The following is a 559,608-nucleotide window of genomic DNA, read 5'->3' as shown; positions in this document are numbered from 1 at the left end:
CCGGCTGTGGCCACAGATGGGAACCGGGCCTCACCGGGTGATGCCGAATGGGGCTAGCAGATTCCTCTCTAGGCTTTGACATTTCTGTCTGGTAAGTCACATTACTGGTGCGCAGAGAAAACTCGGCCTCGAGCTTATTTTTAAGAGCCGCAGGATACATTTTGCACCCAGAAAGAGCCTCCCTTGCCTTACCCCGCCCCGCCCCCCATCCTGCTGCTGGTGAGTGACAGAAGCTGCAGAGAAAGCACCGGAGAACCAAGCCGGTGATGGTGAAGTGACTGTATCAAAGCTCACCTTGTAAGTTCCACGGCTGCAGCTCCCAAGTGCACAGAAAGCCCCAAAGCCGTGTGTGAAGGGCTTTGACGTTCATTGTCAAACTTAAGAGGCGCTTAGAAAGGTGCAGGTTAGAAAGAGAGAATTGATTTGGAGAAAAAACAGAACACTTTGGGCGACATTTACTTATTCAGTAAACGTTTATAGAGCGCTTGCCGCCAGTCTCTCTGCGCTAAGCCTTTTGCGTGTGTAGCTCTCGTGGTTCCCCTCAGCCTCACCACACAGGTGCTGTCGTCACCCTGGGTTTAAAACTCGGTGCTTAGAGATGTTAGTTGGCTAGAAAGCGGCAGGTCGAGGCCTCGAATCCAAGTGTACCTGGGGTGACGCTCCCAACCGTCCTGCAGTCCGATGGCAGGATGTGTCTGTCGTCACGGCTTCATTGTTTCTCCCAATGAATCAGAAATACCCTTTACCATTCTTCTTTTCCCTCTTAGAATACAGGAAGGAAAAAAAAGCTGTGGGAGTAGTTCCCGTGGGTCCCGGAAGTCGGAGCCCCGAGCTGCCCCCGTCCCCGTGTGCGGTCGGCGCTTCGTGTCGGCCCTCGGCGTCCAGATCAGACGGGGAGAAGGGACCCCTCAGGAACGAAGCCCCCTTTGTCCTTTCAGAGGCCAGTGGCAGGGAGCCTGTCAGCGTATCATTTTCTCTTGAGACAGTTGTCATGTGGCTCCGTGGGGCAGTCCCTGCTTGGGGCAGTAGGCCGTGCTCCCCCACAGCCTGCCCTCCCGCCCTCCACATCTCTCCTCCTCCCTCCTCCCCCCCAGCTTGTTCCTGTGCTGCCACCTGTCGTGTGGTGGGTGGGGATGGCTTCGCTCCCCTCATTTCGTGAGGTGACATTAACGGCAGACACGCTGCCAGGCAGCGGCCACAGACCTGGCAGCCTCAGGGTTGGAGGACAAGGGTGTCAACCCCCAGAGCCAGTCGAGCTTTTGAGCTTTTACAGCATCGCCTGGAAAAGCAGCCCGAGGCCCCCAGACCCAGGAGCTACTTGCCTTTCCTTCTCCCGGCGGGGCTGGGAACAGGTGGGCCCTGTGACATTCTTGTAGTGTCGGGGCCGCAGCCAGGCGTGTGCACGTGTCACACTGTCTGCTGAGTTGACTGGCCTGCAGTCGGGGGGACTCCAGGAGTATGAGAGTCGGGGGTTGGGGCTCCCCGCCTTCCTTGCCAAGCCAGGAACTCTGGCTTAGGGTCCACCGTGTTCTCCCGGGCAGTGGGGGTCTGAGTGCCCCATCTGGGGGTTTCCCTTGTTGGGTTGCTGGCCCTGCGTGGAGAGGGCCGCGGTGTTCTCAGCAGGGCTGAGGGGAGCGGAGCAGGAGGACGTGTTGCCAGCAATTGCCTGAGGGTGGGAAGGGGACCCGCTGATTGGTGCTGCCTGCTGTCCGTCCCACCTCCTCCAGCTCTTCTCTCAGGGCACCTTAGGAGAGGGACTTTCTTCGGCGACCGAGGACACAAGGTCAGGGCACCAGCTGGACTGGAGTTACTGGACAGCCGTCGTGGGGTATCCTGCAGGGCTGTGCCAGCCCTTCTGGGGCAGGGGACAGGCTGGCGGTCTGGTGGACCGCCGCCCCCGGCACCGAATAGGCGGTGACGGCTGAGTCGATGGCAAGAGCCTCTGGGAAGGTGCTGTTTGGGCCGATGCGGAAGGAGCAGGTCCGGGAGGGGCGTGTCCCAGACCATGCCCCACCGCGGCAGCCAGGGAACGGCGAGGTCCCCCGCCCGCTCGCGGAGAAGGCCCTCCGGCAGGAAGGTGTTCTTGTCCTGCCGCCGGCCGGTCACGTGTGGGGCCGGGGGTTGGCGGGATGGCGCAGGCGCCCTGCCGGGCCTTTCTTTCGGGTGGGGGTGGGTTCTGGCCACGTGATCCGCGCCACCCCCCTCCTGAACACAGCCGAGTGGCTGCAACTCGCGGCCACATGCCTAACCTGTCCTGGTTTTCTTGACATGCGCGGCAGGAATGGAGATGCCCGGCGGTTGGGCCCGAGGGACCCGAGTGGCGCTCAGCTCTGTGTCCTGCTGAAGCCTTCAGCCTTGGCTTGGGGACTCGGTGGTAACTCGACCGCGTGCACCCGCTGCGCCTTGTCCTCTACATGCACTGGCTTGGGGACTGGGCTGCTGGTTCTGGTGAGGAAGCGAGGAGGGCCACGTTCCTGAACCAGCTGGGCCAGCGTGTGGATGGAGTCCGGCCCGGCCCGCCCCGTCTGTGGGGACCGTGCTGAAGTGCTGCTCTGCCCCTTGGTCCCGGCCAGGCCCCGCTCCATCTGCTGTCCTGCGGGGCTCCTGGCACCCGACGGCCCCTGCTGTCCTGGCTCTCTGGGTGCTCGGAATCAGGGCTGCTCACCTGTGGGCCTGCGTGCTGTCCCCTCCCTCCCGGTCGCACGCCTGCACGCCTCGGGAAGGCGGCTAATTAGCAGTTTCTGTTGACGTGTAGTCTCTGTCTGGAGCCGGTCGGGCCCGACGTGGAGCTTTGCTGGGGGTGAGCCCAAGGTGGGCTCCGTGTGTGTGCCGAGTCCACGCGTGGAGGGCTCAGCTCGGGACCGGGGGCGCCCACCCACCGCAGGATGGGCCGTCCCTCGGGCTGATGAGGCACGGGAAGCCGTACTTTTCTCCCTCGTGTACCCGGCGCCAAGATGCTCTGTTGCCAGTGGTGCTGGGGCTGTGGCAGCGGCCTCTGTGCCGGGAGGCGCCTCCTGGTGGATCCGAGTCTCGGGGCCTTGGAAAACCCTTTCTGCCTCTGCCTGGACAAGACGCTAGGCTCCCACCCTCCTGGCCCCCTGCGTCGCTCTGGGGCTGTGTGGACTGCTGCTGGCTCTCTGAGGACACAGTGGCTTGGCGTTCCCAAGAGAGTGCTGTTCTCGGGAGCCCGGGGGGCCACGTGCGCAGGGGTGTTGCCTCCTTCGGGCAGCCCCCCAAAGGCTGAGAGCCATCTCAGCCCCTGACGTGTGGAAGGTCGGCGTCAGGCGTGTGAGTGTCCGCCCACGGGCGGGCGGGTGCCCTCTGCCGGCCGCGCCCTGGTGCTCAGACCTCTGGGCGCTCTTTTTCAGGCTTTGAATTTAAGTCCGAGGACAGGACGGTGCGCTGGTTTTGCGTGGTACTTGAATATCCAGGATTAAGCATCCAAGACAGCATCAGTTTTCAACTCCCCGCTGGTGTGAGGGTGGAGCTGTCTTGAGGACTGATTTGGGGACCAGAAGGGAAGCCGTTTCCGGGGGGTGTGGCTCCCAGGTGTGCAGGGAGAACCGGCTGACGCCATAGACTCTTGCTCAGGAGGAGTTCGGGGGGGTCCGGGGAACCGAGAGCGCCGGTACCTCCCTCCCCTGCCCCCGAGTCTAGCTGGGGTGTGTTTGTTACAAACGAAGAGGCAGCATGGGTACGTTCTTGCGAACTAGGCCCCTGGTTCGCGAGACTGCGTTGGTGCTGTCCCCACTGTCCCCGCTGTCCTATGGGATAGCCTCGCTGCCCCCAAGTCCCCATTTCCTACCCACGTATCCCCTTTAAACTTGTCCTTGTGCCTCACTTGGCCCTCCCCACGTGTCCACGTGTGGGGTGTGGGCAGATAGGGTATGACCTTCATGGTCTCTCCACCTGCTCCACAGCCTGGTCCCCTGGCTGCTGCGGGGGCCTCTGTGCTCCTTTGTGGGGAGGGTACGTTTAGGTTTCCTGAACAAAGAGGTAAAAGCAGCAAGGAGAGGGGTGCCTGGCCGGCTCAGTCAGAAGACTGCGACTCTTGATCTTGGGGTTGTGAGTTCACGCCCCACAGTGGGTGCAGAGATTATTTAAAAAGCGTAAACTTAAAAAAAAATGTGGGTGGGCTCCCTAGCTCCTCATTTTGGGGATTGCCACCTCCTCCAGCAGGGTCACCCTCAGTCTGCTTGCTCCGTGTCTCTACAGCACTCACGCGTGGACCCCGAGGAGCTCTTCACCAAGCTCGACCGTATCGGCAAGGGCTCCTTTGGGGAGGTATACAAGGGGATCGACAACCGCACCAAGGAGGTGGTGGCCATCAAGATCATCGACCTGGAGGAGGCCGAGGATGAGATCGAGGACATCCAGCAGGAAATCACTGTGCTCAGCCAGTGTGACAGTCCCTACATCACCCGCTACTTCGGCTCCTACCTGAAGGTGCCTGTGGGGTGGGGGCTCGCTCCATGCCAGGCCTGCGCTTGGGTAGATGCCCGTGACCGCCGCCCCCACCCAGGCTGCCTCCAGAGAGGCAGAAAGTCCCTGTACCTGCTCGGGAGGCCCGGGCTGGGTCTGCCCCACATGGGGACGTTGGGGACAGGCCGGGTCTGAAGGATGAGGGCACTCAAGAAACTACAGTCCCGAGGGCCAGGTGGGCATGTAGGACATGAACGCGACCTAGTTGGCTCTGCAGTGGCCGTGGGGTCTCACTTCCTGGCCGTGCCGTCTCCCGGGCCAGGGCAGCCCCACCGCACAGCGCCTTTGAGCCCACCCCCCGCTCTGCCCTTGGGGGCCCGCCCAGGGGGACGCCTGGGTGCAGGTGCCCGCAGGCCGAGTGCCGGCTGGACATGTCATTCCTGCGGCCTGGTTCCCGTTGGGGTACTGGCATGGGGGACCTGGCCACCGGCCTGAGCACTGGGTCCATCTACACACACACACATCAGGGGTGTGACAGGAGGGGGGGCTGGATAGGGGCCCCTGGGGCCCTTTTGCGGTGGGTCCCTGAGGGTCGGTCCCTGAGGGTTCCTGAGGGCTGGAGGCCTGAGTCTCCCCTGACGGGGAGTGTGTGTCTTGGGGCCGTGGCCTCGAGCTCATGGGCGTTTCTCTGGGCCCAGGGCACGAAGCTGTGGATCATCATGGAGTATCTGGGCGGAGGCTCCGCGTTGGACCTGGTGAGGCATAGGCTGCGGCAGTGGGCGGCTTGTCGTGGGCAGGAGTGGACACAGGAGGTGGCTGTGGGGCTTGGGGCAGCAGCCCTGGACCCACTGCCTGAGGACCCCCGTCTCCTGTGGGCCTCCGGTCCTTGGCTGTTTCGGTGTGGTGCGTGCTAAGAGCCTTCTCAGCCCAGAAGTGAACTGGGGTCCATTTCCACTGGTTTCCCAGGGGTTCTGGGCTGGTGGGGTGCAGGCGGGCCAGCGCCCCCAGGTACGTGGGCTCGGCAGTGGCCGGGACCCTCTTCGTGCCAGCGGAGAGAACGGTAGATGCCGTCTGGAGAGAGCCTCCCCCCCTCCCACCTGACTCAGCATCTGAAGTCCACTTATCCCCTGGTGGAGGCCGCGGCCGTGGGGCTGGGATTGGCGTGTGCCAGTGGGGGTGCCTGAGGCCCTGCCGTCCCTTCTCTGCCTGCAGCTGAAACCCGGGCCCCTGGAGGAGACGTACATCGCCACCATCCTGCGGGAGATCCTGAAGGGCCTGGACTACTTGCACTCGGAGCGCAAGATCCACCGAGACATCAAAGGTCCCCGGGGGCGCGGCCCCTGTCCCTCGTCCCCGTCCCCTCCAGACCCTAGAAGCGCCAGGGTGCGAGGTGGAGGTCGCTGCGAGGGGTGTGCGGCTGGCGGTACTGGGGGGTCTGGGACGTGGGGACCCTTGTAGTTCGGCGCTTCTGGCCTGAACTCCCTTGGGCCGTCCGACGCCGAGCGGTGCCGTCTCGCTCTGTTCCTGAAGACGCTGCCAGTAACAGAACTTTCCGAGTATGTTGTGCCCGTACGGTGGGGACACCACCTCTGCTCCTCGGGTCGGAAGGGACCTGATTAAAGCAGACGTGTGGATTTTTTGCTCGTGGTCTCCTGAGCGCCCAGTGTGTGCTCCAGCGGCCCCACCGTGGGAGCCGGCCCTGCCAGGGGCAGCCGGGGGTGTGAGGGCGAGGGCCAGAGTCACCTCTGCCTGCTTTGCCGTTCGGGAGAAAAGGGCGGCGGCTCTGTTCTTGGGGTTTGTCATATAAGGCCCACTCTGGGAAGGCCTGGACCTCGTGCCCGGGCGGGCCCCTCCCGCAGCCACCCCCTGGCTGTGCACGTGGTCCTGGGTGCCTGGCCTGCCGGTGCCGAGGAGAGCTAAGGTCCCTGAGCCGGACCTGCTGGCGTCCCCAGGTAGACCTGTGCTTCCTCAGGCAGCTGTGTGCAGGGGGAGGGGCCCTGCGCGGTGCTGAGGGTGACCCCCTACCGTCCTGTGTCGAGCAGCCGCCAACGTGCTGCTCTCAGAGCAGGGTGACGTGAAGCTGGCCGACTTCGGCGTGGCGGGGCAGCTCACAGACACACAGATCAAGAGGAACACGTTTGTGGGCACCCCCTTCTGGATGGCGCCCGAGGTCATCAAGCAGTCGGCCTACGACTTCAAGGTGGGCGCGGCGGGCGGCAGGGGGGCCGCCGCGTGGCTTGGGACCCCCCCGGCGGCAACAGTCCCGTATGGGTCTCCGTCCAGGCTGACATCTGGTCGTTGGGCATCACGGCCATCGAGCTGGCCAAGGGCGAGCCTCCGAACTCTGACCTCCACCCCATGCGTGTCTTGTTCCTGATTCCCAAGAACAGCCCGCCCACCCTGGAGGGCCACCACAGCAAGCCTTTCAAGGAGTTTGTGGAAGCCTGCCTCAACAAAGACCCCCGATTCGTAAGGCCTGTCTCACCCTGGCCGCTGGGGCCCTGGCTCTGTGGGGTGGGCCGGGAGGAGGCCTGAGCGGCTGAAGGCGGTAGGGGCGACTCTGGGACCGGGCCCCAGAGAACGGCCCCGTGGGCGGGGATGGGGCCTGAGGCCCCTTCCTTGCGCCCGGCCTCGCCCAGCCCCGAGCGCCTCCCGATCCAGAGCAGGCCCTGGCCAGGGGCTGAGGTCTGGGGGAGCTCGTGGCGGGTGTTTACCTGGTGTGGAGGGGATGTGTTCCACCCCAGCCTGCTGGTGGCCTCGTCCCTGTGGTCCCCGGGGGGAGCCGTGAGCTCCGGGAGTGTAAAGGCAGAGCTCAGCTGTCCCTGGCGTCCGCTGACCTGTGCCCTTCCTTCGGCAGCGGCCCACTGCCAAGGAGCTGCTGAAGCACAAGTTCATCACCCGCTACACCAAGAAGACCTCCTTCCTCACTGAGCTCATTGACCGCTACAAGCGCTGGAAGTCGGAGGGGCACGGCGAGGAGTCCAGCTCCGAGGACTCCGACATGTAAGGGCCCTTCCGGGGGTCACGCCCCCTGATGGCCGTGGGCCTTGTGCCGTGGCGGGGGTGGGGGTGGGGGGTCAGTGGGCCCCTAGGGCCCCGGGGCGGGCCTACTTGACATTTAGGGCCATGAGGTTGCCTCCAAAATAAACGGGGAGACTAAGGGCAGGTGTGGGCCTTGGGACCCCCAAATCCCAGCCCCCATGCTCCTCATGACCCTTCTCACCTTCCACCGTAGTGACGGAGACACTGAGGATGGAGAGCAGGGCCCCCTCTGGACGTTCCCCCCCACCATCCGGCCGAGCCCCCACAGCAAGGTGCACAAGGGCACAGCCCTGCACGGCTCCCAGAAGGTCTGACCTGGCTGGGGGGTGGGGGGCAGGCACCCAGGCCTGGACACCTCATGGGCTGCACCTTTTAAGGAGGTCAGAAAGCTGGGAGGGGGGCGGGGCACGCCTGACCCTGGGGCACACTCGCTCTCATCACCCTGCCGGGGCTTTGACTTGGCAGTCTGCGGAGCCCGCCAAGAGGCAGCCGAGGTCCCAGTGCCTGTCCACGCTGGTCCGGCCTGTCTTTGGAGAGGTAAGGGCCAGGTCAGGGGGTCCCCTGGGGCAGGAGGCTATCGTGCTTCCCTGCACACGCTGTCCCCACATTGCGACCTTGAGACCTTGAGGTTTATCAGGAGGTGTGCTGGCCAGCCCCCCCCCCCCCCCCCCCCCCCGCCGTGTGGGGCTTCTGGGCCCCTTGAAGCCCATTGTGGTTGGACCTGGACCTGGGGGCCAGGCTTTCTGAGCAAAGCAGAAGCGGCCAGGAGAAAGTACTTTAATGTGACCTCCCCGAGTTCTCCCCCTGCTGTGGTGGTTTGGGGTCTCAGGATGGCTCTGATCGAAAACTGTGACTTTTATTTTGAACTGCAAACGCATGGGATGGTCATCTGTTGAGACAGAGCCTGGGAGGTTCAGTTCTCAGTGCTGGATGTCAGGCTCAGGGCAGGGAGGCCTCAAGGGTCATGTGACCCAGCACGTTACCTACCAGTGGGGGGTCGATAGCACCCCAGGGACCCCCACACCCTGGACTTGGGGCTGGCAGTAGGTCAGGGGCCCAGTTCCCACCGCAGGCCCAGAGAGGGAGGAACGGGGTGCTGAGAGCCTTCCTGAGGCAAGTGGGCCCTGGGGTATCCGCTGGGGGGCAATGGGTAGAGGCGGGAGAGCTCCCACCTGGAGGGGCCTGATATGCAGGGGAGGAGGTTGGGGAGGAGCAGGTGGCCAGAGCGGTACTGTCCGGCCACGGACCAGGAGCTTGGGCTCAGCTGGGACACGTCCCCACACTGGGGAGGGAGGCGGCCAGTGTCAGAGGAGGGCCGGGGCTGTTAGCGCCCTGGGCCGCTTGGAATGTATAGAGTGGAGGGGTGGGGCCCTGGGCTGCTGGAGCCCCTGCACCGTGTGTGATGGCACGTGTGTGGGGAGGTTGGGGAAGCATAGCCTCATCAGGTGGTCGGGGCCCCCCTGTGGGGCCTGATTCTGTGGGCGGGGCCTGAGGTGGAGGCCGCTGGACGGGGTGTGCTAGGAGGCACCCTTGTAGTTTCTGTGAGGGGTGTGGCAGGGGACCCGGGTGACCTGCTTCTAATCCCCAGGGCGGTGATGCCTCCCTCTGGTTCTCACAGCCCCCGGTGGTGGTGGGGCCCAGGGTCAGGATGCCTTGATCTGGCTGTGCTGCGCACTGAGGGGCTTCTGGGCTGTTCTCTCAAGTTTGCGGGGCCTGAGGCACGGGGTTTCTGTGACCCTTGGGAGGAAGCCACGTGGTCAGCCTGGCCCACTGTAGCGTGACGGTGACAGGCCAGTAGAGACCCCTCTCGAGAGCGGAGTTGGGAGATTCCCTCAGGCGCGGGGGTGGGGCAGCATCTGTCTTTGCGGGAGCCCCGGGTTTGGCCTGAGCGGTCCCAGGAACCCCGGGGGACCCGGCCCACCCTAGCTCTGCGGTGGACCGACAGCTGGGGTCCCGCAAACGCAGGTCACCGCGAGGGGCCGGGAAGCCTTCCGCGGGAGCTTCCTTGTGGGAGCGTCAGAGCCGAGGGCCCCGGGGTCGGCAGTTCCGGTCAGGCTCCCGGTGGTCTCTCCACAGCTCAAGGAGAAGCACAGGCAGAGCGGCGGAGGCGTGGGGGCGCTGGAGGAGCTCGAGAACGCCTTCAGCCTGGCCGAGGAGTCCTGCCCTGGCATCTCGGACAAGCTGATGGCGCACCTGGTGGAACGCGTGCAGAGGTGAGGCCCGGGGCCCCGGCCTTGTCTGCGTCGGCTTCTCTTTTTCTTTCCTCTGGAGCCTCGGGGCCTGCGAGGAGAGGCCGCGGCCCCCGCGGCCCCCGGCGGACTGTGCTCAGAGGCTCGGGTCAGAACGCGGGCCGCCCCCTCCCTCGGCATCCCGGAGCCCCCACCCTGCCCGGGGCCGCGCCCCTCCTGGCCGGGAGTGACCGGGTCTCCCCCGCTCCGCAGGTTTTCCCACAACAGAAACCACCTGACGTCATCCCGCTGAAGGCGCTGCTGCTTGAGAAGTGGGGAGAAGGGTCTTTGTGTGGAGCCCCCTGTGCTGTCGTGGCCACGTGGGCCTCACTGCCGGGTCACCGCCCCCCACCCGCGCAGAGGGTCCCTCTTCCACGTCCCCTCCTGGCAGCGGAGCACCGACAGGTGACCACGTGGCACGAGGAGCAGAGACTGTCGGGGCAGCCCTGCCTCCTCCCCTGCCTGGAGCCCACCGAGGCCGCGCCGGGCCCAGGTTTGCTTCGTGTCGCATTACCGTGTCTCCCAAGGACTCGTTTCGGCCAGGACTTTTTTTTTTTTTTTTAAAGAAAACGAACTTCCTGCTTCCCTAAATGTTCTGAGGTTAAGGTGTTAGTTTTCATAGAACGTCGAGAGGCTCGGGCCACTTTCAATAAAAACCTGAATCGGACAGATGCTGGTGGTGGGCGGGGGCCCCGGTTCTGGCTTCTGAGTCCTTATCATGGCACAGGGTGACCCTGTGGCCCGCTGGCAGGAGAGCAGCGGAGAAACTCTTTATCTTGGACCGCACGCACGTTTGCATGGACAGACTAACAGAGCCCGTGTCCGTTTACTTTGATTTGTGAGGAAACCCTGGGGAACCGAGAAACTCTAGGCCCTTGCCCTCCCGGGACCAGGTGGGAACTTTGGTGTCCTCTCCTCCAGAGGGCTGTGGGGCGGGCTCCAGAGTGGTTGCTGCTGGACTTGCGTGGACACGTGTCACCTGGCGTGCAGCTGTGGGGCCCACCCTGGTTCCCGTTCCGGGCCGGTCCTCGGCGGAGCACTGCTCTGGAAGAGGAGAGGGCAGGGGAGCGTGGGGTGCGGCCACCATCCCTGAGCCGGGCCCGCCTTTTTGTGTGTCCTTCCCGGTGCCCACTGGGTCTCGGGATGACGGCCCTCCCAGAGGTCACTGTGAGGCGTCCCCACGCTGTCCTGCCCCACCTATCCTACGCCGGGGACCCGAGGAGACCACAGCCACCCCTGTGCCGTGGGGAAGACGGGACCCGCGGTCACGGGGGTTGTGCTGACCCTGCTCTGCTTCTTGGTTCTGCCCTCCTCGGGCAGGGCGGGCTTCACGCCTCGTCCTCGGGGCGCCTGGCCCTCCCGGGTGAGCTGCTGGCGCTCTCGATCACCTCCATCCACCTGGAGAAGAGGCTGGGCCGTCAGAAGTTCCCAAGATGCTCACTCGGATTTCAGGGTGTGCCCTGGTCACACCAGTGGCCTTGTGCTCAAATAACTCCCCAGGGGTAACCCCAGGCACGGAGCGAACGGACCAGCCAGCCCTTCTGGAGGCGGCACCCAGCCCTTCTCTCCAGGGCTCAGAGCGCCTGCCTCCGGCACCCTCTGTAACAACAGGAGACCCGCGGGGACAGCGGCCGACCGTGGCCGCCTGCCACAGGATTACCTCTCAAACGTGTACTTGCTCTCAGCCCGGAAGAAGTAGACGTGGGACTTGAACTGGAGCTTGAAGACGTGCTCCTTGTGGACGCAGTCGGCCTCCTTGGGGACGCTGACACTGTAGCCCAGCAGCGGGAGGCTGGCCAGGGGGTAGTCGTCCTGCAAGGTGGCACGCGGCTCGGTGGATGCGCCCCCCTCCCCTCCCCCCCCCCCCCCCCCCCCCCCCCCCCCCCCGCGACCACCGCCGAACCAGCTCTCCCCGTCGGGACTGAATGCCCCGTGGGAGCGGGCGGAGGAGCCGGGAGGCCGTGCTCTCCTGTGCTAGGAGCAGGGGCCGCTGTCTGCCAGTGCCACGGGCACAGCCGCCTCCCCGCCCCGGCTCCGTCCAGCACCTTTACCTGATGAGTTTTGTAGAAGAACAAACAAAAGTTGGTAAAAACCACCCAGAGCTTCTGCCAGCCGTTACTGTTTTTGAATTTTCTCAGCAGGTATCCTGAAAGCTGGTTCTATGGGAAAGAAAGACACCGGTACTGGTTAGCGTCCTGGGACTCTGTCCCGGAGCACCTGCTACCCCAAAACGCGCGTCGGCCCCCGAGGGCTTTCTTGGCTGTGGCCTTGACTACACTTTACTGAGCGGCAGCTTCCTTCGCCAGGGCTCTGGGTCGTCAGTCTGTTCATAGTCTGACAGAAGGAGGTTTACAGATGTGGGGGGTGAGGTCCCAGGCGCTAAGTAGAAGGACACGAAGTTTCTTTTCCCTGTTTATAACCTCCCCAGCCATGACCCTCATAAACCCGATGCTGCGACAGGCCACGTGGAGCCAAGTTAGCACGGTCCCGACGAGACAGCCTGGCCCTGAGCGTGGCGTCCTGACCCAGGATGGCCCCTGTGGCCAGTGGCCCCGCCTCTCCCTTGTAACCCTGACTGTGCTCACGAGGGCCCTGCAGGGACGCCTTCAGCCCGCACTCCTCGCCCCGGGCTCGTGGGGCCTGGCGTGCTGGCGGCGCTCTGCCCTTTCGGTGGGCCCTACCTTTCGGGCCCCGGCTGAGGGGGGAGCCCGGGGCTCTGACGGCTTCCTCACTTGGCTCTGCCTCAGGTACGACAGGAGCCCAAAACCCACAGCGAATGGGAGGCGGCCTGGGGGCCGAAGGGCTGGAGCGCGAAGTGGCCTCTCCGGGTGATGGAGGTGGGAGGGGAGGCGGCAGCCCCCACGAGACCGCCCTTTCCGGAGAACCCCAGGGACGCCGTCCGCCCGGCTCCTCCCGCACGGAACTCATCTCGTGGGCCTGCACAAGCCCTGATGGTCACGGTCAGCCCGCAGCCTGGTGGCCCCCTGCTCTGCCCGGTCCAGCCCTCCTCCCCTGTAGCCAGCGCAAGCAGAGGGCGCTTGGGGCCGCCGTACCTCGACGGCCGCGCTCTGGTCGGCTCTGGAGACGCTGGTGTTCCGGTACCAGCACACGTGCACTGTGGTGTTGGCCCGGTGCTGGCCCTGCCCCTCCAGGGACCCGTGGACGCCATGAGTGTCTTCGGACTCTTTTTCCGGAGAGACCTCCTCAGAGGACCCTGGGGAAGGAGTCGGCCCTCTGCTCAGAGGGAAACGGGAGCACGGGGCGAGTAGGGTGGGGGTGGGGGGTGCTTTTGGTCCGGTGCTCTGGACTGGGGGACGAGGGAAGCCTGCAGCCCGGGTCAGCAATGGGCGGAGAGCAAAGTCACGCGGCGCTTCTGCCAGAAGAGCTCGTGGTCCCTCCCCGCGCCCCGCCCAACCTCTCCCCTGGTGTTCGGGGTGCCTGGACCGTTCTCTGTGGAGGGAGAGCCTGTGGGCCAGCAGGAGGCCTGTGACCAAGAAAAGGGATCTGTAGGGAAGCTTAGGTGCAGCGGGGTCCCCGAGGGGGCGCCCCGGCCGGAACTCACTGCAGGGAGGAGCGCACAGCACGCTACCCGGCAGCACCAGGGACGGGTCACCCCCGCTCTTGGCCACGTCGATGGCAGTGTTCAGGTCACATATCCACTTCTCCTTTTCCAGGCGGGTGCTGGTGGGGGAGGGCCAAGGCTCAGCGCCCAGATCACAGGACCCAGGCCACCAGGGGCTCCCTGCTGTGCCGGCTTCTCTGACTGAAGGTCCGAGGGCTGCACCCCCCTGGGAGGTGAAGGGCCTGGAGGGGGGGGCTTCTCCAGGGACACTTTATTCCTGAAACCAGAACTTTCAAGTCTCTGCCGCTGAAATACCAGACCCGTTCCTGGTTCATGATTAAGCTGCCACGGCTTCCTGGTGGGGCATTAAGTGTCCTGTGCTCTCTGATGTCAGCGGTGACACGATGACGACGGGGTGGAAGCCCAGAGCCAGGTGCCCGCCCGGGAGGAGAAACGGCTCCCCTCTGGAAGGGGCCAGGGATCCCCGGCCCCTACAGGGCAGTGAGCCGCCTGCTCACCTTTGAGCTCAGGCCTCCTTCACACTGGGGTGATTTGGGGGAAGTGGCTCGGCCGTGGGGGCAGGTGGAGGCCGGGCCCCTCCCCGACTTGAGGGGACCTAAGTGCCACTAACCATGTGGGCTGCCCCTGGTCGAGGTAGCTCAACAGCACCGTGGCCGCTCCATGGGGACATTCTCAAAGGTCACTCGCTTCCCACCACAGGAGAACCTGCTCTCTGGTCACATAACTGAAGCAAGGCTCAAGGGGGCACGCGCCCCACAACGACCTCGCTCGTGCCAGAGAAGCACTCCCCCGCCCCACCCCACCGCCCCGGGCCGCTGGGTGCACAGTGGAACATTCTTACCTGGCTGCCACCACGACTGTTTTCTGAGCTGCACAAATGGTGAAACAGTGTGGAACAGACCGCTCGCTCTCGCCCTCTTCTACCTGTGGCGGGAGAAGAGGCGGGCGTGTGGAGTGAGCCCGGGGCCGGCAGAGCCCGCGCCTGCAGCACAACACAGGTGCCTCAGAAGCCCTGTGCTGGGCAAATCTCTGCTGACTACCAGGGGCTACAGGGGGCATGGGGATCCCCGGGCCACGGCACCTGCCACCCAGGTGGGCGAGCTGTGGGCCGCAGGGCACCCAACTACTCACCGGTGGGTCCAGCACTATTAGCTGAAAGTCAAGCACAGGAAAAAATGTTGAGCATTTTCATTATCAAAAAGGGAAATGGACAGTTCGCTTTATAAACCTGGTACCAAAACCTGACAAAGTTAGCTTCAGAGAAAAACCTGACGGACTGCTCACGGTTCTAAGTGACTCACTGAAGTAACTCCCAAATAAAATACTATCTAATCAAACCCAAAGCACAGACAAGAAATTGTCCTGTGACCGAGGAAGGGGGCTCCAGGGATGCAACGGTGCTTTGACGCTGGGAAGCCGGCCAGCACAGGTCTCCCTGTCGGGAGGAGGGCGGTCATTTCTGCAATGCCACATACACGTCAGCTAAAATCCAGCGTGTGACTTCTGATGTCTCTCACATGGAAACGGGAGGAAGCCGTAAACATGACACAGGTTCTCTTTCTGAAGCCAAGACCTGTCACCCTTCCCTCTGCATTCAGGATGAGGGCCGGCTGTCTGTTCCCCGGAACCAGCTGGTTACAGACCACCCCCGAAGAGACGGCTTCCCTGTGTGGGGGCCCGTGCGATGCCAACCACCAAGCCTCACTCAGGACACAAAAGATCTGAAAGTGTGAGCAGTGGCCAGCAAGAGAAGGTCACGATGTTCGTCTCCCTGTAAGTCAGCACGTAAATGTAATGCCATTGAACTAGAAATCCCGGTGCTGTTTTTGCAAGGAATTTGTCCCAATGATTCCTCAGTTTATCTGGAAGAATTAAATACTTGAAAGTAGCAAAGAACTTTTTCAAAAGGAGGACGAATAAGGGGTGGAGCTTCCCAACACAGCAACCCCCCCACATGACAGAACAGTGTGAACTGAGGCTGGCCCGGAGAAATGAGACGGGAGGCCCAGCGAGCACCCCAAGTGTGAAGGCCACAGTGTTTCCGTGACGAGGGCAGCCTTGGAGGTCAGAGAGAAACAGATTCGACAAAGGAAGCTGCGTGCAAGGGGGGACGTGGCACGTCCCCATCTGGCGGCCCGCAAGGAAACACGTTCAGGCAGTTTGTGAGGGAGACTTAAGGAAACTGAATGGATCAGAAGAACAAAAAGGCGCCGATGTGATCTTGGCACAGGGAAGGACTTCCTGAGCCCGCACTAAGGATGGGAGCCCTGATGGAAAAGATGAACTGATCTGACTATAAAAATGTCTGAATTCCCTCCTACAGCAAGGATTTGTTGGGACCTCTGTGCCAGGTGCCGTCCCAGGAGCAAGACACGATCACTGTCCAGTGGACTTTCAATTCTACCAGATCACACCAAACCGCAGGCGAGACAAACAGGACTTGCCAGCTGGGGAAGGGATCCGAGGCCTCGGCGAGCGGGTGGCGTCTATAAAATGCGGCACAAACGTGTACGAAGAGCCAACAGGCCGACAGAGACCGTGGCAGCAGACGCCCGCGTTGTCTCCTCGGGGAGGCCCCGGACTCTAGGAGACACGGACTCCGTCGGCCTCCACGACCGTCCAAAAGCTGCGCCACTGGTGGGACTGTGAAGGATGAGGGGTGAGTGCCCAGTGCCCCCCGACGCCGTGGAAAGAGGCTCGGATGCACTTAGTGGGAGGCCGGGTCGTGCATATGCTCCGCCAGTGATGTGGCGCTGATATTCGGAGCCAGAAAAACGAGCTGCCCAAGGCTCAAACAACACGTGCTGGGCGTAGAGATGTGTAGAAAGACCAAAGTCCAACGGGGTTATTTCTAATTTCGAAAAACTAAATGGAGCCAGAATGTCCAATGTCGGGAAACAGTTCAGAAAGCCAGAGTCTGGCCTCCCAGTCCACTGCCCGTCTCCATTAAATGTGCACGGAGCCCACCTATTACAAGCACAGGAGACGTCAGGGATGAAGCGCTGAGCAAGAACGAGCGAGTTACAGAAGAGCTTGTAGGTGATTGTGCCGTGCCGCCCATGGAAATGTTCCCGTACAGACGGAGCCTGAAGGGCATGTTGCAATAATGCCAACAGTGCGTGTTACTTGGTGGTGAAGTTATGAGAGATTTTTATATTTTCCATTTTTTTCTATGATGAAAGTATAATTAAAAAATATACACTTTAGAACAGATGGGGTCTGCTTCCAGCGAGGGCAGAGGAGTGTGTTCGGACAGGCCCCGTTTTGCTGAGGGTGGGGAAAACCACCAAATGTTATAGGCTCGGGTGCCCAGTGGAAGGAGGCACAGTGCCCAGGAACACGGAGGGCCGGGAAGGGGAAAACACCCTTGAAGAAGGGTGGGGAAATTGAGGCAGACCAGGCAAGTGTAGCAGAGTGGTGTCTGAGCCCCCGCCCGTGGACACCTGGACGGGAGGCTGGCGGGGCTGCAGGAGAGACGCTCACTGTAGTGTGGCCTGTTCTGGACCAACGGCACAGCTCTGTGGCAAACACCCGAACCTGGCCAGCCATCTCGACTGTTCCCAAAGACGGGGTCCAGGCTGAGTGCAGGTTCACACTCCAGGGCGAATGGACAGTGAGTCGATGTGTGTGCGTGAGCCTCTCTGAGACCTTCACGCAGGGTCGTCAGACCACGAACAGCACCGACCACAAAAGGTAAGGCTGGGGAACTGGGTCACATCAAAACGAAGGGCTCGTCAGAGACCACACTGAAGTGTCTGGTTGAGCCTGTGCTGGGGGTACACAGACATGCTGACTGGTGTGTGGTGTGGACAGAGGGCACGCTGTGCAACAGGGTCACCGGTGGCCCAGGCCCGCTACGGCGGCGCACAGACGGGGTGCGACATTTCCTGTGGCCAGCTTCTAGAACGTGGAGGGAAGGCCCGAGCCCAGCCCCCAACTACAGCCTGACGACTTGTTGGCGGTGCTGTCTTCCGGTTTTGAAGCTGTGCGCGCATGTGCACGTGTGACAGAACTAGGAACGATCAGACGACGTGAAGAGAACGGCCCATGTGAGAAGGGATGAGCACAAGAACAATGAAAGGGGATCGGGATTTTTTTTTTCAAGAGCTGGGTCAGCCCCATTCCCTGAGCACCCAACTGGGGTCTCCCATTGTGCCGTCTAAGGAGGGACAGGCCCCCAGGGGAACGGCAGGTGGGCTGGAGCATGAGGAGGGATAGTAACGACCACCGGCGCGGTGCCTGGCACTCACCAGCATGCCACGGAGAGGAAGGAGGCCCCGGATCCGGAAGTGGCTGGTACCCGTGACCCCTTTGCTTGTGTAGAGCAGCATATCTGAGAACTGAAGACGACAGGCTTTATTACATGAAGCTTAAAAGCAAGCGACAGGTTTCAATGTCTTAATAGACCAACTTCAGCGCCTGGGGCCTTTATGTGGTTATCAAATTGGCTTAGCTTGCTGGAGATTTTGGGCAAAAAAGGGATTTTTTTTTTCAGTCACACGATTATTTTGACGAGCTGGTAACCACACGAGGCAGCAGATCTCTTAGGCCCGCACGCCCAGTGCCCGCCAGCTGGAGGCGGTGGGGACTTCTGGCTGGTCCTCCGGTCAGGCTCAGCCAGGGTGGCTCAGGCTGGGGTCTCCTAAGTGGCAGGAGGAAGGGAGCTGATCAAGGGGACCCACCGGGAGGGCCTCTCTGAGGCAAAGCCAGCTCTCAGCAGAACATTCCTGCAGCAACGGGAATGTGGACTTTTCTATCTTCTGGTTTTCTGATGGCCTTGCAGACAGGCCTCCAGAACACAGAATGAGGCAGGCGCCTCGCTGCGAGTGTTTTGTGCCGTCCTAGGCGGGCTCCTGTCTGACTTGGGGCTGCTTGCCTGGGCCTCAGCGCTGGCTCACCGGACACAACCACACCCACCCCACCTACCAGAAAGAACATTCTCTGCTGCAGACCTTTCTTGGTGAGCTTGTGAAGGCAGCCCTCGCGGATGAACTCCTAAAAGACAGAGATGAGGTCCTATTTGTGCCGAAGGCCACCTCTGCAGGTGGTGTGCTGGCGGGGCTGAGGGCCAGGTGATGTCACCATTTATACTTCTCTGAGCCCGTCTGGATGAGCCACTCACAGGCCCCTGTCCGACCCTTCGACAGTGCCCTCCTACCCAGGACGCTCCATGCTTTTCCGACCTCTTCCCTTCCCCTCCCCCCCCCCCCCCCCCCCCCCCCCCCCCGCCTCCCTTGGCTTCCAAGTCGGTCCCCAGGCTGTCTGCTGAACACCTGCAGCCCCGTGTCGCCACCGGCCAGCTATGCTGAGAGCCTTCATGGAATGCAAAGGGCACTGTTCTTGTTGAGGGGAAGCTTCTGGAAGGTTCAGACACAGAGATACCGGAGTTCAGCTTTGAGGAAAAACTCGGCCAGAGCAGCCTGAGAATGGGAGGGAGGAAGGGACAGCTGGTTCCCACCAAATGTTCACAGGTAATTAGTGTCAGCTGCCACCTGGGCACTGGCATTTGGAGAAATGATTCCCCAAATCACGCAGGCTTTTCCACCCCAAAGGAATGAGGCCCTGGTGGGAGCCGCCCACACTCGTCCTGGGCTGTCCCTCCACCGAGGAGGAGAGGGTGCGGCCTCTGCCGCCAGGGCCTGATGGCACCACCAGGACCCGGGCACACCCTCACACTTCCCCACCTGCCCCGGAAGCAGCACTTCCCAGGCCCTCGGGCGTCCACACAGGCCTGACTGCCCACACCAATGGCGGGAAGGGTCGGTCCTGGTAATTCCGAAGAATTCTGGTTTGGACAATTTCCAGACATTCTGCTGTCATCTGTCATTCCTTTCAGAGAAGCAGGAGCGTGAGCTTCACACCCTGAGCACTCGCCAGAGACCCCGGCCCTCGAATGGACCGAGTGAGGGCGTAAAACTGAGGGCTTAGCGGAACCCCTGCGGACCCACCTGCCCAGCTGCACGCATTCTTCTCACTCTTGGGCTGAGGGTGAGCGGGGAGCCCAGCCCCTTCCTGCGGCCCCCAGTCCTGTTTGCAGGGCTCCTCCCTTCACACAGCCGGCTCCTCCCCCTCTGCCCCGGGGAGCCGCAGGGCAGCAGCCCCTTCTCCGGGGGAGTGTGTCCCAGGTCCGTGGCTGCCCTTCCTTCCAACACTGCCTGCAGGCTCGCCCCGGGTGGCACTTGCGTTCTGCCTCTTCGACAGGGCCCTGCTGGCCCTCTGGTACCTCATTATCAACTTTCTTCCTAGTTAATAACCCTGGCTCTTAAATTCCTCTGCTCACGTCTCTGGTGTGGCTTCTGTCTCTGACATGAGCATTTAGCAAGCAGGGAGACCAGGAGCCCTGAGTCATAAAGACGTTAGAGGTTTGGGCTAAAAACAACTATGGCAGCAAGTGTTTGCAGACCAGCCACTTCATGCCAGGCGCTGAGCCAAGCAGCTGCCATCAGTCCCCTGGTGGCCCCAGACGTGGAGCAACTTGCCGGGCCACACAGAGACCCCGCCCGGTTTTCCAGTCCCTGTAGTGACGGTCCCCTGGGCCACCACCGATAACCCATTGTGTGGAGCACTGAGAGAAACAGCCTGTATTGAGAGCCCTACTGACCCCCAGGAGCTCACAGCCAGCCGCAACCCTCAGCCACGTGGCAAGGAGAGAAAGGACACAGAGCTGTCTGGGTACCAACCAAAGCCCTGACTCCAGGAGGTCAGAACCTTCCTGTACGTAAAAAAATTTTTAATGTTTTATTTATTTTTGAGAAAGAGAGAGAAACAGTGCTCGAGCAGGGGAGGGGCCGAGAGAGGGGGAGACACAGAATCCGAAGCAGGCTCCAAGCTCTGAGCTGTCAGCACAGAACCTGATGCGGGGCTCGAACTCAGGAACCGCGAGATCATGACCTGAGCCAAAGTTGGACGCTCAACAGACTGACCCACCCAGGCTCCCCCTTCCTGTACATTTTAGTGTAGCTCATTTCTTTTCTTTGTGATCCCACATTCTCCATACCTTCTAACAAGGCTAACACGGACACGTGACTTACACACCACAGTCTAATTTGTGTTAGGATGAGAAACATCCCCCACGCAACCCTTAAAAAAGTCTTCTTAGGTTGACAGTACTAAGTTCAAAGCAAAAAGCGTTAGTGGCGAAGCAAGGAGCAAGCAGCCAGGAGACATGTAGACCCATGGAAGGGAACTAGGGTTCAAAAAGAAACCTGCATATCTGTGTCTATGGACAGTTCAACAAATGGTGCTGGGAACACTAGATGTCCACGTGGGAAAGAATGGAGTGGGACCCCTACCTCACACCACACATAAAAATGAACTAAAAATGGATCAAATCTAAATAAAGAGCTGAGGGGAGCCTGGGTAGCTCAGTTGGTTGAGCGTCTGACTTTGGCTCAGGACATGATCTCACTGTTCGTGAGTTGGAGCCCCACATCAGGCCATCTGCTGTCAACATGGAGTCCACTTTGGATCCTCTGTCTGTAACCTCCCCTGCTCATGCTCTCTCTCAAAAATAAATAAACATTAACAAATATAAGAGCTGAAACACAGAAAGCTTCTAGAAGAAAACACAGACGTATATTTTCACACTGTGGACTGGGCAGTGATGTCTCAGCTGTGACACCTAAAGCACAAGCAACCCAAGAGAGAATAGGTAAATTGGATTTCGTGAAAATCAAAAATCTCTGGGGGCGCCTGGGTAGCTCAGTCGGTTAAGCATCCAACTCCCACTCAGGTCATGATCTCACAGTCCGTGAGTTCGAGCCCCGTGTCGGGCTCTGTGCTGCCAGCTTGGAGCTTGGAGCCCCATTCGGATTCTGTGTCTCCCTCTCTCTGCCCCTCCCCCACTCACACTCACTCTCTCTCAAAAGTAAATAAACATTAAAAGACATTTAAAAAAATAAATAAAAAAATTTTAAGAAATCCCTAAAAACAAAACCCAACACCTTCTGTGTTGTGATACCATCGAGAAAGTGAAAAAACACCCCACAAAATGGGAGGGCATATTTGCAAATCCTATTCTGGTAAGTGTCTGGTATCCAGAACAGATAAAGAATCTCACAACTCAACAGCAAAAAGACAACCCGGGTGGAGAAGAGGATCTGAAGTGGCATTTCACCAAAGAAGGCACACAAATGGCCAACAAACACACAACAAAAAACTTGGCATCCGCTGTGTGAGAAATGCAAATCGCAACCACGGTGAGACACCCTGTGTAGCAGCCCGACGCCTAGACTCACAGGGACAAGGTACAGGGAAACCGGAATCCCAACACACCCCTGGTGGGAACGTAAAGCTGTCTGGTAACTCCGAAAGACTTTGGAAAACTGGCAGTTTCTCAAAAGGTTAAACCCAGTTCCCATACAACCCAGCAGTTGCACCCCTGAGTGTCTCCCCAGGAGAACTGGAAACGTGTTCACAGATGGACCTGTGTGGCAGGGACAGATGTTCACAGCGGTGTTGCTCACGGTCCCCGTTAGGGGGAGCAGCCCAAGAGTCCACCAGCAGATGAACGGATCCGGAGAGTATGCTGTATGCAGAGAACAGAATTTACAGCCACAGAAGTGAGTGAGGCCCTGACGTGCTACAACATGAACCCGAAAGCATGATGCTCAGTGAAAGACGCCAGACGCAAAGGCCACACAGTGATTCCACTTAGAGGAAACGTCCAGAAGAGGCAAATGCACGGAAAGTGGATTAGTAGCTGCCGTGGATTGGGGACGGGGGAGGGGAGCGGCTAACAGGTACAGGGTTTCTTTCACGGGGGATGAAAATGTTCTAGAATTAGCGATGATGATTGCACAACCTTGTGGATACCCTAAAGACCACTGGACTGTACACTTTGGAAAGATGAATTCTGCAGTATGTGACTCATGTCTCAATTACACGCAACGAAGTGAAAAAGAACAAGGCTGGAGGCATCACAATCCCAGATGTCAAGATACACCACAAAGAGTTGTCATCAAAACAGTGTGGTACCGGCACAAACACAGACACATAGAGCAGTGGAGCAGAATAGAGCCCGGAGATAAACCCATGATTATATGGCCAATTAACCTTTGACAAAAGGTGCAAGGATATACAGCGGGGAAAAGACGGTCTCTTCAACAAACAGTGCCGGGAAAACTGGACTACTTTCTCACACCATACACAAAAATAAGTTTGAAATGGACTAAAGACGTAAATGTGAGGCCTGAAACCATAAAAATCCTAGAAGAGGTAACTTCAGAATAATTTCTCTGACATTGGCCTTAGCAACATCTTTCTAGATATCTCTCTTGAGGCAAGGGAAACATAAGCAAAACTAAACTATTAGGACTACATCAAAATAAGTTTTTGCATAGCAAAGGAAACAGCAAAACAAAAAGGCAACTACTGAATGGGAGAACATATTTGCAAATGACATATCTGAGAAAGGATTAGTATCGAAAATATGTAAAAACTTACACAACTCAACATGAAAAAATAATCCGAGGTACGAACAGAAATTTCTCCAAAGAAGACATCCTCATGGCCAACAGACACATGAAAAGATGCTCAATGTCACTCATCACTAGGGAAGTGCAAATGGAAACCACAAGATATTACCTCACACCTGTTGGAATGACTTAAAAACACAAGAAACAATAGGTGTTGATGAGGATGTGGAGAAACGGGACCCCTCGTGCACTGCTGGTGGGAGTGCAAACTGGTGCAGCCACTCTGGAGAACAGTGTGGAGGTTCCTCAAAAAATTGAAAATAGAACTACCCTACGACCCAGTAATTCCACTATGGTTATTTACCCAAAGAATATGGAAACACTACTTGAAAAGATACCTGCACTTCTAAGTTCACTACGGCATCATCTACAATAGCCCAGATATAAAAGCAACCCAAGTCCACTGACCGATGAATGGATAAAGAAGGCGTGGTGTATAGATAAGATGGGGTATTACTCAGCCATAAAAAAGAATGAAATCTTGCCATTTGCAAACACGTGGATGGATCTAGAGAATATCATGCTAAGCAAAAGAAGTCAGAGAATGACAAATACCATATGATCTCACTCGTACGTAGAATTTAAGAAACAAATGAAAAAAAAAAAGAGAGAGACAACCCCTCCCCCCCCCCCCAAAGACTCTTACCTATAGAGAACACACTGGTAGTTCCCAGAGGGGAGGTGGGTGGGCAGATGGGTAAAACAGGTGAGGGGGATTGAGAGCCCACTCACCGTGAGGAGCACAGAACCATCACTGTATTGCACACACGAAGTTAACACAACAATGTATTGTCAACTACACTGGATAAAAACCAAACAATTAGGTGACCATCTCAAAAAACTTCCTCGAAGTCACTCACTCTGCCGGGAGTGATGAGATTCTCTATGCCGACCAAGTCCCGCTGCAGCTCTGTCAGCTTCTGGAGGTTTTCCAGCCGGGCAAGGCTGTGCTGGAGTGTGGAGGTCATCTCTGTGATGGCCTGGAGGGCATCTGTGAGGAGAGACCCCTCAGTACAGGCACCGGGGAAGGTGGGCATGGAAGGAACCCTCCACCCACACCTCTGCAACAGGAACTGGCATTTTATTATTTTTTTTTAATTTTTTTTTTAACGTTTTATTTATTTTTGAGACAGAGAGAGACAGAGCATGAACGGGGGAGGGGCAGAGAGAGAGGGAGACAGAATCGGAAGCAGGCTCCAGGCTCTGAGCCATCAGCCCAGAGCCCGACGGGGGGCTCGAACTCACGGACCGCGAGATCGTGACCTGAGCTGAAGTCGGCCACTTAACCGACTGAGCCACCCAGGCGCCCCTGGAACTGGCATTTTAAAAGGCAGTTTTAACCCAAGGAACATTCTACTCCCAAGTCCTCACGGGACTGCCGTCCATGGTTTGCAGCTGCCAGGGACAGCACGTGGGGGTCCCTGCAGATGCCTCGAAATTTGGACCTGTTCCGTCCAAACCACTGACTAGCTAACGCTCTGGCTTGGAAAACAGGAAGAATGGTCTTTGTGAATAATTGCCGTTCTGGGCACAGCCGTATTTGTTTTTTACGGAGAACTAGCTACTGTAGTTGAAAGGTGAATAATTCGCATCTTCAAAACCTTTGTCCTTTTTCTCCTTGAATCGAGAAACGCATGCCAATCTTGTAGTTCCAGTACAGATATGAAGGTTTATCATCAGGACGGGAAATTCATTCAGACAAAGCACAAAAGCAGCCACGGAGGGTGGCCTTCACCACACAGCCCTGACCAGGCCACACCAGGAGCAGCCGCTTGGCCAGAGCAGAGTGGCCACATTTCGTTTCCTCTTGGGGACGGCTCGGAGAAGCTTCCACACTCCCGCCAGAACCTCCGCTGACAGCCTGGCCACTGCCTGGTGCGCCCAAGGGGCACAGCGGGAGCTGTCTGCACCCTCAGCTCCGCCCCTGCAAGTCGGTTGCCCCCAGCGGGGTGCCCACCCCTGCCTCACAGCTTTAAGAGGATCCAATCGGATAAGAAAGCACGTGCTTTGATGAGCCACTCCTCCGGAGGAACCGCTGGGAGAGCCCCAGGGACGGTGCACGGCCCGGAGCGCCTGCCGCATCCGGCCTTGCTGTGCTGCAGGGCTCCCGTTGAGTCTGGACGCGGGGGCACACGGATGCTTGCTTTGCTCTGCCGGTGCACCGCGGGCTGCCTCGCCGGTGTCCCTCGCTCTCCGACGCCTTGTGTGCATGGAGCACAGGGCTGGAACGTGGGCTCGCACCGCACCTTTGTTGGCTGTGGAAGCTGGGGACACGTGTCTGACCTACTGCCAAACTGATGTCCCCAGGCCCACCTGTGCCTGAGTCTCCACAGAATCACAGTGATGTCGAGGGATCAGACACACACGTGTGGCCCCAAGCCAGTGCCAGGCAGCGCCCTCAGGAAACCCTTACTGAATGAAAGATAAAATAACAACACAAGGGGCTCCCGGGTGGCTCAGTCAGTTAAACGCCTGACATCAGCTCAGGTCATGATCTCGCGGTCTGTGAGTTCGAGCCCCGCGTCGGGCTCTGTGCTGACAGTTCAGAGCCTGGAGCCTGCTTTGCATTCTGTGCCTCCCTCTCTCTGATCCTCTCCTGCTCACACTCTGTGTGTGTCTCTCTCTCTCTCAAAAATAAATAAACATTAACAAAATAAAAATAAAAAAACACAACACAAGCCTCAATCTAAAGGGATCCCCTTTTGCCCAACAGGTTCAAGGAAGCCCTGGAGGTCGGGGCACATGTGGGAAGGGGCCCTGACCGCTGCTGTCAGCTAAGCATGTGTTTCGTCCATGGCTTTCCCAGTGCTCTAGAGATGGCCAGGCTCTGAGGCAAACCCATCCAGGCTGTCGGGTTATCAACACTGTGTCATGTTAACAATTTACACAGCACGTTCAGACACGCAACCTTGCTGGGTTTTTGCATCAGCAAAACCCCAGCCCTCTCATGCATCAGCCCCGGGATGGGTTCCACCAAGTGGGAAGCCGGTGGTAGCGAGCGGGCCCCACCCCTCCGCTTGCACTGGCCTCCCTGTCGTGTCCTGGAGCCCGGGCCTCCCCTGCCGGCACCGCCCACCCCACGGCCAACGGACTTTTATAAACGCTCTGTACTTGTATCACCCTAAATGTGCTTGCGAGGATTTCCCACAATTTTGTCCTTTTATCGAGCAGAAAGCCCTTGCTTTTGGAATGAAGAGGAAGGGAGATGTCAGTGTCCTATGACACATTAGAAAGTATCTTATTTACTCCCTTCAGGACTAGGTGGGGACCAGCTAAATAATCTTTCATCTTCCAATGACAGTAGGGGACTTGCACAAAGGCTGGCACCAGAAGTGCACAACTAGAGGTCGTCTGTAGGCTTAAAAGCTCTGGGTTTATGCTCCTTTGTCCCTTTAACGCAAATAAAAATGACCAAGCTCATTAATATCAGAAGCTTCTAATGGGCCATGCTGGCTCAAATGCTTGACTTTTAGAGCCAAGGCTTCAAGGCCAGAAAGGGTCACTCTGAGAGCTGCTCTCTATCGGCAGTGGACTTGGGTGGGGGGGGGAACCCCTCACAGCAGGAGGCCGCTGTGACTTTGCGAGGCGATCGGAGTCCTTCCCTACACTGCGCAGACGTGCAGAGAAGAGCCCTGCCCTGGAGTGGCAGAGCTAAAGGACAGGCACCCACCTCTCCGGCAGCTGGGCGGGAGGGGAGGGGACTGCGGCCGGACCAGCCCTCCCAGGGGGGAAGCCACGCACTCCCCAGTTCCCAGTAAGAAAGCCAGCATGCTGCCCTGTAGCCGGGCCTCTGGCACCCGTCCACACCGGCGCCGGCACGCGGCCAACACCAGCTCCGGGCCGCACCGGCTCCTGCGTGTCCGGCCCACACTCACCACGGCAGTCCGCGTAGTCATGGTGCCCGGGGTCATAGTGCCCGCACAGCCGGCTGAGCAGCAGGCGGTAGTGCACCAGCCGCTGGATGGGCTTCAGCAGGAACGCATTCAGGGGCAAGTAGCAGACTTTCTGCAGCTCAAACTCTTTGTACACCGTCTCCAGCTTCTTAAAGCGTTTGGTGGCCTTTTCCAGTTCCGTCAGGACTTCATCGTGCCTTTGGAAGTAGCTGGTGAACTCCTGTTGAGGCATAAAAGGGAGGGCCTCAGGTTAGGAGGGCGGGAGAGGGGGGCCCGCGCGGACAGCCTGGTCAGCCGGAAATCTCAATGGGGCAAGACAGAAAAGAACGGCCGGTGCGCGTGCGACCAGACGGCACTCGGACGGAGCGCGGGGCTCAGCCACAGGGTCACCACCACGTGTGGTGAGGGCACACGGGGTGTCAGCCCCACTTTACAGATGAAGGGCTGGGGCTGAGAGGGCCGTAACCTGCGCCACACGACACAGTGGTGCTGGGCGGCAGGGAAACAGACCAAGCTCCCCTCTGCCCTCAGCCCCGCAGGGGCCGTAGGTCCCAGCCACGTGCAGAGCACAGCGGGTGTTCGAGCCACTTGTTGGAGTGGGAGTGATCACTCCTGATAGTCTTACAGCACAAATCAAAGCACACACGTATGGATTCTGAGTATTATACAGATAATCCCAGCCAGTCCCTCTCTACCTTCTAGAAGGTTTCAATATTAAATCAGTTCGTTTTACTAATGTTACACATAACGTCTGTGGTACGATAACCTCAAACAGATTTGTGTGTATTTTGATTTTAAATTTGTGCAAGTGCTTTTGGGATAGAAATGACGAATCTGCTACCTGGCTCAAAACCAAACAAGTCTCAGGGTAAGAGAAGGCGCTCCGAGCAGGGCTCTCTGAAGACAGAACTGAGGGATCTGTGGGCCCCCCAGGCTGCTAGGAGCGGGGCCTACAATATGTCAGGAGTCTGGCTGGACCGGGTGGAAGGCAGGACGGGCCTGGGATGGAGGCGGCGGCCAGCCCAGCGAGTGGGCATGAGGGCTTGGAAGCCCAGAGCAGTACGAGTGGGTTTGAGTCCCCGGGCAGGATGCCGCGGGGCTGCTCCAGGATGAGCCTGTGGGTGGGGCCCCTGTCCCAGGTGTGTTTAGCCAGAGTAAGACCCCCGAACAGCGAAAGCACGGCTGGCCCCATTGTCTTCCACACCGGTGCCAACCGGTCCTAATGAGAAGACGTGCTGCTTCTGCCATGTTGCTGACCTTGGCTCCCCAGAGTCGCTCTGGACTTTCCTTGGCACATTCCCTTCAGGGAGCTCTAACACGTCTGAGGGAGAAAACCGGAACTATGAGCCGGCAGACCTGTGTGCAAAGACCCACTGCCAGCCTAGACATGTTCTGCACATCCTACGGCAGCTGGTGAGCTCAGCAAGGACGGCAACAACTACACGGGTCAACTAGGGGCTGATGTCCCGCTGTGGATCGTGGATCAGCAGGCGTCAGGAGCGCCAGCCCTCAGCACGCTACTCCCTCTCAGGCTGTCCTGAGGGAACACTGCTCTAAGGGAAATGCTGTCCTTAGGGGAAGGGTGTCTGAGGAGAATGATGTCCTGATGTCCTGAAGAGGAAACTGCACAAAGGGGACCCTGTCTTTAGGGTCTGCAGTCTTTTTTCAAAAAAATTTTTAGGGGCACCTGGGTGGCTCAGTCGGTTGAGCGTCTCATTCAGGTCATGAACTCGCGGTTCGTGAGTTCAAGCCCCGTGTCAGGCTCTGTGCTGACAGCTTAGAGTCTGGAGCCTGCTTCTGTGTCTCCCTCTCTCTCTCTCTGCCCCTCCCCACTCGTGCTTGCTCTCTCTTTCTCTCTCTCAAAAATAAACAAACATTAAAAAAAACTTTAAAAAAATGAAGTAAAAAAAAATTTTAAGTGTATTTATTTTGAGAGAGACAGAAACAGCGCGAGTAGGGGAGGGACAGAGAGGGACAGAATCCCAAGAAGGCTTCGTGCTGCCAGCACAGAGCCTGACCCGGTGCTCGAACTCATGAAACCTCGAGATCATGACCTGAGCTGAAACCAAGAGTTGACTTATAACTGACTGGGCAACCCAGGCATCCCGAGGTTTTGCAGCCCTGAGGGAAAAGCTATCCTGAAGGGAATGGTGACCTGAGAACCCCGATCTGAAGGGAATTTCATCCTGACTTTTGTGTCACTCTAAGGTGAAAACTGCCCAGAAGGAAAGGCTACTATGAAGAAAACTTTGTCCTGAGCAAAATGCTGCCCTGAGGGGAACACTGCTGTGAGGGGAAAAATGACCTGAGGGGAAAACTGTCCTGAGGTGAATGCTTTCTGAGGGAAAACTCTGAGGTGAACACTATCCTGAGGAGAAAACTCCCCTGGAAAAAGCTGTCCTGAGGGGATAAATGACCTGAGGTGAATTCTGTCCTCAGGCAAACACTATCCTGAGGGGAAAACTGTTCTGAGGCGGACGAACACTGTCCAGTCCTGAGGGGAAGGCTGTCCTGAGGGGAACACTGTAGAGTCCTGAGGGGAACGCTGTCCAGTCCTGAGGGGGAAGGCCGTCCTGAGGGAAAGGCTATCCTGAGGGGAACACTGCCTAGTCCTGAGGGGAAGGCTGTCCTGAGGGGAATGCAGTCTGGTCCTGAGTGGAAGGCTGTCCTGACAGGAACACTGTCTAGTCCTGAGGGGAACGTTGTCCTGAGGGGAACACTGTCCAGTCCTGAGGGGAAGGCTGTCCTGAGGGGAAGGCTGTCCTGAGGGGAACACTGCCCAGTCCTGAGGAGAACGCTGTCCTGAGGTGAATGCAGTGCGGTCCTGAGTGGAAGGCTGTCCTGACAGGAACACTGTCTAGTCCTGAGGGGAACGTTGTCCTGAGGGGAACACTGTCCAGTCCTGAGGGGAAGGCTGTCCTGAGGAGAACACTGTAGAGTCCTGAGGGGAACGCTGTCCAGTCCTGAGGGGGAAGGCCGTCCTGAGGGAAAGGCTATCCTGAGGGGAACACTGCCTAGTCCTGAGTGGAAGGCTGTCCTGACAGGAACACTGTCTAGTCCTGAGGGGAACGTTGTCCTGAGGGGAACACTGTCCAGTCCTGAGGGGGAAGGCCGTCCTGAGGGAAAGGCTATCCTGAGGGGAACACTGCCCAGTCCTGAGGAGAACGCTGTCCTGAGGTGAATGCAGTGCGGTCCTGAGTGGAAGGCTGTCCTGACAGGAACACTGTCTAGTCCTGAGGGGAACGTTGTCCTGAGGGGAACACTGTCCAGTCCTGAGGGGGAAGGCCGTCCTGAGGGAAAGGCTATCCTGAGGGGAACACTGCCCAGTCCTGAGGAGAACGCTGTCCTGAGGTGAATGCAGTGCGGTCCTGAGTGGAAGGCTGTCCTGACAGGAACACTGTCTAGTCCTGAGGGGAACGTTGTCCTGAGGGGAACACTGTCCAGTCCTGAGGGGAAGGCTGTCCTGAGGAGAACACTGTAGAGTCCTGAGGGGAATGCTGTCCTGAGGGGAATGCAGTCCAGTCCTGAGAGGAAGGCTGTCCTGAGGGGAACACTGTCCAGTCCTGAGGGGAAGGCTGTCCTGAGGGAATGCAGTCCAGTCCTGAGGGGAATGCTGTCCTGAGGGGAACACTGTCCAGTCCTGAAGGGAACATTGTCCTGAGGGGCATGTAGTCCAATCCTGAGGGGGAAGGCTGTCCTGAGGGGAACGCTGTCCTGAGGGGAACACTGCCCAGTCCTGAGGGGAAGGCCGTCCTGAGGGAAAGGCTATCCTGGGGGGAACACTGTCCAGTCCTGAGGGGAAGGCTGTCCTGAGGGGAATGCAGTCCAGTCCTGAGGGGAAGGCTGTCCTGAGGGGAAGGCTGTCCTGAGGGGAACACTGTCCAGTCCTGAAGGGAACATTGTCCTGAGGGGCATGTAGTCCAATCCTGAGGGGGAAGGCTGTCCTGAGGGGAACGCTGTCCTGAGGGGAACGCTGTCCTGAGGGGAACACTGCCCAGTCCTGAGGGGAAGGCCGTCCTGAGGGAAAGGCTGTCCTGAGGGGAACACTGCCCAGTCCTGAGGAGAACGCTGTCCTGAGGTGAATGCAGTGCGGTCCTGAGTGGAAGGCTGTCCTGACAGGAACACTGTCTAGTCCTGAGGGGAACGTTGTCCTGAGGGGAACACTGTCCAGTCCTGAGGGGAAGGCTGTCCTGAGGGGAATGCAGTCCAGTCCTGAGGGGAAGGCTGTCCTGAGGGGAAGGCTGTCCTGAGGGGAACACTGTCCAGTCCTGAAGGGAACATTGTCCTGAGGGGCATGTAGTCCAATCCTGAGGGGGAAGGCTGTCCTGAGGGGAACGCTGTCCTGAGGGGAACGCTGTCCTGAGGGGAACACTGCCCAGTCCTGAGGGGAAGGCCGTCCTGAGGGAAAGGCTGTCCTGAGGGGAACACTGCCCAGTCCTGAGGAGAACGCTGTCCTGAGGTGAATGCAGTGCGGTCCTGAGTGGAAGGCTGTCCTGACAGGAACACTGTCTAGTCCTGAGGGGAACGTTGTCCTGAGGGGAACACTGTCCAGTCCTGAGGGGAAGGCTGTCCTGAGGAGAACACTGTAGAGTCCTGAGGGGAATGCTGTCCTGAGGGGAATGCAGTCCAGTCCTGAGAGGAAGGCTGTCCTGAGGGGAACACTGTCCAGTCCTGAGGGGAAGGCTGTCCTGAGGGGAATGCAGTCTGGTCCTGAGGGGAAGGATGTCTTGAGGGGAATGCAGTGTGGTCCTGAGGGGGAAGGCTGTCCTGAGGGGAAGGCTGTCCTGAGGAGAAAACTCACCTGAAGGGAGATCTGCCCTGAGTGGAATACTGGCCTGGGGTGAACCATGTTCTAGGGGAATTGTATCCCGAGGTGAACAGTGTTCTCAGGTGAATGCTGTCTTGTGGGGAAAACTGCCCTGGGGCAAATCCTTAGGGGTACGCTATCCTGAGGGGAGCTATCCTTGGACGAACACTGTCCTGAAGAGAACTGAAGGGAACGCCGTCCCGAGGGGAACGCTGTCCTGAGGGGAAAGCTGCCCTGGGGAGAAATATGTCCTGCCTACAAAACTGTCCTGATGTGAACGCCGTCCTGAGGGGAAAGCTTCCCCGGGGGGAAAGCTGTGTTGAGGGGATAACCGCTCTGAGGGAATGCTGCTCTGAGGGCAACGCTGAGGGCGCACTGTCATCTGCTAGGTATGGAGCTATCGCACCCACACGTGGTACCTTTAACTGATGCGTGTTCCTGAGCAGGATGTCCCCGATTCGTTGATGGCCGCCTGTGGAATGGGCACTGGAAGACCCTTCCCTGGAGTAGACAGAGATGGACAAATATGGTCAGAACCTCGTTAAAACTTGCGAGCTGTACTTTGATGCTCGTGCGCCTGGCTGTCCTAGTCTTAGAATGGCAGTGAGATGCTTCCAGGTGGGAGGCCCATATTTGACAGAAGACGGTAACGACGCAAAAAAGTGGATCTACCTTTACTTCATTCTCTCTTACGGAAAAGGAAGAATAAAAGTGGCTGTTGTTACAGGTCTACCCCTCCCACAAGTTTGAAAAATATGCTTCGACCAAACAATGGTTCTTGCGAGTTAGTGTCTGAAGCTGGGAATTTCCCGAGGGCAGCGATACAGCTACATCGGCGGAGCTGGCCGTGTGGGGGTCCAGGGCAGGGGCCGCCCGAGTGTGCAGGGTGTTACCAGAGTGCCAGCCTCTGCTCCACCTCACGCAGGAAGCCTCTGTGGAACTCGTAGATGGGGTCTATGTTGGAGAAGAGCAGGGTCATCAGATCTGCAGGCATGGCGTCCTCCTTGACCACCGCACTGCGGAACCACTGCGGGAAGAGCTCAGGGTGACCAAGGAACCTCGCCCCTGATGGTCTGTAGCCCCAGGACACACGGCACCCATCCCAGATTCCCCATTGTTCAAATCAGTGCTACAGCTGTCCTCTTGGCCGATCGCCCAATTATTTTCACAACATACGAAAACAGTTCTGGGTGAAAAGCTTCAAATGGATACTAGTTTTACAAAAAAACTTGGACTCACTGTTCTGACTCTATTCTTAGACAGGCTTGAAGGCAAACATGTTTAATAGGACATAAACATGTACATCTCATGCTGGCCAAGAGCTACTTCTCAGGAGAGATCCTCTATTTCTGGTGTCGATTATATTAAAGAAGACAAAGTAACAAAGGATTTAGGTTTCATACCACAGTGAGAACTTCTAAATCCTTCAGGTATGTTCGTTCTGTAGCGAGAATCTCCTTGGCTATGAAATAGGCCTCATCTGCTGCCATGCTCTGCAAGAGGCACAGACAGTGTGAGCGTGTGTCTGTCGGCCACGTCGCCCACGCTCACAGCTCTCGCTTTCTTCTGCCCAAGCTGACATCATTGTGCGCTTTTCATCTGTAATTCCTGAAGGGATTTACTTGTGAGTCCAAACATAAGCCCAGATGGATCTCCTTTACATGGTTTTCCCATTTTATGTTATTTTTTTTGGAGGGAGAAAAAAAAAAAATCACTGCTCAAACATCAACATGTTTTGAAGCTTATTACTGGTTTTGTAATGAAATTATTGTTCTGGTATCGCTGCCAGGGGTGTAGCTGGTTAATAGATACATGTGTCTGTATACACGCATGTATGTGACTAGAAACGATTAAGCTGAACTCACAAAAAAGTCATTAAAGTTGCCAAACATTCTAACTGTGCCCAATGTCAGAGCACCAGGCCGGCTAACACGCTTTGAGTGCAGGGCCAGAGATGACCCCGCCCTGGGAGCTCCGAATTCTCCGTCCTCACGGCCTCTGCCTGACTCTCAGGTGCCGGCAGCCAAATCAGCAGGGAGGGGACCCGACCCTCGGGAGCAGGAAGGGCTGCCGCAGGCCCCCTGGGAACCTGGGCCACACCACACCCAGCTCTCGGCAGGCCAGCAAAGGACAGGCCGCATGCCCCCACGTGGGTGGCCCTGCTCAGCCCTGTGGGGCTCCTCCACACCATGGGCACCTCAGGTAGCCGCCTCTGTCAAGGTCCGGCTCGAAGGTCCCTCCTCCGTCCTGTCCCACCTGGCTGACACCCTGCTCTGTTCTATCCCTGCACGCTCCCCTGTAGCTCCCCCACCCGGCCGAGGACTTCTCTAGGGCTGGCTGTCCCCGAGGCCACCGAGCAAACACCTACAGAGCACATACCAACGGCACACAGGCACCGGGGACTCGCCCAGGAGTAGAGGCCCCCGCGCTGGAGCGACAGCAGTGGGAGGAAGGGCAGAGCGGGGAGGGTGGAGGCCGGAGGTGTGCGGCGGCCGCAGCCCCTGCCGGCAGACACAGGGGGTCGGGTAGGGGGAGACCGGCTGGAGGTCAAGGATGGGGGGGACGGGCAAGAGACAGGTGAGCTGGTTACTGGTGGGGGAGGCAGGGCGTCTCTGGGGCCTACTGGAGCTCATTGGGAGGGGCTCGGATGCCGCGCCAAGAGCAGCATGGGGGGCTGGGGCCCGGCAGAAGGCTCCGTCCGTAGTGGGGAGGGGAGCAGCAGGACCCGGAAAGAGTCTCCTGGTCACGTGCTGGTGTGGGTAGAGGTCCAAGGGACAGAGGAGACAAAGCTGACTGTAATTTTGGGTCCAGGCCCAGGGACAAAGCTGCCATCCCCGAGGTGACAGGTTTGGGGAGGAAGGTGAGGAGTCGGGTTTGCACGAGTCTGGGATGGGCTTTCGACGCCGGCGAGAAGCTGACAGGGGAGGCTGGGCTAGAGGCTGCTGTTTGGGGGCCCCTCTCCTCCCTGTGCCCCCGCCCCCACGTGAAGTTGACCAGAGGTTGCCATGTTCCCACGGTGGCAACACAGTCTCATGCCTCCTGTGTGCCCCGGAGACCACCGATTTGGCCGTGACCTCTCCACCCACAGGGACTACTCCCCGCGGCCCACTCTTTCCGAATAGTCAACAGCTGCTCTGTCCCAGCAGCCCCGGTGAGCCTGCTCTGCGGTCACACAACACCGGGGTCCCAGCAGCATCTCCTTGGAGTGCCCACCCCTTGTTCCTAGAGCTCCAGACCCCCTCCCTGCAGAGTGGCAACCTCTGTGGCTCTTCAATTCTTTCTGGGCTTTGTGCTATTGAAACATGACTTTCCAAATCCTGATTCAGTCCAGTCTCTTTGACACACCCCATCTGCACCTGAGCTCGAAGTGCCCAGCAAGCTCTCGGGGGCCAGAGCCGAGGAGGAGGCCCACGTTCCCCATCTGCAGCCTCTGCCCACCCCCATGCGGCCAAGTGTCCCTGATCCTGGACACCTCCACCTGCACGCTGTCGGCCCGGGGGTTCTGGGTGGGGGGTCCGGGGCAGGCAAGCTGGCTTCCTACCCACATTTCCTTTGTGTGGGGTCCCAAGCAGTGCCTTAGCCCTGAGTGCGATCCTGCAGAAGCAGGGTCACCCTGAGGTTCCAGACCGACTCCTCTTCTGTGGGGGATGAAAGTACCCACAGAGAAATGCTCAGAAACACAGCCACGGCAGTGTCACTGATTAGCTCACCATCACGTCACAGGCAGCATCAGTTGGTGACGGGACACAGGGGTGTGGCAGTCAGGCCAGCCTGCCTGTGTACCGAGGGTGGTCCGCAGGTTTCCAATGCAGTGAAAAACCTCTTAGGGAAACTCCCAGGGGAGCAAAAGCCCGGCCAGCCTGGCTGCAGATCAGCGGGGCTGGGACGGCACCACCCCGGGAGGACGGCATACTTTCTGCCCAGCCCTGCCACCTGTCCTCACAGGAAGCAGCCCAAGAGCCCCAGGCAGGGAGTGCCCCACAAAGCACCTCAGTCTTCGTCCCTCCCGAATACTGTCAGTCCTCAAGGATTTCTATCGGAAAGGGGGAGAAACAGCCAGTTAAGTGGGACACACTGGCGAGGAGGGACGCCAGGAAACAAGTGGGCGGGTTGCTCCCCACGGAGGGGGAGTCCGGCAGTCAGAGGCAAACGCAGAAGCCCCTCCCAGCGCTTAGCCGCTGCTGAGGCCCTGCCAGGGAGTCCTCGTGGGTCTGTGGCCCATGTGTCTTAGCGCCGGCCTGTGGGCTGGCCGTGGGCAGCACTGAGGAAAGTGCCCAGGGACAGGAGAGGAGGCAGGGGAGCTGTGGGGCAGGGCCTGGGGTCCCCAGGTGCAGGGCCCAGACATGGCTCTGCGAGCCTGTGGTGGGGCTCCCAGGTTCCATCTCTGAGGCCTGGTCTGGATGGGAAGGCCACGGCCACCCACTGGGAATCCGGCCGGTGACCCTCGGGCGGTACAAGTCTCCCTACAGAACCACCTAAAGGATGACTATTTTTGTAGTGCGGAAAAGTAACAAAACAAAATTTAGTTTTTTATGCAGCTTTCCAGCCATTCTGTTTATGCACCAAAGCAACAGTGAGCCAAACAGATAATTGTTAGGTTTGCAAAATCAATAAATAAAAACACCCCAAGCCAACAGTCTTGCTGCTGAACCGGGTTCGAGGGACCAGAGTGACCTCTGCCAGGCAGCCCGATGTGAACAGAGGACTGAGGGGTGGGGACTGTGAGCCCTGCCCCCGGGGCCGGGGTCCTGGGATCCCTGCCCTTGCCAGGCGCCCAACGGCACATCCTGTCTTCCGGTTCAGGACCTGCTCTCTCTGACAGGGGCCCCGGGAAGGAGTGTGTGCTGAGGCCTCGCCAGGCCTCCGACTGGTCGACCCCACTTCTCGAAGAATCTCCCGCATCCCACGCATGGCATCCCTCGGCACAACTTCAGGATGAAACCCACGGCCTGACAAGGTGTTCTCCACGACAGCCCTCCCACGTGACAGGCACCTGTGAGGCAGGGGCCCACCTGCTGGCAGCCCAGTTGAGCCTGGCTTCCTTCCAGCTTGCTCCTCGGGGACCCTACTCTACACAGGGGGACAGGTGCCCTCTGGGCCACCACAGTCCACCACCCGTTATTTCAACCACTCTCTTCCCCAAGCCTCCAGCTGCCTGGCCCCTTTGTCCTCCCTTGTGTGCCCGCCCACAGAGCTGCCTGGCCATGACCACCTGGTCTATGCTGCTGCTCGGGTGCGGGGGGGGGGGGGCACAGGCCAGGAGGGTGGGGGTGGCCACGCAGCAGGTGCCACTGCCTCCGGCCAATGCCTCATCCTCGAGTTGGGGCTCTCCGACCTGCCGGCCTCCTGTCCCTGAGAGCAAAGAGAAACCTGTGGGCATCCCCTCAACTTTCCACCGCAAACCCCACACAACCCTCCTCCTGTGCTATCACGCCCCCTCGTGTGGACCCCACCCCACCTGGTCACTCCTTCAGAACCCACTCATCCACGAGACCAACAAGATGGGGGTTCCTGGTCACCCTCCCAATCTCTCGATCGTTTGAGAGAGTGCCCAACAAGGGAGGGAGGGCAGGAGGCTAAGTCCCCCAAGGCCCTACCATTCCCACCACGTCCCCACTCGAAGCCCCCAGGTGCCAGGAACGGCCATTAAATGAATAAGGAAGCCTGCCTGTGCGCAAAGGCGGCCGAAGAGTCCCCAGTGACGTGCAGCTCTAGGGACAGATTTCACTGGGCGAGCCAGCCCCCTGGGACAGAGCTCGCCCTGGGCCCCCCAGGCTTCCCTGCAAACCAGGCCCACCAGCAGCTAGCCTCTTGCTGGGGCGGCGCCCACCTTGTGTTTTGGCTCCTCCTCGCCGTCCGTCCTGGCTCCGCCAGCGTCGCTAAGGACAGGGCTCAGGAGGGGGAACAAGCCCTGTTCAGCTGGGCCCAGAGTCACCTGAGAGGCAGGGCTCAGGCTCAGCGGGCTCTTCCGGGCGGAGGGAGAAGGCTGAGGACTGTCCACGGAAAGGCCTGCAATTGAACGGGGCGGGGGATGGAGCAAGAAATGAGAAAGGGCCGCCACGTCGGCCAGACACCACAGTTCTTACCGTGCTTTAGCCAACATTAGCCTAACGCTACCACCGGGCACCTTCTGGGAGGCATGTAAACAAAGCCTCTATCAGGTGCAATTCTCAATATGACAGAAAGCGAAACGGACACAGGTTGGTGGCCGGTCGACCCGATTTCAGAGACCAACCACAGGTGGTTCAGACACCCCAGGGCTCTGAGTTTCTGGGTTTTTTTCTCGGTTCTAGACAAGATGCAACTGTGATGAGAATAAGCAGCACAAGGCCTGCGAAGCAGAAGGCACACCCTGAGTAGGGCGCTTCTGTGCGCACGTTAACGGAAGGCGGACTGCGGAGCTTAGACGGAAGGTACCGACCTGGTGCTAACGAATCTGAAAAACAAAAGTGTGCTTTAAGGTCGCGCTCCTCACTTAATCGTTCGTTAAAAAAACTGGATCATGTACTCATCATACTGTTTTCTACTTCCTTGAATTTTTTATTAACAAGGATCTTATATTGGTTTTCTAGATTCATACCACAACAGTAACTACTACTATTTTTCTTCTTAAAACAGGGTTTGCTTGGAACTGGGCAGAGGCCAAAGCGTGGCCGAGTCCTAAGAGGGCTGACGAGGCATGCCCCATCACACGTTTTGCAACACAGGAATTCTGTTATCAAGAGACCTTCAAGTCTGAAAGGGTTATTTCTAATGTTTTTCTATGGGAAATCAGTCAGCTACTGAATGGCAACTTTTGAAGGTATCCTTAAAGCAGAGTTGTAGGTAAGAAATCGAACCAGTTTAGAAGCTCTTTATAATTGAAATTTACCTCAGGTTTACAAATGGGCGTTTTAGCTCTCATGCTACCATTACTCCTGACTGTGGCTAAGTGGGCTTACGGAATGCGGGCACCTAAGTGACTTGGCCAGGACCCCTGGTGCCTCCCCACCCCACCTCAGCCCATCCACCATGGGCTTCAAAACGAGATCCTCTTACACCGTAGACAGAGACTTCAAAAGCGGTCACCCATAGTGACCAGCTAATAAAACCAAACCTTGGCTTATTTGACCTCAAACATGCACGTGTGCAGGCAGGTTAGTGCAGAGGGCTGCCCGGAGGGCCGGGTGAGCATGGCACCAGGGAGCCCTGGGGCGCGGCCGGCAGGCTTGATTTTCACATTGACAAAGGTGGAGTTCTGGAAGGCTGCTGCTGGTGCTGGCGGGGTCTCGCCCAGGGAGGGGGTCCCGCCTTGGAGGGGAGCTACCAATGCTATGAGGGCAGAACTTTCCTGTGGGCCTCTCACCACGACGGAGAGTGAAAACAAGCAAACATTCACTGACCGAGAAAACCTGGACGCTGTAAGAGCATGAAATTATTAATCAAATCAGAATGTGCTTTTATTCAACATTAATTTAAACAAATTAGAATTTGCTTTTATTACACATTTAAAACATGCTAAAGCAACCTTGAAATCACATGGGCTTCCTTCGTGCCCTACCCACGTGCAGGAGCCTAGTCGCTTCTGAAGGGATCAGATGGGGTCGAGGGCTCTGCCGGCCCCTGTGGTGTGGAGGACCCCTACGAGGGAAAGCGGCGTTTCCAAAGATGAGCTATTTTAGGACTCCTATCCAAAACCCTTTTTGTCTCAAGCAAGCTCAGAACTGTGTCGGGAGATACTTTTACACACAGGAGAATCCACAGAAAAGTCTAGAAGCTCCTAGCAACGTACCTTATTTTTCACAACTGTACTGTTCAAAGTGTGAGAACTGAGATATTTCATACTCATTGGTTATGAAAATAAGGTAAGTCCACTGCTCCGCTCTGCCCCCCGCCCCGCCCCATGCCCTGCGCAGCGCCTCCCTCAAAGATGGGTGGTCCTACCACAAGGGCATAGTGGATAGTTTCCCAGAAAGTCACTGTGAACTTGACTTCATGTTTAAACAGCAGAAGGTGACGTTGGAGGAGGTGGTCCTCCCTGAAGTGTCATGGATGGGTGCCATGACTCGTGGGGTCGGGCTGGTCGGGCCATCAAACTAGAGAATGCGGCTTCCAATACACGGCCCTTCTGATGAACTTGTGAGAGGAACCACCCTTCCAGGAAGGACCGCTCATTTGGAATAAAGCATGCGGTTCCAGGGAGGGTACGAGCCGTCATTTGATATTATCACTGTGGACACTTACTTGACAAAAGTCGTCACCTCACAATTTAGTGAACAGATTAAAAAGTACCACAAACTGCTATTAAACACCTGTTTTTATTAAATCTGTCGGCTACATCGAAACATAAGTCATACCTACTTCAAATTATGTGAACACAGATCCTGCACGACAAAGCAAATCTGTTAGGAGACACTTTTCCAAGCAAGTGGCAGTGAGCACGGAACCCGTCTACACTGCTGCTGGAGGCTGCTGGAGTGGGCGCCACGGCTCCATGCCCTACCCTGTGTGGGTCAGCCTTAGTGCTGCATCTGAGGCCACCAACGCATACACTGCACACGGAGAACACAGGCGTGGGCTGTGGCTCTGTGGTGTGTTCTTCCGGAGCGACAGAAGCCAGTGGTGTCCACGGCCTGCTGCTCTGGACCCTGTGTTGACAGCGCGCAAGGGCACTAACGTTAGAAGCTCCTTGCCGTAGCAAACCCTGTCATCGCTGACATACCGGGATGCAGGTCTGAGGGATTTTTAAAATGCTAAACCGTCGTTTCAGATACCACGGAACACATTTAGGCTTAACGGACACGGAAAGAGTCTTCAATATCTGTGAAAACAGACTCCCGTGTCCGAGGTCCTCTACGGAAAAACCGCGAGAGTACTATTCTGAGTGACAGGGTCCCTACCATCGATCTACTCAGACACAAAGGTGGTGCGCTACTGTGTCACCGCAGCATCAAGAATGACCGGTTCCGGGGCACCTGGTGGCTCAGCTGGTTAAACGTCCAACTCTTGGTTTCGGCTCAGGTCATGACTTTACGGTTTGCGAGTTCGAGCCCCATGTCCGTGCTATCAGCACAGCCTGCTTGGATTCTCTTTCTCTGCCCTTCCCCGGCTCACACGCTCTCAAAATAAACTTTCAAAAGAAAAAAAAAAGAACGACCGATGCTTTTACTTGTGCGTGAGGAATTTTCAGAAATTCTTCCATTTCCAGCATCAAATGATTTGAAATTGATAGACAAAACTGATAGCTATGTTCTACTGAGCTCCTCATTCCTGCTGGAGTGGCTCCACGCTGTCCACCCAGTGTTCAAGACAGCTCTGCACTCAAAGGGCCAACGTACAAGGTTTGATTATCTTTGAAAACACACATTTAAAACATTTCAAACTGCCAACAGTAAGCAACTCTGACAGGTGATGTTCTTTATTTCCAAAAATTTCTAACTATTTTTCTTGTAATTTTTGAAATGTCATTTTAAAAAGCACAGTATTATACTTCTGTGATCATCTTCACTTTATCCATCTAACTAGCTGGGGAGAGGTAACAGCACAGAGCAAAATTTAGGCTTATTTTCATTTCATACCTTTGAATTCTTTTTCAAAACCCTGTAATGAACTCTCTTGAAAATTCTGCCTAAGGTGGAAGAAGAATCAAGGTTCGGTTTGGAAAATACAAGGTCAAGTCTGAAGGTTAATATGATAGCAAGAAAGTAAGATCTAGAAACTCCTTTCGTTTGAAAAATGGATCATTAATCCCATAAATGGAAAAGGCTAAACTGTACAGAGAATTCAGGTAAATGTGAGCATCACAGGTTAGCAGAAAACTACTTCTGGCTCTGCTTTTGGACTAGGATGTCGGGGGTCACTTTTACACAAAATCTGGCTCAAAAATAAGAGTGGAAGGAAAATGGCGGGCGCATGGGGCACAAACACCAGCTCGTCGCCCGCCGTGTTACCGCCAAACGTCAGAGGAGGGCTGACTTGTGCCGTACCTTTCCACGGCGCTCACCCACAAGGCTGTGGGCCGGTGCCTGGCACAGGGGGACCTCAGGGTGTGGATGTGGCTGTGGTGACCTGAAGTGAAGAGGGAGACGCCATCGTGCATTGTCAATCTTTTCTTTTGTTCTAAATAAACAGGACTCTTTCCCTGTTAAAGAAAACAGGTATTGTGGCCTACAACACAGTCACATTTTGGGCATCTGCAGGGGTGAGGTCTCTTGCGTGTGGTCCAGGGTGCCCTGCATCTGGGTTCTAACGGAGGACACGGGTCTTCTGAACCCACTGCAGCATCGGGGACAAGGTACCCACAACCAACTATTCAAAAAAAAAAAAAAAAACCCACAAAAAAGCCTGTATGTGATGTTGTTAGGAAACAAATGTAACCGAGATTGACATAATTCAGCAATAAAAGTCAGACGGTTTTCACCCTTCTAACCAGTCATCCTAGAGATGAGATGGAAAAGAGAAAGCTTTGAGCAGTTTCTTGAAATCTGGATTTGTTAATGACACACCTCCTGGGACCCACGTGTCGCGGGAGGGAAGGACTTCCTGTGGCACACCAACCCTCTGAGTGGGGAAGGGACCACCCACGTGGGTTGTGGGGTGTGTGCCAAGGTGCTTTTCTAGAAGGCTGCTGCTGCTGCCACGGCCCCCCGGTTCCGGCCACACCAGGCGCCAGGCACCGCGAAGCCCCAGGGAGGAGACCGGCAGCCGCTCCCTCCCAGGGGCCCGTGTTGCTCAGAGCACCAGGAGGGAGAGGTGAGAGCAGCATCCGCCAAGCTCCAAGACCCAGTGCGGGGGGCTGCACAGGGGCGGGCGGCTCCGTGGGGGCAGCAAGAGCTCGTGTTGGCCAGAGGGGAAACTCAAGTTCAGACTCTGTGTAGCTGCTGCGCTTTGGGTCGGGGACTTCACGGGGTTCCAGCTGACTCGGGGAAGAAAAGGCACAACGTTCTCACCTTCAGAATTAAGAAGCCAGCAGCAGGTGTTTTGCGTGCAGTCTAAGCCTAAGGACCACGTGTTTGTCCCCAATGCTGCAGACAGCGCCACCCGAGAGGTGCGGTGCGGGGCCCCGAGCAGCAGGCCACGGCCCCCCAAGTCCGCCTGCACGCTGGCCGCACCCGTCAGGCCCTGAGACAGAGTGACCCCTGCGAAAGTGCACGGCACCCTCCCCTGCTGGCCTTCCAGAGGGCCGCCTGTCCACACCTGAAGCAAGCCCGCCAAGGTGCCTATTCGCTGCTCAGAAGCCTACGAAGTGAAAGAGGCGCCAGTGAAGAGGTTGTAGAAACAAGATGTAGCTGTTCCAGAGATTCGTTTAATACGCGAGACCATCTTTAACATATATAAACCAAAACTATAAAAAAAGGAGAGGGAAAGGAAGCTAAAAATCCCATTTAAAAGTTCATAGTAAATATTTCCTTATTTTATTGAATAAACAATTAAGTTCTGAATTAGTACATATCTGTGAATTTATAAATGGCAATTTCAGTGGAAAACAAATTCTGTTAAGTACCACAAAGGAGGCAACATCCATGTTTTCTTTAGAGAATGAATGAATTAAGTGTGTCAGGAAGTACCGGTTCCTTTCCTCTGCATTTCCTAGGGGAAAGTAGACGTTTTTAGGCCAAAGATAGCACTTTGGGACCTCACAGCACAGCCACCAGACCTCACAGAGGGGCCAGCCAGGCCACCTGCACTCCAGCCAGCTGTGACAAGCTCTGTAACTCCAGGACAAGGGCCAAAGAAAAACCCTGGCAGCGTGACTCCATGCCTTGAGAACACACACTGGAATTCTCAATTCTCAACTGTACGCGCCTGGAGAAGGTTAACATTTTTGTCTGTGAAGTAATTGTTCTAGAAATGGATTTCTTTTTTGATGTTCCGTGAACCAGGAGGGAATGGTACCTTGAAGACACAGGCACTGGCATCAAATGTCACACAAACACATGGCTCATGGGGAGATGGCCCACGTGCCGGGTGGGTCCTACGTGACTGCAGCCATGACACGAGGGGCGCTCGTGGTGACTCATGTGGGGCGGCAGGTGGAGGAGATCGTCACTCAAAATCCACGTATGTCCACACAGGACCCCGTTAGAAAGGACTTTGCAAACAACTATGATGAACAGATGTACAGGTTTCCCTGTGAGCTTTTTGATGTCCTATTTTTATTGTCCATCCATCTACCATTACTGCTATTTCTAAAATGTGTGTTGTCACACACAAGGTACTGTGATGAGGTTGTGTGGTGACAGATGGCGGCCACCCTCACAGCAAGCACACCCGATGCCCAGACTCGTCCAATCACTGTTGTACAACTGACGCTAACGTGACATCGTGTGTCAATGACACAACACACTTTGTTAACTGGAAAAGGGGATCCTGACCTAACTCCATACTCAGGGAATTCCCTTGGAATACAGAAAAGGCACACAACCACACCTAGGACTCATAAAGTCACACAGCACACACCATTACCTATTTGAGTGCGGTCAATCTTGCTAACCTGAAACTTTACTATTAGACTTTAGATACTCATATATTGGTGTATGTAAAATACTGGACTTTGGAAACTTAAATACAAAAATAGACTTGATAACTAATATAAATAAATATTCTGCCTCAAGCAGGTGTACTCTCAGAGGTGGACTTCGTGGAGGTAACAGGCACTGTCTATGGCCCCAACACTCCCGTCTGTGATGGGGCTGGTGGGTGCCCTCCTGTCGGAGGTCAGGCCTGCATCTGGCCAAGGCAGGCAGCACATAAAAGGAGAAAACCGTTTACGCTGCAGGCACTTTTCAACTACACACTCTCAGCAAAGTGGCCACTGACATAAGAAGTGCCGGTTACAACTCTGCACGGCTCACTCAGGTACGAACAGCCATCCTGTGATCCAGGAATGAGGGACCACCCTCCCAAGACGGCCTCGTGCCCATGAGGACTTCCAGAGAAAAGACGATCGTGATCAACGGTCATAAACAAACAAAAGGAAGACCCAACGACGCTTCAGGAAGTACTGTCGCTCAATCCGAACTGCTCCAGACATTTTAATATTTGTGGTAAAGCAGCTCTTACTAAGATAAAACAGAACAAGGTCACTGCCTGAACTATCTGCTACAAGCAGAAAGGACATAATTTGTAGCAGGAAGCGTCCTTCGGGCTCACCTTCCCCGGGTTTCTAAAGAACTCCCTATGTGTGGGGTGACGACCCACCCGGAAGCAAAGGGGGTTGGTGGAGACATGAATGGCAGGCGCCTCCAAGGAGAGCCACGACTGGTTTCCAAGTCACTGACTTCACTAGAAAGGGAGACCTGCCAACCTAAACATAGCATGAACACTCTGGAAGAGAAAAGCTCTTATACATTTCTCCAGATCTTGCCAAAAAGCTAAACCTGAATCTGAACATAACAGCTGTCCCAGTGGTGTCCACAGAGCGTCTGGGACTGGGCTCGTTTCTCAGCCGTGCTGCCCCACGTGCTGATGGCACAGAGGTGCCAGCCTCGTGGGGCTGCGGGACGAGGGCTGGTGGGTGAGGGCACGTGCTCAGCGGTCCGCACGTCTCGGGGCTCAGCCCCCAGAGAATCAGGGGAAGGGCAGACAGGTGACGGCATAGGCAGGGGCGCGAGCCAGGACCAGGGGCCTGGCTCCTCCTACAAGTCACTGGCACGAAGTGGGTCTTGTCAACGAGAGAAGGTGGAAGAGCGGTCACAGCCACATGTGTTGAGCAGAGTGTGTTTAGAGCCGGATCTGAACAAATCAGGTATTAACAGGCCCTTCAGGCACCAGGGCAAATTCAAGTACATCCCTGGTACTGGAGGATACCACAGGGTTATTGAGGATACCACGGGGTTATTAAGTTTGCATGACTGTCTGTGGCCCCATGAGAGAAGGGGTCACGCTTCAGAGATGCACGTAGACATTCTGAGGAAAGGCATCGGCATGTCAAGGGCCCACAAGAAAATATTAGAGCACCAAACGCGGAGAAGGAAAAGGGGCAGACGGCACAGGCACGGTCGGACTCTGGTAACGCTGAGTGGGGTGGCAACGGGGGTATGTCTACTCCCTTTTCTGCTTTTGTGTATTTTGAAAACATTCTAAATAAAAAGCTAAAAAATCAACTCTAGAAAATGAAGGTTCACCGGGGAAACAGAACTCCTTTACAGGAAGGCCTGGTAGAAGCTGTCGGAGAACAGCCTTTACTCGGAATCTGCAGGACAAGGGTGGTGTGATGAGGTCCTCCCCCACCCGGCCCTGGCTGGCTCCAACCCACCCACGTGGGACCTGCCGCCTAGGCACCCGAAACAGGACAACTCAGGTTCGCTGAGTCCAATGCCAGGCACTTTCATTAGGAGAGAGGCAGCCCTCATGACGACTACAGCCCAGGAAAAGCATTTTCCACGGAATACAGATTAACTCCTCGCTGCACAGACACGGGCAGGGTTTGTTTCTGAGTGACCCCAAGGGAAAGACAAAGTGTCTGGAACACGCTATTCTAACTTGTGGTTCCTACCTGTGCAACCCTACCACCTTCTCCCTCGCTCACAGCGTGTCTTCACAGGTACTGGTCAGCCAACACGAACGACACTGCACCAGACTGCCTTCACGCTGGACACAGGCCAGGTCTCAGGAACAAGGGATAGGATAAGCGAGAAGGACCTGCAGGCCACAGTGATGAGACGGTGCCGCAGGTTTAAGGCAGGTACAGAAATGGAAAATCAACACGTTTGGCAAAAAGCCTCTGCTGGTAATCCGGTGAATGCGGATGACAAAGACGGCCCCCGGCGAGAGGCCGCTGGCTGCTGGGCGGGTGCACACGTACCCGCCAGGCGGAGGGTCCGCCATCCGCACAGAGGGACAGACGGGAGGCCTGCAGTTACCAAGGGACGTTTAAGAAGCACAGCCTTTAACACGGCCTGTCTCTACTAGGTAAGACCAGAAAGGATAAGCTACGAAAGTCCGATCTGTGAAGTGGGCAGCAGCCCGGGCTTCACGGTGGCGCAGATCAAGGCACCTGCGAGTGTGCCCGTCCGGTGGGCACGGCCACCTCAGGCTGTCCGTTCCCGTGGCCGTTCCGTCTGCCTCAGAAACAGACACTACTAGAAACGGCTGGCGCCCACGTACCACACGCAACCCGACCTGAAGGAAATGACACTCCCGAACGAAGAGTGAACATCTCAGCCCTTGACAGGTGCGGAGCTCCTGGGTGCTGCTGCTTTTTAGTGAACAGCCCCCCCATCGGTGTGAAGCAGAGAGCTCTGGTGAGAGCTTACGCACTTGAACTTTCAGGCGGATCGGTGTGTCCAGTTCTGCTTTTTCTGCAACCAAATATTTTATATCCCGATTAAGCCAGATGGAAGAAAGCAGTTCAAACTGACATTGCATTTTAAACCAAACTTCTCCAAGCCCGCTATCTAAACACAGCACCATTTCTGGATCTAAAGTCAGTAGACAATGCCCTTGGGCAGAGCGTGCTGCCGCAGGGCCAGGGACCCCGCCACGCCACGTGCAGCCGCAGGGCTGGGCAGGCAGGGGGCCTCGGCCTCCAGGGCCTTTCCCAGGAGCTGGGTTCTGCAGGGCTTACTGGAAATTCTGTGCGGGGCCTGGACAAATCCCACCAGACTGCCGTCCTGATGAAGCACAGGCAGCAAGTTTCATCTTAAAAAAGCAGCACCAGGCACAATACACACCGCAGTAGAGACCAATGTGGACCAGAACCGCGTACCGTTCCAAAAGCGGGGCGCCAGTTTCTCGCTGAGTCAACGCGTATGCCAGAGAGATAAAGCTGCGAAGACTGACTCATCAGCCTCTAGGTGGAAATACTCATCTACTTTACACCTTTTAACACACCACTCTAAGCAAAAGTTTTAATCCTCTGACATTCAGAACAGACTAAGCAGAAAACTAGAAAAGGAAGAACATCTAGCCTCGAACACAGACTCGCTGCCTAGGCGTAAAGCCACCAGTCTGAGCTCTCGCCACACTGAGCGGGTGGGGGGTGACCCTGCAAGGGGGCCCAGGGCCGCTCAGGAAGGGTGTTTATCTACCCGCTCTCCTGGAGTCAAATTCTTTATGGTCTGCAGATCAAAAAGGACTCTCTCTCCACCTGTCTGTGCAAAAGGGTTGCTGAAAAAAAGGCTCATGTCTAGTGGGGCCCCGGCCTCGGCGCCCCACGAATCCGTGTCTGTGCTGCTGGAGTCCTCAGCGGTGGTGGGCGGGTAGCTGAGCTGCTCTAACTGGTCGATAATGTCTGAGAGCTGGAAGGCTGAGCTGGCCTCGGAGCGGACCGAGCAGGCCGGGAAGTTGGCCATGGAGCTGGCCTCGGACTGATTGGCCGAGCTGGGAGTGCGCACAGACAGGCCGCTGTGAAGCGGCAGGTTGCTGAGGGAGCTGTTCTCAGACTGGTTGTTCCTCAGCGAGCTGGTCTCCGAGGCGCTCAGCAGGCTCTGCATCAGGCTGGCTTGTGCCTTCACCTCAAACAGCTCTGAGGTGTCTGAGGGGTGCACGTTGCCACCAAAGCCATCCTCTCCCTCAAATTCAAAACCGTGCTCTACGTGCATGTGTATGACCCCCGGGGGGTACCTGTCTGGGCTGGAGGGGGTGGAGTTGGGGTGACCACAGGGAGGGGCCTGCGGGGCTAAAGCACAGTAGGGGAAGGAAAATGCCTCCGAGCCTCCAGCAAAGAAAGAGATGTCTGCCGGGTCATCGTCTATGAACTCCTCAGACACCTGCAGCCGGGCATTTGTCAATGTGAAAACAGGCCCCCCACCACCACCACTGCCCTGCCGGCCATGTGGGTGCTCCCCCTTGGTGGGGGACAAACCCGCGGTCAAGCCACCGCCACCCCCGCGGTCACTTTTACCAGCACCCCCTGCATCTGGGTCTGTGGCAGTGTCGTGACTCTGCCCCACGGGGCGACTGGGGCTGCAACTCCTCACAACGTGACAAAACCCAACACCTTGACAAGGCTGCGGTGCAGGGGGCCCGGGGGACTGGGCCCGTCTGGTGTTGCCGTCGGCCGCTGCTGTGCTGCTCCTCTCTGCGGCTGGCCTCTTGGTGTCGGGAGCCCGGGGCTCGGTGAGGGAGCCACTGCTGTCTCTGAAATCAGGCAGGCCTCGCAGGGCCAGAGGGGAGGTAGGAACGGAATAGAAGGAGGCGTCTGCTGAAGACGGGGACGCAGAGGTCCTCAGGCCCTCGGTGAAGGAGACGCTCTGCGGGTCACAGATGAAGAGAAGAAAAGAGGCGCACATAAGATTACAAATCATCATTAGAAAGTTGCAAAGCTAACGGACCCAAGCTCGTACGTCTGCCTCTACTAAGAAGTGCGATCGACCAGACTTTCCCCATTAGAACTGAAGATTTGTAAACGTAGATAGGATTTCAAAAGGACCCAGGATCATCTGTTTAAAACCCCTTACAGTTTCATTGTCTCTCTTACGCTGTAAGAGTGTCCCGTGCCACCCTGAGGTTGCAGGAGGGCGTGCTGGATACTCATCATTTCCGGGGCAGAGGACAGAGGGCGTGAGCCACTCCATTCAGCTAACGAGACTCTAAAGCAAAGCACCAATAAGGCGACACACACGGCTGCACATGACGCTCATTCCTCGGAGGTCATGGCCAGGCACTGATGAAGCGCGTCGGTAGTACATTCACATGGGCACGCACGGCCGGGGACTCTGCCAGCGCCGGCAGCACAGGAGCCCGGGGCCTTCTGGAAGCACTGGCGTCGCCCCCAGCTCGCGTGAGCAGCTGCTCAGGGGCAGGAGGACCCTGTCCTCACTCACAGTCCCACACGCAAGGACACGGGGTGAGCCCTCTCTTCTCCTTCTGTCACTGCTCACGTGCCACAAGACAGTCATGCCTCCAGGAAACTTCAGGTGACGTATACACACACAACATCGTCAAGAGGGTGGTTAGACCAAGGTATCACCAGACAGTCCTGAATGATTTTCTGTGCAAGGAGCGGCATACGATATGAGCTCAGCGGTAGAAGCCACAGCGGTGACCGACCAGAAAGAAAATGGTAGCTTTCAGTCCACAGGTCAGTCTCTCTCAGGTGTACATCCCATCGCTTTTTCAATCATCCAACTGTACTCAACATGCTCTTGTGGTTTTTAAAAGACAGTATCAGAACTGAAAGTTTAAATGTAATTTTTAGACTATTCATATTATCTTTTTAATGTTTATTTTGAGACAGGGAAAGAGAGCACGAGTGGGGGAGGGGCAGAGAGAGAGGGAGAGAGAGGATCTCAAGCAGCCTCTACACTGTCAGCATGGAGCCTGATTTTGATTCTCAAAACCCTCAAACCTGAGATCATGACCTGAGCTGAAATCAAGAGTTGTACTGGATGCTCAATCAACTGAGCCACCCAGGCACCCCTATTCATACTATTTTATTCATTCATTTTTAATGTAGGCTGCAGCTCCAACGTGGGACTTGAATTCACAACCTTGAGATCAAGAGTCACACGCTCTTCTGACTGAGCCAGTCAGGTGCCCCCATTCATACTATTTCAAACTATTCAGGGGCACCTGAGTGGTTTAGTCAGTTAAGCTTCCGATTCTTTATTTCAGGTCTGATCGTGATCCCGCGGTTCATGGGATCGGCTCCTACACTGGGCTCTGTGCTGACAGTGCAAAGCCTGTCTGGGATGCTCTGCCTCCCTCTCTCTTTGCCCCTCCTGTGCTTGTGTGTTCTCTTTCTCTCAAAATAAATAAACTTTAAAAAAAATTAAAAGAAAGAAACCATTCATAAATTTTAACTTTGTTTAAACAGAAGTCTTTTATTAATATCAATTGATTTAGCAAAAAATTCCTAAATCTGAAACATACCTAGAAGAGTTAAAGAATGTTTTTATTTAAAAGATCCAATTAAACAAAGTTTGGGAAACACGAGCTTTGATACATGAGGTACAAGTGCAGCTTCTGGAAATACTATAACAATATAAATGACCAACTGTCAACAAAGACTAACATCGAACGGGAATAAAAACTTCTAAATGTGAAACTACAGAGATGCACGAGGAGACAGTGACAGCATCACATGAAGAGAGCAAGAGCCTACATACAGTACGTATGTGGAAGCTGACCTGTGAGCCTGCAGACAGGAAGACTCTAGTCAAGCACACGGGAAGCACAGGGCCAGCTACGTCCCCTCACGCCGGCTCTGCTATCACATTTTGGATTCTGTGGTCAAATGTCTTTCTGTGAAGCATTTGCACGTGCCTCTGGCTATGCCCATGCTTAGTATAGTAGTAATCACGCCAAACACGGATATAAATTTGTCTCCTGCTTTTCACCCTTAACATATTAGCAAAAAAATCTCACTCTGTGAATATAGTTTAAGTAAATTAGCGCCCTAAGCTGGCATTTTACAGTTTCACGCTTTTATAAAGGTAACATTCAGTGTCTGTTTTCCTGACAAGCAAGCTGAGCTTCCTGATAGGCAAGTAGTAGAACTTGCCTGGAACCCTGCCACCCAGAGACGACACGGGACACTTAGGTTTATGCCTCTAGCCTGTCCTCTCTGTGCATCTGTCACTTTAGATTCATCACACAGGCTGCTCCGCCACCTGCTAGCTCCCCTTGCCAACACATTGTGCGTGTGTCCCAGGCCGCACACCGCTCTCCTGCCCCGGGACTCGTGGCGGTTCCCGGGTACTCCCCATCGAGTGGGCACACCTGAAACCAAAACCGTGCTAGTGAGTCGCCTAGCACAGGCAGCGTTACAATACCACCGTGGTGCGTCTCAATGCACAAAGCTTTTTCCTTACTTAGGACTCCTTTTCTGCAAACAGCCCCCGGGCTGGGAGTGCCATGTAAACAACAGGACTGATTCTAAGAGTCCTGTTACAACACTGCCAGGTGATTCTGCAAAAGAGTACGGGTGATAATATCACGTATGTTTCAACCGGAAGGACTAACCTGTCTTGGCAAGTCTGCAGTCAGAGCACGAATAGACACCCGAGTCTTGCTGTGTCTTCTGCAAACAGAGAACAATCTGTGAGCCACCGAGCCTGCCTCTCCCAGCACCTGTTCTGAGGGCAGCCGTGCCCCGAGGAAGAGTGCACGTAAGAACGGGGCTAAGGTTCTGATAACATGCCACAGGCACCTGGCTAGAAACAGGCAGTGACAAAAAGCAGGAATTCAGATAAAACAGATGTCGCAGAAGAGGTAAAATTATCCCCTCACGTTGAAGAAAAATTCCACATGCAAAAAACCCATGCATTTTCAGATTCAAAGTTAAGCATAGCATATAAAAACATTATATATAAGATACGCTATACAGATTAGAGGCTAAAAAGTAATTATCTGTATCTGCGCAAAGTAACTATAGACAGATATTAATCCATTATTTAAAAAAAATAAAAGAAAGAGAACTCCAGTGTCAAAATACATGTTTACGTACTCGAGGTGACTACGTAAAGGTTAAAACTACGTAAAATATTAACTTTAAAAGCACATACTCCCCATCACAAAGACCATGGTGCTCACCTCTCATAGGGAACCCTCTTCACCCCACTGTCTCGGACATAATCCACCAGCTGCTTCTGAGTCCTTCCACTGTGAATAAAAGTTCAGATTTTAAAGGAAAGAATCGGCAGCAATTCACAGCATTAATTTTCCAGGAAGGCGAAATAGCACGTGCCGGCCCTCTAAGTTCCCAGAGACACTGTAAAGTTCTGTTTGTGATAAGCGTAACCGATTTCGCACAGTTTTTATCACAACTGTTTTTGCCACTATCTTACTGGATTTGCTCCCTGCAGTTTCACAGTAGCTGTGTTCTGCATGTAATTCTCTGAACCACTTCCCAGCGCTTGCCTGCTGACCAGGGACATGCATGCTCTCAGTCCTACAAAGCCGCCAGAGCCCCGCCGACACGGGGTGCGGCCCCACCTGTATCTGAAGGAGGAGCCCCTGCTGAAGAAGACAGCTTTAGCTCTGGGCTGAGGTTGATCAAAGAGTCTGAAGAAGGTGTGATACTCCACACAGATCTTCCAGAAGTTCTTACAGCCGTCTCTACTACCCAACAAGAACTCCAGTGTGTCCTGGTAAGGTCCCTAGAAACAAAACACAAAGGTTCAAGTAACTAATTCAAGAAGAAAATTTAGGCAGTATTCAGGCAACAGGCTTTTCATTCAAAGTTAAAAATTAGGAAGATAGTTTTGGGAGACCTGGGTGACTCCATGGGTCGAGTGTCTGACCCTTGATTTTGGCTCAGGTCACGATGTCACGGTTCATGAAATAGAGTCCCGAGCTGGGCTCTGTGCTGACAGCACGGGACTCTCTCTCCCCCTCTCTCTGCCCCTCAAGTGCTCAAGTGCGAGTGCATGTGCACGCACTCCTGCTCAAAATAAACTTGGGCCGCCTGGGTGGCTCCGTTGGTTAAGTGTCCAACCTCGGCTCAGGTCACGATTTCATGGTTCGTGAGTTCAAGCCCCGCATCAGGTTCTGTGCTGACGGCTCGGAGCCTGGAGCCTGGAGCCTGCTTCGGATTCTGTGTCTCCCTCTCTCTCTGCCCGTCCCCTGCTCACGGGCACATTCTCTCTCTCAAAAATAAAAATTTAAAATAAATAAATAAACTTAAAAAACTCAGGAAGATTTTTATTCTGAAGTATCTATAAAGACTTCTGGTGTCATCTATATTTAAGAGAAGAAATTTCACTGTAGAAATTACCAGAAAGATACAGTCACCCACGATCGCACAACTGCTAACATTTATAAGCGTATCCTTGCGACACATCCCACCCAGCAAACCAGGGCATTTTGTCTGTGAGGCAATTATTTATATGCTGTTGCCTGCGGAGTTTTGGGATGTGCTGGATGTCCTCACACACATCGCCTTGAAGAAACTACTGCCTTCTCTCATAGCTACTCCTCAGGATAAGTTCCTAGAATTGTTACACTGAGCTTAAAACAATGCATATTAAAAAAAAATTATTTATTTACTTATGTAATCTCTACATCCAACACGGGGCTCAAAGTCATGACCTCGAGAACAAGAGTCACATGTTCTTCCGACTGAGCCAGGCAGGCGCCCCCACAATGCACATTTTTGAACCTCGTGACATATTACTAAATTATCTCCCAGAAAGACTGTCCTACCCAGACTCCTGTATTCTGTCTTTAAAATCTAAGTGCTGACGGATGCAAGGTGTAACTGCCATGGGCAGGTGCAGCCGCAGCCCTGAGCCTTGATGGAGTGTCACGCTGTGGCTCCAGCACACTGGGCAGGGACGCTCCTCTTTCCAACTTGTCCCAACAGCCCCAGGACCCTTTCTTTCACTCACGGAGAAAACGGCAGCCCTTTACCTGATTTTGTGTATGTTTTCAGCATCCCTTATCCTTCCCTCCCATCCCTACAGCAGATACTTGAGTAAGAAACGAGCCCTCCTTCCTGGCTTCTACAGAAAGGAAACAGCCAGGCAGCCCAGGAACCTGCTGTTGGGCAAAAGCTCTTGCTAATCAAGTGCCTTTTAAAAGCTTAAGTAGAGCCTTCTTCTCAGCTGGTTCAGGGCCTAAATCTCCCACCACTGGAAGCCAGTCTTCGCTGACACAGCCTCTTAAGCCTCAACCGCAGCGTTCGGCTAATCTACTCTCATTTCCTAACCTCCTTTGTACACTGGGAACGTACCAATGTGGACATCTTCGAATCGTTTCAAGTACTGGATTTTTCCTAACTATCACACTTATAGACACATTTACTTTTTTCCATCTTTACCCATTTCAGTAAATTCATATGTAATTATTACTTTATTGACAGACAATCTCAAATGGAAGGAGTACTTATTTTCTGAAAATCAAGACTTCTCCACTTAGAGCACGTAAAAGGTCAATTTCTGAATCAAAGAGACAGGAGAATACTGGGAACGTCCCTCAGCTTACTTGTGACAGAAGCTCTAATGCTAACGTGCTGTAGGCCTTCAGACCACAGCCTCCTTACCTAGAGAACAAAGAGGCTCAATAAACAGACTGTTCTCAGCAGCCCCTGGGAGCTTCTCTCTCTCACCCCAGACCCGGCTAAACCCGAAAGCCAGCTGGGAAGAGCTGTGTAAGTGGTCCCTGCCCAGAACGCTGACCCATCCTCAGTGGCAGCCCTACAGGGCAGGTTACCCAGAAGCCTTTCCGCACAATTCCAGATCCCATCCTTAAACTCTTGTGTGCGTGGCGCCAAAGTGCTTTATAATTTGAAAAGTCAATATTCTAGCAGAATAAATTTTCTTAAAATTTAGAAAGTGCTCCAAATCGTACTTACACGGACCTCTGGGTGCAGTTTGATGAGAAACCTTTTCCTCTTGAAGCTGAGTTTTCGGACTCTGGACCAGTTAAAAGTGTTAATTTTGGTGGTGCCCTGAAATCCAAGAGATGCACACTCAGGCACGTTTATAATCCAGACAGACACACACATTTTTTCATGAAAAGAGAAGATTTTTTATTTTTTAATATAGATTTTTGAAAAAGAACACAACCAGGGGAGGAGTGGAGGGGGAAGGTGGGGTGGGGAGGACCTCTGTCAGCACAGAGCCCAACGTGGGGCTTGAACTCACAAACTGTGAGATCATGACCTGAGCTGAAGTTGGATGCTCAACCGACCGTGCCACTCAAACGCCCGGAAACAGAGAAATGTTTAAATTACAAACTTACCAGATAGCACAACAACCCACTTGATACTTTACAATTGTATTTGGAATGACTCTGAATTAAAATGTCAACACTAAACATACAAATCTGCCTGTTTTAGGAGAAGTTGATGTTTTTGATACGGCTTTCCTACAAATTACTATTATTATTTTTTAAAGTATATTTACACACAGAGAGTGTGCGTGCATGTGAGTGAGCAGGAGGGGGCAGCGAGGGAGAGAATCCCAAGCAGGTTCTGCGCTGTCTGCGCATGCAGAGCCAGACTCGAGGCTCGATCCCACCAACTGTGAGATAATGACCTGAGCCGAAACCAAGAGTGGGACACTTAACTGACTGAGCCACCGAGAAGCCCGCCCCGCTTTTAAAGTTTATTTATTTAGAGAAAGAGTGAGAAAGAGAGCAGAGACTTTCTAACTTTTAAACCTGAGCAGCCGGCAGCACTTCTCTCACACAGATTTGTATGCAATGACCCATGGTGTAATTAGAAACGTCAGGCAGGGCCTGAGACAAAACCCAGGCATTGTGGGCCCCATGTTCAAGCACTCCTGCTGGGACAGAAACCAGCACCCCCCCCCCAACCTCCCCAGCAGCTCTGACGCCCGCCCGGGATGCCTGTGGGAGACCTGGCCTCTGAGCCCTCCCGCACCCCTTGATGGCCGCCGAATTTTAAATTTGGTTTTCATACTATTGATCACGTGAGTACAGCTCACAGGCTGAGCTATGGTGAATTCTAACTATATTTTGCTCCTTTTACTTTTTCTTGACTTACTGAGTGCCTCTTTTCATTTACTCAATTCTCTATGTTCCCATCACTAATTCAGCCTAAACCATCCACGCAGAATTTAAACTCTTCGATGGGTCTGATCCACGAGACAATTTTCTCCCCGCTGCCTGTGCGCTGGCAGGTGCGCTCTGGGCCCCGGCCCCCAGCGTGAGGCCCCGCCCACCGCCGCCAGCCTGGTCTCTTTTGTCCTTTAAGGGGTGCTCAGCACTCACACCTTTGCAAAACTGCGTGTCTGGAAAACTCTCTTATTTTCTCTGCACGGAAGTCCTGGGAAGTCCTGCTGGACGGGGCACAGGCCCTTGGGTGGGAACTGACTTACTTTCGTGTTCTGCACGACCGCCTGCCCGGTCGTCTTGTGGCTTCCAGTGTTGCCCCTGACGAGTCTGACACGCTTCCTGGTCTCTCCTCCTGGAAGCTCTCTGGTCCCATCCCCTACTATGACATTTCACGCTGCTGTGTTCTGTGGTGATCTTTCCTTGTGGGTTATACGAGGAACGTGTAGATGGTTCTAACGTGGAAATTTGTGCATTCGGTTCTGGATATTTTCCCCGGGTAATTTCTTAAAGGCTCCCTCTGCTGCTTTGGGCTTCCTGGGTGCTGGGTGCTGGGCCTCCTGAGCTGTTCTCTGAATTTTCGCTCCCCTCCTCCACCTTCAGTCAAAGCCTCCTGGTGGAGATTCTGCCTCACTTTCATCTTCCAGTCCCATCCTGCCAACACTGCCCTCTCTGCCACCGCATCTCAGACCTGCAGGCGCTCCTGTTCTCCGTGTGTCCCTGTGACTGGACACTGCTCGTGTTTCAGAGATGAAGGTCCTCTCTGACTTCTGCAGGGCGTTCCGGAAAACGTAAGACAGTAACACGTCAACAAGGTCCAAACTCGCAGGCACCAGAATGTGTCCACAGGGAAAAGCCCCCTCACTGGCTCCCGGAACCCACAGCTGCCTTCCCCGTGGCCACGAATACCACCTGGTTCTTCTATGGCATAAATGGGGTGTAATTCTCCTTTTTCCCCACGGGCAGCAGCAAACCCCACACACACCTGTTGAGTCTTTGCTCACACAACAGGGACAGGGCGTCCGACAGAACGTCCCACGTGCCACGACACAGGAAGCCTCTGTGTTCCTTCCTGTGCAGTTGCCTGATACTCCACAGTATGGATGCACCAGCCTCCTGATGAATTACCAGTGTTTTACTGTTATAAATGACTAGACTAGAATTTCACATAACAAGATGAAAACTGTACATTCGGATTCCTATTCCTCATAAGCATCACCCAGCATAAAGCAATTTTCTGTGTCTTGCCCATGGGACAGACAAAAGATGGGGTCCTCTCTGAGGATTCTATGGGCTTTGTTTCTCCTCTTCTGTCCCTGGCATAGGTTCGGTTTCTTCTGAACGGAGAGGATTTCGATCCCTGGTTATCTCAGTTTGAAAGTGAGGCCCAGGACTGCGGGAGCCTGTGACCATCTGGTTCAGTGGGTGTGAGATCTGGAGGGAAACAGGATAACTGAATGGTCTTAACATGCCTCTCCACAGATTGCTTATTAGTTGAAAGAGAAAAACTAGTAACTATAGTAACTGGTAGCTAATAACCGGAAAGCAGAGATGAAGATTCACACCACCAGTGAGGCCAGGTGGTGTCTCTGTCGTGACCCCCTGAGAAGGACGTGACAACACCCGGGTAGGGGTCCAGCTGGGAATGTGTCCCCTGAACCTAATCCCAGGAAAACAGCTGACAAACCACAAGTCAAGAACATCCTATTAAAGAGAAAAAGGACTGTGCTCTTCAATACTGTCAAGGTGGTAAAAGATAAAGAAAAAAAAAAATGTTCCAGCTTAAAGGACACTGCAGGCACGATCGCTAAGTGCTGCGTCTGGTCCTCGACTGGGTCCCATCCTGGGGAGAACAGCAGCTGTGAGGACGCTGCCGGCTGACAAGACCAGACAATGAACAGTGGATCAGCTGCGTCAGTGAGGAGGTAAGGGAGCCCTTTCTTGTTAGAAATATGTGCCTTCAGTGGTCAAGGGCCCTCAAGTCTACACCTCACTCTCAAATGCTTCAGAAAAACCGTCTGCAGGTGCACACGTGCGTGTGCATGTAGAGAGTTGGGGGAGGAGAATGTGTGCTGGGGGAAGCACAAACCATAAAGCACAGGTGAGAAATGCTGGAGCGCGTCAATCTGGGCAAAGGGCAAGTGGGGGCTCGATGTGCTGTTCTAATTCTTTACAGTTTTTCTCTAAGTTTGAAAGTATTTCCAAATGAAAGTCTTTAAAAGAGGAGGCTCTCTGTGGGCTGGAGTAGGGACGCAGGCCTGTCACCACGGGGTGCCCCTGCATCAACAATTGAGAGAGTAATAGTGAATTCCATCTAACGTGGTTAATTTGAAGACTCTAATTTCTGGTTTTAACTTCTTCCAGTTACAAATTAGTTATCCTTTTCTGGAAAATGACACTGGCTGGATTCGGATGGATGTGATTTTCATCACGCATGATGGTAGAACTGTCATCTGAGTGAACAGGTGTGGGAGGCCATGGGTCCACCAACTCACTGGGTGTGCCTGACACAATCATTGCCTGTCAGTCAGTGTACGATATAACACAATTAGCGTTCTGTTTACAGATTAATTTTTTTCCCAGTAGGCAACTGAAATTCGATGGCTAGGTTAAAAAAGGAAAGGGAAAGAAAGCAAGTGTAGCTTGACTACAGAGGCCTGGACTAGACAAGCCATTTTAGGGAAACAGGTTAAAAAGGGCCCACAGATGGGGCGCCTGGGTGGCTCAGTTGGTTAAGTGTCTGACTCTTGATTTCGGCTCAGATCATGATCTCACGGTTCATGAGATCAAGGCCCTCGTCGGGCAGGCTCTGTGCTGGCAGTGCAGAGCCTGCTTGGGATTCTCTCTGTCTCTCCGCCCACCCCCTCAAAATAAATAAATCACCTTAAAAAAAAAAAAAAAAAAAAAGAGCCCACAGAGTGGACTCCCTGGAGTCCCAGGATGCAGCCCTGGACTCCCAGGGTGCAACCTCCCATGGCGGTCAGCAATGAGCAGGTCTCTGCAGGTCGGCTGCATGCACCTGGGCCACTGAGCCCGAGTGAGAGGATGCAGGGAGCCCTCCACCATGTCCAGGCACAAAGGGTCTGTGTTCCTCTGCTTCGGATGCTTCCACAGCAAAAACCCAAGCACACACATGTGTGACTGCAGGCAGAACTTAGTGGCCATTTTATGTCACTAATTACACATCCATACATAACTAATACACAAGTTCCTGAAGGCTGTACTGACGCTTATCACGTGCAACAGACTCTGATACTTTCCAGTCTGTTTCATGTACTGAAATGACACCTCACAGAGGGGCACACCCAGATCTGCAGCAGGTCCATGCCTGAAGCGTGGAAGAGCCAGTGTTTCTGTTGAAGGTTCTATGGACATGAACTGTGGCTCAGCATTAGAATGGTGGCCTTTGACTGCGTGCCCTGGGGGGCAGAGGGCTCTGTGACAGCAAGGACAGGGAAAGAAGTGCTCCGCGGGATGAGACAGGCACGCTAGGTTCCTCCGACCAGTCCAAGACCTTCAGCATCAGGACGAAAATTTACCGATACGTGTAAAATCAGCCCCCACCCAGTCCTCGCACACCCCTGCCCTCTCCCTACCTGGAACACGAGGACACCCATGTGGGAAACGGCCAGGTTAATTTTGGCCCCCTCCCTGTCAGAAGCGGCGTGAAAACGGATGCCATACATTTCCAACTTCCGGGCAATTTCGAGCACCTGGAAATCCGACTCAGCAGGCGTCTGGCCCCTATGATAAAGGACGGCATGATCACAGCACTGAAAACAACTTGATTTCTAAAAGAGCCAAGGTGTGTAACAAAACTGATCAGGAAAACAAAGGAGAATGAAACAAACCTACACAGGAGGCTTTTTTAGAGAATGGATTGCTTTTGTGAGTGTATTTACCCACTACAAGTGCAGCAGAGCACACACAGGCCAAAGAAACTGTCCATTTCCTTTTATCATGTGATCCACTTCCTGATGGGTAGAATGTTTTCTTTGTATGCACAAAATGAGCTGAGGTGCTCAGCCTTGTAATTTGTTCTTAATACTGAGGAGGTGACATGCAAACACTGTACGCAGAGACAGGTACGAAACACAGGGAAACCACAGATAACACCGGTATCTCATGAAACCCATTTCATACTTCAAAAAACCATTTTCGTAATGTACAATTCTAACCGAGAGAGTATACTTTTATAAGCATAAAATTATGAAACGGAATAAAACCATGTTTCCCAAGTGCACAGTCCACAGTCCTGCTCCCAGGGCAGTGACCTGGGCAGGGACCATGGCCCATGTCACACCGACCAGCCTCCAGGAGGCTGCCGCTCAGGGAGGGCACAGCTGGGCGAACGGGACAGACAGGGTCCTGGTTAGGAGAACCCCTACACAAGGCCTGAGCCCTGCTGTGGCGTTCCCCATCAACAACCCTTCCTCTCACTCCCACATGTCTGAGCTTCTGGATCTTTAAGGAAGAGCCCTTCCCACAGTTTCTATTCTTAGACTAAAACTTCCATTCTCTGAGTCTGATATGGACACCCGACTATCAGCTTATATTTGACAAATCATCATCAAGCAGGAACACCCAGGGTGTGACAACCGTTTTCCATGGTGTCCCAATGCTTCTGTTTTGGAACGGGGCACTGGGCGGAAGCTGGAGGAGTTCTGAGGGGAGGCTAGGGTTAGGGATGCTAAGGGAGATTCTGGTAAGGGCTAAGAAGGAAAAGAGAGCAGAGAAAAAGCTTTTCTTCTCAGAGAAGCCCTAAGCCTCGTGAACAAAATTTGGTAGACACGAGGGTGGTAAAGATCATTCTGGCGAGGTCTCAGAAGTGAGGAATATGTCATTGGAAGTAGGAGAAAAGGCGATCCTTTTTATAAAGTGGCCCAACACCTGGCTGGGTTACATTCGTGTCCTAGTGTTTTGTGGAGAGCCTGATGCAGGCGCGATCTCAAGAACAATGAGATCATGACCTGAGCCGAAATCGAGTGGGAAGCCTAACTGAGCAAGCCCTCCTGGCACCCGTGGCCGAAGAGATTTCTAAGCAAAGTGATGAAGGTATGGCTGGGCTCCTCTGACTGCTGATAGCAATGCAGGAGGAGAGAGATGCCCGAGACATGGAAGTTTAAGCAAAAAGGAAGCAGAATTTTAAGACGTGGAAAGTGCTCAGCCTGCCCATATTGCAGAAAACAAGAACACCGAGGTGTGGCTAAGAGGCTGAGCAGGAGGTCAGTATGGACCGGCCACCGCAATGGAAATCAGGACGGGGGAAGGAGGATCCCAAAGGCAATCTGGGTCAGGGCTGCCTCTCCCATCACAGGCCACGGTGGAAGAGCGTGGGGGTTGGGAACACAACTGGCCCTTGCTCAGGTTTCCAAGGCCAGGGCTGCCTGGAGCCGCAGGAGGGTATACTTGAGGAGTACGGTAGGCCTGGAGGGCAGGGCACAGAGCCAAAGAGGATTATTCCTGAGCCTTAAGGTTAATGTCATTTGCTCCACTAGGTTCTGGACTTGCCTGAGACCCGTCACCCTTTTCTTCCTTCTAGTCCCTCCCTTTGAAAGGGAAATGTGCACCCTGTGCCTATCCCCTACCACAGTACTTTGGTTTTACAGCTAGAGGAGACTGTGCCTCAGGCAAACCATACCTGGAGTCTCAGCCAGATCTCATCAAGATGAGATTCAGGTAAGGGCATGGAATCAGAGGATTTAGTGTTGGTGTTAGAGCAGTGAAGGCTTTTGGGCTGTTGGGGTGGAATGAATGTACTTTGCATGTGAGAAGGACATGAATTGTGGAGGGTGGAACGTTCCAGAGTGAATGTCTGTGTCCTCCAAAATTCAGATGCTTCAGCCTAACCTCTGGGGTGATGGTATTTGGAGGGGAGTCTTTGGGAGGGCCTGGGTGGGGGATTCACGAGTAAGAATGCCCTAACAGAAGCTCCGGGGAGCTCTTGGCCCCTCCCGCCTCATGAGGATGTGCGAGAAGGTGCCATCCGTGCCGCAGGAAGCAGGCCCTCACCACACCCGAGTCTACCAGTGCCTCCATGTCTGACCCCCAACTCCAGAAGTGTGGGAAATCACAGTCTGTGGTCCCCAAGCTGCCTGGCTCGGGGTGTTCTGTTATAGCAGCCGCGAAGGACTAAGACACCAGTTTTCAAATGTTTTTTCTTCAATGTCAAAGATCCAAAAGAACTGTGATAAAAGTAAAAAAAACACTTCTTCAATATCCTCTTGAAGGGTGATTACAAGGGTGTTTCCAGTGGGTCAAGGAAGATAATTATAAATAACTATGTGAGAACTAGATCTTGATTAAAATGAAAGTACCACATCGTCTCTAAAAATCCTACATAAAAAATGATTAAAAGAAATAAAAGTGCAGTAAATATCTGATGACCATGGAGGACAAAGTTAGCACATCAGAACCACGAGAGGGGCACCTGGCTGGCTCAGAGGAGTGTGCAACTCTTGACCTTAGGGTTATGAGTTCGAATCCCACCTTGCGTGTAGAGATTACTGAACAATAGATATCTTAATGTTTATTTTTGAGAGAGAGAGAGAGCGAGAGAGAGAGCGAGCAAGCACGTGCGCAAGAGAGTGGGGGAGGGGCAGAGAGAGAGGGAGATACAGAATCTGAAGCAGGATCCAGGCTCCAAGCTGTCAGCACAGAGCCTGATGCAGGGCTCCAACCCAGGACCCGAACCATAAGATTATGAATTGAGCCAAAGTTGGATGTTTAACCAACTGAGCCACCCAGGCGCCCCCTAAATATCTGACAGAAAGAAAAGAAAAAGATCATGAGAGCCAAGAGACAGCTGACCTCAGGGATGGCAACACTCTGTTGGAAAGAACCCAGGTTTAGTCCTGTGTCAAGCACATCATCTGATTTCTCTTTAACTGGCTTTCACGAATTTTTAAAGCAGCCACCTTGAGACACACCCCTAAGATGCACAAACACGCACACACGTGCAAGCTCATGAACATGTGAGCACAGGCGCCCTCCCACGCGGCTCTCAAAGTGACTGCTCATAGACCTGCACCATTCCGTCACCTGACACACATGCCTGTGTCCACACTCGTCGGGCCCGGTGGGGAGCCTCAACCCTTTCCTGACGTACCCGTCCCTCAGAGCTTGAGACCCCCACACACCCTGCCTCGTTCTCCTGGCTTCTGGCGGAGCCCCTTTCTCACTCCTCCCTTCAAGGCCAGTCTTCAGGAGGCTGTCCTGGGCCCTGCTCTCCCATCTGTGTCTACCCTCTCTTCCCTGGGTGACCTGCATAGCTTGATGTGCCCGACGTGTTGACAACACTCTGCCCGCATCCCAGACCCATCCACCTGCTGGCACCGATGCCTTGGTGGGACTCTTGACCCTGCAGTGCCCCATGCCAACTCCAGGAACAAATCCCAAACAGGCGATCATCTCCCTGGGGACTGGCACTGGGAGATGACCCTTTGTTCCTCTGCCCCAGTGTGCTGAACCCTGACACTAAGAGGTGCCCCCAACCGTGCACCTAGAGGGGGCTGGGGCCTTTGCTTGGTCTGGCCATGACAGTGGAGTCACACAGCCTCCTGTGAGCAGCGGGCACTATTACTCGCCCCACCGGCCAAGCCAGAAATTCAGGTGCAACTGCGGGCACCATGCTGGGTCTCCTGGACCCTCCCAGGCTGCTGCCTTCGCCTGGCACTCCCCCTTCACCAACCCTACGTGGCCAATTCCTTAGAGATGCCTGCTGGCCCAAGCAGCCCGGCCATTCACCCTTCTCACCCTGGCCGCTCTGTCTGCCCTCAGCTTGCACACCATAGTGCACAACAATATACTCGTGTATCCAGTGCCCGTCCCGATGCCAGGCACACAAGAGGAGCTCCCCAAGTGCCCTGAGTGGCAAAATGCATGAGAAGCACACAGACTTGCCGGGGTAAGGTCCTCCAGGTGAGCATCTTGGTCCACCTTCTCAAGGGCAAGGCTTCTCTCCTGTCCACTCTCCTTTTGGGGAGTTCAATATCACAGCTAACTCCCCCCAGGCCCTCGGCCCTGGCCCTCCCTCCTGCACCTCTCTTCAACCTGAAAGGACGTACCGGCGTCAAGTCAGTCAAAGAGCAGGCCCGCCAGCCCCACCCCACCTCACAGGAGGGCCGCCTGTTGCTCGGCGGGCTACCACACGCTTCTCACCATCAACGGTGTCATGCATGTGGTGGGACCCCGTGGCTGCCCCTGACGCTCTGCCCTCTGGTCACTCTTACCAGGGCCCTGACGTCCCTTCCGGCCTTTCTAAAGCAGTGAGACTGTGCCCTCCCAGAGAGTGGACGGCAGTCACTTTAGTCAGTCTTGCAGAAGCCTTAGTGGTGGCTCCCGTTACTTAAATACACTATTTCATCATTATAGTGTAGGGACAGGGTGCCAGCGGCTGACTCTGACAGACTCACGTGTGCTTCCGGTGGAATTCTAGAATCTTCTCAAGAGAACGCTCCTGACTGGGCAGGTACTCATTCACTTTAAGGTGCTCTCGATCCAGGGTTTCATCATAATCTCCTATTTCAGCTGAAGTGAGAGAACAACAGTCAGTAATTCTAATTCTCAAATAAAGAAAAATACAAGCATTTGTACATGCAAATGCATGAATTAAAAGAAAAAAATTATCCTAAATCTGTAATAAAAGAATATATAAATATTTTTATTTTATGAACAAGATTTTGTATTTTACTTTCCCACACATCTTAAGCTACTAAAGGCAAATATAAAGGCAGGTAAAGAAGTTTTTTCCTGAGTTTTGAAGAACAAAGATGCTGGTGAGTGACCCCAGGGAGGCTGACACTCAGTCGCCAGTTTATCCTGAGTTTTCTGTGTTTTAAACCTCGCTTTATTTGTCTGTAGTCTCAAGACTCTTGTGACCAGGAATATGTATCTTGTTTGTTTCAGGACAATGTATTTTAAATCATTTTTTCCTTCGGGGCCTCTCAAATTCTTGAGGAACAATGTCTCTTTCTAATTTCATGAAGCTTGAGAGGCCACTAATGTTTCAAGAATCGTAGTTAAAGCCCAATAATCTTAAACAATATACATCTTTTTTGTTTTGAGACCATCTCAAGTTCACAGAAACGTCGCTTGCACTGTGCCACACTTGAGGGTGTGCTGTGCCCACATAAGACACGGCCGCCCATGAGCAGGGCACAGCCCCCGAGCAGGCGGGCCCCGGGTCTGCTGCGGCATCCGAGCCTCAGACCCCACCATGCTGTCAGCAGCTGCTCTGTCACGTCTCCTACAGCCAGACGTCCTGGCTCAGAGTCACGCTGCAGCGGGTGGCCCTGTCTCTGCAGGTTCCCGCAGTGGACGCAGCGCGTGTCCAAGGGCAGGGCGACGGCTCGACAGGTTATCACACCACTTTGGCACCGGAAAGCCAGCTGTCTCTCTGAGAAGACCTCAAACCCAATAAAAAACAACGAAGTCACTTTGAAAACTTATATCAACAAGTGACAGCAAGGCCCCTAGTGATGAAATTCGCTATTTGTACAAGGTGTGTATGGGGGAGGGGAGGGGACCCGGCAAACCACAAATTAACCCCCGTACTTAGCCGTTCCTATGATCCCCCACACTTTCTACATTCTACTTTCTGTGCTCAAATTTCAGAAACATCACTTCTGTGTCAGGGACTCTAGTCCAGAAGCAGCATTTCCTTCGTCCTACCCTGTCAGTGGGGGGCTTTGTAAAGCCCCAGCAAGACACACACCCGTTTTTCGGAACCTCTTCCTACAATATAAATTTTCCCGTTCTTCTGAGCTACCTCTTGCTGTGTGACATACTGAGAAATGTGTTCTTTTCCCTCAGGGTTTGATGACTGACTTATCACCAGAGGGGCTGTGACGGTCACCCCAGGGAGGTCTCTTTCCAGGGGTGCTGAGGGTCAGGGCTGCCACTTGGCTCCCAGACGCAAGACATTTATGGGGAAAACGCGGGAAGACACAAAGGAGAGACATTCGGAAAGGATTCGTGTGGCTGCAGATCTTGGCCTGGAGCCTTCCTTTCTTGGTGGAGACTGTCTGCCTCAAGGACTTCCACTCTGTAGATGTTAATCTTCAGCTTATTGGAGAAAATACTCAAATCGAAGGCCTGTTCTTTCATCACATTCATTAACTGTGCAGGTACATCAGGTGCTGGCGGTCCTGAGGGCCGTGCACCTAGGACACCGTATGCGCCTCCGCCCGCGGCTGGGGACACTAACACTGCAGAAGGTGGGATGCCAGAAGGGCCGCCGTGGTGTCCGCACAGGGCAGACGCTCCTCCAGGAGGTCTCTCTTAAGTTGCAAGGCAAACAAGTACCTAGAAGGGAATTCAAACAACACAAATGTCAGCTCCGAAGGCTCTAGGGCAGACCCCCCGCATCTCCGTCGCAGGACAGCACCCGTAAACAGCGGTGACCAGGGACACCAGAGCAGACAGTGACAAAGAGGTGAAGTCGCAGGCGGCAGCTCCGTGGGCAGAGTCACCGCACACACGAGAGCACTCAGATGCTCGCCTCCCGGACCCTACCGCACCTTCAAGGGCAAGCTCACAAGTTCAGGTCACTTCTGTCACACACACAACTGCACTTAATGACTCTGTTGTGAAAGAATCAGCAACATCCAATTCAGATAGAGCTTAAAATGTGGCCATGGAAGTTTGAGACAGATCGATGATATTCAGCCTTGGCTAGGATCTGAGAAACAGGCACTCCTGAATGTGACTAAAGAAGGCAGTATTAATATGCTCATATGCACATTTATTCCGCCGACAAATAATCACTGAGCTTGTACCATGTTCCAGGTACTATTTCTGGAGCTGGAGCTACGATGGACAAGACAAACTCTCTCTGCCCTTGCTGCAATTTATCCTTGAGTGAGCTGTTAAGATTTACTGTATTCTCTTAAATTTTAAATGTGGCTACCCTTTAACTTAGCAATTTCACTTTTATGAAACTTTTCAGGAGAGATATTTTCTAGAGCTTACAAAGATGTGTGGGCAAGGCTGTTTATTTGCAGCAATATAGCAGAGAAAAATCGGAAACGATCTAAGTATGCACTAATATAATAACTTAGTAAAGTAGATACAGGCACATGCACTGTACACACAAAGACGGACACGTGGATAACAAAACAAGATCAAACAAGCCATCCAACCCACAGTTCTGGGCGCATAGTGTGATCCTGCTTTGTAAATTACCATTTCTTTAAAGACCTGGCTCCATTTATACATTTGCTGTGAATTCGTCTGGAAGACACTCCTCAAGTGTAACTACTTCTGGGGACAGCGCAGTGGGCAGGGAGTGAAGGGGAACATTTGCTTTTTATTCCATGTAGCTGTATTCTGAAGATTTTCTTCTTTTATAATAAACTGCTTTTTTTTTTTTTAAATAAATAAAAGAAGCACCTTCTGCATAAAGTTGGCTTGGACCCCGTTAGGTAACACCTTCCGTTACCTGTTATTCCCTCAAAGAGGACTTTTTTGGGAAACGCCAGGTACTTAATATGCTAAGAAGATGAGCTCTGTATTCACTCATAACAACACTTTTTGCTGCCCCTGGGGTTGTTTCCTTACCCACAAAGTGAGCGGCTAGGCTAATGGGATCTCTACATCTCCCTGCAGCTGACAACCTGGGATTCTGTGATGTTACAGAGTTCTGTAAGAACCTTCTAAAGAGAGATTCATAAGATGCCCATGATGCAGGTATAAATACATTTTTTTTTGCTCAGAAAGGCTGGTACCACCACAATGATATCACAGTTCTCTTTTATCTTATATCTGATCTTGGGTTTTGAATTGGTACATAAAACACAAGGAAAATAAATTCCATAATCTGTGCCCAGATGAAGCAACTGTAAACATTTTCTTCAAATCATTTCTACGAAGAATCAATCTCGAATTCGAGAGAGTGATAACAAAAGAAATCACCTAAAATACTTCTGCTCATATATTCATAAGGACTCTCAAACTCAACACTTCTCCCACTTGAGAGTATTTTGGGCATACGGGCTAGGCTCCCGACAACTTTACGCACATGCGTAAATCTGTGTCAGCAGGAGGCTATCAGTTCAACAGCACACTAACACGTGTTAGTCCCCCCACCTTTGTCCCCAGTTTGCACCATAAACACTCTTCCAAGCTCCGCTGGCATTTGTGTTTGTGCAAGAGTTAAATGCTTCTTTTAATACTAGACACTGACCACACCTTTTCTGTGTACACTGTTCACCTTTTAGGTGAATGAAGATGTATTCATTCATTCTTTGAATACATAGAGCCTGAGCACTTGATGAGCCAGGCGCTGCTGGAGATACAGGTGAATTCTAGATCCCGCTGACAGCAGCTGTGGCTTAGTAGGGGCTCTTTACCTTGTATATTCTTCCTGCAACTGACCCGGATCAGGTGGGAAAAATTTGACTGCTAGACGAAGCAATGCGTTCTTTGGCCCTATGAAAAGAAACATTTTAAACTTCACAAATATTAGGTCAATCCCACTATTTTTTGAGATCTTTGTACACTTTAGTGAAAGAAAAATGTTACCATCGCTCACTATACTGAACCAGAACAATATGACTGCTGTAAAGAAAAAGCACAAGGTATTATTAGCTCATCTGAGTATCTTAGCTTTACTGAAATTTTACAGTAACACACCCATGTAATTTTCACCAAAAAGGAAAGAGGAGCTGTTTTGCTAAATGTGATGATGCCCCACATGGCCTGACGTCACCAGTGACTGATGAAGCTACTGGTGCATGCCCTTCTCTCCCATTCGGGACTAAAAACGTTGCAGGTGAATCTGGACCCCTAGAAAGGACCCTGTGCGTTACATAATTATTAAGAGGCATCACTATGTGCCTCAATTTAACAAATTTAATAGAGACTAACAAAAATAATGTTTAAAATTACAAAATAGTATGAACTATTTTATTTTATTTTATTATTTTTTTATGAACTATTTTATTAAAAATCTAAACTGTGTGTCAACTATACTCAGAAAAAAAATCACAAAAAATAAAATTTTAAAAATTGTTTAAAAAAATAGGGGGGGTGCCTGAGTGGCTCAGTCGGTTGAGCATCTAACTCTTGATTTTGGCTTGGGTCACGACCACAGGGTCATGGGATCGAGCCCTGTGTTGGGCTCTGTGTGGGGCATGGAGCCTGCTTAAGATTCTCTCCTTCTCTCTCTACCCCTCTCCCCAGTCATGCATGTTCTCTCTAGAAAAAAAAAAATTGTTAAAAAAAATTACAAATGCTAATTGAACCTCAATGTCTTTTCATAACTCAGAGAGAAACTGCCTTCTTATTTTTTTGTTTAAATTCAAATTAGTTAGCATACAGTGTAGTATTGGTTTCCAGAGTAGAACCCAGTGATTCATCACTTACATATGACACCCAGTGCTCATCACAAGTGCCCTCCTTAATACCCGTCCCCCACCCACTTCCCTCCATCAGCCCTCAGTTTGTTCTCTGTCATTAAGAGTCTCTTGTGGTTTGTTTCCCCTCTCTCCTTTCCCGTCCCACATGTTCATCTGTTTTGTTTCTTAAATTCCACATATGAATGAAATCGTACGATATTTGTCTTTGCATATTGGTCCAAAATTAAAGTGCTATCAAAGAACATATCCTGTTACTGCCACATCTGAGAATGAAGTGAGTTAAATTACTGCCCACCCCCAGCTAACACAGGATAAGACTAAGTAGTGAAATGACTTTCAAGTTCAAGTACTGTTGTCGATCACCTTGCTGCTATCCAGTGACAATGAACATCTGAACATACCTTCAATTTGAACAGTCAAGAACAAAAGCATCTAAAATGAACAGAATTTTTAAAGACTTTAAAAAAAGGACTTACTCCGTATTTGCCTAGTGATGGGCTTCATAGGTTCGAGCCAAATCTAAAGAGAATTTAGAAAAGAGATCAGATGTGTTCAATGATTTCTCTATTTAATAAGTATGTTACAAAATACAGAACTGTTTATAATTAGGAGAGATATTTAAGGCGGGCCTATTTTGGTTCTCCGCTCACACACCAGTCTAATGCTGATAAAACACCTGGGAGTGGGGTGTCTGGGTGGCTCAGTCAGTTGAATGTCTGACTTCAGCCTGGGTCATGATCTCACGGTCTGTGAGTTCGAGCCCTGTGTTGGGCTCTGTGCTGACAGCTCAGAGCCTGGAATCTGCTTTGGATTCTGTGTCTCCAACTCTCTCTGCCCCTCTCCTGCTAATTCTCTCTCTCTCTCTCTCTCTCTCTCAAAAATAAATAAATATTAAAAAAAAAAAAAAGACACCTGGGAGAGGTATAGGAGCACCTGCTTCGAGAAGTGTGGCAGGAGGCCAAGATGCCACACTGTGTGGGACCCCACCACGAGGCCACAGCACGCTGCTGTTGCTATGCACAGAACAGGTACCAATAATTATTTTGGGGGGGGGGGCATCTGTTAAGGCCAAACAACTACGTGGTGCATGCTGCACTTGTAAACAACAATGGCAAGAGCACCACTACACGAAGGGGCGGATGGAGCTCTAACGTTAACATACTTATTGAACGAACAGGTTGATGTTGGGTTTTAAAACAGTTCCACCTGTAAATATTAAAGCTCCACACTTTTTAAGGCTCATCTATCAAGTGACAAAAAGGATAAACAATTTAGTAGCACAGTTTGCTAAAAACGATCACCAAACAGATGTACTAGAGGGAGTTTCTGGATCTCCTTGGCACACGTACTGGCAGGGAGAACAAATTCAGGGAGGATGGGAACTCAGCCTTGCTAACAGGCACGTGTACTCCGTATTTCCACGGGACAGCCCCAGTAACAGCCCTGTGATAAGGTTCCGTGCTCCCATTGCTGCCACAGGTCCTCCGAGGCTTGCCATGGCCACGTGCACCGCCAGCACCCACCACGTACCCGCAGCCCGTCTGCAAGAGTGAGGCAAGAGCACGTACCCAGTAGGCCCGGGGGTGCTGAAACTCCAGCCCGAAGTAGTCACACTCCGTCAGGTTCAGGCGCCTCCACACCTGAGTCAGCAGCGTCTGGCCATCGCGCTTAGGCTGTGAGAGGCAGGGAGGGGAGCACAGGAGAATGAGGTGCCTTCCAACAACCCGGGTTCATGAAACAGCGTGGCAAGATGTGGCTTCCGCACGTAAAATCCATCCTCCTAACTCCTTGCTTCACTCTGCCTTCTTCTAAGGCTCTTAGTGCTCAGAAGCGGACACCAAAGTGAAGCCAGACAACCCCCTCACTCTTACCTTCTCAGGTGCATCTTTAGCTTTTTTTCTTGGCAACGTTAGATGACAGAACCCGTTCTTAGCCTCAGTGAACACTTTATCAACTTGGTATTTACCACAGAGGTGGGTCTCATACTCCATGTTTGCCTGAGACCCCAGTGAATGCTTGATTATTTGGTAATAACATTAGCGAGGAGACCTCGCACTGCTCAGACTAGAGGTGGGACGATCGGCCCTCCGTTCAGAAGAAACATGAAGTTAGCTCCCTGGTCTGCACTGGTCACAAAATAAACTCCTATGGACTAAAGAACAGAACAAAGCAGGAAAATATTTCTCCAGTTTTGGGGTTAAGTAAAGTGTTCCTAAAGTACCAAAGACAGACAGACTCGATTAATTAAAGGTGAAAAACTTCTGAACAGAGAAACAGCGAACAAAGTTACCATCCAGAATCATACTAAAACAAGCGATTTCTCTCTCACATTGCTCTCATGAATTGGGTAAAGAGATACAAATGGCTTTTAGGCACATAGAAATGCACTCAAGCCCTCTAATAATGAAATAAAACAGCGAGACACCACTTCTTGTCCATCTCAGAGGGCTGGGAGCACGGGGTGGTGCGGCTGGGGGAAGGCAGCCATGTCCGCGCACTACTGGGAGAACTCCAGTTCGTCCCGTCCTCCGGGAGAGTCTGAAAACACCTCCAAAACTTAAAGTGTACGCATACACCTTTGCTCCAGCAATTCCACTTCTAGAACTTTCTCCTACAGATATTCTCACACAACCGCACAGAGCCAAAGATGCAAGGACAAACCCAACAGAGAACTGATGACACGAACAATGGTACCTCCGTTGTCACAGCCCTCAGGACTCTGTACCAGCGTGGAATGAAGTCCAAGACCACAGTTCAGTCATGAAGAAAAAAGGGTTCCCTTCCTATCCAGTGTACATGACAGAAGCCCACTTCATAAAATGTGCACGCTGCATTTACCTTAACTGAAGCAAGTCTGGAAGGCTCCATCCTGAGAGGAAATCACCATTCTGGACTGAATGGGGGTGGGAATAGGGACCAGGGCCTTCACTTTTACCTTATTTTCTAACTTCTGCGATGTCTCAATTTTCATCAGCGGGCATGTCATTTTCGCACTGCAAAGATAACACCTGCGGGGGGGGAGAGGCAAACCTCCATGGCTCCCCAGGACGGTAGTTTCTGTGAGTTTAAACACTGGACTTTCTTACTGTGTGCCCAAGAAGTGGCTGTGCTCCTAATGTGAGCACTCTTTTCTCTTTTTTTTTTTTAATTTTTTTTTTTAACGTTTTATTTATTTTTGAGACAGGGAGAGACAGAGCATGAACGGGGGAGGGTGAGAGAGAGAGGGAGACACAGAATCTGAAACAGGCTCCAGGTTCTGAGCAGTCCGCACAGAGCCCGACGCGGGGCTTGAACTCACAGACAGGGAGATCGTGACCTGAGCCGAAGTCGGACGCTTAACTGACTGAGCCACCCAGGCGCCCCTCTTTTCTCTTTTTTTAAGTTTATTTTGAGAGAAAGAGAGAGCGCAAGTGGGGGAGGGGCCGAGAGAGAGGGGGAGAGAGAATCCTAAGCAGGCTCTGTGCAGAGCCTGATGCAGGGGCTCGAACTCACGAACCGTGGGATCGTGACCTGAGCCGAAATCAAGAGTCAGCAGCTGAACCGCCTGAGCCCCACAGACGCCTGTAAAGCGAGCATTCTTATGGGAAGACGGAAATTGCTGCCCTCTGTGGTGACAAACGGCATGCAGCGAGTCACAGCCGCAAAGGGATGCAGACAACGCCATCCGTAGAGAAGGGAAGAGCAAATGTTCTGGACGAAGTACCATAAGATCACGTCTGACGAGGATCACGGTGAGGGCTCGCGTGCCGGCCGTGCTGTTGGGAGAACCCGCCCACAACAGGCTCTGCAGCCTGACGTGCGGTCCAATCCCCTCAGTGGTGAGCTGGTCAGAAATCCTGGGGTCTGCTGCAACTCCTCTCACACTCAGCACTCCTCCCCAGGAAGCTCTCCCACAGCTGTGTCCCCTCCCCCAGGACTGCAGGGCTGTTGCGGGGTGGGGGGCTCCACAGGAGGACAAGGAAGGCCCCAGAGGTGTGTGCACATGGGCCCCACAAGGCCTGGCCTTGCCCATTCGGGGGCGACTCGGACACCTGGCTGCTCCCTCACAGGGAGACCCCCTCTCCCTCTGGCGGCCACGAGCAGACCCTTGAGAACCTGGTGAGTTAGTTGCCTCGTGGGGAAGGTCCCCTTAATTGCGTTTGGCTCCACATAACCGCCACATCACTTGGCGCTTCTCTCCAGCACGGTGCTTATGGCGCCGTCGTTCCCACATTTACTTGTTTGGGTGCGTTCCTATACCACAGGGTCAGAGACTGCGTCATCCATCTTGAATCTCGAGGCCCAGCAACGTGGCAGATGCGCCACTGACAGGCCCAGAATGTCCACAACTGCTCTGCTGCTCCAGTCCTCCCCTCTCCCTTCTCAAGTGCCTGGTCACCCCACGCGGTAAGGGGCGATGGTGGGATTAACAGCCCCATCCAAGCCCTCCACCCACGGGCAGTGAAGCCCCGGCTTGTCCCAGGAGGCCTGCCGAACCGAGGGATGCCAACACGTATCAAGTGTGCAGACACACAGGCACACATCCATGATGCACCAGCGTCCAGATCCGGAACAGGGTTTTTAAATCTGGGCATAAAACTACACTTAATTACACAGGTTTCTGTACTAATATACACGCATATACATACATATGTATGGACACACACATGGATACACATATATCCATACACACATATGTATACGTGTATATATGTGTGTGTTTAACTCCTGTATTGGAGTAAATTTTACCAAAGTAAAAAAGCTTTTGCAAGTCAACTATCCTGTGTTCAGCAAAAAAATAATAAGTAATAATTTTAATGTTGGGACACCTGGGGGTGGCTCAGTCGGTTAAACGTCCAACTTCGGCTCAGGTCATGATCTCAGGTCCGTGAGTTCAAGCCCCGCGTCAGGCTCTGTGCTGACAGCTCAGAGCCTGGAGCCTGCTTTGCATTCTATGTCTCCCTCTCTTTATGCCTCTCCCCTGCGCACTCTCTCTTTTTTTTTCTTTTTTGTAGGGGCCATATTTCATCTTTTTTTGGGTATTTTTCTAGTTTCCTTTTGCAATTGAAGTATAATTAACATATAGTGTCATTATATTATTCTCAGCCGTACAATGTAAGGATTCAACAATTCCATACATTTCTGAGTAATCATCAAGATAAATGTACTCTTTTTTTAAAATGTTTATTTTATTTTTATTTTTTATTTTATTTTTTTTAAAGTTTATTTATTTTTGAGGCAGAGAGAGACAGAGCATGAATGGGGGAGGGTCAGAGAGAGAGGGAGACACAGAATCTCAAACAGGCTCCAGGCTCTGAGCAGTCAGCACAGAGCCTGACGCGGGGCTCGAACTCACGGACCGTGAGATCGTGACCTGAGCCCAAGTCGGATGCTTAACCGACTGAGCCACCCAGGTGCCCCTAAATGTTTATTTTATTTTTCAGAGAGAGAGAGTGGTAGAGCATGAGCAGGGGAGGGGCAGAGAGAGAGGGAAACACAGAATTTGAAGCAGGCTCCAGGCTCAGAGCTGTCAGCACAGACCTTGACATGGGGCTCAAACTTACGGACATGAGATCATGACCTGAGCCGAAATCGAGTCAGCTGCCACCCAGGTACCCATAGAACAGGAAGAAAGTGATTCTTGAACAAGAGGAGGAGGCCACTCTCAGCAGTACACTAAATAGCTACTATGTGACGCTGACATCAAAACAGAAAGAAATGAGACGTAAAGAATCAGAAAGGAAGCAAAACGATCATTATTTGTAGAAACGATAATTCACTGTGAAAACCTGAGAACATCAACCAGAAAACTATCATGAAGAGATGGAACTGAGTCAGGTGATGGGGGAAAAATACCATACATGCATCTAAGCTGCGTTCCCCTATACACAACTAGCCACCATCCTCAGGACAGAAAGGAAGGAATCAACCACATTTGTAACAGTCACAAAGAGCTGAAGTATTTTGGAGTAAGCTTAACAAAAGAAAGCTTCATGGAGAAAATTCAAAACCACTGCGATGAGACAGAAAGGGGGACACAGAAGGAGCGTGGAGAGGTGCAGGGCACACGAACGCCTCCAAAGGGGCGTCAGTGCTCACTGAAGTCAGCCACGGGTTCCACGTGGTCCTAATAAAAAAAGCAAAAGGATTCTTTGATGGACCTGATAGACCAATTCTACAGCTGGTATTTTTTTTTTTTTTTTAAGTGCAACCATGCCAATGAAAAAGAAAAATAGGGGAGGACTAGCCTTAGCAGACATTCCAACCACAGTAATTAAAATGTTTGGTACTGGTACATGTCTACACAAACTAAATAGAACAGATTAGGAGGTGAAGAAATATACCCAGATATATAAGGTATTGGAGTGTCTGATAAAAGTGATGTTTCAAGTCAATCAGTGGGAGGAAAGCAGATTACTCAATAAAAACTACTTAGTATCCATCTGGAAAAAATAAGGTTGTACCCTTACCTCACGTAATAATTTCAAGATGAGTAAAATACCTAAACACAAAAACATGCACCCATCAAGGTCCTGGCAATGAGACCGTTTTGTTTCATACTCTGGGTGGAGAGAAGGCCATGGTCAGGACACTCTGGAAGCTAAGAGCTGTAAGAGGGGCTTGAGAAACTGGGACATCAAACAAGAAACGTCTGCACGAGATGAAACTGCTGTGGGGGCGCCTGGCCAGCTCCTTTGGGGGAGCATGTGACTCCATGCTGGGCAGAGAGCTTACTTAAAAAATACAATCAGGGAAAGGGGAAAGGGGAAAGGGGAAAGGGGAAAGGGGAAAGGGGAAAGGGGAAAGGGGAAAGGGGAAAGGGGAAAGGGGAAAGGGGAAAGGGGAAAGGGGAAAGGGGAAAGGGGAAAGGGGAAAGGGGAAAGGGGAAAGGGGAAAGGGGAAAGGGGAAAGGGGAAAGGAAAGGAAAACAAAACGAAACTACTATAAAGTCAAAAACACTCAGGGAGAAAACATTATAGCTCACATCACAAGGTGTTAATTTTTAAGGCACCCGGGTGGCTCAGATGGTTGGGTGTCTGACTTCGGCTAAAGTCATGATATCACAGTTCGTGGGTTCAAGCCCAGCATCAGGCTCTGTGCTGATAGCTTGGAGCCTGGAGCCTGCTTTGGATTCTGTGTCTCCCTCTCTCTGCCCCTCCCTGACTTTTCTATCTCTCTCAAAAATAAATAAGCATTAAAGAAAAAAAAAGAAATTGATAAAGCAGATTAAAAAACAATATAAATACCAAAGCCTGGAAAGTGAAGACAACTTTGGAGAAGACGAAAGTTGGAGGACTTACATTGCCAGATATCAAGACTTATTCTGGGGCACCTCGGTGGCAGAGTCAGTCAGGTGTCTGATTTCTGCTCAGGTCATGATCTCGCAGTTTGTGGCTTATGGGATTGAGCCCTGCGTTGGCCTCTGTGCTGACAGCATGGAGCCTGCTTGGGAGTCTCTCTCTCCCCCCTGCTGCTTGCGCTCTCTCTCTCTCTCTCTCTCTCTCTCTCTCCCCCCCCCCCCGCTGCTCTCTCTCTCTCTCCCCATCTCAAAACAAATAAAAACTTTAAAAAAAAAGACTTATTCTAAAGCAGTAGTAATTAAGATAGTATGCTATTGGTGCAAAAACCGACCTGTGGAGTGTGCAAGAGCCCAGAGACAGACCCCTATACGCACACTCATTTAACTTAAAGAAAAGACACTAGTGTAATTCAGTGCAGGAAGGGTGGTCTTTTCAACAACTGGAGCCAAGAGAAGTGAATGACCATATGGGAAAAAAGACGAACATCGACTCCTACCTCACACCATACACAAATATTAATTCAACATGAATCATGGGGAGGCAAAGCAATAAAGCTTGGTGTGAGCATCATCTGCTCCTAAAAATCCAGAAATGCACCATCAGGTGGACTACAGGACCCACGCCCACTGCATATTCCCGAAGTAGCAAAGGAAACCAGACTCTCTCTGAACTACGTAAGGGGCTAGGCTCTACAGACACTGAAAACACTGGCATCACGGACAGATACTCACAATGGAAGAAAAATGGTCTTCACGACCCATTTCCCACTGAGGCAAGCAGCCACCCAAATTAGAACTGTGTTTCAAACACTAGACTGGAGAAGAAACAGCATTAAAAATGTAACATACAAAATATAAATTAAAAACCAAAAATTCTGTTTGGTGTTCCCACCTTCCAGTTGGCCACAGTATTCAAGTTCTTCTCCAAGCTTAGACATAAAGCATATTGTTAGAAATTTGCATAGACAAAAGTACCATTAAAGATTTTGTCTGGATGGAAATGGGCTACGAAATCTCAGCTAACAAAGTACTTCTTTATTCTTTGTCTTAAGCACTGTGGGAAAATTCTGGAAAAAGCTTGATTTAGTCCTTCAACTTGTTTCACATGCCCATTTACAGTTCATTTGCCAAATTATAACTCCTCCATCTATCTATGCAGATGCCTACTCCTATTATACAACTCATATCTCTACTGTTTCATTACTTAAAAAATTTTCTTGTCTAATAATTACATCAATGTCAAATTTCCTTTTATGATATTATGTTGTACAATGAATATAATCTTGAGTGCTCACAGGAAACTGTAGCTACATTCATTCTAGATTCTTTGAAAGGTCACCAACATTTTTGATAGGCATTTCATTCCCACTCTGGCACACTTTCAAGTCTTAGGTTCTCACATCTCCCTAAAATGCTGTGCACCAGAGAACTCCTCCAAACTGCATGGAAAGCCACAAGGACTCGTGTTAAATCTGAGAGCCGAAAGATGTAACTACCACTTCTGCTTATCAGAGAGGGGATCCTATGTCCTGGAAGGAGAAATGTATCCCCACACATTCAGTGTTCTGAGACTGAGGAGATCACCTTGCACGTAAATTATCTCTACCATAAGACATGGACATAACGCGAGAGCCTCCTTATCAATGGATCCACTGCTACCTTAGCTCTTTCTACAATGGTTTCTCTTAAATTACTCAAGGAAACAGGACAACTTAAAATTACCAAATTTGAACCTGTTAATACGGGTGAGCCAGGTATCCATTTACTGCTGTTTTCTCCAAATCTACCCTTCTTTGCCTTGCTTTGTGACACGGGGGCAGGTCCCTGTAGATATTTCTCTTTTACAAGCTGCCTTGTCAGCAAAGGGTGCCAGGGATACCATGAGAATAAGGAGTTTCTCTCCCTGTTTCTGGGGCTTTGGGATTTTGTGCTGCTATGGCCAGTCCAGAGCTTCCCTGCCCACTGTGTGCAGGAGACCCCATGGCTGTGCCCTCCTGGGTCTCCCCTCTTCTACTCCAGTCCTGCCAGGGGGCAGTTTCCTGCCTGCCAGCCTGTTCCCGTGGCATCTTAGCAAATATCTCCACCAACTGTAGGTCTGAACCTTGACCCCAGAGAAGGAGACCTCTTCCAAGTTTGTGTTGGCCGCTGTTTACTGCATTTCCGGTTCTGTATTCTTCAGCATTCTCTCCTCCCCTTAGTAGTTAATCCTTATACTACTTAATAATCACTCCTATTACATTTCCCAGTTCAAATTACTGGCATATATATATATATATACACACACATATATAATATATATATATATATATATACATATATACATATATATATATACATATATATATATGTATATATATATGTTTATTTACTTATCGAGGGGGGAGGGGCAGCAAGAGAGGGAGGGAGAATCCCAAGAAGGCTCCTTGCTGTCAGTGCAGAGCCCAGTGCGGGGCTCCATCTCACGAACCGTGAGATCATGACCTGAGCCGAGATCAAGAGTCAGACGCTTAGCTGACCGAACCACCCAGGCTTCCCTGATGTACTTTGTCTCCAAAAATGACAGTTGCCCGGTCGCAGGGCCGTGGGAGTGGCCAAGATCCTGGCTGGGACCCTGAATACGTCAACAGGGACACCCTGGAAAATGCTGACAGTCGGCACATCTATCTGGAACCTGGGAGGAAGAGTTCTGTAACTGAGGAGAAAAATGTCGCATCCATAGCGGCCCTCCCGTAATCTGTCCAAGCTCAAGCTGTATGTCCCGGCGCACAGGCTTGGCAGGGCCAGGTGACGCTTACCAGTGCAAGAGTAATAACTACGGGGGGCTCGCGTGGGTGCCTGTTCTGCTTGTTCCCAATTCGTCAGGAAAAGAAAACACTGTGCCTTCAAGCGGCTCTCGTAAATGAGGGAAGGTAGGTTTCTGCCTGAGAATACACAGTCAGTAACAAGCTTCATAACAGAGGAACTGGTGGAGTGCACAGAGGGGCTGAGACGCGAGCAAAGAAGGGGATAGATGTGAAAGACTGCCGTTGCGCGGAAGGACCGTTAAAGTCTCCTCACGCCAGAGCCAGGGCGCCTCCCAAAGGATACATGCCAAGTGAATGAGGCCCGGTTTTGTGACACTCATGCTTTCCCCACCACACATGTACACAGTAAGTTACAGACCAGCAGCCAAAGAAGCAACTTGCCATTTCTGGTAAGTTTTAGAAGTCGGGCAATCAACCTACTCTTCCCCGCCCCCCCCCCCCCTCCAATTCCTTGTCTTTACCTTAGCATCAGGGAAAAAGCAAAGGAAAGGGAGAGCATCTTAGGTTGGCAGTAGATCTCTCAGAGCAGTCGGCCTCACAGGTAATTCCTTTCTTTTTTCCTCGTCAACAGAAGGGCTCTGGGCGGCTTGCCTGTTCTTACTTGTACTTGTGAAAACGCATACACAGAAAGGAAACCTGTCTGTCAGCGTGCCCTACCCACTCACCCAGCCAGGATCTTGACTACTCCCGTGGCCCTGCAACCAGGCAACTGTCATTTTTGGAAAGGAAGCTTGCCTGGGAAAAATCAACCTGTGGCCACTGCAAAGGCCAACGAAGCCAATAGGAGCAGTCTGGAGCCTCACTTGCAAAAACACACGGGCGACCAAGAATGAGCAGACACAGAGAAGGAAATTCCTGAAACAGAGGGATCAGCCTGAAAAGCAGAGGAACGGACCCCAGTGAACAGAAAGAGTGGGGTACACCAAAGAAACCGCAGTAAAAAAAAATTAAGGTCCTCAAAAAGGCCAATGTAACAGGCCACTGCATTCATGAAATGAGGAGGCTCTGGGGAAAAGAGAAGCAACTAATGACTTAAAGGGGACATGAAAAGAGCACTCCAGAAATTAAACCTCAACTCAGGAGGCCTGAATCACAGTATGAATCAAGTATAAATCTGAACCGATGGCATGAAAAACAGAGGCAAACTTCTGGAGATAGAAGTAAGGAGAGAAGAGTTTGGATTCAGAAATGTGTGTGAGAAGGATTTCAGGATGGAGACGGTAAAGGGTACAGGGGGTGTGGGTGGTGCTACAGACAATACCCGGTGGCTTGCCTCTTGAAGACCGTAGTCTGAGTTGTCATTTCCTCAATCTCTTGCTAGAATCGTTCAAAATCAAAAAAGAAAATAACAAACAAAAATGTAAACTCCATTTTCAGGAAAATTGCTAAACCCTGAATCAAAAACCTTAGGGGTATGGAAGAGAAACAAAAATAATATAAAAACAGGGAGGGGGACAAAACAGAAGTGACTCATAAATATGGAGAACAAACTGAGGGTTACTGGAGGGGTTGTGGGAGGGGGGATGGGCTATATGGGTAAGGGGCACTAAGGAATCTACTCCTGAAATCATTGTTGCACTACATGCTAACTAATTTGGATGTAAATTTAAAAAAAATTAAAAATAAAATTAAAAAAAAAAAACCCAAAAACCTTAGGGGGAGGAGTGTCACTAGCCACAGAGCCAGAGGGTGCTGGCGTATAGGGGTGGCTCAAACTAGATGCCAGGAAGCAAATTTCAGGAGAAGCCTCAAAGAATACAGATCAACAGTGGAAGACAGAACCCGGGGAGTAAAACTTAAATCCGTCGTTTGCAGAAACGAGGGGCAAGAGGCATCAGGAGCAGAGCTGCACAGGAGCCAGAGCCAAACAAGAAGTTGTATGTGAGCTGCACAAGGGAGACACTGTGAGACCCACCCTCCCCTGCCCCACCCCCCACAACCACAGGCGAAGAAGAAGTAAAGGCAAAGCTAACTTACATACAAACCTCAGGTCACTGGATAAATTTCAAATTTCAGCTAGGCTATAACCAGCCACCCATACAAGACCTCCTGAAGATAGCCATCCACGAACAACTTATCTGCCCCAAAGATGAGAAGTCAAACTAAAATCATTGCAAATATTCAAAGATACTCAAGATAAAAGGAGAAAAGAAACAAAATACAAAACAAATGTAAGATGAACACTCAGTTGAAAAATGTTGCCTCTTAGCACATGAAGCTGTGACTGAAATTTGAACAGAAAAAGAAAAGTTCATAGAGCAACTGCCTCTGTAAATTAAGAGCAGAAAGAAGAGATACAAGAGCTCTAGAGAAGACAATAACATCTATTCTGAGAAAAAGGATCAGCTGGGTGACAGTTCCTCTGCACCTGTTTTCTACTTGTGTGACCTTGGGCAATATCTGAACTTGGGTCACTTGTCTTTTCATTATTGAGTTGTAAGTCATTTTAAACTATTTTTCAGATATAGAATTTATAAATATTTTCTTCATTCTTTTTACTTTCTCAATAGTATTATTTCTAGCACATTTTTTGTTTTGTTTTAATAAAGTCCAATTTATCCATTTTTCTCTTTTGTCATTTCTGGTTTTGGTACCATACCTAAGAAACCACTGTTTAACCTAAGGTCATGAAAATTTACTCCTAGGTTTTCCTCTAAGAGTTTTATAGTTTTAACTCAACAGTTAGTCACTAATCCACTTCGAGTTGGTTTTTGTGTGTGGTGTTAGGTAGGGTTCAGCTTCATTCTCATCCATTTGTGGAAGACCATTTGTTCTCTGTTGAACTGGCTTAGCACTTTTTTTAGGGTATTTTCTTCAACTGACCATAAACATAAGGACTTACTTCTTGACTTTCAATTCTATTCCACTGATATCTATGTCTATCTTTACATCAGTACCACTATGATTTGATTACTATAGCATTATAGTAAGTTTTGAAGTGTGAGTACTTCAACTTTATTCTTTTTCAAAATTATTTTTAGCTATTTTAGTTCCCTTGCATTTCCATATAAAATTTTATTTTGAATGTTTATTTATTTTGAGAGACAGCAAGTGTGAGTGGGGAGGAGCAGAGAGACAATCCCAAGCAGGCTCCATGCTGTGAGGGCAGAGCCAGATGTGGGACTCAATCCTGTGACTATGAGATCATGACCCGAGCTGAAATCTAGAGTTGGACGCTCAACCGACTAAACTACCTAGGCACTCACCCCTAGGTAAAATTAAATATAAAATTTAAAAATCAGCTTGTTAATTTCTGCGAAAAAAGCCCGCTGGGATTTTGATGGGGATCACATTAAATCTGTAGATCAACTGAGGAGTATTGCCATCTTAATAACAGTAAGTCTCCTTTTATTATTACTATTTTTTAATGCTTATTTATTTTTGAGAGAGACAGAGTGTGAGCAGGGGAGGGGCAGAGAGAAGAGGGAGACACTGAATCTGAAGCAGGCTCCAGGCTCTGAGCTGTCCACACAGAGACCGACATGAGGCTCAAACTCACGAACCATGAGATCATGACTTCAGCTGAAGTTGACGCTTAACTGAGCCACCCAGGTACCCCATTAATGGTAAGTCTTCTGATACATGAACATGGGATGTCTTTTCTTAGCTATTTAGTTTCTTGCAACAGTTTTATGTTGTTTTTTTTTTTTTTTTTAAAGTTTATTTATTTATTTTGGTATAGAGAGACAGATGAGCTGGGGAGGGATTGAGGGGGCGGAGGCAGAGTATCTGAAGCAGGCTCTGTGCTGACACCAGAGAGCCAAATGTGGGGCTTGAACTCATGAGCTGTGAGATCATGACCTGAGCTGAAGTTGGACGTTCAACCAACTGAGCCACCCAGGCGTCCTGCTTTACAGTTTTCAGTGCACAATTAAAAAAAAAAAAAAAAGTAATAGTTTCACTGGAGCTCATAATATCTGTGTTTGGAATTCTGTTTTATGGTCTCTCATGATCACTGGAATCTGGGCTGTCCTGAACATGGCATGATGAAGTGGAGTGATAACATGCAAAGCAAAATTCCTGGACTTCCACAGCTGAGCTCTAGGTTTCATTTTACTGTCTTTTGCTAGAAGCACCAGCAAAAGTTGCTACTGAGTATTTATTATATTTTGTCAAACACCATCCTAAAATGGAAATGAATAATATATGTTCACTTAGCCCAATCTTTGCCTTTAATCTTTAAGTATTTGTTGAAGAAAAAAAATCTGTGTCTTGACATTTGGTTCTAGTGTTTAAAATTTCTCTTTAAGAATCATGTTTTTCATAAATATAGAGTGAGATTTATTGGATTTGTTTTTAGTAGTATGTAGGGTTTCTTTTCTAATTAATATAGGTTTCCAGAGAAAATATAAAATTTGGTTCTATCTCATATATCAGTACTTCTAGTAGACAGGCCAAATGTAAATACAGATAGGAACAGTGATTCAATTATTTGAGGACTTTACATGTATTACCATGTTTAGTTTTTAGAAAAAAGTGCAATGTAAAAACCAGTAAATAATTTTGCAGCTGGATTCAACATAAATACTCTACAACTGTAATTTAAGTTCTAAAACATAGGAAAATAGATGGACAATGTAAAGGAAGGATAATTAGACCCTATAAACAAATCAGTGGACTGTGTTTTAATTAGAATTTTGTTGGGCTCATGAATTTGTAATTATTTTGATAATTATACTGGGAAGGAGAAAAAGCCTCTCTGGGTTATTCTCTTTGGATTCTTCTTTCCTAAAAAGTTTTTTTTTTTTTTTAATCTTTTTATTTTATTCTATTTTAGAGACAGAGTGAGTGAGTTGGAGAGAGGGACAAAGGGAGAGAGAGAATCTTAAGCAGGCTCTATGCTGTGTGAAGCTGGACGTGGGGCTCAATCTCATGACCCTGGGATCATGACCTGAGCCAAAATCAAGTCAGATGCTCAACTGACCAAGACATCCAGACACTCCCTAAAAAGTTTAATTAAACACCTGGAACTAATGTAATATTGTGTGTCAAGCATACTTCAATTAAAAAAAAGAGCTTAATTCAAAATTTCCAGGTCACTAATTAGCTTTTTAAAACTCTCTTTTTATGGGTTATAACAGATTTCTTCTTTAAGAAATTAGTAGTTGATAACCAGAGAGTGTAGAAGTTTTGAGGTTCTCTTGTTAAATTTATTCCCAAGTATTTTTTTTTTGATGTGTAAATTAAAGTGTTTTCTTAATTTTATTTTGGAATTGTTCATTACTATTATAAAGAAATACAAGTGATCTTTATACATTAAAAAATTTTTTTTAATGTTTTATTTTTTTGAGAGAGATGGAGACAGATTATGAGCAGGGGCAGAGAGAGGAGACAGAGAATGTGAAGCAGGCTCCAGGCTCTGAGTGGTCAGCACAGACCCTGACACGGGGCTTGAACTCACGAACCACGAGATCATGACCTGAGCCGAAGTCGGACGCTTAACCGACTGAGCCACCCAGGTGCCCCAAGATCTTTGTATATTGATCTTGTATCCTGCAACCCTGCTGAATCTGTTTATTAGTTCTAATAGTTTTTTGTTTGGGTTTTTTGAGGTAGATTCCTTAGGATTTTGCATATTATGACAATGTCATCTGTAAACAGAGATCGTTTCACTTCTTCCTTTCCAACCTGGATGCCTTTTTAAAAAATTTTCTTCTTCTTTTTCTATTTTCCCCAATTGTCCTGGCTAGAAATTCTAGTAGTGAGTAAGTTTTTTTTTTTTTTTAATTTTTTTTAACACTTCATTTATTTTTGAGACAGGGAGAGACAGAGCATGAACAGGGGAGGGTCAGAGAGAGGGAGATACAGAATCTGAAACAGGCTCCAGGCTCTGAGCTGGCAGCACAGAGCCCGATGTGGGGCTCGAACTCACGGACCGTGAGATCATGACCTGAGCCAAAGTCGGCTGCTTAACCAACTGAGCCACCCAGGCGCCCCATAGTAGTAAGTTTTAAGAAACCTCTTTACCTCAGTTTTCTTAAGTATAAAACTAATTATAATGCAAACGGTGAGGATGAAATTAAGTAACACATCCTGCAAAGCACTTTAGAACAGCACTCAGAATATGGTAAATATTTAATGTTGGCCATTAGGTTAGGACATCTAAAGCAAATGATTCAGAAAGATTGAAAAATAAAACTATGCAATGAGTGTACCAGGCATACTGTAAACAACAACAACAACAACAACAACAACAACAACAGAAAAGCAAGGGAAACCTGAACTTAGAGAATACACAGTTGCATTTAGGCCAAAAAGGCACTAGAACAAAAGAAAGAGGACATTTTATAAAAGGAAAACAGTGCCATCCTCGTCAAGCTATAACCGTGAATATCTCTGTACAAGTGAATCTAGTGTCAACATTCATAAAACAACAATCACAGGAGATAAGAAGAGGAATAGACACGAACACATTACCAATGGCTAATTTACTTCCTCAGTGCTAAAGTAATCACATGGACAGAAGTGATATTATGGATGATGTGTGTGTGTGCACATAAGTGCATAAACAAGACTGAAAATGGTCAGGAAGAATTAAACGGATAATATGACCAAAACGTCAAAGAGGCTATTTTGGGGTGTAAAAGAGTAAGAAATTTTTTTTTCCTCTGTACTCTTTTATATTGACTGAATTTTTTACTGTGAGCATGTATCAATTTTATAATTAAAAAAATACATACAGAAACTTCCTGGGGCAGAAAATGCAAAACAAAAAGACAACACAAAAAAGCACACAAAATGCTATTATTTTATAAACCCAACTGACTTGAATAATTAACAATAACAGCATTAATTTCTAAACTTCAGAAAATCTACAGCAATAGGAAATTTTGTTTTTCCAGAACTTTATGGAAACAATGTTCCAAAAACAATTTACTTTCTCTAGTGCTCTTACTTGTCTCCACATTTAATTCCAGTAAGAAAAAAATTGACCCACTGTAAAGCCTGTGTTCTCAGCAAGAGTCTGTCCTCTCTCAAGGTACCTATTTTTATTTTTATTTTTTTTAAGTTTATTTATTTTTGTGAGAGAGTGTACAAGCGGGGGAGGAGCTGAGAGAGCGAGGGAGACACAGAATCCAAAGCAGGCTCCAGGCTCTGAGCTGTCAGCACAGATGTGGGGCTCAAACTCACAGAGTGTGAGCTCAAGACCTAAGCCGAAGTCAGACACTTAACCAACTGAGCCACCCAGGCGCCCCGTACCTATTTTTATTTTTTATGTTAATACACTAACAAGTTCAATTTTTATGATGTTACTACTTATACCTAATTTATAATTTCATTTCATATTACAATTTGCATTCATAATGACATTTAGGTCATGTTTTTATTATTCTGTGTGGTTTTAAAAGATGGAAGATTGATGTAAATTAAAGCCAAAAGCAAGCAACTACAGAGCTGAATGTTCTTGATTTAACAGAAGTTTGATTTGAAAGAGCTCATTATGTATTTAAAAACAAATTTTTTAATCTTTATTTATTTTTGAGAGGGGGGAAGGGGCATGGAGACAGGGAGACACAATCTGAAGTGGGCTCCAGGCTCTGAGCTGTCAGCACAGAGCCTGATGTGGGGCTCGAACCCATGAACCATGAGATCATGACCCAAGCTGAAGTCGGACGCTTAACTAAGTCACCTAGGTGTCCCACTATGTATTTTTAACATGTATCTTTCAGCATATTTTCCAGGAGAACAGCAACGTCTACAGCCTTCAGGTGATCCTGAGTTGTCTTAACAAAAATTACTTTAATAGGAAAAAACTGGTTTTTCTTCTGCTATAAAAATCTGACTTTACCAGTTTCAAATACCAATACATGCCCCCCTGTCAAAAGCATACTGCCACATATTAGTGAGAAACAAATCTAAAAAGTAAAGTTATGATGATATGAAGAAACATTATGAATATTTAAGTACAGAAAACTAAGAACGTATTTTTCATAATCAGGAACATGAGACTTATTTCAGAAAGACATTTTAGTTTATCAATGGACTTATTTCACAGAAGTCTAAACTGAAGCTTTTGAGGTTATTAGTTCCAGGCAGGTGTTTAAGATTGTGGATTAAGGAAGAAAATATTTCTTTTTTCACCATCATCAGAAAAAGCTCTTGAATAAGGGCTGGGATCCTCTCTGCCACTGTGGCAAAATGAAGCTGTGTTATATAAACTATACAATTATACACATAAAAGCATAACACGTGTGTACAAGAACATTCCACAGCATTCCAACAACAGCAGTTTGGAAGCACCAACAGATGTTTTCATGTTTCTCTTTAATGACTAGTCAAAATCTCTAAAAATAAAAGCCCCATAATTACTGCAACCAGGAGTCAAAGACTGAGGATAGTTTTAAAAAGTTGCCTCCCTGGCCCACAGCATGATACTTGTGACACTTGTCCTTTGACATGAACCAGTATGAACGCAATCACAGCACCACACAAGGGCAGTACTAGCATCTCGGGAAGGTCACAGCAATGGCTGTCCTTGCCCTTGTGTATGAGAGTGCAGGTCACTAGAGGACATGGCAAGGACCCTCCACTCAGATGCTGAGGATCACTTCAGGCTTCTTGTGTCTCCAAACAGCTCCCGACCGTCCTCCCAAAACAGCTGTCCTCATGGCCCCTATCTGAGGCCCAAGCTGGCATCACCTTGGCTCTTTGGTTTCTGTGCCAACATCTTCTGCACAGCAAATCCTGTGGGCTCCTGCTTCAAAATCCTTCCAGGACGAAACTGATGGTCAGCACTGTCCTGCTCCTCCTCTCCATACCAGCCCTGACCTGGCTCTGGTCCAGTCATCATGCCCTTGGGGCATTTCTGCCTGCACCTCCAGGCCACTGTTCCAACCACCCTGAACACTCTTCCTGAGAAGAGAGGTCTGAGCCCCACTCCCTTGCTATCTCAGAGTGCAAACCCCACATTCCTGTCCCCTTCCCGTTTTGTCTCTCTCCCGAGCACTAAGTGTTCTGTGTTTCACCGTGGTCACTGTCAAACTCCTGCTGCAGAACAAGCACCGAGAAGGCTGAGCTCACTGTCCATCCTGCTGACCTATGCACTTCTGGCTTCCACGAGGGTGCCTGGCAGGTGCTGAGGAAACACACCAGCTGAACAAAGGCGGCCCCTATGGGCCTCTGGGTCAGTAAGCACAGCTCAACCCACACTGACAGTCTGTTTCCTAGGTCTCAAATTCTCATGTGCGATTTCCACCATTTCCTGTCCTTTTCGTCACTGTAGATGTCACTTCTGTGAAGTCTCCAGCATTCCTTCTTGTTTCCATCTCTTTTTTTAACTTTAAATACAATGTATATGCTATTTCCCTAACTCTTAACCTCCTATTTTTTTCTAAACTTCAAATACAATGTAGAAATATTTGCAAATCATGTATCTGATATAGGGGTTAATATCCAGGATATATAGAGAACTCTTAAAACTCATCAACAAACTCCAAACAACCTGATTTAAAAAGGGGCACAGGACTTGAGTATACATTCCTCCATAAGAGATCTACCAACGTCCAACAGACACGTGAAAAGATGTGTGACATCACTAATCACTAGGAAGATGCAAACAAGAATCACAATGAGACACCACCTCACACCCATTAGGATGGCTGCTATCAAAATAACAGAAAACAAGTGTTGCAGAGGATGGGAGGAAATGGGAACCTCATCCACTGTGGGTGGGAATGTGAATTGGTGCAGCCAATGTGGAAAACAGCCTGGGGATTCCTCAAAAATTAAAAACAGAATTACCACACGATCCAGCAATTCTACTTCTGGGTGTACACTCCAAGGAAGTGAGAGCAGGGTCTCTGTGAGGTGTCTGCACCCCCGCGTCCAGAGCACCGTTATCCCCAAGAGCTGAAATACGGAAGCACCACTGACAGATGAACGGAGGAGCACGGTGTGGTCCACCTGCACGATGGAATATTGTTCAGCCTTAAAAAGGAAGCAAATTCTAACACCTTCTTCCACATGGCGGAGCCCCGAGGACATTATGCTCCGTGATCAAGCCAGTCATGAGAAGACACGCAGAGTCGTCAGATTCACAGGGACAGAGAGCAGAAGGGTGGGCGCCAGGGGCTGGGGATGGGGGACGGAGAGTCAGTGTCTCATGGGGACAGAGTTTCAGTTTTACAAGAAGAAAAGAGCTGCACAGAGGATGGCAGTGATGGCCGTGTTGCGGCGTGAATGTATTTAAGGCCCCTGAGCCGTGTGCCCTTCAAGGTGGCTAAGGGGCGCCTGGGTGGCTCAGTCAGTTGATTGTCTGACTCTTGACTTTGGCTCAGGTCATGTTCTCATAGTTTGTGGGTTTGAGCCCCGCGTCAGGCTCTACGCTGACAGCTCAGAGTCTGCTTGGGATTTTCTCTCTCCTCCCCTGCCCCACATTCATGTGCTCCCTTTCTCAAAAATAAATTTAAAAACATAAAAAAGGTGGCTACGATGCTACATTTTTGTTGCATGTATTTTACCACAATAAAAAAAAAAAACAAAAAAAATGATGCAGATCAAACACCAGAAAAATCCTCCCTAGACCCACAAAACAAAAAACCAGAAGTTTTATAAAAAACAGGTTCCTGCCCATTCAACTGGAGATTTTATTAAAAATTTTTATAAGATGGGAATGCAAACTGGTGCTGTCACTCTGGAAAGCAGTATGAAGGTTTCTTAAAAAATTAAAAATAGAACTACCCTATGACCCAGCAATTGCACTACTAGGTATTTATCCAAAGGATACAGGAGTGCTGTTTTGAAGGGGCACATGCACCCCAATGTTTATAGCAGCACTATCGACAAGAGCCAAAGTATGGAAAGAGCCCAAATGTCCATCGATGGATGAATGGATAAAGAAGATGTGGTATATATATACAATGGAGTATTACTCGGCAATCAAAAAGAATGAAATCTTGCCATTGGCAACTACGTGGATGGAACTGGAGGGTATTTATGCCAAGCGAAATTGGTTAGTCAGAGAAAGACAATTATCATATGATCTCACACATACGAGGACTTTAAGACACAGATGAACACAAGGGAAGGGAAGAAAAAATAAATATAAAAACAGGGAGGGGGACAAAACATAAGAGACTCTTAAATATAGAGAACAAACTGAGGGTTGCTGGAGGGGTTGTGGGGGGGGGTGGGCTAAGTGGGTCTGGTGCGTTGAGGAAACTACTCCTGAAATCATTGTTGTACTATATACTAACTAAATATTTAAAAAAGAAAGAAAGAAATAGCAAAAAAAAAAAAAAAAAAAAAAAAAAAAATCTTGTAAGAAACATTGCCGAAGGGGGAGAAGCAGGCGCTGGTGAGCACTACTGGGGGTGCGGAGGAGAGTGATTTCACTGCACCTGACCCAGCCTCACAAAGACACATAACACCCTCTGGTGTAGGACTGCCACTGCACATATTTATCTAAAGGAAACAATCAAGAATGTGTATAAAGACTTATTATAGAGAAATTGAAAGCAGAAAACTTTGTAGCCATTAAAAACTTTTTAAAGAGTAATCACACAGAAAAATATTCACAGTGCGTTAAATTTAAAAATAGACTACAAAAATGCATGTAAATCTGATTCCAATTTTATTTAATATATGTGGTAGGTAAAAAGTAAAAGAAAGATATTTAGAAAAATGTGAATGTCTGTTCCCTCTGGGTAGTTATCTTTGGTCATGGATCACTTAAATTTTTCTATTTCTCTACAACGAATTACTTGTATGACAGAAACTGAATTACTTTGCAGATGAGTTCCATCTAAAACCAGGAGCATCAGGAACCCCAAGTGACATCCTGGTTGGTCTTGCAGCCACAGTCAGTTCAGCAAGCAGCAGAGAAGCGAGAGGGACCTCGCCAGAGCACAGCTTCTCTGTGGACACTGACCCCAGTGAGCACATCATCGTGCGAGAGTAATAAAAAATGTACAAAACACTCCACAGAAGTGAAAATGCGGGGGTGCCTGGCTGGCTCAGTTGAAGAGTGTGCAACGCTTGACATTGGTATTGTGAGTTTGAGCTCCACATTGTGGGTAGAAATTACGAAAAAAAAAACCACTTAAAAAATACAAGAAGTAAAAAAGCAGAATGCTCTCTTTGAAAAAAGAGAAAATTATAAGTCTACAATTAGTTTTCTGGAGAATCTTGGTTTCTTTCTGGATCTGGAAGTGACCATTAACACTGATAGTGAACTGTGGGGCTGGTGTGCTCTAGAAATGCTCCACAGGAAGACACTCCAAGTTGGCTGTGAAAACAACATTGGACCTTCTTGGTACAGAGAAGAGGGTTTTTGAATCTTGTTCAGTGATGGATGGGTGGGTGGGTGGGTGAATGAAGAACAAACAAACGAATGAACGAATGAAGGACAGGGCCAGGAGAAAAGGGCACAAAGGTTGGAATCAGGTGGGGAGGGTACACGTTCCAGAACATACCAACTCTTCTTAAAGCCACAGGCCCTGGTTCTGCCCAGAATCACCTGAGACCCCTGCCAACAATACCCTGTAAGCCAAGTCTGCAGCTCGGTGCCGAGGCCCCTGGAGGCTGTAGCAGCAGGAAGGAGGGACAAGTCCCTCCTGTCAAGCCGGTGGCAGGAGGATGGAACTGGAGGGTAAGAGAGGGTAAGAGTCCTCCACAGAGGAGGAGGGGACAGCTCGACAGGAGGGGAGAGAGGCACACAGTCTGGGGGGCATTGTGTGGAGGAAGGGAACATATGACAGGAGAACCGGCTGGCAGAGCCGTCCTGCATGACCTGGGCAGGGCCAGAATGGGCACATCTCACAACCACAAAGTCTATGCTAGGAACACACCCTTGAGAAACCCACACGCGTCCCCACGACAACATATACAACCTCAGTGTTCCCAACAGAACAAGACTGAATTCTAGTGCATCCAGAAAACACTGCGCTGAGCCCAGGGCAACAGGGACCAGCAGGGCAGCCGAGGGAAGGCCTGCACTGGAGGACTTTGGGCCTTTCTGGCCTCTGGGAACTGCCCTCAATTGCAACCCACATGGCCCCAGTGGGAGGAGACATGGACCATGTCATCCCACAGTTCCGGATGGGTCACCTGATCAAAGCTGTCCCCAGACCTGGAACAAGGCACTTTTATACACCATCAAGAGGCCTAGGGTTGAGATTTAAAACTTGGTCCTAACTTGCCCTGTGTGGTGATTTTTTTTCTTTTTTAAAGGCTGCCCCTTGCAGGGACTAACCAATTCATTTAAAAAAAATTTTTTTTTAACGTTTATTTATTTTTGAGAGAGAGACAGAAGACGAGCAGGGGAGGGGCAGACGGAGAGGGAGACACAGAATCCGAAGCAGCTCCAGGCTCGTAGCTGTCAGGACAGAGCCCGACGTGGGGCTCGAACTTACAAACTGAGATCACGACTTGAGCTGAAGTCCGACACTCAACTGACTGAGGCCCCAGGTGCCCCTGTGTGGTGATTCTTTAGGGACAGAGAGAAAGAAGCTGGCCGAGGAAAGGGGGACCAAGAATGCTGGGCAAGGGGGCCCCGAAGAAGAGCTCATCAGGCAAGCATCACCCTCAAGTGGGTCACCTACTTGTGGGGAGGTGGGCCAAGAATGCAGGCATCTGAAATTTTGGGGAAGAGGTGAAAAGAACTGAAGGGAGCCATGGGTCAAAGGCCAAGTCAGCAAATTAGGTATATGTTCAGCTCCTCAGCCTTCTAGGAACAAGCCAAAGCAGAACCATTCGGGATGAGAAATGAGAGTATCACTGGGGTAAGACGAGAGCATGGGGCAGGGTGGTGCTCCTGGGTGGCTCAGTCAGTTTAAGCGTCTGATTTCAGCTCATGTCATCATCTCCCGTTTCATGGGATTGAGCCCAAGTCCCGTGTCAGGCTCCACACTGACAGCACAGAGACTGCTTGGGATTCTCTGTCACCGCTCCTCCCCTACTTGCACTTTCTCGCTCTCAAAAATAAATACATTAACTTAAAACGGGGGGGGGGGTGGTGCCTGGGTGGCTTAGTCAGTTAAGCATCTGACTTCTGCTCAGGGCATGATCTCATGGTTCGTGAGTTCGAGATTCTGCTTCGGATTCTGTCTTGCTGTCTCCCTCCCCCTCTCTCTCTCTGCCCCTCCACTGCTTGCACCATTTCTGTCTCTCAAAAAATGAATAAAAACGTTTAAAAAATTAAAAAAAAAAAAAGAGAGAGCACAAGGTTTCTGGAGACAGCACGGGGGTGGTCACGAGAGCAGGCTCCCAGCTGGAGAGGTCAGCTGCTACCTGTGTCACCTGAGGGCTCATTCCATCTCATTCCCATATCCTGCTGGGGTTGCTGATGATAGGAGATAAAACTGCCAACTGCCAGAACTGAGGTGCCCAAGAAGTGGCATTCCACGTCCAGATGACCCTCCGCCAAGACACTGAGAGATCTCGGTCACTCTCTGTCACGTAACTGTGGTGATGGGACTCTCACTGGTACAAAGATCAGGAGGACAACAGTTCCCTTTTCTTTTCCATTTGCTGGTCTAGCTTCTCCTCCGTCAACATCACATCCAACAGACTGTGTATGCCGGCCTCGAGCTGTGTGCACGCACGCGCATTAGGGTTGGCGGGGGGAGCCGGCACCAGCAGCTTTGATGACACATCTCAGTCACTGAGGATAAAAACATCCACATCTCTGCCCTGTACCACCTGGCCACGTTCCTGGGCATCATGGCCAAAGAAACAGATCAGCTTTCTCAGACAAAATAACAGGGTTCTGAGGCTAGGACAGAGTCCTATAATAGCTGTATATACTCGAGATACATAAGAGCTTTTGTATAAAGCCTATATTATCTCCAAATTCAGATGCTGAATTACTGACTTTTTCTTCCGAGATCAGACCAAAATAAGTTCTAAGGAGGTTTATTTGCCATATTTAGGATGTTCATGTGGGAGCAATGACAAACATCTGGCTACGATACTTTCTGGAATTTTGACTATTTCTTCCTGGCCAGAAGGAAAACATTAACTTTTTACTGGAATAGCAACTAGCACGGAACTTCAGGACTGAGACACTGTCCTCCAACTTGTCACATATTTAAATTAAAGCTTTTCCAATTTTTTAAAAAAGTAAGCCTCCTCCAAAAATTCTGAGTATGATAAAGAAAAGGGGAATGTGAGCAAACAGATTAACAATAATCAAGAAACCTCATATTCATTAGAACTTGCTCCCCAGTTGCCAGCAAAGGCACAGAACATTCACTTCTGTGGGTGAGGTCTCACACACCCAAACTACACCCCAGATTGTTCTTTTAATCACTAAATATCACCTTTTCCACACTATTAGCTTCCAGATAACAGAAAAGCTAAAATTCACATCAGTTCCTAAACCTGGTGGTGAATTATCAATTAGAAGAATATCTGTGTTAGAAATCTTGCCCTGAAGTCTAGCAGAAGGCCTCTCCCTCTAGCACACCAACACTCAGACACTTTCCACGCTTAGCGTGGTGTGGAGCTGAAAGCATTTCTACTCTGTGACTTTGCACACAGGACAAGACAAGCTGACACATGGCTTCCAGATGGTTTCTTTTATGGCTCAGAAAAAAAAAAGACCTTCTAGAGCTGAGGCCAGATTTCTATTTTCAAAACCACAAAATTCATTTAACTCACTGAAAATAAATCAAGACTTTACTAGATCAAAAAACCGGCCACTGACTGACCTTCGCATAGCTAAAACCCCCATCAATAGATGTCAAATGTCACTTAAAATGAGACAGGACGGAAGCCTAGGCAGATGGCTCCCCAGACTCCGTGGTGCAGGCTGCTCTCCTTTCCCGGAACCACTAGATAAGTGCCTTCTGTACAGAAAGTATCTTATCTTCATTAGTCATCAGAAGAAAGAGCCACAAAGTGTTATCTCACCTCCTATCTCACAAAGTCCTGGTAAGTATACGTTGCAGGCAGCAAATGATTTATATGGACAAGGGTAATCAAAGTAGTGGTTACTTATAAATGAATTAAGTGAGAAATAACTGATTTAAAAATACAGTGTATCAGTTCCTAGTTCTTTAAATTTACAAGACAACGCTAAAGGGAACTTTAAAATGTTTTATAGATCTTCCAAGTCAGCGTCCACTCTTTGCCAGCTTCATCTCAGGGATACTGTGGCCAGCCCTCAGCTGTGCTTTCTTGGTGGTCCTCACAACCTTGCAATGTAGAAACGTTCACTCCGGGGGCACCTGGGTGGCTCAGTCGGTTGAACGTCTGACTCTTGATTTTGGCTCGGGTCATGATTTCGTGGTTCACAGTCCCTGGGATCAAGCCCCCATGCCGGGCTCTGCACTACTAGCTTGGAGCCTGCTTGGGATTCTCTCTCATTCATTTTCTCTCTCTCTCTCTCTCTCTCTCTCTCTCTCTTTCCCCCTCTCCCCGCTGCTCACGTGTGCATGCTCTCTCTCTCTCTCTCTCAAAATAAATAAACTTTAAAAACAAACAAAAAAAATGTTCATTCCATATGTGTGCCAGGGCTCTGCAAGAGGGTTAACTTCATAAGTACCCAAAACCTACCCAAGGAACCACTCTGGAGATAACTGATTACTGGTACAGTTCTCATGTTTTTGGCTCAAAAATTTCCCTTCTTTAACCATTAAAAATAACCATTAAAAATAAACTTCTAGAATTTCACCTCAAACCATAATGAGCTACCACCTAACACCCCCCAGGATGACTAGAACTTGGAGACCAGGTAATACAGGTGCAGGGGAGGACATGGACAGACTGGAGACCCACACACTGCTGGTGGGTGAGCCCCAGACACAGCCAGCCACTCTGGAAAATGGTGTGGCAGTTCCTCTAACAGTTACCACGTGACCCAGCAATTCCACTCCTGGGTACACACTCAAGAGAAACACACACGTCCACACAAAACCCTGCACATGAATATTCACAGCAGTACGATTCCTGACAGCTAAAAGGTGGAGTGTCCGTCAGCTACCGAATGATAAACAAAATGTGGTCTATCCATACACAGCATTATTCGGGCACAGAAAAGAAAGCAGTGCTGACACATTCTACACACGTACAAACCTCTGAAACATGATGCTCAGGAAAAGAAGCCAGTCACAAAAGAACACACGTAGTCCCACTCACAGGAAATGTGCAGAACAGTGCGGTCTATGGAGGAGGGGCGCAGACTACTGTCCGCTTACAGCCGAAGCGAGAGGAGACGAGGGCAGCAAAGTGGCAGCTAAAAGCTGTGAGGTTTCTTCCTGAGGCGACGAAGATGTTTTCAAACTGACCGCTGCAGCTGCCCGTCTGGGAACACACTAAGCCTCGTGGAAGTGCGCACTTCAAATGGGTGACTTGTGTGGGACGTGAACTTTCCTTCAACGAGGCTGTTGAAGACTTTACCGTCGACGCCACTAAAACCTGTCTGGACAAGAGCAGACCCTGGCTTCTGGCTGTAAGCCCTCTGGACTCGCGGGCAACAAGCACTGGACAAGCTCATGTGATCCAGCCCTAGAAGGGGCCGGAACAAAGCTTCCCCACACCCAGCGAGCCCCCCAGCTCCTCCTTGGCAGTTGGAGTGCTGGAAGCATGGGCTGTCACCGCGGCGGTCAACACAGCGACGTGACACGCAGTGCGTCTGCACACCCAGGGAGAGGGGAGAAAGAGATACAACTGGGGGCCTGCAGAGCTCACCTTTCTTAAGAAACTGTAACGAGGATGGCCAATGCCATCTTACTTACTAAGACAGACACGAAACAGCACACACTGCTCGGGAAGAGACGTGAACCCCAACAGGGAGGTCTTCGGGCTGAGCTACTCTGTATTTTCACTGAACAACATAGAAGCATTTCCAAAATAACTAAAAGTCAAAAATTTCCCTAAATTAAAAAGGTCCCTTCAATGTCAACTAGGGATTCTACACAATGCCAGTGATTCAAACTCCCTGTGTGCAGGAGCCAGTGGCCGCGTCCCCCCCCTCCCCCCAAACAAACACACACGCACTTGAATCTGAGGTCAGAAAACTCTGCTCTAGGGGAGAATTCAGGACACTCTTGAAGAAAGGATGTTAACCCAATCTATGTTTTGATTTCCTTCATTCAACACACGTATTTACCGAGCCAGCACGGTGCCACACCAAGAACTCGGCAGAGCCTCAGACAAAACCTTGTCTCTGGGACTTGCCTTCCAGGAGGAGAGAGACCTCAGACAAGCTCTGGGGCAGGGGGTGGCTTCACTAAGACCTTCCTTCTGTGCTGCCAACAAAGACCCAGCCGGGGGTATCTGTGCACTGTGGGCCTGCTGCCCATACCACGAGTGTGCACCATCCCAGACAACAACCTGTGTCTCTTAGCTCAGATATAAAGGGCAGAGGGTGGCGGAGCAAGTGTCACCTGCAGGACCCTGAGACCTGAGCTCTACTGCCATCCACTTGTCCCCCCGACCTTCATCCCCCATCCTTCCCGAAGCTCTTCCTTCCCCCTCATCTCCTCATTCAGGCACAAGACCCGACAGGTAAAGCATCCCGTGGAGGAAACTCAAACTTCCCCAAGCAGTAACGACAGTCTGGGCGAACAGCTCTGGGGGCCCAGACCGCCCAGACCGCCCAGACCAGTGTGAGCTCAACCCCCGACTGACGCCTGCGCAGACGGACCGCGGGGTGACCCACGGAGCCACCGACGGTTCCCCTCACCTCATTATAACGTTCCATCCCCCATCCAAGGAAGAGCCCAAGCCTCATTTCTACAACACACGGCGTGTGTGTCCGCGGAAGGTTTCCTTCAGGCCCGTGTGTGACCGCGTGCCCGCCTCTACACGGGATGACGAGGCTCCCCTTTCTGAACATTCCATCCTAACCCTAAATGAAAGGAACCCAGCCACCCTTGCTCGAGGGTCACGGCTTTGGAAGTGATTTCCCGTGATCTCCTTCTTTGCCGCAAATAAAGTCTTCTTTGTGTGCTAACTCGCCTGGTGGAGGTTCTACGTGTGACTCACCAAGGAGGGAACTCATGTCAGTTTGGTCACCAGCGGTCAAGGAACAAGCAGTGGTGGATCAGTGATGGGGCCCCAGGGGCAACCAGCCTCCATCTCTGGATCTTTTACATCTTTGGAGCCATGGCTCATGGGAGACACTGGGGAGAATGGATCAGGGCAAGCCTGTGTTCTTGGACCAGAATCTCACAGAGGGGTATGGGGGAAGCATGTCCCCCCAGAGAAGGCCATGTGGCTTGCTCTGGGGCAGGCCCCACAAAGCATGTCGCCCGGCAAACGAGACCAGCCCACTGATGGGAGATACTAGAACTTCACAGAGACAGTCATCTTTCCAGAGATGCATTCCTGATCCACTGGCAACAGCCGTTGTGGTATACCGAATAAAATGGTCACAAATTCCTTGGCACTCCCGCTACAAGGTAGCTCTACTGCTCCCCACTCTTCCCTGCTTGAATCTGGGCTTGCCTGGTGGCTTGTTTTGATCAGTTAAACTTGGTAGGCGTTACAGCACATGAACCCCAAGCATCCAGGGACCTGGCAGCTTCCACTCTTGAGAACATTTCCATCACGGTGCAAATAAGGAGAAGCTAGCTCCCTGGAGGGTGGAAAGAGGTTCTAGCTGGGGTGCCAGACATGGTAGGCCCTCCAGGACGGCCCAGACCAGAAGACCCTCCCAAGCCAACACTCAAACATGCAGGAAACATTTGATATTTGCTGTTTGAAGTTACAAGGTTTTAGAGTGGTCTGTTACTTAACAAAATCCACTGACAGGGTTGTAGAGGACAGGGTACCTGGAAGCTGAATACAAATGACTCAAAAAAACATACTGAATTCTAACTCCTCCTAAAAGGCATGCGTCAGTGGGTAACATCATTCAAAAAGTACTCCATCCAACTCGGGGTATGTGGCAGCAATGTGATTCTGCAATTTCTGGTGACTCCGACAGGCTTACCAGAATATCAACCTGCAGGGAAGTGAAGATGATGATTCCATCTGATGAACAGAAGCAACTATAGGGGCCAAGAGCAGGCCTCCCCAAGATGGGCCACTGTGGCATGAACACTATTTTGAGTTAAAAGCAATAAAAACCCAGCAGATTCAGGAAAAGCTCTTCACCGCCCCCCCCCTCACCCCCCAACTAACTGCACCAGGAAGAGAACTATTAACAAAGACTCTTCACCTGAGACACTTATCTGCACGACAGTCAACCCCTATTCCCAGACATCTCCTCTCCCCTTCCTGTCCCAGACCCAACCCCCCTCCTGAGCTCATATAAGCATCGTGCTGCCTGTGTTAGGAATTTCCATCTCTGTGGATTCCCTATACATATGCTATTAAGTTGGATGTTTGCCGGTTGATCTGTCTCATGTCAATCTGATTCTTGGTCTAGCCAAACAGATCTGGAAGGGCAGAGAAAATTCTTCCTCCCCAACACAATAATCTCAACCTACTCAACTCTGACAAGTTCTAAATATGGTGAAACCTTTACAAAATGCCACTTCTGAATGCTGACGAATAAAGCAATCCAGACACTCAGCGATGGCGTGTATCTCAGAGAAGGGCTATGTGTTATTTATGACTCCACAATAAATATGTGCTTTCTTCTTTTTTGGGCCTAGTTTTAGTTGATAAAGACTATTAGGCAGGATAAAAAAAGATGCTCTGAAAGTAAGCTCTGAATAGCTCAGTTCTTTGTGTTCTTTTCTCTCCTCTCCTCTCCTCCCCTCCCCTCCGTTCTTTCTTTTGAACATTCTGAGAGTGTTATAAGCCTAGACCATAGTGGGTGTGTCTATCAGAAGACGGCTAAACGGTGGAACTCTTGAGAGCACTGGCTGGAAAAGATCTGGGAGTCCAGCTAACCCTGCACACCTTTAACCCATTTCCTGCAGGTGACTCATCAAAGAGCACCATGCGGGGCTGGGAAATGCTGCCAAAGAGAGCCCACAGCCAGCCTCTAGCTCTCCAGCATTCAAAGGTAGCCTGTTTTGGACTACCTTCCCAGCAAAGGCTGCCTCTGGCAACACGGGAGTGACCTGGGAAGCTGGACAGACAGGTCCTACCAGTTTCAATTACTACTGCCCTGATGAAATGCTACTCAATTTCCTCCTCCGGTAAGACCTTAAAAGGAGTGTTAGGGGTCCTCTGAATTCAGATACTATGAATCTATGCACTAGACGCTTACCATCAAACACTCAAGCAGGAGAGGCAAGAGAGGCTGGTGTGCCTGGGACCCCAGGCAAGAGGACTGGGGTACAGCCCTGACCTCCAGCTCCCCACCACTGACCCCCTCCCTCACTCCCTCCTCCCCTTCCCATGCAATGCGTTCTGAATTAGGCACCACCAGAGCCCCCAGGAAGTTTCCTCTAGGGTCATCACAGCCTGGCCCCCAGCTCAGTAATCTTAGTTTCTGTGTAGCATCCTGACTTCTTGACAGAAATCTCTAAGCACAAATAAGCCTCCTGCTAAAGTTTAAATTCATTCTCTTGTCCTTCCTTTTGTGACATTAAGAGCAGAAAAAACTTCTAAAGGTATTACTTTAAACCATTATGAAAAAATTAGAGAAGAGAGACTATCTTTGTGCATTACATACAAAATAAATAATTTTAAAAAGCACACTCATTCTAACACCATTTAGAAAATCAGTGTTTTCTAAAGTATTATGTGGGTCTAAAAAGTATTGATTAGATACATATATACACACATACACTTATATGATACATTTACACATTTTTGCTATATTCACTTGTTTTTGCCAACATTATCAGTGCAATCTATTGTTAGGAAATTTTCAAAATAAAAACGTTATTATGTTTCCTGTATCTGTTGATACAGAAAAACAAGTTCAATGTTACTGTGCAACACCACCTGTGTGCCAGGCTCTTTGCACCCGTCCTTGCCACAGCCCCTGAGAAGAGGGGACTACAATCACCGCCATGTTTCAGAGAGGAGCTGACACACAGTGGGCAGATCTGGATGGGTCCAGTCTGTGCTCCACAGCAGTCAGCCATCCTCTCTGAAGAAGAACAGAAGGGCCATGTTGTATCAGAATTTCAAAGGAAAGACAGGAGAATATCACTCTTCAAATAAAAGCAGAAACTCAGACTCACTGTTTCCAAGGATCTTAGTGTTACCAACACCACCCTTGGTCAGCTTGATAAATAGGCCAAGTCTGATCAGCAAAATGGAATGTGGTTCATCATACTTGACTTTTAGAAAGTATAAGGAAATATGCCTCCAAATATCGCTACTTACCTCAATGTCAAATATTTCCATGCTGTTGTCCAGCAGCTTCACTCGGAGGTGAAGGTGCTTCTCCTGTGTTCTGGCTGATGCCCGTGCTGCGGTTGCCAAGAGGTTCTGCCCAGGCTCGAGGGTGCTCACTCCCCCTGGGGTCTGGGCGCCCAAGCGTGTCCCTGGAGTCTGCAAGACTCTGTATGTTCCTTCTATCTCCCCCATTCTTCATCAGCTAAGAATGAAGGGCACTCTAAAACAAAACAAAAAACCCCAAAGAGTCATTGAAAGTCATTTAATGTTTGTTTATTTTTGAGACAATGTGAGAGACAGAGTGCAAGCAGCGGAGGGGCAGACGGAGGGAGACACAGAATCTGAAGCGGGCTCCAGGCTCTGAGCTGTCAGCCCAGAGCCTGATGTGGGGCTGGAACTCCTGAACCGTGAGATCATGACCTGAGCCGAAGTCGGATGCTCAACCGACTGAGCCACTCAGGCGCCCCCAAAGTTATTTAGATATTAAAAAAAATCAGGTGCCCAGGAATTCTCTGCTCTAATTTTGCAACTTCTAGGCGTCTTAAGTTACGTTAAAGCAAAGAGTTAAACAAGATTACCTTCTACTCATACATGGATCGGTGGATCACAAAATAACAAGCACTGTTCACAAAGACACTATTTCTTGGTGCTTCTGCAAGCCAGGCAATGCATCCTCTCATGTAAGTCACAAGACCTCACCCAACAGTGGCCTGTGCCTTCGTCCGGCCGCCTGGAGTCCCCGGCACACCCTCTGGGCTCCAGCAGCCCAGAGAGTTGTTGTGCTGATGGTACACTGTTAAATGCCAGATGGTACGTTTCAGCAAAGAGGAGCAGGTGCCACGCAGCAAGTGCAGTGCACGACGGGCACCATTCAGTAGGCCACTCCCTGTGCTGGGTGAGGACAGCCAGGTGAGGACAGCCCAGGTTGGTCTGGGCCGGGTTCAGGCTTCCCAGTTTTGTAAGCGGTGTCTTACCAGGCTGGACGGAGGCCATCAGAGTGACATGAGGGCTGTGTGCCTGATGTGAGGGGCACTGGCCCCAGGCCAGGCCGTTCCCAGCACCACTTAGCTGTTCTCACGATGTCCTTGCACCCACTGCCTGCTAAGCAGACACCAGCACACAAGCGATGCCCTCCGCCCTTCCCAGTCCTCCATGGCATGGCACGGAAACTTCTCTAGCTTCAAGCTAGAAAGCTGAACAGGGTTAATCACGTCATTGTTTTTACAAAGAAAGAAGAGGCTGAGTATCAGCTAGAATCTAATAATACCAGCTTGCTTTCCTTTGTATTAATCTAGCTACTCTCTATTTATGACAAATTTACTTCTTAAATATGTGTATTTATGTTTGAAAGTCAACTTAAAGAAAAATCTTGATCAGTGAAGCACAGTATGACAAAAAACAAATTCGAGACGTTTACTCAAGAAAGAGCAGATGGGAATGCAAGCTGGTGCAGGCACTCTGGAAAACAGAATGGAGGTTCCTCAAAAAACTAAAAATAGAACTACCCTATGACCCAGCAATTGCACTACTAGGCATTTATCCACGGGATACAGGTGTGCTGTTTCGAAGGGACACAGGCACCCCCATGTTTATAGCAGCACTATCGACAAGAGCCAAAGTATGGAAAGAGCCCAAATGTCCATCGATGGATGAATGGATAAAGAAGATGTGGTATATATATACAATGGAGTTCTACTCTGTAATCAAAAAGAATGAAATCTTGCCATTTGCAACTACGTGGATGGAACTGGAGGGTATTATACTAAGTGAAATTAGTCAGAGAAAGACAAAAATCATATGGCTTCACTCATATGAGGACTTTAAGACACAGAACAGATGAACATAAGGGAAGGGAAGCAAGAATAATAGAAAAACAGGGAGGGGGACAAAACAGAAGAGACTCTTAAATACGGAGAACAAACAGGGTTACTGGAGGGGTTGTGGAAGGGGGGATGGACTCAATGGGTAAGGGGCACTAAGGAATCTACTCCTGAAATCATTGTTGCACTATATGCTAACCAATTAGGATGTAAATTTAAAAAAATAAAAAATTAAATTAAAAAAAAAGAAAGAGTGGGGCTGCTGGGAAAACTACTTCACTCCCTTACCTCTGACAAGCATTCTACTAACGTGCGGTAAATTTCTTAGAGAATTAATCTAAATTTCCAGTCCATTCCCTCATGTGCCAACCTAACTGTTGGCTCCCCTGGCCCTTTCATCCGTTCCATGCTTACTTTGTTATCAAGAAAAACCATTTCATGAATGTTTTGTCTCTTGAATTAAGTTTAAAAACTTCTCAGTCACCCGCTGAGCCACCTCTACCACACACTTAAACCCTACCCAGCAAAGACAAGGTCTCCAGCCCACGTGGGCAAGAACTTCCACACACGTGCGATCTGTCGAACAAGCAGGCAAAGCACAAGAAAGCTAAAACCTCCCGGGACAGTGAACCAAGAACGGTATGAGCAAAGTGACAAGGTGGTGTCACTCTGCCAAATACACCTCCCGCCCCCACTCTTGCACAAGGACGGACTGCCCCTCGTGGACAGGCACAGGTCTGGATCAGGTTAGCAGTTACCCACCATATTCGAATCCCCTCTCCGGGTTGTATGCACCCTGACAGCAGGAACTAAATTCTTACTGTGAATGTTTGCTAAGTATTTATTTAATTCACAGCAGTGGCATCAAGGAACATGAACTGCCTCGTCAGGCAATGCACCATACAGGCCTGAGCAGCGAAAGACAGACTATGGTCACAAACAGAAAACACTGGAAAATCACTAATATTCATGCCACTAATATTAAATGTGGGATGAGATTCTGAGAACCAGAAGGATGAACTTTTTCAATTTCACCGATGTGAGTAGTTAACGCAAAATTGATGGGATGTGAACGAAGAAGACACCACCTGCAAGGTGTCTCTAATGTGCACATAGAGGAGAACAAGTTCTTGGTTAGTTCACAGCATTTACTGACCCTGAGGCACTGAGAGCAGGTCCTTCTGAGAAACTATGGGCCGTTTAACCCTGGGCACCAAAGTGATCCTTCCCTTTTCAAGCTACTGTTCTGAAAATTTAGGTACAACCAAAACATATTTTAACAAGTCACTTATTTATTCCATTATATATTCTCATGTAGACTTTTCTTTTTTAAATTTTTTAAATGTTTATTTATTCTTGAGAGAGAGAGAGAGAGGTGGGGAGAGAGAGAGAGACAGAGCAGGAACAGGAGAAGGGCAGAGCAACAGAGGGACACAGAATCTGAAGCAGGCTTCCAGGCTCTGAGCTGTCAGCACAGAGCCCAATGTGGGGCTCAAACTCATGAGCTGTGAGATTATGACCTGAGCTGAAGTCGGACGCTTAACTGATTAAGCCACCCAGGGTTTCCTGATATAGATTTTTTTCTTAATAATTTTAGATGGAAAAAATTTCTTCAGATTATCTTCTACTCGTTATGATAAGAGAGTCCTGTCTAGACACATACTTCTAAAACAAAACAGGCAAGACTCACCCCCAGTGTGCTGAGGGGCACATCAGGGTGGGCACGCTGTAAGAAGAGTGTGCAAGGAGATTCGTACTAGAAAACTCGCAGTGGTCCATCTTGGTGGGAGGGCTTCTGTCTCCGGGATAAGGTTTCAGAAGGGCCCTCTGGCATGGTTACATCACTTGGTTAGACCATGTTCACTTTATAATCGTTAAGCCATATACTCGATTTATGTGGTTTTTCTAGATCTTTGTTTATTTATATAATAAATAAATTAAAAACAGCATACTTTTAACATTATTTCATCTCTTCTAAGAACAAAAGACCACTTCTTGGTCCACAAGAGACCTGTGCAGGTCTGCATGCCTTTTGAGCAGCAAATGGACATCCTAGTTATTTTCATCTAGTCCAAAGACCTCAATGTAGCTTAAGCTAAGACTCGGGGTCATCAGACACTCTTGTTCTGGAAGGTCATTGAGGAAATGGCCCCGAAGTACCCTACTGCTTATGTTCTAAAGAAAAATACGGTTGCTATCACATAACAGTATGTGGCATAAATTACACGTTTAATATTTACTTGGCTTCAAAGTTTAAGAAATCTTAGAAAATGAGGAACTTAACAGAAAACTGGTACAGAACCCCGATGCTGCCCTCAGAGCCTACCCATCTGCTGCAGAACGAAAGGCGTAACCAGACCCCTGCAGAAACTCGAGGCCACTCTTTCAGCGGTCACGTGCCCTGCCCACCGCCTCCTCCAGCTGACCGCGGGAGAAAACGAAAGGAAAAACGTATGCACTGAATGAATCTGTTTTACATCAATTACGACCTAACAGAAATTACTTTGTTTTGCCTTGTGTGCTTCTAAATAAACATTTAAAGGGCAAGAGTATGCAAGACAGATGAGAAACACAGCAAGGCCACGTGAGCTGTTCTGCGGTCCTGGGAGCCCTAAATGTTAGATGCTAGCCCCTGCTCACTTCTCCTGCTTCCAGAGAGCCTCCCAGAAATCCAGAGGGAAGCAGTGGTGTAAACCTACACGGGCTCCAGATTTTGTCATCCTCCTCCATGAATGAAATGCTCTGCAGATTTCATTCCTAAAAATATTTCTGGTAGCTGGACACAATTTCCACTACTGACATTTAGCACTACCTACTAGAAAACTCCGTTCCTACCTACATATTTTCATTTAATAAAAAAAATTTTTAATGTTTTTTTAATTTATTTTTGAGAGAGAGAGAGAGAGCATGAGTCGGGGAGGGGCAGAGAGAGATGGAAACACAGAATCCAAAGCAGGCTCCAGGCTCTGAGTTGTCAGCACAGAGCCCGACGTGGGGCTCAAACTCACAAATTGTGAGATCGTGACCTGAGCTGAAGTCGGCTGCTTAACTAACTGAGTCACCCAGGCACCCCTAAAATTTTTTTAATTTTCATTTGAGAGAGAGAGAAAGATAACAAGCGAGTGGGAGATGGGGGGGGGGGGAGGGAGGGAGGGGGGGAGGGGGAGAGAGAGAGAGAGAGAGAGTTCCGAGAAAAACTTTAAAAACCACCTTGTGATATATTTCTATCTCAAAGTTGGAAAAATTCAGCTCAAAAGTCTGTCCATTTGGGCGCCTGAGTGGCTTAGTCAGTTAAGTGTCCAACTGATCAGATCTCATAGTTCGTGAGATTGAGCCCTGCATCCGGCTCTGTGTTGACAGTGTGGAGCCTGCTTGGGATTCTCTGTCTCTTTCTGTGCCCCTCCCCCACTTGTGCCCTCTCTTCCTCAAAACAAACAAAAAGTCTGTCCAAGCTTTGGGTGATGACATGTCAATGCGGGTTGTAGCAGATGTGCTACTCTGTGTGTCTGGGGGGGGGGGGGGCTGATGGTGGGAAAGGTGTAAGAGGGACAGGGCATTTGGATATCTCTGTACCTGCAACTTGACTTTGATGTGAACTCAACACTGCTCTAAAACATAAAGCCTATTAAAAAAAAAAAAAAAAGTCTGCCACAGAACACATAACTCAGAAATGACTGCGCCAGGACCTAAGCCCGGCCTGGACCTGGCCACTAAGCCGCCTTGCTGTCTACTGGAAAATGAGCACATGGCTCCCCAGACAAAAGCACCCACTGGTCATGGTCCACAATAAAGGGAATTGCTTAAAAATTCTGTTACGCAAAAGATCTCCTTGGTTGCCTCTTCCACCCTCCTTGGTTGCCTCTTTCAGGAGGATCATAAAACCTAAGTGTATACTGACCAATTAAGGAAGCAGAACATGGCACTCACTTCGACGACATCTTTCTAACACACCTAGAGCGTACGACAGCGCTGGCAAGAACGCTCGCTGCTGACAATGTTCAGATGGAGTCCTCACCTGGCTCCTGGGCCCTGGACTACATCACCTCTTCACTATAGCACAGCAAGAGGTAGGCCCTTTTATTCCCTAATAAGCATGACTAGTATTTTTTAGAACAAGCAACTAAGCAATTCAATCGGTATAAGGAATCAGAGAGAAAAATGTCAGAACATGTGCCGTAAGGCAACGCCTCAAAGAGCTGACAAGAAACAGCTGGCCAGATGGAGGGCAGGCGGGGCATCCGCATGCATGGGCACGTGTACTGGTGGCAAAAACACACCCACCTCCTCCAATCAAAAGGTTGATTCTCAACCCTTTTTTCCTTTGGTATGAAGCTGCCCAATTTAACACCAAAATCTTCACGGACAAAAGCAAGGTCTTTATGGTTCTCTAGCATGAACAAGAGAGTTGGAATAGAAACATGTGCATTTGCTTGTCTTCAAACAACAATGGAAGGATAAACCCAAACGTACTGACAGTGGCTGCCCATGGGATGGAATGCACCGGGAATACAGCACTGGAAACCTCTTCTTCCAGTGCACAAGGTTTCCATGGGTTGACTTGGGAACCTCCCGAATGTTTTACATACTTAGAAAGCAAAATGAAATCAGTGTTTTAGAAAAGCCCCAAAACTCAAAAATGAAATAAATGATCCTCACTGTACATTCAGACAGCAGCTAAACTACAAAAGGAATTACTTCAAGTGACTTTCAAACTCAGTAACCTCATTACCCATCACTAGTGAAATACATCCTAAAGATTAAAGACTACGAGTAAAACCACAATGTGGCATATTCTACAAGAAAACAATCTCATTTCTTCAATAAATGGCAAAGAAAAAAAACCAGCAAGCAAGCAAGCAGGCAGGCAAGCAAGCAAGCAAGCGACGGGGTGGGAGGAAGGTGATAGACACTGTTAAAACACATGATCTGTCAAATGCTCCCCATGGACCTTATTTGAATCCTGAATCAAGTGGAACAATCAGGGAAATCTGAGCACTTCCTTCAAATTAGGTGATTTAACAAGTACCACTAATTTCCTAGATGTTTTAATGGTATTGTGTATATACGAAGGTGGAAGACACCCTATCTCTTAGAGATACATAACTATTTTTGGATAGTGGAATAATACCTAGGATTACATTAAAATAATCCACTGAGGTGGGGGTCAAGAAGATAATAGTCCCCCTCCCCCCAAAAAACCCCAAACTATTGCCCATATGTTAATTATTGGAGCTGTTTTTGATATATGCACTTTTGTGGATGTTTGGAATTTTCTACGAGTTAAAAAAAAAAAGAAAAAGAACAAATGAAAGAACAAACAACAGATCTGGCAACAATTTTCAGCGTACATTAAGGATCCAGAAAACCGCTGGAATAGTTCACAGGTGAGAGGGCGAGTGTGTGTACACCGTGAAATGCTGGCTCAGCCCCTTATTTTCCATAGGAAACAGCAGCCTGAGAATGGAGCCGCTTGCTGAAGGCCACAGATCCAACCTGTGTAGACAGGACTAAGGCCCAGTGTCCTGACTCCCAGTCCAATACACTATAATGCAAATTCTTCAAGTTTAAAGGACAAAACAATTTGACTTTAAAAATTGTACATCCAGGGGCGCTTGGGTGGCTCAGTCAGTTGAGTATCCAACTCTTGATTGGCTCAGGTTGTGATCTCATGGTTTGTGGATTCGAGCCCTGCCTCGGACTCTGCACTGAGCACAGAGCCTGCTTGGGATTTCCCCCTCCCTCAAAATAAATAAATAAACGTTTAAAATATTGCACATCCATGCATCATACGTTCACTGTCATTTGTTAACTCTGTAACTCCATTTTACGTCAGTTATTGTATTTTCAGTTCTAAAATTCCTACTTGTTTTTCCTTTACATCTTTTTTTTTAAGTTCACTTTCTACCTTTCCATTTGTTTCAAGAATACCCTTGCTTCTCAGGACATTTTAGTAACAGCTGTTTTCAAGTGCGTTTCAGCTTTTTATCGCAGCCTTTACCAGTTGAGCAGCTTAAATAAGAGCTTTTTATTGTGTCAGTCTCTGTGGATCTGAAGTCTGGGTACAATGTACACCCGCAGAGCACTCTGCTGAAGGTCTCACAAGGTCTGCACAAGGGGACAGCTGATGTGGGGTCTGAGATGGAAGAATGCATTTCCAGGCCCGCTCAGCTGTCTGGGTAGAGAACTGAGACCCCTGTCCTTGCTGGCACTGAGCTGCTGTACCATGGCACGTTCCTAGAAGTAACATCAGGAGGTGAAGGTCACGAGAGCCAAAATTCTGCCAAAGTCTCTGTCGGAGACCTGCAACATTCGTATCACCTCGGTTTGTGCCTGTCTTGTGTCTTCTGAGGGGATATTTTCCCGATTCTGTGTATGCTATGTAATTTTGGATAGGATTGTGGACTTTTGGAGCCCCGGATTGTGGCCATTTTTAATACTGTGTGGACTTGGGGTATTTCTGCTTTAGTAGACACAGGTCTGCTTGGGATCAGGCCGCAGGCTGTGGTCTCAGCGTCAGTTCCATGTTCAGAGGCTCCATCCTCCTTGTGTACCATCATCCAGAGGCCAGCTTGGTTCCCAGGCCGTGGCCTACCTCTTAGTTGAGTTCCCAAAGCCTCTGGCAAGTTCTTCGGGGTCAGACTCATACGTGCCCAGCTCAGCGTTGAGGCCATAAGTTCAAAGCAATTTCAGGGGTCACTTTCTTGAACTCTTCCCTCTCCCAAGTCTCCCTGGTATACTTTCCAGTTGCCTGGAGCTCCCCTTCTCAGTCCTTCAGCCAGAAACCTGGGGCTTTCGTTACTGGCTCCGCTGTGCACTTCCTGTGCCTGCACCCTTGCCTGGGAGAAAACAGCAATGGGGGTTTCTGGACTCCCTCAGAGTTTTAGGTGTCTGCAGGTTCCGGGAGCCACAGCCTGACTGGAGGACAGGGGAGAGGGGAGGAAACCAGCAGCTTTCTCCCATTCTCTCCTACAGCACTTTCTGTTTGCATCTGGTGCCCACCTCTGGGTTTCAGATACTCTGAGGCCAGGCTGGGGAATCCTGGAGGAAAAATAGGAAACTCTTTACTGGTGCAGTAGTTCTTCAAATTCTGGCCTTTGTTCCCAATCCTCCTGTCACCATTGACTTGTCAGAGTCCTCAAACACCAGTTCCCTGCAGCTGTCCAGGCTTTATAGCCACAGGCAGTGGGAGAGACAGGGTGGAGCATGCTTAGTCCATTGTCCAGGAGCCAGACTTGATATCCATGCATTTTAAAAATGGTTATGGTGGTTATCTTTGGGAGAGAAAGAAGGTTGATTTTTATTTCTTTTTCCAACGTTCTATAATTTTCAAATTGCCTCCAGTGATACGTATACATTACTTTTAAATGAGATGGCTTTTCTGCAGATTACTGCACAAGTACTACCTGCTTTAGGAGTCTTAAATGGTAGGGGTACCTATGGTATGTCACTGCTCACCTTCCAAGAGAAAGATGCAATAGCTATTATCTCTCGTCTAGGAAGTGTACTTGTTCTTCTAAAACAGTTCAGTAAAATTAAAAAAAATAATAAAGTTTATTTATTTTTGGGAGGGGGGCAGAGAGAGAGAGGGAGAGAGAGAATCCCAAGCAGGCTCTGCACTGTCAGTGCAGAGCCAGATGTGGGGCTTGATCCTATGAATCATGAGATCATGACCTGAGCTGAAATCAAGAGTCGGATGGATGCTTAACTGACTGGGCCACCCAGGTGCCCCTGAAATAAAAATATCTTTAAGCACTCCCTGGAATCGATTTCTTGTTCAGGTACTGAGACTTGTTCCCCCAACATGCATCTTATCAACTACTATCAAAAGCGTTTAGGGCTTTCATTATGAAGGAGGCAAGAGTTACTAAAGCCTAGTAATTGAAACAACTTGTCAAATTCCCTGGTGTTGCTTCTTCCTTCTCAAACACACTTCCACTGGGTGCTAGAAGGTGCACTGAGCACCCTCAACCCTCGTGCCTCTATCGTGTTATCTGGCATCAAGCACAGGGACACAACTGCCCTTGCAAAAGCCTGATACCTCTAAAGCTGTTCTGCCTCTGGTTTGGGCCACCCCCCCCCCCCCCACATGCACTGGCCCCTTCCTAGGTCCTAGGACAGGCCCTATGCAAAGTGTGCCTATGGTTGTAGCCTTCTGTAAAATTCACAGAACACATTCTGATTGCAATCAATTTAGGCTGCTGCCGCTTTCCACTACAACCTTGTTCCTTTTACGTCAGGCAGCTTAGTAGGGGCTGCTGGCATTTTGGGGATGCAGCTCAGGGCACAAGGAGCTGGGAGACACATTTAGCTTGGATTTGGTGGGATACGTGTATGTTTGCAATTACTTCTTGTACACTTACCACCTGCCATCTCAGTGCAGGTAGGGCTTCTGGGAACACTGGCATCACCCACTACGCCTGCCCCCCAGGGGCACATGAAACAAAGGTGCAGGGCTGGGGGCCTGAGGCCATCTGTACACATCTGATGGTGCCCAGCACTGGCGGTGCATGGGCTATGGGAAAGAAACAAGGTTTGAAATAAGGGGAGCCAGATGCTCACCTGTGGGAAAATTATCATCACACACGTTAAACTGTAAGTAGATAAAACTGATGTTCTTGTTTGTCAGAAAAATAAATGTTAATGTAGTAGGTCTATCAACATAACACAGATTATTTTTTTACTTTTTGAATGGAATTGTACAGAATTGAATTTATCAGAACTCCTGCTTTTCTGAGACACACATCTATAGCTGTACTAGAAACAGCAAACATATACTGTCCATAGGTGTAACCATGTTTTATGCATCCTATCGATAAATATTTTTGATCACTTGTGTGAGAGGAATCATTGAGTTCTTTCTATTCTCTATCACATGAAGAGACCATTAAAAACACATATGCTACTTTTGAACAAATATGCCATTTAGTGATGTTATTCTCAGCTTTTTTGAATCTGTACCTTTTTCTTATTCTACATAAATATTCACTTTCCAGTTAATTATTTACAACACTGTATTCGTTTTCTTAGAAAGGCTCCCTCTCCCAAATTGTATGTATAAGCTTCAGGCCACATAAAACTTGGCATCTGCCCTTGCCCCAAATGAAATTTGAAATTTGATTTATTCAAATGTATTGAGCACGTGCTCAGTATCAAGAAAATCTAAGTCTGTAAGAACATGGGAGTTTTTTTTAAATTTTTTTATTTTTAATGTTAATTTATTTTTGAGAGAGAGACAGAGCGTGAGTGGGTGTGGGGCACAGACAGAGGAGACAGAATCCAAAGCAGGCTCCGGGCTCTTAGGTATCAGCACAGAGCCCGATGTGGGGCTCAAACTCTCGGACCTCAAGATCATGACCTAAATTGAAGTTGGACACTCAACTGACTGAGTCCCCCAGGTGTCCCTATAAGGACATGGGAGTTGATGAGACAGCCCCTCCCTATTACAGCAGGAGAAGATGGTGTGTTAAATGGTGGTGGGCACCACAGGAAAAGTAAAGCAAGGCTGGCAGACAGGAATTGGGTGTCTGCAAGAGAGGGAGAAGCCCTCCGCAGGAGGGCATCTGCACCAGGCCAAAAGAAGGTTCTGGCACACACCCCAACGCCACAGTGTCCCAAGGGATGGCCACTGCTAGGCCCACATCATCTTACTTAATCCTCACAATCCCCATCACATAGATCGAGGAACTCAGGCTCAGAAAGGCTAGTGACTCGCTGGTGGTTGGTCAGTTCCTCAAGTGGCACCAACCCCACCCTGATTCCACAGTGGAGTATCTCCTCTTGGTTTACGTGACCCTGCAGGCCAAGCACAGGCCCACAAGATCTAAAGACAACTCTGGGGGCGCCTGGGTGGCTCAGGTGGTTAAGCATCTGACTCTTGGTATTGGCTCAGGTCATGATCTCATGAAGCCTGCTTGGAATTCTCTCTCTCCCTCTCTCTGCCCCTCCCCTGCTCATGTGCGCACTCTCACAGAATAACTACGCTTTATTTTTGTAAAATTTGTTAATGTTTTATTTTTGAAACAGAGAGAGAGAGAGACAGAGACAGAGACAGAGGAGACGGACAAAGTGCGAGCGGGGGAGGGACAGAGAGAGAGGGAGACAGAATCTGAAGCAGGCTCCAGGCTCCGAGTTGTCAGCACCGAGCCCGACATGGGGCTCGAACCCACAAACCACGAGATCATAACTTAAGCTGAGGTCGGATGCTTAACTGACTGAGCCACCCAGGCGCCCCCAAATAAATACACTTTAAAAAAATAAGTAAATAAATTGTGGTATGATTATATTCCAGTTGACTGTAGATCACTTCACTAATTTACATTAAAAAAATAAAATAAAAGACAGCTCTCTAAGTGGCCAGGACCACCTCTCCACAACAGTAACCAGGAGCAGAAAGTACAAGGTAAACCCAGGAAGAGGGTGCTTGCCTGACTCAGAGAGGCTTCCTGGGAGAAGTCAGGGCAGGGGCCCTGCAGGGGTCAGGACAAAGAACAACGTGGGTAGGTGTGGGGTCCTGAGGATGCCCGCAAGGGGCTGGGCCCTGAGGGACCTTGTGGGCCTACCGAGAGGTCTGGATGTCATCTTAGGTCTCCTTCTGCTCTGCAGCTGGGAGAGTCATCACTGCATCCTACAACGTTACAGTACCTTTCTGTTTTTTAAAAAGGCTATAAACTAAAACACCGGTTTGGCAGGGTAGAAATAATCCCATGACCCTAAAATAAAACTACATATATCCCTAACATCCCTTTCCATCCTGGTCCACGTCTTCACATATTTTTACAACAGTGTAATTGCTATGTACCCATGGTGTCACCTTTTTAGTGAAGGCATGTTTTTGAACCGATTTCCATAAATCAAAGGTTCGCATTTTGTCAGGATTCCCAGAGCATGCTCACTAGCTGTGGAGAACCCTACCATCCTGACATGCAGGATTTGTGTATCAGGGTTGGTTTTCAGAACGGGGACTACAAAATGAAAATCGTTAGCACATACCGCTAACTGCTCTCCAAAAAGAGCAAACCGATTTACAGAATCACCACCAAAGTAACCAATCCCAGAGACCCACAAGAGTGGGCTTTACCATATTAAGTTCTGTGTAATCCTCACTTCTTTGACTCCCTGTTGCCAAGGTAAAACCTGGAGTAGACAAATGTACTATAGTCCAGTGACCCCGTGGACACCCGGATTTCAGACCACGACACAAGCGCCCTCAGATCAACCCTCAACTTTACAGTGGGGTTTCCCTGAACGCCTACTGCCACTGCTGCGTGTCGGAGGCTTGCCACCCACTGAGTGAAAGGGGCAGCTGGTGAGCTGATGAGAAAGTGGGTGAAGGAAAAACAGGAACAAAACGGAACAGGTGAGCAGCAGTAAGTTACCGTCTGACTACAGAGGGGGTGCCAAGGTGACCAGAGGCCAGTGTGTGGACAGAAGGGATTACCCACGTGTCCATCTCTGCTTTGCCAAGCGGTTCCTATCCTTCCCCCCAAGGCAGTATAACTCTGCTTAAATACTGCCTACTTCCCGGGGCGCCTGGGTGGCTCAGTGGGAGAAGTGTCCGACTTCGGCCCAGGTCATGATCTCACGGTTCATGGGTCCGAGCGCTGCGTCGGGCTCTGGGCCGACAGCTCCGAGCCTGCAGCCTGCTTGGATTCCGTGTCTCCCTCTCTCTCTCTCTCTCTGCCCCACCTCCACTTGCTCCCTATCTCTCAAAATAATAAATGAAACACTGACAAAAAATTAAAGAAAATACCGCCTTCCTCGCTCTACTATCCACTCAGATTATTCTTCCACCTGATAGTATAATGGCTAACGTCACCTAAGCGCTTGCTGTGTGCCACACATCTCACACGTGGCCCATTATATACAGACGCTTCGGTGCCACAACCACCATGTGGGGTAGCTAAGTTTCACCCCCTTTTATCGATAAGGAACAAAGACAGATGGATATATCGCGTAAACTGGGGAATGACTCAGTGCAGAAGGGCCCTGGAAACCTAGGAAAGGATGGTCATCATGTGAATGAGGCAGCAGCATCTCGTCCAAACGGCTCAGGGCACACGCGCAGGAGAGAAGCTGCAATAAAGCTGGGAAGACGCAAGGCCAGGGTGTGAGCCTAAACCGGTCTCCCCACTTCCAGATGGGGCTGTGCGCCCTGGCCCCGTCTCCTCTGCGGGGGTTTGAGAGAACCAAGCACGACGACCAGCACGGAGCGGTTCACGGCTCTTCACGCCGGACTCTCTCAGCGCACAGGGGCTCGCACGAATCTCAACCGGCAGCAGATGCGGGAAATGAAAATTACAGTCGATCTACGAGTAAAGGTTACTCCGTGCCTGCCGGCCTGCCTTAGTGTCTTCTACAGCCTCTCTGGCAGAGAGAAAATCCGAGTTGTCTGTTGGCACGCCGTCTACACACAACCAACACCCGAACCCAATGCCACCAGATGGCTATCGAACGTTTCCACAGTGGTCCGACCAAAACCATCTCATGGGAACAAAACAAACGAAGAAAGAAAAACCACCCTTTAAAGATTTAGCCCTGGGTCTTAAATCTTCCCATCGTCTCTTTATAGGACGTACTGGCGTTATTTCCTTCAGCACATGATTAAATTTCTGTTCTTCGCAGCCATTCCCGACTAGCACACCAAAGGCCACTGGAGGCTGTGGACACCAGCACAAGCGGAAAAAGTGCTGGCGCGATTCGCTGGGCCGTATCCCGGCCCCAGTTTTCCTTCACATGCCTTCCCAAGGCCTTGGGGAACATTCTAAACCTGAGTGGACTAAAAGCATTAACACCCAACACCTAGTTAACCACCTTTAGGATACAATTTGAGGGCCAAGAAGGGTGTGGTCACAACCAGCATGGGCTTCCACCTGTGGCTCTGCGTGGGCCTCCACGCGAGACGCTCCCTGGGCCACCTCCAGGGCCTCCACGCAAGGCTCTCCCCAGGGTCCCTGGGTCCCCACGCGGGACCTTCCCCGGGTCTTCACGCACACCCTCTCCGGCCCGCCCCCGGGCCTCCCGCGTCCGGGCCGCCAGCGGGCAGGCTCCGCACTCTCGGGGCCTCCTCGCGCGGGGCCCGCCGCCCTGGAAGGCCTCCCGAGCCCGGGCTTGACTCCGCTGGTGGACCGCCGTCCTGAGGCGGCTCCTGAGGCGCCGGGCCGCCGCGGGCCTCAGCGCCAGCTCGGCCTCGGCTCCCTGCCCTCGCCCGCGAAACCGCGGCCCCGCCCGCCCGCGGGCCCTTGTGCTCGCGGCCCTGCGTCCTCACCCGCCGGCCCGGCCCGCGCCGTCGTCCGTAGCGGACTCCAGGTCTCGGCAGCTCCGCCCGCTCGCGACCGCCGCGCCAGACTGCCAGCCAGCCGCCTCCACGGCGCACGCCCCGCCCCGCGCCGCGAGCCCCGCTGGGGCCCGCCCCCGCCTCCGCGGACGCGCCGTCGATTGGGCTGCGGACCCTTAGGGCGGGGCCTCCACGGCCCGCGGCCTGGAAGTGCGGCACAGAGTTCTGATTGGTGAACGAACGGGGAGGAGGCGGAGCTAACTCGACAGGCGGAGTCGAATGCAAATCAGCGGAGATTCGCCTCGGAGGACGGCGCTCGGTCCTGGGGGGGGAGGGGGGCTCGGCTCGGCAGGCGGGCCTCAGCCTGGGGCGGGGCTCTGAACCCGGGGCTGGGCCCCGGCGGCTCGCCGCGTCGGGGGCGGTTCCGGGCGCGGCTCCTCTCCTCCCGGCCCCAGCCCAGCCCGCCTGCTTGTCCTACCCCCGGATGCATTCCTCCTGGGGCTACCCGGACCATGGCCTAAGGGCACTGACTGCCGAACAGTGACGTGCTGCGGTGGGCAAGGGAAGGCGGCCCACGTCCTCTCAGCCTTGTGGTTCCCCCTTTAGCTTCGCGACTACCACTCGGGAATGGAAACGGGACAGTACGTCTTGGGTCTCCCAGGCCCGCGACCACTAGGTGCACACACCCCTTCTTCTAGGGGTTCAGCGAACTCCTACGCATCCTTCAAGCCCTACCCAACTTGCCCGCAGCGCCAGGTCCTGACACCCGCCCTCCTGGGGCAGACCAGGAGTGCCACCGGCTGCGGTCAAGGAGATAAAGGTAGGATCAACTTGGGTTCGTTCTCAAGGGGACCCCCACCCCCACAGTGTTTCACCTCCTGAGCTTAGCCAGACCCCTCAGGTTTCCTAGAGGTTCGAGGAACTGATGCTCCCCACAGGGCAGCCTCAGGGTCTGAGGCTCAGCAGAGACCCAGCTTGGCAGGCCATCCAGACAGCTCTGTAGGGAGCGGCCCCTCCACCTCCTGGTGGTCTCCCACCACTCCCGTGAGGCCTTTCCTCTAACTGGCCCCCAGCACCAAAATTGGAGTCCAGAGAACTGTCCTCACTGCCCCCAGGGTGGCACAGGTCTCAGGACTGGCCGCAGGGCAAGTGGGGGCTGGGAGCAGAGAGCCTGGTCCCAGGGATGGGTGACTCCCCGGAGGCTGCAGGGCCTCTACTAGCGCCAAACAGGAGGGTACAGGCTGACCTGAGGGAAGGAAGTGGAGATGGTGTACCTTCTACCCTGGGGTCTGTGCAGGTGGTTCAGGAAGCACTAAAGGTCCTTGGGTGGTCAGTGGTGGAGGCAGCAAAGAGCATCCAGCCACCCAGATCAGGCCTGCAGTTCAGGTTCAGAGTTTCCTCTGTAAGTGGCCGCGTGTTCCTTATCCGTCTCTTCTCAGAGATATTTAGAACAGAAATGATTTCCTAGATCTAGTCCAGGCACCACTGGACTCCTAATAGTGCTGACTTTTATTTTTATTTTTTTTAACGTTTATTTATTTTTGAGAGAGACAGAGAGACAGAGAGAGAGAGAGAGAGACAGAACACGAGTGGCGGAGGGGCAGAAAGAGAGGGAGACACAAGAATCTGAAGCAGGCTCCAGGCCTTGAACTCATGAACTCAGGCCTTGAACTGATGCGGGCCTTGAACTCATGAACCGTGAGATCATGACCTGAACTGAAGTTGGATGTTGAACCGACTGAGCCCCCCAGGCACCCCATAATAGTGCTGATTTTTAGCATACACTCACTATAGGTAGGTGAGCAGGTCACCCATAATTCCTTCCTTCCTAGTCTTTATGGCTCTTTCCCTCGGGCTGGGATCGCCAATACAAAAGGTAGGTACTGATATTACTGGTGCAAATAATTCTTCCTGATTTTGTACACAGATGTTTTGTAGGGCTTTGAACCTTTCCCAGAAGACATTACACTTTCATAAAGAACCAAAAATAACTATTCACTCCATAGCCAAACAATAGTGCTTTATTGATAAAAGGTTAGTTTCAATGGATACAAAATTGCTATGTAAAGTAAGTTTTCAAAATACACTTCTATAGGTAAAGACTATCTCTTAGTAAAAGCAATTATCTATAGTGAAAGTATTTATTTAGAATTGGGCAGCACAACAAAAGGGGATTTAGAGGGGGGACAGTGTAGGCCCACCTGCCCCCGCAGAAGCCTTATGGGATGGTAGCTGGCCCTAGTAGTCTTACTCAAGCAGACACAGGGCTTGCACTGACCACTTGCACATGTGCCCCCAGCTCCACCCTTTAAACAGCTTTTACTAGTGTAGTTCATGCCAAAATAACCCAAACAATTGGCCTTGCACGGACGCGCTCTTTAGAGCACTTTCCCCTGGTAAAAACTCGGTACAACGTGCCTAAACCTAACAGCTTGTGACTACTCACCATTAAATGACAGTGAAAAGGCAAAGTTGTTGAGAACACCCGATTATTTTCCATAATACACCTTTGGAGTGAATATATTTTGACCATGTCACCATATTGTGTCTGGCCAAAACAAAAACTCTTCTCCTACTCAGAGGAAGTGATTTCTGCATCTTAACCCCTGTTACAGCAAAATGAAAACACTGAAGCCGCACCTGCTCCCTCCAGGTCTCCTTCCACCCTCTCTTTCTGGGAACTGCTTTCCCAATGTCAGTATAAATGTTGAAAACAGCATGCCGGGAGCATCGGCGCCCCTCGGAGCACATGACAGGGGGACACACTAGGAGGGAATGGAAGGGCCAAGGCCACAGAGCACAGAAAACGGACCTGACCGGTGGCATCTACCAGTCAGATCGTGGTGCACATCTGAAATGTCTTTCAGTCTTACTCGGTACATGGGGAAATTGGTATTACACAGAACGATGGAAATGACAGTGGCTGAAAACGGACAACAGTCTGCACATTAAAAAAAAAAAATGATCTGCTCTTTGGCTTTCAGAAAACCATTAAAAAAACTTCAAGGAAACAAAAGAAAAGCCAAATCAAGAAAACCTGGTAGGCACTGAGGCTTCATGGGGCCATGAGCCTCAGGGCCCATGACAGGTCTGGGGGTTCAGAGGCCTACCCACCAGAGGACCCCGATTTCCACTGCTCAGGCAGATCTTACTTGCAGTTACAGAAAACACATTAAAGTGCAGTACAAAAATATAAAAAAGTTGGTTTCTAAATGTATCAACTTACTAATTTTCCTTAAAAAGTAACTTTTTATGTTGAGTAAAAATCGTTTATTGGCTATGTGTGCGTTAAGAGTCATCACTGTAACATGAAAACTGGAGTTCATGGACACCTTCTGTCCACAGCAGAGTATAAACCAGTATCAAGTGAAGAACACTACAAAACGTGGCTTGTGGCAGGTTCTCTGCAGAGCAGTTTAAAAAATGTAGCATCAGAATCCAGAGAAATCTTAAAATTTGCTCCTAATGGCCTGTTTTTAAAGGAGCTGAGTATGCACATATCACATTAGATAATTCTATTGTTTCAAGTGGTAGAAAGGTGAATGTGCAGATGAATGAACAGTATCGAATTACAGCAGCAAAACTGGTTTTAGGTGTTGTAAATGCCCTACTGCAGGCCAGCTCATCTTTCCAGATCACTTGCTGGGTCTACGTTGCCACCACCCAGGAACACTGCTGGCTCGATCTGAATGTTCTAGAAATGAATCAAGAGTGCTCCTCAACCATTAGTCAGTTAGGCCAGCCAAACCAAAGAAATTCAATGTTAACTACACATTCTAACTGACCCCGGAAATCAGTTCCAACATTAGTGGTTAGTTAAGGTGGAAGAAAGATAAAAATGAAAGGTTCACCTCACAAAATATGAAGTATAACATAGCAACAAAATGACAAATGTTAAATGTACTTCATACAAAACATCAAAAGTTTAAAAAAAAAAAATTAAATTCTCAGGCACAGGTACTGTAAAATGTGGACGGGCACCCCTCCAATAATCTGTCGGAAACACGCAGCTGTATTACTCATGCGGAATGTTTTCTTCACCTTGCAATGTGTTTTCTGGAAAGACAAAACACAACATGTTTAGATGGAAGCAGTGCAATGCTCCTGCTAGGATCATCATCAACATTATTTTCTGTATCGCAAAGGGCACAAATTGAGCAGAAGGCTGGCTCACGTGACCAGAGTTAACTAAATCAAAACAGCATTGATGAGGCTCTTGGGAACTTGGGAGTTACCACCAAACTGAAAAGTATACAAAAATATAAAGTGGCTGCATACACCTAAAGTAGAATTTTCCTGATTTCATAATTAAAGTTTTTAAAAGAAAAGCAGGAAAATCAGAGAAAATGAGCAAACATCGGTCACTCCCTCCTGCCTCAAATGAGCCCTCCCCATCAGAAGTCCTGTTTCCTGCTAATTCCCCAGCACTTCCCCATCAGGCACCAAACCTGCTCACGCACAATCAGCCTCCCGAGCTTGGGCGGTGCTGACATCTCCCCAGTGAGAGGCGCACAGGCAAATCACCGGAAACCCTGGCACGCGATCGGTGTCCACGGCAGTGCAGCGCAGACTCAGCACATGGCCTCGCGGCTGCCGGGAAGTGTCGACAACCAACTCTGGGCTGCCGTTCAACCCCAAGTGGGGATATGTGGACACTCCCGTTCCAGTAACCGGGGACACCAAACAGGTGTATCTGTTTGCTTCACAACTGAAACCTTGCCCCACAAGCCGCAAAGGCAGGGCTTTGTTTTGGTGGCCAATGCTCCCAGGGTGAGCCTGCAGGGCCGCCTCTATCACGTGTGCGACTGCCACGGTGGACTCCTGACAGTGGGTAGACTCCTCCCAGCCTCCAGGTTCCTCGCTTTCTGTCTCATCAATCCTGCCCTGTGTCAGTTAAGCTTCAGCTCACTTATGTCCCCACATCATCTCCCTCTCGTCATCAACACTCTCCTGCCTCTGCAATCAGGCCCCACCTATAGTGGACTCTGTACTTGCAGCATCCCCAGACCTGTGCCAGCGCTAAGCATCTCTCTTCCATGGAGCCTCTGCCTGAAACCCACATAGCTGCTTCCTCCTCGGGCCTGTATTTGACTTAACCTCCCCCTCCTTCCTCTGGGAGGTGATGACAGCAGTTCCACAGACACCTGTCCACAGAATACAGGGGAACATTTGCCCTTTCCTGGTCCTGGGTCCCCGCTGTCTGCAGATTCCCTTCAAACAGGGAGGCGAGCGCACACCGGGCTAGACATCTACGAGATTCACTGATTACCACGGGGCGGAGCAGGGCTTCGGTGGGATCAGCAGTCTGGATCAAGGAACCCCTGGCCTACCTGGGATAATTCACCTTTTCACGTCACCTTTACCTTTGGTTTGCAAAAACTGTTTTAATAACACTTTGTAATTCTCTTCGAAGAGATGTTTTCAACTGCAATAAATTTCCAATTGTATGACTAGTAAAGGTTATTAAAAAAATTTTTTTTAACGTTTTATTTATTTTTGAGACTGTGAGTGGGGGAGGTGCAGAGAGAGAGAGGGAGACACGGTATGCAAAGCAGCTCCAGGCTCTGAGCTGTCAGTACAGAGCCCGACGTGGAGCTTGGACCCATGAACTGTGAGATCATGACCTGAGCCGAAGCTGGATGCCCAACTGACTAAGCCACCCAGGGCCCCCTAGCGAAGCTTATTTTAAAATACTTAACTTATTTTCGTTAATCACATTTATCAGCTCAGAAAATATGGAAAATCTTTTCTACATTGGCAGGGGAGAAGGTTCCATCTTTTAGAGGCCACACGGTCTCCTTTAAGGTCGGTAATAAAGTTGAAGACAGAGCTTCAACGCGCAAAACGTTAGTAAGACTTAAGGAGGAGGTGCCTGCCATTACATTTAGGTTGAGGTGTCTGGAACCACACACGTCTTCTAGGCTTCACTGTTACCTTACACGTGGTGCCCGTGGGCCCCACCGTCGCCGTCCCCGCCCTGCAGCTGCAGCTGCATCTGCGCCTGCATCCTGGCGATCATCTCCTGCATGCGGCGGAGCTGTGGGCAAGGAGGGGCAGACAGGTTATTGCTTCTCCAGGTCCGTCCTCCCTGGACATTCTTTAGAGGTGTTCTCGTGATTCCTAAAACTTCAACCTCCATGCTTTCCCAAAACATTATAGAAAATTTACAAAGAACTCCTACAGATCAGTAAAAGAACCAACAACAATAGAAAACCAAGCAAATGATAATATGCAATTCAAGCAAGAAACAGAAACGATCAATAAACACGACAATTCAGTAAAGGCAACAGGAGATAATCTTTAACCTAGAGGGTGGGAAAGAGGCTGCCACTTCAGGGTGGGGAGTAGGACTGGGCTCTTCTGGAAGGCAGCAAGGCCCTAGCTGTTCCAGTGCTGAGTGGGCCTTCCCTGCCACCCTCATCAAATTTCATCATTACGGTCTCCACTGGTTTAGAAAGTATCTACCTAAATTTTCTTCAGGTAACTTTGTAGTCATGTTTTTAACATTTAAGTATTTTAATCCATACTGAATTAATTTAGGGCCAAAGAAGTGAGTTTAATTTTTGTTTCGAAAAGGCTTGCCTGTTTGAGGATTTCCTGGATATGCTTGAATTCCACCTCCCTAACAGAATCCACATTTACCACAGACACTTGTTTAAACTTTGGACCTATTTCCAGCTGTGAATGTCATCAGCCCGTCAAGCCTGTGCCCCACTCTGGATTTCCAGGAGCAGTGGAGCCAGCCCTCCTGGGTTAGTCTCCCTGACCCTCCTGTGCTCAGTCTTCAGATCAAACATCACAACTATGTCAGCAAGCTTCCCCCAGAAGAATTTCGCAAACCCCACCGTTCTGCTGGAATGGAGTTCAGTTTAGAGAGCACTGTGATCTGTGTGCACTGAGCATCCTACCTAAAGTGATGTGTCCATTTACACTTTGAAAACTGTTTTCGGTAGAGTTTTCTAGTTTCTTTTCCGTATGAGTCCTACGTATTTCTTCTTAAGTTTTTGTTAATGGTTGTAAACGGCAGTTTCTTTCATTATATTTTTCAACTGGTTATTGTCCAGGTATAGGAAAGCGACTAAATTTTGAATATTACTAAATTATCAAATTTGCTAAGCCTTAGTAACTAAAGTCACTAAATTCGCACTATTCCCCAATTTTTCCCACTAAATTGCTACTGGAGATCAGACGGTAACACATGTAAAGCACTAGTCTACAACACATACCGATGTACATGTAATAAAATAAATTAGTGACCTATGATGTATCCCTTAAGAGAGTAAGGAAAGAAAACTGTAATGATGTACGGATGCACGCTACAGGCCTTTAGACTTAACAGGAACCCTTTTCTACTTACCTCAGCTTCCTTCTCCAGCAGGATCTGGTCTTTATTCATGTCCTCATTGTCCACTTTTCTAAGAGTTGAACGAAATTACAATTTATCACATCGCAACTAATTTAGCTGGTTATTTCTGATGACAAATGTCCAAAGTAAAATTTCACTTTATGTTTCTGAGAAATGTTATCTATCTAAAATTACCCACATGCATTCTTTTTCTGATTAACGACATAAACAGATAAGAAGACAATGTTGGAAACATGCACATCGTGAAATGGTAAATTCAAGAAACTTTCCTAACTCCAAGCGGGGCTGGGACACTCTGGTCTTTACTTACTCAAGGAATATGAGACATTATCAGGAGAATACTCTTTTTTAAGGTAAGCTCTTTACGGACATAGACCATAACAAGTTCACTTGAAAAAGGGAGGGAGCAGGGCCTGAGCACACACACAGAAGATGCCGGTGAGGGAGGCCCTCTGAGCGATGACGACATAGCTCTTCGTGAACTCATGCCTGGCTCGCTCACAGTGGGATGTTCTTGTGGCTTCTAAAACCCATCTTAATGTCTGGTCCCCAAACAAATAACATGGTAAAGCAGACCTTAACATATACCCTGTATACACACACAAACCCACCAGATGTCAAGAATGTGAGTACTTTAAAATAAACTACAACACGGCAGCCTCCCCCTTATCTGCGGTTTCAGTGGACCGTGGTCAGCTGTCATCCGAAGGCAGGCGACCCTCTCAAGCGTCAGGTCAGCAGCGGCCCAGGGCTCCGACACGCCGTCCAGGTATTCCCCCCACCTCACCTCATCCATCACATGGGCATCCTAGCATCTCACAGCATCACAAGGGGCGCGGTGAGAGCAGGGCAGGAAGCTCGTTCGTGTACTCTGATTAGAGTACGTGGCTGTAACTGTGGCACCGTATTACTGTTGTTGTTACTCCCTCACTGCATCCGATTTATAGATTAAACTTTATCGCAGACACGTACATACAGGAAACAGGTGCATGGGCAGAATATTTGGCACCATCCGCGGCCAGGCATCTGCTGGGGGCACTGGAACGTGCTCCTGTGGATCAGGTATGTGGGAGCAACTACCGTACAGAAAACTCTTTTTGTAAGTGATGAAGGTCACTACCTTGATAGCTAAACTGGGCAGAGATGTGATGTGACCAGACACGAATCAGGTCACAACACACAGACCTTGAGTAAAAACCCACTCCGATGGTGAAACAGGAGAGGTGAGGGCAGCCGCCTGTGTCATTGAGGAGCCGGGCTGCTGCTCACCCCACCCGGGGAGCTGTGCTTCGTAACATCACGTGAAGTCTGTCCTCACTGACAGAGTGATGTTCTAGAGACCAGTCGCTGGCCTTTCCACCTAAAGCTGTTCTTTGCGTGCAGATGATGAAAGCTACCTTGGACAGATTAAACAAAGCACGACACAGTGACATGAGCAACAAGTACCTGGAAAGAGCTTCTGAGTAGGAAACCAAATCATGTTGCTTAGAGTCAGGAAGACAGAGTAGGACAGGTGGAAGGGGGGCCAGTGGGACTCTGTGACGCAGTATGGGCAGGAGGACAGTGTAAATTGGGGGTAACAACCTGCCACCTCTTTTGAGCCTCTCGGAACGGAAGTTTTCATAATGCAGGTCCTGGGTCACCTCCTGGAGATCCTGCATGTGGGTGCTGGAGGAGAAAAGGGCACAGCAAGGCCGGCTGAGTGCGGAGCCATCTGCACGGAGAAACTAAAACCCCACTTGCTACTTCTAAATCGTACATGAAGTTGCTGGAGCTTTGGATACAGGAAGGAAGCTACAGAGGCCTCTCTCTCCTCCCTACCACGAGCAAGGGCGCACAAGCACACAGCACAGGGTCAGGTACAGAGGCCCTTCCGTGGGATGCCTCCCCCAGGCACTGCCCACCTCTGCATGAGACTGTCACCGGTGCACAGAGGCAGAGATTTCAGCAGACCCTTTTAGGTAAACAATGTCTGAAACACAGCGTACTTTTTGTTTTCTCTCTTTCGACTATTCCTGACTTCTCAAGCTTAAAAGAGTTGGTCAGTGTAAGCTATCAGCAAGACCATAAAACAAAGTATTAATATTTTAGAAAAACTAGAGATAGCACTTTGCATCTTCTAATCATCTCAGAAAACACTCATCGTTTTTTTGGCTCGGCTCTTTCAAATACATAAACTGCCAGGAACGAGTGACAATGAGGCATTCTTGTCTGCTGCTTAGAGTCTAGAGAACGGGACCAGTGACAGCAGAGGGTGGCGGGCTCTCCGTCACTCTAAGAAGCACGCAGGAAGCTGCCAGCAAACAGCAGCATGACCACAAGGACCCATCCCGAGTGACCTAAATGACGCCTGAGAAAGCTTGTGGCGTCGTTCTAATTCTAGTTTTGGTGCTTTTTCTGTTTATTAAAAATTGCTCAACCAAGACACACGTCGACGAGCACGTATGTCAATTTTTAGTTACTCAAAATGTACCTCATCTGTTCTTTGAATTCTTCTAATCAAAGAGATTCTAGATTTTAGGAACACTCTTCCTTTCAGCCTGATTCAAGAGCAATAGCATGTGCGTGTATGTCACTAAATGCGAACTCTCCTTCTCAGAGGGAAAACGTGTGCTGCTGTAGCCGGGCCTGTGGGAGGTGCTGAGAGTGCACTGAGGACCCTCCCGGTGGCCCCAGGGCGGGAAGGGAGGCTGCCTGCCATCCTGCAGCACCTGAGCCTTTGTGCCCAGAGCAGGTGTTCGGGCGTGGCCAGGCCGCAGTTTAGGACCAGTCTGCTTTCAGCGTCAAGAGAGCGGGCTGATGAGAAAGGAGAGGGTGCTAAGCCACAGGCCTCGAGTGGGAGAGGCTGGTTCCGTAGAACCACAGAGAGCTCCCGGTGAGGGCCTTCCGTAACAGGTGCGGCGGCCCCACCGCCTAATACCCGTGGCGCCGGCAGCTGTCTGCGAGGCCACACGCACACCCTGTGGTCAAAAAGCTCTGCTTCCTGCTATAGGCGCTGCCAACGGGAGCGCACCGGTGTCTTACATGAGCATCGTCCGCAGCTTCAGAAAGTCATTGTGCTCCGGGTTCTCCACCTCCACAACGCCCCACGGGTAGAGACGGCCTCTGACCTTCTTGCCCTTGGCCTCGATCAACTGATTGGACCCGACCACGGAGAATGGGATACTGGCCTGGAGAGAGACGCATGAGGTAGACCGGGGCCCCACCGGGAAGCCCAATTCTCGCCGTGAGCACACGAACACGGGCACAGACGGAGCACGCTGCGGCTTACTGCAAGATCTCCTCGGACAGCTAATGGTGTAGGACGGCTCACTCAGAAGGACAGGTGTGTTCCACACGGGACAAATTCGATGGAAACATATTAAACCCGCAATAAGATTTCTAAACCTCAGGTGGCAGCTGTATCAAAATATACTTAATGCAAAACACTATGAGTCTCTCAGAGGTCAGCCATCCTGGATATGGCCCTTTGCCAACTACTTCCAGGGTGCTCATGACAGAGCAGGAGCGACTCATGTTGGGCACCTGGAGAGGTGTTCTTACCTTGAGAAGTCTAGTCTGCTCTTTAAAATCCTCATCTTCATCGGATTCTGCATCGGGTAAGTGATAGATTTTGATATTATGTTCCTCAATTTCATCCAGAATCTGGAAAAATGACAAAGACAGGAGCAATTTTACCAAACAACTCATATTAAAGACAAGGCTGCCTGGGGCACCTGGGGGGCTTAGTTGGTTAAGTGTGGATTTCAGCTCAGGTTACGATCCTGGTTCGTGGGATTGAGCCCCACATTGGGCTCTGTGCTGACAGCACGGAACCCGCTTGGGAGTCTCTCTCCCACTCTTGCCCTTCCCCTGCTCATGTTCTCTCCTCTCTCTCAAAAAAACCAACCAACCAAACCAAATAAACCCAATAAACAGAACTATCCAAATGCCAACACAGAATCAAGCTGATCACTGACTGCCAAGTGATTTCCTGTTAAGAAAGGCCCCGTGCTCGCATGTTGAGGGGACCCCCTCTGCCCAGGATGACAATAACAGCGTGCCGCTGCTTTCAGGGCCCAGAGCAGCAGGCAGACAATCACTCCGGCACGGCAGCAAACAGGAAACACACTACAACCAGCTTCAGGAATGACACGTACCCAGGGAGTGGCACACCCAGACGCCGCAGGCCCCAGAAGAGCCACAAGCATTGCCCGAGGAGTCGGCAGGTGTGAGGGCTGGAGGGAGGGAGGGCCTCTACGGACCACGAAACCCAGGGTGGCCAGGAAGTCAGCTTCCAGGTTGGGGAAGACAGAAGAGTAACTGGAGTTACCAAGCGGAGAGTTCCCTGGAAGCCAAGCTGGGTTCTGGGTTTTGTTCAAGAGGCAAAAAGTGGCAGCCATAGAACCACACACTCAGACCAACTGAGCAAGCGGGAGAGTGGCCCAGAGGGCACGAAAACCTGGGCTGGAGATGAAGGAAGCAGCTGCGCACCCGCTGGCCAGCCCGCGCCCAGCCCCCAAGCGCCTTCTGTGCAGGGAGCGCCAGCAGATACGGGCAGGCTGGAGCTTCGCCTCCGCCGAGTGGGCAGAAATACCCCTGCTTTGAACCCTGCTCTGGCATTGGGGGTTCTTAACGGGAACTCTGGGGCCTTTACGATGAAAGGATCAAAGATTGTGGGACTTAACGCGTTGTCTGCACTAATTCAGGACTCGCAAAGAGGTCTTTCTCCCTCCTCCCAACATCCTTCCCCTTCCAACTGGACCATCTGTGCTTTCAGAGCCCTCCCTCCTAGAGGAAGCAGAGGAACCATCTCACTGGTGGGAGAAGCCCAGCAGTGAGCAAGAACCTCCTCCATCTGTTCCTCTTTCCTGCCCATCATCCATCCCTGCTGCCCCATCAGGACAAGGCTTACGAGACAAGGACGAGAACCGAGTTGACAAAATGCAGTAAATGGGCGATTTCCAACCGGAAAAGAGGAAGAAAGTGATGAATCAAAGGCAGCCACACCAAAGATGGGGGTGCAGGTGGAGCCAGGGAAGCTGGGTAACCAGCTCAGGACCGGGATGGCGGGGTGGGGGGTGGGGCGGCTATCTCCTGTTTACACACATAGTTCACGTGAAAAAGATTCTCTGAAAGGAAAAGCAAAAGCCACAGGAGATGACACGATCTAAACTATACTTAGCAATGCTGACATTCGTGGCTTGGAAGATAGGTGGCAAAGCAGGCAGAAAGACCCAGTCTCCCGAGAGCGCGGCCAACCCACTGGGGAGGCCCGAGGCTGGTGGAGGGTCTGCAGCCAGACCCTAGACAGGAGACCTGCTGCTGGATGAAGTGGAGCCAGTTAGAGACGAAGGAAGGGTAGGACTAAAGCAGATCTGCCAGAGGCTCTTTTAGATGAGGGAGCGGGAGTACAGCAGGAGGCACAGGGAAGAAACCAGATAAAGAGAAGGGATTACAAAGGCCCAAGATGAAACAGAAAAGAGCAAAAAAGGATTTCAATTCATTTCAGACTTGGAAATCAAGCCCTAAGAGTTCTGGGCCCAGGATTAGAGATGGGTGTACAAAACATTCTAACCCTGACCCTGGTTCCCCCACCTCTCTGAAATCCAATGTAACATGCCTATTATAAAAGGTGGCGTTTCCTTAAGTGGGCATTACTAAAACACATACTGTCAAGCAAAAGCATGCCTAAGCTTTCAGGGGCTCTTCCAAAGGCCTGGATATTTCCTAAAAGGCTGGCAGGCACTGAGACGACAAAGGAAAAGGCTGACATAGTCCATACAATTGAAGAATTCTGCCATGACAGAAAACATCAAGAAAAATGTGAAAACACAAAAATCAGACTAGGTCCAAAAACACAAGAATATCCGTTAATTAATAAAAAGGCAATAAAAACGCAACACAGGCTCTAAAAACCTCAGAGAGCCCACTAACAGGCATCAGGCACCAGGATACATACTCACTCGCATAGGAACCAGACACTTGTGGAAAACACTCGCGGAAACTAGACACCGCTTCCCATTTCTCAGATGGGAGACACTTTAGAAAACCTGGTGCCGGATCTAGGACAGTTCTGGCAGGGGTGGAGCATGCGCACATGCTGCTTTGAGAATGTGAGTCCTTACACATTTGTTTTGAGGGAAATTCAGCTATCTTTTGTAACTTTAAAAGTCAATCGATTTCCTTTCCAAGAATGTATTTGACTTCTACAATTGTCAGAAGACAGACAGGTGCCTACAATGTGCCAGGTACTGTTCTAAACTTTTGGAACACACAAGTGAGCTAAGCAAAGATCCCTGACGCCAGGAATAGAGGGGTGGGGGTGGGAAGCCAAGAAACACACTGAAGAGAGAGTTTGTGCCGGGAAGGTTCCTGAGTGTGTGAGTGTGTGTGTGTGTGTGTGTGTGTGTGTGTGTGTGTGTGTTGCTCTAAGCTGAGTAAGGATGCGGGGGAGTGTTTTCTGTGTGTGCTGGGTATTCTTAGAAAGTGAAAACAGCAGAATAATATGTACGCGATGATCCCATTCTGTAAAAACAAAAACATAGGTAAACCATGTTCTGGAAAAATAGGTATGTCACTGTAAACAACAACTGCTTTTATGGTAATTCAGAGAACTTTTATTTATAGAATTTAGCATACGAACTTGGACTTTCTTTTAGCAATTAAAACTTTTTTTAATGTGTATTTTTCAGAGAGAGAAAGAGAGAGATGGAGCACAAGGTGGGAGGGGCAGAGAGAGGGAGACAGAATCTGAAGCAGGCTGCATGCAGGCTCAGAGCCGTCAGCACAGGGCCCATCTTGGGGCTCGAACCCATGAACAGTGAGATCATGACCTGAGCTAAAGTTGGAGGCTTACCCGGGCGCTCGTAAACTTGGACTTTCTTAATGAGCATTTGAATAAAAAAGACAATTAAAAAATGTATACGAAAGAATCAACAAAGACACACCAGAGACCAATGACCGGCATAGGGCTGCTGGGCGGTGAGAGTCACACAGGCTGGAAGATGGACAAGTGCAAGGCAACCTCTAAATGGCCAAAACACAAGCCCTTGAAACGTTTATGGTACCAAACGATTACAACTGAAATACATTCCTAAATGAATTGGCTGCAATAAAATGTTTAGATAAAATAACAAAACTTCACAGAGATGATCACACTTCCATACTCATTCCACTCTCATAACACATGGTGTCCCTTCTACTCATGGACAGTATTTTCATCTAAGGTGAATTACAAAGAATAAGAACTTGACATCTTTGTCAAAATCCTAAAAATCTACAACTGTTAGGTGTTTTTCAAAAAACCACCAGCCTCCCTACCTGTTCCCCCACATCTCAGGACACCCCTCCACTCTCTCTCCGAGGCACCTGGCCTTCAGCTACCCTGAGTAAAATACACTCACCCTTTTCTTCAAGCGCTCCCGCTCCTTCAGTGTGAGGGTGTCGGCTTTGGCAATGACAGGCACAATGTTCACCTTGTTGTGTATCGCCTTCATAAATGCAACATCTAAGGGCTTCAGTCTGCGAGGAGTGAGACAGTGCCACGAATTTAGGGGAAGAGCAGGGAGATCACACATTTTTGTTCTCTCAAAATTATCTCAATTCTTGTATTAAAATGTGCAACTGGGGGCAACGATCAGCCCACAGAGTAAAGACGAGACTCTGGCACACTTGGCTTCTGCGGCCAGTGGCCCACATACCCGTGGCCGAAAGGGGAGATGAAGTAAAAGCAGCAGTGCACCCTGTTGTCCACGATGTGCCGCCTGTTCAAGCCGCTCTCGTCATGCAGGTACCGTTCGAACTGCTCATCAATGTAGGCGATGATGGTCTTAAAACTGTGAGAAACACAAATACTGACTATCGGATTCCAAAGGCAGGCAGTCCCAAACTTCAAAGACGCAGGCTTTTTCTGTCCCCTGCCTCCACACCAAATACAATTTGACAATCACTTACAAGATGGGGACGGAAAACTGACTCCTATGTTTGGCAAGATGGATGTTTTTGGAAAGTGCGCCAAGCGTAATCTCCCCCAACCACAGGGGGCTTGAAGGCCCAAAGGGAATAAGTAAAAGCACCCGAGGTGGGTGCCTGGGTGGCTCAGTGAAGCATCCGGTTTTTTTTTTTTTTTTCTCATGTTTATTTATTTTGAGAGAGAGAGAAAGCACACACGCACACCCCAATGGGAGGTGGGGAGTGGCAAAGAGAGGAGAGAGAGAATCCCAAGCAGGCTCCATTGAGAGTCTGGCCCGAACCGAAATCAAGAACTGGACATCTAACAGACTGAACTACCTAGGCACCCCGGGAGTCCAACTCCTGATCTTGGCTCAGGTCACGACCTCACAGTTCATGAGATCGAACCCCGTGTCGGGCTCTGTGCTGACATCGAGGAGCCTGCTTGGGATTCTCGCTCTCCCTTTCTCTCTGCTCCTCCCCTACCGGTGTGCATGTATGCGCACCCTCTCTCTCAATAAACATTTAAAACAAACACACAAAGTGAATAAAAGCACCTGAGGTGACTGAGTGGACAGAGGGCCGCCAGCTGTTGCAAGGACTGTAACTGTGCAGAGGGCAGAGGGGCAGCAGCAGAACACACGGCGGGGACAGGCGTGTGAAAGTGTGAACCAAAGAGCAGGGAGAGAAGGGAGCGAGTCCCAAAGAGAGGAGACGGGAGACCCTTCCCCTTCCTTCCCTTCCCTCATCAGACGCTGGCAGGTTGATGCTGTCCATTGATGACGTAAGAAATTGCAGTTTCTGCCATGAACGTGGTGCTCTCTGCGCAGCGCAGGGACAGACTGCTCTTCTGCTCGTAGCTTTCCTTAGTTTTGCTCACGATGTCAAGGACCGAGTCTCTAAGGGAAAGGGCTAGACCACAGTCTTCCCCACTGGCCAGGGTTGATTCAGATCAAGGGGTTTCGTTTACACTAGCATTTGATGGATGGTTGGCTCTTCCAGAAAAAATACTCCTTCTCTCTGAAATTCCTCACTTCAAATGTTACAATCAGCACACTTGTCAACTGTTTCACCGTATTATTATACACAGCTACCTCAAGCCTAGTCATCACTCATTAATGCTATGAAACCTGAATACGTTAGAGTAACCATAGCACTTCCAGGACCCCGTGTCCCCGAGGAGCGTACCAATCCCTGCAGTTGATGGCGTCCCCGTAGCCGGGTGTGTCCACCACTGTCAGGCGCAGCTTGACCCCTCGCTCTTCAATCTCCACGGTCGAAGCCTCGATCTGGACAGTTCTTTCAATTTTCTCTAAAAAAAGAAACAAACTTAATGAGAGAACGTACCTAAAAACCGACCCAGTTCACAAGAGGAGAAACGACCTGTTACCTTCTTATTAAGATACAAACGAACCTCATTACCTTTCCTAGAGGAAGGTTTTCCGAGCTAACACAAGAACTGTGTAAAAATAACCCCCGAGTTGGCAAGGGAGACCTGGAAGTGAAGACGAAATGGCAGCTCGGAAAAGTTAAAATGCCAACACTGAAAATTATGACCTTTGCTCACACAGCAGGCGCAGGCAGATACCCACACCCGTGGCAGTCAGCCACTTACAGAACTCTCACCTGAGGAAACACCATCCCCCAGCCCTCCCGTCAAACACAGAATACAGGCAGAAGCTATTCCTTCTACTTTACCATAAAGGAAAACAAACTCGGAGACGATGGACCCGTGGACAGATGCCGAGTCTACAACCAAGACTCAAGGGCTGCAGGTCAGCACCTTTCCCGACCGAAAGAACGCTTGTCCTTGTGTTTCAAGCTGAGGCAAAAACACCAATTATGTGCTCTCAGCAGCTCTCATGTAGCACGACACTTAACAGTCCTGTGGGGGCTTCTGTACCTGCGGCTCCAGGTATGATTCTTTCTGGGTAGAGATCGGTCAGGAACAGGCTGTTTATGAGAGTCGATTTTCCTAGACCCGATTCACCTTTAGATGAAAATGAAAACATTGTCATGACTTGACCTGTAAGACATGGTTCATCTCCTGAGTTTACGTGTGGGCTGGCACTAGGTTAAGCCCTCACAAACCCCATTCTCTGCACTCCATATGACCACTACCAATTTGGTACGACTCTCCCCACTTCATTGATGGGGAAATGGGTGCTCGAAGGTTACTAAGTAGCGTTTGCTCAGAGAGCTGTCCAGAGCAGGGCCTTGATTGGAATCAAGGTCTCTGAGTCTCCAGAATTCCCACATGGTGAGATCAGAAACATACCCTTAGTTCTTCACAAATGTATACGATGGACTTTTAGAGGTGGGTCTTTATTTTTTGATAAATAGAATGCAAAGGTTTTCAGTTATGAGTTTTGGTAATTATTAAAGTTCCCAATTTTCAGGAAACTGATCTACCAATGTCAAGTGCACTATGGCTCGCCAAGCTGTGGGAACCTGAACCAGAACACACGCCCAAGGCTGCGTCGCAGTCTGCATTTCTTCCTCCTGTCGCCAAGGCAGGGGCAGGCCACCTCCTCCCTTTCCTGCTTTACATACATTCCGTGCCCCAACACTGGCCCGGCAGCTGCCTCAGGTCAGACAGCCTGCCCACACAACACTGTTGAGTGTGACATGACCAATTAAGAGAAACACATACTCATTCGAATATATAATGAGTTAATAATGCTCTTCAACTACTATAATACCTGAATTCTGAACACTCTTGAGTTAAGTAACGTTTGTATTCTGAGCATCTGCAACTTAACTTCAAGGATGCAAAACACCACAAATTAAATATCTTTTAGAAATGTTTATTATTTTTTTGAGAGAAAGAGAGTGCGAGCAGGGAAGGGTCATCCATAGAGAGAGGGAGAGAGAATCCCAAACAGGCTCTGTGCTATTCGCACAGAGCCCAACACGGGGCTCGATCTGCTCATCCGTGAGATCATGACCTGAACCGAAATCGAGTCAGAGCTTAATCTACTGAGCTACCCAAGCGTTCCCCACCCCCCACAAAATGAAATATTACATCTTAAGGAAGCATGCACAGATGCCATCATTTCACTGTAGCTGTTATCAGCTAAGGCTACATTCCGCGTGGAGAAGTGCTTCTGAACTCAGTGCCTGACCATCTCCTGGGCATCTTGGTCTGAACCTCCCTCTGCTAAGTCCTGCGCAGCACGTGGAAGGAGCACACATCTGTTTTGAAAATTATTTCCGGTAAAATGAAGTATAAGAGTAAATTTGAAATGAGTAGACATATAAAATCAGGACTGCACTTTAATTGGATGGCGATTTTCATACGTGGAAAGGACCACCAAGGGGACAAAACCAGAATTACATGCTGAACATGTCCAAATAAAAGAGCATAAAAATATGCCACCAAATTATCCTTTTAACAAACTGCCCAGCAGTTTTTATCACAAATGAAGAGATCTTGCCAGTAAGCGAGTGCTCAGTCTTTTTGTGTGCCTGGCACAGCTCCATGTGCTGGACAGCTAAATTCCTGCTCCCGTGCAGACTGGCAGTCCAGTGGGGGAGACGACAAACAAGCAAGGTTACTTTGCCACCAATGAAGTGGTGACAGCTGTGGGTAATGAAGCTGAAAGGGAATGGGGCTCAGAAGACATCTCAGCACAGGTGTCTGAGTAGAGACACCTTCTTTAAAAGAAAAAAAAAAAAGCAGTTGCAACATTCCAATGTCTGATCCTGAATTACAAATCTTCACTTTAAGGGTGGAAGCATCTTCCCTTGGAATGGCTTTCAGGCAGCACCTACAAGTAATTAACTCATAAACTCAGAACATGATGCTGCTGTTGGGCCGAATCTCTGGGAGTGGCTAGCTTTGTGATTTCTCGTTCACCAGTATCTCTGTCCCAGAGGCGTTTCTCAGGCGCCTATACATGCGAGACACAAGAGCTCAAGAGGCCCTGGAATGTATATCTCACAGCATAAAATACACGGGGCTGAGCAAACCTATGTAGTTGTCCTGCACCAGTGATGACAGCAGAAGCTGACTGGGATGGGAGGTACTCGGGGTTTACAAAACGGCTTACGTTCTCACCAATCGAGATACACAGCACCAGGCACAAGGGGGCGCCACCACATGAAGAATATGCACAGGAGGAAAGGGAGCTTGGGTTTACAGCATCCTGAAATCCCATCAGGCTCAGGGTCCTAGAGATCCCAGAAGCTTCCAATTAAAACCTAGGCGAACCCTCCCATCCCCCCACAAAACTTAGGCCAAGCCAGGAATGCTAGGAAACAAAAAGCTCCTAAACTGGGTGGAGGGTGTCCTCCTCATATTTACTTTTCGATTTTAACCAACACAAGAAAGCGCTTGCTTTCTCAAACACCCTGCAGCCAGGGCCACCTGGGAGGGCCCCGAAGGGCAGCACTCTGAGGTGATCCCTTTTTTGCCCAGAGCCAAGCCATTTCACGGGGTAAGGATGCACAAGCAGGCCCGGCTCAGAGGGGCCAAGGTCCCAGGTGCATGTGCCCTCATGAACGAGTCCACCAGGACACAAGTGTGCATTTTCAGGATGCGTGAACCTACAAGGATTCGTTCTCTTAGCTTAGTTCCAAAGTCTTCGGAAGTGTTCATTCTGTAACCCTCTTGTGAATTTGGTCACACTATCCATTCTTCGGACTTTCTACCAGCTAATATATATATCTGACAATAGGCTTTCTATTTTTAATTTTGCTTTTCTTGTGAACAGACCCACCACCCCCAATACTCGTGGGGAGGCTGGAAACTTGGTATGAACTATCACCAACTATCACCATTTGGCCAGACTTCAGCAGCACAGGCACCACATTCCCTCACAAGCAACCTGCCACTGGGCTTTGATCTGTGATGTCTTTAAAGAACTTATTTGTGATTTTTAAGTTTCTTCCAGATTGCTGCCCAAACATTTGTAGTTTTTCACTTGCATATATGATCTTTTTATGAAATTTCTTATTCCCTTAGATGTTATCTGCAATTCTGAAAACACCTTTTGCAATAGCGTCTGACTTACAAGGTGGGTACACTGGCCTTTTCCTGATACAGGTTCTCCCTCTACCCGAAAGTAGACTGTTCCTAAGCCCAAATGGTAGAAAGCAAAAAAGCATTATACCACTCACTTAGATGGAAACATTTTTTGACACCCCTAGCTTAAAAAAAAAAAAAAAAAAAAAAAAAAAAAATCACCCCTCAGCCATTCTGATACCTTAGAACACATCATAACAGGTGCACAAAATCAGTCGAGATAAAGTCCAGATGCTCTCAGACAGCTCAGAGCTCTGGCAGCTGGACACGGAAACGCTTCGAGAGGAGGCTCGGCGGGCGTGCTGCCTCTGCAACGGCTTGCTGCTTGCTCCAAAACCGATGCTGAGCTCTTGCTGGTCTTTTATTATTGAAAACAGGCACTACTACAGGCCTTTCATAAAAGTGGCACGCCAGGAACTTTCAGAAAGCAGGGGATACCTGTATATCATTTTTCTTGTGCTTCTAACAGGCACAATTTAAAGGTTGAGGGTTCTCGTGGTTAAGTTTCTAGGTGTTATTCACTACCCGTCTCACCTTTAATTCCCTAACTACTTGCTTTATTTGAAACCCACTTTACTGAGGTGTAACTCACATACACCTCAGTTCAACAGTTAAGTGCACTCATTTGAACTGTACTGACGGATTAGTCTGACCAAGTACACACTCAGATAAGTAAACTCAAGATAGAAAGGATCTCCATACCATGAGAGCTCCTTTGCCTAAGTCAGAGTCCGCTCTACCCCTCTCGTGTCATTATATGCATACACCAATCTGCTTTCTGTCTCTACAGACTGGTTTTGATTATTCTAGAACTTCACAAACATGGGATCATACAACATGCCTTCTTTTATCTGGCTATTTTGGCTCAGCACAATTAGCTCTGGAGGTTCATCCACGTCATGTCATCCATCAGCAGTCCGTTTCCTTTTCTCATGTGGACACATCGTGACATGTTGATCACCCTCTTGCTGGGTACACCTGTGTTACATGCAGTTTGGGCCACTGCAGGGAGAGCAGCTGTGAACATCCAAGCGCAGTCTCTGTGGTCATGCTATCATTTCCCCTGTGTATCTGCCTAAGAGCGGACGGTCTAGTCACACAGGGAGTAACAGCTGAGAAAGCACCGAACGGTTTCCAAAGTGGTTGTTATCACTTTACACTGTCACTAGCCACTAGGAGAGGTGTGTCTGTCCACATCCTCGCCAACACTTGGACTACCAGACTGTTGGCAAATTTCAGCCATTCCAGTGAGTGTGTGGTGGGATCCCGTGGGTCCTGGCCATTCAGGATCTCCTATGAAATGTCTGTCCCAATCTCGTGGTCCTTTCTGTAACTGGGTAGCCTATCTTCTTTCTGAGCTGTTCGGGTTTATGTTCCGGATAGGAGTCCTACGTTGCACGTGGTGCTGTGAACACCTTCTCAAGTTTATGACCTTCTCTTGTTGTTTTCTGAAGAGAATTTTTAACGAAGTGCAACTTTTCATTTATTTTGTGATTAGCGTTATTCACGTCCTAAGCAATCTGCTTACTCCAAGTCATGAAAATTTTCTTGCCCGTTTTCTTCTAGACTTCTTACAGCTTTACAGTTAAGCCAACAACCCATTTGGAGTTAAGTGTGTTGTACAGTGTGAAGGAAGGTTCACGTTCACTGCCCACCACACGACCATGCACTTGGTACAACACTGTTTGTAAATGGCTAACCTCTCCCCCTCTGTGTCACCTTGGCACCCTTGTCATGAATCAGTTGATCATGTGTACATGGGTCTTCGGGCTGGTATTTTCAGTTGATCTGGAGTTCCACCCTCACCACGCTGTCATGGTTCCTGCTGGGAAGGCTTGAAATCAGATAGTACAGGCCCTCTAAATGGTTCTGTCTGCTCTAGGCCCTCTGCACTTACATTCACACTTTAGAACCAGATTGTTCATTTCTGTTTTAAAAAGCCTGGTGTGACTCTGGCAATGTGCTGACTCGATGGGTCACTCTAGGGGCAGAGTCACGGGCACGGTGTGCATGGTCACGGGCACACCCGGAGCACTGGCAGGTCTCACAGCTTGTCTTTCTCTCAGCAGTGCTGCCATGGTGTCAGTGAAGGTCCTGCACCCGTTCCGCTACGTTAGCCTAAGCATGGTGCATTTCTTACATTACTATGGATGGTACTGTCCTTTAAAATGTTTCTTGTTGGGGCGCCTGGGGGGCTCAGTCGGTTAAGCGTCCGACTTCGGCTCAGGTCATGATCTCACGGTTCGTAGGTTTGAGCCCCGTGTCGGGCTCTGTGCTGACAGCTCGGAGCCTGGAGCCTGTTTCGGATTCTGTGTCTCCCTCCCTCTCTGCCCCTCCCCCGCTCATGCTCTGTCTCCCTCTGTCTCAAAAATAAACAAACATACATTAAATAAAAGTTTTTTGTTACCATTGTTTTTGACAGTCTTTTCAAGTTCATTTTAAAATTACTTGTTGGTGGAGGCACCTGGGTGGCTCACTCAGTTAAGCGTCCGAATTCAGCTCAGGCCATGATCTCGTGGTTCACGAGTTTAAGTCCTGCGTCGGGCTCTGTGCTGACAGCTCAGAGCCTAGAGCCTGCTTTGGATTCTGTACTCTATCTCTCTCAAAAATAAATAAAACATTAAAAAAAGAACCTGCAACTTGATAAAATTTACTTATTAACCATAGTAGTTTTGGGATTCCTTACAATTTTTAACATACACAAATCATTTCACTTGCAATTAAGAATGTTTTAGAAAATTTCCTTGTTTTTTTTAGTTTACAAAGTTTTAAAATCTTTAATGGGTTTGAATTGTTGCGACCGCATGTTTTAGATGACAGCATAAATTTCCCCTTTAGAACCACACAGATTAACTTTCTAATGTTAAATCATGCACTCCCAAGGGGTGGCGCCTGGGTGGCTCAGTTGGTTAAGAGTCACTTGATTTTGGCCTCTTGATTTTGCCTCAGGTAGTGATCTCAAGGTCGTGGAGATTCTCTCACTTTTTCCCTCTGCTTCTTCCCCTGCTCCCCCATGCTCTCTCCACAAATAAACAAAAACACAAAAGCCCCTCCCCCCAAAACCCATGTGCTCCCGAGGTAAACCCCATTATTAGGATGCATAGACAGCTTTGCCATTAACACATGCCTTGAAGGTGAGAATTTGTTCCAACACAACTGATATACTAGGGAACAACTTCAACATGATACAAGCATTGTATCTGCTCGTGTGATTTCACTGGTGACAAACTAGGTGAACGTCAAAAACTGTATCCAGTAGAATCAAGCCATGAAAGAACATTTTCGATAATGTGCACCCCTCAGTACCAGTGACTTCTGTTCAACAGTTATCGTGGACCATCCCCACTCACCTCTCCTGACACAGCTTCCCATCCACCATTTCCCGACACCCACTTTGACAAACCTCAGAGACTGGTCAAGCTATAGGGCCCGTATTCAGTACAGTATGATTATTTTAACCAGTTAACAAGTGTAAAACCATTTAACCTGTAAAACCATTTTTATTATGTTCCTCACTTCTTCCTAATAGGTCCCTGAGGCAACTTTTGTGCCTGTATTTTCTCCAGAAGCCTGTGGATTCAAGTGCATTATTGCAGAGCATGGTGATATTTTTTTAACGTTTTTATTTATTTTTGAAGGAGAGAGACAGAGCATGAGTGGGGAGAGGAGCAGACAGAGAAGGAGACACAGAGACCTAAGCAGGCTCCAGGCTCTGAGCTGTCAGCACAGAGCCCAAGGCGGGGCTCGAACCCACGAACTGTGAGATCGTGACCTGAGCCAGAGCTGGACGCTCAACCGGCTGAGCCACCCAGGTGCCCCACAGCATGGTGATTTTTAAGGAACACGTGTATACTGCATTATAGTAGAACTTAATGTATTAAGCATTTTTATGTATTGCTGGACTTGCTAAAATTTTATTGAGATGTCTGTGTCTACGCTCATGAATTGTCTATACGTTCTCATCATGGACTACAGGGTAATGTTGGCCTACTAAAATATTCTCACAAGAGTATCTATGGTGAATCCTCCATGTGCACTTGAAAAGAACGTATACCGTGGGGTTTCTCAGCACAGTGTTCTCAACATCAGTTGGATCAACCTTCAGATTCCTCTCTCTTTCAGATTCTGCATCGTGCATTATGAAGCTCCATCATTAGGTGCACATACATTTATTTTTTAAAATTTGTTTTTTAACATTTTTGAGAGTATGAGAGACAGGGCATGAGTGGGGGAGGGGCAGAGAGAGAGGGAGACACAGAATCCGAAGCAGGCTCCAGGCTTCGAGCCGTCAGCACAGAGCCTGACACGGGGCTCGAACCCACGGACCACGAGATCATGACCCGAGCCGAAGTCAGACGCTCAACCGACTGAGCCACCCAGGCGCCCCTAGGTGCACGTACGTTTAAAATGATGTTGTTTTGAACTCATCCCTGCATCATTAGGATACATACTTCTTTATCTCTGGGAATACCCAGGTAGTAGACACAAAGTCTACTCTGTCTCGTATCAATACAGCTGCTGTGGGTTTCTTATGGTTGGGCTTTGCATGATGATTTTCCATTCTGGTCCTTCAGGCTCCTACTCTCTCCCTCTGACTTCTTGTCCCAGTCACGGCTATGCCCCTTCCGCTAGGGTGTTGCCCTCTCTCCATTTGTCTCATCTCTTGTTTCTTTGCTTTCTGGATTGAACAGCGTTCTGTATTCTATTTTATCAAAACTATTGGCTTTGAGTCAAACCCTCGTTTGACTTCCCTAGTGGCTGCTCTGGAGTTGATAACACGCACCACTAACGCAGCAGCCCTCCCTTACGTAACATCAGCTCAGCACCCTCCCGTCCTGTGCTGCCCTCATTCATCTTACTCCATGTTAAACACTATTAACTTGGCTTTAAAACTACGTTCGACAGAAATGAAACACCAAGAAAAGTGTTTTACATTTACCAACACACTTGCCATTTCCAGTGCTCTACCTTTTCCGTCAACCTGAAGAACCCAGTTTAATCTTTCTTTTGGTGTAGATCTGACGGTGACAAATTCTCAGCTTTTACTTAAAAATGTTTATATTTCATCTTTCTCTAAATCTCCATCTTTCGAGGTAATTTTTGATTAATTCAGAATTCTAAGCTGATGGTTTTATTCTTTCAGTACTTTAAACTATCACTGCATACGGCTCATATCTGATAAGTCAGTGGTCCTTTCCACCTTTGACCTTCTGCATGTAATGTGCTTGTTCCCCGCCCCCCACCTGCTTATAAGATTTTCCTTCTTATCAGTGCTTTCACCAACTGTTTATTGTGTGCCCTGGTGTGCTTTTCTTATTTATTCTACTCAGTGTCTGGATGCTTTCTATTGCCCTTTCTCTTCGGCAGTATATAATTTGCTGTTAGCTCCGTCAGAGAAAAATTTCATCTCTAAAAGTTCCATTTAAGTTCTTTTGGTTATCTTCTATCTCCTTCTTATATTGGTGTTCTCCTTTAGGTAGCAGGAGCACATTTAAAATAGTAAAAGGTCTTGTTCGCTAATTCTATCATCTCTATCATTTCTGGATCTGTTTCTGTTACCTGGTTTTTCTCTTGGTTACGTGCCACGCCGTTTTGCTTCTTTGCATTTACAACTCTTTACTGGATGATGGCAAGTGTAAATATTACACTGCACACTGGATTCTGATTTCCATCTTTAATGAATGATGGGTTTTGTCCTGACAAGTAGCTAATTTTTCACCCAGCTTGATCCTTCAAAGCTTGTTTATAACTTTGTTAGGGAAGGTCTCGAACAGCTTACACACAGCAACTGGTAGCCCTCAGCTCCTTGCCTTGTGAGGCTTCTCTATAAGGCTGCTGAAGGGTCCTCCCAACATGGTGGATGGCATCCCCCAGAGTGATTCAAAAAAAGATAGGGGGCAAGCTGCAATGTCTTTTATGACCCAGTCTTAAAGTCACACACCTTCACTGCTGCCATGTTCTACTGGCTACACGGGTAAGTCCCACTCAGTGTAGGAAGGGGCTAGAAAGTATCACAAATTCCAGGAGGCAAGGATCACTGGGGCCATTCTGGAGGCTCACTGGCATAATGAGTGAATACTTCCACCACATACAAATAAGGAAACGACAGAAATATTAAGATTTTACTCTTCAGAAAAATTTTCTAAAGAATCTTTTTCAAATTCCCCAGTTATTTGATCCTGACAATAAAGGAATATTCCCTTCGACTTTATAGGTCACACAATTATACCCTAAAGGTTGAGGAGAGGAAACACCTGCATATTTAATAAGCTCAAAGGTGTAAGGTGTAAGGTGTAAAGGTTAATTTCTTACCGACCACCATTAGTGTGAACTCAAAACCTTTTTTCACTGATTTTCGGTGAACTTGATTGGGAAGGTTTGCAAATCCAACGTAGCCAGGAGTTTCTGGATTTATAAACTGAGTTGGTTGTTGCTAAAATAAGATTTTACAAAAAACAAACAAACAAAAAACCACATTATTAGTTGCTTTTAAGATATAATCAAACCTGTGACAAACATAGGTATCATTAGTTCCCACAAATTAAAAAAAATACATAAACAAATCCACATTTTTGTAAAAAAAGCACCTGTATCAGAAAACTGATTTCACTTAACACTTTTAAAAAGATAAACCAATCTACTATTATTACATGCAGGAAAATCAGTCAAACTTACAAAGTAATGCCACAACTGAAAGTGGTTTCACAGAACAAACTTAGCAGAAGAATAGTTTCTAAAAGCCAATCCTTCTAGGTATCAGGTGTGATGCATTTGTGAACAGTGTTCAGGAACAAGCCGTGTCTCCCGTTTATTCCCAGCTCTATGCAACAGTGCCATCAAGGGTGAGGCAGGCCATTTAGGGGTGGGATGTGAGCATCGGGCTTCAAAGATCAAAGAGAAGACTAGGAATGAAAAATGAATCACAGCTGAGGACAACGAAGCATCAATATTCCTGGACAGGTGGAATAAACCGGAGATGCCATCAAGTGTATCAAAGCTATAGAATCTAGGCACAGCATACTAAAAATGTGAGGAAATCAAAAAAGGATACACCAACTGCTTTATTAATTTTGACAGCCAAGACATAAGATAGTATTTTTCCTTTAGGATTTTGGAAACGTATATTCATATGCACACATGCGCAGATGTAAAAATATTCATAAAATGTTACTAGTGGTTATTTCTAGGTGATGAAATTATGGTTAATTTTTATTTGGTTTTTTGCTCATCACTGTTCCCGACTCATACTTGCCTAAAAAGTAAAAATTAGTAAGGTAATTATGCATCAGTAATGAACACTGAAACATTCAAAAATAAAAGGCAAAGGAAAGTAATAATCTTGCAATTTTAACCACAAGTTCTGCTTTTCTCAGCATGTCTTTCAAAACTAATTTATTTCAGGGCTCTGGGCTAATCTGCAAGAGCTGATATAAGCCAATTTATCAAGTCTAAGAACCCTGTAAGTTTCATGATGAAATATGATTAGAATTTTAAATTATTATTTGATTGGTGTGCTGAAAATGATGTAAAGGAGGCTAAATGGATTGTTACTGATGTACTGAGAAACAAATTGGAAATCTAAAAAAATAAAGTTCAAAGGTTTTAGAATGTCAATTAAATTATACACTGCCTCAACAAATCAAATATATCAGTCCTATTAAAAATGAGTCACATGGGGGGGGCGCCTGGGTGGCGCAGTCGGTTAAGCGTCCGACTTCAGCCAGGTCACGATCTTGCGGTCCGTGAGTTCGAGCCCCGCGTCAGGCTCTGGGCTGATGGCTCGGAGCCTGGAGCCTGTTTCCGATTCTGTGTCTCCCTCTCTCTCTGCCTCTCCCCCGTTCATGCTCTGTCTCTCTCTGTCCCAAAAATAAATAAAAAACGTTGAAAAAAAAAAAAAATTAAAAAAAAAAAAAAAGTGAGTCACATGGGGGTGCCTGGGTGGCTCGGTTGGTTAAGCATCTGACTTTGGTTCAGGTCATGATCTCATGGCTTGTGAGTTTGAGCCCTGCGAGGGGCTGTGTGCTGACAGCTCTCTCTCTAAACCCTCCCCAGCTAGTGTGCATGCGCTCTTTCTCAAAAAAAAAAAAAACAACACATAAAATTTAAAAAAAATACAAAAAAAGTGTGATCTCTTACCTTAGACATCTTCAGTGAAGTTTTCTCAATCTGTTAAAAAAAAAAAACCCACATATACATATACGCATGTACACACACACATTTTAGTATGAATTGACATGTACACAGACTTAACACCTAAAGCATCAACAGTTCCTGTTTTACTTGTTACTTGCATCAAATTACAGAAATGAGAAAATTATCATCTCATTAAAAATTAGATATAAAAAGTTAGGTCAATTAAGTCAACCACATACACGTATGTACACATACAGACGTTCCTTATTTCCAACAAAGTCGAAACGTTTTTCTAGTACTGATTATATGCTAAGCACCAGGGACACAACAAGAGAAAAAGACAAAATCTCATGACCTCTGGAATTCTATAATTTCCTTTCCCTCTTCGAAACCTTTCAACAAGGAAAGCGTACTTATAGAGCTATGTCTGCTGCTGGGAGGTTCCCTGAGCTCTTGACAACTAGTTTTAGACAATGGGGCACTCAGAGCAACATTTATAATTAAAGGAAAAAGGACTGAAGGCATTGGAGTGTTTGAAGAACATGACAATAGTTTTAGAGATAGTTGGAATTTAATACGAATTTTACAAGACTTGAAATTTTGGGGCACATGGAGTCTGTCGGCTAACAGTCTTTGGTAACAAGGTCAAAAGATATGAATGAGGTCAGATTTGATTCCCTCTGGAGCTTAGAAACTTATGCCCTTTGTGTTCTTGCTTCCCCATCCCCCAAACCTTAACATTCCTGAAAACTGCACACTGTTTCCCTTCTGAATGGAAATGTTCCCAACCACTTCTGAAGACGTGAGGCTCCTGCACCCCCATGCACAGTTTGGTTAACAAAGGCCAACAGCAGTAGGATTTGTATTATTTCACAGAAGGTAAGTTTACAGTCTTTGTTCTCGTTCTTAGTGGCCCATGGGAAGCCTTAACCTCACGTGTCCCACTGGAACAAGAAGGGAGGCAGAGGAGAGTTGAGAACTCACATGCAGTCTGTAAACCGCTTGTTGCTTCTATGGCTCAGAAGGCAGCATTAGGTAAGGCCTGGGCTAAAAGGGAAGGGCAGTGATTGAGGGGGAGTGGATAGCTCCAAGCCTAGGTGGTGGAATTAAAGTAAACTTAAAGGAAAGTAGGAATGTTAGGAAGAACAAAAGCAGGAAGTGAATTCTGAAGACCCTTCTGGCAAGGAAACGAATATAGTGCATCCTGGAAAAGCTTGGAGAACAGAGTCCCTGAGTGTGAGGACCCCAGGAGTAAGATGATAAGTGACCCCAACTCCCTGTCTCTGAGAAGAGCTCCACAGGCAAGCTGCAGGAAGAGGAAGGCAATAACGTGAACCAAAAAAATAGTAACGCTACGGTAAAGATGCAAGTATACCACTTAAAACAAAACATGATTTTCAAACTCAGACTTTGGTAACTCAACTGAACAAACGGTCACAGCTGCGATTCACCTTGGAAGATCAAATATTAGAAAACTTAATGCAAGGGCAAAAACACAGAGAAGGAAATCATGATTTAAAAGATAGTCTTGGAGAAACAATCTAGGCAATCTACCTTGTTTTTATTTTAACTTTTTTTTTTTTAAAGCTTATGTATCTTGAGAGAGAGAGAGAAAGCGTGAGCAGGGGAGGGACAGAGAGAAAGAGGGAGAGAATCCCAAGCAGGCTCCCCTATGTCACTGCAGAGCCTGATGTGGGGCCTGAACCCATGAACCGTGACATCATGACCTGAGCCGAAGTGGGATGCTTAACTGACTGAGCCACCCGCGTGCCCCGTTGGCAATCAATAAGAGTTCTTGTCAGTAAAAAAGGAATACAGGGAGAAAAAGAATAACAAGAGAATATTTTCCTGAGAAGAACAAAGAGCAGGGCCCATACATTAACAAACTATCTGGAATGAATTAAGGTGTCCTGAATGGAAAGGGACATCCTAGGAAAATTGTATTAATAATATAGAATTAGTATGAAACTACTTAAGAGTTGAGGGCAAGAGTGAGAACACAGAAGTAAAACATTCCAAAGGGAGAAGTGAGGGGTCAGACGGAATACAGATGGTCCCAGTGGAAGAAAGAGCTTTAGTCTTTTTTTCAAATATAGAAATTAAGTGACTATAAAAGAAAAAGTAACCATTAAAGAAAAATTATAGCGGAACTTCCAAATCAAGAGAAAAATATGGAATAGCAACTTGATCAAGCTAGCAAAATTGTGGAAAAAGAAAAAGTAATAAAATCAATCATTAAGTGGAAGAACATTCTTAAAGTAGCAAAAATGCTGAAAACAAAGGGACAGGCTGAAACATACCAGCCTAGCCAAACACAGAGAGCAGGACAGACATTACTGGTATTAACCCCGGGTGAGATTTAAGATTAAAATGTAATCATGATTATAAAAGGATGGAGAAAATACAACATTCCTAAACTTGCACATGCAAATCATTACAACAGATAAACACACAAGGAAAGCCTAAGAAAAATACCAGGTGACTTGGTAAAAATAAAAGACAAGCGGGAGACTTTAACAGCACCCCTCAGAATGGTACAGATTCAGTAAACATAGTATGAGCAAGGGCAGAGGACTGAGTAATACAGCCAATAAATTAGAATTGATATAGAGAATCTTGAGGTAATAGAAGAAAAGCAGTTAAAGAAAAAATTTAAAAATTATCATGTTACTATAGAGAAAATTTAAACTTTAAAAAATATTCTTACAATTTATGTTCTCAACTTCTGACCTGCTAAAACTAGGGGAAAAAAGATAAAATACAACTCCCAATTATTTGGGACAATCCTGGATAACCCTTGGATCAATGAGGGTAACAAAAGCAAAACCACAAGCTATCTAGAAAGCAATGGGAAGACAAAAGCAAGATCTATGGGACACAGTAAAAGCTCTACCGGTTCAAATGAGAATTTGGGTTTCAGATATTTTCATTAAAGAACACTGAAAATAAATTCGATTCTCACAATATGAAGAAACGAATGAAATAACTCAATAGAAGATAAACAGATCCAAAAGCTAGTTCTTTGAAATAAATTCCCCACAAGTCAAAATTAAGGAAAAAAGAAAAGCAAACATGGAAAAAAAGCTATAATCACAGACTCAGGAGACATGTATCAAGATGGTCACAAATCTGGGGCGCCTGGGTGGCTCAGTTGGTTGAGTGTCCAACTTCAGGTCATGATCCAGCACTTTGTGGGTTCGGGCCCCGCGTCAGGTTCTGTGCTGACAGCTCAGAGCCTGGAGCCTGCTTCAGATTCTGTGTCTCCCTCTGTGTGCCCCTCTCCCACTCTGTCTGTTTCCCAAAAATAAATAATAATAATTAAAAAAAAGATGGTCACAAATCTGAAAACCCGAAAGAAATGGACGATTTCCTAGACACTATAAATTACCAAAATGGAACCATACACTGGAAAATCTGACTAATAGTATTGAACAGCTGAATAAAATATACCAATGAAAACCGGGAGGGAGGGGGTAGGGGGAGCGCGTCCCCTGGGCAGCTCAGTCCGTTAAGCGACTGGCTCTCTTTTTTTCCTCAGAAATTTTACTATGCTAGGGAGCCTGGGTGGTGGTTAAGCGTCTGACTCTTGATCTCAGCTCAGGTCATGGTCTCCTAGTTTGTGGGATGGAGCCTGCATCTGGCTCTGTGCCAGCAACGGAGTCAGCTTGAGATTCTCTCTTTGCATCTCCCCTGCTTACACGCTCTCTCCTCTCTTAAAATAAATAAACATTAAAAGAAAAAAAAGGAGGTGGGGGTGGGACCAAAACCAGACAGAATTAGAGCTGAGTTCTATCCGACACCCATGTCACTTAAGCCACTACAGAAACAGGGACAGCACTCCAATTTATTTTACGAGGACACTACAACTTCAACCACAAACCCAGAGAGATACCTAAGAAAGCAAGCTGGCTAGATAGCGGTATGTCAATCTCACTCATGAATATAAATGCAAAAATTCTCAATGAAATATTTGCTAGCAATTAGGTTCCAGAAATATACCCAAAGCATCTACCTACATAAAGCTGTTACAACAAACTAAAGGAGGTAATCACATATGAATAGATGCTGAAAAGTCATATGATAAAATTCAGCAACAAACTCTAAGGAAACTGCTTAAATATAATCCAGGGTGTTTCCAAACATTAATGTCAAATATTATTCTCTCAACAACAGAATACTAAATCTATTTAAATTACAATCACTAACTAGGCAGGGATGTCCATTACCACCATAGTTGTTTTAAAATACTTACTAGAAATTCCAAACTTACACAACGGAACAAAATCCCCATGTACCACCCATCATCCAGCTTCAGCAATGACCAATTCAATGTTTCAAATATCCCCTCTGCCACTGTCATCATCCTTGATTATGAATCCCTTATTTCTAACAATAAGGACTTTTTAAAATGACAAATATTATTAAGGAAAATGAACAAATTTTGAATATAATATCCAATCAGCATTCCTATTTCTGATTGTCTCAGTTTCTGGTTGTTCCTTTAAGATCCAAGTAAGATCTTCATATTGCAATCTCACCATGGTTACTGAATACTACACTTTGACAAGTTTAGTGAGAATTCAGTGAAACAACAAAATGAGAAAACAACCTTTTTCACTGATAAGACTACACAGAAAACATAGATAGTCCAAAAATTCTAAAATAACAATTTAGTAAGGTAGCTAGATATAAGGCAAATATAAAATAAATAATTTCCTCTCCATTCTAGTTATGAAGATAAAGAAATGGAAACAGGGGAGAAATGCCATTTACAACAGAATTAAAACAAAAAGCAACCAAACACGTAAGAACAAACTTAGAAAAAAGAAAACAGACCCTATGTGAATCAAATCATTTCTATTTCTCCCAAATTAGTATATAAATGTGGTCCAACCCCACGTGGAATTCTAATGCGGCTTTTTCGCTAAAGGACTGGATAAAATGAGCTTCAGTTCACATCAAAGAATAAGTGCCCGAGGGTGGAAAAGAGTGAGCACTTGCCTTATAGGCTATCACATGTATCTTATTTCAATCCGACCCAGTAGCACAAATGACTATCACGGAGGTCTCCCCTGATCTCCCACAGACCTGCTTCACCTCACTGAAGCCTGGGTTCTCAACAACTTCATTCAGCAAGCACCCTGAAGATGCTGTACCTCGAGCCCACCTGTGTTCACCTTACCTTGTCACCCTGTTGAGCAGGACTGAGGATGTCCCATAGGAGAAAAGGGGGACTTTCACTGTTCCCTATCAGTTTCCTGGTATGTAAGAGCTACATGGATGTACAAGTTTGGGAAACGGAGAATACCATTATTGGAACAGGCTGTGAATTCTTTAATTTATCAAGTTTTTCTTGTCATATCCTATTTCTTCCATATTGTTTTTTTTCCCTGAAATATAATTTGAATCCACTGTGATCTTCTAACAATATAGGTTAGAACTAACTAATGTAAAATGAAAGTTGAAAGAGGAATGTTGAACTTTTGAAGAACCAGAACACAGGATGCCAGCCACTGTGATTAATTTAAACACTGAGTGCAGGCCATTGGCTCTCCTAAACTCAATGTGGTCAAATGAAAATTTTATTCTTTCAGGTTGTGCTCATTCTAGAGGCCAGCAATTGTTTAATAAACATTTTTTTTTGTTGTTGTTGAACGTGGCTTCACAATACCCCCATCCCAATTCACATAGAACAAATCAACTTTTCCGAAAAAAAAGATGAAAAACAGATGGATAAAAATGGATTCTTGGCAATAAACGTACATTTTTTTTTTTTTTTGCTAGTGGTATTTATACTAGTGGACTGTCCATAACTGCCAACCACAGACATGTTATTCTTATATTTGCATACATTACCCCAATCCACAAAATGACCCTGCAGTATAGGACTCCAAATATCCATAATCTCGTACCCAGAACTCTTGGAATGTTCGGCATTCAGATTCTTTGGATTGGAGGAAGGTACTTGTATAGTATACAACACAACATCCTCAACGGCCACCAGGGCAGCACATTCCACAATCAAACGTATTTTCTATAGTGGCATATATGACCGTTAGCATAAAGTGGTACAAATACAGAATATAAAATGGCTTCAACCCAATTCCACTGCCAAATGAGTTATGATGTTCCCATCTCTGTGGGGGAAAAATTTTGAAAACAATTTTAAAGCATTTTCTGCTTTTGAAATTTAAAAAGACCTGAATCACACTTAGGAATGACAACAGAGGGTGGTCCTTCCTTCCCTGGCCATTTCCCTGGGTCACCCTGCTAGCTGAAAAGCAGTCAGAATGCAAATACGACCTGATTGAGAAGCCCTTGTTCTTTACACTGGGCTTCTGTGTCAGGTGAGAGATCAAAGTTGGAAACAGGAAAAAACATCAGGATCACCTTCACAGCCATATGTTGCCAAGACCTGACGGAGCAGCGCACATTGTGAGTCAGGGTACCGGGTGGTACAAAGAAAGTCCGAGTGGGAGCCACCAAAACCGAAAACAACGGGACCTCAAATTACAAGCACCGGGAAACAGCTTTCGGGACCCCTACGCTATCGCGTATCACTAAGCCGGCAAGACTATTTTAGAACATCAGACTTATTTTGAGATATTATGATTTGAGTCGTTCAAGAAATACTTGAGAACTCACTATGTGCTGGTCATCGTGCTGGACAACGGGTGAGGGTGACAAGACTCACACATCTCCTGCCCCTCAAAAGACCGACAAGCCGGTAGAAAGCTACCACGGAGAATAAAGGCTGACACCAGGCGCAAACCTAACCCAGCCGGAGGAAATCGACTCTGGGCCGAATCTCTCACAACAGAGCAGAAGGTGGGGAGGTAACCGGGTTTCAAGCAAAAAGGAGGGTTTGGGCCAAGAACAAAGGTGACAAAGACCCAACAGTTTGAACGGAAAGTTCAAGGCGCTGGGTCAGGCGCCTGTGGAAGGGGGAGGACAGAGAAGGTGGGGCTGGTGCTGATAAAAATGAGTCCGGACAGGTAAAAAGGTGGCCAGGTCTTGTGGGTCCTGCGGCCATCCCAGCTGAGCTTTTACTGAGAGCAACGGTAGCCACAGGTCGCCACATCTCGGGCTTTCGTGGGAATGGCGGCCCCTCCCCACCTCCATCCTTCCGGATTTGGCTGTGCACAGGGCCGGGACCTCCTCCTCCTCGCCCCAGCTCTAATCGGCGGCCAGGAAGAGCCTGGAAACTTAACAAGACAACGAGGACTCGATGAGGCTTACTCTCGGCTAGAGGATGGCGGGGAGGACAACGGGAGAGCCGCCCGACAAAACCCGCCCCACAGGACGCAGGCCGGACTTTCCCTCCCCAACCACGACCGCCAGCGCCCCAGGCCCATTATCAGAGTGGTCCCCGTACTCTGCACAGGATGCGCAAGGGGTCGCTCGGGTTCTTCCGGACACCTCCCGCCGTGAGGGCCCGAGAAGGGCCAGGGAGGGCCGGGGACCCCGGGGCGGGCAGGGTGGGGGGAGGGCCGGGGACCCCGGGTGGGCAGGGTGGGGGAGGGCCCGGGATCCCGAGGAGTAGGAGAACCGGGGAAGGTGAGGAAGGGGCGGGGAGGGCTCGCGGAAAGTCCGGGAGCGTCGAGGAGGGTCAGGCACACCGATCCTGCCGCCCCTCCCCCACACCCAAAAAGCCGCCCCGCCCGAGCCGCCCCCGGAGCCGGTCGACCGCCGCCCCGAGCGGACCCCCACCGCTTCTGCATCGGCCCACAGCTCACGCCCCCGCGACCGCGGAACCCACGGCAAGACACTCACCGCGGAGAATCCAAAGAACAGCAGGAGACCGACCGCGCCGCGGACCCGCCCAGTGCCCGACGTCCGCCCGCGCCCCGCCCTTCCCCGCCCCGTGCGCGGATGGCGTCATCACGCCGACCCGCTCCCTGCTCCCTTGTCAACGCTGTCCTCGCCCTGGCGCGACCTGGCCTCCCGCCCCACCCCCACTCGCCGGCTTCCGAGTGCGCAGGCGCAGGCCCATCCGCGTTTTCCGCCTCTGCGCAGGCGCCGTGCCCCTCCCACGGCGGTTGGCCATATAGAGGCTGGGGGTGGGGGGGGGGAGGTCAAGCGTAGCCTCTTCTCCTTTACCAAGATGGCGGCTTGTCCCTGTTTCGCCACAGTTCCTACCTTATGAGCTTGGTTTCCTTACGCTGATAAAGTGGAAGAGGTAATGTGAGTCTTTGCCTTGTGAGTACCTAGAGTGGGGTGAAGGGCATCTCTTTACAAGGAGCTAAGTGGCTGCTGAGGAGAAGAGAGGCGGACGGGGATAGGGCAGGTCACAGTAAGACTGCGGAGCGACCACGGGGCGGGAGCCTTCCCCTCTGGCCCTCTCCTCCGGGAAGATGGCGGCAGCACCGAGCTGGGAGCACCAGAGCGGGACAGCGGAGGATACTGAGAGCGGCCGAGTGGGGCTGGTCTAGCCCCGGGCCGCCGTCGTCTCGGTGGTGCCGGGGCCTCGCCTCCATTGGCTGCTGCGGGTCACGTGGGCCGGCGGGCCTGTGAGCGGACCATCGAGTTGGGCGCCCGTCCCCGGGGACGTGGCCTTCGTGCGCCCGAGCTGGGGCCTGCGCCCCGGGGGAGGGAGGGGCGGGCACGGCCCCTCGCGGTCTACTTGTCTGGTCGCGAGGTGAGACCTGGGGCGCGTCCCCAAGCCCACTGCGGCCACGCGGCTCGGGGACGGGAGGGCGACCCGCCCGGCCCGGGCCGCGTCGGCCCGGGTGTCCTTTCTCCCCGTCGGCGGCCTGCAGGCCCACAGCTGTCGGACCCAAATGCCTTCGCACAGGGCGCCTTTCTTCAAGACCCCGACCGAACGCAAACTCAGTTGCTGAGACTCTGATGGGCTACGGCACAGTGTTGGGGACGCTGGGGGATACCGACAGGGCATGTTAGGCACTTGCTAAGTGTTCTCTACCATCGACTCGGAAAATGAGAGAGTCAGACTTTGTAGGAGGGTTTGCACGCCGTGTGCATCCAAAGAGAAAACCTCCCCGTGTATTGTTTACAAAACAATATTTATGATCAGATGAAACCTCTGCGGGGATGTAGGTGAGTGGAATGTGCAGGAACAGGGTGACTTGTCCTTCAGTTTTGAGTTTGGTTTCAAGGCCCTGTTAACTTTTTTTTTTTTTTTTTTTTTTTAAGTTTACTTATTTTTTGACAGAGACGGAGTGCGAGCATGAGCTGGGGAGGGCCAGAGTGAGAGAGGGAGACACAGAATCTGAAGCAGGCTCCAGGTTCCGAGCTGTTAGCACTCAGAGCCTGACTCGGGGCTTGAACTCACGAACTGTGAGATCATGAGTTGGGCCGAAGTTGGACGCTTAACCGACTGAGCCACCTAGGTGCCCCTTCGAGGTCCTGTTACGACAGGGCACGTCACAAGTAGGATTTTTGTCTGAAGCAGCTGGTAGTGCTCTCCTACAGAATAACTGTAGCGTTCATGTATGGAGCCAAACCTGGGGTATTGAAACATTGAATGAAACCTCGTTTTCAAGTTTAACGATTTTGATAAAAATAAGCACCCCCAAGCTAACCTTAAGTACGTTTAATATTAAGGTACTTGGAAGCGGTGTTTTAAAATAGTTGAAAAGATACTTGGTTAAAAAAGGCTTCCATCGCTTGAACTCCCAGTTCTCTGGGTCTGCAACATCAACCGTCAACCTATCCTGAGACTTTTAGGCTAGGGAAAAATGGAGCACACCCCTTCAAGTCTTGAGGGACAACACTCGAAAGCCAGATAAATAATTTACAGTGAGGATTAAACTTCCTTTCCTACGCTAACTTCCATTAGATCTTCTGTGTGCCAAGCACTGTTGATGGGCTTACCTGATTTTCTCTAATCAGGTTAGCCTCACTTGGATAAATGTACAGTGAGCTTAAGGAGAGCGCTCCTAAGGTGCCATCAGCCCACATTCCTGGGCACCTCTGGGGCCAACCCCAGCTGGATCTCTGCACAGGGCCGTTTCTCATTGGCCAAGCTCCGCCTCTCTGCAGCCTGATGGGAGAACTTGGGTCATCGAGTTTTATGTGTTTCTTTTCCTTTGTTTTTCTTGTTTAGGGCTACTGGTTCGGCCTCATGACTTCACTTCTTCAGCAGTTCAAATCAAAAGCATTTATTGGGAATTGTGTGCCAGATACTTCTAAGCGTTCTAGGGTCATAAAGAGGATATAGACTTTTTTTTTCTTTTCCTTAAGCAGCTTATGGTCAAGTATGGGGGATTCACTTGTAAAGTAACTAGGTTACAGAATTTTAAGTGCAGTAGTAGAAATACATACAAGATACAGAGATGTGAAGGAGGAGGCGGTAGTTACTGTTGGAAAGTTTTTACAAAGAATGTGGTTCTTGAACTGGGTTTAGGGGATGAGAGTTTTTCCGAGATGAGGTGTTCTAAATAGGAAGACTAGCTTATGCCAAGGGGATGCGTGACAGCCATAGCTGATGGCACAGATGGGCAAGAGGTTGAGAATTTGGCATGCTGCTAATAACATCTCAAGTGGTAGAGGGCTTGCCCGAGGTCCTGTTGTAAAGGAATTCATGCCCTTCAGTCAGCCCAATCTAGGGCACTGTAACTTGGACAGGATTTCAAGTGGTTACATTGTCCACCTGGATGATTTATATGAGCTTTAGTGACAAGTGGATGAGATAGGTTCTCCATTAATGCTTCCCAACTGAAACTTGTTTATTTACCGAAAGGGTTTGAGCAGAGAACACATTTTTTGAAGTACCAAGTGGTACTTAACATTTGATAAGGCCCATTCAGCATACATCCATCTCACAGGGCTAGACTCATCCCTTTCCTATTAAAAAATAACCAAGCTCCTGGAAGAAACACAGCACACAGCTGAGTTCTCAGTTGCCACGTTATGGTAGCAAGAAGTCCGGCATGCATATTGGAAAAGTTTTTGGCCAAGTGGAAAAACAGCCAGAGAGCATCAGTGAGTCAAAATGCTTTTTCCCCTAAGTTATGAAAACACCACAACATTTCACATTTGAAAACCAAGAAAACCAAACTCTTTTCATCGGTATGACATTTTAAAAATTGATGACACAAGTTAGTTTGGGCTAAAGTAAGTTTGTTTTTTGTGTGTTTTTGTTGTTGTTTTATAGTGCTAAAATCAAAGACATTTTAGAAGCAATGGCCCTAGTAGGCTGTTCTGCCAGGCATACTAAAGTTCCTCGAATACTGCTAGAGACGAGCCAGACGTGTTGTTCCGGACATGTCTGGGCATCATGTTGTGTTAGTCATTTTGATGCTTGCCATTAATTTGGTAACAATACATTGTGTATACTCTGCCTTAATACTTTTTATTGGCATTCATGAATTTTAAAGTTAAAAATGAATTTATTTCAGTCAAGGTTATACCTTCAAGTAGTTTCAAGAAGGAGAAATAGGGCCCCTGGGTGGCTCAGTTGGTTGAGTGTCTGACTTCAGCCCGGGTCATCATCCCGCAGTTGGTGAGTTCAAGCCCCACATTGGGCTCGCTGCTGTCAGCCTGTCAGCACAGAGCCTCCTTTGGATCCTCTGTCCCCCATCTCTGCCCCTCCCCTGCTCTCCCCAAAGTAAATAAGTGTTAAAAAAAAAAAAAAAAAAAAAGAAGGAGAAATAAACGTAGAAAGGCTTGTACGAAGACACTATGAATCTCCTTCCCCAGTCGTGTCTCCTCTCCTGCAGAGCATACACGTCCATCTCTTGGTGGGTTTCTTTGGTCTTTGGCTCTGACTCTAAACAGCACGTGTTCGCCTGCTCAATTATTGCTCTTTTCTCTCCTGTTGCACACCTTGTCTCCTTACTTGACTCAATGGATATGAAGTTTCTAGCTTTCTTTCACTGCTCTGCCTTCTCTGTGTAAATACACGGCTGCCTAAAGCACATGCACCTTTAGTTTGGTTAGACCAGTATTTAGTGTTCGAGTTTTTACTGCATAGTGCCATTCACAGCTAGGCAACTGGTGTGATGGGGTTGCTTTTCCTTTCCTGGATCAGGTTTTGTTTTCCCTGAAGTTCTTGTGAGTCTTGTTTTTTGTGTGTTTAGTTTTCTGTATGTTTGTCATTAAAATTTAATCCCAAATTCAACAGTTGTCTAAATTTCTTTCAAGAAGTGGAGTCTTTTTGGGGGCTCCTGGGTGGCTCAGTTAGTTAAGTGGCCGACTTCGGCTCAGGTCATCATCTCATGGTTCACAAGTTCGAGCCCCACCTCGGGCTCTGTGCTGACAGCTCAGAGCCTGGAGCCTGCTTTGCATTCTGTGTCTCCCTCTCTCTCTCTGTCCCTCCCCCGCTCAAGCTCTGTCTCAAAAATAAATAAATGTTAAAAATTTTTAAAAAAAGAGAAAGAATGGAGTCTTTTTTTATCTGGTGAAATTCAATATTTCATTAATCTCCTTTTGAATAAATCTCCCCCAGGCTCCCATCTGCTGGGATCTTCCTGAAGATCTCACCACCCACTTGCGTTGGGTCCTCGGTTTCCTGGAACCCATGTCTCCATCTCTCTTGACTTACCACTCTCTCATTTTGATGAAGCACTTCCTCAAGAAGTTGTCTGGGAACAGACGCATGAGAGAGAATGTTTTGAGAACACGTGTGTTTGAAAAGTGCTTTACTTCTACCCATGTATCTGAGTGAGAGTTGGACACCATTTTGCTCCATCTTCTAACTTCCAGGGTTATTACTGAAGGCTTCAGCCATTCTGATTCCTCGGTCTTCATGTGTGGCTATTTCTTCTCTGAAGCTTAGTGGATTTTCTCTCTGAAGTTCAAAACACCCAGTGCAGCAATGTCCCTTGGAGTCAGTTTTCATCTAACGTCTTGCCTTACTTTAGGTTCCTTTATTTGGAAACTCCTGTTCTTTAACTCTGGGCATTTTTCTTGATTTATTGCTTTGATTTGTTCCCATTCACTTTCTCTCTGTAGAATTAGACTATTGTACCTTCTGGACTGACACTCTGGTTTTGCTCAGGTTGTCCACCTTCTTTCTGGAATATATTCTCAGCTTTATTCTGAACATGCTGTTGAGTTCTCACTTTATTTCTCTAGGAATGTTCTCTTACTCGCTGTGTCTTCTGACACCCTGGTTTTGTTTCATAGCTGTTGTGCCTCCCCTTATCTCTCTGAGGACATTTCTGAGTTAAGGTTTTCTTTTGCCAAAGTCACAGTTTACTTCAGGCTACTTTTTGTTTGAGGTTTTGGCTTTCGTATCAAAGCCTTTCTGTGGTATCTGGTGATATTTTCCCTGTGCTCATGTGGCAGTAGGTGGGGTTTGCCAGCTGTGGCATTCACTGCAGAGGCACTGGCTGGGTCATTTCCTTACAGCACTCTGTCAGCTTCCTTCTGTCTCTCCAGATTTTCCACAAAAATACCTTCCTGCCTCTTGCCTGTGTCCAGGGGGCCAAGTTTGGGAGAAGACCACAATCTTTGCAGTAACTACAGATGAACTTAACTTCTGTGTCTTCAGAATGGTGCCTCACCCGCCATTGTAACGGGTAGCCCCATTCCAAAGATTCTAGTTCCCTTTCCAGGGGAAAATCACAGCCTTTGACCAGGGTGTGAAAGGCAAAAAAAAAAAAAAAAAGCCCTTTTTAATAGTATTTTCTGATCATTTTTCTTCCTTCCTGCTGCTGGGTGTCCATCAGCAATGTTACTTTTAGCTTACAACATGAATTTCACTTACATTTGTAATTCTTTTGTTCTTTACTACTCCTTTGTAGCCTACATGTGGGTTTTCGTTTGTCTTACATGTGTGCTGAAATGCCCTAGCAGAAAAGAAGAGGTGAAAAAGGTCAGTCTTCACAGTCAAGAAATTGAAATGGCCGGGAAGCAAAGAAAGATTTCAGTTTTGCTGATGTCAGAGAATTGACATTGAATGCATATTTCACCTAGAAGTTGGAAGAAGTAAACATGACCATTTTAGTTATCAAGTGTGAGGGGGGCATGTGTACTCAGGTGTTGTGGGGTATAAATAATTTAGCTCATTGGGAGGGTAATTTTGCCTCTATAATGACTATCCATGTACCCCCCTCTAATCTTATAATTGAATTTGTGTGAATTTTAACTGTGTGTAGAGTTGCTGGCTCTAGTGAGCAGAGAATATGTTTTCCAGCAGTGTTTGTAATCAGATATATACACAAAGCATGCAGTATCAGTAGAGAATTTCTGTTTTCATTCAACGTGCAGTTATTAATAAATGGGAAATTTGCACGTAAAATTTGGAAAGACAGCCATGATGCATTTTAAATGGAATTAAGTGTAGCAAGTGGTAAGACAATGCGTATACTATGATTATATTTTTATTTAAATCATGTATTACATATCCAAGAAAAACCCTTAGATAAAACAATTTTGGAGATATTTCTTAGACAAGAATCAGGAGAAATTGCCAGTTTTTATGTTGTTTTATTGTAGTTGTGTTTTACAATTTTTTTTAATGTTTATTTCATTTGAGAGTGAGAAAGAAAGCACGAGCAAGGGAGGGGCAGAGAGAGTGTGAGAATACCAAGTGGGTTCCACGCTCAGCACGGAGCCTGACATGGGGCCCAGTCCATGACCACGAGATCATGACTTGAGCCAATGTCAAGAGTCGATTGCTTAACTGACAGAGCCGCCCAGGTGCCCCCATGTTCTACAGTCTTTTTATGATGAAAGTCCTTTTCCTTGGTAGACCAGCACTGCAGCAGGCTCGCTATAGTGGTAATAAAACCAGTATTAATGTGGCCTTCTGGCCCCTGCCCATCCTATCCCAGGGTCTGTCATGGGTGTAGGGGTTTCTCAGGAGGCTGAGCTGCACCCTGAGAGACCCCACCTGCTATGGGAATAGCAGGCCTCATCTGGAGCAAGGAGAGTAGGGAGCCAGTATTTAGTTAGCAGGTACCGTTCAGCAATCTGTATGATTTTTTTTTTTTTTTACAAATAAGTGTTTTCTGAAAACTCTTCCAGGTTTTCCTTTTATTTGTATGAATTGGTATTTTTAGACATTGCTGAAGGTGGACCTTGTGAGATGTAACAGCAGTGCTTGTCCGTTAGTATAGATGGTGAGGCCTTTGTTCTTTCTGCCAGACTGGACAAAGTGTTGAGACATTTGTAAGGTGAGGGAGGTGGTCCTCACCGGACTAGGAGTCAGGAGGCCTGGACTTCAGTTTGGAGCCCAGTCTTTTTTTCTTTTTTTTTGTTAAGTTTATTTTTCAAAAAATTTTAAAAATGTTTAATTTTCAAGAGAGAGAGAGAGAGCGAGCACAAGCTGGGGAAGGAGCAGAGAGAGAGGGGGACACAGAACTTGAAGCAGGCTCCAGGCTCCGAGCTGTCAGCACAGAGCCTGATGCAGTGCTTGAACTCCCAACCATGAGATCATGACCTGAGCCGAGGTCGGACACTCAACCGACTGAGCCACCCAGCTGCCCCTAAGTTTATTTACTTATTTTGAGAGAGCAAGTAGGAGAGGGGCAGAGAGGGAGAGACAGAATCCCAAGCAGTTTCTGTGCTGCCAGTGCAGAGCCAGACGTAGGGCTTGAACTCGTGAAACTGAGATTATGACCCGAGCTGAAACCAAGAGTCTGGTGCTTAACCGCCTAACCACCTGAGCCACCCAGGTGCCCCTAGGGCCCATTCTTAATCACCCTTGTGACTCAGGGTGTTTCTTGACCTATAGGACTTTAGCTCCTTCTTTTTAAAGATAAGAAAGCTGAATCTGAGATTTTGTTGTTATTACCCTTCTGATAGCACAGAACACTTGATCAACTAACTCCGTTTGTCAGAAACTCAGTTTTCAGGTTTGGAAGGACGGCACTTGGAGCTGTTAGTCACTCGTGTAGCACATTCTGTGATCATTTCAAGGATGCACAAGTGATAGGAAAAGCTTTGCCTAGTAAAGCTTTTATTTGCTGATTCCTACGCAACAGGCCCCATGCCCTTTATTTCCAGCAGTGGTTCGATCAGGTGATTTTGGCCCCCAGAGAACATCTGGCAGTGTCTGGAGACTTTTTTGGTTGTCATGACTCAGGGGTGCTACTGGCATCTAGTGGTTAGAGGCCAGAGGTGCTAGGCATCCTACAGTGCCTAGGACAGCCCGTGACAAAGAATTGTCTGATTGAGGAGGTCAGCAGGGCTGAGGTTGAGAAGGCCTGCTTTGCAGAGTGAGTCCTTAGAAGGGTTCTGGGCTGTAGCTGTCATAGGCTCCATTTTCCAGTTAAGAGTGGAGGCTGCCTGGGCAAAGCTCCTTGCACGAGTGGCTGGTTTAGGGCCGCGTTGCCCGTACTGTTGGAGCCCTCACATCACAGATCTCCAGGAGGGTGGTGGTAATAGACCGTCCTCACAGAGCCTATTGTGTGCACTCTGGTGGAGCACTACGTATGGGCTGACTCAGTCCTCACAGTGATACCACCATTGAGAGCAGCTCCTTTTTACAGGAATGGAGACAGGGCCCAATCAAGATCCGTAATTGTTCCGTCCTTGTCTTTGACGCCAGTTTTAGACGTTTGACACATGTAAACATTCAGCCTTGACCTGTTTATCTGGTGTTTCCTTGCTGTCTCTAGGGCTACTCCAAAGCTTGGGGTGGAGAAGGCAGTATCCTATCCACACACTCTTTACTAGCCCAAGAGTGGGGCCGTCCAAGCCTTTGCAGCAAGATAGATGGTCTACTCTGAAATAAATACTAAAATTGTCTTGCACCCCTTAGACTTTTGAATCTCTTTCCTTGGTTCAATCATCAAAGATTAATTTTTCACCAACATATCCATCAGCAAGTTTCAGGTAAGGAGGTGGAGGGAAATGGAAGTTCCACTCCTAGAGTGTGCAGTCGTGCAGGGCCCATCTCTGCGGTAACCTGTAGACAGCTGCTGTCCGTCCATCTGTGGCCGCTGTACGGGATCCGCTTTCTTCTCTGAACTCCTTCTGGACTGGTGTTTCCATCCTGTTACAGCAACCCAGCACCACCGGCTCCCTGACATCATCTGGTGGATGTGCAGGCCTCGTGGAGTAAGTCCTCTCTTGGTTTTACCTGCCCCGTCCCTGTCTGCATTATAGGATAAGCCATCGGTAGGCTTTTGCTTGTTTTGGATCCCTGTGACACAGCAGAGTAACGGGGTTGTGGCAGATAACCTGTGTGTGCCGTGAGGGAATGAATAGGCAGGACAGCGTTGATTACTAAAATGGGAATATGCTGAACACTTGTCTTTTGCTAACTTTTGGTGAATTACAGTGGGCTGCTGAATTCCAGAATAGCTTTCTAGACTCAGGGGTACACTGGACAGAGCAATAAGCCAGTCTAAAGGCCAGGTCCCAATGCGTTGCTCTTGTGTTCTTCAAGCTGCTGTTGAATTTGTGGCCTCAGCCGACCGTGGAGTAACTTTTTCCTGAGGTTTGGATGTGCTCGGATTAACAAACTGTTGTGATCCAAGAGCATTCAGAGCGTGTGCCTTCTCCGTGTAGCACACTGTTTAGGGGCCAGCTGCTGCTTGGCCTGGTGTTCTGGCATAAAGCTGTCTCCTTGTGCTCGTCTTCGAGACTGTGTCTTTATCAGCATTCATTTCTTTGTGCGAACCTTCTAGCATCTCACCTTGGGCATGTGGATGGCGCTGGGGACCACATTTATGAAGCAGAGCAGTAATTCTTGGCCTTGCTGTGTTGGGTGAGAGGGGACCCTGTGAACACTGCTCAGCTCTCTCCCCCCACTCAGGAGCAGGACACGCCATCAACCAGCAAGGTTGATGATGGCAGTGCTTAAAACTTCTAGATACAGTGCAGGCTGGACCAGTGCTACTTTTGGTTTCTTTCTGGAGAGGGGAGATAACTTGAGCCAGGTGCATTTAGCAAGTATTGTTGTTTGCCACACGCAGAAAGTGTTGTGGAAATGGTTTTGCCCTTCAAGGGAGGTTCTGCTGTGGGAACTTGCTGGTGGTATGGTGTGTCAGGCCTTTGTGCGTCACTGGGCCTGTGTGGCTGCAGTTCAGTAAATGGGGCTGGGAGGGAAGGCGCTGTGGGCCAGTGACTCCATCGAGGGGGCCGAGTTCCTCTAATCCCTGGTTCTGAGGCACCCTGCAAGCCTCTGGGTGCGTATGGTTCCTGGGAGAGGGGGAGCAGCCTGCGTGCAGGTGCCTTGATGGCAGCTACCTGCGTGGCAACCGTGCCCGGCCTCCCAGGAGGTTTGCATCTGGAGGCTCCAGAGAGAGCTGGCCTCCACAAACAGCCTTAGGGGAAGTGGCTAGGCTAGAGACGACACCCTGAAAGGACCAGACCTCTCGGAACAAGTAAAGGTAGGAAGGAAAAGGAACAACACCAGACGGAGAGAGCTAGAAGAAATCATTTCGGAAAGGGGGTCAGGTATTTGGCATTTTTTTGTTGTTGTTGCTGTTTTTAAGATCTGGTTGAGGTGAGTGACTTGCTGAGAAGTGTTCTCGTTTCCCAGGGCCGACCCCTCAGTGTCAGATGTGTGGTTTCTGGTTCCTTATTATCTAGGGTTGAAAACTTTTGGCCCTCTGTTTAACTTTCTTTAGTTTTATAATTAAAAAATAACATAAGAGGAAAAGCTAGCCCTGCGTGAACCTTTCCACCTTTCTGTTGTGCCATTCTGACAGTTGTGAACCATGTTATTGATGGTGCCCATGACTTAGAGAAGGGGCTGGAGCGTGTCTGCTTGGGACTTGATGCTCACTTTTGTCTCTGTGTTCTTCCTGGTGGAGACAGTGTACTGACTCCTGGACATCGGGCATCCGGTGAGGACAAGTGTGGGCTCCGGGCACTTGCCAGCTGTTGTGCACAAAATCACAAGTATGTGCTGCTCTACACTCCGGTGTGGTGTGCTTTCTGATTTTATTGCTACTTAGCTCATTTAGAACTACCTTTCAAATGGAATTGCTGAATTATATGTGCTGTTTTGACTTTTTCTGGTAAATAGAATATTAGCTAGGTGGTCCTGAAGTACCAGCTTAAAGCAGTGTTTGTGAGATCAATTTTAAGAATACAATTTTTTTCTTTTGAAACAAGGCTTCTATTTTGATACACTTGCTTATGCTCGGCACTGACTCGCCAGCCCATGAGACCAAAGTTCTGTGTTGCCTTTGTCGCCCGCCAGTGAGCTCAGCAGTGCTGCCAGGCTGCCTGTGCGCGGGGCCCCTTGGCTCCCGGTGCTCAGCGCAGCAGCGTCTGGGACGTGCAGACAAGAGCCAGCTGCAGCCAGAGGGACCCGTTGCGCTCGGGGCTTTCGGGGCCCCTCCTTAGTTTATACAGGTGCTGAAGATGATCACCATGTCCCCTTGAGATCGGTAGGGGCGATTCTTTTCTGAAAGATTGGGCAAACAGAGAGAAAAAGATGGTGTTGCTCGGGGAGAGTCAGCAGTCAATTTGTAGAAGCGTGGGTAGGAGCCTTTGATCCGTGAAAGACATGTGGCCTTTGCTAGGTCAGCCTCACCTTGTTCTGGGGTGGTTGGGGTTTCGGGTATGCTTCATGCTGGAGATGCTGCTGAGCCGGAGACTGTGTGTGTAAACCTCCAGCCTTTCCATTTCTTTCCAATGCAGTCTTGTTAGTTTCAGGTTGTGCTGGTAGTTTTAGGACTAAATCCCCAAGGAGGAAATGCATGTGAAGGATTCAGTGTGGTCTGTGGGTCTTTCCCTTCCATCTGAGGTCACTGGAGTTGACTTGTATAGTGATTGTCTGCTATCATTCGGGCATGTGGCTTTATTGAAGGCTGTAGCCTGGTTAGCCCTTATTTGGTAAGAATTTTATTTTTTATTTTTTTCATGTTTATTTATTTTGAGAGAGTGAACGAGAGAGAGCGCATGCGCCTGCGTGAGCGGGGTAGGGGTGGAGAGAGAGAATCCCAAGCATGCTCTGCACTGGCAGTGCAGAGCCCAACGAACTCCCAAACCAACTCACAAACCGTGAGATCATGACCCAAGCCTAAATGAAGAGTCTGACGCTTAACCGACTGAGCCACCCAGGTGCCCCTTGGTAAGAATATTTTAATTCCAAAACGTACTTTTCGTCTGTCTTCTCTCCTCACTGGTCCTGAAGTGGTGGGTTGTGTGTGTGCTTTCCTCTCTTGTAAGCCATGGCTAAATGACATGGTCGCTCTCCTCACCCCGCCGTGGGCAGTGCTCCTTTTACATGACGTGGCTCACCCCATCTGCTGATGTCTCTGGGTCTGTTGTTGGGGTTCCCAGTGCGAGCTCAGATGGGGCGTTCTGTGCATTTCCCTTTTGCATGTGGTGTCTGAAAAGCTTGAGGAGCACCGAGGGGCTCCTGCCTTCTGTCGGGGGGCTGGTGTGGGACCCATGCTGACCTTGCTGTCGTCCGGGATGAGCAGCTGTGCATGTCTCAGGTTGTGCTGTCAGCAGCTTCCTTGACACTTTGTGATGGTTTGAAAATCTGTGTTTATGAACTTCGAGAAGATGACGTATAACGGAGGTTAGTAAGATGGAGATAAAACTTTGTTGTGCTACATAGAAGATGAGTGAGATACACACCAAGCCCAACAAATAAACATGTAATCAACTTTGAATTTGAAGGATCAGTGTCATTTGTTTATTTCGAAGATCAGTCATTTATTTATTTAACAAAAAAATTTTTTTAACGTTTATTTTTGAGACAGAGAGAGACAGAGCATGAATGGGGGAGGGTCAGAGAGAGGAAGACACAGAATCTGAAACAGGCTGCAGGCTCTGAGCTGTCAGCACAGAGCCCGATGCGGGGCTCGAACTCACAGACTGCGAGATCATGACCTGAGCCGAAGTCGGCCACTTAACCAACTGAGCCACCCAGGCGCCCCTATTTATTTATTTATTTATTTATTTTTAATTTTTTTTTTAGCGTTCACCTATTTTTGAGAGAGAGAGAGAGAGAGACAGAGCATGAACAGGGGAGGGGCAGAGAGAGAGGGAGACACAGAACCTGAAACAGGCTCCAGGCTCTGAGCTGTCAGCACAGAGCCCGACGCGGGGCTCGAACTCACGGACTGTGAGATCATGACCTGAGCCGAAGTCGGACGCTTAACCGACCAAGCGACCCAGGCGCCCCCCTATTTATTTATTTTTAAATTAAGAAGCAGTTCTAGGGGCACCTGACTGGCTCAGTCAAGCATCTGACTCCTGATTTCGGCTCAGGTCATGCTCTCAGGGTCGTGGGTTGGAGCCTGCTTGGGATTCTCTCCCTCTCTCTCTGCCTGTCCCCCATGAGGCCCCGTGAGTGTTCTCACAAAAAATAAAATCTAATTTAAAAAATATATTTAAAAAGTATGTTTAATTTTTTTAACTATCTTACAGAGGAATTCTAAGACTGGTAGAAAACACTTTCTTAACCATTTGAGAGTAAATTGGGCACATGAATCCTCATCACCCTTGGATATTTTGGGGTGTTTCCCACAAATAAGATACTCTTCCTCCTTAACCACAATACAACCATCAAAATCAGGATGTTAACAAGAATGCTTTGCTACCTTCAGACCCATTCACATTTCACCAGAAGAATCCACTCAGAAGCACACAATAACATTTCATTGCTGGGTCTCTGTAGTCTTCAAACTGAAACATTTATGGGGCTCCTGGGTGGCTGTCAGTTAAGCGTCCGACTCTTGACTTTGGCTCAGGTCAGGATCTCACGGTTTGTGGGATCAAGCCCGCGTCGGGGCTCTGTGCTGACAGTGTGGAGCCTGCTTGGGATTCTCTCCCACCTGCCCCTCCCCTGCTTGCACTCTCTCTCTCAAAGTGAATAAAACAAGCATAAAAAAACAAAAACCAACAAACAGGACTATTTATTCCATCTTGCCTTGGCTTTCTTGGTCTCGTCATTTAAGGAGTACAGACACTTATTTTGTAGAATGTCCCTCGGTGTGTATTACATTTTGATTGGATTCAGGCTTTGTTATTTTGGCTGGAATAGCACAGAAGGAATTCTGGGTTTTCTTTGCATTCTGTCAGATGGCACACAGGTTCAGTTTGTCCCATTATCAGTGGTGCTCACTTTGCTGATTAAGGTGGTGTCTGCCAGATTCTCCATTGTGGAGTCTGTGTCATTAATAAGTACATGCTGGGCAGCTACTTACAAAGCTAAATATTTGTTCCTGTCAAATCTTCATTTTGGTCATGTGTCTGTATCAATATAGGCTAACCGTTGCCCATTTTACTTACATTATCAACCTTTATCATTACTTACGGTACTGTTCATATTGACTGGAGAGTGCCCCCCTTAAAGCTGGCTCCTGTGTCCTTCTGAAGCTTCCCCCATATTTGTTTAGAAACTCTTACTTTTTGGTACAGCAAGACACTCTGGGCTCTTCACGTACCTTCCCTTCCCTGGACCTGGAATCAGCCTTGTTCTTCAAAGAGACCTCCTTTTATGGCAAGTGGTACTAAGAGAAGCAGAGTCTGGACACCAGGTAGGTTGTTGTTGAAGTATTACTGACCCAGGTCCTCTCGGTGGAGAGAGCCACAGAATGTGTGTGTGTGTGTGTGTGTGTGTGTGCGCACATATGTATACACAGGTACCCATATGCACACGTGTGTGTTTATAACACAGTCATGTCTACTTTTATCTCTCAATTGCAAAACATGAGTTTTTCTCTCTATTGAAACACATGAGTTCATTCCAGTCCTTCCAACTCCAATCAGATATGTTGGTGTTCATTCCAGTTTCTCCCTTTTAAATCGGTAGCTGTCTTTTCCAACGATGATACTCCTAGATTCCGGTATCCCTTAATGTATTTGCTTATTTGAGTAGTCAACCCTGTGTGTTACCAATCTCCTGCACGGATGTCTTCTGCCCTCTTCACCTCACTCAGCCTCTGCAACGTTCCCACCCCATGGAAGTGGCCTGCCACTTCACCTGGGCTGTGAAAACACCAGTGATGTGGACACCCCCTTACAGGGAAGCCCATAGTCTATTTTTAAAAAATAAAGCCCTGTATACTGTTTTTGCTGTCTCCAGGTCATTACCTGAACCGTTGTTTCATTGTTTGAGACCGTGCCTACTGTGGTTTGGACATGTCACCGTGTCGTTACCACTTGCTCACCTATGCGAATTTGTGTTCTTTCTAGTTCTTTGCCTTTGACGGAGCTTCTGTGAGTTTTCTTCTGTGTGTTACACCTATGCCTTCTGCGTTCTTCTGCAGGTGCTTCTGGAGAGTGGCTTCTTTGAAGTGTGATTGCCGAATTGGATTGTGTGTCTGTTTCTTCATGATGTGTTTTTAAATTGCCTTCTGGTTTTACACATCCTCAATAGTCAAGTAGCCTGTTTTTCCTCGCCATTTGAAAAATTGTACCACTTTTTTTTTTTTTTTTTTAAGTAGGCTTCATGGCTAGTGTGGAGCCCAGCAGGGGGCTTGAACTCATGACCCTGAGATCAAGACCTGAGCTGAGATCAAGAGTCAGATGCTCAACCGACTTAGCCACCAGGCGGCCCCCAAAATTGCACCACTTTTATTCATGTTTGTTGATCTCATAAAGGGCTGAGTGAAGATGAACGTCCATTCGTGTTTATGTGTGGTTTGTATTACTTTTCTATGAACTGTGTGATCACATCCTAGCTTGTTGAGATGTTTGCCAAACAGAGAACTCTTACTTGTATCCTAACTTCTCTAGTAGATGATCTGTGCTATATAAAATTCTTAACCTCTTACGAGGGTCAAATGAGTCAATACCTTCTTTGATGATGTCTACAGTCTGTATCCTCGGTAGACTTTTGTGCCCCCAAATCACTGGCTTTTCTCCTCAATCTTCTAACTCCCTAAGGCTTGATTTTTTACTTTCAGATCTCTAATGCAGTTGGAATTTATTTTGGTGTATAGCATGAGATAGAGACCAATTTTTATATTTTTCCAAAATGGAAATTTGTTATTGGCCCACTTCTGTCTGTTGCTATCCTTCCTTACTAATTTGGAGGGGCACTTGTATCAAGTGGTAAACTCCTAGTACTCATGAGACTGTTTTATTCATACTTTTCCCTCTTTCTTAACCAACACCAAGTACTAGTTACTATTGCTTTGTCATGTGTTTTGCTAGTCTTTGAATCTCAACTCTTTTTTTTTTTTTCTTTTGAGGCTAAATAATCTAGGCAGATTTTAGGTGGATTTGGGAACTTTTTTTACAGTAAAAAAAAAAAAAAAAAAAGCTCCTGGGATGTTGGGTTAGTTTCTTAGGGATGCCCTAATAAATTGCCATAAATTTAGTAGCTTCAAACAACACAAATTTACTCTCTCACAGTTCCGGAGGTGAGAAATCTGAAATCTGGCAGGGCCACACACACCCTCTGTGGGCTCTGGGGGAGAAGCTGTTCTCTGCCTCATGTGGTTTTTGGTGCCTGCCTCTACACTCCTTGGCTTATGGCCACATCACTCCAGTTTCTGCCTCTGTTGTCTTACAGCTCCCTTTTCTGTGTGGGGTCTCTCTGCTGCTCTTTTATAAGGGCACTTAAGAGTGGCATTTAGCACCTGCCCAGATAATCCAGGGCAGCCTCCTTAAGATCTTTAACTTAATTTGGAAAGACTGTTTTTTCCAAATAAGTTAACATTTGCGTTCCACCTATTAGGAGCTGGTGCCTCCGGGTGGACGTTTTCAGCCTACCACAGATGTTACTGGGCATCTCCTTGAGGGTGTAGATGAACTTGGAGGGGACAGACATCTTTGTGAGAAGTCTCTTGGACTGAAACCTGGCATCATCTCCGTGATATGGGCCTTTAGCGTGTGTTGTGTGTGTGCTTGTGTGTGCTTTGTATGGCTGATGTAGTAAACTTTCCTTTAGTTTTCCTAGCTTTTTGTTATAATAGAGGGGACTTCTAAGATGGTCATCTGCAAATAGTGACATTTGTCTCTGCTTAATTACGTCTACTTAGGTTGCATATTTGACAGTCTGTGACAATAGTAGACATCCTTGCCATTTGGATACTTTTAGCTTTACACAAACATGATATATTTTATCTCTTGGAAATATTCTTCATATAGCCTTTTCCTTCTATTGCTGATGTTAAATTCAATAGGAAACAAGGAACAGACACTGAATTTCCACATTCTTTTGAGCATTTTTTAAATGGCCCTCTATCAGGGTGTGTGTGTGTGTGTGTGTGTGTGTGTGTGTGTATGTATGTATGTGTACGTATATGTATATATGTTCTCTTTTTAGCTATAAATTTGAGATGCATACATTTCCTGACATTGAATCCTTACTGAATCCCTAGAACAGACCCTAGTTAGTCATGATGTCTTATTTTATAAACTAAGTGCTGGATTTATTGGTTTGGTGTTTTGTTGACTTTTCATGTTTGTAAACTGGTTTGTAGTTAAGATCTTTTCTCTGCAGCACCCACTCATTGATTGGGGAAGCAAACAGTGCCTTGATTTGCCTCTGGGGGCCACCCTTTTCACCACGTACAAACTGTGTGTTTTGGATGAAAGGGCCCAGCTGCATGGGTGGACCCTGATTGGCCACAGCTAATAGACATATCCTATCCCCTTGGTCCCTTGACTATGGTTATTGGTCCCCTGGTGGGCTTAGAACCCAATTAATGCCAGTGAGATACAAAAATAAATTTGTTGGGGCCCCATGGGGCAAAGAAGCTCTTACTTCCTTGGGAGCTACCAGAAGATGTAATTACTGCCATTTGTAATGGTTCTTATTTCAAAACCAAGCAAGGATAGTATTGTATCATTGTGACATTGTATTCTCTGTGTGTTCTTTTCTTTGTAAGACTAGCAGGAGTTAATTGCTCTTTCATTGCTATTTTCAGAAAAACTGATTTTGGTTTTGATCCATCAGGTCAACTATTTCTTGTTTTTGTTTTCTGTCTCACCAGTTCTTTTATTTTTTCTACTTTCTTTGATTTTCTCTTAACATTTGACTTGAATACTTAGCTCATTTATCTTCATTTTTCCTTATAATAAAACTTATACGTTTGATTCACCCTCTGAGTACAGCTTTGGCAGCATCTTTTTAAAGTTTGTTTATTTATTTTGAGAGAGAGGGAGGGAAAAAACTTGAGTGGGGGAGGGGCAGAGAGAGAGAGAGGGAGAGAGAATCCCAACCAGGCTCTGTACTATTGGATGTGGGGCTCGAACCCACAAACCACAAGATTATGACCTGAGCTGAAACCAAGAGTGAGACACTGAACCTACTGAGCCACCGAGGCGCCCCACCTATAAACCAACTCTAACAATTGTCACGTTTTGCCATTTTTGGTTTGTTTTCCTCTGCCCCCCCCCCAAAACATTTTTAGTTTTGAGTATTTTATTTCATTAAAATTTTTTTTTTAATGTTTATTCATTTTTGAGAGAGAGAGAAAGAGAACACGCACACAAGCAAGCAGAAGAGGGACAGAGAGAGGGAGATGCAGAATCCAAAGCAGGCTCCAGGCTCTGTGCTGTCAGCACAGAGCCCAACATGGGGCTTGAACTCATGAACTGTGAGATCATGACCTGAGCTGAAGTCGGATGATTAACTGGCTGAGCCACCCAGGCGCCCCTTGAGTATTTTATTTTAAAGCAAATCTCAGATTTTGTGTTACTTGTAAATAAATACTTTGGCATATATCTTTAGTAGAGGAGGGCTTCAAGAAGTCATAGCTGACAAAATTAGCTGTATGTTGTTAATATCATCCAGTATCTATTGTGTTTGGTTTTCTCCAAATGTCATATTAGGGTTGGTTTGAATCAAAACCTAAAGAAGGTCTCTCCACACACTGCATTTCGTTGGTGCCTCTTTTGTCTCTTTTAAAATATATCACAATTTTGGGGCGCCTGGGTGGCGCAGTCGGTTAAGCGTCCGACTTCAGCCAGGTCACGATCTCGCGGTCCGTGAGTTCGAGCCCCGCGTCAGGCTCTGGGCTGATGGCTCGGAGCCTGGAGCCTGTTTCCGATTCTGTGTCTCCCTCTCTCTCTGCCCCTCCCCCGTTCATGCTCTGTCTCTCTCTGTCCCAAAAATAAATAAAAAACGTTGAAAAAAAAAAATAAAATATATCACAATTTTCTTTTTAAATGCCATTTATTTACAAAAGCAACAGGGCCATTTGTGCTGTGGAATTTCCCATATTCTGGATTTGGTTGATTCTATCGTGGTATGTGGTATGTTTCTGTGACCCTCATATTTCCCATAAACCAGTGGCTATGTCTAGATGCTTAATTTGTTTCGGGTTTGATGCCCCCCTGGAGGAGGGGGTGAAGTGGAAGGGAGGAGAGGTGTCGAGAGTGTACCCTACACTGTGCTGTGGACCATATTGCATTATAGCAGCAGGCATCACGTCTGTCATTTGTGATGTTAAAATTGATCAGTGGTTACCGTGTCAGCAGGCTGATTCCGTTATGTTCTTTACCAACCAGGGATCTAATGGGTTTAACTGCCTTTTTGCTTGTGTCCATTATTATTTCATTGGTGTATTAGTTTCCTTTGGCCGCTGTAACAAATTACCACGGACTCGGCTGAAGTCCGTCTCACTGGGGTAAGTCGTGGTGTCGTCAGGGTCTCCTTCTGCAGGCTTGTAGGAGAGACTCGGTTAAAGTACACGATTTTGAGGATGCTTGTGATTACACTTAGGTCCCACCTGTGCAATGCAAGGTACTCCCCCCTACCCCCCATCTCAGTGCTCTTAAGCTAATTCATCTGTGACATTCACAGGCTTCAGGAGTAATGACGGGTATCTCGGGGGACAGTGATTTAGCCTATAATTGGCAAGTGCAAAATGAAGATTTTTCTATTTCTGCACTTATTAGCATTCTCTTATAAAGAAGGTTTCCCACCTCAGTTGTGGTTGCTCCGTGGTATAGTTCCTTCTCGTCTTTATCGCTGTTTAGTGTGCACCAGGACTAGCACCTTCCAATGTGACAGAGCATTTTTGTGGCTTTTTTTCTTCTAGTCTCATAAACTTATGGATGTGTATATAGTTGTGTGTCAACCCGTTACAGCCATTTTTTGAAGCTCTTGTTATTTCCCCAAGTTGGCTCTGTGTTCTTTGCATGTGACCCTGTTAGTCTGTAACTGCTTCCTTTCTGTCACAGCAAGGTGTCCCACCTTGTCCATATTCTTGAGCAGACCTGAGGTTTTTCTGAGGAGCCCTGGCTCCTTTTAGTGGCATGTGGTGTTTGGATGCCACAGTCCATATGCTAGGTAGGGATGCTCGCTGCCACTGTGTTGTGTTAACCATAAAAATAAAGCAGCATGTTAAAAATGGATTTCGTTGAAGAATAACAGAATTACGATCGCAGACGTGCAAGCTATAGCAAAAGGGTAGGCGAGTCCGACAGAGAAGAGGAACGTAGTGAATTATTACTCACTGAGCCTATCCATGTAACCAGCATCAAGAAGGACATACTTTATTTCTAGAGTTTGTATGTCTCTGATTTGTCTGACTAAAAAAACCTATGAATTGTGCTATATTCAGATGAATTCGGCCTCCATCCCTTTCCCCTCCCTTCCATGGACATTGTTTCCTTCCATCCTCTCTTTTTAAAAACACGAACAGATAAGTATATACTACGTGTGTGTGCGCACACCCAAGTGTGTGTGTACAGAGGCAGTATTTCTGATTCTTTCTTAGAGGAAGGCAGCATACCCTCTATACCTGCTTGCTGTCCTCTGTTGCCTTTGTTATTAACTGTAAACCCTGGAGATCACATATACTAGTGTGGGAAATCTCTCCCGTGCCTTATATGCTGCATGTTATTTCATGGCATGGATATAGCATGATTTGTTTAGTCAGCCTCCTCCTTAATGGAAGTTTTGGTCGTTTCCAGACTTTGTTGCCTTTTTGTTTCTTGCTGTTTCTGCTGCCGCCCTTCTGTGTAATCCTTCCTTCGCACAATAGGTAGAGTCCATTCCAGATAGCTGCTTAATGTCCGCTTGGAGTTGGCCTCGGTTCTCTCTAGTCTGGCGCCCCATGCTGATCTGCCCTACTGCTTCTTACCCTTGACTCCCTGTGTCTTCACCCTACATCCCTCTTTGGTTGGTGCTGATTTTCTAGTAGCGGGGTTAATAGTGTGCTCTTGCCCCGTGCACCATTCTTTCTCAACAGGTGAAATGTCTCGGTTCCTGCTCCCCAGAGGCCCTTACGGTATGGTGGCCTGCTCGGAGTCCAGGATATCAGGTGTCTGCCTCAGGACAGAGTAAGATGTATCTGCTTTGGTCTGTGCATTGGACTTGTATTAGTGCACCTTTATGTTGAATTCTTCAGGGCGACAGCTATGCCAGGAATTCTTTAAATCTAAAAGTGAGGTTTGCTCCCTAGAGCAGACTCAGAAAGACGGTACTGGAAGAGATAATGGAGTCCCACCTCCTCATTTGACAAGTGAGAAAACAGGCCAAGTGAAGAGGTGTGACATGTCTACGCTGAGTGTCCACCAGGGCTTAATACCCTAAGGGGGGAGAATCCAAAAACTTGCTTTTTCTGATACTTGTTTCCTTGTGGAGAGGCATTACATTTCCATTTGGATAGGACTGGTTCCAGTTTAGGTATTTTACCCATGGCTTTAGCTAACTTGGTATCTCTACTCTAGCATAATGTTGTATAGGGATGACCTAAGTTCATTCTAGCTCATAGACCTTTTCTTTTTTTTTTTTTTAATTTTTTTTTTTTTAACGTTTATTTATTTTTGAGACAGAGAGAGACAGAGCATGAACGGGGGAGGATCAGAGAGAGGGAGACACAGAATCCGAAACAGGCTCCAGGCTCCGAGCTGTCAGCACAGAGCCCGACGCGGGGCTCGAACTCACGGACCGTGAGATCATGACCTGAGCCGAAGTCCGCCGCTTAACCGACTGAGCCACCTAGGCGCCCCGCTCATAGACCTTTTCTATGTAGATTGGAGGAAGAAAAAACATCTTTCAAGTATAAATTGTTGCCTTTGGTCAAATTGTAATTATTTTGTTTCTTGTAGTTTTAATGGGTTTTCCAGGCAGAAGATCAAAAGCATTTTTTTTAATCGTAGGACTGAGGGGGGATACTGCCAGAGCCCTCCTCTATAGGCATTCCATCGCTGTCATGCCCTTACTGTCCTCTTCCCAGAACCACCATTACCTTGAGGTGCTTGCCGTGGTCCCCAGTCTGTCACCACTGTGAAACCTGTGGCATTCAGAGACACGAATGACCCAACGGTCACTGGATGCATTTCCACCTGGAAGTACTTGGTTGCTGTAATGAAACGAAGAGTTTTAGACATGGAGGCGACCCTCAAGAGGGGTCTGTCTGAGCAAGCGGTTGCCACGTGGCGGGCGTGCCTGCTCCGGTGACTGTGCTCACTCTCAGGGGCGGTTTTCTGTCTGCCCAGGGGAGACGTGTCTCTGCGGTCTCTCCCTGTCCCTCACTTTTCCTAGCTGTGTGTGCTGGGAGCTGGGCGGAACTCACCCCTTCTATCCTGCTCTTCGAATATGTAAAGACCGGCTTGGGTATCTTCCAGTTGCCGGGGGCTTTAATAAGTTCGTGTAAGGCCTCCTCTCTCTGCAGTCAGCAGTCCCTCACAAGGAAGCGAACAACAAAAAAGTCTTACTTCGGATTTCTTGCTGATAGCACGGTCTAATAAAACAGCAAAGAAAATAATTCTTGTGACTCTGTCTTTCACTGATTTGTGGTAGCTAATGCTACTTAATAATACCTCTTTATTTCCCTCTCCAAATGGAAGTGTCTTTGTGGAAAAAGTAAGGAGCATCATCTGATACAGAACTAGGCTTCTCCTGCAGGTAATCCACATGAGCACTTAGCATATGTCCATCCATCATTTCTAAACCTTTTAAAATACACCTTTTTTGGGTAAGTGCTAAAAGAAATACATGCTCTTTTTACGTGTGCTCACCTCCCAACTTCATAAAATGGCTCCTTTTTCAAGTCAGTAAGTGTCGTCCCCTCTCCTCTATCCAGCTCTGATGCTCGTGTGCCCTGGTGCCTGGCTCTGTGCTCCCTGTTCTCCTCGGTGGCTCGGCTACCCTAGAAGTAGCTCGTGGGTATTTTATGTACATACAAGCATGTTTCTGTCTATGACACTGCTGGCTATGTAGCTATAGGATACAGAGCTACCCCTTTCTCCGGAGTTGACTCGGACACTGGTCCTACGGTTGAGGGAAGGACACTTACTCATTCACCAGTCTTTGTTTTTTTAATGTGTATTTATTTTTGAGAGAGAGAGACTGGGGGAGGGGCAGAGAGAGAGGGAGACAATCCCAAGCAGGCTCTGTAGCTGTCTGTGCAGAGCCCAACACGGGGCTCAAACTCACAAACTGAGATCATGACCCGAGCTGAAATTAAGAGTCACATAGATGCTTACTGAGCCATCCGGGCGCGTCCCTCCCCCCCCCCCCCCCACCCCATCCCCCCATCATTGGTTGCAGGGCTGCAACCTAGTATCCGAGGGTCTGCTGACTGGATTCTACATAATCTCTGTCTATACAAACCAAACATAATGTGTTACCTAGGACATTCAGCATCAGTTTCTTTTAAGTGGATCAAGAACTTAAGACACAGGGCAATTAGAATATCACATTCCTTGAGGTTTTTAAGAATTGTTCACCTAACTGACATAATTCTTTAACTCAACCTGCCCTCATTGAGAACTTTAGTGTGATAAGTTGAATATCCGTAGAACCATCTCACTCTTCTTTCCTTATTGTATTATTTTTAAATTATGTGGTTACATACGTTAACAGTCAAGACTGGCATATACAGCTTTGGGAGCAAGCATACACCATCCCAGGTGGGGGCTGGATTTCAGGGCGTGCTGGAGGCCGTCAGTGCTTGGAGGGTGGTCCGTTCCTCTGTCTTCTGGTCGGTGGGGACTGGCTCACTCAGCAGGTTAGTTAGAGTAGACTTTGGGCCCCGCCGTCATCTGTTTATGCAGCCCCTTGCTAATAGAAAGAACACCAACGTCCAATCTTTTGCTCCTGCAGAAATGCTATAGTACATTTGTTTTTTATCACGTATGTGAGCATATGTGGGAGAAATTCTAAGAAGTAGGAATTGCGGGGTCAAAGAATATTCGTATTTTAAGTTACAATATATAATCAAATTGCTCTCCAAAGAGATTTCCGTCAGTTACTCCTCCAGCCATAGCAGTTTCCTGTACCTTTTCTGACACTCATGAAACTCCATTTTTGCCAAACCGAGAGGCGTAATGTAGCCTCTTTTCTTACTTTGAACTTGCGTTTTCTTTTGTGCAAATCAAAGTTTTCTGCATTTCTGTAAAAGATGGTTGTATCTTTTGCTCTTTTTTTGGTTGTTAATGGGTTTTTGGAGTCCTTAGGAGAGATGCTGTGAACTAAACTTGGGCATGTCTTCCCTGGAAGTCCTTGAGAGCGCTCCCTGTGCCACACACCCCAGGGCGCTTGTGGCCGTGGAGACACGACATAGTACCCATTTTGTGTTCCTTCCCCTCATCTATTTATTTTAAACAAGAAATTTGTAGTAAATTGATTAGGGACTTTTTAAAAAAGACTGATATAACGTTTATTAGCAAGAAAAAACTTTTTGTCAGATTACATTTCTGCTTTGGTTTGGAAAGCCAGCTCTATAGCACTGTAATTCAAATAAGAGTTTCACATAGGATTTAAAGTTTTCTATTGTCCACCTTAAAAATGCAAAAAAGAAACAAGTGAAATCAAGTCAATAATGTATTTTGTTTAACCCACTCCAAAACATTGTTTCCTCATGTAACTGATAGAACATTATCAGTAAAGTGTTTTACGTTTTTCACATGAAGTCTTCCAAATCCAGGGTGTATTTGAGGTGTAGAGGGCTTACCAGTTTGAACTAGCCACGTCTCAAGTGTCAGTAGCCACGTGTCAACGGTATATGCTGGCCAGCATGGCTCTAAAGAGTAGTTTTCATTTCATTTCTATGGAAATCCATTAACTTACTCTTTTGAACCTAACATTTGTCCCGTCCGCTTTTTTTTTTTTTTAAATGTTTGTTTTTTGAGAGAGAGAGAGTGTGTGGGCGCATGCACGAGCAGGGGAGGGGCAGAGAGAGAGAGGGGGAGAGAGAGAGAGAGAGAGAGTTTGAGAGAGAATCCCAAGCAAGCTCCGTGCTATTAGCACAGAACCTGACGTGGTGCTTGATCTCTCAAACTGTGAGACCATGACCTGAGCCGAAATCGAGTCCAGATGCTTAACCGACTAAGCTACCCAGGCACCCCTGTCCCATCTGCTTTTTAAAGAGTTATAAGGTGTGCTTATCTGACACATGTTCTTAAATTAGACTCTAAATAAATGCTACTCTTTACTCATCTGTATAAAGATATGCTGGTGGGCACCTGGGTTGCTGTGTCGGTTAAGTGTCCGACTCTTGATTTCGGCTTAGGTTATGATCTCACAGTTGTGAGATCGAGCCCTGCGTAGGGCTCCACGCTGGGCGCAGAACCTGCTTGGGACTCTCTCCTTCCCTGTCTCTCTGTCCCTCCCCTGTGTGTGCATGTTCGCTCTCTCTGTCAAAATAAGTAAACAAACTTAAAAAAATGCTGATCATTTCAGTATTCATAAAATTAATGTAGTAGATTTCATTTAGTGAAATTAAATGCGGATATTCCCATACAGTGAGATACCTATTGTAGGGGAGTTTATCTTTCTTGATCTTTTCAGCAATTTACAAAGGCCTCAGAGGTTTATAAATGGGAAACTTGTAAATGTTGAGAGCTTAAACAACTTGTCAAGGTGACCCAAATAGGATCTGAGCAAGATTCTGAACTTCCGTCCTGACAACAAGCTTGGTGTTCTTTATACAGTCTGTTTTCACTGTGGGTGCCCATTATGACTTAGTTAAAACGTAGGTTAAAGAGAAATACATGAAATCTAGTGCCACTGTCATTGAAGACAATTGTTACCCTCTCTGTCACTTCCTGAAAAGAAAGGACACCGATGCATTTAGTAGGGAGAGAACGAAGGGGGGCAGTGGAAAGCGTGGATGGTGGCTATGTATTTCTCTGTCGTCTGAACTTGGACTACTTTATTTTAGGGAAACAAGGCCGCCAAGTTGAATGTACTTATTGTAATAAATATTATTTCCGAGCCAAAGAAAGGAACCTAGTTTTGATGTGTTATTAGAATATGCTACCAGTCAACTTGACACTGCAGTTTATAGCCGAGCATGAAGAAGCTTCATGGTACAAGGATTTTTTTAGTATATTTCAGCTATCGAGGGGGATGAGAACATACTCTTCTTTGCCCTGGCCCACCTACCACACTCATTATGGGAGAGCAGACTGTGAACACTCCCATCCCTTAGTGCCAACTTCTTACAGGACTGCGGGGCCTCTGAACAAGTTACCAAACCTGAGCGGCTCCCACAGCCTTGGAGATGTCCACTCCAAGGACATCCACTGTTCTTCCTGACCCTGATCAGCATGGCCCACCTCACTGGGTCCTGTCAGGTAATTAGTGAAAGCGAAGAGGGTAAGTAGTCTACATTATGCACCTTAGTTTGTTTATCTGTGTTTATCCATTGACAGGCCGTTCAAAATTGTTGGCTGTTGCTAACAGTGTGCTGTGATGACCAACATCCTTGCATACACTTCCTTTACTCACGTGGGAGAGCTTTTTTCCATAAGTAGAAGTCTGACAGTAGGGTTGTGTCCCATGGTATTTGCATCTTTGGTCTTAGTTGGCCTTGTGAGTGGTATATAAAGTAAGGGCCTGTGCTTTTTCCTCATCTAGATAACCAGTGTTCCCAGGGGCATCAATCGTCAGTTCATCCACAAGGCCATCTCTGATAAAAGTGATGGCTGGCTGTTAAGGTGGCCAGGCTCGGTGCCTCTTGTCTATGTCATTGTTCTCCGTGTCTGTCCCTACGCGAACACCACACTGTCTGAAGTACTGTAGCTGTAAAATCTCCGAGCCGTAATCGGCTGTTCGTGGCCTTTGATCTTTTGTAGAAGATTTGTTGCATAAATACAATTGCATATGTAAGTAGTTTAAAAATTATATACAGAAATACAGTATTATAAAAATGGTATGTAGAAATACTGTTGTCTAAATAAAAATTGCATAAAATCTAGTTGCAAAACTCCACACACACAGCACACCCCTTTTTCAGGTACAAGTTGCATTCGCACTGAGTTTCCAGTCTGACTAGGGGAGAAGGACAGTCTTTACAATTGAGTCTTCCTACATAGGTAAATGTGGCATTTCTCCATTTAGTTAGGTATTTTCTGTATTTTGACAGAGGTTTTTAGAATACTGTCTACAAATTTTACTATTTTCTTACTAGACTTATTGCTGATGTTTGGTGCTGATGTTTTGGAACTTAATCGATTTTGCGTACTGATCTTATTTCCAGAAAACTTTTAGTTCTAATAGTGTGTCTGTAGATCCTCCTGGATCTTGTACTTAGTTGTACTGCCCGTGAGCACCTGCAGTTTGTTGTTTACGGTTCTCCTATGTTTCTTTTTCTGGCCTTCCTGCCCTAACTAGGATCTCAAGTGTAGATGTGCACAGAGAAAGTGCTCTGTTTCAACCTGTTGTTGTCACGATCCTGAAGTGAATGATTCTAATGAGGGCATCTGGTAGACAGCAGAACTAGCATCTGGTTAAGGAAGCGCCCTTGTATTCCTCCTTTTTATCAGGAACGGGCGCGTTCTCTCAGATTCTTCATTGGCATGTTTTGAGGGGAGGAAATCATTCTTGCCCTGGTGTAATAACATGGGGAATTACTTCATCTTTTTGATACTGCGGCACCTCGCATTGTTGGAATAAAATTGGCATTATCATTATATATTACTTGTTTTGACTTTCTAGATCAGTTTGCTAGATTATTAAGTAGACAAAATTCATACATTCATGTTAGCCTTGTCTGGGAAAGTATTAAAGTCCCCTAGCTTTGTGAGTTGAGTTGGGAGGGTAATTTCTCAGGGCTTCCTTGCAAAAAAAAGCATCTGGGCCTGTCTCTGTGTTGAGGTTTTTATATTTGTTTCTTTGAAAATTGGGGGAGAATTGGTTGTGTAAACTTTCCGTTTCTAACAGACTCAATTTGGGTGACTTGTTTTTCTGGAAGTTGCCTGTTTAGTCTGTTTTTCAAGGTGTACATGTGTGCACGTGTGTTCAAGTTTTTGAACTCTGCAGACTTCTGTAGAGTTCTTCTATGATTTTTCAGAGTCTGTGCCGTGGCTATAGTTTCAACCTCCTTGAATTCTTAGTATTGGCTGTTTATACTTGTTCTTATTCTTTTCCATGTCATTTTTTTTTTTTTTTGGTCTGTTTTTTTTCAAGACTCAGCCGGAAGTTGTATTCTCTCCCGTGTATGTCTTTTATTTCATTAATTTCTTAACTGTATTTATTTCAACTTTCTTTAGGTTTTCTATTCTTCTAATTTCAGGAGAGGATGATTAAATTTTAACTTTTTTCTCTTCACTAGTATGATGGCTTATGACTATAAACTTGTCTCCAAGCAGCACTCTGGCTTGATGCCCAAGTTTGCATATAGAACTGCTTATTGTTCAGTTCTAAATATTTTCAGATTTCTTCTTTGTCCCATGAGTTATTTCGAAGAAAGCTTTTAAATTTCTAGGCTTCTTAAAATTTTAAGTTGTCTCTAATTGATTGCGTTGTAGTCAGAGAATGTTGGTTATGCTATTAATTCTTCGCCATTTGTGTTTGTTTGGCCTTAGCTGCTGGCCAGTTTTTATAAAAGTTCATTACGATTGAAAAGAACATGTTATTTCTAATAATTGGGAAAATTGTTGAAATTTTTTCCAAGAAAGTAGGTTTATTAACTGCATTGTTTTAATTATCTATACATTTTTAATCTTCATAATCTGTATTACCAAAAGAGTGAGTCTGTCTTCCTCTGTAAGTCCTCCATACGTCAGCTTCTAGTAACCTTCCTGCTTTTACTGTATATATTTTGTAGCTGTGTTTTTAGATACATGTATAATCAATTGATTGGGATGTTTTATTCTTGAACTTAATAGTGTTTCTTATCCTACAGCCTATTTTAGTTAGTATGGCCAGCTCAGGTTTCATCAAGTTAGAATTTGCTGGGAGTATTCAACCACCCTTTATTCAGCCTCTGGTCCACATGGTTTAGGTCGCTAGGTAGCTTATAGCTGGATTTTGTATTCATATTACATTTTTACCACGTTTGGATTCGATTCTTCATCATATTTTGTGCTTCCTTTGTCTTGCTTTTTCGTTGCTTGTCTTTTACTTCTTCTGCTTCCTATTCTGCTTTCTTTTTTCCTCTCTTTTAGTTAATAATATTGATACAAAGTATGTAACTGGCAATCATGTATATTGTAATGACTACCTCTGTACCTGCCACCTAATTCAAGGTCTAGAACATTGCCGGTAACTTCTGTTTGGATCAGAGTTTGGTTTTTGGTTTGAAAGTTAAAAATTGTGCATTTACTAGATTGTCTTTAGGTTTGCATCATTTATTCAACAAGGGCTAAAATTAGTATCTCTGACCTCTTCTCAAATAATCTTGAAATACAGCAACTTCAGTTTCCTCCTTCTACCTCCTATCTTATTGCTGCTTACAATTTTAATTGAATTTTGTGTTTTCATTTCTTCCACATTGTATTGTTGTTATTAGTATATGGTCAGTGCTTGTTTCACTTTGGCTAGGTATTGGTTTCTTTCCCAGTATTCCCTCCTGCTTTCATACTCTTCTTGCTAGAATATGTTCTCAAATAGTTATTCCAGCACTTTATCCACTAATAGTAATGGCTTTCTCTTCATGTACATGTGTCTCCCGTTTCATTCTTGTCCTGAAATGAAGTGAAGGTACCTCCTTCAGCATAGTTTTCAGGTCTTATTTCATTGTGCCCTGGTGGGCAGTGTGCTCTTTTGTGGTGTTCCTCTAGATAACCTGTCTTGTCACTAGTTGCTTATAGGTTCTACTCTTGTCTTTGTGGTCTGAGGTTTCACTGTAGTGCATTTCAGTGTGGATTAAATGGTGCTGCTAGCTACCTGTTCTCTTACATGGGGGTTGGATGGGTGTCTTTGCATGCTAGAATATTCTCTGCTGTTTTTTCAGTATTGCTCTGTTCTTTATAACTGTTTCTTTCAGAACTTCTATGGGGCACCTGGGTGGCTCAGTCAGTTGTGTCCAACTTCGGCTCAGGTCATGATCTCACAGTTCAAGCCCTGCGTCGGGCTCTGTGCTGACAGCTCAGAGGCTGGAGCCTGCTTCAGATTCTGAGTCTCCCTCTCCCTCTGCTCCTCCCCTGCTCATACGCTGTCTTTCTCTGTCTCAAAAATAAATGAAGATCAAAAAAAAAAAAAAAAAAAAAAGAACTTCTATTGGACAGATGTTGGACTTCCACATCCTCTTATCTATAGTTCTTAATCTCCTTCATTTATTCTATTTCTTGACTTTTTTTTTTTTAAGCCATCTTTATGTCTTACATCTCTAATCACTTTAGGGTTTTTGGTTTGTTTTTTTACAGTCTCAATCGGATAGTTCTGTCATCTGATGTTCTTGAGTCCACTCCAATTTCAGTCTTATTACTTTTTGAATTTTGGACTTAGAGCCTCTCTACAGTGTGGGTAGATTTGTGGATATCCTTTGTAGCCTGGTATGAGGTTTTTCTGCTGAGTGAGATTGGTTTCTGATTTGCTGATTTCTAGGTTTGGACTAGGGGGTCTTGGAAAAATGGGGTTATAAGGATTTGAGCCCTGAGCCTTTTATTCATGGTTGCTACTGCTCAGTGGGAGTTCCCACCTCTCATACAAGCTGATTGGAAAGGATCTGTGCTGGTGGGCTTGTCCCCCCACCCCCACCCCCCCATGGCCTACCTCCTGCTGAGAGTTAGTCCTTTTGGGGATCATGGCTCTAAATGGGTGGGAGGGTAGAGTTCTGTTCTTTTTACCTTGAACTGGCCCACATCTCCCATGTCCCTTTGAGGGCTGAAAACCCAAATGTCACAGACTGATGTTCACTTCTTAATGTAGCCATAGGGGGTTCACACATTATCCGGCGTGACTGTAGCTGGACGCAACCCTCTCAAAATTTGCCTCTACAAACTTAGTTTCAATACACTGAAGCTTGCTGGGAAGAAAAGCTGGTCATAATTATCAGCAAAGAAGCACCCTGGGATGGTTTGTAGCACAAATTCAACATTGTATTATGTAATATTTTTTTGTTAACTGTATGTTTTTAAACTTCTTTCAAGGCCTTCCATGCACCAGCTACTGTATGAGCTTCTGTCTGTGGGGACTTCCAAGCTTCACTGGAAGTTCCTGGACAGTGGACCTGCCAGCTGCTCACGAATCCCTTCTGTTTTCCCCCTTTACCCCCCCCCCCCCCCCCCCCCCCCCCGCTGACCCAGTCTTGAGACTTCAAAGCAAAACAACAGCACAACACACTTGTCTGAGTTGCTGGTGGATTGGTCTGGACAGAAGGCCTACCTTACAAACGCTAATAATGTAGTAAGGGACGCTACAGAATTCCTTGGTGCTTAAGAGCTTCTCCCAAGTCTAAGGCCATGGCACCTGTCCATGTCCTATTCTACGGAGTTTGGGTACTGCTTTGGCAGTGAGTCCTTGGCTCCAAGTGGTGGATTTTTGTCTGCCTTCCATGGTTTTCTCTCCCCCAGTGATGTCTTAAAGGGTTCCCGGTGTCTGGGCTGGGCTTGGCTTCTTCCCTAGCCTTCAGCTTGTATGTACAGTTTTGCCTACTTGACCAACCAGTGGGCATCTCACACATCACATCTCCATTGTGAGTTTTTGCAGCACACTCCCCCTCTCCATTCAAGTCTTCGTTTGGTCTCCTCATCTCTGTGAGGGCAGCCAAGAACCTCCCTGCCATTCTTAACCGCTGTTGTGCTCTGCCTCCAATCAATGAGGGACTTCTTGGTGCTGCCTTCCAAATTTGGCCACCTAGTTCATGTACCCTTGCCAACCATAGTGGAAAGCTGGTGTCATCTTCAGACTGAACCACTGCAGTAGCCCAGCCCCCCAACCACATACTTTTGACTGCATTCTACTCAAAAAGTACATCTGGTCAAACCTGCCGCTGTAAGTCATCCTCGGAACCTAAGCAACACCTGTATCAGAAATATAGGCTGTGCTGACCTGGTTCCTGTTTAAGCCCACCTGGCTGTACCCACAATCCCTCCTATGTCCCTCCCTGCCTCTTGCCCCCCTGTGGTCCCAGGTATCTGTGGTGCACTTCCATAATTGATGCAGGAGTCTGTTCCTGACATTTCCATCAGAGATATAAACTAGTATATACAAACTCCTGCAGGAGACCTGTACCCTTGATTTAAAACAGTGCAAACCTGACCTGCCATTCTCCCCCTCTAGGGTGGAAGTCTGCCTGAGGGCAGGGATCTTCTCTCCTGCTGGATCTAGGGTCGCGCATAGTAGGCACACCCATTCTTACCAGTTTCAGTGAAGGGGATTTAACTGGTAGCCAGGGAATAGAGTAGGGATGCAAGGAACTGAACCACCCGGCAGTGAGAGGGAAGGAAAGTTTGTGCCCGAACTTTGGGGCCAGGCCGGCAGTGTTTGCATGGAGTTTGGTTAAGACAGAGTGGGGAGTTGTAAATGCTGGGGGCGGGGGCGGCGGGCAACAGTTTCCCTTGGGGTGCCTTTCGAGGTCCCTTGTTTTATTCTTGGGTGGGGAGGCAGTATTGCTAGTGACCTCGCTTCTGGAGCGGCTCGGCTGGCCGGTTGTGGGGGGTGGGGTGGGCAGATGCATTTCTCAACTCTCCGACCCCCTTTCATCCCCGCCCCAAGGGCCGCAGAGCTCTTTCGGAGTTGAGCCTGGTCTGCAGGCTGCTCGGCCTTGCGCGGCGGGACTGGGGCCGCGAGTGGGGACCCCACGGGGGGCGGCGGGGGCGGGGCGTGGGCGCGGCGGCGGCGGCGGCGGCGGCGGCGGCGGGGGGGGGGCGGGACGGGGCGGGGCGGCCGCCGCCTGACGTGTCTCGGCGGGATTGGAGCCGCCGCCCTATATAGCCGCGGGGGCCCGGGCGCCGGCCTCGGAGCGCGGCCGGCTACTCCGCGGCGGCGGCGAGCGGACGGCGGGACGGACGGGCCGACCCCAAGGAGTGAGCGCGGGCCGGGGCGGGGGGGAGGGTGGGCCGGGCGCGAGCAGGGGTGGGGGTCGGCGGCGCAGGGAAGTTGGGGCGCGGGGCGGGCGGGGCGCGGGCTGCCGACGTGGAGCGCCGGGCGGGGGAGGGGCCGCGGCCGCCTCCCCCCTTTCCCCCGCCGCCAACCGGGCGCCCCCTCCTTTTCCCGGGCGCCCCCTCCCCTTCCGCCGCTCGGCCCGGCCCGGGGGGGGGCGGCTACGTGTCACCACTGCGCATGGGCCGCAGCGCGGGCTTGGGAAGAGTGAGAAACTTTCCCGAGTCCGCGATGCCGGCCCGCGCCCACCCCACCCCCAACCCTCGCCTTCTGCGGCGCCCGCCCCCACGAAGTCCCTCTCTCTCCGTGCCGCCCACTCCCCCCCAGCCCCCTAGCCCAGCGTGGGGGAGGGGAGGCCGACCTGGGCCCGGGCCGCTGACGTGGGCGTCCGGCCGCTGAGTTGACCCCTCCCACCACCCCCCGCGCGCCCCTCCCCCGGCTCGGGTTGGGGGGAGGCTTGCAGGGCTGGGGGTGCAGCTCGGGTCCCGAAGGGCAGGGTTGGGGCCAGCAGGGCGGTAGGGCCCCGCGCAGGCCTAGCCGCACCTTCACCTGCTGCCTGCCTACGTGGTCGGGTGGGTCTGCTGCCCTGGGGGGCTGCAGTGCAACTTGGACGCACCCCAGGGTCGGCGCACGAAAAGTGCATTACGGAAAAATACCGAATTTGGATGAAAGGCGGGGAGGCCGAGCGCGTTACTGCCCCTTTAAGCCTGTCCCCGCCCGCGGGCTCGCGTGGCCTGTGGGAGGGCCTGCTGAGGTGGCATCTGCGAAAGTTCCTCCTGCGGGAAGGGTGCCGACTTCAGAACTTGGGGGAGCCGCTCACCTGGCCCTCGTTCGAACTTTTGGCCCGTGGGGAGCGCGTTTTTGTTCTCAAGCTCGGCGTGTGGGTCTTGAGAAGTATGTTGGAGAAAAAATCGGTTTTCCTTGTAGGCTTGCTGTAGGCATAAAAGTAAATAGTTTTAATCTTGGAAGAAGAGGAAAGAAGTCTGAGTTTGCACTGCGGGTGTTTAGTACTAAGCACATTGAGCCCTGTCATGGCGCGTGAAGCAGGAGCTTGTTAGGTGGCCCCGACGTACTTTTCTGTTCTGTTCCTCGGGAGTTCTCCCTGCATAGGCGTCTCGCTGGGGAAATGTAATTGACAAGGTCACAAGGGAATGCACATGTACTTGTCCAGAAGCAAAGGAAGTAAAATTCTCTCTTTAAAGATTTTCTGTGGTGTATTTGTTAGGACCAAGTTCCAGATGTGATCCACGGACGTTGTGACTGTGTTTCTCCCACGCAGCAGTCAGGAGTGCTTGCGGCTCCCTGCCACGGAGGACACACTCTCTCTCTCTCTCTCTTTGCTTCTGTCTGTCCCCTTTCCTTTGGTTCTAGCTCTGCTGCTGCACAGTTATATTTTGCGAGGTGCCTTTTTCCCCCCTGTGGACACTTAAACTCTGGGAAACAAGAGTTAAAGTCCAGGGTGAGAATAGTTGAAGATTTGCATTAAGTGGATCTGAATGCTTCCTGCAGGGAAAGTAGTTGAGAACTAGCAAAATGATGTAGGGTCTGGGGCGAAACCCGGAGGAGACCGCTCCACGAGTCTGAAGCGATCTTGCAGAAAAGAGTGGGCTTGTTCTTTGTGGTGAGAAGGGGGAATAAAGTTGTGGGTCTTGCCACTATATACGGCACGCTATTCTGATAGCTGTGTAGAGGTGGAGCGAGGCTCCTTTGGAAGGCAGTGCAGGGGCCCGCCCGGTGGTATTCAAAGGTTGCTGAAGGTCCCTTTCAAGCCTGATTTGAGTGGTGTTAGTACATCAGTCGGGGACCTGCGATAGCATGTGTTTGGCCTGTACTCCTTGATGGTGGGGCTTGTGTCAGGGCTCCTGCGAACTTAAGATAGCAGTGGTCACTGTGCGGTCGTCCAAGGACTCTGGAGTGGGAGTCCTCTTGTTGTGTGTTGTCCGTGAAGGCAGAGTGAGGGCTTGCGGGGAGCAGGCTGGGGCGGGCATAGAGCTGTGGGGGGCAGTCTCCCTGGTGCCGATTTGTAGACGTAGAGGCAGGTAGACTGTCATGCTGAGAGCACGTTAGGAGGGCTGAGATCAGCCTTTTTATAAGATCTTAGAGCAGAGCCTTAAGAGAAGGGTCATCAGGTATGTGCTTAAAATGGATTCTTAAGACAGGGTTTTGAGAAGTTTATTTAAAGAAGAAAAAAAGCCATCTTCTCTGAGGATATCAAAACCCCAGATGTTAACTCTGTTGTTGGTTGTGATCCATTCATTTCCAGCTGTGATAAACTACCATTGGAAGTCTGGAGACGAGACCCAGTGTATCCTGTCAAACAAGTCTGGAGTTTTCTGGAGATCCACTTGTCCTTCTGTTGCCCCGGGGGCCTGTGCGCACGTGGGGGTGTTAGAGGCTCTGGGACAGGCTCTCACTCTGGTACGTTAGTAGGTGTGCGATCCTTTCTTGTGTTTCTCGCGCTACAAGGTCCCATGGAAGAGCGAGCTGGAATGGATTTTTGAAAGGTGTGTGAGTTATCTCAGAAGGGACCTTCAGGAATTCGTCCTGTAACGTGACTCTAGGTGCAGAGTGGGAATTGCTTGTCACAGACCTGTGGCTGGAGGGGATATGGACAGTGACTGTACCTTGCAGGGTTGCTGTGTGGCTTTCACCCGGCACGGAAGATTTGTCCTGCCAAGGAAGGCAAGAGGACCGGTCAGTAGGTACACAGAGAAGACGGTGTGGGTCTAGTCGATCATGTGGGGAACCTGAGTTACTAGGGGGGGTGTCTGAGGGTTTTAGGAAGTAACAGGGACTCCTCGTGACCTGGAGTGGGAGGGAGGCTGTTGAGATGCAAGGTCGGCAGGTAAAAGGGCAGGTGCAACCCACGTGGGAGTTCTGAGCGACAAAGGCAGGGTGGATGCCTGGGTCCTGGCTTCGCTGTCGGTGCTTTGACTTAGAACACCTCCATCTTGTGCCTGGACTAGCTAAGTGTGCCCTGGCCAGACATGTGGGATTGCAAGGAGTGCTGACTTCCTGCACCTTGTCAAAATCAACATGTGAACGTGCTGCTCTGGTACTTTGATTTAATGGAAGAGCCTTAGTCTTCAGTAGGACTTGCGGGTTAGAATTATTGGAGACAGGTTCTTAAATAAAATTGTCTTGGTCAGTTTGTCTCCACTTTTTTCCCTCTGCCTTAGGGTGCACACCAGGATCTGGTGGGACTGGGGCCCCAGAGAGGCTCTGGCCTCTGGCTTGTGGCACTTTCCCCGTGTGACTGAAGCCTTGCATTTAGAGTTGTTGTTTTTTTTGTTTTTTGTTTTGTTTTGTTTGTTTCTGTTTTAATTTCTGAAATGCTGCTCAGGACAACGAGACCTGAGTCTATTGGTGCACCCCTGATTGCCATGAATTGTCTTCCTAACTCCTGAATTAAACGTATCACAGGCAAGAATTTGGGGATGTTATTCTACAGTTAGGTAGCAGGATGTTCTTATTATTGCTGTCGATTCTCCCATCTCAGACACATACCCAACCTTTGTTGGAAAGTCCGCCTCATCGCACCTTGTCCCCGTGTGTGTGCTGGTTTGCGTAAAGTGGCAGGTAACCTACCTGGCAGCCTCACTCTCCCAAAGTCCCTAAGGCAAGGTGACCCACACCCTCTCACTTCACAGAGTGGTTCTCGGTCCTCCCCAGATGGCCTCTGAAGGTCCCTTCCAACCCTGCTATTTTATGGCCTGGTTTCTAAATCCCCAGTGGATTAGAAGGGACCAAAGGACTTTTACAGGATAACAACGGGAACGGAGTAACCACAAGGCACAGCGAGCTCATGAGGACAGCAGCTCTCGTTCACCCCGAGATGCTCAGGAGGAGCCCCCCCACGTCCACGTTCTGTTTTGTGTCACAGAATGTTTTTCCTCCTGGGTTAGCAGTCAGAGATTAAGAGGGGTGCAGGAGAAATTCGTCAACCACGCAAGAGAACAGACCATCAAGTTTGTAAGGATTTTACTTCAAAACGGGTCAATTGAAAAGTTTCGGTGTTAAGGGCTCACTCCGGTCCAGGGAAAAATTGCCCCTAAAAGTTCTAGATGGTTTACATTTTACTGTAATAGGTTTTGTTTGAAACTGATAGCTCAAGGGCAGAGAGCTTCCCCTTTTTTCCCAAAAAACTTGTCTAAATGTTGGTAGTAATACCGAAGTGTAGATGATGTCGTGCCCTTTTCTGTTTAGGAGGTAAAAGGATCTGGGTTGTAGAATACAGATAAGTAACTTCTCTCTGGTTTTCTTCTCGCTCCCGCTCCCTTCCTGTCCCACACCAGCAAAAACTGGCAGGCTGACAGAGGCGGCCTCGGGACGGACTCTCTGGCTACTGACCGCTTTGCTGGTAAGTTTGACCATCTTTTCCAGAGGTTTCCCGTCCCGGAGCCGCGCGCGCACACGTTTCTAGTGGTTCAGAGAGACTTGTGGCTCCACATCGCGACTCGGGCGGCATGCACGTGTGCCCTGCAGGTGTGTCGTCTGGCTTCCACGACTGTGTTCAAGTTTTGTGTTTAGTCAGGATCGTCTGAATTTGGGTTGTGTTCTCTTTAGGAATGTAGAGCTTAATTTTCTTGGATCTAGGAAGAGTGCTGAGTTGTGAAAATTACACAAAAACTTCACTTTTTTACATCAGTTGGCTCTCTTACTACTTTTCTGCCACAGTGGTACATACAGATTGGTGCGTAATTGTGTGAAAAAAGTGGGTTCTTCATTCTCACAGCAGCGTGGAGCTCGCCTGGAGTCGAAAGGGGGAAGCAAACACCACGGCTTCGGTGCTGAAAGAGCCCCCTTTTCCAAATAAGGGGCTGTGGCTTTTAGAGCCCTGGAATCCCGCTGAGTACGGGGTGCTCAGGCAGCAGGTCTGGAGGCAGAGACTGCGTGGTTCTTTCCCTGGACTGAGGAACTCTATACCTGCGGGTCCCCTGTGACCCCTGAGACACAGGACTTCAAAGAATCCCCAGCCCCCACCTGTCAGAGGCACTTACCCATCCTGCTTCTTGCTGTTCCAGTGGAAGAAGCTGCTCCCCATCCCCACCCCATCCCCCGCCGTGGACCGGACCGCATCGCCAAGCTGTGCGGTGCCCTGGGCCTTGCCTGTAGTGCCCGTGGTGCCTGAGATCCCCGCAGACCCTGTTTGATTGGCTTTTGGTAGCAGCTGTCACGTGATCTCTTGAGCATTAGGAGGCATGTGGGTGAACCAGTCCCCAGAATATCTGAGGTAGATGTGAGGATGGCTGTCCAGGTGTCGGTCTGTAGGCTTTTGCCGCCCCTGGGCTTCACGGGACTGGGGCGCTCAGTTGGAGCCTCCGCCTCCTCACTTAGAGGCTAAACTTGGAGGGGAGAGTTGTCCACGGACCCTCCTTCACTTGCGTTTTGCCTTTCATCGCTTGGTGAAAGTTTGAGTGTCCTGGTACCTCACGGGTTGTGAGGAGAATGGGTGGTTTGCTGGTGAAACAATTAAGCCCTTGGCTGAAACACGAAGCTTAACGGTCTCGCCGTGCCTTGACTTTCTTCTCTCTGACTCCCTCCTTCCTGCTCCAGTGGCTCACCCGGATTGTGCGCGGGCGCGAGATCAACCATGAGCTCCGTTGCAGTTTTGACCCAAGAGAGCTTTGCTGAACACCGAAGTGGGCTGGTTCCGCAGCAGATCAAAGGTGACGGCCCCTTTTGTGCCTTTCTTCTTCACTCTGAGACATCGCTCCTTCAGCATCTTTGTCAAATCTTTCTGCCAGTATTTCTGGATACAGAAACTCTCAAACTGTGGACCGCTTTCTGGAAAGCCAGTGATTATGGTCACTGGTAATTAACGGGATTCTTTTTCAGAATTGCTGTTTCCCAGTTGTGTTGAACTAAAATCCTTCAAGATCTGGTGTGTATTTACATAAACAGGATAATTTAATTTGAATGCTAAATTTTCATTTATAATCCTTCATCTGTATGCAGATTCTATAAAATTTTCAGGTGAGAGAGTAGGGTTTTCTATTCCAGCCCGTTCTCAACTTTAAACGTTTTCTAATAACCGAACCAACTATCAGTTCTTAAGTTTAATTAAAATTTCACTTTGTAAGTCCCACTGGCCGTGTTTCGCGTGCTCATTTATTGCTAGGGCAGTGGAGACCCAAGCGCTGCCACGCGCCATCCAGCTGCCCCGTAGGGTTGTTTCCCTCTCTAGATGAGGGACGCCAGGCACTGACAGGACCCGGCTGCTTGTCAGCGCAGAGGCTTTTTGGCGTCCTGGGATAGCACAGCCACGTGGCCAGAAGTGGTGGGCCCGGAGTGGCACGTAGGCCTGTCTCATTCCAAAGGTCATCTCCCTGCTCTGTGTGCACATCCATTCACAGTGGTTTTTGCGGGGCGCTACCATTGCCGAGGCACTCGGGGGGATCCGGAACAGCCCCGCTCCTGCTTTCACGGAGCTCTGGTGAATGGGACAAAAAAACCGTGAATGATTAGGGCTCTGTGGGGGATGGAGGTGATGAATGCTCCGGGGCCCGGTTTCCACCGGGCTTGTTGGCTCCTGTGCAGTTGGGAGGGGGTGGTCAGAGACGGCAGCTCCCGCACAAGTCATTGTCAGCACGGTGCCCTGCGGTGGGAGATCAGCCGGGGTCTGCCGCGGAGGCGGGTCTCGAGGGCAGTGCTGAGTGAGCACTGACATTATTCTGTTCTGCGTATTTAAGGGTTGATTATGTGCCAGGCGTTGTCATGTCATAGTTGTGATTCTGTAAGCAAGGATTAGAAGACTCTTGGGCTTAAATTCTTTGTGGTAAGGCCTGTTTTCACGGGGCTCACCCCACTCAGGGAGGAGTAAGGCACCTGCTGTCGGGGTTGGCCCCTCCAGGCCACATGCTGAACCTGAGGGTGCTGGGCCTGGTGAGCTCACAGGGCCCTTTACCGTCACTAAATGAAGAGGTGGGGGTGGAGTGTCACTCACAATTAATGTTTTGTTGCTCTCTTTTATTGATTTATTTTGACATTAAAACTCTCCAAGTGTCTTTTTCGTCTAATGTTGAAAGTGGTGTGCTTCCTTTTAATCTGTGTCGGCTGGTCCAGTTGCTACTTTAAATTCAGAAGAGGAGAGCGACCCTCCAACCTACAAAGATGCCTTCCCTCCACTCCCTGAGAAATCGGCTTGCTTGGAAAACGCCCAGGAGCCTGCTGGCGCCTGGAGTAACAAGATCCGGCCCATCAAAGCTTCCGTCATCACTCAGGTAGAAACTCCGTTCTTTCTTCCTCTGCCATTCCAAGTAGGAAGTGGTAGCACCTGAGGGAGTGGGTTTTGAACACACAGAAATGGGAATGCTTTGGGCATGCGGGGGCGGGGGGGGGGGGCTTTCAGGGTAGATCATTCCCCACTGCTGGGGCAGCTGTCCTCACGCCCACCGCATAGCCCTGGCGCTCAGAAGGAGCAGGTTCCTTGGCTCTTCAGTCTCCGCTGCAATCCAGTCTCTGCTCCTAACTGCTGAAAGTGGCTTTCCACATCACCAGCTCCAACAGGAACCTGTCTGTCTTTTCTGCCTTCTGTCCCCCCATGTCAAAGCAAGTCTTCTCCTTTTGGCTCCGGGACACCCATTTCCGTGGCTTTCTTTGATCTCACTAGTCCATCTCTCTGCTCTCCTGACCTGGGACATTGGTGAGGTGAACCCCGTCTCCCATGTGAACTCTTGTCTGATCGTGCTTGTTGATTACCTGCCACCCATGTGCCAAGAAGTCCCCTGAGCCTGAACCTCCTAACCGACTGCATCCTGGGTCTTTCCACCTTTCCGGCAGCTATCTGACACAGGCCTGGTGTCTCCCCAGTCTTCCCAATCTTATTAAATGCACCATGTTTTACTCAGGGGTTCAGGCCCAAAACCAAGAGTCATTTTGGTTCCTTCCACTTCCACTCTTGCCTCTGCTCAGTGCCTTCTCCGTCCGGCAGCCGGAGCGTCCTGAGTCATCAGTCCACGTGCCTACCTCTGCCCGAACCCTTCGTTGCCCTCATCTTGCTGCAGAGTGGGCTGGGGGATCCGGTTCCTTCCTTTCTCCTACTTGGACAACATCCCCTCGTGCTCACGCTGCTCCCTTATGTGCCCCCTTTTTATTGCCCTCTCCCTTTTGCTCACTCTCCCCTCTGAGTATGGCTTTTCTCTGTCTCCTTGTCCCTCAGCCCCTCTTACCTCCCTGTGTGTTTCCTTCGCTGTGCTCTCACCTGGTGCTTCCTTGCTGTCCATTTGTATCGGGGTATAGTTGTCTTCACTGGAGGGCGGCCTCCTGCCCTGAGGTGCTTTCTGCGGCACCCCCTCTCTGGCTGTAGAGCAAGGGAGGGGAGGAGGCGGGATACTTAGGAGTCTGCGGACTCAGGCTCTTGACTCTGTATTCGGTGCCTGCGCACCTAAGTGTTCTCCGTCTCTTAATCTCTTTACCTTCCCTTTTTTGTCTTTTCCTGAGCAGGTGTTCCATGTGCCCCTGGAGGAGAGAAAATACAAGGACATGAACCAGTTTGGAGAAGGTGAACAAGCAAAAATCTGCTTGGAGATCATGCAGAGGACCGGCGCCCATCTGGAGCTGTCTCTCGCCAAAGACCAGGGCCTCTCCATCATGGTGTCGGGGAAGCTGGATGCTGTCATGAAAGCCCGGAAGGACATCGTTGCTAGACTGCAGACTCAGGTGGGTCCCCAGCTGAGTTCTCCCGAGCAGGTGTGCCCTGGACCGTGCCGCTGGCTCCTGCAGATACGGCTTTGGCTTCGTCAGACCCTTCCCCCACTGGGGAAGCAACATGTGGAGCCTCCTGGCATTTTTATTTGAAAAACCACTAAATCGGGGATAGAAGTGGGACACCTACTGTTTTTGCTATTTGACCTGATGGACTGAAAGGTAAAGGCTTGTCCCGAGGGTGGAGACACTTGGAGAAGCTGGGCTCACTGGATGGTGTAGTGCAGACACCACCACAGGGCGCTCGTCCCCAGGGCCTGGCTCGGGGGTCTGCGCATTGCTGGTTAAATACACGTTTCTGGGTCCTGAACTTGGGAGGTTACAAGTTCGGATGTTGTTTTGAACCTGTTTCATAGTTCTTAGTAGTCTGATACCACTACTTGGAATTGATTGGGGAGAACTGTTACAATAAATAAATCTACGATACCTTTTGTTTCTCCGTTAGCGGTGTCACTTAAAGGTGAAGGTCAATGCAGAGAATCTTATTAAAATTAAAATGTCTTGTGACAGAGACAGCGTTAGGTGGGTTTACTTAGAAATGGAGGTCCTGGGGTACCTGGGTGGCTCAGTCTATTAAACGTCCGTCCGACTCTTGGTTTTGGCTCAGGTCATGATCTCACAGCTTTGTGGGTTCAAGTCCCACATCATATCAGACTCTGCACTGGCAGCACGGAGCCTGCTTGGGATTCTCTCTCTACCACTCCCCCACTCATGCTCTCTTTGTCTCTCTCACAACAAATAAACTTTAAAAAAGAAAAAAAAAGAGGGGCTCCTGGGTGGCTCAGTCGGTTAAGTGTCCGACTTCAGCCCAGGTCACGATCTCACAGTTCGTGAGTTCGAGCCCCACGTTGGGCTTTGTGCTGACAGCCTGGAGCCTGCTTCGGATTCTGTGTCTCCCTCTCTCTTTCTGCCCCTCCGCAGCTCATGCTCACACTCTGTCTCTGTCAAAAATAAATAAACTTTAAAAAAAAATTAAAAAAAAAGAAATGGGGGTTCTGTTGGTGCCTGCCTGGGTGGCTCAGTGAGCGTCTGACTTATGATTTTGGCTCAGGTCATGATTCGAGGTTCATGGGATTGAGGTCTGCATCAGGCTCTATGCTGAGTGTGGAGCCTGCTTGGGATTCTCTCTCTCTCCCTCTGCCCCTGCCCCCTGCTCGCTCGCTCGCTCTCTCGCTCTCTCTCTCTCTCTCTCTCTCTCTCTCTCTCTCTCACTCTCACTCTCTCACTTTCAATCTCTCAATGTCTCTCACTCTAACAAAAAGGTTGGGGGGGGGGGCAGCCTGGAGCACCTGGCTGGCTTGATTGGAAGAGCATCCAATTCTTGATCTCAGGTTATAATTTCGAGCCCCACATTGGTTGTAGAGATTACTTAAAAATATAGTCTTTAAAGAGAAAAAAAGAAATGGGGGTTCTCCCCACCTGCCACTGATCTTCTGCAAACTCCTGGGGGAGCTGGCTCTAGAATGTTGTGGCTAAAAGATGAGGGGCTGTGGGGCAAGAGCAGGGACTTAGCAGGGAGGAGGGGAACTGCCCTGTGCTGTCCACACTCTCACTCACCCTGTCCTGTGGGCCATGGGAAAGTCACTAACTCTCCACTAGCTTCAGGGACCGAAGTCCCGAAACACAGGCAGCACTTCACCTTGCTGCTGACGTGTAATCAGTTCTCAGACTTGCCGTTTACTGGTCAGTGAATATTTGAGTATTTCGTGAGTGAGCACTGGGCGGGAGAAGACCTGACCCACTCCACTCCCCCTACACCTCCCTTTACTTTAAAGCAGATCCCAGATACATTCATCTGTAATCTGCCCCCCACCTTTTTAAAAGTATAATCTACCAGGCTGTTACTCATTAAAGTTAACAGTAATTTTTTTTTTTTTTTTTTTTTAAATTTTTTTTTTCAACGTTTTTTATTTATTTTTGGGACAGAGAGAGACAGAGCATGAACGGGGGAGGGGCAGAGAGAGAGGGAGACACAGAATCGGAAACAGGCTCCAGGCTCCGAGCCATCAGCCCAGAGCCTGACGCGGGGCTCGAACTCAGCCCAGAGCCTGACGCGGGGCTCGAACTCACGGACCGCGAGATCGTGACCTGGCTGAAGTCGGACGCTCAACCGACTGCGCCACCCAGGCGCCCCTAAGTTTGTTACTTATTTTGAGAGACGGAGTGAAAGCGCATGAGTGTGCGTGGGAGAGGGAGAGAGAGAATCCCAAGCAGGTTCCATGCTGTTGGCGCAGAGCCTGATGTGGGGCTTGATCCCACAAACTGTGAGATCGTGACCTGAGCTGAGGTCAAGAGTCTGACACTTGAGGGACTGAGCCGCTCAGGCACCCCTAAAAGTAATAGTAATTTCATAATATACACATACTAAGCCCAGTCTGTGGACTTCTTACGTTAATTTTCTCCAGTTGTCTTTGGAGTTCAAATCGGCATCCACACCAGGCCTGCCTGCTGGGCGTCTTGTGCTCATGCCCTCTTTGATTCCTCAGTAGTGCCCTCCCCTCCTCTTCTTGGTGCCTTTGATTTTCTGGGATAAGCAGGTATTTGCTTTGTCCCACCGTCCACTGTTATTTCCTGTAAACTGGGGGTGAGATCTAGGGGTTGGTTACTTTGATGTTCAACTTGTTTGGCAGGGAAACTTGTGGGTGGTCCTGTGTGGTTGTTACTGATTCCAAGACTAGACTCCAGTTTTCAGCAAATGCATCCATTAATAAAGTTCCCGATCTTTTGCTTAGTACTGTTATCATCTGCAGACAGCTTAAATTCAGTGGGGTGCAGATGGCAGTTTTCTAACTCCCTCCCCATTAACTTGGTCTTCTTGTGAAGAACTTTCCTCTGCCACCTGTTGAGTCAGTGTTCAGACTACGTTGGCACCCTGGCATCTTCACGGGGGACCCGGGAATCTTCTCACTGTCATTATGAACTTTTGATGTGTTGATTTGGTCCTTTATGGTGAAGTTTGCATCACCTTTGGATAGTGGGACCCCCTTTGGTGTGGCCTCCTGCCGCCTTCTGGAGTGATCATTCGTGTCCATCATGCCCTAATTTCGAACACAGACATGCAGGCCAACTGTAGCCACAGACGTAAAGTCAACTGTTCATCCAGGAACTCTGTGCCTTTTTTTTTTTTTTAATTGTTTTTGAAGTTTATTTTTGAGAGAGGGGAAGAGACAGCATGAGGGGGCAGGGACAGAGAGAGAGAGACACAGAATCCGAAGCAGACTCCAGGCTCTGAGCTCTCAGCACAAAGTCCGACGCAGGGCTCGAAACTACGAACCGCGAGATCCTGACCTGAGGTGATGTCAAACGATTAACTCTCTGAGCCACCCAGGTGCCCTTCTGTGCCTTTTTAGTAGGAAGTTGCATGAGTGCAAACTGGTAGTTCTAATTAAGATGAAAGGTGATGGAGTCTTAAAATTGCTTGAAGGAGTTCATGCTCTCATCCTGAGATACAGTTAGGTTGGGACAGAGTCAGAGCTGAGTGATAAGATCCTGTCGGAGACAGCTTCCGCACGCCCCCCCCCCCCCCCCCCCCCCCCCCCCCGCCAGGTGACCATTCTTAGTCTTTGATTTATCCTTCCCTTGTTTGGGTGTGAGAATAGAAGCAAAAGATAACTTGCTGTAATAGACCTTGCCCTACATCCTGTTTTTTCCTGCGTCTTTTTTGGAGATGTATACGTATCAGCAAACAGTGGCTCTCCTCCTTTCTTACTTGGGTGCGTGGTGCTCTGTGCGTGTGCTGGAAGTTGTTCAGGCATTCCTGTTGATGGGCATTTGGGTGCCTCCCTGACTTCTGTTATAAGTGTGTCTGGTTAAAAACCTTGTGCATATGGGATTTCCTGTTTTACCCTGTCTGTCTGAAGATGAGTTTCCTAGCAGTGAGGTGGCTGGTCTGGGCTGGTCTGAGGGCAGTGCATACTTAATTTCTCTGTAGCAGCCAAGCCCTGGCCCCCAGGTGCACCCGGGGCCTCCCCCACAGGCTTGCCCCGCCTGTCAGATGCTTGGGCTTTTGGCATTCTGGAGAGTAGCTGAGTGTACTTTTAATTTGGATTTTTCAGATGAGCAGAATTGTTTTATTTACTTACTTGAAAGCAAGTGTGAGTGGGGGAGGGGAGAGAGAGAATCTTAAGCAGCCTCCACACTGTCAGTGCAGAGCCTGGCGTGGGGCTCGATCTTACGACCGACGCTGAGATCATGACCTGAGCCGAAATTAAGAGTTTGACACTAAACCAACTCAGCCACCCAGGCGCTCAGGATTGAGTGTCTGTTTAATCCTGAAGGACCCTTTGCATTTGCTCTGTGTGCTCTTTGTTCTTTGGCCTTTGCTATCAAGTTAAAGAGTCTACCTGGCTCAGTGTATTAGGGCTCTTAAAACCTGCCCCAGAGGGGCACCTGGGTGGCTCAGTTGGTTGAGTGTCTGACTTGGGCTCAGGTCATGATCTCATGGTTCGTTTCATGAGTTCGAGCCTGGCGTCGGGCTCTGTGCTGACAGCTCAGAGCCTGGAGCCTGTTTCGGATTCTGTGTCTCCCTCTCTGTCTCTGCCCCTTCCCTGCTCGTGTTCTGTCTCTCAAAAATAAATAAACGTTAAAAAAAAGAATTTAAAAACCTGCACCAGTAATACACCTTATGAATAACGCTTCCTAGTTGGCCATTTGTTTTTTGACCTTGGTGTGTTTTGCTGTGTGACGGGTTATTCAAGTGTAGTCATGTTCATTACTATTGTTATTTTGAGTCCTCACTAGGAAACTGTTTCACTTCTGGATTATGAGAAACTTCATCTTTTCCTGGTGCCTGGAAGGGTGTTCTTCCCTTTTTGTTCTGGATGTTTGGAGTTTCTTACCAGCAGGGGGAGGGGCACATCCAGTTTCATCCTTCTCCATACGGCTGTTAGGTTGTCGACACCAGTTTTAAAAGAGTTTTTTCCCAGTGATTTGAGTGGCTGTTTTTATGAAGTCCTACGTTTCCGTATTAACTTGTTTCTGTTTGTGGGTTTTCCGTTCTGACCTGTTGGTCTGTCTTTCTGTGTGCTAATATTCTGTTTTAAGGGTAGTAGTTTTATATTATTTATATTTAGTACAGTTACTGGTACCCTTCCTGTACTGTCCTCTTTCAAGATTTTCCTTGTGCCTTTCTCTTTTGTTCTGCCATGCAAAACTTTATGATCTACCTTTTGCTCAGAATTGCATTAGAGCTTTAAAGGAGTGTTTTGTGATTTTTTTTTTTTTTGCAAGAGGGCACAAGTGAGTGAAAGGGAGAGAGAGAAGTGGGGCTCACCTGATGCGGGACTCGGGCTCATGAACCGTGAGGTCATGACCTGAGCTTGAGTCAGATGCTTAATGACTGTGCCACCGGGGCACCCCGTCCTGTGAGTTCTAGTGCTCGGATCCCCCCTGCGCTGCCTTGGCGCCCCGTCCTGTGAGTTTTAGTGCAGGGACCCCACCTCTTATGTTGGGTTGTGTCTACTTAGCTACTTTGTCTTTTTTTTTTTCTTTTTTGGCCTGTCAGAAATGGCCATTCTTTTGCATTCTGTCTTCTAACCAGTTGCCGTTAGCATGAGATAAAGCTGCTTTGGTGCTGCTCTTCTCCCTGTTACAGACCTTAGACGTTTAATAAAGTTGTAGTTTCCCGGGGCTCCGGAAGGCACAGGCCCGTGCCTCTTCCCTGTCTCATCTTTGTGCCTGCTTTGCTTCCTTGGGTTTCCTTTTGTGGTGACCCCCTGCAGTGGAGGTTGGGGGGGGCAGACCTCAGTGGGTACCTCCCGTTAAGTACAGGCTGAGTAGGGTGCATGCCTTTTGTCATGTTACAGGAGTAACACATCCATTGATGTTCATGTTCTTGCACATTTTAAATCATAAATAGATTTAAATTTTCTGGAGGTGATCGTTTGATTTTTCTTCTTACGTCAACGTCATGACACGTCAGTGGTATGATGAATTATATAAACTGATTTCCTCATTGATCCGTTTTTGGAGCAAACGTGAGCTGATCAGAATGTGTAACAGGCTGGTGGTCTTTTTCTGTGCTGGTTGGGAAGTGAGGTCCTGTTATATGGTCTCTATGACATTTTTGTTTTGAACGTCAGGTAGTCTGCTATAAGACGGTATTTTGGGGGAAGGGGGAAGTGGCTGATACGGGAGTTTCTGCTACACCAGTGTTGGGAGCTTTAACACGTTTCTTTTTTAAGTCGTCTTAGTGGCTACTTTCTGCACAGAGTTGGGAAGACTGGGAGCCTGTGTCCTCCTGGCTCTTTGGGACTTCAGGAACCTGCTTGATTTCTAGCAGTTGGACTCATTGGATGAAGGCTTTGGACTATTTCTATTTTATTTTCTCAGATAAGTCGTCTGTTTTAAGTGGTTGTAAAAGAGAGGAAAAAGAGTTTATTAGGGATATAGGTCTTACGTCTGAAAATAAAAATCGCTTAGTATTCCAGAAACAAAAATTAATGTGGTTAGTCAGTTATGTACCCGTTTTCCTACCATGTCCCAGGATGGTGTTGACAGTCATGGAAGTGGAGAACAAGACAGCATTCTTGAATATTCCTGTTCTCGTGGTGGCTCATTGCGTCGAGAAGCCGTTGAACAAATCAGTACTTCTAACTAACTATGACAGCAGAGCATGTGTCATGGGGTCATGGGGGGGTGTATTGCACTTGAACTTTTCCTAGCCTTGGGGTCAGGGTAAGCGTCCCCAAGACCATGATGTTTATTTAACCTGGGAGTGTTCTGAGGGATGGGCTGGCACTGGCAGGCAAGAATGGCGTTTCAGGCGGAGAGGATATCCATGGAGAAATAATGCTTTTTCAGGACCTGCAAATACTATTGTTTTCTCTGCCTCTCTTCCTCTTACAGGCCTCAGCAACTGTCGCCATTCCCAAAGAACACCATCGCTTTGTTATTGGCAAAAATGGAGAGAAACTGCAAGACTTAGAGCTCAAAACTGCAACCAAAATCCAGATCCCACGCCCAGATGACGCCAGCAATCAGATCAGGATCACCGGTACCAAAGAAGGCATCGAGAAAGCTCGCCATGAAGTCTTGCTCATCTCCGCTGAGCAGGTGGGGCCAGGTGAGGGCTTGGTGTGTGTGCATCGGCCTCAGCCCAAGAGCTGTGCCTTCATGGTTCTGTTCTGTCCTTTCCAGGACAAACGTGCTGTCGAGAGGCTGGAAGTGGAGAAGGCGTTCCACCCCTTCATCGCTGGGCCTTATAACCGACTTGTTGGTGAGATCATGCAGGAGACAGGGACGCGCATCAACATCCCCCCACCCAGCGTCAACCGGACAGAGATTGTCTTCACTGGAGAGAAGGAGCAGTTGGCCCAGGCTGTGGCTCGCATCAAGAAGATTTATGAGGAGAAGGTAGTGGTTGGGCAGAGAACGTGGGGACTGTCATCTGGAGGTGTGGCTGAAGTCTAGCCCCCTGCCTCTTACCGTCTTGTGCCCAGATGAGTTCAGTTTCTAGTTAGCTAGCGGGTGGAGCTGTTGGGCAGGGAAAGAGTGGACAGAGCTTGGAGCTAGACGCCTGGGCTGGACGTAGCACCCAGATCCAGTCCAGTGTTGGAGCTAGCTGTCTGCTGTGAGTCCCCGTCATGGAGTCCCCATACTCACTCCTTGAGGTAGGGGAGGACTTGGTGTCCTCACCTCGTGGACTTGGACTTTTCAGTCCGGGCTCGAGTTAAATTCTCAGGTGATTCTTGTGAGGACGAAACCCAGCCCTTGATCAGAGGAGGTTCTGGGGGTTGGCTGGTCCCCGTCTTCACTTGCAAGGGCTCACGAGTATGTAAGGCTCTGCGTCTTGCTCCCCCCTTCTTTGATGACAGTGTTCTGTTCCCACCTATTCCTCCTGAGTCCTCCCTTCTGACTCCCTCATGGTGCTCTTAGAAAAAGAAGACCACAACCATCGCTGTGGAGGTAAAGAAGTCCCAGCACAAGTATGTCATCGGGCCCAAGGGCAACTCCTTACAGGAGATCCTGGAAAGAACAGGCGTGTCTGTGGAGATCCCACCCTCAGACAGCATCTCCGAGACTGTGATACTTCGAGGCGAGCCTGAAAAGCTGGGGCAGGCGCTGACTGAAGTCTATGCCAAGGTAACTGCCGCGTACGACACCGGGCGCTGGCTGCGGGGACCGTGTCGGGGGAGCGCACGCCTGGCTCTGGCGAGCGTGAACACGCGTGAGCTGGCCCCCGCAAACCCGCTGCTCTGCCCCCTGGTTTCCTAGGCCAACAGTTTTACGGTATCGTCCGTCTCCGCTCCTTCCTGGCTTCACCGATTCATCATTGGCAAGAAAGGGCAGAACCTGGCCAAGATCACTCAGCAGATGCCTAAGGTGAGGGGGCCTTGCGGATGTGTTAGTTCTGAGTTTTTGATCTTGTCGTCCCGTTGCTGACGTTTGTTGTTTATTCTGGGCGTGCCTCTGAAGACCGTGGCACGGTGTTTAAAAGTCAGTTGCTGTTTGTGCCAGTCCGTTTACATGGTTGGCTGAGGAGGAACGTAATGAAGTTTTTAATGTACCTGTCATTCTTTTGACCTTTTTAGTCGGAAGCTGTGTGTATCGTCGGGTGTCGTGGATACCTTAGGAAAGCTCTCCTGTACTAGGGCGTAGTAACTTCACGATAGTTACGTGTGTAAACTTGGAAGAGCACACGCGCGCCGTTTGTTTGAAGTGTGGCGTTACAGCCTTTTCGTGCTTTGCACTCCCATCCTTGACGTCTCCCTGGTCTTCCGGAGGGGACCACAGCTCCCCGTGGACTTACCCCGGCGGACTCGCGCAGGAACACCTCCTTCGTACCACCCTCCTACTCACGGCGGGTTTCCAGTTGACTTCCTCATGTTTCCCTTAGGCTCAGGGTCCTGGTTCACACAAATGCAGCTGCTTCCTGGGGCCACTCTCCCTTAATGCCCTCGTCACACGTTGCCCTCTTGCCCGGAGTGTCGTAAGCGGGGACAGGGCTGGCCCTGCCTGGGGACCACCTTCAGGCAGCTCTCCGTGGGTTCAGATTTCCTCCCTAATGCTTGTCCTCATTGTTTGGCTTTTTTAAAAAAGTGTTCTTAATGTTTATTTTTGAGAGAGAGAAACAGGATGCTAGTGGGCGAGGGGCAGAGAGAGAGGGAGACCCAGGATCTGAAGCAGGTTCCAGGCTCCGAGCTGTCAGCACAGAGCCCCACGCAGGGCTCAGACTGAAGAGCCGTGAGATCATGACCTGAGCCGAAGTCGGACACTCAACCGACTGAGTCACCCAGGGGCCCCAATACTTGTCTCCTGTCTCATTCTTTGTGTGAGTGAAGAGGAGTAGGCCTGTAACGGGGAAAGTGCCACAGCGAAACAGTGGGGAAAGTGGTGTTGAGGTGCTCTAGGTCTGCGGTGTGGGTGGTAGGCGTATTGTGGAGGATTTTACAGTTCCCGTATTTACTGAAGCAAAGATGATTAGATCGCGGTATCGAGTACCGAAATAATGGGTGTCCCCCAGCTGCCCTCTTCAGCCGCCTGTGGTGTCTCTGGACGAGCGTTTATATGAAGCAGGTGGGGTTGGCCGCTGCCTCAGGAAAGCACTCGCAGGTTCTCAGGGCGCTGCCGCTGTGCCGTGCCGTCTTGGCCATCTCCTTCCTCATTTTGATGTGGTAGGTTCACATCGAGTTCACGGAAGGTGAGGACAAGATCACTCTGGAAGGCCCCACAGAGGATGTAAACGTGGCCCAGGAACAGATTGAAGCCATGGTCAAAGACCTGGTAAGGTGCCCCCCTGCACGTTGTGGGTGCTGGTGAGGTAGGGGCGTGGCTGGAATGTCCTCGCTTGCCAGTCAGACATCACGTGGGTGGGCCTGGCTACCCAGGGGTAGCCCAGGGCGAGTAACGGGTTCTGAAGCGGTTAGAACCTGGCCGAGTCCAGGAGGTTCATGGATGGAGGAGACTTTGTTTTGAAGAAGGGTCTTTGAAGTGGGCCGGAAGGACAGTCTTAGAACAATGCCCGACAGTTGAGTGACAAAACATGGCAACAGCTACCGGCTTTTGGACTTTGGTTCTTGCTGGTGTCTGAGACGGTGGCTCATCCCATGGCCTCAGGAGTTTGTCTCCGGACCCATTCTGTGCTTCTCCTGCAGATTACCCGGATGGACTATGTGGAGATCAACGTGGACCACAAGTTCCACAGGCACCTCATCGGGAAGAGCGGGGCCAACAGTGAGTGCGGCTGATGGCGCCGGGGGTGGTGCTGGGGTTGAGGGTGGGTCACACAGCTTCGAACTCCTCTTCTCCTCGGGCTGTGGTCGGTCTGGAGGTAACCATGACCATCCTGGTCAGAGGTCACGGTGAAGGACTACCGAGCCTGATGGGGTAACATCACTGGTTTTCTAGTCACTACCGAATGGGTGCCTAGCAGGGCTCCCCAAGGAGCAGGAAATGTCTGGGCTCACGGGCACAGGGAGGGGTTCTTTTGGGCAAGCGATATCACGGCAGCCCAGGTGAGCTCTGTCTGATCAGGAGCGCAAGCGTGGTTCCTCAGAAGTGTGTTGAGTGAGGGCTGTGCCCAAATGAAGGATGTTTCCTAAAACCCACTCCTTGGCCTGGTTTACTGTGAGGCCACCCGACACATTACAGTGCTTTCCTTGTCCCTATGTTTCCTCTGTAGTAGGAAGTGAGAGGGCAGCACACGTCCCAGCCTGGGTCCATCCCTAGGTTGTAGGGACCCCAGCCGTGTAGACAGGATGCCCTGTGAGTGTGTCCTCTTTGGTTTTTGCCTGATACGGTCCAGTTTTTGTTCATAGTAACGTAAGCTTGTCAGCTGTGCCGTGTTTGGTGTCAGTCTTGTGTTCTGGGGTATTTTAAACACCAGTGAGAGGCCACAGACACAGAGCACCTCCTGATGGAGCTCCCTTGCACATACTGCTGAAGCCTCGCGCACGCTGTAACTCGATTTGTGTGTGTGTGTGTGTGTGGATGAACTCTGGGGTGTCTTCACGTAAGAACTCGTAGCTCTGACACAAATTGCCGGTGTCTGCTCCCCAGGAGTGAGGGGCCCCCAATGTGGTTCAGGTTAATTCTCTTCGCTTTCTGGTTCTGTTTCCCCCCTCCTTTTCTTTCATGATCTGAAACCTCCCACCTGGCTTCCGAGTCCTTGGCTCTTGTTGTCCTACGTGGTTTCACCCTGGAATAGCACATGTCCTGGCTGTCTCTGTGTGTGCTCACAGCCCTCCTCTGTGACCCCTAAGGATCTTGGGCAAAATGCAGGCCTTGTTTCTTGGGATAAGGTCTCTCCAGGGTGTGGGGGCTTGGGTCTCTGTTCAAAGAAGATGACAGAGGGTTTTCAACTCAACTTGTTTTGCAAAGAAGTGAAGTCTTGATTTGGATCCCAGCTGATGGTGGGGTCTTTCTGGGCAGCAGCCTGACCTCCGTGGAGCCCTCGGGCGGTCATTGGGAGGTGCCCTTCTGTTATTTTTGTTTTTCTGAGAGTAATTTTATGACGTGAGAACACAGTGGTTCGGTTCCCAAACTTGCTTCCACCTTAGAAACCCCTGGGATCTTTTAAGTATTCTAAAGCCCCAGCCATAGCCCAGGCCAGGGAAACCTCATCCACTGAGAGGCCCCAGCTGTCCGTCACGTGACATCCTCAGGGTGACACCTGCATGGTCCGTCTAGGTAAAGACCATACCCAACACATTTTAGAGAATGGAGGGTCTTGCACTGAAGGCTTAATCACCCCCTTTACTTGTTGGGTGACCAGTGAGTGGGGGCTTTAGTCCTGTTCTGCTAGGTGGTTAATCACTAGTGGAACATAATAGATTCTGAGTCTAAAACGCGTTTCTTGTTGTATTATTAAGTAAACAGAATCAAAGACCAGTACAAGGTGTCCGTGCGCATCCCTCCTGACAGTGAGAAGAGCAACCTGATCCGTATCGAGGGGGACCCGCAGGGTGTGCAGCAGGCAAAGCGGGAGCTGCTGGAGCTTGCCTCTCGGATGGTGAGACCTACGGCCAGGCCCTGCTGGGGAGGGGTGCGCCTGTGCCTGCTGGGTGACTCTGCAGGGTACCCTCTGTGCCTCTGTTTTCATGTGTGGTCCTGGAGAATGGGACTCGCTCAGTTTAGGAGTGACTCTGAGCTGCAGGGGCCCAGGTGCTGTGCTGGAGGCACTGGGGCTCTGCAGCAGGGCTTTTGGCCTTGGGGAAACCCCGGAGTCTGGGATGCTTTGAGTACCGACTCCAGGGACTGTGATGGATTTTCTGGATTCTTAGAAGCGCCCAGGGGACTCCCATGTGCAGCCAAGGTTGAAAATTTCTGCTGTGTGGTTATCTGCAACTCTAAAGGTTGGCGGGGCTTGTTCCTGCTGCCAGACTGAAGTTCTGCACTCCCCTGTCTAAGCTGTCAGCGCTGGTGTGTCTATCTTGATTGTGTGATTCATATGCAGATAGCCACGCAGCTGTGATTGTTGGTTTGGGCTGCACGTAAGCGTCACTGGGATGCCTTTCAGCATCCAGAGGAGGCACGTGCTGAGTGAGAGTTTACGGTTCAGCGTAAACACGTGCAGAATGTCAGGAAGCCTCGGGCAGGGCAGCGTGCGTGCCTCGTCGGGATAGGGAGTAAGCTGCATGTCTGTTGTCACCCTGTCACTGCCTGGCTCTGGTGCCCAGGCCTGGAGCCTGCCCTCAAGGCCCCCTTTGGGCAGTAGGCCTTTCCTTTTCCTCAGCTGCAAGCTGACACATGCGGCCTCCTGCCATTCTCTGGCCATCCCTGAGCTCACAGCTCAGCAGAGGGTTCCAGCTCTTCCCTTACTCAGACAGCTCTCTTGTTGCCCGGGAAGGGGGGGGGGGTCCCTTGGTCTGGGGTATCTGGTGCTTCTGTGGGATTACTGAACCCGTGTTTCTCTGTCAGCCTGGTGCCAGTCTGATCCAGAATCTCCCCCAAGATTTTGAATGGTTAGCTGCTAGTATTTTTTCTTTATCCTACCTCTGTTTATTCTTTTGTATTATTCTTTGGTGTTTTAGTGAGATGCTGGGGTAGGTGAGAACCAGAACCATGCAGGTTTACTGCCTGGTGTTGAACCTTTCTTAATTATCCACATGTGGCAGTGGTTGAACCACACTGTGTTCTGGAAGGATCACTGCCTGCGGGGCGTTGTGCCTCATGGTCTCTTGTTCTCGTCCCCATGGGTTGAGGCCACTGCACTGGCACTTCTGGTTGAGGGGTCCTGAACTCTGCTGTGGAATCGTACTTCATTCAGGAAAATGACACCCAGCCCGTGTTGTTAGAGAGAGTGGGTGTCCTCTCCAGGGCACTCTGCTGGCTGCCGACTCCCTGCGGTGCTACGAGGCTGTGTGGAGCTCCCCAGGCCCCCGGGGGGCCTCCTGCTGTTAACATCATCTCCTCAAACCACGTTTTTAGGAAAATGAGCGTACCAAGGATCTGATCATTGAGCAGAGATTCCATCGCACCATCATTGGCCAGAAGGGTGAACGGATCCGTGAAATTCGTGACAAATTCCCAGAGGTAAGGGTTTCCCAAAGGCATTCTTGAGTCCTCTAGGAGGGATTGATTGGCACTGTTGTGGAATCCAGTCATTACCAATAACTGAACTTGGATTTGTGGTGATTTGTCCAGGTTATCATCAACTTCCCAGACCCAGCACAAAAGAGTGATATCGTCCAACTCAGAGGGCCCAAGAATGAGGTGGAAAAATGCACAAAATACATGCAGAAGATGGTGGCAGACCTGGTAGGGGGGGTTTCCCTCCTTGGTTGAGATACAGTGTTGCTGGTGGTGGAGAGGCCTGGGGGACTTGGCCCATCAGTACCTCTGCTTGGGGAGCGCACTTGGGCCCTGGATTGGTCTGCCGTCTCCATAGTGATGCCATCCCTGGTAACCCCGTGTGCTTAGACTGGCAGAAATTGTTAGGGCCTCAGTGTTGCGTGGAATTAAGGTGGGGTGCCAGGTTCCTTGTGTCCTGGAGGGGCCTTGGGGTATCTAGATAACGTGTGCCGAATGGTAAGGAGCGGGACGTGCGCAGATAGTGTGGGGAGTCAGCTACTGATTTGTTACCTTCTTGAGAGCTGGAATGGGAACAGGTAGTTTGGAAAGTGCCGAGGGTCGTTATTGATGGGAGGACTCCAGGTGGGCTCATGCTTTCTGTGGTCCTTCATGGGGCTTGGACCGAGCTGACAGCTGCCTCAGTCACTGATGGGGGCTCTCCCAGCCCTGAGCACATTCACGCTGCCCTGGAGTGGTGGGGTTCCCAAGAGTGGCAGGGTCTGTGTGTCACCTTGAGGTGTGCTCTGGGCTTACTTCTCCCAGCCCGGTGTCCTGGTCTCCACTGGCCCTCGGCCAGCTCTGGTCCTGGAGGTGGCCAGAACCCCCTCGTACCCAGAGTGTCGGTTGAGGACCCTTGGCACACTCCGTTGCTTCTGGATTGTGGAACTTGCATCGAACAGATGGCAGGTTGTATTGCGAGCCACTTTTTATAAAGGTGGCTTTGCATCAGTTAACTGTGGCTTGCCCAGTTAGCTAATTGCTGAGTAAGTTATCCCCCATTCTTGTGACAAGCCTCTGAAGGTCAGAGGTCAGATAGCGGGAGACCAGGAGGATCCAAGTGTGTGTTTTCCCATAACGAGACCTGTCATTTCATACTCTTTCATGGATGATGGGATACCTCACTCCAGTGTGCTGGCTAATTGTGCCACTCCTTTTGTTTCTAAGGTGGAAAATAGTTACTCAATTTCTGTTCCGATCTTCAAACAATTTCACAAGAACATCATTGGGAAAGGAGGCGCAAACATTAAAAAGGTGACCAGCCAGTTTGTCCCCTGAACCTTGGCTCTCCTCAGCCTACCCCCAAAGCCCTCTGCCATTCCGGCTGAGCTTTGAAGGAGGGAGCCTTCCTTTCCAGCCCTGGGCTCCGGCAGCTGTCTCACCTGGGACGTCCGCTTTTCATGGTGTCCCATCTGCTTGTAGATCCGAGAAGAAAGCAACACAAAGATCGACCTTCCAGCAGAGAATAGCAATTCAGAGACCATTATCATCACAGGCAAGCGAGCCAACTGTGAGGCTGCCCGGAGCCGCATCCTGTCCATCCAGAAAGACCTGGTAATGGGGTGTTTTGTGACAGGACGCTAGCCAGGCTCCCTGTGGTCATGTCTCAGCAGCCCCCACGGCGCTAGCCTGCTGTTCAGGCACGCGGGGTCAGGCAGGCCGGCCCTCCCCGCAGCAGTGCTGGCCTCCGAGCAGCCACCTGCCGCCTGGCTGTGGCGGTGTGCCCCACTGGTCTGAGCAGTAGCACTGGACTTGAGTGCTTGGAAATCATGTCGTGAAGGCATTACAATAATTTTTTTCAATTTCTGAAAAGTTAATGTGTAAAAAACTGCGTGTTTAAAGCGTGCGCTTTGGTGAGTTATGACACGTGTACATCCATGGAATCCTTTCCGTAGTCAGGATGCCGAGCGTGTCCGGCACCCCAGAAATGTCCTCCTGCCCCTTTTCAGTCCCTCCCTCTTTCGTGCCAGCCCCCGCCCCCTACTCTGCCTAGCCATCCCCTTGATCTGCTTTCGGCCACAGGGGATTAGAGTGGGTTTCCTGCATCTTCGTCTAAAAGAAATCCTGGCGTCTGCTCCCCCATCTGCAGCTGCTTTCACCTCGAGCATCCGTGTCGCTCTGTGTGTCAGCACCTTGTTTTGTTTAATGGCCGTGCAATACTGTCATTGTATGCACTGATGATTTTCCTTTTGGTCTGAGACCTGTAGTTTTTCTTTGAAGGGTTTTTTTTTATCTAATAAGTCGTCAAATTTTTTAGCGTAGAATTTTTCATAGTATTCCCATAGTGTGTTTTCACTGTGGTGGTCTCTTTTGCATTCCTGATGCCTGTAATTCGTGTCATTCTAGAATCATCTTCCTTTACCCTGGTAGTAGTCTTTGCTCTGAAATCTACTTTTTCTCGTTAAAGTAGGTTTCTCTTAGGCAGTTTGCTTTTTTTTCTACTCAATTTGACCATCTCTGCCTTTTGATTGTATCTCATTACATTAGTAATTGTAGATACCCTGTTTTAATCCATGTTTTAATCCATATTTTTAGTAAGTGTGAGGAAATGTGAATTTTTTTAATTTTAAAATTCTGTTAAAATTCATGTAAACAAGATTTGCCATCTTAGTGTACAGCCCCAGGACAGTAAGTGCATTCACACTTGCTGTGCAGCCATGACCACCATGTGTCTCCAGAACTTTCCATCTTCCCAAACAAACTGTCCCCATAAACAAGTTCCTTTGGCCCTCCACAGCCCCTAGTCACCCCTGATGTGATCGTTCTGTGCAGTTCCGTTTCAGTCCACCGCCTTGAACTTGTTCTCTATGTGTCCCGTCTTTGTCCTCTTTTTCTGCCTGCTTTTGGATTTAATAGAACTTTGTTTTTCCTTTGATCTCCCTTTATGGCTTACTGGATATTCTAGCTTTTACTTTAGTGGTTGTTTCAGAGTTGTCCGGGCACACGTTCCACGTGCGCTTCCTTCCTCCGGGTCCCTTCGCGCTATGGCAGTGTTGCTGGAGGTGCTGAGAATCCCGCGTCCCAGCGCTACTGCCCGGCCTCCCTGGTCTGCGTTGCGGCCCCGCGGCACCTTCTTGTTTGCACATTGGCTTCTTTCCCTTAGTATTAACGTGGGTCATGTGGCAAGAACGTATTTAGTTTTGTAAGAAAGTGCCAGCCCGTCTTCCCAGGAGGCTGCCCCAGTGGCAGGGTGGGCATCCGGGGGCTCTGCAACCTTGGCTTGGAGGTTTTCTTTCTGCACCTGACTCTGTTTTGGCACCTCCCACAGTGTCTGTGAGGACACGTCTGAGGTCCTCCTTTACTTTGCTCCTCCACGCACGTTCTTTGGCTCTTGTTTTTAGGAGTGTCTCGTAGGCTTTGAGCGACATACGACATGTCTGGGGGTCCTTTTCCTCGCGTGTCTTGGAGTTCATTGAGCTTTCTTGGATACGTGAGTTTAGCATTGTCATCAAATTTGGAAAAATTGGGGTCACTATTTCTGAATATTTTTTTTCTGTCCTCCCCTTCAGGGACTCCAGTTACCTGGTGATAGACAGCCAGATTGTCCTGTGGTTCATTCGTACGCTATTTATTTGAGTGGAAAGGTGAAGTGGTGTTTTTTCCTCCATTAGTTTCTTTAAATTTGTTAATTTTCTGCAGTGTGTAATCTGTCTGTATCCCACCTAGTGTATTTGTCATTTTGGACGTTTTCACCTGTAGGGGTTCATTTGGAATATTGGAGGTTTTACATTGACACCTTCAGTCTTTCTTTGCCTTTTTGACCACATGCAGGGTCGTGAAAATGCCTGTTGTAGTGTTATCGGTCTCCTCCGGTTCTTCTTTTTTTTATGGTTTTTTTTTATCTGAGGTGTGGATGCAGAGGGAGAGAGCGAGAATCCCAGGCAGGCTCCACCGCCCAGCGTGGAGCCCAATGTGGGGCTCGATATCAGGACCGTGAAGTCACGACCTGAGCTGAAAGCCACAGCGGGATGCTCAACGGAACCACCCGGGCGCCCCTCAACCCACTGGTTCTAGTGTCTGTGTCATTTCTGGGCTGTTTTCTGTGCTTTTCTCAGTGAGGTAGTTTTCTCCTGTTTCTTTGCTTATCTGCTATTTTTTCATTGGATGCCAGAACTTAGGTTTCCTTTGGTGGATGCTGGATAGTTTTGCATTCCTGTAAGTGTCTTTCAGCTTCGTTAAGGTACTTTGAAATACTTTGCTCCTTTGTGGACTTGCTCTTGAGACACATGAGGTGGCGTCACAGCAGTGCCTAGTCTGGGGCATTACTTCCCACTACTGAAGTGAGGCTTTCCTGTGCCCACGTCCTGGCACGTGGACAGTGCTGTGTGCTGTGGTTTGCTCCCTCTAGTGATCCGGGGCTCTTTCCCAAGCCTCGGCCATTTCCCTCCGCACGTCAGTATGGGAGCAATGTCCGGTTCACGGGGGCTTCTGCCTCCACGCTGCCCCCTCCCCTCAGGCTCTGACCTGTCGGCCCTGTGTCCTTGACGCCGGGACTTGGCCAGGGGGCAGTCAGCAGGCTCACCTTCCTTCCTCCCTGTCTCCAGTGTCTTGAACACCATTGTGTCCTTGTGGGAGGTAAACCTGGTCCTTGTGTCACCTCGACTAGAGGCAGGATAGGTGCTGACCCGCGGGCATTTCGGTGTATCTCTGCTTGGGCACCAAGAGAACCAAAGGAGGAAAGCACTGTTTTGACCGTGTAACCCGGAGGCTTCCCTTCCACGTTGTGTGAGCCACTGCCCCCGCCCCATCCCACACCCATATTCATGTACCCACTCATGCACACAGGCTCCGGGTCCCTGGGCGGCGGGCGTGCCGTCCTGTGTCCCACACCTCACGGACTGTGTGTGATTCCAGGCCAACATTGCCGAAGTGGAGGTCTCCATCCCCGCCAGGCTGCACAACTCCCTCATCGGCACGAAGGGCCGCCTGATCCGCTCCATCATGGAGGAGTGCGGCGGGGTGCACATCCACTTCCCTGTGGAGGGCTCGGGGAGTGACACAGTTGTCATCAGGGGCCCCGCCTCCGATGTGGAGAAGGCCAAGAAGCAGCTCCTGCACCTGGCAGAGGAGAAGGTGAGCCCCACGCCCAGGAGTGATGGTGCCGTGTCTGTCCCTTGCTAGAAATCCTTGCCCTGTTTTTGTGGCAGGTCAGAAAACTGCTCCGTTACACCTTTATGTCTCTGGTTTTGCCATTGCTGAACAAAGGGCCTTGGCAGGTCGAATGCCTACCTGTACGATGTAGAAAAGTTGTGGTTTGGCGTATTGGCTTTTTTAAGTAGGATTCATAGACTATAAAATCCACTTTTCTGAGTTTTGACGAGCATACACACACTGACATCACCACCACTGCAGTGAAAATGTTTTGGCCATCACCTTAAACTCTGCATTGAATCACCTTTGCCCCTTTGTCAAAACCCACATGTGGGTCTGTTGCTGGACTCTGTGTGTCCCAGTGACACCATAGGGTCGGGGGGCTGGGAGAGCCCTTTAGCTTTGTGCTTTTGTAGAACCACGTTAGCTGTTCTAGATCTTTGCCATTCTGCATTTGGAAACTGCTTACCAATTTCTAGGGGAAAATCCTGCTTAGATTTTGACCGAGACTGTGTTGAATCTGTAGACCAAATTGGGGAGAACTGACCTCCCGGGAATTCAGTCTTCCAGTCTGTGTTAAGTCTTTGATTTTTAATTGGTGTTTTCTTACGTTCAGCATGGGGTTCTCCTTCGTGTTTTGTTCAATTCATATCCTCACTATTTGGCTTTGTAGCATTGTTGTTAATTAAATAAATCAGTGTCAGATTCCAGCTAGGGTCATGTATTGAAATATGTTTTTTTTTGTATTGGCTTTGTTTTGTGCATCTGCTTTAAAGTTCAGTTACTAGTATTAGTAGCTTTTTTTGTGAGTTTTATGTGTAGAACATGTTGTCTTTGCGTAGACAGTTGGGTTTCTTTCTGATCTGTACGCCCGTAGGTCTTGTCCTATGCGCCACGCGGGCCTCCAGTATGGCGTTGCGTAGCAGTGGGGAGGGCAGACAGCCTTGCCTTGTTGGCAGCCTTTGGGGAAAGTGCTCAGTCCTTCACCATGAAGTGGGAGTTACACTGTCTTCCAAAGTTGCTCTTTATCAGGTTGAGGAAGTTCTCGTCTGTTACCGATTTGCTCAGAGTTGTTGCGGGAACAGGTGTTGGGTTTTGTAGGAAGATTTTTCTGCATCTGTTGACATGGTAGCATGGTTTTTCATTTTTTAAGCATATGTATTAGATTTTTTTGGTTAGCTTTTTCCTTTTTTTTTTTCCTTTTAATGTTTATTTGCGGAGAGAGGAAACAGTGAGAGAGGGAGAGAGAATCCCAAGCAGGCTTTGTACTGTCAGTGGAAAGCCCCACACAGGGCTTGAGCTCATGAACTGTGAGGTCACTACTGTAGCCAAAATCAAGAGTCAATGCTTAACCCACTGAGCCACCCAGGTGCCCCTAGTGGTGGTTTTTTGTTTGTTTTAATGTTTAACTGACCTTGTGTTTTTGGGTGACCCCACTGGTTTAAGTATGTCATCTTTTATCATGTTGCTAAGCTGGGGTCACCTTGCTCATTAGCTTTTTTTTTTTTTTTTTTTTTTTTTTTTGAACGTTGGTTTATTTTTGAGAGAGAGACAGAGAGACAGAGTGCAGGTGGAGGTAGGAGAGGCAGAGAGGGGGAGACCCAGAATCTGAAGCAGGTTCCAGGAGCTGAGCCGTCTGCACAGAGCACGACGTGGGGCTTGAACTCACGAACAGTGAGTTGGATGCTTAACTGACGGAGCCACCCAGGCACCCCTGCTCATAGGTTTTTTAATAATGGTGCTATTTGCCAATGTCGTTGTCTGAAGAATAGAAGATTTTCTCAGGGGTGTTTTGTGAAACCAGCATTTAAAAGATAACAGAATTCACTTGTTTATTACTCTGTTTAGCATGCTGGTAGACCCTCTTTTTTTTCCCCCCTCTTGTGTTTCTTCATGCCTGTGAGCCAGGTTTCAGGATACAAGGAAGAAGGGGGAAGCATTGTATGGGTCTGAGTCAGCCAGGCAGAGTGTGTGCTCCAGATGAATCCTCAACAAGGTCGTCGTGTCGGGGCTTTTGCTGAGCCCTGGCTTCGTGGTGTCAGACTAGGGCCTTGGTTGGCTTCGGTCTCTCTGAGATTGAGATGGGGCCTTCCTGTTGGGAAGGGCTCCCCTGTGGCGAGAGCAGGTAAAAACCTAGACAGGGAGCATTCTGCTCGACTTGGGAGGACCGAGAGTGCTGTGGGCTTACTTGCTGTGCAGTTGCCTCCTACTTGCCTAGCACCCCGAGGCCACACTCACCAAGTCCCCTCTGTAGATGGAGAGCACTGGCGGGGGTGCGGTCAGTTTGGGGAAGCAGCAGGACTGGGGCTCTCAATCCACATGCTCTCGGCTATCTGAGTGTCTGTGGTCATGGTAGATGGCATGTAAGTACTTCCCGTCTGGGGGTCCATCCATTAGTTTCCGTGAGGCTCAATTAGCCCCACACTGTTGTTCTCTAGGCCCTCTTTCTCACTTGCCCAGGGGACCAGGCGAGTAGCATCAGACCAATGTATCTGCGGTTGGTTTCCACAGCAAACCAAGAGTTTCACTGTTGACATCCGCGCCAAGCCGGAATACCACAAGTTCCTCATTGGCAAAGGGGGTGGCAAAATACGCAAGGTGCGTGACAACACTGGAGCCCGTATCATATTCCCAACGGCTGAGGACAAGGATCAGGACCTGATCACCATCATTGGGAAGGAGGATGCTGTCAGGGAGGCACAGAAGGAGCTGGAGGCCCTTATTCAGAACCTGGTAAGGCCCGGTGGGAGCTCCCCCTTGGTTGTCCATCCTGTCGGTGTGGTTGACACGAGTCCTCTCCCTTTCCTTTCCTCCAATGCTGCAGGATAACGTGGTGGAGGACTGCATGCTGGTGGACCCCAAGCACCACCGCCACTTTGTCATCCGACGAGGCCAGGTCTTGCGGGAGATTGCTGAAGAGTATGGTGGGGTGATGGTTAGCTTCCCACGTTCTGGCACGCAGAGTGATAAGGTCACCCTCAAGGGCGCCAAGGACTGTGTGGAGGCCGCCAAGAAGCGCATTCAGGAGATCATCGAGGACCTGGTAGGTGCCTGGGAGGGTGGCAGGGCTCCAGTCAGGCTGGGGCTCTTTGGTTCTCAGTCTTGGACTCTCAGCCTCTCTGGCTTTACTCTTGGCAGGACACTGCCCTTGAGCAGCAGCTTTTAAAAACACGTTATGAAATGAAATCTGTATGAGGAACCGACTTCCTTCTCTCTGCCTCTCCTTCCCAACGGGAAGAAAAGAGATGGCGGGGGAGGGCGTGTCAGCGAATCCACATGGAAACTTGTGGGGTTTTCTAAACCAGCTCTTAGAGAGCCTCACCCCCCCTCCAGGGCTCCTCCCAGCCCTCCCCTGCTGGGGCCTTGGAAGTACTGTCCTGACCATTAAGCCCGATGCCTCCTCACAGAGTCACAGCCACAGCATCTGAATGTCACCTGGCTAGTGCAGTCACCCTGCAGGGACAGTGGCTAACAGTGCCGCGTGCTTTGTGCTCGGGGCGGGGGCTCTGTGCATGGAGACAGGAGATGGTCTCACATGCTCTGGGCAGCAGTGAGTGCTGGTGCCGTTTTGTACAGACAGGCCATCAGTACTTAGTCACTGGGAGATGTCTCAGAAAGAGGCCTCCCTGTCAGTCCTGCCCCCACCCTCCCTCTGTCCACCCTGTTGTACTTTGAGCACTTGGAAAAGGGGTGGGGGGGGGCGTGCATCTGTGCTTTTGGGGGTCTCTGTAGAGGATTGAGCGGAAGCTGGTGAAAATATGCGTCGAGCCTAAGCAGTTAACCTTTGCCTTTATTTTTTTCTTTCTTGCTGTGTCCCCCTGCCCACCCCCCCCCCCCCCCAGGAAGCCCAGGTGACCATAGAATGTGCCATACCCCAGAAGTTCCATCGATCTGTCATGGGCCCCAAAGGTTCTAGAATCCAGCAGATTACTCGGGACTATAACGTTCAGATTAAATTCCCAGACAGAGAGGAGAACCCAGGTGGGTCTCAGCGGTGAGCTCTGTGCTAAGTGGGGAGCCGGGGGTGTGTGAATGGACCTCACCTACGGAGGGTGGGCGTCAGGTGGCCATCACGTGTGCTGCCTCGTGTGTCAATGCTGGCGTGCTGCTGGAACACCCGGGTCCCAGGGTGACCAGGTGGCCTTCGGGCAGGGTGACAAGGCCAAGGACGGCAAAGCAGCTGCGGCCTCTGATGCAGGGGTTTGGTTCTGAGGCTACTTACAGATTCCCAAGTGATGTGTGTGACGGGGCTGCTCCCACTCTGTCCACTGCAGCTGCCTCTCCCCCAAGCACCCCTACCTGGCGGGTCTTGTCCCTTGTGAGGCAGGCGACTCCAGTAAAGGCGGCCACTGGCTGCCCTTCTGTGACACCCCTCCCCCAGCTCCGTGTCCTGCTTGTCACTTGGTCCTGCCTGTGTCCCGGGAGCAGGGCAGGGTGGTTAGGCAGCCAGGAGGTGACTGGCTTGTGGGGTCAGTGAGAGCAGCGTCCTGCCTGTGTCTCAGACCTCACTTGGTCACACCAGGCTCCCAGCTAGGTTGCAGCCCACTGTGCCGTCTCTGGTCTCGTCTGGTCGATGACCGACCCTGCAGCCTCCTGGGTCCTCCCCGCCCGTCTCTGTCCTCTCTGGAGCTTCTCGTGGCCATTGAAGCTCTTGTTTCCTTAGAACATGGGCTGTTTGGAGTATATTTGAAGGAACATCGTACCTGATAAAGACATATTTTATATGTTCATTATTGAAATTCGGTCTCTTTTGTTCTGCACCTCTTCTTCTATGCACACACACAGTTGTTTCTGAGACGCTGGAGTGTAATTTTCAGACTCGTCCCTTATCTGTAGTGGCTACTTCCTGAGAATAAGGATGTTTTCTTAACGTCATTAGAGACAACTGTGGCCCATCCCCCAGAATCCGCGGAGCTGGCGCTCCGTGTACTGGTGCCGAATTCGTGGTCATGGTCACATCTTTCTGGTGCCGGCAGTTCTGCAGCGTCCACCTCTTACCCTGGTCTGTGCGGCACTGCCCTGCCTGATGCTCACTCGCTTGCTCTTGTTCATGTCGTACAGACTCCTGGGTTCCATCCCGCTCCGTGAACCTTGCTTTTGTGTTGGGTCCACACTTGTCCCCCGCCAGCCCACTCCTGTGTTCGTGTCCCTTCACTCTTGAGGCTTGCCTGCCTCCTAACATACGAGGCCTCTGGAGGCTTCCCTCGTGCCTCTCGCTGCCGTGTCCCAGCATCGTGGCTCAGTTTCTAGGCTCCGTACCCTTTGGGCTCACCGGGCATCACGTTCCAGCCCCCAAGGAAGAGCGCTCCACTCCCGGCCTCACTGTGGAGCCTTTGTTGCCACCCAGGCCGGGCTGCAAGCCAGGCTGGCGCCAGTCTGCCCTGCCTCTCCCGCCAGGACTCTGAGCTGCCCTGCCCTTCTCCCCAGTTCACAGCGTGGAGCCGCAAGTCCAGGAGAACGGTGACGATGCTGGAGACGGGAGGGACACCAAAGACACCGACCCTGGCTCCCCAAGGAGATGTGACATCATCATCATCTCTGGCCGGAAGGAAAAGTGCGAGGCCGCCAAGGAAGCCCTCGAGGTGGGTGTGCCCTCATGCAGTGTGTGACTGGACCTCGTCCCGGTGGGGCTGCCCCAAGCACCTTGGCTTGCACCGCGGGCTGTGCTAGACCGGACCCGGGCACAGAGCCCAGCACTGGGGGCTGGGCAAGTATGTGGAACCGGCAGGTTTCAGTGACAGCAGGGTCAACGTGATCTGTAGCCTCTGTGGCCTAGTGATAACCACTGCCATCTCAGGTTTGTGAGGAGGAGTCTTTTGTGTGTGGGGCACCTACCTGAGAGCCACCTCCCTGTTGGGCGCTGCTCTAAATGCTGTGTTCCACGGTGTGCAGATTAGTGCTTACGTGGAGTGGACAGACAAGAAGCAGAAACAGGTCATGTGTCAGGTGGTGCTTAAAAACAGTGGAATGTGGAAGTGAAGGGGTTGTGGAGAGGTGGTCAGGGGCTAGCGTAGAGAGAGAGCAGGGGAGCCTGTGTCCCCGCTGTTAACCCAGCAACCCACACAGGCTTGGCTACAGTCTGTTCCTGATGTCAGTGAGGCCAGCTTCTGTCCCTGAGCCCCACCGGTCTCTCTCCAGTTGCTCTGTTTTTCCTCGATTTGTTTTGTTTCTGTAAGAGGTTTGCCACGGTTAAGGGCATAGGCTTGGGGTGAGGGCCAGAAAGTTTGCTCTGGTGGCGTTAACCTTAAAACTGGATTCTGGATTCTCTTCCTGTGTTTTCTGTTGAGTTAAAAGTCTGGGTGAAGTTCTCAGTTGAGGCAGAACATCATAGAAGGTTCCAGGAAGCGCCCTGTAATTCTCACAGGGTCACTGGCTCCCTGCCAGCTGCTCTCAGGCCCGACCCTGTCTTCTCTGCAGGCACTGGTTCCCGTCACCATCGAAGTGGAGGTGCCCTTTGACCTTCACCGGTACATCATCGGGCAGAAGGGGAGCGGGATCCGGAAGATGATGGATGAGTTTGAGGTACTGGGATTTGCAGTCTTTCCCCAGGAGCCAGTGTTGGGAGCGAGCCCTCCCACGGGCCCCTGGCAGCTCAGCCCCTCGGCAGTGCGCCTCATCCTGGTCGTGCCCCGTAGCAGTGCCCCGTCCCCGGTTCTTGTGCGGGACCCCCGCCTTTATCAGATCTGTGTCCCCTGCAGGTGAACATCCACGTGCCGGCACCAGAACTACAGTCTGACGTCATCGCCATCACTGGCCTCGCTGCGAATCTGGACCGGGCCAAGGCTGGGCTGCTGGAGCGAGTGAAGGAGCTGCAGGCTGAGCAGGAGGACCGAGTGGGTGTCAGCCGGGCCCGCAGGGGTGTCCTCCAGAGCCACGGTCCCCGGCCACACTGCAGGCGGTTCAGCCACATGGCTGCAGGGGGACCTGGCCACCCGGGGAGCCTTCCATCAGACACAGCGTTATGAGCGTGGCACTTTTCTCTTCAATGTAACAGGGGCAGAGTTAGATTTCCCATTAATTAGCACTTTTTTTTTTTTCAAAGTAACCCTGCCACGTGTGGTGTCTCCAACCCGATAGGTAAGGTAAGGTTGGAGAGGCCTGGGAGCTATTGCTAGAAAAGAACCCCGAATGTGAGTGGTGTGGTCCAGGGTGGGTGTCAGCATGCCCATGCGGACCTTCTCTCCGGAGCTGCCCTGCTTTGAGTAGGTTTGGGGACCCATCTCCCTGCTTTGGAGAGCTGGCATTCGAAGGGCTTCCTAAGCGCACGGCAAGGCTGGGTGTTACAGGCTCTGAAGCCCTGCTAGAGATTCTGTAGGGAACGGGCTTCCCGTGAGGAGGAGGACTTCTGGAGTCTCGATGCGAAGGGTCCGCAGACCTCTGGAGCCTGGTTCCTGTGGTCTAGCCTCTGGCCGTAGATGTCCCAGGCCGGCCGTCCTTCAGCACTCTCGTGTCCCCTCTTCCTTCTGGCCTGCTCTCATACCCCAGGCTTTAAAGACCCCAGGACGTGTTTAGGCTTCCTCATCACGTCCCCATGAAATTCACTGGAGAGCCAGCTCAGAGCCCACCACGCACGAAGCCAGTCTTGTCAGCGCCCGAACGATCCTCTTGTGAGGGGTGTACACACTCGTTCCGGGTCAGCCCTCCAGCTGGCAGTGCACAGAGGCTAACGGGAAAGCGTATCTTGCTTTTGTCACTGAGGAGATCTTTGGGGTCGAGGACAGAGTGGGGTTGACATGTGGCTGCACATGGTGAAGGTCAAGCCTGAACTCCACCCTTGTCTCACCTGCAGGCTTTAAGGAGCTTTAAGCTGAGCGTCACTGTGGACCCCAAATACCATCCCAAAATTATTGGGAGGAAAGGGGCAGTGATTACTCAGATCCGCTTGGAACATGACGTGAACATCCAGTTTCCCGATAAGGATGACGGGAACCAGGTAAGAATGCCGGCTTGGGTCAGACTCTGTGGCTGGAACGCTTTGGGGCAGGTGGACTCTCGTACCCTCACCCTGACCTGGGAGCCGTGAGCGGGCAAGCGTAGGGCCTGCCCAGGTGGGCGGGGAGGGTGGAGCGCAGAGGGGCAGGTCTCTGAGGGTCTGAGTTTGCCTTGGGCTTCGGGGCCCCATCTCGGTCTGTGCCAGCTGGGCAAGGTCTCCCTGTGCTTGGCTGCCGCGTGAGTGCGCAACATTTCTCCCGTGCCCGCCTGGTTGTTCGTGGTAGGCATGCTTTGGCTCCGGCTGAGTCCTTCTTCGCATCTGTACCCACAGGTGCGGTCCTTCAGAGGGTACCCTCCCCCTGCCTATCACACCCCAGCCCGTCTTCCTCTCCGCTCCCATCAGGGCCCCCTTCCAGCATAGCACTGCGCACTGTGGGAGCCTTGGTCTCTGCCTGCATCTCTGGCCATGGTACATAGCCAGGCACCCAGAAATGGTTCTCTAGAACCTTCTGGTCAGCAAATCCCAACATGCCTCTGCAGACTCTGGCCTTTTCAGCCCCGTGTTCCCGTGCTGTGGCAGACTGCCTGTTTCTGCACCTTCCTCCTCTGCTCAGCCCGAGTCTATAAGCCACACACTTAACCTGAGTTCAGAAAGGCAGGCAGGCCTGCAGGGCCCCCTCTGGAGCCCCCACCTCTCCTCTGCGCCTCCTGCCTGGTCCTGGCCTTCCCTGGGTGCATCCTTCTGTTCCCGCTGCGTTTCTAACAAACATGTTTATGCTCCTGATCTTTCTTAACGCTAATTTGTGATTTTTGTTCTGTTTCAGTGAGTTCTATGCCCAACGTGGGGCTTGAACTCATGACCCTGAGGTCAAGAGTTGCCTGCTATTCTGACTGAGCCAGCCAGGCGTCCCTTTAACTTTAATTTTTGATGTTGAATCCTGAGAATTGAGCTCCTTTAAACTCTGCACCTTCACTACCTTCTATTTTCTTTAATTTTCCCAAGGAAACGTGACTTTTTTAGTCCTTGTTTAGGGTTCAAACCACTCGGGCTAGTGTTTCAGAGCCAAGTAGGATTGGGTGGCCATGTGATTTTGATACGCAGCATTTTCCTGTGAGAATTATGCTCCCGTTTGCAGTCTGTTCTGTGTCTGCATTTGGCACAGCGCTCGCGGCTGCTGGTGGGTCCTGGACTCCGCCAGGCAGGTTCTAGGCACAGCCCGCTGCCCCCCACCCCTCCACTGCCACCGTGGGGCCTGCTGCTGCTCTGCCTCCGCCTGGCTCATTCTGGCCTCTCTTCTGGGCAGATCTCGAAGTGTCCGCTCTTTTGTTTCCAGGTGTTTTTGTTCTCTGGTCCTTTTCTGTTGTTCCGTTCTTTCGTGGGTGTAACTTTTCCTTTGTCTTAAAGAATATAGCTTACGTGTGTGATTTTTTTCTTCTTTTTTGTCATCGTTTCGCTTTGAGTCCTGTGTTGGCTCTGCTCGCACTGTGCATGCGTGGTGCTGTCACCCGTCCACGTGTGCTGTGAGGGAAGTCCTGCGCAGGGGCATGCTGGGGCTGTGCAGTGCGGCCGCAGCGTCCCGCCCCTTCTCTCCAGGCGGGTCTGTCTCCAGCGAGACGCCTCCAGATGCAGGGCCCGAGGTGACCTTCCCTGTGCCCTGTGTGGTCTCTGACGCAGCACCCTCCTCGCCTGCAGCCATCTCTTGTGGCCACGTGTCCTTTCTTTTCCCGTACACGTCTGGGGGGAGGCGGGGGCGCAGGAGCTAATGGGCATCGTTGACCTGTTTTAAATCAGCTTCTGGCGGTCTTCCCCATCTTCTTTCTCTCCTGAGTGGGTCAGTGTTTCCCCTCAAGCTGAGGTCTGCCTCACTCTGCCAGCACTGCCTCTTGCCGCCTCGTGGAGCTGCGTCTGCTGGCTTGATGCTCCCAGCCTGGGGTCTCTAGGGGCATCCCCTCTTCTGACTGCGCTCTCCTTTCTTAGCCCCAGGACCAAATAACCATCACAGGGTATGAAAAGAATACAGAAGCCGCCCGGGACGCTATATTGAAAATCGTGGGTGAGCTTGAACAGATGGTTTCTGAGGACGTCCCGCTGGACCACCGTGTTCACGCCCGCATCATCGGTGCCCGTGGAAAAGCCATCCGCAAAATAATGGATGAATTCAAGGTGGGTCCCCAGCGCCACCACGAAGGGTGCCGTGTAGTCCTGGAAGCATGGTGGGTGCAGCGGGGTGGGTGCTCCCACGCTGTCACTGGAGTGAGTGCCTGGGACCACAGGTCTCCTGCCTCGGCTGCTGACCGCCCTTGGGGTCTGGAACGGGAGACTTCTGAGGCTCTGGTGCCTGTCCCTGAGTTGGTGAGGTCATGTGGAGGTCCCAGCTGCGTATACGCGACACCGTCGGTCAGCGTCCCACACTGGCCTGGAGGAGACGTCATTCCCTCGGTGCGGCAGGGTCCTGCACTGTTGTGATGTGTTAGCTCTGACATACAGGACCTTGGCTCCTGAGCACAAGGTTAATTTGGGAAAACTTCCCGAGAGGTCCACCATTCTCAGCCACACATGACCATGACCCTTTGGTCCAGAGACTCCAGATGGAGTGTCCTCGGACGCCTCAGCGGCCGCATGTGCTGTTTTTCCAGGTGGACATTCGTTTCCCGCAGAGTGGGGCCCCAGATCCCAACTGCGTCACTGTGACGGGGCTCCCAGAGAACGTGGAGGAGGCCATCGACCACATTCTCAACCTAGAGGAGGAATACGTGAGTCATGGGTGGGCAGCAGGCCTGTGCCTGGGGCACCCTGCCTGCCACTAACCGGCCTGGGGCAGCAGCAAGGCCATGTATGTGCGTCCGCTCCCAGAGGCACGCCAGTTGCAGGGTGTCCCCCTAAGCGAGCCCTGAACACTTGAGACCAGGCAAGCGTGGTCGTCGTGTGTGTCTGCTGCAGACTGACGCCCCCACCTGTGCCCACAGCTGGCTGACGTGGTCGACAGCGAGGCGTTGCAGGTGTACATGAAGCCGCCAGCCCACGAGGAGTCCAAGGCGCCATCCAAGGGCTTTGTGGTGCGGGACGCTCCCTGGACCGCCAGCAGCAGCGAGAAGGTCAGACACTGTTAGGCCCGCCGTTGGAGGTGGGGGCGCCCCCGGCACTCGCCTCTCGCTGGGAAGCGGCTCACGCGGGACCTCTTATTGAGGCTGTGCCCTCTCCCCCCTACAGGCTCCTGACATGAGCAGCTCTGAAGAATTTCCCAGTTTTGGGGCTCAGGTGGCCCCCAAGACCCTGCCATGGGGCCCCAAGCGATAATGATCGAAAAGCAGAAATCTCTCCAGCCTGCTGACCCAAACCCCACCAACACATGGTTTGTCTCAATCTGACCCGGCGGCTGGAGCCTCCATAAATTGTTGACGCTTCCCCCTCCCCGAGGTCTCGCAGTGAAGCCAGGCGCGCCAGCACCCCGCGTGCGCTCAGGATCTGCTCCCTGACACCTTCGCTCTGGGACGGCTCTCCACTGTCGTGAACACTAACCGAGGTAATTGGACATTTCCCCGTAAGCGTCCTGGCTCATCCAGCATGTCCGTAAGGCTCTGGCCTCCGCTAGGAGAGCTCCACAGCTGTGGCGGAGTCTACTTCCTGTGTCATGACCTCAGGAAATAAATTTCCTTGACTTTATAAAAGCCAAAATGTTTGCCCTCTTCCTTTCCCACCTCCTTTCCTCCCTTTGCCTGCCATCCAGACCCTCCTTACAGAATGCAGTCCACCTTCCAGCTGCCAAAAGCCCACTTGGCCCAGACCACAGGGTGGTGAGGGAGACCCAGTTTGCACACTGGGAGTGCCTGGGCCCAAAGGAGAGCCGTGGTGGAGCCAGAGGGGACCAGAGTGGCAGCAGGGTGACTGGGTGCTTGGGCTGTCTTGGCCTCGCATATGTTGGGGTCCGAAAGCACCCAAGTGTCTCCGCCCCCAAGCGTGGTGAGCAAACCCCAAAGGCAGGGCCGCATGTCTCCGTCTGGGCCAGCCGTGGCTGTCGTGGTGGCCTGGTGTGGCCTGAGAGACGTGGGGACAGGGAGAGGGGCGGCCCGCAGAGTGGCAGTAGAGACTAGCCGCTCCTCTGTGGCCCCCCTCGCCCCAGGCCAGGTGTCCAGCGTCCTCCTTTCTACCTCAGAGCCAGCGTGGCTGCTCTCGTGCTTAGGGTGGTGCCACCCTGGCGCTCAGCCTCTCGGCGTAGATGTTTCTGGTGGTGGCGTGTCTGCTGTAGCCCTGGGGGCGGGAAGCCGGTGCTGGGGCTCAGCCAGGCTGTGCTCTGACGCACGCTCGGATGCCGCGTGTGAGCCCCCGGGAGCTGTCTCAGAGAGGCAGGCATCGTGGTCCTGGGGCAGAGAGAGGTGGTCACTTGGCCTGGACCGGAGGACCCGGTGCTGGTGAGGGAGGGTCCGCTCTTTCTCAGGTGTGTGCTGGGTGACTGTGGGTGTCGGACCACGGGCCTTGGCCTGACCACAACGTGCCCTGCCCCCCCAGCGGACTATTGAAGGTCAGCTCTGGAGAGGAGAGGTGGCCCCGGGCGGTACAGAGGCGCCCGTGTGTCGCATTGTGAGGGAACGAGGATGGCCCTTTGTGTCGGCCCCCTGGCCTCCCCATCTCTGCCTCTGCCCGCACGGAGGTGATGGGGCCCTGTCGGGTTACCCCACCTGGGATACTGGAGTTCCTGGGGGCCAGCTCGTGTCTGGCGCACACCCTGCGCCGCCCCTGCACCCCCGTCCTTCACTCTCCACTCAGTAACTCAAGCCCGGTGATCTCCAGACTCTGAAATTCTAAGTAGACTGAGAATTGCTCGACCCAAGTGTACCTTCGGCTGCCCCTGCCAGCTTTCCGTCTGCCACGGCAGCCTCCAGCGTGCCCATCTGTGGGAGCGAGCCACGGGGGTAGGAGAGAGCACTCACCTCAGCAGGCGGCCTGGGTGTCCCCAGAGTAGGCCTGTGAGGAGACGGAGGAAGGGGAGGCACCCCCTCCCCTCTCGGGGAGCCTGATTGGGAAGGGCGGGCCCCTCCGCGTCTCCACCTGCATGAGGTTTGGAGCCTTTCCCGTTGGCCGTCTTGTTTCCCTCTGCCTGCCCCTCTGGCTCCCTCGGCGTCTGCCCAGCCCTCTTTTCCCTTCATCTTTTCTACGGCATCCTTCGACGTCCCCCTCCCTTCCCCAAACGTAAATTTTAAATTTTCACAAGTTTTTGCACATCTGCATTTATCGCTAAATGTTGTAGATACGAATCCCCCCTTCCCCTGAACTGTGTTTGGGATCTTGCGTGCTCTGTTTTTGGTTGTTGTTGGTAAAGACTGTTGGTGGCCCTGCCCAGGCCTGGTCTCCTGTGGCCGCCCCTGCTGCTGGGGCAGCCCTGGGCAGGGTGGGGTGTGCGTGTCCATTTTCTTTGTTGAATGTCTTCCATATTATGTGTTTCCATAGCTATGATCCGTCCCTTGGCCTTAATTTTGGAATCTGGAGATTATATGCAAACATGTGTAAAGGCTTATGAATATGGATGACACTGGAATTTTATAAATTCTAAAATAAAACCCAAAACCAGATGTAGTGTGCTAGAACTCGTTTTATCACGCGGCATGTCGATTCTCGGTCCTGTGGAACCAAGGGTGTCTTCAACAGGCTTTTGAGTGATAACTAGAGACCCATAGATAGTTCTAGTCTCCAGTGCGATTCTCCCGGTGGCACATGGGAGATAGAGCTGTGCCCTGCGTGCAGAGAGCTGGGGGTGGGGAGGGCCCTGAGCCACAGTGTCGGGGCCAGCTTCTCTGGTGCGGGGCCACCTGCCCTGGGGGCTGGGAGGGAGGTGGCAGGGAAGCTCCAGGTGCTGTTGCGGGCAGGGGGTTGGGGGGGCGGCAGCCGGCACCTGAGGGGCTAGGGCTCATGAGCAGAGGCCCGGGGTCACCGAGGGCATCACAGCTCTGGGCCAAGAAGGGGCAGAAGGTGGGCTGTGGCCTCTGAGGGCAGTGAGCCTTTGACATCTCCGGGGCAGCAGAGTCCCTCACCTCCAGGTGGGACTGCTGGCTTGGGGTGACCCCCGTGACCTCAGAGAGAAGGGACTTGAGAGGCCTGGCCACCTCCCGGCAGTGTAGGCTGTAGGCCCAAACTCCTGTCTGAGCTCTGGGAGTAGTTGTCCTTTGCTCCATTTGTTCCAGAGAGAGCCTGTCTCCAGGGAAGGGTACAGGAGGGGTGATTGGACCGGCTACCCTGTCACAGGCCAGGGTAGAGTGCTGGGCCGGGCACCGTGCCGCCGGTGGATGAGGGAAGGTAAAGCGGGGGGCGGGGAGCAGAAGGGCTCACCTCATTCTCAGCCAGCGCCTGCTTGGCGAGGTAGTACTCTCGCTTCACCTTGACCTCCACGGACTCGGGAATGTCGGGTACCAGGAGGTCGAGGATCCGGCCGATGGAGAACACCACATGCTGGGGGCAGGACATAGTACGAGCGGTGGGAGGGCGCCCGCCCCTCGGTAAAACAGACGCCAGCAGTGGCCTTAATGGGGCCAGGTGTGCACACCTGCTCCCCAGGTGTGAGCTGAGCTGGAGGGGAGCAGTGCAGGAAAGGAAAGCCCTGGAGGCAGAAGCCACCGCTACGGAGACCTGCCCCAGGTCTCACGGCCTGTGGAGCCTCCCCGGACACAGCAGTGCCCAGAGCAGTTCAGTATCCACACAACCTAGGCCAGGCAGGGGTTGACAAAGTTTTCAAGACGGGGAAACGACAGTGCACAGGAGAGTGGCCCTGTGACTGGGTAGTAGCTTGGTTGCACACCTCCCCACCCCAACCCCCACCAACACACACACACACACACACACACACCCCACATGGTGGGATTAGGCAAAGCATCCTGGGGGAGGGGTGGGTGTCCTGCTAAGGCCAAGAGAGCCAGTCGGGGGAGCCAACGGGAACTAGGAAGTTGGCTAACCTCAAACACTATGACGAAGGCCAGGCGGATGGCCAGAAGATTCCAGTATGTTGGAGAATACTGCCCATCATCTTCCCTGAAAGCCTGATACCTGCAGGAGACACGGAACTCAGTGTGGGGAGCTGGGGCTGAGGGTCAGCTGAGGAGCTGGCAGGGGCCCTTCTTAGCTTCTCTACTTTTTCCTTCCCTGATCGTGTAGTTCTGGGCCCGGCTTGCCTGAGAGTGCCTGAAGGAGGGAATATTCCTAAATGGTACTAAACAGTGCCTTCGGCTTTAATTCTTGGGGTTCCGGGGTTCCAAAGGGATGGATGGGCTGGATTGTCCCATTCCCTACAGCCTGCACTGGGCCCCAGAGTGGCAAATGCCCTGTTAATGTCATGGATGTGATAATATGATGAATCTGCTTCCGCCGGTGATGTCAACCTAGTCAACACTGTGAAAACCTGCCATTCGGAGATCAGTCAGCTGTGCCCAGACACCTGTCCAGCATGGCTCTCCCTGACTAGAATAAGCTGGTGTTAAGTTTCGCTTGCTATTTCCAATTTGTCATCTTGTCATCCTTCGACAACTTCCTGTATTTCCGGTTAGATTCGGCATTCCATTTTGGCATAAACTGCCATGCTACACTCCATGGGAAGCAGTATTAGGGCCAACTTTGTAGAAAAAGAAACAATTCTTGAACATTGAAAAAAAGGTACTGAAGGAAAAATCCTCAATGCATGTAATAAACTATAAGTGGCCTAACTAGACACAACAGAAGAAAGACTGGGAACTTGGAGACGATTATATGAAATCACCCTGAATGCAACACAGAGAGTCAAAAGATTGCAAAATATATCAGTGCCCTTGGGACGTGAAGGGAGAACAGAGGTGCTCCAACATAGCAGTTCCAGAAGCGGAGAATGAATGCAAAGAAAAGTTAGAGCAGCTCTGTTTGAAAAATGAAATGGAGAGGTTTCCATGGGGCGCCTGGGTGGCTCGGTCGGTTAAGTGTCCGATCAGCTCAGGTCATGGTTTCGCGGTTCATGAGTTCGAACCCCGCATTGGGCTCTATGCTGACAGCTCGGAGCCTGGAGCCTGCTCCGGATCCTGTGTCTCCCTCTCTCTCTGTCCCTCCACAGCTCACACTTTTCTCTCTCTCAAAAATAAACATTAAAAGAAGAAAAAAAAAAAAGAAACCGAAATGTAGAGGTTTCCAGAACTAAAGAAAGAAAGACATCACCTTTCAGATCAGAAGCACATAACTGATTTCCAGTGAGAAACTTTTAAATAAACTCTACGACGGCAGAGACCTATTAGTAACACAAGTCAAGGAAAATGAGGAAAACCTTCTATGCTTACCAAAGCTTTCCACAAGAGAGTAATAGTCCCAAAGAGCTAAGGGAAGATAGCTCAATGGAGAATTGTATACCTGCTATTGGAAGGACAAAGAGATATTTTCCGATATAAAAGGCAACATACAAAACGGTTTGCCAACTACACACCATTCCTCAAAGCGCTAGTCAAGGATGTACTTCTGCAAGAATGAAAGTGAATTCGGAGGGAAGGCAAAGCGTAAGAAACCCCTGTAGCCACAGAAGCTACTAAAACATACCATATAGACATGATTAACAAATGACTAGAAATGTTTTTACTTTTTAATACTAAAACTCTGTATAACAATAATAAGATGGAGTGGTGGGTGCTAAATAGGCGATAAAGCATGTGAATTCCTTTAGTCTGATAGGAAAGTTTATATAGTTAAGAATGTATGCTAAAAATGTAAGGATAATCTCTAAAAGAATAAAAATGTACACCATCAGTTCTAAATGAGCATAAAGAAAAAAAATTCTAGTCATCCTCCAGAAAGCAAGAGAAGAAGAAAAAGGAAAAAAAAAATGCATGGAAAAAGTAAGTTAAGTATCCACTAAGAAGAGATCACAAATAAGAACTTATGCAACTAAGAACCTCACGATACATAAAGCAAGATGTGACAGAAGTACAAGAAGAAACTGATAACTCTACATTCCTGGAAATATTCTTACTTCACCTGTATCAGAATCTGATAACGCAGGGAGGTGGGGGGTGCAGAAAAAATCCAAACAAAGTCAAGAAGCCTTACCTCAGAGGTTTATAGACAGATAATACAAGATTCAAGTTCACTTGAACCAGCAAAAATCAAGTGAGCAGATCATAAAGGAAAACAACAAATGTGAGAGATTTGTATCATATGGACTCTTCAGGTTCTCCGATCACCAAGCAGTTAAACCAGAATGGTTTTTTATAAGTAGAAGAACAACAACAACAAAAACCAACCTCCACACTGGGGAACTTTTCTAAATAATTCATAGATAAGTAGGGGGATAACAACTGCAGTTAAGAGATTCAGAAGTGAAGGGACAGGTATTATCAATGAAATGAGGCTTTTAAGGGGTAGGGTCAAGTAAACTTACAGACATAAATATGTTTATTAAAATGAAAGACAGAAAAGGGCGCTTGGGTGGCTTAGTTGGTTAAGCGTCCGACTTCAGCTCAGGTCATGATCTCACGGTTCGTGGGTTCAAGCCCCGCATCAGGCTCTGTGCTGACCACTCAGGGACTGGAGCCTGCTTTGGATTCTGTGTCTCCCCTTCTCTCTGCTCCTCCCCCGCTCATGCTCAGTCTCTCTCTCTCTCTCTCTCTCTCTCTCTCAAAAATAAACATTAAAAAAATTTTTTTTAATGAAAGACTGAAAGCAAATGAGCTATGATGTCAAGTTCAGAAGATTGACTTTTTAAGAGCAAAGAAAACTATCTGGAAAGAAAATGAGATAACCACCAAAACAGAGCTTAAGCAAATCATCATAGAATACTATGAACAAGTTTGTGTCATTCCGTTTTTAAAAGCAGTTGGAATAGGGACCCCTGGGTGGCTCAGGGTTAAGTGCCAACCTCGCCTCAGGTCATGACCTTGCGGTTCATGAGTTCCAACCCCGCATCGGGCTCTGTGCTGACAGCTTAGAGCCTGGAGCCCCATTCGAATTCTGCATCTCCCTCCCCCGCTCGCGCTCTGCCTCTCTCAGAGATAATAAACATTTTAAAAAATAACAAAAATAAAATAAGTAGCTGGGATACAGTTTTCTGCAAATGAAATTGCCCAAACCGAGAAGAAACAGAGACGGGAAATAAACCTATGCCCATGAAGGAATGGCAATGGAAGTAACAGGCGCCTCCCCAGGGGCCCAGTGTTGCCTACCAAGTCCGCCTGGGTCCCCGTGTCCCCAGACGCCGGCCTGCGCTCTCGCCTCCTCCCCACCCCTCCCCCTCCCCCCTCCCCCTCCCCCGCCCCCGCCCCCGCCCCCCCGACGCTGGTCTGCGCCTCCGGGCCCCGCCCCCACCGGCTCCCCGGCCCCGCCCCCGGCCCCACCTGCAAGTGCGGTTGTGCGCGGAGGCGAAGGCGGGCGGCGCGCGCGCCAGCGTGAAGTTGACGAAGCCGCGCAGGTCGGGGGCGCGGGTCCACCGGTAGTAGGCGCGCGGCAGGAAGTCGGACGAGAAGGCCAGCAGGAAGGCCTGGGCGCGGGGCGGCTGGTCAGCGCGGGCCCGTCCGCGCGGCCCCGGCGCCCCCGCCCCGCCCCGCCCCGCCCGCGCGCTCACGTTGCTGACGACCGCCAGGTGCGCGATGCCAGCCAGGATGTGGGACCAGATGCCGATGTCCTGCGCGCGCTCGGCCACCGGGCGCCGGTGCTCGCAGACGAACTTGCGCGCGTCCAGGCGGACCTCCACCCAGTTGTTGAGCAGCGCGAAGAGCGGCGCGAGCGGACACGCGGCCACGAAGATGGTGACGAAGCCGAACTGCAGCACTGTGGGCGAGGGCCCCCGGCCCGCACTGTGTGAGCCCTGTCCGCCCGCTTAGGCCGGTGAGCAGAGCCACCCGCGCCTGCCACCAGTGGGGGCCACTGCCCGCCCGCCAGCCTTTCGCAGGCCCTCCTCTCCGGAGGCTCTGGGGACACCTGTTCCTGCTCGGCTCATCCGAGACTCAGCTGCAGAGCCCCCGCCCCCGGGAATTCTCCCCTGACTGCTCCCACAGCGCTGCAGGCCTTTCTGGCTGAGCTTGGGCCTCCCCTGGCTCTCTGAGGTCAGGGACTCTGGAACTCTCCAACCTGGGTGCTCTGACACCCTGAGGGCTCGTGCAGCGATGGAAACAAACCTTCTGATTTCAGAGCCGACTTCACCATTCACCCCTCTGGAGGTCGGGAGCTTTAGGGAATGGCTTTTGTTGTTTTTAGGTTTTTTATTTGTCAGAAATCTCAGCATCCAACCCGGGGCTCGAACTCACAAGATCAAGAGTCGCCGGTCCACAGGCTGAGCCAGCCGGGTGCAACCCCCACCCCCACCACAGGTTCCTGAAAGGGGTTCCTGGGTCTTATGTGAAATCCTGAAGGACAGCATTGGGTCCCATTTCCTGTTGTCCAGTGAAATAGGGACACATGAGGTCCATCAACCCCACTCACATGCTATGAAAAAGCATGACTCTCCAAGAACTGTCCTGCTCCCTTTTATGCAAAGAACGACGTCACCACTGTCACTCGTTTTGCTTTGGCTTCCGGAGACCTCAGAGCAATGTGTTGGGTTCAGATGCTTTAGAGTAGGAGTGTGCGGTGATGGCTTCCCCTCCCTTGTCTCTGGGTAAGACCCTGGACGGGCAGGGGACCACTACCCACAGTAGACACAGCCCCTGCCCTCCAAAAGCGCTCCACCCCACGTGGGGAATGAGCCGCAGGCATGGGCACCACCTGGCTAGGGCACAGTTGAGGGTCCAGTGAAGAGTGTGGGCGTCGCGAAGCTCTCGAGAAAATCAACTCCTCGAGCCCACCACCTCCCGCCCCCAGGGCCCGGTCTCTTGTGCACCTCTCCTCACTCCCTCCATGTGCCCTGGCCCATGCTTCCCAGGGTTGGGGGAGATTAAGGAGCACCCCACCCACTGCCCCCAGGCCCTCTTCTTAACCCCCGTGCCCAGGGCACTGTCCCTTCCCACCCTCGGCCATCCTTCTTCAAGATCTCCCCTCTCCAAACCCCACAATCTCCCTTCCGGAACCTTTGCAGGCCCAGCTCCACCAGGGACCCTCTGTCCCCACGTCCACATCATCTTTCAAGGTAGATGTACCCAGAGGAACACAGGCTGGAGCCCCTCTCGGGGTATGGCTGCCCCTCACCCCCCCCCCCGGTCCCCGGTGCCGGCCGTGGCCGCTAACATGGCTCCTACCCATTTCGAGGTACTCTTTGAACAGACCCTCACAGGGCAGAAGCTCGTAGTCGGCCTCCCAAGGTGCCTGGCCAACCGCCTCAGAAGCCCCCGCCTTCCTCTTCTTGGAGCGCAGCCGGAACTTCTGCCACGAGCCCTGTAGCTTCCTAGAGGAGGAGACATCCAGGAAAATGGCCCTTGTTCTCCCAGGCCTGGCCACGCTTGCTCTGTGGGTGAGGGGCAGCAGGGGGAGGAGGGCCTGGGCCATAGGGAGGGCAGGGGTGAAGGTCTTGTGGAACTCACTGGCTGAGAGCATCTACATCCCCCCCACCCCTCCATGGGGCAACCTCCCCCCCGACCGCCCCCACCCCCCACCCCACAGCGCCCTGGGGGACTGCAGAGAGGTTCCGAGCGCTAAGTCAAGGTCGGGAGGGGACAAAGGACACCGTGGTGCCAGTGGGGGCAAACGTGTGTGTCGCTCTATCATATTCGGGGAGGGGGGGCGGGTGTGTCTGTTGCTTTGCCACACTGTCAGGTGTCCAGCTCCTGTCCCCGCCAGGCACCGAGGTACACGCTGCCCTTGTAATCTCACATTCAGCTTCAGGGCACCAACTGCCCAGAGAAGCAAGGCCACACCCAGGGGTGTGGGGGGTGTGGATTGGTCACAGTCCCACAGCTAAGGGGAGTCAGTTAGTGGGTGAAGATCAGGTGTGCAGGGGCCGACGGGAGGGAGTCCAGGTCGGCTCCAGCCTGGGAGGGGCACCCCGTTGCCTTGAGGAGGGCCACGGTGGTGCCAGTGGGGTGGCACCGGGGAGACGGAACCCAGTCGTCCCTGGTCAGGGCACCTGAAGCCTGGGGCCTCTCGCTGCTCCCTCTGGTGCTGGCCTCGAGGCTGGGGATGCTAAAGAATGCCCCGGCCCAGCTAGAGGGCCCAGGGCCAGAGGCCTTCGTGAGCCTGCCCGGCAGGCACACACCACACGGGGGCGGGTGGCTGGGGCACACCCTCCCCCTCCCTTGCAGATGAGGCATCGAGGTCCGGCGGGGCCCGGACCCGCCTTCTCCACCTCTTCTTCCGGGCTGGGGCTGGGCCAGGGGCTGCTCTCCCAGACGCTCCCAAATCCCATGGCCCCTGGCTGCTGCCCAGGGCAGGGTGGGGGGGCTCACGGGACGAGAATCTCCTGCACGTTGTTGATGATCTGCTTGCCCACCATGATGACCAGGAGCTCCTGTGCCAGCTCGATGAGGCAGCCTCCGGCCGCACACTACGGCAGCAAGGCTTCAGGTTAGCTCTGGGAGGGACCGGCCTCATCTCCGCCACCCTTCTCTGTGCCTCGAAGGCGTCCCCTCCCACGCCGTCCCCTCCCTTTCAGACATGCCACAGCACACCCGGGACTGCAGAGACTGTCCCTCCCTCTCCTCGACCTCATGCAACCACCCCCTAGTCTCCCCCAGATCCAGCTGGCAGACTGTGCATAGAGATGATGGGGGTGCTGCCCTATAGCACCCCAGATTTCCTTTGGGGACCCACACAAAGGTGGGTTATGTGGGGCTGACCCTAACCTGTGCCTCCAGGGAGGACTCAAGATGTAGGCCCCACGAATCGGTGACCCGAGTCAAGTGAGAGTTGGGCTGGGGCTCTTACGGGGGCTCCTGAGGCGGCACAGGGGTACTGAGCTCGAGGGTGTCAGGCCAACTGCAGGGTCTCCCCCACCAGGTAAGGAGAACCTGCCTCAGCGCACGCCAGTGATGGGGAAAGCAGCTCGGCACTGGTTAGACACCTGGATCCAACCATACCTGAGCCCACGGGGCCCTGAATGTGTTCGGTACCAGAGCCAGTGGCACTCCCTGTTTTGCTTAAGCCAGTTTGAGTTGGGAACTTCTCCCACTGACAACTGAATGCTGCTTCACTGATACGGCGTGTCGTGCACAGTCGTGCCCCCAGGTCGGGGTCCCAGCTGCCTGTCCCTAGGAAGCTCCTCCCATCTCATGGAAAACGGAGGGTGTCCCTCAGAGGTGGCAACTTTGCAGTCACCTATTGGGTTGGGTCACAGCCCGAACCTGCGGGAAGGAAGGAGACCCTCTTTTTCTCAGAAAGGAGAAGCAGGTCTTTTAGGTGATGAGCTCAGCAGGAGCTATCAGACCCCCACCCGTGTCCCCTGACCCAGCTCGGAAGCTACCTGCGGACCGTCCCAGGCACACCCCTCATGCTGTCTGCACCTCTGGGCTCGGGCGTGCTTGGCCTTGCCCTGGTGAGGACCCGGATGCACGAGGACCATTTGGAGATTTCCTCCAATGTCCCAGAAGGTCCAGGACAGAGTCGCACCCAGGGGCTCATAGCAGTGACCCCTCCCTCAAATACAGGCACGCTCCCTTCTCCTGCCCCGCCCCCACCCCTCACATGCTTGCTGGGGTAACGCCCACAATTGCTTGCACCTGAGTTTTTATCTTGGGGTCCGCTTGGGGGACCCCACACTATAGCGGTGCTTCATCCTGCACCAAACCCACGTCCACCAGGTTCACGCCTGGCTCTCGCAGCAGCCTGTGCTAATGGGGTTGGGGCTGGCCGCGGGGAGAAGCCAGGGCCGCCCTGGCCACGGGCACCGGGCCCCTGAGGGAGTGCAGCCCCTGCACCCGCTCCCCCACGGTGGTTCGGGTCCTTCACCAGGGCTGGAACCCGGCTCAGGTGTGCACCGAGCCACACGGGAACAGGAGGCACGAGCAGGACCCGTGACTAGGTGTGCAAGCGGTGTGGGGTCGTGCGGGGTCGTGCGGGGCAGGAAGGCCCGAGGCCCTGGAGACTCAGGAGGCGCGCCCCAGGGTCTCCGCCTCCGTTGGCGGGTGCTGGCCTCCCCACACACTCACCTCCTCGTTGCGGACCCCAAATAAGGTGTGATAGTTGCCCGGGTATCCCACAAACCTGGAGGGGAATTGGGGCCCGGAGGCCATGAGTGAGGAGGGGCTGCTGCCCCCTCGCCCGCCTGACAGGAGGAACACCAGGTGGGCCCGAAGCCGAGTCTGCTCAGAGGCCCGAGGCCAGGACTGGCCCCGGTCCCACCCTCGGCTCCTGTGCCAACAGCCCCCTTCCCTGGGCGTCTGGACGGCGTCCCAGTGGCCACCGGGGGGAACAGGAGGGTAGAGTGGAGGGAGCGGTGCTGACCTGCCCTTGAAGAAGGCGATGTAGATGGGGGAGGAGTAGAAGTTGACAAACTGGAAGATGAACACCTTGAGGGTGAAGGCGTCCTCGAACTTGGTCTGCGTGCGGTGCATTTCTGCGGCACAGGGGGGCTCGCTCAGTCCCCCACGTGAGGCCAGCCAGGGAGGGAGGAGAAGGTCGCATTGCCGGATGTTTTAAGGAAACTCACTCAAGAATGGGGTGGAGTATGGCACTCCTAGATTTCCATTTTCAAAGTCACTTACAAACATTGCATTGGTAGAGGAGGAGCTGGGGGAAGGGAAGGGAGGTGGTACCGACGCTGAGTTACCACGGTGCGCACAGGTGGGCACAAGGGGTTGGAGCGACAGAAGAGAGCCTGGGGGCTGGGCGGTGGAGGTGTCCGGGGCTGGGGACACACAATGTTAATTGAGGGGGACACCCGTGGCTGGAAAAGGGGGACGCACGAAGCCTGCTGTTGCAGAAACACTCGGGGCAACAGAGCCCGTCCCTGCTGTCCCCACACCTGGAGCCTCTCCTTGGACACCTGCCCACTGCTGTCCCCACACCACCGTCCCCAGGTGAGTCCTCTGTCCCTCTCTTAGACCAGGCTGGTAACAGGTAAGCAGTTTGTGTGGAACGGACAGACTGGTTCATTAGCGTTTGTCCTTAGGAGATGGGGGTCAGGGAAAGGAGGAGAGAGGCTGGCAGAGAGGGGATGGAGAGAGGGGCAGGAAGGGCAGAGCAGAGGGAAGGGGCTCAGGAAAGTGGAGGGGGCTGGGTATGTGCCGGGCCCCGGGGGGGTAGCTCAGCTGTGAGGGTCTCCCCTTCTCCGCCCACGGAGGCCCCACTCAGTGCTATGTGTGAGGCCCCTGGGCAGGGTCCCACATGCCCCGTCGTTGCCTCACTCAGACAGAAGGGCCCATAGGTAGGACGGAAAGTCGAGTTCTGGCCGGCAGGGCTGGGCGGGTCCCAGGGTCAGCGCCCAGCGTCCTTGGCCACTCACCCCATCTCGTCAGGATGCGGGCCAGGGCCACGTAGATCTTGGAGAGGACGAGGATGAAGACCAGGTTCACCACCGACCCCGTGCGCGAGGCCTGAGGGGAGCTGGCGGGTCAGAGTGGCGCGCGGGAGGGGTGGTCCAGAGCCTTCCACCCCACCCAGCAGGAGCGGGCGGTGGAGGCTCACCCAGGCTGCGAGGAGGGTGTTGTTCGACCTGGACACGAGGATGGGCATGATGGCCCGGTACAGGATGATGCACACCAGGCGCATGACCACCACGGCCACCTGTGGGGCAAGGCAAGTGCGTGAGCCCCCGTGCAGCGGCCTGGCACTGCAGGGCCCTCTAGAGCTGGCTGTGGTCCCCGCCCGTCTTAGTTGGGGGGCAGAGGGGGAGGGTGGGGAGGAAGGTCATTCAGAATGGAGGGTGGGCACCACGTGGATGGCCAGAGGCCGCCGTGCGTTGCTCTGGGCACTCGATGCTACGGAGCCGTCCCTCCTGCCCCCACCCTGCGCCCTCAGCAACCGAACGTCGGGGATCGCTAATGTCTTGGAAGGGGAGGGAGAGGGAGGTGGTCCTGTCTGGAAGCCCCTCTGGCTGGAGAGCAGGGGTGGGTGGGCCCCTGTGCTGGATGCTCCCCTGTCCTGGAAGGTTTCCCGTGGACGCTTGAAGGCTGCCCCAGGCCTGCGTCCACGGGAAACCTTCCCAGAGCCCCCACCTGGCACACACCGCCTCCTACAGCCCGGACCCCCGAGCGTGGCCCCGTGTGCGGTCCCCTGTCTGGAGCCCGGGCACACAAAGGCCTTCTGGGGCCTTCGGGGAGCCGCGAGAGTCTCGTGGGGGCCAGAAGCAGCCTCGGGCTCCCAGCCTCGAGGGGAGAAGCGGTGACGAAAGGTGCCCCACAGGGCTCACGATGGGGAGGGGAGGGCAGGGTGGCAGGGGCTCCCTCACCATCATCACGACCACCGTGGAGCCGGCCAGCACGCGGCGCACGCGGCTCCTCTCCGGGAAGTAGGGCTCGTCCTCCCCGGTGACGGGGTTCAGGGCCGTCGTGGGGGCCGAGGCGGCGAACTGGGGCCGCGGCCTCTCCTGGAAGGGAGCCCGCGTTCAGCGGCGGCCCGCGCGCGTGGGGAGGAGCGGCCCCGGTCCCGGGGACCCACCTCGATGTCCTCGTAGTCCGAGCAGCCCCAGCGGTAGGCCAGCGTGGCGCTCTGGCGCTTCCAGTACTCCAGCAGCAGCACGGCCCACAGCGCCATGAACAGGCTGAAGAACACGGTGCCGCCGTGGTCGAAGAGCCGGCCGGCCTGCGGGCGCGGGCGGGCGCGGCTGTGACTCGCGTGGGACCCGTGGCCCCTTCGTCCCGCCGAGTGCTCCCTTTTGGAAGGCGACACCTCTCCTGCGCCTGCCCATCGCCCTGCTCGTGTCTCCGCGCGCAGGCCCACGGACGGGGAGGGCGTCGCCCCGGGGTGGCCCCTGATCGCCGCGATTTAGGGAATGGGACTCGGGACGTCCAACTCCCGCCTCAACGCTGCTACGGGCTGAGACTTTGGGGGACGTTGGGTTGGGGCGAGTGGATTTGGCACACGGGATGGATGTGAAGTTTTGGGGGCCAGAGGGCGGATGGTGATAGGTTGAACTGTGACGTCCCCCCGGAACCACGGATCGTAACCTCATTTGGAATGAGGGCCTTCGCGCATATAGTTAAGGTAAGGACCTCTGGGTGGGAGCACTCGGGACGGCCCCTAAGCCCCGTGACAGCTTTAGAAAAGAAGGGGAAACAGGAAAGACGGGGGCAGAGGTTGGGGGACGCAAGCCAACCAACACCGAAGACTCCTGCGGCCCCACACACTAGGAGAGGGCCATGGAGCAGATGCCCCAGAAGAAACCAAACCCTGCGGCCGCTGATCTCGGACTTGGGGCCCCCAGAGCTGTGAGAAAACAGTTCTGGTGTTTTGAGCCCCTCGGCATGATCACCTGTGCCAGCGGCCCTAGGAAGCTGATTCCGACGGGGTCCCAGGAGTATATCAAAAGTGTGTCTGGTCTGCGGGTCCATCCTGGGCACCAGGGCGCCCGGTCCAATGTGGGTGGCGTGCAGGCAAGGCCACAGGGCCGCCGTCCCCGTGGAAAAGCCCATGGGCCCAGGCGGTGCGCGGTGCTGACGTGTGGGCGGACAGGGTCCGGGACCCACGGAGCCTCCCTCCTCCCGCCTCCCACTCAGGCTGTCTGTGCCCCAAAAGTTTCGGGGTTTGTCTGCCGCGGGGAGTCTCCCAGGCGACCTTGGCTACTTATGCACAACAACACAACGCAGCTGAAGCTGGCACGGCTCCAGCTGGGGCGTCGCCACAGTGGGCCTGCCTTCAACGGTGCCAGAGCTGGTGTTACCGACAGGCGGGACCCTCTCCTCCCCCATCACCCTCGTACCTGGACCAGGGTGCAGGCACTGGAGAGCAGCCAGAAGGGGCAGTCCAGGCAGAGCGGGCACATCTCAAAGTGATCGGTGCTGCTACACAACTCCTGCCTTCCGGGCACAAGGACAGGCTGCAGGAGCCCTAGGGGAGCAGGCTCGCGCCGGCCCCAGCCCTTGCCCTCTGCCTCCCCCCAGCTGCCTTTGCCAGGCTCAGCATTTCTTTAAAAAGCAGCTTTAAGGGGCACCTGGGTGGTTCGGTCGGATAAGCATCCCACTTTGGCTCAGGTCACGATCTCACGGTTCGTGGGTCTGAGCCCCGTGTCGGGCTCTGTGCTGTCAGCACGGAGCCCCCTTTGGATCCTCGGTTCCCCTCTCTGTGCCCCTACCCCATCCCCCCTCAAAAATAAACATTAAAAAATAATAAAAAACTGCTTTAAGATATAAGCAATGCAAATTTTTAAAAATATTTTTAACGTTTATTTTTGAGACAGAGTAAGCAGAGGAGGGGCAAAGAGCGAGGGAGACACAGAATCCGAAGCAGCTCCAGGCTCCGAGCTGTCAGCACAGAGCCCGACGCGGGGCTCGAACTCATGGACGGTGAGATCGTGACCTGAGCCAAAGTTGGACGCTTAACCAACTGAGCCACCCAGGTGCTCCTATGCAATGGTAATTTTTGAGGTAACTTTTTGAAATTTTAGCTCCGTAACGAAGTAAAACCGAAGGCCGTTTATTGATAAGAAAAGCTTATACTATTACAAGAAGCGAAGGTACCAATAAAATCGATCCAGGAGCACACCGTGCACCTGTGTCGGTCCGGGAGCACACCCGTGAACCGGTCAGCCTTGCAGCCAGGCCCACGGTGTCCTCTACGACAGGAGGGCACGGTTATGCTCAGTGCTCACCTCCATCCCCAGCTCTGCACAGGGCCTGGCACCTGCGGGTCCCTGAACCACACGCCTGCCTCAGGAGACACAGGGCAAGGCTCGGGGGCTGAGAGATGACACTTACGTGGGTATGTCCGAGGACACCAGGAAACAGCCCGCCAGGAACACCAGAGTGCCCACTGCCGCTGCCGGCAGGAGCCAGCCTGTGTAGAACCCTGCAGGGCAACACTGGAGTTGGCCCTCCGGGACTGGGCGGAGGGACCCTGGGAGTCCGCCGTCGGTGCCCCGAGTGGGCCCGTATACCCAGCGCAGAGCGAAGCAGTGGGTGGGGTCTGCACAGCCACACTTGTCCCCGGGGAACCCATGCTCCGCCAGCAGAGTCAGACCTTCTGCCGGCAGCTCTGAGCAGAGCCCCCCGCTCCTGGCCTCGGCACTCGACTCCCCCAGAGCCCCAGCCCAGTGTGGCGACACCTCCCGGACACCCCTTTCCCGAGTCCAATTGGTCTCTAAGCACCATGCCTGGGATGGACGTCCCCATCGTGGGCAGCACACGGCTCACTGCACTCCACCCTGGGAGACCGATGGCGGTCCATTCTGGATGCTTCCCTCTGCCTCAGCCCACCCACTGTGGCCAGATTCCTGTTACCCCCAATCCCTCGAGGGGTCACCCCACTGTCTCCCATGGGTCTGCCTCCAGCCCCATCCTGCATGGGCAGAGGGACTTCCGTAGAAGGCCGGCCTGTCTGGAACCCAGATGAAGACCCTGTCCTCGTGCCGTCTGCGGCCCTCCAACCTGGCTTTGCTGTCCCATGGCCCCCGCTCCCCCCGGCCCCGTTGGGGTCCTCGCACACGTGCTATGCCTTGGGCTGCATGCCTGGGCCTGGTGCCCCCTTCCACCCTCCCAGCCCTCTCTGGGGCCACAGAGGCTGTGGGTGGCCTCTCCTTCTGTGTCACCCACGGCTGGTGCCTTCCATGAGAGCAGAGTCCCTGCGTGCCGCACAGCATCCCCAGCGTGGCTTGAGGCCTGAACAGATGCACGCAAGCACGACTGAAGGGCTGCCCATGCCCGGGGCTGGAGGGCTCGGGTACTGTGTTTAGGGATGAGAAAGGACTTCAGAAGTTTTGGGGCACAGAACAGTGGGGAGAGGGCCATGCTCATGGGGGTGAGCCTGTGAGGGGGCAGAGGAGCCCAGGCTGCCCAGGGAAGAGGGTCGTTCCAAAGGTGCCAGTCTGCCTGCAGGTGTTGAGAGGGTGGCTGGCCCTGGACCCTGGCCAGGCAGGGGTGACCTCAGCTGGTCGGGAGTTCCTGGAGTGGCCCGGGGCCTCGTGGGCTGCATCTGGTGGGCTGGGGACACTGGGGGCTGAGTCAGGAGGGCCCTACCTGCAGAGGGGTGTTCCTAGTCCCTTGCTGGGGTGTTAGGGCCCAGAAGAGCCACAGGAATATTACTGGGGCTGGTGGTCGCTGGGCAGGTAAGGCTGGGGATTGGGAAGGGTTTCCCCAGGAGGGGCCAGCGTGGCTCTCCTCTGGGGGGCAGGACTCACCAAGCCAGGCGAAGTAGAAGGCCACCTTCTCCCCGAAGTATCTGCGCACGTGGTCCAGAGGCTGGTACTTGTTCCACTGGCTCCAGCGAGCCCAGTACCGGTACAGAACCTGCCTTTGGGTGAGGCCTGGGGCCTGAGGGCCCTCTGGGGGTGTCCTGAACGGGCCCTGTGGACAAGAAGCTGTCGGGCGGGGAGACCCAGGCTGGCCGACCGGGCGCTGTTGTAGGTGTGGGGCTCAGGAGGGCTGCCTGAGGAAGGAAAGAGGGGTGTGGGGGGGCCAAGGGGCCAAGAAGGCCTCTGAGGAAGGGCTGTGTGCCTTGAGCCCCTCAGCCAGGGCTCCTGGGGCCTGGGACCAGGGCAGGGAAGGGTCTGGAAGACACCAGGAGGCATGTCTGGGTAGGGGCTCCTGCCACCCAGAGATGTGCAGCCCACAGCAACCTCAGGGCAAGTGGGGCCGGCTGTGCCTACGGAAAAGCAGTGCCTCCCAGAGCCGGGGAGCACTTGCGATCCCGCCCGCTGCCTTATGTACCCCTAGGCAGTGTCTGGGGAGGAGGGACAGTCCCCACGGTCACACAGCTGTGGGTACCGGCCTGCCCTAGCCCTGCAGGCCCCACCCTCTTTGTGCAGCTCTGAGGACTCGCGGTGGGTACTGCGCAGGGGGCCGGGCGGAAAACAGCTTCCCGACCTACCTGGTGGACATTTTGCCAGGACCCTGGTCAGGCCAACAGGCGCCACTCCCTGGTACCGCCCTAGTTTACCTGGCTTCGAGAGGGGCACAGGAGACCTCCCCATCTTCCCCGAGACCGAAGCTGTCCAGGGAGGGAGGGCTACTGGGCCCGTCACATGGCAAGGAGAGTGGCATCTGGCCACCAGAGCCTCAGACGGGCCCTCGTGTGGCCCTGTTGCGTGGCGAGCGTGGCCTGGGCCGCCCGTCTGACCACAGCTGCCTAGCACAGAGGGGGCCGCTGCCCCACGTGCCCGGAGGTGGACGGCAGGACCCGGCGGTCCTCCTCAACCAGGAACCCACCCTAATGCCCAGGCCAGGGCCCCACCCCACCCCATCAAGCCCCTGGTCTCACATCATGCAGGGGGAAGGCCGCGCTAAAGACACCCTCCGCCAGCAGCTGGTCGATCCCGCACAGGCCTTTCCTCTCGTGGCCATATGGGGTCTTGGCCAGGATCGCAAACAGCTAGGGGCGGTGGGAACAGTGCCGGTTACCTGTCACGTGCCAGCAGGGCAGGACCATCCCGGCCCGCTGATCCCCGGCCGAGCCCTCTGCTGACAAGCAGTGACGAGGCCTTGTGGGTCCAGCTCTTCCGCACGTGGCTGGCTCACACATACCACCGTCCCCGACGCCCCACTTTACTTTGGCCACAGTCACTGGAATCACAGGAGTCCAGTCTGGATCTGAACCCAGGCCCCAACTCAGGGTCACAGCCTCCACCCGGGTGCCCGTGTCAGGGGTGGGCACCGCCCCTGGCCCCCGGGCAGCCCACATGGCCTCCTGCTCTTTGGTGGTCAGCGGGGGACTCGCGGGGCAGGCCTGTCCTGGCGTCTTCCCCACCACAGGCCACCGGAACAGGCCTCCTGGAGGGCATCTCTCGGGGGTGCTGTGGCTGTGCCGGTGCTCTGGCCCTCGGCCCCTCCTCACCAGCCAGCAGGACCCACACCACCACCCCGCCTCCCCCGGGCCTGGTGCCTCTGGCCGTCTGCCCCGCAAGCCACAGTTGTGGCGTCCATTCAGGGTCCTGGGGGCCCCGAGGGGTGCCGAGCGGGGCCCCCGCTGTGCCGTGAGGTGGGGGGTAGCCCCGGTCACGGGACAGTCTTCCTGCGTCCACGGCTCGGCTCCCCTCTGTTCCCGGCTCGGGGCCGGGAGGTCTGAGGCCCACAGCCACACACTCACAATCTGGTGCCGCTCGGTGCTGGTAAAGAAGTTTTCTCGGTTGTCACTGCCGAGGAACCTGAGGGCGCGGGAAAAGGGCAGAACTCGAGAACCTGCGCACATGCAGGAGAGCACACACGGGCACGTGACACGGGACACACACGAGTACACATGGTGCACACGGGCGCACACGCACAGCCTCATCCCGCAGCTGGGAAGACAACCCCTAACCTGGGAGCACAATCAACTCCTGCTTTGCCTTTTCCAGTCTGGGGGCAGGAGGTCACAGCCGGGTCCCCGGACAGCACGGACGCACCCCCCGACAGCCCGTGTGGGAGCACCAGGCTCACCAAGGAGCCCCGTAGCCTTCCACGCTCCCCCTGAGACTCTAAGCAGGGGGTCAGTGGCCTCGTGGGTGGTGCCTGGTGGTGGCCTGTGCGGATGGACGATCGGCCAGGGGCCCTCCCTGGGCCCCCGGAATCCTGGGAAGCCCCAGGACTGCTGGCTTCCCCCCGAAAGGAGGCGTGCTCGGCACGGGCAGGAAGACCACCTGCGAAGCTTCGGTGCTGGTCACCGACAGGGGTCCCCACCGCCCCTGGACACTCCCCTCTTCTGTGGCTGGGGTGGCCGTGCGGCTGGGCTGTCCCGTGCATGCGGACAGCGCCTCCCGAGCCGAGACAGCGCCTCCTGTCTCTGCCTCAGAAGCAAGGAGCCTGAGCCCTGAAGACCGTGCAGAGCAGGGACCTGCCCACCCACCACAGACCAATAGCTGAGAGGGAAACGGACCTAAGCGCCCAGCGGGTTTGGGGGACGTTTGTCTCACCTTGACAGCTTGCTCACTTTGAACGGGCAGGAGTAATACTCGGGGGGCACGTCGGGCACGTCCTCCAGCAGGATGTTGGGGAGCCCCAGCCACGCCAGCAGGCCCGCCGACCAGTTGGAGGCCTGGTTGGGCAGCTCCTGGAGGGCACGGTTGCACTCCTGAGCGGATTCGGACGCAGAGGCGGGCACCACGTGTGGGGTGGGGGTGCGTGGGTTTAGAAAGTGGGCAGAGGGAGCCTGCCCGCCCTCCCCTGGCTCTGGAGCCTGCGGGGATTGACCGGGCTAGCTCCCGGCGCTCTCTGGGCCTTGGGCCATGGTGGGCAGCGGGAGCAGCCCCCAGGCATATCATCCGGAGGTCACCTGGAAAGTGCTGCCCCTCGCCCCGTGTCCCCCAGGCTGGGGCTGGCCCCCAGTGGGTGGTTTCTGGTGGGGGGGGGCTCTGGGGTCTGGGCCTGGAGGAGTCCAGGTGGCCAGTTCAGAGCCTTGGCTCCTATGCACACTCCCTACCCCCCGAGCCCGCTACCTCGACCCTCTCTGCCCACCAAGGCTTCTTGGGGCACAGTGATGGGGGTGGGAGGGACCCTCACGGACACCGAGCGGGAGCCTCCAGGGGTGTTGGTATTGGCCGTGGTATGAGGGCACCATCACGAGCGACCTTCGCTTGCGGAGGACCCCCTCCCCCCGCCCCGGGCACACCCGGGCACCTGCAGGGGCAGCTTCAGACGCAGGTCCTCGGCGTAGTAGCACAGCACGGCCCAGGGGGCCCTGAGGAGGACGTACTGCACTGCTCCGTTCTGACCCTGGACAGCACGCTGCGGAGACCAAGGGCTCCATGAGAGCCTGAGGGGCGTGTGCACCTATGCGTGTGTGTGCACGCTCGGAGTGCGTGCCCGTGTGTCCACTTACACTCCTGGGAAAGACAGATGCTTCTGGAGCCATGGTAACAAGTAAGCAGCACCGGTTTTAAGTCTGTTCCATAAATGACAACTTGCCTGTTGAATGTGCCTCCGAGAGCTGACCGGGCAGTGCCCGCCCCCATTCAGCAACCAGCCCAGCGGCCACGGAGGGACGGCACCCAGCCTGCGTCAGCCACGCCCCCTGGGACTGGCAGGACCAAACACACCCTCCCCCAAAGCCTGCCTCGTCCAGAGACTGTGGCTGACCCGCCCCACTCTCCTGACGTCAGCAGGCAATAGAGTCAGCTTTCGGTTTGCAGAGACTGAACGATGCTCTTGTCCTTTGACAGGCCTCTGGGCCTCTATGTTATGCATGCACATGTGTGCACACGTGTTTAGTGCATGGGCGTGACTGTCATATGCGTGCGCACACGTGGAGACACGTCACAGGCGCTCTTGGGGCTCTGAGAGGGGACTTGGGGCATCCCGGTCCGGTGCACACGGTCTGGGGCCTGGTTTCCAGAACCTTGCCTAGTTCAGGTGCTCTCAGCCCTCCCTGCGTCACAGCCTTTAGGGTTCCCTGAATGCCAATGGTCAGCCTCCGCCCAGGGCCCAGTGGAGCAGACACGCCCCGGGGCGGGATGGGCTCGGCGGTGCTTCGGGCGACCGGCTGGCTGTGCTGTGCGCCGGGAGCTGCCACCTAGACTGAAGACTCGGGGCACGTCAGTCACCGTGGTGGGGCAGCCGCCCACTGCTGTCCCCTGTGGCTGTCCTCCTGTGACCCCCACTACGACTGTCCTCCGGTGACCCACTAGAAGGTAAGACCACCCATTCTGGGTGAAGGTCTTGCAATCTCATGTGGCCACACCCATGAGCCAAAGCTTTCTCCAAGATAAGGGGGGGGACACCTTTCCTCCCCACTCACCAGACTGTCAGGTGGATCCAAACTCGAAGGGGAGAGGGTGTTGTTCTTGTCCCCCCACCATCCCGCTGTGGGTATGTGTGCCAACAGCTACGGCCCTCTGGAGGGGCCTCAGGGGCGGGGAAGGTCAGCAAATCCGACACGTCCTCCCACAGGAACGGAGAGGTAAGCGGGGGCACATTCACGCGGGGTTCTCTGGGCAAGGGCAGCAGCCCCGCAGCGAGTACATGGGTGCAGCTCACAAGCATGGTGTCAGGAGGGGTTACATCGAGCCCGAGTGCGTTCCATCGAGTTCAAACAAAACCAAGCTGTACTGTTTGCAACATAAAGGTAGCGCTAACATGATGAGAAACACACGAAAATGTGACGGATGTAAAATTCGGGGCTGCTTTGCTCTGGGCGGGGAGAGGGCACCTGATGGCTGAGTCCGTTCCTGGGGACGGCAGAGGGCGGGGGACACACGTGCAGCGAGCCCAGCCAGGGTTCGGGGACGAGACGACGAGAGGGTGCCCTGCCACTGCTGGAGGGGGTCTAAGTGGGGTCACCGGCACAGGCGACACAGTGAGGGAGGGGCTGCTTTAGCTGCTCAGTTCTCGAAACACACAGTCATCATCACAAGCGTGACACCGGGACACTTCGGTGGAGGTGGGTCAGGCCGGTGGGTCTGAAGGGCTCTGGCTCCCACGAGCGAGCGTGGGGCGGGACCGGGGCAGGTGCTGGGCCGGCCTGTGCTAGGTGGTCCCATAGGCACCGGGGGCTCGCACAGGGGCCGGGCTCCCAGCAGGAACTGGGCTCTTGCTTCGTCCCGGGGCTCTGGACCCCACGCCCTCGGGCTTTGTCGGGAAGGTGGTGGATCACTGAACGGATGCAGGGCCCAGAACGGACCCCAAGTACCTGGTCCACGTGCAGCCCAGCGGCGCGGAGGTTATCCAGAAAGGTCTCCCTCCAGGCACCGCGCGTGTCTGTCTCGTCCCGGCCGGCGCCACCCTGCTGCCGACCCGGCCTCAGGTCTTCCTCCCAAACGAGGACGAAGTCTGCCAGAAACCACAGGGACGGAGGCAGGGCTGGCATTCCGGCCAGGACCCCCAGGCTCCAAGTGGGAAGTGGGACCCGAGCTCTCGGACACTCGCCCTGCTCCTGGGTGTCTCCCTCCGGGCCCTCACTCTGGTCCCGCTCAGGGCTGGGAGCGCTGGGAGCACCGGCTGGTGGGACGGGCCGGAGACGGGCTGGGCCCTGCTCCTGAGATCCCTGTGTGGCTCCCACTCCCGCAGGTAAGTCCCAAACCCCCACAGGGGGCTTTAAGGACTTCACGTGTAAGCCACCACAGAATTTCCTCCCGGCCACAGAGACCGTAAAGGCTGGACACAATGTGGGAAGTCCCTGCTCTTCTGGCACCAGACAGCCACGGGTGCAGGGCTAGGGCCTCTGAGATCTGAGGGTAGGGGAGCACAGGGGTGAGCCCAGACTCACTTGGGGGTTCTCCCTAAGAGCTGTTTCTAAACTGCGGGGCGGGGCAACAGAGCCCAAGAGGCATTGCTGAGCGATGAGTGAGGTCAGGACTGGGGGCTGCGGAGGGGGGTCTGGGGCCTGAGGGGTGTCATGTGGAGAGGACAGAGAGGACAGAGCCCTTGTGGCTCCGGAGCCGCTGAGGCGCAGAGACCCCAGAGGAGGCACGGCGCTAGGGCTCCAGCGGCAGAATGGGGGCAGCGGGTGAGGGCCCTGGCTTTCCAGGTGACACTCCGGGTCCTACCCCAGGAGCCGGGACTCCACCACAGGAGTTAAGGGGCGCACCGGGGCGGGGGGGCAGAGTTGATAAAATCAGCAGAAACAGACCCGGAGACGAGCCACATGGTGGAACTCGCAGAACGGGGCGAGAGGAGGAACAGTGATGGAGGTAAAGCCGAGAAAGGAGTCCAGGACGGGCAATGGTTGGAGAGTGGAATTACGTCAAGGGAGACTTCGGATCTAAGAAAAGGAATCAAGCAGACGTTCGAGAACAGCATGCGCAGCACCTGACACAACGGAAGACGGCTCTGGCAGACTGAAGGACAGACCGGTCCTTCAGCAAGAACAGAAAACATCCCAACTGAACTCGGAGTAAAAAGAACGGAAAGAATGGAACATGGTACCTGAAGGGTGGGGTCCCGGTCAAGAGGCCCAATGCGCTGCAAGCCGAGGACCAGGAGAGGGTAGGAGAGCGGCAGTCCTTGAAGAAAAACGGTCAAGAATCTCCAGAGCTGATGAAAGAACTGACTCCAAAGTGATTCCCAAACAGGATCAAGCAGCTACACTTAGGAAAATCAAGATACAGCGCACCCTCTGCTGTAACTAAAGACAAAGATGAATCTTCCAAGCAGCAAGAGTAAAGAGAACACACTGTTTTTCAGGGGGACAAGAGTGATATATACACTTGATCTCTCAACAGGAACAAAGAGACAACGGGATGGCATCTTTGACGTGCTGAGGGACAGATGCCACACGCCAGAATTCCTGATCCAGCGGAAATGTCCTTCAGAAACGAAGGCTCACGAAAACGTTCTGCAACAGCACAAATCAGAGACTTAGTTCCGGCACACCTGCTCTAAATTACTGAAGGAAATTCTTCCGTCTGCACAAGATCATCTTGGACGGAAGTGCTGATGTGCAAGGAGGGAACCCAAATGGAAACACACAGGAAAATATGAGAGCGCAACTGTCTCTATGTAGAGACGACACCATCTTGTATACAGGAAATCCAAAGTCCCAAACTATTAGAACTAATAACAGGTTTGGCAAAGCTCCAGGATGCAAGATCAACATATGGAAATCAACCGGGTTTCAATACACTAGCAATAAACCAGCTAAGAATGAAATGAGGAAAACCACTTCCGTGTAGAACGGCACCAAACACAAAATACTTACAAACACATGTAACAAACGATGTGCAAGATTTAGACATTGAAAGCCACCAAATATGGTTGAAACAAATTAAAGAGCAGATAAATGCAAAGACATTCCATGTGCATGAATCAGAAGATTAATATTACCATGATGGCAGCACTCCCAAAGTTAATCTACAGAGTCAACACAATCCTTATCAAAATCCTAGCTGGCTTATTATTAATGGTTTCTTTTTTTGCAGAAATTGACAAGATTAAAATTTATTTGGAAATAAGAGGAGACCCCGAATGAACAAAACGCTGTTGAAAAAGAAGAACAAAGCTGTCGGGCTCACGCTTTTTGACTTCAAAACTGTCTATGAAGCTAGAATAACCAAGACAGCGTGGTACCAGTATATGGACAGACATATAGATGAATGGGTATATTTGAGATTCTGAAAAACCCACATATTTATGGTCAATCCATTTTTTACAAAGGGGACGTTACAATTCAATAGGAAAAAAAGTGTTTTCCGCAAATGGTGCTGGGACAAGTGGATACCTAGATTGAAAAGAATGATTTGGTCCCTTACCTCACACCATATACAAAGTGCAGTTAAGATAACCAGAGAAAGATGGTGGACCTAAGTATAAGAACCAAAACGATAGAGCCCTGATGAGGAAACAGCGGTACATCTTCATGACCTGGTGTAGGTGACGATGTCTCAGACATGACACCAAAAGCATAGCGATAAGAGAGAATACTGATAAATTGGACTTCATCAAAATTAAAAACACATATGCTTCAGAAGCATCACCAGGAAAGTGAAAAATACCCCACAGAATGGGAGAAAATATTAGGAATCATATATCTGGCAAGGGAGAACTTTTCTAACTCAACATTAAAGAGACAAATAGCCCAATTTAAAAATGGGCAATGGTTTTGAATAGACATTTTTCTAAAGAAGGCGTATACACGGCCAATAAGGCCCTGAAGTGATGCTCAATATCATTCAGCCCTTAGGGACTTTCCAGTCAAAACAACGAGATAGATGCCATTTCATCCTCACCAGGGCAGTCGGCACACAGACAGACAACAGGCAGGTTAGGATGGACGTCGCGCAACGGCTGTGCTTTGTAAGGTGGTAGCTACTCTGGAAAATAGTTTGGTGGTTTCTCAAAAATGTTCCACTTTGAAGCGCCTGGGTGGCTCAGTCGGTTGAGCGTCCGACTTCAGCTCAGGTCACGATCTCGCGGTTCGTGGGTTCGAGCCCCGCGTCGGGCCCTGTGCTGACGGCTCAGAGCCCAGAGCCTACTTCCGATTCCGCGTCCCCCTCTCTCTCTGCCCCTTCCCCTGCTCGTGCATGTGCTCTCTCTCTCTAATTTATAAACACTAAAAAAAAGTTTAATGTTGAGTTACTATCTGACCTTGTGATTCTGCTCAAGTGTCCATGGCCAAGAAAATCAAGCACATCCACGTGAAACCCTGTGCACGAATGGCCACTGTTGCTGCGGTCCTCACAAAAGCCACAAAGGGGGAACAAGCAAAACACCTGTCATCGATTCTTTCAGGGATACACATAGAAGTCGGATTGCTGGATTATATGGTATTTCTTTTTTTCTTTCAATTTTTTTTAAAAGTCTATCTATTTCTTTTGAGGGAGGGAGAGAGAAGAGAGAGAATGAGCGGGGGAGGGGCAGAGCGAGAGGGAGGGAGAGAATCCCAAGCAGGCTCCGCACCGTCAGCACAGAGCCCGACGCGGGGCTCCATCCCACCAGCTGTGAGATCACGACCTGAGCTGAAACCAAGAGTCAGATGCTCAACCCGCTGAGTCTCCAGCTGTGCACAGGGTTCCAATCTCCTCACATCCTTGCCGATGCTGGTTATTTTCTGTTTTATTATTTTTAATAATAGCTGTCCTGGTGGGTGTCTACTTTCTGGGCCGCAGGGAGAGCGAGGTGGCAGCAGGGAGCCCAGGCAGGGGGTGGTCGGCACTCTGGGCTCAGGGCAGATGGTACCGCGGGGGCGGGGGGTGAGGATAAGTGGAGCTTAATGGACTTTGAGGTTAGAAAAGGTGTGGGCTACGAGACAGTCTGCGTCTGTCTTGAGGCCAGAGCAGGAGAGAGGCGGGCCGCCCCCCCCCGGCCCTCCAGAGCCTCTCAGCCCGCCCCCCTTCAGGGAGGACTCCCCCCACTTCCCTACCATCTCCCTGGCTGTGCTCTGCTCGCCACGAGGCCCTCCCCACACCCCCAGCACGGCGGCTGGCACCGAGTCGGCTCAGGAGATAGTGCCGGGTGAGGGAGCGGCGGCCTGGTTGCTGAGGACGGTGACCTGCCACCACCCGTGGGCATCCCGTCTGCGTCCCCACCCCCAGGACCAACACGGGAACAGCTGGCAGACACTGGGAGGGGCTCACCTACTCGGGGCTTGGAGGGGCTCCCCACCCTGCCGGCGGCCTCCCGGTGTCCACTCGGCTGGAAGGAAAGGAAGACAGATGGCGGCATCTGACAACTGCTGGCACTTCGCCCCCCCCACCCCACCCCGCACCCTCCTCCTCCGGGACACAGGAGGACGAGCGAGAACGCAGCCACCGAGTGTGGGCAGAGTGTGGACAGGCGCTGGCATGTCCGGCGGGGGAGGCCGGCCCCACGTCCCCTCCAGCCTCCCGCAGACCACACGGGCCTCCAAGCACCTGGCTGGGCTGTGGGCAACGGTCAGGCTTGTAGGTGACCTGGGCACGACCCAGGGGTGCCCGCGACCGAGGGCCTCCGGGGGCTGGAAGTGCTCTGTGCACCGCCCAGAGGCAGTCATGGCACCCAGAGAGTGGAATCAGCTTGGGTTTCTCGAAGTTGCCAGGGACCAGAGCCCTTGGTAAGAGGCACCTACACTCACTAGCCCCAGGAGACCCCAATCATCGACCTTGACTAACGCAAGCTTAACCTTAGCCTGGGATCCAGCAGAACGTAACCTTCGCTGACGCTGAACCCTGCGCTAACAGCAATGCTGACCTGAGCTGAATTCTACAGCGCGTCTGCCCTCGGGCTGCTGTGGCTCCTCCAGGGTCACTTCTGGGTTCTGACCATCCTCGCGTGCAGACGTGCTGCCACACGCACCCACAAGCCACTCCCTCCCCCCGCCCCCCACCCCGGCCCCCCGCCAGAGCGAGCACTGATAACCTTCGATGTGCCCAGTCTACGTTTTTAGGTGACGAAACAGCGTGGACACAGCTGCCGTCCTCGACCCTGCCGTGGGGCAAGGGCTGTCGGGAGCGTGCCTGCTTCCGGGCTGCTCCCCAACGCTGCGTGTACATCCGAGCGGACGGGGCGCACTCCACGGCATTTTCAGTAGCGTCTCTGGTTTACCTGCAGGATGCCCGATGCTTCCCTCTCGCTGTCCTTCCCGCTGCTGAGTCCCCGCCCAGTCCAGCCCGAGCCCAGCCTGTCCCCCGGGTCGTCTGCACATCCCCGAGGACCGGTGACCTGGGCGGTGACCTGACCACGAGCACTGGGGCAGCTCGAGGGCGCAGGAGGTCCGGGCGTCGAGGTGGGCTGTGGGTGCCACGTCTGCCCACAGGCTCGGGGCTCCGGCTGTAGCCACTGTCCTCAGGGTCCTTGAGTCCAACCAGGGGCTGGGGGCTCAGGCCCAGGCAGGGAGAGACCTCCTAAATCTACAGCAGACCGCGGGCCTGGGTCCCAGGGAGGGGACGCAGGACGCTGCCTCTCGAGGTTTACCTCTGAGGTGGGGGCTGTGCTCCCGTAAGTGTGGCCCTTCTCGGCCTCGGGGGCCACGTCAATCAGGACGGTACTGTCCTCCTCCGGGGACTGTCTCCGCAGCATCCCACTCCTGCACCTCACAGCACCGGGTGGGGATGGGACAGAGCGGGCACATGAGGCTCGGTTCCCATACCACTGCACGGCCCATGTGAACCCACTTCACAGGCAAGGGCACAGGCTGGGGCAGGAGCCAGGGCCGGCGCCAGGCTGCACTGTCCCTCCTGAGACCACAGGCAGGTTCCCCAGGGGCCGACCAGGGAGGAGGAGGGAGGGGGCAGGGGCCTGGCCCAGCAGCTGTCCGTCTGTGCACCTGTCCAGCGTGTGCCTCCCTCCCTCCCAGCAATGCCCGGGGTGGTGGGGGCCGGAGGAGGCCCTGTGGGGTGGGCTCAGCTCTGCTCCCCAGCAGGAGGAGTGGGTGATACCCTTTAATAGGCTCGAGGCCTCAGCTCCTCCCAGTGGCGGGGGGGTGGGGGGAGGGTCCTGGACCCGTTGGGGAGGCTGGCCCGGCCACGCTGACCCTGTGTGTTCCCCATCTGGCCTCAGGAGCCCTCCGTGGGGAGGACAGATGCCACTCTCCCAGTTGACAGGTTGGCAAAGAGCAAGAGGAACCCTGTGGCCCAGAAGGGGTGGTTCTGAGTGGGGCCAGTCATCTGCCCCAGCGCGGGTGAGGCACCGACGGCCACCACCAGGCCCGTGGAGGCGGGGAGGGCTGAGGTGGAGAAGCCGCGGGGGGCTTTGGGGAGAGCTCGTCTGGGCCACATAACCTGGGGGAGGCGGAGGTGTGAGCCCGCAGCCCGGAGTCTTTGAGGTGCCAGACGGCCCTGAGCCAGGGCCTGGCATTGTGACAATGTGGGCCACGAGGCCCTCCTGGAGGAGAAGTCTCAGGGATCTTAAGCCAGCTGGCAGCCTTCCCCACTGTGGTGAGCGCTCGGTGCAGAGAGGACGGGGGATGAGGCCACAGCAGTGACCTCCTCCGTGGTGGCTCCACTGGCTGTCCCTCCGATTGGAGGCGCCCTGCCCAGAGCCACACCGAGCCTTGGCTCTTCTCACCCCCGAGGCCCGGTCAGGCCTCTGGGTAGCAGGGGGACGTTGGAGCTTAACCCATAGTTCAGGGCCATTTGGAGCCCTGATGGTCCGGGGGTGCTCACCCAGCCTCCCTGGAGTCCCTCTCCCCCCTCCTCCCCATGGCCCTTGCATCAGAAAAGGCTCCCACCTGGGACGGCGGCTTCCAGAAGAGGCCTCCGAGGTCATGGCCAGCTTTTCAGCACAAGCCTGGTCTGGGCAGCTGAGTCCGGGCCAGTCCCGTAGGCAGAGAACTGGGAGGGACCCTGTCCGGCGTGGGGGTGGGCGATGGCCACTCACATATCTTCCCTCGCCTGGCAAATGGGCCCGGAAGCAGAGTGGCTGGGGCAAGTTCCCCCACCCCCCCCCCCACCCCCCCAGCTCCTGGAATGGGATCTGCCTCTGTTTGAAGAGGGGGTGTGGGGCTCTGAGTCTGCAAACAGAGGCAGCCTATTTTCCTAGGGCCCTCACCCAGCACACATGCAAATGCCACTGTGCTCCCCTTTGTACTCAGGGATGCCAGGGCCCATGTCAGCTGTCGGGCCGTTGCTGTGGGACATTAGGGAGAGGTGGCATCCGGCGGGGGTGGCCACAGATGTGGGCTGTCGTCTCTGCCTGGCAGGGTGCCCGTGTGGGACATGGGGGACCCAGGTGGTAGAGCCCGTTCTGCCACTTCCTGGGTGTGGCCTCAGGCTACCACATCAGCTCAGGGCCCACTTCAGTGCAGGGAGGAGGGCCCTGGGCACCCCCCCCCCCCCCGGGCCCTCTCTGCTCTGGGCCTTTCTCCCAGGATCCCGCTCACCCGCGCTCAGCCCTCCTCACCAGACACCTGTTGAAACCCCCGAGTCGCACCCTCGTCCTGGCTGCATCTCTGACCCCCACTCTGCTCCCAGGGAGACCCTGCTCAGCGGGTCAAGCTCCCACAGGCAGGGCCCAGCCACAGCTGGGACCCCCTGAGCCTGAGGGTCAAGCGCTTCCCACACAGACGCCGAGATGGGATGCCCCAGAGCCCAGGAAAGGGGTGAGGCGGGCGGAGACAGGAGGAACACCCGGGGGGTGGGGAGCTCGGCTTGAACCCCCAGGGCCTCTGTCTGGTGTGGCCCAGAGTTTTCCCAGCCTGAGACAACTTTGCCCTGTGCTCCGGCCAGACACTGCAGAGGAGCATCCCGGGAGGAGGCCAGCTGTCAGGGGCTCCCGGCTCTCTGCTCTTGGGGCCTCAGGGATGTCTACCTGAGGAGGGCAGCGGGGACAGGTCGCGGGGGGCCACCGCGCCCCACGGCTGGAGCCCTGGAGGGACACATGCACGCAGGACACCTTCAAGAGCGGATAGCTTAGATTTTTACTTTGCACGATGTTTCATGGTTTGACATTTTTCCAAGTTGCGTTATTCTGGCAGGTTTTAAAAATTAAGAAGGAAAAAAAAGCAAGCAAGCAACGAGCGCAGGTGTTTTGTTGGGTCCCAGGTGCCAGGAAGAGCCCAGGGCCCGGATCTGCCACACTGCACCCTGGCCTTTTTTGACGGTAACCTTTTATATTCATCTGTTGAACATTTAGAAATACATCGGTGGAAGCAGGGGGGAAAGACCTCCAACTGTGGCTTAAAAAGGATCTTCGTCACCTCACAAGAACGGGGAGGTGGGGCACCTGCGGGCCCAGACTCCAGCCTGTGCCATCTGCACCTGTCCTTCCCCTCCAGACGGCAGGTGCCACCGGCTAAGCACGAGTCCCAGCCCCTCCACCACCCCACCCCCCCCCCCGCCCCCCACCGCCGCCGTGGGGCAGCCTGGAAAGGGAGCAGCTCTGACAGCTGGTCTGCAACCAAATGTGCCTCCTCCCTGGGGTGGGCACACTGCTGCTCTGAACAAAATCACTGGGCTGATGGCCCTTGGAGTGACTGCCAGCTGGGTGACTCTTCTGTTCTCCTCAGTCACCCGTCCTGCACACAGTCTGAGGGGTGGGCCATGAACGGTTCACAGTCTTCCCGTATCCTATGCGTTATCCGCTCACTCAACCCCTGCCCTCCAGGACTCATCCCTGCCCCCAGGACTCACCCTTGCCCCCAGAACCCTTCTCTCCTCCCCAGGACTCCCCCCCCCCCCCGTCCCCCAGGACCCTCTCTTGTCCCCAGGACTCACTCCTGACCCCAGGACCCTCTCTTGACCCCCAGGACCCTCTCCTGCCCCCCTCCCCCAGGACTCATACCTGCCCCAGGACCCTCTCCTGGCCCCCCTAGGACTCACCCCTGCCCCCAGAACCCTTCTCTCCTCCCCAGGACTCCCCCCTGTCCCCCAGGACCCTCTCTTGCTCCCCAGGACCCTTCTGTCCCCTCCAGGACTCATCCCTGCCCCTCAAGAGCCTTCCCAGATTCCACCTCTCTCCCAAACATTCCCTCCGCACAGAGCAAGCACCCCCTCCCCCAGGTGGCCACCGCCCTCTCTGCTCGCCTCCTGCTGCAGTAGGACGCCACCCTTGTGTCCAGCGTGTCTGTCTGCCCGTCCCCCTGCCCTGCCCCTCCCTGGCCTCAGGGTACCTCCCCTGCCCCTCCCTGCTCCCCCCTCCCTCTGTGCCTCTCCCTTGCAGCCTGCTGGGGTCCTGCCAGCGCTTACTCCCCATCCAGGCTCTTCCCGCCAAGCGCCCCGAGCCCGGGGGTTGGGGTTCCGGAATGCTCTGCCCGAGGCTTCACTCTCCCCTCCCTCCGCTCTGCCTCCTCCTCTCCGCTGCCCCCTCGGCCTGCTTCCCCCCACCCCCCAGTGTGGCTCTGGCCCGGTTCTGCCCCTCAGCGAGGTCACCCCACCCCTGCCGCCAGGGAGCCTGGCCAAAGGCACGTTTCTCCCAAACGTGGAGTCACCTTCTAACCATACAATTGTCTTCTGGTTGCTGTTTAACCTACGCCCGCTCCCCGGGAAGTTCCCAAGGGCGGGTTTTTAAAAATCTTATGAGAAGAAACAAAGGGTTGTCTGGCTCACCGTTGTATGATCCCGAGTACCTGAAAGAGGGAAGGCCGACGGACAAGGGCCGAGGCGTCGAGGGCGCACGGTCGCGTCTGTTCCCTGCAGCCACGCTCCCCCCCCCCCCCCCCCCCCCCCCCCCCGTGGGATCAGCAGTATGACCACGTCTGCCGGTGTCTGTGCTGTCTCCTCACCTCCCTCCCTCTCGCTCCAAACTTGCCTCCTAGTAGGTGTCTTTGCTTGGGGCTGTTTCGGACCACGCGCGTGAGGAGGAGGGGTTCCCGGCTGCTCCTCACTCCCGGCTGTTCCCGCCGTTCCCTCCACCTGAGAGCCCTCCAGTCCGCGCGCGCCCCCGCAGGCCGTCCTGCCCGCGCGCGCGCCCGCCCCCGCACGGCGCTCCTTCGCGGCCACGTGGTTTCCGGGCCGCGGCCTCCTCGGGTTGCCCAGCGGGCGCCGCGAGCTGCTTCCGGCCGAGGAACATTTACCGTAGCCAAAGACCCAGCTTGGCTGCGCTTTTGAGGTTCAGGGTGCCCCTGGGGTCCCTCTGCCTGGGCCGCGACGGCACTGCGCCCAGGGCCCACGTGCGGTGCCCTCCTGGACACCCCACGCCGGGAGCTCTCGACCCGGCTAATTTTGGGTAGGGGCACAGCAGCGGCCCATCCCGTGTGTGCCTCTCCGAAGACCGGCGCGCCGGGGGTGGTCGCCGGGCCCTCTGGCTTCCCTGGATTGCCTGCTGTCGCCTTCGGCGGGTTTCTAGTGGGCTCTTTGATCAGGCCTCTGCCAGTTGTAAACACTGGGAGCATGTCTCTTCACCTGCTGTCTGTGGTCTACCGTGGTGTTCCGTGCTCTACAGGGATTTTATTTTTGCGTAGACGAACCCATCAAAACCGTGTCTGTGGCTGCGCTGCGGCTCACAGAGTTGTTCCCGCACTTCCTCCCGACACCCGTTTTCCCGGTCACTCCGAGGTTTCTGACCCCGGGCCATGCAGGGGGCGTCCCGTACACAGCAATGCTGCTCGGCACCGTCCGGGGCCGGGACCCCACCAGCCTGGTCTGTAGCTTTCAGGATCCGGCAGGAAGCTGCCTCCTTTGACCCTTGGTCAAAGTTTCATGGTTCAGTGTGGCTCTTCAGTTTAACGAGCTTCTCAAATATTCAAGTGACGCTTGGTCTGGGACTGCCGGTTCTGCACACCCTTCCCCCCTTCCCCCCAGTACATTTCCTGGGTCTGTTAAAACACAGAGGCCGGATGTTAGTGGGACTGGGACCGGCTCTGGGCACATGTCCCCACCTCATCCACACCAGAGGCTGAGGCCTCTCTCCTTACTGTCCTGTTTGCCCGAGGCTCTCTGGGTTTCTTTTCCTACCCATGAGGACAAACCTATCCTGTTCGCAGCTACTTTCAGCACGTGGCTCCCCATGCACGTGTTTATAAATGACTGCTCCTTTTCTTCCACGCCTCGGTGAACGCATGTGCCGTCTGCCGCTACCTGCGACGCTCTAGCTCCCAGATTAAAAAGCGGTGACCTCGTGGCTCACATGGCCCACTTTTCAGGGCGCGTCTCGTGACGCGCGTGAGAATGCGGTCTCTGCTTCACAGAAGGCTCTTTGTCAGCTGTGTGCTCATGAATGAAGGTCCCGCCGGGTGTGGCCTTCTGCTCCGGAATGATACCTCCACCGTTCTGTGGTTCATCTGACGGGGTTGTATTTGGGTGAATGATGCCTGTGAATAATGCTCCCAGCAGTGGCAGTCAAGTCCCGAATGCTTGTGTCTAGACTCTCTTTCTTCTTACTTCTAGGCCTGTAATCTGAAGACCCTTTCTGGGGCCGCGCCCTCCCGACCCCTTCCCGGAAATTTGCTTCCAGTGGGCAGGTGCTCACAGGGACAGGCCACACGATTTATCCTGGTGAAGGGGAGTTGGGAACTAGACGTGACCTTAAACTTCAGGCCAACAACTGGCAGGTCCATGACTGTTGGCAGGGGTCACCTGTTCGCTGGGAGACCTCTGACCTGCTCCCTGGCTCTCAAGAGTGGCCTGTGCAGGCTACTCATCAGGATCTAGAGCAGGACCTTCCAGAACTCTCTGTGACGACGGGAACGGGTCCCCCTAGTGAGACGTGGCTACTGAGCACCTGGAATGTGCCAAGTCCAACTGAGGAACCGAATCTTTTATTTCATTTTAACAAATTTAAGTTTATGTTGAAGCAACCACACGTGATGGCAAGTGGCCCCCATACTGGACAGGGCAGCTCTAGAACCTTGGAGAAGGGACCATGGTGACCATGATTCAGTGCTCTTTCTGCGGAAGGGAAATCTGAGACCCCGAGAGACCCTGGGTGAGTGTTGACGTAAATGTTCTAAGAAACAAGCCAACATGACGGGGAAAGACCGGGAAGTGATGTCAGAATCTGCCAGGAGGTGGGCTCTTTGGAGAAAGTCTTGAACAGAGACTTGGGCGGGTCCGCACTGCCAGCGGCACGGGCAGCCGTGCACGTGGGAAGCGTCTCCTCTTGCGGGCGGTCCGGGCCCCGAAGAGCTGAGGTTGGGTCGGCAGGGCCAGCCCAGGCAGCGGTCAGCAGGGGCCCGGTGCGTGGCTGCGACCATCTAGGAGCCGGGAGGGTCGCAGCACGCAGGGCTGAGCCATCCTGTGCCCAGTTTTGTTTTTTAAATACATGCAATTAGAAAAACTGAGGCATCGCCTGGTGTCTAAGACCAAAGAGCTTTGGCGGCCAGGCCGGCCACCGAGTGCCCCCACCCTGGGCAGCGCCCTCATACCCACCGGCCCGCCCTTCTCAGGAGGGCCGAGACCTCCCGGAGAGGAAGGAGGAGACGGACGTGGCGGGAACACCACAGGTGGGACCATGACCGTCTAACCAGAACACCGCGTGGCGGCGTCCCGGAGCGGCGCGGGCGTCACACACGGCGGTTATCACTCAGTGCCTTTTTATTGCCATTGGGTTTGTGACTGTTGAGAGTGACGGCTCGAGGAGCAACGGGCGGATAAAAACCGTGGCTGGGAAGTTCTTGTGAAGAGAGGGCCCGGGCGAGGAGCCGGGAGGACTCAGAACCGGACGAAGGTGGCATCGATCTGCCGCACGGTGGGCAGGGCCAGCATGATCTTCCGCCTGTACTGGGGGTCCTTCTGCAGGGGGTTCCGCTCCAGGTACACCGTCTCCAGGCTCTTGGCCGCCTTCAGCTCGTCGAGGTCGCTCCAGCTCTCGAGGAGATTGTCGTTCATCTGGAGGACACACACACACACACACACAAGTGCGTTAGAAAAGCTTGTAGGACTGAAGGGCCCGAGCCTCCCACCCCCACACCTGGGCACGAGGCCACAGACGCGCTCCCGTCCTCCCCACTCTGAAGACAGTGTGACTTGGTATTAAGTCTTCCTGGTGCCCTCATGGAACCCTGTCACCGCTCGGTACCACTCGGCCACCTTCCAGCAGTGTCCCAAGGGAAATGCTCTTGCTCATGCCCAGGACTTGGGCCACATCACCACGAAAGGGGCTAATCCAAGTTAAGATCAGCGGAGAAGCGATCAGAGCAACACCGAGGACAACCCCGCCCCATCTCCTGGCAACGTGTCACAGTAGGTTCGGTTTCTGTTTCAGACCCATTCAGTCATCCCCACGGCCTGACGGCACGCTCTGCCTGTGACATGGTCAGCAGGGCAGCAGCCACGCTGACTAAACGTCCATCTGTCCCCGAAGTTGCCTCTGGCTTGTCCCACTGGGATGCCCCTTGCTGGGGTCTGTGACGTAAATGCCCTGCCACCGCTCACCTTACATGGCTGACATGATGGCCCCAGGATATGAACCTGGAGGAGGGGCTCAGAAGTCTGAGTTACAGGCTCAAAGCAGGTTAGATTTCACCCTCCCGATCCTGCCAAGGCCCACCTGGACAGGACCCACCAGAGCCAGGGAGAATTCTCTCTTTGAACCACCGTCAAGACGAGGGCATGGTGGGCCTCTGGATTTAGAGTGCCCGTCACAGCATGTGCTCATGGCGCTCAGTCCACACCTGTCCTGTGGATGGTGGTGGCTCCTCCGTGGGGGGCGAGACAGGAGGCTCAGAGGGTGAGCCACCCTGGCTTCTGCCAGTTCCCCAAGAATCTGGCAGAGGACCACGTGAACACAGATGGCGGGACAGTCTCTGAAGGCTAGATACAGCCATCCGCCCCGGGGGGTGCGGAGGCCAGGGCGTAGGCCGGGCGGTCCTGCAGGCGCCCTCAGCAACCAGCTCCAAGAGATTTCAAAGAGCCCCGATTGGTACTGTCTGCCGGATTCTGTGGTGTAAACACCCCGCCGTGGCCGATCTCATGCTACCCATGCCACGTCCCAGACCACGGCGTCGGGGTGAGGCACAGCTGGCTCTGACAAGCAGGGCAACCCGACTCCAGCAGATCATTGGAGGGTTTGGGATGACAGGAACTTTAAAGTTTTATTTTTATTTAAGTGATCTCTGCAGCCCATGTGGGGCTCACACTCATGACCCCAAGGTCAAGAGTCGCATGCTCCACCGACTGAGCCAGCCGGGTGCCCCCGATGACCAAGTTTAAGCGAGGCACAAGCCGGAAAGCCGCTGGGAGCGTAGGCATCACGAACAGGGGGGTGCCACACCAGCCTCACGGCCTGCTGGTCTGACCCCCCCCCCCCCCCGCCCCCAGTTCCAAGCGCACACAGGCCGAGGGCAGGTGCGCTCCTCCCGAAGGACAGGGGCAGGTCCGTCCTCTGTGAACCTGCAGCGGGAGCCGGGGTGGGTGGAGGCGACAGCGTGGCCCCTTTCATCTTCACCTCTGCATACAGAGAAGCGACCCACACGCACGCAATGGGAAGGAGGCGGAGCCTTTCCAGGAACCCACCTGTGGCCCCTCCGCAGGAGCGCCAGGGGAGTTCAAGCGCTGCGAGCCAAGAGCGCGTTAGTCGGCATGGAATTCTGGGACACTGCCTTGCCTTCGGGTCTGAAACACTGACACAGCGGCTCAGCATCTGGGCGAACGCGTGGGAACCTCCCACGTACCAGGCTCTGTTCTAGGAGCTGGGGTTCAGCAGCGACATGACATGGGGGTGGCGGTGGGGACTCTGAAGGACTGAGATGGCGGCCCTGGAAGGGTTGTGGACTTGAATCTGGTCATGGTCGTGTGGAGAGTGCTGCACGTTAGGAAGTGGTGTTAATGGTGCCGGTCAGGGATGATGGTGGCTTTGTGGCACGGTGTTGATGGCAGAGGTGCAGAGAGGCTGGATTCTGGGTAGAAGGGGGAGGGAAGGCGTCGTCTTGCATGTGATGTGTAAAAGATAAGGAGAAACAAAGGAAGATTCTGAGATCTTTGGCCCGAAGAACTGGGAGGCTGTTGAACAAAATGGAGGAAGGACAGCTTGGGGAGGGAGGCTCACGGGCTCAGGACGTGCTGCTGGGTTTGGGGGTGGGTAGTCAGCCAACGACGTCCTGCGCTGGGCACACAGTTGTTGCTGCAAATCCGGAGCCCAGGACAGACCCGGGCTGGGAATATAAATGTGGGTGCTGGGAGCAGACGGGGGTACTTGGACTGGAGAGGCTCATTAGGCAGAGAGAAGGCCCAAGACTGGACCCCGGGCAGGCACTCCGGCGTAGAGTGAGGGGTGCGAGGGACACTGAATCCAGCCACGTGTCTGCTGGTGGAGGGAAGCTTCCAACACGCCAGGTGTAGCACAGGCCCCGACCGCTAGACCATCTTGGCTGGCGGGCCACACCGTGGCTGGGGGTGCGTGCCCGTCCTAGGCCACGGGGAGAGCTTGCTGCTGAGCGAGTCCCAGAGTGGAGGGTGGAGGTGAGTGACAAGCCAGCCAGACGAGAGGTCTCCTGAGCAGGCTGCCTGCAAAGGAGGGCAGGGATGGCGGAGGGGGGTGGGGGGGGGAGGGGGTCATGGTCAAGGAGAGAGGGCAGCCTTCAGGACAGGAGAGGCTGCAGCCCGTCTGTGCACGGGTGGAAACGCTTTTATGGGCTGGGGCAGGGGCGTCACTGGTGGGCGTCCTTGAACGAAGAGGAGGTGGCCGCAGAGAACCGCCTACACCCGCCGTGATGGGGGGCTGAGAGTGAGGTTCTCTCCACGCAAGGATGTCCGGCGAGGGCGGAGGAAGCTGACCCGGAGAAGATGGGCTAAGCTTGGCTCAAAAGGCAGGAAGGCACCGTGGGGAGCATGGTGGGCTCAGCCAAGGCGAAGTTAACACCTTCTGCAGGGTGAGCCGGTCGAGCCGAAGGGGGTGACGATAGCAGCCTCCTGATGTAGGAGTGGTGCGGGGGTGAGCACCCAAGAAGGCGAGAGACGGAGAGGGGGCCGGGGTCCCTGGTGATGGTCTCGATGGGGCAGCAAGCAGATGGGAATGCTGGCGGATGGAGCGGACCGCGTGGAGTGGCAACCACAGGGCTCGGGGTCCGTCAGGGGGGGTGTCAGCAACCGTGACTTTCGGGGGGGTGAGGAGGCGCCAGGCCCCTGGGACACCTACACGGACTCGGAGAGCAGCAAGGACCGCGCGTGGCAGGGGCAGTGCTGGGTGGGAGTGAGTCCCGACATCTTCAAGGAAGGGAGGGGTGAGGCCCCCGGGGTGGAGTGAGCACACCAGGCTGCGTGGTGGGAGGTCTTCAGGGAGGAGGAAGAACCGTCCGGAGGTGGGCATGAGAACAAGACACCACAACCCCCCTCCAGGCCCAGAGATTAATTGGCACCAAGCGTTTGGTTTCTTATGACAACTTCTTTTTAAGCACAGATCATATTTTCCTATTTACAGATCTGTGATTTTAGACCAAACGCTAGACATTGTGGATAACGTGCTATCGACACTGGATTCTTTGAAGAGAATGGATTTTTTGTTCTAATACCAGCTGATCAGCACGCCCTGAGTGAACCTGGTTTCACCCTTTGTCAGGGTCCCCCTGACTCGGTGGGACCAACCTTCAAACTCCACCTCTGGAGATAGTTTGAGCTTGGTTTAGGCTTTATTTAGGGTGGGTCTGCGGTAGGGTGAATCTGAGCCTGGGGTCCTTCCGTCAGGAAGGGCCTCTGTGGAGTCCAGCCTGGATGCTGAGGGTGTCGGCAAGCTCTCTCTACGTGGGCACCGCACCCCGGCATTGCTACCGCGTGAGCCTTGAGTGGGGCGGCCTTGGGCCCAGACGGCTCGGGCCTCGGCCACGGTGTGCTGGGCCCCTTCTCTGCACGGCTACCCCCTCTGCAGTGCCTCATGCCTTGTCTTGCCATAAACTTTGACCGCGGGTTCTGTTCTTCGCTCCACAGTTGCCACGCCTCCCCAGGGCCACAGCCTCGTGCTCTGCCCGGGTAGAGCCAAACCACATCTTGTACTTGCTCATGGCTGGAGGCCAGTCCGCTACCCGCTCAGCGGCCACGGCCAGAACGTCTGCACTAATTCCCCGTGAGCCCGCGCACTCCCAGACCTCCTTGGGCGAGGAACCCTCTTTTCACATGACTTCTTGTGGGCCGAGGGTGCCACCTGCTTCGGAAAGTCTAGGTTTCCAAAACCCAGGTCTTGGCCCCGCGAAGGGACGGAAACCTGCAAGAGGGCCCGGGCGCTGAGAAGGCGCTCTGCCGTCGGCCTGAGTGGTGCATCCCCTGGAGGGGACGCTGGAGAACAGCTCCTTCAGGACGCATTCTCAAGTGTTATTCGATGAAGCATAAATCTACCCACCTGTGAGCCGCTCACACGGCCAAATGCAAAGTGGGCACGATTCGAAGTGCCGAGGAAGCAGTCCATCCACCACCAAAGTGGACAGCCACTGAAACGGTGCACACACGTACCTACGCTTTGACCTTAACACAGCAAAATAAAAGTAGCAGTACAGCATTCTTTGGAAGAAAGAAGGTTTTTTGCAACATTGCTTAAAAACCTTTTCATAACATCACAGTGGTGGACTCAGGCTGTCAGCTCTGGCACAGGCGGCCGCACAGCGCCCGGTCCTCTTCTGGTTCAAAATACACGTTTTCTCCTATCTGCCCACCGCACGCTTGCCGTCCTGCACGTCACGGTGCCCGCGGACACCAGCATGCCGCCAGTTCTGGGAGGGAGACTATCTCTATAAAGTCCAGATTCCAGCATTTCGGGTGATCCAGTCGGCCTCCGGGCAATTTCCTCCAGGATCCCATCAGTGCGGAACTGGAGATTTCACTCCTCCCCACTGGAACACTGGAATGATGTCTTGGATACAGATAACTTTTAGAGTCTTATCTTCATGTTTCCAAAATGGAGCGCAAAACCATTCCCTTGTATTGTTTCCACACACAGTTCAGAGTCTCCTGAGCCCAGGCCGGGGCAAAGATGTTATACTCACTGAGGGAAAACACGGCACCTCCTGTCCCCCGTTATGTTCTTTACAACCGGGGCGTAAAGGAACAGGGTGGGGTGCGACCCTTAGAGAGTATCTCCCCAGAAGGTACGAGGTCTCTTACTCTAGAACATTTCCCACCTTCTACTCACATTTTATTTTCTTCTGTTAAATGAAATTGACTTTGTGAAGAAACTCAGTTAACTTTCCTGTGGAATGCCCCTCATTCGGATGTACCCTCTGGCTCTCTTTTGGTGTCATCTAGCATGTTCTTCTAGCCCCCGTGTTTCCTGTAAACTCAAAGTTAGGTCTGAATGCTTGGTTAGAGCAAATAAACATTTTTGGCAAGTATGCTTTATAGATGACTCACACGGGGGGCGGGGGGACACAGCATCAGGCTGTTGCTGTCAGGGACGGTAAATTTGGTCCTATGGATGAAGTTGCCCTTTGCAGTTAGCAAATTCTACGTGGGGCGACACACGGCAGACATCCAGCTCTTCAGTGATTTTAGCATCCAGGGATGAGGTGGCCTGAGTCCACGACTGGAATTCTGCTTTTGACAGTCTCCCTGCTCGACATCTTCCCAGCAGACTGCGTGTGGTTTTTGAGACCCTAACTTCACAGGATGTATTTCCCATTACGATGGTTTTTTGTGGCTGATATTTATATGGAAGATTTACATTTAATTTCCCCTAAACTCAGTGACATCTTACAAACAGCGGTGTGGAAGAATTCTCAAAGTACATCTTGTAAATCACTGGTAGAATATCACAATCGCCTATTTGTGGACAATCTGTAGGGCATTTCAAGAAAGGGGATGTGTGCCTTGTGTGCTGCTGGCGTCAGAAGAGGTGTCTGTTACTTCGTATTCAGGTACGGATTCAAGAGGGAGAGCAAGACAGAGTCCCTGGGACCGAGGGCAGCCTCTTCATAGCCCAAGCACAGGGGTGAGCTCCTGTGGCCTCTGCCATGTTTTGTTGGAAATGAGTCGGTAAGGCCCACACACACTTGTGGGCAGGGGTCACGTGGGCACGAATGCCAGGACCTCAGTGAGGGGGACACATCATCGGTCATCTCCTGTGGTTTCCATGGATGTTTTCTCCTTGTTCTGGGTGGCACTTTCCTGCCTCTCTGCACACTGGCTGCTGTGGATGCCACACTTCTTGCAGCCTGCGTTTTGCTGTCCTCCTCTAAAGAGCGGTGTTCTGCGAAGCCTCCTGGTCCCGTGAAGGCCTGGCCGCAGGCTCCGGGAGAGTGCCGTATGTGCCTCTCACGTGTGGCTGTGCTGGGCTGTCGATGCGCTTTCTGGGGTGTCGGGCCAGCCGTCCGGCCCTGGCAGGTTGGAACGCGGTGCCTCCAACACGCTGCGTGGCATCCGGAATCTCCGCCCGGCCCGACGTCCTCAGCTGTCCTCTGCCAGGCCTGCTGCCCATGTGCAGCTTATTCTTCGGCTGAGGGATCCTCAGGCTGATTTCTCTGGCTTTGTCTCCGTGTGGCCATCGCCCCGCTGCGAGCCTGCCCTGAAAATTTCAGCCCCAGGAACCCAAGCTCCGATTTCTGCTTCCTTTGCTTGGGGAAACCGCAGCTCTGTGTCTGGGCCCACCTGTGTGTGGCGAGCACGCTTGGCTGAGGGCCGCGGTGTGGACACGGTGGTCGCCCCGAGCCCATGGCCTGGAAACAGCTACTGCCTATGCCTGCCCATGTGACAGCTGTTTGTGCGAGATGGGAAGACTGACGGCCTTTCCTCCATGCCTAAACCTGGCCCCAGATCCAAACCCAACACGACAGGCCACACTAGTGTGACTTTGTATTTGTGCCTATTTTCTTGTATGTGGAGTATTCGGAAGGATCCTACTCACGTTAGTATATTTATCCTGTAACATATTTAAAATAGTTTCAAAATCATAACACCAATATTATCACTAATAAAACCACCAAGGGACATTCAAGATCCTTTAGGAGTTCTCTCTGTGCTTAGGATGCAGCTCCCAAAGGCCGTATGGTCAGAGAACTCTTTCCTGCGTCACTGTCTTCTGTGTCATTATTGTAGGAATTTGAAATATTGAGTCGTTTCAGTCCACTTAGAATTGTAAATTAAAAATGTTTAAAAAAATGCATAAAGCATTTTCAAAAACCAAAACTCTGCAAAATGATGTGTTTGGAGAAGACACGGTCTGCTGTTACACCCTCCACCTTCCCCTCGGGCCCCACGGGCGACCGTTTCTGCAGGTTGATGCTTCTGGGGTTTCTCTCTGCAGAAAGGAGGGACACGTGTACCCGCTCTTATTTATACACTTTACACACGCACGCACTAACTTCTGCGCAGCACGCTATGTATCTGGGCTCGTCCACGCCGACTTCTGGGAGCCGGGATGATCTGGTGAAGGGGAGGCTGTCTAGACAGCTCCCAGCTCAACTGCTGCCTTCTTGCTCGGCCCCACACATCTCCCTGCCCATGACCTTCGCCTTTCCCTCAGCTGGTGACCAGTTTCTGCTGACTCACCATCGATGTTTCACTTGGAACTCACTCCCTTCTTTCTCACCCCGCCGCGACCTGCCAGGTCTGCTCACGTGGCCTCAGTCACCTGTGGGGCAGCAGGAGAAGGGTCTCGGCCTCCGCTGGCCTCCACTGGCCCCTGCACTCCCGCCAGTATGGAGCACACAAGGCGGCCATGTGGCTCACCTGCTCGGCCCCTGCTGACAAGCATGCGTGGAAATACACCTCCTTCTCTTTTTCTTCCCAAGATAAAAATGTTCATTGCCGAGGAGTGGGAAATACAGCAAGGGAGGAAAAGAAAAAGATAAAAATCATGCGCGGTCTCGCCACAAAAGGAAGACCGCTGTTAATGTTCTGTTCTGTCTTCTTCGGCCTTCTCTGTGAGCCACAGAGCCTATCTTGGCGGGAGGCACTGGCGTCAGCTTCACCTCTGCTCTCTTCGAATGTACTTTTCCATGCTTTGGTTTTCAATCACGAGAGACGTAAGTGCTCACCATGGAAAACTTGGAGGAACCGCAGAGTAGAAAGAGAAAAAGGAAACCGCTGTATGTGTGCAATCCAGAGAGCAGGGTTTCTCGTTTCTACACACGTTCCTCTGGCCTTTCTCTGTGTGCGAGCGTCCACGTGTACTGAGTTCACCAACACCCGGATCTACCCCCAAATACTTGGCCCCTTCCTTTTTTCCCATCAACATTATGGGCATTTTCCTGGAATTAAATCCCCTTTACAAACGTCATTTGAAAGCCTTGCTTTATAGTAGCATAATATTTCATCATGTGGCCATATCATAATTTATTATTCCCTAAGTTGGAGAGAACATATGAATGATACAAATTTAAAGTTTCAGAAGAAAATCTGGACAATTGTTTTTATAAGTTTTGAGTTTATGACCTTTTCTAAACTGACACTAAACGCTGAAAACCAAGGAAAAAACAGATTTCTCGTTCTTCTTTGTAATCTGATCTTTTTCTTTTTTACAACGAACACAAATACTTTTATCGTTAGAAAATACAACAAAGCTATTTCCACTGTAAAAAAAACAACAAACCCAGATCCTGATGTCTATGTATTTTTGTACATAATCTTTGACTTTCTCATCATTTTGTTAGGTCTTAGATGTGAAAGTTCCAAGGCTCTGAATGCCCCACAGAACATGTGTCCACCAGAGTCCTGCCGGCGCCCAAGGGAGTGCTTGCCACAACGCACGCCTCATTCTAGCAAAGGCTTTGTCAACCTGACCATCAAAACACCACATCTCACTGTTTCAGTGTATTCTAAAAATTAATAAGTAGGAAACGCTTTATGTATCTACGAGCAACTGTTACTTCTTATTCTGTGACATGCCTATTCGTGCTCTGTCCCCCACCTCCCGTTTTCAAATGGCGCCCCTCTAGGAGCCGTTTTTAATACAGTAACCCTCAGCTCACGTACCTGCACGGGGTCATTTTCAATGTTATCCACAGCTGGTCTCCACCCAGCTACCCAAGCTTCCTCTCCTAAATTCCTGCCTCTCATTCAACCGAGCGTGTGCCAGGCACTGTTCTAGGGGTTGGTGAGGCAAGACTGAGCAAAACAGAGAGACTCCTCTGCCCCGCGAAGCTCACGGTGTGCCGTGGAGGAGTGAGAGAGAAAAGTGAAAAATTACATGAAGTCACAGGACCTCCACTTCAAGCGAGGGAAGGACTGGAGCGGGACTCCACTTTTCTGTCGTAAACTGGAAGACAGGACAAGTAACGTGAAACTGCTGTTCGCATACACTGGACAACAGGTGACACAGGACAGTGACTCCAGAGAGCAGGGAAACGAGGGAGGTGAGCTCTGTGTGCATCTGGCCTTCTGTCTGCAGGCACGCTGTGGACCACAGGGGAACCCAAGTAGAGCCTGGAGGCCACACTGAGTTGAGACAGTGAATCTGGTTTGGGAAGGCAGAGGCAGCTGGGATTTCTGGAGAGGAGTGAGCTGTATAGGAAAAAAGCTCCAGAAGGGCACCCAGTGTCCCCTTGAATCTTGGACTGACAACCGAGTGTGGATGGTGGCGTGAAATTACAGGACTGGCCACAGCATAGAAGCCATGAGGCGCCAGACGCAATGAACTGGGCAAGGCCAGAGCTCATGCACAGAAAGGACATGTTTGTGCCGTCACCAACCAGAGGCAGAGACCTCGTTAAATGCCCAGGGCATTCACTAGAGACCCAAGAAGGGTCACAGCCTAGAAACAGAGCAGAGTAGCCTTAGAGGACAGGCTTCGTAGATTCACGCTGATAAAGCTGAAAGTGAGCCTCAAAAGGATCAGGTTCACTGTCTGCCAGATATACAGGCCAATACACTTTAAAGGAAAGCCAAAAAAAAAAAAAAAAAAAAAAAAAAAAAAAAAAAAAAAAAAAAAAAAAAAAAAAAAAAAAATCCAGAGTCAATAACTTCACATCTTTTTAAAAAAAGATTTTATTTTTAAGTAATCTCTATACCTAGTGTGGGGCTTGAACTCACAGCCCTGAGACCAAGAATTGCATGCTCTACTGACTGAGCCAGCCAGGTGCCCCAATAACTTAACATCCTAATGGCCAGCACCTAATACAAAAATTACTAGCCATGTGAAAAAGGAAGGCTTCAAGGGAAACACAAACATTAAGGAGAGAAACAGAATCTATAAAAAGAGAACCAAACTTTTTTTTAGAGTTGAAAAATATAACATCTGAGCTAAAAAACTGACTCTAAGAGCTTAACAGCATATGAACATTGCAGACGATCATGACCTTACAGACATAGGAACAGAAATCATACAAACGCGAGCACACAACATAAAAGCCAGTGACCCAGTGACCAAGCACTGGACAACATATGCATAATTGGAGTTTTAGGAAGAAACTGGGGGAAGGGGAGCAGAATAAATTTTGGAGGAAATTATTTTCAGAAGTTTGCTGCATCTGATTTTGAAAACTATAAATTCACAGATCCCAAAAGCTCAACAGCACGTGACCTTCAAGTTGCAAGAAACAGAAGTGACGATAGAACATAAATAAGCAGCTGGAGAGAGACAGGGGTGCCTGGGGGGCTCAGTCGGTTGAACATCCGACTTCAGCTCAGGTTATGATCTCATGGTTCGTGGGTTTAAGCCCCATATCGGGCTCTGTGCTGACAGCTCGGAGCCTGAAGCCTGCTTCGGATTCTGTGTCTCCCTCTCTCTCTCTGCCCCTCCCCCACTCACGCTGTCTCTCTCAAAAATAAACATTAAAAAAATTATATATTAAAAAAAAGCAGCTGGAGGGAGAGAGACATGTCACACAGAAGGGGCGAAAATGACTAACAATTTCTCATCAGGAACAGTGCAGGCCGGAGCACAATGGAAACACGTATGAAGTGCTGTAGACAAACCCCCCAAACTGGCAAACTAGAATTGTAGAGCTGTAATCCCATACTTCAAAAATGAAAGCAAAATAAAGAGACTTTTCCAGACAAATCAAAGCTGAAACAATTGGTTTACAACAGGCTGCACAATAAAAAATTATTAAAATTCTTCAGGTGGAAGGGAAATGGCACAATGGAAACCACATAAAATAATTAAAAAATGCCAGAAATGGTAAAATAAGTGGATTTTGTTATTAAATTTCCTTAAAAGATAACTGATCTTAAATCTACAAAAAGGCTTAAATCTATGAAAAGTAAAACACAGGACAATGTCAGCTGTTGGAGAGGAATGGAAGCACACTCCTGTAAGGGACTCACATTATTTGTGACGTGATATATCATTTGAAGGCAGACTGTGATAAATTGAAGATATATTTTGTGATTCCTAAAATACAGCATACAGATATAAGCAAATTACGTCAATAGTGAAAATAAAATAGACTACCAAAAACAATGTTTTTCTAATCCGAAAAGAAGGCAAGAAAAGAGAAAAAAAGGAACAAAGAACACAGGGGACAAATAAAAACCGAATAGCAAGCTGGCAGACCTAAACCCAACCATTGCACAAAGTGGAAGTGAATGTAATTGTACTAAACGTGAGCAGGGTAAATACTGCCCTTAAAAGGCAGAGACGGTCAGACTGGATAAAAAAGCAAAACCGATGTGCTGTCTACGAGAGACGTATTTTACCTATCATGAAGACAGAGGTTGAGTAAACGGATGGAGAAAGAGACCCATGGAAACAGTAACAGGAGAAAGATAGAACGGCCAGATTAACACGGAGAGGTAGAATTCAGGACAAGAACAAAGAGGGCAGCGCGGAAAAGGGACATTCCATATGATGAAAAGACAATGCCTCAAGAAGACACTATAATCCTAAATGTGTATGCAACCAATAAAAACCTTAAAGATACAAGGAGCAAAAGCTGGGGAACTGAACGGAGAAAGCAAACCCACGGTTATGTTTGGGATATTCCAACATCCTTCTCTCAGTAACTGGCAGGACAAGCAGAACATCAATAAACATAGGATTCGGGTGATTAAAATTTTATTAAGCCTGGCTTCCTATTTCTCTCTCAGAGACCAGCTCATAGCTAAGCAAACCCTACATGTGATAGGAGCACAGAAGAGTTTGAGAGCTCCCAGTTTGCAACCTCCCTTCCTGAAATGCAATTCCTCAGTGGTAAAATGGCATAATACCGCCTGCTTCGCAGGGTTGCTATGATCAGCAGATCAGAAGAGGAAGCAGTCTGGGCACCATCAAGCACTGTAGGCTCTGCCTCATTTGACTGTCTTCATCTGCTTTGTGTGTTACAGGGCAGGGCACTACCCACCTTCCGGCAAGTGCCAGCCTGCCTGCCTGCCTTCCCGATGGCCAGGGTGCCCAGCTGGCCTCTACCTGTGGTCTCAGCACCCCATGTCCCATGCTCTTGTCCCTTGGCAGGGCATGTAGAAGCAATCACACATCTCAGAAACACTGCTTCAGTATCAGCTGGTTTCCCAAGCCTCCTGAAATGTTCTGCCAGGAGCCCTTTCCCTGTCACCCAGGTCCCGTGCCACTGGACTCGTTTGGTTGTTTGGTTTCTCTGTGTGGTTCCCCCACCTCTCCAGAGCCAAAACTCTTTGCTCTGATCCAACCAGCCTATCCGCAGCCTCACTTTCCTTCGGGGGTGGGCTGCACGCTAGACCCACCAGGCTCGTGGCAGCTCACCGGTGCCTCCAGCCTGACACCCTTTTCCCACCTTTCTACTTCTGGTTCTGGTCTCCCCAGATTTGCTCTGGCACCACAACCTGACACGACCCAAGACCCAGCGCTATCGGTAAGGGGCAAAGTTCGTTTTCACAGCAGGCTACCTGGAGCCTGGAGGAGTTTTTAAGATGACGTAAGCAGGGTCAGCAGCACGGCTATGGAAGGAAGAGTCATGTCTCAGACTCCACGCACAGCCTGGTCAGCTGAGCACACCCAGGACAACGCTCGCTTCAAAGGATCTCAGGGTGAAACGTGTGCCACGATCCGTGCACGGGCCTCCAGCCCGGGGACAGGCAGCGCACACACGTCAGGAGAGCATGCCACAGAGCCCGACACTGTGGCCCTCAGCTCGGTGACCGTCGTGCAACGCTTTAGAGGAGTCAAGAAGTTAGGACCTGCGACGTGCTGCTTCTCTTCCTACTTCTTCCTCCCGGCTCTGGGATACCACTCCCCAACCCACACCTGTTAGCCTCAGAAAACACGAGGCAGAGCCCGGGAGGACCGAGTGCAGAGAGCCTTCCGGCTTCTCCTTCTTTGCTGCTGCGGTCTATCTGCACTGAACGCACTAGCTCCCGGGCCGGATCTGGAAAGCTCTCGGTCACAGGCAACTCTCACCCTACAGACCCGGGCCTCTCACATCTTCTTGTGCGCTGCGATCCCCAGAATCTGTGAAAACGCGGATGCCGCTACAGCCCGCGTCTGTGCGTCTGGGATGACGTGGGGCCCGAGTTCCGCTCCTGGGTGATGCCGGCGCACACAGCCAAGAGTAAACTCTGCGACAGCGCCCCCCACCTCACTGCATAGGAGGCGCCCGGGGCTGGCGCTCCGCACGCACTCAGTGCTACGCTCGGTGGCGCCACTTCAGCGGAGGCAGAACCAATCCCGGCGGTCATTCCACTTACCCAGAATTCCTGCAGCTCTGTCAGATGGCTGACGTTTTCAATCTTTTTGATTCTGTTTGATGCAATGTCCAACATCGTGAGTTTGTTCTAAAATAAGGAAATAAGATTGTTCCTGGATTACCTCAGTTCAATAATGACCGTGTGACCACACACATGCCGTCGGGCGCCGTGCTCACGGCTGTGGGGCGAGCCACCCTCCCTACCCTCAAGGAACAGGAGCAGGCTATCAGGACGGGGTCACCCGCCACTCCCTGCGGCCCACCCGTGCTACTCGCACACAGACCCTCACCACCACCTCGGCAGCGCCCCCGTTAACACTGGCATCTGACAGTCTCCACCACAGGCTCCCAGATCCCCGTCTACAAGGATCGGTGTCCCAGTGGGCTGTGTAGTCCTAGGAAGGGCAGAGTGACACCTCCCTAGAAGCAGGGGAGGCCTGGGGCTCTGGGAGGCCGCATGGGGGCATCTGGTGTGGGCCCCGAAGAAGGGGTAACCACTGTAGCAACACTTATTTAGTTTCTGTTGAGGACACGCACGATATATCAAAAGGAATCCTCAGAACAGTATTTTTGTTTCTAACAACATCTGCTTTAGCGCGTACCCCACAACCCCCTATCCGAAGAATGCCCAGCAGATACGGTTTTTCTAACGCATATGAGCTAAGCCTGAGTAACATTTTTTTAAAGTTCAGGGTTTAAAGATTTAACAGAGTTGAATAACATTGTAGTAAAAACGAAGTCTGTTAAAGCTCCCGCCGCTTGCTGAAGTATGTTGAATCAAACCAGTTGGCGAAGTTTTTCTAAAATCAAAAAGGAAACATTTAGAAGTTGGTTCACAGCCGCCCAAAGAAGTCCATTCCCTTCTCGTCTGCCCATTTCTCACTGTGGATTCCTTCCTACATTTTCTACTGTATTCATGGGATTCTGAGTCCTGGTCCTCCCAAGTTTTAAGGGAAGGTTAAAAACCGTCTCAATAAAAGAAAAAGAAATCCACGAACACACACAGAAGCCCCCAGCCAGCGGCGGTGCTGACTCAGAAGCGCTCTGGTCCTGGTCTCGGGTTCCTCGAGGGCCCGCCACCCATCCCGCACCCACGTCACCCCGTAAGAGCACTGGCCAGTCAGTTTCCAGGAAGCTACATGGTGCCACATCAGGTCACATGCAAGCTGGGCACGGGCACGCAGATGAGCAGCTCCTCTGAGTAGCTTGTGTTGGGCACGTCGTGTGTGCTCAGACTGCCACGCGACTGCAGTGTGCCAGGAGGCTCCTGCCTATGGGAGCTGGGGGGCGGTCGGTGGGACCGCAGCAAGCGGGGACTTAGGAGAACTCGGCAGAAGAGGGCCGGGTCCTCCATGGCGGTGGTCTCTGGCTCTCTGACCCCATCCTGCAGTGCTCGGTGTCACGGGGTGCACACGAGGAGACACACGACAGGCCGATGACGGCGTGGGCCCCGTCCAAGGCCGTAGCACCAGGGGCATCACGGTGCACAGCACTGGCGCAGGGACTCAGCTATGTGCTCGACACTGTCTTGTTTTTTCTGGGGAGCTGGACAGTGTTTTGAAAGCTCATCTAAAAGCAAACCAGTAAGAGCTACTTAAAAAAATAAAGAGAGGAACCGGGCAGGGTGGGAGCGAGCACAGCACATGGGGCCACACACAGTGCCGCGGTCACAGCGCCAGAGAGCAGCGGGTGCGAGGTCGCCAGCGCCCGAAAACCCAGCGCTCAGGAGCAGACACAGAGGTCGGGGAGCGCCCGAATGCTGGGCAAGGCGTCTGTGGTGCTGGGACGGGGGATTTGCCATTTGGGAAAAACATTTGGGAAAACATCAATTCTTCACTTCCCACAACAAAAATAACTTCCAGATAAACTGAGAGAGAAAATACAGACGAGTATTTGATCTCCAACTGAATGAAGCCCGAGCAGACTGTCATACTGGACCTTGATAAATATTCTAATTACATAATTACCTTCAAAACCACAACCGTTTTTGTTTTTTTTCTGTTTTGTTGCAGAGGCCCAAGAATGATCTGGAGTTCAACCCTGACCACGGTGCCCACTCCCGCTGGTAAAATTCTAAGCTCTAGCTTCTCTCCTGCTGGCCCAGGGACCTGCCCCTCTGTCGGCCCTGTTGTAGACACACTTCCCCCACCCTGGGGAGACCTGGGAGTTGGGGAGACCCTCAGCTCTCCACGATCGCGGGCCCCGCAGGCTGGTCATCGCATGGGGTCGGCACACCCTGCCAGCTCTGACGCCATGGCCTCCGCACACAGTCCCGTGTCTCGGAACCGGGCCTCCAGCCACCGCCCTGCGCTGCCTGAGTGTACACCCGTCTACACGCCAGGTTGGTCAACTCTGAATTTGACTGCGAGGCGGAGGAAGACAACTAAACTTACCAGAGGCCCATTCTGCCTTGTCTAAAATTTGGTAAAAGGAGATTCAGAATGTGGTTTTCCCTCTAAAACGTTACTAACGGTGACCAGGCCCAGGGGCTGAGGCCAACGGAGCCTTTACTAAGATTGAAACGCTGTGTTTACGGTAACAAAAGTGACCAATATGGTTACCTTTGCTAAAAATAAAACAGAAAAAAAAAAAAGCTCAGTAAAACTGAATGAGAAAAAGTATTTTATTTGTCTTGAGTATCGCAGTGAGGAAAAGCAGGCTTGCCCGCAGGCAGCTGAAAGGGGCCCGGGCCAGCGCTGGCCCGCCTCCCCGCTCAGCGCATCTAAGGCTGTCCTGTGCTGAGTGAGAACGGGGCCATCTGTGGGAGGCGGACAGGCCCTCCCTAGCCTCACGAGGGCTGGTGAAAAGCAGGGAGGAGCAGGAAACGCGCAGGAGCTCAGCTCAGAGCAGCTGAGACCTGGAGGCCCCCGTGGCCCCCGTGGCCCCCGAGTGCCGAAAGGCTGCTGCCACGGAGTGCGGCGGCCAGAATGGAGGGGGGGAGACGGCAGCCAGCACCTGCCAGCCCTCTGCAGCACGGGGCACCTAGGAACGCGCGGGGTCTGTGTTCCAAAATTCTTCCCAAATGGCTGCGGTGCCGCTGGTGACCGTATGGTGCGCACGGCATGCAGCAACAGCTCCGTGCTCCCCCAAGGGGAGGGGGAGCACTGTGTGTGTTTTACGCACGTGCTAGTGTGAAGACGGGGCTCTCTGTTTTCAGACTTGGGAAGGTCTCTACCACGAGCCCCTCGAGGCAGCGAGTCTTCTTCCGACCAGGCCTAGGCTGGCGGCTGCCCGGTCCCCATGCCCATACCGCCCCGGACCAGCGGATGTCTTACATTGTTCTCCAGGCCCTCGATGACCTCGATGCCGTTGTGGCTCAGGTACAGCTCTCGAAGGTTCACCAGGCTCTGCAGACCTTCCATCTTGGTCAGCCGGTTGCTCTGTGACAGGGAGAGCAACAACCATCAGGATAGCACGGAGGGCATGGAAAAAACGGCTTTTAGGAAAGGAGGGCTCTCCTCTTGAGGAGCTGACACTTTAAGTGCGCTGGGTGGGAACTCACATAGAGAAAGAGATCAACATTTCGAGGCTGTTGCACTGGCTAGAATGCGTGTGTGAAGGCCGGGGGCTTTTAGGCGAGGAATTCACTCTTTTAGGTGTGCCCGGGGAAGGCCTACCCCAGTTAATTCAGTAATTCAAAAATGTCAAATATACCGAATGCTGTAAAATAAATCACTTATCATTTCTTTCAGGACATACTGTAACTCAAATTCAAGTACAAGGCCCTCTTTTTTTAAGAGTCTGCAGAACGTCTGCTTCACAAAAGGCACAGGTGGTTTTGGCGGACCTGCCGCAGCCAGAATGCCCTCCTGCACCTCACCTCGAGGGTCCGGTTCCACTCATTCGCTTCTAGCAGAAGAGGCGGCCTGAACCTGAACCTGGGCGTGCTTGCCAGTCCCTCCCAGGCCTGTGCTCTCTGTGCGGGTGTGCAAGGAGTGCTCCCACCACTGAGCCCGACGCTCCGGGAGGCTTGAGAGCATGCACACGCAGCCTTCTCAAGAAGCCCCCTTGGCTAGAGACCGCCCAGGGAGGGAACTTTTAGCTGTGCTGTGTGTGCATATAACACACACGTACGTCTAAGTCTCTGAAACCTAACATTTCGGTTGCTCACTGGTGGTAAAAGTAGCGTCGATCCCGGACGCGGTGGCAGACAAAGGTGAAGGCTGTTCGGCAGCGGTGCGCCGGCCGGGGCTTGGCCAGATGGGAGCAAAGGTGGGTCAGTACCTGCATACTGAGGACCGTCAGGTTGGTAAGTGCGTCCAGGTTCTGAAGTTTAGTGATCTTGTTCTTCCCCAAAAACAAACTCTCCAAACTGGTTAACGTGTCAATATTTTCAATTGCCTACGAAAAAGACAGAGAAGCAGTTAGCACTGTGTGGCTGACCAGCGAGACTGGAGAGGGAAAGGTGCCGGGCGAGGAGATACAGCTATCTGGACTTGAGCCCTGGGACGGGGTCAATTTACTTATCCACTCGGGAAATTCTCCCATGAAGTCTCACTTGAAAGTACAGAATGCGAAAAGGTGGCTAGTCCAAGGCCTTGTCTCCTGGGTGCCCCCCACCCCCAGAGCTCAAGGTCAGGGGACACAGTTTGAAACCCACAGACGAGGACATTTCTCAAGTCCCTCTCAGTGCTGAAGTTGAGTCGATACGTTATTGTCATCCCACGTAGGGTTCCTTACGATGCATTCCAAGAGCTTAGGTCTCCCCAGAAGCAGCTCTGACCTTGGGATGCCAACCAGGATTCCTGAGAGCAGGAGCCTCTGTTCCATGGCTTTCTGTCCCCTACCTCAGTTTCCACAACCCTCCCCCCTTGCCAGCATGCTGTGCTCCTCTATTCACTGTAAATTCCAGGGCCCTGCGGAGAGCAGGCATAGCAAGCACTGACTGCCTGGACCGGTTTCCCTCCTCCTGAGTTCACTGTCAGCTTTTTCCTTAGACACTGAATGAGCAGTGGGTGCAGACCGCATCCCCCCTTGCACCTCACAGCGGGACTTGGGGGGCTTAGGGGGTGCTTATGAGGGGGGAGGATCCAGGGGGATGGATCCTTAGCTGCTCCTGCCTGCACAGAGCAGGAGGATCCTGCCAGCTGCTCCTGGCTCCTGGGCCACCGTGCCGCCTACAAACATTCTACAGAGATATACTTGACAGAAGGGGCTGACGTCTGGGCCACTCTTTAGTTTTGAACATGGTGCTCTGATATGTGGGCCATGTCCCTGCTAACAACCGTCACAAGAGGCCCTCCTTGGTTTGCATCCTGCCCAGCTCTCCAGGGCCAAGTGGGATGGATCACGGTGTGCCGCAGACACAAAGCCAGGCACACGGCTACTCCCAACACAGAGGCAGGTGAAGAAGTGCTTGGAAACACTGGCTCTTGGTTGCTCAACAAGGCCAGCGGGAAGCCCCGGGCTCGGTAGCATGGCTTCACTGGGATGTGGGGTGAGGACTGAGGGGTCTTCTGGCTGGCAGGTACCCTCATCACGTCCTGGTGACCCTTCCCCTTCTCTGCTGGCAGCCTCCCCCCCCCCCCACCATGTCAGTCCTTCTGTGACCCCATCTGTGGCTCCCACCACGGGGAGTGCCCAGCACCCATGAGTCAGGTGGGTAAAGGACTGCTCCTATAGCACCCCAGACCGTTTTCCCAAAGCGTCTCCTGCCTGCTCTGCCCAGTGCTCCCAGAAGTCAGGGCCCGGTAAATGGCACGATGTTAGGCTGCCATGGGGCGTGTTCCGCTGGTACGCGGCTGTCCAGGGAGGATGGGCCGGCCAAGCACCCGAAGGTGCAATGTGCCTCCTACGGCCCCCGTGTGGAGGTCAGGTCACCGCAGGCCACCACTCTGCTGTGCTTGGGGCACTGTCACCTCAGAGAGGCCCACCAAAGAACACAGCCTCAGCAACTCAAAAGCAAAGTGTTTGGGGCTGACCGGTTCACCTGGGGCAGAACGTCACAGGGACGCTTTGCTAAGGTTAGGTCGTGACCTGGATGCAGAGCAAGTGAGAGACACGCACAGAAGGGCCAGACCGAGTGGTGTGAGCGCACGCTCTTGTGAACACTGACCTGCAGTTGGCACTTTTCTCCTGGAAAATAAAACCATATGATATGAAACCCACAGCCAAACACACATCTCGAAACTGCCACCGCCAGCCGCACCCCACACCTACCCGGATGCGGTTGGACCCCAGCTCCAGCATCTGCAGCTGGTGTAAGCTGCTTATGTTCTCGATTTTACTGATTTTGTTGTTAACCAGGAAGAGCTTCTTCAGTCGTGTCAGCTTGTCGACTCCTTCAATGTTCCTCAGCAGATTAAAAGAAATATCTAGAATCCTGGGACAAGCAAAGCGTTAATTTTTTCATAAGAACAGGTGGAATAGAGCTCTGAATGCAACCAACCTAAAGGCACCGCCCCACCCGGTGGGCCAGGCACCACCCAGCGGCCCACCCCGACTCTCCAGGCGCCCCGACGGCAGCAATCGTGCCGGCCCCTAAATGGACCGGCCTGGAGTCCGCAATCAAAGGTTTAACCTGCAGGCTGGGACTGTGGGCAAGCCAACGCCACCCATGGAGACAGGCGCTGGGTGGGACCCTGTGGCAAAGGTGGCCCTCCAGGACTGAGCGTGGGGCCCAGGGCAGCTCTGGGGAGAATGGACAGACCCCTCAGCTGTCCCCTGGACTCATGACTCACTCCAACTGTGTTAGCGCCTCCAGATTCTCAATCTTCTTGATTTGGTTGTCATAAAGGTCCAGCTCTCGAAGACTCTGTAACTCCTCCAGATTTTCAATGCATTTAATTAAATTTTGACGGAGGCAGAGACTCTGAGGGATGAAAAAGGACAGGTGACATAGGCAGCAGGGAGGTCACGAGGAAGTGCCAACTGTGTTACAGGACAAACCTTCCATGGGACAGGGAATGCGGTTTTCATCCTTCTGTTGTTTTCTAGAAATGTGCCCACCTTGGAGAGGATGGGCAGATACCCAAAGGGAGGCTGGAGGCAGGCCCCGCATGGAGTGCACCTCCTCGGTGAGGGGGTCGTTGGCCAGGGATTGCATTGGCCAACCTCTGGAGGGCCTGAATTTGAACAAACTTAACTGAAATGAGTTGAGGACTACACAGGCTGGGGTGTGCTGAACGGCAGGCAGGCCCTGCCCTGGACCACTGCCAGGCATCAGGAAGAGCCCATCGGCCTCTGGAAACCCGGCCACGCTTAGGATACAAGTGCTGATGTCAGTTCTGGACAGAGGCTAGCCCCTTCTGCAGAACCGAGTCTCAGTGATGCACGTGCCTGTGTCCCTTGGGTAGGACAGGCTCCGGGGTGCGTGTGTCCCCAGGAGACAAAGGACAGAGCCCCTCATACCTTTACTTTCTTCAGCACCTCAAATCCCTCGATTTTCCCAATGCGGTAGTGGTTCAGATCAACGTCCTGAAACGAAGAAGAAATCCGGCTCAGTTGCCTGAAGACCCGTGTCCTGGACTAGGACCAAAGGAGGCCGGCCTGGCGGGCGGAGGGGTGGGCAAGGAAGGGTTGGTGAGCCTGCAGCGGACCGGCCACAGCAACATGCAGGAGCACTGTGAGACATTCCTCAGCAGTTTTACAAAACAATGAGCAGTACGTAAAGCCCCTCTCTCACCTAAAGCCCCTCTCTCACCCCGCAGCAGCCCCATGGGCAGGAGCTGTGAGCTGCTGAGGGCAGCCAGTGAGTCTGCCCTCCCTGGCGGTCTCCTGCACACTGAGCTGTTGACGCTCAGTGTGTTTCAGATGCCGGGATGGCCAGGACCCCCACGACTTACAAAGTCATCACCTGACCCACTGGTGGCATTTAGGAGCCAAGGGCGTTTCGTCTGCTGCCCAGCCCTCTGGTCACACAGAAATGGGTTTCAGTCACGGGTATTAAAAACAAGGACAGAAAGAATCTGACCCAACCAAGGGGCCTCAGACGACCTCGCCTGGGGTAATCACTTACTAAACCAGCACCTCCATAGAAGATACCCTGACGGCCAGAGTGGTCCGTCACCATGCCCCCTGAGGCTGGCTCCAGCAGGTGGCATTACCTCTGCATCTCTGTCCAGGTTAATGGTTTCCATATCCACGGGCAGCTCTTGTCCTTCTGAAAAAATAAGGAAAATAGCCCATTCAGAGCCCGAATGTCAGTGGAGCTGGGACTCAGGCTGCCTGGCTCACAGAGCTGAATCAGTGCAGAGGAGACGCCAATGGGTGGCGCGGGGGCCCTGGATGGTGTGGCCGGCTTAACACAGTTCCGATAATGGTCACCATTCAAGCATTCTGACTTTCCCGAATTAGGTGACTGGCAAAAGTCTCCAAATTTCCATCTGTGCCAGTGAATTTGCCAGGGAAGGAAATGTAGTCTGAAGCTGCTTGCAGGGAGGACGGTGGCGGGGGGACGGGGGTGGGGGTGGTGGCTGCCCAGAGCTGCACAGCTGGCAGCAGCCTGCTCTTCCCTGACCTTTCCTTTCTCGTCTGTGGCCACATGTCAGACCATCTGAATATGGATCATGCTGGGCATGTCAGATGTGCTAGGATGTGCCTTTTATTGCTTTGGAAAGTGGCCTGGTATCTCTAAATGCTTGTCTGCCAAGAGGAAAACACAACAGAGCACAGCTCAACAGACGGACCGCAGAGCCCTAACAAGGGAAACACGCTTTTCCCCCACTGGGGGCCCGGCCCAGCAGAAGGCCAGCCCACCCTGGTGCCCGAGGAGAGCCCCAAGAAGCCCTCTTCATTTCCTCTGAACTGCAGAAGCATGCGTGTCTGAAAGGATTCGATGCTTTAAAAAAGTAACAGTCGTTCTTTGATTTCATCAATTGTCTTACGATTCCCCCCATTCCCCCCCCCCCCCCCCGCACCCCGTCTGCTTTTATTAGGATCTGAATAAGGGCATATATTGTGACTGGATGGCATTTCTCTAATGTTCCTTTCTGCTCTTGCAATTTTTGGTTGAAGAAACTGGGCCGCCTGGCTGTGACGCTCCCGTGGGAGTGTGTAACCTCCGCTCTCCCAGATCTCCCGCAAATCGGTCGTTCCCAGTGCTGTCCTGCCCGGCTCCTACCACCGCCTCTGCCCTGTGGGAGAGCTGTGCTGGCTTCTGTGGTGGCTCACGGCTGTAGCCCTCAGGCCTCCCAAGGACCAAGGCCGGAGGGCCGTCTGCTGCTCAGTGGCCCCTTGACTGGAGGCAGCAGAGAGGCGCACGCCACTCGGACCGGACCCAGCAGCGTAAGCACCGGCTGGCACCGGCTGAGTTCAGGTTCCTAACTGTGCCTGTTCCACAACAATCCACAACGGCCAGTTCAAAAGTATGTCGTTTACTATGGTTTGTCATTTACTAGAGTTTTTTTTTCACTTTTAGCAAAAACTCTGTAAGGAAAAAAATGTCTTTTCATTTTCTATTCTTAGCACAAATTTTAATTCTTCCCAGTAGAACTCAAACGTCTTGAACTCCTTTCAGAGTCATCCAAAACCTGAACTTCCTCCATGTCTGGATAAAAAAATCCATTCACAAATGAGCCGTGCAATCCGATCACCCTTTTTGACTTTGAACTTTTCTTTGCCAAAATTAAATCGTACAACAGCCACGTTTCCTCTATAATCTTCACCCGTGACGCCAGCTTCTACATCTATGAAGTGCTTCGCAGCTAAGCAAAATGGCGAGCTACCCTTCCACGGCACCCGGAAGCAAGAGTGTTTCCACAAGGGTTTTCTCCATAGGTGGTACTGTATAATCACGGGCATTGCAAAGGTCGTAGGTCGTAGCCCGCAGCCCGCACAGACCCCTCGGTCAAAGCGGTGGCGTGCTCCGAGGGCAGGACGAAGCAGAGCCTCGCGGTGTCCTCCACAGGCCGAGCCCGCTTGCTGGGGGAGATGGTGCGTATGTCACCTCAGTGCAGGGTGTGGCAGAGCAGAACGTGAGAAAAGACAGCAGCACAGGGGGCAAGTGGAGCCAGAGTCATTTGCTGTAACTTTAGAGGATATCAACCAACCTAGGAACGAAGTGAAAGGAGTTGGGCAAAACCAAGAGAAATAGCCAAATTACCCCTCAGCCCAAGGCAGCACAAATGCAGTGTCCATGAACTCAGGAAGCTGCAATGAAGGCAGGTGTCCAGGCCACCCAGTGTCCAAAGCAGGGCGCCAGGAGAGTCCAGGGCAGGTGCAGACAATGGAGTAGGGCCCGTGGGTGGAAACCGGGCCCGGGCTCTCCTCAGGACAGGTGCTCACACAGCGTAAAATGCTTCTGTCTGTCCATCCAGCACATAGGGCAGGCCCCTCAAAACATCAGCTTCACCTCTGAAACAGTCGCCAGCCTAGAATGTTTTCCCAAATGTACCACGTATTGATCTTTTGAGGGGGGAAAAAAAAAAAAAAAGCTAGGGAAAATAAGTGAAAGGTAACAGTCGACAGGTTTGAATTTGTTTTATTTGAACTTAGCACTTAAACAAATACAAGTGGGAGTGAGTCCTGGTTTCTCTTAAGGACTTATAAAAATGTATATTCCCAGAGCGCTTCTGATCAGCCAGCGGTCTGGAGGAAGGAACTCTGGATTTGACAAGCTGCGCTCAAGTCCAGCCCCTCTACTCTGTCACCACGAGCCCTTGGGCAGGCCAAGGGAGCAGGTCTCACCACCCAGGGAGAGAAGCCCCATGACAGGGCCCCACCGCCTCTCCGGTTCTCCACGAGCGCCAGGTGTTCAGACGCCGAGAGCAGGCGACGCTCCCACTCTCTTGGTCGTCTGTGACTCAGTTAAGACAGTAACGAAAGCTCTCATCCATCATTCCCGTGTACTTATCCCACCCACATCACTTCCAGAATATCGACTCTGGCATTCCAAAGTAAACGTGGCTGATACTTTCGTGGTAATCTCCTTTTGCCTTAAAATTAGGTTGCCATAGTTACCAATCATCCTCACTGGCACAGAGCACAATGTTATTTCAAAAATTAGTCTCGTTTTCTTATAAATTTGTGTTTTCTTTTTATCATAAGGGTAGTACGTGACTATCAACACCTTAGAAGTCCACACACTGTATATAAATCTCGAAAACGCAGAAAGTACAAGACCCTCTCACACCTGCTGTTCGGAGACCCTCAACTGAAACTTGATGTGTTTTCTCTGTTAAGTATGTTAAAACTCACATATTACTAATATTTTTAACAATAAAATTTTAACGTGCATACTGTTTTGAAATTTGCTACTCTCACCTAATAACATACCTTGGACATCTTTCTGTCTGCTCCTATGCTCTGTCTCACTTCCTTTTTTCTTTTAATGCTTACGTAGTCTTGGGAGAGAGCGACAGGGTGCGAACAGGCGAGGGGCAGAGAGCAAGGGAGACACAGAATCCGAAGCAGGCTCCGGGCTCTGAGCTGTCAGCACAGAGCCCGACGCGGGGCTTGAACTCACAATCTGAGATCATACCAGAGCCGAAGTCAGACGCTCAACCGACTGAGCCACCCGGGCGCCCGTCTCACTTCTTTTCAATGTAAGTCTATTTTCTAACCAAAGATCATGGTTGGTAGGGTGAAAGACCACCCATTATGGACTGAGAATTTACTTTTCTCATCTGTAAGTTAATTTTGTTGCTGTTAATCACTAAAACAATAGGAGGCTATGGAGACAGTCTCCACCTAAGACAATTTTTCAAACATCTAGGTATCTTAGGAGTCAATCCTTGCCTGGAAGTATGGTGAAGCAGGACTCAAACGACTTCTCCAAAATACTAAGAGTGCTATTCTGAAATTAGTGTACGTTACTACGATAGGAAACAAAAGCGTCATCGGCCAAAATATTTATTTCACATCTCGCTTTCCGAATATACGGTTAATCACGCGATTTTCCGATCCTGCTCCAGATGTCACGCTAGCACCAGTAACATTAGTCGTGTTTGCCTTCAGTGCAATTCCAAAGAGATGCATCCTGCCCGCGGATGCCGTCCACGAGTCAGCTCACTAAGGGAGTACCACAGAGGGCGCCCGCCCCCAGAGCACACGGCCACCAGCCCCCAGAGGGCCTCCGACGCTGCATCAGCGGAACGAGAGCTCGCCAAACGAACCCCCTCTCGCACAGCAGTCCTCCCGCCGCCCTTGCCTCCCCGACACCCACCGTGGGGTGGGTGTTGGGTGGATCGCGTGCAACACGGCCGCACCCACCCCGCCTCCCGCCCTTAGTGAGTGAAAAGCTCTTAACTCGGCCTGGTACCTTCTGGGACTTCCTCCCCCTGCTCCTCTCCGTCCTTCAGGCTGTGCTCGCTGAGGTCTGCCACTATACCGCCGCTCTGCTTCTTCCCCTCTTCGTCGCCAGACTCTTCAGACTCGACTCGCCTGTCAACTGAATGCACACACATCAGTAAGAATTCACAGCCACTTTATGTGACTTTCTGAAGAACACAGAATAGACTGATATCCAGTTGTAACTCAAAAAGACTTCATTCAGAATCGTTCGTTGAATTCAGTTCAACAAACACCTGTATTCCATTTCTTGGGCGCCACCTGCAGCGCACAGAGGTGGGGACGACTTGAGTGGGGGAAGGCAGAGCAGGGAGGACACAGGGGTCCGAAGATGAGTAACATACTGTTCCTGCCCTCGAGAAGACTGAAGAATTACCAGGTGTTCTGAAGGCCCTGGGTCATCTGTGACCGAACGTACTGACAGCGACGCAATGAAGTACCTCCTGCGCGGCTCACTTTCAGCCTGGACATCCGTGTACAGGGGACCGTGTGACCCTCCCACCACATACCTTCATCCACGCTCCACTATCCATTTGGCCAAGAAAACCAGCCCCGTCACAGGCCCATGTTCTGAAAGAAATCAAGACTAACTCAAACCAGACTGTGGGCGGGAGGGGGGTGGGGCTGTAATGACAAAGGAGAAGACAGCCAGTAGTGCCAACTGCCCCACATAGAGGTCACTGATGCCAAACACCAGCACACAGTGATACCAGCCGAGAGTTTTGAAAGGCTGGTAAATAAATATTTTTTGAATTAACGCATAAGGCAATGACTAAGTATAGCAGACTGATAAAAATTCTTTGGGGGGACTGTCACATCATTTTCCTTTCTCCAACATTTTCCATGACCTGTCCTGGAATCTGGAAGAGCTGAAACACTAATGAATTACTGGGAGTTATCAACCATACTGAAGGCATTTTCTTTCCTGCCTACGGCTTATCCACAGAGGGGTGTGCTCTTTGAGGACAGGAGTCCTACTTCCCCTTTCTGTCTCCTCCTGGGCCTAGGAAAACAGTACCCAGGAAAGGACTGCTGGATAAAACCAAGTCCTTACGAAACCCACCTCCCAAACCTCCAAATCCATTCCTTCTTCCCCACCCTGGCAACTGCCAGGCCTCCCGACTGGTCTCTCGGTGGCTTTTCTGGCTCTGTCGAATCCATTCTGCATTGCCAGAGAATCTGATTTGATTCTAAAATCCAAATCTGATCTTTGACTCCAAGTTTCTGGAATGTTTCTGGCTCCAGCTGAGATTTCAACTTGCCCTTAGAGACATAGCGTTGGCAGGCTCTTTCCTTTTCCAGCCTCACTCTCCTCATCTGTAGAAGGCTAGTTTAGGACCCATTTACCAGAGGCGCTGTCAGGGCTAAAGTTGAAAAGGCACAAAAGCAGCAGTCAGCATGTGTGTGACACGCAGTCAACACTAAGTAAACTAGTGATCACCAAGCACAGGGCACTCTGTGGTCATGGCGAAGGGAGAGCAAGTTCTACTGGGAGATGGGGTGGCGTGGCTGAGACCAGGGTGGCAGGGACCTAGCTAATGAAACCTGGGACTCTATCCTGAAGGCAGCAAAGGGTCTGGAGCATGGGACAGCAGATCAGAATATAAGGTGACTTTGGGACACTGGGAAATGGGGTGGTTCAAAGTCTTGGCAGAGGGAACGGAAGAGGTACTGAAGACTTAAGAGATATTAAGGATATAGAGTCACCAGAACTGATTAATTGGATGGCTGGGAGTGGGAGAGAGAGGATCACCTAGGTTTTGTATTTTCCTTTCACCAAGACATGGAAACAGTTGAAGAGGAAGGAGTAGACTGGGACGCGGGGAGTCGAGGAGAGCAGACAGGAAGAGGCACTTTCTTGCTTAAAAGGATCCAAGACCCTTCACCAAGGTCCACCATGACCCTCTCTTGCCACCCTCCTCCAACAGGACTGTTATTCTTGGTCAAATTTTCTTCCAGGCAGACCGCATTCTTTTCACAGCTCTTTGCCTTTGTCTTTCTCTCTCCTGAAATGATCTTTGATCTTTCCCCAACCTGGTGATTTGTAGTTATCTGTCAAGGCTCAGCTCAGAGGTGGCTTTGGCTGGGCAGCCATCGCTCCAAACAGGCCAGCTCCTCTTCGCACCCCGCCTCCCTTCTTACCTAGTCGTTTACACATCAGACAGTAGCTGCTCTTCTGGAGCTCTGACCTCATCCCCACTTCCCCTCCAAACCAGCAGAGCCCAAAGCATATAAGCACTAGGAAAACATGACTGGCTCTCCAACTGCTGTGTGTATATAACTATATGCACACACAATATGCATGTGATTTTTTTCAACAAAGCTAAAGAGTTGAATTTAGTCTTTTTGGAACTAGAATAGTTTTTAAACCAGGCATCCCCTCTGCAGAACTCAACCTCTCGGCTCCTTGCCACCCGTTCCCCACAACACATTTGCTTAACAGAGGACTCTTCTCCACCTCCACCACGTTCACCCACGAGCCGACTGGAGCAGGTCCCATGGGGCCGTGCGCCTTACTTTTCCAGGTAGCTGCCCAAGGGACCGACCCCGTGGGCCAGGCTCAGAGAGAGGTTCGGTACGAGGCTCCCGCCAGCTGGTGGACGCCAGGGCTGTCGAACCACCGCGTCGTCAGTCCCCACCCACTCTACTGCGCCGCCGCTCTCCCCTCCCACCGGCCGTGGGTCCGGCGCCTCCTGGCCGCCAGCGCCTTCCTGACTGCCGCAGTCTCGGCCCGGGGTCCCGGGGTCCCGGGCCGCCCCTGCCCCGCGGAGCCGGCTGGCAGCTGTCAGGGCGCGCGGCGGGGCCCAGGCCACGGCTAGAGGCGGGAAGTCCCGTTTTTCTCAGGCAGGACCGGCGCGGGCCGCTGCCTCCCCGCCCGCGGGGCCCTTGGGCCGCCGCCCCACGAAGCCACTCACCCTCCATCATCTCCTGCGACTGTTGCTGGCCCGCGCCGCGTTCCGCCGCCATGTTGGCTGCTCTTCCCCTTTCCGGAATCTGTCGCCTCAGGCTCCTCAGCCAATCAGGGCTCCCGACTCAGTGCTGCTCAGCCAATGGAATCCCACCCCAGGTTTGAACCCGCGACGCGCCTGCGCAGCCTCCGCGCCTCATGGGAGTTGTAGTCCACTCGCGAGGCCAAGCGGGCCTCAGCCCCAGGAGTAGCCAGCCTCACCTCCCAGGGACAGGTAATCTGAGAGCGCACCGGAGGCTTCTGGAGGCGAGGAGCGGGGAAGAAGACAGGGGCGGTCGGGGCCTCATGCACGGAGGCGTGGCTGCAGGCGAGCGGAGAGAAGAACCTGGGAAATGCTTGGGGCTCATCGAGGGTCTCTGCGTGGGGCTGCAAAGTGCGGGCCAGTCGAGGGCGTGCCGGCCCCTCCGGGGCTCAGAGGTTGCGTCTGTACAGTGGCCAATTTCGTCCCGATGTCGCCGCGCGGATTTAGTCCGTGTGAAGGGATGGCCTCCAGTTAACGCTCAGCGCAGGGCGCCCGCTCTCGTGCCGGAGTCGGAGCCGAGGCCAGGGGCCGGGGCCCGAGCACCGGGGGCCAGCTCCACCCGCAGGTGCGGGGACAGCCTCTCGGGGGTCCAGGACGTCGACCCAGCCCACTGTGAGCCTCAGCCTCTGTCGGTCCCTCGGTCCCTCGGCCCCTCGGGCGTGCGTGGCCCGTGAGGGATCCCCTCCGCGCCCCCCACCTCCGAGGCCGCAGAGAGGCGAGCTGCGCACTGCTCACCCTTCCGGATTCGGAGACCCGAGGAAACGGTGTCGGTCAGACCCCGCGGGCCGAGGCGCCGTCTTTTTTGGTTCCTCCGAGGCGCCGTAAAGGGAGTCCGGTGCGTCCCTAGCAACCGTTAGCGCCCGCTTCCCCGCGCAAGTTCGCCGAGTCCCGCCCACAAGCACTCGTGGTTGGCTCGTAGGGCCTGTCAATCGGCACGGGTCGTTCTGCGATTGGCCGGTGGGGCCGGAGGCGAGGATGCGCTCCTTCCCGGCGGGTGAAGCGAACTTGGCTGGGAGACCCTGGCAGGCCCCAGGTGAGATGCCTGCACTGGAGAGAGCCGGCCCGCGACCCGCTGGCTCCTGGCGCGGCCCGTGGACGAGCCGCACCCGAGCCCTGCGTCCCCTTCGCGTGGCTGCGGCTGGTGGTGGCCCGCTGCCGCCTTGCCGCCGTTTGCGGCGCGCTAGGGCCCTGGGACCCGGCCGGGGCCTAACCCCACCGGCGCGCCGTCCACCCCGGAGTTGGCCGCGAGTGTTTTGTTTACCTCGTGTTGCCTGTTCCCCCTTCTGGATGGCGAGTCCGGGAGAACAGGGGCCGCCTCCTGCTCTCGGCTGCTCTCCAGCGTCGAGAACGGTGCCTGCCAGCGGGTATTTGTGGCATGAACGCCCACTGCTTCCCCCATCTCCATTTGGGTGTCGCATACAAACCTGGCTTTATCCTGAACCTTGTCTTCACCGGCTTTTCTTCTCCCAGAGCATGGCAGCGGCCTGAGCGGGAAACTTGGGATGCCGTCTTGATGCCTTTCCTTCCGTGCTCATCACCCAGTGTATCTAGGTCAGTTCTGTGCCAAGTTTTGTCTGTGTGTTCCTGTCTCCATCTTTCTGCCACTGCTTTATTTTATTTATTTTATTTTTTTATTTTTTCACTTTACATATGCAACTTTCTTTTTTTTCAATATATGAAATTTATTGTCAAATTGGTTTCCATACAACACCCAGTGCTCGTCCCAAAAGGTGCCCTCCTCGATACCCATCACCCACCCTCCCCTCCCTCCCACCCCCCATCAACCCTCAGTTTGTTCTCAGTTTTTAAGAGTCTCTTATGCTTTGGCTCTCTTCCACTCTAACCCCCCCCCCCTTTTTTTTTTCCTTCCCCTCCCCCATGGGTTTCTGTTAAGTTTCTCAGGATCCACATAAGAGTGAAAACATATGGTATCTGTCTTTCTCTGTATGGCTTATTTCACTTAGCATCACACTCTCCAGTTCCATCCACGTTGCTACAAATGGCCATATTTCATTCTTTCTCATTGCCACGTAGTACTCCATTGTGTATATAAACCACAATTTCTGTATCCATTCATCAGTTGATGGACATTTAGGCTCTTTCCACAATTTGGCTATTGTTGAGAGTGTTGCTATAAACATTGGGGTACAAGGGCCCCTATGCATCAGTACTCCTGTATCCCTTGGGTAAATTCCTAGCAGTGCTATTGCTGGGTCATAGGGTAGGTCTATTTTTAATTTTTTGAGGAAACTCCACACTGTTTTCCAGAGTGGCTGTACCAGTTTGCATTCCCACCAACAGTGAAAGAGGGTTCCTGTTTCTCCACATCCTCTCCAGCATCTATAGTCTCCTGATTTGTTCATTTTGGCCACTCTGACTGGCGTGAGGTGATATCTGAGTGTGGTTTTGATTTGTATTTCCGTGATGAGGAGCGACGTTGAGCATCTTTTTGTGTGCCTGTTGGCCATCCGGATGTCTTCTTTAAAGAAGTGTTTATTCATGTTTTCTGCCCATTTTTTCACTGGGTTATTTGTTTTTCGGGTGTGGAGTTTGGTGAGCTCTTTATAGATTTTGGATACTAGCCCTTTGTCCGCTATGTCATTTGCAAATATCTTTTCCCATTCCGTTGGTTGCCTTTTAGTTTTGTTGGTTGTTTCCTTTGCTGTGCAGAAGCTTTTTATCTTCATAAGGTCCCAGTAGTTCATTTTTGCTTTTAATTCCCTTGCCTTTGGGGATGTGTCAAGTAAGAAATTGCTACGGCTGAGGTCAGAGAGGTCTTTTCCTGCTTTCTCCTCTAGGGTTTTGATGGTTTCCTGTCTCACATTCAGGTCCTTTATCCATTTTGAGTTTATTTTTGTGAATGGTGTGAGAAAGTGGTCTAGTTTCAGCCTTCTGCATGTTGCTGTCCAGTTCTCCCAGCACCATTTGTTAAAGAGACTGTCTTTTTTCCATTGGATGTTCTTTCCTGCTTTGTCAAAGATTAGTTGGCCATACGTTTGTGGGTCTTAGTTCTGGGGTTTCTATTCTATTCCATTGGTCTGTGTGTCTGTTTTTGTGCCAGTACCATGCTGTCTTGATGATTACAGCTTTGTAGTAGAGGCTAAAGTCTGGGATTGTGATGCCTCCTGCTTTGGTCTTCTTCAAAATTACTTTGGCTATTCGGGGCCTTTTGTGGTTCCATATGAATTTTAGGATTGCTTGTTCTAGTTTCGAGAAGAATGCTGGTACAATTTTGATTGGGATTGCATTGAATGTGTAGATAGCTTTGGGTAGTATTGACATTTTGACAATATTTATTCTTCCAATCCATGAGCATGGAATGTTTTTCCATTTCTTTATATCTTCTTCAATTTCCTTCATAAGCTTTCTATAGTTTTCAGCATACAGATCTTTTATATCTTTGGTTAGATTTATCCCTAGGTATTTTATGCTTCTTGGTGCAATTGTGAATGGGATCAGTTTCTTTATTTGTCTTTCTGTTGCTTCATTATTAGTGTATGAGAATGCAACTGATTTCTGTACATTGATTTTGTATCCTGCAACTTTGCTAAATTCATGTATCGGTTCTAGCAGACTTTTGGTGGAGTCTATCGGATTTTCCATGTATAATATCATGTCATCTGCAAAAAGTGAAAGCTTGATTTCATCTTTGCCAATTTTGATGCCTTTGATTTCCTTTTGTTGTCTGATTGCTGATGCTAGAACTTCCAACACTATGTTAAACAACAGCGGTGAGAGTGGACATCCCTGTCGTGTTCCTGATCTCAGGGAAAAAGCTCTCAGTTGTTCCCCATTGAGGATGATGTTAGCTGTGGGCTTTTCATAAATGGCTTTTATGATGTTTAAGTATGTTCCTTCTATCCCGACTTTATCGAGGGTTTTTATTAAGAAAGGTTGCTGAATTTTGTCAAATGCCTTTTCTGCATCGATTGACAGGATCATATGGTTCTTTTCTTTTATTAATGTGATGTATCACATTGATTGATTTGCTAATGTTGAACCAGCCCTGCATCCCAGGAATGAATCCCACTTGATCATGGTGAATAATTCTTTTTATATGCTGTTGAATTCGATTTGCTAGTATCTTATTGAGAATTTTTGCATCCATATTCATCAGGGATACTGGCCTGTAGTTCTCTTTTTTTAATGGGTCTCTGTCTGGTTTAGGAATCAAAGTAATACCGGCTTCGTAGAATGAGTCTGGAAGTTTTCCTTCCCTTTCTATTTCTTGGAATAGCTTGAGAAGGATAGGTATTATCTCTGCTTTAAACGTCTGGTAGAACTCCCCTGGGAAGCCATCTGGTCCTGGACTCTTATTTGTTGGGAGATTTTTGATGACTGATTCAATTTCTTCGCTGGTTATGGGTCTGTTCAAGCTTTCTATTTCCTCCTAATTGAGTTTTGGAAGCATGTGGGTGTTTAGGAATTTGTCCATTTCTTCCAGGTTGTCTAGTTTGTTGGCATATAATTTTTCATAGTATTCCGTGATAATTGCTTGTATCTCTGAGGGATTGGTTGTAATAATTCCATTTTCATTCATGATTTTCTCTATTTGGGTCATCTCCCTTTTCTTTTTGAGAAGCCTGGCTAGAGGTTTGTCAATTTTGTTTATTTTTTCAAAACACCAACTCTTGATTTCGTTGATCTGCTCTACATTTTTTTTAGATTCTATATTGTTTATTTCTGCTTTGATCTTTATTATTTCTCTTCTTCTGCTGGGTTTGGGCTGTCTTTGCTGTTCTGCTTCTATTTCCTTTAGGTGTGCTGTTAGATTTTGTATTTGGGATTTTTCTTGTTTCTTGAGGTAGGCCTGGATTGCAATGTATTTTCCTCTCAGGACTGCCTTCGCTGCATCCCAAAACGTTTGGATTGTTGTATTTTCATTTTCGTTTGTTTCCATATATTTTTTAATTTCTTCTGTAATTGCCTGGTTGACCCACTCATTCTTTAGTAGGGTGTTCTTTAACCTCCATGCTTTTGGAGGTTTTCCAGACATTTTCCTGTGGTTGATTTCAAGCTTCACAGCATTGTGGTCTGAAAGTATGCATGGTATGATTTCAATTCTCGTATACTTATGAAGGGCTGTTTTGTGACCCAGTATGTGATCTATCTTGGAGAATGTTCCATGTGCACTCGAGAAGAAAGTATATCCTGTTGCTTTGGGATGCAGAGTTCTAAATATATCTGTCAAGTCCATCTGATCCAATGTATCATTCAGGGCCCTTGTTTCTTTATTGACCGTGTGTCTAGATGATCTATCCATTTCTGTAAGTGGAGTGTTAAAATCCCCTGCAATTACCACATTCTTATCAATAAGGTTGCTTATGTTTGTGAGTAATTGTTTTATATATTTGGGGGCTCCTGTATGCTTTCTGCCACTGCTTTAATGTAAGACCTTGTATTTCTTGCCTGTATTTCTTGCCTCCCCACCATCCCCCACCTCCTTTGCTCCTGGAGTGATGTTTGTAAACTGCCAATCTGGTCCTGTTACTCCCAAGTGTAGACAATCTTTGGTAAGAAGTCCAGACTGCTCGGGCAGGCTTAGGAAGCCCTGGGAGTTATGCCTGACTTTTCCAGGCCATCTCCACCTACTTTCCTGTGTTCCAAACTCCCCAGGGTACTGTGGGAATCTTTGTCTTAAGGTGCCTCTGTCTGCCTGGAAGGCGTCTTCATCCCAGTTTTCAGTGCTCAGCTCTGCTGGTGCCTCCTGCAGGAAGCCTTTATTGCCCTTTCAGGTCTGGGAAGTGCCTTTTGCTTCCCCCTCCCCGTCTCATCGCAGCAGCTGTCACCCTAGATATTCTTTAGGACGCCTCCAGGGGAGAGACACAGATGGTCTTGGAAAGGCTCTGAGTAGTTTTTGGCCCCACACCTGAAGTCCAGAGGCAGGAGGATTTTAGGGGGGGTTTATCCAGTGGCTCAAAATGGCGTCCTTGGCATCCTCTGCTTTGCTCTCCATCATGTTGGCTTCTCCCTGAGGCCGGTTCTGCACCTGGTTGTACAGCAGGGGTGGGACCAGTTGGAGCTGTTTGCTTCCTAGCCTGTGTTCTAGTGGGAGACAGATGGTTGTTTCCAAAGGTTCACCCGTAAGAGCAAAGGGTACTTTCCCAGAAGCTCCCTGCAAATCTCTTCTTGCTTCTGTTTGGTCTCGGGGGTCCGGGGTGGAGGGGGGCACTCATGCCTTCTGAAATCAAAACTAGCAACAGCAATGCAATTACTCTTAGACACCGTCAGGTGCTCTGTCGTTCAACTTCCTGTATCTTCTGCTCAGAGCAGGTACAGAGGAAAAGGCAAAACCCCAAAAAATGATCCTGAAAACATAGGGCTGGACTTGCAGGTGTTTCTGGTTGGCATTTGAGTTAAACCTGTGAAAACAGGAGCGTTTGAAGGTTGATGAAGCCAGGTCGTGTGCTCTCAGAGGACGGCATCTCTATGTTAGAATTATTACGTTTTGCTGATGTAGTCGGTGTACAATTGTCATGATTATGCTTATAAAATTAAACCTTTTGTTATGGGTTTATTGGCCATTAGGGCTTCCTCTTCTTGTTGAATGAAATCCTTGTTTTCATTTTTCTATAGAACTGGGTGTGTCTTTTAGAATTTCGTAAATTTTTAAAAAATGTTTATTTTTGAGAGGGGAGGAGGGGCAGAGAGAGAGGGAGACACAGAATCTGAAGCAGGCTCTGAGCTGTCAGCCCAGAGCCGGACTTGGGACTCGAACTCACGAACCATGAGATCATGGCCTGAGCCGAAGTCGGATGCTTAATTGACTGAGCCACCCAGCTGCCCTAGAATTTTTTAAATTTTAAATGATTGACCTTTTAAACTATACTGGATATTTTCTGGTGATATATGTGTGGCAAATATGTTCTCCCAACCTGTGGTTTATTTCTATCATTTGGTTCGTGTGTGTGTGTGTGTGTGTGTGTGTGTGTGTCTATATGTGTGTGTATGTATGTGAACAGGTGTTCTCAACTTTAATGCTAAATTTTCAATCTTATGTTGCAGGTAGAGCTTTTTGTGTCTTGTTAAGGAAAACTCTCCTTGCCCAAAACTTACAGACGGTCTTTCTAATTGTCTTCTAAAAGCCTAGTGTTTTGACTTTGACAAGTTAAGTCTTTCACATCCTGGACACCGCTTTGCACATTTGGCGTGTGGCCAGCTCTGCTGTGACCGTCCTGGTCTGGAGGTGGAGCCACTTCGGCCTCCCCGTGTGCTGGTGGCTGGGTTCTTCCAGCCACGGGCCCTCCCGCAGGCACGGGTCTGGGACAAGGGTCCGGGGCTCGGGCCCGCGCAGGCCTGCGGCTGGGCACCCGCCTGCTCCTTTGATGGGTTTGGTTATTCCTGCCCAGACACACCCGCCCGGTGAGCACAGCTTCCTGTCGATCTTTCACACCTGGCAGGCCCAGTTGCCCCCTCAGGGGTGTGGACCTGTACATTTATTTCTTTGTTATTGAAGCTCACTCGCTCTTACCTCTTCTGATGCTTCTTCCTCTCCACTCTCCCTCCAGTTAGATCATCTCAGCCTGAATCTCTTAACTTCTCTCTCATGATTTTATGTCCTTGCATTCTGGGTTATTTATTCACATAGATCTTCCAATCCTCGGATTTTCTTTTCAGCTGTGACTACCTACCTGTCTTACTCATCCAATGACATTAAAAATTAACATTATTGAGATAGTTTACAGACAATAAAACGTGCTGATGTTAAGTACATAGTTCAGGAATGTCGGGAGGCTTACCCAACCTCACAGTCACAGCCACGGTTGAGTCTGAGGGCCTTTCCGTCACCCTCAGAATCCCCTTTGTGCTGAGTCCCTCCCTGCCCTTCCCACCCCTGGCCCCCCACAGCCCCTGCTTGGCCTGCTGCCCCTACCGGTGGGGCCTGTCTGTGCTAGTGCCTGGTGCTTGTGTATGGTAGCTCCTTAAGGGCTTCACTTGCGTTTCCCTGGTAACTAATGATGGTGAATGTTTTTCTCATGTGCTTCTTTGTGATTCACGTGCCTCCCTTGGTGAAGTGTCCATTGAAAACCTGCATCCTCCACCCTCTTTAAAAATAATCAGGTTATTAGTTTTATGAATCCTTAGGATTTTCTATGTATGTTCTCATGTCCTCTGTGAATCGAGACAGCTTTATGCTCTGCTTTCCAGTATCTGTGCCTTTTATTTCTTTTTCTGCCATTGTGTCCTGGCTATGACCTCCAGGACAGCGCCGGAGAAGAGGCTAGAATGGACGTTTTTACCCTGCTCCTGACCTTGGAAGGCAAGCATATCGCTAGCTATGGGTTCTTCATGTATGCTCTGGATCAGGTAGAGGACATTCTCACCTCCTAACTGTTGAGTGTTTTTTCCCATAAAGGGGTGTTAGATTTTGTCAAATGCTTTTTCAACATCTGTTGATATGATATGATTGTGTGATTTTTCTTCCTTTTTTTTTTTTCCTTTTTTAGCCTGTTGATATGATGAATTACACGGACTGATGTCCAAATGTTAAACTGGCCTTTTGTTCCTGTGATAAACGCCGCCTGAATGTCACGTATTCTCCTTTCTACCTATTGCCTGGTGGATTTGCTAACACTTTGTTGAGGATTTTTGCATCTTTGTTCACAAGAGTTTTTGGTCTGTGGTTTCCTTTCCTTTTCTTTTTTTTTTTTTTTTTAATATTTATTTATTTGAGAGAGAGAGAGAGAGCGCGCGCGCGAGTACACACAGGCCAGGGAGGGACAGAGAGAGAAGTAGACACAGAATCCAAAGCAGGCTGCAGGCTCTGAGCTGTCAGCACAGAGCCCCACATGGGGCTTGAACCCATGGACCGTGAGATCATGACCTGAGCCAAAGTCAGACACTCACCCGACTGAACCACCCAGGTGTCCCTGTGGTTTCTTTTCTATCGATGTTTTTATCCAGTTTTGGTATCAGGGTAATGCTGCTCTCAAACACTGGGCTGGATGTGCTCCACTGGTTTTTAATTTCTGGAGGAGTTTGTATAGTATTGTTATTTCCTTCTTAAACGTTTGATAGAATTCACCAGTGAAGCCATCTGGGCTTAGAGATCTTTGTGGGAAAGTTTTTAAATTACATCTTCATTTGTATAATGCTGAAATCGATTCTTTCAGTATGTAGTTATTTTTGAGAAACTCTTGTTCTCACTTTTTGACTCACATCTTTTACGTTTTAAACATATACCTGGGTACTTCTAACATCTGATGTTCTTGTGGGTCTGGATCTGTTTGATTGTTCTGTAGACTCTCACCGAAGGTACCTGTTTCCCTGTCTTTTTTGTTGGAAGAGAATGTATTTGCTTGTTCTTGATCTTGGAAGCAATCAGGAAGATTGCTTTTGCCAGGGCCCAGGCTCCTGAGCTAGGGCCACACTGTCCCTTGTTGGGGCCCCGGCGTCTCTTCGGGGAGCCCCTGCCTCATTAGGGTGACCTGCTTACAGCTCTGTACAGCTCATGTGCATCTTTCAAAGGTCGTGTCTTTCTGGGTAGCTCTGAGATGCCGCAGCACCAGCATTCTTTTTTTTTTTTTTTTTTTTTAACATTTATTTATTTATTTTATTTTTTTTTTTTTTTAATTTTTTTTTCAACGTTTTTTATTTATTTTTGGGACAGAGAGAGACAGAGCATGAACGGGGGAGGGGCAGAGAGAGAGGGAGACACAGAATCGGAAACAGGCTCCAGGCTCCGAGCCATCAGCCCAGAGCCTGACGCGGGGCTCGAACTCACGGACCGCGAGATCGTGACCTGGCTGAAGTCGGACGCTTAACCGACTGCGCCACCCAGGCGCCCCAACATTTATTTATTTTTGAGACAGAGAGAGACAGAGCATGAACGGGGGAGGGTCAGAGAGAGAGGGAGACACAGAATCTGAAACGGGCTCCAGGCTCTGAGCAGTCAGCACAGAGCCCGACGCGGGGCTCGAACTCACGGACCGCGAGATCGTGACCTGAGCCGAAGTCGGACGCTTAACCGACTGAGCCACCCAGGCGCCCCAGCACCAGCATTCTTAATGAGCTCTAGCTGGTCTGGGATACAGGGCCTGCTCAAGTTACCCAGGCCACTGTATGCTTCATCTTTTTTTTTCCCTAGAGCTTTTATGTTTTGTTTTTAAATTCACCTGGAACTAGTTTTTGTACATGGCAAGTCATAGAGGTGCCACTTTGCCCCTAATTACGCCAACTCCCAAACTGACAGCTCACGGCTATTAGGCATTTCTAATTCGCGGTAGCAGCTGAGACCCTTGGGTCGTCACAAGCGTGCTGAGAGTTGTGCATTATCGTTGCTCACATTGTGCACAGAAGGGGCTGATGCTGGCAGGCCAGGGGGCTGGGCCGGGGAGCAGCGTTCACCCCCCACCGATCTTCACCGGGTGCCGACATCAATCACAACATCAGTCTGTTTGTGAAATTGATTGTTTTGTCGTCTTTTTTGTTCCTCTGCTGTCCCGACCTCCATTTCTGTGGCTCGCTGGCATGTTTTGATGTCAGCAGCCTTCCATGCTGGTGGTAGGAGGGCCTTCAGTTTTCTGTCTGTCTAGGGGGCCCCTGCCCCACCGTGCTCAGGAGCTGGCAGCTGAGGTGAGCATTGGCCGGGCCCTAACACCTGAGGGGCCTGGAACGTGAACATACTGGAGATGCCATGCTGTTACCACTGTATGCAAAATTACAGATTGGGCTCAAAGCCGTTAACTATGAAAGTCACTGCCCTCCTCTCCTGGTGGTGAATCTTCATGAAGGCCTTCAAGCCAGAATAGAACGGGTGGGCGGGGCCTCCTTGGAGTTTGGAGCTGCAATGTGGTGGTGGGGGGGGCAACTGCCTTCCCTTTCCATAGCAGGTCCGTCCTGTGGGGCACCCCCGCCTGCTTATTGAAGCCTGGTCTTCCTTGGAAAGGAAGCCCCTCAGCCAGTCCTTGGGCCTGTGTGTGCCCACGAGGGAGCAGTGGTGGGGGCAGAGGCCCACGAGGGTCTTGGAAGCAGATTCCGCATACCCTGGCCCGGACCTCCAGACAGTGGTTCTGCAAGATGTCACCATTGGAGGAAATGGTGAAGGACGCAGGAGATTTTTCTGTATTTGCTTTCCTTATAACTGCTTGCAAGTATTTAAAAATAAGAAGTTAACAACACAAATGTCTGGCGCCAGGCCCATCTCCAGACTCTGTATGTTGGCTTTGCGTTGCTATTTTGTTGGAAGCCCCATGGATGATTCTGGGTGTGGCTGGTCAGATGCAGTGGATTTGGGGAAAGCTGGGGCCACCCAGAGCCTCACATGCTGGCAGGTGCTCCTGTCGTCGGGGACGCCCTTGGCCTGGGGCCATCTGTAGTCGGTGTGCCGCTGCAGCCTGGGCCTTCCTTGGAGGTCCCTCCTGCCCTGCTCTGCTCTCTCCTCATTTTCTTCTTTCTTTCCCATCTCTTCCCCCGCGTTTCTCCCAAAGGACTTCTTTTAGCAGGACTTTGGTCCTTCTGGGCTCGCGTTGTAAGCTGGGGGAGGCCGTGGGGCTGAGCTGCTCTCAGCCTCGCGGGGGGATCAGTTGCCTCTTGCTTCTTGTGCTGCAGATGCTGATGGCCTTCGCTTTGTTTTCCAGTTGTTCTCCTGGCCTGCCAGCTCCCCGATGGAGGGCGGAGGCCCCGCCGAGAGCCCTGCCGTGCGGACCACCTCCGAGCCCCGCAGGTCCTCGTCCTCGGCGCACAGACACCTGAGCAGAAGGAATGGGCTGGCGAAGCTGTGCCAGAGCAGGATGGCCCTCTCCGGTACCCGCCCCTTCTGGGCATCGTGGGTGGCGGTGTCGAAAACGCAGGCGAGGGGGCGCTCTGGGCTCTGGCCACTCTCTCTTCTTGCTGAGAGGACGCGCTCTGTGTGCGGGCGGCGGTGCTGGCTGAAGCCTCTCCTGCGCCGCCGTGATTCTTAGGCATGAGCCTGTCCTGCGGAGTGTGTGTGAGCGCGACCCTGGGCTGGGCTGCCTTGCAAGTAAGATACAGTTTTGCGGCTTTAGTTCGGTAAATATTTACCAGCTGCTGGGCTGCAGGCTCATGCTTTCTTCCCAGGTACAGACGAGTAACACGGGCTTGAGGGCAGCTAGCTTTCCAGTGCAGAAGATGGTGCCCAGTGTGGTGGGGGGAGGGGGCAGGAGGTCGAGGCACCTGCTACCCGCTCGCTCATGTTTCCCCAAGTTAACTGGTGCCTCCAGAGCCCAGACACCCCCGAGGGGCTCGTTGTCGGAGGGGGCGCTTTGGGAGACAGAGGTGCATGCCTGCAGCCCGGGGCTAGGACACGGGGAGTCTGTTAGGATTGTAGGAAGGGCTGGAGCCCGGGGGGCTAGGACACAGGGAGTCTGTTAGGATTGTAGAAGGGCTGGAGCCCAGGGGGCTAGGACACGGGGAGTCTGTTAGGTTGATAGAAGGGCTGGTGCTGGAGGAAAGGTGGAGGTGAGGAACAGTCCCACGGAGGAGGAGGGTGGGAGCCCAAGAAGAGGGCTCACATGCTGGCCTGGAGGCACAGGGTGGGGCTGTTCAGAGGGGAGCAGAGGCTAGGTCCTCCAGGTGAGGGCTGGAGGTTCTGTGGGGTGGGCTGGGCAGGTCTGTGAGGCAGGCAGGTAGCCGCCCTCGCCCTCGGCCTTGGGAGGGAGCATGGGTGGGTGTCTGCTTGGGGAGCAGGGGGCGGAGCTGGGGCCACAGCACCTGTCTGGTGCTGTAAGGAGATCAGGCCGGGCCTGGGGCAGCCTGGAAGAGGAGGGCCGAGGCTCTGGGCCGTGCAGTTTCCAGGCTCCTAGAATGGTCTGGGGTGGGCCCATGAGCTAAGGAGGGGAAAGGGGGGAAGACTTGTCTTTGCCTGGTTTTTGAGCTGTTTGAAGGATGGAGCTGACATTTACTGAGATGGGAAAGGAGAGGCAGGGCAGGGGTGTAAGCAGGGGCCTCGCAGCACATTCCTAGGTGAAGTGTATTTAAAGCCACCAAGGAGTGGCTGGGACGGAGCGGAGGCGGTGAGCTTGATCCCCAGGGTTCCAGGGTGATGAGAGCTCAGGCAGGTGGAGGGGGGAGGGAGCTCTGCCAAGGGCAGAGGTTTAAGAGCTGGGGAGCTGCCCCCTGGCCCAGGGCTGCTGATGGTGGGGGTGGGTGAGCCCTGAGAACTGGCCACGGGGTTGAGCATCTTGGGAGCCACTGGACCTGTTACCGGGAGGGGGTTTTCTGGAGGGGTCGTGAGTGAACCTGACCAATGAATGAGGGAGGGAGGAAGGGGCCGGGACAGCCAGGCAGCTCTTGGATTTGGGAGACTTTCTGGGATCGAGGGCCGTTAGGACAGACCCAGGAGGGCACCACTTGGGGGGCTGGGTGGAAAGGGACCTCAGAGTGTGTTTACACAGAATCGCTGAGGCTGGGCCTGCTCCCCATAGGTGCGACTCCGCATGGCTAGACACACCCGGGTGTTGTTCTGTTGGGCTCTGGGGACGTTTGAGACGCACCCTGGGGTGCAAACCAGCCCTTGGAGCCTTTGGCAGGAACTGAGAGCAGGGGCTGTGTGTAGCGGTGTGTTTGAGGAGCACGCTCCTGGCAGGTCTAAGGCTTCCTTTCCTTCTCTTTCCAGAAGGCAGATGGAGTTCCTACTGTCTGTCCTCGCTGGCTGCCCAGAATATGTGCGCGAGCAAGCCGCACTGCCTGGCCGCACCGGAGCGGTCGGATGCGGCCGGGTCCCTGGGGGGCGCGTCCTGCTGTTCCCTGCTGCGGGGCTTGTCTTCGGGGCGGTCCACGCCCCTGCTCCCGGCCCCCGTGTCCAACCCGAACAAGGCTGTTTTCACCGTGGACGCCAAGACCACAGAGGTATTTGCTTCGGTTTGTGACCCTGCCATGAGCGTGTAGCCCGTGTGTTCAACCCGTGGCCTCAAACAGAGGCGTTTGCGTTAAGTGCGATCAGAAAAGCGTTGGGTTTCACCTGTGTAGTTGCAGGAGCGACATAAACAAGACTCAACCACACCAAACAGTCCTCTCACCAAGGTGGAGACCCCAGGGAGGGGGCGAGGCGCGCGCTCGTGCTGTCTAAGGCACTGGCCGCCCGAGAGTGAGAACGCATTCCCAGCGTGAGAGCAGAGCGCTCAGGGGCACAGAGAACTGAAATTGTTCGGTGGGCAGGAGTATGGCCTAAGTCCCCACACGTCCACGTAGTCTTGATGACGTGAGGCGCCCGGTCGTGGCGCTGCCATTTCTTGTGTCCCCCTCTGTGGCCAAGGCCCCCGAGGACCCAAGGCATCACTGCTGTGAACCGCCAGGGCAGGACACTGGGAGGAGGACGCTGGACCATGCCGCCTCGTCTGCTGTTCCCGGGGGGTTAGAGGTGCCGCCGGTGACGCTCGTGCCCTCTCCTCTCCGTGACCCCCAGATCCTGGTCGCCAACGACAAGGCTTGCCAGCTCCTGGGGTACAGCAGCCATGACCTGATCGGCCAGAAGCTCACGCAATTCTTCCTGAAGCCAGATTCCGACGTGGTGAAGGCCCTCAGCGAAGAGCATGTGGAGGCTGACGGCCACGCCGCCGTTGTGTTTGGCACGGTGGTGAGTGCCCGGCGTGTGCCGCCGGGGCCGTGCAAACACGGCCGGTCACTGGCCACCGCGGCCGCTGTCCCCCCGTCGGTGCTGGTGCGGGGGACAGCTGGGCTGGCGTGAGGGCGGTACCACCTGATGGGGGAGGAGGCCAGTCAGGGGTTTGCGGGCCTGCAGCATGCGGCGCGGATGCTCTCATCTCAGGGTCCCCACCCCTAAATCTCCAGCTCTGTGTGTCGGTGTTCGTTGGCGGGGCTGGCAAGGTTTCCCGGGGGCTTCGGTCCTCCCCGTGTGGCGCATCAGCTGGCAGTTGACGGGCTGAACTGCATGTTAGATGCTGAGCCCTTGCCCCGGGCACCGCGGGGAGTGAGATGTGGTCCGCTACTTCTGAAAGGCCACCTGGCTGTCGTGAAGAAAAAGTTGGCATGTTCACCACGCATTGGTGTCTGTTTCCTCGAGAAGTTATGGATGTTGTTTCCCCTGCGGTGTTGAACGAAGCTGCCAAAAACCCTTCTCTTCCCATAGAACGTTGGCTCAGAGAATGTTAGGTTAAGTGTCCGAAACCTTGTTTATACTTTGGTTCGTTTCCGAGATGTGGGGCAGGTGAGCAGAGGCCGCAGACGTCCACGGGCCTGGGGTCCAGGGAGGGCCAGGTGCAGGCCCGTCTGTCCCCACAGGTGGACATCGTGAGCCGCAGTGGGGAGAAGGTTCCAGTTTCTGTGTGGATGAAGAAGGTGAAGCGGGAACGCAGCCTCTGCTGTGTGGTCATGCTGGAGCCCGTGGAGCGCGTCTCGGCCTGGGTCACTTTCCAGAGCGATGTGAGTGTGCCCGCGGCGTCTCAGCTGCGCGTAACTTGACCCTGTGGCGCTGCTCCCGGAGCTCGGGCTCACCTTGTGGCCTGCTGTGTGCCTTTGGGGCCTGTGGGAGGCCCCGCTGCACCCCCACTGTGTGCACTTGGGCAAGGAATCCAATCTCCCTGTGCCTCAGTTTCCTCGTGTACTACTGGGATATGATCAGAACCACTCACAGGACTGTTTCCGCACCGTGTGGGGTACACAGCCCTGGGCTGTGAGCTGTGGGTGTGGTTTGTGCCGGCTTCTGCGGAACATCTCGAGAAGTCAGGAATTTGGGCCTCAGGAGTGTTTGTGCGCGCCTCGCACACTTCTGCCGCGCACGGTGCGAACTTTCAAGCTCGAGACTTGGTGTTTGGTGGAGCTTGAAGCTGAGGTGCCAGGAGTTTTATCCTAAGGCTTAAAAATGCTGGTATTTCCTCCTAGGGAACCATAACGTCGTGCGACAGTCTCTTCCCTCTCCTGTACGGGTACGCGTCCGGGGAGGAGGTGCTCGGGCAGCACATGGCAGACCTCATCCCTTCTGTGCAGCTGCCTCCGCCCGGCGAGCTCGTCCCACAGGTAGGAAGGACCCCGGGGACCTCTGGCCGCCGCAGGGAGTCTGTCTATCCAGTGACTGGTGACCGTTCATCTCCCAGACTGGAATCCGTGACCTGGCCACACAGGCTGGGACCTGTGCTCGATGGCACCCGTTCCCCTGTTGCTCTCTGGGCTCAGAAGCCTTGACCCGGTCAGGGCCCGTGTGGCTCTCCAACTGACTGCCCTGTCCCCTCGGTCCTCTCCCTGGAGCCTGGGGTGGGGAACGCCCGCTGCCTCTCTTTACTGACAGGTCTAGGGTCTTGAGGGACAGGGAGAACGGGCTGATGGCAGGTGTCCCCTCAAGGCAGGATGGCAGTCAGATGGGGGAGGGCCGGCAGCTTTGGGGTCAGTGGCGGTCTGGGGTCGGGGGGAGGTTCTGATGCCGACCGAATCCTCCCAGTTCCCAGGAGCCCCGTTTCCTACTAGTGTGCAGCCTCCACACCAGTGACCCACACTACAGTGAGTTCACCTCACGTCACACCCCAGTGACCTGCAGGATCAGACTGGACGGTTGATTTTTGCCTAAAGTCACCTCTGCCGCTGTAAGAAATCAGAGATGGTTTCGGGCCACCCATAGGCACTCACTGGTTCTCTGGCTGGCCTCAGGCCAAGAACCCCCTGAGCAGTCATCGGCTATTTTTCAGCTTTCCAGCTCAATGGGAACCCCCTGCCCCCATCCCTAGTCCTTATTGTCTCTGTGTCCTCTCCCCTGCCCCAAGGCCGGGGGGTGGGGGGCGCCTGTTGGCCCAGCCCCGCTGGGAGCTCGCGTGTCAGCACCTGCTCAGTCTGAACGCAGGCACGCATCCAAGAGAAGTATGTTCTAGAAGGCACGTTTGTAATAGCCTCGAACTAGAGTCCCCGACTCCCCGGCAGCGAGTGGAGACAGGTGCTGCACCCCTCATTCCTTGTGGGGCCCCCTGGGACCTGGCGCCTGGCCTACGGCCTTGGCACAGGGAGCCTGGCGTGTGGAGTCCCGACCCTGTGGAGGGTGCAGTGCCGCTGAGTGAAGCTCCCCTCCTGCGTGCAGGGCGGTGCCCACAACATGGGCCCCTTCACATCTTCTGTCTCCCAGGTGGCCCCTCAAAGGGGTGGGTGGGATAGGGCGAGGGGTGGGCACAAAAGCCTGGGCCTCATCTTGAAACCTGAAAGGGCGCACACTCTCAAAGCCCCTGGTGAGGATGCTGCCTTGGTCGAGGTTTACTTAAAACTGGATACATTCCAAGTCTTCAAGAAGGGAAACGTAAAGCAAGGATGTGCTCTCGTGGGTGATGGAGGTGCCGACGAGGCAGATGGGGCGTGGCCACCCAGTAGTCAGCAACAGCAGGGAGCCACTGCCCCTCAGGCCGAAGGATGGGGGACGGAGTGAGGGGTGGGGCCGCCCGCAGAGGGGGCACCCTGAGGATACTGGCGGTCCGAGGTGGAGAGCGGGGAGGAACGCTGGGCCTCCCTCCCAGACGCCAGCCCTCGCGCGCGTCTCGGCTGCCCTGGTGTCTGCTGCCCTCGGGCCTTTCTGGAGTGGTGAGCGGCTGCCGTGCTGGGGTGCCCTTGCCCCCGGTCACAGCTCCTGGCCAGCTTCCGCTTTCCCTGGGGCAAAGGCGGGGTGCGGGGAGCTCAGGGAAGGAGGACCGGTGTGGGGAGTGTGATGTTTGGGGGTGCTCCCCAGCACACGCGGGTGGGTTCGCTTCTCAAGCTGCAAAGACTCAAAGCTGGGGCTGGGTGCGATGCCGCTGTCAGCTCAGTGGTGCGTGTTCCTTCCAGAATCTCAAGATTCAGAGGTCTGTCGGGAGAGCCAAAGATGGCACCACCTTCCCTCTGAGCTTAAAGCTGAAATCGGAGCCCAGAAGCGAGGTGGTGGAAGACGGCAGGGCAGTGCCTGAGCCGGGTTACTCGGCGTCAGTCTGGGTGTTCTCCACCATCAGCGGCCTCATCACCCTCCTGCCCGACGGGACCATCTATGGCATCAACCACAGCTTTGCCCTGATGCTGTTCGGTTACGGGAAGACGGAGCTCCTGGGCAAGGTGGGCCTTGCGTGGGTGGCCAGCCTGCGTGCCCCTGCAGGGGGCTGGTCCGTTTCCACAGTGAGGACCTGAGCTTGCCACAGGCCTCGTACCTCCCTGTCTGCTGGGCCGGCCCCCTGGCTGCCCCTGGGGGGTGCCGGGCAGCGCGCTCTCTGTCTGCACTCATTTCTCCGGACCCCGCGCCGAGCCCTCCGTGACCCCCTGGGCTGTCTCGAGGTGCCGCCCTGGGAGAGGGAGGGGCTGTCACCCTGAGACCTGTCCCGAGCAGAGCGTCTGTCCCACCTGTGGGGATTTTCTCTGCGTGTGGAGCTCGGGGCTTGTCTCACCTCCTGTGCCCTGGGGGCCATCTTGGGGGGTCTGTTGTGCGGTCAGAGTCAGAGGAAAGTGTTCATGAACTTCTTCCTTGGATGGAGCTTTCTCTGAATTTCTTGAACACGGGGAGGCGGAAATCTCCACACACCAAGAGCCAGGCCCAGCTGGGATGCCAACTGCCTGTTTCTATCTAAGACCGTGCTGAGAGTCTGTATCTGTTGCTGCAAACCATTGTAAGCTTGGTGCCTAAAACATGACAATCTCATATTTAGGTCACAGATGGGCCCTTTGGGCTGGGCTCGGCGGGATGGCCTATTCTCTTTGATGTAGTGTCAGCCGGGGCTGGCGTCGTCCCCAGGCGCGCCTACCTGTGGGCCTGGCTCCCTGGGTCCGTGGCTGGGGCTGCCTGGGTCTGTGGCTGGGGCTGGTGTCGAGAGCCCCTGTGTGTCGTGTGGTGGCCGGGCTCCAAGGGCAGGTGAGCATCTCAGGCGGCCACAGCATGCTCCTCACATGGTCCCAGGGTCCTCCTGGGTCCTGGAAAGGGGACACGGACCCTCTGCTCAGTGGGAGGAGGGTCACAGGGGAGGGAGAGGCTGTCGGCTGACGCATCGCTTTTGACGTCGAGTGGTCCCTGTGCCGGTGCGCCCGGCCGGCTCGGCCCTTGGGTGCCTGCAGCCCTTCACGGAGCACCTTGTTCACCACGCGCTGCCGCAGAGGAAGGGAACGTTGTTCCCTCTTGTCATTCTCAGACCCAGTGACAAGGTCCAAACACAGGTCCCTTTTTGTTTTCTAATTAGAAATATTAAGGAGCAAGTGAGCTGAAACTTAGTTAAATGAAGGTAAACTTAGTTTGAAGTTAATGAAAACACAGTCAGTGTGAGTTCTGGACCAGGGGTTCCCGCAGGAACATCGAGGGCGTCCCGTCTTTGTAGGGACCGCGTGTGGGGTGGATGGACCTGCCTCTGGATTAGACCGTGTTCCGGATTCACACGGCTGTGAGTAGGGGGCGCACACGGGTTCAGAGAGGGCACGTGTCCTTGCAGCTCCGGGGCCTGGGACCCTCATGCTGAGGCGCTGGCCAGCACACCAGAGGCACCCCAGGTCCTTTGTCTTATCCTGGGCACCCATCGCTCCCTGAGAGCCACGTTTGCACACGTGAGATTTGCACACGTGGCTTTCATGCCTAAGGAAAACATGGGGCGAACATCTGCCCGGGAGACGTGGAGGTGTTGGTATTGGTAGCTTCAGTTGTTGATTTTGTTTTTTCGTAAGAAAAGGGAGAAAAAGTCACGAATTCCATGTTGAGTGTCAGAGGGGCTTTGTGGGTCTGTTGAAAGGAATACGACCTGGGGTCTTTGCTCACCTTGCCCGGAGATGTGCTCGCGTCGCGTTCATTTTGTATGCAGACCGGATGGTGCGCCGGCCCCGTGGGTCAGGGTGGATCCTCAACAGATCTGAAATGTCATGGTTTCTTTTCTAGAATATCACTTTTCTGATTCCCGGTTTCTACGACTACATGGAGCTCGCATATGACAGTTCCTTACCACGGCCAAACCTGACCAACTGCTTGGACGTTGGCAACCAGAGTGAGCCTGGGGAGAGTGCTGTGGACCCCCACCAGGGCTGGGACCCGGCCGGCGAGGCCAAGGGTCGGCCCAGCCTCTTCCTCCCAGGTGCGTCCGTGGCTGCCCAGCCACACACAGCCCTACACCTCGGAGGGAGGGGGCACGGGCGTGCTGGGCGGGATGGAGAGTGTAAGCCAGTGGCCGCCAGGCATTCGTGGAGACCCTGTCTGTCGTGGGCCTTCTGTGTTCCCGGGGGATGGGACGTGTCGTGAGTCTGACAGCCGTGAGCGTAGAGAGGGTCCCGGGGGTAGCTTGTTGGTGGTATTTTACGAGTAGATCTGTGGAGCCTCACATAGCCTACGACAGTGTTAACGTAGCCTATCGCGTTGACCCCTAAGTTAAGTAGTTCTAGGCATATTTGCTCGTTGTGTTTCTCCTCTGTACTTTTAGTTTAGCGTTTAGTATTATTTCAGCAAATATCCCAAGTCCCCAAGACGTGAACATCTTAGGTGCCGTGGTGTGTGAGGACAGGCTGGGAGCACGGCTCCCGCCCTGGCAGGGCTCCTCTCTGGCTTCGGGGCACCAGGAGCAGGGACCACAGAGCACGAGACTGCCCGGCAGCCTCCTCAGTGCTCACCTTTCCGTTGACAAGGAGCGAGGAGCAGCTGCGCCCCGTTCTGCTCCCAGCCCACAGGGCCCCACTCCGCAAGTACCTGCTCCCTCACTGCCCGCTGACAGGGTGCGGTCCTCACGTTCCCTGGTCTCTGCCGTCCCGTGGGAGGGGACACCGGAAATGAAACGAGAGGGCTGCTGGGGAGCGGCAGGCTTCAGGCGGCCGCATGTGTCCAGGGCTCCGTGGCCGTCTTGGAGGGTGGCGTGGTAGTGATGCCGTGCGCACGGGGCAGGCTCAGGGTACCTTGGAACACGTTGTCCCCGTGCTGCCGCCTGTGGCCCGACTTGCTGTCTGAGCGCTCATATACGGGGGTTTAACACAGTCACCAAGGGGGTGGAGGGGCCACGTGGGAGCCGCTGTGTCGTGGGGCAGCGCTCTGTGTTCTGGGCGCTGAACCCCAGTGGGGGTTTCTGCAGCGCGTGGCTCGGACCCGAGGCTGGGAGTGGGGTGCGTACCCTGAGGGTTGCTTTCCAGGCACTAGAGGTGACCTCGTGGCATTTTGTTTCACAAGGTGCTTTGTCGGCCTGCTGGCTCTGCTGGGGTCTCCACTGTTCCCACGCCGGCTCCCTTCGTCGCATCTGCGTTCTGTCTACACAGACGGCCCTTTTCCAGTTTCTGTCGCTAGTTCCGAGTCTTCCCTTTCCCACCATTCCACCGTCTCTCCCGTGTGTGTGTCTAACGCACGTTCTTTGTGGAAGGTCAGGGGGCGGGGGTCGCTTCTGCCCCTCTCCCTGTGCCTCCTCAAGATGAACTCTCGGAAGTGGCATTTCTGGGCACGTGGGGATGCTCGCTTTTGCCGGCTGTTGTCCGAATGTCCACTGGAAAGATGGTGCCGGCCCGTCCACTTCCACCGCCGGGGGCCGGGCTTCTTCCCCACAGCCCCGATCCAGACTGCCATTTACAGGGACAGCCCGCCTGCGCCCACCCCCCCTGCTGTGTGCTCGGCCCTATGTGGGTGGACAGGCGCCGGGCCGGGGAGCTGGTGGGGAGGCTGTGACACACAAGTATAGGCTTGACGCGTAGGTGACCAGCCCTCAGGAGGAAGAGCGAGGCAGGGGGAGGACGTACAGTCTCAGGGTCCGTGAGCCTGGGAGGGACCCTTGGGATGGTGGCTTTTGGTGAAGCACCGAAGGCGGCAGGAGTGGCGTTCCAGGGACGGGGGCCAGAGGCCCTGGGCAGAGCGTCGGGAGGCGGGCCGCAGGGCCGTGGGGGTCACAGCACGGATTTGGGCTTTTACCTGGAGTCAGAGCAGAGCCCTCGGGGGGCTCTCGGCAGATGGAGGGACGCGCTGCAGCCCCGGGGGTGGTAGTGGGATCCTGCCGGCTGAGGGCAGGGCCTGGGACACTGCAGCAGGGAGAGTGGGGGCCGCTGGCCCCGACGGGGCACCTGCGGAGTGGCGAGGGGGTGGTCTGGGACACGCTGCGGACGTAGGCTCGCCACAGCTTCCGAGATCCGGTCGGGGCCCCCCCTGCTCACGAGTCCCTTGGGGGGGAGACTCGGTCAGCAGGTGGGAAACGGTCTGTTCTGTTGCTGCCAGATTCCAGGGTTAACGGCTCGCTTGTCGGAGACCACGAGCTGCCACAAGGTGAGACCCTAGAGGTAGCGGGAAGCCGAGAAGCCTTCGCAGGGACCAGGGGCCAGGCAGACCCCGGAGGCCACCTCCCTCCTGCCCTCCCGCCTCCGCCTGTTCCTCGGTGAGTCCCCTGGAGGTGGGGTGGGGCTGCGGTAGGCGGGCGCGGTCGACGAGCGTGCTGCGACCGTGCTGCGGGGAGACAGGTGCCCGCAGCAGCGGTGGCGCTAGCTCCTGGCCACCGAGTGCTGGCTCGAGCACCGGAGTCCGCCTTTGGGCGTGGTCCCTGGCGTGGTCCCCGGTGGTGGCCTTGAGACCCGGCCGTTGTGTGGGTGGGGTTCCAGGGAGTTAGCATAGCAGGATTTCCTCATTTAAAAAACCATTTGCGTCTGCTCTCTTTTAAATAACGAAATACTGTATGTAGAGTGGTCAAGTCCACGTTAGAACACGTGGAAAATGTAGAAAGGCAGAGAGAGAAACTCACCGGTCATCCCTGCTTAGTTATCGTGGTCCCACGGTACACAGCGTTTTGGAGTTTCTCAACTAGTTTTCTCCCCGCGGGAGCCGCCGCCAGCCGTTGGGGCTGCCCCGCCACGTCCCCGTCCTCGGAGCGGGGCACCTTCCTGGCGTGTCCTCCGCGTCCGCGGGTGCTCGTGGGCAGCCTCTCTTGCCCCTGTGGCACAGACCGGGTCACCCCGTGCGTGTTGTCCTGGACGTGTGTGTGTGAGACGTGTGCGTCCGAGCCCTTTCCACGTGTCACCTCCCGTGGAGCTCTGCGGTCTCGCTGCTTTCCTGCCGTTGGCTTGGATTCCCTGGCCTGCCGCTACTTCACTCGGGTCCGCTTTGGATGGTCTCTGTGCCACGTGCCCATCTGTGGACGGGGGGACTCTCCCCCGGCGGGGCCGCCTGAGGCGTGACCCCCTGGCCCCAGGGGTGGTCGCTGCTACAAGCCGCTGGGCTCCTGGCCTGCGAGTCCCGGGGTGGGGGACCCTGGCGGTGGCTCTCATCTGCTCTGCCCCAAGCTCCCGTCTGGGCCCCGCACGCTCCGTTTTCTGGGACGAGGTTGTGCGACAAGCAAGTCCCGCCAGATGAGCCGCTTCTGATGCTTCTCTCGGGTTGGATGTGCTGAGCTCAAGTTGTAGTGCTAGATCAACGTCCCTCCTAGAGGCCCTGTAGGTGTGCTTGTCCTTGTCACTGCCCCTGGCTTGCTTGCTTGCTTGCTTGCTTCCTTCCTTCCTTCCTTCCTTCCCTCCTTCCCTCCTTCCCTCCTTCCCTCCCTCCCTCCCTCCTTCCTTCCTCCCTCCCTCCTTTCTTCCTTCCTTCCCTCCTTCCTTCACTCCTTCCCTCCTTCATTCCCTCCTTCCTTCCTTCCTTCCTCTCACTCCTTCCTTCCTTCCTCTCTCCCTCCCTCCTTCCCTCCCTCCCGTACTCCTTCCCTTGCTCCCTCCTTCATTCACTCTGTCATTCACTCCTTCATCGCTCCCTCAGTCACTCATCACTCTCTCCGTAAATAAGCATTGCAAAAGACTTGAAGGATCATCCCCAAGAAATACTTTGTAGCAGAAAATGGGCTAAATCAGCAAACACGGTGAGACACACGGTGAGACTGGGAACTGGGAAGGCAGGTGCAGCATGACTTTGGGAGTGTTCGGTGCCTGGGGACCAAGGGTCGTGCCTGCTCCTCATTCTCCCAGCTCTCCCAGGAGCCCCGGAGGCAGTTGCTAACACAACCAAGTGGATTGTTGTGTTGGAGACCAGCCTGTGACCCTGCGTGAACCGCCCGGAGGCACTGGTGCGGGCCCTGCCGAGTGCCAGCTGGGGCAGCGGGGTGGAGGGGAGGTGGGAGGGGGACGGGAGCCTCTCTGTACTTAAAGGCTCTCCCAGAAACCTCCTTATCACTTCCTCAGTTTACCCTGGCTGGAATGCAGTGACACTATGAAACCTGGCTGCCGGGAGCTGTGGTGGTGGGACATGGGTACAGTGCTGGCCCTGGCCTCGCCCCGCGTGCCCACATGGGAGGGTGCCCTACCCTGCCCTGGGGCCTGACCCTCGTGCCCTCCGAGGGTACCCGCACTGCTTAGAAAGGGGATTGAGACCTTCTGCCTCCTTTTTGGACCTTGCAGAGGACGTGCCGGTTCCTGGGGGCCAGCTCCAGGCTGGTCTCTTGACCTGGGTGAATGGACAGAGATAGAGAGATATAGCCAGAGACGCAGATGATTTTTGCCTGGCCTCTGCACACCCTTGTCCGTGCCCTCATTATCCCCAGAAAACTGCTGCTGTTCCCAGAACCCCACTCACGGTTCCCTCCTCTGTGGGACCTGCCCTTTTGTGTCGGTTCCTTCCTAACCTGTGCCTCTTTACAAACCTCTGTGGCGACGCTCGCCAGATCACCGGCGCACACGCCCCGGCGAGGCCGGCCACGGCCACCTTCTGTGCATCTCGGTGCTGGCGTCAGGCTTCGGCTGGCCCCGGGCAGGAGCTCAGCGTCATCGGTCACGTGGGGTCACAGTGGCCGGGCCAGCTGTGGGGGCGGGGTTCCTCACCTGGGGCCTTTGGCTCTGTGATCGCCCCCCTGCCTGGAGGCGGCCCCTCCCTGGGTGGCCTCCATGCGAAGTTCCTGGGCTTGTGTCCCAGCTCTTCCCACCCCTGTGAGGCCCTGCTCTCACGGCCCCTCCTTGTGCCAGCCTCTCAGAGCTGTCTGTCTTTGGCTGTGACATCTGATAGCATTCATAGCCGATCACAGGTCAACATCGTACAGGGCCGCACGGCTACAGGGAGGCTCCCTCCCCGCGAAGCGACGATGCTGACCGGAGCCCTGAACGTAGGGTCCTGGGTATTCAGGGCTGTCTTTGCTAAATCATTGTTAAATGAGGATTTATTTAGAGAATGCATGAGCTGCTCATAGCTTACGGTGGTGACTGCTTTATACTTGTCTTTAATAGAGGAGGATCCGTGTGCTCTTGACTTTTGGTTCTTCTGTGGCTCTTAAGTAATTACATCATCCGTGTTACAATCCTCAGAGGGGACAACATCCCAGAAGGAAGCCTGCCAGCCCAGGAACGGTCATTGCCCAAGGACCAGCAGAACATCCCAGAAGGATGCCCACCATCCCAGGAACAGTCATTGTCTGAGGGCCAGTGGAACATCGCAGAAGGATGCCCACCATCCCAGGAACAGTCACTGCCTGAGGACCAGCAGAAGATCCCAGAAGGATGCCCACCATCCCAGGAATACTCATTGCCTGAGGACCAGCGGAACATCCCAGAAGGATGCCCACCATCCCAGGAACAGTCCTTGCCTGAGGACCAGCGGAACATCCCAGAAGGAAGCTCACCAGCCTTCAGTAAGTGGTTATTTCCTGAGGGCCAGCAGCAGAACACTCCAGAAGGAAGCCTGGCAGCCCTCAGAGAAAAGTCATTGTCCAAGGACCAGCAGAACACCCTGGAAAGAAGCCCGACAATCCAGGAATACTCATTGTCCCAGGACCAGCAGAACCTCCCAGAAGGATGCCCGCCAGCGCATAGCCAGTGGTCCTTACCCGAGGCCCAGCAGGACACTGTCTTGGAGAAGGAGGAGCGTGCAACCCCAGAGAGCCTCATACGGGACCTTGAGGGAAAAAGTGGGTCTGGCCCCGGGGACACGTGGACGTTTGCTTCACGTGAAGACTCTGAAGGCCCGGCTCCAGCAGAGGGTGGGAGCAGAAACCCGGGGGTGTGTGGCCCGCACCAGGAGGCACAGCTGGAGGGGGCAGGTGTGAGCGGTGCCGGTGGTTCAAACCATCGGGCTGATTCTGTCATGCCCGTGCCCCATGCTGCAGGCCAGCCGGCGGGACAGCACCTCCTGCCGTGCTACCCCAGGTGTGGGGGTGAGCAGAACACGCAGCCCGGAAGCCCCCCCAGGGCAGCGCCACCCTCATTCTGGAAGCCTGTGCTAGATGAGCCGCGGGCAGGGGAGAGTGACCGAGATGAGCTGCAGACTTGCCTAATTAAGGAGCAGCTGTCCAAGTGGAGCGTCGTGGGGCCACCGGGCGTCTCTCACACAGAGCACCCCCTCTTCTCTGCCCCTGTGTCGCTGTGTGACCCGGGAGGTGGAGGCCCGCGCAGCCGTGTGGGCAGCTCCGCGGCTTACTACGCACTGGCCACAGACCTCCCCGGGGTCCTGGATGCGGTGCAGGCCCGGGAGGCCGATGGAAATTCATTTTCCTGGAATCTCAAGGAACTCTTTTTCGGTGAACGGACAGACCGAACGTCCTCGAACCGTTCCTGTACCGCGTCGGAGCTTGTGGAGATGGCCTCTCCTTCGCTGGCGGGCTCTGACGCAGACCTGAGTGGTCCGCACGGGCCCGGGTCACAAGTTCTGGACGACAGAGAGCTGTTGCTCCTGACGGGCACCTGCTTGCGTCTTGGTGAAGTTCAGCAGCCTCGCGAGAGCTGTCTGGGGCGCGGCCCGGCCGAGCCCTCTGAGACCCGTCTGGTGTCCTCAGGACCGTACACAGCGAGTGGCAGAGAGAACCCCACCTGCGTCCTTCCCACGCCGAGAGCTGGCTCCGTGGAGGTGTGCCCGTTGGAGGAGCCCAGGCTGAGCTTCCAGGTCACCTCCACGCCTGTGAAAGGGGACAGCCCGGCGATGCCCGGGGCCCCTCTGCAGCATGAGATCCAGGAGGGCACCTATTCCGGCAGCTGTTACCACCGAGACGGCTCGTGGCTGAGTATGTGGCGGGCGGCTGCTGTGGGAGCACGGCATGGCCGGTGCAGGGACTCCCCCGTCCCGGTGTCTGATGTGGCTGCGCCCCCTGAATAGTTGGGGCAGAAACGATGCACTAAAGGATCTGCAGTGAGAGCTTATCCCTTGAAAAGTAGGGTGACGAGTGCACGTGCTAGGGAAGGGTGGAGCCTGCGGTCCCTTCCTGGGAGCTGCTCCGTGCGCCAGGGGACGGGTTCTGCCGGCCCCGACCTCCACGGTCACCCTGGGCAGCGAGGTGCTCTGTGGCCCCGCGTGTGCTGCTGGGGCTCTGGCGCCTGACGCGCTGTGCGCTGGGAGGCAGTGTTCTTGTCGGGCCCCTTCACTTGCCCCTGGGAGTCGATTATGTCTGTGATTTCTTAGCAGATTATCTCCTGATTTCTTAGCAGATCCACATCATTTTCACCAGTCGTTTCCTTGCTGCTGACTTCACAGTGTCGATCGCTAAGGCTTTTTCCCTAACCTTAAAAAGGTTCTACAAGTAATATGTGTTATCCGTAGATGTACTAGAAAACACAAAAAGATAATAAAGCCACCTGTAAATGCCTCCCCCAAGATGACCCCGTTTGTTTTGGCGCGTACCTTGGAGGCCGTGTAAAAACGCGCAGACGTGTATCCAAACCACGTGGGCTTTGCACGTACGCGCACGTGTGGTCGCAGGAAGCGCCATAGGCACGTACGCGTTCCACTGAGGCCGCTCACGTTCCTGGCAGCTGTCTCCGGGCTTCCCCCCTCGTCCGAGTGTGGGTGCCCCTGCCCGCCCCGCCCGGTGCACGGTGGAGCTGTCGTGGTGACCCTCCCTCCCCTCCAGGTGTGCAGTTTGAGGTGAAGCGGGTGGAGCTCCAGGGCTCCGCGACCCTGTTCTGCTGCTGGCTCGTGAAAGACCTGCTACGCAGCCACCGGGACTCGGCCGCGCGGACCCGCCTGCTCCTGGCCAGCCTGCCCAGCTCCAGCCACTCCATGTGCGAGCTTTCTGGACCCAGCGCAGGGGAGGTGGGTGTCTGCGGTCAGCTCCCACCTTGCACCCGCCGCGTGGTGTGGGAACCGGTGCCGCCCGGCTTTTCTCTCTTTCTCTCCGCTTCCTCTGCGACGGGAGGGAGGTCCAGGTGTGCCTTTTTGGGCCTGTCTTCTAAGTTCGTGGGTAAGTCGGAAGCCAGACGTGGAATCTTAGACCTGAGTTTGCCCCGTGTGCAGGGCGGGGCGTAAACACGCTCGGGTGTGTGTGCCCATCTGGGCCAACCGGGAGAGCACTCCTCAGGCCAGGTAGCCCCAGGACACGGGAGGAGGGGGGACAGGGGACCGGATGACGCGAGCCTGCCTGCTGCTGGTCACACGTGGCCCCTCGGGCGTCCCGTTTCATTCACAGATGCTCAGGAGCAAGCCCTGGTTTGAGGAGCCTCCGACGGCTCTGGAGGTGGAGGGGCTGGCCGCCTGCGAGGGCGCGTACTCCCGCAAGTACAGCACGCTAAGCCCACTGGGCAGCGGGGCCTTCGGCTTCGTGTGGACCGCGGTGGACAGAGAGGAGAATAAGGAGGTACTGTGGCTCCTGGGCCGTGCGCAGCAACGGGGCCGCTCCGGTGCGTCCGTGGCCTCAGTGCTGTGGCACGGGGCAGGAGGCGTCCTCCGTGGAAAGCACTGAGCACACCGGCTGGCCCGGAGGGCACCCAAGGCAGCGCGCACGTTCCCCCCCTTGGCCATCCTGCCCGCCGCTTTGGGGCCATGTGGGCTTCGCGCGTGCCTCTCCCTCGGGGGCTGATATCTATTGATTTTCAGGTTGGGACACGCCAGGCTTCCTTCTGTGGTCTCAGTGGGCGTGGCCATTCTTACTTATTCCTCGTCCACCTGAGCCGAGGCCTCGCTGCCCCTCCTCCCACATCCTGTTGAGACTGCGGGTATAGCTGCCCAGCGTTTTGTGATTTGAGGGAATCGACATGGTGACCGTCCTGCCAGTCCCTGTGAACACCGTGACACTGCCCAGGTGTCCCCGTGCCACCTACTGGTTTCTGGGAGACCGTGTACTCAGGGGGTCCTTTGACCTGTTGGCTGTTACCAGCACATGTTGGGGTTGACACATTGTGTGTCTGTGCGAGACCCTTGCGGTCCCGACGTGTTTTCGTGGGTCCCCCAGAGCTCCAGGTGAGCGGCTCAGGAGCAGGCTGCCGCTTGCTGCGTCCCTGCCATCGCGGCCACTCCGTTCCCTTCTCGATGGATCCTTCTGGGGAGGGTGTTTCATTGGTTTGCAGCTCGCTGAGACTTGGCTTGAAGAATGAGTGCTGAGTTCTGTCTGGTAGTGAGTGGTTGACATGATCACACCCTTGGTTTCTCTGTTCAGTAACACCGATCAGCTTGTGTTTTCCAGAATCAGCCCTTGGTTCTGTTACAATATTCTCTTACCGCGTTGCTGAATTTGGCTTGCTGATATTGCTACTTGGGATTCTTTTTCATTTATATTTCATCCATGAGTTTTCTCTCTCTTCTGACATCAGCGTGACGCGAGGCCTGTGGAGTTAGCGCTTTCGTGTCAGCGGGGTGTCTGCCCGCCTGTTCAGACCTGCATGTTTCTTTCAGCCGCATGCTGTGGTTTTCCATGTGCAAATCCGTGTGCAGGTGACGTGCAGCTGCGTCTGCTCGCTCGGCCATCCTAGTTCTTGTGTTTGCCCTCTCTCGTCTTTGCGAGACTTGCCAAAGAAGTGTCTGTTTTGTTAACCAGATATTTGTTTTGTTGTCTTTGAACTTGTCTTCTTGTACCTTCTGGGAGTTAATTGTGCTGTATTTCTAGCTCATCGGATTGGAGGTGTCTCGCGGAGCCATTACTGAGTGACAAGGCCCCTGCAGAGCGGTTGGTGGTGGCGCGGGCCGCTCTTGCCACCTGTGTTTGCAGGGGCTTCATTCTCTAGTCCTCGTGAGGCGGGTCTCGCTCTTGGTCGGGTCAGTGACCCGACAGACCACAGGGCTTTCTTTGGACCGCTCTGCCTAAAGGAAGAGGAAAGAAGCTGCCGAGAGTCCTTCTCGTGGTTTGAAAAGAAACACATGAGTAGTTTCACCTTCCAGAACACAGATGTCAGCCTAAATATTACTAGGCCAGCAAACAGCCAATCAGAAAACAGCCCTGCACGGGTGAGGTGCCCGTTTGAGGGCCAAGCGCTGCTCTGCAGTCTCAGTCCACGGGACAGGACGGGAGGACTGCCATCCCGACACAGTGGCTCTTGTGACCCAGGACCCGCGGTGTCTCTCCGCGTGTTCAGACCAGCATGTTTCTTTCAGCCGCGTGCCGTGGTTTTCCATGTGCAAATCCTGTCCTCCTTTTCTTAAATTGGTGTCACTTCTATATCCAGTCTCTTTCTTGTGTCTAGTTTTCTTTTGCTGGAATGTGCGTTACTAATTTCCTAGGAAGGACACTTTGAGTTCTTACATGTTTTCTGATTTGTTTCCCTTCCATTTCAGGGGCGATGCGCCCTCCCTATCCCTCTCCGAACGTGTGAGCCCACATCTGCTGTCATCTAGCATTTATTTGAAGAGCCATCTGATGTTTTTCCTTTCTGATTTTTTTAATTTACTTAAAAATTCTCTTTAAAGTTTACTTATTTTGAGAGAGAGAGAGAAAGAGCACGTGAGCGAGCAGGAGAGGGACAGAGGGAGAGGGAGAGAGGATCCCAAGCAGGCTCCGTGCTGGAGCCTGTCAACACAGAGCCCGACAGCACAGAACCCGATGCGGGGCTTGAACTTAGATCATGACCTGAGCTGAAACCAAGAGTCAGATGCTTAACGGAGCTACCCAGGCGCCCCCGGAATTTTTTCTTTTAACCTTTGGACTTCATACGTTTCACCAGGATGTATTTCTGCATGTGTGTGTGTGTGTGTGTGTGTGTGTGTGTGTGCACGCGTGCATGTGTGTTGTTTATTCTTGCTTGATGCTTGGTGAGACTTTGATCTGAATGTTTAAAGCTTTCTTTACCTTGAGAGAATGTATTCCTTTGTTCTGTTAATTCTTTCTTTTCCTTCTTTTTCGCTCTGTACTTTCCCCTGAAGCCCCTCTCGCGTGTGTGTTGCAGCCCATGGCAGCAGACTTCCTGCTGGTCTGCTCGAACCCTGTGGTGGGACGGCCACAGCCTCTGCGTGCCCCCCCACCCCCGCTGGCCGCGCCCCTGGGTGCGCAGGGCTTCAGCCTTGCTTCCCTCATTTTCTTGCCTTCCCTCACGTGTCTCCTCCAGCCTATTGAATCACAGGGCCCTCTCTCCACGGGATCCTTAGGATCTGACCACTTGTCACCACTGATGGCCAGCACTAACCCATCACCTTTTCCTCGAGGTCACGTGAGGGCTGACCGGGTGCTGCACGTGCTCCTTGCTGTCCCTCCTGCCTCTGCGTGCTCCCCTCCCGCTCGCTGCCCCTCCGGCGGGTCCCCTCAGCTGTCCCTTCTCGGGGAGCCTCCCTACCTGCTTCCCTGCTCACCCGGTGCACTGGGCACGCTGTGTGTTGGCCGTGCCCCCCGCAGCCGATGAGCCGGTGAGGTGGGGCTCGGGGGCCATCTTGTGGGGTCTCCCGCCGGCCGTCTCTGCTCCCCGCTTGGCCCCTCGGCCACGTGCCCGGCCCTCACCGGCACGGTGCTCGTCTCCTCCCCGTGACCTTTGCCATCGTCCTGGGCAGTGATGCTGTTTCCCTTGTGTTGGCCTGTGTCCGTCAGGCTTGCTGGACTCCACTGGGCTCCAGCTGATGTGAGTGGTGGCCTTCGTGTTCCCAGTCCTCAGGCCTCCTCGTTCGTCTCCTGGGTCGGGGCACCTGTCCTCACTTGAGAATTGGGGGTGCTGGGGCTTCTGAGGGGTACCTGCTGCAAGGTCTCTGGCCTAGGCTGTGGCTCCTCAGCTCCCGGGCCCCTCCATCATGCCCTCGCATCCACCTTAAGTGGGCAGGTGTCCTCAGACCTGCTGGCCAGCTGCTGGTGTGCCTGTGTGTTCCTCGTGCCGGGTGGGGGTCACTACTAGGTTCCTCTCTCCCGTCCCTGGATTCAGGGGAGGTACGCGTGGAGGTTACCCTCCCCTGCACTGCGATGCAGCAGTGGGCACCAGGCTTGAGGGGACGCAGAGGCACGCTGGCGGTCGCTTCTCCCCTCTGTCTTCCTCGCAGGTGGTGGTGAAGTTTATTAAGAAGGAGAAGGTGTTGGAGGATTGTTGGATTGAGGATCCCAAACTTGGAAAAGTTACTTTGGAGATTGCGATTCTGTCCAGGGTGGAGCACGCCAACATCATCAAGGTGGAGTGCTGCTTCTCACTTAGCGGTGTCCCGACGTTGCTTGTGTGAGAAGCTCTTAAATACGTGGTCTGGAAGGTGTCTCGGCAGGCCCAGACCTGACTTTGTCTTTTTGCAGGTGGTGGACGTATTTGAAAACCAAGAGTTCTTTCAGCTGGTGATGGAGAAGCACGGCTCCGGCCTGGACCTCTTTGCGTTCATCGACCGCCACCCCGGCCTGGACGAGCCCCTGGCGAGCTACATCTTCCGACAGGTGAGCAGGCTGGCGCCGTGCTGGGGAGGTGACGGGCTTGGGCACGGGGCTCTGAGGCCGCGCAGATGTGGCTTCACACGCACTTCTCTCACAAGCTGGGGTCTAGCCTTTAGATTTTGGATTTGACGGAGCAAGATACATAATAAGATACACATTGGAGGCCAGATGCCGTCCTGGACCATTCGGAGATGGAAGCTTATTTATATTCCTACAGCACCCGTGCCAATTGCAAACTTAGCCAGAAATATTCCTACGGTACCCACGCCAATTGCAAAACTTGGCCAGCAAAGCTGTTGGATTAAGGGTTGAGGCCTGTGCCTCTGATCTGAATCCTCGTCTCCCAGCAGGAAACCATTGCTAATCTGTGCAGCAGGGATCATGATAGTGCTGGCGTGGGAAGGCTAGGAGGGTTAGCTCAGAGCCTCTAAGGCACCTGTGCGGCACGGTGTCCCGCACATTGTAAATGCTCGATCAATAGTAGCTGTCCAGTCAGTTAAAGTAATCAGTAAAGGTTGAGATTCTAGCAATCTCATTTTACAGTGTTTGTTTTGGTCTCTTTATATCTGTTTATGTATTGACCTTGTCCGTTTATTCTTTTACTGGAACAGGAGACTGATCAGCGAAATAGGAAGGCATGCTGGGAGATAGAGAGGTTGGAGAGGGGGTGGAGAGGAGACAGTAATTCTTGTTTTGAGGAGACGGTGGTGATTTCATTTTAGACTGTTCCAAGCACACTGGAAAGAGTGGAGAAATAATCTGGAAGGCCGGGGGCAGAGGGGAGTGAACAAGTCCCAGGTTTGCTCTCTGATTGTTTCCTGGTGATGACTTAATTTCTAATGACAGCTTCCATAAATTGACATTTTGTACCCAGAGCTGTAAAATCCCAGAAGCTGTTGGATTTCTGAAATTAACTTTCTCAGGCACCTACTTATAAATTTCAGGCATCATGATTCTGCTCAAAGACCGTCGTCCCCTTTTTCCCTCTTCCTGTTTTGCAAGATTACATACCCATCTACCTTAATGCATAGCAAAGATTTGTTTTTGAAATCTTCATGGCAGGCAGTCCTATGGCAACAGGAGTCACTTGTTAATAGCTGGTGTCTCTCAGTTGTTAATTCTGGGGCAACTGACATAGATAAATATAGTGTCCTCTACTTTATAATTTTTCAAGAAGTATCTATAGCCCTTCTGTAAATTTACATGCGTAAGTGCTATATATGTAGGTGCGTATGGATTCATGATTTTATAGAGAAATACCATTATATATTAGCATATGTATGTAGAGTGCCAGTTATCAGTGAATTGCTTCTCAGCTCCAAATCCACCAAGGGCCCACTCAGCGGCCAGCTCTCCTATGCAGCGAGGGGGAGGGAGGACCTACAGTATATTGTCACAACCGTACCCTTTCAGAGCGGGAACTATTGCATGAGGCTTGTTGGAATGAAGCCCACTTCCAGTGGACTTACTTTACATCTGCCTCCGTGGGAGCCCCACACAGTGTGGCTGATGCTTGGTGCTGCTCTCTGAGAAGCTGCTAGAGCCCAGAAGTAGGAGTTTGGAGACTTGGCCTCCGCTCCCAGCTCTGCCCCCGTGCACTGTGTGAACTCCGGGCAGGGTCCTTTCCTTCCCTGTGAACCGACGGTGTCAGACTCCATCTTTCTCCAGGGCCTCCTCCCGTTGAACGCCCAGACCACCCTCAGTAAGGTGCCCACTGTGTGTCTTTGTAGCTTCTGCTTGTGGTCTGTCTTTCCTCCTGAGATTGTCACGATGTGTATTGAGGGGTGAGTGAATGTCTGCTGGGAAGGCTTCTCAGCGTGGAGAGAACTTGAGAATCAGTGTTTGTCTGGTGGGGGCACAAAGTGTCAGCTACACAAGATGACTAAGTCCTGTTTCATAGCTAATAATACTGTAGTGCAGACTCAGAAATTGGCTTAGTGTAGATCTTATGTTGAGTGTCCTTATCGCAAATAATAATAATGAAATTTTATTTTTTTCATTTATTTTTTTTAACTTTTTTTTAACGTTTTTATATTTTATTTTTGAGAGCCTGAGAAACAGAGCACGAGTGGGGGAGGGGCAGAGAGAGAAGGAGACACAGAATCAGAAGCAGGCTCCAGGCTCCGAGCTGTCAGCACAGAGCCCGATGCAGGGCTCGAGCTCATGAGCCGTGAGATCATGACCTGAGCCGAAGTCAGACGCTCAACTGACTGAGCTACCCAGCCGCCTGCTTTTTAATTTTTTTTAACATTTATTTTTGAGAGAGAGAGAGAGAGAGAGAACAGAGCACAACTGGGGGAGGGGCAGAGAGAGAGAGACACACACACAGAATCTGAAGTAGGCTCCAGGTTCTGGGCTGTCAGCACAGAGTCCGATGTGGGGCTCGAACTCACGAACCGTGAGATCATGGCCTGAGCCGAAGTCGGACACTTAACCAGCTCAGCCGCCCAGCCGCCCAGGTGCTCCGAAATTTTAAAGAAGAATCAGGTGCTGGTGCTCCTGCCGGCGGTGGGACAGGCCGGCCACGCCAAGCACCCCACCTGGACCTGCTTTGCCTACGCTGAGCTGGGCGGCGTCTGCAGCATCCAGCCTTCTTTCTTGTCACCCACGCGTGATAAACCAGACAGTAGGCTCTTAGCTTCGTTACTGTTTCTTTCTTTGCAGTTAATCCTTATTTTAAATGCATGTTTTACTTGACTTGCTTTTTTAAAAAGTCCCTGTGGCCCCGATTGCAGCTGGTGTCGGCAGTGGCCTACCTGCGCTCCAAGAGCATCATTCACCGGGACATCAAGGACGAGAACATCGTGATCGCGGAGGACTTCACCATCAAGCTGATCGACTTCGGCTCTGCTGCCTACCTGGAGAAGGGCAGGCTGTTTCACACGTTCTGTGGGACCATCGAGTACTGTGCGCCCGAGGTGCTCCTGGGAAACCCGTACGTACGTGCTGCGCGGCAGCCCGGCCTCGCGCCTTCCGTCGGGGCCCTGCCACCCGCGGGACTTTAGGTGGGAAACTGTTTCAGTTTGCGCCTCTTGGTGACAGGGCCGCCGACTGATTATGAGCGTTTTGTGGTCCGTGGGCAGGCAGGCAAAGTAAGGCTGGTTACGGGATGCTGGGCGGTGGCTGCAGGATCTGTTGTGGTATTTTCTCAACTTGTGTGTAGGTCCGGAGTTTTAGAAAACACGAAAGATCAAGATAAGCACAAGAATGAAGAGGGTTTCTCCTCAGTTGGGTTTACTTCTTGTGACGACAGGAATAACGGCTATTCCAGTAACCACTGTTGGGGATCGAGCAATGGGAGGTACCGGTGCAGAGGACCGAGTGGCCTGGGGCCTGGCCAGGCCTCCCGCTCCTGCCCCGGAGCCTGCGGGCCCCAGGGGGCTCCAGCCAGTGCTCACTGAGCCCTTCCCCTGTCATCCGGCACACTCAGAGCCACCGGACGGGAGGGGAGATTGAAGGGGGATAGTCTAAGAGGGCCTTGGAGTTTCTCTGAAGATGTAATTTGAGCACCCGGTGCCCCCAAGCGTGCCCTTGGCTGCTGTCTCGTCCTGTGGTGGCCACCGGGTCGTCAGAGTTGTAGCGGGGGGCTACACGTCCTGTCCGTGGGATCACGGCATGCGCTCTGCGGTTTGTCTGCCCCCCACCCCACCCCCGGCACCCGGGCTGGGAAGCTCCCACAGGGAAGCGCAGGGTGGTGCTGCACCTCAGTGCCCGCCCGAGGGCGGTCCCGCCTTCTCCAGGAGCCCCGGCCCTGCACCGTGCCTGCGCCCTCCTCTCGGGCCTGCAGGCGCCCTCCTGCGTGCTCCCCCATCTCACCTCACCGGGGGTTTGCTGAGCTCTGATTCTAGATCCCGTCCTCAGGGACTCCGCTTCCTTCCTCATTGTTTCTGTATCCTTCTCCGCCAAACCGGCCCGGCACTGGGTTTTATACGTAGACTTTTATTGCTTACGCAGTGTCTGTGGCAGCTTTCACGCTGCTGTGGCAGAGTGTAGTGCCGGTGACAGAGGCTGGGTGGCCCACAAGCCGGAAATGTTTGTGTTTGGCCCTTTACAGAAAACGTTCGCTGCCACCTGTGGTACCCTGTTGGATTTTTGTCTTCAGTCTCCAGTATTCTCGAAATCTTTCTTTGCAAAACAGCACAAAACAAAAAGTGTCGAACCTGCTTTCCTCGCTCTGGCTTGTGCAGTCTCTCACCCCGCACTTGCCTGAGGTCTGTCCTCCCGGCACCTGTCGGCGTCCAGGGCCCCCCAGCTCGCTCTCCTGCCCCCTGACGTCCTGGACCCTCTTACCGCTCACCAGTGTCTCTCGGCCACGTTGTGTGACTGACTCCGTCTCTGTTCTCCGGGCCGGACCGCTCCCGAGGGCCAGACCCCCGTGACCACGCGGCTCTGGGGCCAGCTCAGCGGCAGCTCCCCACCTTCTGTGTCAGGTGGAGGCGCTGCTTCTCGGGCCAGCTGTGGGGCTTAGGCCAGGGTCACATAAAATGCCTGGCGGAGTGTTGGCACCTCACAGGTGCCGACGAGTGGAAGCCAGGTTAGGTCCTCACGATGATGAAACATGGCGACAAAGCACTGTCCCTGTTCCGCCCCCTCCCCCCGCCCCCTCCTCTGGGTCGCTGCTGTTACCTTGGCCCTCCTCCTGCTCCCGCGCAGCTTAGAGCCTCTACTCTGCTGTGCCTTCTCTGCACCTCCTCCAGGAAGCCCTCCCATCAGGAGGTGCTCCACCCTCACATGCCGCACACCCTCCCGTTTGGCAGTGGGCGTCTCTCAGCTGCCTGAGCGCGAAGGTTTGCTTTTCTCTCCCTCCCCAGCGCGTGGCTGGAGCCGGAGTTGAGGGCGTAGTTGAGGAGGGCTGCAGGACGCGCCGGGGGCGTCCTGTGGGGCGGGCCTGTGGCTCTGGGCTGAGCCCGGGCGTGCCCCGAATGTGGCCGCCACCTCCTTGCAGGTACAAGGGGCCGGAGCTGGAGATGTGGTCACTGGGGGTCACGCTGTACACGCTGATCTTTGAGGAGAACCCTTTCTGCGAGCTGGAGGAGACCATGGAGGCCGTGATCCACCCGCCATACCTGGTGTCAGAAGGTGAGCCTGTGCTGCAGGTGCCGCGGAGACGGCTCAGTCCCCTGCCTCGGGCACAGCGCCCCTTTGTCCGTGCTGGTGACCTCATTGCTCTTTCTGTGCCTCTAATGCCGATGTGGACAGAAGGGTAATGTGACCATGACTGAACCGTCACGATAAAGTTACGTGCAGGAGAATCCCCCTTGGGTCCCGGGGGGCCCGCTTCTGAGACAGACGCTGGCAGCCTGGGAACCTGGCTGTGGCAGTGACTGTAAGGTCAGCACTTGGGTCAGACATTCATCACTTGGGGGCAATGGTGGGACTTGGCCCCCTAGCAGCTGTTGGGAAGCCTGCGGGTTTCTGTTGCACCTCCGGCTCCTGTCGGGGCCACGGGGGGAAAGGGGTGGTGCGCGTTTGGGGGAAGGACCAGTGGGCTCAGTGGCCTGGAAATGACTTCCTGTGCCTGGAGTCGGCCCCTTTGGCACCCCAAGTGGAGGAGCCCCAGGGAGGGGGCTGGTAAGAGTTTCACGGGCACTGCTGGCCCGTGGGCTCCGGGGTCCCTTCCAGGCTTGGCATCCTGTGACTCTACAGCACTCGTTTATCCTTACAAGTAGCGGGGTGACGAGCATGAACATCTCGTGCACAGAGTCCGTTTGGAACCAGCTTGGAGTCCAGCCTAACTGCGCTTAGGTTGGCAGCCAGTGTCAGCACTGCCACGAAAACACGCCACAGATTGGGGCTTACACAACAGACAGACATCCATTTCTGTCTGGAGGCTGAGAGGCCAAGATCAGGGTGCCCGCGGATTCGGTTCCTGATGAGAGAGAGTACCCACACGCCACGCTCGGTCTCTCTTCTTGCGAGGACACTAACCCTACCACAGGGCCGCACACTCAGATGAAAGACGTCATATAACACCCCCCGCCCCCGTCACCTCCCGAGGGCTCCACCTCCTAACACTGTCCCAGTGGGGGACAGGGATGGGGGGAGGCGTGGGGACACCGAGAGCTTTGCTGAAGTCCCGGATTCCCACGAACCACGCCGCTTGCAGCACATTCTGTTCCACCCACAACGCCTATTCCACACGCTCACTCACCAGGTTCTCAGGATACCCTCTGGGACGGTGAGGCTCAGAGTAGCCCTGGCTGAGGGGACCCCCTGTTCTTACAGGAAATGGGGCCCAAATCCAGACCCAAGGCTGGGGCTCTTCCCAGAGCCTGTGCTTCCTTTGGGGGGGGGGGGGGGACAACGCAGGGCTTGCTCTGGCCACGTCCCTCTCCTCTTGTCCCACAAACCCTGTGTCGTTCAAAGCTCTGCACAGCCAGAGCCCCAAGAACGGGTCGAGTTTACGAAGCTCCGCACATTGGTTAGGTGAGCGAGGCGGGACCCTGAGCTCCATGCTTCCATTTCAGAGGGACAAGCGTCTCCTGCAGCCTGTCTGGGGCATAGCTGGGCCCGTGTGCCAGGGACCCCAGGTTCTTGTCAGAAATGGAGGTTCCGGGGCTCAGAGGTGCTCATGGCAGACACACCCAGGACCTGTAGTTTTGAGACATATTCTACTTGAGCCTGGCCTGGATCCACCCACACGCGTGGGGTGGGTCTCTCTGTCCCCAGATCTCATGAACCTCCTGTCTGGGCTGCTGCAGCCTATCCCCGAGCAGCGCACCACCTTGGAGAAGCTGGTGACAGACCCCTGGGTGACACAGCCTGTGAACCTTGCTGACTACACCTGGGATGAGGTGTGTCGAGTGAACAAGCCAGGTGAGAGGCATGGTCGGTGTGCCAGGAAGGCAAGGAGGTTCCCCAGGCTGCCTTCCTGGGTCTGAGGAGGACGCTCCCTCTTCCATGCTGTCCTGGACACAAATGTCAGGCCTTGTAGCTGGCTTGTCACCTGTGGAAAAAGTGGAGCTTGATTCTGTTCCAGAGGCCCCTGAACACCACCGGGGCCTTAGAAGGTGGGTGAGCACCCAGGGGAGCCCCTGACAAGGAGGCGCCCACAGAAGGATTGGGGGCAAAGGGCTGGTGGTGGCCTGAGCCAGCTAAAGGAAAGGGTAAGGCTGTAGATGGTGGGATTGGGATGCTCTGAGGGGACCCAGGAGCCCTGGCTCTTCAGATAAGGCTTCTGGCCGCACAGCTGGGCAGCAGCCAGCGTGTCTGGTCACCAGTGCTCAACGTTGGCGGACCAAGCTGGTGCTGGCGGCCCCAGGCTTAGAATCCGCGCAGCAGCTCGGCAGGGGCCGGGACTCGGGCAGTGCCAGGCCGGTTCTGAAGGCCCCTGATGTCTCTGCGGCTAGGGATTCTCCCAGCGAGAAGCAAGTGTCTTAGAATCTTGTGTTAATGATACAATGTCTTCTTCTTTCTTCAGAAAGCGGAGGTCTGTCGGAGCTGAGTCTGGAGATGGAGAGCAGGTGCGTGAGGGAAGTAGCCCCAGAGCCATGCGGGGCCTTGTGCCCTAGGGGCGGCCCCTGCTGAGCGGACACCAGCTCCCTGCTCCTCTGTATCACTCTGGGGGACTGAATTGTTTTCGGGCCTCTTCCATTCAGAGAAAGTAAACTCTCAAGAACTAGGCCCAGTTCACGTTCTAAAAGCTCACATGCAAGTTTAAAAAAATGCTAGAACAAAAGCCAGTGATGCTGTAAGATTTTAGGTTTATAAATAGACTTGGAATTCACTTTTGTCACGACCTCGGGAAAGCGTTCTAGTGCCGGGTTGAGTTTGTACTGTTAAAGGGCTTTCACTTGTGGACTTCGGAAAGGCGTAAAGTTTTTTAGTCTTTCTGCTTTTGTATATACACATGTGTTTTTGTCTCCTCTGACTGGACAAGTGCCCATCGGATGTGTGGAGTTTGTAGAACTGGTTAGCAACTGACCAGACTATTTCATTAACTTATTTTCTTGAACATTTTCCAAATTAAAGCAATTTTGTAGTAAAGTTATCCTGACTTGGACTGTCTGAATTCTTCCACAACGCCAGTGTGGGAAGTGTTTCCTTTCCTTATTTTTATGTCTGTGCACACCCACTTGCTGCAGCTGGAGAGGGGCTCAGCCTCTGTCTGTTTGGGGGTGCCTCCCCCGGGTGAGCCGGGAGCCCTGCAGCTTGCTCAGTCTAAGGAGGCCGGGTGGGCACTGATGCTCAAGCACTTCTTTCTCCCCTCCCTCCCCCCCCCCCAGCACTGCAGCCCACCTGGGACCTGCTGTCCACCCAGACGCCCTGCCAGCACTCCCCCAGACAGCCTGCGTCCAGCCCAGGCCCCACCTCGGCCGGGGCGTCCAGCCTGTCTTACTTCCCATCCGGTTCACATGCCAGGGTGTCTCTCACACACTCCGATGGCTCCGACCCATCCCCCTCCGGAGCGGAATCCAGATGCTCACGGAGCTCGTGAAAAGCAGCCTTTCTTTTTTATCTGTGTTGGAGGGGAGGGAGCGGTTGGGAGTAAGGGGAAACTCTTTCATTCTTCTCTTTGCTAAGATGGCGAGAAGAAAACGAAAAACCCCGAGGCCCCCCCCACCCTTCTTCCAGCACGTCACCCCTTTCTGCAGGTTGACGGTTCCTCTGCCTTGTCCTCCGGAAGATGCTCAGGGGTCACACAGCTCTGGTGAAGCCCTGGGCTCGTTAGGGAGCACTCAACTGTCTTCCAGCATCTAGGGACACCCAGAGAGCAGTGGTTCGTTCTCAACTGTGGGGATATGGGATATTGCTATCCCCCTTCCTTTACAAAGTGCTGCCTGAGTCCCTGCTGTCACCAGAGACTGACAGGGGGAGGGGGACACGCCCTCCTCCATCAGGGACCACAAAGGCCTGGTTTTTAGGTGTGTATTTTTTTTAAAGTGTGTAACAAAAAGTGATGTTTACTCTTCTGAGTTTGAATGAGTTTCTTGATAACTCTTTTCCAGAGTGAAAAAAAAAAACCCCACGTTTTTGCTTGTAGTAGACATGATACTTACAACACGTAAGAGGTTACAGAATGTTCTTTTCAGACCCGGGTGCAATGGACTAAGAGGGTAAAGTCCTAGCTCTCCCAGGACTGTTACTTCTGAGGAAAAATAAAACTCATCCTTCTGGATGGCAGTAGGAGGTCTGACGCTTTGAGAGCGTTCTTTGCAGAGAGAGGCTGAGGCTGAGACTGAGGCTGGCAGATCTTTCTCTCTGTGTTCCCGGTGCGATTCCAGAGAGCAGCATTTTCAGAGGACTGAAGGTGCTGTTGGCTTCCTAGAGCGAGGCCTGCATCTCGGCCAGGACTTTCTCTCTCCAGCCGGATTACCTGTTGGGGCTCGTTGACTGATTCCCTCTAGGGAGTGGCGGCAGCACACGGGGATTTTCTTAGGCTTTGGGTGTAAAAGCATTACTTTATCCTGAGAGGCGACACTTGGATAGTTTTGCAAGAAAACTGGAGTAAAAAAAAAAAAAAAAAAAAACAAACAACCAATGCCTTGGTTCTACACAGATTACAACCTTCTCTTTGACAACGTCCTTCGTCACATGACCTGTGGCGGCGCCCAGCCCAGTGCCGGGCACGGAGCAGGTGCTCCAAGCCCTTCTCAGTCCAGAAGCCAGTGCTAGGTAAAAAAAGAGGAAGCTCGTACAAGCGAAGGTTCGGGGCTCGGGAGGGCGGAGGATGCCCTGAAAGACACCGGGGCTCCGTGTCCGCACGACCGGGCGTCCCCGCTGGAGGAGGGCAGGCCGGGGGACTGGGAACCTTCGCGGCGGAACGCGCCTCTCGCGCGCCCGCGCTTGCCAGGGGGAGGGCGGAAGGGAGGGCTCGCGAGGGCGGAAGCGCGGACCCGTGAGGGCCGGTTTCCGGCGCCAGGGTCGCTGCCGCCTCCGCGCTATGGCGGCGCTCGGCAGGCAGGTGAGGTGGCGCCTGGTGCCGGGGATCCGCGCGGTGGCAGACGAGCCGCCGCCGGGTGGAGCCCTACTCGGGGGCCCGTGCCCCGCGTGGGCCGCGGCGCGCTGTCGCGCGGGGTGGGATCCGGGGCCGAACCCGGCGGAGGGGAGGGCGGGCGGCCGGGCGGCGACCGCAGTGGACGCCTGCGAGCCCTGCGGGTCGGGGTGGGGAGGGTGCTGAGTGCGCGGGCGGCGACTGCGGGGTCTGCCTCGCGTGGGCGCGCGCCGCCGAGCCGTTCGAGGCGGGCGGGAGTTGTGTGTGTGCACCTTGGCCGTCAGGCTGATTCTGTGGAACAGGATTGTTTCTGCGGAGTGGACTTAGGTCGATGAATCTGCACACTAGCGTGAGGTCCACATCTTTGAGGTGTGGACGCCAACTCAGACCCCCAGGGGTGGCACGGAAGTTGTTTTCAACTATTGTATTTAGGACACAGCAGCTGCAGAAGGGTTTCTGGGAGATTCCCTTATCTCACTGGTAAGACAGGCTTCATGTTTTTCTCTCCTGGGTAGTTTTAGGGCCAGGAAGAAAAAGAGAGACCACTTGCATCTGCGTAAACAAACATTGTTACAAACTTGCTTATCCCCCATTTGTTCTTCCCACAGACGCTGCCTCCTCCTTAAGTTAGGCCCTAATTTTACCGTATAGAGAGCTACCCCTTCTGTGAGCGGCTCCATGCCTATGAATAAACTTTGGTTTTTAGCTTCCCCTTCGTCTGTTTTCAGTTAAATTTGCACCCCCCCCCCCAAAGCACTGAACCTTAGGGGTAGAGCCAAAGTACCCCACGCACAGACACCCTTTCTAGTTCTGTTCCTCCCTGCCCCCTCAGTTACAGTGACAAAAGCCGACAAAAGCCGGCGGACACTTGCTTGGCTCTCTGACCTCTGTGCCCTTGCAGTACTCTGCTCTCTGTATGTGAACTTCCTTCTCTGCAGGCTTTTTTAGGTTCGGATACGATTCTGCAGATTGCTTACAAAGGCTGCTGTGCTTATGTGGGACCAAGGCACTAGGTAACCTGGCTCGGGAGCCCCGTGATGTCTGTTACATTGGGGTAGGGAGGAATTTATTCCCTATTGGTACTCTGTCTCGTAGGTCTTTGACTGGCACCGCCTGATCCCCCTCACCTGGGCGCATGTTGCTAGGCAGACTCCTCTCGGAGAACAGAAAAGGACGTCTGTATCTTTGTTGTGTCCACTGACCACAGCCTCCAATGGAGGGGGCCTCCAGAAGGTATCCTGCGTGGAACCCAAAAAGTGTGTGCGGGAACCAGAGTGCAGGACACATCTCACCCCGGACCCCCTTGAGAAGCAGAGGACTCCTGTGGCTGGAGGGTTCTTAGAGCGAGAGAACGTCATCAGTGCCCTCCTGGACATGGGTTTCAGTGACATCCACGTTAATGAATTGCTCAGTATGTGGCCAAGTGTGCCCCCCCAACAGTTGCTGGACATCATTTCAGAATTAATACTCTTGGGTTTGAACCCAGAGCCTCTGTATGTGGCCCTAAAGAAAAGCCCTGAGCTGCTGAAGCTGCCTATAATGCAGATGAGGAAACGCTCCAGTTACCTGCGGAAGCTTGGGCTTGGAGAAGGTACAGGAAGTGCTGATTTCGTGGACGACGCCGAGGACTCGGGCTTGGGGGACGAGTAGCCCAGGTGGGATGGACTAGGGGGGCTTCTGGGGAGCGTCCTTGAGAATAACACGTGATTTGGTTCGGAGGTGAGAAAGAGGAGTGACCTCTGGATGGCACTGCCGGAGGGAAGGGGGGACAGGCCAGGACTCTTGTCTGGTGTGCTCACTGTGGGGCCCCTGGCATCTAGAGCACGTACTACATGCTCATGCCCAGCAGATAGATGTCAGTGTGTGATACTGATACATGTGTGTATACGGCACTTTTGATGCTTAACGCGAAGCGGTCTTAGTGCTTTGTGTCTGTATGACGTAGAGCCAAAGGCTTACAGAGTCCCTGGTAAAGACGTGCATTCCAACAAGGTGTCTTGATTTGCTGTGGAAGACGAGATCTCCCCAAACTCCTAGGAAACTGAGGAGTGTCTGTCCCTCCACCACGTCCCCCACCCCCTCCCCTGTCCCCAACAGGATTCACACCTCAAGGATTCTAGAATTCCTTTCTCTCTTTTTTTTTTTTTTTTGGTTTATTTATTTTAGAGAGAGTGAGAAAGAGAGCGCAAGCAGGGGAGGTGCGGAGAAAGAGGAAGACACAGAATCTGAAGCAGGCTCCAGGCTCCCAACTGTCAGCACAGAGCCTGACACAGGGCTCGAAGTCACAGACCTCGAGACCATGACCTGAACTGAGGTTGGACACTTAACTGACTGAGCCACCCAGGTGCCCCAAGGATTCTAGAATTTCCTTGGATCTCTTTATGGGCCTTTAGGAGAAGGGGGTTAGGGGTCCATGAGCGTCTCCAAGGATCTTTATCTACTTTGACCAGCGGAGGGCCACTGTTCTTTTTTTTCATTTTTGACCGTTACTGGTAATATATTGTTGAGGGCGACAGAAGGTTTAGGGATCTACTATTTCAGAGGATCTCTACGGACCTCCTCTAGAAGATAAGGAAGAAGGTAGTCTTCTCTGTTTCTCTTACTGGATTACCTGTTGTGGTATAATCTAAAAGGCTAAACTTAACACTTTGTATGTTATGATTATAAATTACAAAGCTCAGAGGTGCCTGGATGGTTCAGTCGGTTAAGTGTCCACCTTTAGCTCAGGTCATGACCTCGTGGTTTGTGAGTTCGAACCCCACGTCAGGCTCTGTGCTGACAGCTTGGAGCCTGCTTGAGATTCTCTCTCTCTCTCTCTCTCTCTCTCTCTCTCTCTCTCTGTCCCTCTCTGCCCCTCCCTCCTTTTTCTCTTTCTCTCTCTCAAAATAAATAAACTTTAAATATAAAAAAAAAGATTTTCTTCCTCTCTATCTGCCCCTCCCCACTCCTCCCCCGTCAAAGAAAAGAAAAAAAAGACCATATGCCCCAGTTTGCGTAGGGTAATCTCAGTTACCAGTTACCCTAATACATTTGTTAATAGGGCCTCTTTCACTCAGAATTGCCCTAATTTGGATATAATATATGGTCATTTCACTAACTAGGACATCAGTGTTCATGGCTACACATCATGAGTATTCTTACTATTACATTAATTATTATCATGGAAGTCCTTTTCATTGAGTTTAGGCTCCCAGATCTTAGGAACGTTGCTTGTCAGTGCTTCTATTTTATTATGGAAGGAAACATCAATCCAAAGCCCCAGTGTGGGGGATACTACTGTCTCATATTACTGTCTGATCTTTCCGTAAGTCCCCTTTTGGAGAGAGATTGTGCATGAGCAGGGGAGGGGCAGAGGGAGAGAACCTGAAGCAGGCTCCACGCTCAGCACAGAGCCCGACGTGGGGCTGTATCTCATAGGCTCATGACCTGAGCCAAAATCAAGAGTCCGACACTCAGCCAGATGAGCCACCCAGGCGCACTAACCCCCCACTCCCCCACCGTGAAGTTCTTTAGAGGAAGGGGGCAAGAGGAGGAAGCCGAGAATGTGAGGTTAGCGGCTTTCAGCCGGGAGGCCAGCAAGAGGCCCCCTCTTTCTATCAGGGAGGGAAGGTTGGTGAGTCTCAGAAGTGAGAGAGAGTCGGTGAGGAGATGTGTCGTTCTGGTGCTCCTGGGCAGGCAGCGGACGCTGTCACTCGTGGAGGAGAGCACCCTGGTCCGTGTTTTAAATGCTGGCTCGGGTGTAGCGAGCCCTTGGTTTTCTGGACTATCCTGAAATTATGCACTTGCCCTTTTTTATGTTCTGCAGGGAAACTCAAGACGGTGCTTCTCTGCTGCCCTGAAATCTTCACCATGCACCAGAGGGACATCGACAGCATTGTCGGAGTTCTCAAGGAGAAATGTCTTTTCACGGTACAGCAGGTGACCAAGATTTTGCACAGGTGCCCGTATGTTCTTCAGGAGGACCCCGGTGAACTGGAGTACAAGTTCCAGGTGAGGGTGCCTGGTCGGGGGTTCGGGAAGGGACAGCCAGTGCTTCAGCTGTAGGGAGGGGCCACTCCACCGAGGGAGGCCTCAGGCGCCCTGAGGATGAGTGGATGAGGTGAGGGCTTAGATCCTCTTTGCAGGAGCCAGAGAGAATCGGCCTCTGGTCTTTCACCCCTTTACGTAGGACCTGTTCTGCAGTTTTTCTGCCATTGATAGGGGGTCACCCAGTCTCACTCCTGGGGGCCAGACGGGGCCTCTGCTTGAAATAGCTAATTTCAAAAGAGCTGAAAATCTTCCTTTCTTTAGAACCTATTCTGCATGTTGATTTTAGAAGTGTAATTGTGACAGTTGTCCCAACTTTTGGGTACCAATTATGACAACTTAGGTCAAATTGTTAGATGTTTTCTGAATTTTTTGCCTGTTCTTTCCATACTCACGGTTATTTCCCTGAGAAAAACAGAACTGAATTTCTCTCCCTTGCCCCTTTATTTTCTGCTAAATTTTTCTCAATATGAATTTGAAAATGTTTCGAAAACTCAGCCGTCACACAATTGCCGGGCGTCAGGGAGTGTCCTGCCACTGTTAGTTGGGTGGCTCTTTGTGAGTGCGTTTGGACAGCTTGAGGCGATTATGGACCGTAGAAGGGCCGGGTGTAGGTCCCTGTGCCTGGGCCTCCTAACTGTGTCTGTGTCTCCAGTATGCCTATTTCAGGATGGGGGTTAAGCACGCGGACGTGGTGAGGACTGACTTGCTGCAGTATTCCATCACCAAGATCAAGCAGAGACATGTGTTCCTCGAGCGCCTAGGACGGTACCAAACCCCTGATAAGAAGGGCCAGACCCAGGTCCCCAATCCTTTACTCAAGGACATCCTCAGAGTGTCAGAAGCTGAGTTTCTGGCCAGGACAGCCTATTCTTCTGCTGAGGAGTTTGAAGTTTTTAAGAAGCTCTTGGCTCGGGAGGAGGAAGAGAAGTCCGAGAGCCCCGTGCCTGACAATAAAAGCTTAAGTCTGGACGAGGAAGAGGAGGAGGAGGAGGAGGAAGAGGAGGAGGAGTGATGGAAGGACAGGAGTGAAGAGCGCATAGATATCCAAGAATGTTTTAATTTTCTCAGAGCTCTTGAGAGCTTCACTTGGATCTTCTCAGGTTATTTTTCCTTCTAAAACTGGTCTTCTAGCGAAAACATTGTTATAAATCACCTGAGAAGCAGGTCAGACTAAGAAGGAGCTGCATTAGTTTGATCTGTCGTCGGATCTCTGTGGGGAGGGCCCTGTTCCATCCTGAATGAGAGTTACTCTGAGCTGTTAAACTCAGGGGGACTGAGTATCTCAACATCCGGTTTTGTTTTTTTCTCTGTTACATACGTGGGTGATGATTCCATGATTGTGGGGAATGGGGTTCCTCCCTCTGGTTCGAGTCATTATATACTTCCTTCTAGTGATAAAGATACAATTATGAGCAGGCAGGGAGGCTTTTGTACACCACAGCACTTTATTCTATGAAAACAAGTAGCCGGTTTCCCACAGAAACACTCGTGTTTTCCATCCACACATACTGCTTCCTAACTGCATTCAGCATCCGGCAGCGTAAAGGGAGTTGTTAGTGATGTGTGTTTTCATCTCGCACAGCTTCTTGATGCCAGTGGAGGGTTGGGGGGCTGCTCTCTATGTCTGTGAGGCCTAGGCCCTGGCTCTGACCTCTCAGGAAAGTTGGCTTCCCTGCGAGCGAGCTCACGGCCGGTGGGCCACATCCAGGCCTGAAGGCTCTGGCGGCCACAGGAATGTGGCGTGGAGTGCGCCAGAACACGAAGGGGCTGGGGCGGTCTGATCTGTCCTCTCCCTATCGCCCGTTTCACACAGGTGGCTCCTGAGACCAGAGGAGAAGCGGAGTCACACGGGGTCTTTGGCGGGGCGGGACCTGGTCTCCTTCAGGAGGCCCCACGACAGCATGGCGCTGGGAGTCCCCTCGGGGAACCCGGTGGGCCTCAGGGGTGATTTAAAGAGCGGAATGTGATAGAAGTCATCTCTGAGGTAGAGGCCCGGCCCTGATGGTCTGGGCTCCGCGAGGGAGGGCTGGTGCACCTCAGAACGTCCTGGTGTCCCTCCCTTCGGGGGAGCCGGCACGGGGTTGGTGACGCAGAAGACGTTTTTGGTGATGCAGCCAAAATCCAGGTCTTGGCAGCATTTTAACAACCATGTGAAAGTTCTGGTGCTCGGCCTTATTTGTCCAGCAGAGACTGTGCAGGGATCCTGTGGGGCAGCGCTTCCCGCCTGTGGCGATCTCGACCCCAGGGAACGTCTGGCAACATCTGAGAACATCTGAAAAAGGCCTCGGTTGTTAGGACCGAGGGAGGGTGCCGTTGGGATCTAGTGGAGGCGAGCGCCACCGTTCAACATCCTGCCACGCCCGTGACGGCCTCACTGCAGAACCATCCAGCTGGGGTGTCAGCGGGGCCGTGGCCAAGGAGCTGCTCTAAAGCCTGGTCCGGTGGATTGTAAGCAGGCTTATGTTTGTTACGTTTCTTGTATTTAAGAGAAAAGTCAGTAGCTGCGTGTTTGCGTTCCGTTCCTCCATGCACTGGAATGTTCCTGTAGTCTGAGCTCTGTTTGCTGTGGGGACTCAGCACCAAGGTACTTCTGTTTCCTCCGGGCTCACGTGTGAGCGTGACCACACAGAGCCATGTTCGGCGGAAGGAAAGTAGCTCAGTGAGTCCCTGTGTGGTGTCGGAGGCCAGCGTCGTGGCAGTAGCTGGCCGGCAGGAGAGTCCCTGCCAAGGCAGGTGCTGGAGGTGGCTGGCCCTGGGTTTGCCGGAGGGAGAGCAGCAGGATGGGTGAGGGATTGCTTCTGTGGCAGCCCACATGCGGCGGGGGAAGGAAGGTTTTGTCTTCCCTGGGTTCTCGGCCGTGGGCAAGGTTATGTGAAAACGAGAGCATTTCACTCTGCTGGCGTTTTCACGTTTCTGTTTTGTGGCGTCCGAGTGACCAGTACTCTCCCTCAGATGGGCTCTTGTGTCCAGTCGGGGGACTAAGTAGAATTACAAATTTCTATGACTGGAATGGCTAACCTGGCAATTCATGATTGCTCCTTGCATTTTGATGCAGAAATAAATTTCTACGCACCTGATAGTTTTCTGATTTGCATTATTACTAATTTCTTCAGGTGGAGTTTGAGTGTATGTTCGAGGAAGACGCTACAGTTTTGTGAAAGAACTGTGTGAAAAAAGCAGTGTCTCATTTAGAATGTTTCCAGGATGAATTGTGATTCCTTTAGCATCAGGAGATGTTTTTACTAGATTTACTAGATTTGTAAAACATCACGATGAGTTAATCATAAGACGGCACCAAGCTCAGGATTCAGTAGATTGTTTCTTGTAGAAACAAACGTTTCTGAGTTAAAAACTGAAACACGCTAGTGTTCGCCTCACGGCTGAGGGGCTTGAGGTCATTAGCATCGCAGTAGAAAGTTTCATCTACTTTTCCAGTGATATCACTTGATCTCGCCACTTGCTGGTGATGCTGTAGCTTTCCGTAGGCACACAGCGACAGGTCCCAGGGACACAGCAGAAGTCAGCAGTACGCGTGTCTGTACGTGGTCTCCTCTCACTCCCCCAGTGCCGGAGCCCGCAGTGAGCTCCCCCGTCTTCTCCAGGCGGGCCTGGGTCACTGGGGACGCTCTTGAAATGACCGTCTTTCCTTTCTGAAAAGGACAAATCGCATAATACACAGACATATGCACACAAAATTTTAATGAAAACAAAAAGCCTAAAATATACTCTAACTCTTCAAAAAAGTGTGTTTAGAAAAGACGACAGGAAGGAGCCCTCTCTGTGCTGGAATGCTGACTTGGGGCAGTGTCCGTGGGAGGCGCCCAGGGGCTCCAGTTCAGGTTGGGTCGGCTCCTAAAATGTATGCGACTCGAGGTGGGTTGGCTTGCTTGGTTTGGGCCTCCGCAGGGAGAAGACTGCTGGTAGAAGACTCTGGAAGGCATACGTGGCGAGGCTGCGCGGCCCCCTGCTTGCAGAGGCGGAAGTGTGTGAACAGCCGCGAGCCGACCGCCTACAGCAGTGTCGCTCAAGGCACGGGCTGAGCATCTCCGGCACGGTCGGGCCTCCGTGGCACCCGGCCCCGAGAGGAGGAAGGAGCCCCTGCTGTGCGCCGTGGGTACCCCCTCGGCTTCCCGAGTTGGGGGGCTCGCACGGGGCTTCCGTGCAGCTCCGGGGTCTTTGCTGCCGAGGTGCGTCATCGGGGCGTGGCTTTCTCTGCGCGAGGCTGAGGCCTGGGTGACCCGATCGAGCGGGGCTTAGCCAAGTGGGTAGATGAGGTCTTACTGGATCACAGCCACACCCGTCCGGTCACACGTCTGTGGCAGCGCTGCTGTGAACGCGGAGCTGAGTCGTTGCCGCGGAGACCGTCTGGTCCACGGAGCCAAAAATAGTCACTGTTTGGGAAAGGGTTGGAGGCTGGAAGTGTGTAAACCCCATCTTCGTATTTATTGTACTTTCTCTTTCCAATCTGCTGGACCGGGTGCCGGGTCGCGCCTGCAGCAGACGAGCGGGGGCGATGGTGGAGGAGGGTCCGGCGGGCGCCCAACCCTCGGCTTCCCTCGCCGTGGCGCCTCTTCGCGGCCCCTTCCCGGCGCCGCCGGCTCTGCCTGGGGGGCTTGAGAGCGGCTCGTCCTCAGCGTGACTGTGAGGTCTCCGGGGGAGAACTGCCCCCCCCCCCCCCCAACCTCGGAGTCCCAGAGCCGGTGTCTGGATGTCGCAGGAGCGTTCCTGGCTGGCTGCCTCGCTTATCCAGGCCGATGCCTGGGCTGTCCCCGTAGGAAACGGCAGTAGGAAACGGCAGCCGGGCTTACAGCACGGGCTGCTAGAAGCGTCGCGGAGCCTGGAGGTGACTCAGCCCAGAGGGCGTCCCTGGCGTGGCCTTGGCCGTCTGTCTCGTAGAGGCGGGGGAGGGAAGCTGCAGAGGCGACGGGCGCTAGCCAGGACCTGATGTCTCAGGTGCCCGTCTCAGTCCACTTTTAGCCCCGTCTTTCTGGGCTCTGGAAGCTCGCGAGGTTGAAGGAGTGTAACAAGGACGTCCTGAATCCTTTGAAGGAGAAAGAGAACGGGGCGTGAGGAGAGTGATACCCATACCTCTTTAAAACGCAGCTTCCTGTTCCCTTGGCGGTGCTCGGTCCCCGCCCCCAGGTGGCCCCGTGTTCCTGTCGCATCAGAGCCTCGCTGAGCTCTCCAACACGCAGCAGGGGGAGGGCAGGTGTGCCGAGGAGCCCTGGCTGCGCGACCCCGCGGTAGGGGCGTTCGGGCGGCTCCCTTCCGTTAGGCGATGCCCTTGGACCTTGGCTCTGAAGACACAGGCTGTCCCTTGTTGCTCTGGATTGAAATGAACTGCTCTCGGTGGTGTTTTCTCCATTGTTTGAAGAATGGGTGTCCTGGAAGCTAGTATTTGATGATCTGGGAGTTAATTGAGGGTTTCTGATTTGTTCTTATACTAATGGACTTGTTGAGTTTTAGAGAAAGGTATTATTCTTTCAGGTGACTTATTGTGATACAAAGGTTTCAGACCCAAGCTATACTTGCGGGTTCTTGTCCTGGTAGCAAATTGCTCGCGAGCCGTGGGGCGTGTGTTGCATTGTGTGTCTGTGGGGTATGAAATGGGAGGGGAATGATGCCTTTGAGTAGACGAGCTGAACGCAGAGGCTTTTTGAGCAGTCGGCCCGGGGACGGCTGCCAAGGCCGCGCTGTGCAGACCCCGGCCTCGGCTTTCCCCCCTTGGCTGGGGTGAACACGCTTCCTGTGGTGGCGCCTCCCCTGCGAGGCTCTTTTGCTTCTGCTTGTCTGGAAAGGCTCTGAGAAACATTCCTCCTTCATCTCCTCGGTCCGTAAGACGGTATAGCCTGTGCTGAAGCTGCCTGTTCCCTGAGGTGCCTCACTTTCCTCTCAACACCAGGAGGATGGACTCGGGAGGCTCATTTATGGAGCAGGAGGAGTGAGCTGCCCTGGGTGGGGGTGGGGGTGGGGGGCGGTGTGCCACCTTATTCCCGGTGACGCTCAGCGTGGGACTGATTCTGGGCTGTAGACGGGTCTTCGTGGTTCAACCCAATACGTCCCTGACTGTTAGGAAGACTTGGACAGAGTTTATGGGTGGCGAGTAAGCCGGGTGGCGTGGAGTTTCCAGGGGGGTTTGGGAAATGCCAGATCAAACAAGAATAGGGCTAGAGAGTTTCTTTCATTCCAGGATTCCGAATGCTCAGGATTTCTGCGTCCATTGGGAATTGCCCAGTGAGGGAGTCGTCAGGACTTCCCCAAAGTTACGTGATCAAGGTCCCTCACCCCATTTTTTCTTTCAACGTATCGCCATTCACGGAGTCTGGGAGCTCTCCCTTGAACCCCTGCGCCCCTGGGTCTGCGTCTCCCCAGGCCCCTCCGACCACCCTCCCTTCCCAGCTCCCCCCCTGCCACCACCCCTCCCGGCAGCCCCCGTCAGTCCTGCCCCCTGCTGCTGCTGCTGCTGCTGGGGGGCTGGGAGGGGTTTCTCCATTTGCTGGAGGTGGAGTGAGACTCGTGCTCACCCCCAGGTGCATCTTACCCGGTTTATGTCTATTCGGAGGCCTTGGGTATTTGTTTTTTCTCTCTCGTTGTAGCCCCCTCAGAGAGTTCTGAACCCCCTGGTCTGGGGGTTTGTAATAGGGTACAGCTGGGCCCCAAGGAGATGGCAGCCCTCCCGGAGCCGGCCTGCCGCGCCAGCCCCTCCGACCTCCCAGCGGCTCCACCAGCCACCCAGCCGTGGTGGGAGACATACCTGTACCTAAGATTTCTTCAGTGTCGGACTGTTGTTACTTTGTTTCCTGAAATAGGAAAAGGCGGTTTAACAGAAAAGAAACTGTGTACCCGGAGCCCAGGCTGCCTGCTGGGGTCCCTTCTTTGGCTCAGGTATATTCCATTTTGGGGAACACCGCTAGCGAGGCGCTGATGCGGAGACTAGCATTTTAGTGTCTGTGCACCCACTTGACCGACTGTGAGTCACGGGGAGGAGAAGGAGAGTGGAAGGGACAGGTACGTGTTTGGCCAAGCAGGTGTCGAATTGCACACCGCGGTCTTTCCCTGGCAGTCAGTAATGCAAAAGCTAAGGTGTGTGGTTACTGGTTGGTCTATCGGAGCGACTGGGGTGAGGACTCTTCTGTTTGGAAAGCGTATAATGTACTCGGGCAGTACATTATGTGATAACTCCTGTGAGTCCCTTGGGCCCTTTGGGGAAAGAACCTGGCTGTGAGTAAATAAAAAGTAGAGATTTACTATATTTGCAGTTACATATGTGCACCTGTCATTGATGTCCCCTGCTTCCCAATTCACAGGTGCTGTGTGAACCACACGTACTGTGTGAACATGCATAACCAGAGACCCTCTAAGCACCCACCGTGTGACCCCCAGCACCCACTGTATGGTCTCCCCTGCACCCACCATGCCTGGCTTGACCAGTCTGTGCGTGTTCAGGTGCACACGTACGTGCACAGTTTCTAAGTGGAGTGTCCGTACGGGGCTGGACATTTGGACAAACACACGAGACAGCCTGGCTCAGCCCACAGGGCTGTGGCACCCCACAGGGCTCAGCCCCCAGGGCCGCCTTTGCCCCGTTACCCTGTGAGCTATACGCAGAACACCGTGTGGGCCTCCTCCCTGAGATGGCACCTGTTCGGGGTTTTCTTGACGCTCGTGCTTTCACAGCTCTCTTTGAAGCAGATGTCCTGGTGCACCTTGTAGACTCTCTTATACCTGTGTCACAAGAAAGTTCTGTGAAGCCAGAAACTAGAGCAGGATGTTGCCCAGCTGCCTCACCTAGGCTTCACGGGCCCACAGTGACTGACCGTGCACATGTTCGAGGGACAGGTCATTATTTTCTAAATAAAACTTTATCTCACGTGGATGTAATAAAGTGTCCAACATAAAAGTCATATAATTAAAAAAAGATTGACTGCCCTGAGGCATAATTTACATAAGATACACCCATTTTAAATGTGCATTTTGAGAAATGTGGGCAAAATAATGATATTAAGACGTGAGAGGAGAAATTTCAAGCACGTGTTTTGCTGAAGCCTTGATACAGTACGACTTTTCTGTCTTAGGGGAAGTTCTTGGAGAAGTTTGAGAGCCTTGAAGATGCAGGTGCTTGCCACGGACAGTGTAGACTCCAGCCCTGCCTCCCATTTATTAACTAGTCTACTTGGAGTGTGTGTCTGGAACTTAGGCCTCAGTTTTGTGTGAAACGGGAATTATTCGTGTTACCTCTCACAGATTTGTAGACAGTAATGAACAGGAAAGTGTTTGTTGTTAAAGCTCTCAAATGTCAGAGCTGTTGGAAAGGGAGATCCAGGGAATTTGATGGGCAGACCTCCAACTCATGTTCAGTCTAGGAGAGCCCTTGGGACTTAAAGCCTTTGGTTAAGTCTTACACTTGTGGCCACCAGGGAGTAACAAGATCTGAAGTTAACCCCCTAATACGAACAACTGGAGAACACGACAAAATGTAAGCAGCAGTTTTCAGATGTTAGAAAACATACAGTACAAGACTGTGATCCTTGAGACAAGGGACACATGAAATGAGCCCTGTAATCCCTGAATTCAGTCTGGAGGCATGTTTTGGACTGCACTGCAGGGTGGCGGGGGGGAGGGGTGGTGCACTGCAGGGTGGTGGCGGGGGGGGGGGGGGGGGGAGGCGCGCGGGAGCCAAGCAGTGGTCACACTGAGTTGAGGGAACAGAGGTGAGAATTGAGGAGGTAGAGGCAGCTGTGGTCTGTGGGGCAGAGCACTGGGGAGGAGGGAGCTATGTAGAGGACGAGCTGAAGCCTGGAGAAGGGTCCCTTTGAAAATTAAGCTGTGCACACGTGTGGTAGAGTCCCCTGAGGCTGGGCAGGGGGAACTACCGAGAAGCTGAACAACTGAGCTAGAGCAATCTTCTATCCATAAGATAGAAGCTCCAGAAAGACCATGGTTTAGAAGGAGGGAAAATGAAGACAAATCACCCTAAAACAGCCTTCAAAAAGATCAAACTAAAATCAGCTGCCTTGTAGAACATAACTAAAGGTTCTTGGAAATACACACAAAAAAAACTTAGCACTCAGTAACATAAAGTTCACAATGTCCAGCATCCAACAAAAAATTACAAGACATTCAAAGACTCATACAAAGTATCAAGAAAATGTGACCCGTGAACAACAAACAATAATTGAATAGAAAGACACTCAGACGGGAGCGCAATGGCAGGAAGACCAGACAAGGACCATAAAACGTGTCACAGATTTGCTCCCATACGTTCTGTGATCCGAAGGAAAACAGAAGCAGTGAGGGTGGAGAGGAAAGACGTGCGAAAAGACTAGACTGGATTTCCAGAGATGACGAAGTGAAGATTTTGCTGAGTGAGTGGGATTGATGGCAGGTGAGACCGTGCAGAAGGAAAGATCATGGAGCTCAAAGGCACAGCCGTGGAATCGATCTACAGTGAAGTAGAAGAAAGGCTGGAAATGATGAAAAGCACCTTGGGGAGCTGAAGGGACTATGTCAGTCTAGCACCTGCATGATTGGAGTCACGGGACAGGAGAGAAATGGAGGGACGGTAAGGATACCTGAAGAATAAGGGCCCGAACCCCAGAGATACAAGAAGCCCAACAAACTCCTGAGAGCAAACCATGTACACGAGCACGTCCAAATGCAGCACACTCAGGTTTCCCAGAGACGGTAGAAGAGACATAAAAGCAGCCATGGCGGGTGGGGGGGGGGGGTCACGTCACACTGGGGGAGAAGAGTGAGTGCAGCCTGGGGCGCTTGGGTGGCTCAGTCTGGTAAATGTCCGACTTCGGCTCAGGTCACGATCTCCTGGTTTGTGAGTTCGAGCCCCGTGTTGGGCTCTGTGCAGACAGCCCAGAGCCTGGAGCTGCTTCAGATTCTGTCTCTGTCTCTCTGTCTCTCTCTCTCTCTCTCTGTCTGCCCTCTCCCACTTGAGTTCTGTCTCTCTGTCTCAAAAATAAATAAGCATTAAAAAAAAAAAATGAGTGCAGTCTTCCTGAGACCACGCAAGTCACAGTACAAGGAGGGGCCGCTCTAAAGCGCCAAAAGGAAAAACACAACTGTCAGCCAGGAATTCTACATTCAGCAAATACATCCTTCAAAAATGAAGGCGAAATAACCCTTTCCAGACAAAAGCAGAGAGAGTTCACCGCCAGCAGGCCTGCACTGTAAGAAGGGCCACAGGAAGTTGTTCAGGCAAATGGTGCCTGAGGGCGTCTTGGGTCTGTAGGAAGGAACACCAGGCGCTGGGGATGAGCATGGGAGGGAGCACAAAAGACTTGACTCTCAACGGTTTTTCAAAAGGCAACTGTCCTTTGAGAGCCGGCACACCATACTGTATGGTTCCGACTGGAAGTAAAACGTCCGGCTACGGTCGTTGACAGCCCGAGGGGAAGTGAGCCTGCGGTAGCGGGAGCCTTCCATTATCCTGAGCTTGTGTGGCAGCGGTTAAAGGTATGTTGGTTGTGCTGAGCTGAAAATGCATATTGTGAGTCCCATAGGCGTAGTCACCACAGAACATTCGACCAAGCAAGTATTATCAGTGAACCAACCGCAGTGGTAAAACAGAATCCTAGGAAGTAATTGGTCCGAACGTAGGCAGGAAAAGAGAGAAAAAGGAACAGCGATCAGATGGGACAGATAGAAAACGCACAGCAATACGGTGGATTTACACCCAGTCACGCCTGTCATCACCGCAACATGTAGCTGGTGTAAACACCCCAGTAAAAACCAGAGGCGTCAGACTGGATGTAAAGCAAGACCCCCACGTGCTGAACACAAGAAAGTCACTTCCGGACACGTGGTTAGGGTGAGAGGATGGAGAGCTGTTGACGGGTGGGTGGGCCTAGCAGGCACCGGTGTCTCTGGCTCAGTTGGGAGACGGGGGACGCTGCAGGTTAGGGCTGCCGTTCCACAGAACCAAACTCAGATGGTCTGTGCACATGGAGCCACGCGCGCCAGTGCAGCTCAGCACGCCTGTGTGCTCCTGCCGTGTGCGAGGCCTGGCTTCCGGTCCACGTTCAGAGCAAACCTACCTGGCCTTCCCGCATCCCATCCAGAGTGATCTTTAGACACGTAACCAAACAGGTCACTCCTCTGCTCGGCATCCTCGGTAGCTCCCGTTTCAGAACACGTGCCAGCGTCCTTCCAAGGGCCTCCAGAACCCTGCTGGGTTCCTGCTGGCCCACCTGACCACCACTTCCCCTGGCTCCCCTCCAGCCCCACTGGCCTCCTTGCCGGTGCTCAGACAGGCAGACGTGTTCCTGGTTTAGGGCCTTGGCGACTGATACTTTGACTTTCTGGAATGTTCTCCCCTCAGGTATCCCTCACCCCCTCCGTGTCTGTTCAATGTCGTGTTTCCACGAGGCTTCCCGTGACACCCTGTGTGATGCTACAGCTGGCCCCTCCCCGTCCCCCAACCCTGGCTCTCCTGGCCCCACCTGTTCATCTTTTCCCCAGCCCTACATAACATGCTCCTGCTGCTGGTGTCCTGTCTCATTGAAAGTGGAAGGATGGCGAGGGCAGGACTTTGGCCACTTCTGCTCACGGGCATGTGCCGAGTCTGTTTGTTAACCAAATACATTGTAAGTATGACCCAAAGGGCCACAGGGTGTTAGCAAGAAAGGTCCTGTGAGATGAGCCGGGCCAGCTCTCCCTCTGCAACCCATTTTACAGATGGGGAAGCCAAGGCGTGAACGTCATGACCTAATGGCAGGACGGAGACGTGCGTTCTCCTGTGCAGTTGCTTATCTTTCCTGGGGGCTCGGAGGCAGAGAGGAGGGGACGTCATTTCCTGACACGGATGTACATGTTGCCCTGCCGTCCAGTGAGGGGGTGGGGTGATGCCACTCAAGGGTGTGGGAGAGGAAGGTCCGAGGGGTCAGGAGCCAGGGGACCAGGGTTCCCTGCACGGACTCGACAAGCTATTCAGCCGTCTGCTTCAGCTTCCTGATGTGTTACATGGAGGGAATGGGTGCAAGCCCCTGTGTGACCTCGACCCCCACAGCTCCTCGGGGCTTCTAAGGGTGGGCGAGCTGGGCTTTGTGAAAGCACTTCTGGAAGCCGGGAACTTTCCACAAATGTGGTGAGAGCAGGAAAGAAACTTACACGTGGTGGCAGGCTCCTCCTTCCCAGACGGGCACGGCCTTGGTCTCGGAGAAGAGCCTAGTGCAGGGCTGCGGCACCTTGGTGCAGGCTGCCGGCACAGAGGGAGGGAGAGGGCCGAGGCTTGGCCCTGAGGTCGCACCCCTCCCACAAGTGCGGGGTTGCCCTGGCCCCTGGCAGCCCCAGGCTGTCGGCTCTGCCCGGCCATGGGGGTGAGCAGCTGCTGTGGAGACTTCGTCCACCCACCACCCCCCTTCAGTCCCAGATTCTTCTCAGTGGGGGAGGCCTGTGGCTCTTCTCCCTCCTGCTGCCATGTCTGGCCCCTGCTCCCACCTCTGGCTCTGGGGATGCTCCATGTCCCTTGCTTTCTGACTGTCCCCAGCCTCCCCTGTTCTCTGGGCAGCACCCCTCACCCTGGTGCTTCGGAACAAACTGCGCCTCAATATCCCTACCTGGGCACCGGGGTCTGGGGCACCAAAGCTGGGCCCCCATCCTGGCACCTGGAGGTCGGGGGTCCTTGTGGCAAGCCCACCCTGGGCCCAGGGTTCCCATCACAGTTGGCTGTGACAGGTGATTTGAGGCCTGGGTCCCCACAGGAGGGAGCAGCCCCCGACTTACCCAGCTCACAGCGTCTGCCTTTGAACCCTGGGCTGCAGTCACAGCTGTGGGTGTCCACACCTGGCACGCAGGTGCCTCCGTTCTGACAGGGGTTTTCTGAACAGTTCCCAGGAGTGTCTGCGAACAAGCCATGAGCAGTTAGTTGCCGGGACCCCAGAGGAAGGGCTGCCAACATTGCCCCGTGGCTGCCTCCTGCTGTCCGCAGCGCTCCTGGGCCCTGGGGGAGGTCCGCTTTCAAGCGGTCCCAGAGCAGAGGTGGGAAGGTTGGCCTCAGTGTGCTTGTCCCTGACCCTGCACCTCCAGGGAGGGGGATGACTCTGGGGCCCGCAGTACAGAGATACTCCAGCCCCGCTCCGGCCTGCGGTCCCCGCCGCTGCCACCCTGCACTTGGAGCCCCCTCCTTGTCCTCCGGTGCCTGTCCCCAAGTCCCCAGCCAGCCCTCTGCAGGCCTCCATGCCGGTGTCTTCCCCGGCCTCCTCACCGCGCTGCTGGCGGCTGGAGGCAGAGGGTGGTCCGTGCTGCTGCCCGGGAGGGCCAGGCCCGGCTTTTTCCCTTAGACCTGTCCTTTGTTTTCTTTTTCTTTAGCTTTGTCAAGATACCTGCTGTTTTCCTTTTTAACTTAAAAAATCGAGGAACACGAAAGAGTGAGAACTGTGCACAACAACCACTTCCAGTAGCAGAAGGCCCGTCCCCTCTGCATCTCCTCCCACGCCCCCTTCTCAAGACCTCCTCGCGGCTGGGTGCTGACCGCAGGCCTCACACCTCCCTTGTGCCCTCCTGGCCCTTGGGGGCTCTGTGCTGGCTGGTTCTCATTCCTCACTGTATCTACTCCACTTTTCCTCCTTCCTCCCCTGACTCTGCTCTGGGACTTGTCTTCTTGCCTTTCCTGGTGTGCTAAAGGTGAGTCGTCAGCTTTTACAAGAAAGTTTTATTGTTGAAAACAGAAATCTATAAAATGTCGAGTATGAAGAGCCCCATGAGCCATCGCTCAGCTTCAGGGATCTTTGGTATCTTGCCAATCTCATTTAATCTATTTCCATTTCTCACTGAAGAATTTTGAAGCAGTTCACAGAAACCATTTCACCTATAAATATAGCAGGTGTCTGATATGTACAGATTTTTATAAATTTTTATGTAAGCACAACGCTATTTCTGCGAAATCAGCAGTAGCTCCTTAGTACTGTAAGAAATCACAGTCCTTGTTCAGGTTTTCCCTGATCATCTTAAAAATGTCATTTCCAGCTGGTCTGATCTAATTAGGAGTCCTAAGGACACACTGCCTTAGTTTGATGTATCTCTCTTTTAATGTGTAACTTTTCGTCTTTCCCCCATCTGCATTTATTAAAGAAACCAGGTCATTTGTCCTGTAGAATCTCCCTCCTGGACTTTTTGCTTTCTTGTGGCACGAACTCATCTCCGATCCCCACATTTCCTGTAAGCTGATCATCAGAGAGAGGGCTTGATAGGGTTCGGTTTCAAGTGGTCTTTGCAGGACTGCTTCCCCCTTCCCCCTTCGCTACTCCAGGAGGCGTGTGATGTCTCTGTCTCCAGTTTTAGCGATGTGGGGATTGCTCACTGCTTCAGCATCAGCAGCCTGATTAATCCAGGAGAAAGTTCTGATAGGCTCTGCACCTGACGGCTTGAGTGTCAGGAGATCTCGAGTCCCAGTTCCGTGATCTCACTAGGGCCGCATCTAACCCCAACTGTAACTCTTCTGCGTTCCTTGGCTGGAAGGCCTCCTGTGAGGACCTGCTTTCCCTTGCCCACTATCTGGTCACCCTGAACTACAGTCCACATAGGCCAGGCCAGACAGAGGCTTCATTCCTGCCCTTTATTTGTACACTTGCAGAGTAAGCATTGGTCCCCAGCCAGCTCTAAAAGGGACCAGCACATGGTGCTTGCTCTCAGTGCCATCGTCAACTCAGAGATGCTTCTGTATTTGATGGGACTCAGTCTGCAGCTGCCATGAGTCTTTGGTTATCCAGATGTCCCGGTTATCCGTCCTCTGCCTGTGGGAGCCTTTCAGGTCTGTTCTTGTGCTCAGGAGATAAAACCCCAGTTGTCTTTGAAAGCTTGCTTGTTTTACAAGTATGTCCTGGGTATATTTTGTCCATATTCTGCTTCAGTCTTGGAATCAGCCGCTTCTCCAAAGACCCCTGGTTCCTTTAATTGGAGGGTGGCGTCTAGAACCCACGGTCTGGGCGGCCAAGGTGCTCACTGCTCCTGGGGTGTCAGTGCTTCAGGCCTTTTCAGTGGACGGAACTAGGAACTTAGATTTAAAAATAAAAGTAAACAAATTGTGAGTTTATATCAATATTTAGTTAAGAAGGGAGACACAGGGATTTTACTTCTTTGATTTTATATTGTCTCTCTCTACACTGAAAATCTTGGTGGCATTAACATAATTATTTTCGTTATCCCACGGTGTACATGTAACAATTCTAAATAGTACCACTGTTTCTACTAACATTGAGACCATTGAGTACAGCCTTAAATTTCTCTCAATTCTTCTCGTAATAAGAGTTCTTCTTATTAAATATATCCTTCTAGGAATGAATAGTCAGAAGGCTGTTTTTAAAATCACTTGAAATGATACTTTTTTCCTGTCTGGTTATGCCATCAACATGGTAAATAGGTTTATTTATTTCAGTTTGTTTTCAGTTTTTAGGTGTTGCTTTTTCTGTGTGTCATTTGGAAAAAAAACACTTTCTTCGTTCTAAAATAAAAACTATAAAGATACATTCAGGGAAGTCTAGCATCCACCACCATCCCTTTACTTCCTTGTTCTAATTTCCTTCCTCATACAACCATTTTTGTTAGTTTTATTTCTTTTTAAATATAAGAAAATAGGTGTATTCGTATATCCCTTCCCCACTTTTCTACACAAAAGAGATACTGAAAACACTGGTCTGCACGTTACGTTTTAATAATAGCTTTATTGAGATATAGTTTAAATACCATACGGTTCACCCATTTTAAGTGTGTAGTTTATTAGTTTTTAGCATATTCAGAGATAGGTGCATCCATCGCGACAGTCAATTTTAGAATGTTTTTGTCATTTCAGAAAGAAACCCCACATCCCTTAGCTGTCATCCCCCACGCTACGCTTGTACCCCCGGGCGGTCACCCCCTCTACTCGCCTCTACTCACACCCCCAGTCCCAGGCAGCCGCTGACTCTACTGTCACTGTCGAGTTCCCTATTCCGCACTTTCATGTGAGTGGAACCATATTATATAGAGTCTACTGTGAGTAGCTTCTTTTACTTAGTATGACGTTTTCCAGGTTTACCTACGTTGTGGCCTGTGCCAGTACTTCATTCCTTTTTATGGCCGAATCATGTTCCACTGTGTGGACCACGTTCCGTGTATCCGTTCGCCAGTTGGTAGACATTTGGGTCGTTTCCATCTTTTGGGGATGGTGAATGATGTTCTTATGAGCATTCGTGCACAAGTCCCTGTGTGGGCATCTGTTTTCATTTCTCTCGGGTACATACCTAGGAGTGGTGGAATTTTCTGGGTCATATAATTCTGTTCAGTGCTTTGAGGAACTGCCAGGCCGTGTTCCCCCCAGCCCCGCCATGCTGCACCTGTCTTCCCTCAACCTGCTGCACCTGCCTTCCCCCGACGCACTGCACCTGCCTTCCCCCCACGCGCTGCACCTGCCTTCCCCCCACGCGCTGCACCTGCCTTCCCCCCACGCGCTGCACCTGCCTTCCCCCCACGCGCTGCACCTGCCTTCCCCCCACGCGCTGCACCTGCCTTCCCCCCACGCGCTGCACCTGCCTTCCCCCCACGCGCTGCACCTGCCTTCCCCCCACGCGCTGCACCTGCCCTCCCCTCCCCCCCCCCCCCCCCCCCCCCCCGCGTGCTGCACCTGCCTTCCCCCGTCATGCTGCACCACTCTACGTGCCCACCAGCAGTTTCTCCACATCCTCACCGGTGCTCATTGTCATCTTTTCGTTCTAGCCATCCTGCAGGTGTGAGGTGGCATCTCACTGTGGTCTTGACTAGCGTTTCCCTGATGCCTAATGATGTCAAACATCTTTTCGTGGGCTTCTTGGCCATTTGTGTATCTTCCTTCTAGAAATAAGTGTTTAGATCCTTTTGTCTGTTTCTTAATAGGGTTATCTTTTATTCAGGCAAAGTTATTCTTTATATAGTTTGAATACAAATGCCTTTCAGGTATATGTTTGCAGATATCGTCTCTCATTCTCTGGGCTGTCTTCTCCCTGATAACGTCCTTTGAAGCACAAAAAGCTTTACATTTTGATGAGTCCAATCTGCCTTTTTTTCTTTTGTTGCTCAGGCTGTTGGTGTCTATCTAAAGTCTTTTGCCAAATCCAAGGTCATGAAGATTTACCCCTGTGTTTTTTCCTGAGAGTTTTACAGTTTTTGCTCTTAGATTTAAGTAGTTGGTCTGTCGGGTTAATTTTGTGTATGGTGTGAAGTTGAGGTCTGACTTCATTCTTCTGCATGTGGACGTCCAGGGTTCCCAGCTCCCATGTGTCAAAAGCTGTTCTTTCCCCCATTGAATGGTCTTGGCCTCCTTGTTGAAATCAGTTGACCACAGACATATGGGTTTATTTCTTGGCTTTCAGTTCTGTTCTGTTGGTTATAAGCCTGTCCTTGTGCCAGTATCACACTGACCTATTACCGTTGCTCTGTGGTAAGTTTTGACGACGGGGTGTATGGGTCTTTCTGCTTTTTAAAGATCGTGTTTGTTATTCCGGGTCCCTTCCAATTCCATATGGAATTTAGCCTCTATACACCATGTCCACAGGTATTTTATGGCAAGCTTACAGAACATGGCAGTACACAGGCCTGTGTGGAGCCCGTGAGCCTCTGCCGGCTACCCTCACCCTTTGTGATCGGGACACCAGGCTGCAGAGACTGACTGATGTTCGCTCCTCTCTTGGGCAGCTGAGGCCCTACGCCTGCAGTTCATGCAGCAGTGGGATTTTCACCGGGGCACTGCCCACTGTAGCCTCATCTTGTGAAGTCAGCCCACTGAATCCCGAGTTTATTGTGACCTACGCACCCTTTAACAGAGGTGGCTGTTTTGAACGGGGTGGGGAATGGGTATGGCTGCGCTCTGGGGTGGTGGCAGTGGGAGGCTCCTACGTGATGATAAGTCACAGAGTAAAGAGGTGTAAGTTCTGCCCTTGCTGCTGTCACCCAAGGATGGAGACTGCCTGCCTGTCTCTGGTATGCAGGGGATAAAACCGGGAGAACCCCCAAATCCTGCTGGGGTGAGAATTTGGAGAAAACAGGAAGAATTTGACTAGCCTCAGTGGCCACTCCAGGCCTCTGTAGGGGCAGGTTATGATCTTGGGGATCCTCCTCCTCTCCATGAACTTCCCCTGGGAGCTCAAAGGTGCACCCCTAACCCGGAGAGCTGCCTGGTGAAGAAACACCAATCAAGAGTGTTAATTGTAGTCTTTGGGTGTCTAGGGCTCTCTGGGGATCCTCCTTTCCTTGAGAAAGAAAAGTCTAAGAGCTTCCGGAGAAAATGAGCAGATATCCTACAAGGAAACAGGAATAAGGTTGACACCCATTGACAGCAGTGCTGGACAGATGACAGGGGACTAATGTTTGAAGAACTGAAAGGTAGACAACCTTTGAACCTCGAATTTTATACCCACTCAAATTGTCTTTCAAATGTGACAGCTACTAAGAGTATTTTCAGGCATGTAGGGCCAAATCCCAAGTGCTTTGTGGGACTCCACAAGATGGTTATAGACTTAAAAACATTTTTTTTTTTTAATGTTTATTTATTTTGGAGAGAGAGAGAGAGAGAGCACGAGCAGGGGAAGGGCAGAGAGAGAGAGAGGGAGACACAGAAACCGAAGCAGGCTCCAGGCCCTGAGTTTCAGCACAAAGCCTGACACGGGGCTCGAACCCACAAACCATGAGATCATGACCTGAGCCGAAGTCTGGCGCTCAACCTACTGAGCCACCCAAGTGCCCCTGGTTATAAACTTTTATAGAAAGACAGAGGACCAAGAACAGCCAACACTGAAGGTCGGAGTGAGTGGGTGGGCCCTGAGGGATAGCATGCCTTACCAAAGATAGCGCCATTAAAATCGTGGTGTTGGCTTCAGGAAGGCAAAACAGTGGAACAGAGCGGTGGACCCAGAGCCTTTGGTCAAGACCAGTGAAAAGACGCTTGACCGTATCCTCATTCAAGACACAAATCCAGATCCCAAGGGGTGTGCCTCATCCCCATTCCACTGGCAGAATCTGGAAACCCTGCCAGATCAGTTTTAGACTGGCTTAACCACACTCTTGATCATAGCTGGAGGGAGTATGAACTCACGTCCCCACTTAGAAAACAGGTTCGCACTCTTGAGTGACTTGGGCTTTCACAGATCCCAAGCCCAGCGTTTCTACTCTTGCACGTGTGCCAGGGGATACATGTAGGAACTTGATAGTGACGCTGCCAGTGACAGCCCAACACGACCCAGGTGCCCTCTGGGCAAAGAGTGGACAAGGCTGCGGCGAATTCACTCGTGCGTGAATGAGCTGTGGCCGCGAACAACAGCTCTGACCGACCTTACTGACAGTCCGGGAGGATGTGCACGGCAGACACCTTGTAACTAAAAAACCTCAACTGTTGAGGCAAACATGGGTATGTGTGAGGCCCCCTCCCCACCGCCCACCCTGCAGCAGAGCAAAGGGACTTAACACGGAGTCCAGGGGCATGGTTAGCTGGGAGTACAACAGCGAGATACAGGTTACTGTTCGTGTTCTAGTTCACGGATCGGGTTCCACATCTAAAGGTCACTCGTTATCTTAGCAAAAGGTAACTTATTAAACTAAATAAAAGGGGCTGTCATGGTCCCCAAATAGGTGTAACAGGAACCAAAAGCCACAATTAACTTTGCACACCTTGGGATGTTAATGATTTTTTTTCCTGTTGATCACCTGAAACCTCCTTTTGCCCCTCCCCCGCCTGCCTGCGTGGCTCTCGTTAGCAAACACTGCAGATTGCAGTGACATCCGGGGCCCGCTTGAACCCCCGCCTTGAGAAGGAGCGGTAATTCACGTCTCTCTGGTTCCAGAGTTTTATGAAACACAGCGTCTGATATTGAAAAGGGCTGACTAACACAGACCCTCTGATGACACGGGTGCTTATGTCACTTACAAAACAACAGCAACATAATTTTTACTTTACTGTGGACCCACCTCAACTAATGGGGTCATGCAGACCACCCTCTCGGGGCTCCTCGGGCTGAGGGCAACTCCAGGCACACACACCCTCTGGCGCAGATGCCCTTGATGTGTGCGGGTGTCCTTGGGTCACCCGGGGCAGGCCTGCAGGCGAGACGCACCCTCGGAGGCGGCGTCTCAGGCACTTGGCTCACCGTTCCCGCCTTCCTTGGGGTCTGGTTGGTGGGAGGGCCCAGCCTGGGCCTGTGGTGTGACTTGGGAGAAAGGGCCACTGGGTCCTGCAGGAACGGTCCCCAGAGGGACCCAGCCCCAGGGGTTAGAGCGAGGAGGAAAGGTGGGGCCGGGGTCTGAGTTTGGGTGACGGGCGTGTGTCTCGTAGCTGTCCCGACTGCCCCTCCGGGACTTCTGCACCCTGCTCAGCACGGTCCTCTGGAGAAGCAAGGGCTGTGCTTTCTGTTGCGGGGGAAGGGGCTGTCCCTCCAGGGCAGGCCTGGGTCGTTTGGGTGAGTGTGCTCCCAGCCTGTTCTCTGGACACAGAGATGTGGGCGCCGCGGCCCGTGTGGTGAGCTTTGCCCACCCTTTCCAGGACGGGGTGTTTGGCTGCTCCTTGGGCAGCTCTGTGTCTCCCGCTTCTTCCCTGTGGGCGGCCCCCTCCTCACCTACGGCCCTGAGGCCCCCTAAGGCGGTCAGCTCTGAAAGTCCACTCCTGCTGACTTACTTTCCGTGTCCTTGTCGCTGCTGCGTTCAGGGAGCTGGAGGGCCAGGCCAACCTGCTCAGGCTCCTGCTTGGGGGCCTCCTCCGTGTTCTCGAGCTGCGCCAGAGCCGTGGGTTCTAGGAGAAACGAGAACGCCCCGGCGTGCTGACCACACAGCCTGCTGCCTCGTGCCCAGGATTGTTCTTGGGTGTCCTTGAGCTGCTTCTCTCCCTCAGGGTGCAGGGATGGCCGTGGCGAGCGCTCGGTGCCCACTTCCCTGCTGCCCCCTCCCCCACTTGGGCAGAGTCCCACGGGCCCCTGCGCTCCCTCCAGCAGGAGAGCTTTCCTCCCCGTCCTGCTGAACCTCACAGCTGCTTTGGTGAAGGTCACCGGTGGCCTGAGGCTGGGCCGAATGTCCTATCCAACCCGGTGGCCCCATCCCTCCAGGTGGCTGATGCTGTGCTGTCCTTCTGTGGTCAAATTCTGCTCTCTTCTCTCTCCGCCCCTGCTTCTGGAGGGCTGTGGTGCCTTCTCCACCCCCATCCACCTTCAGGCGGACCTTGTACTTGGCCACCCCTGTGTGCAAGTCTGCTTTTCTGAGGGGTCCCTGCCTGTGTGCTTAATGGCTTTAGGAGGGTGTCCAGACGCAGCCCAGCCTGCACAGCTGCCCAGACACCTGCCCGGGCCCTTCCTGCTCCTGGTTGCTGTGTGCAGCGAGCCATTCGGCTGCTCCTCTGCTGGCCGCCAGGGCTGCGACACCACCCGCTCATCACTCTCCCTTTTGTTCCCTGGCCCAGGAATGTCTGTGTTGGTTGAAAATCCTCACTAAACTGGTAATCAGGTTCTCTGCCGGGGAATCCATGAGGACGGGCCCTGGTTTACAGCGTCCTGAGGGCCTTCGGGGCAGGGCAGCCAGTGGGCGTGTGGCTCCTGGCCTGCTGTGCCACAGTCTTGGGGAGGACCTGTTGCAGACAGGTTCCTGGCCACCTGCTCCTGCTGAAGCACGTGAGAAGGGGCCAGGCCATCGGGGCCCATCGCCCACGCCCTGTGCTGCTGGGGCCCTGCAGAGAGGCCTGCCGGCCTGCCACGGGTGATCCCACCCACCCAGGCCGAGCAGGATCTGAACCCAAGGCTCTGCCTGGAACACGGGACACGATCTCTTACTGTGGCGGAGAGGTGCAGTCTGCTGACTGTAATGTGCCTGCCGTCACCTGGCTCCTTGTTAAAAGACTCCAGCTGCACAGCTCTGGGTGGGGCCCTGCACTTCTAGAAGCCCCCAGGCGAGGCTGGTGTGCTGGGAGCAGCAACGAGTTAGATGGCGTCACACTCTCCTGCTTAGTGTCGCAAGCCACGTGGGGACTCCTGAAGCAAGGCCAGCTTCTGTGCCTCAGACCGACTTGTGCCCCCGAGCCCTGCCAGCAACCTGCACTTCAGCTCCGGGTCAGGAAGGCTCCTGTGAGCCTGTGCAGGTGTGAGGGCCTGGCCTTGTGCCAGGTCCCTGCTGAAGGTGGTGTCAGGTGTCCGGGTTGGGGGTTGGGTGGGGAGGGTTGTCCTTAAGCTCTCAGGGTGCTGGGGACAAGGGCCGGATGAGGTGGCAGTGAGGCTACAGGGGCTGGCTGAGGCACTCACGTGATCTCACGGTGACCGATTTGCCAGGTGAGCCACCGAACTTGGCACTCACTCGCCCTCTGCCGTCCACAAGCTCCGAGAACCTGCCAAGGGAGTCACCATGCGTCACCACTGTGGGGCTTGTGGCTGGGGCCGCGCGCTCCGGGTGGGGGCGGCTGAGGCTGCACCTGGGGGCCGGGGTCTGAGCTTCGGGGTCGTCACGGTCACTGAGCAGGTGCTCCGGCAGGCGCACGGGGGGCGGTCTGTTTCTGAGCACCCGTGGATGGAGTCCCTCCCTGTGCCAGCGTCTGTCAGCGCCGTCCCTTGGGGCTGCAGGTGGGTGGGAGGAGCGGGTGGCTGCACAAGGCCTGACCCTCCCGGCCCCTCGGAGGGGGAGGACTGAGGAGGGGTGTGTGCATGCCCGAGATCTCGAGGCAGGCTCACGGCTTTCCGAGAAGCCCTGGGCCCTGTCCACGCCCACCCCCGCCTCCACCCGCTTCCCATCCCAGGGCTCGCGGGACAAGCTGTCCTGGCCCACCTTGGGCCCAGGCTCTCGCTCTGCAGGGCACGGCCAGCCACTCAGACCTGACGGGACACCTCAGTGAGGCCCCCACCCTGCACGCGCCCAGAGCGGGAGGACGAGGCGCCTCCGTGGGTCCTTGTCGCCTGACTGTGCCCTTCGGCCCTCCCTTGGGCAGGTGCACGCAGCCGTGCTGGGTCTGAACCTCTCGGAGCAAGCGTCCACCACCTGCGTGGTGCCCGCGTGTCTGCTCTCTGGGGCTCTGTTCTGCCTCAGCCACTGTCCACCCCACTGTTCTTTCTTCTCCCTTCGTTGCCCTCACTGCAGCACCTGTCCGGATGTACCGTCTTCCTACAGCTTGAGAACGTGAGCAGGGTGGTGAGGGACCTGGGCGACCCTGCGGGCCACGTCCTCCATGTGGCCTCTCTGAGACTCTGCGTTCCTGAGCTCTTCCCACCGTCCATCTGTCTGGGCCTCCCCCAGGCTCCCCTTCCTGTGGCCATCCTGGGCCTCTCTCTCTCCCATTCTGTCCATCGGCTCCTCATGGGTGAGGCCTGGCTGCACGGCCACGCCCCGGGGACAAGGTGAGGAGCAAGATGCTTGTGTCTCCAAATTCCTAGTGTACTGACCTTGTGCCAACCGCACACAAGTCCTTCCTCCCCCACCGATTTTCACAGCCCCAATTCTCCTGCGTTAACACAGTCCTGTTTTGAGGTTGTCTGTCTGATGTCCGTGGGTCAGTTGTGGTCTGTGCTGGGAGAGGGTCCTGGGGCTGAGCCGTCTCCTGGGCCAGGACGCCACTCCCCAGGGATGGCAGCCCAGGCCGCTGCCCTGCTGGTGGCCCACGGGGAGCACCAGGGGCCAGCCTGCACTCACCATGGCCCCATGGGTCCTGAGGAGACCACGGGGCCTCGTGTGTGTGGCCGTCCCCTCCCCCCAGCCCTGGTAGGGCTGCACTCACAGGTGATGATGTAGAGGTGAGCAGGCTCGCTGTGCAGTTGGTCGCCCTCTGCGCTCTGCACGGCTGTCACCGAGAGCTGGTACCGCCGCCCTGGCAGCAGGTCCCTCACCGTGTAGGACGTCAGCCTTCCGTTGGGAACGTAGCGGCTTTTGGTGCTCTGGTTGGTGGTCACGTTGATGACGTATGCCTCCAGCAAGGTACTTGGAGTGGGGGTGTCCCAGACCACGTGGGCAGAGGTGGCCGTGACTCTGGCGGCGGTCAGGTTTGCTGGTGGCAGGGGCCCTGATAGGCACAGAGCAGGGGAGGGAGGTGACGGGGGCCGGCGGGGTCTCCTGCCACCGCCACGTTTACAGATCTGACGTGGATTGCCGAAGCCTCGTGCGAAGCCAAGTCTGGTCATTACGGACAACCTTGTGGTCCTGAAGGATGGTGTGGAGGGGTGTCTGTAGCAGCACGTCCTCCTGCCCGAGATGCACCCCAGGATGCTGCCCGGTGCACCCACGGAGGCCCCCATGCCTGCGCGGCCTGTCAGCGTGTCCTCCTTTTGATCCCCTAAGCCTGGCCATATGCACCTCCTCCTGGGACACATAAGAGGGGCTGGGCTAGACAGGCAGGGAATAATGGGCCAGGGTCCCAGCCTCAGGGTCAGTGCCAGGACTTGAGCCTGTGATCACCCTTGCCCCATGGGCCATCCGTATGCCTCCCCGCTGGGCAAGGCCCTGCCTAGACCTTCCGTCCTCACCACGCATCCCCCGTGTTCACTGGTCCCCTTGTGCGTGGACCGCACGGCACTCTAGCCCCCTCCCACACGTTGGGCTGGGAGGGCTGGTGAGGGCCAGGTCTCCTGCCCGTGAGACACCATGGAGATCAGGAGGGGACAGCGTGTGCATTCACCGGTGTGCCCCTCTGGCCTTTGGCTCGTGACTCCCATCCGCTAGGAGCCCAGGAGCATCCGGGTGCCGGGTGAATGCGCAAGCGGGGGGCTTCCCGGGAAGGCCGCCTTCCCTGGCACTGGAGGGGAAGAGACCTCTGGGGCACCAGGGCCACTTTGGTAGGACTGGGGCTGGAGGGAGGTGATGGCTGGCAAAGTTCCCTTAAGAGCTGAGCTCATGCCCCTGTACTCACGCGTCCACACGTGCAGCGGGGCCGAGGCCAGGCTCTCGGTGGGAGGCTCCTGTCCCCCGAGCCCACTGAGGGCAGTCGCGTGGATGGTGTATCTCCTTCCTGGCAGCAGGGCCCTGCGGGAGGGGAGGGGAGGGGGAGAGACTCCATTACAGACTGTGACTCCTCCCACACAGGTGGGGGAAGAGGTGTGAGTGGTCCTGCAGGTGGCCCGGGGGGCCTCCACAAGGACCAGATCTGTGGGCTGAGACCTGTGTGCTCCTCAGGTGGGAGTTCCTCCCTGGTCTGTCTAGTACAGGGCAAGGGTCGAGAAGAGCCCACGCCTGCCTGCGGTGGCTGTAGTGCCCAGGCTGGTGTTCAGACAGGAGAGGCCAGAAAAGGGAGGGCCCTTGGAGGTCATTGTGCAGAAAGGGTTGACAAGCAGGCCCCGCTGCCCTCCTCGGGAACGCCTGCCCGCCAGGTGGCCCGCGGCTGGAACTCATGGATAAGAGGACCTCGCTGCCCCCTGACGTCTGTGCGGTCTGTGCGGCGTGGTTCGAGCTGAGCACCCGCTTCCGCCCGGGCATCCGGGATCTACGCCAGGCCCGGGGGGCCCCGTGCCCAGCCCCCGATTAAAACCCCGGGCGCTGCGTCTCTCACAGGCACCTGGTGGTGGCCTGTGTGAGCGCACAGGGAGGGCGCCCGGGAGCTTGGGCCTGCTCCCCCGACTTCTCCCTTCCTGCGCGCCCTACCATTTCTGTGTTGTGAATCCCAGCTGGGAGCGCGGCCTGTGCTGAGTCTGGGGGGGGGGCCCCCAGTGACTCACCGAGCCAGGTGGTCTTGGGGACCCTGACTCACCAAGTGCCCACCCGGGGCCCCACGTGTGTTTTTGTGACACTGTTCTTCGGAAGTGGGCAGGATGTACATCAAGCAAGGTCACAGCGACACTTAAGAGACAAAGAGAGCAGAGTCTTGTCTCCGGCACAGCAGGCATGGGAAATACGGTGTTGGGAAGTCCGCCAACTAGAAGCAACGCGGCTCGGTGGTGCAGAGGGGACTGAGTGCTGTGCCCGGCTCGCCTGCCCCGACCCCTGCAGCGCCTGCCTTCCGGACAGCCCTCCCCATGGCCGTGGCCCGTGGCTGCTCTGGGCAGGATGCTGCTGATCTGGCGACATGGCCCGCTGCTGTCGGGTGTGGGCAGTTAGGTGGGCCTGTCCTCTACCAGAGCCGTGTGCACGCTGCAGGCACAGGGACCCCAGGCCGCGGCCAGCTAGTCTTCCTTCCCACCCTCCTGTCTTCCAGCACCATCCCCAGCAGGTCTCGGAAGCCCCTCTGGCTGGTGAAGGCCCACGGGGCCGCTGGGGGCTGAGGCCGGGGAGTGTGAGCCTTCGCTGCGTGCTGTCCAAGCACACTTCAGTCCTCAGCCGCTCGGAGCTACTTTGTAATTCCGTTTGCATCTGATTTGTAATCATTCAGCATAAGATGGTTCTGTGCCCAGTTTAAGGTGTGACCATATTATTTAAACAGCATAAAAACGTAAAGCAACCGCAGGGGTGCCCTGCGTCTCCCTTTCAGAGGGGCCTGTGTGACTCGGGCCGTGCTGCCCTCCAGGCGGCCCAGTCTCCCTCCTTATCTGTGCGGGAGGCAGCACCTCCCAGAGTTTTCGAGAGTCTCTGCAGCCCCGTGATGAGGCAGGGCGGGCAGGTGCCTGGGGGACCCGGGGCGGGGGGAGCGCACACACACACATCCCTGCTTCTCACGGCAGGCTGGGCAGCTGGGGAATGGCAGGGTAAGGACACAGAGGGAGAGAGGAGGAAGCTCTGGGGCCCCGAGGGAAGGGAAGGCTGGCCCTGTGCTCTCACCCGAACGTGAACTTGTCCACGCTCTTGTCCATATCGGTGGACTGGTCCTCCTGGGCCTCGGGATGCCGGATGGACACACGAACGCCGCTGACAGTTGCGTGACGGATCCTGTGCAGAGCCCACCGCACTGAGATGGTGCTGGCTGTCACGTTGGTGACCTCAAGGCCCTCAACGGGGCGGGGTCCTGGGGGGCAATGGGCCCCTCAGCTGATGCTGGCACCTCCTCGTCTCCAGGGGAGGGCAGGGGCTTGAGACAATGAGACAAGGCTCAGGAAGTGTGCTGGGGGTCACAGAGGTGGCCCAAGTGAGGTGCGGGCCCACCTGGGCTTGCTGAGTGCACCCCTTGGCCACAGTGGGACTAGGGGAAGTCAGGCCCCGGACTCCAGCCTGGGGTGGGCGGTGCAGTCAGCTCCACCGGAGGCCTGCAGTCTTGCCTATTTAGACACGTTTGGACGTGCACGGACCCTGGGAATCCCCTTCCCCTGTGTCTGTCTGATTTGGTCACACTGACAGTGAACGTTTGGGTGACGCTTGGGCCAGCGGGCATAGAAGCTGGGAAAATTCTGGGCTGCCGCAGGGAAGGGTCTGGGTTCAGCATGGGAGCTGGGAGGGGAGCCCTTGGCTCCCTGGGTAGGTGCGGTGCCCGGTCTGGCGGGCAGTGCTGGCTCTGCCCACCGTGATCTCCTGGGGAGACCCCACTCTGATGGTGGAGGGGGAGGGGTGCCACTTCTTCCTGAAGCCAAGCTCAGGCTGAGCCCACTCCACCCCGCAAGCTCGCTCGGCCTACCTGCTGCCCAAGTTCGCTGTAGGTGCCTCTTGGCTGTGCTTTCCCACGACACACCTGTCCTGAGTTTCTTATCTCATCTCTCACTTGGCCCTCAATGTCCTCAGGGTTAGTGTCTGGCTCGGGCTGGCAGGTGATGTTAGGGCACCCTCCCTTCTCCCGCTAAGTTCCTCTCCATGCCTCTGAGCGTCCTCACCTCCCTCCTTACCCAGCCCGAGTCCCCACCGGTGGGCCATGGCTGTCTGGCCTCACGGCGCTCCTGTGGCCGGCCCCGCCTGCCTGCTTTGACCTGTGCCAGCACCTGGTGTGGCGGGCGCGGAGCCCCTTGTGTGCTGGCCACACTCTGAACCCCTACTGGCTGCCCCCACGGCCCCTCAGTGCTGCCCAAGGGACCATTGCCTGATCCATACTCCTTCCTCCAGCCTCCAGCACCCCCTTCCAAAGTCCCCAGGGTCCCTGCCCACCATTGGCTCCTCCCCCGTAGAGCCCAGAAACAGGCAAGCCAGTTAAGGCCCCGAGGTCTCCCTCGGCTAGGTTTCCAGCTACTCTGCAACAGCACTAGAGGCACCCTCTCTGCCCCACCCCCCTTCTCTAGACCTGCCACCAGCAGGCTCCCTCCCCGGCCCCTCCGAGCTGCCGTCTCCCCCCTCAGCGTGTTGGGGTGGCCTCCTGGACGCCCCAACATGCACTGGCTCGTCACAGGTGCCTTCTCAGGGAGACCCGCACTTCTCCCCTAGCCTCACTCCTAAGCCACCGGCTCTTATCTCTGTTCGCCACTGCCCGGGGAACAGGTTAAGGGTCCCCGTGGTGCCTCGGGGTGCCTGGCCAGTGTGCCTCTCCAGGTGGCAGCAGGCACGTCCAGGCGGGCACTCACGTGTGCGGGTGAGGAGCAGCACCGGCCTGCTGATGTCATTCTTGTTGTTGGCGTTGCGCTTGACGGAGAACACGGAGATGTTGTAGGCTCTGCCGGCTGCCAGGGCCCGGAGCTGGTGCGAGGAGCGGCTCCGGTCCACGAAATCTGTGCGGCGGTAGGCACCGTCCGAGGAGGCGTAGGTGACCGCGTAGCCGTCAAGCATCTGCCTGGCGGCCTGACCTTCAGGTGGACGCCAGGAGATGGACACCCCACTCTCCTCCACTCGCTCCACCTTGAGGGCCGTTGGCGGGAAGAGCTCTTCAGGGTTTCGGTGGAGAACAAGGGAAGGGGGTGGTCAGCTGGCGGCCACGGAAGCCCTGGCCCCCGGTCAGATATCTCACCTGGCGGCTCTTGGGCCTGCTACCCTGGGGGGTGGACGTGGGGCAGCTGCTGGGGGTGGGGAGCCAGCTCCTGTTGCCTGCGATGGACCTCTTCTCTCAGCCTCTGGCCAGTGCCTCCCAGGTCTCAGGTGTGTGCGCACCTGTGACTGCATTTATGCCTCCCGGAGTATTCTTATAACCCTCCCTGCTTCTTGGGCAGAGCCTGGGTAAGCAGCTGCCTAGACGCTCTGCTCTGGGGGGCCGCTCAGCACTGTGGCCTGTCCCCGGGGGCGCCTGTGCCCTCTGAGGGGTGAGGGAGGCCCCGCCCCCCACACTGGTGCCTCTGCCACCTCACCTTTGGCGCAATCCTTGCCCGTGTAGCCCACTTTGCAGGTGCAGCTGTGGGACCCGTTGCTGGCCAGGCAGTAGCCGCGGCCCCCACAGGGGCTGGAGAAGCAGGGGTCGCTCACTGGGAGAGGGGAAAGTATTGGTGAACACTGGGGTTTTAGCAGCTCCGCCAGCGGGACCCTTGTCCTTCCTGTGTGGGTGTGTTTGTGGGGTGGAGGTGGCTGGTACCATCACAGGCAGGGATTTAGGAAGTGAAGGAGGGGACATTGTCTGACGGGGGCTGCAGGGCTGGCTGTTGCTGGAGGTCCCACTGAGGGGCTGGGCAAGTGTGTCTTTCCTCCTGAGCCGGGCTGTCCCACTGCTGCTCCAAGCCAAGGTGGGCTGGCAGGTGGTGACTCGGGGGCGAGCGCGGTGCTGGCCCCTCCTGGGGGGGGGGGCGGCAGCTGGCAGCCGGGCATCCAAGGGCCCCAGCCCTCTGCAACCTCCCTCTGCGCCAGGGCTGCGGGCACCGAGCAGACCTGGGCTTCCCGGGCCAGGGCCAGGGTCAGCAGGTTCCCAGTGGAGCCTCAGGAAACAGTGGCAAACAACCAACGTGTCCCCTTATCACCGTCACGGCCACTAACCTTGGTCTTCCGGGTGTGCCCCCGCCCACCCCAAGCCTGCGCGGTGAGATCCCCTGGCCGCAAACGGTCCCGCCATGCTTCCGCCCGGGCCCCCTCCCCACCGCCGCCCTGCAGTGCGTGGATGGCACACCTCCTCCCCAGCACAGCCCTTGCTGCCCTGCAGCGTGCACCCTACACAGTGCGGTGCCGCCGGCCGGGCCTGGCTTGGGGCCTAGAACAGGATAGGCCAGGATGTGCCCCCAGGACACACCCATCCCAGGAGGAGAGCTGAGGTCAGCAAGTTGGGGTTATATCGAAGAGGCGGCTCCAGACGGTGGCAAGTCCTATAAAGGGGGAAAAGGCGGGGAGCGTCTCCAGCCTTGAGGAGCCGTGAGGACTCTGGGGCTGTGGTGAGCTCCGCCCGTCCAGGCTGGACAAGGGGCCAGCCCGAGTCTCCCGGGGGGAGCTGGGGCCGCTGGAGAGGGAGCAGGGACTTGCCCCCACCTCCCTACCTGTCTCGCAGTGGTAGCCGAAGAAGCCCTCTGGGCAGACGCACAGGTAGGCCCCGCCACCGTTCTCACACCGGCCTCCGTGCTGGCAGGGGCTGGAGTCGCAGGCATCCACCTCTGGAGAATACCCAGAGAGTCGGCCAGAGCCGCAAGGGGGTGTCTGGGGGAGGGAGGAGAGGACAGCGGGAAGAAGGGAAGGGGAACCGAGGAGAGATGCCAGGTGGGGGGGCTGGGCAAACCCCCCTCAGCCCTGGGGTCCCTCCCACCAGGGGGCCTGTCCAGCTGGGCCATGGGCCCCAGCCCCTTCCCTCTGCCCTCTCAGCGGTCCAGGGTCTAGGCTTGTTGAAAACAGGTTTGCCCGGGGTGTCCGGGGCATCGCGATCGTGGGTGAGGGCCCAGCCGCTCAGGGGACCCACCCAAGCGCAGCCCCTACCTGTCTCGCAGTGGACTCCAGTGAAGCCTGCGGGGCACTGGCAGACAAAGGCCCCCGGGAGGTCCCTGCAGGAGCCTCCATTTCTGCAAGGCTGCATTTGGCACTCATCTGTCTCTGCAGAGACAGGGGCACTTGTCTGTCTCTGCAGAGACAGGATAGGAGGCTGCGTGGCCCTACATGGGCCCTGCACGGGATGACACAGCCCTGCGTGGGCTCTACACGGGCCTCCACCACACCCAGGGTTCCACGTGTGCCCTGCGGCTTCAGCCTGACACCCACCCTCTCCACTGTCTGCCCAGCAAAGGCTCACCCCCAGGTCACTCCAGCATTTCCCTTCCAGGCTTCTCAGGGGCCCGGAGGCATCCTGGGCCTGGCCCTCCCTGGGGCGGCATCAGAGTCCTACCTAAGTGTGGAGGGCACAGGGCTCGTCCGTCAGTGTACCCCAAAGGCCTCTCCCCTCCCTCTGCTGGCTCGGAGCACAGGGCCAGGGGTGGTCAGGGTGGGACTCTCTCCACCCCACCTCCTCTACCCCTGAGGCGGAGGCTGCAGAAGGAGGGGCTGCAAGAGGAGATCAAGGTCAGCTTGTTCAGCTGCGCTGTCCGTCTCCCTGGGGAGGCGGAGGCAGAGATGTTTGTAAACCTCTGTCTTTCTAGAAGTCGGAGAGGCAGGGGTCTGAGGGCAGGCAGTGGTGGGCCCGGCAGCCTGGGCAGGAGGGGCTGGAGCTGTGCCCCGCAGTCTTACTCAGCTCACAGTGGGCTCCTTTGCGCCCTGTGCTGCAGACACACAGGTACCTGGCAGGAGCCCCCGCGCAGCTCTACCAGCTTCCGAGGGAGGGGCGCCCAGGTGCACGGGCACCAGGAGAGACCCCAAGAATAAAGCAGTGTTGCGATTGGAGGCAGTGGCTTGAAGCCGAATAAGATGGACATAAATCAGCTTTGTTCGAGGAGACAGACAGAAGTGTCCAGCACCTCTCAGTGCCTGGAGAGGCCAGAAACCAGGCAGCGGGGGACACCCTGGAGAGGAAGCAGCGGCAGCAGGCCCGGGGACAGCGGGCACTCATGATGACCCGAGGGCTCGCAGAGGTGGTGTGGGACTTCACCCCAGTGGCTCTCGGGTGGCCAGGCCCCATCTTGTTCTTTCGATACACAGCAATCCCATATGAAACCGGCGCAATGGGGACGGGGCCCTCCCTTTGAAGTATTGGCCACAGGCTCACTTTTTCTTTTAAACTGGGAAGTGTACTTCCGAATTCAAAATTTTCAACTTCTAAAAGTTTACTGTTCCTGCTCAAAATGCAGATGAGTAAGTAATGACGCCCGGGAGCTACAATGTCCACCGGCTCACCGGCACGTGCCCCTCCCCACCCCCGGGGATGGAATTTTCAGGGCCACGATCTCGTTACCTCTTCCGTGTTTCGATTTTTATGAATCACCTAAACATGTATGGTTTGTTTGTGCTACATATGAACTTTACTGATAAGGTATTGGGGTATAGGGACTCTTCTCTTGGAAGGCGCGAGGGGCCTCCGCATCTCCGGGGTCTCTGCTTTCTGCTGCGTGAACATGGGGGCGGCGGTGGGATCCGTGGTGTGACCACACCACACTTTGTCCGGTGTCGTTTGCTGGGCCTTTGGGTTGGTTGTGGACTTTTTGTTATGATAGAAACCTGCTTCTGTTTTTCTTTTTTTTTTCCTTTCCTAGCTCCTGGTATAAGTGTGCTAAGCCTACAGGTGGAATCACGGGCACACAGCTTATGGTCAGCTGGACAGGCAGACTGTTCGACCCTTTTCAAAGTGTTTCCCCTACTTACACTCCCTCCAGCCGTTGCTAGGAAATCCTGCCCATCCACGTTTTCACCAGCAGATGGCTTCTTAGGTTTGTCAACTGCCTCCGTGAGCTTTTGATGTGCAGCTCACTGATTACTAATATTTCTCCTTGTTTTTGTTGGCTTTCAGTATCTCCTCTTCCATGAAGGGCTTACTCAGGTGTTTTGCCAGTTTTCCTATTGGGTTGATTATTCTTTTCTTATTCATTCACAGAGTTCTTTATATATTCTTGAAACCAGTTTTGTATAAATACATCTTTTCCCGGTTTGTCGCTTATATTTCACTTTCTTCCTTAGGGCTGATGATTTTAAATTCATATTTATATAGTCAAATTTGTCCATTTTTTCTTTGATAGTGCTTTTTTTCAATGTTTATTTTTGACAGAGAGAGAGAGACAGAGCATGAGTGGGGGAGGGGCAGAGAGCGAGAGAGAGAGAGAGAAAGAGAGAGAGAGCGAGAGCGAGGGAGACACAGAATCCGAAGCAGGCTTCAGGCTCCGAGCTGTCAGCACAGAGCCCGATGCGGGGCTCGAACTCACAGACCGCGAGATCGTGACCTGAGTCAAAGTCAGACGCTCAACTGACTGAGCCACCCAGGTGCCCCTTTGATAGTGCTTTTTTGTGGCTTAAGAAAACTTTCCTAATCCCAAGGCCAAAAGATACCTATACTTTCCACATAAAATTTTATAGTTTTAGCAAAACATTTAAGTCCTTAATCTGGAAGGAATTCTTGTGTGTGGTGAAAAGCAGGGGACAATGTAATATCTTTCCAAATGCATAACCATTTTACTCCGGCTGTCAAGAAGACTGTCTCCGATGCTCTTTTAGAAGTTTATGGTTTTAGGGGCGCCTGGGTGGCGCAGTCGGTTAAGCGTCCGACTTCAGCCAGGTCACGATCTTGCGGTCTGTGAGTTCGAGCCCCGCGTCAGGCTCTGGGCTGATGGCTCGGAGCCTGGAGCCTGTTTCAGATTCTGTGTCTCCCTCTCTCTCTGCCCCTCCCCCGTTCATGCTCTGTCTCTCTCTGTCCCAAAAATAAATAAAAAACGTTGAAAAAAAAAAATAAAGAAGTTTATGGTTTTAGCTTTTACATTTATGTCTACAATTCATTTCACACATGTAAAAATGTATCATGTTTTTGGTGCTGTTACACACAATATTGTTCATTTTATTTTATTTTCCAAGTGTTCACTGCCAGAATATGAAAATATCAAGGTTCTGAAATGTCGTCCTGTGTCCTGTGACCCACTTGAATTTGCTTATTTATCCTATAGCTTCTTTTGTAGAATTTCCTGGGATTTCCTATGTGCACGATCATGTCCCCTTCCTTTCCAGTAGATGTGACTTTTATTTCCTTTCCTTGGCTGTGGCACCGTCTGGGAACTCCTGGGCAATGCTGGAAGGAATTGGTGAGATGGACACAGTTGCCTTGTTACTGATTGCAGCCACAGGTCTCCCACCGTGAAGTCCTTTGTTAGCGGTTGGTGTTTCATGGATGCCCTCATCAGGTTCAAGATCTTCCCTTCCACTCTTAGCTTAGTAAGAGTCTTAAACAGTAGTTGAATATTTTGAAATGATTTTTCTGCTTCTATTGAAATGACTATATGGTTTTCTTCTTCCTATCCTAATATGGTGAATTACATTTTTCAAGTATTAAGACAACCTGTGTTCTTGAGATAACTCCCACTTGGTCATGATATATCATACTTTTTATGTAACACTGGGTTTGATTTAGTAAGACTTTGCTAAGATATTTATGCTCATGTTGATAAGGAATATTAGTCTCTGATTTCATTTTTTAAAATAACCTTTCTGTCTGCTTTTGCTATCAAGGCAATACTGGTCTCACAAAATGAATTGAGAAGTACTCTTTCTCCTGTATTTTCTAAAAAAGCTTGTGTAGGGTATTATTCTTTCCTTCAGTGTTTGTTAGAATTCATCTATGAAGCAATCCAGTCTTGCCATTTTCTTGCACAAAGGTTTTTAATTATGAATTAAATTTCTTTAGTAGATACAGAGCTATTCGTATTTTTTATTTATTTTTCTGTCATTTCTAGTAATTTGTGTCTTTCAAGGTAGTCCCTTTTCTTTCCCTTGCCAGATACATCGGCCTACTGTTGTTCACAATATCTCTTTGTTGTCCTTTAAATGCTGGTAGGATCCTTAGTGATGACACTTCTTTAATTCTGATATTGCTAATTTTTCGTTTTTATTTCTTGATCAGTATAGCTAGAGGTTTGTCAATTTTATTAAGCCTTTCAATGAACCACCTTTCCGTTTCATTGGTTTTCTCTGCATAGGTTTTTTATAATTACGTTTTCGATTGTTGAGATGTTAAAATGTAATTGTGTTATAATAATCTATATCCACTAAACATACTATGTTTCCTGTCATTTTCAGTGGTTTGCCTGCAGGTTAAAGACAACCTTATCAGCTACAAATACTGACATTTTAACTCTCTATTTAGTATTCTCATGACTTTAGTTTCTTTTTCTTTATCGCACTGGCTAATACTTGAAATATAATTTTGATGAGGCTTAGTGACAGTGGGCATCCTTGTCCCCAGTTTTAAGAGGAATGTCTATTTAGGATAATGTTTACTTGGGGTTTGAGGAGAAGCATAGTAAAACTGCTTCAGAAGCTAATTTCCTTCCCCCTGTTGGCCGCTCTGTGTGTTTGAGTCAGATCAACAGAAGCACGGCTTTTCAATTCCAGATCCTACCTCTGTATGACAAGGGTCAGGACACCCATTGTTCCACAGCTCTCTCGATGTAACCAGTAGTCCTTCCTCTGTAAAGGTGTGAAGTCTTATAGCTTGGTTACACACAGTATGACCAGTCTGGCTGTGCCCAGCCTAAGCACACCTCTCTATGGGACGATGCACACTTTGGGGTTATGTGGATTCTGCTCCTTCTCTCTTTTAAGCTTTTCCTCCAGCAAACCCTATATATTTTATACCACATGGCACTACAGGTGTGTGTGTGTGTGTGTGTGTGTGTGTGTGTGTTATTTTTATCTGGTAAGGAAGTACATTTTTATTCTTTATTTGGTAAGAATTTATTTCATGAATGGGTATAAATTTTGCCAAATGTTTATCATGCACTTATTTAGAGACTTACATGCTTTTTCTCCTTCAGCTGGTTGATAGAGCAGGTTTTCCTAATATCGAACTATTCATGGCAACGACCCAGCTTGATAATGGTATGTATAGTCTTCTTAGGCCATCGAGTTTCTGCATCTATGTCCATATGTTTAACAGACTCACGGCTTACTTTTTCCCACTGTCCGTATCTGGTGTTGGCAACAAGACTATACTGGCCTCATAGAATAGGTTGGCACTTATGCTTTATATTCTACTCTCCAGAGAGCCTATATAATGATGTGATGATCTATTGGTTGGCAATTTGGTAGAATTTACCTATAACATTGTTTGGTCCTGGAGTTTCTTTGTGAGAAAATGCTTTAACTGCTGCTTCAATACCTTTAGACCTTTATAGAATTATGTAGGCTTTCTACATTTCCTTGAGTCCTTTTTGGTAAGTTATATTTTTCTATGAATATTATGTCCATTTCTGCTAAGGTTTCAAATTTATTTGTATAGACTAGTTGATAGCATTCTCATTATCTTTTTAATCTCTGGTATATCTGTGGCTATGTAATTTTTTTCATTTATAAGGATTTTTATTTGTGCTCTTTGTTTTTCTTGATCAGTTGATAGAAGTTTGTCCATTTTCATAGGCTTTTCAAAGAACTGATTTTGGTGTTCTCTGTACTTTTGACTTACGTTTCGTTAATTATGGCTCTTGTGTTACCTTTTTCTTTCTACTTTGTTTGTATCATTTGTTGTCCTTTTCCTAACTTCTAAACTCAGACATTTAATTCATTAATTTTTGAACTTTTCTTATTGTGGATTTAAAGCTGTAAATTTCTAGGGGTGCCTGGCTGGCTCAGTCAGTAGAGTGCGTACCTCTTGATCTTGGGGTTGTGGGTTTGAGCCCCCACACTGGGTGTAGAGATTACTTAAAAATAAAATTGTAAAAAAAATAAAGCTGCACATTTCCCACGAAGCACTGCTTTTGGTACATCACACAAGTTTCTATATAGAAAATGATCGTTAATATTCACTTAAAATTTGTAACTGTCCATATTTCCTCTACCGATAAGTTAGTTCAAAGTATCTTTAAAAATATCTAAACATGGAGATTTAAAATTTATCTTCTTCTTCTTCTTCTTAATAATGTAATATTTTCTGTGTGTTCAGGGAATGAATTAGTTCAAATTGTTAGCTGTATTATTCAGATCTTCTTTTTGCTTATTGTTTTTTTGGCTTCTTAACCCGAACTAATTGAGAGAGGTGGTTCAGAATTTCCCAGTGTTAAGGTAAATCTGTCAGTTTCTTCGTGCAGTCAGTCTGTTAATGTTTGCTTTATATGTATCGAGACTATTGCATTAGACGCTGGAATGTTTAGAACGATCTTCTTGGTGAGTTGAACCAATTATTGGAGGAGACCCTCTTATTCTTAAAGATGCTTTCCGTCTTACAGTCTATTGTGGCTGATAGTAGTGTAGCTAAACCAGCTTTATTTCTCTATGTGTATTTACGTGATATTTTTTCCATACTTTTACTTTTTTGTTCTTCTGATTTAGGAGTGTCTCATCTATGAAAGTATAGCTTGTTTCGTTTTGTTCTGTAAAAGATCTGGCAATCTCTTACATGGCAAATTTAGCTCATTCATATTGACTTGTATTTTTTCTATCATGATCTTAACTGTCACTTTTTTCTGCTTTTTTTTCTATCTCCTTTTAGATAGTGACAGACTTTACTATAGTATGTGATAATTCTCCCTTCTCATATTGCTTACAGAATATTCTAGGTTTATCTTACTTTTTGAATAACTATCCCCCCCACCCCCCAATACTCTTTTTTGGTCAGCCTCTGAAGCTGTTTTTGTAAGAGGATATTTTTTATTATGCCCTCACATTTGAATAATTTGACTAGATAAAAATTTTTAGGTCTTAAGTTTATTTATGTCAATATTTATCTTGTGGTATTTGCTGAGCTTCTTGGATTTGTGGGTCGACATATTTCTTCATTTTTAGAAAATACTCAGTCATTCTCTCCTCAAATGTTTCTTTTGCCTCTTCTGCCCTCTCTTTCCGGGACTCCAATTATGTGCTTGTTTGCTCGATATTTCCAAATCAGAGATTTCTTATGCTCTGTTGTTTTTTTTTAAAATTCATTTATGGGGGGCACCATTTATTGGTGGCTCAGTCAGTTAAGCGTCTGACTTCGGCTCAGGTCGTGATCGTGGCGTTCATGAGTTCGAGCCCCACGTCGGGCTCTGTGCTGACAGCCGGAGCCTGGAGCTGCCTCAGAATCCGTGTCTCCCTCTCTCTGCCCCTCCCCTGCTCGCGCTCTTGTGTCTCTCAAAAATAAATAAGCATTAAAAAATGCTGAAAATTCATTTATAAGTAATTCGTAGTTCTTCTTTTCTTCTGATCTTTAGTTTTAATCATTTTGTTGACTTGTCCTTGAGGTCCATGATTCTCTCCCGTTGTATCCATCCTGTGGGTGAGCGTACCCAATCAGTCTTCACGTTAGATGTTGCCCTTTTAATTTTGTTACTTTAAGAAGTTTTCTTTATTCTGCTCAAATGTGCTGTTCTCTCACTCTTTTGCTTCTCTTGAACGTATTTATAATGGCTTTTTTAAAGTCCTTGTCTGCTAATGCGGACGTGTGGGTCATCCGCAGGCCTGTTTCTTCTTGAGGTGATACGTCATAATCTCTTGCTTCTTACACATACTGTGTACAAGACCAGACAGCCCGAAGCAGAAAATACCTACCCCGTACCAAGCATGGGCTTGCTCCACTCTGCGCTGGGCGGCTAGGCTGAGGAGCTGATCTCTGATATCGTCAGGAAGTGAGCTGGGCCGGGCCTGGTGCACTGTGCTCGTTAGTGCCAGTCCCCGATTGGCTTTAGATGCTTGAGGGTTGGAACAGCCTCTCCCTCCAGCTAGACTGGAGACCTCAGCCTTGGGAGAGTGTGAAATCTCTCTTTGCTTTCCAGACCATCTCCTGGCTTCCCATGCACTTAGTAATAAGTGCCGTGGGGGAGAATTGGCGGGTGCCGAGCACTTGCCCTGCATCTGCGACCCCTGATGCCAGCCCATCATGCTTGCTCACGTAGTCATTATCTTAAGGACTTTTTCTGTTTGTCTCTGATAATCTTAAATTTGGCTGTGATGCGCTAATGTTCCTCTTTTCTCCTGTTTGATGTTCCAGGCCCGTCAGGCCGTGGGGCTCACCTGTCATTCTGGAAACTGAGCTCCACAGCTGGTCAAACGTTTCCTTGTGTTTTTATTTTTCTCTCATCTTGGACTCCCGTTGCCTCAGTGCTGGCACATCTGCTTCCACCCTCCACAGAGCCTGCATTTTCTCTCTGATCTGCACATGCCTCCCTGCTTCTCTGGGGGAAAATTCCTCAAATGGACCTATCAACTCATTAAAACTTCATCTGTATCTATTTGTAAATTGTGACTGTTGTTTCAACTATTAGGGTTCTTCAGTCTTCTTTTTTCCACTTTCTTTTGTTAAAAATGATTTATCGACCCTGTTTTTTTACGACCAGTGCCACGTTCTCTTCTGTCTATCTGCCGTGCCTATTTCTATGCTCGTCCACCTTCTTTCTTTTGCTCCTAAATGTTTGTTGTCTGGACTTTATTGCTATTATTGTTGGAGAGGGGTGTTCTCCCAGACAGTAACCACCAGCCCCGTGCGCTTGGAAGGATAGGAGGAAAGTATAGACACGTGGGGCTAGGCAGCTCCATCCATCGTCCAGAATTCTTCACCTGTGTGGGGTCGCATGGCATGGGCTTTGCAGGGTGCTGGGAGAGAGCGGCACTGTGTGCCGCTCCCCCCCCCCCCCGCCCCCGCCCCATCTCTGGGTGCTGTCATGGTCCCTGAGCTACTTTGTTTGAAACTCCTTGCTTTGTGAAGATGTGTTAACATCACGCAGATTTTCTGATGGACAGAGTTAGGGATGCAGTGGAATACACATGCAGTTGTGTAAGTGACCCCATGCCTGCAGGGGCGTCGGGTAGACGGGGGCCGCCCCAGGCCGTGCACCTGGCGCACTCTGGGAGCCTGGAGGTGACGCTGTCTGGAGCGGACCTCCTCCAACAGCTGTGGGTGTCCTGGGGGCCTTGTTCAAAGGAGGGTCTGCTTCCAGGGGGGAGGCCAGGGCCAGAGGCAGGAGATAGGCCCTGAATCCCCAGTCTGCCCCTTGAGAACCCTGCCCTGGGGCCACCTCCTGGTCTGAGCTGCTTCATCTGCACAGTAGGCATATGAGTTGGACACCTCGCTTTGAGGACAGGGAGGCCCTTAGCGAACAGTCATCACCGCCTCCACCAGGGTCGTGACCTGACTTTGCAGGGAGGAAGGGGAGGACCGGGGTCAGAACTGTGGCTCCTGTGCTCCTCTGGGTGGCCCCGACGAGGGGGTTGTGGACCTCACCGGTTGTGCCCACCCACCCGCCCACCCTGCCCCGGAGGGCCCGCGGGTCACCGTGGCACTGTGGAGGTTCGCTCCAGACGCCCTGTGGCTGGCAGACTCGGACGTGGTTGGGGGAGCTCAGGCTGTAGCCGTGGTCACACTTGTACAGGGCCACCGAGCCCAGCCGAGTGCCGTTAAAACGCAGCGTGGCATGCTTCACCTCCGCTGGGGGGCCGCAGTCCACCTCTGTAAGGACACAGCGGCCCTGTCCTGCACTGAGATTCGTCTGCCGGAGGCCGCTCCGCCTGCCCTGGCCTCTGCCCCACCGGGCCTCAGGGCCTGGGACCCTTCTCCCCTCCCCTCTGCCCTCTGCCCCGCCACTCTGCCCTCTGCCCCGCTGGGCCACAGGGCCTAGGACCCTTCTCCCTGCACAGCCCTTCCAGGTGGAAGCGCCTTGACTTCCAGGGCTGGCTGCCCGTCGGATTTTCCTTCTTCCCCCTCCCCTCCTCTGCTCTTTCGGGATTAGGAAGAGATCCCGTCCCTCCACCCCAACCCCCAGCCCTCTCACCCGCCTGGCACCGGCGTCCCATGTACCCTGCTCGGCAGCGGCAGGAGAAATCTGTGCCTAGGTCCTCACAGGTACCCCCATTCGAGCAGGGGCTCCGGAAGCAGGGGGACGGGGCTGCAAGGACACAAGGGGTCACCGTCACTGGGACCTCCCCGACGGCCTCTGGGCTCCACGGGAGCTCTGCCTCCCACTCCTCCAGAGCGGGGCCACCCCTGCCCACTGGGAGGACATGCTGCCCCAGGTGCCCTGGCCCGCTGGCCTCTACCCGCCTTACCTATCTCGCAGTGCCGCCCGGAGAAGCCTGGGGGACAGTCGCACTTGTATTTGCCGATGTAGTGAAAGCAGGTGCCGCCATTGTGACAGGGGCCCGAGGCACATGAGTCTGGCTTCCCTGGAAACAAAGGGGCCCCATCAGAGTCAGGTGTCGGGTGTCCTGCACCCACCGCCCAGTGCCCCTCCCCTGACCCTCCCACACCCCAGAGCTGGTGGGCCTTGGGCCCCCCCGGCCCTTCCAGGCTGACTCCAGCTGGCAGGAGCGCACCGATCTCGCAGTGCCTCCCGGTGAAGCGGTAGGGGCAGCTGCAGTGGTACTCGCTGCCTGCCTCCTTGCACGTGCCCCCGTTCCGGCAGGGCCCCGAGCTGCACAGGCGTGGCCGGGCTGCGTGGGGTGGGGGAGAGAGAGAGACACACACACACACACACACACAGAAGTGGGTGAACAGGGGCCAGCCTCCAGCCCTGCGGCACCCGTGATGCCCCGCTCCCCTCTTCTTGGCCTGCGGGCCCCAGGGGCCCAGAAGGCCCAGGCCCTTGGGGGCCCTCTGCCCACCCTTCCTCTCTTCCTGCCCAGGTTCTGGGGCCCACTGGGCCCTTCCTGGTGGAGATCTGGCCCCACAGTGCAGCAGACACTGCAGCCCTGCTTCCTGCACGGCAGGTGAGTGACGGCCAGCAAGGAGCCCGGTTGCAGCTGATACGACACTGGGATCCACAGCAGTCCACTTTTTTCTAATTTCTTTTTTTTTTAATTTAAATTTTAGTTAGTTAAGATACAGTGCAATACTGGTTTCATGAGGAGAATTCGGTGATTCATCCCTTCGTACCACATCCAGGACTCATCCCAAGTGGTCTCCTAATGCCCATCAGCCATCTAGCCCCTCCCCCCACCCTCCTCCTCCATAACCCTCAGTCTGTTCTCTATCGTTAAGAGTCTCTTATGGTTGCCTCTTAAATACAGAGAACAGACTGAGGGTGGACGGGGGGTGGGGGAGAGGGGAGATGGGTGATGGGCATCGAGGGGGGCACTTGTTGGGATGAGCACTGGGTGTTGTATGTAAGCGATGAGCCACGGGAATCTACCCCCAAAACCAAGAGCACGCTTTACACGCTGTATGCTAGCCAATTTGACAATAAATTATATTGCAAAAAAAAGGGTCTCTTGCGGTTTATTTCCCTCTTTTCTCTTCCCCCACTTCCCCTGTGTTCATCTGTTTCTAAAATTCCACATAGGAGTGAAAGCATATGATATTTGTCTTTCTCTGATTGACTTATTTCACTTAGCGTAATACCATCTAGATCCATCCACATTGTTGCAAAGGGCAAGATTTCATTCTTTTTGATGGCTGTTCTATGTATAGACACATACACAATGTTCTATTGTGTATGTGTATATATATATCACATGTTCTTCATCCGTTTGTCAATGGACATTTGCATTCTTTCTATAGTTCGGCTATCGGCTATTGTTGATAATGCTGCTATAAAACATTGGGGTGCATGCACCCCTTCGAATTCGTATTCGTGTATCCTTTGGGTGAGTACCTAATAGTGTAATTGCTAGGTTGTAGGGTAGTTCTAGTTTTAGTTTTTTGAGGAACCTCCACATTGTTTTCCAGAGTGGCTGCACCAGTTTGCATTCCCACCAGCAGCGCAAGAGGGTTTCCCTTTCACTGCATCCTCACCAACACCTGTTGTTTCTTGTGTTGTTAATTTTAGCCATTCTTATAGGTGTGAGGTGGTATCTCATTGTGGTTTTGATTTGTATTTCCCTGACGATGAGTGATGTTGAGCATCTTTTCACGTGTCTGTTGGCCATCCGGATGTCTTCTTTGGGAAAGTGTCTGTTCATGTCTTCTGCCCATTTCTTAACTGGGTTGTTTTTTGGGTGTTGAGTTTGAAGTTCTTTATAGATTTTGGATATTAACCCTTTATCAGATATGTAATTTGTAAATATATTCCCCCATTCCATAGGCTGCCTTTTAGTTTTGTTGACTATTTCCTTTGCTGTGCAGAAGCTTTTTATCTTGACCAGGTTCCAACAGTTCATGTTTCCTTTTATTTCCCTTGCCTCTGGTGATGTGCCTAGCAAGAAGTTGCTCTGGCCAAGGTCAAAGAGGTTGCTGCCTGTGTTCTCCTCTAGGATTTTGATGGTTTTCTGTCTCACATTTAGGTCTTTCATCCACTTTGAATTTATTTTTGTGTATGGTGTAAAAAAGTGGTCCAGTTTCATTCTTCTGTGTGTCACTGTCCAGTTTTCCCAACACCGTTTGTTGAAGAGACTGCCTTTTTCCCATTGGATATTCTTTCCTGCTTTGTCGAAGATGAGTTGACCATACAGTTGTGGATCCATACTCTGTTCCATTGATCTATGTGTCTGTTTTTATGCCAGTACCATACTGTCTTGATGACTACAGCTTTGTAATACACCAATTATAATGCCTCTAGTTTTGTTTTTCTTTTTCAGAATTGCTTTGCCTATTCGGCTCTTTTGGTTCCATGCAAATTTTAGGATTGTTTGTTCTAGCTCTGCAAAAAATGCTGAGGGTATTTTGACAGGGATTGCATTAAATGTGTAGATTGCTTTGGGTAGTATAGACATTTTAACAATGTTCGTTCTTCTAATCCATAAGCATGGAATACTTTCCCATTTCTTTGTGTCTTCTTCAATTCCTTTCATAAGTGTCCTATAGTTTTTAGGGTATGGATCCTTTACCTTCTCGGTTAGGTTTACTCCTATGTGTCTAATTGGTTTTGGTGCAATTATAAATAGGATCAATTTCATGATTTCTTTTTCTGCTGCTTTGCTACTTGGTGTATAGAAACGCAACCAATCTCTGTCTGTCGATTTTATATCCTGCAACTTTGCTGAATTCATGTATTAGTTCTAGCAATTTTTTGATAGTCTTTCGAGTTTTCTACGTAGAGTATCATGACATCTGCAAAATAGTGAAAGTTTGATTTCTTCCTTGCTGATTTGGATGCCTTTTGTTTCTTTCTGTTGTCTGATTGCTGAGGCGAAGCTTTCCAGTACAATGTTAAATAGTACTGGTGAGACTGGACAACCCTGTCTTGTTCCTGGCGGTAGGGGAAAGGCTCTCAGTTGTTCCCCACCGAGGATGATATTATCTGTGGGTCTTTTGTATGTGGCCTTTATGGTGTTTGAGGTATATTCCTTCTCCCCCTACTTTGTTGAGAGTTTTTATCAAGAATGGAGGCTATGTTTTGTCAGATGCTTTTTCTGCATCTATTGACAGGATCATATGGTTCTTATCCTTTCTTTTATTAACGTGGTGTATCATGTTGCACCAACATGATATTTGTAGATATTGCACCAATGCTGCAGCCCAGGAATAAATCCCATTTGATCATGGTGAATAATTCTTTTAATGTACTGTTAAATTCAGTTTGCCAGTATCTTGTTGAGAATTTTTGCATCCATGGTCATCAGAAATATTGGCCTATAATTCTCCTTTTTAGTGGAGTCTTTGGTTTTGGAATCAAGGTAATACTGGCTTCAGGGAATGAGTTTGGAGGCTTTCCTTCCATTTGTATTTTTTGGAACAGTTTGTGAAGAGTAGGTATTAATTCTTCTTTAAGTGTCTGTTAGTGGGACGGCTGGGTGGGTCAGTTGGTTAAGTATCCGACTTCGGCTCAGGTCATGATCTCGTGGTTTGTGGGTTTGAGCCCGTGTCTGGCTCTGTGCTGACAGCTCAGAGCCTGGAGCCTGCTTCAGATTCTGTGTCTCCTTCTCCCTCTCAAAAATAAATACACATTAAAATAATTTAAATGTCTAGGAAAATTCCCTGGGAAGCCCTCTAGCCCAGGACTTTTGTTTGTTTGGAGATTTTTTGTTTGTTTGTTTGGAGATTTTTGATTATAGATTCAATTTCTTTGCTGGTTATGGGCCTGTTCAAATATTCCATTTCTTCTTGTTTGAGTTTTAGTAGTTGTGAGTTTCTAGGAATTTGCCCATTTCTTCCAGATTGCCCAGTTTGTTGGCATATAATTTTTCATAGTATTCTCTTACAATTGTTTGTATTTCTGTGGTGTCGGTTGTAATCTCTCCCCTTTCATTCATGATTTTATCTATTTGGGTCCAGTCTGGACAGGGGTTTATTAACTTTGTTTATTCTTTCAGAGAACCAGCTCTTGGTTTCATTGATCTGTTCTACTGTTTTGTTTGTTTCTATATTGTTTACTTCTGCTCTAATCTTTATTATTTCCCTTCTTCTGCTGGTTGTGGGCTTTATTTGCTCCTCCTTTTCTAGTTCCTCTAGGTGTAAGTTTTGCTTGTGTATTTGGAACCTTTCTCACTTCTTGAGATAGGCCTGAATCACAGCAGTCCATTTTGGTTTTTGTTTTCTGTGCCTGTTCTGGCACGGACGCATGTTCTCTGGGTCCCAACAGCTTCCCAGGGCCCCGAGGGGCTCACATGCCCATGCCTGTGCTTGAGGCGTCCACGATTTACAGATGTGAATCGAATGGCACGTCGGTCCCTCCACCCTGAGGAATGGCACCTTCACAGGCCCTGGGAGGAGTTAGAGCCTCAGCGTCCTTCACTTTTTTGGGAAAAGTGTGCAGCAGGAGGGGGGCCTGCCCGCCGCACTCAGCCCTTCTCTCCCCACCACCCCACACCTTGCACGGCCTCACAGGCTGCATGCCCAGATTCCAGCCACCCCACCCCTGAGAGCAGCCACCCCGCGTCCCCACTTTGGGGCGCCTTTGTCAAAGGCACAGGACCTCAACTGCACGTGCAGAGGGCTGAGCCCGGGGGCTTCTCTTTGGAAATTCCCTCCTCCTCCTACAGGGGTGGCCAAAGCTGTGGGGGTTCCCTGGGTCAGAGTGGCAAGGACCTGCCCTCGGGGCCCCCTTGAGAGCGGAAGAGACTTCCAGGTAAAGCCACCGAGGCCTCTGTTTGGACAGTTGAGGGCAGCAGGAGGCCTAGAGGGCTGTGTGTGGCCCAAGCACTGAGCACCAGGACAGAGGCCCCGGGCCGGCCCGGCTCTGACCGAGGGGTGCCGCTGTACAGTCCTGAGCTTGGCTTCTGCCTGCACGGAAAGGACAGTCCAGGTTGGGCACGGGCGAGGACAGCGATGCCTGCCACGTTCTTTTTTGTTTGTTTATTGTGAGGGAGAGAGAGAGGGAGAGAGAGAACGAGCAGGGGAGAGGGCCAGAGAGGATCCCAAGCAGGCTCCGTGCCGCCAGCACAGAGCCCAACATGGGGCTTGAACTCATGAACCGTGAGATCATGGCCTGAGCCGAAATCAAGAGTCCCACACTCAACCGACTGAGCCACCCAGGTGCCCCACCCACCACGTTCTTATACAACTCTTATGTGTTCTTGTGCGCTCTTAAGTGGCTAAATGTTGACATTTCCCAAGTTCAGTTAGATTTAATAAAGTCCTAATTAAATTAAAAAACTCAAGGATTCTAAAATCCATTAAAAAAAATGCCGAGCAGGAAATGAAGCCTATTCCGAGGAAAACGAAGGTAGTGGCCAGGAGGCCACGGAGTAGAACTACTAACCAGATAAGCAACACTTGGGTGGGGAGATGGTGTTGGCATGAAACACTGAGCGTGAGTGACCAAGATGATTCAGGGTGAGCAGGGCCTCTGCCTTGTCCTGCCCTCCGGCCCCTCCCCTGCCCTCCTATCCCCTGCCCTCCGGCCCCTCCCCTGCCCTCCTATCCCCTGCCCTCCCGCCCCTCCCCTTTCCTCCTCACCCTGCCCTTCCACCCCTCCCCTGCCCTCCTATCCCTGCCCTCCCCACCTTTCTCGCAGTGCCGGCCATGGAACCCTCGGGGGCACTCGCAAGTGTAGGAGTCCTCATGGGCGTCACAGGAGCCTCCGTTGAAGCAGGGGTCCGAGTCACAGGGTGATGGCAGTGCTGGGGGGACAGAGAGTGGTCACCCTGACTTCCCAGCTGGAACCGAGGCCACTTAAAATATACAATTTGTGGGATTGTGGGGTGGGGGTCTTAAGTCTTTACACCAGGCTCTAAGGCCCTTCCCTGGAAATGTCTTTTATTCTCAAATTTTCCAGAATTCATCCTACCTCTTGTATGAGCTAGGACGAGTTGTGGTACGTAGATGTTTCTATACGAGCACCACCATCGTCATCACGTGTAATTATACGTTACGTACGTAAGCCGTTACTTCTCTGCATACCAACACATACACAGGAGTAAGTATTCAATCGCACATCCTGAATTAGGCTCGCGTGAAGGATTTTCATAGCCGAGCCAGGGGCTCAGGGAAGAGCTCGCAAGCATCTAGACATGACTTTCCAGCTGTGAACTTCTGGCGGTGCAGGGGGTGGACGCCTGGCCCAGACTACAGAAGGTGACACGGTAGGGGGTGGCGTCACACACAGGGCCTCTGGTGGCCTGTAGGGAAGCCCCGGCCTCCGCTTGCTGTGCCCCCACTCCTCCTCCTAACACCGCCCCCGCCCCGTGCCCCGCCCCCAGCTCACAGTGGCTGACGTTGTGGTCAGTGTGGCAGACGCAGAGGTAGCTCCCCCCGTACTCCATGCAGTAGCCCCCGTCCGGGCACTGCGTGTTCATGTTGCAGGGCGTGGCTGTGACTTCTGCAGGGAAGGAAGAGGCCCGTGTGTTTCCCTGGGGACTTGGAGTCCTTGGGAAGGAGCAGGTGGCCAGCCCCACACCCTGGGGTGGGAGCGGGGGATCACGGGACCCCTAGTTAAGGGTCTGGGTCTATGCTTTGGGCCCAGACCCAAGCTACCACCTATCCTCCGGTTTGGGGGATTTTTAGGGGCAAGGCGGAAAGGGTGCCCCCGCCACAGCCGTGGGCACTTACCAAATTCACAGAGGAGCCCGAAGAACCCTGGCGGACACTGGCAGAGGGTGGTGTTGGCCTCTAGGCATCTGCCACCATTGCGGCACCCACAGTGCTCAGGGGTTCCTGCCGTAGACAAAGGGAGGGAAGAGCCTCCGATGTGGGAGTGCTGGAAGGCAGAGGCCTCCCCTGCACCTGCCTCCCTCCTGCGCCTGAGCCTCCCCTGCGCCTGACAACACCTGTGTGCCTGACCCTCCCCTGCGCCTGACTCCCTCCTGCTCTTGACCCTCCCCCCTCCCCTGCACCTCACCCTCCCCTGAGCCCGACCCTCTCCTGCACCTGACTCCCTCCTGCGCCTGACACACCTGGGCAACTGACTCTCTCCTAAGCCTGACCCACCCCTGCACTTGACTCCCCCTGCTCCTGACCCTCCCCTGCGCCTGACCCTCTCCTGCACCTGACTCCCTCCTGCGCCTGACCCTCCCCTGCGCCTGACCTGCTCCTGCACCTGACTCCCTCCTGCGCCTGACCCTCCCCTGTGCCTGACACACCTGTGCACCTGACTCTCTCCTAAGCCTGACCCACCCCTGTACTTGACTCCCCCTGCTCCTGACCCTCCCCTGCGCCTGACCCCCTCCTACGCCTGACCCTCCCCTGTTCCCATGAGTGCTGCTGTGTACACACACACACACACACACACACACACACACACACACTCTTTCTCTCTCTCTCCCTCTCTCTCTTTTCCCTCCCCCACCCCCTCGTGGGTGTTTGCATGCACACTTACCTGACTCCCTGCATACACTACCACAGGAGGACCTTGCCCCGAACCACAGCCCCGGCAGCCCCAGCCCAGACTCACTCTCCCTGCAGTCGAGGCCAGTGAAGCCCTGGGGGCATTCGCACACGTAGCCCTCCTCTGCATCCACACAGGTGCCCCCGTTCTGGCAAGGGGCTGAGAGGCAGGGGTCGGGCACTGGGTGGCTTCCTGCAAGAAAGACAGAGGTCACCAGAGGCCACACGGAGAGCACGGGGCGGGGTGGGGTGGGGTGGGGAGTGAGGCCAAGGGCCTCCTTGCTCGGGCCCCACAGTGCTCAGGTCTCAGTGCAAGTGGGATTTGAGTCTGAGGCTCACTTTCTGGAAACTGCTTTCTAGCTGCCTGTCACCGTCTGAGCCCCCTCTGTGGGGAGCAGAAGGGGAAGCAAGAGTAAGCGCCCCATGGAGTGCACAGCTAAGGCCAGAGGCTCTAAACAAATGTTTCTAATCACACATTTCTGTTAGTAACATGGTTGGGATTTTCCACATACAGTTTTTGTTGATTTCTAGTTTAACTACTGTAATCAGAGAACACAGTCCTTTCCAAATGACTGAACTTTATTTTTTTTAAATTTTTATTTAAATTTTAGTTGACAAGCAGTGCAATATTTGTTTCAGGAGTAGAACCTAGTGATTCATCCCTTGCATACAACACCCAGTGCTTATTACAAGCCCTCCTTAGTACCCATCTGCCATCTAGCCCACTCCCCACCCATCTCCTTCCATCAGCCCTCAGTTTGTTCTCTATCGGTAAGAGTCTGTTGTGGTTTGTTTCCCTCTCTTCTCTTCCCCCCCTCTTCCTGTACATTCATCTGTTTTGTTTCTTAAATTCCAGATGAGTGAAATCACTTGGTATTTGTCTTTCTCTGATTGACTTATTTCACTTAGCACAATACACTCTAGCTCCATCCATGTCTTTGCAAATGGCAAAATTTCCTTCTTTTTGATGGCTGAGTAATATTCCATTGTCTACATATACCGTATCTTCTTTACCTAGTCATCAGTCGATGGACATTTGGGCTCTCTCCATAGCTTGGGTATTGTTGATGGTGCTGCTATAAACATTGGGGTACATGTGCCCCTTCCAGTCAGCATTTTTGTATCCTTTGGGCAAATACCTAGTAGTGCATTTGCTGGATTATGGGGTGAGATTTATTTTGTGTCCTACGGGATGGTCTGTCATAGTGAGTGCTCCATGAGCACTTGGAAAGGATGCGAGGGTTTGTAAATGTCACTTAGGTCAGGTGGTCCGACGGTGCTTTTCACATCTTTGAGGTCCATACTGATTTCTGTGAATCACTGAGAGTGGCGTATTGGAGCCACCCCGGTAGTCATGGATCTATTTCTCCTTGCTTTCGCTTCCTTTGTCCTGATACGTGTTCAGTGTTCACGGGTGCAAGTACATTACAGATGCTCTGCCTTTTTGATGGGTTGACACCTTTGGCATAAAAGAGCCATCCGTCTCCGGCAGTATTCCTTACTCTAGAGCTTAATCTGTTTGATATGAAGATAGCCACTCCAGCTTCTCTCGATCAGTGTTTGCCAACCTGTTCCTTTTCATTGTTTAGATGTTTGATTTCTTCATGTGGTTCAGAATTTATCTTTTAAGTAATATATGGTACAATTGGCTTTTGCTCGATGTAGACTTTTAACACATGTACAGATCTGTGTTGCCCCCACCACAATGAGGACACTGAGCACTCCGTCATCTCAAGTACTTCCTTGTTCTGTCTTTTCAGGGTCACAGACTCCCTCCCTTCCCGAGCCCCTGGCAACTACTGATCTGTTCATCACCACAGTTTTGTCTAAGAATGAGAGAAGTGGAAGATTACGTATGAACAGTATGTGATCTTTTGAGACTGGCATCTTTCACTCAGCATCAGGCCTCCAAGATCTGTCTCAGTTGTATGATCAGCAATCATGTATTCCATGAACGGGGAAGGACATTTGGATTCCTAGGTTTTTGTGATTATAAATAGACACGCTATGAACGTTTGTGTATTTTGTGTGAACATAGTTGTTATTTCTTTAGGGTTAATAGCTAGGAATGGGATTGCTGGGTCATACTACAAGTGCACGTTTAACTTTATGAAACACTGCGAGGCTGTTTCCACAGTGGCTAAACCATTTGGCATCACCACCCAACATACGCAGGAGTTCCTATAGTTCTGTGTCCTCACCAGTCAGCACTTTTTCTCGTAGCCATTCTGATAGCTTTGTGGTGGTACCTCATCGTGGCTTTAATTTGCAATTCACCAATGGCTAACGATAATGACAGATCACCACGTTTGTTCATGTGCTTCTTTGCCTTCTGGGAATCCTTTATGGTTAAATGTCTTGTTCAGGTCTTTTGCCCATTTTGTGATTGGTTGGCTGTTTGGTCACAGATGAGCATGGAGAGTTCTTTATGTGTTCCAGACACCACTCCTTTGTCAGACAGGACTTCTTGAAGCATGCAGCTTGTCTCCTCATTCTCTGGACCGTGTCTTTCACAGAGAAGTGTGTTTCATTCTGATGAAGACCACTGTTTCTGTCTTTCTCTGCTGGGATATGCTTTTGCTGTCTTACCTAAGAACCTTCATCTAACCCTAGGTCACAGAGATTTTCGTCCTATGTTTTCTTCTAGGAATATAATGGTTTCAGGTTTTCCATTCAGGTCTATGATTCATTCTGACCTAATCTTGTATAAGGTGTGAGGTTGAAGCTGAAGTTCATTTTTTGCACAAGAATGTCTAATTGTTCCGATACCGTGTGTTGAAAAGATAATCCTTTCTCCACTGAATTGCTTTCATACCTTTTAAAAAACTTGGCCATATATGTGTGGGTCTTCTGGATCCTGTCTTCCATTCCAGGGATGTATGTGTCAATCCCTTTGCCAATACCACAGGGTCTTAATCACTGTAGCTTTATAGTTAAGTCTTAACACTAGGTAGTGTGATTCTTCAACATTTATTCTTTTCCAAAATTGTTTTGGCTGTCTTAATTCCTTTGTCTTTTCATATAAATTTTAGGACCAGCTTATGCATAGCTACAAAACTCTGCTGAGACTTTGGTTGGAATCATGTTAAATCTATAGATCACCTTGGGGAGGACTGACATATTTACTATGTTGAGTCTCCCAGTCCATGAACATGGGATGTCCCTCCATTTCCTTAGATCTTCAGTTTCTCTCACCAGAATTTTGTGGTGTTCAGCATACAAGTCCTGTACGTGTTTTGTCAGATTTATGCCTAAGTCTTTCAATTTGGGAGAAGCTATTATAAATGGTATTGTTTTTAACATTTTTGATCGGATTGCCCAACTTAAGGAGCTCTGGAATTCAGAAGTGATTATGGGGTTGCTGAACCCAGATCCCCCTCTCTGCAATCTCCCCATAGTTCCCAGTGCTCTGGGGCGACCCCTGAGTCCTCTGGCAAGAAATCTGGGGCTTTTATTGACCCCATTCTGCTACTTCCATCCTGTGAGTGCGCTCTCAAGTCTGGGCCAAGTGGTGGGTGGACAGGGAAAAAGAAAAGCAATGGAAGTTGCCCATCCTTGTGGAGTCATAGGACCTCCAGGTGGAGAGGAAGTTTCCTCCTGTCAGTTTGGACCCCTGAGGGCCCCCCCGCCCCACCCATTGCTGCTATTGTTGGCCCTGCTTCTCGTGCCCGACTAGTGGCTACTCCTGGAGCTCTTTCTGTCCATCTGATGCTCATTTGTGGCCCGGGAGATGCTTTGAGTCCAGGCAGGGGAGGCACCAGAGGAAAAAAATGGTAAATTCACCACTGGTTCTGTGGTGTTTTGAAGCTTGGTCCTCTTCCCCGGTCCGCCTGCTACTACTTATTTTTCCAAGCCCTCAGAGAGCTACTCCACGCTTTCTGTCCAGGATTTATGGCTGCATCCAGTGGGAGAAACAGGGCACAGCACGCTTACTCCATCTTACCCCAAACCAGAAACCCACTCCACTACTTTCAAATTATCTGTGTCTTTATATTTGTAGTAGGTTTCTTGTAGACAGTATCTAGTCGGGTCTTGCTTTTCAATGCAGTTTTACAACATCTGCTTTTTAAGTGGTGTGTGTACCCATGTCACATGTTAACAGAACTAGCAGTGTGATCAAACCTGCCATCGTGCTGGTGGTTGTGACTCATTCCATGTATTTCTTACTCCTTTTTTTCTTCTTTTCCTGCCTTCTGGATTGAGTATTTTTAGGATTCCGTTTTATTTCCACCACTGTTTTATTTATTTATTTTTTTAAAGTTTATTTATTTTGAGGGGGGAGAGGCAGAGAGAGAGGGAGAGAGAGAGAATCCCAAGCAGGGTCTGCACAGGCAGAAATGTTAAAGGAAATTGCTTAGATTAAAGAAAAACGGTACCGGATGAACATCCGGATCTACACAAATGAATGAAGGGCTCTGGAAACGCTAACTCTGTGGGTAAATGTACAAGCATACCTCATTTTACTGGGCTTCACTGATCCTGTGTTCTTTGCAAATTGAAGGTTTGTAGCAACCCTGCACCAAGCAGGTCCCTGGGGCCATTTTTCTAATCGCATTTGTTCACTTTATGTCTCTGTGCCACATTTTGGTAAGTTTGCAGTATTTCAAAATTTTAAACTGTGATTATATTTGTTATGGTGATCTGTGATCAGTGCTTATAACTCACTAAAAGCTCAGATGATGGTTACCATTTTTTAGCAAAGTAGGTTTTTTAAAAAATATTTTTAATGTTTATTTATTTTTGAGAGAGAGAGAGACAGAGTGTGAGCAGGGGAGAGACAGAGAGAGAGGGAGACACAGAATCCGAAGCAGGCTCCAGGCTCTGAGCTGTCGGCACAGAGCCCGACGTGGGGCTCGAACCCACAAACTGCGAGATCATGACCTGAGCCAAAGTCAGATGCTTAACCGACTGAACCCCCCAGGCACCCCTAGCAAAGTAGTTTTTAATCAAGGTGTGTATATTTTCTTAGATGTGATGCTATTACGCACTTAACAGACTGCAGTATAGTGTTAACATAACTTTTATAGGCACTGGGAAACCAGAAAATTCATTTGACTCCTTTTATTGCCATATCCATGTTATTATAGTGGTCTGGAACTGAACCCACAGTATCTCCAAGGTATAATTGTAAAATACTTCTCTTCTTTTTAATCTCTTTAAAGATAATTTTAACACAAAAAATAAAAGTATGTTTTGGGCTTTGTAGCATTTATAGAAATAAATGTATGACCTTAATAGCTTAAAGCAGAGTGTGCAAGCTTTTCCTGTGAAGCACCGGCTACTAGAATTTTTGGCTTTAAGAGCCATGTGACCACAGATATTCAACTCGCCAGTGTAATGTAAAAGCAGCCAGCCATAGACATACATGAATGAATGGGCATGGCTGTGTTCCAATAAAACTTTATTTTTTAAAATGGGTGTCAGGCGGGGTGCCTACGCGGCTCGGTCGCTTAAACATCTGACTCTTGGTTTCGGCTCGGGTCATGATCTTGCGGTTCATGAGTTTGAGCCCTGTGTCGGGCTCCATGCTGACCCCACAGAGCCCGCTTGGGATTCTCTCTCTTCCCCCGGACCTCTCTCCCCTTCTCTGCCCCTCCCCACCTCTTTCAAAATAAATAAATACACTTAAAAAAAAAAACCCATTTGTTATAGATCAGATACGCCGGTGCTGAATTCTCTGTTTTTGCTGTCTGACAGGTCTTTACTTCGTGTTTGAGAGACAGTTTTTCTGTGTATACACTGCGAGGGGGACCGCCCGCTGTCTTGAGGCTGGCACTGCTTCTGATGAGAAGTCTTTACCATTCTTGTTTCTCTTTGTCCTGTGTCTGGTCTTTGTCCTCTGGCTGCATTTCAGATTTTCTCTGTTACTTGTTTTCAGCAATTTGATTATGATGTGCTTTGTGTGATTTTCTTCCCGCTTTTCTTGGATACGTGGGTTTTAATTTTCATCCAACTTAGAAAATACGTGGCTATTATTTCCTCAATCTTTTTCTGTGCCCCTGCAGCCCCTCCATCTTTCTGGGCCCCACGTGTGTAGACCCTAAACTGCCTGGTGTGTGTCACACGGGTCCCTGAAGACTCGGCCTTGGTCGCAGTCTCTCTCCTTCCTGTGCTGCCTGTTGGGTCGTTTCTTCCAGTGCACGGATCTTTCCTTCTGCAGTGTCTAACCTGTGGTTAATAGGTCCAGTGTGTTTTTAATACAGAGATTTTACGTTTTGTATCTCTAGAAGTTCCTTGTATCTTCTTCTCACTGTGTCTTTTCCCCTCCACAGCCTTGAGCACACAGAGCATGTTCACATGAGACGATTAAACGTGCACATCTGCTAATTTCAGCGTCTCTGCCGTCTGCTCCTGTTGATCTATTTTCCTTCTGGCTATGGGTCATAATATTCTTTTTTTTTTTTCTAATTTACTTAATTAACAATTGTTTAAATGTTTATTTATTTTTGAGAGAGAAAGACAAAGCACGAGCAGAGGAGGGACAGAAAGAGAGAGGGGGATGCAGAATCCGAAGCAGGCTCCAGGCTCCGAACTGTCAGCACAGAGCCCGACGTGGGGCTCGAACTCACGAACCGAGAGATCCTGACCTGAGCCGAAGTCAGAGGCTCAACCGACTGAGCCTGTGGGTCATATATTCTTGATGCTTAGTATGCCTGGTAGTTTTTGGCTGGGCATTGTTGGGGTCCTGGATTCTGTTACATTCCTTTAAGGAGTATAGGATTTGATTCTGGCATGTGGTTAAACTACTTGTGATTGGTTTGAGCCTTTCAGACTTTCTTTCAGTGTTTGTTAGGACAGGTCAGATTAGCCTTTACTCTAGCATCTATGTATCCACACCAGCAAGATGATCCCCACCGACGACCCTCCTCAGTGTTGGCCCCGGCTGTGAAGAGCTCTCTGCACCCTGGCTGTAGAGAAGCGGGTTATTCTGAGCCTTGTAGAGTTCCGAAGATTGTCTGACTCACACTTCTGGGGGCTCCTTCCCGGCCTGTGGACCTCACCCCACCTGGACTGTGCTGAGCAGAGTCGGGGTCCCCTCTGCTCATCCTCAGAGCTGCTTCTCACATCTCCTCCAAGCTCCTGCTTAGTAGCCCCGTCCCTTTTGGAATTCTCCCCACAAACTGCAACCACCGAACTCGAGTCCCAGTCTCCGAGACCCCGAGACTCCGGGGAACTGCTGGAGCCTGGATCCCTTGCTGCAAGGGGCCGGGGGGGCTTCCCGCAGGCAGACTCGGGGCAGTTGTGGGGTGTACTGCCCTGCAGTCCCTCCTCGCAGGGGAACAGTCCCAGGACGTCTGTTGTCCAGAGGCCAAAAATAGTTGTTTCGTGTATCTTGTCCGGTTTTCCAGTCGTTGACGGCGAGGGAAATTCCCTCGGCCAGAAGCAGAAGAGTGGATACTGTTTTTTAAAATTACCTCCACCTTTTGGTCACCTTCCTGTTGAATCTGATTAGGATGTCAAGGCTGGCATCTTGCAACGTGACTGATGAGCGTACATTAGGGATGGAGGTGTCGGTTCTGTCCTTCCTTATTATTTGCTTGTATTTGCGTTATTCTTCCCATACCGAATGTGGTTTCTTTGCAAAATCTTTTAAAATCATTAATCTGTTTTCTGACATGAGTTTAGTTAAATACACAGATATTTAGATAATAATCTGGGCAAGGTGAGCTGTGACCCTTCACAGTGATTTTAAGCAACCAGACCGATAAGATTGCTGCCTTCCCCTCCTCCCCTCTGCACTGCAGAGCCTCACCCTGTCCTCAGGACGTGGCCCGTCCTGTGTGGCCGTCTGACCAAAGACTGATGGAGGGCATAGCAACCACCCACATCTTACTTGTGGGCAAAATGTCATTTCCTTCTTAAGTTTTTAGACTCCAAGTAAACCTGACGAGCTTGTCTTGGGCCCCCTGGGGAGCAGCTGCCCATGCCGTGCACACTGCTCTCGTTGGCACAGGGGCCGAGCAAGACCTTTGGAGGTCAGAGCAATGTCAGACGCTGACAGCCTGGATTTGTTCTGTGGGTTGTAAAATCTGGTTGTTTTTTACATTGATCTACCGAGTCGTAATCAGCATTTAAAACAATGGGAAATAGAAACCAGCAAATTTCATCACATGTAGTAAAGATCAGTTTTCTTTCCAACTCCCGTCGCTCATTCCCTTGCACGGTGAGCGGTCTGGAGTCGGAAAGAAGGATGTTAAAAAGCCAAGAATCTCCTGAGCTGGAGGAGGGGCCTTGAGAGTGTGGCCGTCTTTCCCTGCATGTTACAGATGGACATGGGGACTGGAGAGGACCCCGCACGGCACGTGGGCGGCAGAGTCGGGGCCACAATGGCAGCTCTGGGGACAGGCTGGCACAGGCAGGCTGGGGAGGTGACCCTCCCCACCCCAGACCGCAGTGGAGCCGATCTGGACAGTGAGGTAAAGGGGCCGGGTGCCCGCGCTGGACCGCCGTCGCTGTGGGGCCCGGGGGCTGTGGGCACGTGCCGTTACCTGTCTCGCAGCGAGGTCCTGCGAACGGCTCTGAGCACAGGCAGGTGAAATTCCCCACGAGGTCCACACACGAGCCTCCATTCAGGCACGGGCCCGAGGCACATTCGTCCACGTCTGCGGGCAGAGGAGGTGGGAGCTTGCTCGAGCCGGCCTTTGGCTCCCTGGCGCCTGGTCTGGCCGGGCGGGAGCCTCTCCCTTCCCCCGGGCAGGCCACTCACCCGTCTCGCAGGCCGTGCCCGTGTAGCCGGCCTGGCACAGGCACACCGCCGAGCCGCTCTCCGCCTGGCACCGGCCGCCGTTCTCACACTCTCTGGTGTCACACGGAGACAGTGCTGCACGTGCAGAGGGGGGAAGGTGTTGGACCCCTCGCTGTGGCCGCGGGGGCGGGGGGGAGTCCCGTGGAGCCCCACTCTGCGGGCGGCTCTGGAGGGTGTTGGCTGTGGGGGGCCTGGCCCGGACGGTCCCCACCCATCGGCCTCGAGCTCGTCCCCGCCGGGGTGGTGGCAGCAGATCTGGGGTGGAAGGGGGCTGTGCGCGCTGGTGGGGGGCGCAGGGGTGAGTGGGCCCAGGTTCCACCCTCCCTGTGGTTCTTCTTCTCAGTTGCCAGCACAGAGTGGGATCCTGGGGCACTGGCTGGAGGGATTCCTCTGGGCCAGAGCCTTGAAGGGGTGCAGCGGGCAGGGGTGCAGGAGGAGAATGGCCCTTAGGGGAAGGGGCGAGGGGGGGGAGGAGGCATGTCTTGCCGCAGGGCTGGGCGCAGAGGCTGTCAGCCCCCACCAGGTGGGGGCGGGCTGAGGTGGTGCCTGTGCCTGGCCACCTCCACCCAGCGTGCTGGCCTCTCAGACTCCCTGGTGGCTGCTGGCCCCTGAGCTCCGGTGGCTGAGCCGGGGGTGGGGGGACACTGCCTTCCCTCAGCCATGACACATGTCCTGATGACAGCGCATTCCCCAAATGACTCAGTGTGGGCGCCAAATGCATCGGGAGCACGTGGCCCTCCCGGGCCTCGTGGGGGACAGTGGGAGGAAGGAGACGGCGGTGTGGAGGGGCTCTGCTGGCTGACGGCACCAGGTGACCCCCGTCTCCCGGACCCTGACTCCACCAGAGAGCAGGGCTGGGCACCCGTGGGGAGGGGAGGCTCATGGTGAACAGCGCAGGTGTCCCTGTCTGGACGCTGCTGGGTGTCCCTGCTGTCGTGTGCCCTGGTGGCTGAGGTGGGTCCTGAGACCAGCGAGCGTCGGTGGGGACCTGGGACTCGTCGGTGTCACTGTCTTGGCCGTGAGGAATCTGAGGCACGGGGCCACCGGCTCCAGCCCCAGGCCCTCCGAGGGGCCTCCCTGGGCCCAGACACGTGTATGTGCACTGGAGTCACAGACCTTGAAACATTCCTTGTGGCTATAAGTCTCCCTGAAAAATGGTTCTTCTAAGATCGAAGCTTCTTGTACAGTTGCTATTTGTACACACTTGATGTAACGACGTGTTATGTGTCTCTAAATCACGGTTGAACATCAGTAAGTGTCTTTAGGGGAATGGGTGTGTGGCCCACCCAGGGGCGTTGGGGATCACGGTGCTTTGATCTTAAGAGGCTCTTTTCCTTGGGCTCCCCTAGCAGCTTCCCACAGTGAGACTGGGGGTGGAAGTGGGGGCCCCCCTTCCGGCACCAGGTGGGCAAAGGCAGGGTGAAGGGACCCCAGAGAGGTGCTGGAGGAAGGGCAGGGGGTGGTGTCTGGAAGGAGGGAGGCAGGTGGGGTGCAGCAACAAGGAGGTCTCAAGAAGGACCCCAACCCTCGCCCGTGAGACCTGGGGGCCTCCCCTTCTGTTGGGGGCTGTTGGGGTTTGGGGTCCCGGGGGTACAGAGAGGAAGAGGGTGGGGGGTCGCCTGTCCGACCTCAGGAGCCCCCACATTCCCCCCAAGCCAGTCCAGAGCCGAGAGGGAAGTGATGGCCCGTAGCACCTGGGGCGGCCCTCGTGCAGGCCCCGTGGCCCGGCTGGAACCGGGCACCGACCGCTCCAACGTGTCATCCCCGGTGTGCGCACCAGGGCCCAGGAGGCGCTCTGGATTCTCCTCTCGAGTCTCCGCTCCTGCCCCCACGAGCCTCGGGGCTGCCCGAGTCTACCGCCGAGCCCTCCGCGGATGCCGACCCGGTGCCCCCACCGGGCTGACCACGTGTCCCTGGACGGGGTGCCCTGCAGCCGCTGGCGTTCCTCTCACCTGTCTCACAGGTGGGCCCCCCGAAGCCGGCTGGGCATCGGCAGCTGAAGCTGTTGATGCCGTGTGTGCAGGTCCCGCCGTTCTGACATGGATGGGAAGCACATTCGTTAACATCTGAAAAACAGGGCCGGCTGGGGCCTCAGTGGACGAAGCCGGGTTGGGGAGACTCTGCCCGGACGCCCTCCCGGCCTCGCTTCAGGGGGGGTCGGCTCAGACGGGGCAGCCGTAGCCCCGCCTGCCATGCTCTCTGCCGGGGAGCCTCTGTGTGCCCCCCTCCATCGCCCACACTGTGGGGACAGACACCCTGACCTTGGGCTCTTGGGGCCCCTGGCTGTGCTGCAGTGCAAACTCACCCAGGTGACACCGCCTCCCGGTGAAGCCTGAGAGGCAGGAGCAGCTGTAGGAGGGGTTGCCCGTGATGCAGTCGTCAATGCACTTGCCGCCGTTGAGGCAGGGACGCAGGGCCAGGCACACGGAGGCTGTGGACACAGGAGGGAGCCGAGCCGTCCCTTCCCTCCCCTGACCCAAAGGGCCCGTCTCTGAAGGATCGCCGGTGGTCTGCTGGCCACCCAGCATCCACGATTCACTTCCCAGGTCTCCCAGGGTGCCCAGTGCACCTGCCGTGTGTCCTGCTGACATTTAGATTCCTACGCCGCGACTCTGGCTTTCCCTGGAGGCCAGGCTTTCCCAGAATCCTTTAAACCCACAGCACTTCCTACCTCTTTAATGCATCAACTTGTCTGAGGAACTAACAAGGTTCAAGACCCAAGGGTGCCTAGCGACACAGGAAGGTGTGCGGGCATGAGTGAGCCTGATGAGAAGGACGTCTGCAGGTGTGGACGAGGGGGACCCACCCCTGTGGGAGCCAGAGGCGGTGGGCGGGGGTCCCTCGGGCCTTTCTGAGGGGATGCAGTCTGCTCCCAGGGGCGCCCGTGATAGTTACGGAAACGCACGCCCAGCTGCCCTCCGGGTCTCCCCGCGTGAAACAGGAGGGCCACACTCAGGGTTGAAGTCAGGGTTTCTCACATCATGGCCTCCTGGCCAGGGGGTCTCCAGCCGTCCCCGAGGGCCACCCAACCCCATGCCTGGGCCTCGCAGGACGCGCAGCCCACAGAGCTCAGCTCAGGGGGCCGTACCCCTCTGGAGAAGTAGGGCCACTGAAATCTGCGATGAAGAAGCACAGCTTGGCAGGTAACTAGAGCACCCCCAGGTCTCGGATCTCCCGTTACTAGGAGGGCCCCGGGAGATCTGGCGTGGTATGAAGGACAGCAAGCGGGGGACACTCCCGGAAGGACCTCGTGGCCCAGAACACCATCAGAGCTAAGGGTATCTTTCGGACGGCCCCCGCCCCTCACCCGTACCCCTCCTCCGTTCACTCGGTCACACTGTCACTCTGCCGGCCGTTGTGTGGCGGCTGTGTCCACCAGCCGTTTCTGGACCGGCCTTCCTCAGGAGTGAGCCTTCCAACGGTGGAGGCGCTGCCTCTCGCGTGTGAACTGACCCTCCCGTCCCGGCACGGCCCGTGTGTAGGCAGCCCGGACTGACACGCACGGGCTCCCTCTCCTGGGCCTGCAGCGTGGCCGCGGGGAAGCAAGGGGGCTCCCGTGGGCCTCTGTGCACACTAGTTCGGAAGGCCCAGCCCTGCCTCCTCCGTCTACTCCCCCAGGAGCCTGGGATCGTGGAGGGAAGCACGTCACCGTGGGAAAAGGATCCCCGAGGGACTGGCCAGACCCTCTTCTGAAGATCATTTCTCAGGGTCACAGCCTGCAGCCTTTGTGGGGAGCATGGGCCTGGCCACACCTAGACACACGCCTGCTCTCACACCTGCTCCCACACTCGCGTCCACGCCGCACCGCTCACGGCAGCCCACACCTGCACCCGTACTTCGATCCCTAACCACAGCCTAAGCCCCTGGCTACTGGCGGGTGACAAGCAACAGACCTCCCTGCCATCAGAGACGCAGCGGTGTCCCCACCCCTGAAACTCCACCGCCCAGAGCCCAGATGGGCAGAGTAGGCCGCGGGCTTGGCCGGGCCCGCCCTGGGGCTGCAGGAGGGCTTGCGTTCTTGGGTGCCCCGCTTGCCACTTTGGGGAAGGGGCAAAATTATTGGCTCCTGGGCTCCCTGGCCTGTGGGTTCCCCATCCTCTGAGCTCAGGCTCTGGCTGGGGCCTATTTGGTGCTCCGGTGAGCGGGTGGGCTCGGCTTCCCCAGGCATCTCTCACCGGGGCACCATCCTCAGGCCTTGGTGAGTCTTCCTGCCCGCCGGGGCGCACACCCGCCCTCCCCGGCTCCTGCCCCTGTCCCTGCAAAGTGCGCGCCTGTTGCCCTGGAAGGTCTGGGTGGGATCCACCCGCGCTGGGTTCGCTCGCCGAGCTATGGGGTTGGGAGAAGTGGGAAGAGGGTCCTCTCTGTGGCCTCGGTCTCCTTGTGGGTGGGAGGTGAGTCCGCGAAGGCGGTCCCCACGTGGGCGTCATTGTGGCCTCAGCCTTTGCAGGCCTGTGGTTAGTCCTCCCCTCAGAGTGGCCACATCAATCGTTTACACACCCTCTCCATTTCTAAGCACGTTCCAGGAAAGTCTGCACCTCGGCCGGCACCACACAGGGGAAGGGGCTGGGACAAATCCTTCCTCGGCCAGTCCCGACTGTCTGCCCTAAGGTGGACCCTACCCGCCACCCCGCCCCGTCTGATGCGTGGTCATTGCCTGAAGGCCCCCTGGGTGTCGGGGAGATCCCTCTGGTCAGGCAGATGCGGGGGGTGTGAAACAGGCAGCAAATCCCACCAAGCATCAAGTCCTTGGCAAACATGGGGAGATGAGTGAAAAGGGCGCCTGCCTTCCAGGCGATCCTGGGGACAGGTGCCCCTCCCCAGCCCAGGACACAGGCTGGGGGAGAATGAGGGGAGAGTGCCAGCTCCTGGACCCAGGACGGGCCACCCCGGCTTCTCCGTGGTCTCCAGCATATTCCCCCATGCGGCGCCCAGAGCAGGGATAGGAAAGCCTCCCCAGGAAAAGATGGGGCTCAAGGGGCGAGCCGGTACCAGCCCAGGTTCCTGGCTGGGGGAGGGGGTGGGCAAAGCCATGCCCTCCAGCAGCCTGCTTGTCCCCAGCGTCCAGCACCCCCTTCATCCAGCCTCGTCCTCCCCGCCCCCTCTCCCATCCTGCCCTTCCCCCGTCAAGCATCCAGCCCCCTTCTTCTTGCCCCCTCCTCCCTGTCCCCAGCATCCCAATCCCTTCCTCCCTGCTCTGGTCCCCTCCTGTCACCCCCCACCGACTCCCTGAGCCATCCCAGCCCCCACAGCCCTGAGCCGCTGTTTCCATCCTCTTACTTGTATGGCCGCAGCCCCCCACGCGCACCTGGGCATCATCGATTCTGAACGCCCAGCGCCCGGGCACGCCCACGTTGGTGGTGGTCTCCACCTCGACCATGTCCGCGGTGCGCGAGCCGGGGATGCTGAAGTAGCGCCGCCCGTCACCCGCATTGAAGCCAGCCTGGGGTGGGGAGAGTGGGGGGCAGGCGCCAGTTGGGTCCCCAGGTCCCCCTGAAGCTCCTGAGACCCACGTAACGCCTCCCCCCTGCCCCCCCAGTGGCCAGGGTCAAAGAAATCACGTGGAAGGCAGCTTTGTAACCCTGGAGCTTTACAGGTTTAGGGGTACCCCTACCGCCCCCCATGTCGTCCTTGTCCCGATCAGCAACCTCCCAGCCAGATCCTGACCCCAGCCGCCAGTCCCTCCAGCCACCAACCTTGAGCACTGGCGTGCTCCCCACACACACACCTGCGGGGCTCACTCCCTTGGAGTCTCAGCTCCCATAAGGACCAGGGGCCAGGGGCAAGTGTGAGCTCAGGAGAAAGTAGGTGGCCCGGGAGGAGGTGGGGGCCTTCACACAGTGCAGGAGCACTGGCTGGCCTTGGGGACTTGCACTTGACCACGCCCTCCACACTTAAGACTTCCTGCTGGCCACAGTTCTGTGGGCCACGGGCCAGCCCCTAGGACAGTCAGTGCACGGAGGACCACTGGCCTCTTCACGGTACTGGCTGTGTGCAGGGAGGGTCTGCCCGCCTTGTCAGCTGTGACAGGCGTGGCGGTGGGGAGCCGGGCCCCTACCTGGGCCGCGATCCCTCCCAGGCCAGTGGTGTCACCCCCGCTGCTGGCGTGTGTGCCTGTGGTCCACGTGATGGACTCGTAGTTGAAGATGGTGAAGGAGAACTTGCCGTCAGTGATGAGCACGGTCTGGAACGTGTTGACCTGCCGAGGAGGGAGGTCTGAACAGGGCTCTGCACCCCAGTGTCCACGCCGCAAGGCCCTGCCCCCCTCCGGCATCCCTTCGCGCACTGTCATCATCCACCGGCTGTGTTCCCGACTAGGTGGTCAGCCATCTGCCGTCAAGCTGATGGCCTCGTCCCCATCCTCCACCGTGTCCCCAGCGTCTGAGGCCCCGGCACGGGCCAGACCCCCAATATCTGTCGCCCGGTGAGTGAGACACACCGAGGGGTCATGAGGGCCCACGGACGCCAGGAGCAGCCGCTGCGCCCTGTGGTGGCTGGGGCACAAGGGTGAGCGTTGACTGGGCCAGATCCGCACCACTGCCTTGTGTGAAACAAAAAAATGTAAAGGGGGGTGGCGGGAGGGAGATAAAAAAAGGAAACAAGAAAAAGTGGTCTTAGTAATTCTTGTTTTCCATGGAATTCTCTTCCATGAAACTGATTGAGCAGCATGTGTAGGAGACGTTATTTCAGATCGGGCAGGGAGGGGGGCTGTTTAAAAAGTGATCTCGGGACTAGTAGGAAACTCTCTGAAAGAGGATAAAATTAGAGCTTTACATCTTTACATCACTTTAATAAAGCCCACGTCAAGTAAGGTTATGGATGGAACCATCAAAGCCCTAGAGGAAAATATGGGCACTCGAGTCTGCAGAGCTGCGTCGGGGAAGGACTTGAAGCATAACGTTTGTCGACCGTGAAAACCAGAAAGGAGATTTATATGTTTGACTACAGAAACTTCTGTGTATAAAGAGTGCCGTAAAATCACACTGAATAGCAAACGGCAAAGTGGAAGATGTTTCTACAACATAGGTGGCCGGCGAAACTGTGGGTGTCTTTAATTCAAGCACAACTTGTACGGGCCAGTAAGAAAAAGACGAGAAAGGTGACCGAATTGGCAAGGGTCTCGTGAGCAGATGTGTTACAGCAGAGCGTGACCGCCCGGTCACACTGAACAGATTCGCCAGCCCTGGACGCCAAAGGCCTGGGAGGAAAAGGAAAAGGCCTTCCCCGCTTGCCCGTGACGCTGGCGAGGGAGGGGAGCCACGGGCGTCCTGCTGGGCCCAGGGAGACCGCGCGGCCACACGTGGCTCACTCGCATGTCTGAGGCCACGAGTCTGAGAGGCGCGTCAGAGCTCTGCGGGCAGCGGCCTCCCTGCTGGAGCCTCGTGCCGGGAGACGGTCCCCGATCTAGCGGGGCCGCACGGTGCCCGCCTCGGGGCACAGGTGCCGCCCGACACGGTGGGGCCTCATATGGTCCATCTTCTTACTTCCGTAAGAATGAGCAAGAGGGAGACCGAGTGCTCCCCTTCGGGATGGCAGACCCGGGGCTAATACGAGCAGGACGCCGCGGCCACGAAGGCGGGAAAGCCGAGGGGGGACGGAGGGCGAGACTACGGCCAGCAAGGCCAGCGGCGGGGCTTCGCGAGCTGCTGAGGCCCGGCGTGCGAGGAGAGCGAGGCCGGGCGTGGGGCTTACGTCCCTTCCTCCCTTCCTGTCATGCGGCCTGTTCCCAGAGGAGGGCTTTCCGGGTCCGCCAGCGCCCGGCCCCGCTCCCAGCCCCAACTCAGAACTCTGAGCCCTTATAAGAATTCTTGTGTTGCCCAGACATTCGCACCCCTGGGCCCGGACACCGGAGAGCAGTAAGGTTTCCTCTGGCAACACAGGAGGGGCTCAGGAAACAGAGGGCACGGGTGACATCACGGTTTCCGCGATGCCGTGGGGAAGGCGGACGCTGTTGAGCGAACAAAACCACAAAACGGCGTGTTCTCCGTGGCTCTATTTATTTCTTCAAGTGGGTGTCAGTATACAATAGGAAGTGTTTACTGGGAGTTACCTCTTGGTGGTGGAATCTCTGGTTCTTTTTTTCTTTTTGTTGCACAGATGTTTTTCTTACAAATTGGTGATAAGAAAAAACAAGTAAAACGTAGCGAAAGATGAGTGGGCTCTGCATGAATGAAGTTCACCAGCGTGAACGCTCATCCGTAGTAATATTTACAGAAAAAGCCCATCTTTCCCTGTTGACTGTCCTCCTTTTAGGAAGCGAGCGCCGCAGTCGCTCAGCGGCTGCGTTGCTCAGCGGCTGCCTCGCTCCGGGCGTGCTCGGTCCCCCCGCTGCTGGAGAACTCGGCCAGCGCTCTCCACCTGCGCTGTGTTCCGAGCCGCCGCTACTGGGGACCCCGCACCGCCATGCCGAGTGAAGACCTCACCTGTTCCCACCCTCTGCCCACCCACTCGTGTGTGTGTGTGTGTGTGTGTGTGTGTGTGTGACGGGAAACCAGGCCCTGCCCTTGACTGCTGTGCCCGTGCCTGTCCCCTGCGGTCCACTGTGCAGACACATCTATCCCTCGGGGCTGCTCTGAGCCTTCCCGTCCCTCGAGCCCCGGAGCCTCCTGTGGCTAAGCTGCCACCTTTTGCCTGGCACAGCAGTCCCACGGGCTGTGCTGGCTGAGTGCTTCTCGGCCCTTGGCGTCTAGAATGTGCCGCATAGGAGACACGGGTCCCCAGTGCCTTCGTCGTTTGGCATTATCGCAGAATAAAGGATAAAACAGAATAAACTTCCTGCATAACCTGTTGAGTTTCAAACCATTCCAAGAGGAGACTCTTCTAACACATGATCGGTATCTCCCTAGCGTGTGAACTCCTGTATCGGGGCATTTGGCATTTTCCTAGAGGCAGATGGGTTCCAGGGGGGTGGGGGCTGGGGAAGGTCAGGGCTCTGCCCTCCTCCAACCTGACTCTGCGACCCTGGGAGAGTAACTTCCATCCCTGAGCCCAGTTTTCCCCTCTCGGCCGTGCACCAGTGATTATGTCTGACCCACCTCAGCAAGGCAGGGTCCCTGGAGGGAGAGCCTGGACCCCAGACCGACGCCCTCCCTCCCCCAGGACAAAAAACTCACGGGGGAAGAGGAGCTGCCTCCAAAGAAGGTCACACGGTGCCAGGTGGCTATGAAGACCCAGGTGGCGGAGAAGTCCTGGAGCTCGGGGAAGTAGCGCCTGACATCCTCTGTGGCTCTGCGCAGCGTGGCAGGGTCAGTGGCCTCCCTGTAGTACACGTCACCTGCACGCCGATTGTCCACGTCTGCCCAGAAGGCTGCCACCACGCAGCGGTCCTTGGCGATGGGGAAGGCCGCGGGGGTGAACTGAGAGACCTCCTTCAGGAAGGAGACGACTCCGTTATTGTTCACCTGTCAGGAAGCCAGACGGGGGGCCAGTGGGCACCTGGGGACAGGTGGGCGGGCCCGGCGGCCTCCCCTGCCTCACCCGCCACGCGCCCTCCAAGGGGGAGCCGGCCTTGAACCGGGCAACCCTAGGACGGCCTGACAGTTCCTGGTCCCTGATATGGGACCCCTCGGCCTGTCCCATCCCCTTGCGGACAGGCTGCGCGCTCAGGCACAGGCTCTGGCCTGTCTGCTCTACCTGATGTGCCGCACGGCGCCCAGACCTGGGCTGCTGCTGTGGGGTCAGGGAGCTCCCACTGTGGGCCCTGGCCTTGGGCAATTGGGGCGCTCAGGGTCCTGGGTCCCACTCTAACCAGGCACCTTGGGAGGCGCAGTAGGCTGCCAGCCTTGGATCCAGGTCCGGACAGGTGAGCTGGAGCCGTGTGAGGTGGGCTGAGGGGAGGCCGGAAAGGCCTGGATGTCTGGTTGGCGGGGAGGGTCTGTGCTCAGGACTCCAGACAGTAGGGAGCTGCAGAAGGCTCCTGAGCAGAAGGGGGGGTGGGGGGCGGCAGGCAGCGTCTGTGCGGTAAGACGCAACTGGTCCCAGTGCAGTTAGCCGTGCAACCAGGAGGCAGTTCAGCCTTCACCTCTCTGTGCCCTGGGTTTTCACCTGTGACATGGGGATAACACTAGCTATTGCCTCCGGGATGCTGGCAGCCTGGAACGAGTTAGTGAGCACAGAGCTGGGCCCTAGACTGTCAGGATTTGCTCCTGGGAGGATCGTGGTCAGAACTATGCTTTCAGAAAAGACTCTGGACTTGCCCTTTAGGTGAGGGTGGCCCGGTAACCCAGAGAAGCACAGCTCTCTTCTTAAAGGCACCGAGAGCGATCGAGCAAGTGAAGTATTTCAGGGCTTGGATTCCAAATTGAGGACAGGGAGGGACCGAAGGTGAGCCCGGCTCTCAGAGCTCCTTCCCGCCCAAGTGAGTGCACCTGCACACTGAGGAGCAGTGGCTGCAAACAAGACCTAAAGTTTTGCAGCCTCGTGGAAGAACAGAGAGAGAGACGTCAAAGCTCGGCGCTCACTCGGGGCTGGGGGTAAGCCCCCACACTAAGCTGGGTGAACTTGAAGTACACAGTCCTCATGCGGCCTCACGCTCTGCCGTCCCCTCACCCAAGCGACCCAGGGCCCCTCGAACTGGGACTCGGATCAAGGCTCAGATTCTCGGTTCCCAATGGATAGCATCCTGAGGTTCCAGAAGCAAAGAAAACCCTCTCTGGTGGAAGCTGGCGTCACCTTAGGCCTCAAGCTATTCCTGTAAATAATTGTTCAAGTACAAAACCCAGGTCACAAAGATAATTGGGCACATAAGGAAACAAGGTACCACTCACAAGAATCAGCAGAAATGCAAGAAACATCGGATATCAGAATTATCAGACCAGAGACTATAAAATGACTAAGTTTACTGTGTTCCAAGTGCAAGCTTTAAGTTTCTTCAAGAGAATGGCCAAAACAATCTTCAAAAAAGAACGAAGTTGGAGGACTTATACTTTCTGCTTTCAAAACGGACTGCAAAGCTGTAGCAGTCAAAACAGTGAGGTCTTGGCTTAAAGACAGAAATATAGACAAATAGAAGAGAATAGAGAGCCCAGAAATAAGCCCTCACATATATGGGCAAATGATTTTCATCAAGGGGGGGCAACAGAAAGGGCAGTCTTTTCAACAAATGGAGCTGGGACTATTGGACGTCCACATGCAAAAGAACAAAGTTGGACTCTTACCTCACCCCAGATACAAAAATTAACTTAAAATGGATCAAAGACCTAACCGTGAGGGCTAAACATATAAAGGTTAGAAGAAAACATAGGATAAAAGCATCACAGCATTGGCTTTGGTAATGATTTCTTGGATACGACACCAAAGGCACCGGCCACAAAAGAAAAAAAACCAGACAAACTGGAGTTCATCAAAATTAAAAATATTTGTTTCTATCAGCAGAATGAAAAGGCAACCCACAGAATGGGAGAAAATATTTGCAAATCATGTATCTAATAAGGGCTTAATATCTTAAACATATGGAGAGCTCCTACAACTCAGTAACAACAACAAATACAAACAACCTGATTAAAAAATGGGCATAAGACTTCAATAAACATGTCTCCAGAGAGGATCTACCAATGGCCAATAATCCCATGAAAAGATGCTCAACATAACTATCGTTAGGGAAATACAAACCTAAGCCACAATGAGCTAACACCTCACACCCATTAGCGTGGTTCCCATCAAAAAACCTAGAAAAGAACAAGTGCGGTCAGGGACACGGAAAAGCTGGAACCCTTGTGCACTGCTGACAGAAATGTAAAATGGCACAGTCGCTGTGGAGAACAGTTGGCAGTTTCTCAAAAAATTGCAAATAGATATACCATATGATCCGGAAATTCTACTTCTGGGTATATATCTGTATTAGTCGGCTGTGGCTGCCATAACAAAATACCAGACTGAGTGGCTGGAACGACAGAAATTTGTTTTCTTGTAGTTCTGGAGCTAGACATCCGAGATGAAGGCGTCGTCAGAATTGGTTTCTAGTGAGGCTCCTCTTCCTGGCTCGTAGATGGCTCCCTCCTTACTGTGTCCCCACACTGCCTTTCCTCTGTGTGCACACGAGAAGGGAGAGAGCTCTCTGGTGTCTGTCCCTCTTATTATCAGATTGGGACCCTACCCATACAACCTCAATTTACCTTCCTGAAGGCTCTATCTCCAAGTACAATCACCTTGGGGGGTAAGAATTCAACATAAGAATTTTGGGTGGGACACAATTCATCCACAATGATACTCAAAAATAATTGAAAGCAGGGTCTTCAGGAGATCTTTGTACACCCGTGTTCATAGCAGCATTCTGCACGACAGCCCAAAGGTGGAAGCAACCCAAGGTTCACCAATGCATGGATGAATAAGCCAATGTGGTCCATCCATACGATGGAATATGATTCAGTCTTAAAAAGGAAGGAAATTCTGACATGTGCTGCAAAATGGATGAACTTTGAGGACCTTATGCTCAATGAAATAAGCCAGTCACAAAGAGACAAATGCTATGATTTCACTTATGTGAGGGATCTAGAGTAGTCACATTCATAGAAAATAGAATGGGGGTGTCCAGGGGCTGGAGGAGACGGGGGTGGGGGCGTGTCTAGTGGAGACAGAATTTCAGTTTTATAAAATGAAAAGAGTCTGGAGGTGAAGGTAGTGATGACTGAACAACATGTCCTTAATGCCACTGAACTGTACACTTAAAAATGGTCAAGATGTAGGGGCACCTGGGTGGCTCAGTCAGTTAAGCATCCAACTTCAGCTCAGGTCATGATCTTGCAGTCCATGAGTTCGAGCCCCGCGTCAGGCTCTGTGCTGACAGCTCAGAGCCTGGAGCCTGTTTCAGATTCTGTGTCTCCATGTTTCTCTTTCCTCCCCTGCTCATGCTCTGTCTCTCTCTTCTCAAAAATAAATAAATGTTAAAAAAAAAGGTCAAGATGCTAAGTTTTATATTATGTGTATTGTCCACAATATAAAAAATTGACTAAAGCAAAGTCTGGGACAAAAAAAATAATCAGGAATGGAAATTCTCTTTTTAATAAACCATTTTATTTTTTAAATTTTTTAATCGTTTATTTATTTTTGAGACAGAGAGAGACAGAGTGTGAACAGGGGAGGGGCAGAGAGAGGGGGGGACACAGAATCTGAAACAGGCTCCAGGCTCTGAGCTGTCAGCACAGAGCCTGACGCGGGGCTCGAACTCACAGACTGTGAGATCATGACCTGAGCCGAAGTCAGACGCTTAACCGACTGAGCCACCCAGGCGCCCCTTTAATAAACCATTTTAAAGAACTAAATAGAAATTCTAGGACTAAAACTAAGTAAATAACAAATTAAGAACTAAGTAGATAATTTAAAAGCAGATTTAAATAGATAATTTAAGAGCACAATTAAAGGAAGAATTAGTGAGCTGGACCTAGAAGACAGGTCAGAAGAAACCATCTGGAATTTAGAACAGAGACAAAGACATGGAGAGTAGAGAAAAGAAAAGAAAAGAAAAGAAAATTTATGTGAAGCAGGAGGATGGTCAAATACAGGTATGGTTTGGAGCACCAGAGGGTAAGGAGGTATAAAGGCAATGGCTGAGAATTTCCAGAACTGATGAAAGACATCAGGCCTCATATTCAATAATCCCAGTGATTCCCTAGCTGGAAGAATTAAAATATAGCAACAACAAATGACTGCTGTAAATGCACATCGACGATAAGGAGACAGTTATAAAAGGAGAAATATATGAATTATCATCAAGGGTCTTTCCCGTAGAGTGGCAGCTGATTTCTCATAAGCAACAATGGGGACTAGAAAATGGTGGGATTGTGTCTTGAATACGCTGGAAGAAAATAATCTGCTTGCAGTTTTATACCCAGATAAAATATCCTTCATTACTGAAGGCAAAAGAAAGATAATTGAAATAAATAAATAATAAATAAGTAGGAACTAAATAGCAGACCCACATAAACAAAGCCAAGTCAAAGGGAAATGTAAAGTCAGAGATGCAAGGAGGGGAAAAGGGCAAAGAAGGTGAAAGAAGGTGCTATGAACTGAATGTATCTCCCCCAAATTCTTATGTTGAAACCTGGCCCCCACTGTGATGGTGTTAGGAGGTGAGGCCTGTTGGAGGAGACTAGGTATGAGGGTGGATCCCCCATGAAGGAGATTAGTGTCCTTATAAAAGAGACCCCAAAGAGCTGTCTCTGTTTTTCTGACATGTGAGGACACGATGAGAAGATGCTATTAACCAGGAAGTGGGTCCTCACCAGACACTAAATCTTCCAGCCCCTTGATCTTGACTTCTCAGCCTTCAGAACTGTGAGAAATAGTGTTTGTTGTTTAAACTACCCAGTCTAGGGGCGCCTGGGGGGCTCAGTCAGTTAAGCGTCCGACTTCAGCTCAGGTCATGATTTCACTGCCTGCAGGTTCAAGCCTCGGGTCGGGCTTTGTGCTGACGGCTCGGAGCCTGGAGCCTGCTTCAGATTCTGTATCTCCCTCTCTCTCTGTCTCTCCCCCTCCTCATGCTCTAGCTCTCTCTCACAAAAAGACATTAAAAAAAATTTAAACTGCCCAGTCTGTGGGCAGCCAGAACAGATTAAATCATAGCAGCCAGAACAGATTAATCATATGTCATAATATGACATCATATATCATATCATAATCATATATCATATCACCATATATCATATCATATATCATAATCACTGTTTCTATTCATAATCATATATCATGATATTCATAATCATATATCATATCACCATATATCATATCATATCATATCATAATCATATCATAATATGATAACAGATTTATCATAGCAGCCAGAACAGATTAAACCAGAAGGCATGAGAATAAATCTAAATGAACATTGACCATATAAAGAAATAATATAAATAAAGCTTTGTGTAGTTGTGTGAAAAAAAAATCTGTAGAATTAAGATTAATGATAATAGCTTATAAATTGGGAGAATACATAAGTGTTTGAAGGTCACTGTATTTTCCAGAAGGGTAAAGGCATTCACTTATTAGTGAATATTGGTAAGTAAAAATGAATATGGATAATCACCAAAAGAATAGAAACAGTGTATATCATCCTAACCGAGAGAGGGGATGTGACTGAATGATTAAAATACTTGATGTATAAGATGGCAAGAAAGGAGAGAGAAGGAAATATAAAGCAAGTGGGACAGACAGCACAGAAGATCTTAGATTGAACCCAGCTCCATCAGTAACAGTTTAAATAAAAATGAATTAGATGTTCCGGTTAAAATACATACTATCCAAATGCTAACCAAAGGAAACCTGGTGTAGACCATAAGGCAAAAAGTATAGCTAGAAACCAAAAGGGCCACTTCTTGATAATAAAGGAAGATATAACAAGTTTGCATTTTTACATGCCTAATAACAACGTTAGTTATCACATAAGTGAAAAACTGACAAAAGGAAATAGGTCAATTCATAACCACTGTGGAACATTTCAACATACATTCCTTAGCAAAATGGACTAGGCAGACAAAATTATCTGGCAGAATACGGAAGATTTGAGCAATGAAAATAGTAAGTGACCTAATAGATAATACAAATATCTTTTTAAAAATTTACTATATACTGATCACATAGCAAGTGTCAACAAATTTCAAGGGATTGCAAAAAATAGTTTGTTCTCTGGCCACAGCGCAATTACACTCAAAATATTAACCCCCAAAAGGTAGGAAATTTCTATGTATATGGAAATTAAGAAATATAGTTATAAATAACTTGGGAGCGAAAGATAACAAAAGTGCTATTTAGAAAAAACCCGTGAGGGTGTGGGGCGCCTGGGCGGCTCAGTCAGCTGAGCTTCGGCTTCAGCTCTGGCTCAGGTCATGATCTCGTGGTTTGTGAGTTCGAGCCCCCGTCGGGCTCTGTGCTGACAGCTCAGAGCCTGGAGCCTGTTTCGGATTCTGTGTCTTCCTCTCTCTTTGCTCCTCCCCCACTCATGCTCTGTCTCTCTCTCAAAAATAAATAAACATTAAAAAAAATTTTTTTAAATAAAAAAAAGACTCATGAGGGTGAGGTGCCACCAAACTTAAGAGGGGAATTTATACCCTTGCATGCTTATCTCAGTGTGTATACGTAGTGAAGAAACCAAACATTTAGTAAATAATCCACATACAGGAAAGAAACGACAACAACAACAAAACAGGGGAAGAGAAAAACAAACAATTAAGAGCACAAGTTAATAAACTAGAAAACAAACACTGAAAAAGAGAACCAACAAAGCCAAAATTTGGTTTGTTTCAACTACCAGTAAAATGGATAAACTTCTGTTGGAATTGGTTAAGTAAAAAAAAAGGTGCTGATGGCCAGTATCAGGACTGAAAAAGAAAATATGGCTTCATACTCTGACACTCTCAAAAAAGATAACAAGAAGATATTGTAAATACCTTTATAATAACAATACATTTAAATTTTTAGATGAAACGAAAAAAATTTCTAAAGAACTGGGTTAAGAAGAAATAAAGGAGGAAGGATGTTAGCATAACAGAGAACTGACTTTCTGGAAGAGGACGGACAAGGGCCTCCGTGGACTGGGACAGGAGAAACTGAGAAGATGCCCCAGGATCCCAGCAGATAGTGTTCTCCACAAGTGAGGTGTAGTGTGAGTCGGGGGTGGAAAGTGAGGGTGCCCACTGTCTTACCTGTAATAAAGCAGAGCAGTGAGAGCTAGGCTTGAAATAAGCCATCAGATCAGAACTTTGGTTGTTACCATGACAATGGGGTAGCAACCCTCTAACGCCCCAATGAAAAAGCAGAAGGGCCCTGATGACTGAGTAAAGATTCCCAAAGCTGAGATAAATGGTTTTAACAATGAGGATTTAGAGAATTTTTTTTTAAGGATTTAGAATTTTGAGGGGACCCGAAACATTGAAAGTCCATTTGGTTGAGCTGCGTGACTGACAACTGTAAAGCCTTGCTTATTGGGGCAGAGTCACTGTCTTCTGCTGTGTCCCTGGATCCTTGCTTCCTCCTCTATCCTGACTTCAGCTGCTTTAAGGAAAAAGCCACATATGGCAGGAGACTTCAGAGAGGGGAAGGACTTATACTTTTATAACTCTGGGGTGTATTAGTGTAGGTTCGTCAGTTATAACAAAGCTAGCACTGGGGTGGGGATGTTAATAATGGGGAGGCTGTGCATGTATGGAGGCAGAGTATATATGGGAAATCTCTATCTTCCTCTCAATTTTGCTGTGAATTTCAAATTCTTCTGAAAAAAATAAAGTCTTAGAAAAAAGACAACCCAATAAAAAATGGGCAAAAGACTTGAATAGTGAACAGGCATTTCTTCAAAGAAGGTACACAAATAGTGTAAAACACGCTCAGCATCATTAACCATCAGGGAAATGCAAGTCAAAACCACAATGGGACAGCACTGCACACCCACTAGGATGGCCGTAACGAAAACAAAGAGACAATAACAAGTGTTGGTGAGGGTGTAAAGAAAGTGGAACCCTCATACACTGTTAGTGGAATGTAAAATAGTACAGCCACTTTGGAAGAGTCTGGCAGTTCCTCAGATGGTTAAACAGAACATAACTACGCACGTCAACAATTCCATGCCAGGTATATATGCATGTATATCCAGGAGAACCGAGAACACATCTACACAGAAATCTATACGCAAATGTTCATAACGGCATTGTTCACGATAGCCAAACAGTGGAGCCAACGCATGTATCCATCAACTAATGAATGGATAAAGATAAATGGAATATTATTTGGCCATAAAAAGGAATGAAATACCCTTGCCACAACACGAATGAACTTTGTCAACATTATATTAAGTGAAAGAAGCCAGACAAACTAAACTGTATGATTCCCCTTCTATGAAATGTATGGAAGAGGCAAATCAAAAGAAACCGAAAGCAGATTTGTGATTGCCTAGGTCAGGGCAGAATTGAGGGGCTGGAGAGTGACAAGTGCGGGGTCAGGGTTTCTTTTGGAGGTAAGGAGAATGCTCTAAAATTGTGGTGATGGCCGAACAAATACTTGAAATATATGAAAACCCATTGCATTGTAAGAGAGTGAAAGGTATGGTATGTGAAGTATATCTCAATAAAGTGGAAGGAAGGAGGGAGGAAGGGAGGGAGGTGGGCAGGGGTTGGGGCTTGGGCATCACCCGAAGCTAAAGGCCACACAAGCGAGCAGCTTCCCCTGTGCACGCCACCCCCTCCCCACCCCCCACCCTCCCACCGGGCTTCTAGAGGCAGAGCATGGGCCTCTGACTCAGGGGAAGACAAACTTGCAGTGGAGACAGGAAGCTTAAGGGAACCCCATGGCCGGGATTCAAGTCCCACGGCCTCTGTGTCTGAGTGTGTAGTTGCTGCCTGCCGTTCCGCCGGGAAGGGTTGGGGCTTCTCCTTTCAGGGGCCGCTGTAGCTGGGAGATAAGAGGACACCGCAGAGCCCTGTCTTGCAGGCTCTTGTGCAGAAGCTGGTGGAGTCCGGGCGTGGCGGGCCCAAGAGGCGCTTCCATGCAGCAGCTCCCCCTGCCCGAGGCAGGGCCCAGCTGGGAGCTTGCAGAAGCCAAGGTGACCCATGGGGGCTCATGACTCTGAACGTGCCCACGAGCTCGGGAAGGGCCCGACGAGCTGGGCGGCCAAGGGGAAATTGCACAGAGGCTAACGCATCTCGGTTTTACGTGAAAAAATGGCAGCTACCCCTGGGGGACCTCGTCTTTCACGCCGGTGCCCAAAGCAAAGGTGCTGGCTCAGTGGGCCCTCGAGTCACCCAGGGTCCCCAGAAAGCCTGCCTGGCTTGCCACTGCTCTGGCCGAGCTGGGGCCCGATGGTGTGCCCTGGGGGGCAGCAGCCTGGGGAACCGCCCCGGAGCCCCAGCTCTGGCAGGGCAGCCTGTGGGAAGGTCGGCTGGTGCTTCGGGTGGGATCGGACGCGGTCACCCTGGCTGAGGAGGGACTCTTGACCAGGCACGCCAGATTTTTACTGACCTTTGAGTTGCTGCAAATGGTCTAGCTGGGGGTCAGCACGCTGTCCCGCGAAGGGCCAGATAGTAAATGTCTTTGGCTTTGTGGACCACATACGGTCTCTATCACATATTTTTCTTTGTTCTGTGCTTTTGTTTTTATAGCCCTTTAAAAATATAAACAGCATTCTTAGCTCACAGGCCATCCGCAGACGATGGGCCAGTCCCTAGGCTGTCCTTTGCAGACCCCTAGTCTGGTCTTGTAAACAAAGCTCTGCCGGAACGCCGGGGCGCCGCTCACCCCCACTCCGCCTATGGCCGCTCAGAGTTCAGTATCCAGACAGAGCCCTTCGGCCCGAAAGCCCCACATACTCGCTCGTGGCCCTCCGCTGAGAAAGCCTGCCATCTCTCATCGGGCCTGCTGCTCGGAAGGGCCGGGCCTGGCAGACGAAAGACGCCCACCTTTGGGGCCTACTAACGTGGGCGCACGGTGCGGCCACTGGATTCAGTCTGGGTCACTCTCAGAGGGGTCCACAGGGAGGAGCGTTCTCTGATGGCGCTGATGGGGACCAAGCTGCCGATGGAGGCCTCTCGCCGGCCGACACTGCCCCCGAGATCCCTCCTTATACCGGAAATGGCACCACGGCCACGGCAGGGACCCAGTGAAAGGAAAGGCCTCTGTGTTGCTGGTGCAGAAGCCCCTCCCACACACCGGGTTTGTCCCCATGGAAGCTGGCCCACTTTCCATCTTGCCGAGAAGGACCGTGGGCCCCCAGGCCCAGCATCTAGGGGACAATGCTGCTGTGGCAGCCCAACCACCTGCTCCGGCCACATCACTGTCAACTTCCTGGGCCATTTGTGCCCGACAGAGATGCTCCCTCTGTGTCACAGGCCACTGAACAGCAGAACTGTCCGGGGACCATTCTATGCTTCCCACCATCCACTGGCATCGGGCCTTGCCGAGCTCTGGATCAGCCTCCCCAGACCCCACCCCAAAGACCTCCGCCTCTGACACCCCGTGGCCCTGGTCTGGGCAGCTTGCTCACTGAATGTGGCCGTCCCCCGCCAGGATTTGCTTCCTCTTGGTTGCCCTTGGGTAATGACCGGGACGGGAGGAGACTGATAGGGGGTTGTGCGGGCCTATTTTGAAAATTGGGGCCTACGCCCACACTGCTCCCGGACACGATGGTGCAGCTCCCCCTACCAATAGCAGGACAGGCCAGCCCCTGGGGGTGCCTGCCGGGTGCAGCCGGGCCGAAAGGGGCTCAGGGTTCAAACTGAACTCTGGTGCAGCCACCTGGATTTTCTTGGTGGACCAACACGTCCCTAGGTCCTGGAGACCCAGGTCACTTGGTTGCGTACCCCCTCACTGTCATCTGTGGTGGTCCACGGGGGCCGAAGTAGGGGTGTGATGAGTCTATATAAATTTCACTCAGATGCCCCCATTGCTTTTTTTCTCCTAAAGCCTGCAGGTGAAAGGTCTGTGTGCGAGCAGGTGATGGGTGGAGAGAAGGCACGAGATACTGAGATGGGCACACTGTGCAGGCGGAGACCCACCTGGGCACCAGCAGGGGCCACCTCAGGCCTGGGGGCTCGGGGGTCAGAAGCAGTGACGATTCTTTCCCCCTGGATCCGGCACCTGGCAAGGCAGGGAGCACCGTGACCTGTGCTGGGTTTGCACCCCTGCTTGCAGCAGAAACAGTGGACATAGCCAGTCACAAACTATTCTGCTGGGCCTGACTCCCAACGTGGGCCCCTGCCTCTCACAGGCTACCACACATGTCGTACGACCTTGTCTAGGCCCTTCAGACACAAGCTCACACTTGGCCTTGGGTTATGTTGTGTGTGGCGAGCAAGGCCACAAGAGCTTGGGGACACGGCCCACAGACCTCAGGCAGAGATCTAGATCAGGTTAGCATCAGATCCCAAACCGTGGTGGCTGTGCCCCTCGGGGGAGGGTGAGCCACGGAATGTCCCTCCACGGGGGTGGAGATGAGGGGGCCAACCGTGCCCCATCGGCCTGAGACCGAGGGGGTTCCTGGGCCTTCCAGTGCCGAGACCTGGAAGGTTCCGGTAAAGCAGGATGAGATGGTCGCCCTAAGGGGAATCACCTTTTTGGCCCATTTGCTGCCCCTGTAATTATGGTGGTGGCACCAGAGGTCAGCGGTCCGAGCTCCTCGTGTGGGTCGTAAGGGGGAGTAGCCTGGTCTCAGGCCGCACCCTGGCCGAAGTAGCCCCTGCCAGCCTCTCCGGGACTCACGCACAGCCGGCTGCACCTGCAACCCGGCGGCGAGGTGCAGTCCACGCCACAGGGCTTCACGCTGCTGCTGGGAGCCCCGTGGGGGGCAGCCCGCGGGAAATGCGTCATGAGGCAAATCACACAGAATCGGTCCCGGCCTCTGTGGTCCGACTGATCAGATTGACTGTTGGAATGGCAGACTCATGTGAAAATCTGAGTTGGGCCAAGAACGTGTGGGGCCGAGGAGGCGGACTGTGGAGAGAGGCAATCTGCCACGGGTCCTCAGCGCCTTCGTGTTTTTGTTGGGTATGCCAAGAACGCAAGGCTCCATCTGCCGTCCCCGGGCTGCGGCTCGGGGTTGTGTTTGCAGAGATCAGCTTGAGGGATGAAGTGTCTCCCTTGTGCACAGAGGGCAGGCTTCCCCAAGCTCAGTGTTTCTTGGCCGTGACACAAACCCACAGTGGGGGGAGCATGTACCTAGACCCCTGTGTTGCCCCGTGGGACTCGGGGAGCAAGGGACCCTGATGCGGATGACTGCTCTGTGCTGTCCGCTGCACCCTGGGTCTGTGCTTCTGACCCAGGAGTCTAGGGTCCTGCCAGCACCCCCCCCCCCCCATGTGAAACAGGCTAACATGAGCCAGTAAGGAGGGCACAGCAAATCCTAGGCCTTGACAACTTCACGTTAACAACCTTGAAATTGTACATAAAATGGAAATTTTCCTAGAAAAACACAACCTACCAAATGCGAGGAGAAATAGAAAACTTTTAAAAATATAATCGTTAAAGAAATTTGAATCGGCACAAAACTTTCTCCCAGGAAAGCTTGCTCCAGACGGCAGCCCCAGTCAGTTCCAGCTGACATGTAGGGGGTAACTCCAGAAACACACCCGCCCTTCTAAACAGAAGAATCACTTCATGAGACGGGCACGATCATGACACTGAGATTAACAGGGCCAGTTCGTGCAGGAACAGCAACCAGGCCAGTTCCACTCACCGAAAACGTTGCCAAAATCTTCAATAAATTAGCAAACTGAATCCAGTGATGTATGAATAGGATAAACAGTTCATCATTAGCAAGTTGGATTTTTGTGAGGAGTACAAGCTTGGCTTTACATTAGAAAACCAACTAATTTAAGTAATTTAAATGATCCACTTAGCAGAGTAAGGGAGAAAGTCCTATAATCACCTTACTAGGTATAGAGATGGCAGTTAATAAAAGTCAGCATCCATCTGGGATCAAACTTCTCAGAACACGAGGAACGTAAGAGAACACCCTTCATCTGATAAAGAGTGTCTTCACAATAAACAAGAACAAACATCATGTTTAGTGGTGACATACAGACTTGGTTTCTGAGACTGGGAACGAGACAAGGAGCCTTCTAACACCATTTCCACATTGGAGACCCGAGCCAACACAGCAAGGCAAAAAAAAAAAAAAAAAAAAAAAAAAAAAAAGGAATCAAAAAGTAAAGAGATCAGACAGGGAGGAACACAGCTGCTATGAGTTGTGTAGGATACGAAGATGGTTGTAGAAAATCTGAAAGAATCCCCAAATAGTTTAGTAAAACTGATAAGAGGCTTGGTTCGGTTGTTAAATATAAAATTAGAAAATGTAAAAAAGTCAACTGTGGTTCTACACACCGGCAATAAGCAGAAAAGAAATGAAAGAAAATGCACCATTTACACTAGTAAAAATATAAAGCGCTTAAGAATAAGTTTAACGGGAGATGCACAAGACTTGTCCGCAATCACTTCTAAAACTGGATTGAAAACATTCACGACAACTTAGATAAATATAAAAGCACACCGTGTTCCTGAACCGTATGACTCAATACTGTAAAGATACCAGTTCTCCCACGCGGATTTATATACTCAAGGCAGTGTCAAAAAATCCCAGCGAGTATGTGTGTGTTCGTGTAACTTGATAAGCCAATTCTAAACTGTAAATGAAAATGCGACGCCGAGAGTGACCATGACTCTCTCAAGAACGAGGCAGGTGCTTGCTGTGACAGACACTGAGGTCTCCCACAACACCGCGGTAACCTGGCGATGCTGGCTCAGGGACAGAGAGTCAGGAGGCAACCCCACACGCAGGACAATCCGTTTGGACAGAGGGGGCGCGGTGGAGCCCTGGGAAGGGGGACAGGGTGGTTCCTCTTTTGTAAGATGGGAACCCGTGTACCTTCGATCTCGTGCCACACACGGAGCCCAGCTCCAGGTGCGTTAGACGCCTCAGTGTGAACAACAAAACAATCCGGCAATAACACTGTTGGAGAATATATTCCTGACTTCTGAGGGTGGTTTTTAAAATCCGGCACAAAAACTTCTAACCATAAAAAGAAACCTGGACACATTTTATTACATTAAAATTAAGAACGTCTACTCACGCAAAGACGCCATTAACGAGGGTGAAATAAGGCGCAGAATGGGAGGAGAGATTTACGATACTTGGGACCTGGGTTTGTCAAGCACTCCCCCAAATCAACAGGAAAAAGGCAACTGTGTAGAAAAGAGGGGAAGGACTTTACAGATGAGGAAATCCAACAGTCGGCGAACACGCACAAGATGCGTTCAGCCTCGTGGAAGAGAAAGGAAATTAAAACCGCATTAACGCACCAGTGCACAGCTGCCAGATGGGTAAAAGCGTCGGCTAGGGTGTCATGCGGTGGGGACGCCTGTCGCCGCCACATCTAATGAAGCTGAAGACGGGCGCGTCCCCCGGCTCAACGCTCTCGCTCTCGTGTGAGACGTGCCCTTGTGGACACCCGGGTACATGTTCCAGAGTTTCATAAACAGCCTTGTTAAAAATAGTCTAAAAGTAGGAACCCCAAATGTCCCCCACGGTGCAGCAGATAAACCACTTGTGATCTCTTCACGTAATTACCGGCAGTGACAAACCAAGACGCTCTGCCAAACGTGGGTGGGCGAACGTCCGCACGGTTTGGAGCAAAGGAGACAGGTGCAAGAGAACGGGCTCCGCGTGCCTCCGTCAGACCGAGTCTGCACACGGTCTTAGGGGTGCATGGTGGCGGGGTGGGGGGGGAGGAAGGTGAGGGCATCGTCACGAGGGGCCGGGGCTAGGGGCTTGCGCTGCATTTGTGCCTTTGTGGCACACGCGTTTAGGAAGAGAGCTAAGGGTGAGAAGTCACAGGTGGGCAAGGTGACTGCGGATGGGACAGAGGCCACTGCAGCAGGCACCGGGGGACCCTGGGTCGGGTTGGAGCTGCGGGCAGCTATGGGCCACCTGCCGGGGTGGGACTGGCCTGCACCTCCCTCCCTGCATCCCTTAGCTGGTCTGCTCCCCACTGTGGCTCCTACAGACAGACCACTGAGTTTCCTCCTGTCTTTGAAGTCCAAGTCCAGCCCCCAGGTGTGTGTGTTGTGTGCCCCCATCCCACACTGACGCTGCCCGCCTCCCCCCCCCCCCACCCCCCGGGTGTGGGCCTGGAGCCCAGGGGTCCAGGAAGGAGGCAGAACAAGCCGGCCCTGTTTCCCTGCCAGGGCAGGGCCGGGCCAGGACCACAGCCGAGAAGGCGGTGGGGGCCCAGGGGCTGAGCAAGCGGGCTGCTGGCAGGCGCTGTCACCTGGACAGGAACCTTGTTGGACTTCCTTTCCCCAGATGAGAGCATCTGCTCGTCCGGTGAGGGTTTGGGGAGTGGGCAAGCTGGACCAGAGGGCTGGGTGTGGCGGAACAGAGCAGGGAGCTGAGGGGTGCGGGGAGCCGTGTGGCCGCCGCTTTCCACCCCACACCGGGGTCCCTCCCCTCCTTCAGGGTGGGGCAAATGCCGCTTCCCACAAAATTCCAATTTTATTATTATTTTGCTACGTGCAGTAGTACTTTATGAAACATGCGATGCAGACATGGAAACTGAGGAGAAAGGATTAGGCCCAGACTCCCCCTCAGATGCCCCCCTGTCGCCACATGAATGTCCTAGATGAATCATTTAGGTCTGATCCGCACCTGTGACTTAGAGAAGGGGGACCACCAGCACTATTGAGCCACTGAATCCCCAGAAACGTGGCCACGGGCCTGGGTGTTTGCTGGAGCCCGGGGCCTGGAACGGCCACCCCCCACTGGCTGGCCATGAGGATCTGGGGCCAGATGAGGGGACTGCCCAGCTCACTGGCACTCTCACAGAGACACAGGGAGACCCCAGGAGCAGTGGGGACAGGGGACCTGCTTGCACTGGTCTGCAGGACCTGTTGCTCCCAGCCCCTCCCTGCAGACCCCGCCGGCCAGGCCTCCCTGCAGCCACCCTGTGGTGTCCCTAAGCCAGGCCTTGGGGTCAGTTCTCCTCTCCCACACAGCGGCTGTCTCTCTGGTGTCCAGGCACCTGCTGCTGAGAACAAGGCTGCCCCTGGGGGTCCCGGCCCTGGGACCTGGGTGGGACTTGCACACGGGCTACCTTGTGAGGCCTGCGTGGAGCACAGAACCGAGTGCAGGGGTGGGTGACTGGCAGTTGCACCCTCCACGCCATCCCCCTGCACTCTCCTGTCCCAGGCAGGTGCAGGAGGCCTGCGGTCAGTCAGCGGAGGGGGAGGGGGTGTTTCAATCCCCTCTGAGCTGGCTAGTGGTCCTAGGGAAGGAATTGCTGGTGGTCGCTCTTAGGGAGGCCCCGAGGCCACATGTAACAGGAAACCGCAGTGACTCTGTGAACTGCAAGGTGGCCCTGGGGTGGGGAGGCCCCTCTTTGACCTGGGGGAAGGGCATGTGTCTGTGTGCATGCGTGTATTGTGTGTGTGAGTGTACGTGTGTATGAGTGTGTGTGAATATGTATGTGTATGAGTGTGTGTATAAGTGTGTATGTGTACGAATGTACACGTGTGTATGAGTATGTGTATATATATATATGAATGTGCGTATGTGCATGAGTGTATGTGATGAGTGTATATGAGTGTGTGTATAACTGTGTATGTATGAGCATATATGTGTGCATGTATGAATGTGTATGTGATGAATGTGTGTATGTGTGTGTGCATGTGATAAGTGTGTGAGTGTGTATGTGATGAGTGTGCGTATGAGTGTGTACATTGTGTATGAGTGTGTGTGTATGAGGGTGGATATGTAATGAGTATGTGTATGAGTGTGTATATATGAGGGTGTATATGTGTGTATGAATATGCATGTGTGTGTATGTGTGTATGAGTGTACGTTTATGAGGGTGAATGGGTGATCATATGTATGTGATGAGTGTGTATGTGTGTGTATATATGATGTGTGTGAGTGTGTATGTATATGAGTATATGTATGTGTAAGAGTGTGCTTGTGTGTATGAATATGTATGTGTATATATGTATAAGAGTGTGTGCATGTATATGAGTATGTATGAGTATGTGTGTGTATGAGTGTGTGTATGTAATGAGTATGTGTGAGTGTATGTGTACAAGTGTGTATGAGTGTGTTCATGTGTATGAGGGCATATGTGTGTATGAGTGTGTATATGTATGAATGTGTATGTGATGAGTCTGTATGTGTGTATGAGGATGTGTATTTGTGTGTGAATGTGTGTGTGTGAGGGCGTGTGGTGATTGTGTATATGAGTGTGTACCTGTGTGTACATGTGTATCAATATGTACGTGTGTATGGGTGTGTATGAGTGTATAATTGTGTATATGTGTGTATGAGTGTGTGTATGTGTGAATGAGCGTGTATGTACGAGGATGTATATGAGATGAGTGTGTGTATGACTGTACATGTGCATGAGTGTTTGCATGTTTATGAGTGTGTATTGTGACTATGTATGTATGACAGTGTGTATATAATGAGTGTGCGTATGTGTGTATGAGTGTGTACATATATGAGCGTGTATGTGATGAGTGTATGAGTGTGTATATGCATATGAGCATGTGTGTGTACGTGCATGAGTGTGTGGCTGTGTGTAGGTGATGAGTGTGTACGAGTGTGTATATGCACATGAGCGTGTGTGTGTGCCTGGGTGTGCAGTGCGGTGTGGGGGCTGGCCAGAGGGCGCCCATGCCTTTTCTGCAGGACCAGCCCCCTCCCTCCCCCACGCCGCCTGTTGAGAAGCACAGAAGGACAGCACCGGTGGCATTTCCGACTTGGATAAAACCAGGAAAGAGCGGAAATGTCCTGGAGAGCCTCTCGGAGGCGACCTGCAGCCCAAAGTATGTGACGTGTGTTTGGCGGGTCCCTGAGCCGGGAGTTTGAGGGCTCGCCAGTGCCACCCTTGCTGGGTGGAGGGGCTGCTCTGAGCGGGCCAGGCAGGCCTGGAGGGGAGCCAGAGACCCCCGAGGCCATAGCACCCCTGCTCTGCAAACATCAGATCCAAACGGGCGGGGCCCTGGTTCCTGCTTTGACTTCTCTGCCAAAAATAAAACAATAAAGCCCCTGAGGCCTTTTATAAGCTTGTTTTGAAAAATGTAGGCATGTTTTTTATTTCCTGGCAGCTTTCTGGGTAATTAGGATTCCTCCCACGGCACAGTTGGGGGCTGGAGTCCGGCTTGCAGGGCAGCAAGTGGGCAGGGCCCCTGGGGCTCCCGGGCAAGGTCAGATCTGAGCCCCGGAGACCCAGAACTTGCCGCACGCCCAACCCAGGAAGGAGGGGAGTCCCGCCCCGGGCTGAGCCTCGGCAAACAGGCAGACTCAAGGGAGCGGCCCCAGGGCCCACTTCCGGGGGAAGTGCCCCCACCAGAACTGGGGCAGGAGGGAGTCCCCCCGAGGCTGGGACAGCAGAGTTTGGTGTTGGAGGAGTAGTCCCTTCTGCCCCCACAGGCCCAGCCTGCCTGGATCTCGGGGCCCGGGACTGGGCTTCCTGCCGTGTTCTCCCTTTCCTCTGTCCTCCTCCAGGGCCGCCCTGTGGCCACCCTCTGGTCTCCTGGGGGGCCCCACAGTCCAGGCCCTTGTTCCCCCACCAACAGAGGCTGCCTCTCCGGGTGTCCCAGCAACTGTCCTTCCTTTATCCTTGTGTAGATGGCAGCTCCCGCCTCCCCCTCCCCGGCAAAGCCTCCCCCCGCCTCTCCTCTGGTACACCAGGACCAGGTGCCCCCCCAGGGCAAGAGCCCAGCTCCCCAGTGGCTCCTGGACACGCCTGCCTGTGGAATACAGTCCCACAGCATCTGGGCACCCTCGCCCTCCCTCGGCATCCATTACCAGCCCGAGCCGCTGCCTCCCCGTCTCTCTGGAGACCATGTTGCCTTTCAGCCTGGTCCACTCCTCAGATACCGGGGCCCTCCTTTTGGACACCCTGCACCCCTGGGCCACCCTGCATCTCTGTGACCACCACGGGGTCCACTGTCATCCTGCAGCCACCACAGCTGGGGATGCAGCTGCTGTGTCCCTGCCCTCCACTCACACTCACTTCTGGGGACAGCAGTTGCTCCTTCGGGACCCCAGCTCCACCCCAGACCCCATCCCCAGCAAGCTTCTGAAGCTGCCTCTGCCCATGCCCCCTCTGCCCAGAGTAGCCAGCAAGGCTCGAGGGACTGCGTTTGGCTTTGGCCCACCCCGAGGCCAGCTCAGGGGACAGTGTGGTCCTGGGCTGCCCCCCGGTGTGGAGGGGCTGGGGTCAGGGACCCGAGCCCGGACCCCGTCCTGTTCTCACTCCTCCTTCCCGCACTCGGCCTGTGCAGCTCAGACTTCTGGACCTATTGAGTCCCCTCGGGCCTGGGGAGCAGGGCAGTGGCTAAGCACACAGCAGGTGTTTAATGAACAACTTGCCCCACTTTGTAAAGAACCAGTTTTTGGATGTTGAGGCCCTAAGGCTGGGTCTTCCTGGAGACCAAGTATGGGGAGAAACCAGCCGGGTGCCCTCCCCCAGCTGCCTGCTCACAGACCCATAGCAGCAGAATCCCTGGGGCTCAGGCTCTCCCAGATTGTTCTGTCCTGGGGCCCACTCACTGCCCCACCCCCATCACGGATCACAAGGAGCACCCGTGCCCAGGGCCCCGTTGGGGCGGCTTGTCCTGGCCGCCCCGTACCAGTAAATGGGAGGCAGTGAACACCCGAGCCTGCGGGGCTAGGAGTGTCCGGGGCCAGCCGTGAGCAGGAGGGCAGGTCAGTGGGTGTCCTCAGGAAGAGCAGCGTTTCTCAGATGGAACTCTGGACGGGCACCGGGACCCCCTGGTCAAAATGCGGAGTCGGGCCCATGCGAGCCTCTGGAGTCAGACCCTCTGGGAGGGCCCGGGGATCTACATTTCTACCATGCCCCCTGGCGACCGGCAGCACCACGTGCTGGGGTCGTGCCCTGCAGGTGCACACAGCTCCTGATGGCTGCTGGAGCCGAGGGAGGTGGGGGGGGCGGTGGCGGAGCAGTTGCCCCCGGGCTGAGCCAGGCCAGGTGAGGCGGCCACCTGACCCAGCAGAGGAAGGTGGCGAAGAGGATGCCCTTCTGAATGGCCGGGGCAGTAAGGAGACATTCCTTCGGACGCAGTCAGCCCACTTGGGGGAATTTATTGTGAGGAAAGGACGAGAGACCCGTAACAAGGCGTGTATAGGGTGCACGCGCACCAGCGCACCGTCAGTTCATGGGAGACACTGAAACCAGCCACAGGGGCAACAGTCAACAGAGCAGTCGACTTAAATAATTATGATGCAGCCACAGGAAGGAATATTACACTGTCACCTAAAAGCATGTCTCTATAAATTTAAGGCATGGGAAATGCTCACAGCCTAAAGTACTGAAAGAAATATGCAAAATAGAAACTTGCACGAAATGGGAGCCCCAGGTTTGTCTCGTGGGCCCCTAGGTATGTTTGCAAACAGATCAAGAAGAATTTCACCGAAATGTTAAAAGTGTTGTTTTTGGATGGTGGGATTATGCCCGTACCATCCCACTGATCAGAAGATGAACAACAACATTGACCTAGAAGCTTCTAGGAGCTAGCTCTCTTCCGGAAGCCAGGATAGCGCGGTGAACAAAATAGACAAGGATGATGGTGATACTTAAACCAAAACACTGCTGCTAGTGCATCTGAACTCCTTGATTCCGAGCAAGGGCTCAGTCAAGCTTTTGGAATGAATGAACGAGTGAATGAATAAATGAACGAGGGAACGAGTCACTGGTGAAGGAGTGCACGAGGTTTCCGTGGTGAGTTTTCTGGAAGGACAGGGTTTGGCGAGCTGGTCGCTTCTGGCTCCGCAGTTCATACAGTCACCGAGAGCTAAGGAGTGGGGGCCCCGGACTCATTCCCAGCTGGCTAGGCTTGCCTCCCAGTGGGGCTGGCCGGGTGTGTGGCCAGGTGCTCTGGGCACAGACACAAGGGTGTTCTCACCAGGAGGCATTCGCTCAGTTTTGACGTAAGGTCAAGCTGACAGCATTACTGCAAGGTCGCAGCAAGGAATGTCCTCCCACTCTTAATCCACACGCTCCCACTGCTCGGATTTGCCCCGTGCACTCGCTCTCCCCCTCTGTCTGTCTGTCCGTCTGTCCCTATGCAATGTTTCCTGAGCTGTTGGAGAGTGAAGGGCAGACAAGAACGCTCTCTGCTGGAAGCACACACGCAGGACCCAGGTCGGGAAGCTAGAGACTGATGTGAGGCTGTCCACACTACTTCCTCCCATTTACACACTTAATCATTTATTTCCTTTTACCAGCGCGAGCTCACTGGCTCCCCCTTTATCCAATGGATTAAAACCTATTACTACCATTATTTTCATGCTCAGATTGCCCCCCGTATGGCCAGGGAGCCTGTTTGATGGCCTCTGTGTCCTCTGGACACATCCCAGCCATTCTTGGAGCACTCTTCTTCCTCCTGCGTGTGACTGATTTCCAGGCGCATTTTGCACTTTCCCTGCCAGGGCTCTATCATCTCCAGAGAGTCCTGGTTCCTTCCAGGGAGAACTGATGTTTGGCAAGCAGGATCTGAGCACTAGGAGTGCTTGGCACTACGGGGGTATCGCAGCGTTGCTCTCCCTCAGTGGACAGAGCCAGGAAACGAGTGAGCTGTGTGCATAGACACATGTGCAAGGGCCTGTGTCCACAGCCGGCTGCCATAAGATATGAACGTAGACATACGGACATATGTACTGTGAGGTCATACCTCCGTGGCTCGCAGGGCACACGTCCGCATGCAGGAAGTGGACGCCAAATGGGAACGACTGAGGTGGGGTCAGGGGCCAGCACAGGAGGCAGAGCTGGAGGGTGTGGTGGGGACAAGGGGGCCAGACCACCCAGCCTCAGGGCCAGGAGCAGGTAAGGGCTGGAAGGAGAGCCAGGATCTCATTCACATTTGGCAATGCTGCTTCAGCCGCCTGATGCACAGGCTCGAGGGGCAGGACCGGGAGACAAAGGCCAGCGAGGAGGCACCTACATGCATCCAGGCGGGTGGGAATGGTGGTCCTGCCCAGGGCTGTGGCCATGCAGGCGCTGAGGGGTGGGATGTATTTCTAAGTCTCCAGCAAGGAGGGGACAAGGGAAAGGAGGGAGGCATCAAAAGGCTACGGTGGGCCTAGGGAGGAAGCAGGACCTCTGTCTGGGTCCTGCTAAGTTTGAGATGGAATGCTAAGGAGGCAGCTGGACAGGGTGGTCTAAAGGCCCCTGAGTCTGCATTCTGAGCCTCAGTTTCCCCATCTGCCCTCTGATATCCAGGCGTGGCCACCAGGTAGGCATGGGAGGCACTGGCCAGGTCACCTGCTTTGGAATAAACACCTTCCCTTCTCTCACTTAGCTTTAATCGTAGCCACCCACCGGCCTGCCCGTGCGGGACCCCCGCGCCCTCCCGGTGCCGTCAGGCAAGCTGTCCGGGCATGGCACCCTCAGGAATCCCACGGTCTTTGTCGCTGAAGGAAGAGAAGGCACAGCATGCTACTATGTCCACATGGACACTTGTTTTTCCAATATTATCTTTGTTTCCGGAAAAAGCTCTCACGGAGATATATGTTTTGTTAGCGGCCATAATGTTCATTTCTGATGAAACTGTTTGTTTTCCTAGTAGATCTTTCCACTTTAGAACCATTTCTCCCAGTTGTTTTGGTAAGAGTAGATGTTTTTGGTGAGGCTATTAAGAAGGTCAACCGTTTTAAGAATATTTTCACCCGTGACTGTGAGGGGGAAAGCTGAGCCTGGCCCAGATGCTTTAGGAGCATTTTGACGGTGTTCTGTCCAAATGGTGCCAACGTGAGTTTTCCCATTTCCAAGGTGCGCGGGCCTGCTCCGGCCCCTGCAGACCCTGAGCACAGCTCTGCGCTGTCCACCATGCACTTCTGGAAGTCAGTCCTGGCCTACAGAGAGGACAGTGGCCCCCTCCTACCACTGTCACGTCACCAAATGCTGCTGCCAAGGTGCGGAAGCTTCCCGCATCGGCATGGGGAGTGCCGTGGTCGCCGGGGGAGAGAGCACGTGACGGTGGCCACGGTGGTGGAGGGGCTGGTGGTGGCCACTCGGACAGGGCCCGGCGAGGGTGTCAATAGTGCAAAACATGGGAGTGGTGGTGCGGGTGGCCTTGAAGGTGGTGGGGAGGGTGCTGGTCATGTCAGGAGGGGCCGATGGAGTGGGTGACAGTGGTGAAGGGGGAGGTGGCGGCCCAGCGGGGGTTGCTCGGGCGGGTCGATGGCAGCGCAGGTGGTGCAAGTGGCAGTGGATGGAGTTGAAAGTGGCTGAGGTCGTGGTTGGGGCGGCGGGGTTAGAGGTAACAATGCATCCGGCCGGCCTAACTCTTTTCTATTCAGGGGACGGCAGGTGCCCAGTGGCCCACCCACAGAGCAATGCGGTGACGAGCCATCGCGTTTCATTCCTTCTGTGGCCCACAAATGGCTCCCACACCGGGAGCACCAGACACAGAACCCTCGCCCTTGCCCCTCGCCCTGAGGTCTCCTGCTGTCCTGAGTGCCTGGCCCCAGAGCTCCTTCTGGGAGTCCCTTCGGGAGGCACTGGCCTGAGTAAGTGGCTCCTGGACTCAGGAGGAAGGGAGAAAGGGAGGGAAAGGCTCGGAGGGGACACTCCGCCCAGCTGCTGCCACACCCAGGGGGGCTTCTGCCCAGAAGCAGGCCCTGCCCTGACCACCTGGCCAGGGGTCCCAGCCTCCTGCCAGCGGGCCTCAGGCGTCAAGGAGGGCGGGGCGGGGTCTAGGTGGCTGCCAGAGGGTACTTGCAGGCCAGGTGCAGAACTGAACAGGCCAGGTGTCCCGCTCGGGAGACTGAGGCCCCAGGGAGCACGTGGCTGCCGTCACACTGACGTCTGGGACCAGGACGGGGCCAGGACTCTGCGGGGGGCCAATGGCCGGGCTGACGCGGTGTGCGCAAGCTGCCCAAGCCCCGGGGGCCGGTGAGGCCGGGCCCGCGCTCCGCTCGCCCAGGTGGCCGGGCCGCAGCTCGAACCCCACCCCCCGCCCGCCTCTCCCGCGGGCCGCTGTCCGGCCTTGGCCGCCGCAGGGAGGAAGCGCTGTCCTCATTCCACCTCTGGCCGCCGCGGTGCCAAGTTGCTGGCGGCGGCGGCGCGAGTCGGGGCGGCGGGCAGCGGCGGGGGCGCAGCGCCCGCCCCGGCGCCCCCGCGGCCCGAGGTTACTCACGTAGAGTCCGGAGTGCTCGGCGCCGAAGAACGGGAAGGGCACGGAGAGCGGCTGCAGCCCCGAGCCGCCGTCGTCCTGCTTTGGGGTGACAGCGTCGCCGCGCTCCGTGCCGAACGGGTAGAAGTCGGCGAGGGCCACCGCGCCGCGCACCCCGCGCACCCCGAGCCCCAGGGCGGCGGCCAGGAGCAGCGCCCAGGCGGCGCCGCGCAGCATCGCCGGGGATCGGCTGGCGGGACGCAGCAGGACACTGCGGGGACCGAGCGGGGGACACTGCGGGGACCGAGCGGGGGACAGAGCGGGGACACTGCCGGAACCGAGCGGGGACGGAGCGGGGGACGCAGTGGAGGCAGAGTGGGGCGCAGTGGGGACAGCGGGGGGCGCAGCGGGGACGGAGCGGGACCGAGCCGGATGCAGCGGGCACAGAGCGGGGACCGAGGGGCCTCGCGGTCCGTGTGGGGCCGGAGCCGGCGGGGCCGGGTGCGGTGCGGGCGGCGCGGCGCGCCGTCGGGGAGCTCCGGCGCGCTCGGCCGGGCCGCGCTCGGGTCGCCGCTCCGCGAAGGAAGGCGCCGGGCGGGACCGCGTTCAGGGCCGGCCCCGCCCCAGGGGCCGCGGCTTAAATACCCGGCCGGGCGGTCCCCGGGCCTGGGCGGGGCCTGGGCGGGGCCATGCAAATAAGGCCGCTCTTAAAGCGCCAGGCCCCGCGGGAGGGCGAGGGCGCTCGCTGCGCGCCTGGGGCCGCCCCGCGATGGCGGGGAGGAGCTCCCTGGCCCAGGCTTTGGCGAGGTGAGCGCTTCGCGGGAGCGCTCCTGCGGCGGGGACCGTCCTCCTCCTCCGTGGGTTCTCAGCTGCCAGACTGGAGCGAGCCCAGAGGAGGCGCGTTGCTCACACGGCGCAGTTCTGAGACAGACCCTAAGGCCTGCCTGCCTGCCTGAGATGTTGGTCGGGGCCACCCTGGCTTAGCAGTGCCTTGATACCCTTATGGAAGTGGCCAGGGGCCAGCCCCGTGTTGCTCCCCAAGATCTGAGCCTGTGGACACTTGTTGGGGGGGGGTGCTCCTGGTCTGATTTTATGTGAGGACCCCTGGCCTGGGGGAATTCAGGGCACTAAACAGGTGCACTGACCCATCAGGGAGAAATCCCCCGGGAGGTTTTCTGATGGGTTCGGGGCCCTAAGGGAACTTCACAGCAAGAGAGTCTCTAGCAGACTCCAGGGTAAGGAGGGCTCTAAGGGAAGGCTGGTCCTCTTGGGCCGGGCGGGGGGGGGAGGGGCAAGTGGACGGATGTTAGTGGGCCTGGCGGACCGCAGTAGGGCCTCCAGAGCCCAAATTCAGATTCCGTATCCCCAGCTGTGGCCATCCCAGCGCTTCTCCCGTCTCTGAGACCACTGACCGCACACCTGGTCCCTCCCTAGGTGCAGGGCCTGACTCCTGGGGTTGAGGCCCTCCCCCACCCCCCTTGCTCTCAGAATCCCGGTGTTAGGGGATGTGTGAGTGCAGGCCCAGCCCGGAGCCCCTGGAGACAGCGGTGTTCCCGTCAGAGATCAGCAGAAACAGCCAGCACGATAGCAGCAGCTGCCACTGAGTTTCTGGGCGCTTTTACGCTGGGCTCCGTGTTTTTTCTGTGTGTCCTAAAACGTCTTCAGTGAACAGGTGTTGCTCTGTGGTCAGCAAGAAATAGTAAATGTGACTTTGAGGAAGTAGTGGAAAGGTCCTCTGAGTGTGACTCTGGGGGCCAAAGGTTTACACGGGTCCCGTTCGGCCAGTATCCTGGCGGCCTCGCCGTTCAAGGAGGCAGCCCCTGTGGGGCACTGGCCCGAGAGAGGTTCCCCTTCAACTTCTCTCTGGTTCCCCTGTGCTCAACTGTGAGAAGGCCAGCCCTGGGGCCGGGCTCCTGCCTCAGAAAACCCTGGACGGCAGGACAACCGTGTGGTTCCAGGGAAGGACGAGAAAGGGCAAGGCCTCCCGTCTCTAGGAAAGGTCAGAGAGGACATCGAATTCCGGGGCTGTGCTGGGAGCAGAATCTTCGCGGTGTTGTCAGCGGGAACCTGGGGAGGAGGGGCACGTCCCCGCTTGCTCCCCTCCACTCACACGTGCACATCCCCACTCGCACACACACTCCCATTTCCACGTGCACGCTCACACATGGAGACAACACTCACACTTCCGCACCCACACTCAGTCACATGTGCTCCCACATACAACACTGCTATGTGTAACATTCCTATGTGCCCCTCTTCACGGCTGACCTTCTGCCCCAAGGGATCCTAGTAAAGGCCCACGTCCGGGCTAGGTTATGGGTCCACCTAGGGGCTTGTAGGCAGTAGGGCTGCCCCAGAGAAGGGCTGTTTCTCTAGACACGGTGGGAGTGGTTGGCCTAGACAGGGGGTCCCAACCAGGGCACTCAACTGAATCCCCTGGGTGGATCTGTGAGGTGCTCAGGCCTGGGCTCCACCCTGGACGGCAGGTGCTTGTGGGTCTAGGCTGGAGCCAGCCACAGGCCGACTCTTCGGCCACGGCCCCAGTGAGGCCACGCTTACCTGGGGTCCAGGCCTTGCTGCCTATTTGCAGCCTGGTCTGGGAGACTGGGGGTTAACATGAGGCCCCACCACTGCTGGGCATTACATTTCAAACACACACACACACACACACACACACACACACAACTCCACAGGCAGCAAAAAAGAGGAAAAAAGTGTTTTTTTTTTTTTTCAGGTGCTAAAAATATTATCAGGAAATACTTTTCAGCAATGTGCCGTTTTAGGTTCCCCTCTGGACTCAAGGGCGCCTTTGTCTCTGCCACAGAAAGTCCACATTTATCAACACCAAAATCGTTTTATCAAGCAAGCTCATGTTCTGCGGCCAGGAAACCTGAGCCTCCCCAACAGGCCTGTGACATTTTAGTTTGGGGCCTGAGTATGTGTGCAATTTAGATGGGGGACCTCGGGACACCCCAGGACCTGGGGCTCTGTTGGGGCAAGGTGGTGCGTCCTTCCCCACAGCGCACCTGGCCTGGTGGGCTTGTCCCTACAGGGCTGGGTGGGGCTCCCTGAGCAGGGCTCCGGCCGGGGCCCTAGAGGGCCGGGCTGGCTGTGCCTCCCACCACTTTCTCTCCAGAGGCAGCTAGCTGAGCACAGATCTCCCCAGAGCAGCCAGAAGCCCCTGCCCCAGGTAACCCTCACCTGCCCCAGGAGCAAGGCTAGGAAGTTACAGGGCCCGAGGCTCAGGCTGGGTTGCGCCCTTGCGGAAGCCCACCCTACCTGGTTGTTTCACTGTGAGGCTGGACGGGGTCTTGTCACAGGTGGGAACGCCTGGTTCAGGATGAGCGGAAGGGACGGTCCTTGGGTCCTGGGCCCACTCGGCTCCGCGCCCCTGTGTGCAGCAAGGGGGCACAGCCTCCAGGGAGCCCCCCCACACCTGGACACCTGACGGGTGTCCTGCTATCTATCAGAGAGAAATGATCAGAATAGGGTTCAACGTTTACTTCCTGGGAAGTTCACTGCTGCTTTCTTCTTTGAAAAAACTAGAGAGGAATTAGAAACCCTTCGAGCTGGAGAATCTGCAGGGAGAGGCCAAAGATGGTTACGGGTGAGCTCAGGTTGGGCCTCTCTCCGTGGTTGGGGTGAGGAACGACGCCTTCTGCCGTCCACGGGCATCCTCCCCCACCCCCCCACCCCCTCCCCGGCCCTGCCCCGCCCCCGCCCCGCCGCTGTCCCCCAGGGCACAGGGCAGAGACTCGGCTTCCCGAGTGTTCCACAAGCGCCAGGGACAGGTGCGACAGAAGGGCTCTCAGGTGGCCCCCGCAAGACCCTTTGCCGAGAGGGTTGGCAGCTGATAAAATCAAGCTTCTGTGGCATTTTTCATGACGTGGGGAAAAGCCTCATGATAAAATATCAAGTAAAAGTTTTTCAGAAGAGTATTCAGCGTGGCACGTGCAGCAGCCCCCCACCATGGGGAATGTTCCAGTTTTGCCCGAGGATCTGCTGTCACGGAGTACGGGCGGTGGCGGGTTTCTTTTTCATAGGCTTCGTCGTCACAGGTTTTCTTTGCAGTTATGTGAACAAATTAATGTTTTGGAAGCCGGAATATCAGTGACCCTGGTTCCAGCTGGCCCATTTCCTGCTCCGGCTGTGGCCCAGGTGAAGCCCCTGCCTCCCTCGAGAGCTGGGGTGCTGCGGGGGGCTGGGGCCTGTGTCCTCAGGGTGTTCTTTCTCCCTCCGCCGCCTCGTCTGTCTGGTGGGAATCACGGCCTTCCCTGGGCTCCCGGGGGGCCCTTTCTCTGTGGCATCCCTGCTCTCCTCCTTCGTACACCCCACCCGCAGGGGCTACAGGGTGATGATGGTGCCCCCACCCCTGTCGCTGAGGGTTCATGATGGGCCCGGGGTCAGTGTGGGCGATACCTCATAGAGGGCTCACCGTGCCCCTCGGGGGTGGGCTCGCCCATTTCACAGATGAGGAAACTGAGGCTAGAGAGCCTGTCCAGAACCACACAGCTGGAAGGGGCGGAGCTAGGATTCCTCCAAGGCTGATGAGTCCCAAACTGATGTGGGGGCTGCCGGGCCTCTTACAGGCCGGAGGCCTCCGTGCGGGGTGGTCAAGGAAGAAGCCGTGAGCCTTTCCCCTCGGGCCACAGGGAGGGCATGGGCAGCGGTACAGCCTGTCCTCTCGGCCTGGCCCCGCCCCAGGCCCTCCTGCCTTGACCTCACCTCCGGGAGTGTGGGGCGGGTGGTGCGTGTGAGGACAGGTATGGATGCCCGGCAGGGTTCCAGCACCCTGGGCACTGGGACCCACCCTGCTCGGCACCCCCAGTCCGTCTCTGTCCTCCAGTCGGCAGGACGCTGTGCCTGCAGCCTCGCTGGCCTCTGGGTTTGACTCTGACCTCTTGCGGACTGCCTTGTGGCCTTGGTCCAGAAGCAAGACCTCGTGGAAGCCCGGTCAGGGAAGCCCCCGTGAAGTCCCCTGTCAACAGGTGTCCCAGGGCGCTGTTGGGAGGACGGAGCCAGGCTCCTCCAGGTTCCGGGGTAGTTGTCAGACGCACAGGCCCTTGTGCTGGAGATGCTCAAGGAAACACCAATTTACTTCCGCTAGAAAAATCCTCTTTTTCCTAAGTGTATGACTTTATGTTGAGTAAGTAAAAACTAGCATCTCCTACGTGGATTGAACTATTAACATACAAAAATCGAGAGGTCTCACAGGTGCTGTGAAAGTCCCGCATGTGCAACCGGGGGCAAGGAAAACACCAAATCACCAGGATGTTGGTCAAAACATGGGGGCTTTCATTTTACTAATGAGAAGTCACCCGACCCCTTCCGCACCTGAGATACATTTTCCCCTTTCACCCGTGAGCGTGCACTTGCTTCTTCTGTGCTGGGAGCACCTACGACGCCAGCGGGTGCCGCAGACACGCACAGACTCCGGTCTCCAGCTGCTTGTTCCTTCCTCCTCACACCCCCGCCCGGCCCGGCCCTGGGGTCCTTCTGCTGGGGGGCGTCTGTCTACTAAAAGCCAGGCCCCGAGGGCCACGCGTCCCCTGTCAGGGCCCCAGCCTCTCCCATTCTGCAGAGCACGCTTCTGAAGTAGGGGTGCACCTGCCCGCTAGCCTCCACCGGTGGCACGGATCGGGCCGCAGGTAGCACCAGTACGGCCTCCTGGGCCCAAGGCAGCCACTGCCAATGGGTCACCCGGCGCTTCCCTCCGAGCCTGGGCTGGGCTTCAGAGCCACACAGCCACCGGTGAGCAGGCTGAGTTGAGGGCGGAATGAAACCTGTCTGCTCCCATCCTTCTAGCCGCTGCTTTCGTACACATGACCGCCTGTGGGAATACATTGCTAAATTCAAGCGGAAAGCAAGGTCTTGACAGGATAGCCTATTTTAAGCCCTGGATCGATCTTGAAACAGACATACGGTGATCGCACATTCGGGCAGCAAGGTGCAGGGACAGCAGTGAGGTGGGCTGTGTGCTCTCGGCCCTGCCCGCCCCCAGGAGTCCTGGAGGGCAGCCAGCACCTGTGCCCGCAGGAATTTACCGGGCTGGCCGGTGCCCTGCGTATCGTAAACGTGCCGCTTGCAAAACAGGGGAGGCCATTTGGGGAGGAAAACAAATCACTCTGGCCGACGTTCATGGGGGAAATGAGTAAAAATGCTGACAGGTGAACCCCACAGAGGCCCGAGATGGCCACCTCGGTCTCCCTAGCAACTGGGGCCGGTTCCCCCAGGAATTTTCCCAGAGTTTATAGGCTGGAAAAGTGGGGGATTCTGTAACAGCTTCAGCTCTCACGGCCAGTGCTTCCCGTGGCCGGCGAGTCACAGGGACTTGGTTCTGAGTCATTTCCAGCCACCTGCCACTGTGACGGACCTGCACTTCCTGGATACAGAAGGTTCCGCGGCCTCTGGACGTAGGGAAGTGGTGGCTGGGCCTCGCAGGACATTATGTTTTTGGCTCTAGTTGGTGGAAATATTTTCCACGTGTTTCCCCATGTTTATAGAGCTGAAGGCATGGAACGCAGCCTGTGGCCGCGGGAGCCGGCCTGATGGGGCCTGGTGACCAGGGTCTGGCCAGATCAGTGCGTCCCAAGTGGAGACAGAGTGCCAGGCCGGGTGCGGGCCAGGGGCAGGGCGGCGCCTGCGAGGAGTGTCCTGGAGGCTGGTCCAGGGTGCGCAGAGGTGGAGGTCCCAAGGGCCGGGGGGAGCTCGGTGCTCTGTGGAATCGCAGGGCGCCTGCTGGTATAGGACCCCGGGGGAGGCGTGGTGGGCTCTGGGCCGTGGCACCACGGTCCTCTGAGCAGCGTGAGACGTCCGTTTTCCCCATGGCGGCTCTGATGCGCTGTCGGGTCGGCACTGTGGCTGTCGGGCCACCCTGGGGGCTTTGGCAAGCAGGGCTCACTTCTTGGCCCGCAAGGCCTGGCCGAGGCGGGCCTGTTGATGCCGAGGCGCTTCCTGGTCCGGCTGCTTCTTCAGACTGGCCACCTGGGGACAGGGCAGGAGCTCAGGTGGGTGGGTGGTGGCGGGGGGTGGGCAGGGCCTGTAGCCAGGGCTCCCGGGCCGTGGTTGTGGAGAGCTCTGGGGGTCCTGAGGAGAGGCAGGTGCCTGGGAGAGAGACATCAGGCAGGCGGGGGACTCGCTGGCTGTCACATGGGGGTATGTGGAGCCATGCTCTTCAGGGACACCCATCCCAGGGGTCCTAGGAACTGAGGCCACTGCACACCCGCAGTGGATGGACCCCCTTCCATTCAGGCCGTGAACGCACTCGGAGTGATAAGGAAATGCATGCTGCTCAGCTTATAAATTTGGCAAATGTGACTTGGTGGGTTAGGGACACTAACTTGGGGGTGACACCGGGTGGTCACTTTACCCTTCTGGGTTTCAGCTATAAGATGAGAGTTTGGACCAGATGGCCCCCAGGAGCCCAAGGGTGAGCCCCAGCAGGTGTGCGTTGGTGTGCGGGGGGGGGGGGGGGGGCGGGGTGCCGGCGGGGGGAGGGTCACTGCCATGTTTCGTCACTGCCTTGTCCCCACGTACACCACTGTTCTCCCTTCCTGACTCTGACAGACAGGTGCGGGGGTCACCTCTGCTCCGACTGCCATGTGCTAGGTGCAGTTGGACACTTTACCCGCGGTGACCTCCGGCCCAAGAACTGTCCTCACCTTCCTCCTAGGGGCCCAATGATGGAGGCACAGAGAGGCCGGTGGCCTGTCTCAGAACACTCGCTCCGCCCCTCGGTGCGTGGTGGGGGTGGTCGGATGGAGTGTGAGAGCCCCTGGGGGTGGCTGGGACCCCCCTGCCGCAGGATTTCAGGCCGAGGCCAGGCAGGCACCCCTGCGGTGTGCTGCTACAGGGTGCCCGTCCCTCCCCACCCCTCCCTCTGCCTGGGGCACTGAGGTCCAGGCCCCACTTCCTCCTCCGGGAACTTCGGCCGCCGCTACCGGTGGGTCTGCTCCCGGCTCTCCAGGGCCTGCACAGCCTGCAGCCGGGCCCTGCGACCAGCTCCCGACCGCTGGGCCTGTGCCTGGGCCTGCTCCGCTCTCCGGGCCCGAGGTGAGAACCTGGGCTCCTCCCTGCTGCCCACCGACCTGAGAGCTGCACAGAGTCCAGGGTAGGGCGTCCAGCCCTCCCCCTAGGGCTACTATTCCTCCCTCCAGCCCCCAGCTGGCTCTGCCGCCCTCTGCTGGGCACAGGCCCGGCCCAGGACTGGCAGGCCGACCCAGGGGTTCAAGCACATTCAGCCCCTGGGCCTTGTCTGGCCTAGAGCCCCACCCACGGGCCTCCAGGCTAGGCCTCACAGCTGTTTTACTGGCATCCCAGTTTCTGCTTGGCTGGACTGGGGGAGGCGTCGGGTGGAGGGGGGTTTCGTGTGGGCGTCACAGACTCACTCTCGCCCCTGCCCCTCTTGCCAAGTCCTTGTGTGGAGGTAGGGGTCTGGCCAGCGGTGGGAGGGGAGATGCCCCCCACACACACAGGAGCAGCCCCTGGACTTGCCCACAGGCCTGCCTGACCCCGCGCTTCCCACACTCCTCCCCGACCTGCTCTGTTCTGCACAAGCCCCCTCGGCCGTGTGGCCACTCCTGCGGGGCCTGGGGAGGAGACCAGGAGGGGCCCACAGAGCCCCGAGCCCTGGTTCCACCCCTGCCTGCGCCTTGCGGTGTGAGCCTGGTAGACCCCACTGTCGTCTGGGGCCGGGTCTCCGCATCGGTCGGTGTGGGAGCGGTCCACCCCGTCCTTCCGGGCTGTGTGCGCGCCTCCACGTGGGCTGTGCGGCGTGAGACCCGCCGGACACTCCCTGCCCCTGGGTGCACCCCCGAGGCTGGCCCGGCCGACCTGCCGCCGCTGGTGGTGCCTCGGCGCGCTGTCCCCTTCCTGGTGCAGGCCGCCCACGGGCTGGGGCACTTGCTCCTTCCGGGCCCCCCGCCTTGCCGTGTCCCCTTCTTTCCTCAGCGTCTCCTGCTCCGTCTGTAAGAGCCCAGGCGTCGGAGACTGTAGAGGCCCTCTGGCGGTGGGGGTGGGGGGGAGGTGGGGTCAGGCCAGCCTTCCCCTCTGGAAAGGAGGTTCTGGAAAGGGCTCTGGGTCCCCTGAGAGCAGGCTGGGTAGAGGGAGGGCCCTGCAGCCAGGGAGCGGGCTGAAGGAGGAGCACGGGCTCCCGGTGCCAGCCTGCTTCAGGCTGGTGGGGGAGGGGAACGGCTCCATCTTTTGGGTGGCCTCCGGGGCCTGCCGCCCAGGGGCCCTCCCGGCATTGCCCTGGCCTCATGGAGCCCCGACCCCCTGCACTCAGGGCCCTGCCCACTCTGACCCAGGCCCAAAAAGCCTATGTCCCCACCATCTGTCTTCAGGGGGCTGCAAGCTGCCCCCAACAGAGCCCCCTTCTCGGTGGCCTTCTCCGGCATGCTGGTCACAAGCAGGGGGCTAATGGCAGGGGACTGAGAGAGCAAACATTTTCAACGGGAAGTTTGGCGGGCCTCCTTTTGTCCCTTGTGGGTGATCCTTTTGGAGGAAGGCACGGACACCTCAGGTCATGCCTCGTGGGTGCTGGATGTGGACAACCTCCTTCTGGAAGCCCATGGGTGGGCGCTGGGCCTGTCAGCAGTTGGGGCTCTCCAAACGGGCCCCCCTCCACTACCCTGCTCTGCCCGCCTGCCTGGTGGGTCCTGCTGGCTCCGGGCCAGTCCCTGTGCCCGGCGGGGGGCGGATGGGGCCCCTGGGCACTCCTCCGTTCGGTGTCTTCTTGCCCTGTGCCCAAGGCCTTGGGGCTGGTGTCACAGAGGCCCGGAGATGTGGTGGCTCTGTCTTGCTGGTAAAGTTATTCGGTCAGTGATAGGAGAACAGCTTACAAAAATAAGGACTTCCAGGGGTGCGGAAAACAAAGGGTCCGTTACAAAAATAAGGGCTTCTTTCTTCTTCAGGGGTGCGGAAAACAACGGATCCGCTTCCACTGAAGAAGGAAGGTCCTGTTTGTCTAAAAATCCAGTCACACTCCTGGAAGTGCATGTTAAAAAGGGAAGAGAAAAGTGAAATCCAAAATAAATAAACGGCCACATCCGGGTTTCCCCTCCTGAGACACCAATAAAGGGTTTATGGGTTTGGGGGCCCCTCGCAGCTGACCTCCTGGAACTCATTAGCTGTTCCTCCCCTCCCCGACCTGGGCTGCAGGGGCCCACAACTGGCTCCGCGGCCCTGGGCAATGCCACCGCGGCCGGGCCCGTGCTGCCAGGAGAGGCCCTAGAGGCCTCGGCTCCCCCCCCCCCCCGCTCAGCAGCTCAGTGTCGGGCCCGCCTTTCAGGAGAAGCAGGACTCCCGTGACCGTGACCGTAAGGGTGGGCCGACCCACCTTCCTGGGAGGGCAGGTGGCCCTGCATGGACAAGCTGGCCAGTGGCTTTCAGTGACTGTCCTGACCTGCTGGCCCCTGTGCCTGCATCCCGTTCCCAGGGGCCCTGCCCCTGACTGCCACCCCGCTGACCTGGCCACTCCCCTCTGGAAAACCCACTTGTCCCCGAGTCCACGTCAGCTGGGCAGTGTGGTCTGGTGGCCAGAACCTGCCCTGGGACAGCTGTTCACACGTGCTTGGGCAGACTCTGTGCTGGAGGGTCCAGGCCCAGCAGCGCCCTCGCCTGGTGGGGCCTCACTGCTCTCCTTCGGGGCCTGCTGCTCCGCGGGCACTGCAGCGGGCCCTCCTTGTCAGAGAGGCTGGGGGCCAGCTGGGCGCGGGGAGGCCTTCGAAGGCAGACGTCGCTCCCAGAGGGACCCCGCTGCTCCTGGTTTGTGGCACAACTCCGCACCCTCTGTCCTGCTCCTGCTGTGGCTGGTGGCCTCTGTCTTTCTTCCGCTCCTTGCTGGTGCCCATGTCCTGCGCCAGCCCCTCTGTCCTCCAAAGTTTGCGAGTTCTGGACACCCACCGTTTTGTCATCCATTCCACGGGCAAGGACTCGGTTCTGGTGAGGCCAAGCCCGGCCTGTACGGTCCCCTGGCCCTTCTGCCCTCAGGCCGCACCGCCCAGCCCAGCCTGCTCCGCGTAAATCTGGTCCGCAGGTCTGGGTGAGCAGGGGTCTCCTGGACCTGAGGCGGCCCCTGCAGATCTGTGAGGCCGTGTCGTTTAACATGGACCCTCCCCACCGTCCCCTGGGAGACCCTGGCTGGGTGCCGCTGCCTCGAGCAACCGTAACAAATGCCCTCCCCTCGGGGCCCGGTCCCCTGTTTCGCGTGTGCAGATGAGCCCCCGTTGGCACACGCCTCCCACACCTCTGCCCAGGCCAGCGCTGCAGCGGGAAGGGCTTGAGCCGGCAGGGCCGTGTCCCCGTGCTCCTCCTCTGTGCCCACACTGCTTCGGGCCACTGTTCTGGGGGACAGGCCACGAGGGTTTCTGCCCAGATGGGGCCCAGGCATGCTCATGGAGGTTCTCGGTCACGAGAACCAGGCCATTAGGCCAGCAGGACACCTCTATATCCTCATCCCCGTGAAGCCTTAGGAAGCCCACCCTACCCTGGGGACCGTGGCCGAGGCCCTCAGCACCCCTGTCAATGCCAGGACTCTTGCTTTCCTCACTTTGTAGATGGGGTCATGGAACACGAAGGGTCAGGTGCCTCAGACGCCAGGTCATCAGCCCGGCAAAGGCTGTCCCCAACCTCCCCTATGGCCTGATTCCTCCGTATTCCCTGCTCGAGTCCCCATCCTGTCTGCCCCCAGAGGGGGCTGTGAGGGTGTAACTCCGTCACAGGCAGCCGGGTGGGTCTGCCACACAGCCCCGTCCGTCTCAGGTGATGTGAGGGGGAAGGGCCCCCCCACAGCGGGCACCCGCCGGGTGGACCCACAGAGCCACGAGCGGGCACGCGGCCTGGGTGATGTTCCGCCTGGTTCCCTTTCTCCGGGCCCCAGTTTCCTCCTCAGTCAACCTGGGCCCCAGGACGATGCTCTGGTGACCCCCACCCCTAATTTCAACCCGAATAGCTCCACTTCGACCTGTTTCTCACATGGAGACTGGATCCACTCACAGAATTACTGGCCAGTGGGCCCCTCGGCCTCACTGCCTCCCCATTCTGTCTGCACACTGGGGGCCGGCGCGCTGCCCTGCCTTGCCCCGGACGTCGCTGTCTGCCTTTGTTCGAGGGCTTTAGTTGGGGCCCTGTCGCGCACCCTGCCCTGTGTGGAGACTGCTGGGGTGACTAGATCGGCTTCTCCCTTGAGCCTTCCTGGTCTCCCACTGTGTAGCCCTGTGCATTCCCCAGCTGTTGCCCTGGTCCTGTCTGTTGGGCACTCCCCGGGCCTGGGGTCATTTCCAACGTGGACGGCAAAATCTGGGGCTCCCGGGGTAGGCCGTGTGCCAGGCCACACAGCTCCATGCAGGGTTGTGGCCCAGACACTGGGGACAAAGCCGGCGATTTGCTATGGCCCCGGGGTGCCATACCAGAGGAGAGGAAAAGTAGCGGGGGCGTCACCACCAGGCATGGGGTTACGGAGGTCTACAGGGCGGCCCTGAGCTTGGAGAGGGGTGGGCAGGTGCAGAACAGGTGCCCACCCAGGGAGGCGCCTCCGGCAGCCTGGCCCTGCTTGGACCCCCACGGGATGCTCCCTTTTCCCCGCCTCCACCCGCCCCTCCACGGACCCCCGCCCCACCGCCGGCCCCTGCGGCCAAGGCCCGCCCACCATCCCTGCGCGCGCGCAGCACCGCGAGCTCCCCCTGCAGGCGGTCCCGCCTGCGCGCGGCGTCTCCTCCCGCGGGAAGCGCCTCCCCTGCGCTGTTGCTGCTGAGCGCTGAGCCGGGCCTGGCCCACGGCTCACCCGCTCTCTTCCCCTGAGCTGCGCGTCCACAGCCGGCCCTCTGTCCTAGGGGCGCGTGCTGTGGAGCCGGAAACCCGGGGAGAGGCCTAGGGCCTCTGACTCCCTCCCGCCTCAGTTTCCCCGTCTGTCCGCTGTGGTGTCTGGGCATCTGGGGCTCCAGGTGTGAACGCTCGCCTCGGGCATCTCCTTTCCTGTCGGGGGGCGGGGGGGGGACGATGATTCTGTAAAGGGAATGCGGGGGGCCCTGCCCTCTGGAGCCGCTCACCTGCGCGGGCTCCATCGTGCCCTCTGCCTCCTGGCATCTGCGCCCCAGGCAGGCGACCTGCGCCTCCAGCCGCGTCCCCCTCTGGGCCAGGCCCTGGCTGTGCCTTCTGCTCTCATCCAGGGCCCCGTGCAGTGCGTCCACTTGCTCCTGCGGAAAGGATCGTGAGGCCTCCTGGAAACACGGCCTGGGGTGTGCTCCCGGGGCAGGAGCACAGGGCATCTGCCTGCACGGTGCTGCAGGTCGCTGTGTTGTAAAAAGGCAAGAACAGGTCGAGTACCCGTGCGCTTGGAGTTCCCTTGGAGCCGTGGTGGGAAGGGCGCCGCTGCAGTGGGCGGGCTCTCTGCTGTGGCCGGGGGTGGCCTCAGAAGACGCGTGGCATCCCTCCAGGGCTTCCAGCCCTTGTAACGGGCTACGGTAGTCCTCCCCAGCTCACCGAGCCTGGTGGGCTCAGCCTGTGTGCCCCCCCTTCTGCCTCTGAGATCTGCCCCCGTGTGTCGTCGCCCCCCCCCCCCCACGCCCCCGTCAGCACTTCTGACCCTGCTGTGTGCACAGAAGCATCTGTCCTAGGACACTACTCCCTGCCCCACGGGCACCCTGGACACATCGGACTCAAACCGAGCCCCGGTACGTGGCCCTTTCCCCTCCCCCGACACCCACTCACCCACCCTGCCCAGTCCTTGGCCCCTCTGGCTTCAGCCTGCCCAGACCGTCATCGTCTGCCTGGGCGCCCGTGACGCCTTCGCTTTGCTGTCTCCAGGCATGCTCCACGGGGTGGCCGACCACGCGTCTCAGTCCGTACATTGAGTTGGGCCGTGTGGTTGCTCTGAGCCTGCAGTGGCTCCCCACTGCCCTCAGGATGAAAACTGCGGAGGGAACACGGCCACTCGTCAAACCCGCCCACCCTGCTCACTCTCGAGTGAGAGCCTCTTGCTGCCCCTTGCCTGAGCTCTGCCCGGTGTCCTCTTGGCCCCGTGGCCCCCTGGCCCCGCGGCACTGGGTTCCCTGCAGCACCGCTTGGCCGTCTGTTAGCCATCGTCCCTGTCACCCCCTGCTCGGAGCCGTCCCCAGAACAGCGCCGTTGTGTCTCTCGGGCCCCAGGGCGGGCACACAGAGGGCCTGGAGAGCTCTTGTGAGCAAACAAACACACCCAAGCCTACTCGAGTCTGCCCGGCAAAGCCGCCGTCCTGCCCGCCGTGCCAGGCCAGTCTCCTGCATTTGAATCTTCCTGAGTGTTCCGTGGGGGAGGTGGCCTGTGCCTTCTGGTACCTCAGACTCCAGAAAATCAGGAGTCACACCTGTAGTGCTTTGGGGGCTGAGCGGGAAGGCAGAGGTGTGGCGCTGGGGGAGTCTGGGAGTCCCACAGCTGTCCACGCGGGAGCCCGTGGTAACTTGGACTCAAGGGGGCAAGAAGTTGAAGAACATGACTTGACTCCAGAGACGGCTGGGGGTGTCATGTGGGGGCTGAAGAGCCGTTGGTGTCCCAAGGGCTCCCGGGCCTGTACTGCTGGGTGGTCCAGGACCCACTTACCAAGATGGGAAGGGGGCGCCTTTGGGGGTGAAGGTTCAGAGTTCAGTCTTGAGGAGCCTCCCAGGAGTCACTGGATGTGGGGCCAGTGTCACAGAACCAGGTGGCTCTGGAGGCCCAGGGCTCTGATGGCCCAGGGAGGGGAGGGCTGTCCTGGGGAGAGGGGAGAGGGGCAGGGAACAGGTCCTGGGCCAAGGAGATGTGAAAGCAGAGGGGAGGAGGCGGAGACGGCAGCCCAGGAGGACCAGAGGGAGGGAGAGGTTGGTCCCCCGTGTGGAATGTCCCGAGAGGTCAGGCGGACGCAGACCCATAAGGGACCCTTTGGATGGGACCAGATGTTGCTTGTGACCTTTGCACGTGTGTGAAGGTGGGGGGAGCTGGGGCTGAGGGTGGAGGGGGGCAGCCGTTCCCAGCAGCCTGGCTGGGGGAGGGGAGACAGGGCTGCAGACAGGCGAATGGGGTGCTCGTTCAGGAAGAGGGAGACTGGGCACGGAGCCAGAGAGGGAAGGCCGGAAGGCGCAGGGACCCCCTGATGAGCCACGCGGGTGCCAGCCCTGCAGCCACAGGGTCCCGGGCCAGCCAGGAGCGCTCACGCGGCCGTGTCCCGCGTGTGTGTCTGCAAGGCCTTCCCATCCGTTCGCTCGCTCACTCGGTTGTCACAAATGCTGGCGTGAACTTGCCCTGCTTGTGGCGGAGGCTGATTCAGAGGAGGGAGGGGAGTGCCTGCCTGGGGGAGGGGCTGCAGGGCTGACCCTGGACATCCTCCTTTTTGTCTGACGCCCAGTACTTTAGAAACGGACAGTGGGGACCGTGCCTGTGCCTAAAGCCAGTGACTCACCCTCCCCTGCACACTTGAAACCTACTGTTTTCTGCTTGTGCACGTTTCCGGCAGAAAAGCAGAGGTTTCCTTCAAATATGGCTTAAATATTTCGTGGCATTTTAAAGAGGTCCGAACCACTTCTGTGAAGGATTGTGCTCCTGTTGTAATGACTCAACATTTCTGGAATTCAAACGAACCGTAATGAACGGTGCGCCCTTTAGGAAGGTCAGCCGGTGCACCACTCGGTTATTCTCATTTCTGGTGTCGCATTAGTTCCGAGTCCTGATGCTGTACAAGCTGTGGGCTGGGCAAGCGAGCCTCGCAAACCCAGGTTCGGTTGGAGGGTCCAGGTAGCTGCAGGAAGCTGGGCACACGGCCCTGCCCTCTGAGAGCCTCGGAGCCCAGATCCCCCCGGGGCCCGGCCCAGGAACACACCGGCACCGGGAAGCGCTCAGACGTAGAGGGGACCCGGCCTGCACAGGAGCCCAGGGCCCGGTGGCAGACACCTCTGGACTCCGCGCTGCCTGCCTGCCTCTCGCTCTGCTCTCCCGCTCTGACCGGCCGAGCCTTATCGTCAGTTTCACTATTGTTTTTCAACATTTCCTTTAAAAATCCCAAACGTTCATTCTTCCCTGTAAACGTTGCCCAGTTTCCCTCCAAACATACCATAAACAAACAGACGAAACCAAACCAAGAGAGCAAACAACCGACAACCTACAAAGCAGGACCATAAACGCAGATCCATCCGGAAGCTGCTCAAAAGCTCCTAACGGCCCTTGAGCCTCGGCCCCTCAGCGGTGCGACCGGACACGGCAACCAAAAGAGAGACAGATGTGTCATCATTCTTTTGAGAAGTAAAAACTGAAAGTCTTAGAAAAGTGGTAAAAAGAAAAAGAATTCATGTCAGAAACCCGTGGTGCACACGGGCCCACAAGGAAGGAAACTGTGATAACGCGGAATGCTCTATTGAGGGAGGAAACTCAAACATAAATACATCACTTACTCAGTTTAAGAAATGAGGCCAATTACAAAAACACAAGAGAGGATGTTAATATAAGCTGAAATGAATAATTGTAGGCAAAAATGCGAGAAGAGGTCAAGTCGGTTCTTTTGAAAAGACCAGCCAAACAGGGGGCACTGTTGGCAGGTCAGATTAAGAGAAGCAGCTAGAAAGCTTCGAGGCCGAGAGACAGACACAGCCACAGGTATAAATAAGATAGAGCCTCAGGTACAAAACGGGTCCAACCAGAGACCTAGCTACATGTGTAATAAAATGTCAAATAGCGTGTGCGGGTCCTTGGCGTTTAAAAAACACAAGGTGGACGGAGGTCCAGACGACAACAGCCGCCCCAAGGGGAGAGGCGGCCCCCGGCGGCCCCCGCATCGCCGCGGGAGGAGCAGGGGAGAGGCAGCGAGCGGCGTATGGAGTGAGTGAGGTGCGGAGCGTCTGCGGGCAAGTCCCGTGCGTCTCGGGAACCTGACCTCGGCCGCTCCGTGTCTGGCAGGTGGCGGTGGAAGCTCACCCATTGACCGCATGAGGAGAAAATAATCTTTGCGCCCAAACTCTGGCAAGTGCGGCGCCCTGAGGGGGTACAGATGCAGACAGTCGTCCCTAAACGGCGGGCGGCCGCTCCGGGCTTGGGTGGGCCCGCCGACCCGCACGGCACGGCCTGCCAGTCCACGAGGCCGAGCGGCTCCCGGCTTTGCTTCTGGAACCTGACCGACGCTGTTTGGGGCCCGGAGGAGCGCGCTCGCTCGGGAGAAGAGGGCGTGTGCAGGGCCCTGGGGGGCTGGGGCAGGTCGGATGCCCGGCAGGCTGTGACCCGGCTCTGATGGGGGGACACCCCTTCTCCCTGGGAGCGTGTGTGGGCCCGCACCCCCGCTTGCTCTGAGGACGACCCCCAGGTGCGGTGTTGGGCGCGTGTCCCAGCGCTCTGTGCTCGGTTCTGCCCTGTTGATCTCTTGAATTCCCAGGGTGGCCCTGGAAACGGGGAGGGATTTGCTCTCAAACAAGAATCTTACTGTTTGCATAGCACAGCCTCCCATTTAATTAGGAAAACATGTTTTTAATTGACTTTCTCTTGACAAACACATTGGCTCATGTGAACCGGGGGGAAAACCCAGCCGTGAAAGTGAAAGCAGCCGCGTCAGACGCAGACCTCGCTCTGGCACAGGCTGGCGGCTTGGCCACGTGACCGACGGTGGGGGCGTGGGCGGTGGGGAGTGTGGCCCCGCGACCCGAGCCCCTCGCTGGCTGCAAACGCTGCAGCTGGGATCTGCTGTTCGTCAAAAGGGCCTGGGGCCTCTGCGCCTTAGGTGCGTCTGAATCCCCCTCCCAGGTGCCCACCTCAGTGGCCGACAGGTTAAAACATTGGGTAAGGGGCGCCTGGGTGGCTCAGTCGGTCGAGCATCCGACTTCAGTCAGGTCATGACGGTTTCTGGGCTCGACCCCCACGTCGGGCTCTGTGCTGACAGTGCGGAGCTGCTTTGGGTCCTCCGTCTCCCTCTCTCCCTGCCCCTCCCCCTTTCACACACTCTCTCTTTCAAAATAAATAAATAAACATTCAAACATTGGGAAAGACCTTCCTCAGACCTGGAGATCAGAGATTTTGAGGGTTCCCGCGAGGTCGAGGCACACAGAACCAAGTGGCCTAAAAATAGGAGAATTGCTAGGGTTCTAAGAACAACGGATAGATTTCAGCTCATAGACTTTGCTGAAAAGTTGAGGAAATTCTTAATCAAGCAGGAAAACGAACAGGGGTAGAGAAGGTTTGAACAATATCCAGAAGAGCCTTCTGCACCCATGCGTGGAAACCTCACAGAACCTTGGGGACGCTGACTCAGGGCCTGGGCTGGGGGCTGGAGGGCAGGCTAATAAGGACCAGGTCACGAAGGCCCCCAATCCCCTGGCAGGCAAGTGCTGGAGAGGAGGGGACCCCAGCCACCACAGCCACCACAGCCAGCCGTGCCCCTGAGAACAGGGCCTTCACCCTCCCTGTCCCTGGTGCCCCCCATGCTGCCCCTGCTGCCCTGCCCGCTCCCCACAACCCCCAAGGTCCCCGTGGGTCCCCATGGCTCCCCCTTTCTCTCTGCCTTTCACTTTGGGCCTGAAATATCTGGACAGGGACATGTGAAGTCCCAGGTGGGTTTCTCTCCACTCCTGACTTTGAACAAGACCAGACCCCCTTCTTTGAAGACGTGCAGAGGAGGAAAATCTCGACAGCAGCAATCAACTGTGGTTCAAGAGACAAAGTCAGTCCGAGGGATCAGATCTGAGGGTATTGAGTTAAAAGAGAACAGAGTTATTGCAAGAAATGGGAACAGGTGTCAGGAAAGGTTCACCGACGCTCTCATGAAGGGGAGCCAGAGTGGGAACAGTTGAGATTAAAAACACAAGGACCGGGGTGCCTGGGTGGCTCAGTCGGGTGAGTGTCCGACTCCCGATTTCAGCTCAGGTCATGATCCCAGGGTTGTGGGATTCAGCCCTGCATCAGGCTCTGCACCAGTCGTGGAGCCTGCTTTGGGATTCTCTCTCTCTCTCTCTCTCTCTCTCTCTCTCTGTCCCCCTCTGCCCCCGTCCCCACACTTGCAAGCACTCTCTCTCAAAAAAAAACAAAACAAACCCCCCCAAACCCCACGAGGACCAATCCAGGCATGAGGACAGGGACTAGGTTAGACGCGGCAGTCAGATGAACTAACCTAGATAAAGACCTGAAGTTCTCTGGGACGTGGCAGGGAGCCAGTGACAAGAGGTGACATTCAAGATGAACAAGGAGGAAAAGGCCCAGAGAGCAAGGCTGGGCTGCAGCGAATTTCAGGACAAAAGAGTGGGAAGAGGGTGGGGGAGAAGCGGTGGTCTTTAGGTGGAAATAACGTGCGTCGACCGAAGACAGATTCGACTCTGCAAGCGGAGATGATGCACAGGCTAAGATAACAGAGGGAACGAGTCCACGTTTGGGGAACGTTTTTGAATTTCCAAGATAAACGGACCTTCTGGCTTCCTCTCTGGAAGGAACGATTCAAACCACCTAGACATTACCTTTCTGGAACTGTCTGAGCCTGGGGTCACGGGGCAAACAAGAAAAGAAGTCCGAGTAGAAACAGGCCCCTCCCGGGGAGATGGGTCGCGAGCCTCGCTCACCGCGTCCCCACCGACCCGCTGGGCCCACTGCTGACACCGGGAGTGGCGGGCAGAGTTCTGACCTGGCCTGTGCCCCGCAGCCCCAGGGTTGCCCCAGGGTCACCCTGTGACCACGTTAGGGCCTGTTGCAGACGTGATTCAGGTGACTCCTCAGTGGCTCTGAGTTAACCAAAGGGGGATGACCCAGGTGGGCCTGGTGACTCCCACGGGCCCGGCGGGCTGGCGGCAGAGCAGCGGCCGTGGGGTTCGAGTGCGAAGGGGGCCGTGTGGGGGTCCTGCCGTCGCCGCCGCGCTGTCGCGAGGGCCGACGGGAAGGCCCAAGCCGGGAGCCGGAGAAGCCCCCAGAAGCCGCTGGCTCCTCAGCCAGGAAATGGGCTGCGAAGAGTCTGCCTCAGGTAAGGAAGCGGCTCCCCACCCCCTCCCAAGAGCCCCCCGCTGTGCCAGGTGGGACCCCGCCCCCCGTGGGGCTGGCAGCTCACGCTGCCCGCTGCCCGGGGTTCAGTCATCAGTCTGCAGCAATGGCTGCGTAGCGGTCAGAAAGGAACACAGTGTGGGCTGCTGTGAGTACAGAGCCTCCTGCAGACAGGAGGAGGGGTTCCAACTCAGGGGCGGGCGCTTCATGGACCCCCGCCGGGCACCAGAAGAAAGGTGGAGGCAGGGCCATCTGGGGCAGGGGAGGGGCCCAGGGGAGAGCCCCTGGACACAGGTGCAGAGCCCTTGCGGGGGGAGGGGCGGGGAGCCAGAGGCGTCCCCTGTGCACGGCGCGGTGACACGTCGGCTGCCGTGCTCACTGTTGCCACACTCCCACCGCCATGGAAGGGGGCAGGGGGAGCAAATAACCCTGAAATAAAAGGCTGGCATGGAAGTCGTGAGGAAGCATTAAATCAGCAAGGATCCTGTCAGCAACCAAAGAAAACCAGAGCAAATAAATTATTGCAAAACTTGTAAGCGGGATAAATTCCTTTGGAAAAGGCACACGCTCCGAGGTGGGCTTGAAACCAAGGCCAGGCGGATGAAATAAACGGTGACTGAAAACATACGGGGCGGGAGCGCGGGGCCGGGACCGGGGATGGGGGGTGGCCACTGCACGTGTCAGGCACAGCAGACTCAGGACAAATGGCACGGAACAGGCACCGGGAGCTCTAGGCTGGTAAGAGGCAGAGCGGCCAAGAAGCTTCAAGTTGTGAAGAACGTGTCCTAGAAATGTATAAACCAAAGACCCTTACAGACAAAAGGAGGTATTGCCCTCCCTGCCCCCACCGTGATGGCAAAATTCAGCACTTCACTCCCGGTTTTCATAAACTCGAGAGACAGATCCCACCTGGAGTATGTGACTGACGTGGTTGTAAAGGTTGACTTAATTAATACATACATTTCAAAATGTGTAACCTGCAAACGGAAAGCCTTATTTTCAAGCACGCACAGAACACACACACGTGAACGCACGTAAAATGGGGCGCGGCCCGCCCCTCCTGCCCTGGGGGTCTGCCCCTGGCTCCGGGCCTCGCCAGCTCTGTCATGCAGGGCGCTCCCTAAGACTCGGTTTTCCTAATCTGTCAAATAAGGGCTGGGACCACCTCCAAGGCAGCTCTGCCAGGGGATGCCCCCGATGAGCGCCGTGGGGCCACCATGTCCCTCGAGGCCACCTGCTCCAGCCCAGTTGTGCTTCTGCCCGTGGGGACCCCAAACCTCCGCCCCCCCAGAAGCCACCCCCTCACCCCCCCCCCCCCGTCCCCAGGTCCCCGCCAGCTGCGTGCCCCACCTGGAGCCTCCGCTTCTCCCAGCTGGCCGCCCGCCTGCCAGCCCGGTGCTGCTCCTCCAGGCTCCGGAGCGCCTCCTCCTGCAGGGCACGCGCTGCCTGGGCCCTGCGCCTCTCACTCTCCGCCTGGCGCCGGGCTGCGGGGCGAGCAGGGTGCTTGCTTGCCTGGCTCCCAAGGTCAGTGCGGCCGCCACGTGGGGGTCGCCCCTGCCCATTTCACAGGCTGGCTAAGTGACTGGGAGCTAGACGGCGGGGGCTGGAGTCCTCCCCCCCCCCCCCCCCGCCCGTCTGACAATTCCCTGCCGCTTGAGGGTCCCCGGGGGCGGGTCTGGGGTCCTGGCTCCCTCTGCCTGCTCCTTCTCTCCCAGGTTCTGTCCTTCCACAGACATCCCTCCTTCCAGACACCTCCTGGGCAGACCCACTAACGGAGGGAGGAGGGCACGTGATGCAATGGGGCGACCAGCAGGCCAGGGGCGCTCTCGGTGGTGACAGGGGTCAGAGACCTGACGGAGAGATGGGCCTCAGGGCTGTGGAATCGGGTTCCGGGAGGTCAGCGTGGTGGGAGGAGGGTCTGCGGACCCTGCAAGGGCTCTGGACCGCATCCCCTGGTGACGGGGAGCCACTGTGAGAGGGCCGGGCACACCCGGGGGACACGCTGGCCCACGCCCGAGCAGCTTCCGGGACTGCACCCTCCCGGCCGCCAGGGTGGGGCGCTTGGGGGGAAGCCCGGGAGGCGGCCCTGTCAGCGGTGTTCGGGGACGGGGCGAGGGAAGGGGGTCACCTTCCTCCGCCTCTGCCAGTGCCTCCTGCAGCCGTGTCGCGCGGCTCTGGGCTTGGGCACGCTCGCGCTCTGCCTCGCTCAGCCGGCCGCTCAGGCTCACCACCCGGAGGTGCCAGTCGTCCTGGGCGGAAGGACCCAGGTCAGGGGGCAGCCCGGTGGGTGAGCGGGGGCCGAGGTGTCCGGCTGGAGGTTTGGGGGGCTCGGGCACGCTGACCTGGACCCCGGTGGGCATCGTAGCGGCGCCCGGCGCCAGGGGCCCTGCTGCTAATCGGGAGTAAGGGAGGAGGCCCTGAGCCGTTGGGGCGGCAGCTGAGTTTTGAGGGACCGTGGTGTTTGTTGCTATCTGTCACGCCCAACAAAGGACAGTCTGAGCGCTGAGGCGCCCGGTGACCCCAGGGCCCGCCAGGGCCTCAGCGGATCTGGGGTGGATGGACGGATGGACAGCAGAGTGACGGGCAGCATCTCCGTGTTTCTGGGAGCCCCCGGGCCATGTCCTCTCCACCCCCCTTACCCGTTCCCTCTGGGCAACCCGCAGTTTCTGCACCAAGTCCGTCAGGGCGTCTCGCACAGAGTCCACGTCCACATCTGGGCAGGGGTCCCCAGGTGCCGGTGACGGCCATCGGAGCGGTGAGCCGGACCCGGTCGGGGGGCCGGCGCTCTGGACGCTATCTGAGCCTGCAGGAGAGTGGCAGCGGAGGGGATGCGGCGGGGACGTGGCGGAGACTTGGTGACAGGCATGCAGGTGCCCTGCCCCCCCTTTCTCTGCTTGTCCCCGCCCCCAGGGAGCTTGCGGGGGCCCCTCACTGTGTGGGCCGTGAGGCCCGGGGGGGGGGGGGGGAGGAGGTGTCCTGGGTGGGTGCCAGCGCCGGGACAGGAGCCTACCCGGAGCCACTGAGGACACTGACCTGTACCGGGGAGGCCGGGCCACTCGGGGGCGCCCGAGGGGCCTCGTCCCCGCAGCCCCAGGCCGCGGCACAGGGTGGACCACAGCCGGCCCAGCTGGGCCTCCGCGTGCCGCCCGGCACCTTCGGCCCGGGCCAGCTCCCCTTCCAGGCTGTGGATCCGGCGGCCGGCCTCGTCCAGGCGCGCCTGGAGGCCGTCGGCCACGCTACCGGCCCGCTGCAGCTTCCCCGTGACCACGTGCAGCTCGGCCCGGAGGGTCCGCTCGGCCCCCCGGCTCTGGCGGAGGCCCTCCTCCAGCTGCTGCTTCCGGGCCTCAGCTCCGGCCTCCGCCTCTTCCAGCTCCCGCCGCAGCCTCAGGACCTGTGGGAGGGTCACGAGGGCTCACGTAGAAGCCCTTTGTCCCAGAGCCACCTGCCCTCCGCACCTCGCCCCCAGGCCTCTTGTCCTCACTCCCTGCTTGGCACGTCACGGCCAGGGGCACCTCGGACCTGCCTCCCAGCCCGTGTCTGGCGCTGGGGGCCCCTGAGCCCAGGTGGGGAGGGGCACCTCAGGACCACAGAGCACATCCCGGCAGGCGTCCTCTCAGACTCGTGAACCCCCCAGCCAGCTGTTGGCCCTAGGCTGTCCCCTCCTGTGGCAGGGGACCGGCTGCCTCGAGCCAGCCCCATGCTCGTCCGTGGCTGCTCTTGGCCCGTGGTAGCAAAGGCTGGGTCAGCATCGTCCTGAGACCAGGGCCGGGGAGCCTCAGGGGGCCCGATGCAACACCACGGGCTTCCGCGGGGTGGCACGGGGGTAAACCAGCCTCCCCGGCACACAGCACCTATGGGCCGAGAGGAGAGGCCTGGCCTCCGGGAGGCCGGTCCTGGGCTCTTGTACCTGGGTCACTCCTTCTACCCTTCCACGATCACCCCTCGGGTCCGCTGGGCCCCAGGCCCCTCTCTTCTCTGGCGGCCTGGCCTGGGTGCGGAGGGGCCCTACCTGACCACCTGCCCCTCCGTAGCCGCCCGTCCCGTCGTCTCCAATGAGGCCACCCTGTCTGCCTCTGCGGACCCTGGTCACAGCCTGACCTGTGCCGCTTAGCCCCTGGGACGGGGCCTCCGCTCACACAAGGTGCCCCCTAAATACCTGTGAGTGAACGACGGAATAGACAGGGTCACGTCACCCCTAGGGCAGTGACAGGCTTGGGGGAGGCAGCCAGGCTCCCGGCTCGAGGCCACAGAGCCTCTGCCAGACCGTAAGCCCTGGCACAGGGGGCAGGGCCGGGCCCCACCCCGTTTCCTCTCCGGGTGGCCACAGTGTTAACGACCCCATTCACGGGTAGAAGTGAGGAGCCGTGAGGTCACACAAGGGTCACATAGGTCGTGGGAGGAGAGTCCAGGTTCTCTGTGCACGGTGGGTGCTCAGTGCAGCCGCCGTGTGCGTGATTTTGGGTCCGGACCAGGGGGTCCCACGCGGGCCGGGCTGTGGGAACACACGTGCAGGCGTGGGTGTAGGTGTCACTCCAAACCCAGAGGCTCTTTGACAATTGGGCATTTGGGGGCTCTTGCCTGTCCCCTGGCTCAGAACTCGCATGTCCCCTGGGCGAGACTGTCCCTTTCTAAAACACGAGAACCTTAGGAGATGCAGGGGGTCCCCACTTTGGCTGCATTCGTTCAGTCAGCACCCCTGTCCCTCGGCCCTGGTGGCACCCAGGCCCCACGTTCTTTCTCCGGCTCTCAGCCCGCAGCATGTTCACCTGCGAGTGTGGGGTGGCACCGAGGGGCTCGCCGGGCCCCTCCTGGGCCCCTGCCTCTGCTCACACGTGCTGGGGAGGGAGCCTTCCTCCTGGGCAGCGCCGCCCCCCACTCTGGCCAAGCCCAGTTCTGGGCGATGGGGGATGTGGGTGCTGGGGGTGCCCTCCGAGACCACGCCCTTGTAGCTGATGGACTCCTGAAGCCGTTTTTGTCTGAGGCCAGGACACCCCGTGGGCAAGGAGCGGGCTGGGCCCCTCGCTGGCTGTCACCCTCGGGGACCCTGGTCCGACACATGTCTCTGTGGCTCGACGTCCTCATCTGAAAAGGAAGGCGCTAGACCTTCCTCACGGGGGGGTCGGTGGTGGGGGAGGGAGGAGGGAGGGCGGTGCAGCACACGCCTGGCCTGGAGGGAGCACTGGACCCCGGGTTTCTCCTCCCCGTGCACCTCACGGCCCACTCACAACGGCTGCGGATGTTTGGACCGGCCTCCCACCTGGAGGGGTATCTAGGCCCCTCCTCTGAGCGGTCCCGAAACCGAGCGAACTCGGTGTGAGTGGCCCTTGACTCTGGAGACCGAAGCAGATGGATGAAGCCGTGCAGGTGGTCTCTGAGCCCCGAGGCAGCCGGGCCGGGAGGTGCCCAGCCGGCAGCCGGTACGGCCACCGACCCCGAGAGCAGGGCCGCCTGCCCGTGAGCCCAGCCCTGCCATCAGGCCCCCCGCTGTGGAGTCTTCTTGGCACGTGCACCGTCGGGCAGAGCCAAGGCGCCCCTCTGTGCCCTCGCCGCATTCCTGATCTCAGGGGCCACGGGCGTCCAAGTGGTCGTTTTCAGCCATTAATCTTGAGGCTTGTCATCCGTACCCCATGGGGCAGACCCAGCCGGAAGCCCCACGAGTCTGAGCAGGGCCCTCCAGCTGAGGCTGCAAGTGTGGGGACAGAATGTTCCAAAGGCACAGACAGCGAGGCCATGTCTTGGAGCTCGGGCTCCGCGGTCCGGTGGGTGCCCTGGAGGCACCTGGGGGAGCCGGACAGAGGGGGGAGGGGACATCTCTGTGGGGGCGGGGCTCCAGGACGGCTGCCCTCACCTGTGTGCCCAGCTCCTGGAGCTCCCGGCAGGCGTCGGCGCGAGCCTGCTGCACCTCCCGTAGGCTGGCCCGCAGCTCACAGGCCTCCTTCTGGGCCGCTGCTCGCTCCTCCTCCAGGACCAGCACCTTCCGTTCCCTTTCTTCCTTGGACCTCTGAAAACTGAGCAGAGTGTCACAGGCTGGGGCTCCAGCAGGTCCCGCAGAGACCTTTCCGCTGCCCACCTCACTCCGGCCGGATGCCTGCCCCGTATCCCGGCTCTACGGTGTCCCAGGGCCCAGCCTCCTTGGGGCTGCCTGGGGCCGGTCCCCTCGGGCATACTAGGTCCGGGTGCCCAGCCGGATCTGCCCCTCTCCACGTCCCTAGACCTTCCCTCCACCCTTCTCCGTGCTCCAGCCACACTCCCAGAGACCCGGTGTCCAGCGCCAGGCCCGCACCTCTAATGCCCCTCTGCGAGGCCTGCGGTCCCGGCCTCCCGGTCCCTCCCATGGGGGGCCTCCCAGAGTCCTGGCACAGGCCTCTCTTCCTCCCTCCACTCCCCAGCCCTTGGCCGTCTCTTGCCCGCCACTTGGGGCTTGTGTGGCCCGCCGGACGGGAATGCTCCGAGGGCAGGGACAGGTCCCCGCCCGTGTGCGGGCACCGTAGAGCCTTCTGATGGACAGCTGGCACCGTGAGCTTAGTGAGTCCACCCACCATCCTCTGGCCCACCTCAGCAGAACACCCCGCGTCCCGCACACTTTGCCCCTCCGGTGGATTTCGGGGCCGGAGGGCCCCCTGACGGATGCTGCACGGGCTCATACCTGGCCTTGTCCTGCTCTGCCCTGCGGAGAGCGGCCCGCAGCTCGGTGTTGGAGCTCTGCAGCACAGCCTTCTCGCGGGCCTCCTCGCCCAGCGCCCGGCGGGCCTCCTGGGCCTCCCTGCGAAGCCCCTCGCGGCTCTCCTCGCTGCCCTGCAGCTCCCCGCGCAGCACGGCCAGTGCCTCCTGGGCCTCGTCCAGCTGTGCCCGCAGCCCCTCCGCCTGGGGAAGGGGCACGAGGCTGTCGGGGCCGCCGGGGGCCGGGGCGCCATGGGCAGGTGGGGGGGGGGGCGGGTAGGAGCTGCCGATCGGCCTCTGGCTCTGGTCCGGCAGCGCCCAGGTGCCCCCAGCCCTGTGTGCCCAGGTGCTTGAGAGAAAAGCAGACAACCTGGCTCCGCCCACCTGGGGGTGCAGGGTGCCTCACGAGGGCTGGTCCCAGAACCGGGGAGGTGACGGTCTGGCCCTGCTGGCCCTGGGCCCTTGCTCCCTCCCTGGCCCCCGGGGATGCTGCTTGCCAGACAGCAGGGACAGCGTGGCACCTGGCTGTGCCCACACATCCGTACTGCCCCCTCCCGGGTCCAGATGCCTCCGCTTGACGGCCCCCCACCCCCGCTGCTGCCCGCTGGCCTTCAGTGATGCCGTGGCACTGGGGCTGCTGCCCGCCCTGGGGTGGGTAGCCGTGCGGGTGGCCCTGGCTCGAGACCCCTGCTCCGTGGCCCTCATCTCCCTATCACGTGGGAGGCAGGGGAGGGTGGGTCTCTGGGCGATGGTGCCCTCAGAATCCTCTGGCAGCACGAAGGCCGGCTCGGGCCAGGCTGTCCAGTTTGCTTGGGCGGCGGGTTCTCACTGTCACCAGGGCCCTGGACAGAGTGCTCCGCAGAAGCATGGACACCCTAAACCCAACGGGTGGGGGGCAGCAGAGGCCCCCGGCTGGGCAGGCTCTGGAGCCAGTGGGGGCCACCCTGGTCTCAGGGCTCAGCAGCCTAGACTCCTGCCTCGGGCCGCTTTGAAAGCTCTGAAAAGCTGACCGGAGGACGGGGAGAGGCTGTAGGTGTGAGTCCCGTGCCCTGCCCCTACCAGATGTGTTCCAGGCCCAGAATGGGACACCCGTCACGCCGTCCTCCCTACAGCGGGACCCCCACGCCCTCTGGGGGCTTCTAGGCAGGGCTTGCTGGTTCTGTGGTTGTGTGAAGCTCAGGGCCTGAGCGAGGGCCAGAGCTGGGTCAGGGTGGGGTCGGGGGTCCTCCTCACTCCTCGCCCCAGCACCACCTCCCCCTCGACCCTTGGAGGGAGGGTCTGGAGGCGAGTGCAGACCCAGGGCAGGGGCGGCCCACCTCCCAGCGCCCGCACTTTGGTGAGGGAGATCTCCAGGCTCGGCCGGGACCTCTGGTCTCCCGCCTCCCAGGCCTGCGCTCCAGCCCTGACCGGGGCACTCTAGAGAGGGCTCCGTTCAGGCTCGGGTGTCCCGAGGAGGAGGTGGAGAGGAGGTGGAGGGGGCCGGCGGCGTGCCGACAGAGGGGAAGCCGCAAAAACTCTGAGCCGTGTCAAGGCGCTGGTTTGCCAAGAGCAAACCCCACTTTGCTGGCCGTTTCAGCGGGACATTGTCCAGGCCCCTGGCCAGCCTGGCTCCCGTGTCCGCCCGCTGTTATTGTTGTTCTGTTTTTGGGAAGGGCCTGAGGCCCCCCCCCCCCCGCCCCACTCCCCTTCCACCCCCCACATATGGGAGCCACAACTGTGCAGGGCAGTTTCCGCCGAGCTCAGCAAAAATCCACCGAGAAGGTCAAGGACCAGCAAAGGGCCCTATCCATCATAAAAGGAACTGTTTTCATTTCCCAGGGCAGAGGAGATGAAAACGAGCACAACAAAGCTGGAGAAGGGCCCCCCTCACCCCTGCACCCCCACCCGCTTCCCTCTGCCTCATGAGAACAGCCATCCTCTTTACAGGAATTTTACAGCCAAATCACTTAATGTGATTATAATAATTATTTCTTTACTAGAAATTGTATAAACAGCATCTTTTGAAATCTCCTGCAGGGAGGTGGTTCCAGGGCTCTGCACCGCCTGAGGGAAGGCAGGGGAGGGGCCGGCAAGGGGCTCTCGCCCGTGCGTGTGAGCACACACATGCGTGGTCAGCGTGCGCGTCTGCAAGCGACGTGTGTGAGTGTGGCGTGTGCACCTGCACACGCGTATGCAGGAACACGCGTGCCCATGTGCCCACGCACATGCGTGACGTATGTGCGTGTAAGTGCATGTAGAGCTGTGTGCCGCGGGTTTCCCTGTGAGTGTTGTGTCCGCATGTGAGTGTGTGTGGGGGCATGCACAGGCACGCTGTCACTTGTGTGCATGCGTGTGCACGTGTGGGCAGGGGTGTGAACGGTGCAGCGGGTTCACGTGTGTGTGCAGGCACACACGTGTGGACTCCAGGCAGCGCCGAGAGAAGCCTGGACGTTCCTTCAGTTTAAAGGCTGTGAAAACGTTATGGTTTCCATGGCGACCGGGCCAGCCTGGCGCCTGGGAGGCTCTTCAGTGCTGCTGTTCCCGGCTTGCTCCTCCTGCCCCCGCCTCAGCCTCCTGCTCCCCCACTGCTTGCTGGGGCCCCTCTCCTTTCTGGGGGTTCCCTCCCCTTTCTGGGGTTCCCTCTCCTTTTGGGGGCCCTCTCCTTGCCGGGGGTTTCCTCTCCTTTCCAGGACTCCCCTCTCCTTCCCGGGGGCCCCCTCTCCTTCCTGGGGCCCTTTCCTTTGTAGGGGTTCCCTCTCCTTTCTGGGGGTTCCCTCCCCTTTCTGGGGTTCCCTCTCCTTTTGGGGGCCCCTCTCCTTGCCGGGGGTTTCCTCTCCTTTCCAGGTCTCCCCTCTCCTTCCCGGGGGCCCCCCTCTCCTTCCTGGGGCCCTTTCCTTTCTAGGGGTTTCCTCTCCTTCCCGGGGGCCCCCTTTCCTTTCCGGGGGCCCCTCTCTGGGAACCTGAGCTTCTCGGGAGGCCTGTGCTCTCTCCTCTTTCACCTCTCCAGAACAAATGTGCCCCCAGTCTCCTGGCCCCTCCCCTGCAGCCCCCAGTTTTAAAATCTCATTTTGCTTCCCCGTGTGGTCGCTGACCGGGCCTGACTTTGAAATCTGTTGAAAGGAGACCTTTCTCTTTGGGGGCCAAAGTAAACAGCTTGTCATGTTAAATCATGCTCTCTCCCTCCCTCTCCCTCCACCACGGGGCCTGCCCCTGGGGGCGCTGGGGGAGGGCTGAGGAGCCCCCCTCTCTCTGCTGCTGCCTCAGCAGCCGGTGCCTGCTTGTGCCCCCCCGCCCCGAGCTCTGGGTCAGCGCGCTGCCTGCCGGCCTCGGCGCCTGGCCCGGGGAGGGCACGGGTCCCCCAGTCCTCGCGGCCCCACCTGGGCGCAGGCTCACCCTCCCCCAGCCCAGATCCCCGTGCCCTCCTGCCCTCCCCTCTCCCAGGCTCCCCAGGTGCTGTCACGTCTCCCTCAGGAACACCTCCTCAGTCTTGCTTGCCTGCTGGGCCGCAGCCTGGCCTGGCCTGCCCTGCCCGAGACTGTCCCCCACCGCAGGACACCGGCCCATGGCTCCCGGGGGCCCCTGCGGCAGCCTTGAGACCGCGGCCGGGTCCACGCACGGTCGGCCCCGGAAACACCACAAACCCCCCACACCTCTGCCCCTCTACCCGCCCCACCCCGGGCACCCCCAGGGCAGCTCCACCCCACCCAGTGCCCAGTCCCCTGGGCTCCGTGCGTCGTGCTGCATGTGGGCAGAGCCTGGCCAGACCCACCGCACGCAGGCTCTGCCCAGGGCTGGTGGGACGGATGGGTCTCCGGGCACCCCTCCCCCTCCCCGGCACCTCTCCCCCCTTCTCCCGGCACCCCTCCCCTGGCACCCCCTCACTTCTCTCCCGGCGTTGCTTCTCTCTGCCGCCATCTCCCGGAGACTGTCTCTCAGAGCCGCGGCCTCTCTCTGATGGGCCGAGATGGCGTCCTCGAACTGGGCCTGCAGGGCCTTCAGCTCCGCAGCCGTGGCGCTGACGGTGGCCTGCAGAGAGCGGCAAGCTGGCCGCGGCATCCAGGGGCAGCCCAAGGCTTGAGCGGCCGGTGGACAGCCATCTGCTGTCCCGGGGCCGGGCGGAGGCTCGCTCGGGCCGCACAAGGCGGGCAGAGCAGAGCCCCGGGCCAGCCTTCCCATGCCGCCCACTGCCCGTGCCACCGCTGCCGGCCCCGAGGGGACGTGGTGATGGGGGGGGGGTCTCCCCGCGCGGAGGGGCTGGCCCTTTCCCCCATGCCTTTCCTTTCGGGTCTCCAGGCCACCAGGCCAGGGCAGCTTGGGGGCGGGGACCCAGTCAGGGACTCAGGTGCTGACCTCTTTCAAGCCTAAAATGTTGCTGTTGGGCCGTTCAGCTGAGGGGCCAAGAACAGCCACTTGGCGAATGAGACAGGCCCTGCCCTCAGAGGAGGCTGACTTTGAGACCCCCTCAGCTGGGCAGTGTGCTCGGCATTCGTGCCCAGGACGTGGGCATGGGAGAGGCAGCCCGGGTCCCGTGGTCCTGTAGTCTGGGACGTCCACTGCGGTCAGTGCACGGGGGGCTCGCCCTTCCGAGGCGTGCCTCTAGTCCCCCTCTCTGGGACCCTGCCCATCGGTGGAGGGCCAGAAAGGTGGACCCCAGCTCAGAAGACATGGTGGTGGCAGGGAAGGGGGGAGGTGGGTCCCAGGACAGCCCTGTCCCCGAGTCCAGGCGAACACAGGAGCCCCTCAGTCAGTCCGGCCCTTGGTTTCCCGAACTTTCAAATAGGCAGGTGGCATTCGGGGATGCCCACGGTCCCTGCCAGCCTAAACACGCGAGCACCCACAGACATGCCCGGAATGGGGCCACGGGGCTCAGCCTACACCCCCCCCTAGACGGAGGCCCCCCTGCAGAGACACTCAGGCAGCACAGACATTCATCGGACTCAGCTTGGCCTGGATCTGCTCTCCTGGACCCTCCTCTCCAGCACTACCCGGTGGGCACTTGGAGGAGGAGGGGTCCCCTGGGCCCCAGGCTAGGAAGCAGTGCCCGAGCTTTCCTTGTCCATGAACAAGGATGCTGCCTGCTCACCTGGGGCCCGAGGCCCGCCTGGCTTCCCGGCCTGTATGCTCCCCCTCGCCTCTGCCTTGGCCCCAGGGTGGTCTAGGCCCCCACGGGGGGGCTGGGGGGAGTGGAGCCGGCTTCGTGTCCCAGGGAGGCACAGGTGCCTGTGCTGGTGCCCCCGCACTGGAGCCCCACCCCCGCCCACCCAGATTCTGTAGGCCGCTGCCCCAGGGCGCTAGTGGGCTGGGGCCCTCTGAGGCCTGGCCTCCTGCTCTTGGTGAAGGAGCCTCACTGGTGCCTCCTCCCCTTGCCCCTGCCGTCCTTCTGCATTACCCCCCACCACCCTCCCGTCCTCCTGCACTGACAGGTATCACCCTGGGTGGCCCGTTTGGCCGTGCCCTCGGGGCGGACCCAGCGTTGCTGTGGCGGCCTGGCTAGGAAGGCCCTGCAGAGGCTGTGGGTGACAGGATACAGCCCAGGAGCCCCTCCACCTGCCAGGGGGCTTTTCTCACGTCACCCCACAACTGGTTTTCCTCAGCAGGCATTTCTCCTCTCCTTCCGTCCTCAGTGGGTTTTAATTTCCACGTTCCTTGCCAAGGGGGCAAAACGACCCTTAACGAGCTCGCTGAAGTGCCCGCCCGCTGGCTGGCCGGCTATCCCCAGTCCAGGCAGAGACTCAGCCAGCACAGAGGGGGAAGGCTCCCTAGCAGCCCCTCTGAGTTGGGGGGTCAGCTCCCAGGGTCTGGGGGGGGGCAGTCCCTGGTTCCCTGACGAGAGTGGGATGGGCGGGGCAGCTCGGTGGGAACGGGAGGAAGGAGGGCACCACCCCGTGGGCCCCCCCACGCCTCCCAGCTGTGCCCACGGAAGCACCGGCCAGCCCGTGACAGAGCAGGGCGGGGGCTCCAGGGAGAGGAGCTCTTGGACAAGACTTTTCTGGGTGCCGTGAGCCCCTCCGGGTGGCGGTGCTCAGAGTGACCCTGTCTGGCGGTGGGGGGGGAGGGGGTGAAAGGCAGCCGGCTCCTAACCGCAGCCCCCTTTCCTACTGACTGTGCCCCTGGGACAGGACTGCGTGTCCCTGCCTCCCCAAGGCCCCGCTGGCTCTGCATCTGCCCCCGCCGGGCAGCCTTCTCAGTGCCCGCTGCTGCTCGAGCAGGTGCAGAGTCAGTGACGCTGAGACAGTGGCTCCTGCTCCGACACCAGTTCTGGGCCGGGCACTGCAGCCGGTGTTCTGTCCACACGCTCGGTCCCTGACTCGCTGAGTCATTCACTCAGCACCAGGGGAGCATCTCACCCTTTGACCTGGGGGCTGGGACACACCAGGGACAAGCGTGAAAAAGGGTCTCCTAGAATAAAAACGAAGGTGACAGGAGCTGGAAGGACACAGGCAGGAGGCAGAAGGGACAAGGTGCTGGCCTGGCCTTGCCCTGGACCACGCTGGCTCCCTGCAGTCTGTGGGGTGCGAGAAATGCCCCGTGGGTCTCTGGGCTGCTCCCTGCCTGCCTCTGCTCAGTGCCCGCCCCCGGGGTCCTGACCCCGCTGCAGACAGCCCTCCCCTGAGCTCGCCGTGGTCCTTTCACCTAGCTCTGGCCACCTCCCCCAGCGGGGGCAGGGGTCATCCCCACCTTGCCTACACTGGTGGGACTGCACTGCATTTCATAATAGGCTGAGCCTCCCCCACTGGAGAGAGCAGTGGGGGCCCAGCTCCACACATGGGGTGGGGACACAGGGTCCCCAGGGTCGCTGCCTGCCCTGTTCCCTGGACACGGGCTCCTGATGGAGTCTGGAGCCCTGGGTGGCCCCAGCTCGTTGCCTGAGGCAGCCTCAGTGTACCTGTGGGCGGCTACCCACGGGGGGTCTCTCCTGTCCCTCGTCCCTCGGGGATGCCTTTCTCCTGGCTCAGCTGGAGACTCTCTGTGGTGTCCTTTCCAGCGAGGGTCTGCCTCAGGCACAGTGCTGGCCTTTCCCAGTTTGGTTTCTCCTTTGGACGCACGTCTCTAATGAGCCAGCCCCAAGAGGCTGCATTTCCTGCAGTTCCGTTTTGCCAAGTGGATCTCAAGTGCACAGACAGGCAAGGCTGGATGTACATGGGGCTGGGCGGGGCACAGGGCTGGGTCCTGCCCGCCTCTGCTGCTGGCTCACCTGCGGCCCCAGGCCCTCCTCTCTGGGCCCTTTCTGGCCAGGCCCGCTGCTGGCGAGTAGGGACTGGCTCTTGGAAGCCCCCACCCCCCAGCCGGCTTTGGTTCACTGGGCCTTTCCTTGCCATTAAGACAGTGCCCCCTCCCAGCAGGAGACCTGGACATTTCCTGGAGGGTAGACAGGGCTGTGTCCCTGGGACCAGGAAGGAAGGGGGTGCATCTGAGGGTCTGCCTGAGCCTGCTGGGCAATGCAGGTGGCCAGGCTGGGTACCCAGTGTCTGGTTTGGGCACACAGGGCTCACCTCGGCTTGCTTTTGTTGGCTCTGGGCCTCCTGCCGCACCTGTCCCAGCTCCTGCATGGCTCTGAAGAGTTCTTCCCTGAGCAGCCTCCTCTCTTCTTCTTTCAGTGACAGGGCCTGGCAGGATTTGGGGGGGGGGCATGCTTGTGAGGGTCAGGGGGCCTCCACAAGGGGAGGCTGCAGCAGAATGCTGGGTGCTAAAGCCTCTGCCAGGATGTGTTGTGTTCTTGATTCCACATCCCTGCTCAGGGAGGGGCATCACTCCAGAGGCAGCCCTTGTCCCGAGTCGGGTCAGTGGGGCCTTTTTACTCTGTCTGCATTGGTCCAGCTTCCATGCCCGTGCTCAGTTCTCTACACACTAGCTGGATGATCAGGTGGGGGGATGGTCAGACACAGAGATGGATGGTGGATATGGATGGACAGCTGAGTGTGTGGATAGAGGGAAGGATGTTTAAGTGAATGGATGGACAGATGGTCAAGTGAGTGGTTGCATAGATGGATGGTCATATGAATGCATGAATGGTTGAGTGCGTGGATCATTGATGGATGCTTAAGGAAATTGATGGATAGATGTATGGTTAGGTGTGTGAATGGAAAATCGGGTATGTGGATAGATGGCCATGTATGTGGGAGGAGAGCTAAGTGTATACATAGAAGGATGGATATTCAAATAAATGGATTGATGATGACAAATGGAAGGACAGTCAAGTGCATGGATGGATAGATGGATGGATGGATGGATTGGTGAATGGATGGATTGGTGGATTGGTGGATAGATGGATGGATGGATGGATGGATGGATGGATGGATTGGTGGATGGATGGATGGATGGATGGATGGATGGATGGATGGATTGGTGGATGGATTGGTGGATAGATGGATGGATGGATGGATGGATGGATGGATTGGTGGATGGATTGGTGGATGGATGGATGGATGGATGGATGGATGAATGGATGGATTGGTGGATGGATTGGTGGATAGATGGATGGATGGATGGATGGATGGATGGATTGGTGAATGGATGGATGATGGATGGATGGATGGATGGATGGATGGATGGATGGATTGGTGGATGGATTGGTGGATAGATGGATGGATGGATGGATGGGTGAATGGATGGATGGATTGGTGGATGGATTGGTGGATAGATGGATGGATGGATGGATGGATGGATGGATGGATGGATTGGTGAATGGATGGATGATGGATCGATGGATGGATGGATGGATGGATGGATGGATTGGTGGATGGATTGGTGGATAGATGGATGGATGGATGGATGGATGGATGGATGGATGGATTGGTGGATGGATTGGTGGATGGATGGATGGATGGATGGATGGGTGAATGGATGGATGGATTGGTGGATGGATGGATGGATGGATGGATGGATGGATTGGTGGATGGATGGATTGGTGGATGGATTAGTGGATGGATGGATTGGTGAATGGATGGATTGGTGGATGAATGGATGGATAAATGGATTGGTGGATGGATGGATGGATGGATGGGTGGGTGAATGGATGGATGGATGGATTGGTGGATGGATGGATGGATGGATGGATGGATGGGTGAATGGATGGATGGATTGGTGGATGGATGGATTGGTGGATGGATTGGTGGATGGATGGATTGGTGAATGGATGGATTGGTGGATGAATGGATGGATAAATGGATTGGTGGATGGATGGATGGATGAATGGATAAGTAGGTGGGTGGATGTCTGTCGACTGGGACTGCTGTGAAGACTGAAGCTTCAATAGCAGTGATCTGGAAAGGTCAGCCCTCTTTGTGGGTCAGAGAAAGCATGGTGAGGTGGAATGTGAGGGTTCCCCACTGCCTGAAAGTCCCCCATCACCTCTTGCATCTCATTTTCCAATTGGAGGAGACTCTCATCCCGCTCATGCTTTAGGCTCTGAATTTCCTCCTTCAGAGCCTCCCTCTTGGCCGCATTCTTTGCTACCAGCTTCTTCTCCTGTTCCAACCGGTGAGCTGCCACTTCCTTCTCCTCTGTCAGAGACAGACTCAGGGACTCCTGGGCCAATGCAAAGGAACAGGCTATGAAGACTGCATAAGTCGGGACATGTGAGGCCAGCAGGTACCTGTAGTCCCGAGTGAGACCCGGTTCATGGGACGTCAGGACAGGACAGGACCCCAGGAATGGCCACTCCAGTCAGCTAAACACCCTTTGTCTCACACAATGACATTAAAGCAAGAGCTGGGTCTCGCCACCTGCCGTCCCTATGTAGTGGCCCATCTACCTCTCCCAGCCCCCACATTCAGAAGATGTGTAACATGTTAAACAAGACCTCGCAGGGGCCTGTGGCCAGTGGGACAGCTTAGCGGGAGGAGGGAGCTCCCTCCGGCTACCGGGCCTCAGACTGCAGCCAGGCCAGCCAACCCGAGGTCTGGCCTCTTCTGTGGGGGAGAAGACCCCCCCTGCACAATGCTCCAGGCCCTGGACCGCCCACGTGAACTATTCGACTCCTCTGGGTGCGGCCCCGGTATGGCTGGGGCACCTCTCGCCTGGCTGGTCTCCTAAGCTTCCCTCCCCCATGTGTCTGCTGGCTTCTGGGACATGGCAGTCTCCTGGGAAGTGACCACACAGCAGCGGCCCAACGGAAGCAGACCTTCTCCCTCTGGAGCCGAGCCAGGTCCTCGTGGTGGGCCAGCGCCTGGCTCTCCAGGGCCAGCTGCAAGTCCTGCTCCTGCTGTGCCACCTGCCGCTGAAGCCTCCCCACGTCCCACTGCAGCTTTGTCTCCTGGACCTCCCAGGCGCTTCTCAGCTGCTGCATTTCCACTGTGAAAGTGACAGAGGCATCAGGGACCGGCCACAGGGCCCCCACAGCATGGAACCCCTGTGGCCCTCACAGACTCCCTGTGGAGTGATGGCCCCATGGGGTGACAGCCACCTGCTTTGAGGAGGCTGCCAGAGCCAGTGGGACAATGAATGCACTCCGTGCCCCACTGCAGTGTATGTCCTAATTGTCACCTTGTATTGGCTCTGGCCGGGCCCACACAAGGCAGGGGCGCTGGGCAGGGAGCACGGGGCCTGGGAAGGGAGCACGGGAGCTGGGTAGGGAGCCACCATGCTGACCCCGTGGCCGCAGCCCAGTTCTGCGCCTGGGCCCGGCACTGAGAGCAGGCTGTGCAGGTGGCCGGCCCTCCTAGACAACAGTGGCATGACCCGATCAGCCACGTGAGCTCCAGGCCTGTGTTCGTGTCCCTTCAGGGGACTGGGGAGGGTGAGCAGCACATCTGGGGACTGAGCTCCACTGAGGGGAGAGCGGAGCAGAGAGAGCCTGCCCGAGGAGCACCTTGCAGGGCCTGCCGAGCGAGCCGCATGCTCCGGGCCTGTCCCTCCAGCTGCTCCCGCTGTGCCTGGAGCTGCATCACCAGCTGCTGGGTCTCAAAGAGGCTTCTCTCCAGAGAGTCCCTCTCAGCCCTGCAGAGTCATCAGACAGTGGAGCAGGTCACCCAGGCGGTCCTGCTGATGAGGGACGGTGCAGAGTCCTTTAGCTAGATAACGGAACAGTGCCCACCGAGGCTGGGCTCATCAATCAGAAGATAAACAGAATGAACATCTCATTCCTTTTTTTTTAACTCTTTTTTTTTTAGGTAGGGTCCACGCTGAATGTGGGCTTAACCTCACGACCCTTGGATCAAGAGTCGTGGGATCTACCAAGAGCCAGCCAGGCATGGCCCATCATTCATTTGAAATCTCTAAAACCAAATTAGGCCCTGCGCAAAATAATCTTTCAGGTGGATTAAAAAGCTAAATGAAAAACAAAACAAAACAAAGCACAACAACAAATAAACAACTCAGAACTATAAAAACCATAGAAAAAATAGAGAAAGGTATTTTATAAAGTTTGTAAGCAAAACACAAAACCGAGAAGACAAAAATAAAGAGGCCAGCAGATCTGAATACACTTAAAGGGGTTGGGGGCTCATGCAGAAAGATTTCACAAACCAACTTAAAAACAAGGGACAAAGAGTTAATATCCATCATATGCAAAGAGCTCCTACGAATCAATGACAGAAGGTCAGCTGATCCTACAGAAAAATGAGAAAAATGACTGTTATTCACAAAGAAAATGCAAAGGGGGAATGAACATATAAAGTTTGCTCACCCTACTGGTACTCAAGGAGATTCAAATGACAACCATGTGGTGTCATTGACCAAGCACCAGATTGACACAACTTTAAACAATGTTTATATTCAATGTTGGCAAGGGTGCGAGGACCATTTTCTTTGTGGAGGGGAGGCTAGGAAACTTCAAGATTTAAAGCGTGCCTATCCTGGAGCCAGCGATTCCACTCCCAAGTGTCGGTTCTTTAGAAATACACATGAACCAACTACACACGTACAAGGATGCTCACTGCAGCCTTATATCGCGCACTAACTGGATGTGGCTTCCATGCTAAGTGGCAGAATGTTCTAGAAATGCTAAGTGGTAGAATGTTCTAGAAATGACGGTGCATCTAGTGAGTTGTTATCGAGGACGAGGAAACTCTCTTCTCTGATCTCTGAGAAGCAACGTGTCAGAGCGGAAGGGCACGCCCAGCGTCCACCGCGTACGAAAGCTGCCGCGGTGTCTCTGTGCACGCAGACACAAATGTGCAGAAAATACCTGCAACTCAGAGCAGCGTTCATTCCCGGGGAGGGGGGTGAAGTGGCTTGAAGGAGTTGTCAGAAGACAACCAATCAGCCCACCGGTCGTCGACCAGCCAGCGAGCACGTTGTAACCGATACTGTGCTTGGCCCCACGCGAGGTGTTTTACGGTGAAAACATCTGCCAACCAAACAGCACACGTGCACACACCACAGACACACAAAAATATGCACATGAGCACACAAACGGCAGACACACATCCCCACACAAATCGATGGGTCGGGGAGGGCCGCGGGCCCCGGGGGACCCTGCTCACCGCTGCCACCTTGGTGGGGGGGTTGGGCGTGTCGACACCGTCCAGGGCTCGCTCTTGCCTGCAGAACCCAGAAACTTCACTCCTCCGATGTCCCCAGTGCCCCCTTCCAGTCCCCATCCTAGTAAGCACCTCACGTTCCCTGCTCCCCGCTTCTGTGTGAACAGAAGGCAGCAGGGGCTGCCTCGGATGCCCTCCCCAGCACCTCGAACCCACCTCCTCCCAGACAGCAGCCTGGTCCCCTCTGGGAGAAGCGGTCTCTGCCGCTCAGACACCAGAATCTTCTTTCACCCCAAAGCCTGGGAATCTAAGGGTGTGTCCGGTCTCTCCTTCCTTGGGAGCCCAAGAGCACCTCAGCCTCCTGGAGCAGAGGCCCGGCGTGACCAGCGAGGGCGCAGGCAGGATGCAGGCAGACACCCTCCATCCACCTCTCCGGGTGCCGAGCGAGCCAGCAACCCCTCAACCGGGCATGCGCCCCTAGCGCTGCAGCCTGGTCAGGGCCTGGATGTGGGGGCTGGAGGAGCTTGAAACCCGGGGTCCTCTGTCATCAGCCCGCCACGGAGAGGCAAAGAGCTGCCGCAGGACTTCTCGCACCTGGTGGTTATCCACATTACCCGGGAGCTCATTAAAACCGCAGTGGCCAGACCCTCCGGCCCATGGAGCCAGCCAGACAAACACCTACCGTGGGAGCTAGGCGGCACCCTGTGCCAGCATATGTGATTTCAGGACAAGCCCCCAGCAGCCTTGTCACCGGAAGCTCAGACCGGTCACCGTAAAGTGCTGTTTAATGAGCAGGTGACTGTCTGGGGCCACAGGGCTGCCCAGTGATCGGGGCAGAGCCTACGGGGAGGACCCTGGGCTGCCACGGCCTCTGCCCAGCCTCTGTCCGTGATCTGGGCAGCAAATACTGACAGGTGACAGGGGCCCTCCAACCCCTGCTTGTCTGAGCACCCGTGGGGCCTGGAAGGGGGCGACAGGCAGGGACCCTCTGCTCCTGCTGACCCGGAGCAGGCCTTTGTTAGGTTTTCCGTTCCTGTTTCTGTGCGAACTTTCATTTGCAAAAGAGGTTTGTCTGTGAGGATGTTCAAGGACCTGGGACTCAAGGGTTCTGGTGACCCCCAGGTTCTGGAGTTCCAGGAGGAAACCTTTTCTACAAAAATACTTAGATGTTCTCAAGAGAGCCCACAAGTTTGGTGACAGAAAGCAACCAGCTTTTGGATTGCTGCAGAGGCCATGGGACCAGCTCAGCTTACCAGGTGACAGCCTGAAGGGCACCCCCGTTCTTACCTACAAGTGCCTATTTCACGTCTTCTGGAAGTGGCCCCTGCTGATTTTTGAAGCTCGCTCTGGCCCTGCCCTCAGCCTCATGGTTCCCTGGGGTTGACACTGTGCCTGGCTTCAGGGATGGGCGTGTGACCCCAGCCTGCCAGTCTGAGCCTTACGACTCCCAGGACTGGTTCAGGGATATCAAATGGCTCAATATGGCCAATGGCAGCAGCTTTTGGGTTTCTGGGGGGAGGAGGACACTGTGTCTGCTGGAGGAGGGAGCCTGGGGTGGCCACTGACCATTTGCCACCTCGCACCCCGACTCTGCCTGAGAACAAAGTCTCCTGAGTTAAGTAGCACTGAGCAGGGAGAGGCAGGATTCTGACAGCACTGTGGGAACACCTGGATCCAGCCTTGCCTGAAGCCATGCGTATCCTGAACCTAGACTCCTTGAGCAGGACATCCCATGCCTTCCTTCTGCTGGTCTGGACTGGGTTTCTGGCACTTGCTATCTGGCCAGTGTGGCCACCTCTCTCAGGAGGGCCATCCTGGGACTCTCACTGGATTCAATTCTTCTAGTTGCTCGTCTCAGCCAGGCTCTGTGTCTGCCCTTCATTCACAGCCTCTCTCCCATGTAGACATAACATTGCCCTGCCCTACAGTCGCCGAGTGAGTGCCTGTCCCCTGCCGCACTGCGGGCTCTTCGAGGGCGAGGCCGTGTGGACAGAACCTGCTGGTAGGGCCCCAGGTACCTGAGCTCGGCCGCCTCCTCAGCCGTGAGCCGGACCTGCCTCTCCAGGGCCTCCTGCTTGGCCAGCAGCTGGGCCCGCTCCTCAGACAGAGCCTCCTTCTCCTGCAGGGTCCTCTGCAGCGTGTCCCGCTGGGCCTCCTGGTCCTGCAGGCTCTGGGCGAGCTGCTCCTCCAGGGCCTGCTTCTTGCACGTGACCTAGAGGAGGGGGAAGGGACAGTCCAGCAGGGAGTGGGAGGGTGAGGGGGGCCCGCTCAGGGAAAAGAAGCGATTTCGTGCAGAATGGCAAGGAGGGAAGGGTGGGGAGGAGGGTGGTGGGCATAAGACGAATTGGACCTCAGAAGTACGTGTGTGTTCACAGCAGAGGGGCCCTGGTGCCTGTAGCCACGATGGAGGCATCCCTGAACTGAGCACTCCCAGGGAGGAGCCAGCTGCCAATCTAAATGGCAACCCGGGTCAGCCCACAAGGGTCCAGGGGGCAGGAAACATCACACAGTGATGGCCATAGAAAGTGGCAGGGGACCTGGTTGCTGCAGACCGACACTTCCATCAAGAGCATCACAGGAACCTGGACGGAACATAACACAGGAATCTGCACAGAGCTTCTGAGAGCTGCCGAGGCAGCTGGGACCTCAGAGGAAGGGACACAGAGGAACGAGGTACCTCTTCTCTGCTCAGAATTTGATTTAAAAGTTTTGGCTGAGAAGTTGAGAAGCCAAGGAGAGCTTCTGACAGCACTCTGGTCTTAGGGGAACAAAAAACTCAAGCTCAGAGCCATCCTAGCAGAGGGGCCCGAACAAACACTGCAGCTCTGAGTTGTATTCGCTGCAGGACTTCACCCTGGTAGTGGTGGTGAATCGGAAGTAGACCATCTCTCATAAAGTCTGAAGCTCGGTTTGAAGCCCTTCAACCAGGGACTATGGTGGTCATCTACCTTCACTTCTTGCCAGGACCAGAGCAAGAAGAACAGTGTCATCAAGATCCTGAAGTTATTTCTACAGGTTTTTTTACCTAAGATATTTAGCATTTAATCAACATTACCAGGCATATCAGGAGATAAGATGATATGGCAGGAAAAAAAAGTAATAATATAAACACGGATGCCTCCCTGACCCCTTGGGTACCCAGATATTGGAGTTGTCAGACACAGAGTTTAAAATAGCTGTGACTAAGTGTTCAAGATGATGGATGGCAAGATGCAGAACTTCACAACAGAACTAGAAACTAAATATAAACAATATAATTTAAAAATACAATAAGCAAAATTAATAAATGTATGAGTTCAATGCCAGCTTAGATGGAAAAGAGAACTAATAATCTGGAAGATAGACAAAAGAATGTGTTCAGACTGAATCATGAAGAGAAAAAAGGAGGAAGAACACAGAAGAGAGTGTAATAGACTTATGGGACAAAGTAAAAAGGTCCAACATATGTACAATTAGAGTCACAGAAAGAAAGGAGAGAGAATATTTGAACAGACACTGCACAAGAATTTCCCAAATCTAATAAACTACATCAAGCCACAGATTTAAAATGAGCCTCAATCCTCCAATAGGATAAGTACAAAGAAAACAGCACATAGAGTATACTAAACTTTCTGAATACCAAAGATGAAGAAATAGATCTGTTACAATCAGGGGAAAACACACATTGCCTTAAAATGAGCAACAATAAGACTGACATTTGACTTCTAAACAGCAACAATGAAAGTCAGAAGATGGTGGATGAATTCATCAAAATGCTGAAGGAAATAATGGCCATCCTAGTATTCCATGGCCGGTAAAAATATTCTTCAAACATAAAGACCAGAACTTCCTGCTTCTGTAATGATGAGGGAGGTTGTTAAAGACCCACCCTCCCACCTGGAACAGATAGAAAATCTATACGATGTATGTCTAATATAACTGAGGGCATAAGAGATGCCAAGTAGCCAAGAGCCAAGGAGACATGTATCCAGCTGAGCCCAGCGCTTCATCACATATCTTCCTTGAGGTATTCTCCAGATCCCAAGTCGTGCAAGGCCCAGAACCTTAGCAGCCATGCATAAAGCCTTGGCTAAAAGTCTGGGAACTTGGCTTATGGTTTCAATGGGCTTATAAGATCAGGAAGACCTAACGTGTCATTCAAAGCTACCAAAGCAGCTGGGGTTTGAGAGGAGAAAACAGAAAACATCAGAAAGGAGGGGAGACTCAGATTCTATATTGGTTTTTTTATTGCTTTTTTTTTTTTTTTAAATAACTCCCAAGAAGTACAGGGTCAAGGGACCATGAATGTGAATGAGAAATGGTAGGTGAGAGTCTGAGAAGTCAGGTAGAACTTTGGGCAGTCTTACAGAACTGAGAAACAAAATCTGCAGTTAGGGCTCACCAAAATATGGAGGCCCTGGTCAACACCCCACACTTCCAGCTAGGAGACAGGAGAGCTATGTTATATTCCGGGGTGCACGGGAAATAGATTGCTCCTCACAAAAGACTGAACCCCAGTTACAAACCAGCTTGATCCAGGACTGGATAAAACTGATCTGCCCCTGCTTTGATTTCCCAAGATCAAAACAAATTCCCTCTGGAAAAAGTTGGTATCATTCAGAGCCTCAAGTTATCCCTACAAAAACATAAAGTCTTATTCAATATATTCTATTATGGATATCAGCAGGCAAGACAAATGACTGAAAGCCAAGAGATGAAAGATAATAGAAAGAGAGCCATTAGGGGATCTAGATGATGGAGTTATCAGAAAAAGACTTGAAAAAGATTACACTTAATATACCTATGCAGATAAAGAATTTTGCCAGATAACTGGAGTGTGTGTGTGTGTGTGTGTGTGTGTGTGTATGTTTGTGTGTGTGTGTGACTGTTTAAAGCAAAAATTTTAATAATATATGGTAGGGTTTATAATAGCACATGTAGAAACAAAATACATAGCGTGAAGAGCACAAAGGATGAGAGGGGTGAACGTAATACATTGCTGGAAGGGTCTTAAATTGTTTTTGAAGTAGTAAAATATTATTTAAATATGAACAATGCATATCATAATTTTAGAGTGATTACTAAAATAATAAGGAAAAGAACTATAGCTTAGAAACATCAACAGACAACACAAAATGCAATTCTACATAAATATGTAACTAACTCAAAAAAGGCCAGAAGGGAGGAAAATAAAATGTTTTTTTTTTTAATGAGACAAATAGAAAACAAATACCAAGAAAACAAATACAAAGATGTTTCAACCCAACATATCAATGGTTACACTAAATGTAAATGGTACAATCACTCTACTAATTGGTAGAGACTGTCAGAGTAACAATAAAAGCAAGACCCAATAATATGCTTTTTATAAGAAACACACTTTAAATACACAGAAACAGACAAATTGAAAGTAAACGTATGGAAACATATACAATGAAAACACTTAGCACAACAAAACTGGTATGGCTAAATCAATATCACAAAAAGTAGGTATCTAGAAAAAGAGATGAGGGAATGTTTTATAACAATGAAAAGTTAACGCATCATGAAGACATGAACTACTTAATGTGTATCCACCTAATAATAGGAATTCAAAACATGAGGCAAAAATGGACAGGACTAAAGGCTGAAAGAGACAATCCTACAATCATAGATGGAGATTTTAATGCCCTTCCAGCCCTAATGATTAGAACAAGGGGACAAAACAACCAGCCAAGTAAAACATATAAGACAAACAAACCCCAAAACAGTGAGGACATGGAAGTTTTAAAGAATACTTGACCTAATTGATATTCACGGACTCTCCATCCACCAGTGGCATGGTGCACACCCTTCTCACATGAGCATGGGATGCTCAACAAGATACGATGGGCCATAAAACGTGCCTCAGTACCTTTAGATCTATTCAGATAACATGGAGTATGTTTTCTGACCACAATGGAATTATGTTAGAAATGGGTAACAAGTAGGTATTTCCAAACACAGGAAAATCCCCGTGTTTGGGAGTTAGGCAATGTACATCAATAAGCCACAGGCCAAAAGAGAAGTCACACGGGGAATGAGAAGATAGCTTGAACCGCACGGTAGTGAAGGTACAGAGAGCAGAGGAATGCTACATTTGTTTCAGAACTTGAATTCCTTATCAAAACTTTTCTCACAAGGGAAATGTCAGACTGAAATGACTTCACTAGCAAATTCTACTAACATTTAGGGAAGAAACAACACCAATGTCAAAACACATTCAAGAAGTAAATAAATTTCCCAACTTCTTTTATGAGTCCCTGGTTCCAAAACTGAGAAAAACACTATGAGAAAAGAAAATCACAGATGAATAGCTCTCGTGAATATCAATGCAAAAATCCTTCACAAAATGTTATTAAACTGAATCCAAAAATATATAAAAAGGCTATTAACTTATGGCCAAGTAGGCTTTATCTCAGGTATGCAAGGTTGTTGTGACATTAAAAACATGAGCCCCTATAATCCACCACATTAACAGAATGAGGAGAACAATGATATTATCACTTTATAAAATAAAAGCAGTTAAAGGAATTCAAGATTCAGGGCATCTTGGTGGCTCAGTCAGTTGGGCGTCCAACTTCAGCTCGGGTCATGATCTCATGGTTCGTGGGCTTGAGCCCCACGTCGGGCTCTGTGCTGACAGCTCAGAGTCTGGAGTCTGCTTTGGATTCGCTCTCTCTCTCAAAAATGAATAAGTATTTTTTAAAAGATGTTAAAAAAATTCAAAACTCATCTAAGATTAAAAAAACAATCCTGTCATCACACTAGAAATGAAAGGGAACATCCTTAGTGTATTAAGGGGGATCTGTGAAAAGCCTACAGAGAACATCATCCAAGACGGTGAAAGACTGAATTCCTTCACCGTGACTGGGATCGGTGAAAACATGGCCACTCTCACCGTTTCTTTTCAACTTTGTGCTGTGGCTCTTTAGTCAGTGCATCAAGAGAAAAAGAAATAAAAGTCACCAAGATCAGAAAGAAAGTAAAACTATTCTTTTTTTGGCTATCCACAAATGCCATGATTATGAGCATGTAAAAGCCTGGCACTCATGAGTGACTTTGTCAAGGTCGCATGACTTAAAGTTCCTAGATGAGACTGTATCCCATACACTAGTAATGAACACCAGGAAAATAAAATTAAAACAACAAGGCAATTCACAATATCAAACTCAAGAATTAATGTAATCAAATGTGTGCAAGACCCCTACACTGAGCACAAAACACAGCTGAGGGAACTAAGTAAAGAAAGAGAGATATTCCACGTTTTCTTGGATGGACACCTCAATGTCGTGAAGGTGTCCAGTCTTCTAAAACTGACCTATGGAGTCAACACAATCCCAATCAAGGACCTAGGAGGGTTTTGCGGGGGACAAAAATTCACAAGCTGATTCTGAAATGTATGGATATGTAAAAAAAAATAGAGCAGTGAAAACCATTTGAAAAGGAAGAATAAGACTGGGGGAGTCACACTACTTAATTTCAAGACTTACCGAAAAGCTACAGTAACCAAGACAGTGTGGTTTTGGGGAAAGAAGGAACAGATTGATTTGTACCGATCGACAAGCTGATCTGTGCACATACACACATATATATGATCGATTTACTTTCAACAAGTCACGTAATTACTCAGGTAATTCAAGGGAGAAAGGACAGTCTGTAAAAACTGGTGCTGGAACAATTGGATATTCATCTGGAAAATAACAGACTTCAATGCCTACTTCACACGACGTACCTGCGGTCCTCACACTTTTGTATGCATCAGAATCACCTGGAGGGTTTCTGAAAATCCAGATTTCTGCCACCCATCCTGGAGTTTCTGATTCGGTTGGGGTTTTTAAAATTTTTTTTTTAATGTTTATTTATTTTTGAGAGAGAGAGACAGAGCTTGAGGAGGGAAGAGGCAGAGAGAAAAGGAAACAGAATCTGAAGCAGGCTCCAGGCTCTGAGCGGTCAGCACAGAGCCCGATGTGGGGCCTGAACTCACAAACTGTGAGATCGTGACCTGAGCTGAAGTTGGACGCTTAACTGACTGATTCAGTAGGTTCTGAGTGGGGAATTTTAAGAATCTGCATTTCTATCTAGTTCCCGGGTGATGCTGATGCCGCTGGTCTAGGGAACACACTTTTAGAGCCACTGCCATACGGAAAAATCAACATGAAGTGATCACAGACCTACATGTAAGAACCAGGTGAAAACACTGGAGGGTCTTTTCTTCTCCTTGTCCTACACAGAAATGTCCCAGCAGCACCTAGAAAATACTAGCCATACATTTTTTTAAAACTTGGCAAGTTGGATTTCGCCAAAGTTAAAATTTTCTGTCCATCAAAAACAGCACTAAGAAAATGCATAGGCAAGTCACGAACTTGAGCAAACTCTTCTAAGTACATCCATCTGACAGAGTACGCGTGTTCAGGATATATGAAGACTTCCTATACGTCCGGAGCCAAAACACACACAAACACACACACACACACACTAAAAAATGGGCAAAAGACTCGAACAGACACTTGACAAAATAAGGTATACGAGTTTCCAATAAGCATATGCAAATGTGCTCAACATCATTTGTTATCCAGGAAATGAGAATTAAAACCACAACGGTACCTAGCTTCACACACACAGAACAGCTAAAAAGCAAAAACTGATGATGCCAAACGTTGACAAGTCTGAGGAGCACCTGGAACCCCCTCGTCCCCCCCACGCTGTGCTGCTGGCAGTAGAATAAAGTAATACAATCGCTTTGGAAGTTGTTCAGCAGTTTCTTATTAAGTTCAACGCACACCTAGCACCGGACAGTTTCACTCCCAAATATGTACATAACTTGTGCACCAATGTTCACAGCAGTCTTGTCCATTACAGCCCCAAACTGGAAACAACCCAAATGTCCAGCAGCAAGTAAATGGGTGAGTGAATGTGGTTTATTTGTACAACGGAATATTACTGTGTCGTCAGCGCCCCCCCCCACCCCCGCTTGATACACCTAACAATGTCAGAACTTGCAAAGACATCCCCCCCAGAGAGAAGGTGGACACAAAACCTACGGTTCTGCTACAGGTGAAGCCAGTGCGGGAGGCTGCGGGGGGTGGGGGGGGGCACGTCAGAATAGAGGCTGCCTGGGACGGTGCTGACCCCAGGGCCAGGGGAGGCCGTCCACGTCTCCTGGGTGCTTGCTACACGATGCACACAACCGTCACAACTCGCTGAACCGTGCACTGGCTCCCCGAGTGTAAATCCCACTTCAGTGAAAGAAGGGGGAACCCGCGACCCACCGGAAGAGATGGGACAGAGCCTGAGACACTGAGGGAGGCTGAGCCGAGTCCCAGAGGAGGCAGGGGACATGCGGTCTGAATGCCGCCGGGGGCACAAGGCTGCCAGCACAGGGCTCCACGCGGGGCAACACCTGGGACTAGAAGAAAGCAACCCCGCTCAGTGGCGCTCCCCGGAGCCCGTGCTGGGCCAGAGCCTGGCGTCCACAGAAGGTCCGAGAATGCCGCGTCGGTGAACGAGCCCACGGCAAGTGGGGACGTGGTCCGGGAGGAGAGAAACGACACAAAGAGGGAAGCCGTGAAGCCCTTGACCCCCAAGCGTGTGGAAACCAGGGGCCAGGGGCAGGCCCTATGTAAGCGTCCTCTGCAGCTCCCCCCACCCCCCGCCGTCTCTACCCTCTACCAACCCCCCCCCCAATTCCGCCACCGCTGCCACCACCTCCGGGGAGCCCTCTTCGACGCCGGCTTCGAGTCTAGCCAAGTCTGTTAGCTTTGCAGCCGGAAGTCCCTGGTGCCCCGAGCCCGCCGGACTTCTGAAGGGGCCCCGTGACCCTCCACACCCCAGGGGGGCAGGGGCAGCCCCGCGGACGCCTCACCTGGCCCACCTGCTCCTGCAGCCGGGCCCTCTGGCGCTCGAAGGCGGCCTCCCGCCCCCGCAGCCGCTCCTCCAGGCGCCCGCAGGCCTGCCGCACCGGCCCCAGCCGCTCCAGGGCACCCGCCCGCTCCTGCTCCAGAGCCTTCTGCCGCTCCCGCAGCTGCTCCCGCTCCTGCTCCAGCTGCCGCGGGTGGGGACAGGGAGGGGTCCGCGTCCAGGCCCGTGCGCCACGCGCACCCTCAGTCCCGCGGGCCTGGCAGGCACCGCTGTGCCCCTGGGCCTCTCCCCCACACCCGCTCTCCGCGCAGGAACGGAGGAGTGGAGACGCGGGGTCGCCAGGGGGACCTGGGCTCAGCCACACGGCCAGCCCGGGCCCCTCGCCTCACCTGCAGGACCCGGTGGCCCAGGGCGCCTTTGTCCCGAGCCAGCCCCTCCGTCAGGGCAGCCATCTTGGCCAGGGAGTCCCTTTGCTCCACACCCTCCGACTTCAGCCGGGTCACCAGCAGCTCCAGGTCAGTGTTGCTGGACTCGGCCTAGGGCGGGGTGGGGGTGGGGGGCGGCTGTCACCCCGACGACGTCAGAGCTGTCGGTGCTGGGGAGGGAGCGAGCCCCGCGTTGTGGAGGGAGACGTGCGAGCCGAAGCTCTGGGTGGGGCAGGGTGGGGGGGCCTCTGAGACACACGATGCGCCCCTGGGCAGTCAGGCTGCATCCAGGAGAGGTGGCAGGGTGACCAAGGGAGAGGGCACAGAGAGGCGGGTGTGGCTAGGGGTCAGGGAGGGTAGGCCGGTGCCCACTGCCTGGAGGCCCAGGAGCCCCCCCACCCCCACCCCGGGTGGCTTTGGGAGCTCTGGGGATGGACTGAGGGCGCAGGAGCGGGAGGAGACAAGTGAGTGGGGGGAGGTGGGCCCCAGCGGATGGTGGCAGAGGGCCAGGCATGGAAGTGTACCCGGGCCAGGGCTCTGTGCAGACCCTCCCTCTCGCTCTCCAGAACGTCCCTCTGCAGCCGGGCCGAGTTCAGCGCCTCCTGGGCGGACACCAGCTCCTTCTTGAGCCCTGAGACCTTCTCCTCCAGCTGCTCCAGGCGCCCTTGACTGAGGTCCGGAAACCAGAGGGCAGAGAGTGTGAGGTCACTTCAGGGCAAGATGGAGGGGGCACAATGGGCGGGGTGATGACCTGCAGCTCCCTCGCAGCCCAGGAGCCCCTGCAGGGCCAGGGGGTTCGTGGGTCCTGCTTCAGGGCTGGGGGTGTGGTGGTGTTCTTGGTCCATACCCTGACACCCAGGGTGAGGAGTGTGCGTGCGGGTGCACGCACGGCTCATGGCACCCATCTCTGCTGGGCCCAGGGTGGTAGATCTGCCCCCGAGGGGTGGGGAGTGCGCCTGGGGCAGGACGTCGGGGCAGGTGTGTGGGTGTGGGGTGATGGCCCAGCCTGGAGGAGTCTGGAGAACACTTTGCCCCTGCTGCCCCATCAGGCACCCCCTCTCCTGTAGATGAGCCTGGGAAAGGGGTGGCCCTGTTGGTGGTGGGGGACACTGAGGCTGAGGGGCGTGATGCGCCCCCCCTCACCCGCCCCAGCCCACCTGGTCTCCAGCTCCCCGCGGCCCCGCCCACCTGGTCTCCAGCTCCCCGCGGCCCCGCCCACCTGGTCCCCAGCTCCCCGCGGCCCCGCCCACCTGGTCTCCAGCTCCCCGCGGCCCCGCCCACCTGGTCCCCAGCTCCCCGCGGCCCCGCCCACCTGGTCCCCAGCTCCCCGCGGCCCCGCCCACCTGGTCCCCAGCTCCCCGCGGCCCCGCCCACCTGGTCCCCAGCTCCCCGCGGCCCCGCCCACCTGGTCCCCAGCTCCCCGCGGCCCCGCCCACCTGGTCCCCAGCTCCCCGCGGCCCCGCCCACCTGGTCTCCAGCTCCCGGCGGCCCCGCTCGCCCTGCTGCACCAGCTCTTCCTTTTGTTCTGCCCACAGCAGGAGGCTCCTGTGCAGCTCCGTGTTCTCGGCTTCCAGCCTCTGCTTCTCTGCGTCTGCACAGGCCGCCTTCCCTCTCATCTCCTCCACCGCCGTTTCCAGAGCCCTTTTCTCTCTGGGAGCAGGGGAGGCAGAGGTTGGGGCAGCCCCAGGACATGGGTCCAGGGAAGGGGAGCCGAGGGACCCTCACTGGGCATAGTCAAGCCTTGGCCGGGTGCCAGGAGCACGGACAGGGCAAGGTGGGCACCTGACCCCGGGGGCCGCTCAGGGCAGCAGCCTGGGGAAGTGAGGTGGGGAGCGAGAGAGACCCCAGCGCCTCCAGCCCCAGCCAGCCTGCCATGCTGGGGTGGCCCCTGGTGGGCCTCTCCCCTCCTGGAGGTTGTGCGGGCCCGAAAGCAATCAGGGGTCTCGCTGCCTGGTGCGTCCTGTGCTCAGCCCTCAGCCACCACGGTCCAAGCTCAGCTAGTCCTTGCAGAACTCAGCTGGAAGGAAGGGACCCCTCCTCTGCCTGGTATCTCCCCAAATTCCACATCGGCTGGTCCTGTTCACCTCGCCCTGACGGGGGCCCCCGGCCCTTGAGATCTAGCACCTGTGCAAAGCTGTGCTCGCTGGCTGACCCATCCCTGAGCCCTCTCCGCTGCCACCCATCATCCGGGAATCTGAATCTTAGCTGCTCCCCCTCGGGGCCCTGGCCCCTGAAGCTTCCATTTCCCGAGTGCCCCTTGGATCTGGCCCCTCCTCCTCCCTACACAGGGGGCCCCACCCTGGCCTGCCCACCTGTCCCCGGATGCTGCAGCTTGGCCCCCAGCAGCCAGACCAGCCCTTTCAAGCCATGGGTTTAGAAGGCTGTGCCCCTGCTAAATGCCCCCAGGGCCCCACAGCGCTCTGCTCCTTGGGTTGATGGCCCACATCAACCTCACCCTCCTCGCATGGTTCCGCTCTCCCCACCTCTGCTCCCGTCTGCCCCTGGGAAGGCGTCCACCCTCCAGGGAGCCCTCCACAGCCCCCTGTGGCGCCATGCCCCCGCCAGGCCAGCTCCTCTGGTGGTCTTTCCCTGGGTGCCTCTGGAGGAAGGCTGGGGCTCTGTTTTCCTCAGACCTCCTGTCCCAGCACTGAGGGCGGTCAGGCCGCACAGAGAAGGGGCCTCCCCGGGGAGGTGTCCCGCTCCCCCAGGGGTGAAGAGTGGAAGCAGCCTTACCTGCTCCCTGTCCTGCTCCTTTGGAAGCCCCCCAGCTCCTCCAGCCAGAGGCTGCTGGCCTCCCACAGCCCAGCTCATGCAGAGTGTGGATTTGGGAAGCCCCATCTAGCCCCTCACTCAGGACTACGAGGCCCCGAGGGATTCCTGTCCCACGCCTCCCCACTCCCACCAACCCCAGGGCAGTAAGATGTGCCCGGAAGCATCCGGAAAGCCTCGCAGCCCACCGCACCATAGGCCACCGGATCCACAGGACACGCCAGGGGGGCCCTTAGACCACCCCAACGATGCGGAGAGAAGGGGGTCAGGGATGTAGGGACCATCTCTGAAGGGCGGGTGGGACCCCTGGCAGGAGTCCCGCGGGCCAGGGGGGAACGGGGGGGGGGGGGCAGAGCGCGTGGAAGTGGAGCCAGGCTGCACTTTGGCAGCAGCACGGGCAGGGCACGCGCTCAGCCTGGGCTGCGGGAAGCTGCGTCCTGGGCAGCGGCAGGGCCCAGACGGCCCCGGACGAGGGGAAGCGGACTCAGAGCAGGCCCAGGGCTGCGGGGACAAGGCCAGGCCAAGGGAGGTGGCCTTGCCAGGAGCAGTTTCTGTCCTGGGGATGGGACCCTCTTTGTGGCCTGTGGGCAGGCCTTATGGGGGAAGGCCCCCCAGGCTGGCACTGCCCGGCCCGCCCTGCTCAGCCCTCCGGTCACCTTTGCAAGAGCTCGCTGGACGCCCTGCAGCGCTGTGCCTCGCGGCTCTGCGCCTCCAGCTCGCGCAGGAGGTCCTCGGGCTCCCACACCTGCTCCTGCGCCCGCTCCTGTAGGAGCCTCCTTGCGGCCTGCGGCTCCCGCTGGGCCTCCGACAGCTGCTCCCGGAGCCTGGCTGCCTCCGCCTGGGAGGACCCCAGCTGCAGGCGCAGCTCCTGCCCCGAGGAGGGGGTGCGGCGTGAGTCACTCTGGCCTGCGTAGGCCTTGACCACAGACTCCCCCAGAAAAGATGCACTTAAGACGGGGACCCCCTCCCTGGGACTGTAGGGCTTGGGGGCAGGCCACGCGGAGACCCTTCCTCTCACAGACCCCCGGCTCCCGTCCGGGGCACCCAGGTCCCCCTTCCCGTGGCCCCAGGGCGAGCCACCAGCAGGCCCTGTAATGGCACTTCCGGCCTGGGTTTCAAAGCTGCCCCTGGTGGAGACCAGGCCACTGCTTCGCCTCCGGGGCCCCTGTGGACCGAGGCCGCCAACCTGCTCTAGCAGCCGCCACCTCTCGAGAGCCGCGTGCACAGCCTGCAGTGCGGGGTGCAGGGCGTCCAGGGCGTGGGCCCGCAGTGGGGACACCCCGCGCTGGGGGGACGCAGAGCTCCCGGGCCTCCGCACTTGGCCCTGTGCCTCCTGAGCTTCGGGACCGCCGCTGCACGCCCGCTCCCGGCACCCTGCGTCTTCCTGGGCCACCTTCAGGGTTCAGAGAGGAAGGGACGGAGGGGAGAGAGCTCAGGGCTGTGGCCACATGGGGACCTTCCAGATCACGACGTCAGGGCTCAGCTGGGACCATCGGGATCCTACGGTTCATGCTCTGCTTTACCGCGGGAAGGACCAAGATGGGCCAGCACCTCTGTGATGCTCTTCAAGACACGCTGTAGGGCTTCAACGTGGTCCTCCAAAGTGTCCGCTGCCCGCTGGCCTCCGCTGCGCCGGGACTCCTGCGGCCGGAGCAGACTCCTCAGCGGGGCCGGCAGGTGGACCCCCGCCCTGCACCTGCCTCTTCTCAGCCCCACGCACCAGTTTCTGGACATCCATTTTGAGGGAAGAGATGGTTCTCTCCTTCTCCGAGTTTTGTTCTATGAGCTTCTCCACCAGCAGCGTCTGCTCAGAGAGTCTGGAGAAAAGTCAGGCGTTGGGGGAGGGGTTGTCAGAGCAGAGAACAAAGCCCAGAGCATACGTGGGCCCCGAAGATGTCCAGGCGGTGTCCAGATCCCTCCTGTGCTGTGGCCGCCTCTGTCTGAGTGGGCCTTAGTCCCTTGTCTGATCAGACGCTTCTCTTCTGCTCTAGAGCCTTCGGTGGCCCCCTCTGTCTCTGGAGCCAAGTGCAGAATGAGAGTTCAGCATTCAAGACCCTCACCCTGACCCTGACTCTGCCCTCCAGCTTCATGGCCAGTGGCTTCCTGAGGCCTTGCCCTGTCCATAGGGGACAACAGATGCAAGCAGCCACTTCTGGGCCCTTGGCCCAGCGGCTTCCTCTGCCTGGATCACGTCCAGTGCTGTAAGTCTAACAGCAGGTGACGTTACTGTCCCTTCCTGCCCGGGAGCCACCTTCTTCTCAAAGACCTGGGTCTCCCCTCTGTGGCCCCTGGGTCTCCCCTCTGTGGCCCCCGGCTCTCCTTTCCTGTGGCCCTGGGGTCTCCCTTCCTGTGGCCCCGGGGTCTCCCTTCCTGTGGCCCCTGGCTCTCCCTTCCTTGGCCCCGGGGTCTCCCTTCCTGTGGCCCCCCGGCTCTCACCTCCTGTGGTCCCTGGCTCTCACTTCCTGTGGCCCCGGGGTCTCCCTTCCTGTGGCCCTGGGGTCTCCCTTCCTGTAGTCCTGGGGTGTTCCGCTCAGGCCCGGCAGAGCTGCCCCTGCAGGCTGAGCTGGGCCATCTGGCATCCCCGGGCCCTGCAATCATGCTCCTTTGGGGCTAGTTAGGGTTCGTTTCACTCAACTCACCCCCTGAGGGCGGGACAGCTTTCTTCCCCTCAGCCTGGCAGGTGTTTGTGGCCAAGGGAGCCCCAGACCCCTCGGTTCTGTGGAACTGTGCCCTGGGGCCGGTAGGTGAGGCCTCCCCAGGGAGCTGTCCCCCCATTTCCTGCTGAAGCTGCTCTCAAGAGATTTCTGAGCTGCAGACGTGGGTTCTGTGTCCAGAACCTTCTGTGCTTACTCACAGACTCCACCTCCACCTGCCTCAGCTTCTTAAATGGTCTGTCTCAAAGCAGGCGTCCCCCCTTTGCAGGAAGGTGCTCTTAGGCCTGAAAGTTTCCCTTCTGGGAACAGCAGAGACATGCCCGCTGCAGTGTTCACGGAAGCCCTCGGATGTCGGGAGCTGTACCTTGGCCTCGGGGGGGTGGGTTAGGGTCGCGTGAGCCCAGTGACCTGGGGACCGTCCCTGGGCTGCCAGCAGGGTGGGAGAAGCAGGATGCTGGGTGCAGATCAGGAGGCAAAGCTGTGCACGGGCCACGGGCCTGAGTCTCAGAACCGGCAGCCGCCCGGGAGACAGGACAGGGCGGGGTGGCCCTTCCCCCGCCTCCGTCCACCCTCGGGCCCCCAGCACCCACCTGGCCTGGAGCGCCACCTTCTCTGCGTCCCAGCGGCCCTGCAGCTGCAGCGTCTCCCGCACCTGGTCCCGCAGCCGCTGCTCCAGGGCGCCCGCCGCACTGCTGGCCGCCAGCCGCAGCCTGGAGCCCAGGGCCAGGCAGGCCGTTTGCAGGCGCCCGGCTGTCCTGGCCATCTCCGCGCGCATGTCGGTGAGAGCCCTGGGAGACCAGAGCAGCACCCCCTGCTGAGCCTCGGGACCGTCCGGGGGGAGGGCAGGATCCGGTCACATCGGCCCGCCCTCTACCACGGCAGCCCCCTCCCCGGCCATCCTCAGGAGAAGCCCCCACCACCAGGTGTGCACCGTCCCCTCGTCACAGCCAGGGACGGCGAGCGGGGGCCGGGCCAGGCCAGACCGGGCGGGCTGTCTGCCTCCATCAGGACGCCGGCCCTCTGACCCTCAGCCTCCCCCTGTGCGAATGGGGGTGCCGACTTGTACCCCGAGGCTCCCAGGTCAGACCTGTGTGAGGTGCCGGAGGGATCCCAGGGCCCCTGAGGCTCCCCCCTCTGCGGCGGCCCCCCCGCTGGCCTCTCTCCCCTGCACCCTTGTCCATCTTGGTCTGTCCATTCTTGCTTCTCCCCCCGCCACCCGCCCCTCCTGCCTGTTCACCGCACCTGTGGGGCCAGTGCGAGGTCCAGACGGGTCCGGACGCCCCATCTCCCCCACCGCCCGGTGGACCCTATGGCGTTACCTCTCTGCGGTTGTGCGCAGCTCGGCCAGCTGTACGCGGAGTGCGGTGACCTGTCTCCACAGGAGGAGGAAGTCCTGGGACCCCCCCGAGCGTGTGCGCCGGATCTGCGAGCAAGAGGCCTAGTCTGCTCAGGCGTGCGAGGCGAGTGCAGCCTGCAACCCCACCGGCCTCTCCACACCGCCTCTCCCGGATCCTCTGTGGGGAGCACACCCATATCACCTGTGGCTCTGCAGCCCCCTTTCCCAGGGGCTCGTCTTCCCAAAAGGTGCAGATCCCCTGCTCCAGGGGGCAGTGCTCACTCCCCCACCTCGCGGACCTGGGGAGGGGGTCGCATCCAGCTCCTGCCCCGACCTGGGACTCACCCAGCCTGGTCTCCCCGCCGGGGTGGGAGGTACTTGGCGACCCTCAGCAGCCACCCCACTCCCAGCATGAGGGGGGGCGGGGAGGCCAGGTTTCCCCCCTTCCTCCAGCACCAGGACAGCAGCTGTCCCTCTCGGGGGTCCCCAACACGTCCAGGGACACAGAAGCCTCTACCACTCAGAGCGCACGGCGAGGCAGTGGGGAAGCCGCCCGCTAAGACGGGGCAGAGTGAATGGGGAGTAATGGCGGAGGAGGAGGCTACAGCAGGACTGCGGGGGGGCGGGGGAAGAGGGGAGAGTGGAAGCGGGAACCGGACAGAGCCATGTGTGGCCAGTGGCACCAGCCTTTCAGAGAACTGAGCTGAAGCCCCGGCGTCCTGAGTCTCCATGCCACCTTCCCTGTCCCTGGTCCCTGGGCTGCGTCCTGAGTGCTGACTTCCGGGACCCCCAGAGGGCTCACCGCATGCCCAGTGCTTTCCCACACTCCTCTGTCCCCTGCCTGTCACAGCGCAGCCTGGCTGCTTCCTGACACAGAGTGACCTCACCTTTCCCAGCTCTCAAGACCCACACACTCCCCAACCTTCACAGAGCCTCTGCTGCAACCCCTGTCCTGACCCCACATCTGAGGTCCCCCCCACCCAAGCCCTGTATGCCTTCTGTAGGGAAAGCCCCTTCGTGCCCGGGGCCGGGGTCCTCTGTGCACTCGCACTGCACCTCCCAAACCCCATTGTGATCAGCAAAGAGCAGGGATCAGACATGCCTTGCAGTACCGGATGCCTGGACGGGCCTGTCCAATAACAGCGATTAGCTACATCAGATTCCAGGCTTCGCAGCTCCCTGAGTGCAGGCTGGGCTGGCCCTCGTGGTAGGGAGCGCTCGGGCAGGGACCCCTGACCCACACGCTAGGGAGCACTGAGGCCAGAAACCGGCGAGGTCAGGAACTTGAGAGGAACATCGGCAGCCAGCCTCTTGCCAAATTGAGCAACTTGAACGTGCCTCCTTGACCACAGGGGCTCGGGATGCAGAGGAAAGCGTGGCGCCCATCCAGAGGTGGAGTCTGCCCACGCTCGTGAATGAGATCTCTCTGGAGGGTGTGCCGGAGCTGACTGAGCAGGACACACAGGTGCACACGTCCGCACTCACACGTGCTCACAGCCCTGCCCACAGGGCACTGCGAGAAGGCACAGGGGACACAGAATGTTTGTGTCCCCTGAAAGTCCTATGCGGAAACCTAATCCCCGGTGGGACTGTATTTGGAGGTGGGGCTTTCAGGCTCCGTCCTCATGATGGAGTTAGTGCCCTTATGAAAGGGCCCCAGAGCGCTCCCTCGCCCCCTCCACCGTGTGTGGTTACGGGGAGAAGGTGCTGTCTCCGACCCGGGGAGCATCACACACTGAACAGTCCCCCACCTTGATCGTGGCTTTCCTGCTTCCGGAACCGTGAGAGATAAACGTTAGCGTAACATAGCACCCCTCTCCAACCCCCGGTCTGTGGTGTTCTGTGACAGCAGCCTGAATGGTAAGACAGGAAGGAAAAAAATCTCCCCTCTGGATTTGGAACCACACATCAGCCTTTATGCCACCTGGATTCACATAACCTGGGCGGTTTAAAAAAAAACTCAGGTTGAAAATTTGCTTCAATTCTAACAGGTCCAAAGACCGTTAGAGCCCCGGGTACTTGTCAGAAGTAAACGGAAATCCTTTCTGGAAGATGCCACATCCACTCTAGGTTTCGAAGAACTTTCACAAAGTTGCGAGAAAAATAAGCAGCTTTTGGTTTAAGAAATTTTTTTTTAAATCACCAAAGACACAAGGAAACAGCACTAACCTTAAAGAACTTGGACGTCAGAACATCAGGCACAGCTTGGAACATAACTACTTAATTTGCATCAGCAAGTAAACCAGGAGCTTGACCATGAGTTAAGTGTAAGATATTTGGAAAAGAATCAACCAGAATCCTTAAAGATGAAAAACACAGTATTTGGGATTTAAGCAAAGCAGGCAGGTTTAACAGAAATTGGACGCCAAAGACAAAATTACTGACCAAGTAGGTATATTTGAAGAAATTATCTAGAATATAAGCCAGGGTGACACAAAGAAAGCAGACACGAAGGTTCAGATGGCTGTGGGCGGAGCCACCAAGTCGGGGAGGAGAGAGCGTGAGCACGGGCAGGGCTCAGAGGGGGAAGCGCTACTTTCCAAAAATAACAGAAGACACAGAACCCTGGTGAATCCGAGGCAGGATAAGCAAACAGAAAGCTGCACATAGACACACGCTAGTAAAAACTGCAGAGCAGCAAAGTCAAAGCGGGATCTTCCGGCAGCCAGGGGAGAGGACAGATCGCCTGTGCGAGGAGTCCCACGGAGTCACAGGCGCCTGGAGCTGAGCGCTGGGCGGCGACGGGGGAGGAGACAGAGACAAAGGGTCTTTAAAGCACTGGGAGAAAACACCCGCTGACCAGCGGGACGTCCTTTCAAGGACGAGGAGGAGGGGGAGATGAAGACCCTCGACAAACCCAACTTGAGACCCAGGGGCCTTGTTTCCACTCAGCGGTCACAAGCTGGCAGCGAGAGGAGGAGGAGGGGCTGCCTCGAACACGCCCCCTGCCTCATGGGTGGGGGTGGGGTCCTGCCATTAGCTCCTCCCTGTGATGTGATGATGGACGTGGCCCTCTGAGTGACACACACCCTTGATTACGCCTGGGGCGGCCTGCCTGGCGCCCTCCCCTTCTGTGCAGCAGGGGGCACCCCCAGCCTCTGATGGCAACAGCAGCCACAGAGGGCTGGGCACAGGGGCCCCCCACCTGCTCCCTGGTGGGAGGTGCAGTGACCGGGGGGCTTGCGGAGGGATGTCTGTGTAGGGTCGGCCTGAGGCCCAGGCCCGCAGGGGCCATCTCGGCCTCCTTTCCCTGGAGGAGGCCGTTTTCCAGGCAGCGTCTGGGAGGAATCCTGCCAGTGGTGCCTGCCTGCAGAGGACAGGGGGAAGGCCGTGGGGACACCGGCGCCCCTTTAGGGATGGCTGCAGCTACAGAGGCCTGCCTTGCCCCCGGCCACGCCCCTTTCCAGGGCCGGGGTCCAGTGACACATCAGCGCACGAAGGTCTCTTTTCACTCAGTGCTCACCAGCCTATTGTGGGGAGACCTGGGGGGGGCATCATCTGTGTCAGGCATCTGCCCCGGCTCCCGCCAGGGGTCTTGCCATTGGTGACCACCGGCTGAGGCTGTGCCTGGAGCACTGTGCCCTGAGCCCCCGGAAGGACTTAGGGATTCAGAAAACTGACAGGGGGCAAGGTCACAGCAGGGGGCCCTGCTGGCCCTGGCCACGGGCTGGGAGCAATGGTGTGGCCCCCGCCCTTGCAGTCCGGACACGGCAAGGAGTCGGGCCCCCGGAGACCACCTCTCTCAAAAATGGGGCAGGACGTGGCCCTGTGACCTTGTTCTACTTTCCAAGTCTGTTCTTGGGGTCCTGCTCGCCTTTTCTCAAGGAAGGGTCTCCTTACCCTAGCGCCCCCCACAAAGTAGACTGCAGGGGCCCAGCCGAAGGCCGAACATGGTGCGGCAGGAGGTCGGCGGCCTTGCCCCCGGGGGAGGGGTGGGAGGGGAACCACAGTGGGAGCCAATTCGCCCTGTCCTGGTCCCCACTGCCTACCCCTACCGCCAGCCAAAGCACCAGATCAGGTGTCCCCCGCCGACGGGCAGAAGCGGGCAAAGCACCTGTGTCTCCGCCCGGCGCCGTGCCTCCCTCAGCTCCAGCTGGCTCCGAAGATGGAGTACGCCGTCCGTCGTCCTGGCCAGCTCCTCGGCCAGCCTGTCGTTGGCCTTCTTCATGTGCCCCAGCTGTTCCCGCAGAAGGGTGTTCACCTGGGAGAGCCCCGTGCTCCTGGACGGGCAGACACCACAGCAGCTCGGCCACGGCCCGGGGCTTCTAGAAAGGCTCCCTGAGACCCAGCCGACCCAGCTCAGGCCCGAAGGCCGCAACCGCTCCTGAGCGGCACTGGCCACCTGCAATGAGTCCCCGATGGCTCCCCAAACCGGGGCCAATTTCTGAGTGCCACCCTGGCCCCCTCCTCCTTCTCTGGGATGCCTGCTCTCCCTCCCCCGCAACACGGACTCTCCTGGCCGCGTCCACAAGCGTACCACCTCGGCCGTCTCCGTCCCTCGTGCCGAGGGGAGCCCTCAGACAGACTGCTCAGAGGGGCAGCGCTGGGAGCTGAGGGACGGGCCTGGGGGGAAGGGGCAGGGCAATGCAGAGAGGGAGTCAGGCATGCCCCCCCATCCCCCGAAGGCGGCAGCCCCCCTGTTACCCTGGAGGCCTTTCTCCATGAAAGCAGCCGAGCTGGGTGGAGCCGGTATCCAAGAGCCAGCCCTCCCAGCCAGGCTTCGGGGCCACAGAAAAGACCTTCTCTGTTCCTCTTTGCAACTCAGGCATCACCCTCCTCCTGGGTTATTACCTCCCACCTCCGCCCCCCCCCCCCCCCGTCCCTCCCCCCCAACCCCCCCCCCCCCCGCTGTTTTTGGAAAACTGGTTTTCCAAACGCTTCCCAGCACTTTCCTTCTTTTTCCAGAGTCCCCGAGGACAGAGCAAGTAACGGGAAGTAGTCCACACGTGTCCTAACCTCCCCCAGGTCTGGAGACGCAGCCGTGCTCAGGGGCTCAGCCCCACTGGCTGCCCTCCCTGCAGTGTGGAGACATGTTCTCCCTTTCCAGGGATGGTGTCCTGGAGCCTGGGGGTTCGGGGGCCACCTCTGGAGGGCTGAGGTTACCCCTGGGGGTGCCGGGCCATGACCCATGCTTGCCGACAGTGAACGGATGAGCCCCTGACCATGACGTCAGAGTGGCTTGGCACCTAAGGGGCCTGGGAGTCAGGGCCAGAGTGTGAAGAAGGCTGGGGTTGAGGGCAGCACCCCCAGGGACCCCGGACTGGCTGTGCCAACCACGGGCCACAGTCAGCTCAGGGGACCCGCCAGAGTGGCAGCCTCGGCAGGCGTCGGGGCCGGGAGGAGGCAGACGTGGGGGAGCAGGGCCGGGGGGACCCTCAGACCTGGGGGGCCTGCACCCCACGCCCGAGGCCCACAGCAGGCCGGCCCTCTGCCCACCCTGCCCTGTCCACCCAAGCCTGTGGCCACCTCCCACGGGCAAATTTGACCTGGAGTCACTCTGGGAAGAGACTGGCCAACAGCCCCAAGGCACAGCGGGGTCTGCCGCCTCTGGGGGTGATGGCCGAGTTCCCTGTGGCCCCGGCTGCCGCATCCACCCAGCTCACCTCTGCTCAGCGGCCTCCAAACGGCCCAGGGCCTCCTCCAGGTCCGCGCTGTGCTCCAGCTCCGACCTCCGCAGCCGAGCCTCGGTGGTCTCCAGACGGGCCTGTAGCTGGAGAGCGACTGTGACCCACCTCGCCAGCAGGCAGGGCGGCTGTGGCACCGAGCCCTCCCACAGGTGGCAGAGACGGCTCCCCTCAGGCCCCAGCGGGGTTGGGGTCCAGGTACGGCTGGGTCTGCTGAAGCTCAGGCCCCCCCCCCCCTGCCATAGTGGGTCCGATGGGCGGGCGTTCACACCTGACCACGTGCCCAGGGCCCGTGGCTGGCTGAGAAGGGGGCCTCGGGGCCCGGTTCATAAAGGGCAGGCAGCATGGCTGAATTGCAGAGCAGGCCTGGGGTCAGCCCCCTAACAGAGAGTGCGTGTGGGGTCCCGCCCCTCCAGCCGTGCCCACCGCCTGTGCTGGAATGTGTTGCCAGTGCCTCCTCCGGCACGTGGCAGGGACCACGCCCACCCTGAGCGGCCTGGTGGGGAGGGGAGTCCTCTAAGCTGGACCAGGCCTGCCCAGAGTCTGCATCCTTCTTGGCTCCCTGCTGGAGCCCAAGCACACGGGGACCCTAGAGCTCCAAGGGGAACAGAGGTGCTGGGGGCTGCCCCTAGATGTGCTGACCCAGAGCACACTGGGGGTGTCCGGGGAGGGGCCGTCGGGCCGAGCAGGCAGGCTGGTGGGGGGCCGAGCTACGGGAAGGCCGGGAGAGCCTGGAGGCCACCAGTAGGACGAGGGAGGGCGGGCCGGAGAGCCCAGCGGAGCCAAGAGGCCGGGGCAGGGGCTGTGGGGATGCCAACTGGGATGGAGATGCCCACCAAGCAGTGCCACCGCCACCCTGACCCCCACCCCACCCCGCCATCTGCTTGGGGGTAACGCGGAGGGGGGCCTGGCCCCTGCTGGCGCCTGCCCAAGGGGAGGCTGAGATGCCCGCGGGAGCCTGACATGTCCGCCGAGCTGCGGGGTCTGGGAGTTCAGTTCTGACTCATGAGGCTTACTAATCTGTCCGCAGGATTTCTGGCTTCTATTCCCACCGCTGGTTCCCAACATCTCCCCACCCTGTGCTAGGAAGGCCCCCCACCCCCACGACTGGGCCGAGGCCACAGACCGCCAGGGAGGGCAGGCGAGCTCACTGATGTACTCCTGGCCCTGACGGGGGGCGAGGAGGGCCCTCGTGGTCCTGCCCTGAGGGCCTCGCTAGGGGTGGGGGCAGCAGTGGGAGCAGGTGTTTAGTCTGGGGGCTGCGGATGCCACCTATTTCTGGCAGCCCCGGGCATCCCAGGGGACACGAGGCCAGCCTAGGGCCCTTGGGCAGTTGGCACCGGTCACTGGTCGTGCTGGAGAAAGGGCGGGACCCTGGTTCAGGTCTCAGCTCCAACACTGGCAGCACGGCCCTGGGCAACTCTGGCCTGCTCTGAGCCTCAGTTTCCACATCTGGAAAGTGGGGTCATCTATCCCGCCACGTAGGGCAAGGAGGACTCCGAAAACTGCAGGGGTGGGGGCCGAGCCAGACATGCCAGGGTCTCTGAGCACCCCACACGGAGCATCCCTAGCCCAGTCCTGCCTCAGAAGCCGCAGACACCGGGAGGAGGGTCTGGCCTGGCAAGTTTCTTCACCTAGCCGCCACGGTTTCCCCGTCCACACAATAGGGGGCCCTCCCCACCTCCACACCTTACAACCAAATGGTCTCTTGCTGTGGCCGCAGGCATTGTGGATGCCCAGGGGGCCAAGGTGGAGGACCCAGGGGGTCACAGGTGTCCTCTGAGGTCTGTGCTGGCCTCGGCTGTCAGGAAAAGGTAGAGGTCGGGGGTGGGGGGGGGAGCCAATCCTCTAGAAGCTCTGTCTGAGTGTTGGGGCCAATTCGTCAGCAGACCCCAAAGGTGAGGTGCCGGAGCTGAGGGCTCAGGACTGACCAGGCTGCCCCCACAAATCCCCCAGGTGGCCAGGGCACGAGTCAATGTCCTCAGCCGGGCTGTGAGATCTAGGGGGGACTTTCGGGGGCAGCGGGGCCTGGACGCCCCTCCTATTCTCGCCCTCCCGCCTCCAGCCTGTTTTCCCGTCTGCCGTTTGTGTCCGTGGCCGACGAACTGTCCTTCTGTGTCCCGAGACTTGGCGATGGTCCCACCGGTCTGGCCGCCAGTCCCAACAGGTGACCGCCTCGCCACAGGCCGGTCCGCCACCCCCGTCCGCCGCGTGCCTGGCGCACGCACTTACCCGCGCACTGACCGCGTGGTACCTGCCGGCCAGTTGGTCCTGCTCTGCGTCTGCCTGGGCCAGCAGCTCCCCCAGCCTGGACAGCTCCCCCTGCAGACGCTCGTTCTCCTCCTGCACCCCTGCTGACACGGCCGGCGGCTCCTGCAGCCCTGCGCAGGTGCGGCCCCAGGGTCAGCCCGGGGGGCCGGACCGGGGCCCCCCACCTGCTCAGCCACGGCGCACTGTCTCTCCACGGTGGGGCCGTGGGCCGGCCACTGGGCTCTCGCTGCCGGCCTGCCCCCATCTTCCAGCGGGGGTCCCAGTTCTGACCCGGGAGACCCCCGGTGTGGGGGACGTGGACTTCGTGCTCGAGGCCTCCCTCCCTCTCCTGTTGGTGGACGTGCTACTGACCTCCTGCCTTTGACCCCAGTACCGCCCCAAGCCAATTCAAGCGAGGGTGTGGGCGAGGCCTGCACGGCGGGTCCCCCCACGCCCTGTGAAGCAGTGACAACTGCTGATCTGGGGTAACCGGATCTCATCCGAGTAGGAAGTTGCTTTTCTAAGTGCACAGTGGAGTTTCCTTTTCCTTACCATATACCCGGTGAACCACTGGTTCCCTCGGGGGGCGGGACAGACCCTCACTATGGCGAGGGGTCTTGGGACCCACACGTGAGGGAGTCACAAGCACTAGGTAGGGCCAAGTGGCCTGGCCAGTTGGGCGGCCGTGACACGGGGACCCAGCCTGGAGCCAGTCCCTGCAAAGCGCTGGCCCTAGGGGGCCCTCGGGCTGGGTGAGCAGAGGTCGGGGGTGGGGGGGCTGCTCAGCACCTGTGCCTCCCGAGTGTCAGCCTTCAGGATTTTCACTCATCAAATGAAGAACAAATACGGACGAAGTCCAGACTGGCGGTCGCGAATGTGCCACAAACACAAATGCAGCACCGGACAGTCCTTGCGGGCTAGCCGTAAAACACACGGTGGGCACGGACACACGACCCCCGTGGCTGACCCCGTGGGAGGGTGTGGCTCTGTGCCCCATCGCACTGGAAGATGATGACAGGCCGGGAGGGGCCAGCTGAGCGGGGGCTTGGTACACCCAGCCAGCCTCCAGCTCAGGGCTCTGTGGCTCCCCCGGTGCCCACCCCCACCCCCACCGTCACCCCTACCACCTCCCGTCACCTTGGTGTGGTTCGTCCTTCAGGCTGCCAGCTACGATCTCACGGATTCGGGCGGGCACAGGGGTGGGCAAAGCCGGCCAGCCTTCCCCACGCACGGTCAGTGCCCGGTCTTCTCTGCTGGCCATGGGACTCAAGACGGTGTCCTCCAGCCTCTGAAAAACAGCCGTCCAGAGAGACACCGGGGGCTGGCAGTTTCCTGGACAGCCGCCAAATAGCCCCACGCGCCCATCGGAGTTAGTGGGGGGTACCGCAGAGCTCCCCCAGGGCGGCAGCAAAGTGCCCCTGAGGCCTGGGTGAGGCTGTCATCCAGAGCACACGCCCTGGTTTCTCTACCTGTAAGGTGGGAGGGCACCTGCCTGTCCTGGTAGTGCCCTGAGCACCGGTGACCAGGACAGCACCTGGCCTCGGTGGCCACTGTGCGCTGCCCTCTGGCCCTGCTCCCCCTCTGTGAGGGCAGGGCTGGGTGTCCCCAGTGGGCCTCTGCAGGGCGCTGGCAGGCAGGCGCCCTTGCTCTGGCCCACGGGACACAACGACCCACCCAGCTGCCCACACAGTCTCCACCTTCACGGCCTGGGTTGCTGGGAGGACTGGTAAGGACCTGAGACCACCCACCCGCCTCCCTTTAGGGCATGGCCAGCTGCCTGGGGCTTCACCCTGCCCGCCGGGAAGGGCGCGGGTGGGCCCTGGGAGAGGGCAGGATGGGAACCGAGGGGTGGGCTGTGGGAGGGTAGTGAGGACGGCCTTCCCCCCTGGCCAGTCCAGAGCCGCTGACTGCCGTGGGAGAGGTCTGAAGAGGCCTGGCAGTGGGCAGGAAATCCCAGGGTCCCGGATGCCCAGAGGCTGGTGTTGGGAGGTCTTGGGCTCTGAGCTGGCACACTGCCTCGGCCCTGGGGATTCGTTGCATCGTGAGGTGGGCAGAGCTGGGGGAGGGCCTGGGGGTGCCCTTCTTGCCATGTCTGATTGTGGCACCGCCCATGGGAAGGATGTTCAGGGGCCTGTGAAACAGCACTTCACTATGGACATGAGAGGTCTTGATGTGACAAGGTCACCGGATGCTTCCCGGGAGTTCTGGAGACAGATGTCTGCTCCCCACGACTCTCCAGGGCTGCCAACCAGGTCCTCCTATCACTCCCTGCCCCATTCCCAGGCCTCTCGAACTCATCACCGTGTGCCCAGACTCATCCTTCCTCCAGCTTCCCAGGACCCCTGCTCCTGGCCCCCTGACTCCCCATCTCTCCCTCCCAGCCCGGGGTCCTGGTGAATGACCACCAAACAGCCTCCTTCCGCCTGTCCCCTCCCTCCTCTGAGCTCCCCCCAGCTCTCCCTGAAGACCTTCTCCAGGTTCAGACTTGTCTACCTGGCTCTGAACCTCAGGGCCTGGCTGGAGGGCTTCCTGGGTGCACCCCTGCCCTGCCCAGCCCGCTGCCTTGGTACATTCCCCCCCACAACCCCCACGTTCCTTCTTCCTGAGATCAGAGTCTGGTCTCTTCTGCACACACGACCTCAAATTCTCCCCAGACGCGAGGCCTCTTCAATCAGGACCAGGTCGCCAAGAGTCACCCCAAGACCCGGCCTCCGGAGTGACACCTGGTAAGTCCCCGCTCTGATCCCCAACAGCAGCCCAGTTGCTGGGCAGCCGCTGAGCAAATGCCGGGGACTGACCTCCATGCCCTCTGGCTGGAGTGAGGGCCCCACTTCTGGTTCACCCGGGGCCCAGCCCTTCTTCAGGCTGGAGCCTTACTTCTCAGGGGTGCTTGAATCTGAGTCAGCTGGGGGGTCTTGGGGAGGCCCCCTTACCCACCGTTGCCCCCAGATGACCCCCTCCAGTATTGCTCTGGGTGGGAGGTGAGAAGCCTGCTTTGGGGGCAGGGGACGATGTGCCTGCTTCCCGTTCCGGGCCAAGCAAGGAAAGGGTGCCAAGACCATCAATGGCCCCTCCTGTCCTCCTGGGAGGAAAGGCGGCCGAAAGGGCTCAGCCGTTGTCTGCCCCGAAGCCTTTATTTGCACGCGGGGAAACTGAGGCTCAGCGGGGTAGCGAGACCCGGCCCCGGCCCCCCCCCCCTCCCGCTGCAAGGAGCATGAACTCCAGGAAGCTCTCCCTCCGAGGCCAGGAACGACTCTGCCCCTTCGCCCTCCCCCGCCCTCCCCCGCTCCCTCGGGCATCCGAGGCGCCACCCGCTAACGGGAAGGCAGCAGCGAGGCATAAACTTGACTCATTCCTAACATTCACAGAGGGTCACTTATTAGCCGAGACGTCCCGAGAGGCGCTGGGGGCGTAATGGGTTCCAGCTGTGGCCGGGTGCCGGCGATGGGCCGAGGCCCAGCTGGAGCGGAGGGGGCGCGGCGGGGGGCGCGTGGAGGGGAGGGGCCGTGCGGTGGGGGGGGCAGCCCCGCCCCCCTGGAAACCTAGGGAGGGAAAGGGGCAGGCCCAGCAGGGGGAAGGGAAGGGGAGGAGGCAGGGAGGGGGCGGGCGCGGCAGGGGGAGGGGAACGGGAGGGGGCGGGGCCGGGAGGAGAGGCCTGGTCTCCAGCCCGGATGCTTCTCGGGGCCTCGCGGACGTGCGGGCTGGACACCGGCGCCCGCTGCCCGTTCCCGGCCGGCCTGAGTCTGGCCCGGAGAGGTCCTCCCTTCCCGCCGCAAGACCTTCCTGTCTGCAACCCCTGGCCCGCACCTGCGGCCCTGCAGGTCCCCGCGGGTGGCCTCCTCTGTGGGCCGGAGGGGCCCTCCTTCCTGGCCGGCCATTTGTGGCCGGGCCCTGGGGTGGGGGTGGGGGTGGACGTCCGCGTGTCCGGCCAGTGCACAGGGAGACTTCCAGAAGCCTGCCTCCCCCCCCGGGACTCTCAGCCCGTCGGAGGGCTGGACACTGGTTAACAGAAGACCTCAGACTCGTAGTTGAACCCAGCCGTGTCCTTTCCTCCTGCCCCCAGTGCCCTGCTCTGCTCAACCTTGGCTAAGGGCCTCTGCAAGGTCACAGCCCCTGCGTGGCACCGCCCATGGGAGCAGATCTCGGCCCTAAGGGGGGTAGTCACTGCTTCATCACTGTCACCCTCCCCGTTGTGGCTGTGGGGATGGGGGAACCGTGGGCTCACCTATCTACCCCCACCCCTGGATCAGAGCAGGACTCCCCGTTAGGAGAATGGGTCCCTGTTCCCCCACGGCCGGTGCGCCGCGTGACCCTGGGCGTCAACGGCCTCAGGTCCTCATCTGGGAAATGGGAGGGGGCATCCCAGAGCCCCGGGGGGCTACAGTTCTGTGAGGGTGGGGTGTGGAGTCTGTGGGTCAGGAGGAGGCTGGGGAGGGCAGGGGGTGTTGTAGGTCAGAAATGGAAATCACACAGCAATTTCATCACTTCCTCTTGCTGGTGACCAGCATCAGAAAGTCCCCGAGTGGCTCCCTCTGAACGTCCAGGCTGCTAGGGGGCATGGGCAGACAGACAGCCTGTCACCCAGGGGGAGAGAAGGAAGGATTCGCAAGAGGAACCTGGCGTCTTCTAGATGGAAGAAGATGAGGCTCCCCCAGACCCAAGTCAGGGAGACCCTTGGATGGACCAGGGTGGGTTCAACGAGCCCAGTGGCACCAGAAGCGCGGATTAACGTCACCCTGGGAGAGACAGCGTCCAGTGGAAGCGCCCAACTCAACCGGGTCTCAGGCCGCAGCCTCCCGGGGCAGGAGCAGGCCGAGTGACCAGCTGGAGTGCAGGAGCCGGCCGGGCCCCTGTGCGCGGTGGACTGGCCAGCCCCGGGGTCTGGCGGCCGAGCTCCCACAGTGCCGCCGTGTGGCCGCCGGGGGCTCTGCAGGAGGCTGGGCTGCAGGGGAGGGGAAGGGTGCAGGGCCGGGCACCCGCCCGCCGAGAGGTAAGTGACAGCGGTGAGCCCGCACCAGTGAGGCGGGGCTGGGCGGTCACCGCTGAGGATTTCCTAGCAGACGTGTGTGCGCCCCTGACCGTGCCCTGAGAGGCCAGCGTCTCGCCTCCACCACGTGAGGAAGCCGGGGGCCCACTCAAGGTCATTCACGCTCAGGCCCTGAGCCCGTGGGTCCCAGCACCTTCCCAACGCCCGCGCGGCCCCAAGCCTCTCCGCACCGGGCACTCCCACAGGCCTTCCTGCATCCGTAGGTGGCGGGCGCTGGCCCTCGCCAGGAGCGGGCACAGCTTGAAGAACACGTCTGAGGACAGAGCCTGCAGCCAAGTCCAGCTACCGGACGTCTGCTTGCCATGTTTCCGTGGCTTGGCCTGCTGCGGGGGGAGCCCTGGCCAGGGCGCTGGCCTGCCAGGCTCCATTTCCGTAGGAAAAAGAGCTTCTCTGTGTCTGGGCTAACACCTGGCCCCTGACGTGCTGTGTCTTAGCCCCGCTCGGTGCAGATGTCTGTGCGTCTGAGCCCTCTAGGGCCCTGGGCGTCACCCCAGGAGCAGGGGCATGCTTCCTATGGCTGGCACTTTGGTCCTCAACTCATAGTAAGTGGGAGATCCAGGCCAGGTGTTGAACGAGGCATTTGGGAGTGAGGGGCAGGACCTATCATTCCTCTCCGTGCCCCCACCCTGAGCCCCCAGCGCGATCAATGCTTCGCATCAACCAGACACAGGGCAGTACAGGAGTGACTGAAAGCCCAGCCCAAGGTATGAATCACTAACGACAAAATGACTCATATCAAAGAGCTCCGGGAAGGGCAAGGAGCCTGTTGATGTTATGGTTCCTGTGCCCCCCGTGCCCACACCGACTTCTGGAGGAGGTGGCAGGTGAGCTGGACCTTGGGGAATAAGTAAGAGTCCAACAGCCAGAGGGAGCCCGGGTCAGGTGTCCTGGCGGAGGGAAGGGTGCAGGCAGAGGCAGTGGGGTGGCTTCTCAGAGTCTGTGAGGGGCTGGGGCAACAAGGCAGGAGAGGAAGCCACAAAGGCCTTGAATGCCCCCTTGAGGGATGGGGAGCCACAGTCCCCCTGACCCCTAGGGTGGCGGTGGGGAAAGCGGTGTTTCTGAATGAGGACCTGTGGCCCATCTGACTGGCCCAGCCGGCTGATCTGACCAGGTCTGCTGTGGCCTTGGCTGTGGCAGGGCGAACGGATGGACGATTTGGAGATGGGCCGGTGCCGCTGTCCCTGGTTTGCTTGGGGACAGCACAGGGCTCGGCTCCTGGTAAGTGACTGGCCTTGCCACACCATGGTGCTCTGGAACCATCCCAGCTCCTGACCTGTGGGTGGGCCCTCTCAGGTTCTGGGGAGCCCCAGAGACCGTCTGTCTCACCGCATTATACAGATGAGGACACTGAGGCACAGGCAACCGACGACTGAGCCGGCACCAGAACTAGGACACCACACTGCCCTCCCTCTGCTCAGAGGCTGTGGCCCGACTCCATCGCTGTGCCCACCTCGCTTCCTGGACCTCCGACAGCACCTTCCCTCCACCGCGCCCCCTCCGCTCTTTGATGGGAGATTCTGCCACAAGTGTTTCCCGTGCCCTGGGGGGTTCCCGGGGCCCCACAAAGCCTGTGGGTGGAGGAACTGTCTTCAACAAGTTAAAATCCAGGGGTGCAGAGTTTGCCCTTCCGGGAAGGACGCAGGGGTGCCGCGAGCCAGCACTCCCTCTTTGTGGCAACTGGCCACGGTGGGGCATCAGTGGGTGAGGCAAGCAACCAGGGAGGTCAGGGAGGTGGGCTGAGGTTAGGGGGAGGTGAGAACCCTGGGGTGGGCTGGGCTGTCTCAGGGGGAAGACGAGCTGACAGAGTTCTTTGTGGCTTTGTGGGCTGGGGATCCGGGGAGCCTTGGACACAGGGCCTCTCCTGCCGTTCCCATTTACACAGCGACAGTAGCATCCCGGCACGCCGAATATCTACAGGCAAACGTAATAACGAAACGTGTGCGAGACCTTTTCATTGAGAACTACACTGAGCAAAATTGGAAAAGAAAACTTAGGGGCGCCCGGGTGGCTCAGTCGGTTAAGCGTCCGACTTCGGCTCAGGTCGTGATCTTGTGGTTCATGAGTTCAAGCCCCGCGTCGGGCTCTGTGCCGACAGCTCGGAGCCTGGAGCCTGCTTGGGAATCTGTGACTCCCCCGCTCTCTCTGTCCCCTCCCCAGCTCATGCTCTGTCTCTGTCTCTCACAAAATAAGTAAACGTTAAAAAAAATTAAAAGAAGAAAAAGAAAGAAAGCTTAAATGAAGAAATGGGTGGTGTTCATTTACTGGAAGCCTCAAGATTGTGAAGAGGTCAGTTCTCCTCCAATTAATGTGTAGGTTCAGTGGAATCCCAGTCCAATCCCAGCAGAGTTTTCATCGTGTAGAAACTGACACACTGATTCTAAAATCCACTTGGAAATGAAGAGTCAGAAGTACGAAGGCAGCCGGGGAGAACGAAACTAGAGAGAGGGTAGGTGCCCCCGGAATGAAGACACGTTACAAACCCACGGTGACTCTGACAGTGTGGTGCTGGTATAAGGACAAACTGACCGGTGGAAGAGGTCATGAGCTCTGAAAGCGTGTCCACACGTCCACACACACGCACGTACACACGCACAGACGTGCACCCACAGCTCGTTTGCGACGGAGATGACGCGGGCTGTGCAGGGGGGAGACGGTGGGCTTTTCAATAATGGGGGTGGGGGAGGCCCCCGGGTGTTCACGTGGAGGGAAACGTGCACCGATCTCCAGCTCACGCCGTATGCAAAGATCGGTTCCAAAGGGATTGAAGGTTTCAGTCTGAAGGTATAACAAAAAAGCTTTGAAAAGAAAGCGTAGAAGGACATCTTTGTGACTTCGGAGGAGGCAAAGTGTGTTTCTTAAACAGCACACAAGAAGCACTAACACGGAAGAGAAAAAACTGGTAAATTGTGCTATATCGAAATTATGATCTTCTGCTCATTAGAAGATGTCATTACAAGAGTGAAAAGGAGATATTTGCGCTGAATGTATTCCATAGAGACTCATTTTCAGATTACACAAGCAAATTCCCATCAACAATTAAAAGCGGGGCACCCGGGTGGCTCAGTCGGTTAAAAGTCCGGCTCTTCGTTTGGGCTCAGGTCACGATCCCAGGGTTGTGGGATCGAGCCCCACCTTGGGGTCCATGCTGAGTATACAGCCTGCTTAATATTCTCTCTCTCCCTCCCTCTGCCCCTCTCCCCCCTTCTCGTGCTCGCTCTTTCTCAATGATTAATAATAATGAAATTATTTTGATAATAATTATTTTAATGATAATTATCTCTTTAAATAATAATTAAAAGGTTTTCTTAATAATAACTTAAAAAGAGGGTACCTCAACGGAAAAATGGGCAAGCTTTTAGAGCACACACCTCACAAAAGAAGCTATCGAGGGGGTCCCTAAATATACAGAAATGTGCTCAGCTTCACTAGTTACCAGGTAAACGATGAGTAAAAGCTTCACTAGTTACCAGGTAAACGATGAGTAAAAGCTTCACTAGTTACCAGGTAAGCGATGAGTAAAAGCTTCACTAGTTACCAGGTAAACGATGAGTAAAAGCACAATGCAGTGGCACTGTACCTCCACCGTAACAGCTAAATAGGAAAATGACAAGAGTGCCGGGCGTGGGCAAGGACGTATGGCGACTAGCCCCTCCCACGTCCCACGTTATAAATTGGTGCGACCTCTTTGGAGTCGTTCGGCGGTATCCACTAAAGCTGACCACGTGCAAACCTGTGACCTAGCATTTCCACGGATGGAAATGTATACACAGGGCCCCGAAGATACGTGCCAGAATGTTCGCGGCAGTGCCGTTCTTACTAGGCCAAAGTGGAAACTGCTCAAATGGCCATTGAGAATAAAATGGAAGAAAAGCGCGGTATATTCACACCATGCGATCCTATAGAGCAAAGGAGGAGCAAGCTATGACCGCGTGCTGCGTTCTGGGTGAAGATATGGTGGTGCACAGAGAGTGTGCTTGTGCACAAGCACACACACCCACACCCGCGGTTCCATCTGTATAAACAGGCGACTAACCTGTGTCGGTGGGGGGACTTCTGAGCCCAGCGGAGGGCTCAGTCAAGCCGCACGCTTAGGACGGACGTCTGCACGTTTCTATATGCACGCAATTCCTCGTCCCAAGGGGAAAAACAAATCCTGTGATGTTTTTCCTCTCAAAGGCCAGTTCCTAGAATATGGGATCTACTGTCTTCCCCACCCTTTGTGGGCAATGTCCTTGCAGCCATTCTCCAATCTGCCACCTAGCCGCCCACGGCCACGCACCCACCAGCCTCATAACAGTCCCTCCACCCACCGACCCACGTAGCCTTCTATTTATCCGTCCTCTAATCCACAGTTCAGCGAGCTGTAGCTCGTAGGCCAAATCTGGCCTGCCGCTCGTTTGTAAATAAAGTTTTGTTGGAGAATGATCCATTGGTTTCCGTATTGTCTATGGCTGCCTTCGTGCTCCAGTAACAGAGCTGAGGAGTCGCTACAGAAACTTTATGGTTTGCAAAGCCTAAAATATCAATTATCTGGCCCTTTGGAGAAAAAAGTTGGCCAACTATACACTCGTCCCGTCATGTCCCACCCGATCCCACCCCATCCCCCCATCGACTCTTACCCCTTCCCATCCCGCCCCCTCCCACCCTTCCCCCACCCATCCCACCCCCTCCCGTCCTCACCCCGTCCCATCTCACCCCTGCCCAGCCCGTCCGTCCCAGCCAACCCCACCCCATCCCCCCGTCTTCTCACACGTACCTAACGCACTGCTCCAGCAATCCTTCCTTCTCTCTTATGTATCAGTGGTTTTTCTCTCTCTATCAGACCATTCTTACCGATACAAACTGCTTTAATCGACACCTCTCTGTAAGAAAACTGTTGCTTCTACGTGCCCCTTGCAATCAAGATCATCCACGACCTGCGTGTTGCTAAACCCAGCGGTCCATGGTCTCCGTGTTCCTTGATCTGTCGGCAACATGAGGGTCACCGTGTCCTCCCTGAAACGCTTCTCCTGACATCGCTCCTCCCAGTTGTTCTCGCCTCATGGGCCGTCCATCTTGGTCTCCGTAGCTGCTTCCTTCTTGCCTCTCTGGCCTTTCAGAGTGGGGGGCTCCAACTCCTTTTCTGTGTACACTCACCGGTTACCCGCAAGCCAACAGCTCTGAATGTCCATTTCCAGCATGGAGCCCTCCCCCGAGGCCACTGAGCTCCCACTATCTCTGCTCGGATGCCGAGAGGCTTCTCCACGCTAAGACGTTCAGAACAATACCTCTGCGCACAATGTAGTCAAAGGAGGTGCGGAAAAGAATTTGAAAATCTCCACATATTTGGAAATCAGGGTGTTTCCACCTCTAGATAAGCCATGGACAGCATAAGAAATTGCAATGGAAATTAGGAAACAGCTTGAACTGGGTAACAGTGAAAACTATTACATCAAAATTTATGGGATGCAGCTAACACATTGTTTAGAATGAAAAGCATCCTTTAAAAAAAGAAGAAAAAGAAAGCGGGAACGTGGGGGGCACCTGGGTGGCTCCGTCGGTTAAGTGTCCGACTTTGGCTCAGGTCGTGGTCCGGTGGTTCACGAGTTCGAGCCCCGCGTCGGGCTCTGCGTCGGCAGCTGGGAGCCCGGAGCCTGCTTTAGACTCTGCGTCTCCCCCTCTCTCTGTCCCTCCCCTGCTGGTGCTCTATCTCTTGAAAATAAATAAAACATTAAAAAAAATGCAAGTGGGAATGTGAAATGGTGCAGCCGCTGTGGAGAACAGCACGGTGTTTCCTCCCGTTAAACAGGGAGTCACATGTGGCCCAGCAGCAACTCTTCTGAGCGCATCCCCACAAGAAGGGACGGCGGGCACCGAAACAGGTGCGCACGTCAGTCTTCAGGGCAGCACGCTCACGGCTGCCCAAAGGTGGAGACAACCTGACTGTCCATGAACCTGGGAATGGATAAACACCACGTGGTCCGTCCGCACAGCGGACGGAGACTCCGCCTTAAAAGGCAAGGGCGTTCTGACACCGGCTTCAACACGGCTGAACCCGGAGGACGTTGTGCGTGAAACAGACCCGCACAGAGGAAGGGGTGCCGTAGGGCTCCACTTCTGTGAGGGCCCGAGAATGGCCGAAGTCATGGAGGCAGAGACTGGAAGGGTGGGCGTCGGGGGCAGGGCTGAGGGGTCAGTGTTTCCGGGGACAGAGGTTCAGTTTGAGAAGGTGAGAAAGTTCTGGAAGTTCTGGGTTTGCACAGCAGGGTGAATGTGCTCGGTGCCACTGAACTGCACACTTAAACACGGTTAAAATGGTAAACTTTCTGTGTATAGATGTATGTATCTATTTTAACACATTTGTTTTAAAAGTTAAAAAAAAAACTCAACAGAAGGCTGCAAATTCATGAGCTAAGTACACATCTCAAACAACTAGCTGAGCAACAAACCCAAAGAGCTGGAAAGCAAAGGAACAGCAGATGTCGACGTTAATGAAACAGACAGAAGTAGCCTAAGAAGGATCGACAGGTGGCTGGGATCAGGAAAGGAAAAGGGGAATCACTTCAGGGTGGCCCGTCCGGACCTCCCGGGTGTCACGCACGAAGCCCCGGCCTCAAACCCCTCAACGTCGGGGCCGGCGGCCACCCCGCTTCACATCCTCAGACATCAAAACGACAGCAAGAAGATGTCGCAAGGACTTTTGTCAGTAAATTTGGAAGTCTGGGTACCGCAGACAAATTCCTGGAAAACTACCATTGATCGAAACCTAAACTGGGGCATTCACTTCTGAATGCCCCCCCTCTGCAAAGAGAGCTTCCATACTGTTCTTCCTTTCTGATCCTGTAATCTAAGAAAGTTTTGCCTGCTGCTCAAAAAAGAAAACAACACAGCACAACAACACAACGCAACACAACGCAACACAATCCTGAACCCAGAAGGCACAGGGTCTGACCAATCTGGTAGCTCTTCAGGGGACCGAGTCTAGGATCACAGCCCTCTGGCACCCACCACCCAGGCTCTCCCGTGCCACCCCTCCCCATCCACGCTGGGTCTGGACCCTCCCTCTGGGGGCCCAGCTCTGAGCGGGAGGGCAGGGGCGGGCTGCTCTGGGATGCTCTGCAGAGGCGGCAGGGGGTGTGGGGAGCACATTCAGGCCTGGTCACATGAGGCTCCCACCCCCCAGCCACACCTTGCCCAGGGCCCTCATTCCCTGTCTGCAGCCAGGGGCTGGAGGATCCTTCCGGCCTGCCTCCCCGTCTGGACAGCCCTATCTGGACGTCTCTTGGCGCCCGCCTGCCTGCTCACCCCCAGGGCAGTGGCACCAAGATCTCCATCACCACGATGCAAATAACAGGTGTTGGCCGGGCGGGCAGAGCAGACCTTGGCTGGGCCTCCTTGTGGCTTTCAGATGACAGTTTCCCGCAGGGGTTTGGGGGCAGCCGTGTTTGCCAAGCACCTTGTGCCCGCTGCCAGACAATGGCACCAGCCTGCGTCTCTCCCTCAAACTGCCTGTAACCATAGCGACGTGCTTCAACCCTCAAGCCTCCGTTTTCCTGGAATCCAAAGGGGATGATAGAATCCTCCCAGGCTGATAGGGGGATCCTATGGGGTGCCTGGATGAAAGGGTCTTGAGAACTGTAGTGTGCAAGCCTTTCCTTCCTGCCTCTATCCTTCTCTCCATCCAGGGAACTGAGACCCTTTGGGAGCTGGACAGAGACAGTCACCCACCCAGGGCCACCTTGTTTTGTGTGGTTGGCATCACCTGATTCACTATCCTGCCGCATCCTGACCTGTCCTGTGTGGGCACCCGTGTGTGCGTGTGTGCGCGTGGGTGTGGGTGTAAGGTGCCTCCATCGTGGTATTTAATCACCTGGCACCAACTGTGGGCGATTACTCTTCTCCGGCGACCTGTGCTGTTTATATCGAGCTGTGTCAACCCCCTGCAGCACAGTCTGAGATTCTAAGAACTGGGTTAATGGACAACTCTGAGTCAGCTGGGGCACCAAGGTTCACTGGGGTCCCCCAGGGGTCACTCAGGGTGGGGACTGCCCGGCTGTGGTGGCCAGAGTCAGGTGATGGCAGTGGCAGGCACCTAGTGGGGCCAGGCAGTGGCTTGGCTCTGGGAGGCAGGGAGTGAGGGAGAGAGAGGCCTGGGGACGCTCTTAGCCACCATGGTTGCTGCCGGTATGCAGGTGGTGCTCTGGAGAAAAGCACCCGGGGAGCTCCTGGAACCGGGGACGAGCCGCAGCCACCCACCAGTGGCGGATCCCACACTTGGCCACAAAGAAAGCGGTGCACGAGGTCCCAGAACGATAGCGTGGACGGTTGCTCTGGCCCTCCCCGTCCCCGACGTGCAGGCTGCAAGCCTGAGGCTCAGAGAAGAGGGCTGGCGGCCTGAGCTCGTGCCGGCACGGATGGGGAGGCTGGGGGCTGGGCTCGGGTCTCCCTCTGCTCAGATCAGTCTCCCCCCAGCCTCCTCTCCTGAGCCGAGGCTGCACGTGTGTGTGTGCGCACGCGTGTGTACGCAGGCTCGTGCTGACCACGTGAGCCCTCAAGTGGGGAGCGGGGGAGGTGTGGCCTCTCCGTGCACCCTCCCAAGGTGCCCTCAGGGCCTCCTCCCGGGAGGGTGCTGGAGGGCGGGCACCCCACTGACCTGGATCACGGTGTCCAGCCCCAGTGGGGACCGCTCTGCGGTGGCACTCCCATGGCCAGGCTCGCTGGAGGGAGAGCTCATCTCGAGTGGGAGGGCAGGACTCCGAGAAAGCCGGGGCTTGGCGGCCAGGTGAGTCTCCGGCCGGGACCCGGGCCGGGCCAGGACCTGCGTCAGTGCACCAGCCCCACGCCGGCACGACACCTGGCTCCTCCGTCCAAGGTGCCCAGCTGCCCCTCTGGGCTGGCGACCGAGTGGCCGAGGAAGCCCGTAGACGTTGCTGTGGCAACCGCGACGCTGAGGATTTTGTTTCCCTGGAAACAGGAGCGCAGGCCCTGTTGCCATGGGGACTAAAGAACGCTGTTGTCTGGAAGCGGTTTCCTGGAGACCTGGAGGCGCCCTGGGTGAAGCTGTCCACCTGCGCGACCACGCCCGGACAGGGGCTGGCCTCTGTCCCGGACCTCCTCCCGCAGCCGCGGGGAAGGGCCCCAGCCTTCTCCGCAGGAGGCGCTGTGTGCTTGGGGGCCGCACGTCAGGGGAAGGTGGCATGTGGGCCACTGGTTCCTCCCGATGGACAATCATAAACAATCAAACCAACAAACCCCAGTTTTTCCCTAACATCTAGAAAAGACTGTAGAGGTCAGTAGTCGGATCGTGTCCAGCAGGTGGACAGGCTGAGGGCTGGAGAGGAGAAACCACCTGTCTAAGGACCCCAGGAGACCCCCATCGCCCTAACCTCGTACCTGGACTGGCCTTCCAGAATCTGACCTCCCTCTGGAGCCCTCTTAGGGTAATCTGCCCCACGGGGATTCCTCCCATAGCTGGCACACTCCTCGGTCGCTGAAAGCTTCCCAGAGCCACATAAGGGACTGACCGGGACACTCGCAGCTCACCCATTGGGGTGGTGGGACCCAGCCCCGGGGGCAAGGCAAGGGGAGGGACAAACACAGACCTGTGCCCATCTAGCCTGGGCCTCCTGGGGCCTCTGGACTGAGTCTGGTCGGGGGATCCGGTCACACCCGCGTCCCCCCCGAGTCCTCGCTCTAAGTGGACCTCTCCCAGTGGAGTCCCTGGAGGTGGGCTTGGCAGCCAGGACTGACCGCCCCTCTAACAAGAGGAGGCCAGTGTGGGGGCCCCGGGGGTGGGCTCCTCTGGGGCAGCCTGCCAGGCAAGGCCAGAAGGGCCTGGTGGTCAGGGAGCGTATCTGTCACCAGAGCTGCTGAGGGATGCTAGGGACCCAGGCTCTCTCCTCAGAATAGACGTTCAAGACAGGGCCACTGGTGCTTGAAGGCAGCTGTCCCCCCAGGAGGAGTGTTCTGTCCTGGCCCCCCAGGAGGAGTGCTCCATGCAGGGACAGGACTGGCTGTCAGGCAGGACATCGCCTCACTGGGCGTCCAGGCCTGGCAGGAGGCTCCGTGCACAGGTCAGTGCACTGAAGGCACGAAGCCGAGATACAGACTCAGAGCCCAGGGGACCCGTGCTGTGGCCTGGGCACCTCCCGGCACCCAAGGCCGTCTACAGCACCCCTGGGGTCTGAGCCCCAGGACTTGGGAGAGGTGTGAGACAGGTGTCCTTGGTGGGGCACAGGGGCTGGGCCTCATCTGACCCCAGCCAGATGGGCTCTGGGGGCACAGAGGGCACGGCCTGCTTCCGGTGAGAGCTCCTGCCTGGGGAACTCCGTCAGGGCATCCGTGTGACGGCCGGGTGGCGAGGAGGCCGTGGAGGCCGGCGAGACCGTCTGTGATCACTTGTGGGAAACCAGGAAAGGTGGTGCCTCCGGTGGGTGGGGCATCCTTCCGGCCGCCTCTTGCCCTGACCCCACCCCAGCATTCACTCAGCCTGTTCTCCCCTTAAGCCCTTAAGTCCCTGTGGAGAAGCTTAGCACATTCTGGCCTTCACTCCACACCTGTACCCTTTCCTTCAAGGGGAAGCCCAGCCCCTTTGAGGGTCCCACAGGCCCCGTGCGTAACCCTAAGGCCTCACTGCCTGGTGTCTGTGCTTGTGACTCCCGGTCCTGGGCCGTCGATGGACAAGAAGGAGAGCCCTCAGGACGGGGCTCAGCCTTGGACCTGGGCATGGCCCCCACAAAATTTTCTGGAATGAACAGAGGGTGTGACGTAAGGTCCTTACCATGCAGGCAGCATCTCTGTGGGCCGGGTGGGCCTGGCGGGCTCAGGGAGGGTCACGGCTGTCCTGACCCAGGGCAAGAAGATGGCCTCACCTCTGTCTGTCTGCCACTGGCCCCAGGGTCACCAGAATTTGCCACGCCCGATCCAGACCCTCCCGAGAGGGGAAGGGACCTCAAAGCTCGCATGACAGTGCTGGCTTCCTGGTGTCAAGGCCACACCTGCCTTTGGTCCACGTCTCTTGTACAGGCCATGACAGACAGGACCAGGGCGGGTCAGCTGAGCCTGCTGTGGATGGGACACGTGGCCCTGACACATCCTCCCGAGGCGGGTCACACGCAGGGCAACCCCGGGGAAGAGGGCAGGAGGCCGTAAAGGAATGGGGTGCCGCCGTCCAGCCCCTCGGGGCCTCCATCCTGCCCACCTGCTGTAGGACCTGACTGGCTCTGCATCTGTGCTCCTCAGTGACCCCCCCGCCGAGCCAACCGTCCTCAGTGACCGCATGTCAGGAGGGCAGGTGATCACTCAGGAAAGGAGCCACTCCCACTGACAGGCTCAGCTCAGCTGACCGGGGTTCGAGGCCTCTAGCGGGCGTGTCCCCTGCAGGTGCGGACAGGAAAGCAGGCCGTCTACTAAGTGCAGCCCTGCTCTGGGCCCGGCTCGGGGGCCGCCCGGGGCTGCTGCCTCGTGCCGAGGCCGACTGGTCGCTGTCTGTGCGTCTGCCCCCTCTGCCCATGCGACAGAGGTGGAGGCCTGTAGCAGAGAGGTGGGATCTGAGGGGCCACCGGGAGGCTCACATCTGGGTCTGCGCCTGGGTGAGGCTCTGGGTGTCCCCAAGCGGGCCCCCGGGCACACGTGCTGTGGGAGAGATGTGTCATCCTTCCCTCTCGGGCCGGCTCGTGGGGCCTCTCTCGGCATCCAGTCCACCCTCAGAGGACCACAGGGGCGCCGGTCAGCCCTGGCCGTGGCAGGGGCAGCCTGGGAGCGAGTCTTGAGAGGTTCCCTGGGGCGGAACCCACCCTGTAGGCGTCTGTTCACACGATTGCCGAAGGCCGCCGTGGGCAGGCCCTGCGCACCTGGGAGCTGGGGCGGCCGGGCTCAGTCCTGCTGAGGACTCGTCAGAGGAACAAACCACAGAGCCCTGACGAGAAGGCACAAGAGAAAAGCGCCGTGGCCACGATTTCTTGGGTGTCGCACCAAAGCACAGGCAACACGGGGGAAAAAGTGAATCGGATCACTTACACGCTCGTGTGCATCAAAGGAAGCTATCGAGAGAGCAAAAAGGTGACCCTTGGGTTGGGAGGAAGTATTTGGGAATCATATATCAGATGTCGGAATGAATGTCCACAATCTGTAAAGAACTCCTACAACTGAGCAACAGGGGGGCAAAGACCTTTCTCCAAAGAAGAGGTACGGACGGCCGATAACTGAAAAGATGCTCGTTAATTGCGAAGGAAACGCGAATCAAAACCACAGCGGGGTCCACACGCATAATCAGGGCTCCTGTAACACAGACCCCAGGAAATGGCAAGTGTTGTCAGGGGTGTGGAGAAACCGGACGCTCATCCCCTGAGTGGAAATGCAGAAGGGCCCGGCCGCTACGGCGAATGCTGCGGCGGCCCCTCACGCGGCTGGCCGTGGCGTTGCCGTAGGACCCGGCAGTCCCGCTTGCGGGCATGTGTCCATAAGAATTGAAAGCGGGCTGTCCCAGGGAGATTTGCACACCCAGGCTCACAACAGCCAGCGGGAGGAAGCAGCCCAAGTGAGCACGGACGATGGACGGAGCAGCAAAGTGTGATCTATGCGTCCAGAGGAGTGTTATTCAACCACAAGGCGTGAAATACTGACCAGAACCTTGTGGACGTTACGCTCAGTGAAATTAGCCGGTCACAACAGGGCCAACTCCACTTATATGAGGTCCCTAGACCAGTCAAGATCATAGAGACAGAAGGACACCCGGCGGGCTCAGTCGGTAGAGTGCGTGTGACTCTGGATCTCGGGGTTGTGAGTTCGAGCCCCGTGTTGGGTGTAGAGATAACTTAAAGTCTTAAAAGAAATCATAGAGGCACAAAGTAGAACAGGGGGGCGGGGGGCTCAGGGGAGTGGGGAGTTAGTTTTTGACGAGGAGTTCAGAGTTTCCGTTTGGGAAGGAGTTCTGGAGACGGGGGCGGGGGGGGGGGCGCCGTTGGTAGCACAACAATATGACAATAGCAACAATGTAAATGCACTTAATGTCGCTGAATTACATACTTACAATTGTTAGGAAGGTAAATTTTACGTTATGCTTTGTATCACCATGAAAAATATCAAACCAAATCAAACCAAACTCAGCAGCACCGGGGGCGACCCTTCTGTCACAGCTCTAAGGCAGCCTCGAAGGAAATCTAGTTGATTCTTTGGTCTGAGCCGTGCTGTGGATCCCGTGGTCTAGAGGAGGGTCGGGGAGAAGTCCCTTCCGGCCCTGCACTGACCACCTGGGCCCTGGACAGACAGAGCTGGGCCCTGCGTGACCACAGGGGACCCACATCAATGCTCCTCGGGCCTGAGAGATCGTCTGCCTGGGGTCCTCCTTTCTCACAACCCCTTCTCCCCACCCCTGTACTGAGACCCTGGGAGCCCTCCTCTCCCCCCGGGCCCCCGCCGGCCCCCATCTTGGGGTGTGGACTCCCCCAGATTCCTTCTCGCTTGGAAAGCCTCGTGGCTCAGCTGTCCGCTCCCCGTTGCTTCTGCCGCTGGCCGGGGGTGGCCACCTTCCGGGTGACGGTGCTGGCTGGCCACACAGCTGCTTCTCCTCGGGTGACCCCAAGTGTCCACAAACACCTGGATGCCTCACCTTTCGGGCCACCCCCTGGGCAGCCCCCACCACACAGACGAACCCTCACAACCCAGCTCACCACCTCGGGCACCTTCCGCGTGCACCTTCCTCGAGGGGGCCTGCTGCCTCCTGACCAGCGCCCCCTCCCCCCATTACTGCTGGTGTTAGGTGCCCCATCACCTCCCACATGTAGCCCCACAGTCCCCTGCCTGATGGAGCTGCACAGGTGGGATGGGAGGGGCCCCTGGGCAGTGCCGGGGGGGGGGGCGGTCGGTGGGGAGAGCCCCTGGGACCTGGGGGGACAAGGGCCAGTGATGTGACTCCTGTGCTCTGTGCCTCCCGCGTCCTGCAACCCAGCAGACGATGCCTTTGAGGAATCACCAGAAAACAAGGGCAGAATAACCCCAGGCATCGCTGGTGCTCGGGCCGCAGGGAATCTGACGCCCAGTGACAGGGATGCGGCAGGTCGTGTGGGCGCCGAGGGGCAGCCGAGGGCAGAGCTCCCTTCTCACTCCGACCCCACCCACCCACCCACCGCGAAGTCTCTGAGGCAAGCCCGGGCAGCGGTGCTGGCTGTGGTCACATCGGGGGCCTGGCTCCCTCCCTTACGAGCCCCCCTACTTCGGGGGTGGGGTCACCGCTGTCCAGCCCTCCCCCTGCCAGGCAAGGGTCCCCATGTTGAGGCTCGCGGGGCCGCGCCTTCTCTGAGCCCTCCTCCTTCCTGGTCCATGGCCCTCGGACCCCACACTTCCGTCAGCTCCTGCTGGCCCAGAGGATGGCCCGGTGACCTGGGCTGGTTTCGGCCAGAAGGAACGTGTTTCTCCCTCCCACGGTGACTTTTAATTTGCCGGCTCCTGCCTGTCTCTCCCCCTCCCCCCGGGGCAGCCGCCCCATGGGGAGGGTCAGTCGGCGGGCACAGAGGACCCAGCTCCTGCGGTCCCCACCCTGAGGCCGCTTCAGAGCAGCCCCAGCCCTGGAGCCCAGGCCTCCCTCCTGCGGCCAGGGCCTCGCCCCTGCTGGCCCCGCCGCCCTCCTCTCCCTCTTCCCCTGACCCGCCTCAGCTGCCTTCCCGGCCTCCTCCGTGCTTCCTGCAGACCTTCTGCCTCTAATCCCCGCAGAGGAGGAGGCCGCGGCCGAGCCCTGGACTGGAGGCTGGAGGCGGCTGGGAAGGGCCAGCGACTGGAGCCAGTGTGGCTCTTCAAAGGCCCCCATTTCTCTGCTGCTTCACCCTTCCAGGGGCGAACGAGAGAAGGGGGGCCAGGCTTGGCAGACGCACGTACACGGCCTGTCACACTTGAATGTTCCGCAGAAGCAGCACACGAGCGCCCACGGCCGCGTCCAATGCCAGTCAGACACGCACGTCAGACCATGTCCATCTTGACTGTGTGTGTGTCCTGTGTGTCCTCGGGCCACCGCACACCAGAATTAGGCGGTGACGGGGCTGCCCGTGACGACCCGATGGCCAGTGACAGTGGGACTGCCTGGGACGGTGGGGCTGCAGGGACCCTGGTGGGAGCCGGCGCTCCAGTTCGTCCAGCTTGGCGAGCCTTGCTGTTCCGGCCTAAAGCCGACGGGAGCCACGTGTGGGAGGGGCCCTCTGACGCCGGCCACGTGCAGACCGCTCGTTTCGGCAGCTCACGGGCATCGTGTGGGAGGGGTGGCCGGTTTCGAGTCGCCATCCGTCACCGTCAGAGCGTGGAGGCGTCTCGGGGGCCCATCCGCGTGGCCTCCTCGTCTCCCCGCGACGGCTTCGAGGCCGGGCCGGCAGCGGCTCGCGCGGAGTGTCAAATGGCCCCCGAGCATGTCCTCTCTTGAGGCCTGACCGCTCCGCGTGCCTCCCGAGCGCCAGCGGCCTCTGGCCCGGGTGCTCCGGGCACGCGGGCTCAGCCAGGCCGCGAGGCCCTGAGGGAAAGGCCCGCCACCGTGCACGGAGGGAGGGGTCCCCACGGGCAACACTGACCGTTTTGGGGGATCACACTGGCAGCTCAGGCAGCGTCTGCTTGTGTGTCCTGGGGGCCCCCCGGGGCCGTGCGTGCGGGGACTTGACAAGCGCGGTCTGGACGGGGGCCTGGGAGTCTGAGCGGAGGGGCGGGTGAACGCAAGACACGCGAGGCGGCTTCCCGGAAGAGGTCGCGGGACACGGTCCGATGCGTGTGAAGAGTGGCTGCTTCCCTGCGTCTGGAACCCGTCGTGGGCCGTGCCATGGGCTGCTCTGTGATCAGGCAGAGAGGGTCCCGGGTGAGCAGAGCTGAGGCTTGTGCAGTGAGGCCGGCTGGGGCCGTCCCTCCCAAGGGTCCTTGTAGGACAGAGGCAGAGGGCGATGACAGAGATACACGGAGAGGGCCACGTGGGCGCGCAGGCACAGGCGGGGCTGGAAGAGGCAGGCGGGAGCCTCGCAGGGGCCGGCGACACCTTGACCTGGGACCCCTGGGCCCAGAGGCAGGAGACAATAGGCTCGTGTTGTTCTCAGCGCCCCGGTGTGTGGTGATGTGTCACCGCAGCCACAGGAGACCGACGCATGGACTTTGAGTGGCACCCGCCCGGGACCACCTCTCCAGATGAGCCCGCGACGCCGAGGCAGCGTGCGGCCCGCCTCACGGGCTCGGTGCGGGTCCCTTTCTGCAGCGCCTCGGGAGCTCCCGAGACACGGGATCTGTGAGCTTGCCCTGAGCCGAGCTCTCCGGGGAGGCAGAAGCAACAAACACGTGCTGGTGGTCGGCACATCTTCCTGCCAGCAAACCCCCCCGCGGCCCGGCCGCCCAGGCCCGGTCACTCGCCACGCTGGCCCTGGGCTCTGCAGGGTGGCGGTCCCGGTCCCTCTGAGGTCAGACTCTGCCCGGCGGGCCGGGGTGGTGCCCGCGTCTTTGCCCTCCTCTGCCCTCCCAGGGGATGGGGTGCGAGGTGCCCGTGGGCAGTCCGGGGGCAGACACGGAGCTGCCGTGGGGCACCGAGGAGCAGGTGCAGGGGCTGTAGAAGGGGGGTCAGCGGAGAGCGACGGTGGAGGCAGAGAGGGTCAGCTGACCAGCGGAGGAGGGGAACGTGGACCGCAGGCCTCGGGCGCTTCTGTGTCACTGTCCGGAAGAGGGGGCTCCCGGATGACAGAGGGTTGGGGGCACAACGCGAGGGTTGCCCCCGATGGGGAAGGTCCCTGCGGCATCGTCGCCGGAGTGGGCACTTTGGTGGACGGGGCCTCAGGGTCTCCCGGGTGAATTCGGGATTGCCGTGAGGTTGCCGTGAAAAGAAGCTGAAGGGACACGGGATCATCGGGTCACAGACGGTGGAGCCACGGTACAGACAGGACCCTGTGACCCAGGGTCAAGGTCAGGACCGCAGTTCCCAGCGCCTCTGCAGCAATGCCCCATAGGTGAGAGTCCCAGGAAGACAGAGGGGCCAGGGCAGAGTGTGTGGGGGCAACAGAACGGGGTATAGGTGGGGTGTGAGGCAGGCCAAGGGAGTCTGGGTCCTTGACAGGCAGCAGCTGCCCTGGGAGAGGGACGGATGTGCTCTGGGCAACCCCAGAGGACAGGATGGGGCCAGGTTTAAGGCAGGAAACTGGTCTCTTGTTTGGCCGTGCCGTGGGCTGCTCTGCGAGGTGGTGAGCTCCCCGACCGGGGAGGTGCGGAAAGAGAGAGCCAGTCACCGGGGCTTCCGAGCACCAGGAAGTGAGCATCTTGGCTCCAGGCTCCGCCTGCAGCAACCCGGTGTCTGAGGCCCCTGTGTGGGTAGGGGCGAGGCCGCCGCTGGAGGGCCGCAGGGCAGCGTCTCCAGGATGCCTTGCTGGGGGCTGCCTCCAGGTTCGCTGTGTGCAGACACCCCGGCAGGGGCACCCAGCGTTCCGGGCCAGCCCAGCAGGGCCAAGGGTCGGCGGGGGCGGTCCCCCCGGCTGGTTGGGACTTGCCCGGCCCTGAGTGGGGAGACGGGCCGGGCCGGGCAGCGCTCCCAGCACGGCGCCGGAGGGGTTCGGCAGGGCGAGGCTTTCCGCCCAGCGAGGAGGGGCCGGGGAGACGGCTCCTGGAGCCAGACTCGCTCCCGCTGCAGAGCCAGGTGGGTGCGGGCTCCCCTCAGGCTGAAGGCCCCGCGGGCTGGGGGGCAGGCAGCTTGAGGGCCTCTGGCCGGCCGGGGGGTTGGACGTGTGGCCCTGACGGGAGAGGAGGCAGGATTCACAGCGGGCTGCGGCCCGGGCTGCCGTCTGAGGCGCCAGCTCGCGGGGGGGCACAGGTGCCCGAGGGGGCTGCTCAGGTCGCCGTGGAAACACAGCCCCAGCGCTGATGTCCAGCTGCCTCCCACACAGGAGGTCTGGGGAGGCCACCCCTCGGGCCTCACCTTTCTCTTCGGAGCGATGGGATGCCACGGGGCCCTCCCCCAGGCTCGCAGGGAGGCCCGGATGCCACAGACACCGCGTGGCTGCTGGCATGAGGGTGGGGGGGCGCCGGGAACGGGGTCCCCACCTCCAGGACAGCAGGGCGGGAGGGGGCCACACCCCGAGTGGCGAGTGGCGTGGCGGTGCCGACTGATTTTTCTCCAGGGCGGAGCCTGAAGGTGCCTTGGGCCCAAGAGGCGGAGTCAGCGTGACAGAAGGGAGGCCCTGGGCTGGGTGGTGACCAGGCCCCGCCTCCCCGCCCAAGGCTGCGGCGGTGACATTCCTAATTGTCGGTGACTGACTCAGCCTCGCTTCAAAGGTCTGGGTCGGCCCCACCTGCGGGACGGCCGCAGCCCCCGTCACTCTGGAATTCTGCTTCTCGGGGGAGCCGGCCCGCCCGAAGAGTGCTCCTCGCCCGGCCGGTGCCTCCCCCCGTCCCGTCCCGTCCGCACCCGCCGCGGCCATGGCCGTGCAGGTGCCCCTGTGGCACCACTACCTGCAGGCCGTCCGCGCGCAGGGGGCACGGCGGGCGCAGGACTTCCAGCGCGCGGAGAACGTGCTGCTCACGGTGCTGGAGCACGTGCACCGCCAGGACCCCCGCTTCCTCGTGGACTACTCCCGTGACCTGGAGGCCTTCCAGTTCGCCCTGCGCACCTCGGAGGAGCCCCTGCACGTGGAGGTGCCCCTGCGGGCGGACGCGGACGCCCTGCTGATTGAGGAGGTGGGGGCCGCCGAGGCGGGCGACGGCCCTGCGCCCTGCCGCCTGGGTGTCTCCAGGGAAGGGGCCCGCCCGGAACGGCGGATGGCCGATGACGTCCTCAGCGTCTCCTCCGAGGGTGGCGCCGGGTGCCGCGGCCACATCGCGCCCAGCAAGGTCCTGCGCGTCCTCAAGGACCTTCTGGTGGCGGCCGTGGTGCACTGCAGACACCAGGGCCTCGTCACGCCAGGTAGCGGGCGGGACACACTGGGCACGCGCGTGTGCTGCGGTGTGTGTGTGCGTGCGTGTGCACAGACTCGCGATGGCTCAGTGGGTGTGCGTCTGCGTGCGTGTGCACAGACTCGCGATGGCTCAGTGGGCGTCAGGGCACACGGGCTGGGGGATCCCGCTCCGAGATCCTTTCTGGTTCCAAACACTTCAAAGAACGCGGGTCACCCATTTCCACGTTGCCTGATTTTCACATGGTGACTTTGGCGGTGACACGTTAACGGATGTTACTTGACGAACAGCTAGAAGCTAAGTCCGGGGCACGGGGTTTCCGGCTGACCTGCTTGATGAAGGTCCCTGCCATAGTTCTGGGCAGGTGGTTCAGTTATCAGTTCCAGCTCAGCATGACGGGTGTCCCCGCTTCCGGCATCTGGTCACAGTGCCCGGAGCGGGAAGACTGCGCGGGTGTGTGTGTGCAGCGGGTGCAGGCCCAGGACAGCAGAGCACCCTCCTGGGGGCCAGAGCAAATACATCGGGTCGTCCTGGCAGAGAAGTGGGGACGCAAACAGAAGTCCCGCTTCCCTTGGGAAGGAACAGGCCATGGCGGTGGCAGCCGCCTGGTCCTCGTGTCTGCCATAACGTCAGAGAACGGGGATGGACGGTCAGCCCGTCGCAGGGACAGTGGCCTGCCCCGGGCGGCTCAGAGAGGCTTCTGGACCATCTCCCGACAGCAAGAGGGGCGACGTCCAACCCTGGCCCCTCTCCAGACCTGCCTGGTGACCCGGGCGGGTGGCCACCCTCTCAGCTGACGATAGATAGGGCCCTCCCAGGGCAGCCGGAACCTGTCATCAGGCCCCTTGGACATCTTCTCTGGTCATCTTCTGAACCTTTCAATTACCGCAGGTGACTTGGCAGGGCCACTGCTGTCTTCTTCCATGATCTACGGTGGCCATGCCCACCTGGCCCTGTCACCTGCAGGCCGTCTGCCCCGCCTGCTGGGATGGCCCAGCCCTGGGCCTTTCAGGCACACTCTGAGCTGCCACTCCCAGGTCCCCACCGTCCCCCAGCCTGGCCCGGCCGAGAAAGCAGAGGCGGCTGGGAGCCACGCCCAAGGGGCCAACCGAGCTGGGCACGCAGGGAAATTCCAAGCATTGCTCCCAAACACTTACCTTAAAAGGGAAGCAGGGCAACCCCAGGTGACGGGGTTCAGGCTGCCCGCACCTGGGAACAAACCGGTGAGACCGGGCTGGGGGCTGAGGCAGGGAGTGGCTGGGACAGGCCTCGGGTGTGGCTGGCCGCCCTCCAAGCCGCCTCCGTGGACAGAATGTGTGACCAATGGTAGGTAGGGAGATGAAGCCACCGGTAGTGGCTTTGGATGACAAGTGCCTCAAACCCTGAATTGGAAGGGGCCGGGGGTCACTGAGCTCCTTCTTTCCTGTAACCGATGGGGAAACTGAGGCCCATGTAGGCGATGGAGTGGTCCGGGGGCAGGGCCAGGACCTGGAATACCCCACAGGGGTTTGGGGGGAGGGGTCTGCATAAGGGGGCCCAGGCTCCTTCCTACAAGACCCCCACGCCGTGGGTGGGCCAAGGCATGCTGCGTGCCGCTGTAGGACGTGAGGAGCCCCACCCCCCGTGCTCAGTCCCTGCAGAGACCTATTTTCAAGGCACATGTTGGGGGTTCCCTTTGGGACATGGCTCCCAGACGGTTGATCCCCTGACCCCTGACCAGCACCCTCACTGGGCAGTGCTGGGGGAGGGAAGGAGGGACGTCTCCGAGTCTGGTGTTGGCTGGTGTTGGTAAGGGCCGGTAGTAACTAACTAGGTTACTAGTTAGTTAGTTGGTAAGGGTTACTAGGTTAGTGTCCCCCACACTGCTCAGCTCCCCTCCTCTCTCTGTGGTATTAATTTGTTTACTGGGGGGGAAGGGACAGCTGAGGAGGAAGGCCAGAGGGCCCCGGGTCATCCCCGAGTGTCTCTGCCTCGCCAGCCCCCAGCCCTGTCACCCTTGGAATGTCCCCTCCTGGGTGGTCTGGGGGCTCTGGGCTCTGGGTGTGGGTGCTGGGCTGAGTCCGAGGGGTGACGGGAGCAGGAAGCATCTTTACTGGAATGCGCCATCTGGCGTGTGGCTCTGGGGACCCAGGGTGTGGAGTGGAAGCCAGGCGCGTCCACTGTCAGCCTTTGGATCCAGGCCCTCCTGGGGGCGGGGCACCAGGCACGCATCTCCCGACACCGGGCCTCTGGGGACACACATGTTAACCCCGAGCCGTCCCGGGTCTGGCCCTGTCCTTCACTTGCCCAGCCCCTTCCCAGAGGCGCGGGGCCCATCTGAGATGAGGGTTCCAGGGCACGGTGGGCTGTTGCAGGTTCTCTGAACGCGGACAGCCTGGAGGAGAAGGAGTCCCACCTGTCCCTGCTCGTGTCTAGCGGCTGGCGAACAATCCGGTTCAACATCGTGCCCATGGTGTGGAGAAAGCTCGGGGTGCCGGCCCTGGAGAGGGCTCAGTGGATGCACGGGTTCCCTGAAGGCAGCTTGAAAAGGATCATCAGCCAAGAAGCGGCCCTGGTGCCAGCCAGTGCCCAGCACTGGAGGTCGGACACACGTCCTGGGGTCTGTGGGGTCCTGGGGAGCCGGCGGGAAGGGGGCTGCCACCCCACTGTTCTTCCCACTCCGGGCAGGAAGGTCTGCGGGGACCCCCTCCCCCCGCCTCTGCCCCATAGGCTTCTGTGCCACGCTGACGTCCCTGGGATCTCTGGGGGACGTGGGGTCATCACTGCCCACCGCCAGCTTCGCCCCTCTTGGAGCTGCAGGGTGGGTGGAGCCGTGCCCCCTGCCGCCCGAGCCGGGGGCCAGGGCGGGCTGTGAGGGGACACTCAGAGAAACGCAGAAGGCTCTGGACACCAGAGGCCGGGTGACTCACCCAGGGTCCCGCAGGTTCTGGGGACAGTCGGGAGGGGTGTCCACACAGTGAGGTGGGGGACGCGATCGCACCGGGAATCTGCTAGCATTTCCTGTCCCGGTGGCCCTTCCTCATTAGGACACTGTAGGTCCTCCCGGCAGGAGACCGCCACCTGTGGTGTCCCCGCCCCCCCCCCCCCCCCGGCCCCAGAGCCCCAGCAGCCCCTGTGGGGCCCCCAGTCTCCACCCCAGGAGTCTGCGAGCTGGGGGAGGTGCGGATGCCCCTTCCCCTCCCTCTCCAGCTGGCAAAGGGAGACCCCGAGTTGGTGTCCGTGAGCAGGAAAGACAGAGTAGGGGACGTGGGACAGAAGCTGAGCTCCCCTTGAGACCCCGAACCAAGGGCCGGGGACTGAGCCCCATCCAGCTCTGACAGGACTTAAACAGCAAGGCCGCTGTGGTTTGGCCAGGGTGATGCCCCACTGGCTCCCACGCCCGGGAATGCAGCCCGGGGCTGAAGTAAGCAGGGGTCGCTCTCACAGTTAATCCTTGGAAGTGGATGACATTCGTGGGGCTGGGCCGGGGTGATTGCAGCGGCATAGTCCCTGCCGTGGCCTGGACCATCCTGTGGGGCTCAAGACCTGATCCTGGGGAGGCCACGGCTGGGGGCTTTCCTTTCTGGGGATGCAGCGTGTCCCCGGATGGCTGGCCGGAGCCCCGATGCTGACCGAGTATGTGTGCTGTCCCGGCTCTCAGGGTCTCCACTGACTACCTGCTCACCAGGCTGCTCGGTGCGCTGGGCTCCCTCCCAGGCCACCGTCTGGACGGCCTCTCCATCCTGGACCGGGTCAACCACGAGAGCTGGCGCGACGGCGGCCAGAGCCCCGGCCTGACCTTCAGTCACCTGAAGGTGCGCATAGGGGGCTCGTGGGCACACTGGCCCCCGTGGCCGTGAATGTTACGTGCCGGGGGTCCCCACTCTGAGTCCTGTGCTGCTCACTGGCTGCTATGACATGGCTGGAGCCATGTCCTCCTCGGCCCCTGTGACCGTCAGGGGCTGAGAGGAGCAAAGGAAGGCCAGGGCCGGGGCACAGGACCGGGAAAGGGAAGCGGGTGGGGTCTCTGCCTGGAGCGAGCCGCGGTGGGGTGCGGAGGCCTGCTGAGTGCTGCTCCATGATGGGAGCTGGGGGTTAACAGAGAGGTGGCCTGGCCTGCACAGGAGAGCCCGTCTGACCCGCTCCCCACCCTTGCAGGCCCTCATCCCACCCCCAAGGGGCCGGCAGCTTCTAAGAGGGCCCTTGGTGTCTGGCCCACTGTGGCTCCTGAGCCCCATAGTGAGCAGGGATGATGGGGGCTGGTGGGAGGGCACAACTGTGGCTGGGGAGGGGCCCTGGCTGGGGGGCCAGGACAATGCCACAGGCTCAGGCTGCTCTGTATAGCAGGAGTGCAGTCAGGGCTCAGGGCATGAGGGGAAGGGCCAGAGGAGGGGCGGAGCCTCAGAATCTCCTGAGAGGGGTCCTGGGCACCACGGATGGGAAGCCAGGGTGGGGCTCCAAGGTCCCTCCGAGCCTGGACTCAGTGGCAGTGCCTCGGGGAATTGGGGAGGTGGCAGGATGGGGACAACAAGTGGAGAGGGGCTGGGGCTCGCTCTGGGACCTCTGGGGGGAGGTATGGAATGTGGGGGAGAGGTGCGAGGGGCAGGGGACTTCCAGGGGACAGCTTCGATAGGGGTGATGGGCTGCGGGTGGGCAGGAGTGGAGGTGGTGGGAAGGTGGTGTGGGTCACAGGTGGGTGGGCAGGTGTGGGGGTGGAGGGAAGGTGGGGAGGGCCACAGGTGGGCAGGGGTGGGGGTAGAGGGAAGGCCAGGAGGGCTGCAGGTGGGCAGGGGTGGGAGTGGAGGGAAGTCTGGGAGGGCCGCAAGTAGGCAGGGGTGGGGGTGGAGGGAAGGCCGGGAGGGCCACAAGTAGGTGGGCAGGGGTGGGGGTGGAGGGAAGGCGGGGAGGGCTGCAGGTGGGCAGGGGTGGGAGTGGAGGGAAGTCTGGGAGGGCCGCAAGTAGGCAGGGGTGGGGTTGGAGGGAAGGCCGGGAGGGCCACAAGTAGGTGGGCAGGTGTAGGGGTGGAGGGAAGGCGGGGAGGGCCGCAGGTGGGCAGGGGCGCAGGTGGAGGGAAGGCGGGGAGGGCCGCAGGTGGCTGGGCAGGGGCGTGGGTGGAGGGAAGGCAGGGAGGGCCGCAGGTGGGCAGGGGTGCGGGTGGAGGGAAGGCGGGGAGGGCCGCAGGTGGCTGGGCAGGGGCGCGGGTGGAGGGAAGGCCGGGAGGGCGGGGCTGGGCCGGACCGCGAACCCCGCCCCGCTGCAGACGGTGCTGCTGTGGGCGTCCACGCTCTTCCCGGCGCCGGAGGACTGGGCGGAGCTGCAGGGCGCCGTGTACCGGCTGCTGGTGGTGCTGCTCTGCTGCCTGGCCACCGGGAACCTGCCACACTTCGTCTACCCCAAGCGGAACCTGCTGAGCGACGCCGGCCTGGACCTCAACGCCCTGTACCAGCGCGTGGAGCGCTTCGCCAGCCAACCCGAGGCGTCCCTGCGCATCCACGTGACCCACCTGGGCCGCGGCCCCCCGCCGCGCATCGGCAACGGGGTCAAGGCCCTCCTGCAGCTGCCTGCCAGCGACCCTGCCTACTGGGCCACCGCCTACTTTGATGTCCTGCTGGACAAGGTGGGCATGGCAGGGGCGTCTCAGACGGCCCGGGGTGACACGCGGGGGCGGGGGGGACCTGCTCCCCCGGGGGGGGCAGGAGCTGAAGGAAGGCCGGCCGGGCCGGTCCTCCGGCCGGCAAGAGCCGGCCGGGGCAGACGTGACATCCGGTGGTCAGACAGGCCACGAGCGACCCTGCCCACTGGTGCCCCAGGGCCCCAGGGCAGCGTGTCCGAATGTGCCTCCATTGCCCGCCAGAACCACCCCCAAACCCAAGTGCGGTAAGTGCTCAAACCCCGCCTGCCTCCGCTGGACTCCGTTCCTCAGGAAGGGGTGTGGCCGTCCCTGGGCCTCACGGGGCCAGTTTCCTGCTGCATCCCGAGACTCGGGAGGTCCACGCCGTGTCCTCGGACTTTGCATCCTGTGTACGACCTGCTGTTCAGGGGTCGCCTGGCTGTTCTGCCGACCGCACCTCCTTGAGTCTCCGAGGTTCTGCCGGCTCGCTAGGCCCTCCCCTCCCCTGCTCCCGCAGAGCCCGCTCCCGCTCCTCTCCCCCAGGGCCAACCCCCACCCTCACCCCAAAGAGCCAACCCGGTCTCCCTGCAGGACACGTGGGGCCCCGGGGGACGGCAGCAAGAGGGCTGGTGCGTGCCCCGTCCTCCACAAGCACCTGCTGGGCCTCCTCTGTGTCGGGCCCATCCGGGGACACCTGTGTGTGAGGAAGAGCTCCCCCCCCCCCCGGGCGACAGGGCCCTGCGTGGGTCCACCTGTCAAGAGGACCGTGCAGGCAGAGACCCAGACGCAGGAAGTCCTGGTGGCCAAGGAGCACGTGTTGTCCCGCGCCGCATCCAGGACCCTGCGATGGGCTCCGAGGTGCCTCTGTGACCCCTCTGTCCCCCGCCCCGTCTGCAGTTCCAGGTCTTCAACATCCAGGATGAGGACCGGATCTCGGCCATGCAGAGCATCTTCCGGAAGACCAAGACCCTGGACGGCGAGGAGTGCTGAGCGGCCTTGCCTTTGCTCGGTCTTCACCGCCCACAGCCGGGCTGCATGGCCCTGCGGAGGACCCGGGACATTCAGAGAAGGGAATGGGCTTCACCTCGAGGCAGGTGACGGGCGGTAGAGACGTCCACCTCAGACTGCCCGGGGGATGGCCTCCCGGGACGCTGGGAGCGCCGGGCAGCAGGTCCCCCGGAGCAGCTGCCTGGTCTCCCCAGGGCCTGGGACGAAGGCGCCTTGTATCTCACAAGACGCGTGTGGGTCTGTGTGATGTCATCAGACTCTCAGAGCCAAGCGTCTGCCCGAGACCTGGAGCTCGAGGGCTTGTCCCGACCTGAGTCCCATGCTCCTCCGTGGTGATGTAATACTATATATCTGATCTTGAATAAATTAATGCGCCAGGTAGGCTCGGTGGGGACGGCAGCTGCCGCTTTCTGTGTATCTATGTGGAGAATATTCCCCTGGAGACACGGAAGGAACCTGAAGCCAGCAGAGGGGACGCCTGTGGCTCCCTCTGCCAACAGGGGCTGGTCCCGCCGAGGTGGGGCATCTTCCGTCTTATGCAAGGTGGCATCTCCTGGCATCTGACGCCACCCCCCCTTCTGTTCTCAGGGCTCCGTGTCCCCACCCGGCGCCCTCTCATCGGCCCATGAAGGCCACCTGCAGCCCCTTCCCCACTGAGCTCTCACGTGACCTTCGTGTGCCCTCGCCTAGCAGACAGTGTCCACTCTCCACTTTCTTTGCCTCTCAGTGCTATTTATGCCCCGGCGTCTGAGCCACAGCCCACACCCTGGCTCCTGTAGAGGGACCTGCAACCCCACGGCGATGCGTGTAGCGACACCTTCCCCAAACCTCCTGCAAAGCAGCCCCCGGCCGAGTGCCAGAATCGCCACACACAGAGGAGAGGAAGTGCCAGGGCCTTTGAAGGCTGTGTGATTCGGGACCTGAGCTGACACTAATACAGGGGGACACAAAATGCCATGAGAGTAGAGGCTGTCAGAGCACAGGACCTTGACGTTGCAGAGAGGGAGGGAGGCAAACCATAAGAGACTCTTAAATCCTGAGAACAAACTGAGGGAGGATGGGGGGTCGGGGAGAAGGGAGAGTGGGTGATGGGCACTGAGGAGGGCACTTGCTGGGATGAGCACTGGGTATTGTATGGAAACCGATTCGACGATAACTTATTTGAAAAAAAAACAAAGAAAAGAACACAGGACCTTGGTCCAATCCAATTCACAGTGGGGACAAAGTGTCCAGGCCCACCCTGCGGTCATTTCCTCAGTGTCTGAGTGTGTCTCAGGACGCTGTACTTGGAAGAACTAAGGGCCTCAATAGTGGGGAAGGCCAAAGGGAAAAGTTCAAAAACACATCTATTCTCATGGCCAAAACAGTCTAGCAAAACACACTGTCTCCCAGGGGCAATAGCAGAATGTAGCATTACCCCGAAAGACCCAATTCACCAGTATAACCTTAGCAAAAATAGGATGAATCAAAAACGCGACACTTAGGTATCAATCCAACAAAATATGCAAAATATCTGTATGAGGAAAATGACAAAACTCTGATGAACAAAATCAAAGAAGAGGTAAATAAATGGATGTTCCATGTTCATGGATAGGAAGACTCAAGGTCGTCAAGATGTCTGTTCTCCTCAACTCGATCTGTGAGTGCAAATTAAAACAACTGGGAGGAAACTCCACGTGCCGACGTTGGAACGTTGACAGCATCGAACGCTGGCGAGGACATGGAACGTCAGGAGCCGGGAGGGATGCAGGTTGATGGTTCTTAGAAAACTAAACACTCTTTTACCGCCCGATCCAGCAATTGCACTCCTTGGTATTTACCCAAAGGAGCTGAAAACCCATGTTTGCCCAAAAACCTGTATACGAATTTTTACAGTGACTTCATTCGTAATTGCCAACACTTGGAAGCCACTCAGGTGTCCTTCAGTAGGTGATGGATAAACCGTGGTCCGTCCAGACAAGGGGAGATTACTCAGTGCTGAAAAGAACTGAGCCATCAACCCATGAAAAGTCAGGGGGGGACCTTAAATTATTGCTTACAACTTATTACGAAATGTAAGAAGCTAATTTGAGAAGGCCACATTCTGTATGATTCCAACTCTGACGTTCTGAAAAAGGTAAAATTATAGAGACAGTGGAAAGATCAGTGGTTGCCAGGGGGGAGGGATGACCAGGTGAGGCACAGAGGACTCTTAGGGCAGGGCAAATACTCCGCGTGGTACTAGACTGCTGGGTACATATCATGACGCGTCTGTCCAAACCCACAGAGTGCACAACACCAGGAGTGAGCCCTGATGAGAGTAAGGGGCTTTGGGTGATGTTGACGTGTCTGCGTGGGTTCGTCACCTGTAACACATGGTCCCTCTGGTGGGGGCTGTTGGGGACGAGGAGGCTGTGCTTGTGTGGGGGCAGGGGGTTATGGGAAATCTGTACTTTCCTCTCCATTTGGCTGTGTGTCTACAAACTGCCCCTCAAAATAAAGTCTAAATAATCCAACGAATTTAGAATGTTCTCTCTCAGTCGGATCATGATGAATGACAGCAGATCCCTTTAACTGAACCAAGTTTTAGCCTGTAACCAAGGTGCTGTGCTGGGTGCTGAGTGTTACGGATTTAGGAGAACAGGACAGCACAGCCTGTGGCATGTGCTTCGTGGTGGCCGATCTGTGGAATGAGTTCTTTCCAGCCCCCGTCGGGTGGGGGGGGGGGTGGTTAGAAACAATTGTGTTCACTCGGAAGAGGCAGGAAGTTATGTTTCCAGTCTTGCCCCAGGCTGAGGTTGACCTCCCTGCTTTGTGTCACAGTATAGGCCCCATGGACCTTTGTCATCTGGACTGGGGCTGTGGGGTATCTTGCTGGCCCACTATTTTGATGACATCATGCTAATAAGACCTGGGGAGCATTGACTGGCAAGTGCTTTGGATGCCTCGTAAGATGTGTTTACGCCAAAGGGTGGAAGAGAAATGGTAGGGTCTCAAGGGTCTGTCTTATAGCTGGCGATTTGAGAGGCTCGGGGTCCGGGCATGCCAAGACACTGCCTCTAAGGAGTAGCGGAAGTTTTGATGCCTTGCCCCACCTCCTGTGATGAACAAGGACAATGCCAGGTGGCCCTCACCGATTTTGGAGATTGTGTGCATCTTACTTGGCATGTCCCTGTGTCAGGTCATGCAGAAGGCTCTGAGTGGGGCCGGGGCGACAGGTGAGCTCTTCATGCTGCAATATGACCACTGCCCTGAGGGTACCCCTGGGAGAAGGGGACACCACACGGCATCTCTGAGAGCTCTAACACGGGAGCAAGGGTGCGCCATCTGGAGCACAGAACCACTCACGGTTCAGAGCGCAGCGTCTGTCACGGTGCTGGGCCCCGGTGGAGAATGAGCCGCTGGCCACGAGACCCTAAGTGACTCTGGGACCTGAGCCGCCCACCACGAGCCACGTGTTACAGGGTCCTCACCGTGTAGCGAGGCAGGAGAAGGAAGTAAAAGGCGCAGATATCGGAAAAGAAGTAAAGCTGTCTTTTGCCTAGATACATTGCTCACCTACATAGAAAATCCAAAGGAATCTACAAAATAAACCTTGTGAATTTGACAAGGTTAGAAGACAGGTTAATAGAGAAAAATCAACTGCACTTGCATACATTAAGAATAAACAATTGGACATAAAAGTTTTAAAATACCATTTACGGTAGTCAAAACTAACACACCCAGGAATATATCTAACGAAGGCTATGGAAGCCCTTGCACTGAAACATTGTGGAGTATAATTTAAAAGACCCAAATCAATGTTCATGGAAAGGAATTCATATTTTGATGATTTCCGTTGTCTTTAACTTGATGCATAGATTTACTGCAATTCCTATCAAAATTCCAGGAAGCTATGCTGAAAAAATAGACAAGATGATTCCAAATTTACACGAAAATTCAAAGGATCTAGGAGAGGAAAAACAATCTTTCAAAAGAGAGAGCAGAATCGGAAGACTTGCACTAATTGGTTTCAAGACGCTTCACGAAGCTGCGTTACCGAAGACGAAGACGCGACAGGGAGGAGGCCGTGACACGGGGGAGAGGCCAGAAGCAGGTCTGCCCTGATGGTCAGTGGCAAAGCGGCCGCCCCAGTCAGGTGGGAAAAGGAGAGTCTGTTTAACAATCGTTGCTTGAACAACTGGCTGTCAGTGTGGAAAAAAAGCAAACCCTGGCTCTTTTCCACCCCATGCACAAAATTAACATAAAGTGCACCATGAACCCCTCCACACAAAAGCTGACACCACAAAGTTATCAGAAGAATCTTCCTATGAAGATATCAGTGTCAGCAAAGGTGTCCTGGAGAGGTTCCCGACAGCATGGACCACGAGAGAAGCCGCAGGAGCTCACCAAAGGAAAAGACCTGCCCTTCGGAAGACACGATTAAGAAAATGAAATGGTAAGCTGCGGGGAAGGAGAAAAGGCTCACCACTCTTCCGGCAGTATCCCGAATCTATAAAATAACGACCAATTTATGGTCAATAAAAATATGGTCAATATGGTCAATAAAAAAGAGGACAATCAAGGAATAGGAACAAATGCTTGAGCCGACAAGTCTCACAAGAAGACTCACACGTGACCAGTCTGCACGTGAAAAGATGCTCAATATCATCGGTCATCGGCGAAAGGCAAATTAAAACCAAATCACGTGCGCTGTCACACCCACTAGACAAGAAGACAACACCAGACGTCGGTGAGGCTGTGGAGGGACTGGGACTCTTGGATGCTTCTGGTGAGGACGTAAAATGTTAGGAGCACTTCAGAGAGTTTTGTGGCATCTTATAAAGCTAAAGGGTTACAGTGGGACCCCATGATTCCCTCGTAGTTATTTTCCCAAGAGCAGTGAACACGTGTGTCTGCGCAAGGCCACGTGTAGGAAAGTCTGTCACAGCCTTATTCATAATAGTCCCCAACGGGAACGTCCCTTCACAGCAGATGATAAACAGATTGTGATCTATCCGTACAAGGGAAAAGCACCAGCAAGGAAGACAGCGTCCCCATGTCCCCACGGCAACACGCGTGACCATCAAGAGTGTTAAATGGAAGCAGCAGACACAATAGGGAATATGTCACGCAAACACCTACAAGGCTGGTCTGTGCTGACAGTCCGGTGGGGGCACTGACCGGCTGGAGGCACAGGGCACCTGCCACCGGATGGGGATTCCTTTCTCATCCCCATGTCTGCTGCAGGAAAAACCCAATCTGGACAGGGCTGCTGTCGGGACAAAGGCCACGTCTCCAAGGTGGCCCGCACGGCCCTGTCCAGCCTTCTCTGGAAGAGCCTCCCTCTACCCACCTTCCACTTCCGGATTCAGACCCTCGGCCCCCTCAGCTCCCGTGTGCGTCTCTCCTGGTGTCCGTGAGCTCACGGGGCGGACGGCCTCCGGTCATCCCCGTGACCCCAGCGGCCTCCAGACGTCCCCCACGACCCCAGCGCACTCAGCCGTGCCGGCCGGCACCTGGGTGAGTGACGGGGGCCGAGCCAGGCCGACCCCTGCCCTACACAAGGTCACGGGCTGTGGGTGTCCACCTCCGCTTGAGGCCCTCCTCCGGGGGCTCTTAGGACCCGTGAGGATGTGGAGGCACGGGTGCAGCTGTGATCGAGTAGAGCCGAGGCTGCGTGTTCCGGAAGTCTTAGGAGAAGCTAAGGGCGCCTGGGCAGAAACCCCAAGTAAGGGGGCAGTTAAGGGCCAGAGGGCCAGAGGGGGTCAAGCCAAGAACGGGGAGGGGCCGGGGTGCAGAGGCCACGCTCGGATATGCATCTGAGGCCCCCAGACTCTCAGCACATGTGGAGGCCCGTGTGCCTACGTCGTGACCTTCAGTCTTCCCAGGTCAAGTCCTGGCTGTGTGCTCCAGGCATGTTGGTGCCTTAATCTCTGTGACTCTGATCACAAGTCACGAGTAATCAGCCCTGTGGGTCATGGGGGTTGCCCTGGCGGTGTGGGGGGTGCGGTATCTTGCAGGTGCGAGATCTGGGGTAGGATGTATGGTGACAGGGCCCCTACACACTGTTCTCCAGCCCTGGGGAGGCCCTAGGCAAGGAACTGCCCCCAGGCAACCCCCATGAGGGCGCAGTCAGGGGCCAGACTCTTCCCCGCCCACCCTACACACAGTGAGGACAGATGACCGACGATTCTTTATTGAGTGTCCACCGGCCAGGGGCCTGTGGGGGTTGCAGCTCATTTGGGAGGTGCCGTGGGTCCCGAGCCCACGTGGTCTGCTTCCAGGAGGTGCCACTCGAAAGGAGAAGGACTTCTTGGGGCCGGGACGGCAGCCTTCCTGCCCCCCAGGGGCCCTGACCGACTGCAGAGTCTGTTTGCTCCTGGTGCCTCCGGCCGGCCCCTCCGGGAGGGCGGGACACGGGCAGCCAGGTCACAGCTTGTTTCGGGAGCAGCGCTGCAGAGCCTCCTGTAGGGCCTGGATCACTCGGTCCACGTTCTCCCGGGTGGCGTTGCAGCCCAGCAGGCCGATGCGAAGCACCTGCAGGGGTGGGGGAGGGTCCGGGGCAGATGTGAGCCCTGCCCTGAGTGAGGTCTAGGCAGAGCCAGGTCCCCCCCCCCACCCCGGCACCGAGAGCTTCCCCCAGTTATACAGGGAGCCCCCCTCCCTCCCAGACCCGGGCCTGGCGCCTTCAGCCTGGTCTGCCCGCTCGGAGGGAAGGACATTCTGGGTGGAATCGGAGGGGCCACACCCCACAACCTCACCAGGCTGGGGCGAAAGGGGGCAGGAGAATTCATTCGCCCAGCTCCCCCTGCAAAACCCCTGGGGTTCAGAGAAGGATGTTCCCGGGTGGGTGCCCCTGCCGTCCCGGGGAACCGATGACCGCCGACCTCGGCCTGGGCCTGGCGCATGTGGCGCTCCATGTGGGGGTGGAGAATGTAACTTCCGTGGCAGGCGTGGCCGGCCCTCACCCCTGGCCACTCAGAGCAACAGCGGGCCCCTTACCTTCCCCATCGAGGGCCCAAGGCCGCCGGTGATCTCGATGTCAAAATGGTCCATGACATAGTTGACGATGTCCCTCCAGTCGTAGCCAGCGGGCACGGCCACCGAGGTGACAGTGGGCAGCCGGAGTGCCTGCGGGACAGGCCCAACTCAGCCTCCTCCACGACAGCCTACGGCCAGCACCACCTGACCTGGCCCGGCCAGCCCTGGTCTCAGGCCCCAGAGGGGAGGGCGGAGATGGGGGAGGGCACGGAGGGAGGGAGAAGGGGCCCAAAGACACGGGGGTCACCATCTCTTCTGTTTCCTACTGAAACCTGGACTGGCTGGCTAGTCGAGCGGACCCTCCGCCCTCCACCCCCGCCTGGCTGGACTCTCGGGGCTCCGGTGGCCATGGGCGTCTTCCGGCTCAGAGATCGCCCATCATTACTTTAGGCGGGGAGGCTGTCGGGAGAGTGGGGTCACTGAGCTAAGCATCCTAAGATCAGAGGCCAGGCCACTGTGACCGTAAAAATGACCACCCAGGTGACCGCAGGAGTCTGTGTCCATTCAGAGGGGGCAGGATAGGAGCTCTCCCCTCCCCCACACCCTCTGCCTCTCCCCTCTCTACCCTGCCCCTGCCCCTGCCCCCTGCCCTCTGCTCTCTGTCCCCGCCCCCTGCCCCCTGCCCTCTGCTCTCTGCCTTCCACCCCCCTGCCCCCTATCCCCCACCCCCTGCCCCTCCACCCCCTGTCCCCACCCCCTTCCACCTGCCCCCTGCCCCCCACCCCTTGTCCCCCACCTCCTGCCCCCTGCCCTCTGCTCTCTGCCCTCCACCCCTCTGCCCCCTGCCACCCACCCCCTGCTCCCTGCCCTCTGCCCCCTACCCCCTGTCCCCCACTGTCCCTGCCCCCTGCCCCCTGCCCTCTGCCCTCCTTACTGGATCCTTCACGAAGAGCTGCAGGCCTAGCCCCTGCAGGCGCCCATGCAAGTATGCCGTGACCTCCCGGTGCTGCCGCCAGCTATTCTCCAGGCCCTGGGAGGGGAGAGGACACCCAGTGGGCAGGGCAGGGGAGGGCAGGGTGGGGTCCCTCCTTCGGTGGTGAGAGAGGGGAAACTGTCTCATCCATAGTGGGGGGCAGCTTCAGCCTACGGAGGGGCTCCTCTCCTAGCCTGGACTCTGATCCCCATAGAGACCCCTGAGTCCCCAGATTCGGGGCCCCGGTTCTGCCCCAGGGGCCAGACCTGGAGCCACCTTGGGGCAGTGGAAATAGTCTGGGCCTGGGGGAGCAAGTGGGGGGCCCAGCCGCGGGTTGGAGCCTTGTGGCTCCCGGAGGGTGTGAGGTGGGATCACCTTGCTGCAGGTGGGACGCTGGCCAGGGGAGAGAAAAGGGGCTTCTGAGTCCTATGCTGTCCTGTCTCCCGTCTTCCCCATGCACGGACCCCACAGTCCGCTGTCCTCACCCCTCTCAGCCACACGCCCCCATGGTGCATGGCCAGCCTGGGTGCCAGTGACCCCCCCCCCCCCCAGCTCACGGGACTCCTCAGCTCCTGCTGGCCGGGCCCTGGGGTGCCGGCTCCATGAGCAGGCACGGAAGGGCACACAAGGCCCACACAGCGTGCAGCCTCCTGGGGAGGCCGGCCACTCGTGGCGCTCTTCCCGCCTCTGGGCTGCTGGCTGCAGGCTTCCCGGGAGACACCGGGATGACCCCAGCTATGCTGGGGGCAGTGTCTCCTGTCCTCTGTCCCGCAGGGCCCACACGCCTGTCCTCTGTCCCGCAGGGCCCACACACTCTGTGCCCCGAGAGTGTGGTCACTGCACCGGACAAAGACACTCTCCTGGTCACACCCACGTGTCCCCGCTTGGCCCCTGCCCCACCCCGGGAGCTGGAGGGGGCTGCGGGAAAGTGCTCTGTCCCCCCCCAGAACCCCTCTGCCCGCAGCCGGCCCTCCCACCCCTCTCCTCCTGCACGCAGCCCATCCTCTGCTGCCACGGCCCCTCTCTCTGCTGCTCCGTGGACCCGTTCTTCCTTCGATGCAGGCCAGGCCCACCCGGGAGACCGCCCGGCACTTAGAATCCCTCCCATCTGTGTCCTCAGAAGGGCTTGAGGGAGTCAGGAGAAGGGGCCTCTGGGAGGCCACCAGCCTCGGCACGGGGACTCCAGGGAGCTGAGAATGCTTCCCTAGGGGTCCTGCACCGGCCGAGTCCCTGCCTCACGTGGCTCTCCACCCCACTCCCCTCACCTGTTCCGCTATGAGGGCCAGACTCTCTCTCAGGCTGTACAGGCTGACGACAGGGGTCGTGTGATGGTATCTGGAAGACAGGAGGGGACTTGGTCCAGTGTCACCGGGTGGGGGGTGGCCAGACCCCCTGACAACGGGTCTAGCCACTTCCCAGGGGGCTGCTGTCTGGCTTGGGGGTACGGACTCAGCTGGAGAGGCAGCTAGGGCTGGGGAGAGCGAAGCTCAGGGCAGGGACACCGGCCCGATCACCTAGGGCTGGCTCCCCACCCAGCCTGTCCTTCCCGAGAAGCTGCTGTGCCCACTGAGTAGGGCACACTTCCTGGTCCCCCAATCCCTGTGTGGGTTACAGCGAAAGCGACTTCACAAGGAGCCCCTGGCTGAGCCCCTCTTTTTGAGAGGTGGGTAAGCCAAGGCCCAGGAATGGGAAGGTGTCGCAGGGCCAGGCCCAGAGCGTCCAGAGGTTCCCTGGGTCTGGGAGGACGGGGCCCGGGGCAAGGGTGGTAGGGGCTCTGCTGCTGGACCTGAGCTCCCAGGCCAGGGAGGGGTGGGGGAACCGAGTGGGGGCATCGATGGCCTGACTCTGGTGAGTCCTGCGGCTGCAGCTGGGGCGTGGGCCCCGAACCCAGGGTGTAAAGCTGACGAGAAGCTGGGTGTAGAGAGAGGTCACCCCCACGCCCCGCCACCACATATGGCCCTGGCCCCGGCCCTGCGGTCCTCACATCCTGGGCTTGCCGTCACAGCCCCAGATGTTGGCCAGCCACTTCATGTCCAGGTAGAAGGAGACGGGCTTCGTCTTCCGAGTGTAAATCTTATTTCTGGGAAGGAAGGAGCAGTGTGAGTGCCCGCCTGTCTGGCTGGAGCGCCTGGGGGTGGTCTCGTCAGGCTAGCCTGCTCCGGGGAAGCGAGCCAGAGGGGCAGGTGCCCCCAGGACCCCTGTGTTTGTGCTCAGGCCCAGGTAGGGTGTGTGTCTTCCCAGCCGCTGCACCTCAGGGGGCCGGGCACGGTTGGGGACCTCGGCTCCTCTCCTCCCAGGCCCCAGGAATGCAGCCGATCTTGAAGCTTTAAATACACCTGTTCTCCAGACGGGCGTGACAGACAGGGCCTCTACCCGAGCTCCATACTCAGACCACCAGCCGCTTCCTGGACCTTCCCGCAGGCAGTCAGACTTCCCAGGACCACAGACGACCCTTGACCCCATCCGAGACTGTCTCGGTGCCGCATCCCTGGGTCCTCCCCCATCCCGGCCTGGCCTGGCTCAGGGGCTGGACGCTGGGGACCGGGGGCACCGGGGCTGCTGGACAAAGGTGGTCCACACCCGCCCTGTCGAGCAGCTCGTGCGTCAGCTCCTGGGCGCTGAGCCAAGGGTGGAGGCATGGGAGACAGGCACTGGACCCCCAGTCCTTGGCTTGAGGCTGGGGAACTTCCAGAATGCCAGGCCCTGCACCCTCACACACAAGCCCAGGCTCCAAGAGGAGAATCTTCTGGAGGCCAGACTGGCCAGGCCACCAGCCTCACACCGGACCTCACCGTGCCCTGGCTACCCCCCGCCCTATGAACTCAGAGCTTGGGCACATCTGTCCAGGGTGGGCACCTGTCCAGGGTGGGTGGTGGACAGTCCAGAGGTGTCTCTGAGCACAGCCCCTGAGCCCTCCCTCTCTTGCTCTGACCTCCCGCTTCAGGGGCCTTCCGGCCTCACTGCACATCCACCTTAGGTCAGGGGCCCAGGAGTCACCCACTTGGCCTTGTCACTGAAGGAGATGAGCGAGGTCCCTGGAGGCGAGTTCAGGACCTTCTGGGAGCCAGAGTACAAAACGTCAATGCCTGTGGAGAGGAGGGGCGTGTGCTCCTGGGGGCCAAGCTCCGCCCCGGGTGGGATCATCGCGGGGGTGGGGGGGTGGGGAGGGTGCCCACCCAGACCAGACCCCAGCAAGTCGAACAGAAGTTTTGGGCAACCTGGGGACCTGCAGGACAAGTGCTGTGTGAAGCAGGCTGGACGGTCTTGTAGGAGTGAGACCCTGACCTATGCGACGTGACGCCCTCTCCACGTAGATGGAGTGACATTGCAGGCCACCCGCCTACGGTCGGCTCGGGTGGAGGAACCCACGCGTGGCGTCAGTGTTGTGAGCGAGCGTGTGGCAGAACACAGGACGAAACAGGTGTTCTTGCCACATCAGGCGGCCGCTGAACTGTCGCGAAAACCGACAAGGTCACCACCTGAGATTTACGCTCTAGGTGGCTGTGAAGGGTCTCGGCAAAGCACAGGGTTCACGTCTACCGCCTGTCAGGCCCTGCAGCCGGGGCCGAGGGAGCTGTGTGCACACGTCCCCAGCAGCCTTGTCTGTGCAGGAGCGCCCTCTGCAGTTTGCTCCTGAAAGCGTAAACCCAGAAGGAGCCCAGAGGCCTGCTGACAGGAAAAGGGTGAGCCTGGCCTATTCACGTAAATTCAATCCTGCGAACTGAAACTGACGGGTAAAGGCCTCGAACGCCCCGAGCGGCGTTCGCCGACACTTCCCTGAGGTCCACACCCTCCACTGAGGACGGGGAGGCAGGGACAGGGACGGTGCGGAGGGCGTCCCGGGTTCCAACCCTGGCTTCTCGGGGCTGCACTGTCACCTGGGATCTGGGCTGGAGCCTCCTCCCTGGCACCACGGGGACCGCCAGCCCGGGAGGCGCAGTGTGGGCATTCCGGGGACAGCCCTGTCCCCTCCCCGAGCCCTTCCTTTCGGAGCAAGGCTCTGAGGGTCAGCCCAGAAATCTCCCCTTTGACGGCCCAGAGCGCCCTGGTAAGAAAAGATTCTGGAAGAATCTTGCCCGATGGAGTGGGGGAGGGGTGGCTGTGGCCAGGCCCCACCCCCTGTGGATCGGGACTTTCTTCTGGGAGGAAACGCTGGGCCCGGAAGGCTTCTCCAGGCTGGCCAGCAAGGCGACCCTGGAAACAGTGCTCGTTGTGTGTGACAGGCTGGTGGGGACCCTGAGGCCCGGCCTGACTGACAGGGGCCCTGACACTTCTCCCCCCCAGCCCTGAGGGGCTCTGAGTGCGTCTCCAGACGCTGGGGGAGCTTCCCCGCCTGTTCCCCGCAACGGAGCCGCAGAGACGCTGGGGTATTGACCAGTCCATGGGCAGGTCCTGCCTCGGCGAGGAGACGAGCGTCCCCTGGGGTCCTAATCCGACGGGTGCACTGCCCGCGGGCTTGCAGGCACTGCCTCAGGAGTCTTCCCCCCCAGGGCCCTCTGCACCCTCCGGGCAGTGGTGGGGAGGGTGGCCGGGTGCAGGGGACACGCCTTACCTTGCTGGTCCATGTAGATGGGGGTCCCGCACAGGGATGCCACCGAGTCCACCAGGAGCAGGCAGTTGTACCTGGGGGCACAGGGCAGGACAGTGAGGCAGGAGAGGCTTCCTGGAGGGGCCGTGAAAGCCCGCACGCACGGAAGCGTGGAGGAATTTTGGCCTCCCCCAGGGCGCCTCCTCCTAGAGGTTGAGACCTGCTGTGGACGGGCATTGACACCCGCCCCTCGGCCCGCCCTGGTTCCCACACAGAGCCCGTCCTGGGGGTCTGGGAGTCGCGAGGGCCCGCCCCGGCGGCGTGTGGTCCTGGGGGCGGCTGGGGCTCTGCGCACTCAGGCCCACAGGCCCGCGTGAGGCCCAGGGCTCAGGGACTGGTCCCTCTGGCAACAGCACGCTGGCCGTGTATCCAGAGCCCAGAGGGGACAGAGTCCAGAAACAGCTGAGCTGGAAACTTTGAGTCTCTTCCACCTCCACACTTTCTTAGGAAACGAGAGAGGCATGGGGCCGCCTGGCTGGCCCAGGCAGTAGGACGTGTGGCTCTTAATCTCAGGGTCATGCGTTTGAGTCCCACGTTGGGCACCGAGATGACTTAAAAAATTCTTTTGAAGCATAAAGAGTATCCCACGCTGGGCATGGAGGGGACAGGGGGATGTCCTGGGGGTCCCAGCCCAGGCTTGGTTTACTGGACAAGACCCCGGGGGACGGGCTGTCCTGGCAGGGTGAGCCTGCCTGGCTGCGGAGAGCTCCCTCCTCACATCCTGCGGTCAGCTCTCCAGAGCTGAATCCCACTCGACTACACCCGAGGTCCGGCCCGCCCCTTGCCACGGTGGGGAGGCTGGAGGAGGGTAGTGGAGGTGGGAGCACCTGGTCCTGCCCTCAGCTGGGTGGAGCCCACCCAGACTCAGTGCGGAGCGAGGAGGACGCCGGGACCGACTGCATCTCACTGTGCGTGACGGAGATGGGGGAAGCCGGGTCTCCCCTGCTGCCCCCTGGTCCGGAGGGGCCTGCCTGCACCCCCACGCCCAGCCGGACTCTGAGATGTGCTTGACTCCGCCCCCCGGCACCGCCCCCTGGGCCAGGCTCACCTGTGGCAGAGCTCCCCGTAGCCGTCGAGGGGCTGCAGAACGCCACTGGAGGACTCCCCCTGGGTCAGGAACAGCAGCACCGGCTTGTGCTGGGCCAGGGCCTGAGTGGGATGGATGTGCCAGCTGTGGGCACAGCCAGAGGGGGTGGGCGCCTCCCCGTGGGCCCCCCAGCCCCTCCCAGAAGGACTTTCCCTGGCGAGGGCAGGGCAGGATCTGCCCCCCTAACACTCCTTTCCTCCCCGTGGATGGGACAGATCTGGGCGGCGGAAACTCGATGGGCCTCATGTGCTGAGCCCGCGTCTGGGCTCTGGGAGGTGGGCTGGTTCTGGGAGGAGAAGGACTTTCCCCCCCGAGACAGAGCTGGAATGGGCCCAGCCTCCTCCTGCCTTGTCCTGTTGGGGCCCGGTGAGGTCAGCTGAGTCCCCAGGGTCTTGGCTGGTTGGGACGATCCTTTCCCGACGGGGAGGGCTGGCATCCTGAGTGTCAGGGCATCCTGCTCCCACCTCCTGCCTTCAGCCCCTCTCACCCAGCCCACAGAACCGGGCTCCTGACTCAGTTTCCCTGCCAGCAGCCTTCCTATCAGGCTTCCCACCAGCCCCTAAGTACTGGAACGATCCTCCTGTGCACGGTCACCTGCTCCGGGGAGAGCTGAGGGTCAGCCCCAGTCTCCCAGCCCGAGCCCCCTCGGCCAGCCGGCCTCCTCCCCTCCCCAGGGCCAATGTGCCCCACCCTACCTCTTCCAACTCTTGCAGAGTGTAGTGGTTTCCAGGGTCCTTGATCATTGGGTGCACTCGGGCTCCTGGGGGCGGGGGCAGCATGAGAGGTAAGCACCCTCCACCCCAGTGTGGAGACCGGGGGTCTGTGCTGACCGCCCCGGCCCGCGGCCGCAGGGAAGAGGAAGTGGGGTGTGCTCAGGGAGCTGAGGCTCCGGGGTGCGCGGGATGAGAGCGACCAGGCTCAGCTCCTTTGCCCCCGCCTCGGGCTAACCTCCCTGAGCCCAGCCGGGCTCCTCCCTCGGCCAGTAGACAAGCATTTGTACAAGGCCTGGTGGGTGGGCCGCGCCTCAGCAGCGTGCGGTGATGGGCCGATAGAGCAATGGATGGACGAGTGAGGCTCTGGGAGGCAGGCCTTCGTCCCGCTCTCCCTCTCGGGCCCCTGCGCCCCCCTGCACAGCGGCTCCAAAGTCGGTGTAGAAGGAAGGAGGCCGTGGGACCACCGAGCCTCAGGGGGGAGCCCAAGGCGGGGGTGCGGGTGGGGGCCAAGAAGGGTCTCGCCCGGGGTGCGCAGGGGTCAGGCAGGGCCTCTGGAACGGGGGAGCCTGTGAGGTCCACTAGAGGCCCCGGCCTCTGCCCTTGAAAACCGTCGTGTGAACCGAAGGGGACGGGTGAGGGGTGGGGGGCTGTCCATTAACCAGGACCGAATGCGGCCGTGTGTGGAGCTGACCGTGCAGGATGTTTCCAAAGGCCACGATCAATCATTAAACCCGCTGCACACTCCTGCTCTTGATTTCGGTCTCTCTTCAGAAAGTTTTACTCTGGAAGTGAACACCTCGTCGGTGCCTCTGTTTACCTGGCCGCTCCTGAGAGGCGGCTGTTCCTGAGACCCTGGGCGGGGGTGTCAGCCTCCAGAACCCTGTCCTGTCACAGAGCAGAGGTGAAGCCCGGGGACCCTGGGGAGCTGCGGGGGCTGTCTCGGTTTGTGCGGAAACCTGAGGCTTGCCCACATGCTCTGGAAACAGCTGTCCTCAAGCTCTGGGCGACTGGGAGACGGGGGTCTCTCGGGCGCCCCGGCGCCCGCTCGGAGGAGGCAGCAGCGGGCCTGGCGGGGGTGGGTACGTGAAGGGGACGAGCACTTACCCGCGGAGGGGCCACGGTTGGCGCCTGGGGCGTGTGGGGTGGGTCTGCCGGGCGGGAGGCAGGTGGGAGGCCTTGGGGAAGGATGGCTCGAGGGCCCACACCCCGCCCTCTGCCCCGTCTCTTACCGATGCGCTCCCCGATGTCCGCAGCCCGCTGCCCCCAGATGCCATTGACCCCGACCAGGAAGGGGTCCCCTGGCTCCAAGATGTTGAACAGGGCGGCCTCCAGGGCGCAGTGCCCCGAGCCACTGATGGCCAGGGTGAGGGGTTCTTGGTCTGGAACACGTACTGGATGCCTTGCTTGATATCGTCCATTATCTGGGGGCCGAGGGCACGCAGGTCAGACCCTACGCCTCTGCCCTCTCCCCCCTGAGGAGGACACTCAGGACACCCACTGCCACCACCTACGTGGCCTACCTGGAACATCTCTTTGTGCATGTGCCCAATCATCTGCTGCCCCCCGGCCACCAGGACACGCGGAGCCAGGTTAGAAGGGCCCGGCCCCAGCAGCAGCCGGTTAGGGATGAACAGGGGCCTGAGCAGGGCCTCCGGAGGGGCCACCAGCAGCTGGCGGGTGGCCATGGTCCGTGCCCAACCGGCCACCTGGGGCCCCAGGGTCGCACTGGCCCTGGCCAGCGCTCGGAACATTTCCCAGCTGGCCTCGAGCCGGTGTCCGGAGGCCGGTCGATGGGCTCCCCCGCTGCACCGTCTCTGCCTTTCGTTGTTTGTCGCTGTTACCTGACCCCTTATCGACACTTCTCCTGCATGTCAGGGCCTGACAGCCAGGGTGTTGAACCCTCGGTCGGGGGAGGATCCTTCAGGGTCCGGTCAATGAAAAACAGAGTTTGGCAAGCTGCCCTCTGCCCTCCGGCCCCTCCCAGCTCCTCAGCGGTCGGATGCCCGGCCCCAGCCAAGGGCATCCTGCTGGGCTCAGGGGTCCCCCGAGTTTTTCTTAAAGGACCAGAGAGCGGATATTTCAGACTTGGCAGGCCTTCCAGGCTGTGCTGCGGCCACTCAGTCCTGCTGTGGCCGTGCAAAAGTGGCTAGAGTGGTGTTGCTGTGTGCCAATAAAACTTTATTTACAAATACGAATCGTGGGCCAGATTTGGCCCAGGGACCACAGTTTGCTGACCTAAGGGAAAGGCTTAATTTGGAAAATATATATGCCCCGTCTGTATAGACACACACTCTCTCTCTCTCACACACACACGCACACGCACATATACCCACCGAGGGCACAGTCATTCCTGGTCCTTTTAGAAATAAGGGTCTCCTCGGCCTCTCCACTCCCGACGGCCCTGACGTTTGGTGTTCACTCACGTACCCAAGGGCACGTCTGTCTGGGAGTCCTCCGCTTGCTAAGTCGACAGGTGGTTGGAATAAATGCAACGCTCGACTACTTGCAGGAAAGGGAGCCAGGCCAGCCGGGCCAGAGGCACCCGTGCAGTGGAGCCCCAGGTGCCCTGGGAAGCCAGGAAAGGCCGGAGCCCGACCTGGTGCTCCCGGAGCAGCACCCATGCCCCGCATGGTTCTCCACGGGGCCTGGTGGGAGCACGTGGATTCCCGCCGTGTTTAGGGCTCTGACGCCGCCGTGGGCCTCGGTCGCCGGGGACGGGGGAGGCATCGGGGCTTCCGCAGGAGACTTCACAGCGACCGAGGAGGCGGCACCCTCCCCCCGGGGCCGGGCACGCGACCTCCCCGTGCGGCTCGATCCCCGGCCCAGCGAAGTCCCTTCCTTCAGCTCTCGTGGATGGGTCTGGGTTTGTCTGGCATCCCGGGAGCCCCGGGACCCGGAGAGCCTGAGCCAGGCTGGGCCTGAGCACCCGGGAACCTCCACAGCCTTCGGAAGCGGTGGTGGTCTGTCCATCCGACGGGAGAGGAAGCAGGCGCAGGAGCAGGCTCCACGCCCTGGGCAGAGAGCGGCCCGGGCGGCCCCAGGGAAGGTGCGGTCCCAGCCGGCCCGGGCATGCCCGCCTTGACAGTTGGCCTGGACTTCTCCAGCTCAGTGGGCCCTCCCCTCCCCTCCCCTCCCCTCCCTCCCCCCTCCCCTCCCCTCCCCTCCCCTCCCCTCCCCTCCCCTCCCCTCCTCCCCCTTCCCTCCCCTCCCCTCCCCTCCTCCCCCTTCCCTCCCCTCCCCTCCCCTCCTCCCCCTCCCCTCCCCTCCCCTCCCCTCCCCTCCCCTCCCCTCCCTCCCCCTCCCCTCCCCTCCCCTCCCCTCCCCTCCCTCCCCCTTCCCTCCCCTCCCCTCCCCTCCCTCCCCCTTCCCTCCCCTCCCCTCCCCTCCCCTCCCTCCCCCTTCCCTCCCCTCCCCTCCCCTCCCCTCCCCTCCCCTCCCCTCCCCTCCCTCCCCCTTCCCTCCCCTCCCCTCCCCTCCCCTCCTCTCCCTCTCCTTCTCTTCCTCCTTCCTCCCTTCCTTCCTTCCTTCCCTCTTTTCCTCCTTCCATTCCTTCCCTCCTTCTTTCCTCCTGCCCCCTCCCCTCCCCTCCTTTCCCTCCCCCTTCCCTCCTCTCCTCTCCCTCTCCTTCTTCCCCTTCCTTCCTTCCTTCCTCCTTCCTTCTTTCCCTCTTTCCTTCACTCCTTCCCTCCTCCCTCCCCCCTTCCCTCCTTCTCTCCCTCCCCTCCTTCCCTCCCTCCCCTCTTTCTCCCCTTCCCTCCTTCCCTCCCTCCTCTTCCCTCCTTCCCCTCCCTCCCTCCTTCCTTCCCTCCTTCCCCTCCCTCTCTCTCTCCCTCCCTCCCTCTACTCCCTCCCCCCTTCCCTCCTTCTCTCCCTCCCCTCCTTCCCTCCCTCCCCTCTTTCTCCCCTTCCCTCCTTCCCTCCCTCCTCTTCCCTCCTTCCCTCCCTCCCTCCTTCCTTCCCTCCTTCCCCTCCCTCTCTCTCTCCCTCCCTCCCTCTACTCCCTCCCCCCTTCCCTCCTTCTCTCCCTCCCCTCCTTCCCTCCCTCCCCTCTTTCTCCCCTTCCCTCCTTCCCTCCCTCCCCTCTTTCTCCCCTTCCCTCCTTCCCTCCCTCCTCTTCCCTCCTTCCCCTCCCTCCCTCCTTCCTTCCCTCCTTCCCCTCCCTCTCTCTCTCCCTCCCTCCCTCTACTCCCTCCCCCCTTCCCTCCTTCTCTCCCTCCCCTCCTTCCCTCCCTCCCCTCTTTCTCCCCTTCCCTCCTTCCCTCCCTCCCCTCTTTCTCCCCTTCCCTCCTTCCCTCCCTCCTCTTCCCTCCTTCCCCTCCCTCCCTCCTTCCTTCCCTCCTTCCCCTCCCTCTCTCTCTCCCTCCCTCCCTCTACTCCCTCCCCCCTTCCCTCCTTCTCTCCCTCCCCTCCTTCCCTCCCTCCCCTCTTTCTCCCCTTCCCTCCTTCCCTCCCTCCTCTTCCCTCCTTCCCCTCCCCCCTTCCCTCCTTCCCCTCCCTCCCCCTTGCCTCCTTCTCTCTCTCCCTCCTTCTCTCCCCCCTCCCTCCCCTCCTCTCCCTCCCCTCCTCTCCCTCCCCTCTTGCCTCCTTCCCTCCCTCCCCTCCTTCCCCTCTCCCAGAGCACTCACTCTCGACCAGGACCCGTCTGGCTGCTCCAGCTGATGTCGTATCAGCAAGAGGAAAAGCAGAAGCCCTAATAGGTAGGGGGGGAGCGGGGACTAGAGGAGTCCCGGGTGCCGGGAGCCCAGAGCCTGGACGAGGGGAGAACCCCAGGGGACTGCCAGGAGAAGGTCAAAGTGGAGTGGGAGGCACTGGGGGCCTCGAGAATGGGGAAGGGTGCCGGTCCCAGGGCCAGGAGGGCAGTGAGGACCCAGGGGGAACCGCAGGGGCCGAAGGACAAAGGTGGGGGGTCTACCCAGCTGGAGGCCGTGCGTCAGGAGGACGTGTGCAGACCCCCTAATGGAGCCGGCATTCTCAGGTCCTGCCCCGCCGTGGCACCTGCCCCACCACAGCCTGGTGAGCCTGCGTAGCCCTGGGCCCCGGGAGTCAAGGTGCGGTGTCAGCCCGGCCCGGCCCTGGTGAACCCTTCCTCTGCCCTGAGCTGGTCAGACAGGACACACCGCACCGTGCACCTTTCTGCCCGCTAAGAACAAGGACAGCATGCCCTCCCCGAGGCCGGGCACCCTCGGCTCAGTGGCTGCCCTGGCTCTTTCCCTTGGTGGCTGCACCCCTTCCTCTGGGCCCCCTTCCCTCCCGGCTGGGGGGCTGCACCACCTCTCCCTGTGTCCTCCAGGCACACAGGCCCCTTCGCTCCAGTCTAACACGTGCCTCTGTGCCTTGGCACGTGCTGTTCCCTCTGCCTGGAATGCTTGTCCCTTTCTTTGCTCAGCCCTGCTTGCTCTTCTCTTGGGCTGTGGCCAAGCCTCCCGTCCAGGGAGTCATCTCAGCTGCGTGGGGTCCCCCGGACACCCTTCCACCGAGCCGTGTGCCGCATGCCAGCCGGGTCACGCGGTCCGGCCCGCCCCACCCCGGGGAAGGACCCCGCTTTGTGCGGTGCGGCACGTGGGAGGGAGGGGGAAGCCTGGGCCTGGGAGGACTGGCCGGTTTGTCCCGGCAGGTGGGTGGGTGGGCACAGGCCAGGAAGCCGGGGGGTGGGGGGGGGCGTGCGTGTTGTTCCCAAACAGGAAGGAACCCTGTGTCAGCGACACGGGGGCGGAGGGGGAGCTGTTGCAATCCAGAGAGGCGTCGCCTCAGGCCAAGAGCCCATTGGGAGCCGAGGGAGCCCGTGACGACAACCGGCAGCCAGCCAGGCAACCGACCTCTGTCTCCGGAGCCCTGGAGATAAGGGCCACCTGGCCAGGTGCGCCTCGACCTCAGCTCGACACCAGACCAAGCGAGGCACCCAAGACCAAGGACAGCACCCACCCCGAGAGTGTGCCGGTCAGCCAGGGCCCTGGGTGGGGCGTGGAGTCCTCCCCCCGGCGCCTGGGTGGTCCTCCCTGGCCAGCTCCCCATCGGCCCAGGCGGTCTTGCGTCTCCATTCGGCCGTGGGCCCCTCGGCTGCCGCCTGCCACGCCGTGATACAGAGTCTGTGTTTTCACCTCCGCTTTTCCACAGTGGATGTGAAAAGTGCAGGTGACTGCTTTTGCCTACGGGTCTGCTGCCCGCCGTGCCCCCGAGCTTCGTGAGGAAGGCAGGACACGTGCCGTCTGTCCCCCGGCTCTCGAGGTGGACGGTGACCTGGTCTGTGGGCCACACAGGCCCGCTCCCTTCTGCCGGCCGCCCGCTCCTGCCCGGCGTGTCTGGGATGCTGTTTCTCAAACTACGGCTAGAGCCAGCCTGCTGGGACACCCCAGGCCAGGGAAGGCCATTAGAGGCCCTGTGCTCACCTTCCCACAGACAGCCCGCTGGGTCCCAGGAGGGGGCAGGGATTGGCCTGAAACCTCCATCTCAGCCCGAGGGGCAGGACTGTCCCCAGCAGGGGCTGCCTGCTGTGACGTGCGGCTTTCAGCGCGGCAGTGTCCAGCCTCAGGTGTCCAGGCCGTGACCGAGGGTCTCTGCCCAGTATGTGTCATACAGAGCCTGCCCCACTGAGAGGCCCCTGAGAAGACACTGTGTCCCTGGGTGATGGCTTAGTTGTGTGGCAAGAGGCGCCACAGGCCCGTCTTGACCCGTCTGCTGGCGGTGCCCCCTGCCGCCCCGCTGAGCTGCCTCCCTGGGGCACCGGGCGCCCTGGGGTGCGGGACACAGGGGTCCGAGAGTGAAGGACGTGCACCTGCAAGGCAGACCCCGGAGCCCAGCCCCGTGTGGCAGCGCTGAGACGTGGGGACGGCCCACGGGCTTCAGCCCTGCGCCAGGGAAGGCCGGGAAATTCGGTGGCTGCGGCTCCTCTCCCGGGCAGCCCACCGCGTCCCCACCGCTGCCCGCTTGTCTGAGCGCCGGCTCCCCAGGTCACCCTCGTCCCCATCTCTCTGCGCCTCTGAGGCTGCACACAGGCTCCGATGCTCTGCCCACCCTGGACCCCGGGCTCTCCCTGATTTCCCCCCAAAACACCACCCACTTCCCGTGCTGCCCCTGGTCAGCCTGAGCGTGCTGGGTGAAGCACCCCTTCCAGGGTAAGGAGGGGGGCGCATGGGGGTGCCCCGGGGGTATGGGCACAGCCTCTAAGTTCTGGAAGGGCTCAGGAGTTAGAATTTCATGGATTCGTCTGTTCCCCAGGCTGCACCGAGCTGGGGTGAGGTTGGGGGAGCGGGGGTAGGGCCCAGCTGTTCCTTCTGGGGACCCACTGCTGGTTCTCAGAGAGAGAAGCCTCCTGGCCCCATCCTCAGGACCCTTGGGGGCCCCACCACAGGGCTGTGAACAGGCTCAAGGTGGGCCTCAGAGAGGAGGGGCCGGGCCTCTCCCCTGGAGGTGGGGGGCCCGGGCAGGTATCTGGAGTCACCTGCAGCCTGATCAGTGTCCTCATCCAGTGTCCTCATCCATAAGTCAGGGAAGGCACCAAGGGCCACAGGGACCAGGGGAGACCAGGGTGCCAATTACTACAGAGCCTCTGGGCCCCCATCACACTCCTCTGGCCCCGGGACTCAGACTTTTAGGGATTTAAGGCTTCCGTGAGCCTGAGAGATATGCCTACGTCAGGACGACCCAGCAGCAGTCTCCCGTCTGAGATGAGCAGAATCCAGGCCAAAGTCGGGGGACGCCGCTGGGGCTGGCCCCACTGCCCTATGCCGCACCAAGGCTGCCACTCCCACTGCTGGAAAATTCTGCCCTGGTGCCAGGGAAACAGACCCCAGTGGTTTCTGGCTGTCGTAGATTGCATGGGGTCCTCCCCAAATATATGTGCTAGTCTTGGTGAATGTGACTTATAACAGGGTCACTGCAGATGTGATCAGGTTAAGATGAGGCCACACTCGAGTAGGGGGGACCGCAATCCAATGGCTGCTGTCCTCACAAGGAGGGGGAAGTTTGGGCACAGATACAGAAGAGGCCATGTGACAACGGAGGCAGAGATGGGAGTGATGGGGCCACAAGCCACGGACTGCCAGCAGCAGAGACACTGGAAGATGTACGTGGGCAGGAACCTCTCCTACACTGGCCTCCAGAACAGAGACAATAAACTGTCATGTCTGAGCCTCCCCGTTTGAGGTCATCTGTTACGGCAGACCCAGGGCACCCACACATCGCGTCCAGGAAAGGGTTGACAAGCAGGCCCCGCTGCCCTCCTCGGGAACGCCCGCCCGCCAGGTGGCCCGCGGCTGGAACTCATGGATAAGAGGACCTCGCTGCCCCCCGACGTCTGTGCGGTCTGTGCGGCGTGGTTCGAGCTGAGCACCCGCTTCCGCCCGGGCATCCGGGATCTACGCCAGGCCCGGGGGGCCCCGTGCCCAGCCCCCGATTAAAACCCCGGGCGCTGCGTCTCTCACAGGCACCTGGTGGTGGCCTGTGTGAGCGCACAGGGAGGGCGCCCGGGAGCTCGGGCCTGCTCCCCCGACTTCTCCCTTCCTGCGCGCCCTACCATTTCTGTGTTGCGAATCCCAGCTGGGAGCGCGGCCTGTGCTGTGTCTCGGGGGGGGCCCCGTGAGTCACCGAGCCGGGTGGTCTTGGGGACCCCAACAAGTATGTGCAATTGACTTTTTAAACCTCGGGAAACTGAATGCTTTCCCTTAGCACCCACAACCGTGTGAACAGACCCACATTTCTGTCCTCCGCGTGACAGACGTCTGCCTCATTTCTTCCGAAAACATTCTGGGAGAGGTTCTGGCATTTTGCGTCATCGGTTCATATTTTTGTTTATTTAGCACCATTCACGTGCCTTCTGTGTGTCAACCACACGAGAATGAACAATTCTGAACAAGATGCCGGAGCCGAGTGGCCTTGCCGCTCCAGGGCGCGAGCCCGGATGGCGCAGGGCCTGCGGCCTCAGGGAAGTACCCAGGGTAGCGCACGCACTCCGGGTGGGAGCGGGCGGGCCGGGAAACTTTCTGGCAGGAGCACGTCTGAGACAAGATCTGACAGGGGGAAAGGTTAACCAGGGCTGTGAAGGCGGGGTGCAGAGTGGGCCAGGCCCGTGGAGCAGGGCACAGTCAGGAACAGAGGGAGGCCCCGCGTGGTTTCTCCCGAGAGCCCCACGGAATCACGGACTTTACCTACGACAGTCACAGATCACAGCAAGGAAAGTGCTTCGAGAGTCGGCCAGGAAAGGGAGGTGCCTCTTCCCGGGCAACCTCCTGTGTCCGGAGGGCACAGTGTCCCCAAACATGAGTATCAGAATGCCCAGACTTTCTGGTTCCGGAAGACTGGGGTAGGCCCGAGAATCTACATTTCAGCAGGGAGCCTGAGGAGGCCAGGCTTCTCAGTGGGCGTGTCTGGGGTCAGAGGTCATTCAACTCCAAAAGCCTGTGCTTGGACCCCACCTTGCCCAGGGAGCCACTGGGGGACCGGACAGAGGTGAGAACACCACACGTTGGCCCCGCGGGAAACAGCGACACCCAGTGGCCAGACTGAGGCCCCACGGGGAGCTTGGAGAAAGCCGCGTAGGAGGATTGGTGCAGGTGGGGCAGAGGCGAGGCTGGAGGTCTGCGGGCACTGGTGCAAGCTGGGCGGGAGGTCTGCGTAGGTGCATGTCGGTCCCAGGTGGTAGTTGGATGCTCACTTTCCTGCACGAAGAATTTTGAGCCCGGCCGTGCTCTGGGTGTGAGCAAAGAGACAATGACCTTCTGTGGCCGGAGCCTGCGGGGACTCACGGCGGCAGTGACCGCTGATGCAAGCGGGAAGGCTGCAGACAAGGCCTGGGGAGACGTGGGGGTGATGTTGGGGCCCCTGACAGGAAGTTGTTCTCACTGCCTGGCCAAAAGCGCGGGTCACAGAGAGTTCTGGGGGGTACCGGGCCCCCCTCTTCTGCTGCATCCATCTGGGAAGGGTTGAAACCAAAAGCCCAGGTGGGAAGTAGGTTCCGGGGTGTTCTAGAAGCACGGGTGGTGGGTGGTGGTAGTCCTGTCCTTATATTTTACAGAACTGAACTCAGCCAATCGTTGAATCCCCTGGAAGAAAGTCTGCTGCTATTCTGTTTACAGATGAGGAAACTGAGGCATGGAGCAGTTCACCCCCCTGGACTGAGCTCTACTGGGCCACTGGGCCGCCGTGGGCTTCCATTCGTGGTGACCGGCAGGGCTCCTTGTCCCCGGCCCCAGGTGACCGTGCAGAGGCAGAAAGCTCTGGGCCACTCTCAGGTACATGCTTGCCATCAGGGCTCCAGCTGGGGTCTCCCCAGGAGTCGGGCCCCTCTGCTCCAGCTGGGCCAGGGCCCTGGGCCTCCGCGGAGGGAGCCAGGCAGAGGCAGCTCCCGGAGGCAGTCGGGGCCCGAGGCTGCTTATGGCTCACGCACAGCACGTCCCTGTTGGGAGGACTCCACGAACCCTTCCTACCCCTTCTAGATGTGTTCTGGGTCCTACCTCTTTCCCCCCTTGTTCCCAGAATGTGGCTCAGACCCCAAGGTCACTGGGGTCTCGTCCCATGCATACCTGGCAGAGGAAGCTTGCTCTAGCAGGGCCTGCACAGGCCACGCCCTGGGCCCTGAACCCCCGGGGGGACCCTGGTCTCTGCTCCACCGTGGCCCGGGACGCCCCTCCACTCGGCCCCCGCCGTTTCGCCCACGTTCCCCCAGCGAAGGCACCTGAGTGGGGCCCCCGGCCACTTCCAAGGAGGCCTGAATCCCCGGGCAAGCGATGCGGGGTGCGGTCCGCTCACACCAGCTCCCCGAGAAGGCTCAGCAAACAGCACCGTCACTGTCGTCGGGACTGGCCTCCTGGCTCCTTCACACATCCTCTCGAATAACCAACGAGAAAGGAATTGATCCTCAAACTCCTTCCTCCAAGGTCAGCCTCCTTTCTGCCAAGATCTAAGAAAAGATTTAATTTCAGTCACTTCTGCTGCCAGTTTCAATTCTGCAATGTCATCTTCCGAGCCGCGAGTCTGAATTACACCCTGTGCACCCTGGGCACCGCGTCGTCTTGGTTGAGGCGAGCAGAAGACCCTCCGAGGGAGCCCCGTGTGCGGAGGAGAGGGGCGTCGGAGGCCTTTCACACACAGCTTTGTCTGTGCAGAAGGGGTCCCGTCCCGAATGATCGACAAGCACATCATCACGTGCAAAACACCACAGATTTGGGGGCCACACAGGCAGGAAGATCCTGACAGCCAGACACACGGACGTGAACGAACGACCTCCGAGTACAAAAACTGTGTCAGGGACGTGGCCACGGGAGCGCCTGGGAGGGGAAGGGGCTCCTGGCGGCCCGAGAGTAGCAGGTGCTGCACGCGCTCGTGAACAGGAGCAGGACGGCCGGACTCCCGTGGGATGTGCGTGCGGTGGCCGCTGCAGCCACGGAGCCTGACACGAGCCGGACATGAGCCTGACACAGCTTCGTGATCTAAAACGACAGGGGAGGGGCGCCTGGGTGGCTCAGTCGGTTAAGCGTCCGACTTCGGCTCAGGTCATGATCTCGCGGTCCGTGAGTTCGAGCCCCGCATCGGGCTCTGTGCTGACAGTTCAGAGCCTGGAGCCTGCTTCGGATTCTGTGTCTCCCTCTCTCTCTGACCCACCCCCATTCATGCTCTGTCTCTCTCTGTCTCAAAAATAAATAAACATTAAAAAAAAATTAAAAAAAATAAAACGACGGGAGTTGTTCGCACCTTCGCGGAATAGAGGCCAAACACCTCTGCAGACGTTGTAAACATTTCCTCCTCGTTGGATATTTCTTGTCCTTGAACTGTTGCTGGTTGATTCTGCCACATTCGAGTTCCAGATTTTGATGTGGCCACATCTGCTGGGCTGGTCCTTCACGACGTCTGGATACCTTATGCTCCAGTTTTCCGCCCTCATGGTCTGGTGCCCTGCCCGAAGCCCTTTCCTAATACCATCCCGCAGGGGATTCAGATTTCGGGAGGACATAAACATTCAGTCTATTAGCTCCTGTGAGAAAATCTTGGTAATTAACACTTGCTTAGAAAATTACCAATTTGGGCGGGTGGGGGGGGGCGCCTGGTTGGCTCAGTTGGTTGAATGACTGACTCTTGATTTTGGCTCAGGTCATGATCTCATGGTCCCTGGGATCAAGCCCCGAGTCAGGCTCTGAGCTGATAGTGAGGAGTCTGCTTGGGATTCTCACTCCCTCTCTCTCTGTCCTTGCCCTGCGCACACGTGCTCTCTCTCCCCCCGAATTTATAAATTAGTAAATAAATAAATAAAAAGAAAGAAAGTTCAGTCCTTTGTTTTCAGTGTAAATCCATGACCCTCCCCCCCGGTTAAAAAAAAAAAAGATTACCAATTTGTTTAGATTTTCACCTTTTATATAAATATTTAAAGTGCATTTGTTCTGTAGTTACATTTTCTCCTTTTCAAATAACTAATCCTTTCTTTTCGCCCTAAGTCTGGATTTTGTTTATTTTCTCCTCCATAACTCCAGGTTTTGCCTTATCTCTTGAAAACTCTCTGCTGAACTTTGTTGTTGTTATTTACCATCTGAATTCTGGAGTTGAATATAAGTCAATCATTTTCAGTCCTTCTTGAATTCTTATCAGGGGTGCCTGGGTGGCTCAGTGGGTTGAGTGTCAGACCCTTGACTTCTGCTCAGATCATGATTTCACACTTCGTAGGATCGAGCCCCATGAGGTTGAGCTGGAGCAGGGCTCTGTGCTTTGTGGAGCCTGCTTGGGATTCCCTCCCTCCCTCTCCCCTTTTCCTGCTTGTGCGTGCCAGCGCAAATACTCTCTCTCAAAAGTAAATAAACATTAAAAATAGTTCTTATCAAAGCATTTAAGGTTTGCGTTTGTGTCTCTTTATTTATGTTTATTTCTTTAGAGAGAGAGAGAGAGAGAGGGAGCATGTGTCAGCAGGGGAGGGGTACAGAGAGAGGGAGAGAGAGAGAGAATCCAAGCAGGCTCCGTGCTGTCAGCGCAGAGCCTGACATGGGGCTTGAACTCACGAACCGTGAGCTCAGAACCTGAGCAGAAACCAAGAGTCAGACGCTCAACTCGAGCCACCCAGGCGGCCCTCATTTGCTTCTTTTAACACAGGGGCTGCATCGGACTGACAGCAATGAGGACCCCCTCCTTCACCCCTAACTAGAGTGCCATTTCACTTCTGTCTCCTCCTTTAGCCAAATACATTTTTAATTTCCAAAGTGCTTGATGCTTTCTCCTTGGGCTGTGTTTTTCTGGTTTGCTCTCTTTTTTATTACCTTGGACTCAGAAAAAGATGACCTATACAACTTCTTCTGTGAATAATTTACTGACATTTGAGGGGGGTGGGGCTCGAGGCCTAACTGAAATGCTGTCAGTGTTCATGGGCTTTGGTGAGGGTCCTGTCAGGGGGCTCGCGGAGTCCACAAAGGGCATTTCGTCACCGTGGGCGGGGCTACGGGCCCCCTGAGTTGGGGGTGAGTCCCAGGCGTCAGCTGCACTGAGAAGCCTCGCCGGTCCTGGAGGGTACCGGGCGGGGGCCGTACTGGAACCCGGAGCAGGCCGTGGAGGGTCCAAAGCCCTCAACGAGCATGGCAAACCACTAGGGGTGCTCTGAAAAGGCGGAGACGAGGGACACCTCCCTGCACCCGCACCCCGCCCTCTCCTCCTGCTTTCTGATCTCCTGCTGGACCCTCCCACTGGCTGAAACCAGGGAGGTCAGAGGACCCAGAGAGGTCAGCCCCCAGGGACAGAGCGGGCAGAGGCTGACTGGGGAAGCAGGGGCCAGGTCTGGAGGGGGTCCCCACCCTGCATACCCCCAGGCACCGCCGTGACAGGATGTCCCCTGCCTCGCTGTAAGTTCCTGCGGAAGGGCCTGTCTTCACTAAGACTGCTCAGGCCCAGGCCCTCAGCAGCATCTGGTGGTGTGCTGAACGTTCTTTGCATATGGGACCTCTGACCTCCCTCTGACCTCCAGGCTCTGTCTAGTGCCCGGCTGCTGCTCCCCCGCCCCCCTCCCCACCCCCTCGGCTTTCCGTGCAGGCCGACAGCAGAATCCGCCCTGGAATTTTCCGGGAGCGCTCAGTCTGCTTTCTCCCCCCCCCCCCCAACCCTGCTCAGCTCATTGCGGGCAGTGGGGCGTCCCGATGTACTAGACCCACCTAGCCGACGGCATCTTAAGGACACAGAGGACAGCCCTTCCTGTCCCCTCCCCCTACAAGCCCCAGACACAGCTCAGAACTTGTAGGGTCTTTGTGGATGTGCAGGGGAGGGACAGGGGAGCTCCAGGTGGGGACTCCGATTGACCTTTAGGGACCTCCTTCTGGTCTGGTCACACGAGGAGCCCCCAGAAGCAGCCATTCTGTGGACACGGTCCCCCACAATGGGCTCTGGCTCAGCCCAGCTGCCAGCTGCTGCCAGCCAGACACTGAGTCAGCATCTGGCCCGCAAACAGAGCCCAGCGGAGCGGTCCACACGCCGTGCAGGGCCCCTCTGGGCCTCCCGGGCCAGAAGCTCAGGGGCCCGTCCACTTGGGACCTTGCCAATCTCCACCCGGTTCTGCTCTGTCCCACCCACGGTTCCAGGCTTCCGAGTCGGACACCCAGCAATGCCTGTCTCCTTCAGGCCATCTCACTCCTTCATGAAATGGAATATAACGCTGGTCCTACCTCCTGGGTGATTCAGCAGTAAAGTGAAAGCAGGTATTGCAAAGGGACAGGTGTGTTCTTCCAAATACAGATTCCTCCCTGCTGGCTGGGAAGGCGCTGTGAAGCAGAGCCTCCATTAATTAAAGCCTGGACTGGGCCCCGAAACCTGCTTCCTACCGTCCCCCAAGGGCTGCCTCAACCCCTGGGGCTCTGGCCCCCGAGAAGCTCCTGGAGTCTGGGAATGAGCTTTCAGCCAAGGGCCTGACTGGCACTGACTTCACGCACCCCGACCCTCAGGGGCCTTTCCAAGTTTCTCAGCCTTGGTTTCCTCCTGGGCAAAATGGGGCTGACGACTGTGCCTCCCTATGCAAGACAGCAGGAGTAAACCAAGCTCGTTATTCAAAAGTAAGCACTTTGCAAATTCTGATGCAGGTGCTGGGAGGATTAGGAACAGGTGTCTGGGGGCTGCCTCTCTGCGTTCCCACATGCCCAGCCTCGGGCTGCCCTCAGATCAGCCTGGTGGACAGTCGCAGCCCTAGGACTCCAGTCTGTGGTCAGCTCCTGGGCCCCAGCCCCACTGCATATGCTGGGCCAGTGCCCGGGGCTCTGCCGGGCCTCCTTCCACCGCACCCAGACCAGTGGCTCCTGTTCACTCACCACCTCATCTCTGTGGCCCCGCAGAGTGCAGGAAACCTGTCCACGGCTCTGTGAGGTTCCTGAATGCTCTGCCCGTGTGCTGGCCTGCCAGCCTGGGGAGTCCGTGCCCAGACAGCCTGGTTCTCAGCTTACACACTGCACTCCCTGTTGGCTCGTTTGTTTTACTTTTCTCCAAACCCAAACAAGGGTACTATCCCCACTTTAAACACAAGGGCCTGAGACTCTCAGGGGATGGAACGAATGAGAACTGGGGGATGGGAATGCTCCATCCAGTGTCGGAGGCAGGAAGGCTGCATGGAGGAGGCATCCTAATAGGGCTTTGGAGGATAGGAATTGTCAGTTTTAGAGGAAGTCCGCAGAAGCTGAAGAGAAGGCGTGACCATGGAGTGGGCAGTGGGGCAGTTGGTCAGGCACCTGGAGGGAATAAGCAAGGACCAGATGGACAAGGGGGCTTCCGCCAGGTGGAGGAGCTGTGTGGCCACAGGATCCAAGGTCCAGGTCAGGGAAACTGTCCCACACAGGCGCCCCTTGGGGCCTGGACCTGCCTAGGCAACCCCCGCAGCCCGAGCCGCTGAGCAAGTTGGGAAGAGAAGGGTCCCCACTAGGCCAGCGGGTCCTGCCTCGACAGGAGCGCAGTGCCTCCGCGCAAGTCCTTCCCTCGGTTTCCCGTGTTGGCCTCAGTTTCCTCATCTGTAAAATGCAGCTAACGCCTTCCAGCGTTGGATCTGGAACCCCAAGGCGATGCAGCTCCAGCCCACAGAGCCCCCCTTGGTCCCGGGCCCGCCTTCGGGGCGGGGGTCTGTTCTCTCGCAGCAGGAGACCCCCACGAAGGCCAGCAGCCCCCGCACACGCGCGGCTGTCCGCGGGGATGCGCGCCCGGCTCCCTGGCCCGGAGACACGCCCCGCCGTTGCCGTGGCAGCCGCGTCCCCCGGGGGCGCGCAGAGCCCCGCACCCGGCTGCGGGGGTTGCCTAGGCAACCAGGCGCTGCCGCCTCGGGGCGAGGCCCGCACTGGGCGGGGCCTCCAGGGGCGGGGCTCGGGGCCCCTGGCGCCGAAGACCGGAGGCTGGAGGTCCCCGAGTGGGCCGAGGGCGCGGTTGGGAGTTCTGGCCCCGCCCATCCACCCAGGCGACACCGCGGACTGCTGGCGGGCTTTAGAGGCCTCGCAGCATCTTCCGAATTGCACCTGTCCCCTTAGACATCCCCCCACCTCCAGAGCCAAGGTCGCCGTAATTTGGGCAGACGACAGCTGTCCCAGGACCTCCCCCCCCCCCCCAAACGGTCCAATTGTCACTTCTTTTCAGGTAACTTGTCTTGTCACTCTGACTTCTATTTTGGATGATGATGATGATGATGATGTCCTGCGTTCTGCAGGTTTGGTTTTATTTTTCTCATTCGGGATCACGTTGATTTCTCGCTGAGCATTTCTGTCTATCTGCAGTTCTGGAAAATGCGAAGCCAATATTTCTTCAAATATAGTTTCCATGTCTCTCCACTCCTCCTTCCGGAATTTCAGGGGCCCTTTCTCAAGCACAGGTGACAGGCTTCTCCTACCCGGCTTCCCGATTTCTCCCGACCCCACCGCCCTGCCTCGGCGCTTCTGTTGCGCGCGGGCCCACAGTCCTAGGCTTCGCTTACCCGCCAGGCGGGAGCCTCGAGCTTTGCTTTTCTTCCCAACTTTGCTCCAGGGTGACCCCAGTGGGACCTGGTGCTCACAAAGCTCTCTCAAGTAGCCGGCACCCCGTCCCCACTTTGTTCCCCAGGTCCCCTTCTGCACCCTCCGAGCTGCTGTGCAGACATTACAGTCCCTGCTGGTCCTGAGGGGCTCAGCCGGGCTGAGCCGACACCATGGGTTTGTGGCACTTGGGCGGTTTATCTTTTCTGTTTGCAAGCTTGGTTTGTGTGTGTTGAATCCTGCGATATATTTTTCCACAATTTGTTTTTATTAAGGTAAACCATTTAAAATGACCATTTTTTTGTAGGTCAGAAATAGTTGCACATTAAGGATGTCATGAGTTAACCTAACGTTTGGAGTGACTGGGGGGTCTTTCCAGGTTGTTTAGCCCTACGGAATTTTGTCTACAGCTCAGACAGGATTTTAAAAACCTGATTTCTAATGTAGGATTTATTAATGTAAATTCAGAACGGTACAAAGAAAAAGTAAAAGTGAAAATGGATCTTAACCTCTACTCTTAGAGCCACCAAAATAAAAAATGTATCTGTATACCCAAAGAAGATTAGAAAGTTCAAACTGTACATACAGAAAGACTATATAAACATGCTTAAAAGCGAAGGCCTTCTCCACTCCTCTCCCCAGCAGCAGCCCCAGCCGTGGCAAATACCGTCTCCGGTTCTGGTGCTTCCGTTGAGGAATACAAGAGAGGGAGGTGAATATTATGCACACTCTTCTGTGCCCCTTTGAAATAATTTAGCAAACATCCTTGTGATCTTTGCACATCAGCACATAATTTGGGACTCATTGTTTTTAGTAGCTTCAGAAAAATCTCTCCTGTACATACCCCCAATTCAATGAACCACTCCCCTTAGGGAAACACCTAGATTATCTCCAGTTTTGGGGACAAATTTTTGTGCGTAGATACCACAGGCAAATATCTAGCCACAGCCTTACTGAATCAAGGATAGGAGCACCTTTGGGGCGCCTGGCTGGTTCAGTTTGTAGAGCATGCAATGCTCGATCTTGGGGGTGTGAATTTGAGCCCCACTTGCGGGTAGGGGCCCCCCGGGTGGCTCAGTTGGTTAAGCGTCCAACTTCGGCTCAAGTCATGATCTCACGGCTTGTGAGTTCGAGCCCCGCGTCGGGCTCTGTGCTGACGGCTCGGAGCCTGGAGCCTGCTTCGGATTCTGTGCCTCCTTCTCTCTCTGCCCCTGCCCTGCTCGTGCTCTGTCTCTCTCTCTCAAAAATGAACAAACATTAAACATTTAAAAAAATTAAACAAAAATAAAAAGAATGATAGGAGCACTTTAAACATGGAAACAATTTGACGAACTGAAGAAAAATAATGATACTTGTCCCGGCCACTGCCACCACCATGTTGTAGAGGGGCTCCTTTCCACACACCCTTGCTCACTGGACATCACTAGACATTTACATTTTGGACAATTCAGTAGGTCAAAAAATATCTCCCTGTTTTGATCTCTATCCCTTTAACTGTGATGACCTTTGCTATTGACCCATTGTCTTCCTGTCACGTGTCCTTTCGTAGTATCTGGCCATTTCCCTGCCGGTGTTTACATTTTGTGCTGTTAGGTCGCACGGGCTTTTTGTAGCTTTAGAAAATTCCCTTCATCTTCATATGTTCTGAAGTATTTTTTCAGTATGGGCTGGTCTTTCCATTTCACTTATGATGTTTGGGCCATGTAGACGCTCCGTTTTCACGTTGGCCCATCGGTTTCTCTAGCACCTTCAAGTCATGGGTCCTCGTTTGTCCGCGCCAAGATATTGAATGTGTCCAATCCTACTTCATTCTCATTTCCTAAAGTTTCATTTTTTTACAACAAATGTTTACTCCACCAGAAGCTTTTCTTGATGTCGTGGCAGGCGGTATTCAATGTTCTAGATCTCGCACAGTGGCTGATACCAGGGACCAAGTCGTCTACTCTCCCCAAATCATTTGAAAGGATATCCTAAACTTTTGATCTGATCTTTCAGAATTTAGAATTTTGGAACTTTCCGTTTTAACGTCTAATGGGACAGATGCTCTTCCTTCCTGTCCTTTTAAACCAATTTCCTGATTAGTCTTGTATGTTCCTTTTTTTCCAGGTGAATTTTTGTTGCTATTTTAATTAAGACTGAATCAAATGCGTCCTTTTAATCTAGGGAAAACTGGGCCTTTTACAACGTTGCCTCTTTCTTTCCGGGGGTATGCTGTGCTTTGCCATTAATTTACCTCTTCTCGGTGGATTTTTAATTTCTGTATGCAGTTTCTTTACCCATGAGAAACTGGCACATTTCTTGTTGTTTCTGGATGTTTTACATTTCTCAGTGCTATTGTGATCGGACTTCTCAATTCCAGGCTCTAACTGGTTATACCGGTGACCCCGCTTGCTTTTCGGAAACTGTTGCCCTGTCAGTGATGATGTTTCCTACTCGCCCCAACTTACCGTTTCCTGTGGCTTTTCGCTCATCCCTAAAGTTTTCTAGGTCGACAATCACATTATCTGAAAAGAATGATAATTTTGTTTCTTCCTTTCTAATACTTTTGCCTTTTTTTCTCTCATTTGCAATTACAGCGGCTGATACTTCTGAGTGGAGTGGAGGGGACTGTGCACGTCCCTTGCTGTCACGGGAGTCCTTTTGTGTCTCCGTTACAGCTGTCGTCTGCACAGGGCTCACTGTGTGCCCAGCCCTGCTCTCAGCATTTCACATGCAAACCCCCAGCCCCACCTGTGAGGTGGGGACGACTCTTACCCCATTTGAGGAGTGGTGACAGACATGGGGCGACTGACCTTGTCTGGAGTCACACAGCTGACGGAGAGTGAAGCCCACAAGAATGGCCACGAAAGGCAATCAGGGTGTGGGTTGAAAGAGCCCAGGGGAGGGTGCAGTTGCAGGGCTAAGTCATGCGGGTCTGCCGGCCAGTCCAGTCTTGCTGCTGGGGGGAGGGGCATGAATTCCACCAGGGGAAAGGAGAGTCAGAAAGTACAAAGAGAAGAGGAGGAGTTGTCAAGGATGCGAGGGCCAGCATGCAGATGCTAGGAGCCCCAAAGTCAGAAAAATATTAAAACCAAGAGGAGTCAAAATATTTGAAAAACCATGCAGATTAATTTTCTGGAATGAAAGAAAAATAAACAACCTCAGATTGAAAGGGCTCACAGGGGGGCACCTGGGTGGCTCAGTCGGTTAAGTGTCTGACTTTGGCTCAGGTCATGATGTCGTGGCTCGTGGGTTCGAGCCCCGTGTCAGGCTCTGTGCTGACATGTCAGCTCGGAGGCTGCTTTGGATTCTGTGTCTCCCTCTCTCTCTCTCTCTCTCTCTCTCTGCCCCTCCCCGCCTTGTGCTCTGGCTCTCTCTCTCAAAAAATAAAATAAAAACATTAAGCAAATAAATTTTAAAAAGGGGGGCTCACAGAAAAATCCACACCTTTAGGAAGTTCTAGAAGCATCCTGAGAGAAAGAACATGGAACAAGAACCCAGGGGACATGGGACGTCTCGATAGCATACAAGGAGACCACGAAAGAATATTTTTTAAAAATGGAGGAAACAGGGCACCTGGGTGCCTCCAACAGGTGAGCGTCTGACTTTGGCTCAGGTCATGATTTCATAGCTTCTCAGTTCAAGCCCTGTGTCGGGCTCTGTGCTGACAACTCAGAGCCTGGAGCCTGCTTCCGATTCTGTCTCCCTCTCTCTCTGCCTTTCCCTCGCTTGCGCTCTCTCTGTCTGAAGAATAAATAAACATAAAATAAAATAAAATAAAAATTGAAGGAAACAAGCTTTGCACCTAGAGTTTTGTATCCAGCCCAATTGAAAGTATAATAAAAGTCTTCTCAGGAACGTGAAGCTTCAACATATTTTTCACCCAAAACCCACGTTAAAAATACCATGTATTTCATGAACAACATGAATGCAGGAGAGGCTTCCCAGAGGTATGGAAAATAACAATGACCACATTCCTGGGAATGAGAGTTCGTTATTTTAAACAAAAGCGAGGACCAAAGGAAAAAAAAAAAAAAAAAAGAGTATGTCCACAATAACTCAGAACCATAATCCTAGACAATCAGGGCCCTGGAGTAAAGAATCTTTGGCAAGCTGAGGTACTTGAATGTTAGGGACAATATGTGACTACAGAGGTTCATGGGGTAAGTAAAAACGGTGTTAAATTTAGGGCAATTGCCATAAGAATAAAAGTAAGACCAAGGATAAAGCAGAAGAAAATTCACTATACTCCATGAAAAATAGAAAAAAATAAATACAATAAATAAAATTTTGTATAAGATGGCAAACCAAATCCCAATATAACAGTTCATTACTATAAATGTAAGTGGATTAAATTCCAATTAAAAGGTACCCCCCCCCCAAAAAAAGGTACAACCTGATTAGATTTAAAAATGCTAACAATGGGTAGCTTAAAAGAGATACACTTAAAAAGAAAGATACAAGGGGCACATGGGTGGCTCAGTCGGCTGAGCATCCGACTCTGGAGTTTGGATCAGGTCATGATCTCACGGTTCATGGGTTGGACGGCAAGGAGCCTGCTTGGGATTCTCTCTCTCCATCTGTCTCTGACCCTTCCCCTCCCCCCTCTCAAAATAGATAAATAAACTTTAAAAAAGAGAAAGATACAAATAGCTTAGAATAAAATGTTGGCAAAAGACATGCCAGGCAGATATGAACCAAAGGAAACTGGATATGACTTTCAAATTTAAGACAAAAATATTTTTTTTAAACCCACATGGGACACCACCTGCATTCTGATGAAATGGGCCACAGAACAATAGTGCACGTCCATCGGGATCATTTAAATACCTGAGAATAAGTCTCAACGTACATCACGCAAGATCTGCCAGACCTGCAGGGAGAAATAGGTATTTCAACAATTGTCACTAGAGATTTTAATTAAAGAAAAAATTTAATAGCTCAAGCAGACAAAAACTAGAAGTCTCCAAATCCTGAACATCATAGCTAATAATCTTAAAATTATAAATATATACAGAACTCTATACCCATCAAACAGAGTACAACCTTTTAGCACATGTAGAATAGTTACAGAAAAAGACCATGTGTTGGGAGCTGAAGAAGCCTCAATAAATTTCTGGGGCAACATTCCATGCAGCGGGCTGCGATGTTTGGCTTATGCTTCAAGGTCCCCTCTGCGCCATGTCCTAAGAAACCATGCTAAATGGACCTCGTCAGTGGGTGCCCCAGCCTTCCAGCTGCCCTTGGACTCAGGCAAAGGGGGCACTCCCAGGTCCAGAGAGGAGGAGAGTGGGGTCCAGGGCCAGGGGTTGGCTGCTCTGGCCCCTCTTGATGAGTGCTCAGCTAAGGCCTCTGTTCCCGCCAGGGCTGCTCCCTCTCCTCCCTCCCACCCCTTGCAGTCGGCCACAGTGTCACTGCAGTGTCCCTCAGTCCTGGGGTTTCCCTTCTCCTCCTCCCTACACCTTTGTAGACAGTCCCTTTATCAAACACTCCTCACATTACCTAATTGGAGTGTGCCATCTGCTTCCTGCCAGGATCCTGACTGAACACAGACTTTGTTCTCAGGCGGTAATGGGATTAAATTAGAAACTGGTAACAAAAAGTTACGATAAAAGAAATACCGAAGCAAGCGAGCAAGAAACGCTATTGGAAAATAAATGACATTATTAAATAAGGCATGGGCTTATAACCCACGAGTTTAAAAGGAGATCATCAGGGATATTAGAAATATTTAGATCTGCAGCGCCTGGGTAGCTCAGGCAGTCAAGCGTCCGACTTCGGCTCAGGTCATGATCTTGCGGTTTGTGAGTTCAAGCCGAGCGATGGGCTCTGTGCTGACAGCTGGGAGCCTGGAGCCTGCTTCGGATTCTGTGTCTCCCTCTCTCCCTGCCCCTCCCCTGCTCGTGCTCTGTCTCTCTCTCTCCCTCAAAATAAATAAACATTAAAATAAAAAGAGAAATATTTAGATCTGAGTGATAATGAAACATCATATGTCCAAATTTGTGAGCCCTGATAAGGCTGTGCTGTAGAATGAAGTTTGCAGTTTTAAATATATCTGTCAGAAAATTATATGGTTTAAAAATAAATGAGTTTGAGCACTTAGCTCAAGACGGAAGCAACATACAGACCCGGAGAACCAGGAAGGAGGGAAATCATCAACAAGGGCAGAAATGAGTGAAACAGGAGGAAAGATGAGAAGACGGCCTAAACAAAAAGTTGGTCCCTTGAAAATATTTAAAAATATTGACAGAGAAAAACGCAAGTAAACAAAGTGCAGAATTTAAAAAGGAAAAATAACTAGAGAAGCGATTGACATAAGAATGAGTATATGCTGGTGATTTTAAAAGCTCAGTGAAACTGATTAACTCCTAGAAACATGTAAAATTTGGCTCAAGAAATAGAGACCTTGACCAGATCAATAAATATAATGAAAATGGAAATGATAAAGCCTCCCCATGCCCTGCCCAGATAGTTTTATTGTTTCTACCACAAGTTTGGAAAAACAAGAATTTCTCTTTTATGTAGGTGGTTCCATGAAATAAAAGAAGAAAAGAAGAAAAGTTGGGGGGGGGCTTTGGGGGATGGGGGGGAGGGTGGCCTCCTTTGCAGGATGCATATTCTGGGAGCTGGGCTGGAAAGGGACCTGGGCACCTTGTTACTCTGGAGGAATGTGCCACACAGATGGTGCAAATCGAGGCGAAGCCCCCCAGCCCTCACTGAGTGGGGTGAGGATTCAAAGGTTAACTAAAACCTTCAGGCCAGCGTCCTGCACCTGCTGGGCGATGGGGGAGGCTGAGCCACGGGGATGCAGAGAAAGCTGATGGCAGGAGCTGGGCTGGAAAGGGACCTGAGCACCCCGCTTCCGCGAAGGCATCACGTCACCGCGCCCACCGCAGTTCCGGTGGGTGAGCTGGCTCGAGGCTCTGTCAAAGGTGCCACCCCCTAGGGTGGCCGATGGAGGTCGGTGGCAACAGCGATGCCAGTCGGTCTGGGTGGCCCGGGAAGCCGCTGGACAGGTTGACGCAGGCTGGGTTTGCCCGTGTGGCCCGGCAGCAGCGTGTGACCTGGTCCACGGAAGTTAGGCTGCGGAGGCAGGGTGTGAGGACCGTGGGGGCTGATGACCTGGAGAAGTGGGGCGGGCGGCGGGTGGGGGTCTCCACCCAAGGCATGATGGGAGGAGAAGCGGGAGGCGGCCGGCCGGTTGCATCATCCCTGCGAGAAGAGCTGTGCGCGATGCTCTGGTCCCCTCCAGTGCCGGACCGAGCCTGCAGACGCGATTAAAATTCACCTGTTACACCGGAGTCGGTGTCCGCTCCCCGCCCCCACCGCCCC

General features: G+C 54.3%; 12 protein-coding genes and 1 pseudogene across 31 annotated transcripts in view; 5 read left to right on the top strand and 8 right to left on the bottom strand.

Annotated features, from left to right (window-relative positions):
- Positions 1 to 10,359, top strand: part of STK25 (serine/threonine kinase 25) — a 12,061-nt gene extending 1,702 nt beyond the window's left edge. The window contains 12 exon segments of the mRNA XM_042995938.1: positions 4,216 to 4,446; positions 5,121 to 5,177; positions 5,635 to 5,743; positions 6,465 to 6,622; positions 6,706 to 6,891; positions 7,280 to 7,425; positions 7,658 to 7,690; positions 7,692 to 7,735; positions 7,738 to 7,772; positions 7,930 to 8,001; positions 9,541 to 9,677; positions 9,906 to 10,359. Of these exon segments, the coding sequence (XP_042851872.1) occupies positions 4,216 to 4,446; positions 5,121 to 5,177; positions 5,635 to 5,743; positions 6,465 to 6,622; positions 6,706 to 6,891; positions 7,280 to 7,425; positions 7,658 to 7,690; positions 7,692 to 7,735; positions 7,738 to 7,772; positions 7,930 to 8,001; positions 9,541 to 9,677; positions 9,906 to 9,945 (1,248 nt within the window). The 3' untranslated portion in view covers positions 9,946 to 10,359.
- A 140-nt stretch (positions 10,360 to 10,499) lies between these two features.
- Positions 10,500 to 116,689, bottom strand: FARP2 (FERM, ARH/RhoGEF and pleckstrin domain protein 2). 7 transcript variants are annotated; one of them, XM_042995930.1, is made up of 30 exons: positions 116,609 to 116,689; positions 101,513 to 101,744; positions 70,819 to 70,923; positions 69,727 to 69,769; positions 68,243 to 68,321; positions 66,100 to 66,197; positions 64,307 to 64,421; positions 59,489 to 59,636; positions 54,670 to 54,765; positions 52,311 to 52,474; positions 51,909 to 51,977; positions 51,339 to 51,396; positions 48,373 to 48,625; positions 37,873 to 37,887; positions 37,282 to 37,460; positions 32,855 to 32,944; positions 32,345 to 32,478; positions 31,871 to 31,952; positions 26,627 to 26,864; positions 23,612 to 23,742; positions 18,202 to 18,270; positions 17,526 to 17,615; positions 14,407 to 14,427; positions 14,117 to 14,199; positions 13,255 to 13,373; positions 12,746 to 12,906; positions 11,744 to 11,851; positions 11,353 to 11,504; positions 10,977 to 11,090; positions 10,500 to 10,736 (listed from the first exon to the last, which is right to left on the bottom strand). In XM_042995930.1, exons 2-29 carry the CDS (start codon positions 101,714 to 101,716, stop codon positions 11,021 to 11,023), a joined length of 3,174 nt encoding a protein of 1,057 aa, XP_042851864.1. In that variant the 5' UTR covers positions 101,717 to 101,744; positions 116,609 to 116,689; the 3' UTR covers positions 10,500 to 10,736; positions 10,977 to 11,020. The 7 variants fall into 7 exon arrangements, with proteins under 7 accessions (XP_042851864.1, XP_042851865.1, XP_042851869.1 ...); XM_042995931.1 differs by having other exon boundaries at positions 54,676 to 54,765; XM_042995935.1 differs by lacking the exons at positions 101,513 to 101,744; positions 116,609 to 116,689 and adding exons at positions 71,122 to 71,402; positions 71,679 to 72,425.
- A 1,927-nt stretch (positions 116,690 to 118,616) lies between these two features.
- On the bottom strand, positions 118,617 to 153,654 carry SEPTIN2 (septin 2). Of its 4 annotated transcripts, XM_042995927.1 has the most exons (14): positions 152,848 to 152,908; positions 152,191 to 152,279; positions 145,078 to 145,107; positions 143,254 to 143,374; positions 133,819 to 133,905; positions 133,104 to 133,227; positions 131,666 to 131,800; positions 131,369 to 131,486; positions 127,527 to 127,628; positions 127,008 to 127,153; positions 125,568 to 125,651; positions 123,975 to 124,032; positions 122,552 to 122,654; positions 118,617 to 120,673 (listed from the first exon to the last, which is right to left on the bottom strand). In XM_042995927.1, exons 2-13 carry the CDS (start codon positions 152,194 to 152,196, stop codon positions 122,553 to 122,555), a joined length of 1,113 nt encoding a protein of 370 aa, XP_042851861.1. In that variant the 5' UTR covers positions 152,197 to 152,279; positions 152,848 to 152,908; the 3' UTR covers positions 118,617 to 120,673; position 122,552. The 4 variants fall into 4 exon arrangements, with proteins under 4 accessions (XP_042851861.1, XP_007085109.1, XP_042851862.1 ...); XM_007085047.3 differs by lacking the exons at positions 152,191 to 152,279; positions 152,848 to 152,908 and adding an exon at positions 153,214 to 153,654; XM_042995928.1 differs by lacking the exon at positions 152,191 to 152,279 and having other exon boundaries at positions 152,848 to 152,929.
- LOC102951095 (high density lipoprotein binding protein) lies at positions 153,112 to 226,888 on the top strand. Of its 3 annotated transcripts, none has more exons than XM_042995923.1 (28): positions 153,112 to 153,253; positions 190,378 to 190,442; positions 191,639 to 191,751; positions 193,148 to 193,305; positions 194,528 to 194,743; positions 201,635 to 201,841; positions 201,926 to 202,141; positions 202,664 to 202,870; positions 203,003 to 203,110; positions 204,407 to 204,511; positions 204,883 to 204,961; positions 206,599 to 206,738; positions 208,157 to 208,261; positions 208,373 to 208,486; positions 209,465 to 209,551; positions 209,720 to 209,851; positions 213,152 to 213,370; positions 215,900 to 216,121; positions 216,213 to 216,431; positions 217,231 to 217,369; positions 218,816 to 218,970; positions 219,806 to 219,910; positions 220,087 to 220,221; positions 221,178 to 221,321; positions 223,299 to 223,484; positions 223,958 to 224,074; positions 224,288 to 224,416; positions 224,532 to 226,888. In XM_042995923.1, exons 3-28 carry the CDS (start codon positions 191,676 to 191,678, stop codon positions 224,616 to 224,618), a joined length of 3,807 nt encoding a protein of 1,268 aa, XP_042851857.1. In that variant the 5' UTR covers positions 153,112 to 153,253; positions 190,378 to 190,442; positions 191,639 to 191,675; the 3' UTR covers positions 224,619 to 226,888. The 3 variants fall into 3 exon arrangements, with proteins under 3 accessions (XP_042851857.1, XP_042851859.1, XP_042851858.1); XM_042995925.1 differs by lacking the exon at positions 153,112 to 153,253 and adding an exon at positions 167,320 to 167,438; XM_042995924.1 differs by lacking the exon at positions 153,112 to 153,253 and adding an exon at positions 185,946 to 186,006.
- A 10-nt stretch (positions 226,889 to 226,898) lies between these two features.
- On the bottom strand, positions 226,899 to 253,675 carry ANO7 (anoctamin 7). Its single transcript, XM_042995926.1, has 24 exons — positions 253,559 to 253,675; positions 252,244 to 252,301; positions 251,652 to 251,654; positions 247,863 to 248,002; positions 245,855 to 245,962; positions 245,152 to 245,288; positions 244,350 to 244,407; positions 243,525 to 243,635; positions 242,446 to 242,611; positions 241,028 to 241,118; positions 240,034 to 240,130; positions 238,773 to 238,916; positions 238,564 to 238,701; positions 237,801 to 237,899; positions 237,619 to 237,709; positions 236,619 to 236,730; positions 236,324 to 236,378; positions 234,626 to 234,723; positions 233,483 to 233,628; positions 231,874 to 232,079; positions 231,647 to 231,789; positions 228,263 to 228,353; positions 227,643 to 227,762; positions 226,899 to 227,504 (listed from the first exon to the last, which is right to left on the bottom strand). The coding sequence occupies exons 1-24, from the start codon at positions 253,661 to 253,663 to the stop codon at positions 227,388 to 227,390; spliced, it is 2,634 nt and encodes an 877-aa protein (XP_042851860.1). The 5' UTR covers positions 253,664 to 253,675; the 3' UTR covers positions 226,899 to 227,387.
- Positions 253,676 to 260,535: 6,860 nt separating this feature from the next.
- PPP1R7 (protein phosphatase 1 regulatory subunit 7) lies at positions 260,536 to 290,357 on the bottom strand. 3 transcript variants are annotated; one of them, XM_007085049.3, is made up of 10 exons: positions 289,619 to 290,351; positions 286,663 to 286,803; positions 282,521 to 282,576; positions 281,826 to 281,891; positions 281,156 to 281,286; positions 280,635 to 280,797; positions 278,700 to 278,816; positions 277,751 to 277,855; positions 274,477 to 274,563; positions 260,536 to 260,847 (listed from the first exon to the last, which is right to left on the bottom strand). In XM_007085049.3, exons 1-10 carry the CDS (start codon positions 289,668 to 289,670, stop codon positions 260,671 to 260,673), a joined length of 1,095 nt encoding a protein of 364 aa, XP_007085111.1. In that variant the 5' UTR covers positions 289,671 to 290,351; the 3' UTR covers positions 260,536 to 260,670. The 3 variants fall into 3 exon arrangements, with proteins under 3 accessions (XP_007085111.1, XP_007085112.1, XP_042851856.1); XM_007085050.3 differs by having other exon boundaries at positions 286,675 to 286,803; positions 289,619 to 290,347; XM_042995922.1 differs by lacking the exon at positions 260,536 to 260,847 and adding an exon at positions 263,496 to 268,922 and having other exon boundaries at positions 289,619 to 290,357.
- On the bottom strand, positions 283,360 to 285,381 carry LOC122241283 (annotated as a pseudogene).
- On the top strand, positions 289,801 to 330,013 carry PASK (PAS domain containing serine/threonine kinase). Of its 6 annotated transcripts, none has more exons than XR_006221053.1 (20): positions 289,801 to 289,885; positions 291,164 to 291,244; positions 301,273 to 301,438; positions 303,270 to 303,502; positions 304,059 to 304,229; positions 304,895 to 305,035; positions 305,495 to 305,629; positions 307,406 to 307,666; positions 309,459 to 309,651; positions 311,754 to 311,910; positions 314,807 to 316,494; positions 317,338 to 317,519; positions 317,893 to 318,060; positions 321,651 to 321,776; positions 321,892 to 322,026; positions 324,759 to 324,958; positions 325,187 to 325,324; positions 326,078 to 326,234; positions 326,969 to 327,102; positions 328,693 to 328,780. XR_006221053.1 is itself a non-coding variant. In XM_042995917.1 (20 exons), the coding sequence occupies exons 3-20, from the start codon at positions 301,300 to 301,302 to the stop codon at positions 329,548 to 329,550; spliced, it is 4,455 nt and encodes a 1,484-aa protein (XP_042851851.1). In that variant the 5' UTR covers positions 289,801 to 289,885; positions 291,164 to 291,244; positions 301,273 to 301,299; the 3' UTR covers positions 329,551 to 330,013. The 6 variants fall into 6 exon arrangements, 4 of the variants coding, with proteins under 4 accessions (XP_042851851.1, XP_042851853.1, XP_042851854.1 ...); XM_042995917.1 differs by lacking the exon at positions 326,078 to 326,234 and adding an exon at positions 329,444 to 330,013 and having other exon boundaries at positions 328,693 to 328,839; XM_042995918.1 differs by lacking the exons at positions 289,801 to 289,885; positions 326,078 to 326,234 and adding exons at positions 290,619 to 290,726; positions 329,444 to 330,013 and having other exon boundaries at positions 328,693 to 328,839.
- A 1,867-nt stretch (positions 330,014 to 331,880) lies between these two features.
- Positions 331,881 to 401,883, top strand: MTERF4 (mitochondrial transcription termination factor 4). Of its 2 annotated transcripts, none has more exons than XM_042995916.1 (4): positions 331,881 to 331,927; positions 333,053 to 333,548; positions 335,763 to 335,947; positions 401,290 to 401,883. In XM_042995916.1, exons 1-4 carry the CDS (start codon positions 331,907 to 331,909, stop codon positions 401,518 to 401,520), a joined length of 933 nt encoding a protein of 310 aa, XP_042851850.1. In that variant the 5' UTR covers positions 331,881 to 331,906; the 3' UTR covers positions 401,521 to 401,883. The 2 variants fall into 2 exon arrangements, with proteins under 2 accessions (XP_042851850.1, XP_042851849.1); XM_042995915.1 differs by lacking the exon at positions 401,290 to 401,883 and adding an exon at positions 336,639 to 339,063.
- On the bottom strand, positions 339,669 to 427,124 carry SNED1 (sushi, nidogen and EGF like domains 1). The gene is made up of 31 exons (XM_042995914.1): positions 426,655 to 427,124; positions 402,150 to 402,437; positions 399,095 to 399,235; positions 398,317 to 398,479; positions 395,345 to 395,470; positions 394,992 to 395,105; positions 393,001 to 393,114; positions 392,783 to 392,896; positions 384,361 to 384,486; positions 383,520 to 383,624; positions 383,176 to 383,289; positions 382,475 to 382,591; positions 376,970 to 377,086; positions 376,703 to 376,819; positions 376,429 to 376,542; positions 375,933 to 376,106; positions 366,548 to 366,661; positions 366,118 to 366,231; positions 365,011 to 365,124; positions 364,297 to 364,593; positions 362,639 to 362,822; positions 360,801 to 360,913; positions 359,676 to 359,957; positions 358,383 to 358,524; positions 358,216 to 358,298; positions 356,610 to 356,723; positions 348,722 to 348,838; positions 348,107 to 348,194; positions 343,628 to 343,711; positions 342,741 to 342,786; positions 339,669 to 341,027 (listed from the first exon to the last, which is right to left on the bottom strand). The coding sequence occupies exons 1-30, from the start codon at positions 426,865 to 426,867 to the stop codon at positions 342,747 to 342,749; spliced, it is 4,143 nt and encodes a 1,380-aa protein (XP_042851848.1). The 5' UTR covers positions 426,868 to 427,124; the 3' UTR covers positions 339,669 to 341,027; positions 342,741 to 342,746.
- A 6,403-nt stretch (positions 427,125 to 433,527) lies between these two features.
- On the bottom strand, positions 433,528 to 504,470 carry CROCC2 (ciliary rootlet coiled-coil, rootletin family member 2). The gene is made up of 32 exons (XM_042993938.1): positions 504,231 to 504,470; positions 491,689 to 491,839; positions 490,534 to 490,682; positions 488,281 to 488,387; positions 486,732 to 486,897; positions 482,661 to 482,764; positions 481,932 to 482,129; positions 480,408 to 480,504; positions 480,239 to 480,328; positions 479,874 to 480,080; positions 479,344 to 479,555; positions 477,386 to 477,568; positions 476,443 to 476,587; positions 475,883 to 476,029; positions 475,498 to 475,677; positions 467,654 to 467,847; positions 464,024 to 464,151; positions 463,337 to 463,506; positions 462,565 to 462,741; positions 460,707 to 460,820; positions 457,096 to 457,239; positions 453,221 to 453,438; positions 452,423 to 452,582; positions 449,608 to 449,965; positions 449,214 to 449,377; positions 448,703 to 448,823; positions 447,925 to 448,058; positions 439,677 to 439,823; positions 435,309 to 435,594; positions 434,571 to 434,724; positions 434,292 to 434,298; positions 433,528 to 433,614 (listed from the first exon to the last, which is right to left on the bottom strand). Exons 1-32 carry the CDS (start codon positions 504,309 to 504,311, stop codon positions 433,528 to 433,530), a joined length of 4,980 nt encoding a protein of 1,659 aa, XP_042849872.1. The 5' UTR covers positions 504,312 to 504,470.
- Positions 504,471 to 513,794: 9,324 nt separating this feature from the next.
- On the top strand, positions 513,795 to 522,055 carry MAB21L4 (mab-21 like 4). Its single transcript, XM_042995913.1, has 5 exons — positions 513,795 to 514,475; positions 516,820 to 517,045; positions 518,106 to 518,259; positions 519,705 to 520,061; positions 520,953 to 522,055. Exons 1-5 carry the CDS (start codon positions 513,992 to 513,994, stop codon positions 521,043 to 521,045), a joined length of 1,314 nt encoding a protein of 437 aa, XP_042851847.1. The 5' UTR covers positions 513,795 to 513,991; the 3' UTR covers positions 521,046 to 522,055.
- A 5,155-nt stretch (positions 522,056 to 527,210) lies between these two features.
- AGXT (alanine--glyoxylate and serine--pyruvate aminotransferase) lies at positions 527,211 to 537,103 on the bottom strand. The gene is given in 12 exon segments (XM_042997827.1): positions 527,211 to 527,561; positions 528,027 to 528,155; positions 528,940 to 529,035; positions 530,244 to 530,313; positions 530,963 to 531,058; positions 531,980 to 532,064; positions 533,531 to 533,601; positions 534,615 to 534,715; positions 535,349 to 535,413; positions 536,596 to 536,733; positions 536,736 to 536,787; positions 536,887 to 537,103. Coding segments are annotated over 12 exon segments (1,176 nt in total). The 5' UTR covers positions 537,052 to 537,103; the 3' UTR covers positions 527,211 to 527,453.
- Positions 537,104 to 559,608: the final 22,505 nt, after the last annotated feature.

Source organism: Panthera tigris, chromosome C1, assembly GCF_018350195.1.
Source record: "Panthera tigris isolate Pti1 chromosome C1, P.tigris_Pti1_mat1.1, whole genome shotgun sequence".
Classification (NCBI taxonomy): domain Eukaryota; kingdom Metazoa; phylum Chordata; class Mammalia; order Carnivora; family Felidae; genus Panthera; species Panthera tigris.
Note: the sequence above shows the minus strand (reverse complement) of the source record. Positions and strands in the feature narration are given on the sequence as shown.

What these genes read in the sequence shown, in the direction of transcription:
- CROCC2 (XM_042993938.1), bottom strand. Translation starts at nt 504,311, where the DNA reads ATGAGCTCTCCCTCCAGCGAGCCTGGCCATGGGAGTGCCACCGCAGAG. An exon ending in GGCTGGACACCGTGATCCAG is followed by an intron (nt 491,840 to 504,230) that starts GTCAGTGGGGTG and finishes GCTGTTTTTCAG; the next exon opens with AGGCTGGAGGACACCGTCTT. An exon ending in CGCTCGGCAGGCCCTGCAAG is followed by an intron (nt 463,507 to 464,023) that starts GTGCTCCTCGGG and finishes TCACTTTCACAG; the next exon opens with TGGAAATGCAGCAGCTGAGA.
- SNED1 (XM_042995914.1), bottom strand. Translation starts at nt 426,867, where the DNA reads ATGCTGCGCGGCGCCGCCTGGGCGCTGCTCCTGGCCGCCGCCCTGGGG. An exon ending in CGGGCTCCTCTGTGAATTTG is followed by an intron (nt 383,290 to 383,519) that starts GTAAGTGCCCAC and finishes CCTTCCCTGCAG; the next exon opens with AAGTCACAGCCACGCCCTGC. An exon ending in CCCGCTGCACGTGTGGACGC is followed by an intron (nt 359,958 to 360,800) that starts GTGAGTACAGGG and finishes TGTGCCTATCAG; the next exon opens with GGCCCCTGCCACCAGCAAAC.
- MAB21L4 (XM_042995913.1), top strand. Translation starts at nt 513,992, where the DNA reads ATGGCCGTGCAGGTGCCCCTGTGGCACCACTACCTGCAGGCCGTCCGC. An exon ending in CCAGGGCCTCGTCACGCCAG is followed by an intron (nt 514,476 to 516,819) that starts GTAGCGGGCGGG and finishes GGGCTGTTGCAG; the next exon opens with GTTCTCTGAACGCGGACAGC. An exon ending in TTGATGTCCTGCTGGACAAG is followed by an intron (nt 520,062 to 520,952) that starts GTGGGCATGGCA and finishes CCCCGTCTGCAG; the next exon opens with TTCCAGGTCTTCAACATCCA.
- PASK (XM_042995917.1), top strand. Translation starts at nt 301,300, where the DNA reads ATGGAGGGCGGAGGCCCCGCCGAGAGCCCTGCCGTGCGGACCACCTCC. An exon ending in CCGGCGAGCTCGTCCCACAG is followed by an intron (nt 305,630 to 307,405) that starts GTAGGAAGGACC and finishes TGTTCCTTCCAG; the next exon opens with AATCTCAAGATTCAGAGGTC. An exon ending in ACAGAGAGGAGAATAAGGAG is followed by an intron (nt 318,061 to 321,650) that starts GTACTGTGGCTC and finishes TCTTCCTCGCAG; the next exon opens with GTGGTGGTGAAGTTTATTAA.
- LOC102951095 (XM_042995923.1), top strand. Translation starts at nt 191,676, where the DNA reads ATGAGCTCCGTTGCAGTTTTGACCCAAGAGAGCTTTGCTGAACACCGA. An exon ending in TTCGTGACAAATTCCCAGAG is followed by an intron (nt 208,262 to 208,372) that starts GTAAGGGTTTCC and finishes TGATTTGTCCAG; the next exon opens with GTTATCATCAACTTCCCAGA. An exon ending in TGCACCTGGCAGAGGAGAAG is followed by an intron (nt 213,371 to 215,899) that starts GTGAGCCCCACG and finishes TGGTTTCCACAG; the next exon opens with CAAACCAAGAGTTTCACTGT.
- FARP2 (XM_042995930.1), bottom strand. Translation starts at nt 101,716, where the DNA reads ATGGGGGAGATAGAAGGAACATACAGAGTCTTGCAGACTCCAGGGACA. An exon ending in CTGCAGACTTGCCAAGACAG is followed by an intron (nt 48,626 to 51,338) that starts GTTAGTCCTTCC and finishes TGTGACCCGCAG; the next exon opens with AGCGTCTCCTTCACCGAGGG. An exon ending in ACCAGAGCGCGGCCGTCGAG is followed by an intron (nt 11,852 to 12,745) that starts GTACGGCGGCCC and finishes TCTTTCCCATAG; the next exon opens with AACCAGCTTTCAGGATACCT.
- ANO7 (XM_042995926.1), bottom strand. Translation starts at nt 253,663, where the DNA reads ATGCTGCGGAGACAGTCCCCGGAGGAGGACAGTACCGTCCTGATTGAC. An exon ending in ACACCCTCCTCGCAGCCTGG is followed by an intron (nt 237,710 to 237,800) that starts GTGAGCCTCCAC and finishes AGCTCCCCTCAG; the next exon opens with GCCTCGCGCACGGGGTCGGT. An exon ending in AGGCGCTGGCTGAGAATGAG is followed by an intron (nt 227,505 to 227,642) that starts GTGAGCCCTTCT and finishes CCCTGGAGACAG; the next exon opens with GCTCTCTCTGGAACAAATGG.
- MTERF4 (XM_042995915.1), top strand. Translation starts at nt 331,907, where the DNA reads ATGGCGGCGCTCGGCAGGCAG. An exon ending in TGGCGGCGCTCGGCAGGCAG is followed by an intron (nt 331,928 to 333,052) that starts GTGAGGTGGCGC and finishes TCTGTCTCGTAG; the next exon opens with GTCTTTGACTGGCACCGCCT. An exon ending in GAAGCTTGGGCTTGGAGAAG is followed by an intron (nt 333,549 to 335,762) that starts GTACAGGAAGTG and finishes TATGTTCTGCAG; the next exon opens with GGAAACTCAAGACGGTGCTT.
- SEPTIN2 (XM_042995927.1), bottom strand. An exon ending in CTTCACTGAAGATGTCTAAG is followed by an intron (nt 143,375 to 145,077) that starts GTAAGAGATCAC and finishes ATCTTATTTTAG; the next exon opens with CAACAACCAACTCAGTTTAT. An exon ending in AGCAGACTAGACTTCTCAAG is followed by an intron (nt 127,154 to 127,526) that starts GTAAGAACACCT and finishes GTCTCTCTCCAG; the next exon opens with GCCAGTATCCCATTCTCCGT.
- PPP1R7 (XM_007085049.3), bottom strand. Translation starts at nt 289,670, where the DNA reads ATGGCGGCGGAACGCGGCGCGGGCCAGCAACAGTCGCAGGAGATGATG. An exon ending in GTCGCAGGAGATGATGGAGG is followed by an intron (nt 286,804 to 289,618) that starts GTGAGTGGCTTC and finishes GTGTGCATTCAG; the next exon opens with TTGACAGGCGAGTCGAGTCT. An exon ending in CAGAGCTGCAGGAATTCTGG is followed by an intron (nt 260,848 to 274,476) that starts GTAAGTGGAATG and finishes TGTGTCCTCCAG; the next exon opens with ATGAACGACAATCTCCTCGA.